Source organism: Hemicordylus capensis, chromosome 3 (assembly GCF_027244095.1).
Source record: "Hemicordylus capensis ecotype Gifberg chromosome 3, rHemCap1.1.pri, whole genome shotgun sequence".
NCBI classification, from domain to species: Eukaryota; Metazoa; Chordata; class Lepidosauria; order Squamata; family Cordylidae; genus Hemicordylus; species Hemicordylus capensis.
Genome location: NC_069659.1, coordinates 213,620,310 through 214,197,025, shown reverse-complemented (window position 1 = coordinate 214,197,025; position 576,716 = coordinate 213,620,310). Strand labels below are relative to the sequence as shown.

Sequence of the window (576,716 nt, the reverse complement as noted above, 5' to 3'; positions counted from 1 at the left end):
TCAACAATTTATTCAAAATCCTAACCAATTATTACCATGCACAATAGAGTTATGAACATATCAATGGCATTCACATACAAAGCACTCTGAAATAAGTTTTAAGTGATTTTTAACAGATTAAGAGAGAGATAAACTAAAATTTGTGTCTTTCAGCTAAGGAATGATCCTAAGAACTGTGCTCTCACCAAAATTCAAGTAGCATCAGCAGTGTTGTGCATGAGAGAATGAAAAGGGGTTTGAGCAACAATGTTTGAGGGAGGAGACAGAGCAAGAATTTTCATGAATCAGATGTTCAAGGCTGTCAGAGTGGCCTGTATCCCATATATAGGGATAACGCATCTGGAAATTGCTATAGTCAAGAAGAATTCCAGAGTTCTTCTCTGTCAAGTGAAGAAGCTGTCATAATTCCAGAGACAGTTCTGGGTGACCTCAAGTTGGAAACACTCTGGGACTTAACACTGGTAATGAAATACTAATGCTAATAATAGTGGCTGACACACTATTTACCCCCTATGTGGGCAAAGAGATAAACAAAAGTAAAATTAACATATATATAAGTCTACACATACCTTTCTAATTAAATTCAGGTGGTTTTCTAATGTACCATGAATCAGTCCTTCAAGATAATGTGCTTTCAAGCAGCAGGAAGCTATTTACAGGTGAAACAACTTCTGAACATTCAAGGTGAACAAAACTGTTAAAGCAAAGAGGATTTCAGAACATAAGAAGAGCACCGCTGGATCAGGTACAAGGTCCATCTAGTCCAGCATCCTGTTTCACACAGTGGCCCAGCAGATGCCTCTGGGGAGCCCACAGGCAAGAGGTATGTGCATGCCCTCTCTCTTGCTGATGCTCCCCTGCAACTGGTATTGAGAGGCATCGTGCCTCTGAGGCTAAAGATGGCCCACAGCCTCCAGACTAGTAGCCATTGATAGACCTGTCCACCATGAATCTGTCTAAGCCCCTTTTAAAGCCATCCAAGCTGGTGCCCATCACCACATCCCATGGCAAGGAATTCCATAGATTAATTATGTGCTGTGTGAAAAAGTACTTCCACTTGCCGGTTCTAAATTTCCCACCCTTCAGTTTCATGGGGTGACCCCTGGTTCTAGTGTTGTGAGAGAGGGAGAAAAATTTACCTCTGTCTACCCTCTCCACTCCATGCATAATTTCATACACTTTGATCATGTCTCCCCTTAGTCGCCTCTTTTCCAAGGTAAAGAGCCCCAGATGCTGCAGCCTAGCCTCATAAGGAAGGTGCTCCAGGCCCCTGATCATTTTGGTTGCTCTCTTCTGCACCTTTTCCAGTTCTACTATATCCTTCTTAAGATACGATGACCAAAGGGGATTGTTTAGCAAAAACACAAACACAAACAATGTGGGCACAAATGAATGAAATAAAATCCCAGTAGTAATTAGTGCAAATAGGAAAGGCATTTTAAAAAACCAGTTGTGTTTGTACAAACTGTCTCTGGAAGTGGGGGAATTCTCAACATAGCCATATCATACTGGGGTCAGTCATTGCTCCTTCCACATGGTTGTGTCAGGAACACTGCAGATGGAGGGTTTTAAAGAATCTCAGTCAGGGTAATAGAGTGGCAATGACCAGACTCAAGGTTTACAAATAAGACATCCGTTGAAACCAACGTTCAGGGAATTCACGAAACAAACACATTCAGACTTTTCAAAACCCTGTTCAGATCGACTCTCAATAGGTCACTTTGCTTTCATCTAGATGCTCTTGACATTTAAAGGAATGCAATAGGGGGAAAACCATGTCACCATTAACTAATAATCCTAGTATGTGCTAGCAGATCAAAGGTCAAAGCATCACTTCTTGTTGCATTCCTCCATTTAATACTGTGCAGTTCCAAAGCTTCAGTTGTCTCCAGGTTGAAGGGGGCAGCCATTGGGGGCAGTCAGGAACATAGGAAGCTGTGCCATATACGGAGTCAGACCATTGGTCCATCTAGCTCAGTATTGTCTACACAGACTGGCAGCAGCTTCTCCAAGGCTGCAGAAGGAATCTCTCTCAGCTTTATCTTGGAGATGCCAGGGAGGGAACTTGGAACCCTATGAACCTTATGCATGCAAGCATGCACGGTGGCCCCATCTCCTAAGGGGAATATCTTACAGTGCTCACCAGGGCAGACCCTGCTTAGCAAAGGGGACAATTCATGCTTGTAGCAACCACAAGAACAGCTCTCCTCCCCTGTCCTTTGGCAAGGAAAAGGGGGGGGGGGATCAAGGCAATTGCCCCAGGCGCCATGCCATTTCTCCTCCTGCATACTGGCTGCCAACATGCTTCCCCATCACTTCTCCATCTTGCAGTTCTGCCAGAGTTTTAAAATGCAGAGCAGTGGTGGCCAGCAAAGGGGGAGGCTCCCTTGCCAGCTGTGAGATTGGGACAAGTGGTGCAGGTGGGCAAGGAAGGCAGGGCTGGCCAAGCCCACAAGTGCTATCACCCACCCACATGCCACTTTTCCTACAAGATAGGGAAGAGCTGCACACCCGTCAGCAGCTGAGAGAGAGTGAGCTGGCCCAGCAAGCTTCCTCAGTCTCTTCTGACTTTGCTTGCAGTTATTTTTCTCCCTCTTTCAGAAGAGAGAAAAACAAGGCCTCCATCTCACAAACCAGCTGCAAGCTGGGAGAGAGTGACAAAGGGGTACACAAAGGAGAGGACTGGTGTCAAGGGGAAGGAGGCAGACTGAACTCTCCCCCTGATGCCAACACTTTCCTCTATGTGCTCCTTTGTCAGCCTCTCTCAACCCAGCTTGCTGCCAGTTCACTAGAGGCAGGCCTTGCTTTCTACCACCCCAAATCTCTCCATCTAGCAAACCAGCAGCAAGCCCGGCCAGGAGAGGCTGATAAAGGGGTGTGCAAAGGAGATAGACTGGCCCCACCTCTGACACTGGTATCAGCATGGCCAGACCTGCAGCACACCCTCATTTGCCCTGGCCTGCACCCCCTACAAAAAAGTCCGGGGGGCAGTCTTAGTATACAACCTGCTTCCCTTAGCACACAACCCCATCAATGGTTTTGTTTTTGTTTTTGTCTGTGCTGGAAAACTATTAAGCTCTTCTCACAATCAGCTGCAGTGGGGCAGGAGTGTGAAAACCTGGGTTGTGAGGCTCAAGTGGAGTCTCAGAACCCACTCCTACCCCACAGCTCCAGAGCATGGCTACCGCAGGAATTAACCCAGGTTAAAGGAGCAAAACCCCATCCTACTGTTGCAGCCCCAAACATCTGTGTGATCAGGACTGTGTGCTGCAGCATGGCCACGGGCAGCCTGTCGATTTCCTGTGCAATGCATTGTGGGATACTGGAGGACTTCCTCCTCCAGATTCCCAGTGCTGTAAGCTCAGCCACACCAGGCGTATGGACGCACGGCATGGCAGAGCTCTAGCAACCAGCTGCTCATGTGGGGGAGGCAGGAAGGCTCCTGCCTTCCCCACCAGTCTTCCCTAGCTACCAGGGATTTGGGTCATGTGCACGACCTCTAAGGCACACATTAGGCACACATCAGCACAACTAGGCATTTGATGCCACAGCGGGAAGTGGCCCCCACAATGGATCAGATGGCAATATTGCAAGGAAGCTAGTCTGGTGGGGAAGCCACCTCCCAGGGGATCATGTGTGTCCCTGATGTAACCAGAGTTTTTCACAGACAAAAGAAATGCTAATATGCTAAGAGGCATGAGAGGCTGGAGTAGTCTTAAACCTATTCAAACACCCCAGAATCCAGTCAAGACCAGATCTTCGTCTCTGAATGGACACAACCACACCCTTTTAAAATGTCCAGTTCTCTGAACTTGATTTTGAGCCAAGTATTTTCCTATCTTTGGCACCTTAAGCAAGACAAAACCCTTGGTGCTGCCTCCCCCAGTTACATGATTTAATTCCTCTGGTCCTGGGAGGAAGATTCCTGAGAGGTGGCTAAGTCTGCCACCACTGTGGGAGTTTGGTGATGCCAGCTACCGGCTATTCCTCCAGAATATTCCACCCTACCTAAGTTGTCAAAGGCTATGCAGTTGTGTTGGTCCAATAGGAATATCAGACCGATATGCCCACTATTGGGCATTGTTTGGATTTCCAATGTGATAGCAGGGAGCCCCAATAGTTGGAATTCCAACTAAAATCCCTGTTGCTGCTGTGTCAGAAATCCTTCTACATCTGACATTCCTATTGGACCAAAATCAGCTCAGCAGTGGGCTTGGAGAGACTCTTTCTGCAAGATGGCTCTGGGATGATCTTTAAGGACTCTACCCCTGAAATTGCAGGGTGGGGGCAAAGGAAACCCCCCACATAGCACTCACTGGGCTAATGGGTGCTTTGTGGGGTGACTTTGCTGCCCATCCTGATATCAGGGGGTGCAATCCTTAAAATCCGCCCTAGGAGCCAGCTTGGACAGAAAGTATCCTCAAGCTGGCTCCCAACTTGGTGCAGGTCTTTAAAAAACAAAACAAACAAATAACTCCAGGAGCCAGGCGAGGAGAGACTGTTTCTCCAAGCTGGCTCTCAACTTGGATTTTAAGGACTGTACCCCTGAAATAGGGGGAGAGGGGCAAAGATAACCCCCCCATAAAGAACCCACTGGATCCTTCCTGGGGGATTAACATTGCACACACACCCCATTTCAGGGATTCAGTCCTTAAAATCCACCTGGAGAATGACCCAGCCATGCAAGGGCCCATTGTGCATGCATAGCGGCCTCCAAAATGATTGCTGTGATGGGGGAAAGGACTGAAAAATGTCCAAACTTGGTTATTTTTGGCACAAGGAAGACTGGTGGCAGCAGGGGAAACCTCTGTGGACCCTACCCGCAGCCTCAGAGAAGTCCCCGGAGGGGATAAGTACTATTAAAAAAAAAAATTTACTCACGAACCCCCCTGAACCGCCCCACCACATGGTGGTGGTCCATGGTCGTACCAAACTGGGGTGGTTTGGTTCGAACCTGAACTATCAAACTGAACCAGTTCGATATGGAACACATTCAACACCGAACCTGTTTGCACATCCCTACTAAAGGACACTCAGGTTAGTTGCAGGTTTGTTTTTTTAAAAAACATGTTTAGAAAAAGGTAAAAGTGTGTTGTCAAGTAGGAGTCAATTTCTGGCGACCACAGAACCCTGTGGTTGTCTTTGGTAGAATACAGGAGGGATTTACCATTGCCTCCCCCCATGCGGTATGAGATGACGCCTTTCAGCATCTTCCTATATTGCTGCTGCCTGATATAGGCTTTTCCCATAGTCTGGGAAACATACCAGCGGGGATTCGAACTGGCAACCTCTGGCTTGCTACTTAAATCATTTCCTCACTGTGCCATTAGGTGGTGAATGTTTAGAAAGGTTACTTTTTTAAATAGTTGCCCAGTATATTTTCAGTTCCTCAGTTTAAAAAACCATGATCAAATTAATCAGCAACATTTTTTGTTTAACAGCTCATAAGCATCAGGCTGGACAGTTGTTCTTTTCAACTGTTGCCTGCGGGAGAAGGGGAAGTCTCCAAATCAAAGTGGCTCAGAAATGGTCTGCACAAGCTGTTCCTTCAATTGCTCAACACTCATTCTCTAGCGAGGATAGTCTCCTACTGTTTCTGGCTGTGACCTTAACCTCAATGGTAGTAAAAGAGGACGCAGAAACCGGATGCTTCAAAAGCAAAAGCACAAAACAAAAGAAAATGTGAGGTGAGAGAACAATCATCCACATATACTGCCTTTGTGCCAAACACTTTTACCATTTTTCTTCACCTCCTTCTTAGTCCACCTTTGCCCACTGTGCATGTTTCCCCCACCCAGCACTCCCACTATTGCAGTCCTATTTCCATTAAGGTTTTAGTACTCCTACCATTGCAGTTTTATTCCAAATAGGGTTCAATTGCCAGGTGTTATCAGACGTTCCAGAGAAAGCCTTTTACTGGGTGATTTCTCTTGGAGCACACTGGAGGCTTATGTTGCATTCTGTAAGAGACGGCTTATTTATAGATATATAGGTAGATTGCGTGGAAAGGACACACACACTGAGGGAACTAGTTCCAAAGTAACATCAGTCCAGGACCACTATATCAAAACAACTATTTCTGCCAGCCAGAAACCTTTTTGCTACAATCCTGTTTATCCATCACATATATGTCACTACATATCACACCATTCCTCCACTAAGCTCAGCTGTCCAGGGCGGGAGGGGGGAGGAGAGAGCACAATTTTCCTCATTTTATCTGTATGCTAAAGAAGGAATAGAATCTATCAAGCTAGAAAACCTCGGAAGACTGGGAGTCCACGACAGAAACTCTGCGGGTGACAATACAAGGCCTGAAAGGAAATGTGCTACCGGGGATGTGCTATCGCCCTCAAGATCAAAACACTGACAGTGACTGGGAGTTGCAGGAGGAAATCAGGGAGGCGTCAAGGAGAGACAGAGTTGTAATAATGGGTGACTTTAATTACCCACACATACTGGGTAAATTCACATTCAGGTAATGACAAAGAGGCCCAATTTATAGATATACTGAATGACTGTGCCCTAGAACAGTTAGACATGGAACTAACCAGAGAGGAGATGGTCTTGGACTTAATTCTGAGTGGTGCCCAGGACGTGGTGTGAGATTTCAGTGTCATGGATCCTTTAGGGAACAGTGACCACTGGGCAATCAAATTCAGCGTACATGTGGGGAGAGAATCACTAAGGAAGTCTAACACAAACACTCTGAACTTCAGAAGAAGAAACTTCTTTCAAACGAAGAGTTTGGTCAAAAGAAAACTGAAAGGGAAACAGAATGCATGGAGTTTGTTTATAATTACAATAATAGAAGCCCAGTTAGAATGTATACCAAAAAGGAGGGAAGGTATCACCAAGTAAGGAGGATGCCAGCATGGCTAACAAGTAAAGTCAAGGAAGCTATAAAGGGGAAGAAAACTTCCTTCAGAAATTGGAAGGCTGGCCTCCCCAAATAAAGAGAACAGAAAGAAACAAAACTCTGGCCAAAAAAAAAATAAATAAAAATGCAAGGAGACAATAAGGGAGGTGAAAAGAGAGTTTGAGGAACATTTAGATAAAAGCATCAAGGGGAATAACAAAAACGTTTTTAAATACATCAGGAGCAGGAAAACTGCCGAGGAGGAGGTTGGTCTGTGAAAGGTATTATTAAGGAGGATACTGAAACTGCAGAGAAGTGAAACAAATTCTCATTTACCAGGCCACACAAAGGTCCATTGGGCATGTGTGGCAGCCTCCAAAATGGGCATCATGGAGGACAGGCCCGGAACGGGCAGGAGACCACCCAAACTGGGCTATTTGGAATTAAATGGAGGCTGGGGGGGGAGGTGGAACCTCTGGAGACCCCCCACAACCATGCAGAAGTCCCCAGATGGTGGTGAGTTTTAAAAATGTTTTTTTTAATTATTATGAACCCCTTCAAACCCACACCAAACCGTGTCTGTGTGTGCAGGGGTGGCAAAACTGAACATGCCCGGTCTGGATCAAGTTCAGTCCAGACTCGAACTGAACCGGTCAATCCAATTTTGTGCACAACCCTAGATAAAGGTGATCCAGTAAACTTTCAAAAAGTTCCTCATCAAAGACTCTTGAGAAAAATCAGCAGTCATAGGATAAGGGGATAGGTTCATGTGTGCATTAGTAACTGGTTGAAGGACGGGAAACAGTGTGTAGGTATAACTGGACAGTTCTCTAAATGGGGGGGGAGTAAGAAGTGGGGTTCCCCAGGGATCTGTACTGGGACCAGTGTGTTTTAATTTTTTCATAAATGATCTAGAGGTTGGGGTAAGCAGCAAGGTGGCCACATTTGCAGATGACACCAAACTATTTATGGTAGTGAAATCCAAAACAGATTGTGAAGAGCTTCAAAAAGATCTGTCAAAACAGTGGGAGTGGGCAACAAAATGGCAGATGTGATTCAGTGTAAGCAAGTTTGATGTGATGCATATTGGGCCAAAAAAACCCAACTTCACATAATACAGAGCTGTCAGTAACTGATCAGGAGGAAAATCTTGGGGCTGTGGTGGACAGCTCGTTGAAAGTGTCAACACAATTTGTGTCAGCTGTGAAAAAGATCAGTTCCATGCTTGGAATCCTTAGGAAGGGGATTGAAAATAAAATTATTAATATCATAATGCCCTTATATAAATCTATGGTGTGTCCACATTTGGAATATTGTGTAAAGTTCTGGTCATATCTTAAGGAGGACATTATAGAACAGGAGATCAGAAGAAGGCAAGCAAAATGATCAGGGGTCTAGTACACCTTCCTTATGAGGTAAAGCTATAATAGCTGGAGCTTTTCAGTTTAGAAAAAAGACAGCTCAGGGGAGAGATGATAGAGGTCTATAAAATTATACATGGTGTGGAGAGGGTAGATAAATAGGATTTTTTCTCCATCTCACATAACACTAGAACCAGGAGCCATCCCATTAAACATATTGCCAAGAAATTTAGGACCAACAAAAGGAAGTACTTTTTCACAAAATGCATACATTAACCTATAGAATTTTCTGCCACAAGATGTGGTGACAGCCACCAGCCTGGATGTCTTTAAGAAGGGCTTAGATAAATTCATGGAGGACAAGTCTATCAATGGCTATTAGTCTGAGGGCTATGTTGGGGTGTGCACAAAACCGGCTGGCCTGGTTCAGTTCGAATCTGGACCTGGCCAGTTTGGTTCTGCACCCCCTAGAAACCCCCCCCCAATTCAGTTTGAGGGGTGGGTGACAGTCCTTTCTATAATTATTTTTTATAATGTTTTTGTACTAATCTCCTCCGGGGGGCTTCTCCAAGACCTCAGGGGATTGCCAGAGGTTCCCCCTCCCCCCAGCCTCCATTACGCAGCAAATCACCCTCTTCAGGCAGTCTTTGGCCCGATCTGGGTCACACCGCATTGTGGTGGCCATTTTGGAAGACCCCACACATGCTCAATGGGCCTCTGCATGGTCAGGCCACACAGAGGTCCATTGGGCATGCGAGGCGTCCTCCAAAATGGCCACCACAAAAGGGGTGAGGCTGGGAACGGGCCGAAAACTGCCTCAAAAGGGTGATTTGCCGCATAAGGGAGGCTGGTGGGAGGACCACCCTAGGAAACTCCCCAGCGCTGCCTTGGAGAAGACTCCCAGAGGGTAGGAGTACAATTTTTAAAAATTTGTTTTTAAAAAGATTGCGAACCCCCTGAACAGCCCAGGGTCCGTGTGTTAGTCTGATACCAAACCGAAACTGGGGGTTCAGTTTGATATTGGACCATCGAACCTGTTCGCACATCCCTAGGCTATGTTCCACATCCAGGCTAAGAGGCACGATACATATAAATACCAGTTGCAGTTGCAACAACATGAGAGAGGGCATGCCCTCAACTCTTGCCTGTGGGATTCACAGAGAAATCTGGTGGGAAACAGGGTTTTGGACTAGATAGGCCTTAGGCCTGATCCAGCAGAGCTGTTCTTATGTTCTTATCTTCACAACAAGTACAGGTGAAACTCGGAAAATTAGAATATCGTGCAAAAGTCAATTAATTTAAGTAATGCAAATTAAAAGGTGAAACTGATATATGAGACAGACGCATTACATGCAAAGCGAGATAAGTCAAGCCTTAATTTGTTATAATTGTGATGATCATGGCGTACAGCTCATGAAAACCCCAAATCCACAATCTCAGAAAATTAGAATATTACATGGAACCAAGAAGACAAGGATTGAAGAATAGAACAATATCGGACCTCTGAAAAGTATAAGCATGCATATGTATTCAGTACTTGGTTTGGGCCCCTTTTGCAGCAATTACTGCCTCAATGCGGCGTGGCATGGATGCTATCAGCCTGTGGCACTGATGAGGTATTATGGAAGACCAGGATGCTTCATTAGTGGCCTTCAGCAATTCTGCATTGTTTGGTCTCATGTCTCTCATCCTTCTCTTGGCAATGCCCCATAGATTCTCTATGGGGTCAGGTCAGGCGAGTTTGCTGGCAAATCAAGCACAGTATACTGTATACTTTTCAGAGGTCCAATATTGTTCTTTTCTTCAATCCTTGTCTTCTTGGTTCCATGTAATATTTTAATTTTCTGAGATTGTGGATTTGGGGTTTTCATGAGCTGTACGCCATGATCATCACAATTATAACAAATTAAGGCTTGACTTATCTCGCTTTGCATGTAATGCGTCTGTCTCATATATCAGTTTCACCTTTTAATTTGCATTACTGAAATTAATGGACTTTTGCACGATATTCTAATTTTCCGAGTTTCACCTGTATCTGAAATAAATTGGGCTGAAAGATGGTTACTGGCCAAGAGTCACTCAGAGAGGTTAGGTGCTAAATGGAGATTTGAATTCAGGTCTCCCTGGTCCACATTTGACATTCTACCCTCTCCCCAAAGTGATTCTTTTCCAGCAAGCCTCCAACTCATAACATTCTTTTCTCTTCTTTCTATGGTTAACCCAGTGGAATACCATAGTTAGCAAATGTAAAGCAATGCACATTGGGATGAAAAACCCCAACTTCAAGTATACGCTGATGGGATCTGAGCTGTCAGTGACAGACCAGGAGAGGGATCTTGGGGTTGTGGTGGACAGCTCATTGAAAGTGTTGACTCAATGGGCGGCAGCTGTGAAAAAGGCCAATTCCATTCTAGGGATCATTAGGAAGGGGGTTGAAAATAAAACTGCTAATATTATAATGCCCTTATACAAAACTATGGTGCGGCCACACCTGGAGTACTGTGTCACCACATCTGGTCACCACATCTAAAGAAGGACATTGTAGAACTGGAAAAGGTACAGAAGAGGGCGACCAAGATGATCAGTGACCTAGAACACCTTCCTTATGAGGCAAGGCTACAACACCTGGGGCTTTTTAGTTTAGGAAAAAAGATGACTGCGGGGAGAGATGACAGAGGTCTATAAAATCATGCATGGTATGGACAAAGTGGATAGAGAGAAATTTCTCTCTCACACACATAACACTAGAACCAAGGGTCATCCCATGAAACTGATTGCCAGGAAATTTAGGACCAATAAACGGAAGTTCTTTTTCACACAGTGCATATTCAACTTGTGGAATTCTCTGCCACAAGATGTGGTGACAGCCAACAATCTGGATGGCTTTAAGAGGGGATTGGATAACTTCATGGAGGAGAGGTCTATCAACAGCTACCAGTCGGAGGGCGATAGGCCACCTCCAGCCTCAGAGGCAGGATGCCTCTGAATACAAGCTGCAGGGAGCAACCACAGGAGAGAGGGCATGCCCTGACTTTTTGCCTGTGGGCTCCTCAGAGGCATTTGGTGGGCCAATGTGTGAAACAGGATGCTGGACTAGATGGGCCTTGGGCTTGATCCAGCAGGACTGTTCTTACGTTATTTTAGCTCTCACTTGGTGTCTTGTCACACAGATTCCAGTGGCTGGCAATAGCTATACAGCTAATCACAATCCTATTGTCCATCAGATGTCAGGCTGTACAGATATCATACATGTGCGAGGGGGGGCATTTTATACAATCAAAGCATGCTTTCAATAGGCTGCTAGCCAGTGTCTTACCTCACAGCATTTTGAACAGAGGTGGTACCTTAAAAATAGTTACATCAAATGCATTTTGCCGGTCCCGAGGTTTGGCATCCCCCACATAAGCCTGCTTCTTTCATGTACTGAATAGAAATCCCATACTCACATTTTGCTGTGTAGCCTGCAGCCCACTTGAGAACTCATCAGGTTATTTTGCCCTTTCCTTTGTTGTGTTATCAAGGTCTACCTACACATTTTTAGAAAGGTTTGTGGCATGGCAGGAAGGGCTGAGCTCCTGTCACTCAGATGAAGCCATCTGCTTACCTTAGCACGGTAACCACCCACTCTCCAGGGCCAGGGCCTGTATTTTGGGAAACCTTCCATTACAGTTATTCAGCTTTGTTCTCAAGATAACCCACCTCCCGACCCATGTGCACAATTATAACAACTCCATGTCCTTCTGTGTGTCAATGCTCCCCTTTCTAAGCACTGCCAAAACACACCACTTACGGCATTTCTAAAGGCAATTAAGCTTTCCTTGTTTGCTGTTCCAGGGAAACTTCCTTTAAAAGCCTGTTCCATTTTATGGCTTGGCCCAGTTTGTGTCTTGGGCAACTTGCTGACATTTGGAAACCATTGCTCACAACTGCTTTTGCTCCACCACTTGAATAATCTCCATCATCCATTTTCCCCACCTGAAGCCATCACAAGCACTGCTATTGTCCGAAATTCATTGCTCCAGTAACATACCATGGGCTATTAGAGGTGACCATTTTGTAGCCCTATAGATTTCCAGTGCTATAATTATGGGGTATAAAGGTATGAGCCAGGCAAACAAATTTTGGTCATTGGTACCATCATAGGGGATCAATGCTCCTAGTGATTTCTGGCAAACCCTAACCCCACTAGCAATGGAAAATCAGTAATAGCATTGTTGTACCTACAGCTTTATTTATTTATTTATTTATTTATTATTTATTCAATTTCTATACCTGGGCAGCCCCTGGGCTTTGGAATGCGCTTCCTGTTGATATAAGAGCCTCCCCATCTCTGGCAACTTTTAAAAAGGCACTGAAGACACATTGATTCACCCAGGCTTTTAATCAGATTCATAGTTTTCATATTTTTTACTAGCTGACTGGGCGCATAGCATCTGCGCCCCTAGTTCTCCTGACTATTCCCCCACCCACTTCAGTCCTTTCTCCCTAACTCTTCCCCCCGGGCATTTCTGATGCCCACCCGGCCCACTCCCGCCCCCCCGCTCCCCATTTGTGGTTTCTGGCTGGCTTGCCGGCCCATTTGCTCCTGCCACGCCGCCTCCTGACACCGGTGGCCAAGCAGGACCCACCTCCTCCTCCTCCTCCTCACCACGGCCGGTCCCGCCGCCCACCGCCATTTCTCCTGGCAGCAGCTCAACGGCTTCCTGAGTCCTGCTGCGCGCGAGCCTCCACCGCCCAGCCAATCCGCTGAGTGCCAGGATGTATCCCCACACATCCAGGACAGGCACGTCTATGAGAATTAATAATAATGGTTATTGGGTTTTAAATGTTTTCAGTGCTTTAAATGATTTTAATTGTTAATTGATTTAATGTTTTAAATGATTTTTATTGTAAACCGCCCAGAGACACAAGTTTTGGGTGGTATAAAAATATTTTTTAATAAATAAATAATAAAAAAATAAACTGCCCTTCCAAAAATGGCTCAGGGTGGTTTACAAGGCAGCTTTCTCTGTGTTATCACCTGTCCTTTATCCCTATACCCCCAAGTTATTAGGGTAAAACTGCAGTCATTTTTGTACAGAGGAAAGCTTTAGGGTTAGGGTCAAAATGGACAAATGGTTGTACTCTCTCCATGGAATAATCTTCAGAGGACATTCCGACCAATTGTTTGCATTCTTCTGACACTGGTAAAATGTTATGCTAGTTTTTGTGATTTTTTAAAACAAGCTTTTAAAACACCATTGCAAATTTGGGTACTGCTATCGTGTGTTTTCCATCTCTGGGGGTGCTTGCCTCATCAGATATCATTCATCCCTCCAGATTGAACTGACCACTGCAGCTAAGTCATGTACTCGTAGAAGCAACATGAAATCCCCACTAATTTTACTGAATCATGCCCCCCCCCGTAATCTTCTGAAAATAACAGTTAATGGGGGCTGAACCCTTTCTGACCTCTCATAATTCAAGCACAGGCTCTTCTCCCGACTCTTCCTCTTTCCATTCGGAATCAGGGTCATGCTGCACATGAGGGAGGAGGAGAAGCAAGCCTGGAGATGTGATAATTATAGGTTATCAAATGGAAGTCCCTTGTCCTGGGGTGTATATAGCAGACCTGCAATAACATTCCCATGGGAATGATTCAACATGCCACTTGATCCAAAAGAAGAGACAGGGCTAGCACGTACTCTTTATTTCAAAGTAGGAAGCCTTTTGTCCTGTTTCAGTTCACACACTGTGTACAGGAGAGCTGGAAGGGCAAGCTGTACATACATTCTGCCCTAAGATCCGTGTGCTTCTATTTATTATTAAAACTTGCAAGGAGACAGCCCTTTCCCATGACTTAGACTACTCCCTCCTGAGGAAAGGAAGGTCTGCTAGAAGGACCAGGTCCAGTCATGATTGGGAAGCAGACACACATCAGTGCGTGGATGCGATTCCACATGTCAGCTGCCAAGCTGCTACTTTCGCTAAGCTTTCTTTTAAACTCAGAAAGAAATGTATACATTCTAAAATGTGGCATTGGGTTTAGCTCAACTTAACTGATGCAACTTCTTGGTATGTTGAATTTCTTTTTTTATGTTATGACCTGTGGTCACAACAACAAACGTATTACCGTACTACTTACACGGCAGTGCTGCTGGGAAGAATTGTTCCCTTTCGCCTATGCCTCTTGAGGCCCACTTCAGAAACATGTTAGGTTGTTCCCCAGCTACTCAAGTGGCGGGAAATCATAGTGCATGGAGATAAGACAGTCATGCAGGCAGTGGAGCCAAAGGGCCTATACATGACTGGGATACTCTCCGGGCATGGCATAAAAAACAGTTTTGCCAAACTGGCAAGCACCCCCAGTATTTTACTGAGGGAGGAGAAAAAGCTGTTCTACCTAGCTGCTGCCTCACACACGATCATTCTAGGGGTGTGCAAGCCAGCTCAAACTCGAGCCAAACCGGCCATTGAAAAAAATAGGGCGAGATCAAGCCGAGCCCGGTTCGAACCAAGCTGGCTCGAAGGTGGCTTGAAGGCTCAAGCTGCCATTTCATGCAAGTGGCGGTGGCCATTTTGTAACACTGTGTGTCACTTTCAGAGGTTGACTAAGCTGACACTGCCCTGATTGGCCAGATGTGTCTTGCCCTTTGGTTGGCTAGTCAATTGTGCCACACAGTGGCAACTGTCACCCCATTGGCTGGGGGGAAGGGACAAGAGGGTGCAGCAAAGGAAGGGTATGCAAATTGTATTTTATTGTTAACTGCACAGAGAACATGTTTTGGGCAGTATACAAATGTTAAATAAAAATAAATAAACAAACATTTAAAGGCCACCCTCTGGCCTTGTAAAGCCACTCTTTCTCGAGCTTCGGATTGGAGAGAGCTGGCTGCAGCTGCCCTGACTTGCTGCTGTTGCTGTGTCGGAGTCTCTGCTTTTCACCGAGGTTTGCCTGAATGCCTTTGGCTTTACTGCCTTTTTGCCTGATTGGATTTATTTATTAATTTTTTCCTGTTGGGATTTTTTTCTTCCCTCCCAAGGGTGGGCTGCTTCTTCTTCTTGTTTTGTAAACAGTGTGACAGCCTGCCTGGCTCCTGCTGGGTGACTGTGCCCAGCCAGCCAGCCTCTGGCCAATTTTCTTTTACTGTATTTCCCACCCCCCTCCAATTTAATTTGAAAGTTAAAGCTGTGCCTGGCTCAACTGCAGCCAGACAGTGCCCAGCCACCACACCAGAGGCTTTCTCTCTCTCTCTCTCTTTTTTAATTGCACTGCTCAGTTTCTGGTTTTTGTTTGGTCCTGCTGCCCACCCCCCCCCCCCCCGAGACATCTGCCCTCCTGTGAACGAGTGGGTGCTGCTCAGCCCAGCTGTCAAGGTCTGGCCAAATGCCAGGGAAGTTCACAGCTTGGCTGAACGCTGTCGACTGAATGACGTACGTTGTTTTTCAGCAAGGAGTAGACGGCTGGTGACAGGATTTATAGTGGAAGCCGATAGCTCCAAGCTGGCAATAATTCACGGCTTATCAGCCTTCAGCAAGAGGCGTTTGCTTCTTCTAATAGATTCTAATTGCGTTTTGCGTTTATTGCGCCTGCGTTGTTGTGATGTCAGTGTTTCATTGCATAGTTCCAATTGGTCCCCCACGCCTTCTGCTGACTCAGGTTGCCGTGCCTGCTCTGAATCATTAGCTGGATCTACCACAGCCGTTTCTTGAACACTGACAGCCGGGCTCTGCCCCTCAGACACTCCTGAATCAGCAGGGAAGTTGACAGCTTCCCCTACCTACTTGCTGTCGGAGCTCGAGGGCATGACACCAGTAGCCCCTGCCTGCCCTCCTGTCCTATCCAGCTGGACTTCTGGACAATGGAGAATAAGTGGAAAAATTTTCTTAACCCTTTTCACCTCATAGATTTGGGATTTAAATAGGGCCTTGGTGGTTTGGGGGGATGGTGATGTTGTTGCTGTTCCTGCTTTTGCCTTGCTTTTTCTTTTTTACAGGTGCGTAGTGTGCTGTTGTGTAGTTGTTGTAGGGTGTTAAGTGGGCAGTCAGTGTAGGTTGGTGCTAGGTGTGTGTATGTGTTTGTATACACTCCAGTTCGAGTGTTGCTCGGGACACGGTGAGTGTCAGACATCACCCTGGCCTCCCCCAGAGCTTTTAAAAGATCTATCCCTAAATTTTAAAAAGAGGTCAGGGTGATGTCTGACTCTTGCTGTGTCCTGAGCAACTCTCGAACCAGAGTGGTTGGCAGGGGTGCCCCTGCTACTGGAGGGGGTAGGGGACAGGGGGGAAAGGAGGAGCTGCTGCAGTTGCCAGTTCCCCAACAGTGATTCCCTATGAAGAACTTATGTGGAAACCAAGAATCTACATTATGTTTAGATTCTTTGATGTTACATACGTTCTCCAGAGGGATTCATTATGAAAAAAAGTTATCACACACCAGATAAACTGAAATGCATTTTTTTAAAAACACAATAAATCACCTGAGTGCCCGATTGCTTTGGGGGTCAGATGGTAGCTGACACCTGAGGCTCCCTACCCCCAACCTACTTTGGGGTGCCTATGCACTACCCATGGGGAATAATGGGGCTGCTGCAGATCCCTATTATTTCCTATGGCACAAAATCCCAAAACACTTCAAACTAAAAAAACTATCCTTAAAAATCACCTTAGTGCTTGATTGCTTTGGTGGTTGGGTGGTAGTACTTTACTTTATTTATAATTACAGCCAACGGCTTCTCAATACAACAAAACCACACACAAAACTATACATCAGGGGTTGGGTGGTAGTTGGCATCCATGGTGTCCTACTACTCATCCTATTTTGGTCCCCCTAGGTGCTATCCATGGGGAAATAATGGGGCAGTTTGACTCCTCATTATTCCCTAAGGTGAGTCATTTAGAACCAGCTTGAATATGGTTCAAGTTCGAGCTGAACCACAGGGCGGCTTGGGCAAACTGGTGCTCAAGACCAGAACCTTCCTCAGAACTGGAACCCACCTCAATCCCAGTTCAAACCCAAACGGAACCACTTCAGCCAGTTTTGTGCACATCCCTTGATCATTCTCCCTGCCACCTACCTTAATGTTTGGAGTTCACATGACCGCCGATTGGGTGTACACCCACTCTCCTACCCAGGCTGGGTTCTTCTCCTACCCTGCTGGTGGTCGTATGAGCAAGCCTAATGCAGATCAATCAATTCCTGGTCAGCCTATAGCCAGAGTATCAATCTGTTCGCAAAGGGCTCACAGTCCAGCTTGCTTAGGTGTCTTCCCAAACTGACTGACTTCACAGATTGGGAATTCTGGAATGAGCCCCCAATGAACTTTGCTATCAAAGGCAATCCCCTCTGGTATTTGGGCTATAGTACCCAAGGCTGTGTATATGTTAACCCATGCCCAAAGGTTTATACTAGTGGAGGACATTTGTTTTGGATGGACAATTATCCCCCCTCCCCCACTTAAGGCCTTCACACAACATTGCTATGCGAAAGAAAATACCAGTCAGACTTTATCTGATTTTACCTGTTTTACCTACTTTTCTGTGAGATCAGCAGACTAGAGCAAAAAGCATGGAGAAGGAGGGGTGTGTGTGACAGGAACAGGCATTTTAAATGCTCTAGCACATCTGAGATAAAAATTTTAAACCATTAAGTCAAGCATGAAATTAGTGACAAACAGCAATCTGTGCTTGTCCAAAAGACAAAACAAAAACACAGAGCCTCTTTAAAATCTCTGCTGAAAATCTGCCTCTTACAAAAATCAATATCCCTGCATGAAGATTACTCCAAATCCTCCAAGGATATGCTCTTTTTATTTTTACAGTACAGATAATATTCTCATTAAAAATAATATAAATATAATGCAGTCGACAGCAAAGGCTTAAAAGGCTCATTCAATTCCTTCTTCCTGCAGAGATCTGCCTGTTTGTGCACAAGTAAACAGATCTCCCCCCCAACCTGGTTTAACTGTTTTAGTTCTGCACTGTGGTCATTCAGCCTGCATTGTGATCCTCTCTCAGTACAATCTGGTTTGCTTGCACTAAATCAATCTCCAACTTGGGTTCCAGATGTTCTTTGACTACAATTCCCGTTCTCCACAGCCACAAGAGCTTTTGGGAGTTGTAGTCCAACAAGATCTGGGGACTCAGATTTGCGAAGCGTTGCCATACATCTTCCCAACTGCAAACTACTTTCCGATCAAAAGAATCAAGGGATAAAGATCTGTTGGGACCATATCACTTCAGAGGGACAGGTGTGTGTGTATGTCTCCCCCATGAAAACGCTCCCTGCAGGGATGTAGCTACAATTGAACAATGCGGGGATATCCCTGGGCCCCTGAGGGAGGGGTCCCCACCAGATGGGTGACAGCTTCCTTTTTGTTCTTCTACTTGTGCCTCTCTGAAAGAGAAGGCAGGTGCCCATCTTCACTTTTTGTGCCAGGGACCTCTGAAATCTTCCTATGCTCCTGGTTTATTGGACATAAACACATGCAGAGAGAAAGCTAGCTCAGCTTTTCACATATAGGGATTCCCCTCCCCTGCATGTATCCCCTGTTGGGAGTTGTAATTTTTATCCCCCAGTTAATTAGCAGAGCACTAAAGAAGCTACACCCACTCCAGTCATAGAGTAGAATCAGAATTTAGTTGTTGCAGCTATTTAGAGAAGATACATGGAGTTTCCAGTAGAACTAAATACTAAGTATTTATTGGTGAAGTACACTTTGGATAAGAAAGACCCAATCCTAATCTATAGAACTACATAATGAATAGGTAGGGAGAGACATAAAGATGTTTCCATATACTCTCTAAGAGGAAAGGAAGGGATTCTGACTCTGCACAGGAAATACCTGAAGAGCCATATCAGGGGTCATAGAGTAGATAGAGACAAGTAGAACAACTAAGGAGACCATTACTCACTATCTCTGCTCCCAGTGCCCCTAGTGGTCATTAGGATAGCCGGTGCAAAAGGTCAGTGCACTGGAACTCCAACAGCCCGCACCCATGTTAGAAGTATTCAGTCCATCACCATCACTAGCCTATCATTGTACAGTACAGTAAAAGCTTTACCATTTGATTTTAGTTTTTCTAACTGACCTTCAATTCCCATAAGAGAGCACAGATTCTATGGAATGTCCTTCAGCATCACCTCATTTTAGGTGACTCTTGAGTGGATCCATGCAGACATAATCTAAATTATTCAACCCAGAGCCCCTGAGGTGATCACATAGAGGGCTATGAGGAGAAACATTAAAGTCTTCACACAGCAGAGTATGCTCTGGTGGTAAAGATGTTTAGCTCAAAAGATTATCTAAAGACAGTAGGTTGAGTTCAAAAAACAAATACAGATTTAGTAAGAAACTAAAACATCAACATACCCAAACAGGCACTAGCCTTCAACAATAACTGAATAGTCCTATCTGACTCTTAACTGACCAAGACCGACCTATTAACATCTCATCATGCCTATAGTGTCCAGAAGAGGTTACTGTAGTGCTAAAGTTACTGGGTTAGCAGGGTGCTAAAGTAAAGTTGTGCCGTCGAGTTGGTGTCGACACCTGGCGACTACAGAGCCCTGTAGTTGTCTTTGGTAGAATACAGGAGGGGTTTACATTGCCATCTGCTGTGCAGTATGAGATGATGCCTTTCATCTTCTTCCTATATCGCTGCTCCCCAATATAGGTGTTTCCCATAGTCTGGGAAACATACCAGCAGGGATTTGAACCAGTAACCACTTGCTCCCTAGGTAAGTTACTTTCCTGCTGTGCCATTAGCTGGCTTCTGTAAGACCCAGATATTCTAACAAGTCTTTTCTCTTTTTTTTCAGATTAAGAAGATAAGCTCCACTTTGTTCTCTTTCTATTTGTTTTCTGAGATAATAGGAAATATTCTGTAGTTTATTTACTTCTATTTCTTTGTTTAAATGCACTACAATTTCATCAATATCTTCTCTATTTGGACAACAAACAATCAAATCATCAACATCTATCTATGTTTCTAAACTTCAAATAAATACAAGAGTCAGCTTTCCCCTGGATAAACCCTTGTTTAACTAGGAACTGGTTTAGCTTTGTATTCCAGGCTCTTGCTGCTTGCTTTAGACCATAAATGTTCTTTTGGCACTTACACACTAGTCCCTCCCTACCAGATTCCTCAAACCCTGGCAGTTGCTCTATGAAAATGTCCTCCTTAATATCACCGTGTAAAAATGCAGTTTTGACATCTAAATGGTCTACGTACATTTTTCTCGCTGCTGCAATACAAAGGAGCATTTTAATAGAAGAGTGTTTTACTACGGGGGCAAAAGTTTCATCTGGGCGCTGGCCCAGTGTAGTTCTGACCTTGTTGCTCTGTCCCTCCAGCTGCCCTGCTCCTGGCACTCAGATGGCGCCTCATGTGCGGCCACTGGCCACTGCAGCTGCTGCTTCTACTGTCACCCATTTGGGTGCGGACCTCACCCCAAATGGACCCAGCGAGCCAGTGTTCCCTGCTGGCTGCCCCGGCCTCCAGCTCCAGGGCTTAAATGACCTTCACACATGTACGGACTCCACACATGCACAGAGGCCTTCTGAGCCCCGGGAGGAGGGCAGCTAACAAGGTATACCGGCTTGCCAGGGCTGGGACGAGAAGCTTGCCAGAATGGGTGAGGTGTGTGTGTGTACGCCTATGTGTGTGAATGGCTGGAGAGAGAGAGAGGCTGCTGTGTGTCTGTGTCTCTGTGTGTGGTTGGCTACATCACTGGTGTACAACTTACACACTATTTGGTTTGTAAGAACCCAAGCCTTCTCAGGTTTTTAAAATACTGTTTGTTAATTTTATGGTTTTTAAATTTTTGTATTGTTTTAACTTTTATATGTGTTATATGTTGAACTATTTTAACTTTTATATGTGTTGTAATTGTTGTTAGCCGCCCAGAGATGTAAGTTTGGGCAGGGTATAAATTTAATAAATAAATAATATTTTGCTGATAACACCATCCTAAAGGAAATTAAATCAAGCAGGAGAACTGTGGAGTGTATGGGAAATTTTTGTGAAGATAATCTCTAGTCTTTTGGACATGGTTGTTAAAGCATATGTTATTTTTAATTATCATTGTTTTGGGTTTGTTTTTTTTACAAAAAGCGGGGGGAATGAAGTACAGATTTAAAGTGAACACAAACTACCTACTTGCTTTGTCCTTATTCACTGCTGAATAATCAGGAGGCGGGATCACACTGTCACTATTATTGAATCCACTGATTTCATTTACTTGGGTTTTTTAAGGTGGTGGGGGAGTGTAACTTTATCTTAGTTGAAATTTTCACAAAGTTTTTGGTGCTCAGCATCAGGAAGTTCTACCTTGTGGTTTGGGTAAGCTCCTCCCCCATAGTGTCTAATCAGATTTCCCTTTTTAAAATGCCAGGAAATTCAATAATCGAAAAATCTTCAGTTTAAAATGATAGTTAAGCAGCATTACATTTTCACTTGTGCTCTAAAAACCAATGGAAATTGCAACTTAAAGTGCCCATCTTAACTCCTGTGCCATATAAGCTGTAAATTGTACAGTTTGGTATAAGATGACAGCTTTAGAAATGAGGCTGCATGCACCCTCACTTTGCCTTGATCAGAGATGCATCAGGCAGAAATTCATCAAGGGCATCTCTAGCAAGTGATTAGGGAAACTGCTCCTGCCTGGATGCATCATCCCTCCCCAGCCCAATGTCCAACTGAAAGACCAAGGCAAAGTGTGGGTGCTAGGGGTATGCACAAAACTGGGTTGCCCAGTTCGGTTCAAGGACTTGTGTGGTTTTGTGCACCCTGAACACTCCCCCCCCCCCACCATTCATTCCGGGTCCGGGGGTTTGTGTATCTTTTTTTAAAAATGCAAAATTTTAATAGAACTCACCACCTCCTGTTCCAGGGGTCTCCCATCTCCAAAGATTCCCCTTCCCCTTGCTGGCCTACATTTAGTAACAAATAGCCCGGTTTGGGTGATTTTTGGCCCGCTCTGGGCCTCACTTCCATGGTGATGGCCATTTTGGAGGCCACCGCACATGCCCAATGGTCCTCTGCATGGCCTGGGTCAGGCCATGCAAAGGCCCATTGGGAGTGAGCAGCGGCTTCCAAAATGGCCGCTGCCACAAAGCCCAGAATGAGCCGAAAACCACTCAAATTGGGCTATTTGTTACTAAATGGAGGCTTGGCCGGGGGTCGCCTCTGGAGATTGCCCTGCAGCTGAGGAGAAGCCACCGGAGTGGGAGGTGGTGAGTTTTGTTAAAGAAGAAGAAGTGGCCAGCAAGCAGCCTCCTCTCCTCAATCTGTGTCCCTTTTAAATACTTCAGAAGTGAGGGACACTCCTGTTAGAGTCTGTTTCTCGTATGCCATTTTTCCAAATTAGATCTCTGAAACTCCTATACTCTGGGTTTTATCTTTTTATTCAAGTTTCATGAGAGAGCCAGTTTTAGGGGGTATAAAATCCTTCATTTACAGCTCTCAAAAAGCCCCCAAAGTTCTAATAAGTTACAGTAAGATGTTGAGTAGAGGCCTCTTTTTAAAAGGGAGGAGGAGAGAAATCTGCTGCCTTCCAGTTATAACACTTTGTGTTGCCACGAGAGCATGACAGGTATAGTATGCACGCAAGCAGGAAAGTCATGTTATAATCAGGTCAATCTTCCTGTTAGTTCACCTTAAATAGAACTCAATTAACAGAGCTTATTCTCTAATTAGCTATCAGGGATTGTTTAGACAGGTCTAGCTCAGTCTGTAGATGTTACTGGCAGGTGTGTCTGTGTTTCCTGCTTCCACTCTCGAATGACGGAGGAAGACACTAATGGTCTCCCAGAAAGAAATTTTGCAATTAGTCCCTAAACTCAATCCCTGAACCTGGCTGAAAACAATGGTCTTTTTATCTAATGGGTTTAATGCCAATCATCATCAATCTGAATGAACTCACCAATGAACTCTGAGGAAACAGCATATATGACAAGTGAGTTAATTTGCATAATAGATAATAATAAAATCATTTAACCTTATTGGATGTTCTCTCATTTGAGTAATACTGCATGAAATCATCTAATGTTCAGAACAGACACTTCCAGCTGTTTCTTACTGCAACTTTGGACTCCTTGAAATATTCTCCTAAGACTGCAAATATAAGCATACTCACCTGGGAGTGGGACTTACTTCTGAGGAACATGCATAGGAGCAGGTTATTTTTTAAAAAAAAACTTGTGGGTGGCATCCACAGTTTACTTTGCTCCAGAACAGAAGTACTTGCTCTGGAGTAAAGCAAACTGTGGATGCCACCCACTGAGCATTTGCTTAAGAATGCTCTTCCACCAGCAGAAATACAGCTTTTGCATTTCTAACAAGCAATGTGGTTTTATAATAAAACTGCAGCCATTCATGTCAAAATGGTTGCTTTACTCCAACAAAACTTTTTTCTGAATTATTTTATTTTATGTATTTAAAATATTTCTATAGCACCCAAAACTTGCATCTCTGGGTGGTTTTAATTAGGGGACTAGTCAAAGAAATTGAGACAAAAATGAAGCTCTGCCTTTCATGACCACCACCACCCCGCTTTCCGCTGGCCTACCTGCCTCAGTCTGCAAGCTTTTCCAGTCACTGAGTGAAAGCTCAACAAGTTGGCCTTCTCCATCCCTCCCTTTTATTTTTAGCTTGGAATTCCTGCTAGCCTTGATTAACAAAGATGAGATAATCCCTCCCCCCACCACCACCAATGCTCCTTCTAAGTGGCATGCCCACCTTCCTGGGCATTTTTAGATTGTGAATCCTCTGGGGACAGGCAGCTACTGTATTTATGTATATCTATGTAAACTGCTTTGGAAATGTCTGTTGAAAAGCAGTATATAAATATGTGTCGTATTCGTATTCCTGCATCTTTAGAGATTGTGCTAATAAAACAAACCAATAGGAAACTTTGAAGCCTCATTGTTTCAGAGTCTAGAGGAGAACTCCCCATGGGGTCCATTGGAACTGCCTTTGTAGAATCCTGACTGAAGCATGTACAACTGGTCAGGTGTGGGAGAACCAGTGGAGTCATACCAGAGCCTGGAATTGGTCCTTTTCATTCCATTCTGTAGTCTTGAGCATCTTGTCCATTCTGCAGTCTTGACAAGGGATACTCATGCAAACAACAGAATGCTTCTGCTGGCTAACAACACATACCCTGAGAAACTATTGTAGTGTTCAACAATTCTATGACATTACATGGAGATGTAATTGACAATTAGCTGTCACACTCGGGTTCAGGACATATTATTAATTTACAAATACAGTCCTTATTGTGGTAGAACCATGTGTAAGGTAAGCACCAGGTTGCCAGGGGTCCTAGAACAAAGATCTGCATTGGATCCCAACAATGCCCCCTCCCCAGTCCTGGTGCACCCCCTTCCAAGCTCTCCAGGGAATGGCAAGGAAGACTTAGCTGCAGTAGGCAGTTCCTCCCACTCTCCCCTTCAGCAAATGGGGCAAATGTGATGGAGGATGGGATTGTTGAGGAGCTGCCAACAAGTATCTTGGCGGCAGCTCTTCTGGATTCCTTCCCCCTAGGCAAATTGACTTTTCCTTCCAGAGACCCCTACATCATTGCTGGGCCACTGCTACCTTCTCCAGCCTGTTCTGTAAATGGAAACTCTCCAAGAGGCAGGAACATTGCCCTATGCTGATGGGAAGGAAAGAGTGGACTAGGATTGGGAAGCATCAGTATCATATGCTGATGGCAAGGAAAGAGTTGGACTAGGACTGGGGAGACCTGAGTTCAAATCCCCATTCAGTTATGAAACTCCCTGGGTGACTGTGGGCCAGTCGTGTATCTCTCGGCCTAACTTATCTCACAGGGTTGTTGTGAGGATAAACATAACCATATACACCGCTCGGGGCTCCTTGGAGAAAAAACAGGATATAAATGTGTAAAAAAAAATAAAAATGGCGAGACACAGCAGCAGCAGTATGAGAGACTGTTGCATCTAGTCAATGTCCAATCTAACTAATTCCTGATGCCACATCTAGATAAGATTATTGACCCTAGAGAGAATCAGCATTTGGTGGAGCAATATGACTCCAGTACTCTGCATGTATGCTCATACTCCCTGCTATGAATGATTTTGCTAATTAATTTCACTTATAAGCCTTTTAAAATTCTAAAATAGAATCAAAGACAGAGATAACTCACAACAGTAGTTAATACACAATTTTTCCTGCCAATGGGATAAACTACAGTGGTCCCTCGACTTACGAAGATAATCCGTTCCGAACGCACGTTCGTAGGTCGGAATTTTCGTAAGTCGAAAAGCGCATCCACGGAGGTCCGGAAACATTCGTAGGTCGAGGAAACCGCATCTAAAAATCCGTAGGTCGAGGAAGCCGCATCTAAACCGGTAATGACTTCCGGTATTTTTTGTCATTCGTATGTCAAAATCTTCGGATGTCGAGTACTTCGTAAGTTGAGGGACCACTGTATAAAGAACCATTAACCAAATGCTAACTTACGAGCTACCCATCTATTTTTGTCCTGCCCAGTGATGAAAAGCAGCTTACTACAAACCCCAAACCCTGGATCAGGTACATAATTCTATTGCCCCACTTGAGAGAACAATTGGTTTACCAAAGGGCTACATGGACATCCTGGGAAATTACTTCTTAGTAAGTGGTCACCCATGATTTCCCTAGTGGAGGAGGGAAGAGGTGCCATGCTGTCTTTGTATAATGCCATTGAATTCCATGGAGAAGATTCTCAAAAGGACAGGACCTTTTCATCTTGCCTAGCTTTGCCACCTATAGTGTTCCTCCATTTGTAACTATTTCACACTGCCAGCCCATTGGTCCATTTCATCTGCAATTATCTACTTCAATTAGCACCAGCTTTCCCAGACTCCGGCAAGGTCTTGTCCAGCTTTGGGACCTTTAACAAAAGTTCAATCAGGGACCTTTGGCATTTAAGTTGTGTGCTCAAACCAATGAGCTATGTCCTCTCTTGTAGTACTCCTGAAAAGGCATTGCAGAGCTAAGATAATCAGCACCATGTTTGTTTTTAAAAAGTGTTTGCAGATAGCCTCCACTACCAAATTTGAACAGGTCTGCATACATGAATTTCTTCACTGCACTGAATAGAGAGGAACAGAAACAGTTGCTATATGCAAAGAATTTACTATGCATTCTGTTTGCTTTTAAGTGTAATCATGTTATTATACCCTAGTGGCAACAAATTTAATAACACAGGTTGAGGTAGTTGCCAGGATACTGTAATGAGATCTGGTTTTTATTTAATATCTTCCTAATAATTTGCCACATTAATGAAAAGTGTAGAAGATAATAAATTAGGAGGAGTTGTGCCCATCCATTCAGTAGGCAGAAACACAAGACAACCAGAGAGATTAATCGGCAGAAGATGTAACACGAGATTCAATTTAGTAAAAAAGAAAAAGAAAAACAGAAAGAAAGGTAAAGACATCTAGGGAAACATAATCCAAAACACAATAATTCAATGTGAAGGATCAAACAGAAGGCAGAAACAGAGGAATGAGACCAAAGGGGGTAATAATAAACAGTTAACACAACATGCAAGCAGATTTTTAAAAGTAAACACAATGTAGTTGTGAGATGCATCCAAAATAAGTAATTAAATAATACAACAATAGGATTTGTCCCTAAGCCTTTTTCTTCTTTTGTTGGCATGGTAATTTAAAATGTAATCCACCCATCTCATGTGGTTCTTGCCTGCTGATGCAGCTTGGAGACTGGACCATATTGTAACAGAACACAGGAGTTGTTTGTCAGGAAAATCTTCCATACAAGTTATGCTAGCTATTTGATACTTGTTTGACGGTCTAAGGTATTTCACACTATGTAACAGATAATATGTAAGGGTACTTTATGTGCAACAACATTGGTTAGATAACATGCAATGGCTTTCTGTTTTTGAGAGCTGACAGTTTATGCTTGCAAAACAAAGCAATCAAGAGAGGGCAACAAGTCTAAAGCACTCACTCTTGGACTGAAGAAAGATGTTTACCCTCAAAGTCTGAAAAGCAAAATGAGACAGTTTTGTGAGTTATCAGTATCTGACAGTGTTTGTATAGCTTTAGTTAGTACTTAGATGCACTGCAGAAGTAAGAGCTGAGAAACATGATTTACAGGTTTGGAGCATTTCAGGATTAGGGGGACGGGAGGGAATCCAGCCAGACATTTTCCTGTGTAGACCCCACTGAAATTGGATGGAAGCAGTACAACTCTTGCAGTAGTCAGGGAGTAAAAACTTATTGCATGATCCAATCTTCTCACTTGGAACCTGATTGCGCTCTGCAGCTGACACTGCAGCAGCACTGAGAGAATGCTAGGATACAAAAATGTACATAGAGTGACTTGGATGCTTTCCTGCCACATACATCAGGCAGTCATGTACCATGGCTAATGCTAACTAGGCATCTTTAAAAGGATTTAAACTCAAAGTTTAGAAAACAACGGCTAACAGGGAACCCAGTTCACAGCAATAACCATGCCAGTATCCATGCAGATGCAACAATAACTGTGATAAAAGCCAGCAAGGGGAAGCAGTGGGAATTCATGCCAGAGAGAGAGAGGAAAAGAGAACATACATTACTAAGGCTGGGTCCTGATTTTCGAACTGTGGTTTTCAGGGAGTCATCATTAAGTCTGCACGGGCCTCTGTGACAAAGTGGCATGCATGTACTCTATAGCCACCTTGACTGCAACTCTGTTCTAAGGCTCCGTTTGGATCAATTTTCATCCAAGTTTCAGGTTTTCTAGCCAAACAATCACTCTGAACAAGTGTATGACACAAAGAGAGTCCAGGTCCTCCAAACACTCCAAAGCAAAACATAATAGATGTCTGCCAATGCAAGACTGTCAAGCTATTATCGGCTCTAATTAGCACTACTGCAAACCGTATCATTCTTAAAAATGTGGCCGACAGGGCTCTGAAAAGGCATGAAATTATTTCCTGGCACTAAAAACATGAAAGAAAGAAATCAAAGCAGTCGCTTTCAATCTGTTCCACACAACTAAATGAAATCCTTGATCAGTGCAAAGGGGCAAAAATGCAACAGAAACACTGAGAAGCAAGCTGCAATTCAGCAGGCCAGTCATTACAGACTGGATGAATGAGAAGTGTCTGCATTTGAACCATTCCAAGCAAAAAAGGTGGCATTAAAAAAAAAAAAAGGAGGGAACATAGGAAGCTGCCTCATACTGAGTCAGACCATTAGTCCATCTAGCTCAGTATTGTCTACACTGACTGGCAGCAGCTTTCCAGGGTGTCAGACAGGAGTCTTTCCCAGCCCTAACTGGAGATGCCAGAGATCGAACCTGGGATCTTCTGCATGCAAAGCAGATGCTCTTCCACTGAGCTACAGCCCCATCCCAATCATGACACATCAGACTCTCAAGAATTAGAACAATTGCTGTGAAAGGATTAATGATCTCTTTACACTGTCCATTTCATAACTCAGGGCCAGTTGGGGCATCTCTGTGAATTCAGTGACCATCAGAAGTTTTTTCGGTACAAGCTCACTTTCTTCAGTATTGAGGGCTGGCTCATATGGAGAACACACTAAGGGCTGGTTCATATGGAAGACATACATGTGGTGAATTGTGGGATCATGCTTCAGGCTCACAGGTCCTCCCAGACAATGCATAGAACTTGAATGCTCAATACAGCCCATATGCATAAACACCCATGTGAATAAGTCCTACTCATGCACTCCATCCTTCACAGCAGACAAACAGCACAAATGGAGCCCGTTTATCCAGAAATTAATGCACTTAGGCCTCAATTCCCATTCCCATTTCTATGCCCAAGGAGGAAGCGTATGAGATTATACTGTATTCTCATTTCCTAAAATAAGTACAATCTACAGTATGTGAACAGTCCAGACTCCAGAGAATACCAAAGATACTGTTTCAACAGGTTAGCCCTCTTTGGACACATTTATGTCTACACAGGGTTTAGTTTGCTATACAACATTCTTCTTGAACAACGGTACCTATTTTTCCAGGTACAAAACTGAAATAAAACCTGTTTTCATTTCCCCCCAGTTCTATTCCAGACTCAAAACTACCTGCTTCCATTGAACCCCAGTACTTTGAAAACTTGAAGTTCCTGCTCCAACCATTCTTTCAGTTGTGGTTTCATCTGTTTCTTTAACTTTGGCTTTCAGACAAGCTCTTTCATGTTTTGTCTTACCTCAGTGAAATTTCTGCCACATTTTTTCTCCTTGCTGATAAAAAAAAAATTGTTGCTATTGGCACTTGGGCTTCCACTGACTTCAGTGCTCTGTGTCCTATGACCAAAGCTATCCTTTTCTGAGACCACTGACATAATACTTCTGACGCTGTAAGATCTTGTGTTCTCTACAGTCAACACCTTCTACTGTTCACTCCTTTTCTTGTGCTGCTCCTCCACTGGCATACAAAATAAAAAGGAAAAAAACTGGAGCTGAGCCAGCTCAAGCTATTTTGGATGCAGACAGAAAATTCTCCCCCCAATAATAAAGATTTTAACCACTGTGAGGATTCAACAGTACGATCCCATGTCTGTGGCAAAGCACAAGCGTGTCTTTACAATGCACTGCTAAATTGTGAGACATTTCTTGACATGGAATACGTGATGCAAGTTTAAGCTTGCCATACACAAGATCAAGCTATATCCCATGCTTCAACACAGTGGGGCTGTTCATACATGCAGGCAAAACTGGGCTAAGGAAGTCCAGCACGATAGCAAGCCAGCTTAGGGAGCCCGCCACATAGCCCAGGTTTTGGGCACAAGGGTACCCTTAAACCAGGCTTAATGCTCGTGTGTTGGTGCCACGTGGCACCTATATATGAGTAGCCCCCTGGCCAGTGCTGAGAGGATCCCTATAATGCATGGCGCTCCCACACGGTGCACTATAAGAGTTCCGTGGGATGGGAAGATGCATCCCATCCCCCGACCCTCCATTCCGCTTGCAGTAGCAAGCAATAGTCTGGGTGGACAATCTGCCCACCCAGGAAGCAGCCCTCAATCATCTGCCAGGGAGGTAAGCATTTTAAGGTTTCCTCCCCTGCAGACTGAAGCCCTTTCTCACTGATCATGAGAAAGGGCTCAGTGTATAATAAGTTCATCATTTGTTCTCCCAAAACTTTGCCTGGAATCATCCAAACAGTCTAGGAACATAGGAAGCTGCTTCATACCAAGTCAGACCATTGGTTTATCTAGCTCAGTATTGCCCACAATGACTGGCAGGGGTTCTCCAAGGTTGCAGGCAGGAGTCTCTCCCAGCCCTACCTAGAGATGCCACAAAGTGGACCTGGGGCCTGCTGAATGTAGCTCTTCTACTGAGCTATGACCCCATCCCTTAAGGGAAACATTTTAAAGCACACAGATGTAGTCACTGGTCCAAATGCAAACCAGGGCAGACCCTGCTTAGCAAAGGCAACAATTCATGCTCATTACAAGACCAGCAATCCTCCCCCAGTCTGTTGTTTACTCTCACACTCCCGATACATTTCTTAATGCATCCGTGTTGGATTGGATTCAATGCCAATCTGCATTTGTCTGTAGTTATGAAACATGTAGGTTGGATAAATCATACAGTTTCATCTCCTTAGTCTCCAGGGAAGGGTGACAATAAAACAGTGTGGAGTCATGTCACTTACCAGACCCATGCAGTTGCCTCCTATAGATGTGACCAGAGTCACGTGAGATCCAGCCCCACTGAGATGGCTCCTATACCACTCCAGTAACTTATGAATCAGAACATAGGATCATAGAACTGATATAATATGTTATAGCCCACAGATTAAAACCCAGTTCACATGCATTACATCCCTTCCTTGTTTTAGATTACAGTAGTGTAACATGCAACCACCACCCTATACCCTTTTCATTTAAATTATGGGATGCCAGAAGCATTAAGGTTACAGATAAGATTTCATGTACTTCAGTTCTTTTGTGCTTGAACTATAACGCAAGGTAGCACTATCAGTGCAAAAGGAGGCGATCAGAGTTCCTAGCAGATCTTACAGAGAATATATTCCATTTAAATGTAGTGGTTTTAAAGGATAATCTGAAAGAAAATGTCATATTAAGAGCTGCAAGTGAGCTGATAATATTTACAAAAGACTTCCCCAAACCCCAAGGATACTTAAAGCCAATATCAAAGTGTGTGCCAAAAATTCCCTAGTCAAATCTATTTTTAAAGCCTTCATTATTCAAGGTTATGACAATATATTTTTCACCTGAGAACTTTAACACATGCTAATAGCATTATGTAGAAAGAGACACAGGCTGTTCTCATGCGCAGCCAAGCCCAGTCTTGGCTGCGCATGAGAACTGCCGGGAGCCACCTGGGTCCTGGCAGCAGTGCAGCAGCAAACCCACATAGGGAGCCTGCCACTTAGCCATGGTTAAGGGCATGAGGGCACCTTTAACTCAGGCTAAGTGTCCGTGTGCTGGTGCCGCATGGCGCCGACACAGGAGTAGGCTCCCAGCCAGCGCCTAGAGGATTCCCACAATGTACTACACACATGCATAGTGCATTATGGGATTTCTGAGTGCTGGGACAACACAACCCGGCCCCTGACCCTCTGTGCTGCATGGGATAGCAGAGGATTGTCTGGTTGTGTGAAAGAAATCAAATACGAGTTAACAAACTGCTCCCTTGCTAAACCCTTCAGAAGCCCCAAAGCCCTGGCTTCCTTCCCCCTTCAAACTCACCCCATACTCCAGGAGAGATTTCAAGCTTCCTGCAATCCTGTCTCTCAAGGATCTGCAGATGTCCTTCCCTGAGAGAATACTTCAGACTTGCTTTTGATTATGAGGCAGCAAAAGCTCCACTGCTGTGGCTCACTCAGCCTTCCGCCCGTCCTCTCTCATCCCTCTCCTAGCTCCTTCTGCACAAAGAAACGCTTCTCTTCCTCCCTCATGGCCCTCTACATCCTGCCCACCATGTGCTGAATGGCTGTTCCCTAGCCTGACAGTCAGGGCAGGTTCACGTCCGGTCCACTCTTTAGGGTAAGGCCGATTGCTACAACATACTTTTTTTAAAAAACACCTGAGGAATCACAATAAACCAGACTGACATTGTAATTTTTGGCTGATTTTTAGTACCTCATAACTGCAGGCCATACACCACAGAAAGCAAACGTCACAGACATGCAGCTCTTTACAACACAAAATTGTTGCTGACGAGAAATATTTAGGGAAAACCTTGGGTGGTGAGCAGACCAATTCAGGTCTCTCAGCAAAATAGTCTATGCTTCTTCTTTTTCCAGGTTTCCAAATTTGGTAACTTGTCATCCTTCTCAGGTGTAATGTAGAATAGTGGTAATTTAAATAGACTGAGCAGTCTCCTTGGAGGAAAGTCAGAATAAACATTATCCTCACTTATTACCTCCCTTCATTTAACATTTTCATCAGGCTACTGAAAACCAGACACAATTAGCCTAATTGCTAAGCAACCCAAGCAACTGGTTGGGCAGCATTATATTTAGGGGTGCCAATTAAATAATACAAGAGTTGTACTGCAACAACATTTCTGCCATTGAACAAGATCTTGAGATGGAGCTCTCCTGTAATGTGAGCCAGCCACTTAAGAAAGAGAAAAAGTATTGGACTTGCAATTGAACCAGAGCAGGTAGTGCTTAAACCTACCTTGAATATTCTAAAATATTACTGTTTAATTGAACCCAGTTTGTACCACATAGGGCTGAGCAAGACTACTTGTTTCATCTTCTCTTTTGACAGTGTCAAGGGGACAATTCAGATTATACATCTGAGCCAGCACTGCCAACTATGCAATTCGGAATATAAATTATGTCCCACTGCACCTCCCTGTGTACATTTTCCTTCCTCCTAGTCACGTGGCGAAGAGAGGTTCATCCAGCTGCCCTCTCCCATGCGCTAAATACTACATTAATGTAGTATTTAGAGTGCATGTGAGTGGGTTATTTGAATTAATCACCCTCCATGCAATTAGGAGAGGGGGAAAAGGATGCCAAGAGGGGGATACACATGTTTGTCCCTAAGCAGGCAATGGATGGGCCCAGCAAAAACATACCATCTGAACTGGACCAAAGTGCCTATTTCTAATGCTTCTTCAGAACTTGTCATGAACATTTTTGAACTGTTTCAATGCTGTCCTTCTCACCATCACTTTCCTCCTCCTTTGCCTTCATGGTCCTCAGCCTCATTAGCCAACAACACTTCTGTTCAGTCTTAGCTGACTGTTGAGACCCATGTGATGTTGCTGATGACATCACAAACACTCAAAAACAAGTTTATTGACACAACCACTCTCATTCAATAGCAGTGTGGGCAAGTGAAGCCAAGGATTCTGAGGACCAAGAAAAATGGTAGGAAGAAGTACAAAATTGAGAACACACACATAAGTTCTCACAACAAGCATGAAAATTCACCAGAATAGAGACCATTCTCTTTACCCTAGTACTTGCGGTTTCAAAGTGGATGCTGTTTGAGCTGTTGTCTATAAGGTCATTCTTTTTTTCTCTGCTTTGTAGGAGCAGCTATGGGTTAGGAAATCATGAACAAAAGCCTTAACACAAAAGACTAAGATAATTTTATGGAAACACTGGGCAGATGCAAATGCTTATTATGTGAAGGTTCTTTCTTTCTTTTTTTAAAAGGAGAGTTGAAAGCACTTAGCTCATTCCTTTCAATTAAGGCCAAATGAAAAGCCAAAAAAAGATTTCTTACATTTCCTCATATTGTACACATGCCTATTCCTATTGCCAGAGATAAATGTGTGAGTCTCTGGAAGAGACAGATTTGAAACAGAGGTAATTAACAGAGTTTTGAAATGGCAGGCCAGTCTACTCTCCATTTTATTTGTAACCTCCATCCCAATCACTGTTCCCAGATAAAAGGGAAGATTCAGTGTATGAATTTTCTCCTCGACACTGGACCCAATTCTATTAACAGATAAATATACCTTCAATAGAGCTACAAAACCATTTATCAGAACCCTTGCTCTTGCAGATTAGAATCTCTTGCTTCTTTCAAAACAACTCATTAGCCATAAACTGGTTAAGAGGAGATAAAAACCTTCTTTTCCCTTAATGCAGAAACTGAAGATTTCATTATTGCGACCCAAGTCTCTGTAACTGCAGCCAAAAATGATCAAACATAACTATAGTTCATTCACACTGAGTTCATCAAAGCAGGCAGCAACTTGTTTGAGGCTGAATTAGTAGGGAGCAAAGGGACTAGCAGGAAATAGAGTGGTGGGATTGGGAAGAGAAAGACAAAAGAGGATAGGATCGCCAAACTGGTTAGTGCACATCCCTACTGTAAATGTATTGCTTGATTACAGATACGGAAGTACTTTTTCACACAACACATAATCAGCTTGTGGAATTCTCTGCCACAAGATGTGGTGACAGCCAACAACCTGGATGGCTTTAAGAAGGGTTTGGATAACTTCATGGAGGAGAGGTCTATCAATGGATACTAGTTGGAGGGCTGTGGGCCACCTCCAGCCTCAAAGGCAGGATGCCTCTGAATACCAGTTGCAGGGGAGAGTAACAGCAGGAGAGAGGGCATGTCCTCAACTCTTGCCTGTGGCTTCCAGGAGCATCTGGTGGGCCACTATGCAAAACTGGATGCTGGGCTAGATGGACCTTGGGCCTGATCCAGCAGGGCTGTTCTTATGTTCTTATGATTTATATATTTTGTCATTATTCAGCCTGAATAATTCTGTGTATATATTTGATGTTGAAATATTTTAGCTATCCGTAGACTCCTATATTGGTTCCAGATACTGTGGGGGGGAAGGCATGATCCCGACAAATGTCAAGCATTTGATGCCATATATAGGAGGTGTGGAAAGAGACTAATTTTGCCAGAGTTTGCAAATATGCTTTACAGCAGTTACTAGGGTTTTTTTTTAACTACCTGACCAATTTTCCTCTCATCTCTCAGATGCATAAGTAAGTTATTGGATACTGCTACATCACATACAAGACAGCCTTCAAACAGATCAAAGACTGTTGCCAAGCACCCTGTTTTAAAATATATAACATGAGTAATGTCAGCATCCAAGATGACAGTGAAACTAGTCTTGATGCGGTACTTGTGTAAAATGCACAGTCAGTTTTGCACCAAACTATTTATAATGGCCTTCAAAACAATATGCCCAAATGAAGTGGGGGAGGGTCGGCAAACGTTTTATGCAATGTTAGAACTGCGTAACAGAAGCTGCAGCAGCAGAAAGACGCAGCATCACAGCTCTGCACAACATGTTGCCAATCAGGGAAATCTGGGCAGAGGGGGAGCTCTTTCCGGCTTTTTTACTTCAGGAACATGTCCTTGAGGGATGGCACAGCCCCCAAGGACATATTCCTGAAGTTTAAAAAAGCCCCTTGGAGGGAGGGAAAACTAGCAAAGGTCACTCCCCCCATCCCCCTCCACACACTTGAAAAATTTGATCAGTATATAAGAAGCCACAATCAGTTTGGGATGAGAGTGGTATGTATATAGAAGTTTCTTATTTAGTGCAGCCTTGCCATAAGAAATACACACAGCAATAGACAAGATTATTAAATATTCAGTTCGCTTGAAGGCAACAAGCTACAAGGAAGAATTAGAAGACATTAACTATGCTAACCATGCAAACTTTTCTCAGAAGGGACTTCAAAAATTCTGACACGCCCATTATAGGATAACAACCTATAGGTTCTGAGCAGTGTTCCCTCTTACAGGGATTCTCAGATGTTATTGACTACAACTCCCATAATCCCCAAGCAAAAGTCATTGCAGCTTGGGATTCTGGGAGTTGTAGTCAACATCTGGGAATCCCTGTTAAAGGGAAAACTGGTTCTGATATATCTCACTTTAGCAGCGTGGCCAGCCATCTGGAATGAATTCCAGTGTCCTCTCAAGAGTACTGGAACTATGCAATTAAGTCATGATCAATATTGCATGTTGAAAGGATGCCAAATCCTTATAACAAGCACCAGGAGAAAAGAGACTGTCAAAAAATACATCACACTCATTCAAGTAGAAGGATATTTGAGGAAAATTAGATATGTGGTATATTGGTCTCATCTGTTGTGAGACCTTTCCCCTTTCCAGGTGCTCGGTTAGGCAATTTCAGAATTTTGAGCGTTTGTCCTTGAGGGTGGGCCTCTGAGATGTGCTGGGGCTTATGCTGGTGTACCGACCACCCCGCTGCACTTCAGTCTCCCTACCTGAGCTGGAGGGAATGGTCTCAGAAGTGGCTTTGGATTCTCCCAAACTTATAGTCTTGGGAGACTTCAATGTCCATGCTGAGCCCGCCTCCCCCCCCGTAGCAGCGGCTCAAGATTTCATGGCCTCCATGGCAACCATGGGCCTGTCTCAGCTGGTATTGGGCCCTACCCACATGGCAGGACATACTCTGGATCTGGTTTTAGCTGACTAGGGAATAAATGATCTGGAGGTGGGGAGATCTGAGATAACTCCCTTGTCAGATCATCATCTGGTGGGATTTAGTTTGACTGCTTTATCTATCCTCTGCAGAGGTGGTGGACCAATTAAAATGGTCCACCCCCGGAGGCTTATGGATCCACTCAGTTTCCAGATTGCCCTTGGGAAGGTCCAGAGCTGGCAACTCTGTTGACACCCTGGTAAATCTCTGGAACATGGAGACAGCCTGGGTTATTGGCATGGTCGCTCCTAAACACCCTCTCCAGCTTGGTGGAGCCTGTTCTGCTCCTTGGTTTTCATTAGAGCTTAGGGCAATGAAACAACTCAGGTGGTGGCTAGAATGACACTGGAGGATGAGTCTCATGATTAATCTGACCAAACATGGGCTAGAGCCCATTTTAGGGAATATTCCATGGTGGTGGTGGTGGCAAAACAATGTTTTTTCTCCACCTCCATTGCATCTGCTCAGTGCAGATCAATGAAGGTGTTCCATGTAGCAAAGGAATTGCTCCGCACATCCCTCCAGGTAATGGGGGAGGAACCATCTACAGCCTGTTCTGATCACTTTGCACGTCACTTTGCAGTTAAAGTTGCTCAGATCTGTGCTGATTTGGACTCCACAGTTTTGGCAGTCCTGGCAGAGATGCCTCAGGTACCATCTGGTCCTATTGTGTTGGATTCTTTTCAGTTAATACAGCCTGAGGATATGGACAAGATCCTGGGCAGTGTGTGGATGACATCATGAGCTCTGGATCCTTGCCCTTCAAGGCTAATAAAAGCTGCCAGGGGGGTACAAGCAGATGGTTGGAGGTGATTATCAATGCTTCATTAAGGGAGGGCAAGATACCATCATGCCTCAAGGAGGCGATGGTAAGACCGTTATTTTTAAAAGCCTTCCCTTGATCCCTCCAACCTAGATAACTATAGATCTGTCTCTAACCTTCCTTTTCAGGGCAAGGTGATAGTACGTGTGGTAGTATCCCAGCTGCAGAGGGTTTGGGATGATATGGATTATCTAGACCCTTTTCAATCTGGCTTTTGTCCTGGATATGGGACTGAAACTGCCTTGGTCACTCTAGTGGATGACCTACACCAGGAGCTACACAGGGGGAGTGCATCCCTGTTGGTTCTGCTGGACCTCTCAGCGGTGTTTGATACCATAGACCATGGTATCCTACTACTACTACTATGAATATAGTATACTGTTCTTCAACCAAAGTCCTCTAAGCGGTCTGGACCGCCTCTCGAGTATAAAGACTGGAGATACTGTTTTGGATTGGCTTTGGTCCTTTCTTGGGGGAAGGGTCCAGAAGGTGGTACTGGGAGACTATGCTTGGCTCTGTGGCCATTGGCCTGTGGGGTCCCACAGGATTCATTTTTGTCCCCCATGCTATTTAACATCTACATGAAACCACTGGGAGAGGTCATCTGGGGACTTTTGACTGAATTGTCAGCAATATGCAGATGACTATCTCTCCTTACCACCTGATGCTAGGGAGGCAGTGGACATCCTGAATAGGTGGTTGGAGGCAGTGATGGGTTGAATGTGGGCTAACAAACTGAGGTTGAATCCGGGCAAGGTGGAGGTAGTGCTGATCAGTGGGAGAGCCAATTAGGATGAGGAGATTTTATCGGTTCTGGATGAGGTTGCACTTCCCTTGAAAGAGCAAGTGCGCAGCTTGGGGGTACTGCTGGACTTGGCTCTGCTTTTGGAAGCTCAGGTGGAGATGGTGGCCAGGGGTGCCTTTGCACGGCTTCGGCTAGTTCACCAGCTGTGTCCCTTTCTCGAGAAGGCAGATTTGTCCACTGTTACCCATGCCTTACTCATATCACAGCTGGATTACTGTATTGTGCTCTATGTGGGGCTGCCCCTGAAGAATATTCAGAAACTGCAGCTAGTGCAAAATGCAGCAGCTAGGATGTTATCTGGAGTTGCCTGCTGGGACCATGTTACCCCATTTTGAAAGAGCTACATTGGCTGCCAATCTGTTTCCAGGTCCAATTCAAGGTGCTGGTTTTGACCTTTAAAGCCCTAAATGGTTTGGGCCCAAGATATCTGAAGGACTGCCTGCTTCCAAAGGTTTCTGCCTGCTCAACGGTCATTAGAGGGGGCCCTGCTCCATGTGCTGTCAATGAGGGAGGATTAACTGTTGTGTATGCAGGACAGGGCCTTCTCAGTCATTGCCCCCAAGCTTTGGAATGCTCTCCCGGTGAGCCTCTGCTCCCCAGTCTCCATCACCATTTTCGCCACCAAAACCTCCGGTCAGAAAGCAGCACTGTGTTATCCGAAGGCTGCCAGTGTGTAAAACTGGAATTATTATTATTATTATTATTATTATTATTATTAATTTGATTTCTATACCGCCCTTCCAAAAATGGCTCAGAGCAGTTTACACAGAGAAATAATAAATAAATAAGATGGCTCCCTGTCCCCAAAGGGCTCACATTCTAAAAACAAAAAACAAGATAGACACCAGCAACAGTGACTGGAAGTACTGTGCTGGGGGTGGATAGGGCCAGTTACTCTCCCCCTGCTAAAAAAAGAGAATCACCACGGTAAAAGGTGCCTCTTTGCCCAGTTAGCAGGGGCAGAATTGAGGATAGGAAGCTCCTCCCTCTCTCCTTCTCCAATTGGCTGCTGTGGCTTTCCTTCACATGAAGAAGGAAGTCTGTGAAGCCAGTTCCTCTGTGCTTGCAGTCTGCAAGACTGCAGATTTGCATAGTCTGGGAGTGCGGGGTGGGGGGATGGGAGCAAACTGTGGGTTCACTGGAACATTTGCCATTATGTGCAAAGGCAGCCACTATGATGTGTGCTTGTGCAGAATCCCAATCAAGTCAACAGAAGGAATTACTGAAGATAGGTAGCATTCCTAACAAATGATGGAGCATGGTCTTTAAAGAACATCTACTTACTCTTGTTAGATTATTCTTCAGATTTCTAGAAAACTACCCAATCCTAAGCATGTGTTTGAAACCAATGAAAACACAAACTGAATGAAGCCAATACATTTTTCTTTCATCCTTAAATGAATGCTTACAGTTGTGAATAAAGTTTCAAGTGAAATAAATAGCACACATATTTGCTTATTTGTTTGTAATTCATTATATTACCCATATTTGTTTTCATTGTGGAGTCTTACTTGTACTATGGCGGTAGCAGCAGCAGTGTTTGTTTAAAAAAACTGTTTTCCTACTTTAAATAGACAGGGCCACCAGCAGAGCTTCTTCTTTCCCAGCACCCATCCTTCGCCACTATGCTCCAGAATATGAGTGCACTTTGGGGAAAACAAAAAAGCAGAAAAAAATGATTTTTAAAATCCTACCAAGCAGGTTACAACCCCCCTAGCAATCATGAACATGAGTAAAAAGATCAATGATATATTGGTGAATGCATAATTTAAGAAATAACATTTTTCATAACAAAACTGAATGGAGTAATGAAACAAAATTCTTCCATATGCCTGCCTAATAACTACATTAACAACCATAATAGTCAAAGCCAAGAACTACTGTAGCAGACTCAGCATATCAGATTCTTATTTCAGGAACAATTCACCAATAAAGAGTATGCCTTATTTGCTGAAGATTAGGAGTTTCAGGATAAACTACAAGAGTCAGACCAATGGCAAAACTGAATCTGCTGTCAACATTGCAAATACACTTTAAAATATATAAGCTATGTAGGATCAAAAAATGCACTCAATAAAGGAAGTACTAGAGCTGGTGCAATGACTGAAATCTAAGAACACACACATTTCATGGTACCAACTACCTTTACGTTAGTGAAACCTCACGTTATAGAAAAAATTGCAGATTAATGGGCGCACAAACACAGTAAAGCGAAAGCCTACTGTGAAAGGAAGCTAAAGACTCACCAGAGCTGAACAATGGAGAAGCTATAGTACACAAATATTTCCTCAAGTTCGGCAATGAACATAGGAAGCTGCCTAATACCAAGTCAGATCATTGGTCCATCTAGTTCAGTATTATCTACACCACACATGTCAAACACAAGGCCAGCGGGCCAAATCCGGCCCGCCTGGCCGTTTTATGTGGCCTGCAGTGACTGTGCTGCATCCAAGCGCCTGACCATGCTGCCTCAGTACCCATTTGCAGGCAGAAGGACCCAGTCCCAGAAAGCTTGGTAGAAGCAGGGTGCTCCACGCAAGTGCCTGACTGTGCTGCAGGCAGAAGGACCCAGTCCCAGTGTAAAAGCTAGGTTGGAGCAAGGCGCTCCACACAAGTGCCTGACCAGGCAGAAGGACCCAGTCCCAAACAGTGAGCTAAGTTGCTTCTTCATATCCTTGCTTCTGCACACCCCTTCCCTGCCGAGACCCAGCACTAGACACAACCGTGCCAGCAGGCGCGTAACAATGATAGGGCAAGGGGAGACAGTTGTCTGGGGGGCCCACTGCCTGGAGGAGCACCCCAGAGGCACCTCACGTGACTCCCCATTGCCCCCTGCCCAGCCCCATAGCCTCTCAGCCACTTGCCCTGTTCGCCATCTCTCCTGCTTGTACTCCTGGCCGGCAATGGAGGCAGCAGACAAGCTGCAAAGAGCTCCTTTTCTCCCGCCTCTCAGCTGATCGGCGGGTGGGCGGGGCTTCCACGGAGGCCTCCTTGTAGGCCTCTGTGAAGCCTGAACTCCAGTAGGGCCCAAGCAAGCCAGGAAGGAGGAGGCAGCCAGAGTGGCCACCAGTGTTCTCTGCAGCAGAAGACCCCTTGCTGCCCAGCATTTGCCAGGTAGAGTGTGAACTCCTTTTTGTGGTTACCTTTCCCGCCCCCCCCCCCATATATAGGGATCTGCTTGCCATAGGGCTTGGATATGGTGGGGGGGGAGGGACCGAGAAGTCTCTGAATATTTATTTTGAAACAGCTTGGAAAACTTGCTGACTTAAAAAAAACTATCTAAAAAGTCCTATAAGTGGCTTGTTTCATGGCAGAAAATTGCAAAAACTTCTGGAACAGTATTTTATTAATTTTATTTATTCATTCATTCATTTATAAATGCATTTATGTTCAAGTCGTTTTGCAACCCAGAAGGTCTGAGTGAGAACTGTGAAGCATGTGTGGTGCTTTTATTTTATTTTTCTTGTGTGTGAACTGCTCCCCAATAACTTGCAGGGACTTCAGGGTAAATCTGGCCAACATGTGAATGCAGCACCTCCATTCCAGAGGAGATGTGTCTTAAAGGGCTTTAAAAGCCTCCTGTGAAAAACCTCCTGCAATCAAACTTGACTGAATTTGTTCAGAATTCTGAGAAAACAGACATAGGCTCACCCTGCATGGTTGAAAGTCTCCTTTGCTAATCTGCAGCGAGGGGCCCATTTTAATAATTCATCTTTCTAGTGTGTTCTAGGCATTAAAAGTAATACAAATGTATAGTACTCAATGTATATCACTATATATTGTGACGTGTGTGTGTGTGTATTCAGTGAAATGTATCTGCAGGCAGCATACTTATTTTGGAATATCAGACTTAAATCCTTGGGGGCCTGGGGTGTGCGGAGGCCCTGGACTTGGGGGGGGGCATTTTAAAATCTTGTCTCTGGGCCCACTCCAACCTTGCTACGCCCCTGCGTGCCAGAGTCCCGATCCTGCACCTGCTGCCAGTAGCAACCACACAGGTATGGAGTCTCAGTGGGATCCTACAGTAGCAATGTCTCCAGACTCAGAGACACAGGCCTCCACCTCAGCACGGTCAGTGGCTCCATTCCCCCCACATAGATAGGCCAAGACAGGCCAGGATAGGACAGGTACACCTACCTCAGAAAAAGCTGCTGTTTTGCGGGTTGCTACAGCACAAGACATAAAACCAGACATTGACTCATTGACCAGGGGAAAACGGCCTCAGACATCTGGCCAGAAAACAAATAGGTGAACAATTTTAAAACCTAAATTTCAAATATATCTAATTATAGATAAATGTATTTAAAAATTGTTGCGTTTGTAATTTAACTGTTTTGCTTACAGTTTATTTTGTGCTTGTTGTTATTTTCAGAACATGATTAATGCACGAGGATGGCATGTGATATGGTGTCTCAGGATGAGGAAGGATCTATACTTCTACTAAGACTAAGTATCTTAATAAAAAATTCGGCCCGCAACTTAGCCTGTGTTTTAGATTTTGGCCCCTTATGTGATTGAGTTTGACACCCCTGATCTACACTGACTGGCAGCGGCTTCTCCAGGGTTGCTGGCAGGAGTCTCTCTCAGCCTTACCTTGGAGATGCCAAGGAGAGAACTTGGAACCTTCTACATCCAAGCATACAGGTGCTCTTCCCAAAGCGGCTCCATCACCTAAGGGGAATATCTTGCAGTGCTCACATGTAGTCTCCCACGCAAATGCAAACCAGAGTGGACCCTGCTTAGCAAAGACAACAATTCATGCTTGCTGCCACAAAACCAGCTCTCTTCCCTTACCTGTATATAAAAAGTAAACCCTTGCATATGTTTAGATAATGTTAATGGGCATACATATTGATAGAATCAGAATCACAAATTCATCCATCCATTAAAGCTGCAGGCAATCAGAGCTGCCATAATTGAGCAAAAGATGACTGTTGTATTCTATCTAGTAATCTTTTATGTTGTGTTGTTGAGAAGTGTGTCCCAGTGGGGATCCTGTAGAGATTGTGGTGGGTGGAGTCAGATAGGAAAAGGGAGGGAAAGTAGAAGGAGAAAATGGGGTTGTTGCTGAATACATCTTTAGTTAAATCTACCTAAATTTCCTTTGTCTCAGGGGAGCAGCTATAAAACAATGACATTCAGGGTCCTTTTACCACCAGTCACTGATAGAAATTCCCAATCTACCTCACATACAGAACAAAAAGATCCAGCAGATTCATACACAACCCCACAGCTAGCAAAAGAACAGAAGAGGTCTATGATACATTAAGTACTGTATTAACTGATAGATTATGAAACATCCTTTTGGAACGCTCTCCCTCAGGTTTCCCTTTTGCTACCTCCCCCACCCCCCATTTTAGATGCCTAGTAAAAACATATTCAGTTTACTTTCCAAGGGGAAGAAAACTTAGGAGATGACCACTATAATATATGGGTTGAATTAGTTATTGTGTTTGTTCCTTTAAGAGACACAGGTGAAGCAAGGAGTGATCTATCTGGTTTGAGCCTACATTAGAGGGAATTAACTATAGTTGTGTGGAGTCACAAAATTAAATGTGACATTGATAGAAGCATTGTTCCCTTCTTTATAAAACAATACAGTTGTGTGTGTCCCTTTACATTGTGTGTTTATGATCAGATACAAACAGAATTCACAGGACAAGGGAGGGGGGTCCTAGTTAAGAGTAAAAGAAGCAGAAAGGAGGCTCCATTAATTAGGTGTAGAAATATTTGATATTTATTCAAGCCTTTCCACTAATAGGCTAGCATGTACTGTGTTTTCCTATTATTTCCTCTCTCATATCTGTGTGGCTTTTTCCTCTTGAATGGTTATGACTAGTGTTTTTAGCTCTTATGATAGCTTTTTGCATTGGCTTTGATGGTTATGAGCCACCCTGAGACTATGGTGAAGGTGTAGGGTAAAAATCTCTTAACTTAAATGCACCCACACTGGTGCACCCATACTAGATGTGACTTTGAATACTCTGTTTTGTTCTCTGTGTTTGGGGTTTTTCTTGTTGTTAAATAGGAAATATGAGGGACTGATCTCCTGTGGCATCCCACAGCCATGTCTACTTAACAAATGAAAAGAACAGGTAGGGCCAAACAGCTTGTTTAAAGATATGTTTAGTATGGTTCTTAATGTCACTAAGAGCACTCATATCAAACTTCCTGCACAGTACAAAGACTTTTTGTTGAATGACCAGTAAGCTGTTATTTAATCACCATACCTTAACCACTACCTAAAGCACTGATTGTTCAAATGGCATGTTTTGAGAAGCTAAACCACTACTGAATTACACTTTCTTCAACAAAGATGATATTGGGGATGTTAAGACATATAGCTCCCATCCAACAGCATGTATTGCAGCAAAGTTCTCACCTGACATGCACAACAAAGGACTGGACACGCAACTCCAGGACATACGTCAGAGAACTGAGGGAGGAGTCGGCAGACCCGTTCTTAGGGTGGGGTGACCGGTGTGATCGCCTTGGGCCCCGCATTTGGAGGGGCCCCATGGCGGGTCACGGGCACACACTGGCTGAGGTGTGGGTGGCGGCAGGGTGTGGGAGAGTGCACTGAAGTGCGGCTAGCAGTGGGGCAGGAGAAAATGCAGCCGGCTCACACTCCAGCCCTGCCTCCCTCCACAGAGCATGGCCAAAGAATGGCTTCCTGGCTTCTCCGCAGCAGGGTGGGAGGGAACGAGTGAGCAAGGGAGCATGTGGTCTGCTCGCTCACACATCACGTGCTCTGCTTGATTCTTAGGGCGGCAGCAGTGTGAGAGGGAGCGGAGACTTCTGTGAAGCCAGGTTGCTAACAGCAGCAAGGCTCCACAGCAGCAGCCAGCAAGCAAGGCCAAGACTGTCTCTTTCCTTTATCCTGTTGGTCTTTCTGGCTTGAAGGGTCCATGGCGGGCTGGGCTGGCTGGTGAAGCTGAGAGTAAATGAGTGAGGAGGGGAGGGGAAACAGCCAGGGAGCAGTACAGAAGCCAGCAGACAGTGTTAAATTCTTACTTTCCTGTGAGTTCAATTGCTGTTTGTGCCCCCGTGTGTGTGTGTGTGTGTGTGTGTGTAGGGGGTGATTGATGTGCTTGCCTGGGTCAATGCTGCAAGGAATTGAGGAGTCTAGTTGGGGAGGTTACTTTCCAAAGCATGGCAATGGACGCTGCTTGCAAGCAGCCTCCCTTTCCATAGGCAAAGGGAGAAGGGGGAAAGTTTCATCATGTGGGGGGTGATGGTGGTGTAGAGAATGGAGCACCCTCCTGGTGACCAGGACTGTCTGTGTTTGTTTTGTTCTACGTGTGAGTGTCTGTCTGCTCCATGCTTGCAACAAAACTCCTGAACTCTTCAAAAAAGTAAAAGCACTAGGGAAGCTGGGAGGGGGCAGCGGGTGATGTGGGGGGATGCCATCCATCCAAGCACTCAACTATGCCAAGGGGCAGAGAGAGGGGGAGAATGGTGAGGGAGTAATCTTTTGTTCAGTCATGCTTATTGCAGCACTGCAAGGGGGAAGCAAAACAGCTCAAACTTCTTACCTACTTTCTGAATGGTGGGTCCTCTTTCCCACCCGGCCCCCAAGTTGCATTAAAAAGCAACAAAAATGCCAATGTCTCCACCATCCCCCAGTTGCCTTGGATTTTGGGCTTTTTTTTTTTTTAACAACTTTACTTTCTTGCAAATTCTGTTTCTTAAATATTGGATCCTTTAGAGACAGAATGGTGAGTAGGTAAAGAAATATGTGGCGTGAGAATATGTTAAGTTGTGTGTTGATATGTTTCTACTAATGCCTATTTGCATAAATATTTGTTTTATACTATTACATTCTTGTGAGTTCAGTTGCTCTTTGTGCCCTCAAGAACCCATGGGTTAAAAATACTGCACCACCTTGGGTTGAAGCAAGGTAGGAGGTGCTGGTGGTGCTGTTAAGTTGCAGTAGACTTTAAGAGGTCAGGCAAAACTGGGATGGATTGAAGAAGGGCTAGAGGGAAGGGAAGGGACAGGATCAGGACCCAGTGTGGTGGTGTGGTTAGAGTGTTGGCTTAGGACTGGGAGATCTGCATTCAATCCCCATTCAGTCATGAAACTCAGTGGGTTATTCTGGGCCAGTCATGTATTTCTCAGCCTAACCTACCTCATAGGGTGGCTGTGAAGATAAACATAGTTTATCCCTCAGGGTTCAATGTTGTCTCCAGCGCTTTTTAACATCTACATGAAACCGCTGGGAGAGATCCTCAGGGGATTTGGAGCTGGGTGCTATCAGTATGCTGATGACACCCAAATCTATTTCTCCATGTCAACTTGAGGGATATCCCATGAGGGATAACAAACTGAGACTGAATCCAGACAAGACAGAAGTACTTGTTATGCAGGGTAGTTACTCGGGAAAGGATATTGACCCGCCTGTTCTAGATGGGGTCACACTTCCTCAGCAGGAACAGGTACGCAGTTTGGGAGTGCTTCTGGATTCACGCCTCTCCCTGGTTTCTCAGGTTGAGGCAGTGGCCAGAAGTGCTTTTTATCAGCTTTGGTTGATACACCAGCTGCGTCCGTTTCTTGAGATTCATAACCTCAGAACAGTAGTACATTTGCTGGTAATCTCCAGACTTGATTACTGCAATGCACTCTATGTGGGGCTGCCTTTGTACGTAGTCTGGAAACTACAATTAGTATAGAACACGGCAGTCAGGTTGGTCTCCAGGTCATCTCGAAGAGACCATATTACTCCTATATTACAGGAGTTACACTGGCTGCCAATAGGTTTCTGGGCAAAATACAAAGTGCTGGTTATCCTATATCATAAAAGGCTAGAGTGTGCGGCCGTGCTGCCCGTGTCTTTTTCGGCAGTTCTGAGCATGCGCGGAGCGCATGCTCAGAACTGCTGAAAAAGATACGGCCGCCCAGACACGGGCAGCCATGTTGCCCAAAACCACCTGAAACCACCATTCCCGCTCCCCCCCCCATTATTAAGGGCCAAATTGGCCCATGAAATTGCCTCCGCGGCTGCCGCCGCCGACCACCTGCCCGCCCTCCTAGATGCCTGAGTCCTCCTCCATTCCCGCTCCACCCACCACTGCCGCCGCCAACCACCCGCCCACCCTCCCAGATGCTCCCCCCCCCACATTATTAAGGGCCAAATAGGCCCATGAAAATGCCTCCGCGGCTGCCGCCGCCAACCACTCACCCACCCTCCCAGATCCCCGAGTCCTCCTAACCCGGAAAAATGCAGAATCAGAGAAGAAGAGAGGAGCTCTCAAACAGAGCTCCTCTCTGTGCAAAGCCTCTGCCCATACTGCCGCTATGGACGCAAAGGACGCAATAGGCGTCCTTTGTGCCCAAAGCGCCAGTTTGGGAAGAGGCTTTGCAGAGAGAGGAGCTCTGCTACCGAGCTTCTCTCTCCTGCTCTGAATCAGCATTATCCCAGCGAAAAGAGGACTCGGGGATCTGGGAGGGTGGTCGGCGGCGGCAGCCGCGGAGGCACTTTCATGGGCCTATTTGGCCCTTAATAATGGGGGGGGGACAGGAATCGAGGAGGACTCGGGCATCTGGGAGGGCGGTCGGTCGGCGGGGTCTGTCACCCATGTCTGGGCCAAAAAACCCAAAAACAAAAAACAAAAACCCCAGTTACACAAGCACTTTATTAATCCCCTGTCAGCACAACCCATGCAGCAGAAAGCAGCCACCATTCCTTCTCCCTCTCCCCAGACAACCAATCACTGTGTCGGAAAGAACGCATAAAGGGGGAAAAAAAGGCTAGCGCCCGTTATTATAACAGGCTTAAACATACTAGTAACTTATAAAGCCCTAAACAGCTTAGGGCCACAGTATTTAAGAGAGCGTCTTCTGCACAATCCCTATTGTCCTCTGCATTCATCAGGGGAGGCCTGTCTGTGGCTACCTTCAAGTCATTTGGTGGCCACTCAGGGACGGGCCTTCTCAGTTGTCGCTCCAAGACTTTGGAATGCGCTTCCCACTGCTATAAGACTCTCCCCATCTCTAGCGTTTTTAAAAAGATCCTTGAAGACTCATTTTTTTTAACCAGGCCTTTTAACTTGTAATTTTAAATTTTGTAAATTGTTATTTTAGGCAGCTTTTTGGAATTTTAATTGATTTTAATGTTTTATTTATTTGTATTGTTTTATTATTGTGAACTGCCCCGAGACTTTGGTTTGGGGCGGTATAAAAATCCATTAGATAGATAGATAGATAAATAAATAATCATGTAGACACAGCTCTGGGTTCCTTGGAGGGAGAGCAGGACAGAAATGTAGGATAAAAATATTGTGTCAAAAGCTGATTGATTATTTTCTTCCTTTTGAACTTGAGGAGCAGTGGACATTCTGTGAATAATTTGGATGGATGATGGTATGGTGCTTTGCTTTCCAACTTGAACTTTGGAATTCAAGTTTGGAATGCAAATGTGTTAAACTGTGTATATTTGTGTCTTGGTTTTACATAATATACATTTTATTTATTTATTTGAAATATTATGGGGGGGGCACACATGCTGATTTGCCCCCAGCCCCGTAATCCCCTAGGGACAGCCCTGGTTGTCAATGCAGCTGCACAAGCACACTCTGTAGTATACTAAGCACAGACTCATTTTAGCAAAGCTTGTTATGTTATCATGTATAATCAGGGAACTCTTGCAACATATATAATTTACACACACACACACCCCAGACAGAGCCCTTGCAATGTATCCACAGACACACCTATCTGTCAGGATGGCATTTTGCTAGTATGAAATAAAGACCACAGATACAGACATTTGTAGAAATTGCAATGACAAATCAGAAACAGCAGAACATGTAATCACCAGCTTCCTTGTTCTGTGCAATACACAATACCTTGCCAAATGCAATCAAGCTGCAAAAATTGTTCACTAAGAGCTGGGTACACAGCATCAACTAATCATTTCAGAATCACCGCCTTTCTACGAATATAGTCCCTACTCCATTCTTGAGAACAATGATTACACCTTATGCTTGGGGAAATCGTACTATAAATTGATTTGAAAAAAACCAGTACACCACAACAGACCAGATGTGATACTGGCAAAGCAGCAGAACAAAACTGTTGTCATAAAAACATTGAACACACTTTCACACATAACACTGAAACTAAGAACATAGGTGGAAAACAAAGACAACACAGTCAGTCTTAGCAAGGGGTATTTTCTTGAAGGAGATATAGATATATATGAAAGAGCCAGTGTAGTGTAGTGGTTAGAGTGTTGGATAAGGACTGGGATGACCTGAGTTCAAATCCCCATTCAGCCATGAAACTCACTGGATGACACTGGGCCAGTCACATATCTCTCACCCACCTCACAGGGTTGTTGTGAGAGTAAACATAACCATGTACACTTCTCTGGGCTCCTTGGAGGAAGAGTGGGATAGAAATGTAAAATAATAATTATATAATAATGTGTGTGCTGTCTTTTTCTGTTAAAAACAATGCAAAAAAGCTATCAACCTGCAGACTGGTCATCATACCAGGAAATTCCTAATCTACTGAGATAGAGACCACATATGCATGTTACGTGGAACCATGGGTCCAATGGCCCCGTGGTTTCATGCCTCTCCCCCACCACTCTACATTCAGAGAGGCAGGGATGCTGGCTATGCAGGTTTCCGTCTTGATAAAAAGACAGCCCACACAGCCAAGCAGGCCGGAGTTTAGGGAGGAGTTTCTTCCCTCAGTTCCAGGGCCAGCAACCTGTGGTTCCAAATTTGGATGTATTGCAAGTTGCCTGGAACCTCAGGTTGTGGCAATGAAACTCACTACAACCTGGAGTCCTAATCCTGAACCCTTGGTTTTGCCGCCGCATCCAATTGCAGTTCCCTGCATTTTGACATAACATCTGTGAAATCGCAGGCCTATTCAACTGCAGTTCTGCATTACATGAGAATGTGGCCACTGAGACATTTGGGATATTAGAACCCCACCTGGATGAGCACTGGAACAACTATGGTTGCCACTAATAATAATTACGCAGCTTGATCTTTGAACATGGCAGACTGTAAGCCTTCAAGGCAGGACTATGCTGTGCCTATACCATATGCAAGTGCATTGCTGTTATTAGATAATAATAGTAGTACTTTAACATTCATACTCTGGAGTTAGCCAATACGGTTATGGCAAGCCCAGTCAGTCTGCTTTTCATGCTCTAGTCACCACCCATCCCACTATCAAACCTGAAGTGAGCAGGGTGGTGACTGGGCAAAGGGCCTCCTCCGTTGTAGCACCCTACCTGTGGAGTGCTTTCCCCAGAGAGACTCACCTGGTCTTCACTAGGGATGTGCACAGACACTTTTTATCCTTTTATGGGCTTCTGAAGAGGTCCGAACACTAGCTGATTCGAACATTCAGCGGGGGGGGGGAGGGAGGACTTTAAGGGCGGGGGAGGGTGCATTTACTCCTCCCGCCACTTTCCCCCCACCGGTGCTGGAATCCTGTAAAATCTTTTGGAGTGGCAGTGTACCTCCCTGCTGCCCCTTCCCTTCTTTGGCCGGAAGTACCAGGTGCGCATGCACACGCCAGGTGCGTGCATGCGCACGTCACTCACGCAGTCAGATGGGCTCGCGCGCACTTCTTGCTGAAGAGGGGAAGGGGTGGCAGGGAGGTACATTGCTGCCCCGAAAGATTTTACAGGATTCCAGCACCAGCGGGGGGAAAGCAGGGGGAAGGGTAAGTGCACCCTTCCCCACCGTTAAAGTCATACCCCCAACCTTCCGAACCACCCCCACCCAGTTCCATGCACATCCCTAGTCTTCAACTTTATGTCTTTTCAACATCTTTTTATTTGCCCAGGGTTTTTTTAAATCTTCTGTAAATGTTTGCATGCTTGCGTTGTCTCCACTTTTTGTTAGTTCATCCATTTCATTTGCTGTATGTTAGCCACCCTGAACATACTCATATTGGGAAGTACACACATTTATGAAATAAACAAACCCTGCCACCACAGAGGCCAAAGAGAGCAGCCTCTGGCTTCTAGAACACTGCCAGCCCCATTGCGAGTGGTGATGCTGTCAACGGAAAGCTAGGTGGCACCACAGCAACAGGACATACTGCGGAGGCTGCTGAAAATGAGTGGGAAAGAGAACAACCAGGTGAGAAAGATGCTGATATTTGGTGAAGCTGGATGGAAGCAGTTGGAGCAGATAAAGGTGAGGAAATGGAAGTAGCTATGCCATTGGTAACCACAGCAGGAAGGTGATGTAGACTAGATAGAAAGACAAAAAATGGCTCCTGTTCTGCACATTATGATGCTATCAGTCATGCCTACAAAAATGGAAGAAATAAGCATGTAGTGAGCAGAGGACCCACTGACATCTATTGAAAAGCTTTCCCACTAATGCATGTAAAAATGAACCAAATAACCAGTAGTGGTTGTAGAGTTTTTAAAGAGACCATGTCTGCAGGGAGGTTTAGCTTTTGCATCTTGTCTGAGGGCAAAGGGAGTCCTGAATGACTAATCAGCCTTGCCTTTCAGGTTCTACAACAACTATTCTGATATGTTGTATTTTATTGACAGGGTGCTGTTGCATTGCTGAAGGGGAATTATGACAGTGCTGTCTATTGGCAAGGGCATCTGCAGAGATGGGGGCGGGGGGAGCATGGTCTGTTAATTGCAACTACAGGTCACTGGCCTGACTCGCTGCACTCTTTAGACCACCGACACCCCCACCCCACTGCATGGTGCTAAAGAAGAACAGCAAAAGGCCAAGGAGTAAAGAATGGCAAAGCCAGACAGAACAGCTAGTGTGAGAGCACCCAGTGTGAAGGTCCTTTTCCTAACCCAGACACAACATGACAACCCCCCTGGTCACAAATGTCCCAGCCCCAGCACTTCAAGAGTGTATTAACTGTGCCTCCTGCCCTCTGGTCTCTCGTGCCTCACTTCAGAGAGCTCCTCCCTTTCCCATCCACATCTCCGCATGCTTAACAGGCATAATGATTGGATGTAATTATTTTATCTGCTTATGTATATATGGCAAGGTACCTTAGCAGACAACAGTTTAATGATTGTAGAAAATGCAAAACTAAAAAAGAAGAAAGAAATGACACCAAAAGTATCATTGCAACCACAGTTATTCTGAAAAAAGGAACATTTTGAGCTGTAAAGTTTTTCTTCATTTCCACCCTCCCTCCGCAATTTTTTCCTTACTTCAGTTATTTCAAATGAGAGTAGACGTTGGTTTTCAACATTTATTTACTGTCTTGGCCTCTGAAAGAATTGAAGAGAAAAAATGCCCCCAAGGAAGAACTTTACAGTGCAAAATATGTCTGTCTTCAGAAGAAAAGTGATTTCTGTAGCACACCTTGAGATGTTGTTGTTTTTCATTGGAATGTTGTATTAGTTAGCAGCTTTCCTGTCTCTGGTTCAGTGAAAAATAGCAATGTGAATCGGAATAATCTTCCCTTCTTAATAATGAAGAACAATGGACCTGGCAAAGAAAAAACGGGGAGATGCATAAACAGTATTTTATCCTCCATATCCTTTGCTCCAGTCTTTTGCCAGATTCTAGATCCATACATACTGTTTCAAAGAATGAGGGGGTGTGGTGGCAAGTTGTCAGTCCTATTGCACCAAATGAAACATGCCCAGTCGAATCAGAGAGGAAGGGTGAGATGAAATCTATTTTATATTTGTTATGTTTTTAACTTTGTTCACCAGCTTGAGGTGTCTATATCAGGCGGTATAGAAATATGATTGATAAATAAACAAATAAATATTCCAAACCCAGGAAAGCCCTTTGCCTGGGGAGTAGCAGTCCCTGGGAGGCTGTGTGGGTAATAAGTAAAGAAGTTTCAAGCATAAAAACAGGATTGTCCTGTATGGGGAAAGGTTGGTATAATTTGGGATGTGTTATAAGTATGGATTGTGGAATGCTGCTTAAATTCCAAGCATTAGCTGCTCAAATAAACTGCTCCTGCTGTTCTTGCATGAGTCAGCTCAGAAGCAGTTCTGCAAAACACAAGCACTATTATGGGCTGCTACAGAGTTTGTGTTTCTGATTTTTCTCATTCCCTGCCAGCAGTATTCCATAACACAATGTGCTAAATTTACAAGGTTAGGCTGCGATGAGAATCTGGAATGGTGCTGCTCTGCCCAACCTTCTGTTCTCACTATGCAAATTTATTTTGGGTTTTTCCATCAACTACCTTGGAAACACATTTAATTAATTCAAACTGAATGGAAAATACTGCATCATTTAACATTATTTTAGTAACAGCCTATATACGACATGTTTGATGCCCAATTTGCTCTTTAGATGGTGCTCAGAGCAGTCGTCTCTATTCTCACACCCTATTTATACGACTGTCCCAAAATATTACTTATCAGAATATAAGAATTATTCATCCATTAGCTCAACTGAGAGTCACCTAAACTCAACTGAATAGAGCCACAGACTATCAAGACAGACCCTCAGAACCGAAAGACCTTGAGATCATTCACACAGGCCTCATTCGCACAAAACATGAAACCAAAGTTTGTTGAACCCACTGTTAATTTTTGTAACTGAATCACATCACAGATATTCATCCAACCGCAGCCCAGCAAACTTTAGTTTCAGGATATGGGAGCCAATCCCTCTTCCTTGTCCACGGAGGCTGCATCCCAGCAAGCTCCATAATTGCTAGCATCTCCAGACTGTTGGCAAAGCATCAGCATATCAGTAAGGTGGCAGTCAGTGGCCACAATCTTCAAGGGGGTTAGGGTGTCGAGCATGATCGTGCCTTTTCAGAATGAATGGACTGCCTGCCCTCAGCAGGGAAAGGACATGTACATCCCTTTAAATGGCATGCAAGCTCTGCTTCTGACAGCAATTGCACCGCCCACATCAAAACAATCCTGCACAAGCACAATTGCTGGCAACAGGGGGACGATGAGCGGCATGATTTCTCTGTAACTGCAAATGGATGATGCTGACTTCCTAGGAAGGAATATGTATATGAGGGAGGGCAAAGGATCATGGGGTCTGGTCCACTGTGACCAAGGATGCTCTTGTGATATCCGACCTGCATTGTGGCATATGCTGATCACCTGCCGACTATCAGCAACCCTAGGAGAGTAAGGTCACTGTTCCAGGCAAAAGTAAAGATTGATATGTTCCAATGGGCGACTGGACTAGCAAAGGGCCTGCTTCTTCACAGCAAGAGCCAAGTCAGGGAGAGCTGTACAGTGAGGTACCCGTCACTGTAGCTTGCTTGTGCCGAGCAACCAGGCTGGGTGGCACTTGTCATCCAGGCTGCTTGCATACAGTATCTCCATGGCCTAACATTCTCATGAGAAAGTGGTTTTGAGAGAAGGATTATTATCATTGCACATTATTAGTGATTCTGCCCTATCCTCCTGGACAATTCTTTTCATGAGTTGTGAAAGATTACCCCCATGGCCTTCCACTATGGGAGAGTGGTCTACTCTGGAGCAGCATCCATTATCATCACAGAGGAGGAATCTCTTATCACTCAAGGCAATGGCTGCTTCTGCTGGACAGTTTTTCTCATCAGTAAGCCTGGAGACTGCCTTCTCCCAAGGGGATGCCTTCTCCCAAGGGGATGTTAACCCAAGGGGAAGGGACTGGGTCTCTCTTCCCCAACTTTATTGTACAAAAAAATAGAGCAGAGCCATTCAAGAATTCTTGGGTGGGGCTGCCTTCTAAACCCAACCCCAGGTATCACTGCTCTACCATATGTTATCTTCCCAGCGATGTAATCTGGTTGCACAGTTTATGATACTACCATGATTGCATGTGCTTGTGGACATTCTTCTTTATTGATTTAAAGCACATAGTGACCATCTTGCCATCCCGTCCCCTTTTTCTCCTGATTGCCAGGAGGGGCTAACAAAGGACACAGTGGGAAGAGGGCACTGCACCCCCAGCTGCACCCCCAGCCCCAATGAAGACAGAACACTCTTAGTTGGAGTAAAATAGGGGCACTTCATTAATGTATAGCCGATAAGACTTGCAACGAGGTACCTAACTAACCAGAGTTCAGGTACTCCTCCCATGTGGGATGACCTCCTAGGAAGGGCTGTCCCACACCAGGGCAAAGGGCCGGGTACTGATTCAGTCAGGTGCCAGGTCCCGACTTCCTCTCACGATAAGCTTTTCCCCTGCTGAGGGGGGGGGGCAACCCAACAAGCCACCAAACTCTGATTTGGTGAGTCGAGCCACCCCCCGAGCGGGGGCCATTCCCAACCCTCTGGGCCTCAAAATCCCTGAAGGGAACCCCCCTCACCCAAAATGGCCCTCTAGCGGAACACCATTAAGCCATCTACCTACCCAACACCCACACTCTTCTGCCACAAAAGTGGGACAAACTTCTGCTTGGCCCCACTCATCCTACCCCACTAGTGCTTCCTGAACACCTCGTTGCAAGTCCCAGAGGAACAGTTCATTCCCCCATCCCCCAGTACAGTGAAGTGTCCTGAACCCAAATGTCAGGATGAGGTCTACCAATCTCCCTGTTCACTTTCTTGTGTGCCCTGTAGAAGCACTGTGGGGCCCCCTGTCCCCTCCAGCTGAGCCGTTGAAGCAGGTTGGACCAAACCAACAACAGGTCCGGCCACCGTGTAGCCAAGGCACTCAAATACTCGACTGCCTGTAGTATCAAGGCCTTGCCCTGCAGCAAACCCATGTCATTGCTCCCCAGTTGAATGGGGAGTGCCCCACATGTGCCCCCCCGTAGTATACTCATCCAGGAGAAGTAAGGTTCCACAACATTCCTCAATAACCCAGACAGTCAACCTCCGGGTCCTCAGCGAGGCCCAACTAGGTGCCCACATTGGTCTGCTGTGCCCTCCGACTGGCCCAAAATACATAGCTGTGACCACAGATGAGTACATGAAGAGAGGAAGACAGCTGCCCATGGTCTATAAAACAAAAGACAGATTAGCACTTCCCATCTTGAACTCCCCCCCCCTTACTGCCACAATGGGTGTATGTAGCTGTGGCAGGCAGACAAATACCACCTTCTCAGTTGCCGAATATGACCTTCGGGAAGCCCCACAGCCATTGCTGGAAAAGCAGCCCCAATCCTGAAGGAGTAGGTGCTATACACCGCTGGGTTAAGGCCTACACTCCATAAAGCCTCCTTCACTATGGACCCAAACTGGAAACAGGTAAGGGGGGAAATGTCCATGTGGTGGAATAGTGGGCTGTCACCCACCCGCATAGCTCCAGGTAAGTGAGCAAGGCCCGCTGGGCACAAGCTCACGGTGGACCCCTTTGCAAGAGTGATAGTGCTGCCTCTGCCCTGTCGATCAATTTTTGTTTTACACAAGCGTAGCTCCACCCTGTCCCCATCCAGACGGATGTCCTTGTGTTGCAGGGCCCAAGCAGACATGTCAAACCTAGAAGCAACAACCAGCTTGCTGATCCACAATGCCCCAAAGAAGGCCACTAGGGCCTTCAGCAACCGGACCTTGAAATTGGAAAACAGATGTCATTAAAGTGTGTTAGTAGCTGTTCTAGCATAGAAGGGGAAATAGGAACCCTGGAATCTGGGCATGAAGAGGACATCCATGCCCACCTGTCCAGCATCCTACACACCCAAATGTCAGCTATGGAATCCACATGTCCTCTATCTAAGGCTGGAAGGCAAGAGCCACTAGCCTGCCTCCGATGGACCTAGCTGCCAAGCTCCGTCCATGCAAGCAGACGCAAAAGCATAGCACATGTTCCCACTGGAAGGGATGATGAATCGCTCAGTCCGGATGCCATCCTGAATGCGTGAAACTCACATACAGCTGCTAAGTACCGCTCCCTTGTGCTAGGGGCCAAGGATAGGTGAATGGCCTCCTCGACCTCTAGCCCCCAAGGTTCCATAGGTATGCAGGGAAGACCTTAAGGAGTTCCCTGGCTGTTGGTGCAAGGGTCTGAAAGTGCTCCTCCTGCATCCAAGACAGTGCGTCTGCGATGTTATTATTCAACCTAAGTATGTGCTGTGTGCCAAACTGAATGTTGTGGTGCAAGCATTGTAGTAGGCTTGTGCATTTCGATTCGGGTACAAAACATTTTGTGCCCAAAAATGGCAATTTCAGAGGTTTTGTAACCAAAACAAAATCAAGAATTAAAAAACAGAGATTTTTGTTTCCAAATCGAAATGACTGTGTTTTGGACAGAATGCTTTGTCCTTCGGAAAACATTGCAATTCAAATTGACTTCTCTGACTCTCTCCACTCCAGCTGAGGCACTGAGTGATTAGCAGAAGATAAGATATGCAAAAAGTTGTTGAGCATGAATGGTTTACTTAAGTATGTGTTGTATTCAGTGTGATTGAAATGCAAACTGACCTTGCAAAGGGATTTGGAAGACAGCATTTTGAGACAGAAATACCCAAATATCTTTGGGAGCTCAATGCAATTCCAAAGCTCTTGCTAAAAGCCATGGTATAAATTGTGTGGAGAAGCTTTTCGAGAAGCTGGTTAGGAAAGTTCTGAATTTACACAGGTTTTTCTTTCCAAAGGTTTAGAAAAAACCTCTTGACTTGTTCAGGGGTTTTTTGAAGAGCTATTTTGTTTTTCTTCTGATTTTTATGAGTTATAGTGGTGTCTAAGTTTTGTTGCCCAAGTTGAGCAATCTAATGTAATTTAAATGTGGTGGGACATGATGTCTAAGCCAGTGGTTCACAACTTTTGCCATTGCAGGGACAGGTCATCCACATGGGACTACAGGAGACAAAAGGAGGGGGGTGGAGAATACCCCTGTCAATCTAATGACATCCCCAGGAATCTTAGTTGCTTCTCTCTTTCTTGTATGATCCATGGTTTTGCACTTTCTTAAATGCAGTGATGATAAATCTCAACAATTCTGAACAGTAGGCTGATTTGTTTGGGCTACGGCTCACTCCACTTTAGTTAAATGAACATTTGAAGCTGTTCCATAGTACCAAGGCAGTTCATTGGTCTATCTTGCTATCTCAAATGATCTGTGGTCAATGATTCTGTGGGGAGAGAGTGTTTTTATTGAAAGATTGCTTGAATCCACAAATGGGTTGTGCTGCTGTACTAGTGCCACAGGGACAGGCTCACACCAGCTGCAAAAATCTCAAATAACTATGCCAAAAAATTAAGTGCCATTGTTGTTCATCAGTCTCTTCACTCTTTCAACTTGTTTATGTAGGGCTTCAGAAGCAAAACAGTGGGTTGGGTGGCAGTGCCCCAAGGGTGGTGCACCCAGATTCCAAATAGGGCAAAGGGCTGATTTTTTAGAAATTTTTGAGGTTTACACGTCTTTAAGATTTTTTCCCCCATAGGGAATAATGGAGGTTTCAGCAGCCCAATAACTCCACCTGGGGGGCACCGGGATGGCCTGAAGAGAGTGGTGGTGTAGTGCACAGAGGGTGCCAACCACCCCGCTGTATTGCTAAACCATTGGGGTACTGGGCTTTGTTGTTTCTGAGGTGTGGAGTTTAGATTCTCTGGTAACAAATGAGATTTTTAATGAAAAACCATGAATCCACTCTCATATGCTACTAGAGAATCTACTCTCAGAACACCTCTAGAACAAAACCCTGTATTTCATGGGTTGGCAACTCATGTGGGTGGTTGGTACCCTATGTGCACTACACCGTCACTTGCTCTGGGCCACCCCAGTGCCCCTCAAGTGGAGTTATGGGACTTCAGGAACCTCCATTATACCCTACAAGGAAAATCTGAAAGACACGTAACTTCATTAATTCTTTAAAAATCAGCTCTTTGCCAAATTCCTCTGAAAAAATTGTGGTAGCTTCCTTGTACCAACTGGGCACTACCACCAACCACACTCCACTCTGGGCCACCCACCACACCCGCGTGAAGCTATACTTTTCCTGAAACCTCCATCATACCCTATGGGGAAAATCTGAAAGACGCACAAACTTCAAAAATTCACCAAAAATCAGCAGTTTGCCCAATTTCTTTGAAATTTTTGTGGTAGCTTCCACTCATTGGGCACTATAACCACCACCCACTCTTTTGACCATGTGGCCCATTTTTTATTCTGAATTAATTCAGATTTGGATTAATTCAGATACAAAACAAAACTGAGGTGATTCGGAAGGCTTAATTTTGGACAAAATACAAAATGGGGTTGATTCAGATTTGGTACAAATTGAAACAGAAAAAATACAAAACGCGCAACCCTACATTGTAACACAAAACACTGCACCAGGCGCATCACCCAGAGTCTCCTGGAAGTCCCCGAGTTAATAACCTGCACTGCTGCCATCACACCAAAACTGTACAACCTGATCTGTGAACTCCCCAGACCAAATGTGCACTGCCACTACGATTGGGAATAACTCCAGGAATGTCAGATCTTGTGTGATGCCCTTCATTTCCCACTCCATGGGTCACCCCACAGTGCACCACTGCCCCGCAAAAAACAGGCCCAAACCCTACACACCCACTGCATCCGATTCATAGCTTGGCTTCTAGTAAGAACTTTGAGCACAAGAGGGAAATGCCACTGAAGTCCTTCGGGAATCCCACCCACATCATGGCATCCTCCCTAACATAGTGCGTCACCCGAATCCGGTGATGCAGGGCTTTAAGCCCCAGCATTTCCCCATGTGACCTTTCTGTTTGACAGGCTTAGAAGCTTGGGGTGGGACGTGGCAGCGTCCCTATTTCTGGGCAATGGCTTGAGTAGCTCAGAGACAGGGGGTGGGGGAGTGCTCAGAGAAAAACATGGCAGTCATGGTGTGGGCACATTCATATGCAGATGGTGGCATCTGCATTCAGACATAATGCTGCGACTCCCAAACCTCAGGTTGCAGTGGCAAAACTCACTACAAACTGAAGGTTCAAATTAGAGTTTGGAGAGGGAAACTGCAGGTCATAGTGCGTGAAACCACAGTTTCACACATTCGGACATACAGGAATTCCAACCTCTGTCCCATTCAATGGTGGTTTTTCATTATGTGCCAATGGGGCCACAATAAAAAAAAAAAGCAAAACTGTGTTCTACCCAGGTTTGGGAACTGTGTGTGCTCCCAATTTTTGGATGTGTGGAAGCAAGGTAGGAGAAAAACCTGAGTTGCTTTTCCTCCTACCTTGCTTCTACACAATCACTTCTACCCAGGTTTTCCTCTTGCCTTGCTTCTACACAGCTGAAAATTGAGAGCACACACAGCACCCCAAAAGTAGAAAACAGTTTCTGACTGTGAATGACCTCCTTGTGTATCTTCTAACAGGCTGACAGGAGGCACCTGCCATATTTCAGGATCAAATCCTAAATTAAAAGTAAATATGAAATTGTTGGTTATGGCAACTGCAAAATTTTCAGCAATGCACTTGTGGCTGGTATTTTTAATCTTCCTTTCCCCACAGTCACACTTTGACAGAAAACATTTCATTAAGAACTGAGGTAGTCCCCCCCCCCCTTTTGTGTGTGTGCTTACATTCTACTATTTCAGGCAAGATTTTATTTTACATTCCTTATATGTGCTGAATGTTTACATCTTCCACCACAGTGCACAACACAGACATCTTAGGAAATTAGGTACAAGCATATTTGCATCCCAAAACAGGTCAAGCTAAATCAATTCTACATGAATTATGTTTGTTAGACACGGGGATGCTATGGGCCTGGGGGCACAATCTGTGAAATTAGGCACGCTCCAACACCTTTCTTAAAATTGCAAGGTGACTGTGCAGGACTGCAGAGAAAAAAAGAAGAGTGTTGATATGCAGGCTTTAATTCTCTCTCCCTGGTATCAGGGCTAAACATATACTAACTACTGTGTGGAATACACAATTTTCATGAATGTGTAAAGAGTTGAGAATGGTGCCTTTAACACCGGGACAGTGCTTTATTCCATCATTCCAGTGCTTTATTCCATCATGAACGCTGATCTTTATGGGGGGATGTTATGAAGCATCTATATGATGTCATCTTCACCTCCTGTGTAATTTTCACTACCCCTATTAAAAATATTGTTTCTTTTCATTGCTCAGATATTACAACTTGAAGATCCTAGCAGAACTTGTGCAATGAGCAGAAGTGTAGCCTGACCGTAGCACCACTTGTCTGGGTCTCAAAAGGAGGGGGTTGGGTCCCAAAGATATGCCCCTCTTTTCCAAACCTCTGCTACCTTACTTCCTGTCATTGTCTTTTACTTAAAGCACAATCCTAGAGTATCCTGTTGTCATTTACAGTGGTAACAACAGCTCTGTTTATTGACTGCACCATAACAATTGTTCTCTGAGTGGCTCATAAAGTAAAACAATAAAACACTGGAATCAAACATGCAATTAAAAACACATTAAGGCAAAATCAGAAAACTATGACAAATACAAAACAGAACAGGAACATTTTTTTAAACAAAGCTGGGTGAACAAAAGGGTCTTTACCTAGCATCTAAAAGAACATGGTAATGGTGCCAAGTGAGCCTCACTGGGGAGACTATTCTATAAACAGGGTGCCACTACTAAAAAGGCCCTAGTAGTCACCCACTTCACCTCATTCGGCAGGGGCACTCAGAGCAGGGCCTCTGAAGATCTTAAGGTCCAGGAAAGGATATACAGGGCAATGTGCTCTTTGGTCCCACTCCCAACCCATTTATGGCTTTAAAGGTTAAAACCAGCATTTTAAATTGGGCCCAGAAATGGATTAGGGATGTACAAATGCGTTTGAAGCCGAACTGGTTTGAAGTCAAACTGGTTCAGTTCCAAGGCTCAGGGTTGAGCTGAACCATCCCCGGTTCAGCTCAACCATGAACCGATCCCCCCCCCCCCTTGGCCCGTTCAGGGGGTTCGTGAACAACAACAACAAAAATTTTAATGATTTTTTTTAAAAAGACCTATCCCCTCTGGGGAGTTCTCCAAGGTGGCGGGGAGTGGGGCAGTCCACAGAGGTTCCCCCTCCCCCGGCCAGCTTCCCTTGCTTCTAAAACTGGCCCATTTGGCTGTTTGTTCATTCATAATCTTCTTTAGTGCAAAATGATGAATTAATGGTGTGGAGAAAGTGGATAGAGAGAAATTCTTCTCCCTCTCACATAATACTAGAACCAGGGGTCATCCCATGAAACTGATTGCCAGGAAATCTAGGACCAACAAATGGAAGTACTTTTTCATACAACGCATAATAAACTTGTGGAATTCTCTGCCACAAGATGTGGTGACAGCCAACAACCTAGAGAGCTTGAAGAAGGGTTTGGATAACTTCATGGAGGAGAGGTCTATCAACGGCTACTAGTCGGAGGGCTATATAGGGCACCTCCAGCCTCAAAGGCCGGATGCCTCTGTGTACCAGTTGCATGGGAGTAACAGCAGGAGAGAGGGCATGCCCTCAACTCCTGCCTGTGGCTTCCAGCGGCATCTTGTGGGCCACTGTGTGAAACAGGATGCTGGACTAGATGGGCCTTGGGCCTGATCCAGCAGGGCTGTTCTTATGTTCTTAACTTAGAATCCACTTTCATTTCCCATGAAATAATCCACACTCAGAACACCTCAAACACTGAAAGCAACAAAACCCAGTAAGCCATGATGTTGTGGTTTTGCGGGTGGTTGGCACCGTATGTGCACTACACCACAGCCTCCTCTGGGCCACCCTGGTGCCTCCCAAGTGAAGTTATGAAATCCACATTATTCCTTTTGGGGGGAAATCTTAAAGACGCTCCAAGTTCAAAAATTCTTTAAAAATCACCCTTTTTGCCAGTTTATTTGAAATCTGGGTGGTAGCAGGCACCCATTGGGGCACTACCACCCAACCCACTCTTCTGCCTCTGGAACCCCTTTTCTGCCCCAAATCTGCCACTAAGACATGCCAACTTCAAAAAAATTGTTAAAGAACACCCCTTTGCCAAATTTCTTTGAAATCTGGTTGTTAGCTTCCTCCCACCCATTGGGCACTACCACCCACCCTAGTGCCCCTCACTTAGAGTTATAAGGCTGCTGAAATCCCCATTATTCCCTATGGGGAAAAACCTAAAGATGTATAAACTTCAATAAATTGTTAAAAATCACCCCTTTGCCCAATTTCTTTGAAACTTCAGTAGTAGCTTCCACCCATTGAGCACTACCACCCACCCCACCCCAGGACTCCTTTTTTTTGCCCCATATCAATTTGGATTTGGAAAATTTAGGTACAAATAGAATCTAGGGTGATTGGGGGGGGCAGATTTGGACCCTCTCAGCCTCAAGAAGTCCCCATGGGACTCTATATCCAAGATGAGGAAGAGCAGATACAATAAGTACAAGGAAAAATTAAGAAATCAGACATTGTAAGACCAGTTTAAAAAAAATCAGTACATAGTACATGAATAGCTAAGTTTAGAGTTTAAAATGAGCTTTCCCAGACAGCAGGCTTTACTGATGATTTCCTGCAGGGCTTCACTGCAAGTTCGAAGTTGCCCCAAAAACCCAACTTAAAAAGTGGAATTTTTTTTACACCTGATGTAAATTAGGCTACACTCGTAATGTGAGATGAAAAACCCAATAGCTCGCAGGGACTTCAGAGTAAATGTTGCCACTATGTGAATACAAACCTCCATTATACACAGCTTCAAAGACCCTTCAGTCAAGGAGAACAGTTAAAGTGCTTATAAATTCACTCATGTACCAGAAGACATATGCCACCTTAAGTGGGGCAGCGGGGAAATGCTTGACTAACAAGCAGAAGGTTGCCAGTTTGAATCCCCTCTGGTACTATATTGGGAAGTAGTGATACAGGAAGATGCTGAAAGGCATCATCTCATACTGAGTGGGAGGAGGCAATGGTAAACCCCTCCTGTAGTCTACAAAAGAAAAACCACAGGGCTCTGTGGGTGGCAGGAGTCAAAATTGACTTGACAGCACACTTTACTTTTTACCAGAAGACATAGGATTGGTAGGTTAAGGTGCTTGCCTTAAATTGCATGCTATGCAAGCACCAGACACATTTTGCAGACAATCTTAAATATACTCATCCACTGCACATGCACACCCATACTTTCCCTTGGTCTTTTAGCCCCAATCCTCTTCTGTAGGTTGCGGGTAGGGACACTGATACTGAATCAGTGTTATGTTTAATAAGATGTATGTTTTTTAAAATTCTAACCAACTCCTTGCATAGCTTAATTTAAGCTGCAGAGCACAATCCTGTGCATGCACGGCAAAAATAAAACCAGCAGAGAAACTATTCAGCCTTATCAGATCAGACTTGCAGACTTGCTCTAAATTCTGAAGATTTCATTCATTCATTTTAAACAGACAATTTCTGAGAAGGTCAGTATTTTGCAGATTTAGTCATCAATACAAGACAGACCTCTTTTCTCCTACCAGTGCATGTCACCGCATGATGAAATAGGCATGAGCCCCAATGATCACTTGCCCCCAGTTTTGTGTCCCCCTCTACATCGTCTTTCAAGTTTGCTGTTCACCAAAACTAAAGAATGCTATTCACCATAACCAAAATGAAAACATATAGGGAAAGTGGAGAGCCAGTGTGCCATTGCTGCCATAACATGTTGAACTTTAATGTTTCTGTAGAGGAAAAAGACTGGGGCTGAAAGACTAAGAGGAAGTCTGGGTGCATGGAGACTAAGTGAGCAAAATAGATAACACTGAAAAACTTGTTTACTGCTTACATGGTATGGAAATTAAAGGTGCTTAACTTTGGTGCTGGAGAAGAGATTTGAGGATACCATGGACAGCCAGGAAAACAAAGAAATGGATCATAGAACAAATCAATCCAGAACTTTCACTTGAGGCACAAATGACCAGGTTCAAACTGTCATACTTTGGACACATTATGCAAAAACCCAGCTCCCTTGAGAAGTCCATAATTCTGGGCAAACTGAAGGAAAGAGAAAAAGGAGGATGACCAGCAGCGAGGTGGATGGACTAGATTACGACAGCAATGAATGCACCACTGAGAGACCTAAAGTAGGTCATTTAATAGGTCAAGAAAACAGTAGGTCGTTTAGTAGGTCAAGAAGACAGATCATTCTGGAGAGAATCAATCTATGTGGTCACTTAGAGTCGACACTGGCTTGATGGCACTTAATAAATCAATTCAATAAATAGGGATGTGCATGAACTGAGATGTTACTGACCATACATGGTGTCACTGCGATAGCAGCAGCATGATGTTGCTGACCATGCAAATGGCACCCATGCATATGCAGATGCCATGTGTGTTCTGGCACCATGTGCAGTTTCTTGAGAGGAGTGCTGCCACAGCAGGAAGCTGCATGGGGTGGCAGAAAGCAGGTAAGGACCTGCTCTCCTCCTTTTTAAAAGATCCCACTCACTGCTCCCTGAAGGCGGCACTGAAGTGGTTGCACAGGTTCAGACCTCGCCAAACCTGTGCATGATCCAAGGTTTGTGTAAATCCCTACTTACAAATTCACTCATGCACCAAAGAGTATGGCCATGTTAAGTTAAGGGGCTCACTAACTTGTTGCTTAAACGGAAGGGTTTCTGTCATAGGGAACCATTCACATCATGTATTGCAGTGCACATTTAATCACATGCCCCTCTACACACACATGCTGTGTGTGTGTGAATGAACAAACAAACAAACAAACAAACACGAACAAGCATACACAATTCCTCTGGGCATGTCTAAAGTAGCTCTTTGTACCATGGCCACAGTGTGTGTCATATAACTTGGCTGCTGCAATTAGGACCGCAGCATGACACACCCAAGCATGTGTGTAGCATACCACAAGCAATCACACAGCATGGCACACCACACCACAAGTAACATACACCACAGCATGCAACACACCAAATTCTTGTCAAATCAACTTTAAACTTTGAAGTGTGGCACTTTAAAAAGACAACAGTTCCACTAGTTATGTCTGAAGCAGCTCTTTGAATCCCAGCCCCAGTGTGTGTCATATTTCTCTGACTACTGTAATTAATTGGGGAATGGTAGGTCGGCATTGCTGAAGCCCCTGAGAAGTGCATTGCCAGCTGTGCCAATGCATCCACAACGCTCTTGGAGAGTGTAGAGAGGCTTATCTGGCAGAGGCTTATCTTTCCCCAAATAGATCAGAAGTTACTGCTCTGCCCTGTTCTTTCTGGCAATGAGATAAAACACCTGTAGGAAACCACACTAATGGAGCATGCTAATTTAGCAAGTCAATCTGCATATTCATAATATGGATATTAATAACATGCAAAACATTCAGATTAGGCCTCTCAGATTTGTGGGATTGATTTATGACAACTTTAATTTTTACAGACTGACAGAAGACACATTTAAATTAAACCAGACTCTAAACATCAGGTCAAAACATCACACAGAGCAACTAAATCATCCTCCACTACCCAAGGAGCAATCTCTTTACATATACTGTATATGAATACCTCATTGAAGAAAAAAACAGAGAGTTATCAGCAAACTGTTTAGTAACAATTGGTGAATGATCGACAAATCATACTAGAGAAATTGTCTTTGACAAAAATCCAATACAGATGGCAAAGAGTCTCAAATGCATTGATGAAATTGAAGTGTTCTTCATGAGAGGAATGATAGCTATACAAATTGGTAAATGGCGAGTGTAAGAGTGCCCACCACCCTGTGAGCCCTGGAATATGTAGTTTCCCAGGGCGCCTGAATACTCAGTAGGGAACTACATGTCTCAGTGCTTCTGCTGCCTGGGACACTGCAGAGCATACCAACATCAGTTATATCATCAGAAGCAGATAGTGGTTCCAAATTTCAGAATTTGACTTAGGGGGGAAATGAGTTATTATCCTTTTTTGAAAATATCTGGTTTCTCAAGTCCAGGTTCAAACAAAGTTGAGGTAAGTTCATCCATAAGTGCCTAAGATGCTGAGGAATGAACCTTGGACCTTCTGCATGTGCTCTACCATGAAAATATGTCCCGTAGATGTGATGTTCACATGCACATCACTTGATTACATGTGATAACTCACAGGTAAACATGAATTAAACAACTCACGTTTGGCCACATGTGGAATGCTTGTGCAGGCAAGTTCTGCCAGTGGCTACCATTGTGTCCGTTTGAATTATATACATACCAAATGGCTTATTCTATTTTACCACAAGAATGACATTTACAGGGCCACTGCAAGTGCTGATTTGTAGGGTGCAAGAAAAAAGTTTCATTTTTGCTGCTGAAAATCTCATTTTTTGTGGTATAAAAATTGTGCTTGTTTCATCAAAAAAATAACCTGCTTAATTTGGTGATTCGTTCCAATCGATTTCAGTGGGAGAACCAACTACACTTCATCTGCCTTTTAACTTCGCCTTTCCCCAGCCAGTCGACATTAAATCTGCAGGCATTTTAAAACCCTCTCTAAGGGATCAGAAGTTCCAAATTTCAGACAGATAGGACAAAAGAGCCATGTTTTAGAGGTAATTAGAGGGCACACAGGCACAGCCTGCTACTTACATTTAAATGGAAATAAAAACTATACACATCATGTATTGCAGCACACCACATTTAATCACATGCACCTCTACACACACATATGGTGTGTGTGTGTGTGTGTGTGTGTGTGTGTGTGAGAGAGAGAGAGAGAGAGAGAGAGAGAGAGAGAGAGAGAGAGAGAGAGATGGCAGAAGGGATCTTGTAATGGTCATTTTTAGGCCCCCATGAAAGACCAGTTGGGCAAAGAAAGTGTGCCAATTGGAGTCTGCCATTTTCAGAATTGGATGCAGAGCAAGGGGCTAGACTACCTTGTCTCCATAAAATCTCAGCTTCTTCTCATCAGCTGAGGAGGGGCTCACTGGCTCCTCAAGTCTCTTTACACAGAGGCCCAGCATCCATCTCTGTGGGCATAAGTGCATTGAGATATTCCCTGAAGACAACAAACTATCTCTTTCTTCAAGGCAGCCCCATCATCTAATTCCTCCTCTTCCTCCTCCTCTCCCCAAGCCCTGTACACAACTCCTCAGGAACTCCTTCTCCCACTTCCACCCACCTGTGCCATTCCCTTCCATTTGCTAAGCAGGGTCTTCCCTGGTTTGCATTTGAATGGGAAAATGCATGTGAGCACTGTAAATTATTTCCCATAGAGGATGGGGCCACTCTGGGAAGAGCACCTGCATGCTTACATGCAGGAGGTTCCAAGTTCCCTCCCTGGCATCTCCAGATACGGCTGAGAGAGACTCCTACCTGCAATCTTGGAGAAGCTGCTGCTAGTCTGTGTAGACAATGCTGATCTAGATGGACCAATGGTCTGGGTAAGTAGAAGGCAACTTTCTATGTTCCACCATAGTCTCCAACAGCGGGTACAAGCCCTGCCCATCTGGAGCCAGACAGTCCAGTTGAAGTGTGGTCCAAAATTCCCTTGCAGGTAGTATCTACGGTTGGTTGACCCCCATAGGATATATCAGGTTCACAGACTTATAAATAGTCAAAGACCACACAATGGGATTTCCTTTCCCTTCTGTTCTTTTAGCACACACATCAAAACAATGTGAGGGTTTTAGTTTTATCTGAAGAAGGCACTTAAAGCAAAATAAGTGAGAAAAACAATGAAAGGGAATATTTTTAATCACCTTAAAATACATGGTTTCTATAAAGGACATTTTTAAAGCTTATTTTTAAAAAATTAAAAGAAAAAAGGATCTGGCTCATAAAGCACTTCTTTTTTCTAAAGCCCAATTAATTTCTAATAGACAAGGGATATGTCTTTGACATAAAAGATGGGCAGGAATTTTTTTAAAAACGGCACAATTATGCAATTATTATTTCACTCAAGCCATTATTAAGGGAGAAAAAAGTGTTTCGTTGTTATTATCTACCATTTCAGCTGTGCTGAAAGTCCTGCTGCCAGACCAGAAAGAGATTTTCTAAATAAATTTATTTAGAAGCTGAAAGGTATTATCCGAAATAACAATAAGTGCAACCACTTATTTGATGTCAGTCATCTTGAGCAATGGCTGCAGAGAGAGGGGGGGAACTAAGATAGCTGAAGTATAACTGTTTTCTCAGAAAATTTTTGGACTTTAAGGTCCACCCTGAGGCTTTTTGCTTCCCTCCCCCCCAAGTATGAGGTGTGATAAATTGGATGAAGGACGATAACTTTGATGTAAACACATTCACGCTTTGATTTACAGTCCCCAGAGCAAAGAAACTGTTTAGTAGCAATCTGGGGGAAATACCAGTCAGTGCAGAGCTTAATTTATAAAATGAGGCGCAATAATACCTCAGAGTCACGCCCTTAATTCAGAAGAACAGTGGTGGTTGAAGGTGCTGCCGTGCCTAAGATGAGGTGTCGAACGCTGCCTTGCCCCATGACCCTGGTGAAGGCCACTCAGAGGTGTAGCTAGGGGAGAGGGGGCCCGTGTTCACCCCTCTCCCCAGCAGCCCTTCAGAGTGAGGGAGATAATGAAAAAAATAGGAAGGGGTGGATCTGGGGGGGGCTCAGAAGCTCGGGTCCTTTGAACCCATCTGCTCAACCCATCCGCCCCTGAGGCAAGCCCCCTTTCAAAACCAATCCTTGCTGGCTTTGAATGGTGGGCAGAGAGTAAGGAAGGTTGCCAGCAGCCACTGCTTCTCTCCTTGTGTTTCTTGCAACCTTTGCAGGGCATGGGAGAAGAAACACTCCTTGAAAGGCTTGCAAGGGTCCGATTGATCCTGAAGAGCTGCTCTGATGGCAAGCAGCAGGACACATCCTGCTGCTCTGCTGATGCCTCAATAACATGTCGCCTGAGGTGACTGTCTCACCTCACTTATGGAAAAGACCACCCCTGCGAAATAACTCTGCTCTGAAGAGGGGCTATAGCTCAGTGGTGGTGCATCTGATTTGCATAGAGAAGGTCCAAAGTTCAGTCCCTGACAACTACTGGGAAAGACCACATCTGAAACCCTGGAGAGCTGCTGCCAGTCAGTGCTGACAATTCTAACTCAGACTGACCGATGGTCTGACTCAGTATAAGGCAGCTGGAATACGACTATTCTGCATCCTGAGTCAACACATGCAGAATTTAATGTTCAGATTCCTTTAGGCACACAGCAAGCTTTGCGACACTCCAGGGACAGGACACCACTGCCTGCTTTTGCAGCTGCTCCATTGCCGTGCACTTGTGGCAGCCACACACCCTGCACTGGCTTTTCTTCATGGCTTTTCTTTATCTCCCTCACTCTGGGTAAAAGTAAATTTCAGTTCAGAGTACAAAATTTAAAATACAAACTTTATATGTTTATATCACTGTTGGAAAGACGACACATTTTACAAATGTCAAAAGCCTTTTTGATCATGTTGGCATGTATCAGAGAAGATCTATCTCATAAACTGTATGTAGTCAAATGCTGTCATGTATGAAACTCCAAAGTGTGTCATAATTCAAAGTCTGTCAGATAACAGAACTGTACTGCAACTCTTACCAGATCGTAAATACCACTGCATGCCAACAAAAACAAAATGTTCCACGTATGAATTAGTCATCTATTGGGGCCATTCACATCACCTGGCTGGAGGGCAGGTGGTAGGAAGGCTTCACAAACCTTTCCTCCCCACCAGATGATCACCCTTTGCTTGGTGGGAGTGTGGAGTGCGCTCCCACACGACTCTCACTGCTCTGTGAAGCGTGAAGCAGAACAGATCGCTCTGAGGCCAGTACTTGTTATCTCAGCCTTCGGGTATCCCACAGTGCACTGTGTGCAGAGTGCAGTACCCTGAGGGATTCTCCCAGGGGAAGGGCACTCTAGGCCCCCGTCTCTGTGTCAGTGCAAGTTGCAAGTAGCCCGCACTGACACGCAACCCCAGCAGCTGGGTTAAGGTTGCATTTGCTCCCTTAACCTTGGCTAAGACCCAGCTTTGGGGCTGGGTTTGGTGCCACAACACTGCCAGGATCTGTGTGGAGCCCAGTGGTTCTCACGGGCAGCCAAGTCCAGGCTTGGCAGTGCGTGAGAACATACTCATTATTTACTTGTATATTCAGGACCAAAAAACTGGCCCTCTGTGTGGCTTACAGGGATAAAGTATAAAGCCAGGGTTCCCAGCTTGTGGTACTCCAGATATTGCTGAACTACAAGTCCCACCATCCCCAGCTAAAATGTGTTGTGACTGGGGATGATGGGAATTGCTATTCAGCAATGTCTAGAGTATCACAGGTTGGGAACCCATGGCATACAGAGATTTTAAAAAACAAACAATTTAAAATTTAAAATTTTAATGTGTTTTATCTATAATTTTTATCTTTTTATGAATTTTAAATGTGTTATATTTTATGTTTTAATTCTGTACACCGCCTAGAGATTTTTATATTAGGCGGTATATAAATTAGATAGATAGATAGATAGATAGATAGATAGATAGATAGATAGATAGATAGATAGACAGACCCATCCATTATAAGCAAATTCAGATTGACACAAAAAAAACAGCAACACAGCTTTCAGTTTGACATTCTTTGTCAGTCAAGGGGCAAGAGGAAGTCATGTTAAATAAGAATGTTTGGCCCACTTTCCTAAACACAAGTAGGGATCTGGCAAGTTAAGTTTGTATTGGAGGAGTTCGGGTCTTGTGGTAGCAAGCATAAATTGTCCCCTTTGCTAAGCAGGGTCTACCCTAGTTTGCATTTGAATGGGAGACTATATGTGAGCACTGTAACATATTCCCCTCAGGGGATGGGTCCGCTCTGGGAAGACCATCTGAATGCTTGCATGCAGAAAGTAGAAAATTTCCTCCCTGACAAATCGAGATAGGGCTTAGGGTTGCGTGTTTTGTATTTTTTCTGTTTCGATTTGTACCAAATCTGAAACAATCCCATTTTGTATTTTGTCTGAAATTAAGCCTTCTAAATCACCCCAGTTTTGATTTGTATCTGAATTAATCCGAATCAGAATTAATTCAGATTAAAAAATTGGCCACGTGGTCAAAAGAGTGGGTGGGGGTTATAGTGCCCAATGAGTGGAAGCTACCACAAACGTTTCAAAGGAATTGGCAAACTGCTGATTTTTGGTGAATTTTTGAAGTTTCCACATCTTTCAGTTTTTCCCCATAGGGTATGATGGAGGTTTGGGGGAAAGTATAGCTTCACGCGGGAGGGAGGGGTGGCCCAGAGTGGAGTGTGGTTGGTGGTAGTGCCGAGTTGGTACAAGGAAGCTACCACAATTTTTTCAGAGGAATTTGGCAAAGGTCTGATTTTTAAAGAATTAATGAAGTTACGTGTCTTTCAGATTTTCCTTGTAGGGTATAATGGAGGTTTCTGCGGTCCCATAACTCCACTTGAGGGGCACTGGGGTGGCCCAGAGCAAGTGGCAGTGTAGTGCACATAGGGTGCCAACCACCCACATGGGTTGCCAACCCATGAAGTACAGGGTTTTGTTGTTCTAGAGGTGTTCTGAGAGTAGATTCTCTAGTAGCATATGAGAGTGGATTCATGGTTTTTCATTAAAATCTCATTTGTTACCAGAGAATCTAAACTCCACACCTCAGAAACAACAAAGCCCAGTACCACTATGGGTTAGCAATCCAGCGGGGTGGTTGGCACCCTCTGTGCACTACACCACCACTCACTTCAGGCCATCCCAGTCCCCCCAGGTGGTGTTTTGGGGCTGCTGAAAGCTTCATTATTCCCTGGGGGGGAATCTTAAAGACACGTAAAACTCAAAAATTCCTAAGAAATCAGCCCTTTGCCCTATTTGGAAACTGGGTGCACCACCCTTGGAGCACTGACACTCAACCCACTGTTTTGCCCCTGAAGCCCCACATAAACAAGATGAAAGAGTGAAGAGAATGATGAACAACAATGGCACTTAATTTTTTGGCACAGTTATTCGAGAATTTTGCAGCTGGTGTGAGCCTGTCCCTGTGGCACTAGCACAGCAGCATAACCCATTTGTGGATTCAAGCAATCTTTCAATAAAAACACTCCCTCCCCACGGAACAGTGACCACAGATCATTGGTACTATGGAACAGCTTCAAATGTTCATTTAACTAAAGTGGAGTGACCCGTAGCCCAAACAAATCAGCCTACTGTTCAGAATTGTTGAGATTTATCATCACTGCATTTAAGAAAGTGCAAAACCATGGATCATGGTTACAAGAAAGAGAGAAGCAACTAAGATTCCTGGGGATGTCAATAGATTGACAGGGGTATCCCCACCCCCCTCCTTTTGTCTTCTGTAGTCCCATGTGGATGACCTGTCCCTGCAATGGCAAAAGTTGTGAACCACTGGCTTAGACATCATGTCCCACCAAATTTAAATTACATTAGGCTGCTCAACTTGGGCAACAAAACTTAGACACCACTATAACTCATAAAAATCAGAAGAAAAACAAAATAGCTCTTCAAAAGACCCCTGAACAAGTCAAGAGATTCTTTCTAAACCTTTGGAAAGAAAAACCTGTGTAAATTCAGAACTCTCCTAACCAGCTTCTCGAAAAGCTTCTCCACGGCTCCATGGCTTTTAGCAAGAGCTTTGGAATTGCATTGAGCTCCCAAAGATATTTGGGTATTTCTGTCTCAAAATGCTGTCTTCTAAATCCCTTTGCAAGGTCAGTTTGCATTTCAGCCACATTGAATGCAACACATACTTAAGTAAACCATTCATGAGCAATTTTTTGCATATCTTATTGAATGTCTTATCTTCTGCTAATCACTCAGTGCCTCAGCTAGAGTGGAGACAGTCAGAGAAGTCAATTTGAATTGCAATGCTTTTCCGAAGGACAAAGCATTTTGTCCGAAACACAGCCATTTCAATTTGGAAACAAAAATCTCTGTTTTTTTAATTCTTGATTTTGTTTTGGTTACAAAACCTCTGAAATTGCCATTTTGGACATAAAACATTTTGTACCCAAATCGAAATGCATAAGCCTAATAGGGCTTAGAGAGACTCCTGCCTGCAACCTTGGAGAAGCCGCTGCCAGTCTGGGTAGACAAAACTGAACTAGATGGACCAATGGTCTGACTCTGTATAAGGCAGCTTCCTATGTTCCTAGGCATCCCAAGGTAGGGCATGCCATCGTGACTTATCACCATATAGATGGCCCTCAACTGGGTAACCACATGCCTAAGTCACATGATAAAGGAGTTATCCACAGCAGGACCTCCCCAACCAAGATCAATGTGCAAGAAAAAATATATGGAAGGATACATTCCTTTGGCTAGCCAAGGCCAAGACCATTTGAAAGTCAAAACCAGCACTCTGAACTGAGTCCAGAATTTTTTTAACTGCAATTGTATGAGAACAGGTGTTCTATATTCTTGACTCGTGCCAATAAGCAATTTCACAAAAGCTTTCTAGGTCAGCTGTAGTTTCCAAACACCTTTTATATGGTGGATGAAATACCATTGGATGTCAACTATCTTATGCAAAAATCATTATATGTTAACTATCCCAAACTGCCTAATATCACAAACATAGTATAAAGAATCAACTATTGGGTAACTAGTAAGAAATATTGGGTATTCATCTTTGTCGTCAAATTTTCACAGAGGAAATACAAAAGAAAATTTGGGGGATCAGATTAGTTTCAACTCCATTTAGAGCCCAATTGGCTGGGCCTCATTCATATCAAGCAAAATATCAAGCTCCTCTTTTCTTTTAAGTAGGGATGTGCGAAACGTTTCGGATACAAAACGTTTTGTACACAAAACAGCCTGTTTCGGGTGTTTTGTAGACAAAACAAAACACCCATTTTCCAGATCCAAAAGTTTTGTATACAAAACAAAATGTCCCTGTTTTGGCTACAAAACGTTTTGTTGTTTCGGACCTCCATTTTGTGGTGATCTCTGAGTCAGTCTCCATTTTGTGTTTGACATCTCTTTGAATTTCCCACCTTTCCAGCCTTCTAATCGGTGACCTAAATCATGGGCTGACCTGCTGACAATTCCCTCCTTGTTCCTCATTGGCTCTTTTGCTTCTTGCCACTCTTTACTGACCCCACATTGGCCAGGGGAAGGATTGCTAACCCATGGGGTGCTGGGTTCTGTTGATTCTGTGGTGTTCTGAGTGTAGATTTTCTGGTAGCATATGAGAGTGGATTCTTGTTTTTCACTGAAAATCTCATATGCTACCAGAGAATCTACAATGAACACCTCAGAAACAACAAAACCCAGTACCCCACGGGCTTGTGGGTATGGAGGTGGTTGGCACCCTATGTGCACTACACAACCCCTCACTCTGGGCAACCCCAGTGCCCCCCAAGTGGAATTATGGGGCTGCTGAAACCTAAACCTCCATTCCATATGGGAGAAATCTTAGACACGTAAACTTCATCAAATCACAAAAGATCAGCCCTTTGCCCAATTTCTTTGAAATAATTCTGGAAGTTTCCTTGCCCCCATTGGGCACTACCATCCACCACACTCCACTTTGGGTCATCCCTTTTCCCTTGATTTGAAGCAATACATTTGCTGGAATCTCCATTATTCCCTATGGGAAAATTCTTAAAGATGTGTAAACTTAAAAAATCACACACAAAAAATCATCCCTTTGCCTTATTCCTTTGAGATTTGGGTAGTAGCTTCCACCCATTGGACACTACCACCACCACCCACTCTTTTTGCCCTGGGACCCTTTTTAAAAATCCAAATCGATTCAGATTCGGAAAATTCGGCTACAAAACAAAACAGGGCTGATTCGGATTCAGAAAATTTGGGTACAAAACAAAACGGGGGCATTTCGATTCAGATACAAATCGAAACAAGAAAATTCCAAAGTGCACACCCCTACTTTTAAGTAGCTGCGATGGTCACCTGCACATACAAACCTTGCAATGTTATGTCCCCCTGGGGGGAAGCAAACTGGCAGGCTAGAAAACAGCAGTGTCAGAAAAAGGTTTTAGTAAGGATTTGGAGGTTTTTTCATTCTTTCCAGACTGCATTCATATCCCTATAATTGAAAATGGGTTCTCCAGGGCCAGCCCATTCACTATGCAGTATGGAGATCTAGGTGGCTGCCTCTGGCACCAGCTCTTGGTGACTAGACTTGGAGACTACATGTCTCCCTTTCCCTCTCCAAGCAACCACTGACATGTTTGACTTATTGGGAGTGCCCATTTGTTCTCCTTCATGGAGGGGAAGTTGGAGGGGCGAGTGGGGAGAAGGAGCAAGTGAGCAAAGCCAATCTTATTTATGTATTTATGTATGTATTTATTACACTTTAATACCGCCCCAAACTCGTGTCTCTGGGTGGTTCACAATGATAAAACAGTTAAAAACACACATAAAAACACACATAAAAACAATTAAAACTAACAATTTAAAAATCAATCACAGAATTAAAAACCTATACATTATCAAGAAGCTGAAAAAGCCTGAGTAAAAAGATGAGCTTTTAAATATTTTTTTTTAAATTGTCAGAGATGGGGAGGATTATATCTTAATAGGGAGCGCATTCCATAGTCCTGGGGCAGCAACCGAGAAGGCCCATCTTCGTGTGGCCACCAGACAAACTGGCAGCAACTGGAGACAGACCTCCACGGATGACCTCAATGGACGGTGGGGCTCATAATGAAGAAGACGTTCTCTCAAATACCCAGGGCCTAAGCCATTTAGGGCTTTATAAGTTATAACTAGCCCTTTGTATTTTGCCCAGAAACCTATAGGCAGCCAGTGTAACTCCATCAGCAGAGGTATAATGTAGTCTCTCTGAGATTACCCAGAGACCAAACTGGCTGCCGCATTCTGAACCAACTGAAGTTTCTCGACTACATACAAAGGCAGCTCCACATAGAGCGCATTACAGAAGTCAAGTCTGGAGGTCATTGATCTCAAGAAACAGGCGCAGCTGGCATATCAGCCGAAGCTGATAGAAAGCACCCCTGGCCACTACCTCAATGCGAGAGACCAGGGAGGGGTGTGAATCCAGAAGTACTGTACTCCCAGACTGTGAACCTGTTTCTTTTGCGGAAGTGTGACCCCATCTAGAACAGGTAGATCAAAATCGTCTCTGGAATTCTGACCCCACACAATAAGTACCTCCGTCTTAACTGGATTCAGTTTAAGTTTATTCTCCCTCATCCAGCCCATTACTGCTTCCAGGCAGGCATTTAGGGAGGATATGCCAGCTCTGGAAGAAGTTGACATGGAGAAGTAGATCTGGGTGTCATCAGCATACTGGTAATACCCAGCTGCAAATCCCTTGATGATCTCTCCCGGGGGTTTCACGTAGATGTTAAAAAGAATTGCAGAAAGTACGGAGCCTTAAGGGACACCATACTTAAGCTCAGATTTTGAAGAGCAACACTCTCCAATCAACACCATCTGGAATCTATCCAAGAGGTAGGAGCGGAACCACTGTAAAACAGTGCCTAATATGCCCAACACCCCCAGACGTCCCAGAAGGATACTATGGTCGATAGTATCGAAAACCGCTGAGAGATCCAAAAGGACCAACAGAGTCACACTTCCTCTGTCAATTCCCAATTGGAAATCATCCATCAGGCCGACCAAGGCAGTTTCCACCCCATAGCGCACCCCAAAACCAGTTTGAAATGGGTCTAGATAATCAGTTTCCTCCAAGACCGCCAGGAGCTGAGAGGCCACCACCCTCTCAATTACCTTGCCCAGCCATGGGAGGTTGGAAACAGGCCTATAATTGCTCAACTCTGAGGGATCTAATGCAGGCTTCTTTAGAAGAGGTCTAATAATTGCCTCCTTGGAACAAGGAGGCATCCTGCCCTCCCTCAGAGAGGCATTTATGATTTCCACCAGGCCACCTACAACAGCCTACCTGCTAGATAGAACAAGCAATGCTGGGCAAGGGTCAAGAGAACAATTGGTAGGCCTCACCACACCAAGCAGCTTGTCCACATCCTCAGGAGTCACAGACTGAAACTGATCCAGTTGAATCACATAAGAGGAGTTGTCAGACACCTGCAGTTCAGACATCAAATTAATTGTGGAGTCTCCATCTAAGTCGGCCAGAATCTGAGAGATTTTATCTGCAAAAAACTCTTTAAACACATTGCAGCGGGTAACTGATGACTCCAAATTCTGGTTAAAGGGTGGGGGGCAGATACTAGTCCCCTCACAACCCTGAACAATTCCACTGGACGTGAACTTGCAGAGGCAATACGGGCAGAAAAGAACCGCTTCTTTGCCACACGTATCGCCTGAGCATAGATCTTTAAACGTGCTCCATGTCATAATCTGTAGGATTCGAGTCGAGTCTTTCTCCACTTGCGCTCCAGTCGCCTACCTTGCCGCTTCAGCCCCTGTAGCTCTTCCATATACCAAGGGGCCAGTTATGAAGCAGGTCGGAGGGGACGCTTAGGAGCAATCGTGTCTACTGCCCTGGTGAGCAAGTTGTTCAAGTTCTCAACCAGGGTCCTGCCTTGCGTTGCTCTCTCCTCAGCCCAAACTCTCTCCTATGCTGGTGAATGAGCCATCATAGGGTTGCCAGGTTCAGACGGCGAAAACAGTCAAAATCTGTCACCAAAAAAGTACAAATAGTTGGTGCTGTTTAGGGATGCGTGAACCGGGCCAACTCGAGAGCTTGCTCTCGAGCTGGACTGGGCCCAGTTTGGCTCAACCTCAAGCCAAACTCTCTCAGGCAGGCTTGCTGGGGGCCGGTTTGGGTTTAAAATGTTAAAAAAAAAAGCTTACTAGGATCTGGTGGCCTCTGGGGGTTACAGCTGTGTGTGAGGGGTGTCTCTGAAGGTTCCCCCTCCACCCGTCAGCCCCCCGGTCTTCTATGGGCTGGTTCAGCCCCTTTTGGGGCCGTTTTGGCCCTCTCAGTGGTTGCGGTGGTCATTTTGGAGGCCACTACGCATGCACCCTGGCCATTTGCATGGCCAGATCATGACCGAAGCTACAGAAATGGCTGGGGCACATGCACAGCAGCCTCCAAAATAGCCACCACAACCACTGAGAGGGCCGAAACAGCCCCAAAATGGGCTGAACTGGCTCATAGAAGACCAGGGGCAGCAAGGGAAAGGGGGAACCTCCAGTGAAGCCTCCCCCCCATGGCCATGGTAGTACCTCCCCAGAGGCCGCTGGACCATATATTTGAAGTTTAGAACTCTAAACTGGCTCAAGCATGAGCTGAGCTGAGGTTCTAGTTTGGAGGCAAAGAACTGAACATGCCCATTCTGGTTCAACTCTGGTCCGGACTCGAACCAAACTAGGCAAACCAGTTTTGTGCATGTTTTGCTAAAAACAGGATAATTTGAGAATAAATAGAACTCACACACTCCTCTTCCCACACAGTTCAAACACCATTCTTCCTCTGACTGGATCACAGAATCCAATGGGACAAATGGTGCATTTTCTTTTCTTTTTCAAGGGAGAGGGAAATCACCACAGAACCCTTTCCAAACAGTTCAGACACCAGTAACTTCTGGGTGGTGGTGGGGCGGGGGGGGGCACACCCCTTCTCCACTGTTCAACACTAGCCTCCCCTCCAGAGTGTACATAAAGGGGAAACATAAGTTTCCTGACCTGGAGAGAGCTTGCTGGCTGCTCATGCAGCTGTAGAGTAGCAGAGACACAGGACACAGTCAGAAGAAGTCATCCTTCCATGGGGTCCAGTGAGGCATTGAGAAAATGAGGAGGCAGGCTGCTGCTGCAAAAAGCAACAACACTTGGCTGGGGAAATGGGATGAGAATTGCCAGCACAGCAGCATAAATATGAGGTCCTCTTGCCACCACTCAGTAAACGAGTAAGCCCATTGTTTCAAATTGTTCTACACCGAGATAACAGCCACTGGATGATCTTGCACTTGCAGCAGGATCACTGGAACCCTGGACAGCCCCTCCAACACAGAAATAGTTTGAAGGGGGTTAGACGTTGCAAATCCGGGGTAAAAGTCCACATCTGGGATCCCTATGTGTGGCTGACGTTATGCTGGGCCTCTGAACCTCTTGGCTGGGGGGATTTCCAAAGTCAAACTTTGTCTAGGGCATAAAAAACCCTAGGGCCGGTCTTGGGGTTCTGGGTGAGCTCTCACGTATGGAAAGAAAATGGCAGTTTTTAAAATGCAGCCTCCCTTCACACAAACATTGAATTATGTATGTGATTAACCCAGTGATTGGTGTGTGTGTGTGTGTACACATCACATCACAACCAAGCAGGTAAGACCAATGATGTGGGTCTTTCCTACCAATTAGCACTCTGCACACTAAAATGACAAGTTGAGTGGAAAAATCCATGTGATCAGCCTGGTCGGCATGGCTACAATATTCACATCCAATCAAAATGCAACCAGGTGAGATAGCACTAAAAAGAAGCCGCTTCCTTGCAGCTCAGGTTATGTGTGAAGGGGACCTCAGGACCATTCCTTCAAGATATGGAACAAGTTTTAACAACTATTAGTTTATAACACAAGCAGCAATACATTTAAAGCTTATTATAATTCAGCATCTCTATTGTCAAGTCCAGCACTACCACCCCCGCTCCTCAAGAGCCGACATAACAAATCACTGAAGCTTTCCAGAATCCTGTAGAGTCTCATCAGCACGTTTCTGATTAAATACTTCTTTCTTGATACTGCCAGGCTGTTGCAAACTGTCTGACAATTCTCTAGTGAGCCACAAGAAACAAGATGTTTTGAACAAAACCTGTGGATGTTTCTTCCTGTGGTGCTTTTGAAAGCTTGTCTTTGACAGATTTCGCTCCCAAAAGATGGCTGTTATAATGGAAGTTACCCAAAAAAGTGATAACAAAAGGAAACTCATGTGAGAACTACTACCTTGATACAGCAAAATATTATTGTTTTACCTTAGAACCCCCTAGAATTTTTAATGATTAAAATTCAACTCTTTAGTTGTTTCCAGAGCAGAAAACTGATGTGTATATACACTAACTGAGACAATAATGAAATCTGACTTTAACATGTAATACAGTTGTTACAGCTACACATTTACAGACGTATACAACCTTATAAAACATAGGGAGACATACTGCTTCCTAGCTTTCCAAAGTTTCCATTCCTTATTTCAAAGCAGTTCATTAAAAATGTTGTGAACACATATTCACCCCCAGATCTCTACAGAAAACCAAGTGAAATTCCACCTTGATGTAAGTATACACTGGGAATGTTCAGGTAACTAACATGCACCTTCATTTTCCTAAATATTGTTCACATTTCAATGAACTCACACCCAGTTCTACTTCGGCAGCAACCACTTTACTTCCATCTCATTCTACACTGTAATTTACTTAGACTATAATTGCTACCTTTTTGAGCCCATTTCTTCTTTTCTGCACTCTACATGGGTTACACTAACCAATATGCCCCAGCACCTCCTGTGACTGATTCACTACATACACACCTTCAGTCCAAAGGAAGTTTGTGGACAGACACTGTGCATTCCCATGTTTACTATTGGGAGTTGTATGGTCTATGTATACAACTTCATCAGACTTCCTCGGTGAGCCAGCTGCCAGCCTTCTTCCTTCAGGGCAGAACTAGATGTAATGCTCATAGGAAGCTGCCATATACTGAGTCAGACCATTGATCCGCCTAGATCAGTATTGTCTACACAGACTGGCAGCAGCTTCTCCACGGTTGCAGGCAGGAGTCTCTCTCAGCTCTGTCTTGGAGATGTCAGGGTGGGAGCTTGGAACCTTCTGCATGCAAGTATGTGCTTGTATACTGCTTTATTGTGTGTTATTATCAGTTACTATTTGTGTATATTAGTTATTTTTGTTATTCTGATTTTTATCTCTTGGCTGGCCAAAGGCTGTAATAAAAACTGATTGACTGATGCATGCAAGTATGCAGATGCTCTTCCCAGAGAAGTTCCATCCCCTAAGGGCAATATCTCACAGTGTTCACATGCAGTCTACCCTTCATATGCAACCAGGGTAGACCCTGCTTAGCAAAGAGGACAATTCATTCTTGCTACCACAAGACCAGATCTTAAAACAGGGCTGCCCTGTGTCCCCACCCCCTACTTTCTGTTGTAGCTTTTTCAAACGTGCAGGTCATCACTTGATGACAAAATCAAGTGATGAACAGGCATTCATGAAACCAGACCACTTTCTTCTGAAAAGACATACTTTGGTCATAAATCACCATAGGTCCACACTTATTGTAGGATTTGGGCATTAGAAAATGGTGCTTGGCACGGGCAAGGGTTACCTGTTTCCAAAGTCTCATTGATGTTTGCTTAACACTGAACAACTAGATGCTCATTTTTAATTATAAGAACAGGAAAAGTTCAAATTTATCCTGCACAGGAATAGTGCCAGGCCAGCAGTTACAGGACTATTCCTATTTTGGATTTTATCCATTACAAATACTCCTATGTAAATCGCAAATGATAAATGCCCAATCTATAGCAAGTGAGAAGTACATATAATTGTGGCCTTAGACACATGCACAGCGCTCTTTGGATCCTGGCCTATAATTGCTTACTAGAGGTGAATGCCTCTTCCAATCTGAAATAAAGAAATACAGAGGAAAGAGCATAGGAAGGGACTATCTGACAAGACCTTTTAAAATGTTGCCCAGCCTTCTCTAATTACTGAGTTAAATCCAACCTACAAAAGATTTTAAATTGATTTTCTTTTAACACATGAGAAATTAGAAAAAAAATGTAACCGAGTTATGATAAATGAGCTAGAAATACAATACAAAAAATGGAACCTTCCTTATGAAGAAAGGCTACAATGCTGTGGGCTTTTTTTAATACAGAAAGAAGATAACTTTGGGCAGGGGCATGATTAAGACATAAAATGAGGCATGGTGTGGAGAAGGTGGGCGGGAAAAATTTCTCACCACAGATTATCAATAGATGGAATTCACTGCCACAAAATATGGTGATGGCCACTAGCTTAGATAGCTTTAATGGAGGACAGGTCTATCACTGACTATTAGTCATGATTGCTATATGGTACCTGCAGGTTTAAAACCCCTGAATCCCAGTTGCAGGGGAGCAATGACAGGAGAAAGGGCCTCTCCTGCTTGTGAGCTTCCCAGAGACATTTGACTGGCCATTGTGGGAAATAGGACCATGGAATAGATAAATCTTTGATCTGATCCACAAGAGCTCTTCTGTTATGTTCATGCCTTTTTTATCCATCTGCAGTTTTTTGGTGAATTCTTTTTAAAAAAACTTCTTCCTGGGGGGGGGGGGGAACCAAAACCAAAACTACCATGTATTTTGTATGAAATATTATTATGGGGGGTATTTCCCATAGAATCTCTGTGTGCCAGAGCTGGCATCATTATAAGTCACACTTCCACAGTTGCTAAGAGCCCAACGTCGAACTGACTTACTGACAACACCTGTCACACCCATTGCTGATGCCCTGAGAAGGATTGGGTCCAGCCAGCAACTGGTGGTCAATTCTCACCATTCTATTTCTAAAGCAGTGTATGAGACTGTAAAAAAATCTTTACCGCTTATGTGGTGCATAAGTTAAGATAGGCACCTTAACTTACAATTTCCATGCTTTTCTGCAGAAGTGGAAATTGAAAGTATGTTAATTTTCATCTTAATCCAAGTTTTTAGATGACTGAATGTCCAGAGTTTTTGAAAAGAAAAATCTAAATTGGCATTGTGGGAAAGGGAAATTTAACAGTAGCTCTTACCCATGATTCCCCGCAAACAACAACAAAGGATTATGCTTCAGGATGTACCTGAACTTTTAAAAACATTTAGAGACATTTAAAAAATTAAAAGATATGCTGTCTGATGGGGGGAAAGGTAGCCAACACAAACCCTCTCTCTTTAGGAATTGATAAACTGTTGTATCTCTGCCATTTTTAAAAACAGATATGCACCAGATTTGGAGGGGTGGTGCCTCTTATCACCTAGTTGATGTCTGCAAATGGCCAGGCAGATTTGAAAGTTGGTTTCATTTTATGATCAATAGAATGTTCTGTGCTTATAATGACTACTCTGGGGGAGGCCAGCGGAGTGGCGGAAGCCGCTGCCATCCTACCATCGCCCTGTGGCCACCAGAGGTTGTACTTGTAAGTACTAAATTACTCCCCTCCCACGCCCTTTAGGTTTAGGGAACCCCACTGCACATTTACTAGGGGTGTGCACTGAACCGCGGGGCTGCGGTCCTGCACTGGGGTGGGGGGTTACTTTAAGACGTGGGAGGGTTTACTTACCCCTCCCACCGCTTTCCCTCCTCCGGTGCCCGTATTTCATGGAATAATTGTTCTTACTATTTCCTCGAGCGCCCCTTCTCCAGCGCTCTGCTGCAGCGATTGTTTTAGTAATGGGGTGGCAGGATACCTCCCTGCCGCCCCTTCCTCCGCTTGGCATCATGGCATAAAGTGCAAAAAGGCTTTAAGAAGCCTTTTGTGCGCATGCGCGCACGTACTTTCTTAAGTAAACGGAGCGGCAGGATATCTTCCTGCCGCCCCTTCTTCCATTTCGCTTTGCTGCAAAGTGCAGCAAAGCGAGAGAATGATGCCATGATGCCAAGCGGAGGAAGGGGCAGCAGGGAGGTATCCTGCCGCCCCATTACTAAAGCAATCGCTGCAGCAGAGCGCTGGAGAAGGGGCGCTCGAGGAAATAGTAAGAACAATTATTCCATGAAATACGGGCACCGGAGGGGGGAAAACAGTGGGAGGGGTAAGTAAACCCTCCCGCGCCCTTAAGGGGACCCCCCACCCTGAACCACCCGAATCCAAACCGCCCTGGTCCGGACCGGTCTGGAGGCCTGTAGAATGGCCTCCGGATCGGTCTAGGCACATCACTAACATTTATTGTAAAGGGAATCCTCACTAGATTCCTCTTTACCGGTAGACCCCCCCCCCACGCCTCGAACCATTCTGAACAAGTTCAGCAGTCAACCGGGACCAAAGCTGAGCCAGGCTTGGTCAGTTCAAATCCAGTTCAGATTCAAACTGAACTGGCCTGGCCAGTTTTCTGCACATCTCTAGCTGGAACTAGCTGAACTCACAGGTGCAATGCATTTTGCAACCCTGCCTTGAAAAACACTGCAAAAGCGGGCTGTTAAAAGGAATCTGTCCCTCCCAACACAGCACATATTTCAAAAACAGTATAAATGGCCAAAAAAAGAATCACTGACTCAGAATCCACTATCAGCCACAGTCCCTGGACTGCAGTAACATCATTGGCCTAAGTTGCTCTTTCACACACAATTATGACTCCTTACATCAATCAATCACCTTTATTTCAATCTTAGACCAGCGTAAGAGCAGTAGAATACATGACGTACAAGCAGGGGTACAATATAAAATATAAAACTACAGTTATTAAGCTATAAAGATGTAGGGTAATAAGATGGGGAGAAATTAAAATTTAAAATTTAAAATAGAACTGGGACTGTCTACAAGAGAGAAGTCTGCATCCTAATAAAGAGTTGGCCAGAAGGGCTCTACATGTAAGAGTACTTAAACATAATTAAGAGTGTTTAAAAATACATAAGAAATTTTAAAATATGCAAATATAAGAGAGGTTACAATAGCTTGTGTGAGAGCTGAGGCTAAGACTGGATATAGAATTTACTTGAGCAACCAGGGTGACTCCTTATATTACTTCCTAGCATTGCAACAGCTGCCACAGCAGCACCCTTCCTTAGCAGCAAGCATAACCATAAACTCAACTAGAGCAGCCACATTTTTTTTGACTGAGTACATCTTGCAACGCAGATTGCAGAGCAGAGCAGAGCAGAGCAGTGAGTGATGCACAAGTTAGTCTCAAGGCCAGACATGGAGCTCATCACAGCAATCACCAAGAAATATTACATAGAGAGAGTGAGAGCTGTCACTGTCAATTTCTCACCACAATACCATCTCACAAACAAAACAAACCACAACTCAAGGAAGGCAAGCACCCAAGTTCTGCCTTCGTCAATATGAGATCCAGGAAAACCAGATAGTTATAGCAGCATTAGCACAGCATATTATATTCAGTGCTGAGAAAAGAAAACCACAAAATCAAACATTCCTTCCTCCTCTCCTGATGTATCTTCCTCAAGAGTGGCATAAGTGTTCTCTGCCTCCCAGTCCTTTTGAATACATTTTGAAATTATCTCCTTTTGTTTTCCCCCCTTCCCCCAGCCAATGGGGGCACTGTTGCCCATGACAACACTTGATTTTATTATAACAAGCCAAACAAGGAGATTTCAAGCCAATTAGAAGCCAGTGTCAGAACATGCACATCCCTAACTCGCACTACTGTGCCAGTATAATTCGCTGCTCTGGACCCGGAGTTAGATATGACTGGACTATGTACTTGTTTCTGACTCTTCCAAATGAACTCTGCAGGACCCAACAGTAAATATAATTAAGATAATAAAGTAACTTTCTCCATATTTGTAGTCTTCAGAAAGCATGATATGACCAAAAAAAAAAAGGTATGGAATTTGTTCACTATTGCCAATATAGCAGATGCTTTTGTATGGATAACTAAAGATCTTTGAGTGTCAATAAATGGTTGGACTATAACTGGAACAATTTGGGGCTGATTAAACTGATGCATATGATTAGAATAAGACAAACACAAGCATGACAATGACTTGAAATTAAATAGTGCTTCTGTGAGTAGTAAATATAAACATGCAGTATAGTTGAGTGGCTTTTTGCCCCTCTATGGATAATCTTAAATGGCTTAGGATCTGAGTATCTTAATGACCATCCTCATTCTCATGCGTCTGCCTGTATAAGAGATGTCTCAGAAGCCCTTCTCCAGGACCAACTACCATCAGAGTTGAGGTGTATGGTAACCAGAGATGATTTTTCAGTGATGTTGGCCAGCTCTGGAATTCTCTCCTCAGGAAAATTCACCTGGCATCTTTTTTAAAAAAAACAAAAACAAGTGAACACCTTTTCAATTCTCCGGCCTTTTAGATTTTTGGTTTTAATTCTGCTCTTGTCATTGCTGTGGTGTTGTTTTAAAATTATTGTTTTATAGATGTGATTATTCTTAATCTTTAAATTTCATGTTAAGCTACTTTAAGAATCTGTTGGATTGAAAGAAGAGGCACAGATTCTAATAAATAAAAACAATGTGTAGTCTTTGTAACCCAGTTTTCTACACAAAAAAGATACTAAAGCACCACAGAACTTGTGATCCAGCCAGCCATTGAATTCAGATCAGACTCATGTCATCTCAAGCGCATGGTGATTAAAACCTTCGATGCTGACACACAATAAATGACGCCATGAGAAAAGTTAGTGCCACAGGCTAATTGGGACCATCTCCTAAGCACAGGCCATTTCACAGAGTTAATAACACAGAAAGCATCCATTAATTGGTAATTAAATATCCAGGATGCACAGGCTGTCAAAACTGGGAAGCTGAAATCATCCTTCATATGCTTTAGCCCTCACTTTCAGGGTGCTAAACTTCAATTTTGTGCCAAGCAAGACAGCAGCATCTCTTTCCATGCAGAAGAGAGCTGGCAAAGGACCAGCAACTGATTTAGCCAGCAACTAGTGTCAGCTGAATGATACACCAATATTTTTTAAAGAAACTCCTCCTTTCACAACTGAACCTAGTCCCCGCCCCCATGTATGCACTAATAGCTATATTTTTCTTACAATGGCCATCTTTTACTTTACCTGGCAGGTCAGTTCTGCAGGTCATTGGCAGGGGGACTTCAAAAGAGGTGAGAACATCTGCCCATCTGCAAGGGCAATGATGATCTCAGAAACTTTGCTTTTTTGCTTTCAGTGATGTCCCATAGGCAAATCTACTTTGTTACACAGCATTGTGAGGTCATCATATTTATTATACAATACCTGATTGGCTGAACTGGAGCCCAGAAGGAAAGCAGCCCAGGAAAACAATGGCCTCCCAAGCAACAGCATTTGCTGCTGCTGCTGCTATCCCTGCTCTCACCACCACTAATCACTTGCCACCTATCCTGGCTCTCTAAACACAGTCTGACATACTGCACAATGTTACATCTGCTTCAGAAAGCACATGCAGTTGAGCAAGAGCACAAATGTGGGAACTCGCACAAAGTTCAAAATTAATTAATTAAATATGTACTAAATAAATAAAATGTACTAGATAAAATGCAGCTGCACAACTGAGAGCCATTATTTCCAGTGGCTGATCACACCACTGCATTTGCCCAAGTTCTCACATTCCAAGGCAGATGGAACATTGTGCAGTATGTCAGCAACTGAGAAACAACAAGTTGAGGTGAACTCAGTATTTAAAAGCACCTTCAGAGAACACTTTATAACCCCCAAAAGCACACCTTTTGCCTTGAAAATCAAACTAAGTGAAGATTCAGTCCAGCTCTAGTAAAGATATATTTCCTTATGTTGGTCTTAAACTTATGGCCCATCTGGTTTAATTCCAAGTATTTTGAGTGAATTTTCTACTCTCTCCACATGATTCTGCAAAGCCTCTAGGATATCCTCCCTCAAACTTCATTTCTAAACTGAAAGGTCTCAACTGTTTAACCTATAATGAAGATTAATCAGCCTTCTGCCAAAATTAGTTATCCTTTCTATATCTTATCTAGAGCTAAGCCAAAGGGAAAGTAATTACAGATGTGCGAACACATTCAATGTTGAACCTGTTCGGTATAACGGTTCAGTGTCAAACCAAACCATCCCCTGTTCAGTCTGACCCCAGACCGAACACCCCCTGATTGTTTGGGGGGTTCACAGACTTTTTTTAAATAAACAAAAATTTTTTTGTTACTTACCCCCTTTGGGGGAGTTGTTGTAAGCGGTGTGTGGGTGGGGAGTGTCCATGGAGGGAGTGCCTCCCTTGCAGCCCAAAGCAGCCTCGGGCCTTCCCCCTCTGGCGTGGTGGCCATTTTGGAGGCTGAAGCACCTGCAATTGGCCTCTGCGTGACCCAGGCCACACAGAGGCCAATTGAGCAGGTGCAGCACTCTCCATAATGGCCACTTTCTGCTTCCAACAACTCCCCCAAAGGGGGTAAGTAAGAATTTTTTTTAAAAAAAAATTTAAAAAAAATGTTCTCAACCCCCCCGAGACCAAACCAAACCGAGGGGGGCGGCGTGATCGAGGAGGTGCCAGACCGAACTGGCCTGGTCTGGTTGAGTCCAGTCTCGAACCGAACCAGGCCAACCAGTTCCATGCACACCCCTAAAAGTAATTTTTGCAAACATTTGTGCATGTGCACGCTTTTTTTCCCTAGTGGGCCAAGTTCAAAATAACACAAAAAATGTTCACCAGGGGAAAGGAATGTGTACAGTTTGCCAGTGCAACCAAGCAGATGCTCCCTTGCTCTGATCCAGCGATAGCTATGTGTACCAACAATTTCTTGTTTACACAGTCAGACAGGTGTTATTGGCTGGTTTGTTTTATCCAGACATAGAGTCCTTCCCAAGGACCTGGGATGGCTGAATTTTATCATCAATACTGCTAGTTATTATAGATATTGTCGCAAAATATAGGCTGTTCCCAGTAAAGCTACTTTTTGTAATTGGCTGATGGTGATTTCTGTGGCCCCTATGGTGTTGAGGTGCTCTTCAAGTTGTTTTGGAATTGCACCTTGGGTGCCAATTACCACAGGGATTATTTTGGTCTTTTTCTGCCACAGCCTTTCAATTTCAATTTGTAGATTTTTGTATTTGGTGATTTTTTCCTATTTCTTTTTCTTCTATTTTGCTATCCCCTGGTATTGCTATGTCGATTATTTTCACTTGTTTTTCTTTCTTCTTGACTACAGTTATATCTGGTGTATTGTGTGGCAGATGTTTGTCTGTTTGTAGTCGGAAGTCCCATATTTTTGCATCTTCATTTTCTACCACTTTTTCAATGTTATGGTCCCACCAATTTTTGGCTACAGGTAGCTTGTATTTTTTCCAGATGTTCCCGTGTATCGTCCCTGCTACCTTGTCATGCCTTTGTTTGTAGTCAATCTGTGCGATCTTTTTACAACAGTTGATTAGGTGGTCCACGGTTTCATCTGCTTCTTTACAAAGGCGACACTTGCTGTTTGTTTTTGACATTTTGACATTTGCTCTTATTGCATTTGTTCTTAGTGCCTGTTCTTGTGCAGCCAGTATTAAACCCTCTGTTTCTTTCTTCATGTTGCCATTCTTAAGCCATTGCCAGGTCTTGGTGATGTCTGATTTTCCACTTATATTGTGCAAATATTGACCATGCAGGGGCTTATTTTTCCATTTTTCTGCTCGGTTCTTGACTTGTTCTTTCTTGTAGGCCTGCTTTCTTTCATTGGTGTTGAATAGTTTCTAATTATTGACCATTTTAAGTGCATCTTCTTCACTGTCCTTGATATATTCTTCAAGGCCTCTTTTCTCCTCCTCTACTTTTTGATGGACTTGCAGCATTCCTCTTCCACCTGAGCTGCGAGGGAGGTATAGCCTATCTACATCACTGAGGGGGTGAGGAGCATGATTGATGGTCATTATTTTCCTGGTCTTACGATCTAGCGTCTCTAGCTCTGCCTGGGTCCAGTCTATTATTCCTGCAGTGTATCTGATAACAGGTATAGCCCAGGTATTTATGGCATGTATGATGTTCCCGCCATAGCGTTTGGACTTGAGGATTTTTCTAACTCTCCTGATGTATTCACTTCCCATTTTTCTTTTCACTTCAATGTGTGCAATGTTATCAGCCTGGAGAATGCCCAAGTATCTGTAATGTTCTTTCTCTTCCAGGTTCTTGATGTTGCTTCCATTGGGTAGTTCTTTTCATTCCATTTTTGTTATTTTCCCTCTGTTCATTATTAATGCAGCACACTTGTCTCTAGTCCAAACTCCATTGCTATATCGCTACTGAATATACGGACAGTGTTTAGCAGTGATTCGATTTCTGACTGGGACTTTCCATACAACTTCAGATCGTCCATGTACAGCAGATGGTTGATTTTACTGGATGTTTTAGATATTTGGTATCCGAGGCCTGTTTTGTTTAGTATTTGTGAAAATGGAGTCATGGTGATTACAAACAACAGAGGGGATAGTGGGTCCCCTTGGAAAATACCTCTTCTAATGCTAACCTGTCCAAGTGTCTCACCGTTGATTGTTAACTGTGTACTCCACATGCTCATTGCTTTTTAAATAAATATCTGAATGTTTTTGCTGACATCCGTTGTTTCTAAACATTTTAGTATTTAGTATTTAGTATTTAGAGACCTTGCAGTCTCCAGCCCTGGTTGCTCAACTGAAGATCCTGAGTCCTGTTGCCCACTTGCCACCAGATGTCCAGGGACTCCAGCACCTGGCGCAGTTATTTTTTTTAACATTTATATCCCGCTGTTCCTCCAAGGAGCCCAGAGCAGTGTACTACATACTTGAGTTTCTCTTTCACAACAACCCTGTGAAATAGGTTAGGCTGAGAGAGAAGTGACAGGGCCAGAGTCTCCCAGCTAGTTTCATGGCTGAATGGGGATTTGAACTCGGGTCTTCCTGGTCCTAGTCAAGCACTCTGACCACTACACCATGCTGGCTCTCTTCACAGCTCATTGAAAATAATGTCATGCTGTTAAACAACAACTACATTGGGCATATCCCAGATGCTTTCCAGGCCTGCCACACCGGTGACTCATTGAGCAATATACCTGATGCCCCAATGGTAGTTAATGGTGCTAAGAATTTTAGCCTCTGCCTCCCTACCTGTTTACAACCGTGAGCATGTATGCACAGAGTCCACATGTTGTGAATCTAGTACAGGGCGGGTGGAATTACTAGCAAGCAAATCTACAGGAATTGGAGCAGTGCTGCAAGATCCATGATGAAAGTTATAGGAGAAAATTTAAAATGAGACTACAACTGAACAGGAAATTGACACACTCTGCAGGTGTGTGTGGCCTTCAGAGAAAAAAATAGGGTGTGGGTGGGGAGATTATGAAACCACCCCGACTGGGGGACAGCCTAAGACCTTTTGGTGCCCTAGGGGACAGCCCAAGAGGTTTTATTGAGATGAAGTTTGACTTTAGTGCCCCCACCCCAGCTGAAAAGTATGGAACCCCAGCTTTAAACTTGAGCCATGCAGGCTACTCATTTGCAGATGACCAGCAAATGGCTAGCCTCTACTGGTTTGGGGATACAGTAGGAGAGAGCCCCCAGTCTATGATGGGGTCAAAACTAATACTTCAGAGCTGAAAAGCTGCTGCTGCTAATATGGAAATACTGTCTGAGACCATTTCTTTCTGGAAATGAATGCTAAAGAAGGCAATTCATCTTCAAGAGAGGGAGTGCAGCTTATGGGACTATCTGTTTCTTGGGGGCTGGGGTGCAATGAGCAAAGACAACCATGTATTCCGGGGTACAGAATGTGTGCAGGTCCTTTGGGGAGCAGGGTGCAGTTTTACATATCACATTCTTACATCACTGTGCAGTACTTCAGGGGTGCAATGAAAGAGGGACAGAAAGAATAGTTGGCAGGGCTATATCCTGGCACTGTTTATGCACCCCCCCCCCCAACTGGTGCCCTAGGCAACTACCTAGGTCATCCTAATGGATGGGCCAATGCCAGCTTCACTGATTCCACCCACTAGTAATGTACCATCCATTTTAACCCTTGCCATGTGCACAGGAATAGTGGGTTGTCAATAGGAAACATCACAATGTTGACTGATGTGTGGAACTACAGTGGTAGATATACTCTCAACAAAAAGCATAGCAGGAGCGCCACACTGAGACAGCACAGTGGTAAAGGCCCCTTGTATCGTACTGGGCTTGGCAATGCAATTGCATCCTTTTCCAGCTAGTGATCATCAGTTATTGAGAAGCCACACCACCTGACATAAGAAGAGCCCTGCTGGATCAGGCCCAAGGCCCATCTAGTCCAGCATCCTGTTTCACACAGTGGCCCACCAGATGCTGCTGGAAGCCACAGGAAAGAGCTGAGGGCATGCCTTCTCTCCTGCTGTTACTTCCCTGCAACTGGTACTCAGAGGCATCCTGCCTTTGAGGCTGGAGGTAGCCCACAGCCCTCTGACTAGTAGCCATTGATAGACCTCTCCTCCATGAAGTTATCCAAACCCCTCATAAAGCCATCCAGGTTGTTGGCTGTCACCACATCTTGTGGCAGAGAATTCCACAAGTGGATTATGCATTGTGTGAAAATGTACTTCTGTTTGTTGGTCCTAGATTTCCTGGCAATCTATTTCATGGGATGACCCCTTGTTCTAGTGTTATGGGAGAGGGAGAAGAATTTCTCATTCTCCACTTTCTCCACACCATGCATGATTGTATAGACCTCTATCATGTATCCCCGTAGTCGTCTTTTTTCTAAACTTAAAAGCCCCAGGTGTTGTAGTCTTGCCTCATGAGAAAAGTGCTCTAGGCCCCTGAACATCTTGGTTGCCTCTTCTGCACTTTTTCCAGTTCTACAATGTCCTTTTTTAGATGTGGTGACCAGTATTGTATGAAGTACTCCAAGTGTGGTCTCCCCATCATTTTGTATAAGGGCATTATAATATTAGCCGTTTTATTTTCAGTCCCCATCCTAATGATCCCTAGCATGGAATTGGCCTTTTTCACAGCTGCCGCACATTGAGTCGAAACTTTTAACAAGCTGTCCACCACGACCCCAAGATCCCTCTCCTGGTCAGTCACCGACAGCTCAGATCCCATCAGCTTATACTTGAAGTTGAGGTTTTTTCATCCCAGTGTGCATTACTTAACATTTACCAACATTGAACCGCATTTGCCATTTTGTCACCCACTCCCCCAGTTTGGAGAGATCCTTTTGGAGCTCCTCACAATCTGTTTTGGATTTCACTACCCGAAGGAGTTTGGTATCATCCACAAATCTGGCCACCTCGCTGCTTACTCTTGCTTCTAGATCATTTATGAATAAATTTAGAAGCACAGATCCCAGTACAGATCCCTGGGGGACCGTACTTCCCTCCATTGTGAAAACTCTCCATTTATACCTACCCTCTGTTTCCTGTCTTTCAACCAGTTAGCAATCCATACATGTACTTGTCCCCTTATCCCATGACTGCTAAGTTTCCTCAGGAGTCTTTGATGAGGAACTTTGTCAAAAGCTTTTTGGAAGTCCAGGTATACTATGCCAACTGGATCACCTTAATGCACACACTTGTTGACACTCTCAAAGTACTCCAAAGGTTGGTGTGGCAAGATTTACCTTTGCAGAAGCCATGCTAGTTCTCTCCCAGCAAGGCCTGTTCTTCTATGTAAATTATATTAATTATAATTTATATTATAAATTATAATATAATTATAAATCATATTATATAAATTATATATATATATATATATATATATATATATATATATATATATATATATACGCTCCAAGGGGACTGGACTGATGCTTCAGAGGCAAAATCACAGGAACATAGAATCTTAGTAAGATAGCTTTGAGCTTTTGTGTCATATGGTCTAGAGTAGACAATAAACTGATTGTAAGGAAGATAGCTTTCGAGGAGGGGGGAGAATCTCTGCATCTGACTAGAGCTGAAGTAAATATTCACAGATATATTTTTTTTAAACCATCATTTCGTCATTCCAAATTTTGTGAAATCTCCCCCTATAATTCAGAATTAAATTTGTTGCCGTCTTTTATTTGCTTTCTATTTGGAAGGCATCACATATGATCTTGTAGGCTGTCACCTATTAAATGCGCAATAGGATTGCTTGCCAACTGTCTAATACTGTCAAATACTACCTGCCATACTTGTAAACTATAACATGTCAGATATCCACATCAGATACCAAATATTCTGTGTATATCTAGCAACTAATAAGTTAATACCAAATAATGTGAAACATTATTGTTCACATAAAAGTTCAGGGTGCAAATTAGTTTCATCTCTAAGGCTTGAACACAGATTTCTACCTTGGAAAACATTCTGCATGGGTGGACATTACTAGTTTTCACCAATTCTTCCTCTCCATACAGGCTTCCCATCACACCATATTGAAAGAGAATTTTAATCAAACATAGGTTTCTTAATTGTGGCACAGTGGGGAAATGACTTGACTAGCAAGCATGAGGTTGCCGGTTCGAATCCCCGCTGGTATGTTCCCCAGTCTATGGGAAACACCTATATCGGGCAGCAGTGATACAGGAAGATGCTGAAAGGCATCATCTCATACTGCATGGGAGATGGCAATGGCAAACCCCTCCTGTATTCTACCAAAGACAACCACTGGGCTCTGTGGTCACCAGGAGTTGACACCGACTCGACAGCACACCTTTACCTCTGAGCTTGACCTTAGCTCAGGAGAAGCATTCCACCTCAGAGATCAGCTTAGAGTCAGACAAGTCTCCCTGTAGTCTCATGCAGTGATGATAATCTTACTGGCAAGCAAGCTTTTTTTCTAAACCCACCAACAAATAATAAGAATCATATTTATCTAACAAGGTTTTATTTCAGAACTCATCACAATCTAGAACAGCAAGCAACAAGGCAGTGTTACTCAACCAGCCGAGAGTCTTCCAGACTTCCAGTGAAGTCTTACAATCTTCCAGTGAAGTCTTACAATCCCCCTTACAATCTAAAACAATAGTTTTATACCCTATTATGATAATACTTGTTTATACTTTTCTCATTAGATCTACCACTTGGTCATGAGCATTGTGCATGACCAGCTCCCAAGGAATTGATTTTGCTATGTTCCATTACATCAGCGTGCTGGATGTCTGCGTTTTTTTGTTTTCTGCATCCATGTCGAAATCCCACCAGCAGGTACTAGTTACTTATTCTTAACTACCTGTTTACCATACCATGAAATTTCCCATCACAGACAGCAACAACTTACTGTAACATCACTCTTTAAAAAAACCCATCTGCCTACCCTTTTTATATCTCTAATCAATCCTGTACAAAGTTTGGTCAAGCTAAAGCTCTCTTTATCAATAGCTATTACCATTACATATTGTCAATATACTCCTAATAATATAAAATTACGCAACTGAATTCTCTAACACCATGGCCAGCTTCACATGGCTGCTGCAAACTGATTGCTGGCATGCCCATTAGGGGTGTGCATTTTGGAATTTTCTTGTTTCGATTTGTATCTTAATCGAAACGCCCCCGTTTTGTTTTGTACCCAAATTTTCTGAATCCGAATCAGCCCTGTTTTGTTTTGTAGCCGAATTTTCCAAATCTGAATCCGAATCGATTTGGATTTTTTAAAAGGGTCCCAGGGCAAAAAGAGTGGGTGGTGGTGGTAGTGTCCAATGGGTGGAAGCTACCACCCAAATCTCAAAGGAATAAGGCAAAGGGATGATTTTTTGTGTGTGTGATTTTTTAAGTTTACACATCTTTAAGAATTTTCCCATAGGGAATAATGGAGATTCCAGCAAATGTATTGCTTCAAATCAAGGGAAAAGGGATGACCCAGACTGGAGTGTGGTGGATGGTAGTGCCCAATGGGGGCAAGGAAACTTCCAGAATTATTTCAAAGAAATTGGGCAAAGGGCTGATCTTTTGTGATTTGATGAAGTTTACGTGTCTAAGATTTCTCCCATATGGAATGGAGGTTTAGGTTTCAGCAGCCCCATAATTCCACTTGGGGGGCACTGGGGTTGCCCAGAGTGAGGGGTTGTGTAGTGCACATAGGGTGCCAACCACCTCCATACCCACAAGCCCGTGGGGTACTGGGTTTTGTTGTTTCTGAGGTGTTCATTGTAGATTCTCTGGTAGTATATGAGATTTTCAGTGAAAAACAAGAATCCACTCTCATATGCTACCAGAAAATCTACACTCAGAACACCACAGAATCAACAGAACCCAGCACCCCATGGGTTAGCAATCCTTCCCCTGGCCAATGTGGGGTCAGTAAAGAGTGGCAAGAAGCAAAAGAGCCAATGAGGAACAAGGAGGGAATTGTCAGCAGGTCAGCCCATGATTTAGGTCACCGATCAGAAGGCTGGAAAGGTGGGAAATTCAAAGAGATGTCAAACACAAAATGGAGACTGACTCAGAGATCACCACAAAATGGAGGTCCGAAACAACAAAACGTTTTGTAGCCAAAACAGGGACGTTTTGTTTTGTATACAAAACTTTTGGATCTGGAAAATGGGTGTTTTGTTTTGTCTACAAAACACCCGAAACAGGCTGTTTTGTGTACAAAACGTTTTGTATCCGAAACGTTTCACACATCCCTAATGCCCATGAATGAGCCTGACCTCCAGTGTTGAGAATGTTATGCCAACATTGGGCATGGCATCTGAACCCAGCAATGCTGATATATTCTACTCTACTTGTGGTTCTGAACCAGACTTCCATAACTGACTTCAAATCTAGGTTACAGATCTCATGTCCAGAATAATAGTAAAACAGAATATGATTCGGACAACATGCCCGATGTCAGCATAGCCTTCCCAACCCTGGAAGCCAGGCTTGCACATGTGCTCTGGGAACCAGCTGTTAATGGCGGCCATACTTGCCACATTACATGTGAAACTGCCCTATGCATCCCATGTCATTACAGAGATTCCCCTAAGCTTCAGCTCAGCTCTTCAGCTGACACAATGGGTTGCAGTAAAGTCCCGTTCATGGGAAGGAAAGTCCCATTCTGCATCTAACACACCACACAGCTTTTTTGTTCAAAGCATACATCTGGCTGCTGTAAGTATTAACATTATGCTGGATATTGTTAGGTGACTCCCAGGTCAAGCTGAGTACAATATACTGAATCCAACTTTACTTATTTTCAATATAGATGCTCATATTTGTCTTCTGGTAGTTGAGCCCAAAGCCTTACTGTACACACAGTGCCTTTGCAAGCTTCCAGAAGTGATGAAAGATTAAGAGCTCCACATAATATGTTTAGTGTTTCAATTACTAAAGTACATTTTATAATCTCATAAGAAAAAGGATTTGATGACACCTCTGACCTGCCAAGGCAAACAGCAGAGGTGTTTGTCCAAAGAACTTCTGCACACAGCCCTGTCACAGCACTTCAAATACCACTGACCTACATTCAGCGATAAGAGTAAAGACTGCCAATCATTCCACATCACGCAGGATTATTTGCGATGCAGAAGACTTCACGCAATGTGCCAGATTGACACTAACTCCTCATCATTTGTCTCCAAACACAAGAGAAACGTCAACACAGTTTTCTAGAAGTACAAGTATAAAAACATCCTGGTACTACACACACACGTTTTCCTCTTCCCTACTAATACTGGCCTTGGAACATCCACTATGCTGCATGGGTGTATGTGTGTTTCATAGCAAGAGATTTTACTATAAAGAACAGCAATTTTTGAGCAGAAGAGCAAGAGTATTCTGCAAAGAAAAAGCAGGTTAGTTTCTCTTTCTGTCTCTTTCACACACACACAACACACACACACACCACCCTATCCAGAGGCTTTGGGCAGTGTACAACAAAACAAAAACAATCATTTAAAAGTTAATACAGGGTTGCTCAACTTGGGCCCTCCTGCAGATGTTGGCCTACAATTCCCATAATCCCTGCCTATTGGCCACTGTGGCTGGGGATTATGGGAGTTATAGTCCAAAAACAGCTGGGGGGGCCTAAGCTGAGCAGGACTGATTTAAAACAATCTGCTTAAAACAATATAAAAACCAATGTTTAAAAAGTTTAAAGCCATTTAAAAACAATTAAAAACATTTAAGAATAATTTTAAAACTTTGGTGGGCCAGACCAAACAAATTAGTTTTAAGGGCTCTCCTGAAGGCCAACAATAACCCCAAACTGCAAATTTCTGCCGGGAGTGCAGTCCACAGCCCAGGAGCAGCTACAGAGAAGTCCCAGTTCCAAGTTACCACCAGACATACCAGTGGTAACTGGAAACGGAGCTCCCCAGATCACCTTAACATGCAGTGGGGATCATACAGAAGAAGGCACTCTCTAAGGTAACCCAGATCTAAGTCATTCAGGGCTTTAAAGGCAATAACCAGCACTTTGTATTTTGCCCCAAAACATATCAGCAGCCAATGCAACTGTTTAAGGACAGGCATAATATGGTTTCTCTGAATTACCTCAGAGACCATCTGGCTGCCACATTTTGGACTAACTGAAGTTTCCAAAAAATGTACAAAGGCAGTTCCACATAGAGTGTCCCCCCCCCCCAAATCACCACTGTGCATGTGCAAATGACCTCTGCAAGGTCATGGACCATGCCAGGCCACCACTGCTTACTACAGAGGCCCCAATGGGCCAAAAATGATCAGTCTCCCAGGCTGCAGCGATGATTTCAGAGGCCGGCAGGAAGTAGGGGAACCCTCGTGGACACACACACACACCCTGTGGCATACAGGAAGCCCCCCAAAGGGGCTAAAGGTACTTTTACATTCATTTAAAAAAAACCCATGAACTGTCCAGAGGTTCGGTTCCGGTTCGGACGGAACCGGAGAGGGGTTTTTTGTTCGATCTCGAACCTCTGGACCGCTGGACCGCTCCACACATCCTTAGATAGAAGCTGCCAAGTCAGATCCAGAGAAAAAGGATCCAGAGAACAAGTGGTAGCCCGCACCGCCCCAAGCAACTTATCCACATCCTCAGGAATCACAGATTGAAACTGATCCAATTTAATACTACAGGAGGGATTGTTGGACAATCCTTTATAGACTCTGCAGAAATAGTGGAGTAAGTAGGCCCAAATACAAGAGATTTTATACACCAATAACCCATTTATTTATTTATTTATTTATTTATTTATTTATTTATTTAATATGCCGCCTGACTCCAAAGGCTCTCGGTGGTTCACAAAAATAAACACAATAGAAACAGAATAAAACCAACTATTAAACAACAATTTAAAAATTAAAACATTCAAAGATTACTAAAAGCCTGGCTAAAAAAGTGCATCTTGAGGGCTCTTTTAAAGGCTGGTAAATATGTTAAGCATGAATGTCTATAGAGAGAGCATTCCACAGCCCAGGAGCAACTATAGAGAAGGCCCACTCCAGAGTCATGGACAAACTGGTGGTGTACGGAGACGGACCTCTCATGATGATCATAATGTGCGGTGGGGTTCATGCAGAAGGTGGCACTCTCCCAGGTAACCCGCTCCTAAGCCTTTTAGCATGTAACATTAAAAGTGTTACAGCAGAATATAGTCTCCGGGGACTGATTTGAAATGGAAGGAATGTGAATTAAACGCCTCACAACCTGGGATAACTCTGTCTTTTTTATGTTGGTGGTTTTTTGTTTGTTTGTTTGTTTGTTTGTTTGTTTGTTTTTGGTGTTTTATGGTTTTTACTGTTTAACTGATTTTAAGGTTTTAAATGCAATTTTTATGGTCTTAACTTTTGCAAACCACCTTGGGATGCCTTATGAAAGGTGGTATAAAAATGGAAAAACAAAGAATAGAATAACTGGATGGATAGTTGGCTCAGTGGTAGACATCAGTGTATAAGTTGTGCATCTTAAAACCAATATAGGAGTAAACATCTATACCAATATATTTCAATGCCCTTGTCAGTTAAAGAATTCTGTGCACATCTTTTTTCCATTATTTATGTATGTATTTATTTATTTTGCATCAGGGTCATTCTCCACTAGAGGTTAGAATATTGCAAAGTACCAATAAATTATCCTGATAGATTTCAAGAATGAGGCCACATTGAGGTTTTTAAGCTGCCCCCTACTTCTTGATTATAGAGACATTTTTCATTTGCAAGTTGATATATTAATGCATCATTGGTGCCAACAGGAGTCGGCAATGCAGTGACAGCTCTTTCAACATGAACAGCATTATACTACAAAATAATCTACCGAATCTGTGGTTTTCTATGCAGCATGAATCTCAATTACAGTCCCCCTAATTGCTGTAAAATGAAGGCAATTGATTATTTCCTACAAGCTTCGTTTTCCTTGCCATCAGAAAGGACCTACTAGTTTTTCAACCTTTTGCCTGCAAAACAGCCAGTGGTTTATATAAATGAGAAACAATATTTTTAAGGGTTAGGTAGAAAACACCCTAGGGCAGTTCCATAACAATTGTTTAAGGTTTTGTAGGGGAACCCCTGAGGTGGAGCCAATCTCTGCGAGTAAACATGGAGAGCTTCATGTCGGGGCTTCCCCCACCCAGGTCTTGCAGGGAGGACCCTGTTGGGTGAGGGAAGAAGTAGACATCAATATGCCCACCTGGTAGCATTCATGCTGGCTCCAGCAGGGAGATTTTGCCTCACTATCAACAGACTGCATAGCTTCGCAGGATCAGGAGGGGCTCTCATGAGATCTCAAGGCGGGATCTCATGAGACCTGCCCCAGGTGTCAGGAGCTATATAAGGGAGGGGGGGCTCAGGAGGAAGGCTGGGTGTGGAAGAAGCCCTGAGATTCTGATGGATACCTCCAAGGCTGAGGTAGCAGCAATAGGGGTGGGCTGATGACCAAACCCTCCCTGTAAGTCTTAAAGCTCTCCCGGCTGAAAACCATGAGGCCACTTCAACCTCCTTTGGCAGCAGCAGGTGGATGGCTGTACCGAGAGCCAGACAGATTTGTGTAGCACATTAGCAGCCTCAATGGGTGCTTTTGTATGCCTGAAAACATCACTGAGTGCCCAAGATGCAGAGCAAGAGTCATGCACCCAGCACCCCTCTGAGCCAAGTCAGGTCGTCACCACCACCATGCAACACACACTTCAGAGGCCTGGGATTAGCACAAGTCGTAAGCATAGTTCTCATGATGTCCAGCCGGCCATGCAGGACACACCATGTGCAGGAATGACCAAGGTCTTGTGACATTTGTAAACTTCTATGTTAAATCAGACCCTGCTTGTCAAAATGGATAATTCTGTTTCTACAATTAACACTTGCCGAAAATCATATCTGGGCTTACCCATTTTATCCTAACAAGCCTATTAGGCAGGTTATGCTGAATGATAGCTACTTATAACAAGGCTACATAGTGAGTTTCATTTGAGCTATGCCCAGGGTTGTAGGGCAGAAACATTTTCAAAACAGAAAAATTTCCCCATACTTGATTTTTCTGGTAGAAAAGTGTCCATTTCTAAAATTTCATTGGCTGGACTAGCATTGCACACCTGGAGCAGTGTGAGTTCAGACTACCACAATGCTGTTGCTTGAGCAGGGGCAGGGGGGACTTCTGTGATCTTCCCTTCACTCTGAAGTCCTCAGTGTGTCACCAAACTATGTCCCTCAGGGTTGTACGAGTCGACCCTGAGGGACATATTTTGGTGACACAACAAGGACTTCAGAGGGAAGGGAAGATCACAAAGGTCGCCCCTTCCCCTGCTCAAATGGCAACACAGTGGTAGTCTGAACCTCACACTGCTGCACATGCACAGTGCAAGTTTGATTATCCTGCATTGTTTCATAAAGTTCATTAGTAACAGTGCATGGATGCCAATGCAATATTAGGCAAGTTCAGCTAGCTCCAAGTTGTAATTAATGTTTTTCAGGCAATTATACCTAAGAAAGGGTACGCATGTTTTACAAATTCATTGAGTATTCCAGTAAAAAACATTTTCCCATATAAAGCTTGGAATTTGTTTCAGTATAACAATTAAAGCACATGAAGTGAGAATTCATATGGTGGGGTTATCATTATTAATTATTATTATTCTGCACAAATAGGTCAAACAACATGCCAAATCAGACCACAATCTAATTCAGGTGTTGGGGATCCCCCGATGAGCCATGGGCAAGTGTGAGGGATCAGGATGACACGCGGGAGCTTACCCTCCTGGTGTGATTGGCGGCAATCCCTCCCGACTGCATGGCCCATGATGTGGCCATTTTCTCCAGCCAAGAAGCCTCTGCCTGGCCCCAACAGGGTGTTGGGATGCCACCAATCAGGCATGGCGAGATCTCATGAAGCCAGGGGCAGCTCTCGTGAGATCTCGGACCAAAGTCTCGCAAGATGGCGAAATCTTTTAAGAGTTGCCCCACGTGCCAGGGGCTATATAAACCAGGACTGGCCTATGATGAGGGGCAAGTCCAGGAGGAGGGCTCAGAGGAAAAGGATCCCTGTGACTCCAAAGGAGGTCTGGTGGCAGCAACTCCCAAAGAAGGCTTGTGAAGGCAACAAGCCTTAAAAAGAAGGAGTATCAGGGGCCATAACTCTGAGGCAGTCTGAAGCCCCAGTCAACAAGGGGAGGCAGAAACTAACATGAGGGCAACAAGAAAGTTTGTATAATTTTTTTTTAGACAAAAATGTAATGCCAATTTTATGCAAATGAGGGGAATTTTTTCATGAGGGAATTTTCCAATTTAAATGGTTCCAGAAAACCCACATCTCTGGCTATGGCTAAGCCAAAATTACTCACCTAGTTTCACATTTGTTCTTGTGAGTGCCAAAGTGTGCCTCTTGTTTGAGGCAATTTTTGTTCCTTGTTGCAAACACATCAATGATGTTCGAATGTTATACAGCTCCTATTTGTTTCCTAGCTGCTACAGCATAAAATAATAGTTCTTCTTCTTCCCTGTGCCCTCACTGCCATATAAACTGGTTGGCTATGGCAAGCCACATGATGGGGTGTTCATGGAACTGCTTTTGGTGGTTCAGTTTGAATTCGAACCAAATTTGAACTGAACCACTGGTCCACGAACCACTTTGGTCAAACCAGCCTGTGGTCCAGTCCATCCAGTCAAACCGGGTCAAGGTTCTTTGCAAGCAGTGGGGAATCCTGCCTTTCAACAGTTTCTAAGGGTGCCCGGGTGGCGAGAGGGCGCCTTACCACCACCAGTACCAGTGGCTCCTCAAAACCTTGGTGCTCCCCACCAGTAGTGTGGCCCGCATAGTGGTGAAAGTGTTCCAGCCTCCACAGATGCGCAGAGGCCACTTGCATTACCACACAAATTTATGTGGTGCCTTCGCACATGCATGGAGGTCATGCAAATGGCATTTGCACATCTGCGGAAGCCAGAACTGTGCTGCCACATGGCCCACAGTGCTGGGGGCGGGGGGAAGCGCCGGGGTTTAGAGGAGCCAGTGGCGCCACTGCTCGAACCGGGCTGGTTTGAATCAAACCCGGGTCAATTCAAACCAGTTCTGCCCATCTCTACCACCTAATTTTGTCAGCAGCATCACAATGATGCATAGGATGTGATGTCATGGACATGCGTGAACAAAGTCAGTAAAGTGAGTATTTTCCAGGAATTTGTTCAGCTGCATCAATTATGCTAATTTCAAAGCAGATGTCAAAAGAGCAGCAAATATTTGACACAGCCCTAATTTGAATCCTGGTTTATTTGATCCAGAACTCAGCCCACTATGCCACAGTGCCTCCAAGGACACCAGCACCCTAAAATAGCCAAAAGAGCACTCAGGCCCTACACAGATGGAAAAACACAATTCTCTGTCCATAAGCAGCATCTAAGACATTTCTGCCCAGCCAACTACTCAGAGAGGCTGCAAAGTAGTCACCTGGCAAAGCAATCCAAGGCAAAGAGAATTCTGTGCTGCTGCCACAGAGTTTGAGCAGCATCTATCCCTTGTGATCGAAAAGTAACATCTAAAACAACCCAGCACTCCTACTGAGCAGCGAGGAGACAGCAGGAGATAGTGCCTCAGATGGTATATTCCCGTTCCTTTGCTCTTGCTTTCTCTCACACCCTCCTGCTTTCCCACTTTCTCTCGCTGCCTGTGTCTTTTCACCTCACACTCCCCCTGCAGTAAGCTGCAGAATGGGACGCTCTTGTTCCAAAGCCAGCCGGCAGCTGTCACATAGCAGAGGCAGCAAGCAGCCTGAGCAAAGAGTGAACCTACTCTGTCATTTAGGATGACTCACAGGGAATTGGCATCAATCCCTCTTTTGCTTGTAGTGGACGGAGCACAACCAAAAAGCTACACTGGATCAGATCAAGGTAAGACTGGAAAAATGCTTTATCTATTTTATGTGTAAGGCAACACACCTATGAGGCTTTGAAGGGTGGCATAGAGACGGGTACTCTTATCCCCACCTGGCATGCCATGCCACCGGTAATTCTTTGCTGGCATTAGCTTCTAGGGTGCTGCTCAAAAGCTGCAACCCTTCATCATGACAGAGAGGTTAAAGCTGGTCACAGAAAATGTTTTCCTTTCTCAGGTGCAACTTTTAATGAGAGTGTTTTCTACCTGGCTCTGACACCATATGAGAAGATGCTCAACATTCCTAAACTCATCTCCTGGAGTGCCCTGGGGTCCAATTTTAGGGAATAGAGCTGGATCCAGGGTCAGTTATAAGCAAAGCCTTGCAGCTTCCCTCACTTGTTACTTAAATGAGCAGAGATGCCATAGTTCAAAGAAGCACTTTGCCCTATCCCACACCCCCATATATCCTCCTCAAAATTCCCCTCCCAGCCTCCCAGTCACAAATAGGTACCCATCATTTATGTTGAGTGTTTTCAAAGCTATGGCACTCGTTCAAGCCATTTGAAAAAAAAAACCTCTGAGGGACTATCAGCTGTACTGGGGTGAAAAGATCCTGATAAAAATCCTGCCACTACATGTTTAAAAAGGAAATCCAAGCATGCATTCAAGAGCATTCTGAATTTTGTGGGAGAAATTGCCATTATTTTTAGCAATAGGGAATTGTCTCACATTCTTGGATATGTATTTTGCTCTTAGTTTTCTGAAGCTGAATTCTAGTGATAAAATGGCTAATTCAGACTTCTGTCTAGCTGGTGTAATCTCTGTTGAGCAAATTATCTCTCTGATATACTGACTGGTCATGAGAGCGAGAGACTTAAATAACGACTCCTGAAGTATTTTCAATACGTGGAAGAGAAACTGAACAGGGACCATGGACAGTCTTTATGACCCATGCTCTTTAATACCTGCTTTGTACCTATGGCACTTAATAACTTTAACTGTAATAATAAAGCACACCATGTTATTTTCCAATCACAGGTGTTTGGTTTTTTTACATACATCATAAATGGAATGTGCTGTATAGTTTGTTCTTTACTTCATCTGGTTTTGCTGGAACTGTTATGGATTGAAATACTTTCTGATACAGCATTTAAGCAGTTAAATAAATTGGAACAGGAGCCTGTTCATGCAATAACTAATGTTGTGGGATTCTAGAGACAGACTAACCACAGTTTACTATGCTGATAGTTTCCACTATTCTGCATGAATTGGTGCAAGAGGGGCTGTGTGAAATGTAAATGTGGTTACTGAAATAGCTAGTAAACCTGCTGATTGTTCTTCCGCTGAGTGGATTTCTGGAATGAACAGTTGTATCCTCCACTAGGGGGTAAAGATGGCAATAACAGATTCTCCTGTGTCCACAGGCATTGCAACACACACATTTCCAAATCCTAAAGGAGAATTTTAACACTGCTATTGAAATGCACTTGTATATGCATTTGGTTGTATTGTTTACACTGTTTTTAATTATTTTATGATCCAGTGCTGGATGCTGCTTTGCATGTTTCTAGAAGGTGGTATAGAGATGTTATACATGTAATTTGACAATGCTTAAGGGAGAAGTCCATACTATCTCGGACAGGGTGGATAATAGTATTGCCGCATACATATTTATTCATGGAAGATGTAAAGGCAGATTTGGAATACAGCAAATGTTTAAACTCAAACCCAGCTAGTTTAGCCTCAGTCACTCAATGCTAACCCTAAGCAAACAAAAAAGTTTTGAAGAACTTCCAAAAAATACTTAAGACTGGGCTTTCATGCAACTTTGAAAAGGAAGAGACTTCCACAGTTGTGGACCATGAAGAAAGCCTGCCTTCTCATTTGATGTACTGATTGTATCACCAACCGGGCATTCACTGTTGACCAATCAGGTTGCAATGAGGTATAAGAGATCAGGTGCTCTCTTAAACATGGTGGGCCTGAACATTTTAGAGATCAAAACTAGCCATTGAGTTGTGCCTGGAAGAGAACAGAAAGCCAAAGCTGATGCTTCCGGTATAGTATGCTCCAACAACTCTCCCTGTTAAGAAGCAGATCGTGGCACTATGTATCATGACAGGTTCCTACAGAAGTAATCAAATGTTGCTCTACACAGAAAGCATTAGAGTACATATAGTGTTGAGGTTACAAAAAGATCGCCAAGCCTACCTCTTTTTTTTAAACAAAAAGTGTAGCTAGCTGCCTCAGATTCATGAAAGGCTTGCCTGGCCACAATAGCTGGAGAATTTAAGCATAGCAATGTATCCAGGAGCACCCTAAGCCTCAGTGACTAAGGAAAGCTGAAACCAGAATGGCAGCATATGCCCTCCTCCACTTCTCCCAGAATGCATTGCTTTGGTCATGTCAGTTCAGTCATTCAGCTTCAAGTTGGAAGTTCTAATGATGTGAAACATGGGGAAAGAGAAAGCAGCATGCCCATGCCAGCCTTTCCCCCTCTCTCTGTTAACATGTACAATCACTTCTCCCATACCATGATAGTGTTCTTCCCTGCCCCACCAGCAGTGGCCCATGATGTTGTGATAGGGAAGGCACACAATGGGTTGACATCATGGTGGCATGAAGCAGGTAAGCCTATTTTAGAAGACCCCAAATGCATTGGACAAATGATCCATCTAGTCCAGTATCCTGCCCACAGTAGGCAAGCAGATGACTCCAGGAAGTTCACAAGTAGGGACTGAAATAAATACCTGTTATAGGGAAGCAGAGGAAGACTGAATACAGGGTAACAGTTTCAGCATAGTCCTATGTAACATCTGTTCTGTCCTTAGTTGGTTCAAGTTTTAAATTATAAGTCTCCAAAAAGAAATGTAGCTATTTCTTATATATTTTGCTCTCCATTTTGGAAGCTCAAGGCAGCATATATGGGGGAAGTGATTCACCCATCCAGGTGCTGACCAAGAAGAGACCAGCAGAGCCTTAACAACTGAATGGCTACACACACAAACCAGTCTCTAGGTCTGAGTTTCCTGCACTGTATCTCTCCCCCCGTTTTCCATAATGGCATAGTAAAATGATTGGTTCATAGCTGTCTCTTGTCATTTGGGGCATTCCTTTGATAAATGTCATTTCTGCCACTGATTGTCATCCCCATTTCACCACTTCCCATATTCAGCAGAATCAATAGGAAATGTGTGTTCAGAATTTATGCCAAGGAGAAGATTACACTTTGCTGATGGATCGCAGGCTTGCTTTGATGCACCTACTAATATCAGAGAGAGAGAGAGAGAGAGAGAGAGAGAGAGCGCACGTGTGCACACAGACAGTTTCAAAAGAACAAGAAGTTGGGAGCCAATTATAGCCTCTAAGAGCTTAGTCACTTGCCTCATTCCATGATGATTATTTGAACTAGTCTTCAATGTAAATGGTAGTGTCTGATCCTGTTTGCCAGGTGAGTACAATATAAAACCCATTCATAAAGGGAGTTTGATGCTTATCAGTGTGCTTTCAGCTATTTCCCCCATGGTTCTTTTCAGCTGGGGAGGAAAAAAAACCCAGAGTCTATTGAAATGTAGACGACTCAATGAGATAACAGTTCATTTGTAACTTGGCAACCAGGGGGAGAAATCATGTTGCAGTAAGACATCACTCATGCAGTCCTATAGTTGTGCTGCCCTGTTCCCAGAGAGATGAACCCTAGAATAAGCTCCCATTCTAAATCTGCAATCTGATGATAGGTCTATAATATAAATGGACAATCCGAGCTACTTCATCTAATTAGAGAAGTCAGATACAACATATCAGATGTAGCCCTTAATGCTACTGAACTGAAGGGTTGGTTTCTCTTTCATGAAGATGCATAACCTACTCCTCAAACCTTATTTGATATGTATTGAAGAAAATATGAAACATTTTGAGAAGCATGTGCTAATGAGGAGCTTTTTAATAAGAATGACTGGCTCCACTCCATTTCTCCTGTGCTATGTCTGGGCCACTTTTAATCCATTTTATTCCCATACACCATGGTAAATAATTCAGAAATGGCAGCTGGAAAGAGAGTAACAGTAGAACTGGAGAAACAGTATGAGGAAGTCTGAGAGCCAGAAAAAGAAGCAACCTGTTTCTACCTATGGCATTAGTAACTAGCACCCCTGACTACAGCTAAAGGAGGTTCTGTGGAATACTGTTTCCAGACTCCACTCCATCCATCTTTGCTGTCCTCCTCCAAACCCATTCCTATTTAGCAATGTCCTCCTGAAACTATGGTGCCCAGAACTTGACACAAAATTCTATGTGAAATGGTTAAAGCAGCTGGGTATACTTAGCATGGAGAAGAGAAAGGCTAAGGGGAGATAAGATCCCCATATCAAATATCTGAAGGGCTGTCACATATAGGAAGAGGAACTGACTTGTTCTCTCTTGAACAAGGTTTAATGACATCCACTGAATGACGTGGAAGCAGGATCAGGCTAGGTATTGGGAGCAATTTCGCAACTGTAAGAGCTGTTGGGCAGTGGAACGGTTTGCCTCACACACTGGCGGGCTGTTTTTTACTATAGGTTTTCAGACAAACAGAGGCTGGACAGCTATCTGTTAGGGATACTGTAGCAGTTTCCTGCACTGAAGAGGAAGTTGGACTAGAAGACTTCCAAGGTCCCTCCCAACCCTATGACTTCTATTCAAGCCAGGTGACCATCTGAAGTGGTGCTGGGCAAGGTCTGAGACATGCAGTGGATTACCAATAGCTGATCCAGCAAACTTTGCCATTCAGCTGAGTTGTTACATCCCCAAGCAGGGACTGTCAGATCCCTGACCCTCAAGTGAAAAGTGTAGGAAACAAAGGAGTGATGCACTGAAGCATCACTGAGTGGCCTCAAAATGCACCTTCTGCAATTGGAATCTTTAGGATAGCTAATATACTTAATGGGTTGATCCAGACTCTTCCCAAAAGGTCCAAGCTACCATTCTGAGGACGATAATTTGGCAACTCTTGCTCTTCCTCCAAGAGGTTTACTGGAAGTTCCCCTGGTATATCTGGTGGGTTGAGATACTCCAAGGTACTCCAAGCAGATGATCCTATGTCAAAGCCATTAGGGGGCACTCAGAGGCGTAACTAGGGAAAACGGTGCCCGGGGCAACCACTGAAATGGCGCCCCCCCCCACTGCGTCCCCCCACCGCCCCCCCACCATACTACATTATACTTAGGTTTTTCCTCACAAGCGCCCGCCGCCGCCGCCAAGCCAGGCCACTGACTGGCCGCCAGGCACCAGCAAAGCAAGGGGGGGGTGCAGGCGGTGCGGAAGGGACCGCTCGTGGGGAAGGGGGCACCGACGCGCTCCCTTGACTGCTGCAGCGCTATTGCACTAAGCAGGAAACATTTGTATTAACAAAAATTAATTTTTTTTAAAAAAAAAATTTGGTCATGGCGGCGCCCCTCACGTGACCAGAAAAGATGGCGCCCGGGGCGCGTGCCCCCCTGCCCCCCTATAGTTACGCCTCTGGGGGCACTGGCTGGATGGGTCACTGCAAGGAAATAGTAGTTTAAAAATGATGGTACCACATATTTAAGTTAAAGTTCAGTCCATAGACGCATTTTGATGACTTTGTCCTTCTATTGGGAGGGAGAAAACAAGTTTGTCAAAGGGCATAAGTTCAGGCTCTTCCAGAGAAAGGATGCTTCATTAGCTGGGATTTCTTTAATAATCAAGAGTGCTTACTGAAGCTCAATTCTCCAAGGGTGCAACTTGACAACGCTGGTAAAAATGCATCACAAATAATGTGCTTAGCTCTGAGCAACATATTGCAAAAAAGAATGTTGGCAAATAGGAAGGAATTCAGAGGAGAATTACATGGGTGACCAAAGGCATGGAAACCAACCATATAAAGACAGATGATATACTGCTTTAGATGGATGATATACTGCCTAATGGCTCTGCATGTGTGGGGCAAGGATGGCTGAAGACTTGTCTCACCGTGTTAATCACTATCCACTTGTTGATGTACAGTCTCCACTTTTGCTCAGAGGATATTCTTATTTGCTATGCCCATACTTACTTATCCTTTTAAGGGGGAAACACCTAAAAATGGTGCAGAGGATGGCAATAGTGGAAAACTCATTAGTAATGTGTTATGTTTGTGTGCTGCAGCAGCAAGAGAAAGAAATTCATTTATAGGAATTATTAGAAGGCTGTGTGCATGCACATAGAAATAGTAAAATATAAAGCAACATCTCACTTATAACATGCATATGGGCAATAGCTCTCAGATTTTCAGTCACAAAAACAAAGGGTGACTCCTAACTGAAAAAGAAGAACTTCTAAAGTGACAGGTGATGGGGCCATAGCTCAGTAGAAGGGCATTTGCTTACATGCTGAAGGTCCCATGTTCACTCCCTGGCATCTCCTTGTAGGACTGGGCAAGACTGCTGCCTGAAACCTTGGAGAAGCTGGTGCCTGTCAGTGTAGAAAGTACTGTAATGAGCTAGATAGACCAATGGTCTGACTCAGTCTATGGCAGTTTCCTATGTTCCTATATCATGTTGTTCTCTGATTTTTGTGTTCCAGTGTCAGCAGGCACTTCTTCCCCATGTTTTAATATACAGAATCATCATTTCTTGACTCTAATCAAGATCCCTCATTTCCTTCTCAAATACATGGAAGGCACAATAACTTTCAAACTTTCTGAATAGGTCAATTCTATTTAATGCGCGTAATGTAACCATGGTGAATGGATTATATCATATTAAAAACTTGTCCAGTTTTGAGAAGCTAAATATGCTCAGAATTCTGAACAGTAGCTCTCTACACTCAGCAATTAACCAATCATAATAAACATGGCATAACACAGAAAGAGTTAGATGTTTGAAGAGCTGATAAACACACCCATTCATTTGTCCTCTGCTCTGAAAGATACATCAATTATACAATTGTAATTGAATTATATTTGATCTTGGACAAATATGGAGATTATATACAAATAGTACCAAGCATCTATCACACATCTCTTTTAATTATTAGCAATGACCTTCCTCAAGAGGGCTTTAATAATCAAACATCTGTTGGGTAGAAAATATAGCTGAAGCATCAGTCAACAAATAAGTATCTAGGTGAAACAAAGGACGATTTTATGATCTAGAAAGAAAATCCAACCAGATTAAGAAATCATGCAGAAAACACAGCGAACAGGGAAGTTGCCACAATGCTACATAGCCAATCAGATTTGGCTATATAACCATCAAAACTAGTAGCCATTGATAGATTTGTCCTCTATGACTTTGTCTGTTCCCCTGTTAAAGCCGTCTAAGCTTTTAGCCATCACCACGTCTTATGGCAATGAATTCCATAGCCTAATTATGCACTATGTGGAAAAGTGCTTCTTTTGTGTTTTTGGAATCTCCTGCCAATCAATTTCATTAGCTAATTCTAGGTGCTAGTGCTATGGGAGAGGGAGAAAAACTGTTCTTTATCCACTTTGTCTACACCATGCATAATTGTATAAACCTCGATCATGCCCTCCCTCTAGTCACTTATACTATTTATATACCGTTTTCCAACAAATTTTCCAAACTGGTTACAAGGAAACATTAAAAATAACATGCCTGGGAGGGAAGTGCTCCAAATTCCTGATCATTCCAGATGTCCTTTTTTTGCACTTTGCCCCAGGTACAATATCCTTTTTGAGATGTGGTGGTCAGGACTACACATAGCGTAGGTTCACATATAATGGCAACAAGTATGAAAGAACTGCCAGTTCCTAGCGGGTGCATGTACCTGCTCCTGCCGCCACTTCTATGTTGTGCAAACCCAGAAATGTTGGGTGGAGAATTTCGGGTATCCGCCTCTGCCTGATATTCTCCACCCAACCTCAAGGCACCTGACATTCTCCACCCAAAATGTCCAGGTTCATACGACATGGAAGTGTTGGCAGTAGCAAGAGTGCATGCCTGCCAGGAACTAGCAGTTCTTCTGTACTTACATACAGCCATTGTGTGTGTGAACCTGCCCATTGTATTCCAGGTACAGCTACACCATAGATTTATATTAGGGCATTACAATATTAGCAGTTTTCATTTCAGTCCCTTTCCTAATTATTCTTCACATGGAACTCACTTTTTTCACTGCTGCTGCACACAGGATCAGTTTTTTCATTGAACTATCCACCATGGCCACAAGCTCTCGCTGTCATAAGAACATAAGAACAGCTGTGCTGGATCAGGCCCAAGGCCCATCTAGATCAGCATCCTGTTTCCCACAGTGGCCCACCAGATGCCGCTGGAAGCCACAGGCAAGAGTTGAGGGCATGCCCTCTCTCCTGCTGTTACTCCCCTGCAATTGGTACTCAGAGGCATCCTGCCTTTGAGGATGGAGGTGGGCTATAGCCCTCCGACTAGTAGCCATTGATAGACGTCTCCCCCATGAAGTTATCCATACCCCTCATAAAGCCATCCAGGTTGTTGGCTGTCACCACATCTTGTGGCAGAGAATTCCACAAGTGGATTATGCATTGTGTGAAAAAGTACTTCCGTTTGCTGATCCTAAATTTCCTGGCAATCAATTTCATGGGATGACCCCTGGTTCTAGTGTTATGGGAGAGGGAGGAGAATTTCTCTCTATCCACTTTCTCCACACCATGCATGATTTTATAGACCTCTATCATGTCTCCCCGCAGTCGTCTTTTTTCTAAACTAAATAGGCCCAGGTGTTGTAGGCTTGCCTCATAAGAAAGATGTTCTAGACCCCTGATCATCTTGGTTGCCCTCTTCTGCACCTTTTACAGTTCTACAATGTCCTTTTTTAGATGTGGTGACCAGAATTGTATGCAGTACTCCAGGTGTGGCTGCACCATAGCTTTGTATAAGGGCATTATAATATTGGTAGTTTTATTTTCAGTCCCCTTCCTAGTGATCCCTAGTATGGAATTGGCCTTTTTCACAGCTGCCCCACATATTGAGTTGACACTTTCAACAAGCTGTCCACCATGACCCCAAGTTCCTTCTCTTGATCAGTCACCAACAGCTCAGATCCCATCAACGTATACTTGGAAGCTGGAGTTTTTCATCCCAATGTGCATCACTTTACACTTGCCAACATTGAACCACATTTGACATTTTGTTGCCCACTCCCCCAGTTTGGAGAGATCCTTTTGGAGCTCCTCACAATCTGTTTTGGATTTCACTACCCAAAAGAGTTTGGTATCATCTGCAAATTTGGCCACTTTGCTGCTTACCCCTACTTCTAGATCATTTATGAATAAATTAAAAAGCACCGGTCCCAGTACAGATCCCTGGGGGACCCCACTTCTTACTTCTCTCCATTTATACTTACCCTCTGTTTCCTGTCCTTCAGCCAGTTAGCAATCCACACATGTACTTGTCCCCTTCTCCCTTTCAGTTAATTATGGCCAGTTTAGACCCTATCAGTGTACATATGAAATCTAGATTCTTTGTCCCAGTGTGTATCACCCACTTAGAACCATTTGTGCCATTCATTCAGGTTGGAGAGATCCTTTTGAAGTTCTTCACAATGCACTCTGAAACCCCATTTCCACCACCCTGAATAATTTGATGCAATCTGCACACTTGTCCACCTCACTGCTCACCCATATCTCCATATAATTTATGAATGGAGTCCAGGGCAGAGCTAAAGGTATAATTCTGAAAAGTGTGCAGTATGTTTGGCAACTCACAGTCTCTCTTAACTGGTGTGTCCTTAAAATCAAGCATAATATTAATCCAGTTCTCATGGGTGAAAAGTTAGGTGTCAAACCAAAAAGTATCAGAAAAGTGAATATTATTTGAAAAAATATTGTTGGGTTTGCTCTATTTGACCTCTTGTTTCAGACCAACATATATCATTACATGTATAGACTTTGCTGAAACCCCAATAATTTGAACACCACCACCTCTTTATAAAGTGAAAGCTTAGGTTATTAGGTATTTATCACTAGTCTACATGATGCACAAAAATGGATCACTGACCTCTAGCCTTAAATTACCTACTCCTGGGGCTAAAATATCATGGCCTAGAATGCACTTCTCACACTTATCAAGAATTCTGTGGTATACTTCTAGGAGGAATATAATACCTCATTAGTATCTCAACTTTAAATTAAATTAAATTAACACAGAACAAAGCCCCAGGGTGTATTCTTTTTATACAGCCTTGCAAAACAAGCACAGAATTTTAAACAGAACGATGAATAAATCTAGTCTAAAACATTTTAGGGTTGCAGCTAGGAACGTGGAGAAATGGAGAAAGTTCTCTGACGTTTCTCCTTGAGAGGAACTCTGGAATTTCTCTTTTAATTTCACTGCAAACATTTTTTCTTCTTCTTCCATCCAACCCTAGCTTGCACCAAGCAGCCACTTTTGGATAACCCTATCCTTACGACCTTCAAAGCACAGAACCTTTTTAATATATTCATTGGAATATATTCTTCTGTGCTTACATACAGCCATTGTGTGTGACATATAGAGCCAGCGTGGTGTAGTGGTTAGAGTGCTGGACTAGGACCGGGGAGACCCGAGTTCAAAACCCCATTCAGCCATAATACTAGCTGGGTGACTCTGGGCCAGTCACTTCTCTCTCAGCCTAGCCTACTTCACAGGGTTGTTGTGAAAGAGAAAGTCAAGTATGTAGTACACCGCTCTGGGCTCCTTGGAGGAAGAGCGGGATATAAATGTAAAAATTAAAAAATAAAATAAAATAGGCTTCCAATAAAATTGGCTTCCAGTAGGAAATATCTCCTTGGTGCTTTCCAGATGGCAGCTTCAAATTTCTTCCCAGCATATAGGCTAGATGTGCATTCATACAATCTGGGTTTTGACACTGTCTTGCATATGGGAACATTTGCACAGCAACAGCCTGACTCAGATCTTATCTTGACGTTTCAGGCTTACAACGTTGTATGTGCATGAGAAAATACTAACTGTTTATTTGCGGGCTTGCTACATTTTTCCTGATCTCTGCCTCTCAGCTTCCCCACATGTCCTCCCCCTCCTTGTGGTGTGTGTGTCCCAACATTCCCCAACACTCTCTGATTACTACCCAGCCACTGTTGCTGCTGAGCTGCCTCCTCCTTCTGCCTGAGCCCAGCTGTGAACCCTGCTGAAGGGGCAGTAAAAGAAGCAGCAGTCCCCGATTCCAAGATTGATGCCTTTTTCAGGAGAGGGACAGCAGGAAAGCCACTTTCCCTCCCCTCCCCTCTTCTCTCTCTCATTCTCTTCTCCTGCTGCCACCCCATCGCAACTCCCCAGCTTTGCCAGCAATCTCCCTCCCCAGTTTGCCAGCTTCCTTTGGGGATTGTTTCCTCTCCTCCTCCTTTCCCCTCAAAGCCAATTGGTTTATTGTTTTGAAGCTGGCTACGGTTAGCATAGGATTTTATACCACTTCCTCCTTCACTCAAGCTCACAGTCTGGAAAGCGCCCTTGTAATGCTAGAAACCCAGAATTGTTGTGCACTCTTCCAGTCTGCCCTTACTTAGTGGGAATGCGTCTTCCCAGCTGGCAGGCATTCATGCACATGCTGCTACTGCTACCAATCACCATCCCCTCTAGTAACATCTAAACACAACTGAAGGTCTTACAATATTAGGACAATGAAGATGGCTTACTGCAAATATGTGGAAATATTATAACAGCACAAATTCAGAGAGATAAATGTAACAATAAAACAAATCTATTGCATCATCACCTTGAACCAGAATGCCCACCAGAAATTTTTGAGCAAAATTTCAATATACCATCACTGCAATGCTTGACCCACTCTTGAAATTCTGCTAGAAAGCCCAGCAGTCAACAATTATTAATATTTCTATGACATTTTTCAAAATTTGTTAGTGACAGAGCTGCAATCTGAACCAAGCTTTTTCCAGTTTGCAGCTCAGACTCATAGCCTCTACATTTGATATTGATTTCTCAACAACATCAACTGGGATGTGGGATTCACCCACCAAGATTCAGTTGAAGGTAATAGCACTACTTTATAGCTCATACACTATTATTTTTAAAAAACAGAAATAAAAAAGCTCTCCCATTAGAATAACTGGTAGCTGTAAAACCAACAAATTATCTAGAAAGAAGGAAAATCAATCCACTTAAAAGAACTTAATTAAGGAATTCATTCCACTTTGAAATATTACCCTAACCATGGCCCTTACCTTTTGCTGAACTGTCTCCCATTAGCTAAGGTTATCCATGCCTTTGTTTTTTTCTTTGTCTTGTATTCAGTCTTCTCCCACTATAATCACACTTTGACAATAATAAAAAGCAATTGCCTTCACTACTATTTAATTATTTTGAAATCCCATGATGTGCAGAATAAATGGATTTTAAAACAGATTAGTTTATATTTGAATGAATGAAAAAAGAGAAAGGAAGGAATTGGCTTGCAAAATAAATAAATAAAAAGCAGCACATAGCAATGCCATTCCAGTAATCAAAACAATATATTCAGAAGTTATACATTACAATTTCTGATTATATAGGATGTTTGTGCGCACACACATGCAGTTCTCAATGCTCTGGACCTCAACACAGTTAAATTGATTTTGCTTAGGCTTCCCAATTCATTCACTCTGACCAAGCATAGAAAATTGCAGCCTAAAATGTATTTGTTTGAGAAAGTTAGGAGTTACTTTAAAATCACAGAATTACAGAGATGCTATTCAGCTCTTAACACTTGCCACCATTGCTTAACTGTAATAAAATAAACCAGAACCCCCTGCCTGCATCATTAACACACAGTTATTATTTAACTTGCTTTATGTATATATCACCACATAATCTTTAAGCTTTCACATTAAGAAAAAACTTGGAGAATGCTGCTCTTCAAAATGCAAATTTAAAAATCTGCTTTCAGCACCATTTTCACAGAAAGTGCATGAGGTTCCCCAGAGCCTCATTCTATGCCTACATACTGTACAGGACTCTGGAAATGAAAAACTGTCTTATGAAAGAGAGAGACCTAGAGAGGATAATACCAAAGTGAAACGCAATAGAAGGATTTACAGTTCACGGGGTGTGGGGGAGAGAATCAGTTCCTTTATCTTTCTTGCCATATTCTGCAAAGTCAATCTACATTTCTTCTGCTGTGGATTTGCTCCAAAACTAGCACTAGAGAAGGACAGATATAGAAAGCAGAGAAACGGCAACACGCACAGCAAGAAGTACAAAGAGTGAAATAAGAAGAGAAGGCAAGCCTGAAACAAAGAAACAAGGAGGAGATCATCTCAGCCAGTACATACAGCACTTTTTCAGAACTGAAAGTGGTGCAACAAACCAACCATGACTGACAAAATTTAGGGAAAGCAGGGGCAATTGTGCTTGAGCCCACGCCTACCATTGATAGACATCCAGAGCAATGTATTGCATACAGGAGAAGCTACACTAGCCTGTTGTACTGACTGGAGCTTGCATTGCAGACTAGTACTAGCCTAATGTCTAATACTAAGTGTCCGCGGGTGTGTGTTCCACCCACAAGTGTCTGTTCCATCCACAAAACTAATGGTTTGCGGGTGGAACGTTCCAACAACAAGCCAGCCATTTCAAGTGCTCTGAGCTCGGAAGAGAACACCTTTCAGATGAAGGGCTTGGTCTGAGGAACACAACAGATTGACCCTGTTCCTACTCAGAACATTTGGAACGTTCTGAGTGCCATTTTGGACTCCAACATGGCACACTTCTGGCCTCTGAACATGCATGGCAGCCATTTGCATGGCCAGCACCACCATGCAAATGGCTGCCATGTGCGTGAAGAGGCCAGAAGAGCGCCATTCTGGAGTCCAAAATGGTGCTCAAAATGCTCCAAGTCAGAATGGGGAATTCCGGGGATTTTGTGTTCTGCTCTGAGCTCAGAACAGAACACAAATCCATTCCGTGCACATCCCTAGTGTCTAATACTAAGACATTTGTCTTACTGGGAACTTTTGCACAAGAGTGCTATAATGCAAAAGTGCTCTTGTGCAAATTCTCATTTTAGCACAACTAAGACATCCTCTTACACTAGTGGAACAGTACCTGTTACAAACGTGGTACTGTTCTGGATTTCAGCCAGTATTTCAAACCACATAGTGTTGCTCAGAACATGTAATCCCTCACCCAACCATAGGATGTTCCCCCTGCCCCAGTACCCTCACTTCCTTCTTACCTTGTTATGGTCAAACAGGTTTTCAACTACTCTTCCCCATGTGCCGCATAAAGTAATTTGCTACTGTTGCGTGGTTTTCAGAATAATACCTTGTTGTCTAGAGCTGGGTTGTGTGGCCTCCAGCTGTAGAGTGCCTGTATGTCCCAGACAGTTCTAGGTTGTTGAAGCAGTGTCTAAGCCAGGTCAGTGGCAGCCTATCTTGAAGGAGTGGTGTACTCTGAGATTTGGGATCAGATCAGAGCAATCTCTCTACTGAGAGTGGATCCCAGGAAAGCATAGAATAACCCCCATTTCATCACAGTTGGTGTCAACACCAGGGGTGTAGCTATAACTGAACAGGGAGGGAGAGACAAATGCCCCTGGGCCCCTGAGGAGGGGGGGGGACTGGCTTGGAGACATATTGCTCTTCACTGTTGATGATGCATGAATATATAGAGGTTATTTTAGTAGGTATATGTGTTAAGTGTATCTGAACCAAAGGAATGAGATCACACACATGTGCATGTGAAAGTATCTGCATGCATAGAGAGTGTGTGATATTATTTGCATAGGAGTAAGAGAAATGTCATGCCAAGAATGCTGTTTTCTACCAGAGGCTTTTATGCACAGCAGGTAAAGCTCCAGGGTAAATGTTGAGTGAAGCCACTTCGAATTACACTAGCGGCATGAGGGAAGCAGCCCCTCCCCTCTGCTCCCAGGTTTTCTTTTGGTGCAGGTTCACATTGCATGCCTCCGTGTGTTCCTTCTAGCCAATAGGGAGGGAGAGGGAGAGAGAGTGCTCCTTGGGTAGGAACATAATGTTGCCTTCAAAACCTCATGTCCTAGTCTGGGAGCATTTGTATACACTATCAGATTTTTTCCCTTTTTTCCAACACCAGCGAAAACCTGAAGCAAGTAGACTAATGATGTTCAGGATATTAGGTCAATCCAGGGTGATTAGGATCTGGGTCCCATCTCCTGTTAGCTGTTGTTGGGCAGAGTATTATTCTATTGACATTCCCAAAGCAAATCTGCATCTCTGAGCTTGCAATTGGGCATCTTCTCTTGTCCCGAGATTTTATGGCGCCTGGTCCCCCAAGAGTGTTGAAAGGTGTTAGGAAGGAAAAATCAAGGCTATAGGGGTGAGAGAGCAGTTAAATCATTTTCTTTTGTGTGCATTTACTTAGGGTGGAATTCTAAAGACAGCAATAGGGTTAGTGGTTATTACCTATAAAGCCCTTAATGGCTTGGATCAAGGCTATTTGAGAGCGTGCCTCCTTTGTCTTAATCCCTACCACCTGTTATGATCTTCTGGAGAGGGCTGGTTACGGTTGCCACTGGCTCGTTTGGTGGTGACCCAGGACCGGGCTTTCTCTGTGGCTGCCCGAGGGCTGTTTGGACCATGCAGATCCATCTGCATGGGGAGTAAACAGTCCAGGTGGTGATCAAGTTATTTTAAGTCTTACAAGTACAGTAGATGCTTTTGCTTTTCTTGATTGCTATGTGAAAACTAGTTGAAATTTATCACAGATGACCAACCTGTGTAATAGCAGTGGGATGATATTAGGCTATTATTTATGTGAACTAACTGCTACATACTTAGAAATCATTGCAAGATAGGAAAGTTCTGAAACATAACCAGAGTAGAAATGAAATGAAACACTGGCCTGTTTGGTCAATCTACATAAGTTGGGTAGAGCATCTGAAACACTCCCCCACCCCTAGAAAATTCAGTTTATTTGCCACTGGGACTCTTAAATCATCAAGATATTCCTTAAGATCCCCCGCCACAATATTATCAATTTTTAGTAAGACACACTTTAAATAACAACAAATATTACTATTGGTAACTTTGAAATAGCATATTCCTTTCCCAGCTCTGAGCCATGAGTTTCATAGACAGACAAGATTTCAGTTGGTATATTTTCAAGACATGCACAAAGCAACTTAAAACAACTAGTCTGGGGGCAGTGAATAGTCAAGACCCTCAGGGCATTATGCTTGCCAGAATTAGGTCAACACAGATGCAAACACTGATACAAAGTTGTGCTGATCAAGCCAAAAAAGCTAGAGAGGAAAAGAGCAGGTTCTTCTAATCCAGATTACTGCACTTTAGTGATGTCCCTTTGTGAAAATTTAGGTCAAATGTAGGTGAAAATTTAGGTCAAGCATCTTGTCATAAGAAACAAATGTTGTCAGTTGTCTACCTCAGTTGCAGCTGGACAAATAAGCTAAAATTCATAAAAGCAAAAAGTTAGTGACATGAAAATCCTATCCTTTTATTTCTGCCTTCTCAATATCCAGAATAGTTATCTGCATAAGCACTGTTGCCATTTTGACAATTCAGGATCTGTGAATTGTCAGTATTGTATCAGTGCACTCTAAGCACTATAATGCAGTTCTGAACTAATGATATGCATAATTTGCACATCCAGTGTTTTTTGTATGTCAATCCAATGATATTTTCAAATGCCTGCCTTTTCAGGATACTTACTCGCAGTAGCCAATATGCAGATTCAAACAACTGCATGAACAATTGCCTTCATTATGCACCATCATTTTGTACATCCCATTACAAAAAATAAAATAAAAATACAGCTTTAAATGTTCTCAAAGTTGCTCTTTAAAACACTTGTACATAACAGCAGATATTAGGGGTGTGCACAGAACCGTTCTTTGCAATTTGGTTCAAATTCAAACCGAACCACAAATCCGCAAACTATTTCAGTCAAGCCGACTGGCAGTAGGGTCCATTCGATCAAAATGGGCCAAACTGGTTCAATCCAGTGAGGGTTCACCTTTACAAGCAAAGGGGGATCCTGCCTTTAAAAGGCTTCTAAGGACGGGCGGGGGGGGGGGAAGAGGGCACCTTACTGGCGGCACCATCAGCAACTCTAAATCCCAGTGCTCCCCCCAGCAGCACGGCCCATGCATGTTACTTGTTGGAGGAAGGAGAGAAGACTAAAACTGTCTCTCCATTGAGAGAATGAAACTGCGTTGATGCCGCCTGGAATTGCATCTCCAACAAGCTAAATAATTTAATCTATTGTATTTTGAATGTGTAGCTGAGCTTCTTGAGCTATAAGGAAATGTATTATTTGAATTGAGTAGCAGAAGTATGGTACTAGCATTTATGCACCACTTTCTCCCTGAATGTTTTATGTACATACCTCTATAATGGCAAGGCTGGCTTGCCACATCATTCACAGGTTGAAAATGGGATTGTGAGTGGGAGATCATGCTTTGTTTGAGGCTACCTAGAGAGTTTGGGGCAGAGGTGAGATCTGAACCAGGTCAGCTGATTCACAACTTAGTCTCCTTGTTACTAGGCTACATTGGCTCTCAGGTATTTCCCAATGTCTTTGTTAGGGCATGCTGCCAAATTCCACAGGAGCAGTATTTGTCTAGTTCACTACAGTACTTACTATAAATCCCTAATACATTTTCTGTAAAATCAGGACACTTGAATTTCCCTCAGATGTCTGTGTTTTAGTCTATGTAGGGTTGACTTGTCCCTGTTTTAGTAAGATTGTTTTCTCTCCTTTCTTTGGGGTATTTTAAGATAATCTCACCACATGTTAATTTCTAATAATCCAAACTAGGAATCTGATGGACATTTTAGCTACCAAAGCATGTAAATTAGGAGGCTCTGTGGAGACATGGCAGGGGCCTGTCGCCACCAACTGCCGCAGCCCTCCTTCATGCAGGCTGTTGTGCAAGCGTGTGTGACTTCCCAGCTCTGTCTGTACTCCAGAAGCACTCTGTAAAAGAGGAAACATATCACTGAGTCAGCTATATGTTTCAGCTGAGTCAGTGAAAGGTTTCTTCTCTTACAAAGCACTTCTGAAGCGCGGACAGAGCTGGGAAGTTGCAACCGCTTGCACAAGAGTGTGCACAAAGAAGGATTGTGTGGAGTTGTCCATGGGCCTCCTTCACATCCCCACAGTCTCTCCTAATGCCCACACTTTGTTAGGCTGTCAGTTTGTGATATTTAGGGTTTTTCACTTGGTAGCTGCCTTGGATGGTCATTAAAAGTTAGTTACACAATGCTTAATGTAACAAATGGTTTCCAGTAATCTTGAATGCCTAAAGATGGTCTAAAATATCTTGCTAAAGGCCTCATCATTAGCACTGTAAATAATGGAAAATACAAGTTACTACTTAATAATTTTATGTGTGTTTTAATTGTTTTTATGTTAACCACCCAGAGACAAAAGTTTGAGCAGATAGATAGATAGATAGATAGATAAGGGAGGCAGGATAGAGAGGGCAGCACCAAAACCAAAGAAAAAATTATCCACAGGTGCAAAAATAAGTGGAGATCTGAACATGTTTTGAGCAACAGCTGTTCATAAGTGGGAGAAAACTGAAGTAACATGCCCTGTTCTTGAAAAGATATAATTATATCCTTGTTGGCAATTTTTCAGGAACAGTGTGTACTCTTTCAGGTTTCTCTTCCCCTTGATGAAGAGCTGTAGCAAAAGTACATATCCGCTAGGGGTGTGCAGAACCAGTTCAAATCGGACCAGGTTCAATTTGAATTGTCCAAATGCTGGACAGTTGCTAGGAATCCCCCATAAAGGACTTGGTTCATAGTCTGAAGATGCTCATTTATCCAGCATTGGATAAAGGAGTAACTACTTCTGGTAGCCACCTGTGTAGATTACTGCAATGCATTGTATGTGGGGCTGCCTTTGGAAATGGTCTGGAAATTGCATAGTCCAAAATAGTGCTGCAAGATTACTAATTGCGGCTGGGCATTTTGGTTATATTACATCACCAGCAACCCTATTGTCCACTGGGGTATTAAGAGTAGAGTAGAGATAGTCAGTATCAGTAAAGGCATTTCCCCTTGACTATGCCTTCTCTATTCTGACTCCCCTTTGTTGGACAGTTTCAGGTTTCATTCTCTCACCTGAGAGAGAGAGAGAGACACTTCAGCCTTTTCCCCTTCCCCCACTTCCTGTATGTAGCTAGCAATAAGGCATAACAGGTCTCTCATTCTAGTTCCCTGATGGATTTCCTAAATAAACTACTTTACTTGGAACTTTAACTTTATGTCTCCAGACAATATTAATTAGCAGGGCTCTCCTTACCTGTGTACTTGTGCTTTGCTGGGGTAGAAAAAGAACATGTGCTGAGGCTGGAATGTTGCCTCTGCCATGTGGGCCGCACTGGACAATTTAGGTATCATGCCAGTGGGTCGTTAATTACCTCTGTATCTCTCCTTTCACCTTAATTACCTCCGTGTCTCCATGTTAATTACCTCTGTGTCTCATCCTTTTTGAATAGTATGATTCCATGAATTGTTTTACAGTCGTATGTTTACAAAACTACTCACTGATGTACTCTAGTGACATAAGACTGGCACAAACCACAGGGATATCCTAGTGCAAGACACCTGTATCCACATCAGTAATAAAGGACATGTGGATATTGTACCATGTCAGTGATGAAGATTGTGTGGATACATATTAGTACTTTGGTATCCACAATGAAGGATAAATATTCACACAAAATGTCACATTAACGGCACTTGAGCAGCGCTGACATATTGTACATAAACTTGCTAACAAAGTTGGCCTCAAACCATCTGAAGCGAATGTGGATGGTACTGCTCCAAACTTTTCTGATAACATTTCTTATGGGTGAGTGGCCTTAAGAACATAAGAAAAGTCCTGCTTGATCAGGTCAAAGGCCCATCCCGTCCAGTGTCTAGCTTCATGCTGTGGCCAACCTGCAAGTGGGGAAAAGAGGGCAACTGCATTTGCTACATTTCCCTTAATGTTCAAGCTAAAGAAAAAACTGAAGATCTGGCTTAAGCAAAAACATTCACAGGAACTTTGAGGGTAGGCAGGCTATTTTTTTAACAAGATCCTCCCAACTTTTTCCCCACTCCATTTTAGTCACATAGGCCTGAGGCTCAAACTAGAAGTTTCAGGAGTTTGAGCTGCTGCTGAAACAGCTCTTCAGTATTAAGTAGTGTGTGTGTGTGTGTGTGTGTGTGTGTGTGTGTGTGTGTGTGTGTTAGTAATGCTGAGTAATTAGTGGCAGCACCAGGACAAATATATTAAAGGAAGACACACAGAGAAGTGGATGAATGCAAGGGAAATACTGTGACTAAGCAGAGGAGTGGGATGTGGGGAGGTGGGCAGGAGGAAGTTGGCATTCACTGTTCAGTTCATTCCCCTCCATGCATCCACTGAATGCATGGAGTGGGGTGATGCCCATCCTCCACATGTTCAACTGTAAAGGGCCTCTACACACATACATATGTACACAGAAATACCTATGCAACTGGGAACCATGATCATGCAGGGTTTCCAACTGCATGGAAGCCTGTGTGTGCACTGAGGTGCTTTTCATGCATTCAGCTGAGTGTGCACAATAACCAGAGTGTGACCAATGGATGCACTGAACAGGGGCAGTACAGTACCTGTGGATGCAGTCCCATTGTCCCCGGTACACAAGCAGCCTATGCATGGAGGGTTAGGGTGAACTGAACAGGGCTCTTGAAGTGATGCAGAAGTTAAGTTGCCATAGCAACCATATTAACAAAATTGCAGCTTAGTCACTAGATATCCAACTGTATTGGAGCTGCTGGAATATTTGAAGAAGCTTCTATTAAAAAGGTTCACAGCTTCCAGGACAACAGTTTAATGTGCTTCTATTAATGACCATAGTATTTTTAAAAAATGTATAGTGGGGTTACTGGATTTTGAAGAGGAATAGATCAAGATGTTTTCCTGTCCTTCCTCAACTCAAGTTTACACTGAATTTTCAGCAATGAAGAAACAAAATGCAGGAAGAGGAAAAGACAAATAAGATGCAGCTGTGCATGGGTAAAGGAGTTTTTCATGACTGCCAGCTTTACTGCAGGAGGAAATGACTTAAGCTAGGATGAGAGTATACATGTATGCCCACATATAAGTGTAAATAAGCATAAATCAGAGTAAACCCGACTGTTCACATTGCTGAGCGTTTGCCTTCCCCACCTCCTCATTCTGCCTGCCTCACACAGGCTCCTGCTGGCAAGCAGGCAGATCAGTTATTTGCCCTCTCACATGAATGAGAGGAGAAGCAACCCGTCCACCCTCTTGCTGGCAAGAGCTGAATGGGAATGGTGATGGGCGCAGGAGGAGCGTGCCACTGGTCACCAGTCCCAGTCAGTTCTTGCCAGGAAGCGGGTGGACGGACTGCTTCTTCTCTGCTCAGCAAAGAGAGAGAACCACCAATCTGCCCATGCTCAATGGCAGGAGCCCACACAAAGTGAAGGTGGACAGTGGAGGGAGGAGGAAGAGAAGGTGGGAAAGGCAAAGGAAGCACAGAGGTGAAAAGGCAGGGGCAGCGCAGAGGGCTGGGGTCTCTCCAAAATGCGAGAGTACTGTACACAACCATTTCCAACACACTCCCAAAGTGCAACTTTTTACGATGCATATACTGCACATTAAGTGCAAATCATCAAGGGGTGGGGGGGAATGAAGGCCACTTTGCTGCTACTGTGTTGAAACCACTGTAAATCCCTCCCTCATATGAACTCCCCCCCCGCCGCCCCCCACCATTCCTAAGGGTAGTGAACAGGAGTAAGTTGCTGCTTGGAAAATCTCCAGCAGTCTTTAGGGGCTGAGGCCCTTTTGAGAGCCCTCCCCAACACTGCAGCTGGGTCAGATTGTGTGGGAAATGGATGAGAGTGAGGGTGGAGAGGCTTGAGCTGTCTGGGCCCAAGTTCTTAATGTGCCCAGTGGATTCCATCACTAATTGCAGACAGCAATTGTTACTCTCAGCATGGCTATATTAGGCATTATAATATGCAAACTGCAGAGAAGGCTCCTGGATTAAACTGAATGATCCAGATTCTCTCTAGGTAGAGTGAATACTCACAGAGGCTGTTCAGTATTACAGAGGGGTCCCCAGCCCACCCTAGATTACTGTGCTATTTGAATACTAGCACAGAGAGGAAAGGCAGCTGCCCAATTGTTACTTGTTCTGTTTACCTCCTGGCATGTAAGGATGGGGCAGGTGGGCATCCCCCTCCATGCTTCCCAACTGTCGCTGCAGTGTTATGGCATCTGCACTAATCCTGTACGAGCAGCAGTCAGTAAAAGCAATTTAGTTTTCAGTTATAAATGACAAGTTCTAATCTGCTGTTCAACTGTAGTGTTCTTATTTATTTTTATTTTTAGAACTGGTTGAATTACATAATGTTACAAATTATAGCAAAACATACAAAAGCAGCTTATGATATAAGATGAAAGAATACCAAGTACTCTCCCCCATGGGACACCTATGCCCAATTATATCAAGGCACCTCCAGTAAGTACTGCAATACAACAGATACAGACAGGCTTCGCTAGAAGGCTCCTTATTGCCCAGATTATAAATGAAGCAGACCATACCTAGTAAAGATAACATGGAACTATTTGAGCTACTTTAGAATGATGCATTTGGAAATTAGGTAACCACTCCAGAAAAGATAGAAGTACAGCTTTTTTGTTTTCTTCTTCTCAGCTGCATATATATGGATACTTAGCAAGCTTAAATCATGAGGATGTTGGGTGGAAACAGCTACACACATATGTCTGTTAAGAGAAACTGATCATATGTGTGTTTCTTACAACTTATATTGCCTGGTGCCTTCCCTTTGCAGAATCACACAAAGAGGAGAATCTGTACTGAAGAACTGGTATCAAGCACCCAAAGAAAGATTTATCATTGCTTTTTTGGAAGTCCTTCCCTCCCTCTCTTCTTAGATATTTAGCACAGTGACAGTGCTCGGGCAGTGAGAAGGTAGAAGATAATTCCCTGGGGAGTGGTTAATAGCTGCTGGCAACTCTCGCCACACTGATTATATTGAGTCAGTCACAGTGTCACTATCATGCCAACCATCTAAAACATTTGACAAGGCAATCATGACAAGCTATTGTACCAATCTTGTACAAGAAGGGACAGTACAATGAGACACCCCTATAGGAGGAGATGAGAGAGTTGAGGCTATGTCAACAGTGCCATATGGATGCAAGCAGCTGCAACACACTGTATTATGGGGATACAGCCCCTCCATAAAAACCTTACTAGATCGCATCAAGGTACAGATAGTCCAGCATTCTACTTCCAACACTAGCCAGCTACAGGCTTCTAGGAAGCTCACAAGCAGGACTTGAAAGTAATGGCCTTGCCCTCCTTTGCTCCGACTCCCAGCTTTCCAAGCTATATTACCTCCAAACATAGCAATTCCAACTAGCCATCATGGTTAATAGCCTGTGCACTTGTATTCTGTTTATATCAGGCTGAACCAAATGGGACAGTTGCATTTTGTTAATATTAATGCCTCATCCCCATCCACGCCTTAAAAGCATAGGGAGGTGATATTGGGGAGGTCCTTTATATTTTGGGAAGCTGGTTCTATCAGGCAGTCTCAATCCATCAAACAGAAATGAGTTTCAAGATGGTGCCCTTAGTTAAATTAATGATGTAAAATGAGAATTTTGAAATCTCATGTTAAAAATGCCCAATGAATTTTCAGTAAACTAGCTAAGGCACACTTTTGCAATATTCTTGAAACAATCTAAGACTTGCATTATGGGTGGTATACAAATTTGTTAAATAATTTTTTAAAAATGCCAAAAGGAGAAACTGAACTTGGGGGTTTTTTTGGGGGGGGAGCAATTGTAAACATTACAAATATCAGATACAAAACAAAGTTGTAAAACTGATGTAACTCATCCATTCTTAAAATGTTCTGAATGCAATGAGGTTCTCTGTTCTATGTCTTCTATGGATAGGACAAATGGTCTTGATTTTATAAATAGAATTATCAGACTTTGATAGAATGCTGAAAAACCAACTCATCTTAACTATACAGGCATTCTAATGCCTGTATTATAAATGGTAGCTGTGTGTAAAATTAGTAAGCTGGCTACAAATGTAAGCTGTGTTCCCTCTAAGAGGGATTCCCAAATGTTGACAACTGGTCTACAGCTCCCAGAATCCCTAGCTCCAATGGCTTTTGCTTGGGGATTCTGGGAGTTATAGTCAACAACATCTGGGAATCCCTCTTAGAGGGAACACAATGTAAGTGCGCCTGGTAAATAACTGTGTTCTGAAAAACCACTCCTTGCAAACAGCAACACTCATATGAACATATTTATTTATTGTTAAATTTAAATTAAAACAATCCGAATGTGGTTTACAGCAGAATTTAAAAACAAAATTGTAAAAATGACACAATTAAAATATTAAGCTAAAAATATAAAACAAATCTGATTAAACATTTTAATACACACACATGAAAACAATACAAAATATGAAGTACAAAGAGCATATAACATACATATAAATAAAACTCTAGTACCTTATGTGAGACCATTGGGTCATCTAGCCTAGTATCATCTTTTCCAATGTTCTCCAATGATTCAAGTTCTCCAATGATTCAAGCAAAGTTCTTGCCCTGCCCTACTCCCCTCAGCAATGATCCTCCTGGCTCTTCTGGATTCAGCCATTAGTCACCTGAACACAGGAGTCCTCTGTGACCTGTAGTTGCCATGTATTGAACCAGGATCATTAAATGCAAAGCATATTATGTTCTACCACTGAGCTCCAGCCCCTTCCTCACATGGGACAGTATATCAGCACCACAGACCCTATTAAAAATTAGTCTGTTTAGGTGCTTAAGCACATCACCATCACACTGCATCTTATTGCAAATCCCTTGTCTTCTTATGGTGGCTTGCCAAGTTCTGTGGAAATCAGAATCAATTTCAGATTTCTTTTCTGTTGCTTAGCCTTGTTCCAACAGACAAACTGCAGTGGTATCTGAACCATTTTTTTAACACACACATACAAAATTGTAACACCTAGTACAAGCTGCACAGTAAGAAATGAAGTATAAGCACTGGAATGTTAAAAATAAAATATAGTGTTTTTCCCTCCCTGCAAGTGGCCACTTCCTATTAAATACAGTACTCTTTGAACATTGTTAGCAGGTTGTGTTTCATTCCTGGTTCATAGTTCTTATAAACTCTGCCTGAAGAGTCAAACATCGAGCTCCTGGTGGTTCTTTTTTCCTTGGCAGGACAAATACCAACTGCTGATGGTTATTTTTGCTAGGTCATGCTGTGCAGCTGAACACAATGGTGCTGTCTCAGCAAGTACCACACTTGCTATGATGGTTTAGCTTTTCAGAGTTGCCGTTTGCTTACATGGACACAGATATTAACTGAAGATAAACTGTATCTCTGTTGGGTTCTATGTTAAGAAAATTTTAGAGATAACATTTACTGGCAAGACCAAAGGGGCAAAAAAAGGAGGGAGAAAGGGAGGGAGGGAGAAACTATTACAACCCATACATTTAGATTGCCAATTTTGTGGGCTGCCCCAAGCAGTAGTGCACTGGAGGCATAGCATATAAATATTTTAAATAAATAAAGATTGTCAATAACCCTCTGTTATTGGGATGGTGTGGGTATGCACCCCCTTCCCTACTGTAACTAAGCTTAACATGAGAAGTGGTTGCACTATATGGAGTCTGATTTGAACCCATTTTTGAGGGGAAGCCAATTGGGATCACAAAATAGATACCTGTTCTCTACTTTACCTTAGGTAAGGATGGGGACTTTCACCTGCTCTTCCACCATATTAAGAGACTCTCTGGACCAACATATAGATAGATAGGAAGCTGCCATATTCTGAGTCAGACCATTGGTCCATCTAGCCCAGTATTGTCTATACAGACTGGCAGCGGCTTCTCCAAGGTTGCAGGCAGGAATCTCAGCCCTATCTTGGAGATGCCAGGGAGGGAACTTGTAACCTAGATGCTCTTCCCAGAGCGGCTCCATCCCCTGAACAGAATATCTTACAGTGCTCACACATGTAGTCTCCCATTCATATGCAACCAGGTCAGATCTTGCTTAGCTAAAAAGTCATGCTTTTTAGTCATGCTTGCTAAAACTGGCTCAATACCAGAAGAGTGTCTCAATGACTTAGTGTGAGGTATAGTCAAGACCTAACAAGTAAGCCTTTTATGGTGCTTCCAAGTGTCAAAGCACTTTACATAACGAACAATACTCCTATTCACACATTGTGTTCAACATTTGTACAAAAAATGTACAATGTACACAGGTACAGATATATACACAGGTACATTTATTCACAGAGCTACCTAATGGTTCAGCAGGGAAGTAACTTGCCTAGGGAGCAAGAGGCAGCTGGTTTGAATCCCCGCTGGTATGTTTCCCAGACTGTGGGAAACACTTATATGGGGCAGAAGCAATATAGGATGATGGCTTTCAGCATCATCTCATACTGCGCGGGAGATGGCAATGTATTCTACCAAAGAAAACCCCTCCTGTATTCTACTAAAACCAGATAGCTCTGTGGTCATCAAGAGTCAACACCGACTCAACAGCACAACTTTACCATTACTTTACAGTTATTCACACATAACATTGAACGCAGGAACAGCAGTGGGCTTCCTATCTGTACCATGCATTTCAGGGATCTGTACCCAGGTTCACTTTATAAAAGAATGCAAGTGCCATCATTCAACCAAACACATGTATTAGTGTACAGATGTCTGCACACTTGTACAATATAATGTCTGAACAGGGCTTTTATCTACCTTTAATCCTTAAAAAGAACCCTGGAGGGTAGGTCACTATGATTTCCACCTTGCAGAAGGATGGCTAGAGCTGAGAGATTGTGACCAGCCCATGGCCAGCTGGTGAGCTCATGGCGAGATTTTTATTGCATCTCATCAAATTGCCAGCCACCTTAAAAACCTAAAAGGTAAAATATAGAACAGATTTATTTATTTACATGTATTTATTTACATTTTGAATAAAGTTGTTTTACCGTCTCAACAGGAGAGGGCTTCCAAATGCAGCTTTTAAACCACAAGTAAAAACATAAGTTGTAAGGCAAGGGTGACTGGTTTTTCTTCTTCTAAAGGAACAGCCTAAGGATGTGCACAGAACTGTTTATTGCAGTTCGGTTTGAATTTGAACCGAACTGCTGGTCTATGAACCAGTCCAGTCAGAACAACCACCGGTTCAGATCAATTGGTCGAACCGGATTGGCAGTTTGAGGGGGCTATCTTGTAAAGACAAATCCACTGAGGATTCCCCATTACAAGCAAAGGGGTGGGGGATTCTCAAAAAGGCTTCTAAAGAGCCTCACTGGTCTGGTGCATGTGGAGGAGGCCTGTCAGTGTCTGAGCCATGCCATGCAGGTGGGCTGCTGGGGAGCACTGGGGGCCTTCTAGGAGAGGCAGTACAGCCACTGCCAGACTGGTAAGGCTCTCTAGAAGCCTTTTTAAGGATTTCCCCACCCCTTTGCTTGTGAATGGGAATCCTTACCAGTTTCTCCTTTAAAAGCACAGCCCCACTGAACCGCCAAACTGGTTCAACCTGATCTGCATCAGACCAGGCTCGGTTGGGTTCGATCATGGACTGAACCACCTCCAGTTTGGTCCGTGATCAGACCATCGAACTGGACCAGTTCAAGGTGAACCAGTTCATGCACACCCCTGCCTCTAAGTGTTGTCTGTTTGGGTTCTGGCAGTCTTAGCACTCAGTAGTGCAAGAACTATCACTCTGCAAGAACTACCTGGGAACTATCACTCACTCTACAGTGTTTCTCTGAGCTTCCCTCTTGGTAACCTCAATTCTTTTTCCCTTTTCAAGTTTTCCTTCCTTCACCTAATCACCAGCTCTCCCTGTCCATCCTTGGGCAACAGTAAACCTCCAATTGATAATTCCCTCCATCATTTCCCCTGCTTGCTCTAACAATAATCTCACCAGCCCAGTTGAAGCCATACCCCTTAGCAACAGTTACTAGGCTAGATTTCCCCTTAACAATGTAGCAGTTAACCCCCAACTAGAACAGAAGTGTGAGGGGGAAAACTGCAATGATACAGCCCTAGAGACTGAATTTTCATCACAACCAGAATCATGTACAACATGGACAGAAGGAGCATGATCCACCTCCTCTGTTCCTACTGCCAAATCTTATCAACACAACAACTTTGGGATAAAAAGGAAGAGCTGTTCAGTCTCTACACCCAGATCACTCCTTTCACAATATGAATTAGATTGTCAACATGGGTACCAACTGTGTGGTATGAACAGCTGCCCAGTAGGAGCTTGCCAAAAAATGAAGCCATTGAACTTAACACATGCCAAACAGCTGTCAAGTTTTAAAAAAAACAAAACTCATCCGAGTAGAGGTTAGAAAAAACTTTGGTGATTACTAACCACATACGCTATTCCATTCCTTCCCAGTATTGAAACAGAATCCCATGATCTAGGAAAAAAGCTACTGGAATCGTTTTTCATAAAATAAAATGTACAGTTTTATGACATGAATAGCAAGATTTGAAAATGTGATCAGAATACAGGTGTATAAAACATTTCAAATTATTTGTATGGAAATCTCTGACATTCTGTATACTGGTATGCAGGGGCGTAGCAAGGTTGGAGTGGGCCCAGAGACGAGATTTTAAAATGGGGCCCCCCCACTCAAAGTCCAGGGCCTCCGCACACCCCAGGCCCCCAAGGATTTAAGTCTGATATTCCAAAATAAGTATGCTGCCTGGAAATACATTTCACTGAATACACATACGCACACGTCACAATATATAGTTATATACATTGAGTACTATACATTTGTTTTACTTTTAATGCCTAGAACACACTAGAAAGATGAATTATTAAAATGGGCCCCTCGCTGCAGATTAGCAAAGGAGACTTTCAACCATGCAGGGTGAACCTATGTTTGTTTTCTCAGAATTCTGAACAAATTCAGTCAAGTTTGATTGCAGGAGGTTTTTCACAGGAGGCTTTTAAAGCCCTTTAAGACACATCTCCTCTGGAATGGAGGTGCTGCATTCACATGTTGGCCAGATTTACCCTGAAGTCCCTGCATGTTATTGGAGAGCAGTTCACACACAAGAAAAAATAAATAAAATAAAAGCACAAGACATGCTTCACAGTTCTCACTCAGACCTTCTGGGTTGCAAAACAACTTGAACATAAGTGCATTTATAAATGAATGAATGAATGAATGAATAAAATAAATATAATACTGTTTCTTCCAGAAGTTTTTGTAATTTTCTGCCATGAAACAAGCCACTTATAGGACTTTTTAGATAGTTTTTTTTAAGTCAGCAAATTTTCCAAGCTGTTTAAAAATAAATATTCAGAGACTTCTCAGTCCCTCCCCCCCATATCAAAGCCCTATGGCAAGCAGATGCCTATATATCTGGGGCAGAGAGGGGGGCGGGGAAGGTAACCACAAAAAGGAGTTCACACTCTACCTGGCAAATGCTGGGCTGGGCAGGGCAGCAGGGGGTCTGCTGTAGAGACCAGTGGTGGCCACTCTGGCTGCCTCCTCCTTCCTGGCTGGCTTGGGCCCTACTCGAGTTCAGGCTTCACAGAGGCCTACACGAGGCCTCTGTGGAAGCCCCGCCCACCCGCCGATCAGCTGAGAGGCGGGAGAAAAGGAGCTCTTTGCAGCTTGTCTGCTGCTTCGACTGCGGGCCAGCAGAACAAGCAGGAGAGACGGCGAATAGGGCAAGTGGCTGAGAGGCTATGGGGCTGGGCAGGGGGCAATGGGTAGTCATGTGAGGTGCCTCTGGGGGGCTCCTCCAGGCAGTGGGGCCCCCAGACAACTGTCTCCCCTTGCCCGATCGTTGTTACGCGCCTGCTGGTATGTGTAGAACATAGGAAGCTGCCATATACTGAGTCAGACCATTGGTCTATCTAGCTTAGTATTGTCTTCACAGACTGGCAGTGGCTTCTCCAAGGTTGCAGGCAGGAATCTCTCTCAGCCCTATCTTGGAGAAGCCAGGGAGGGAACTTGAAACCTTCTGCTCTTCCCAGAGTGGCTTCATCCCCTGAAGGGAATATGTTGCAGTGCTCACACATCATCAAGTCTCCCATTCATATGCAACCAGGGTGGACCATGCTTAACTAAGGGGACAGGTCATGCTTGCTACCACAAGACCAGCTCCCTTCTCATTCACCTGAAGTGAGTATAAAATTTAAAGACCATGTGATCACACAATCCACACACCACTGAAGTGCACATCCCAATTCAAAAGCACAGTCCATCTGCTGGCTCCTCCACACATGATAAGAACCATGTATACCACGAGCATGCATGTCCTTTCCCCCTCCTGACATGCTGGGGACTTACCCCTTATAATGGGGGGGGGGAGGTTGTTTCACCAAAACTGCCCCCTGTACTTGCACTAGAAATACTAGTATTTGTCTGAACCAAGCTCTCACATGATTAGGGAAATATACCCTGGCACACTGGGGGGAGTGGGGGAGGACATGCACACTAATGACACATGCACATCCTTTTCATATGTAGTGTACCCAACAGATGAAGTAGCATACAAACACATTGGTGGACTAAATTTTTGATTTTAGTTTAAAGCACCCTGAGCCAATTTAGGAAGGGCAGTATATAAGTCAAATGAATGAATGAATGAATGAATTTATTGTGGGCCACTTACACAACCAGTTTTTTGCATGCAGTCAGTTGCAGATTTTTTCACAGATCCTACAACAGTAATCACACCCTTGTGATCTGTTTGGGACACTTTTCTCTATATGCAAATATGAGTTTTCATCAACCCACATGCTGTTCAGCTGTAAGTGGGCAGAAGAAGGGTGATGCAGCAAGCCGTCAGGGTACATATGGAGAGGGTGTCTCCCACAGCTGAGCATACATAGAGAAGGAGAGAGAGCTTCATTGCTAAAAAAAAAAAAATGTTTCCACCTTCCAGATGATGTCCCTTCTTCCTCCTACCTATTGCTGTGCAGGAAGTAGGCCAATATCTCCAGGACTGTGTTCATCCAATATACATTTTTCTAAGGATCATGAGAGTTCCTATGGAAGGGACAGCAGAGGCATTACGTCATGGCTCTAGTGCTTAAGAACTAGGCATGCCTTCTTATCACTTCCTATTTTTCTCAGGAGTGTTCCCTGAATTGATCTGTAAGCAACCTCCATTGCATATGTCATGGAAAATGCCATCTATTCCCAAGGATATGAAATGGGTCCATAATCTGATGTGTATATTCCATTTGAGAATTTTTTTCTCATGAAGACAACCCAAATTCTGTGTCAATATCCTTTGATTCTTTAGAATTAACACTTTTGATTTAAAACAGAACAAAGCTATGGGACAAACGGGACAGAATGGAATGGATACATGCTTTTCTTAAAGTGCCAGGAAGTAGAAAATAGTAAGAGATGTGCAGGGCAGAGAAACCCCCCGATTCCAGGAAGACCTGTTAAGCCCTTACCAACACACTGCCTACACTTTTCTAAGCTTTTATCTGAGCCCTAAGGAATAGGAGTATCATTAAAATGAACTGGAAAGACCACCAAGCTGAATGCAGTCTTCCAGCCATCTAGAGTCTCTTGGTGCTTATCAGTACCCTCAACCATGGTTTGTCAGGGTTTTTTGTTTTAATGTAACAAACACTTCAAAAATCAAGGTGGTACAAATGTTAAACTTGAGACAATCCCTGCCTGCAGATTTACAATTTAATGCAGGCCAGCAGCTAAAAGAGGAGGTTTATTGGGAACATTGGAAGCTACCTTCTACTGAGTCAGACCACTGGTCCGTCTAGCTCAGTATTGTCTACACTGACTAGCAGGGGTTCTTCAAGGTTACAGGCAGGCGTCTCTCCCAGTCCTACCTGGACATGGCAGGAAGTCAACCTGGAACTTCCGGCATGCAAGCTTGCAGATGCTCTTCCACTAAGCTATGGTCCCACCCCCTATGGGGAATTATCTTACAGTGCTCACATGCAGTAACTCATCAATATGCAAAGCAAGGCAGACCCTGCTTAGCAAAGCGCAGGGGCAGAACCACCATTGCACAAATGGGTTCAAAGAACCCGGGCATGGTTTAACTTGCAAATGGGGTCAAGATCAGACGCAGGGGGCATGGCTGGTGTCTGTGTGTGTGGGGGGAGGCTGTATATGAGCCAAGCCTGATTTGTACACTAGATATGCTCTGGAGCTAGCATAGGAAATTAGGCTTGTTTCACCAGTGTCACAAAGTGACCAGTTCTTTATACAGTGATCATGTATAGCCTGGGCTCAAAGGTAGAAAGAAGACCAAATACACTCACATAATTCAGTGGGCTTTATTGGAGTATAACAAGATTATCAGAACAGCAGCATCAATCTTACTGAGCAGAAAGTAAAACAATCAATCATAGCTACTAGTATCAAAGCAGTGTTCCTAACAATCCTATGTATTGTGTGTGTGTGTTCTCAGTACTAAAGCTTTCTAAAACCTAACACAAATCAGAGATAGCCGGAAAGAGGAGGAGTAAGGTAGAGAAGGCATTCAGGAGCGGGATGGCTAGGAGTCAATAGGGGAAGGAGGAAAGGGAAGAGGAGCAGGGACCAGGGGAGCAGAGACTGCAGCTGTAGAAGCAGCATATTTACCAGGTCTTGGTGTGGAACAGCAGGTGTGCATAGCTTGGGTCTGATGCTTGGGAGCAGAGTTCAGACAGGCCTCATGCATCCATGCTGGATATTGCTGGAAGTAGGTGGAAATCACTCTGATCGCTAGCCCCAAGGTAGGATCACCATGATTTCTTGCCTATGTCAAGAAGAACCTTTGCTTCTGCCTCGCGGTTTAGCAACAGGTTCAAGAAACGAGCAGCTTTGCTTGTTAGGCAGAAGGTTATTGACTCTCTGAGACTATTCTTACAACTGCAAGAAAGTGGGCCAAGGGAACCCAGCCCGCTTTCCTGCAATCATGGGAACTGTGGGGAGCCATGCGGCTCCCAGCGGTTAGCCTGCCTATGTCCCCCACGAATGAGGTTAGCAGAGTGAGCACTCCGCCAACCCCATTTTGGCAACCGCGAGTTGCTCTGCCCCGCAGCGACTCACAAGGAGACCCCTGCTGAGAGGTTACAACAAGCCTCCTGGTCTTGGGGTTTCCTCAAGAGGCCCCATGCACTCGTGAAGGGCATCCTGGGACTTCTGGGGGTGACCCTCAATCCCCGCAGGCCCTACTGTCTCCAAGATGGAGCTGGTAATCATGTGGGCAGCTGATCTGGCCGCCCAGGGCTCCGTGGGTTCTTGTATGTGGGCTTGGCCCACTCTCCCCACCTAACCCCATCAAGCTCTCGACACTGCTTATGTGGAGAGCCTCTCTGTCCGGAGAGCTGACTTTTTAAAATAGTTGTTCGATCATTTGATCTCAACATAGAGTCTATGCAAAATATCCGCATCCTTCCTGAATCTCAGAAGGTGTCAATTGCTGTTTTCTGGATCCTGTTTCCTGACAATTATTGATCAGATCAGTTTGAATTCGATCTCCTGTTGTCATTACTGTTACTGGGAAGAATCTTGTTCTATTAACATTCCCAGAACAAATCTGCATCTCTGAGGGCCATTTCCTGTCCACAGACTTTCTGGCATCTTGCCTCAAAGAATGTTAAAAGTCAAAAGGTGTTAAGGAGGAAGCAGGAAGAGCCTAAACTGTGTGTGAGAGACAGCAATTAGATCACTTCTTGTGTAAATCTATCCAGTGTGCAAGTCTAAAAGCATTCCAAAGTTATAGCAAGAGGATATATGTGTGAGAGAAGTAATCAATGCATCTGATTAAGATAGTGTGGGTTACATCAACATTGCAAATATCTTTTCAGCGGAAATGCAGAATTATCTCCTGGTGCCTCTTCGGGCTGTAAAGCATTCAACAGAGGATCAACCATTCTTTCATGTCTCAAATGACAATTTAGTTCACTGAGAGTTCACGCATCAATCGGTTAAACTAGAATCAGACACAGGCATTGATTTCACATAATTTTGGATTGGTAACTCTGGGTCCAGGGTGGCCACAAGAGAGGCCACTGGCAGTGGGCTGAACTGGGCCCGCCACTGGCCTCCCTATGCCAGTGGCAAAGGGGCAACTCATGCTTGCTACCAAAAGACCAGCTTTCCTTCCAAGTACCTATTGGGCTGCCAGGTCTCCTGAGACTCAAGGAGCAGGTCTTGGGAGCTAGAGGAAAGTGCCTGGCAGATCAGAGCCAGGCAACCAAAAGCTTAGTTGCAGAGCATTGCAACACCTATCAAATCACAAGTCAAGGGCACCCAGTGCCTTAGGGTGGGGCCAGAGCAGAAATCAGCCTGCTGGCCTTGATTCTGGCCACTCACCTTGAAATATTATTCCTTTCCCTGGTGCCAGCTAAAACCCAGAATCTTTAGGTTGAACCACAGGAACTGAGAATTCTACTGGTGGGCTGCTTCTGACTTAATGGATCACATGTTGTACAGGCCCAAGATCAGGGGCATATCTATGGTGGGGCAGGCAGGGTACGTGCCCTGGGCACCACTTGAAAGGGGGCATCATTTTAAAAAATAAAAATAAAATTAAAAATGGCCACTGAAAACAAAATGGCCACTGTACATGCTCATATGGCCTCTGCGAAGCCCGAGGCCATTTGAGCATGCGCGGTGGCCATTTTGTTTTCAGTGGCCATTAAAAAAAATATATATTTTAAAAAATGGCCACTGCACATGCTCAAATGGTCCCTGCGAGGCCTCAGTCCTTGCCAGGCCTCACAGAGGCCATTTGAGCATGCGTGGCGGCCTCCAAAATGGCCACCACGCCGATCATTATAGGCCCAAATAGGCCCGAAAATCAGCCCAGGACGGGCTGCGGTGGTGAATTAAGAGGCCGGCGGGGGGAGGGGAGACTTTTGCAGACCTCCCCCCCCCCACAGCCTTTAGGAAGCCCCCTGAAGGGGCTACAGGTTAAAATAAATTAATATGTCACTGTACACATATTCAGTTTGGCACTATGTTCAGAGAATCAGGGCTTGTGAATACTGAGCTGAAGCTTATGAGCTAGGATTGTATTCATTTGTTCTTACTTTGCTTCTTGTGATAAGTGAGTTAAATGTGATGTCTTAATAATATGGCTATTAAATGGTGAGTTTGTCTTTCAATCAGTCTGAAATCCTTAGTATTAAGGCCCACTGGGAGTTTCTTGCTCTCTTTCCCTCATTATAACTGTCTTTCTGAAATACTAGAATATATTCCAAGCAGTGACACAGTTTACTCTGCATATACTTTAATTATTTTCAGAGTATCTGGGAAAAGTCAAATTCTCCATTTATTTTTAAAACTTATGTAATGGTGATGCTACAATGCATAGTAGAGAATTAGACAGGCACTTGTGTTTAGTTTTCCAGGTACACCTTCACATAGTATTTGGGTATTTCATGAGTCCCAGAATACTAAAATTTGTAGTTTCCCAGCATTTTTGATCTGGTTACGTCTACTGCTAAACAGTTTTTGAAATATTAAAAGATTAATGAGCTTGATTTGTATTTTGAGCTGATACTATGGTAAAGTTATCTGAAAGATGGGTGTCAGATGTTTGGACAGGGGGCGCAATTTCAGTGCTTGCCCTAGGTGCTATTTCCCCTAGACACGTCTCTGCCTGAGATACCAGCTTCCTTGCTTGCTCAGGAAATAACATGGCATAGATCAAGCCCTGCCATGATAAGCTTGTTCTGCTGTAAGTCCTAGAGAGAACTTGCATCTAGTTCTAGAACTTTGTTTCTGTTTATGAAAAGAAACTGGGCATATGTCTGCCTTCTTGAATCCTCATAATATTATAGCAGAAGCAACATTTCAGGTGGGGTGGGGGGCTCTCTTAAATGTATTTTAATATTAAATTGCAAAAAAGCCAAAGAGCAGCTTAATCAGAGGGACACATTATAGGAACACAGGAAGCTGCCATATGCTGAGTCAGACCATTGGTCTATCTAGCTCAGTATTGTCTTCACAGACTGGCAGCAGCTCCTCCAAGGTTGCAGGCAGGACTCTCTCTCAACTCTATCTTGGAGAGGCCAGAGAGGACTTGAAACCTGCTCTTCCCAGAGTGGCTCTATCCGCTAAGGGGAATATCTTACAGTACTCACACTTCTAGTCTCCCTTTAACATGCAACTAGGGCAGACCCTGCTTAGCTAAGGAGACAAGTCATGCTTGCTATCACAAGACCAGCTCTCCTCTCGTTGAGGAGACATTGAGAATAGTTGCATTATTACTACAAAAACTTTAATGACATAATTTCACGAATGTTGCCCCCTGCACAGAGCACTCTTTTCATTGGTTAGTCAAGAGAAAGCGGATGAAAGTCTGCACATACATGCCCATATAAAGATTTATGCTTTCACAAGCATTGGTTTCCCCAAGAAGAAAAACTAGCCTCTTCCTAATACTATTTGGGCAGCAGCAACCCCACCCCCTAAGGTGGTAACACAGCCAGACAAAAGTTTATTTACAGTCTCAGTAGCTGCTTCCTTTGATTCCCACCCCCACCCCCAAAAAACTTGGTTTTCACTTTCAGCTTCTAGGATGAGAGGTTGCCATGTAGCTAATCGATTTCACTACATGGCAATGCCATTGAGGGTAGACAAAAGTTAATGCAGAGTAAGAGCAAATCCCTTTCTCTGCATTAGCTTTGCCTTCAGTGCTGCAAAGCAAAAGCTCATTGGCTTCATGACAATGCCATTGCTTCTGGAGAAGAGCAATTTGAGAAAAGTATTCTTTGAAGTAGGAAATACTAGCAGAGAATAAAAGCAAACACACACTGGGGGCACATGGGACATTTTTTGTCCCCCTCCCTGGTTCCTTTTGTATGGAAATTGTTCACCACATAGCATTTAGCTAAGAGTTCCAAAAAGAAATAGCAATGCCTTTTTATATGTTATAATCCTCCAGCTGCTCTGGAGGAATACTATGGGATTGCATGTGGGTTACAACTGCCCCCACCACCTTCCCTGACATGTACTCCTGTTTCATGCAGATAAGAAGACTGATAAGAAAAAAAGTTGAGGACTAGTCAATGAGGAGGTGTGAGAGGGGAAGTCAAAGAGGGACACTGTCTTACATAACTAAATATCACTAGTATTTTCTGTTCTTTAAAGCTAAACTTTAACTTTTCCTTGGTCTTGAGCAGTCATTTATAGGGGGGGGGGGGGAGAAACAAACACCCTCAAAAACCCAGAACACAGATTGTGGCCTTGTGACTCACTCCCTGGTGTAAAAATATCTCTATTCGACAAGTGGTATTAATCACTTTTTCTCTCTTGTTTTGTGTTAGGAAATAGCATTTCCCCCCTCTGTGCTTCAGTTAGGGTTCCCAGGTTTGACCTGAAGTATTTAGCGTTGTAGTCTTCTCAGGATTTCCAGGGGAAGGAGCAAAATGTTACAGCGAGGAGTTAGACTCAAGGGAGGTGGCAGGGGCAGATCCAGCAGGAAATTACAGGGGGTGCCACAGGAATTTCTTCATATCTAAAAACTAGATGTTTTTTCATACACACACACACAAATTGTTTTCATAAAAAGACTGCAGAAAAAAGATTCTCATAAAAAAGAAGCTTCTTTTTGGAACACAAAAACTGTAAAAGCATTATTACAGTGACTATAAATCCAACTTTATCTTGTGCTTGATAAATAAGACTTTATAGTGTCCAAAGCACTTAATATAAGTTATCTCAGTAATCCATTCAACAATCCTGTAAGGCAGGTCAGAATTGAAATTGAGAGTGCACTGTTACCTAAGGCCACCCAGTGAGCATGCGGCAAAGGCAATATTGGATTCAGAAATCACATTCTCAGCCACTACCAATGTCAGTTCAAATTACAAATAATGTATGTTTGGTGGGGTTTACCCCACTCCACTGTGAGAGATTGAAGGCAAACAAGCCATCCAGGCTATATCAAGCTACCATGGGATCATCTTTACCATGAACAGGACATGATTACATGTTCACAATACTTTATGCAACACAGTACTTCATCCTCATCACTTTATGGAGTTCACCTCAGGACATGAAGATGGTCACTAGCTTAGATGGCTTTTAAAGCAATGGCTATTAGCCATGATGGCTAAATGGAACAGAGGCAAGCATTTGGAGAGAGCAGTTGTCTTTATGCCCTACTCCCATAATTCCTGGCTACTGGCCACTGTGGCTGCGGATTATGGGAGTTTTAGTTCAAACACAGCTGGGGGGCTTATGTTGAGCAGGCCTGGTCTACATGGACTACTTTGCATGATGTCACCCCTTGTGACATCTCCCTCAACATCCTTTGCACTCCCCTATTTGCATATCCCATACAATCAAATGTGAACTTTCTTCTCCCCTCCCATAATGGAAGCGGAAATCCACTCCCTGGCCCCCAAACCACAGGAGAATTCACGCTTGTGTGGTGCTTTCAGGGTGTGGGATTACTTGGGGGGACGGTACCATTACTGGCAGAAGAAGCGCTGGCATGGCAGATCATTTAAAGGGGTTTAAAATGCCCTTGCCCTGATTAGGGCGGGAAGAGCACTCCAAAAATGCACAATCATGTTCGGCACGCCCCCTTAAAGATAGTGGCCAATTGCGGCTGTCCTACTGATGTGGTAAAGCTTTGACCACAATCTGGCCATGGAGCTGGGTGAGATTGGCCTCGGAGGTCTAGCAGCAAGGAGTGGCTCCTCTCTCCTGCAACTGGAGTTTGGTGGGCCGCAGATTGGCGAATGTCTGCAGCACAATTTGAACTTCCAAACTAAATTTCAGCCATGTTGACATCCGGATAGCCGTTATGGTTAAATGCAGCCTCTCTTTCTCACCATTTTTTGTCTTTTGTCTTGCCCTTTACTAAAGCAAGGCAGATCTCTCAAAAAGTAACCCTGTGACAGAATTCAAACTTAGCTGGGCAGAAGCAGGGGCCGAGCCCAAATAGGAAGAGCATGCAAAAGATCCAATGGCATGGCTGCTGGAGTGCAAGTTAGCCCAGGGAACAGAAGAAAGCAATGCAGTGATTGCATGAAATGCTCTCTCCCTTCTCTTTTCATTTCCTTAATTAGTGGCGAGTGAGAATTTTCACGGCGGATGCCAGAGCATCCTACCATGCTTTACTGGATTTGCCCCTGGGAGGTGGCTATTTTCTGCTTGGCTTGTTAGGTTTTGCTATTTTGTTCCACCACCACCACCGGTCCTGCCTGAGGCATCACACACCCCAAGGCTGACCTGTCAAGTGCTACCCCTCTGTCTCCATCCCCAGCTGCATTACCCTTTAGCTTCCAGGCTTCATCCGGTCTGACAGTCTGATCCTCAGGAATAACTTGCAACCCGGCCTTTAGTAGGTGATGATATAAGAACTAATCACCCCATTCTCCATGGTTTTCTTTTACCAGCTATCCAAAATTTAAGTATAAATAAGATGCCAGATGACGGTTAGATTAGCATTAAGAGTCCAGGGATTTCTGACTAGCGGAGGCACTCAAGAATACATTCCATTATCCATGTCAGTCCCTTGCTTTTTTTTAACTAAAGGCAAATTAGTATGGCAAGGCATCAAACATAGTTTTCATTTTTAGGTAGTAATTATATTTCTCTCCATGAATGTCATAGAAGATTCCTGGATTGGGCAGAGTGTTAGATTAGAAGAGCTCCAAACTCTAAAATTGTGAATATTCCTGCAGAAGGTGGCACTTCTCTCCTGCCCAGTGCAGTATTCTCCATAACTGAATGATCCCTATCACAAACACAATTCTCTCTCCAAAATGACAGACACCCCCCCCACACACACACACACCTACCTGGAGTTTGAAAGGAATTGCATTCTTGGGTCATCACTTTTTCTAATTTCACTATAATCATGAGGACTAGAAATGTTATTTTGAAAAAAATTAAGCTAAAGTACTAAAGATTATATCAAGCAATCGGAGGGTAGAGCAGCTCAGCCAACTATTCCTAACACCTCAAACTCAGTTTTTCCAGTCTACTTTTGAATAATCTCTTAACTGTTTCTTTATTCTTCATCCAGGTTCTGAATACTAGAAATAGCTGCACAAAGTCCATCACCCCAGAGATGGATTTAAAAAAAAAAGTTTTCAGGAAACTCTGCAGTTCCAAAGCACATCGCTCAACAATTCCACACCTTGGTAGCAAGAAAGCTGTGTAGTCACTTAGCTTGTGTGGCCAACTGAGCTAGTACTTAGGCAGAGTCCCTTTATAAACTGTGTAAGTTCTCCCCCAGGTCATATGACTGGTAACAGACTGTCCTAGCTGCAAAAGCACTTACTACAGTCACAGGATGGAGTGGTCTTATACAGAATATTTAAAGGGATCCCTACACTTTTGCTCACAGAAACCTTCTCTGAGCCCAGTCGGACAAGCTCAGGGATTTCACAAATGCCTTTTCTCCCAAGGCTCATGACCTTTCCTGAACTGAGCCCTATCAGCTCAGGGACTACATAATTCTCAGGAACCTTAAATCAGCCTTTTGCAAATTTCCCTCTAGATGACACACAGAGGGGAAGCTTTAAAATTTGTATTAAATTTGTTTAGCTGTTCAAGGAACAGACATCAACCATGCACATTTCAACACAAAAATCAAGACTCATAAATATTCGGCCCGGCCATATTGGAGAGTCATACATACACATGACACCCCATAGCATCATGAGACTTGATGATTCTGCCCATCCTTTATTACTACCCAAGATCAAGCCATGACCACACTTCCCTGGAGAGGAGAGAGGCAGCACTATTGTGGGTGATGCTGTTGCCCACTGCCGCTCTACTCTGTGTGCCAAGGCCACAACCAATGTCGAAGCCTGCCATTCAATCATCACTTATAAAGCTAATAAGCTGGCACATGCTAGAACACCTCAACTATGATATAAACTCTGTGTGCTTCAATTAACAATGAATAAATTAAAATCAGAATTGTGCAAATCAACACTGTCAGGTTTTAGAAAAATCCAATCTTTACCTCTTAGCATTTGGAAGTGGAGTTCACCCTTCCCTTACATCTCCTTCCAGCTGGGAATCTCAAATTTCTTGGGGGTGTTAGAACACATTTTCAAAGAAGCCAAGCCTTATGGCTCATTTGCCATAAGCCTTGGGTGTTCAGCTTTTGTACAGGAAATGTACAAATTCTGCAGACAAGATTACTCTTCCAAATCAGGTCCTCACATGAGGAGGCGGACATGAGGCAGCGCACACACCATTGACATGGTTGTGGCTGCCTTTTTCAAGCAATCAATCACAGCTGAATAGATAGCAGAGGTGCCATGAAGTGCTTTGCTGTGGAGCCACTGGTTCATACCATCAGTGTCTCTACATGAATTACTTCAGGCCACGAGCCAGGAGTGTAGCTATAATTTAATGGGTGGGAGGGCTTCTTGGGATCTTGTGGGGGATGTTGGCTGAGAAACAGGCAGCTCTTTGCTCTCCTCTCCCACCTCCCTGACTCATTGACGAGCTACTGGCTCCTGATTAGAGTGTGAGGAGAGTGTGGTGGTATTTTCAAGGAGTAAGAGAAATGGCATGTCAAGAAAGTTTTGTTTTTCACCATGTCCATATAGATCTTCTTCAGCAAAGACACAGAGAGGAGGGAGAAGGTGGCAGCAGGCAGGCCATGAGCCCATCTTCAGTTCTTGTCCCAGGGGCCACTTCAATCTTGCTACGCCCCTGCCAAAGCCCATATTGCACTGGAATCACCCATGTACAAGAGAGGACAATGATTCTGTAGTTAATGACATGTAGCCCAAATGTGTGAGACAATTCAATTGAAAAGCACTTGTTGTGAATCAATACAAAGGCTCCATCTGCGGTATTAGATCTACAATGACTCATTCACACATGCACATAAGAACATAAAAACATAAAAACAGACCTGCTGGATCAGGCCCAAGGCCCATCTAGTCCAGCATCCTGTTTCGCACAGTGGCCCACCAGATGTTGCTGGAAGCCACAGGCAGGAGGTGAGGGCATGCCCTTTCTCCTGCTGTTACTCCCCTGCAACTGGTACTCAGAGGTATCCTGCCTTTGAAGCTGGAGGTGGCCCACAGCCCTCCGACTAGTAGCCGTTGATAGACCTCTCCTCCACGAAGTTATCCAAACCCTTCTTAAAGCCATCTAGGTTGTTGGCTGTCCACTCGATGCTGCAATCAAGTGTGCATACTCCCCAAGACAGATCACAGATGAACCTGCAGAACAAGAGACGTATTTTTGTTTCAGAACAAATGGAGCATTGGACGGAATAAAGTCAATTTGGGCCAATTTTTATTAATCAGAAAACAAATGTCTTTGGGGGCTAAATGAGATGCATGGCACATGGACCACTTGGTTCATTTGGGCTCCTTCTCTTTTGTATTGAAGTGGAGAGAGGGCTCACCTTATAGTGTGGCACTGTTGCACAGCAGCAAGTTTTTCTTTTTTCAAAAGTGGAGGAGAAGCATCAGAGGAGAAGCATCATTCCCCTCCCCCATAGTGCCTTAGTCTGACAATGTCAGAGGCATTGTAGGGTGGAAAGCATGGCAGCTGTCAGGATGATACTCATTTTTATACTTTGACAACAGTTCAGGGGGAAAGCCCACTGTTCCTTTATACCACAAGTTAGGCACTCCTCACCCCCAAAATAAACAGGGCAACAAAACGGTGGAAGGGGGGAGAGGGGATTTGTCCAAAATGAACAGGATTTTGATGAATGATGAAATGTGGGGGCTTAAAACAAGAGAAATGGGGAAAGAGTATAGCTCAGTGCTAGAGCATCTGCTTTATATGCAAAATGTTCCAGGTTCAATCCCTGGCATCTTCAGGTAGGGCTAGGAGCGGGCCAGCCCAAAGATTGCTGCCACCCTGCCTGTGCAGGTGTGTAGGGATGTGCATGAACCAGCTCTCAGACAGTTCAGTTGCAGGGGGATTACCTTTAAAGAGCAGGGAAGGTGCTCATCCCCCCCCCCCCATGTTTTCCCCGACAGCAGGGTCTCCAACACTGCTGGCGCAGAGCAGCGGTGAATCTTCTTGCCGCCCCAGTCAACATCAGATTGGAAGTGACCAGTGTGCATGCATGACGTGCACACTGGCAATTTTTGGTCCGACGCTAACCCCACCGCACCCCCCAAACTGGCCCAAACTCCAGACTTCAGGACCAGTTCGGCGGTCCGGAAAAGACCACTGAACCGGTTTGTGCACAACCCTACAGGTGGGAGGCTCTCATCATCAGAGCAGGTGGGTGGGTAGGTGAGTGAGCAATCTCCATGATCTCAGTGGGAAAGTGGCCCCTGTTGCCCTCCTACCCACTCACTTGCTGTTCTTACTGCTCTGCTGCCTTTGCCTTCCACTCCTGGCTCTTCTGGGCATTAGAATCATTTTTTCCTGCGGCAGGAGCATTGGGCAGAGGAAGTGAGGAGACCAAGTGGGCAGCTGAGCAGGCAACAGGGATGGATAGGACCCACTTGGTCACCCACCTGCTTGGTTACGTGGACAATGGGAGGTTATGTGCTCGCCTACAGGAGGAACCCATGCAGGTGAAGGGAGCAAGTGAGTGCAACAGCACAGCCCAAAGCTTGTAACTCAGGTAACTGCCTAGGTCTGCCTAGCAGGTGGGCCAGCCCTGCTTTTGACTTACCAGGTGGCACATGACCCAGGCCATTGGTGCCCATCCCCACAACTCCATTTCAATTCCATGAGGATCCTATAGGGGTTTCGAGGAAGGTTAAAATTTTGTTAAAAATCATCCACTTTCTCATTTCTGTTGTGGGTTGAGTGGTAGGTAGCACCCATCATGCCCTAACACACAACCCACTTTGGTGTCCCTAGGAGCTACCCATAGGGAACAACAGGGTGTTTCAAGTTTTCCTACTGTTCCCTACGGCCGAAACACTCAAAACATTGAGTTTTGTTTCATCAAAATATCCGTTTGACTGCTGTTTTGATGAAATGTTTTGGCCATTTGCATTTTGTTTCAAGCTCGAAATGAAATGCAAAATCTGTTTTGTGCTGTCAGGTTTACTTCGGGTGACCAAGCCAATCGGTATATAGGAAAAGTGGTCCTGAAATGTTACGTATTTCTACACACACACAATAATAAGTGTTGTGTGTTGCTTGTTCTTCAAGCCTTAAACACACAGGACCACTCTGTGCAGCCCACCAATAATGCATTCAGCAGACGTCTCAGATATATCAGAGAATACTCCAGAATTAGGGATGTACAAACAGGTTTGAATCTGAACCTGTTTGAAGTTCAACCAGTTTGGTTCAACCGCTCGATGTTGAGCCGGAAACACACACACGGGCAGTTTGGCTTGACATTGGACCAAACTCCCCCGGCCATTGGGGGGCAGGGGGTTTGCAATTTTTTAAAATATATATATTAATTTTTTTTGTCCTTACCCCCTCTGGGGGGCATATGAGGCTGCATGGGGGGAGGGGTCCATGGATGTTCACCCTTTGCCCGTCAGCCTCTGTTTTGCTAAAATGCACACTGTTTGGGTGATCTTCAGCCATTTCCAGGCCTTTCCCCCATTGCAGTGGCCATTTTGGAGGCCTCCGCTCATGCACAATGGGCTCCTGTGTGGTCTGAGTCATGACCATCATGACAGGGGAAAGGCCAGGAAAGAGCTGAAGATCACCCAAACCAGGTACTTTTTATAATGGAGGCCAGCGGGGGAAGGGGCAACATTTGTGGACCTCCCTTCCCCATGGCCTCGGAGAACCCCCCCTGCAGAGGGAGTAAGTACATTTTTAATTTAAATAAATCTGCAAAAAAAACCCGTGCTGAACCAAACTGGGGGGGGGTCCGAAGGGGGCAAAACCATCAAACTGGCCCAGTCCTGTTCAAGGATGGTTCAGCCTCAAACAGAACTGGGCCAGCCGGTTTTCTACACACCTCTATCCAGAGTGAGTGGTTTACAGGATTGCTGAGGCTGCAATCATCAATTTTAAAAAGGTTAGCACATTTATTGCAATTAGATATTTTAGATGGCTAAAAATAAAATCTATACTTTAGGTTCATTAAAGAAGTAACCTTGTGCTATCAAAATCAAATGATCATTAAACACATTTATTGGCATTTTGCAAGTCTGGCTAATTAAGAAGACGGTGGCATATTACAAGCTTAGTAAATTTAATAAATTGGGGGCTAATTATCTTTGGAAACTGGGTATATTTCTCAAGAGTCAATAAAATTGGTATTTGATTTGAATACTAAGGCACAATTACACACAGAGAGAATGTGCAGAATCATTACAGGAATTGTTAAAGCTCAGAAAAATTAATTTTAATCATTAGCAGATATTCAGTAAGTACATAACAACAACATAGCTTCTTTCAGCCTTGGAAATAAGCAGCCATTAACTGCAAGAGTATTGGAGCTGCTGTCACAAACTGAGTGCAGCAACTGGTTCATGTGGACCAGTGGATCCTAAATCAGTCTTTAGGTGGCTGCAAGTTTACCTCATCAATGGTGGTGGGGAGTAGGGGCAGAATTTTAAGAAGTGGAATGTCTCAGTTCCTTTTATCTTGACCGTGCCTCCAAATCATAGAACTGGTTCAACATGAAGGAGTGTAAATGAACCAGACAGCAGATCAGGGAGCATGCGAATGACATCATGCACATGGGGCATTACTAGAGGGGCCGCAGGGCGGGGCTTGACACAGGCCGCCCTTTGGCTGGCTCCGTGCCTGCCCTCATCTCTAGCATCAGTGCAACACAGTCACCTGTGTTCTTTCTCTTTATACCTTTATTTCCTCCAAGTAGTCCATAAGGTAAGCCAAAGTATTTTTGCTTCCTGGGATCCAACTTCCCCAGTGCTTAGCATTCACTGTGCACTCTTTGAAATTCCAGCAGACTTTACCTTGATTTAGAAAAGCGTTGACTGTGTTAGAGTCCCTAGAGCCTAATGAACATATACAGAGGCAGAACACATGTTACTGGAAAATGCAAGTTTCACTCTGCAAACAGAAAATTTTACTTGATCTCCTCTTTCATGAATCTCTGGCAGACACACAAAATGCATCTTTAACTATTCCCATCTGTGATCTAATCCATAATAACAAAGTGACTGATATCATTATCCCATGTAATTTTCTATCAAGATCTTTTCTTAGAGACTTTGAAATCTAACCCATCAAAGCACATGGTTTCCTCACAGCATTGGTCCACAAATAGATGAATCTGTCATATCTCGGTGTGGGGTAAAATATTTCTCACAAAGCAAAGCTGGCTACAAAGAAATAGTTTAACCATCCTCAGAATGAAATGCTACAGGGAGAATGACAAACTAGTTTATTCCAAAAAGTTTGGAAATTATTTCATAAACACAATGAAGACCATTATTCCCAACCAGACAGTAGTGAGCAACCTCTGTTTACCCATTCAACAGATTTTTCTCTTTTTAAGTTATAGTCATATCTACTTGTTCGCATTTGTGATAAACTCTTATTGGCAAAGAAATGGCTGGGTTAGTTTTACTCTTGTTTTAATAAAGCAAAGCATCAACCATTCTGTTAAGTGGGAAAAGGGGAAGCTAACATTCAGAGTCTGCGTGGCCTTGATCAGAACTAAAACTGTATTCTCCATGTCATATGGTGATGCATGCATCCAATAAGAGATGCCAAAGAAAATCCACCTTCACAAAATATTCCAACACTTACATAGGCCCAAGATCAAGAGGTCCAGATGATACGACAAATGGATCTGAACCAGAGACTCCCGTCTAAAAAAGCCACCAACTATAAAAGAGAAAAATGGTGGGGGTGGGGCAGTGGGATACTGCAGTTAAAAGTAAAACACACCACAATCATAACAGTGACAAGGAAAGGAGCAACTCAGAGTGATCCTCCACTGTTTGTTATATGCAAGCTCTACATTACTGTAGAAGGAGGAATGCTATTCAGGCTCTCTTATTATCCAATCAGCAAATTTTAACAGTTTTCAAAAGAAAAACAGCATTGTTCCATTTCAGCAGAGGCAGATAATTTCATGGGTATCTCTAGTACAAGCTGTGAATCTTAAAAAGAAAATTAATCGACTTGAGATCCTGGGATATCCTTACTTCATAATAGATCAACGTAAGAATGCAGCCCTACTATTAGTGATACAAGCGATATTGGCTCTCGTCTGTATCTTTAACTGCCTCTCTCTCTAACCACCATTTCAAACACATTCAAACTATGAACGATCTTGTACTGAACAAAAAGACTATGCAGGTCCACATAACTTGGGCCTTGGGGAGTTTGCAGCCTGTCACAACCAATTTTTCAAATGACCAGTTAACACATTTAAACAGGGGATGATCCCATTCCAGGCCCCAATGAAGGATTAACCTTTCTACATAGAGAAGACAACATATATCAAAGCAAACTATTGCCAACGAGGAAAATTAGTTGCTTAAAATGCTCTTTGTAGAACTGAGGAAACTGGCCACAAAACATGTTATGAAGTATTTGTTATCACAAAGCTAAGGCCAACCTTGAGGGGTTTTTCCTATTGGTAGGAGCACCTGGAATTCTGGTTTGGATTTAAATACACAAAGACTGTAAGTATGCTGAATTTTTGTGGGCTTTAACTGAATCAGTAGGCAAGTTATGTCCAAAAAAAAAAAAAAGTAGGACCCATTTAATGGATGAGTTATGTAGTCCCCGAGCAAGTCCTAAGATGCCATACCAAGAGAACTGCCCCAAGGTTGGATACACAGCTCCCTTGTAATAGAAATGAAGTAGAAGCTGGAGAAACACCTAAAGTGATCCAGATATGGAGGATCTTCCCTCCATGTGCAACATCTGAGGAAAGATAAGCACCTTTGATGTGGCTAGCAAAGTTATGTGGTGGTTCTGTGGTGGGGTGCGTGTGTTGTATATTCACTTTGGAGGAGTTCCCAGGTCTGGCCATTTTAGACTTGTCAAGTATCTCCCTTGGCTTGGCCCTTTTGGCCAACTCAGGTACTACAAAAGATCCCTGTGTGAGAACAATGCCATTCATTCAAAGCATGGGTGAAAGTCAATGAACACTGATGTTCAGCAACCTTAACAAAATGATTGTACATATGAAAACAAAAATATGTGAATTGTTGCAGTTTAGCTCTAGCAAAGGTTCTCCCACTGTAAAGAGTATCCACCTTTACTCAAGACATTTTCTACATAAGCTATTGTGCGATGTAGTGCTCAGCCAGGACTACAGAAAAATCCCTAATTAACATATTTCTGTACCTTTCATATCAAAAACTCAGTTTTAAAAACAGAGAAATTCAAAGTCCTTTCTTTAAAGTGACATTTTGTTTCTGACCAGCTATGTTACTTAAAAAAAACAAAACCCAACTACTTTTGGCACAGCTCTCTCTCTCTTTTTAGTGTGCTGGCTTTCAACTCTTAGCACTTCATTAAATCTATTTACATATTTGGCAACAGCACAGCAAACCAAACTATGCAGGAAAACACAAGATGTTAAGTGTTGGGCAGTAGAGTTTAAAGCTGTCAAATGAGAGATTCAAAGGCTCAGAACAGATCTCAGCTGCCTAGGGCTTCGCACCTGCAAATCATGTGCAAAAGTATTTCAGTGGATGTTATTTGCCTTGCCAGACCCAGACATGCTAATAGGGATCAGGGCTTTTAGGCCATTCTGTAGACATGCATCCAAGCGAACAAAAAGCAATCTGGAAACAACTTCTCAAAGTGTAATGCAGATCAAAACTATCTATGTATTCTCAGATTTTCTTATTTGGAAATAAGTATGAGATAGATAGAATGTAGATAGATAGAATGGAGACAGATAGAATGTATTGTACATTTACACAAAGCACAGAAAAGCCACCCAATTTTTCAGCAGATGCAGACTTCAGCATCCTGGGAATCTCAACATTTATTTTAGGAAAAACAAGGTTCTAGCTCTTATGACTGTGAAAACAGGCATTAGCAAAAGGGATGGATCAATGCAGATCAATTCAGAATTGATTCAGGCATTACAACAAATGTTAGGAAAAAATGTTTTACATACCAGTCAACTGGAGTAGCAGCAGCAAGAGACTGAATATTAAAAAATGTTGCTCCCAAACATACCAGTTTGGAGGTCCGGCGGTTTGAACGATTCGGCGACAGAGGGGTTACCTTTAAGGATCAGGGAGGATGTTCTTACCACCCCCGCAACGGCAGCATTGGACCGGAAGTGGCCAGTGTGCATGCTGTGATTTTAGGCATGGGGTGGTGCTGGTAAGAGCATCCTCCTTGCTCCTTAAAGCTAACCCCTCCCCTGCCGAACTGACCACCCACCCTTGCACATCCCTAATAGTTACAAGACAGCTGGCTTTGGGTGTACCTGGGAGGCATGTGCATGCAGTTTCAAAATGACTGTGCCATGAAATGAATAAGGATTTCTTTTTGGAACTTCATCATTCTTTTTTAAAAAATGAAATGAAATATTGGCCGCATTCTCACGTAATGTGAAACCGGAGGTTGCTGAACCTGTGGTTAAGCATAGTGCTCGCATCACCAGACCATGGGCAAGGCGTCAGAACATCTCCAGGGTGGCAGCCTTGGCCACGGTCTTCAAGGGAGCATGTCAAGCACGATCGTGCCTTTCCAGGATGGACTGCCCACCCACAGCAGGGAAAGGGTTAGGGTTTATTGCCCATCTTGCCACCCCATCCTCTTTCTCTCCTGACTGCCAGGAGGAGGGGGAACAAGGTACAGAGTGGGAAGAGGGCATGTCCATGTGATTTTCCTGTTTGACAGGCTTGGAAGCTTGGGATAGGATGTGGCAGTGTCCCAATTGCCAGGCAACTGCTTTATTAGATCAGAGATGGGGTGGCAGGGGAAGTGCTCGGAGAGACAGCCAGTGAGAAGCACTTCGGGCATGGAGCGGCTGCAATCCTGGGTGGGCAGGTCTGTGCTGCTGTCTCTATTATTATAGTTTCAGAAACTGCATGAAACCACAGATATGGCCGAGTCCACATTCGGACATAATGCTGCCGCCGCAAAACCTCACTTTGGGCTGGTGAAATTCACTACAACAAACCGAAGGTTGAAACTGGAGTTTGGCAAGAGAATCTGCTGGCCACTTTTGCAGCAAAACCGCAGTTGCATACATTTGGACATTCATAAATTCCAACCTGTGCCCCATTTAACTGTTGTTTTGCCTTACATGCAAATGCAGCTAATGTTTCTTACTCTTAATAAGTAACTCCTGGCCAGAGCTTCAATGAGCAGCTGTCTCCTTGCAGTGACTATTTATTAACCATATCCCTCATTGCCCAGCATGGCTGGCTTAAAAGAAGTTTTGAAAAATGCAAATAAATTGCTGCCATCATTAGAAAATGATTGCCATTTTTTGCCCATACAATGGGCAATGAGCAATGCTGCAACAGAGAGAACACAGTGAATTGCAATCGTCATGCTAAGGAGGCAGCTACAAAGAGGAGCTCCAGTCAGGAGCTGCTTGAAGGAAGTACGGAACTTTTTTTTTTTTTTTAGTTTTGCTTTAACAGAAAAGAAGTAAACATTAAAATTAAGGGGGGGACGGACCAATGACAAGCAGCCACAGTAAGTGATGCAAACTGAGGAAATGCTTGCAAGTGTGCTAAGGTTGCATAGTTTATACAGGTTGCAGAATGCCATTGCTCTTGACATGGAATATCTATTTAAAAATAAATACATACACGTTTCAAAGTAACACACTAATAAAGAAATTAGTGATACAATATATACACAACAATAATTTAAACATAAAATAAATTCTAAGTACACACAGTCCAAGCAATTACTCACCACACGTGACAGGCAAGGAAGGGTTGGTCGGGCCCTCTCAATGGCTGTGTGTTATGCATTCTGACCTGCCGGGAAAGAGTCAATCGTAACACAAAAAGTGCTTTCTAGTTGATTTGGAAGCATTAAATAGAACACACTCCAAGCTGACTGTACATAGGGATTGTAACTTAAATCACTTTGGGTTTGTTCCAATATTGCCCAAGCAGTGCAGGAGCTGGGCTAGAATGGTGGTGCCAGAAGGAGGCTAAGGCAATGTCGAGGAGGAATCTATGACAGACTTCCTTTCCTCATCAGAGTCACTCTGATTTCCAGGAAAAGCAGGGGTCTGGGAAGGAACAACTTTGTGACATGTAGTCTGGAGTGCTAACATTACCCTAGCAGTGCAGGAAGGAGCCATAGTGCAGTAGTTCTCATTGCTACTTAAGGAATTGAGTTCCTTTGGGTCCTTTGTATATGTCCATGTAATCATTAAAGTGAAAGTCAATGTGGTGGCCAGAGTGTTGGACTAGAACTGGGGAGATGCAGGTTCAAATCCTTGCTCAGCCATGAAGTTCACTACATGACCTTGGGTGAAATGTTCTCTTTAAGCCTCACCTACCTCAAGCAGTTGTTGTAGGAATCAAGTTATTGGTGGGGTGGGGCAAGTACACTATTCTGAGCACCTTGGAGTTAGGACAGGATAAGAATGTCAGTAATAAGGGTATGCTGGAGGAGCATATGACATGTTATGCAGGTATCAATATTTGAGAGGCACCAGAGTAAAGAGGAAGTTTAAAAGGTTGTGTATTTGTTTGTTTTTCTGCTTCTTGTAATATGCACATACTTTATAGAGAGTGCCATGGGAAAGAGCTTTCCATAGGGAACTGCAAGAATCATGTGCTCAGCAACACAAGAAGTGTTTAACGGCTTGAATTCAAAGATGTCTCTTTTTGCCAGAACACTGAGAGAGTACACCTTAAAGTTCAAACACAAAAATATTTTCTTCACACACACTATTCTGGGATTGCCTGTCTTCAAGGCACACAGATGTTTTACTGGTGATGAAATGTGTTGATAATTCATTTTAGAAAACCAAAAATTAATATTCATAGGAAATAGTTTTCCAGAAAAATCACTGTCAAGTGCACACAAAAATCCCTGCACAGGAATGTTGTCAAAACACCTTCCCGAAGCAGCAAATTAAACTGTTGGGGAAAAGACAATATTCAGCCACACACTGACCTGTCACAGTGGAAAGGCGTCACCAAAGGAATCCTACCCCCAAGTTCTTTGTTCTTATGATACAACAGCAAGTAATTCCCTCCTCCCAAGAAAATGTCATTCCTAGTGACTGTCAGTTCTTCCTCTGTTCCTAGCATAAAATGAAAGCGTCTACTAAAGATTACTCAATTGATTTTATCACTCTGGTCTTTATAATGGCTTAGCAGAAGCAATCTTGAGTGATTGATTAACCATCAAGACAGTGTCGACTCTTAGTAACCACATAGATAAATTCTCTCCAGGATAATCTGTCTTCAACTTGGCCTTTAACTTGTCTCTCAGTGGTACATTCATTGCTGTCATAATAGAGTCCATCCACCTTTGCTGCTGGTCAACCTCTTCTCTTTCCTTCAACTTTCCCCAGCATTATGGACTTCTCAAGGGAGCTGGGTCTTCACATAATGTGTCCGAAGTATGAGCCCGGTCATTTGTGCCTCCAGTGAAAATTCTGAATTGATTTGTACTATGATCCATTTGGGTTTTTTCCTGACTGTCCATGGTATCCTCAAAAGTCTTCTCCAGCACCAAAGTTCAAAAGCGTCAATGTTTTTTCTATCTTGCTTCTTTAAAGTCCAGCTTTTGTATCCATAGTGTCATGGAGAAAACCACTGTCCAAATGATTCTAATTTTTGTAGGTGTAGACACGTCACAGCATCTAAATATTCTTTCTAAGGCCTTCATTGCAACCCTACCAAGTGCTAGTCTGCAGCGTATTTCTCAACTGCTGGATCCTTTACTGTTGATGGTTGATCCTAAAAGGCAGAAGCTATCCACTACTTCAATGTCTTCATTGTCAATTCTGAGGCTGGTTGCTTTACCCGTTGTCATTAGTTTAGTCTTGTTTACATTTAATTGTAGTCCCATTTTTTCACTGTGCTCCTTGACTTTCATTACTAGAGCTTGCAGATCATCCACATTCTCAGCTATCAGAGTGGCATCATCAGCATAGCACAGGTTATTGATGTTTCTTCCTCCAACTTTAAAACCACACATCTTCTTCCTATCCAGCGTCTCTCCGTATATGTTCAGCATATGAATTGAATAAAGAAGGAGAAAGTATACAGCCTTATCTTACTCCTTTGCCGATCTGGAACCAGTCTCTTTCTGGACTGTGGCTTCCTGTCCTGTGTATAGTTTTCTCATGAGAACAATGAGATGTTCTGGGACACCCATTTTCCTAATGATATTCCACAACTTGATATGGTCTACACAATCGAAGGCTTTTCTGTAGTCAATAAAGAACTTATTGACTTCTTTCAGATATTCTTTGGCTTTCTCAGTTATCCAGCATGCAGCAGCAATGATGTTTCTTGTTCCTCAGCCTTTTCTGAAACCAGCTTGAACATCCGGCACATCCCTTTCCATGTAGGTCTCTAACCTGTGTGGGATGATCCTGAGCATTATTTTGCTAGCATGGGAAATTAAGGCTATTGTGAGATGGTTTGCACAATCTGTTAAGTCTCCTTTCTTTCGTATGAGTATGTAGACTGACCTCTTCCAGTCTGTTGGCCACTGTGTCATTCTCCAAATTTGCTGGCATAGTTTGGTTAGAACCTTGACTGATTCTTCTTCTGCTGCCTGTCATATTTCTGTAGCTATTCCATCAATTCCTGTAGCCTTTCAACTTGGTAATGACCGGAGTGCTGATCTAACTTCATCTTCCCATACTAGAGCTTCTTGCAGGTAGGGAATATCTTCTAGAGTATCTTGAATGCTGACGTCCTTGCTGTACAGATTTTCAGTATACTCCTTCCATCTCTGTTTGATCTTCTCTGAGTCAGTTACTATCTGTCCTTTGGCATCCCTTAACATACCAATTCAAGTTTGGAACTTCCCTTTGAGTTCAGAGATCTTTTGGAAAGCTTGCCTTGTTTTTCCATATCTATTTTCATCCTCAAGGTCTTTACAGATGTCATTGTAGTGTGTGTGTGTGTGTGTGTGTGTGTGTGTGTGTGTGTGTGTATATATATTTGTAACATTTGTTAAAACATTTCTTATTTTTATAGCAGCTGCACAAAATCTGGCTGTGATCAAGGTAATTCCCTTGTGCTGACCTGACAGGAAGAGCTCAACATAGAACTCGATGTCATTGTAGTATTGCTCCTTGTCTCTTCTAACAGCTTTCTGAGATTCCCTGTTAGGTTCCTTCCCGAGGTCTTTATCTTTCTTGACTTTGGCTTCTCTCCTCTTCTTGGCAATTTCCACCGTCTGTCCGACATCCATTTTGCTTTCTTCTGTTTCTTGGTCTTTGGCAGTCTCTTTTCACATTCATCCTTAACAAATTCTTTGATTTCATTCCACAGTTCCTCTGGTTCCCTATCAATGAGGTTCAGAACTTCAAATCGGTTCCTGATGTTCTCCCTGAAAATGGTGGGAACATTTTCAAGATCATATCGTGGAAACTGGATAGCTTTGTTTTTCCATTTTAGCTTTTAAAGCGTAAAGCTTTTTAAAGCTTTTTTAGTTTAGCATGAAGCAATCTACAACACCTTTTAAAAGGTTTTACATTATTAAAAAATAACAGAGCATGATTTTAAAAGTAATGGTATGATCCTTTTTGAGGTATAAATCATGTGATGGGCCCCGAGAAAAATAAATTCAGCACATCATGTTTTTTTCCTTGACAGCTTTGATCACTCCTCAGAATGTATTGTCGCCAATGTATGGAGTTTTGTCTCAACACACAATATTACCCCATGGCTTGCAAATGTCCTACATTGTGTGTAGGACATTTCTAGACCTGTGCACAATGTTTATAAGTATCGAGTATTCAGAAAACTGCTTGTACTTAAAGGGGAAAGGAGAACTTGATCTTATATCAAGATGGAGCCTTACTACACCTTTGGAATTAGCTCTTATCAATTAATCTGAGACTGCTTCTGCTTCCTCAATTGTATTCCTGCTTGATTACTCAGTTTACCTGCTCTTCTACTACTGTTCCCCCTTCAGATTCCTCTGTGGCTTCTCTTTTCCTGTTACCATCCAATGAGGCCTGATGAGATGATCTCCTCGAGGTAGCAGATTAGCCACCTCCACTGATCCACCTTCTCCAGCTGCCTCACTCTACCCAGGTTTCCACTGTTCCCCCAAAACATTTCCTGGCAGCAATATATCCATCACTGCCATTGTTCTTCTCCCATGTCCCACCCTCTGTCTGTTCAAAATCAAGAGGGCTGGGACACTTGAAGTGATCAAATTTACTTTCTTGAGCCCTTCCAGCTTCCCAACCCTGTGGTTTTGGGGCAAAAGGTGGGACAGGGGAGGAAGGAGGAGCAGCAGCAGCAATAGCAGTGGTAGGGAGGCTACAATGAGTCAGACTGTTCTTGGATATATTCAGCTATCGTTGTACGTAGCCAACCCCTTTTGTGGTTATCACTGTTCCACTAATGCAAAGGTCATTGCAGTTGGGGATGAAGCAGGAAGTACTGCAAGGGCCAGATCAGGATTTCTCAATCCAACTTTTCCAGTGTTTGCAATAGTGCTGGGTGATGACAAGGAGATGCCAGCAACCTTCCTTTCATTTCCCAGTGCTCTTCCAAAGGCTTGAGAGGGTCAGACCAGGAATCCCAAATCCAACTATTGCTAGCCTTTGAAATGTGTGGCAAGGATGGGGGCACTACTGCCAACCTCCCATCCTCATTCTGTGCTCCTTGCAGAGGTCAGACTGGGCACTCCCAATCTGACCTTTGCAAGCCTTGAAAGGGGCCCCAGGAGGAGTCAAGAAGAGGCTGTTAGCAAGCACTCCCATCTCCTCAACCAGCACTCCCTTTAAACTCTACAGAGAGGAAGAGGAGAGGCAATGTTTTATGCCTTGCCTTAGGCACCCAAATACCTTGGGCCACCCCTGCTACCATCTCTAACCCGTTGCTGCCCAATACATTTGGTTACTCTTTTGGATTCCACTCCAACCCCACAGTAGCTCTCTCTCCCTCTACTGTGCAATCCACAGATCATTTGAAGTCCCTACTTCCATTTCTTTTCTGGGTTTTTTCATTCCGGTTCTCACTGCCAGAAGAGCATAAGCAGAGCCCCGCAGGCCCATCTAGCCCATCAACCTGTTTCCCAAAGTGATCCAAAAAGATGCCTCTGGGAAACCGACAAGCAGGACATGAAGTTAGGGATGTGCTGAAACGCGATTCAGCATCTGAATTGCATCAGAATTCCTTTAGCCCTGAGGACTTCCACAGCCCCATTGAGGAGAGCAGCTCCATCCCTGCTCCTCCTCCACTCACTGCCATTGCCGTACTCATGACGCCCTCCCCCAGCTATCAGCCAACCATGCTGACCACACAAATGGCTGCTGTGCATGCATGTGTGCCAGCACCACCCAGGGGCAACTGGGGGGTGAAGCACCACAAGTACAGCAATGGTGGTGAGCAGGAGGAGGAGCAGGGATGGACCTGCTCTCCTCCATTTTAAGGGGCTGTGGAAGTGATAAGTTTTAAAGAGATTCTGCTGTGACTCAGGTGCCAAATCGCATTTCAGGCACATCCCTAGATGAAGGCATACTTTCTCTCCTGCTGTTGCCTCCCTGCAACTAGTATACCACCTCTGAACCTGGAGGTAGCATAAAGTTATCATGACTGTTAGCTATCTATAGGCTTCTCTTCCATGAATGTGTCTGTCCTTTTAAAGTCATCTAAAGCTAGTGGCCCTCAACATTTTTGGCAGCATATTCCTATGATTTGTGTTGTGTGACGTATTTCCTTTTGCTCATCTTAAACCTCCTGCCATTCAGTTTCATTGGGTGACCCCTAGTTGTGAGAAATGGAGAAAAACATATCTCTATATGCCTTCTCTACAATTTTATAGGCCTCAGTCATATCCCAATTTAGTTGCCTTTTTTTCCTAAACTAAAAAGCCCTAAACACTGTAGCCTTTCTTCATAAGGAAGGTGCTTCAGCCCCCCGATAATTTTGGCTGCTCTGTACTGAATCTGTTCCAACTCTATAACCTCCTTTCAGGACACAGTGACTAGAACTGTATACAATATTCTAAATGTGGCCACACCACAGATTTGTATAAGATCATTATAACAGCCATTTTATTTTCAGTCCCTTTCCTAATGTTCCTTTACATGGAACTTACCTTTTCCACAGCTCTTGCACACTGGATCAACATTTTCATCAAGCTATGTACTACAACCCCAAGATCTTTCTGTTGAAGCTAGGACCCTGGCAGTATCAGCTCTCAGCTGCAGTGTCTCATAGTGACCACTGGGGGTGTTTAGAGTCATGGATAAAAGTGCTGAACTCTTCCCTTCTTTGTTCTTTCAGTGTGAGTCTCCATTTTGTCTCTCCAGAGATGGCTGTTTGTTTTGGTCTCTCTCGTCAGCCATGTGCTACAGCTGAAATTAAGCTACAGGCTTTTTCACATTTGTTTGTAACCATTTCTTTAAATAAATCCTTGTTGTTCTTCAATACTAAAGAACTGCCTCAAGACCTCTTGCTTTGTTGCTTTCTCACCAAACTGGTTTTGCTTTGCTATTTGGGGACTGAACTGCCATCCCACCCACCCCCACACACACTTTCCTGATTGGTCACAGAATGCTCAGACCCCATCAGTATGTATGTAAAGCTAGGATTTGTTACATCTATTTACATTGAATCACATTTGCCATTTTCTTGTCAATTTACCTGGTTTGGAGCAAATCCACTTTGAGAGGGGTTAGACACAAAATGTGAAATCATATATATATTCAAAACCATCCAAAAGCCATTTGCAATTAATTCTAAAGTGAAGTAGGTAAATGGAGATCAATGTTTTACAGGTGGACAAAGCTATTAAAGTAGTGTTATAAAGGTACAAATAACTAATCATCACAGCCAAGCTGATTGAAGTATTCATCATTGATTAAAATATCTCCCTCTCTGCAGTGACCATTAACAAGCAGCATAGCACAATTTCCAATTTGCATTCTCCTACATGAATGGTGAAGTTGCAAGTCAGAATTCATAGCATTTCACTTGTTTATACCCCTCCCCTCTAACACAATCTAATTTCCTCTCCACTCCAGTTATCTCCCAGACAGCAAAGACACATCAAGTGCTCTGAACACTATAATAACCACAGTTCAGACAGATGGGCACCCAACAGCACCAAATGCACAGGTGTCTAAGTGGTTATGATATACACCAGCAGATGGTAGCGATAACAAAAACGTTTAACAAGTTACTTGTTGTGTAATCTTATTTTGCTACCGACCTGGGTGGGTATAGTGACCAATTCAGAGAACTGCTTGCTGTACTCAATCCTGTTAAAAGCTCACAGGTCTCCAGCATGTGGCATAAGCTTTGTTCCTCCTCCTGTTTATCAGAATTATGTGTCAAAAGCTAAACCTAAATGTAGGGATGTGCCCAAACCAGCTCAGGCAGCCACTGGTGGGGCGGGGATCCGTTCCTTTAAAAACCAGGTAAGCAGGTCCTTACCTCTAACAGAGATTCCCAGATGTTGTTGACTACAACTCCCAGCATCCCTAACTGCAATGGCGTTTGGCTGGGGATTATGGGAGTTTTAGTCAACATCATTTGGGAATCCCTTACCAACACTGGTAAGGACCTGCTTACTTGGTTTTTAAAGGAACCAATCCCCACCCCACCGAACCATGTTGAATGCAGATGCCCGGGCTAGTTCGGCACTTCCCTAAGAAGGCGCCAAACCAATTCGGGCATAGCCCTACCTAAATGTGATGGGTCTTGATGACTACATTAAAGGTTGACCCCAATCACAGTTTATTGTGCCCCTGGAAACAGGGGCGTAGCAAGGTTGGAGTGGGCCCAGAGACAAGATTTTAAAATGGGCCCCTCGCTGATATACACAAACACACTTCACAATATATAGTGCACTCACATTCACATCCCCATTATGAATATGGTGAATATCTAGTTCACATTGAATCTAGTTTTTTTACTCTCTGCTACTGCCAATCTCCAAGAGACTCAACATAATTCATAGGGGGTACAACACGGACAGGTTGAGAGTCATGTGATGTGCCTCTGTGGGGCCCTCGAGGCAGTGGGGCCCCAAGACCACTGTCTCCCCTTGCCTAATGGTGGTTACATCCCTGCCTGGAAGCCATTTAACTTAAGGGAAATGTGTTCATATTCTGCACCATTCAAGGCTGGGGGCGGGCAAGACAGACAGAAACCAGCAAATAAAGATTTGTCTAGTGAATTACATATATCCCCTTCCTACCTTCCAGAATCAACACTCAGCCCCAAAGGCCAGCCTGAACAGTTAGCTCTTACAGTGCTTCATAAAATTGCTCAGGCTTCTGAGTTCCCATTCAGAATGTGAATGTGTACATCAGCACATTCACGTTTTACAATAGGAAACAGCCTCTAAGAATGCCTCTTTTCCTGACAAAGACTGATACCCTAAACAATGCATTTTTAAAAGGTATACAAAAGTAGGAGATTTTGAGCAAAGAAGCAGTGAGGGTTGGTGGCTGAGGAACAAGGAATTGAACCTTTCCCCCATCTCTGCTGCTTCTGCACTCAAACCCCGCTTGCATCAGCCACCTCCCTCACAGGGCTCCAAATGCACATTTCCCTTGCAAGCATGTTTAAAATCCCATGGAGAGGGATGAGACACAAGCTGGGAAGAGGACAATGTGGAGCAGGAAAAGAAAAAGGGGAAAATCTAGACATCTGGATTGTGTTACACTCCTAGGGTCAACACAGACTTCTAGAAAGGTTATGTATAGGTTAGGGAGAGGGGGCGATGGCTGCCTCCTACCCATGCACATCCACTGAATGCCAGAAAGGGGCTTCGGTAATGAGGGAGGGGTGGGGAGTGGAGAATGGAGGGGAACATGCAAAGCACGAGGTGGTCAGTAGGACTGTAGCTGTCATGACCCTGGGCCCCTGAGGGAGGGGGGCCTTCGGGCTGGGTGACAGCCACAACCTGCTCTCATCAGGCAGAAATTAATCAGGAGCACCTCCTGCAAGCAACTGGGAAAGCAAAACCTATTGGATTCCTGAACTGCAGGGCGCCACCTTCTCCAGGCCAGTGTCAAGCTCAAATATCAAGGCAAAGCATAGGTACACAGAGCTGAATGTGTAAAGCCAGCAAAATATAAAAGACTGAATGAAAGTTTTCACTGCTTACACGGTGCAAGACTTGAACCAATGGGCTGAAGTTACCAGGGAGCAGATTTAGATGAGACATTAGGAAGACTTTCCAGACTGAAAGAGCAGTTTGTGGAACTGCTTGCCTCATACAGCAGTGGGTTTTCATGTGGTAGAGTCTCTCAGTACAGAGGCTGGGTAGCCATCTGTCAGGAGGACTGGTGTAGATCCCTTCACCAAGCAGGGGATTGGACTAGTGTTCCCTGTAACAGGGATTCCCAGATGTTTTTGACTACATCTCCCAGCATTCCCAGCTGCAGTGGCCTTTGGCTGGAGATTATAGGAGTTGTAGTCAACAACATCTGGGAATTAATGTTACAAGGAACACTGGATTGGACTAGGACAGAGTTTTTTAACCTTGGGCCCCCAGGTGTTGTTGGACTACAACTCCCAGAGTCCCCAGACATGGCCATTGTGGCTGGGGATTCTGGGAGTTGTACTCCAACAACATCTGGGGGCCCAAGTTTAAGAAACCCTGGACTAGAAGACCTCCAAGATGCCTTCCAGCTATTAGAGGATATGAACAGCAGCTCTTGTGAGGGGAAGTAGTCATGTCAAGAGGGCCCACCTACATCTCATATTATTGTGTGTGGGGTGTCTGCCCTTTTGTCCCACAGACTGGATACTTAGCCAGGTGCCTGTGAAAAGTCCTCAGTTTCAGGTTTTCTATGTCCATGCTTTCTCATGCCCTGCCACCCCCAATTGTCATAAACAGAGCAAAGGGAATGTGGAGATTCTACTTCAATCTATCAATGGAACTTGAGCCCATTAGCATTTCTTCCCTTCCCGCTGTTGTCAGTCTTCAAGGCACGCTTATCACCTCACATCCTTTGATCTGTGAATTACTAATCATTCCAAGGAAGGGCAATATAACTTAAAAGACCTCAGAAATAATCTAGACTTTGGCATAGTGCACATGTTTAAAAGTTAGGTAGAGAAAGAAGAAGAACTGGCCATAGACCAATAGTGGTGTCACCCTCAATGTGGTTAGTGTGAAGTACTCCTTCTCTAGCTTGCCCACAGCCCAAGATTGGCACAACCATCATGCTGCTCCCAGAAAGGTCATTGTAATAAAACAAGCTGAGCACATCAAATACGTGGTAAGTAGCCATCAGACAATTTCATGTCTCTCATATGAATTCAGCTCCTTTGCTCTTCATAGTGGCTACTTTTAAATGCTTCCATCCAAAGAAGGAAATGGGTCATATAAAGCGGTCCTATGCCAAATCACGATTTGCCATTCTAACTGGAGGCAACTCTTCAGCACCTCAGCCAGAGAACCAGCCCTGTATCCAGGGTGGGCCCAATGGATGCCCCATCCACCTAGAGTACTGTTCCCCTGCCCATATATCAGTTGGTGCCACTGCTCCCACAAAAGTGCAATAGGAGGTTTCCAAAGGTTTGCTCACTCAAGATTTCCCTTGACTCAGGAAAGATTTTTTTTATTATCACAATCGCCCTATGATTACTTCAGTGATCCTGAAAAATGGAGGGCAGCTATGAATCAGGAGCATGATGCACAGGTACAGGGTTTTAACCCTTTATCTTCTATGCCATTTCCCCAAAAGAATCCCCCCCCCCCAACAACGGTGCCATTCTTTATCAAGGCAGCTTTGTGTGGGGGAAATGGCATAGAGAGTAAAGGATTTCACACTACGGAGGTGTACAAAACTGGATTTGAGCCGGTTTGGCTCAAATCTAGACTGGAATCAAGCCAACCAGGCCCTGCTTTTGTTTTGGCCCAGTTGAACCAGACCCAGTTCAAGTTCAAACCAAGCCAGTTCAAGCGGCTTGAAGCTATACTGGTAAAGGGGAATCCAGTGAGGATTCCCCTTTACCAATATGGGGCCGGGGGAGGGGGAGCTTTCCTAAGTATAGAGGAAGTGGGAGGGAAGTAAAAATTTACTTACAAGTACAAGCTGTGGCAGCCAGGGTGGGGGAGGAGCTCCCCCACCCCCACTGGCCTGCCCCAGAGTAGCCCGGTCTGGTTCAGGCCTCTGCACAGGCATGGAGGTCACTAAAATGGCCTCTGTGCATGCATGGAGGCCATTTGCATGACCTCCATGGCTATGTCTAATGAACCTGCTCAGGCTACTCAGGGGGAGGCCAGCAGGGGGAAGCTGCCCCCTTGTGGCCACCCCCCTCCATGGAGGGAGCAACTACAGCTCATACCTGTAAGTACATTTTTATTCTCCTCCCACCCCCTCTATATGTAGGAAAGCCCCCCCCCCCCCGCCCCTGCCTGTACTGGTAAAGGGGAATCCTCATGTAATTCCCCCTTACCAGTATAGCTTTGAGCCAGATTGGTTAGAACTGGGCCCGGTTTGGCTCAAACTCAGACCAGCCAAGGCTGGTCCAGTTTGACCCTGAACCCATCAAGCCGAGCCGGCTCACACAGCCCTATTCCATACCCTTTACTTGTGCACCATGCATCTGATCTATATGCTACTGCCTGTGGGCTTCTCTGAGGCATCTGGTGGGCTGAGCCACTGTATGAAACAAAACACTGGACTAGATAGGCCTTGGGCTTGATCCTGCAGGCCCCCATGTGGCTGCTATTTTATAATGCAATAAGCCCCTAACGAGACAGTGACACATTTAATGTTGCATCTAGTTTGGCCCAAATATTCTGGGAACAGAAGAACTGTTGGAGCTAGGACCCTGGCAGCAGCATCTCTCAGTTGCAATGTCTCATAGTGACCACTGTGGTGTTTGTGTTAGGGTCATGGATAAAAGTGCTGGACTCCTCCCCTCTGTTCTTCCAGTGTGAGTCTCCATTTTCTCTTTCCAGAGATGGCTGTTTGTTTAGTCTCTCTCCTCTTTCAGCCTTAAGCCTCAGCTTTCTAAAGCTGAGCTTGTAACTTCTTTTGTAACTTCCTTTTGTAACTTCTAAATAAATCCTTGTTATTCTTCAAACTTAAAGAACTGTCTCCAGAGCTCTTGCTTGACTGAATTCTCCTCAAACTGGCTTTGCTCTGCTAATGTGAGTTGAACTGCCATTCTTCTCCTACAAGTATTTGTCCCATCTCTTCCTAGAAGACAACCTTGGTGAGATCAACACATCCTAAGCACCAGAAGACTAAGTTTACCTTTTTTTTTTTTTAAGGAAATTCTAACAAATACATCATCAGTTCAAGTTCAAGCATATTTATATCATGACCCTTACTAGGTAAGAGGGACAACAGAAAGGCAGACAATTGAACAAATCCATCCAGAAATGAACGGTAGAATCTGGTTACTAAGAAGATAGCCCAGTGCTGAACAGCAGTTTCTATATCTTCACATAAGCACCAATTTAGATTCCCAGGATAATGAAAGAATGATTGTAAATTAAAGCACCAGTCATTATCTTTAGCAAAGGCGTGCTATTGATCCGTACATAACTTCCACCACATCCCATAGCTGTCTTCACATGTCAGTATGTATGTAGGTGATATAATTGCTTGACCATTTAATTACTTTCACTAACGATTAATCTCTAGAACCAAAACATACAAAGGAGACGAGAGATTAATTAGATACCAAGCAGTTGTGTATCAGATTTTAAGACTGTATTTAGTCCCTACTGACTTGTAAACAAGACGGTGTTACAAGAAGAATGTATTGTTTAGTTTTATTGTTACCCATATACCCAAGGGAATGTTATAATAGTAGAACTAGGGGATGGGTTATCTGACCTGGGTAGAACATAGGAAGCTGCCATATACTGAGTCAGACCATTGGTCCATCTAGCTCAGTATTGTCTACCCAGACTCACTGCAGCTTCTCCAAGGTTTCAGGCAGGAATCTCTTGCAGCCCTATCTTGGAAATGCCAGGGAGGGAAGTTGGAACCTCGATACTCTTCCCAGAGTGGCTCCACCCCTTAAGGAGAATATCTTACAGTGCTCGGTCATACTTCTGGGCTCCCATTCATATGCAACCAGGGCTGACTCTGCTTAGCTAAGGGGACAAGTCATGCTTGCTACCACAAGACCAGCTCTCCTCGCAAGCACTCCTCCCAGTCCAGGTGCAAACTGGACTGGGTCACAAGATGAGCAAAAGCTCATGCAATGTTTTGCACACAAAATAGTTAAACCTGTTTTCAAAATACTAGATGATTTCAGCTTACTCAGCGAGGGCAGCAGGCCGGAGAGAGTTGCACCATTGCATTTTCTCTTTGGCCCCCTCTCTCCAGCGTAACATAGTAAAGCACATTCAGCCATTGAATACTGTTGGTGGGCCAGAAGAAACAGAGATGAGATATGGAGCAGCTAGAATCTGCAAGTCTTCTGTACAACAGCTTCCAAGCAGATGCAATAAGACTTGATTTTTCAACATCAGTATCTTAAAGCTCCATGACTATTGTGGAGCTCTTGATCTGAAAAGAAATGCAGAGTTTACTCACTTTTTGTAGGCCCTCAAAAGGTATACTGTTTATTGGCGACAAGCAATATAGACTAAACAGAAAAAAAGAAAGTACCCACCAGAATAATCTAAAGCTCAAGAACATAAGAACAGCCCTGCTTTATCTACATTTCTTTTAAAGCCATCCAAGCTTTTGGCAAGTCACCACTTTTTGTGGCAGAGAATTCCATAGGTCGACTGTGTGTTGATATGCTCCATTCCCATTTGCTGAATGCTTAATATTTAAACCTATAAGTCCTGGCCATGCATTACTATTATGATACTTCTCATCCCACTGCTAGTTCCCAAGAGAGAGGGAAAGAATAGGAAGTCTACTTCAGCAAAAAAGAGACTAGTTACAGCAGAAGTCTGTCCACTCCACATGAGGATGTATTTGGATCGGGTGAATTCTTGCAGAGATCAGGGACACGAACTGTCACACAGTAGGATCTGTGAGCGACTTGGGGGACAGTAGATATGAGCAATCATCAACTCTGCATTCTGCCACATGAGAGTGATTTTGTCACTCCTGTGGCCTCATTATTTGCTTATTAAGAAGTCAAGTCAGTTGTGAACTAGACTTCATTCTCCAAGCTACATGAACCCTCTCTGCCTCTCAGTGCATGCAAATGCTGGACAACATGCTTTAAAAAAAAAATCAGGTCACATTCTAGGATGCACTGCCTTCTCAAAAGTAGGCAGTTTGTTTCCCATTAGATACAGGGTGCTTCCTAACACCAGGACAGACTACTGGCTAATCTAGCCTAGTACTATCTGCTCCAATTAGCATCAACTAGGGATGTGTGAATCAATTCAGGTACAACTTGATTGGTACCTGAATCTACTGATTCAGGCAATTTGGAGACAGAACAAATCGCCCCTGTTGTCCATTGGCTAGATTTGGGTCCAAATTGAATCATGCACGATTTGATTCAAATAGATTCAAGATTTGGATTCCTCCTATTATTTTCCCCAAATTCCCAGCTTTCATTAAAAAAAAAAAAAAAAAAAAAGATTACACACCTTCATTTCTTCTATTCCATTTTGACTGTCTTTGTACAGTGACAACTGTCAACTGCCATGTGCCAACTATACCCCCCTCCCACCAACAAGGCAGTGAGGTACTACTCAGTTAATATTCTTGGAATTTTTCAGATGCGTTTAGACTCTTTGGTGTCTAATAACCTTTCCTCATAATGAACTCCTATGAGGATTCATTACACACCAAAGAGTCTAAACACCTCAAAAAATCCTAAAATATAAACTGAGTACCCAGTGGCTTGTCGGTTGTCAGGGTAGTTGGTACATGGGACGCCACTAATTCCCCATCCCCACTTGCAAGCAGTGGGGACAAAATGAACAGAAGAAATTAAGGTGTGTAATGAAGACACTTTAAAAATTCCTAAAAAATAAATGGAGTACCCCAGTGTAGGGGTGTGTCCGAACCGGTCCGGCGGCCATTCTAAAGAATGGCCGAACTGTCGGACCGGTTCGGCCCTGGCTGGTCCGGGTCTGGGTGGGGGGTATGTCTTTAAGGGCGGGAGGGCTTGCTTACCCCTCCCGCCTCTTTGCCCCCGCCAGCGCCCGTATTTAACAGAATAACGGGGCGCTGGAAACCAGCCGCCCCCACCGCTGCCCCCCCCGCCGCGAGCAGATTTAGCCCAAAAACTACCGATACCACTGCCGCTGCCGTCGCCCGCCAGCCCTCCCTCCCTCCCAGCCGCCCACCCGCCCGCCCGAGTCCTCACCCGATGCTTTGTAAATAACGAGAGGAGCTACCGAACAGAGCTCCTCTCGCTAGGAAGTCCTGCAGCATACTGAAGCTTTGCGCGCGTGCGCATGCACGCGCCGCAAAGGATGCCGATCGCCGGAGGCCCGGTCTACCCGCCGGGAAAGGGCCGGGTAGACCGGGCCTCCAATCGCCGGAGGCCCGGTCTACCCGGCCCTTTCCCGGCGGGTAGACCGGGCCTCCGGAGATTGGCGTCCTTTGCGGTGCATGCATGTGTGTGCGCGCAAAGCTTCAGTATGCTGCAGGACTTCCTAGCGAGAGGAGCTCTGTTCGGTAGCTCCTCTCGTTATTTACAAAGCATGGGGTGAGGACTCGGGCAGGCGGGCGGGTGGCTGGGAGGGAGGGAGGGCTGGCGGGCGACGGCGGCGGCAGTGGTATCGGTAGTTTTGGGGCTAAATCTGCTCGCGGCGGGGGGCGGCAGTGGGGGCGGCTGGTTTCCAGCGCCCCGTTATTCTGTTAAATATGGGCGCTGGTGGGGGCAAAGAGGCGGGAGGGGTAAGCAAGCCCTCCCCGCCCTAAAAGGAAGGCCCCCCTTCGGTGCCGGTCCGGACTGCTCCGGACAGTGCACATGTCTACCCCAGTGTGTGTGTGTGGGGGGGGGGGTGGTTAGTTAACACATGGCAGTTGACACTGTCCAATGACAGTCAAAATAAACAGAAGAAATGAAGGCGTATAATGAATCCTCATAGGGATTCACTATGAGGAAAAGTTGTTAGACACCCAAGAATCCAAACACTTGAAAAATAGTGACTGCACATTTTGGTCCATAACTCCATTTCTACATGGGCTAGAGCTTAGGTTTTTTTAAAAAAATTAAAGCTGGGGATCCATGTTAAGGTTAGGATAGGGCAATTTTGAATCCCCATTATTTCCTATGGCAGAAATATACAAAATCAGTAAACACTAAAAATATATATATTAAAAATCAACCAAGTGCCCCACTGCCTTGAAATATGGATGGCAGGTGGCAGCCATGGGGACCTAAATTTGGTGCCCACCCAAATTTGGTGCCACAGGACCTTTACATGTGGTCCAAATCAATCCAAATAAAATCTGGGGTGATTCAAGGGGACAAATTTGGACACAAAACAAATCAGGGGTGATTCAATTCGGGCACAAATCCAATCAAAAAAATGATTCATGCACAGCCCTAGCAGCAACCCTCCAGAGCCACAAGCAAACATTCTCTTAGCCCTGCTACCCAAGATGCTTTAACTGGTGATTCCACAGATTCAGTCTGCAACCTTATGACCACAGAGCGTCTTCTCTCTCTTTGGGAAGTGCCTTTACCCATGACCGCATCTAAACACCTTCCTACCTGACTGCCTTAGGCACCCTTGCAAAAAACCACTGAAGACCATACACCCCCACTGTCTCCTTGCTGCGCTTGTCTCAAGGCTCTGGCACATGCCAAGGAGTTGCAAGGGATATCCATGCTTGCCAATCCATTAAGAGATCTTGCCCAAATAAATGAAAGAACAGGCTACCAGGCAGAGCCACAACCGGCAACATTCCCAGAGCTGTTCATAAGTCTGGCTGGGAGCCAGAAGCATGCATTATTCATTTAGGCAAGAAATCATTCACACAGACAAGAGAGACTCGTGGGATTCATACAAATTCTTACAAAAGCTAATGAACAGCCCAAAAGGAATAAAAGGAAATGAGACAGAGAAGAGAGGGAGAACCCAAGGTAAGAGCGAGAGGAGGAATGAGGAGATGCTAGCCACACTGACACTGCACATGATTTGTCCTTTCCCTGAATTAGGGGCAGCACTTGATGCAAATCCAATATCCACAGAAATCTAGGACTTGTTTTCTGTGGTTTAAGAATCCTCAGCATAACCTTTATATATGCCAAACATAACTCTTGGTAAGGGGGTACTTTGATGGAAGCCCTCTCATAGCCATTTTACTGCAGTCATATATTTGTGTTTTTATGTAAGCTTTTGATATTCATCCTGTCTTGGTGTTTTACCAAGTACCTGTATATTCATACTGAATTTTAGTTAATCTATTGTACGTGCTTTAGAAGATCACTTTGGAGAAAGTGAGTACATAAATACCAGCCAACAGCCTGTATTACTTGGCTTTTGGGGTGTTTTTTTTTTTTTTTTTTTTAGTGTGGTCCCATTTGCTTAAAGTCAGGAGAACAGCCATAATTCCTTATACACAAGTTCCTTTGCCTTTTTGCCAGGCAAGTCTACATTAGCTCATGCTGGTATGCAGACCTACTTCATTTTATAAATTGAAATGCCACTACTACTACCCCCAACTCAAACATTTCCAGGGGAGTTCAAAGGCAATGAAACAGATTTAAACTGTAAAGATGCAATAATAGAGCAACAATCAATCAATCAATCAATCAATCAGACAAAAGGATAAAATAGCAGTTTTAAAATATTATCATTATGGAAAAATAAAGTAGTCTTCATATGGCACTGAAAAGACATTGATGCAAATGCTAGGTAAGCCTTCCTGGGGAGAGAATTCCATAGGTGGAGTGCTACAACAGAGAAGGCCCTCTATCTAGTCACCATCACTTGACCTCAGACAAGGCAAGTGCAGTACTCCCTTCTGTTCCACTCTGTCCCTTCCCATGTAGTGAGTAGATGAGCAGGGTGGGAGGAGGAGGAACAGCAGCATGGTGGCTGTAGGGGCAGTTCTGCTGTCACTGCTAGCAGATGGGGGTGGGGCCACCAAGCAACCAACAGGATGAGGTAAGGCCAGCAATGGCACATTAGCCACCTCTGCTGGTCCACCACTGCTCTCACATGCCAGACTTCCACCTGAGGTGACCAACAATTCTCATCCATGGCCTGGCCCTGACTGTACTCCACAAAAGCTTGGCTGGAATAAATGTTAGTATTTAAAGTACAACAAGACTGTTCTTGTCAAGACTAAGTCTTAGTTTATTAAACTTCACCCAATCCACTACTGACAGCATGTACAACATCAATTTACATTCCCACTGTCTCACCTGAATCAGATATGAAAAGAGATAGGTACTGATGACACCCCACTCCCAAAACTCCAGATAACCACGTTCAATAATTTCAAGTAGATGATAACAAGCATGGAAAACAGGATGGAACCCTGTGGAACCTTGTGATATACAGTAAATGCCACAAAGCCAACTGGTACTCTCCTAGCAACATCTTTGGAAATCAGCTGTGCCTTCAATTCCCAACACAGAAAGTCTAACCAGAAGAATGCCAGTGCTGATGGTACTGAAAGCTACCAAGAGGTCAAGGAGAACTGGTAGGGTTGTACTCTCCCTGTCCTCCTCCCAGAATAGGTCATCCATCAGAGTGACTGAGGCAGTTTCTCTGCCAAAATCATGTATCTACCCAGTATGAAATGGATCTGGATAACCAGCTTTATCCAAGAATGCTTGGAGTTGTATATCAGTACCTTGCCAGAAGTGGGTGTGGGTGTGGGGGAGGAGATCTTCATAAGAAGTCTCCCAACTGCATTTTTCAGGAAAGTTAGGGCTGCTCCCTCTTATATTGATGACCACGTAGACCCAGCTGGTCAATCCGCTTGTGCTAAATGCTATAAAGGGGGGTGGTGAGGTTCAAGCAGGCAAATGGAAAATCCATAACACCCAAGAGGAGGCAAATACAAGCAATTTCATCATAGAAGTGCTTGGTAAATGTATCACAGTGTGCTTCCAAGTATTTCTTTACCTCTCTATGGGTCAACTAACTGACCTCTTGGAAAACTCTGCTAGATGGCTTCCAATGAATGCAATGGTGGTAATGTATTATATCTTCTCTGTCATCACTGGCACAGTGCAGGCTCAATAATGAACTCTTATGTATATTCAATTGGATTCACATCAAGTTTTCTGCTACTTGGCAAGCCAAAGAGCCCAATGAGCTCTATACTTTAGGAATGGGAGCAATCACATTCACCAATCTCTGTATTCCATGAACCAACTAGGCCTTTGACAGGACCACTAGCCATGCCAAGTGGAAGCTGCTCAAGGATACTCAGGAATCCCTTATCCATAATCAACTTCTCAGGAGAGATAACCCCAATCAGCCCACCACTCCTATGGAAAAGGAATGACTAGCATCAGTCTAAACCTCAATAGGAAGTAGTCTGACCATCACAAAGAGTCAAAGAAAAGTTCTCCATGTCCAGGCTATGATCTCCATGGTCTGCTGAGAACACCACATCAAGACTGTGTCCTGCCACTGGCCATGAGCCAATTACATCTTGTGTAACAACCCCATGGTTGTTACAAAGGCATGAAGTTCCATTCTACACATTTTAACAGTGACATAGATAAACTGGAATGGGTCTGGGGTAGGTGGACAACAAAGATGGAGAGAATTCTGGAAATAAAGTCCAGTGAAGAACAGTTAACAGAGTTGGGTATGCTTAACTTGAAGGAAAGAAGGGAAAATATGATAACCACCTCCTTCAAATATCTAAAGGGCTGTCACATAGAAAGAAAAGCTCTGTTCTCTGTTGCTTCTAAGGATAGGATTAGAACGAAAGGGTTGAAATCACAAGGAAGCTAATTTAGGCCAGATTAGGAAGAACTTCCTGTCAAACAGTGGAACAGTCTGCCTTGTGTAATGGAGGGCTCTCATTTGCTAGATATTTTTAAACAGAGGCTAGATGGCTGTCAGAGGCCCTATAGCAGTTTCCTGCACTGAACAGGATTGACCTTCAAGGTTCCTTCCAAGTTCCAACTATAAGATTCTGATATTCCAAGGCCTCAACTGCCCAAGGTAGACTCAGCACTGGTGCTGAAATCCCTCTAGACCAGGGGTGTCAAACTCAATTGGAACACGGCCGGATTTGATTGCAATGCACTTCCTGGGGGTCGCACCACCTCATGCTGTCTTCTTGCATACCCACCTCATGCCTTCTGTCTTCTTCCTGCCCCTTATCCCTCTCCCCCCCTTTCTCCCCCTCTCCCCTCACTCATGCAAGGGAAGGCATGTCTCTCTGCCTTCTGTCTTTGTCTTCTTCCTCCCTCTCTCTCTCTCACTCCCTTTCTGTCTCACTCCCCACTCTCCTCCGTCTCTTCCCTCCATTCTCCTTCTATCTTCCTTCTGCCCTTCTTTCTCCTCCATTCTCTTCCTTCTGTGTTTGTTTTCCTCCTCCTCTCTCTTTCCATCACTCCCTTCCTTCTTCTCTCCTCTACCTTCCTCTCCTCCCAGTCACTCTATCTCTAACCTCTGCTCACTGAAGAGCCCCAAAGATGCATGAGGGAAGAATGTGGCAGTGAAAGAAGAAATATTTTCTTACATTATTCACACACTGTTAAAGTGCAAAATAGGGTTAGGAAATAGAATTTCAAAAACATTTATCAAAAGCAAGATATATCAGGTGCCAAATGCAAGGTGTATTTAGTATGCAGTCAAATAGATAATAGCAGCAACATTTCAGGCTGCCCAGGGGTATTATACCAATAATTCACTTCCTTCCAGTTTCTGAACTTCCAGAAGCAATGTGATTGGCTAAATATATCCAGATTTCCTTGCCAGGATATCTAAAACAGTACAAAGCAACCCGACAGATATCATTGTGCTCCTTTAGGTTGACTAGTTGAAACTTGATGTTAAGTATACATACTTTGGATATAGATAAGCTGGATGCTGAGATTTAGTTTCTGTGGATATTCTTCATTAGTTTAAAATAATTCCTCCCCAGAGCAATCACTGACACTGTCATATTCACAAATGTATCAAGCAGCCTGAATAAAATTGAGGCTATGGTAAGACCAGCAGACTCTGGCTCCATCAGAGAGTTTATTTGCTTTAAAAAAACAAACACACACACACTCTGAATGATCAGCTTTGGTTGTAGCTGAGAGTCAGCTTCTCTCTTAATGGATACACTGACACCACAAAGAAAGAGATAACAGATTTATCAACCATTACCCAATTTGATTGATACTTCACTTTGATGTTTCTTTATGATATCTTTCAACTGCTTTCTGGTAATGTAGTATGGTAGGAGTGGAGGGTTTTTATTATTCCACTTACTCAGATCACATACTTTTTTAAAAAGCAAAGCTTTATTGATGTAGATATATGGTTACTTTCCTCAGAGGAAGTTATTCCTCACACAATAAGCTTGTGTTTGGTAACAGTAATTACAATGAAAATCAGTTTAGTTATTACCACCATTGTTGTAAACTGTGCCGTTGAGTCAGTGTCAACTCCTGGCGACCATAGAGCCGTGTGGTTGTCTTTAGTAGAATACAGGAAAGGTTTACCATTGCCATCTCCTGTGCAGTATGAGATGATGCCTTTCAGCATCTTCCTATATAACTGCTGCTGTCCAATATAGGCGTTTCCTGTAGTCTGGGAAGCATACCAGCAGCGATTTGAACTGGCAACCTCTGGCTTGCTAGTCAAGTCATTTCCCCACTGCCCCATTAGGTGGCTGCTCCCGTTGTTGTGGTTATTAAGGTTATAAATGATCACCTTTCAATAATCTTTCTCAGAGTTTCTACTTCAAACTGAATCTTACTTTATTCACAATGGATTCCAATTCAGCCTTCCTCTTTCAGATCCTTATATTTACTTGAAGCCAACTTAATTCCTTTTTAAACTTGAGTAGACTAGTGCTTTCCCTCTAAAGGGGTATACACCACCCAGCCTTTTCTCACCAGGACTGGTCACACACATCCACACAACCATAAACTGTTTTACTTCTGACAGTTAACTCATCCTCACAACCCTCACTATGTTATCCTACAACTTACTGCTGCCACTTTATATGGATGTTAACTATACAGTTTCTCTGTGTATCCCATAAACAGGGAAATCAGTTACAAATTTTACTTTATTTTCTGTTTCATCATGTAACAGAGAGAAAATCACTGAGTGGTGACATTTCAATTCTTTATTTTATTTCTTTATTGTTTGATGTATATACCGCCTTTCATAAAACCTATCTCAAGACAGTTTACAAAAGTTAATATAATAAAATTCTATAAAATCACACTGAAATATTGAAATCAATTAAAACCATAAGCACAAAAAAACAACAGCGATAAGAACAAAACAGAGGAGCTGGAAAGGAGAGACTGGAAACCCCTAAGGGGTAAAAGCCAGAATAAAAGTGTTTTAAGTTGTTTTTTTAAACCACAGATTCCAGAGAATGGACATCCACCAGGAGAGCATTCCAGCACCTGGGGACAACAGAGAAGGCCCTGTCCAGCGTGCACAACAATCAAGCCCCCTTCAATGTCCACTCACAAAGCAAAGGCCCTTCCAATCACCTTGTTGAGCAGGCAGAAACCCTTAGGAACAGGAAGCTAACCAGGGCCCATACCATTAAGGTATTTAAAAGGCAATAACCAGCTCCTTGAATTGGATCCAGAAACAAAACTGGCAACCACTGTAGCCAGAGGTGTATCTAGGGAAAATAGCGCCTAGGGCAAACACTGAAATTGTGCCCCCTGTCCAAGCATCTGACACCCATCTTTCAGATAACTTTACCATATCAGCTGAAAAATATCAGCTGAAAAATACAAGTCAGGCTCATTAATCTTTTAATATTTCTAAAACTATTTTAGCAGTGGACTTAGCCAGACCAAAAAATGCTGGAAAACTACAATTTTCAGTATGCTAGGGCTCATGGAATACCCAAATACTATGTGGAGGTATACTTGGAAAACTAAACACAAGTGCCTGTCTAATTCTCTACTATGTATTGTAGCATCACCATTACATAAGTTTTAAAAATCAATGAAGAATTTGACTTTTCCCAGATACTCTGTAAATAATTAAAGGATATGCAGAGTAAACTGTGTCACTGCTTGGAATATATTCTAGTATTTCAGAAAGACAGTTAAAATGAGAGAAAGAGAGCAAGAAACTCCCAGTGGGCCTTAATATTAAGGATTTCACACTGATTCAAAGACAAATTCACCATTAATAGCCATATTAGCAAGACATCACATTTAACTCACTTATCACAAGAAGCAAAGTAAGAGCAAATGAATACAATCCTAGCTCATAAGCATCAGCTCAGTATTCACAAGCCCTGCTTCTCTGTACATAGTGCCAATCTGAATATGTGTACAGTGACTTAGATATTATTATTTTTTTACCTGTAGCCCCTTCGGGGGGCTTCCTAAAGGCTGGGGTTTTTCCAAGGGTTCCTCCTCCCCCCACTGGCCTCTAGGGCCTCACAGGGACCATTTGAGCATGTGCAGTGGCCATTTTAAAAAATCTTTTTTTAAAATGGCCACTGAAAACAAAATGGCCACCGCACATGCTCAAATGGCCTCTGCAAGGCCTGGCATGACCTAGGGCCTCACAGAGGCCATTTGAGCATGCACGGTGGCCATTTTGTTTTTGGCACCCATTTTTTAAAAAAAAAATAATTTTACAAAATGGTGCCCCCCTTCAAGTGGCTCCCAGGGCACGTGCCCTGCCTGCCCTACCCCTAGATATGCCCCTGACTGTAGCTCTTTCAAAATAGGAGTAATATTGAACAAAGCTTCCCATTTCATGAAGAGTCAACTTGCCTCTTTGTCTGTTAAACTTCACCATGAAAGGACAAACCATTCAGAGACTTTGCAAATGAGCTAACCACCTTGAGAGCCATTTTGAAGCATGTGGGGGCTCAGTAGTTCATCAGTGAATATATGAATTGAGGACCCATGGGTAGATTTACAGCACAAATAATAAAGCCTAGGCACCTGAGAGCCACTGTGTTTGTGGCAATTCAATTCCTTGGAAAGCAGAAGCAATAGTGGCCTGGGTTCTTTCCAGAGCACTAATGCAAAAACTAATAAAAGATGTTTAATGCTCTTCTCCCCAGCCATGGGTTGTTATTTGTAGAATAAGGCCAGAAATGAAAAACATAATCAGAGTGGGGAAGGTCAACCAAGTCCAACCCATAGCAGTGCAGCAATCCCAGCACCCACCATTTTCTCTTGTTACACCTCTACTCTTCATTGCTTTGCCTTTACCTTTTATAATTCTTGCTTCATGACCAGCTTTGACTACAGCTTCATTCTCAGTATTATGATTCTCAAAATATGAGGTGAAACTTACTGAAGGTAGGAGCCCTCCTAACCCCTTTCAGACAATTCCTTCAATCAGCTATCAACTTCCTGAGCAAAATCAGCCTATCCAAAGGTCATCAGCTGTGTTAAATTGGGATGTTATCCACAGGGTTTTCTACTTCTTACCAGCCCCCACTGATATTCCTCTAATTGCAGCTTGATTAGCAATTGATAATACTTCCATGCTGTGAAAAGCTTTACTTTCTGGCTTTTGCAAATGATATTGCTGTTTAAGGGACAGGGGCAGGTCAGGCTCTCCCCCCACCCCGGTCAATTGGAAACCCTTCTTATCTATCAGTGCCTGCCTATCACAAAGGGTCTAAATAAGAAGGAAGGCAAAAGAGACAGAAACCTGCTATAATCCAAAGATGCTAAGGCTCTATACCAACCACAAATTCTACCAGCAGGGAGAGTCTGCCACATCAAATGGTTCCCACAACTGGACAAAGCAATAACAGAACAACTCACCTCAGGACACTTCCAATGCATCCGCCTTTGCCTGCTCTCAGCAGAATTCAACCCTAGAGAACTACAGCAACCTAGTGCAGGAATTACAAAACACCTAACTAATGAAAACACTCCTGGCATCAAACAGAACCTGTGCCGCTCCAAACCATGATTTAATTCTGAATGTGTTGAAACAAAAAAACAAAAAACAAAAAACCCCTCATTTGCCAACTACAACGCCTACAAAGCTAATGCAGGACCTTTGTCTAAGCATTACCTCCTTAAGCAGAAGAAGCAATACAAACATTTTTTCAAACACAAGAAAAGAGACACCTTGAAAGGCACCTGGTCATGTCTCATCCAAGCAGTCAGAACTAATGGCACGGCCCTATTCTGGCACATCACTGTGGATCACCCCAGCAACAGCCTGACACACTTGGACAGCTGCATCCCCCCAGAGGTCTTGGAAAGACACTTTCGCAAACTATAAGAGGACCACAGATGCCCTCAGCATGACATAGAGGGCCTGCCTGCCTTATCGCCGGTGACACCCACAGAGGTCAAAGATCTGATCTCCCATCTAAGACCTGGGAAGGCTCCAGGCGATTATCTAATCCCCCAAGCTAATCAAAAGCAGCTCAGCATGATGGGCTCCCATTCTGGCCTCACTGTTTATGTATTTTGACAAGCATAGTCACATCCCTAGGGACTGGGGGCTAGCAGTCATTGTTCCCATTTTAAAATAAGATAAGAGGGGTGACCCAGCAAAGTATAGACCTATCAGCCTGTTCAGCACAACAGGAACACAGTAATATAAGCTGCTGCCTTATACCAAGTCAGACCATTAGTCCACGTAGCTCAGCATTGTCAATACAGACTGGCAGCAGCTTCTCCAAGGCTGCAGGCAGGAGTCTCTCTCAGCCCTATCTTGGAGATGCTGCCAGGGAGGGAACTTGGAAGCTTCTGCATGCAATCATGCAGGTGCTCTTCCCAGAGTGGCCCCATCCCCTAAGGCAGGCTTCCCCAACCTGCGGCCCTCCAGATGTTGCTGAACTACAATTCCCATCATCCCAGCCACAATAAGTTGTAGCTGGGGGTGATGGGAATTGTAGTTTGGCAACATCTGGAGGGCTGCAGGTTGGGGAAGCCTGCCCTAAGGGGAATCTCTTACAGTGCTCACATATGTAGTCTTCCATTCAAATACAAACCAGGATGGACCCTGCTTAGCAAAGGGCACAATTCATGCTTGCTACCACAAGAATAGCTCTCCTCCTCCTAGTAAGCAAGTTCTATACCAGACACCTGTATTGGAAACTGGCAGTAACAAGAAAACCTCCTAGCAAAGGAGCAGGCTGGATTCAGGAAGGAATGATCCACCTCTGACCAGTGCCTAGTACTCCTATACTCCAATCACTTCCTGACAGATTTTTGTCTGATGCACAGTTGTTTCCCCAAATACTATGTGCAGGGGCGCACCTAGGTCCAAAAGCAGCCTGGACCTGAAGGGGCTCACCCCCAATGGTCAAGATGGCAAATATCAGTGTGGGGCAGCAGCGTGGTAGGCAGGGCAGCGGGGCTCTGGGAGGCCCTCCGGTCATTCGGAGGCCCCCCAGGAGGCCACGGACCTGGTCCCCGAGGTTTGTGGCTAAATCTGCCTCTGACTATGTGCTATAGTAAATGTCCTGAAAGAAATTCAAGACATGTAGCAGTTTCACATATCATTCCTTCAGGAGTCCTTTCATCTCACTCCCTTCAGGCTGCTGGCAACTGAAGGGCTTTCTTGGCTCTTGTCTCAATATGAATGGAAGTTTGGAAGATGAAAGTTTGCTAGGCTGGAATTCTTCCTGACTGTATGCACTGTTTTTAAATGCATTTCACTACATGCCAATGCAGAACAAGAAGATGTGGAATACTGCCTGGTTGCCTCAGAGCAAAACAACAACACCACCAAAAAAACAATCCACTTTGGGAGTGAAGAATTTGTTTTATAGCTGCTTCCCTTGTAAATACAAAGCAATCTTATGTTTGTTTAACTAGGGCTTTATTCCAGAAACAGCTCCATTTTCTCCTGCTCTCCCTCCCTTTTCTTTCTAATTCCACCCCTACACTCTCTACAGCAGGTCTGCTCAACTTAGCCCCCCCAAGCTGTTTTTTGACTACAACTCCCATAATCCCCAGGCACAGTGGCCAATAGCCAGGGATTATGGGGATCGTAGGCCAACATCTGCAGGAGAGCTGAAGTTGAGCAGCCTTGCTCTACCGGATCCCCACAGGAACAAACTTTTAATCAACAAAACATAAAGGACTTCTAGATAGAATACATCAGAGTTTAAAAGTCATTTTTTAAACAGCTGCATCTCAGCCATTTTACATCAGATTTGTATTAGGTTTGAAGGGGGGGGTGTCTCTTGTCAGCTGACATCTGCAAACTTCCAGGTAGATTGGCCAGATGAGGCAAGGATTTAGACTTTATAGAGTATAGAATGTCCAGGGCTTATAATGTTAGAATGTTGCCGCAGCTCTTCAGCTTAACTATACTGGCATTATTGTGCCAAGAGAATCCCACAAAATTAAACCAGAGGTTGAGGGCTTCCACCCAGCCTCCCTGAAACTTCCACATAACCCTTGTTATTTGTTAGGGGTGTGCATTTTGGAATTTTCTTGTTTTGATTTGTATCTGAATCGAAACGCCCCCGTTTTGTTTTGTACCCAAATTTTCTGAATCCGAATCAGCCCTGTTTTGTTTTGTAGCCGAATTTTCCAAATCTGAATCCAAATCGATTTGGATTTTTTAAAAGGGTCCCAGGGCAAAAAGAGTGGGTGGTGGTGGTAGTGTACAATGGGTGGAAGCTACCACCCAAATCTCAAAGGAATAAGGCAAAGGGATGATTTTTTGTGTGTGATTTTTTAAGTTTACACATCTTTAAGAATTTTCCCATAGGGAATAATGGAGATTCCAGCAAATGTATTGCTTCAAATCAAGGGAAAAGGGATGACCCAGACTGGAGTGTGGTGGATGGTAGTGCCCAATGGGGGCAAGGAAACTTCCAGAATTATTTCAAAGAAATTGGGCAAAGGGCTGATCTTTTGTGATTTGATGAAGTTTACATGTCTAAGATTTCTCCCATATGGAATGGAGGTTTAGGTTTCAGCAGCCCCATAATTCCACTTGGGGGGCACTGGGGTTGCCCAGAGTGAGGGGTTGTGTAGTGCACATAGGGTGCCAACCACCTCCATACCCACAAGCCCGTGGGGTACTGGGTTTTGTTGTTTCTGAGGTGTTCATTGTAGATTCTCTGGTAGCATATGAGATTTTCAGTGAAAAACAAGAATCCACTCTCATATGCTACCAGAAAATCTACACTCAGAACACCACAGAATCAACAGAACCCAGCACCCCATGGGTTAGCAATCCTTCCCCTGGCCAATGTGGGGTCAGTAAAGAGTGGCAAAAAGCAAAAGAGCCAATGAGGAACAAGGAGGGAATTGTCAGCAGGTCAGCCCATGATTTAGGTCACCGATCAGAAGGCTGGAAGGGTGGGAAGTTCAAAGAGATGTCAAACACAAAATGGAGACTGACTCAGAGATCACCACAAAATGGAGGTCCGAAACAACAAAACGTTTTGTAGCCAAAACAGGGACGTTTTGTTTTGTATACAAAACTTTTGGATCTGGAAAATGGGTGTTTTGTTTTGTCTACAAAACACCTGAAACAGGCTGTTTTGTGTACAAAACGTTTTGTATCCGAAACGTTTCGCACATCCCTATTATTTGTCAGCAGAGGGTTAGGGTAACCAAATGTAAAGGAGAACAAGATTCCTCTACCTTGAACAGTTGTAGAGGAGAAGGAATGCTGGCATGCTTATCATACGGGGGGGGGGAGATTTTACTTGCTAGAATTTCCTCTGCTGCACAATTACTAAAGATTCAGTTGCCCACACCAAACTCAAATTGGGAGGTAGAGGAGGAAGATTCTAATCAAATACACACATCCCGTCTCCCCCTAGTTTTAGCCAAATCGTGCCCCTGCTGGAAGTTTTCCAAAACAGGCTTCTAGCCCACATCTCCTCCGGAGTGGAGCGGGTGCGTTCACATATTGGGCAGATTTGTGCTGAAGTCCCTGCGAGCTATCGGAAGGACTTTACACACAATTCAGGTTTTTCACTGCTCATTAGAGTGCAACCCAGTTTATATCCAAAGTTTTAAAAAATCCACTTTTTGCATTGGGTTTTTTGGATAGCGTTGAGTTCACAGTAAAGCCTCACAGTAAACTCACAGTAAACTCTGCTGTGTGGAGAACTCCATGTAGTTTTCTAAAAACAATAGCAAGGTGAGCCCACAGCAGGGCTAAGGAGGCTGTTCCCTCCACCCCCTGACCACACTTTGTATATATGTATACAATGTATACATTTTATACCATGAGCATCATTGTGTAGATATACATTGTATGTATGATAAACTAGAAAAGATGTACACCAGCAGCAGCAGAAAGCATTTTTATGTAGCTTCTGAAGAAAAAAGGAGCAATGTTTGTCTGTTTATTTAAAAGATTTATAGCCTGCTTTTCAAGCTAAAAGCCTCTCAAGACAGCTAATTACATATTTAAAACAATAAAAACACCACATAGTAAACAGCAGTAAAATAATTAAAATGGCAAAGGAGTAAAAGCAACAGTAAGACACAAGCAGCACTTCAAATAAAATCACAGTTAAAAGTACTGTATTAACTAAAAGTCTTGCAAAACAGGTAAATCATGAACATCTGTTTAAAAGCAGGAATGATGGGGATCTTAAAAACTGCCCCTAGGAGAGACTTCCAAAGTTTCTCCTTCACTATAGAAAAAGCCTAGTCCCTGGTTCCCACCAGCTGAATGTGCATCAATGGTGAACCAAAGAGCAGGACTTGTGAGGCTGATTGTAAAGCTTGCATAGCTTCATATGAACAAAGGCAGTCCTTAAGGTAATTCAGTGACAGACTATCTAGGGCTTTAAAGGTCAGCAATGGTACTTTCAATTGAATATAGAAATGCTGGTAGCCAATGCAGTTGGTGCAAGACTGTTGTCACAGTATCATACTTTATCAAACTACACCCTTGAGCCATCCTTATGTGTCCCTACAGCTGTAACAAATTTAATTCAAATTGGTTAGGCGGTTCACAAGTTAGCCCTCTTGTGCCTCAAGCATTCACATGTCTGCCATCTTGAAATGGTGTGGATGACATCATTACAAACTACACCATTGAGGAGTCCCTATGTTTCCCTACAACTGTACCCAATTTGATTCATATTGGTCCAGGCATTGCAAAGCTGATGGGGGGCAGGGACAGACAGACAGACAGACAGACAGACAGACACACACACACACACACAGCCTGGTGATTTCATAAGCTTACTTTCCTTAAGGAAAGTAAGCTTAAAAAGCACCCCTAATAACTGATGCCACCTTGACATTCAGAGATCACTGTGTCCAGGGACATTCCCAGGCTGCACACTTGGTCCTACAGGGGGAGTGCAATCCCATCTAGAATTGTTTGTATACCACCACTCAGATCAGCAGTTTTCCCAACTACTTTACCATCTAATAAAGTTACAGTTAGTTTGCCCTCATTCAGACCAGAACAGTCTCCCAACACTGGTTCCATTACCTCCCTGGGATCAGTTGGTGGAAGAAAGACACAGAGCTGAGTGTCAGCATCATATTAATGATACCTCAGCCCAAACATCCAGAAGACTTCTCCCAGTAGTTTAAGTAGATGTAGAATGGCATGGGACAAAACAGAGCCTTGAGGAAACTCATGAACAATAGTCAGAGGCCAAATCAGCAGTCCCCCAGCAAAACTTTCTGGCTACAACTATTAAGATAGGAACAGAGCCACCATATCACCTTGCCCACAGGCCTGAACCCAGCAAGGTGACCCAGGAGGCTACTGTGATCAATGGCACCAAAAACTGCTGAGAGGTCCAGGAGAATCAACAGTCACACTTCTTCTGTCTATCTCCCAGCAAAGGTCATCCACCAGGGTGACCAAGCACGGGCAGAGAGAGACCAGCACCGGGTTCAGTCCACCACCACGGGCCCCTAGCTCTGCCCCCTGCATCAGAAATATGCGTCCTATGTCAGATGCAGGGCATGTAGTTAAGCCATGGACCCTGCATCTCAGACGCAGGGGCAGAGCTTAGCTTGCAAACGAGGCCACAGGGCCCCATTTGTGAGCTAGGTCCGACCAGCGCCGTGTTCACAGCATGGCTGGAGCAGCTTTCCCTACCTTTGCAGTGCTCCGACTGCACTGCAAACACAGCGCTGACCAGATTTTGCTCATAAACAGGGCTGTGCAGCCCCATTTGTGAGCGAAATAATGCCCCTGCATCTGATGACAGATGCTGGGGCACGAGGCCCCTGAAGCTTGGGGCCCCGGGTTCTTCAAACCCGTTCACACAATAGTGGTTCTGCCTGTGTGGCCAAGGCAGTTTCATTTCCAAAATGTGCCCAGAAACTGGACTCAAATAAATCCAGATTATAATTCCAAACTACTCGGAGTTGAGATGCCACTAGATGCTCCAACAGTTCGGCCAAAAAAGTCAAGTTAGAAGCTGGCTCATAAATGTTGAAGTTAATTATATTCAAAGTAGATTTTCTCAGAGATGATTTCACCACTCCCTCCTTTAAGGAGCAGGGGGACCACATTCTGCCTTAGAAATACATTAATCATCTCCAATACTTAGATATGCAGCTCTCTTCTGGCTACCTTAATAATCCTTAAGGAAGGGAAAGGTTGAGTGTGCAAATGGTTAGTCTCAAATTGCCAAGTAGCCTCTCTATAGATAGAACTATCTGGAAGATATCCATAATCACTAGACCAGATGGAACATTGACTCCATTCATCTTCAGCACTGTCAAAGCCAAGAAACCCAAGTGGTAATGGATGCAAAGTATTCTATCTGAAAAGTGTAATGCAAATTGGTCACAGTGGGCTACCAAGGGTTTCAAAAGCTGTTTCTCAGGTCTTACTCACAAAAGCCCCTGAACCACTCAGAAAATCTCCATTGGTTAATATTGAGCAGATGCAACAGGGATGGTGATATATGGGATTTTCTTGCCCATCACAGCAATAAAATAGAACCTAATCAGGGCTTTAATTATTTATCCAAAACACAGCATACATCACAACAACTGGGGGGAAAGGACAATAAAATATGAAGTGCAGCATTTAACACATCTACAGAGGCCTGCTCCAGCCATGTATTAAATGCCTAGAAAAGCAGGTGAGTTTTTAACCTGTGTTCTTAACCTGTGAATCTGTGTTGGATTCACTATTCTTCTGCTGCTATTTACACTGCAGTCATCCGTCAAAATTTGCGTCACTGCCTATAGCCCATCAGTATACACTGGGATGGGATAGGCATGATAAATTGAGAGAGGACATCTGAATGCTTTATAAAAAGATTCCTTTCTTGGTGACCTGAGGCCAATCATACTTGCTTAGTACAGTTTACCTAACAGGGTTGTGAGGATAAAATGGGATAAACTAATCAGCCCTGGGCTGCTTGAAGGAAAGGTGAAAAGATTTAGATAGATTTTCCACCTAGGCTGGCACCTTGCATCCTGGTAGAAATCTTCCTGTGTCTGTAACAAGTGGCTGACACAACCTACTTCCCAGCATGTGGGAAAATGTAGCAAGGTGGGGCTTTTCCTAACACTTTCAACACTACTTGCATTTCTGCATGCTTAGGAAAGCTTCATCTGCTACATTTCTGCATGTCAAACGACTGAAAATCATAGAAGTCCTGCCAGGGAGTGGGGGGCAGGGGAAGGAACCCGAATCACCAATTGAGCTATTTTTTAATTTCATTTTCCCATATGATAAAGTTCGAGGATTTCTGTCCTCCAAAGGTAAAGTTGTGCATTATTACATATACTTAGCCTATCATAGCAATACCTACTTTAGAGGAAAATTTGAAATTTCCATTCATGTACATCATTACTTTTGTGCTAACTGAAGTCCAGAAAGCATCAACATATACTTACTGAAAAACCATTACTGTTCTCCTTTGGAAAATGTGTGAGACTGATCAGGCCTTAGATTCCAATCTGTACTTCTCTGGCCTCTCTCTTCTCTGCAAGTGCCCCTACTCCTGAGTGCTCAGTTCTTTGTTGGTAGTATCACCCCAGCAACTGGACCTTCAGTGTTCCAGAAGCCAACTGCCTCCTCAGAATGTTCTGCCTTTAGTCTAGTCCTGCATCTGGGCTGAACTACATCTTACTGGTGATGGGGGCTCACAGGATGGAATGTTCTTCCATAAACATATCCTCCTGGCACATGGAAAATTAGCATGTGCTCCCAGATTGAATGTCAGGGAGAACAAGTTAATTATCTCTATGCAGAATTATTTTTTTAAATGGAGGAACATTCCATCATCTTGAGACCCCTACTTATAATCTCAAGGAGTGCAGCCGAGACACAGGTTTACTACTTTGTGAGAAGCAGGTCTTTGGCAGATGTAGGGGCAGACACACCACAGTACCACTCACACATGTACTCCAGATAATAGTTTAATATCTGCTTGTGCAATTGGGTGGCACTAACACTACTGATGATCTTCCAATTTATTTTATGACCTCACTGATAAATGTTAGGATTATCCAAGGAAATCAGGATCCAACAAGGACAGCTGCCCTATACATACATTATGTTCAACACATATGAGTGTACAGTACACTGGTACAGATCTGTACACAGGTACGGTCATCCACATGTTACACTGAACACAAGTACAGCAGTACACTTCCTGTAGGAAATGGCCCATTTGAGGGACACGTACCCAGATTCACTTTTAAAATGAACACAGGTACTGTCATTCACACAAAAGCCCTCTCCAGACTTTTTTAAATTTTTTAAAAAGACGCTTTACACAATTACAGCATCCAAAGCAGGAAGAGAAGTCCCACCACTGGCACTTCACTCACCCTCCCACTGGTACTCTTGAGTTAGAGCATTCATCTGAAGAATCAAATGTTGTAAGCATAATTGTGCCCGTTTCTGTGATCAGCACGTTGTGGCACCTGTTTTGACTTTTCTATTTTGACAGGCTTTCTGGGTTAGATTTCTCTTTGTTTTCATGCTGCTGTGTATGTTTTAGAAATTCTGTGGATTTCTATATACTTGGCATTAACGTCTAAGTATTTTTAGAGATCATTCATATGACCAGGCAGGTGTGTGGAGGGGGGGCAGGTGGGAGGGGGAAAGGCTTTGCTTCACTCACTTTCCCCCCAGGCAACAGAGATAATATTTCTGGGAGTGCTGTCCATGCTCCCACACGATCCATCCCCAGAGAGTCGGGATGATGTGTCCTGGCCTCCGGGTATTCGACAATGCATTAAACGCTGAACATGATGCATTGGAGAATTCCCCCAGGGGACAGGTGTTCTAGGCACCCGTGCTCTAGGAAAACAGCTCATGCTGATATATGATCCTGGCAGCTGGGTTACAGTAACATTTGCACCCTTAACCATGACTAAGAGCTGGGCTTCAGTGCTGGGTTTGGTGCCATAGGACCACCAGGATCTGCCTGGATCCCACTGGTTCTCATGGGCAGCCAAGCCCAGGCTTAGTATCTAAGTATCTTTATACATAATAAAGATATCACATCTATCACAGCCTCTTAGTATCTTGTTATGTGACAATTTTGATGGAGGCTTTTATTAGTGTCAGCTGCCCTGAACACATGCTGCTAAGAAAGCAGAATAAAAATTAATTGAATAGAATAAATACATCTTAGAGCAGATGATTTCTCCAGATTTGTGTGGGTTCTTCATCGCTCATAGGATCATGGCACAATGTGAACATGGGCACACATTTCTTCCAATATTTTTGCTGTAGGAAAATCAAAAAGACTCTTCCCCACATGCCCAAGTTTACCTAAGAGTCACAAATTTAGCACCTGTGCATAAATAATGGCTGACATGATGAGCAGCTCTCCGTCAATGGCAGAGATCCGCCAGGGCTGCTCTACACCTTAAAATGCAGCCCTGATGGTATAGGGACAAGGCTGCCATAGAATGACTTCAAACCACTTCTGGGAGGCGCCACAGTCTCCCTTTCCATTAGAAACAATGGAAGGAGCACTGTGAAGGATCCCTACCATCACTAGAGGGATGTCCGTCATGTTGGTCACTAGTTCCTATGCACAATTGTAAACTTAATATCTGGCATAAATTAGTGATAGCAATACATATTCACCTGATAGGCTGAACGTTGGTGGTATGTATGTTAAGAACATAAGAACAGCCCTACTGGATCAGGCACAAAGCCCATCTAGTCCAGCATCCTGTTTCACACAGTGGCCCACCAGGTGCCTCTGGGGAGCCCACAGGCAAGAGGTATGTGCATGCCCTCTCTCTTGCTGTTGCTCCCCTGCAACTGGTATTGAGGGGCATCGTGCCTCTGAGGCTAAAGATGGCCCACAGCCTCCAGACTAGTAGCAATTGATAGCCCTCTCCTCCATGAATCTGTCTAAGCCCCTTTTAAAGCCATCCAAGCTGGTGGCCATCACCATATCCCATGGCAAGGAATTCCATAGATTAATTATGCACTGAATGAAAAAGTACTTCCTCTTGTTGGTCCTAAATTTCCCACCCTTCAGTTTCTTGGGGTGACCCCTGGTTCTAGTGTTGTGAGAGCGGGAGAAAAATTTCCTCCCTGCCACAGTCATTGGCATGTTCTCCTTGCCACAGACACTGGCATAGTAAGAAGACACGAGAGCTGACCAATTAAGTATTCTCTAAATATCTTTGCTATTCCCCTACTGTAGAAGGACCGCTTATAGTGTACACCTACAAACGTAATCTGTGATGATGAGACAAACATGTGGTTTGGAATCATAAATACTCGTGACAGTCCCTGGATTGGGTGAAGTTCCCTGTCAAGTGTATATTACTCTGTCATAAGCCTGAGTTTGTAGTCATATGGGGCTGCCTGCTTTAAAAGTGTAGCTTTTTCTTCAGAATGGCTACTCCAGCAAATTCAGCTTGTGAGCCCATTGCTCTAGGGCACGGTCACCTTGGCCACTATGAAAAAGCTGTGCTTTAGAGATGTGCACAGATCTCAATTGGGAACAGATTGGCAGCATAGCTTTGGCACCTTTAACAGTAAGGAGGGTAGGTTTGTACGTGCTCCTCCACTGCTCCACGCAGCTTCCTGCTGCTGCAGCGCGTCCCCAGCATCCCTCACACAGTGGCAGCATGGCAGCAACACCCACATGGCCTCCATGCATGCACAGCAGCCATTTGCATGGTCAGCAACCATGCATAGAGGCCATGCACGTGCCACCACCACAACCACCCTGAAAGGGGTGCTGGGGGGTGCGCCACTGCAGCAGGAAGCTGCTGAGAGACGAAGGAGCAGATACCAGCTTGCTCTCCTCACTTTTAAAAGTGCCGAAGCTGTGCTGTGCTGTGAATCTGTGCACAAATCAAGATTCGTGCACATCCCTACTATGCTCCTATCTCTGTCCTGGTTGTGCTGGAGTGTGACAGAACTGATTTTTATATAAATGGAAGATAGAAAAGAGTCCCCACATGATTTGGATACTGAAGTGGAATGGAGAGGAGAGCTGGTCCTGTGGTAGAAAGTAGGGACTTGCGAACTGATTTGGGTACAAAATGATTTGTACCCAAATCTACCTGTTTGGGGTGACTTGTGGACAAAACAAATCACCCCTGTGCTAGCTGGCCAGATTCAGGTCCAAAACAAATCACCCCTGGGCTAGCTGGCCAGATTCAGGTCCAAACCAAATCACCCAGATTTCGGACCTGGAAAATTTGTAGATTCAGACCTCTATTTTGTGGCAATCACTCTTTCTGTCTCCATTTTGTGTCAGGAAATATTTTTTTAAAACCCAACCCTCCCATGCTTCAGATTGGTGACTTACAGTGTGCAACGACTAGCTGGCAATTCCCCCCTGGTTCCAGATTGGTTTGTTTCCATTCAGATCTTTGCATTGGAGTCTCTGCATTGGCTAGGGGGAGAGTCAAAGAATGGACAAGGCTGGGGGGAGTTTGAAGGAGGGATTTTCAAATGTACTTTAGGAGACAGCTAGCCACTATTCTCCCTCATAGGAGAAGAGAGAGAGGGAGGGAGGGAGCCAGAGGAGCTATGCTTTGCATTGGCTACCTGTTCCTTGGAGTGGATTCTCTGCTTTTTGTTCCTGCTTTCCTGATTGAGGAAAAAAGAAGATAATTTTTTAAAATCCCTTTCCTGCTGCTGAGAGAATCACTGGCTGCGCCTGCTGTCTGTGTGAATTGATTTGGGTACAAAATGATTTGTACCTGAATGTATCTGTTTTGGAAGATGTGTGAACAAAACAAATCACCCCTGTGCTAGCTGGCCAGATTCGGACCCAAAACAAATTGGGGGTGATTCAATTTGGGTACAAATCGAATTGAAAAAATCGATTTGTGCACATCCCTAGTAGCAAGCATGACTTGTCCCCTTAACTAAGCAGGGTCCACCCTGGTTGCATATGAATGGGAGACGATGTGTGAGCACTGTAAGATATTGCCCTTAGGGGATGGAGCTGCTCTGGGAAGAGCAGAAAGTTCCAATTCCTCTCCCTGGCATCTCTAAGACAGGGCTGAGAGACATTCCTGCCTGAAACCTTGGAGAAGCCGCTGCCAGTCTGTGTTGACAATACTGAGCTAGATGGACCAACGGACTGACTCGGTAGAAGGCAGCTTCCTATGTTCCTATGTTAAGTGAGCAAGAAAAGTTGCTATGTATAATATCAACATTCAACAATTATATGTACCTTTTACAGTCCAAAGAACTTTGAAATCCTTCCTTTGTACTCCTTGGTAGAAAGCCATCAGTTATACTGAATTGTATGCACTCCAGACTTTTTATTCCATAACATTATAAAAGAAAATAAGAGAGGGCTTTTTAATATGAAGAACATGTTTTATTTACGTGGGAACATTTAGTAGTGCATTTAACTATCTATTTTTAATAACAGTACTATTACCAGCCAGCATTTTTTTAAAAAAAATTATAGGCTTGTGCATATGCTAAATTTGGGCAATGACTCACTAAACATGAGATCCAAATGAATTCTATATTTTGTATCTGGAGAAGTAGGGAACTATTTGCCAAATTCAAAATCTGGTGAAAGAGACCTCTTAAAGCTCACTTGGAAAAGCATGAAAAGTTGCTGGCATTTTCCCAGCAGGCAGGCAATGAAAAGCAAACTCAGGGGTTGCCAATATTTATCTCTCAACATTAAGAAGCTGGTTCCCCCCACCTCATCTGAGAAAAACAGCTGGGGAAGGAGGGAAAGAAAGAAAGTGGCTTCAGGGTAGAACATACATTTAAGAACTTGGGGCACATTTTTCTAATCCCACCACATTCTGCACAGTCAATAATTAAGATATCTCCAAAGTTATGCAGCTGGAGCCATCACGTTTCCATTCTTTAGAAGTTTGTTTTCTAGATGCAGATGACACTCCATATACTCTGAATGTGCTGAAATGTGTCAGAAGGAACAGCTAATGACAAAATTGTCCATAAAGAGCTGGACACAAATGAAGCAGGTTTATGATTTGATACCAAGAGAGGAACAAGAAAGATTCAGGGCTACTTTTTCTATTATGTTTTGAAGGCCTCTCAGAACATTCTCCTGTCATTAAATTCAGGTTTACACATGGATCTTGTTAGAATCTTGGGAATCTCAATTTTGGTTACTTTTTTTAAAAAAAAGTTTCTAGTCTTCACAGTTGAAAAGCAACTTGGAAGTGTATGCAAACGTTTGAATGGCTAGGAAAAAATAAAAACCCCATATTTATGCAATATTCATATTCTGTGACCTATCTTATGCTTCAAAGGGGCTGGATCTTGATCTTAAACATCTGGAATGGATAATTCCAGGAACTTTGGTAAATGCAGTTGACTGAACCATTCCGCTGATGGTGAGACAGGATTCATTTGCCTCTGCTGGTTTCTACATGATTGCATTAAAAAAGTTTGCGCAAACTAACTGCACCACCACCCAATATTTTAGAAATACTGTGATACTGTGATAACCACCTGAATCAGTAGAGCATTTCAGTGCCTTAGAGTTCTGTAAGTAGGGAAAAGGGGGGTGACATTTTACATTCAGCATAGACATCCATACAACAGGTGCCCTCGACACTACTATATTCCGTTCTCAAAATCAGGTAATTCTTAATACATCTTCCACACACAAAGCACGCCAGAGTTTTTATGACAAACTAAGGATGTGCACAAGCTGGTTTGGCACCCCCTTAGGTAGGTGTCAAACCAGCTTGAGTGCCAGCATTTGAACCAGGTTGGCAGATGCCACATGCAGGCTGCAGGGAACAGCACCAGAGCCGGCCACAACCTTTTGTAGAGCAAGCACCACACCCGGGAAAATGGTGAAGTGGCAGCAGAGCCAGTAAGGAGCTGCTTTTAAAGGAAACCACTCCCTGCCCCACCCGCGGCTGTACGAGCCATTCATGCATTTCCCTATAATGAATTTAGGCCCTAGGGTATGGGTGTGAGTTGTCAACTTCATCTTTACATACCAGGTCTGAAGCCCTAGATAGACAACACATGTAAAATGCATCCAGGCGGACAGCTGGGAACTATCAGGAGACTGGTTCCAAGGGTTCCTAATTTTCTGGGATACACTGTAACAGTGCTATCCTGGGACTGATACAGATTCTGTTTTTACAGGCTCTAGTCTGAGGGACTGGATGAGGGACTCAAAAAAGCTGGGTTTTCCTTTTTTTTTTTTTTTACTGGCTGACATCCTGGCTAATGGTACACAGTGCTTCTGAAAAGTTCAACTAATTCAGCTCTACTGCTGGCTCAGAAGTTGGGAGCATATTTTGACTAACTCTTCTTCCTCAGTAAGCACTTTGCACTACCTGAAAATACATCCCTGAAGATCACACAGCCCTCAGGGACATATTTTCAAGTGGGCTTCCAGGAGAAGGAGGGTAGCTGAAATTCTCTCTCTCTCTCTCTCTCTCTCTCTCTCTCTCTCTCTCTCTCTCTCTCTCTCACACACACACACACACACACACACACACACACCAGTGCAGTGTTAGTCTGCAACTCTTCAGAAGCACTGGTGCTACTTTGGTGCTTCTCCCATTGCTACTTTGCTAGCCAGGATGTCAGCCACTGTTTTTCTCTCCACTCTAATATTACAATCATTATAGTTGCTGGGCAGAAGACAGGAAATAGTCAGGCTGTTCTCATGAGCAGTCTAACCCCAGGCTAGGACAGCCCAGCCCGGGGTTAGCAACTATTGTGGAGCTCAGGGGTCGTTCCTGATCCTGGTGCTCCTGCCCAGCCTAACCCCACTTTGTAGCCAGGCCTTTAGCCAAGGTTAAGGGCACAATGGCACCCTTAACCCAACTACAGGGATCACGTGTGTGCTTTGGCTGCTTGCACTCATCGTGCGGTGCACTGTGGGATAGCTGGAAGCTGCAGTGCATTGTCCTGGCTTCTGGAGATCCATGCTGCTTTGAGCAGCGCAGATCATCTGAAAGCACAAGATGGACTCCGGGCAACATTTGTTTTATCATCTGGGGGAAAGGTAGGTGAAACCTTCCCATTGACTCACCAAGTAAGTGAATACCCTCAGTAAATTCCATCTTCTCAGCAACACTATGCTGTTAGAATTCAGATTTAGGAGAAGAGTAAGGATAGAGATAGAGACTAGGTTCTCAGTATCACATGGATTAATGTCAGAAAAGCTTTTAAAACCCCATTCTAAAAGTTAGTGTTCCGCCACACTGCCAAAAGCCTGCATGGGTTCAGGTCTTTAGATTATAGGATGGAATAGTAAGACAAGATATAAACACACACACAGTGCCATGAGAGGATCTCAAAAAGGTTGTGAGTTCATGTTCGTCTGGAGTACATATTTTGAAAAAAATGTTCTGCTGTTTTTCATTGATGTCTGCAATTTTGGCAGGAAATCTCACGAGGAAAGAATCTTTTTTCCTTATGTTGAGTGCTTTCCTTTTCTCCATCATACTAAAATCACTGAGCATAGCCTCCAGTAGCGATGCACATCTAGGGTTATTTGGAACCCACAAAATAAAGACAGATACTCTGTGAGAAATGTCAGCAGCGCATATCAGAACCATCCAAATGTGATCAAGGGGTTATTTCTTTTCTGAACCCGTTTGCCCCTGCCTGTCTCAGAATTGAAAGATTGCTATTATACAGAAGATGAGTGGAATCCTTGGTCTCAGAAACACAAAACTAGACTTGTGTTTTATGCTCCAAGGCAGAACAGTGTGTCTGTATCTCTGTGAAGAGCCTTGGCTTCTAAGGAAGAGCAATACAAAGTCAGAATATGCTCCTATCAGCAGCAGCAGAAAAAATAGCTTGTCCAGAATCTCCTTATGCCTTCTATGCTAAGCTTCAAGATAACCCAGGCCAGCAGTTTTAGAATAAGATGAAAACAACAGACTGCCTAGGTGGGTGAGCCATTTCATTAAAAATGCACCTAACTTTCTTTTCTCTTTCTCCTCACTAAAATATGTTATTGACTAAATAAAACTGACTACATAAATATTGACTAAATAAATATTCAAAAAGTGTGACAGCATCTGGCACCATGTGACTGCTGACCATGTCATATTTTGAAAATGAAAACTGAAACAATGTGGACATCCAGATTAAATTACTCAATAGTACCACGCAGGAGTTATTCTAAAGGATGACTACATTACATTTCATCAGGACATCCTCTAGTACACCTAGTCAAGATGTCAGTCAGTAATTGTAACAAGTGCTAGACCTTTAGTTTATCCGTACTAGCCCTTATGTTGTGCAGCATAATGGGAGTGATGACCACTGGTCATAATATAACATAATATATAAAAGAAAAAGCACAACATACCAAGAAATTAAGCCACCTAATGGAGCAGTGGGAAATGACTTGACTAGCAAGCCAGAGGCTGCCAGTTTGAATCCCCACTGGCATATTTCCCAGACTATGGGAAACACCTACATTTGGGAAGCAGTGATGTAGGAAGATGCTGAAAGGTATCATCTCATACTGCGTGGGAGATGGCAATGCTAAACCCCTCCAAAGACAACCACAGGGCTCTGTGGTCACCAGGAGTCAACACCAACTCAACGGCACACTTTATCTTTACCAAGAAATTACTTTAATTAGGTTAAGCTAAAACCAATACTTTAAAACAAATACATTTCATATTGAGTTTAAAACAGAGCAAGGTGAAGGTGGCAACTTGGCAACTGACAGATGGAATTGCTTCCACAAGAAGATAAGTCAGACATTCTACATTTGAAATCTCAGGTTTTTCTATAATATAGAGCTCTTCTCATGATCAGTGAGAAGAGCTTGCAAGCTGTCTGCAGGGAAGGAGGACTCAATTTACCTTCCTCACAGACAATCGGCGCTTAGTACCCGGGCAGGTGGATCGCCCACCCAGATGAGCAGTGGCTCGCCGGCGGCTCACCCAGCAGCTCTGGGGGTTAGGGTGCTGGGATGCCCTGCCTTGCACCGCCCCACCACCACCACCACATGTTGCCCCATCCCCCGGTGCCCCAATAATGCACCACACAAGTGCACGGTGCATTACTAGAATTTCCCCTCCCCGCCCTGAGTGTGCCAGCCACGGCTGACACACGAAAAAAAAATTAAGTTAAGGGATCGCTTGCTCTCTTAACCTCATTTTAGCAGGAGGCTTCATAGGCAGGTTTGCTGCCATGTAGCCACTGAAATCGGGTGTGATCCCAGTGGTTCACACGAGAGTGCAAAACCAGGCTGGGCTCCCTTAGCCCGGTTTTGCATGCTCGTGTGAATAGCCTCTATGTCTCAGTGTTCTTTCCCTGATCACATCATAAATAGACCAGTATAAGACACAGTCGATGGTGTCCTCCACTTGACTAGTAGCGATGTGTGAATCAATTCAGGTACAAATTGACTTGTACCCGAATCTAGCTGATTCAGGCAATTTGGAGACAGAACAAATCGCCCCTGTGGTCCATTGGTTGGATTCGGGTCCAAATTGAATCATGCAAGATTCAATTTGAATCGCTTCAAGATTTGGATTCCTCCTATTATTTTGCCCAAATTCCCAGCTTTCTTTCTTTTCTTTTCTTTTTTTAAAAAGTAACCTTGTAGAAGTGGAGTTATGGAGCAAAATGTGTGGTCACTATTTTTTTCCAAGTGTTTGCATTCTTTGGTGTATTCCTCAATGAATTCCTATGAGGATTCATTACACACCTTCATTTCTTCTATCCATTTTGACTGTCTTTGGACAGTGCTAACTGTCCACATCCATGTGCCAACTACACCCACCTCCCACCTGCAAGGCAGTGGGGTACTACTCAGTTTATGTTCTAGGAATTTTTTCAAGTGTTTAGACAGTGGAGCACAAGACCACTGGCACTGCACTACAAGCCCACAGTGCCATCTGTGTTATGCTGTGCTGGATGTTAACAATGTTCTATTCACATTAATCAGCCTGCAGGCAAATCGCATGGTGATGCAAATGGCCTCCATGCATGCGCAGAGGCCCAAACTGGGCTACAGCTAGCTGAGGCTGCTCTTTTGGTGGCCAGGGTGGTGGTGGCTGAGTCCCTGCTGCTGTCGCTGATGCCACCTTGGCCATAGCCGCGGCCACTCCCGCCATCCCTGCCATCCCCCTCCAGCTAAAAATTAAAAGGTTAGAAATAACATTTCTCTCCCCCTCCACCACATTACTATAGAGAATGCCCTGTACTTGTAAAGGGGACTCCTCACCAGATTCCCCTTTACAAGTATATCCCCCAACCCAGCCCACAAACTGGTTCTTAGAACTGGAGAAGGTCTAAGAACCAAACTCGGACTGGCACCCCCCTTTGAGGGGTCGGTCCAGTTTGAACTTAGACAGCCTAAACCAGGCCAGTTCAATTCAAACCACGGTTCGAATCAAGCCATCTCTCACATCCTTACTCCCTGGCAGGTTTTCTGTTTCTGATATATTTAAGTAAGTTTATTGTTATTTCCCCTTGACATTTCTAGCTATATGTTCCTCAGACTCTCTTTTTGCATCCCTTACTGTCTTAATTGCTTGGGGGGGGGGCAGAGTTTATGTTCCTTTCTGTTATTTTAATTTGGGCAGTACTTCCATTTTCTGAAGTAACTCTTCTTCCCTTTTATAGCTTCCCTGTCTCTACTTGTTAGCCACACTGGCATACTCATGAACTTGGTGATACCTTTCCTCCTTCTTAGTATACATTCCAACTGAGCTTTGATTGATTGATTAAGAGCCGTCAAGTCGGTGTCGACTCTTAGCGACCACATAGATAGATTCTCTCCAGGGTGATGTCGCCCGGCTGTCTTCAACTTGGCCTTTAAGGTCTCTCAGTGGTGAATTCATTGCTGTCGTGGTCTAGTCCATCCACCTTGCTGCTGGTTATCCTCTTCTTCTCTTTCCTTCAACTTTTCCCAGCTTCATGGGCTTCTCAGGGGAGCTGGGTTTTCGCATAATGTGCCCGGAGCATGATAGTCTGAGCCTGGTCATTTGTGCCTCTAGTGAAAATTCTGGTTTGATTTGTTCTATGATGTATGTATGAAGGATATGGACTCAGTTCAATGATGTTATAATAGCATTCCCACCAGTGCCTCATGATGAATGGTGACTCCTATTCAAGGCTAAAATGCGGATGATGATGTTGATGATCACCTTTCCCCCTATGGCATGTGCTGCTCAGTACATAGAATCCCAAGCAGTTATACCTGAGTAAGCTATAGAGTTTGCCATCTTAGCTGGATCATCGGACTGACCTGCCTTGCATTCAGTGTTTGAAAGGGCATGTCTACCTTACCTACTTAAACCAGTTTGAAACCTGTTTAACCATCATAGCTAAGAGAACTGCAATTTGATAGGAGACAAGAAAATTCTTCAGAAAATTCTCTTCAGAACATTCTCAGTTCCCATGGGGTGGGTTTTGTCCCCCCACCCCCGGAATCAAACCAATAAACTGGCTTCAAACAGCTTTAAATTTGTATTGTTACAGTAAAGCACTCAGATGAAACACAGGCTTTTAAGAACTATAAACAAACAGTATTTCTTCAAAGATAAAATATATGAACAGCATCAGAAAATCATTTCTGTTGGGAAATAGCTAGATTTCTTTTCTTTTTAGTAGAAATTGAGGCTTTATCTTTTTCCTCCTTGCTTTGGAAAAATTGTGAGAATTGAGCTTTAGATATTTTGTTCAGAGCATACAGACTCCCCAAAGAGTTTTGCCTCCTCTATAAGAGTCATGTGATCACTCAGTAATGCCTAAAAACTGCTCCACTCCCAGCTTCTTACTGTCTTATCAGATTGTGGCTCCTCAGCTAAGATTTGAAACTGTCAGCTCCCCAGCATACCAACCCAGTTACCTGTTTATAATTCATTTTCTCACTACTACCATTTTGACAAATACCTCAAAGTTGAAGGACGCATTGTATATATTATCTCCTCAGCAGGCATGAAAAGTTCCATTAGCTGCAGCAGAAAATAAACACTGTCATAAAATAAAAATTTATTCTGAATATACATATAGACAGATAGACACAATTGTCACCAAAACCCACCTAAAATAGAATTTCCAGGTGAATGTGGGATTCATCCTCAGGCAAAGAGTTCATCCTCGCAGTTTGGGAGTACTTCTGGACCCAACCCTCTCTCTGATACCTCAGGTGGAGGCGGTGGCCAGGAGTGCTTTTTATCAGCTTCGGCTGGTTCTCCAATTGCGCCCTTTCCTGGAAGTGAGTGAGCTTAAGACAGTGATGCACATGCTGGTAACCTCCAGGCTTGACTACTGCAATGTACTCTATGTGGGGCTGCTTTTGTATGTAGTCTGGAAGCTGCATTGGGTGCAGAATGCTGCTGCCAGATTGGTCTCTGGGACATCCCATAGAGAGCATATTACTCTGATTCTAAAAGATCTACACTGACTACCAATAAGTTTCCAGGCAAAATATAAAGTGCTGGTTATTACCTATAAAGCCCTTATGACTTGGGCCCACAGTTTTTAAGAGAACGCCTTCTTTGTTATGAACCCTGCTGTAATAGCCTGCATTGGCCAACTGCTCAGCAGCTACGAAACCACTCTTTTTAGAGGGGAAGGGAGAGCTGACAGACAGGGAGAGAGACAAAGCGTAGTCACAAAACGTTGCAAGAAGTCAGTACCGGAGATTCCACAGTCATCAGGATCATGGGTGAACATGAATCGGGGTCAGTCACAATAAACAGGTCCAGATTTCCAGGTCAAGGTTGCTCACAGTAAGGGCTGGTCACTACAGGCATTGTTTCCAGCGCAGACTCAGCTTTCAGGCTGCTCTAAAAGGGCAGTGTGCTGAGAGTCCTGCCCATCACTGCAGCTGAGCCTTGTCAGAGAGATGCAGCCGGGTCAGAGCTGCAACACCTGTTCCTTCTGGCCAGCCTTTCCGACCTACGGCATTCCTCCCTCTGAGCCTGTACGCTGGCCAAACGTCGCTGTCAGGGATCTGGGGCAGGCACCTTGACTTCAGTGGCCTCGGAGGCTTCATCAGGAGGAGGGAGGGAAGGTGGCAGAGTGGCCTGTAGGCCTGTCAGCTCTGCTGAGTCAACCAGAGTTTTAGCCTGCTCCCCCTGCTCTGGGTCTTCATCTAAGGAATCCTCTCCACAACCCCCATGGGAGTAATCACACCCGCCCCCTATTAAGATCTTCAGGGGAGGTTCATCTGAGGGTGCTGCCAGCTCATCTGGTGGCGACTCAAAGGCGTGCCTTCTCTGTAGTTGCCCCAGGACTGTGGAATGCACTTCCTGCTGAGATTAGAGCAGCTCCATCCCTGTTGGCTTTTAGAAAACAACTAAAGACATATCTCTTCAGCCAAGCTCTTTAGTTAGCTAGTGTTTTTATGGATATTTTAATCTGGTTTTTATATGTGTTGACTGTTAAATTCTTGGTTTGTTTTATGCTGTAAACTGCCTAGAGACTTCAGTAGTGAGCAGTATACAAATTAAATAAATAAATAAATAAATAAATAAATTGGAATGAAATGAAATGAAATAAATAAAACCACCAAGAAATATTGAGGGAAGTCAAGTGAGTTTTGATAAAACTAGCAAACTATTTCAGAGTGGTTCAGCACATCAGCAAATTTGCAGGTTCTTGCTTGGAAAAAACACCAAATGTATTTCAAGGGCAGGGAAAGGGGCAAGAATGAGACTAGCAACATACGTCAGGAGGGTTCCACAGTTCTGAATGTGAAGAGGATTCTTCACATTCCTATTTACTAGGAGGGAGGGAGAGGGAGAAACCTAAATGATGGGGTTTAAATTACTTCATCAGCCTCCTCCTGACCTGGGGATGGGAACGATAACATATTATATTATATTTTGTCATTCATTAAGCAAAATGCTCTCTTAATGACTGCACAAGGAGAAATCCCATTTTTTCTAGCTGCTGGATATCTACTAACTTCTGACAAATGTTCTTAGCATGGGTCATAAATTCTGAGGGTAGGGAGGGGATTGCTGGCCACCTTCCCTGTACTCAATTCTAAATGGATAATTTTTATTACACGTAAAGCCTCTTCACTGCATAGCCACTTGGAAAATTAAATATTGTATGTAGTTTTGTGTTTGTTGGTGGGGTTATTTCTTTTGGAACACTGGATGAATTCTTGCCATTTCAGATGTAATGCTCTACTGCCCAGTGCATAGCATTTTATCTATGGAAAACAACAGCAACACTCCCTTTTCACTTACTGTCATTACCTTGGATCCAGCATAGGTAGCTAGATGACTGTACTGAAGGAAGTAGGGGGAAACTTTATTGCAAACAGAAAAGTCCATTCACTTTGTTGTCTTAATCCTAGTTGCAGTGTGTACATGAGCACAAAATAACTAATGGGAAGTGGCTTGAGAGTATACTGCAAGAGCAACTAAATCAAACTAGCCAAAGAGGTTGGAATAGAACACATTTGCCTGGTCAGGGCCAATGTCAAGACAGAATAATGAGAGAAAGAATGTGACAGGAAGGCAGGGAGGGAAAGAAGTTAGAAGGAGCGAAGTGGGAGAGAGAGGGGGAGGTGGAGCAATGGACAAGCAACAGAGTGGAGGACACCCTGAGAACTGGAGCAGCAAGGTCCCTGGCCACCAATCCCTGGAGGAGAAAGAGCCCCTGAGGGAGCAACTCTATCCTCCCAGCCACACTAGTTCTGGCCTGCCCATCACTTCTGTGGGCCCGAAGTTCCAGTCTGTGCTGGGTGGACAGAAACCCTATGGCTGAATTTGGACATAATAGGAAACTAGAGTTCCCTTCATCTCCGGTTTCTGTAGCCACACGTCCAAATGCTGGAAACCAGAATTAAGGGCAAAAAGGGACTGACTGTTTCCCTTCCCAAACTCCACTCTGAACCTTCAGTCCAAGTGATGTTTTGCCACCTTTAACCTAATGCTGGCACTAACCTATCCTGACACTGGCACTGTAGTTTTGGTCCCATGGAACCAGAGTTGAGGGAGGAAGCTCTTCCCTCACTCCAACCTGATTGGCTATGTGGGCTGTCCTTCTGTCAAGAAGAAAGCCTGCACAGCAGCTCCTCTGCTTCTCTACAGTCTCACTGACTGCAGAGAGACAGCTCTCTTGAACTTCCAAATTAATACAAGAGAGCGGGAGGAGAAGGGTGCAGAACTGTGGGTCCACTGAACCTGTGGTTCCATGTTACATGTGAATTTGGCCTATGTAGTCTCACCATCCCTGGACAACCCGACCAACCAGCTTTTTTTTTTTTTTTTTGAAAATCCAGAAGCCATTGGAGTGGAGAAAATATGAGGCAGAGGGAATTAAGAAGGCCACCCAGAGCTGCTCTTTAGGAGCAGACCACTTCCCATGCCCTTTTCTCCCCTGGGCAATTGACTCAGTAGAGAATCTATACCATAGGCCTGGACGCTGAGAGGAAGGACATCAGGTCACTTATTGTATCCAGAGGCTGGGGTAAATCAGACTATTGTTGCTTCATGTTCATCCCTTGTGTGTTTGTGCCAGCTGTCATGGAAGCGTGGAGTGCAAGGTCTCTCTGCCACCCAAAATGATGACAACAAAGCATAAGAAACCTAAGTAGTTCGATGTCTATGGAGGCTGACAGCAAAAAAACCAGTATTAAAACCAATGCCACAGTTTGAGATTGCAACACAAATCAAAGTAGTTTGTAAAAGTACATTTTGACATGGTTACTTTGCTTCCTGGAAAATTCTTAACCAGGTTTCCAGCAAGCAGTTTTGTAGGATTTAGTCACTATGGCTTCTGAGAACAGAAATAAGGTGAAACAATGCAAATCTTTGCTGTCTTCAGCCCCATAGTTTACAGCAAATTGCTTGTTGATAACTCATCGCCGTTCTGGTGGTTGCAAATTGCAGAGCTTTAGAGGAGGAAAGAGTCAAGGTTGCTGAAGAAAATTGTCTTAATAATAATCGCAAATGGAAGCACAGTCTGTGAGAGTGCAAGATAGTTTAGGTTGTGCAGGCTGATGCAGACAACTTGCACATATTTAATAGAGAGATATGCTTCAATAGACTGGAAACAAGGAAGGAAGGAAAACAAACAGATATAATCACACCAACGTCAGAATGAAAACCTTAGCATGACATAAACCCAAACTGCATATGATGGAAGCTAAGAACCCTAAAGAGCTGATCTCGCCTAATGTCCAGTGGCACTGGTTTATTTGGAGGCTTACTGTAAATAATCGTCCAGCTCACAGAATTTAGCTTCCAGTGTTTAATATGGTCAATTGGACAGCAGTAATTGGATAACAGTAATTGTCAGATTTTTAGTAGTTTTCCTCTATGAAAATAATGCACAAAATTCTTCTCATTATTATGTAGTCATTATTTTGTTTTATGCATTATTTCTGTGTGTGTGTGTAATTGCTCATTTTCTCTTTCTAGCCTTTTATCTCGCTTTCTGAAAGGGAAAATGTATTTAATAATGTTCATGTTAATAAATATCTATTATATTAATTCTCTTGGGTGTGCCATGGAATGTGTGTCCCAGAGCCCAGCTGATTGGCTGGGCGGCAGATGGGCCTGATTGGCTGAGGCGCACCCAGGAGGATTGGTCACCACAGCAGCAGCAGGCCTGGCCGCAGAGGCCAGAGGCAGCGGTGGGCCTAGCCCAGCCACAGAGGCAAGGCCCAGGGGGGTGGGAGAAAGGGGGGGCAGAAATGGCAGTGGGGAGGAGAAGCGGCTGGGCCTGGAAGTGGAGACTGGGGCAGAAGGTGGGGGGGAAGAGATAACCACTGGCCCCAAAGAGCGCACAGATGCTTTGTGCGGGGTAGGCTAGTATTTAATAAAGTTCATGCTTTTTAAAATTGTGAAAGCTACAAAAGGCTCTGGAACTCCTGATAACTGAATAGCTTCAAGTGGCAGGAAAAAGGAAAGGTCCTCACTCTGCAAAGCTCTTGATTCCTACATACAAACCTCATGTCCTAGTTCTGTGAAACTGTCCTCAAGCATGGAAGTCTGCAGGAATTTTGGTGTGTGGGGTGGAGTATATACTTACAAATATATACATAAATATATAAATAGAACTTTAATCTGGCCATGATGGGGGGGGTGTCAACACACAGCCCCCACAATAGTCATGCTCTCAAACTAATACTTGCACCTGACTCTGCTTGGTGGGCCTCAGGGTTCTAGAAAAAGACGCAGAAAATCCTAAAAGCCTGAAGTCTGCTTACCCTGCCCTACACTATTGAAGCAGTGCAGGACATGCCCAGTTGGGGACAGTGCACACTGCTTCTGACCCTGCTGTCCCTACACAAATCTGATGGCACGCCTTTTGAAGATGTGTGGAAGAAACTGTTCTTGTTCACTCTCATCTTCTGGAAGCACTTTTTCTGTCCTACCTATATCTGTAATCACTACCAACTCAGTTGGTTGCATGTACACCATCAAAAGATGTGTATCCTGGCAATCCAACCCCTGAACCAAGAACAGATATATTCTGCAGTGCTAAATTCTGCACCTTCAAACTGGACTGTACACCTTGTGCTGTGAGAGTATACCTCGTCCCCCACGGCAGTGATATAGGGCTCTCTGAAGCGTACTCTCAGTTCAGATGCTTCCCAGTCAGGCAGCACACACTGCCTCTGATAGGCCAGATCCAACATGCAAACAGAAGAGATTTGCAGAACCTCTCTTCTTTTGCATTCTATAATTTATTTTTGGTTTTGCTAACATTGGGGAGGGCCAAAGAGCTATGCAGATCCCTGAAGTTTTACCCACAAACACTGGAGGTCTTATTGAACTCCACCCCCACCAACTTTGATGATGTAGAGACTTCAGCAAGCATTGACTATCCACTTCCAAGCCTATCTTTGCTGGCATAAGGCTAGACATTTGCTTTTTTTAAAGCAGGGATTCTCAGGAAATTTGATTATATGCCCAGTCTGCACTCCCACATTATTGGCGCATGCACAGAGCCCTGAAAATATATAATTCACAGGCTAACCCTTTTGTCCCATTGTGCTAGCATAACATAATAGCAATCCTAACCACTCCCTACAGCAATGTAGAAAGTACACTCATTGCAGTAAAAACAGACATTACCTTCATTAAAAGCATGCCTCGGGTGACCTGTACCATTACATCAAACTCTGAGGTTAGTTTTGGTGGCCAGTAACTGAAGTGCAGAATTGATTTATTTTCAACACCAGCAGCTACTCTCACAATCCCTGACAACTCCATTGCCACCCAGTAACAAAGTCTCACAGTAACACTTGCTGACCAGTCCATGTTAGCCACACATGACAAATACTAATAAAACATGTGGCAGTGGTGGGTGGTTTTGGAATGTCATGATGATAACTTGGATGGGGAAGCCAACAATCTTCTCAGAATTCAAGATATGAGATTCCCAAATACCCAGTCTTTTCCAGAGCAGTACCAATGAATTAGCAGGGAAATCCCTCAGACACACCTCAAGTTGGCCTGAAGCAATTTGGGTGAGGTCTTAGCTGAGCCACTATTTGTAACAGAGGATAATACTTCTAACTTTCAGAGAGCTGGTCTTGTGGTAGCAAGCATGACTTGTCACCTTAGCTAAGCAGAGTCTGCCCTGGTTGCATATGAATGGGAGACATGATGTGTGAGCACTGCAAGATATTCCCCTTAGGGGATGGAGCCGCTCTGGGAAGAGCAAAAGGTTCCAAGTTCCCTCCCTGGCATCTCCAAGATAGGGCTGCGAGAAATTCCTGCCTGCAACCTTGGAGAAGCTGCTGCCAGTCTGGGTAGACAATACTGAGCTGGATGGACCTATGGTCTGACTCAGTATATGGCAGCTTCCCATGTTCCTAGATGTTGCAAAGATTACTGAGATAATGAGGTCATACACACGATCTCCTTTCCTGGGGCCAGGAAGGGCTGGCGGGGCAGGATTGCTCCTGCCTTCCCCCACATGATTGCCACTCCTGCCCTGCTCACCATGCTATGCTCTCCCATGAGTGCCATTGTGGTGAGCAGTGTGGCAAGACAAAGGCTGGGGAGAAGATATCTGGCCTCCAGAAAGCCCACAATGCACCCCACTGCTGTCATGCCCTCGATCTCAGATAGCGAGGAGGAAGGGGAAGCTGACAGCCTTTCAGCCGATGCAAGGGTGCCTGAGGGGCAGAACCCAGCTGTCAGTTCCCAAGAGATGGCTGAGAAAGGTCCGGCTGATGTTTCAGAGCAGGCACAGTAGTCAGAGGCAGCAGAGACAGTGACGGACAGACTAGAAGATGAGCTATGCAGGCAGCCCCAACTGACTCCACAGCAATGGCGGAGTGTCACAAGGCGAAGAGCACAGCTGGAAACTATCAGGAGGAGTAAATGCCTCTTGCAGAGGGCTAATAAGCCTTGAATCCCTGCCAGCTGAGAGTTATCAACTTGGACTATAAAGCACATCAACAGCTTTCTGTTAGCTGCTGGAAGACAACATTTGTCAACCCTCGTGTCGACAGCTTTCAGCCCGAGCCTGATACAGAGAACTATTCCGAGCCGTGTTTCGTTTCTGCAGCCCAGTTTGTATTGTGGACTATCTTCCCGGACTTCCCTTCTGGGTGGCCAGATTGCTGACAACTGCTCACACAGTGCATTGAAGGCATTCTAGGTGCTGGGGGATGCCTTCCCCTTCCCTATGGTAGCTCAGGCTGCTGGCAGCCTGAACAGGGCTGCTGGCAGTCTGTGCTGTCACTCAACCAGGTGGTGGGGTAATAGGGTACACACATGCCCTCCTACCTCACTTTTAGCCTGGGTAAAAAAACCTGGCTACCCAGAGGGGCAGTGCCAGGATTGGGGCCAATCCCAGGATGGTTCACGTGAACAACCTTAATGTATTTGGAACACTTAAGACAAAGACTAGGTATTCTGTGCTATTGTAAAACTTCAAACCCAAGTCACAACAAGTTATGACATCTCAAGTTAAATAAACCTCAAGTGACTTTAAAGGCTGGGGTATAATCCAGAATGAAATGTGGAAGTACAAGCAACATCTTTGTAAACAGCATTCGCTGAACAAATGATTCAACAATCACTACTGTGGAAAAGGATGAAAGAGGCACTTAGAGCAAGAAGATTATCTAGTTTGTATTTACATGTCATTTACTTCCCATCTTGTGAGATAGATTTGTCTAGTACACCTTGCAGCCAAAATCCAGATCCAAATACCAGATGATTAGATGCAACTGGATCCAAGACACCATTTACAATATCTTCTACTGATGTGATAGATCAATGTCTTCTTACTGCCACACCAGTTCCTTCCATCCTGGGACTCGAGTGTAAATGTACATTGTAAATCTGCCTGCAGCAGAGAGATTATATTTCCCTCCAGCACAACTATCTTGTACTTTTTCTTCTTTATTTTCATTGCACAGTTTGGCTAAATATCTTAGGCGAGAGACTGAGACTGTGATCATTTGGCAAAGCTACAAAGGCCATGTCATAGGAGAGCAATGGAACAATTGCTATCTCCCCACCGTCTGCATAGTGCTGCTTCTTATACTATAGAATGGATCTCAAACTGCAGCATTCCAGCTGTTGTTGAACTACAATTCCCACCATGCCCAGTCACAATGGCCAGTAGCCAGGAATGATGGGATTTGTAGGCCAACACAAGAGGGCTGCAGTTTGACTATCACCTGAATCACAGGCTATAGTCAAACTGAGTCTATTAGTTCAGGTTGCTTGCACTGTAGCCTGAAATATAGGAACAGCCCTTCCACAAGTCACTCCCTTATATAAAAATAGATGACACAGTGTAATGCAATGGGCATCTAAAACACATGCCCACACTGTGATGTGACTTGCATTGGGAATAATGTATGTCACATTGCAACATGTGATCATGCAAGGGTAAGTACATAGGAACATAGGAAGCTGCCATGTATGAGTCAGACCTTTGTTCCATCTAGCTCAATATTGTCTACAGACTGGCAGCAGCTTCTCCAAGACTGCAGGCAGGTGTCTCTCTCAGCCCTATCTTGGAGATGCCAGGGAGGAAACCTGGAACCTTCTGCACGCAGTAGTAGTAGAACAGCCCTGTTGCACAGGAACATGGGTATGTTCAGAACTGCCCATGTTATACTGTGGGACATGTCAGCCCCTGTTCTCCATCTAGTTTATTACTATATTCAAGCATTCATTCAGGGTCAGCACTGCCTCACTTAAAGGAAATGAAAAGGATAAATAGAATTTGGTATCATCAGCATATTAAAGAAACCATATCCCATAACTCCAGATGATCTCACCTGTGCTCTGGTTCTTCATATCTCTCTAAAGAATAGCACTTGCTAACTTCCCCATCTGCTCTCACACAGGTCAGCTTACAAGGCTATACAGCTTGGCACACTTTTCCTGTCTTCATACTCCCACATTTTAAAATTCACCTTAGCACATAGAACACCATCCATTTTCTCATCATGTGAGCAGGGCACTCAAATGTGAGGAAACTGCTATATCACTGTTCTTGTCACAGTCTTCAATATTTTTCCTTCAATCACATTGTCCTTCAATATATCAATACTACTTTTCTTGCATGTTTCCTATACTTACATGCATCCTTCTCCTGAGATTGAAGACTGATCTTCATGCTGAGTTTATTTTCAAAAGCAAGCCAACATAGTGACATGCTCTACCATTCAGGTGACATGTGCATCACTTAGAAAGTTTCGGTAAAAACAGTGAAATGATGTAAGGTCAAAAACCATTAACACCATTCTGGAAAAAGAAACCAGGTGCCTAAGGACTGCAGAATAGATATATGCAGTGCTGAAGGGAGTGAGCAGCCAAAGTGCATTAGGGACATGCACTAATGTTTTGGCGGGGTGGGGAGGAGCACCTTTTAAACATGAGTAAATAAGGTCCTTACCTGCTCCTCTGCCTCCCCACCGCTTTTCTGGGCACACTCAAAAGTCTGCATGCAGCTGTAGGGCTTCACCCAGCAGCCTGGGCTTGGTGGCCATGTTGATCATGCTGACCACACACACATGGCTGCTGTGCATGTGTAGTGGCCATGTACATCCCACCGCCATGTCCAGGCTGCTGGGTGAAGCCTTGCAGCTCTACGTGGATTTCTGAGTGGCACATCACCATGCCTGGAAAAGTGACAGGGTAGTGGAGGAGGAGCTAACAACCTGCTTTATTCATGCTTAAAGGTACCACTTCCCACCCCACTGAAATGATTCAGCGTGTCCCTACTGGATGCACCACATTGATCCGTGCACATCTCTAAAGTGCATGAAACCACTGGATGCAATCCCACCTCAAGTTTTGACCAGATGAACTTAGAAGTATCAGGTAAGAATTCAGGACATGCACTACCACCTAGCTCTGGACAAAGGAAGGAACTGTGGGGTCACCAGTCACACCAGCTTAGAAGCCGTCATGCCTGGTATGCCAGAACAGGTCCAGTTATACTTCTTGACCCCAATAAGAGCTTGAGGGTGAGTCTTGCTTGCTTGTCTGAGCAACTAGAAAGTCTGTCTTCACTGATTCCACATTGATTTCAGTAGTACAAGAAATTGGCCTGAAAATGGGGGATAACCCAAGCCTCTGGAAATGTTCACACTTGGAAGTGAAGAGGGCCAATGTATCCTTTGCCTACATCTCCATTTGAGAGAAAGTGGCTGATGGGCATAAGGTGGGAGTATGGACATCCTGGGGATCAGGAGATATCATGTTGGGTGACATATGGGGGGCCATGGGGGCAGGATGGGGCCTCCAGTCTACCAGAGCACTGTCCCTGTTGTAGTACTTAACAGATTACCATAGCACAAAGAGAATACCATCTGACCGGGCTTCTTAATCTACCCTAAACAAAAGAATTAGCGTAAGTAAAACTTGAAGAGAGGTAACTAGCCCAATTTATACCAACAGCACACTTGATTCAATTGCCAATCAGATTAAAATGAAAAGCGCCTTGGAAACAGAAAGGCCAGACTGCCACTAATAAGATAGAAACCGCTAAACCAATAATCCTCCCATTTGAAAAGCTAATCTCCAAAAAGTAAAAAAGCAACAGAACACTGCACAGTTGTCTGCATTAAAAACATCACTCATTCCTGAAAATGATTCTCCATTCATCCAAATGCAAACCTCAAAGGTAGGCTGTTAAATACTATAAATAAGAAACAGAGAGCATGGCCAGGTGCAAAGGAGGACAGGTGCTGTGCAGGGACACAGACATACCATCCCTAAATACTGGAAATCTTGTTTAACCATTCTTCCAGCTTCTGACATTTCTCCAGATCTTACTCACAAGCTTTAAAACATATTGCAAAGTTAGTTATAAGTTTATTCAGTCATTGACCAGCAAACATTTACAATAAACCAGTATGCATTTTACAAATAATATAACAATTTAAAACATATATTTATCACTATAAAGGCTGGAAACATTTTTTTTTTTAAACCTAGAAAAGATGCCACACTTGCTTGTACTCATATGCCTTATACACATGTGCAACTAGGGTGCATGCCCTAGAGGCTGCCCCAAAGGAACATGGACCATTCTGAGAGAATTGCTCGGGGACTGGGTGAATCTTGTTCCCTTCTCCAGCAACATGACACTGAGGAATAATAAAATCTGCTGAGATTGCCAGCTCCCTCAACCAGTTTGCAGGAGCAGTGTGCATAACTTTAGGACCTTTGGTCTGGATAGTGGAGCATCACTGAAAAGCATCCTAAGGCAATACAGTCAGGATGCCGAGACTAATTTATTTATTTTTAAATTTAAATTTATATTCCACCTGACTCCAAAGGCTCTAGGTGGTTCACAAAAATAAACACAACAGAAACAGAATAAAGCCAACTATTAAACAACAATTAAAAAATTTAAACAAAAATTTAAAAAATCAAGATCCAAACAAGAAAGGGGAAATATAAAGAGCAAAGAGAAATACTTCATTATCAGGGTGAATTAGGAGAGTGGAGAAGGAAAGCATTCCAAAGGGAACGAGATTAAGCCGAAAGTGAGAGTTCAGCATTCTTGAAGCAGGGACTGGGGAATAAAAGCGAAGAAGGAATGAAGGGTGGGGGGGGGGGGGTAGATTTGAGAGTATAAAACAGACCTGGTGTGGCTTAGTGGCTGAATCAGGACTTTCCCACTTCACATCTTGTCTCTGCCATGGACTCACTAGTGACCTTAGGCAAATCATCCAGCCTCAGCTGCAATTTGGGAATAATAATGCTCACTTGCATGATTCTTGTAAAGATGACAAAGTAATTCATGTGAAGTGCTTTGAACACTCAGCATTATACAAATGTTCAGTATTATTAAAGGAAAGCTAAAAAAATTGAGAAGCTGAATCCTGATTTTGTAATGCTGTGGGATTATGGAAAAAACAAGCCATGCAATAGGCATTCAAAATAGTGGAGATATGTACATGGGACACAAACATGCACTAGAGGTCACTGTTCCTCTCTCACTTTTTCTCCCTGTCTCACAACACTAGAACCACGGGTCACCCCCTGAAACTGAAGGGTGGGAAATTTAGGACCAACAAGAGGAAGTACTTTTTCACACAGAGCGTAATTAATCTATGGAATTCTTTGCCATAGGATGTGGTGATGGCCACCAGCTTGGATGGCTTTAAAAGGGGCATAGACAGATTCACCGTAGACAGGTCTATCAATGGCTACTAGTCTGATGGCTGTGAGCCATCTCCAGCCTCAGAGGCACGATGCCTCTCGATACCAGTTGCAGGGAAGCAACAGCAGGAGAGAGGGCATGCACTCATCTCTTGCCTGTGGGCTCTCCAGAGGCATCTGGTGGGCCACTGTGTGAAACAGGATGCGGAACTAGATGGGCCTTGTACCTGATCCAGCAGTGCTGTTCTTATGTTCTCTCTAAGGAGTGCACACAAAAGTTTTTGGATGTCTGCTCAATTCATTTTATATCCCGCTCAGGTTGAATCAGAAAGGCCCCATTCTGAATCCAGCTGCGTGCACACTGCTTTGATATTGCTGCCCAGAACAAAACTCATTCTTCACAGAGATGGGGAAAAAATAGAGGGACCACTGCTAGAGGTGTGCAGAACCAGTTCAAATCAAACTGGGTTTGATTCAAACTGGCCTGGTTTGACTGGTTCAAATTCAAACTGAAATTGTCTTTTAAAATGATGTCTGGTCTGAGTTTGAACCAAACCAGGCCTGGTCCATTACAGACAGTTCAACGGGTGATGCTTGCAAAGAAGAATCTGGTGAGGATTCTCCTTTACAAACAAATGGGAATCCTCACTGAATTCCCCTTTACAAGCATGGCCCTTCAAACCAGATTGAACCGGTTCAAACCTGTTTGACACAGTTCAATTGAATGGACCGGACCACTGGCCAGTTCGACCGAATCGATTTGCAGACTGGCAATTTGGTTCTAATTTGAACCAAACCACCAAAAATGGTTCCATGCACACACACAAACTGGGGTTGGTAAAAGTCAGGGAACAATTCATACCTTCCTGTGTACACATCTCTATGCAGAGCCCCAATGTCACACCTTGAGCTCAGTGTCTCTCTTACAAGAGTTATAGCTTGTCTACAGATCTCGCTATTCTTTGCTGCATAAGGATCTTTTCCCTGGTAGAAAAAAAGAGCTTTTTTTTTCCTTTAGGAAAGGATGACTACAGAGGTGTCAGTTACAAAAGTTGTATAGGTAACTTCCCTATTGACTAAAATAGGCAACTAGCTTAAAAGTTCTGTTCTTTGCTCTACATAAAGTTTTAGTGTTGTGTTATATAGGCTCTTTTTTGACACTAAGAGCAGGATTCGCACAACTTCCATTTGTTGGAGGCTGGAATTATGACTAGTGCCCAAAGATCTGCTTATTCTCCTTTGTGGAGCCTCTAAAAAATCTATGTGATCATTACATGCTAAAAGACTAATGTCAGGTAATGTGAATTAATTATCGATATTTCATACCTCAGAGTCATTCATTTCACCAGCCTCTTGAGCAGCAACCAGACTCGCAGCGCTTGCTCGCTATTAGCTGTCAGCTGTGATTTGGAAACCCTTTTATTTACAGGTTATTGCAAAATGAATTTGTTTGCTCTTTATGTTCCCTGGGCAGATTTGAAAGTTAATTATAAGGAGGGGGGAAGAACTAAAGCAAGTGAAACAATAATTCAACGTATGTTGTACAAGGGAAGACCATTTGACAAATGCCAGTTTTCCTGCAAACCACGGTGTGTTAGCATAACAAGCACGGCAAAACCCATGCAGCATCTTCTGGGGCTTATAAATCATGTTTATATTGGGAGATAATGTGGGGAATAAGGAGAATTTCTTCAGTTCAGTACAGGGAAATTATAGCAATGATGGTATTACCTTGTTTCTAACTTAGGCCTTGTTGGCACTAAGTAATTTAACCCTCATCTATGTTGGTGCGAAGCCCATTATTTCAAACATTATGAAATGCAGAGGCAAATCTGGCTTTGCGTTAATTGTACACTAAATAGGATGATGTATCCAACTCATTCCCTGACAACTGTGCCTGTCAATATAGTACATGTGTTTGCAAACTTCATTTTTAACTTAGTTTTTTAAAAAAAAATAGTTTTAAGTTGCATGGTTTTTAGCAGGATTATTGTTTTTGTTCTTATGAGCTACCTTGAGAAAATATCAGGTCGTTCACACAACCATCAGTGGTGGGGATGGAGAGGCAAGAGCCTACCTGTCTTCCCCAACATAATCGTGAATTCCTCCTGACTCCACCACTGACACATCCTGATGACTGATGCAGCAGTGAACAGCACGGCAATTGGGAGCGAGGGAAGTGAACTGTGCTTCCTGGGATACTAACATGTACTGAGCAAGCAGCATGGTGCATGGGGAAAGTTCCCACTGCCGGGCCACTCCTTCCCCCAGCTCTATGGAAGTGATGGCTGCCAGCAACCCAGGAGGAGTTGTCGACAGCTCAAGAATCCATATGACCCAGGCATGAGGTAGGAGGTGTGTGCATATCCTCCTACCTCACTTTTAGCCCAGGTACAAAAACTGGGTTATCGGAGGAACGCTGGGATCAGGAGCTGGTCTAGCACTGTCCCACCTGGGTAGGTCAGGGTAGGAGAACAACCTCTATGTTAGGGATGTGCTAAATGTTTCGACATTGAAACATTTCAACTCAAAATCGAAACAAAATACCCTTCAAATAAAGGGCCTGTTTCGAGCTCAGAACAAAAGAACCTGGTTTCTATTTGATATGTTTCAACATTTCAAGCACTATTTTGGAGACCTGTTTTTCCCTTGCTGATTGGTTTTCTGGCACTGGCTTGAGATCCTATGGGGGTTTTGGAGAAAGGTTTAAAAATTGTTTAAAATTGTCGCTTGCCCATTTCTTTTGTGGGTTGGGTGGTAAGTAGCATCCATCATGCCCTACCACCCAACCCCCTTTGGTGTCCCTAGGAGCTACCCATGGGAAACAATGGGGTGTTTCAAGTTTCCCCATTGTTCCCTATATCCAAAACACTCGAAATATTTCAAGTTTTGTTCTGTCAAAACAACCGGATTGAGCACGAAACAAAACACAACATCCATTTTGTGCACATCCCTACACTGTGTTTTCAAAGTAGGTTAGAACAGAAATGAAATACATACATACATACATGTTTTCAAGATGTGAAGGTTTATAACGGAATTGTACTTTATGAATGTTGTTTGAAAGATTCTGGTTTACATTATGGAAGACAGTAACAAACAAACAAACAAGAGAGTCACATTCACACCTTTACAATTTTAAGTAAACACTTAAAACATAAGTTACACTCCCCCTAAGAGATCAGGTTCGTAGTCTGGGAGTGCTCCTGGATCCCAAACTCTCCCTGGTTTCTCAGGTTGAGGCTGTGGCCAGGAGTGCTTTTTATCAGCTTTGGCTGATACACCAGAGACATCCATTCTTGGAGAGTAGTGACCTTAAAATGGTGGTACATATGCTGGTAACCTCTAGGCTTGACTACTGTAATGCACTCTATGTGGGGCTGCCTTTGTAGGTAGTTCGGAAACTACAATTGGTACCAAATGTGGCAGCCAAACTGGTTTCTGGGTTTACCTGAAGGGACCGTATAACACTGATTCTAAAAGAACTGTACTGGCTCCCGACAGGTTTATGAACAAAATACAAAGTGCTAGTTATAACCTAAAAGGCCCTTAACGGCTTAAGTCCAAGGTATTTAAGAGAGTACTTCTCTGTCATGAACCCTGTCGCCTATTAAGATCATCTGGAGAGGTCCAACTACGGGTGTCACAAACTCGTTTGGTGGCAACTCGGGACCGAGCCTATTCTGTAGCTGCCCCAGGGCTTTGGAATGAGCTCCCTGCTGAAATAAGAGCATTTCTTTCTCTGTTTGCTTTTAGAAGGACCCTGAAGACATACTTGTTTTCCCAGGCCTTCAAATGAGATTTGATTTTTAAATTTTAATGTGTTTTTAACATGTTTTTATCTAATTTCTATTGTATGGATTATAATGTGTTATATTTTATGTTTTAATTCTGTACACCGCCTCGAGATTTTTATACTAGGCAGTATATAAATTCAGTAAATGAATAATAAACAAATAAATATTCCCACGATAACTAGAAAGTGGGCTAAGTGAACCCAGCCCACTTTCTAGTGATCATCGGAAACACCGGGCTTGCAGGCAAGCCCAGTGGTTCCAATGCGGCTAGCCCGCCTAATCCCCCCTCCTCTTAAATGAGGTTAACGGAGAGAGTGCTCTCTTAACCTTGTTGTTTTTTGCCATGTGCTGCTGTGGTGCACAATGACATATGAGTAGACCCCAGACTGGGAGGATACAAGCAGCCTCCCGGCATCAGGAGTCCCCCCACCCCAGAATTCCCCACACACTTGTGCAGGGCATCCTGGGATGATTGGGGGCCTCCTGATCCCTGCAGCTCCCACCAGCTCTGTGATGGAGCCAGTAGTCATATGGGTGGCAGATTTGGCTGCCCAGGGCTAGGGGTATGATTGTCTGTGGGGAGAGCAGGCTAAGCCCATTCTCCCTACCAAACCCCATCTGGCGCTTCACATGGGTTGTGTGAAGCACCTCAATAGATTTTAAAACATGTTGGCTTTGCTCCAGCTGTAGCTGTGGGCAAATAATGACCGATAACAACCGGTGGCCCCGATTCATATAAATAAACACATCCATTCAGGTCAACAGGGCATGGATGAGCATGTTGATGTGAATGGAGATGGAGATGTAGTCTCAGAAACTGAGTCTGGGGGAGCAAAACCTGTAAAACAATGGGTAGTGCCACATAGGCCAGAGAGTGGAGCCTGGTGTAGGTAGCAGATGCCACAGAATGGGTCAAGGGCAGAACTTGGACTATAGTCATGGGTTAGTAGAGTGAATAACAAAGGCTCTCAAGACAAGCAAAAAACAGTCTATCACCTTAACTCTGCACACACACAAAACCCAAAACAAACTTCCCTCGGAGAACCTGAGAATGCTAAATTCCTAATTACTACATAGTAACTTCAGTGATCAAAATGGTTTTTGTCAAAGCTACTGATCAGCACAGGAATCACCATGGCTGCTGCATGCTGGCCTTAGGGGCTGGCTGAGCCAGGCAGTCATCCAGGATGCCTACCTTAAAGGGGTGCCAAGCAGAGGCATATCTAGGGAAAATAGCACCTAGGGCAGACACTGAAATTGTGCCCCCTGTCCAAGCATCTGACACCCATCTTTTGGATAACTTTACCATAATATCAGCTGAAAAATACAAGTCAAGCTTGTTAATCTTTTAATATTTCAAAAACTATTTAGCAGTGGACTTAGCCAGACCAAAAAATGCTGGAAAACTACAAATTTCAGTATGCTAGGGCTCATGAAATACCCAAATACTATGTGGAGATGTACTTGGAAAACTAAACAGAAGTGCCTGTCTAATTCTCTACTATGCATTGTAGCATCACCATTACATAAGTTTTAAAAATCAATGAAGAATTTGACTTTTCCCAGATACTCTGTAAATAATCAAAGGATATGCAGAGTAAACTGTGTCACTGCTTGGAATATATTCTAGTATTTCAGAAAGACAGTTAAAATGAGAGAAAGAGAGCAAGAAACTCCCAGTGGGCCTTAATATTAAGGATTTCACACTGATTCAAAGACAAACTCACCATTAATAGCCATATTAGCAAGACATCACATTTAACTCACTTATCACAAGAAGCAAAGTAAGAGCAAATGAATACAATCCTAGCTCTTAAGCGTCAGCTCAGTATTCACAAGCCCTGCTTCTCTGTACATAGTGCCAATCTGAATATGTGTACAGTGTCTTATATTATATTTTCATTATTATTATTATTTTTACCCGTAGCCCCTTTGGGGGGCTTCCTAATGGCTGGGGTTTTTTTGCAAAGATTCCCCCTCACCCCGCTGGCCTCTAGGGCCTCGCAGGGACCATTTGAGCATGTGCAGTGGCCATTTTTAAAAATAATCTTAAAAAAAAAAGGCTATTGAAACCAAAACGGCCAGCACACATTCTCAAATGGCCTCTGCAAAGCCTGGCATGACCTAGAGCCTCACAGAGGCCATTTGAGCATGCACGGTGGCCATTTTGTTTTTGGCAGCAATTTTTTTTTTTAATTAATTTTACAAAATGGCGCCCCCTTCAAGTGGCAGCCGGGGCACGTGCCCTGCCTGCCCACCCCTAGATATGTCCCTGGTGCCAAGTTGAGTTGGTAACTCACTGTTTGTTGAATGTACTATCTATAGTGAGCAAGCAAGGATTCCCAATTGTGAGTCCTAACAACTCTAGAAAGATGTTGTTAGGCTACATTCCTGGGGATATATCCTGGTTCCTCCCATGATTAGATTGCCTGAAGACACTTTGGGACTGTGTGAACCAGCCCTGAGGAATTATTTGTTCCATGTTAAGCTGCCTGCCTGTTCACTGGAATGGGAGAAGGGGGAGATAGGAAAACAGGGAGGAAATAAATTAAGAGAAAGTACTAATACAATATTTATTGGCTGCCTAGAAGCTTACATTCACGCTGATATATAAAATCCCGTTTAACAAATGCATTATATCAATAAGTAACTTAACTATTATATTTATATGAATCATTTATATCATCTTACATTTTAATGACTCATATGTGATATTCCTCTGACATATGGGAGTATTATTTCCTCTCACCAGTGAAAATCCTTATATCTGCATAGGATTTGCTGAGGAGCAAAAAGCCAATGGATATGCGTCATACTGAATATGCCTTTTGGTCTATTTAGACAAGCAGCAGTTTCCCAACCTTTCCAGCACATTGGTGTTGCTCCTGTTTGTTCTTGGAGGGATGGGGGCAACCTCCCCCTGCACCAGTAATTTGCCAGCCACCATAATTCCCATAATCCACCCCTCTTATACCTATGTTGGTTATTGGAAGGCCAGCACAAGTTCTACAGGATATGTGACCATAAAGCTTCCACTTTTTGATTACTGGTGACTTCCAAAGGCAGTGACTTTCAATGGTCTTGGATTACTTTCAGATCTCTGCTCCCTAAGTTGGCAATACCAGGAATTGAACCTTGGATATTCTGCATGCAAAATATGTGCTTTCTCATTGAGCCTCGCCTGTGTGTAGCTGATCCTCCAAGTTCATCCCTAGAACTGATTGGATGCAATGTTGAAAACCTTTAAAGTCAGATTTTTTCCCCTGTGGTATACCACATCTTTCAGGCCTGGAGTGAAATTTTTGAAAGCATATTAGTTGAAAAACAGTTACAGATGGAATGAATTATTGGAGACCAAAGCTAGGAATTTTGGAGACATATGTAACATTTACCAATATTATGCACATGCAATACTGCTTTATTTTATTGCTAATGCTCTGATTCATTTCAAGTCATTTTAGTTACATTAAGCTTTATGTACAGAGACAAGGCTGAATATATATGCCCACGCCAAGCACATGTAACCATTTAGTAAGTTGGTCATCTGTATCATCCTGCCAAGTAATGACACAAAAACCAAAACCCTATTTTGCCATTCCCCTCCTTGCTCCACACACATTTCTGATCATGTGTAAACATGTCTGTTCTTCCATAGCAAGAAACCAACAAAGGTGAACTCAATTAAAGGTGAGGGAAGGAAATGCAAAATCCATATCGTCCTACAACTAGTCAGGTTACAGTTGTCTGTTCTGGAAGGGGTTCCACTCCCCCAGAAGGAACAGGTACATAGTTTGGGAGCACTTCTTGACCCGGGCCTCTCTCTGGTTTCTCAGGTTGAGCCAAAGACCAGGAGTGCTTTTTATCAGTTTAGGCTTGATATGCCAGCTTTGGCCATTTTTGGAGGGAAATGACCTAAAAACAGTGGTACAATTACTGGTAACCTCCAGACTTGAGTACTGCAATGCACTGTATGTGAGGCTGCCTTTATACGTAGTTCAGAAACTGAGATTGGTACAAAAGGTGAAAGACAGGTTGGTCTCCAGGGCAACCCAATGAGACCATATTACTCCTATTTCAAAAGCACTACACTGGCTGCCCATGCATTTCTAGGCAAATTATAAATTGCTGATGATTATGTATAAAGCCGTCAATGGCTTGGCCCAGGGTATTTGAGAGAATGCCTTCTACTTCAGGACCCCTGCCACTTATTAAGATCTTCTGGAAAGGTTCACCTGCAGTTGCCTTCAGCTTGTCTGGTGGCAACTCAGGGATGAGCCTTTTCTATAGCCATTTCGAGATTTTGGAATGAACTCTCTGTGGTTGTAATAGTTGCCTCATCTCTGTTAGTTTTTAAAAGAGCTCTTAAGAATCATTTATTTAAGAAAGCCTTTGAGCAGTTGTAAGCTGGCTTTATTGTTGTCATTGCCATTTTAAAATTATTTTAACTGTTTTAATTGCGTGGTTTTAACTGGCTTTATTGTTTAACTCTTGTAAACACCATGAGACATTTGTGTTTGGAGGTACAGAAATGTAATTAACTAATTAAGGCTGAGATGAAACAATTTACCTTTTTGTGAATATTTTCAGTGATTTTTACAGAAAACTTTGAAAAAATGTTCATTTATTAATCTGCATTGCCCTCACATACCCTCAGTGACATCTCCACTTAGCCGATCTGATTGGCTGTGTAGTGTAACTTTGCCCACTTGCTTACTGCTTGATCCCTGATTGGCAAGAATCATGTGATTAATCCAGGAAATAGAAAGAATAAGTCATTATGGGAAAGAAATTGCATCAAAACAGCAGCAACAGCCAGCAGGAATCATGGTCCTGAAAATGCCTGGCAGGGGCAGGGGGAGATGAATATTCAAAGAGAATATTCTGAACCCATTCACATGACCATCAAAAAGAGGGTAGAAGGCAGTGAGGCGCTTCACATAACACATGTGAAGCGCCTGATGGGGTTCTGCAGGGAGACCGGGCTTAGCCAGCTCTCCCCGCAGATAAGCAGCCACTCATAGCTGGGTGGCTGCATTGGCCGCCCACACGACTGCTGGCTCCATCATGGAGCCAGCAGGGGCTGCAGGGATCGGGGTCCACATGGCCCCTGGGAGTCCCAGGATGCCCCGCATGAGCACGCGGGGCATCCTGGAGAGACCTCTGAGCTCAGGAGGCTGCTTGCAGCCTCCCGGCAGGGGTCTCCCCATGTGTTGCCATGGTGGAGAGCCGCAGCGCAGCAGCACATGAGCAACCAAACAGGGTTAGTGGAGCGCTAGTGCCACTAACCTCATTTAAGGGAGGGGTACTTTAAGTGGTTTGCTGCCAGAAGCTGAGCAGCTCCCGTGGCAGCAGCCAACCAGGAGAAATCAGGCTAGGCTAGCTCCCTTAGCCCAGTTTCTCCTGGTTGTGTGAATAGCTTCAATATGTTCATGGATTCATGGTCATGTGAACACACAGAAACCCCTCCTACTCACATTACTCAAAACAGAACAACCTAAGTTTTGTACCCTGCTCTTTACTCAGGTAGGAGGAAAAGAGAGCTCTCCTACTTTTTTGTTTTGGTTGTGTTGATGCATTTCCTATTTCTGGAAGCTCTCAAGTATCAGCAGCCATGTTAACAATAGAGAGCTGTGGTTACAGGGGCTGCCAACCATGAATGTGCTGCTATGCAAAGCACACTCTATGGTCCTGTAGCTTCAGCAGTGCTAGACCCATCTCCTGCCCCTTCATGGCCAACCAGAGAACAGCTGATGATGTAATGATGGTTGCCAGTCTACTGGCAGTGCAGTGCATAATGGGACGGCTGACTTGATCCTTGTGGGACCTTTTATTGTTCCAGCTTACAATTTCAGCAATGGAGGCCTCTCTTGACTTTGCGTGCTGGAATTGCTGAACCAAGCAGAGCTTCTGCTCATCTGTGGCTGTTAGGGTAGGAGCTCTTTAATCCTCCCAACCAATCCCCTTATGATCATGTGAAAGGGTTCTCTGTTTTTCATGGAAAACCTCTACCTCATCAAGTAGCTAGTTTCTACCCACAAAAAAAAAAAAATCTAAACTTGAGAATATGCCATGCAGCTCTTTCTAAAATCGTTACAATTCAACACATTTTCATTACCCTCGGTCCTAAGGCCACTCAGTCAGACAGTTCAGGGGATGAGTCAGAAAGGAGGACCCCAGTAGTAGCAGATCCTCCCCCTCCTCTGCAACCAGAGGAGGCAACAGAAGGGGAAAACTCAGTTACAGCAGACCCCAAAAACACACCAGGATGGGAAACCCTAGCTGCTTCACCTCCTCCTCCTCTGCTAAGACCAGAGGATGCACCTCTGTCCAACTCCTCAGACTTTGAGTAATCCTCAGAAGACTAATCAGAGGCAGAACCACCCCCACATTGACACTGCCTACATCTGCAAAACAGGGTCCATGAACTTTAAACTCACCAGTCTTCCAAAACTAAGGAAGGGGCTAGAGTCCACTTCCCCTTTAAAGGAACTCAGATTCAGGACCTTACTGAAGCAACATCACTGCAGATGCACAGCTTTGACCTTACCTTGCTTCTGAGTAACTCGTATTTCCTGGCCTCGACCCTTGCATATTTTGACTTCGACTCATGCCTGCTCTTCCATACATTTGACTCTCTGGGTTCTGACCCTGGCTTGGCTGACCTTGATTCTGGATACTCTTGCACTGACCTGAGCTCCCAGCTCTGGACCGTGGCTTGACTGACCCTGACTTCTGATGCTCCAACATCGACTTGATCTCCTGGTTTTTGACCATGGCTTGCCTAACACTGCTATCCTTTTTTATACCCGCTCCTGGCTCAAGATTGCAGTTGTACCTGCACAGTTGAAGACTTGCCCTGGCTAGTTGACGTGCAGGCATAATATTGCTGGGATATATAGGGTAGCAACTTCATTTTTAGAAGCCCATGCAAAATACTCTGGGACAGTATATATAATAAATAAGTAGCTGACACTGTGACTAACAAAGTATTTGCATAACAAAGTTGTGCTAGTGCAAAAAGCTCACAGAGTTGTGCTTTAAAAAAAAAACAGGATTTGCAGAATTGCACAAAAGTTTCCTTTAAAACAAATGAGGTGTGCCAAAGGTGCACATCAGTTTCACAAGTGCAAAACATGCTAATGGTAGTGCAAGACTAGTCTGGAATGCAAGCACCAGACTCAGAGCAAGTAGTTAGCACAACAGCTTTGCACTAGCACAATGTCCTTCTGCAAGTGCTTCATTCATCAGGATGCCAGCCATATATATACTTACATTGTGAAGGAGTAAGTAACTGTCATGCCTTGCCAGATGTGATCTTGCTCACTGCATCAAAATTCCCAAATCAGCACTTGTTGTTAATCAAATGTTATAACAAGCTGCCTGCAACAGCACTGTGCAACCATGATTAATTAGCCAGAAGCTTCTAAAGTCACTTATTCATAAAGTGAAGCAAATTCTCAAGACTAGAAAATTACAGACCCCCAATGTAGAGGTGCAGCCTGGCTGTTGTTCACTTGCTTGCGCCTAGCCCCAGTTGAGGAGACGTGTCAAGCAAATTAAACATTGCTCTTGTATTGCACAGCAAGAGGGACTGTAGGGAGTCAACCCAGCAACAGATAGGCAATGAACCATGATATCACTGAGGTTTCTGTGACAATTCTTCATGCTGGCTGTGTTCAGAAGCAAGACTTAATGGTGTCAGATCCCACGGTATTTGTCTAAATATCCTGCTGAATGTAATGGCAGGTTTCCTAAATAATTTGGGGTGGGCATCTACAAAAATGGACAAACAGGCTTTGGCCAAACTTCTTTCTTTCTTTCTTTCTTTCTTTCTTTCTTTCTTTCTTTCTTTCTTTCTTTCTTTCTTAATTTTATACCCTGCCCAAATGTACGTCTTTGGGTGGCTTGCCGCTTAAGAGTCACAGAACAGGGGTCAAACATTTGCTAGATATTATGTCAGACTTGAACATAAGAACATAAGAACAGCCCTGCTGGATCAAGCCCAAGGCCCATCTAGTCCAGCATCCTATTTCGCACAGTGGCCCACCAGATGCCACTGGAAGCCACAGACAGGAGTTGAGGGCGTGCCCTCTCACCTGCCATTACTCCCCTGCAACTGGTACTCAGAGGCATCCTGCCTTTGGGGCTGGAGGTGGCCCACAGCTCTCCGACTAGTAGCCATTGATAGACCTCTCCTCCATGAAGTCATCCAAACCCCTCTTAAAGCCATCCAGGTTGTTGGCTGTCACCACATCCTGTGGCAGAGAGTTCCACAAGTGGATCACGTGTTGTGTGAAAAAGTATTTCCGTTTGTTGGTTCTAGACCTCCTGGCAATCAATTTCATGGAGTGACCCCTGGTTCTAGTGTTGTGTGAGAGGGAAAAGAATTTCTCTCTCTCCACACCATGCATGATTTTATAGACCTCTATCATGTCTCCCCATAGTCATCTTTTTTCTAAACTTAAAAGCCCCAGGTGTTGTAGTCTTGCCTCATAAGAAAGTTGCTCTAGGCCCCTGATCATCTTGGTTGCCCTCTTCTGTACCTTCTCCAGTTCAACAATGTCCTTTTTAAGATGTGGTGACCAGAATTGTACGCAATACTGTACCTTCTCCAGTTCAATAATCCCTTTCACTCCCTCATTGTCTAATGGTCCAACTGCCTTCCTGGCAGGTTTCCTGCTTCTGATGTACTTAAAGAAGTTTTTGTTATTCCCCTTGATACTTTTGGCTAAATGTTCCTCAAACTCTCTTTTTGCCTCCCTTATTGTCACCTTGCATTTCTTTTGCCAGAGTTTGTGTTCCTTTCTGTTCTCTACGTTTGGATAGACCTTCCAATTTCAGACGGAAGTCTTCTTCCCTTTTATGGCTTCCTTGATGGTACCTGTTAGCCATGCCGGCAGCCTCCTGGACTTAGTGGTACTTTTCCTCCTTTTGGGTATACAGTCTAACTGGGCTTCTAGTATTGTGGTTTTGAGTAAACTCCATGCACTCTAGAGCGAAGTGACTCTCCTGATTTCCCCCCTCAGCTTTCTTTTCACCATACTCCTCATTTTGGAGAAGTTTCCTCTTCTGAAATTCAAAATGTCTGTGTTAGACATCCTTGGTGATTCTCTCCCCGCATGTATGCTGAATTTGATGGTACTGTGGTCACTGTTCCCTAAAGGGTCGATGACACTGACATCATGCACCAGGTCCTGGGTGTCACTCAGAATTAGATCCAAGGTCGCCTTCTCTCTGGTCGGTTCCATGACCAACTGTTCTAGGGCACAGTCATTTAGCGCATCTAGAAATTTGAACTCTTTGTCCTGACTTGAATGTGAATTTACCCAGTCTATGTGTGGGTAGTTGAAATCACCCATAATTACAGCCCTGCCTCTCCTTGATGCCTCCCTGATTTCCTCCTGCAACTCCCAGTCACTGTCGGCATTTTGATCCAGAGGGCATTAGCACGTCCCCAGTAGCACGTTCCCTTTCCGGCCTTGTATAGTCACCCACAGGGTTTCTGTGGAGGACTCCAGTCCACCTAGGTTTTCTAGCTTGTTACGATTCTCTCCCTTCTTTAACATACAGTGCTATTCCACCACCAAGGCGCCCCTCCCTGTCCTTTCTATAGAGTTTATACCCAGGGATAACAGTGTCCCACCGGTTCTCACTGTTCCACCATGTTTCTGTTATGCCCACTATATCTATTTCTGCATTAGCAACCAAGCACTCCAGCTCACCCATCTTGGCTCGGAGGCTTCTGGCATTGGCATATAAGCACCTATACACTGAATCTCTCCCCTGATGTATGCTATTCTTTTGACTCTTTGACCTGCTGGCACAGGCTCCCGTCTGCTCTTTATGCGGTTCTGCTCTGTCCCCTTCTGTTTTATCTGAATTCTTTGCAGCCTCACACTTTAAAGGATGGCTTTTGCCAAACGGGATATTGCCCAGCTCCCATCGGCTGTTCCCCAGGTGTCATTTTAAAAGCTGCTCTGCAACCTTTTTGATTTTAAGCACCAGCAGTCTGGTTCCATCTTGGTTCAAGTGAAGCCTGTCCCTTTTGTACAGGACTTGCTTGCCCCAAAATGTGTCCCAGTGCCTAACAAATCTAAACCCCTCCTCCCGGCACCAACGTCTCATCCATGCATTGAAACCCCTCAGCTCTGCCTGTCTCACTGTACTTGCACGTGCAACAGGTAGCATTTCTGAGAATGCTAACTTGGGGGTCCTGGACTTCAAAATGCTACCTATCAGCCTAAATTTGGCTTCCAGGACCTCCCGACTGCATTTCCCCACATCGTTGGTGCCGACGTGCACCACGACAACTGTCTCCTCCCCAGCACTGCCTAGGAGCCTGTCTAGACACTGCATAATGTCCGCAACCTTCGCACCAGGCAGGCAAGTCACCGTGCGGTCAACACGCGGGTCACAAACCCATCTCTCTATCCCTCTAATGATTGAATCACCAACTACAAGGAGGCCCCCACCCCCCAGAGGAGTATCCCCTGTGCGAGAGGATATGGGCTCATCATCCACAGAAGGGGTCCCTTCTAAAGGAGCATTTCCCTCTTCCTCAGACCGATGTCCTCCTTGCCCAAGACCTTCATTCTCCCTGACAGTAGAGGAGCTACTAGCCCTGGAGTGGGATGCCTCTATCACATCCCTGAAGGTCTCGTCCACATGCCTCTCTGTCTCTCTGAGCTTCTCCAGATCCACCACCTTGGCCTCGAGGGAACAGATTTGTTCCCTGAGAGCCAGGAGCTCCTTGCACCGAGCACACACCCATGACTCCTGCCCATGGGGCAAATAGTCATACATGTGGCACTCTGTGCAATACACTGGTAAGTGCCCCTTCCCCTGCTGACCTTCTATCTTCATAAGGTTTTAGTTGGCTGATTATTTAGGGAGCTTATTGTCCGTTTATTAGATAGTTTATTAGGATAGGTCTCAGCTGTAATGGTCAACTATTTAACTGTTCAAACAGTCTTTCCCAATAATATGAGGGGTACGAGGGAGGGATATGTACTTACGTTCTCTTCTCCACCAGGCTCCTTGTGATCCTTGTTCTCGCAGGGGCTTGTTCCAGGCTCCCCTGCACTTCCCGCAAAACTCCTGCAAAACTCCTATGTCCTGTTTGCTATCCCTGTTTGCTATGCTCTGACTTGCCATTGATGCTTGGCTAAATTGAAACTTGGAGGCAAAAGTGGAGGCTCCTGCTTGGGTGAGATATCTAAGGAATTTTGAGGGAAACCAAAGTAAGTTTCAGTAAGCTTTTTAGTTAATTCCCTGAGAGAATCCCAAATAAAGAGTTACACTAAGGATTCTTTGAGGATGTCATTAGATGAGTTGAACTGATATAAAGCAGACCTAAAGTTTATGTAGAGGAGGCCTATGAGTGCATTGCACAGACAGGATTATTTCCACTGTTGCGAGGGGTGGATTCCTTTCACATACATAGCTTGACTGTGGGTCTATTACAAAGGAAAAGGGAAAACTAAGGCTGAATGACAGTTATTTGCCCAAATCTGAGTCCATGGCCAAGCCTGGTCTTGAATCTTGGGCATTTATGTCCCAAAGGATAACCAAATGGACTACACTGTGTATTAAGATTCCCTACCAAGTTTCTTGAGGTTCATACCCTGAGACATGGAGGCAGCGAGACCTTAAATGGGATCTCTGGCAGAGGAGGGACAGAACCTAGAGACACTTGCTGGCTTTTCAATCCAGGATTACACAATTTTTCCCCCTCCACAGAAGCCAAACACAGCCCACCACCAGTATTGTGGTCTGCCAGATGTTTGACAGCTCCCCATATTTGTAGTCCTGGGCCCCAGTTAAAAGATGCTTACTGAACCCCTGATAGGCTACAATTTATGGCTGATGGCTGCATTTGCTTTGGGTTATAAATTGTGGTACAAAGGGGATTGTTCTATCTTGGTGCTTTCATAAACATGACTGACATTTTTATCCTGCTTCCAAATTCCTCACAAAACTAAAGATGATCAGCAATATCTGGGAAGTTCTCAGAAGCAGAACACCAGGAGAGTTGAAAACAAGAACATCACCAGCCAACTTTCACAAAAGCTGTCTGTTATTTCTTCACCTGAATGGGCTACCCAGAAGTAGCATCTCCACTCCTCAAAATAACCAAATTGGCAGTACAATACCACATTTTACATACACAATACTAACTTAACCTGGAATTCAAAATTCAATACTGTGCTGCCCACCTAAAAGAGAAACCAAAAATATTGTCATGAGTTTTAATTCCACTTTCTATCCCACATACCTCCGGTTAGTTGCCAAGCAACTAAAAAAGAAGTTACCATGCTTTTAAATTAGGAATGAAATCACTCACATTAAAAAAAAAAAAAAAGCACGATTCTCTGCAAATGGTGAAAATGGCCCTCTTCCAAAATAAGTGTTTTTTCCCACAGCTTTCCAGAGATTTATGAAAGCTGCATAACAAGCTTGTTGCTAGGTGAGTCATGGCTTTAGGTGACAAGCACAAAAATACTTTTGATGAGGTATACAGTATGCCAGAGTAGTCAGGTTCTTGTTGAGTGGCTTCCCTGTTGCCTTGGTAAATGCTAATTTTAAAATAATATGGAGAAAGGTGACAATGGAGAGCGTTAAACCATGAGAATCCACAAAGGCTATGTTCATAGCTATAATCTTTAAAGAAATAAAGCATGTCCTTGGACTCTTCTCTCAGAGCTTTGTTCAGTAGTGCATAGAACATGTGTTAGTCCTACTATCTGGATACATGTTGAACCATTCACAGAACCTTGGCTTGCCTGAAAATGTCAGCATGGCTTGAACAAAGAACTGAACAATCCTTTCCTCAATCAAAACCATTTTTAACAATTTGGCTGGGGCGGGGGGAGAGCAGAGCATATTGATGATAGGCTTGTATATATTTCATTACAAAAATATTGCTTCCTGGAACAGGCCTTAGGTCAGAGGGAAATCAGGCAGAACTAGGAAACCTGGCAGGCCAGAGACAGAGCAAGGGCACAAGATGGCATTACTGGCTTCTCAGACCTCCAGTACAGGTAAATTGACAGAACATTGCTTTCCAGTTTTACTGGTAAAATACTGGCTGGCTGGCAAACCTATTTGAAGAACAGCATGTCTGTTGAGACTTCCATTTTGCTCTCACTAAATTGATTTTGTACCCAATCTCACTTTTTGTTCAGATAAAGCAGGTCTCCCACTGCAGTCAGAGGAAAAGGAGCCTTCACTGCCAGTCTGGAGCAATAGAAGAATGCTTTTGCTTCCCAAGTGGCCTGCTAATGACTAGCATTGCATTACAGTCTACCCTTGTTTGTTATATGACTAGTACACTGTACATTACTGGTACAGTGTGCTAGTCATTCTGCTTCCCATTTTGAGTATGCTTCCAATTCCAAGCACTCTGGATCCAGAGTGAGGCCAGGGAGTGGAGCCAAAACAAGCAGAACCAGGACAGAAGCAAGCTTGGTTATAGGCAGAGCCTGAAGGAATCTGGCAGGTCAGTGATGGATCCAGGGCAGAACCTAGCAGGTTATAGATGGAGCCTGACAGAAGCTGGTGGGTCATGGATGAAGCCAGGAAGAACCTGGAATTAATTTGGTCTCTGCACTGTTGAGTACTACATAGAACAAGGTTTTACTGGTTAGTCTAGTAAATGCCAACTGGCAAACCTAGTGGATGAAAAGCTAGTAAATAGTCATTAATTAAGGATGATTTGGGGTGAGGTTAGGCAGGGAACAGATTTTTATACCTTTATAAAAGGTAGAGGCCCTCCTCCAAGTGTCCCTGCCAAATGAGGTGAGGTGGGTGGCTACCAAGGAGAGGGCCTTTTCGGTTGTTGCACCCCGCTTATGGAATAGCCTCCCTGTGAGGTTCACCTTCCTGCATCACTTTGTTCTTTTAGATACCAGGTGAAGACCTTTTTGTTCACTCAGGCCTTTGAAATTCTAATCTGATTTTAACTTTTTTTTAATGTCTTTTAAATCATTTTGTATTGTATTTTGTACTTTAAAAAAACAACACCCCCCTTTTTGTCTCTAATTATTTAATGTGTTTTTTTAAATCTTATGTTTTATCTGATGTTGTGTTGTAAGCTGCCCAGATAATTTGTTATGGGGGCGGCAAAAAAATAACATTTATTATTTATTATTTATTATTATGGTTTAGCTGCTTGCACTGACCACACCTGCTGAAGTAGCTTGATTTCCCCCAGTCCATCTCTCATGCCAGGCAACCTGAAGATAAAAAGTCCTCAAGGAGACATCTTACATAAAGAGGAAGGAAATGTATTTGCACCTGGCAACAAACTGTGCCAAATCAATTCTTCATAGATGATGTTCATTAGGCACAGAAAAGTGGGAAGCCTGTGCAGCTCAATGTGGGAGGTCGGCGGGGGGTGGTTCACAAGTTGGAACATGTACATCAGATAGGAAATACAGCTTCAGAGGAGCACATCACTGCAGCAGCAATTTGCAAGCTTTTACTCATAGCTCTCAGATCTTTCATCCTCAGACCATAAGTGATAACAACCTGCTTAGTTTGATTCTAGAATGACAGACTGTAAATTTCACTGGTATAAAAGGCCAGACTCAGCATACAACTTAATGACTGGGAAAACAGAAGAATACAAACAGACTTTCCATTCTACTTTCTTCCATCTATTAGGTTAAACTGTAGTATGAATGAGGACTGTCCTGGGGCCTGAAGAACAAGGGAGAGTGTGTGAACTAATGAAGCTGCCCTAATGCAGAGTTCAAACTATAGTTCCACCACCACCGAGTCAAGAACCATCTTGACCACTGGCAGCAGCTGTCAATTATCTCAGAGCAATACTAGACTCAAAAGTTCCAAAACTTACATTTCCCTAGAAGTATTTCACACCCCACTTTTAGTTCGCATCTCCTCCAGAATACAGGGGGTGAATTCACATATTGGCCAAATTTACCCCAAAGTCATTGCGAGCTATCGGGGGGCACTTCACATCCAATTCATGTTTGTTTGTTTTTATTGTACATTAGAGTGTAGCCCGATTTATATCCAGGGTAAAAAAAAATCCACTATTTTGCATTGGTTTTTTGGGGCAACTTCAAACTCGCATTAAAGTCTCTCAGTAAACCCGCAGTAAGGCCTGCTGTCTGGGAAAGCTCCTAGTAACAATAATATAGGGACTGGCAACCAGCATTTTAATGGATGAGTCAGTGGGCGGGGGGAAGGTACTTAATGCAACCCTACTCAGGGCCGACCCTAGGAGGGTGTGTGGGGCACAGGGCAAATCAGAGTGTGCAAAGTATCTTAATATTTTATCTATCTATCTATCTATCTATCTATCTATCTATCTATGAAGAGAGAGACAAAATAGAAGACACAATAACAAATACACACATTTAAAACAGTGAAGTACAAGCAGCAATAAAATACATTAACATTTCATCAGATGTGATAAGTCTAGGAAAATAAAAAGGACTTCACCTAGCACTGAAAATAAACAATAGTAAGTGCCAGGAGATCTTTTCTGTAGAGACAAACAGAACCCATGACTGAGAAGGCCCTTTCTCCTGGCGCCAACCACCTCACCTCAGCTGGCAAGAGCACATGGAGGAGGACCTTTGATCGTGGAGATGGACTGGAGTAAACAAGCAGGTTGAAACCAGCTTTACCTGGTTGTGTCTATTTGTTGCCAATATTTGTCCCAACTGCCAATGCCATTAGTCAGCCCAGATACTGTAGTCTTGGAAAGCAAGAGCACATTGCAGGCTTGGTCAGATGGCTGCCAAATGATCTGAGAAGGCAAGATGTCTTTTGACAGATCCTTGGCTGTAGGGCAAACGTGGAATCAATGTGCTTGCCTCCAGAGAAGAATCTGCCATCCTATTTCCCCACTGCTGCTTCTGCCACTGCCTGCTCTATGGAGCCCATGTCACTCCATGTGATGGTTGCACCTCACTTCCAACTCTTTCCTTTTAATTTTTTTTCTGTAATACTTTCTACCCTTGTATCTGTCACTGTCACCACTTTCTCAAAACTTTTCTTTACTCCCTTTTTTACTTTGTAGCAGGGATAGGGATAGTAAAGAAGCAACCTGAAACTGAATAAAAAGGTTTATTTTTCTAACAGATGCTTTCAATTCAGGTTCAAATAAGCATATAACTTTCAGATCTTAATCCCTTTCCCATTTATTAATGAAGGCCAGTAGCTATGATCTCTGGAATCAATGCTCTTCTTTACCCAGACCCAGACTTGCATTTTTCCTTTCTCCTTTTAAACAGTATGTTTATCCATATCTCAGCTGTAAGCTTTCTCATCAACGGTCACTTTCTTCAATGTTTCAGGGTGTATCCTAGCTGTTACTAAGTATCAGCTGACAGGCTTAGGAGTTCTGAGGTAAACTGCATCTTTCCTGGAAGTCTCTTTTGTAGGATATTTCTTCCCTCAATCCCCTCACTTTTCCTTGACAACAATTTCCTCTTTAGAATTCCTCTCCTAGCCTCTGCTTTGCCTCACAGAATGATTTTACCTTTCCCCCTCCAGATTCTTCTCTCAGCAGCCCCAACTGTCATCCCTCCAACTGACCTCTACTGTCACTCATCCGCAGAACTCTCCGCTCACTCAGAACAAAGCCACACCCCTTGACAACAAGGTTGACCTAGCAACCACCCCTCAACCAATTATGAACTTTTTATGTAATGGAATGTCCACACTCTGTGAACAAAGCTGCCTAGAAATCTCACCCCCTGCCCTGGAAATCCAACCTTTAGAAACACAAGCCCCTATTCACATGTTATATTCAACACTCATACAATCTAGGGATGTGCCCAAAACAGCTCGGGCAGCCATGGGCAGGGGGAGGAGCGGATCAGGTCCCTTAAAAATGAGGTAAGCAAGTCCTTACCTGCTCCGCTACCCACCGCTTTTCTTCATGAGTCGCTAGCATTTGGAAAAGCCACATGTGGCTGCAGCGCTGCTCCCAGCAGCCTGTGTGCGGCATCAGAACACACATGGCCACTGCATGTGCTGACGCCTCACACAGGCTCTTGGGAGCTACACTGCAGCTGCCCATGGCCTTTTGAAACACAAGTGCTGCACCCAGAAAAGGGGTCGGGTGGTGGAAGAGCAGGTAAGGACCTGCTTACCAAATTTTTAAAAGGGCCCAATCCCTGCCCCGCAAAACCAGTTTGGCTATGGGCATCCGAGTCAACTTGGTGCTTCCCTAAGGAGGTGCTGAACCGGTTTGGGCACATCCCTAATACGATCTGTGTATTGTGTATACATTAGGGATGTGCGAAATGTTTCGGTTACAGAACGATCTGTACCCGAAACAGCGAATTTCGGGTGATTCGGAGCCGATCCAAATCACCCTCAAAGAAATCCGAATAATTTCGGATCCGAAACGAATCACCCCTGTTTCGGATCCGAAATATTCAGATGTTTCGGAGCTCCATTTTGTGGCCTTCTTTCCCCCCCTACATTTTGAGCAATGACGTCTATTTGAATTTCCCGCCTTTTTGCATCCCAGTGTGGATTCTATGATAGCAAATGAGATTTTTAATGAGAATCCATGAATCCACTCTAATTTGCTATCATAGAATCCACACTCAGAATACCTCAGAAACAACAGAACCCTGTACCCCATGGTTTAGAAACCCATGGGGGTGGTTGGCACCCTATGTGAACTACACCACCACTTGCTCTGGGCCACCCCAGCACCCCCCAAGTGCACTTATGGGGCTGCTGAAAGCTCCATTATACCACCTTATGAGGAAAAACCTTAAAGACGCGTAAACTTCAACAATTCACCAAAAATCAGCCCTCTGCCCAAATCCTTTGAAAAAATTCAGGTAGCTTCCTTGCCCCTACCCGGCACTACCACCAACCCCACACTGCTCTAGGCCACCCCTTTCCCCCCAACGTGAAGCAATACACCCTTCATTATACCTAATGGGGGGAAACCTTAAAAACGCGTAAACTTCAGGAATTCACCAAAAATCAGCCCTCTGCCCAATCACTCTGCAATTGGGGTGGTAGCCTCCAGCCATTAGGCACTACCACCCCACCCCACTCTTTTGGCCCAGATCCCACGTTATGCCCCCAATCTGCCCCAAAGAAACTAAAACTTCAAAAATTCACCAAAACTCAGCCCTTTGGCCAATCTCTCTGCAATTGGGGTGGTAGCCTCCACCCATTGGGCACTACCACCCCACCCCACTATTTTGGCCCCAGGACCCATTTTTTTAATCCAAATCTATTCGGATCCGGATCTGAATCGAATCAGGGGTGATTCGGATGGGCAATATTCGGATACAAAACAGAACAGGGGTGTTTTGGTTCAGATCCGAATCGAAACACCGAAAATCCGAATTGCACACCCCTAGTATACATATACTGATTTGTACACAGCGACTGACATGTTGCACAAGGCAATGTGGTCAGTTCTGAACAATCCATGTTGCTGTAGGAATCTAAAGCAATGCCTGTGGTGTTGCGGATGTGGAACAGAACTTGTCCATTACTACTTAAAATTCTGCAATTACACTTCCATGATGCTACATCCATTATTTTCAATGTACGTAGCACCACAGAAGTGCAGTTGCTGAATTTTAAGTCGTAGCGGATGAATGGAGAGGAGAGCTGGTCTTGTGGTAGCAAGCATGACTTGTCCCCATAGCTAAGCAGGGTCTGCCCTGGTTGCATATGAATGGGAGACTTGATGTGTGAGCACTGCAAGATATTCCCCTCAGGGGATGAAGCCGCTCTGGGAAGAGCAGAAGGTTTCAAGTTCCCTCCCTGGCTTCTCCAAGACAGGGCTGAGAGAGATTCCTGCCTGCAACCTTGGAGAAGCCACTGCCAGTCTGTGAAGACAATACTGAGCTAGATAGACCAATGGTCTGACTCAGTATATGGCAGTTTCCTATGTTCCTAATCCTGTCCCTCATCAGAGCAGGCAATGCTTTGGATGCTTGCTGCAGCACAAAACAGTTCAGAACCAACCACATTGCCTTGTGCAACATGTCAGCCACGTACAGTTATTTGCATAGTACATTGAATGCAGGTAGAGCAGTACACTTTCTTTCTGTACCATGCATCTGGGACAGAAAGAAAGTACAGGGGCCTGTACTCAGGTTCACTTTTAAAATGAACCCCAGGTGCAGTCATTCACACAAGAACATGTACCTGTGTACAGACATCTGGGCACAGGTACAACATAATAGGGCTAGGGAATATGGCTGTGGTTGCTCATAGATATTCAGTGCCATTTTCTAGGTCATTGCTCCACAAGTTCATGGTCTATGCCCTAGCAGCAAACAATACTTCCCCACTGAAGTTGCAAACTGAAGTTTATAAGTTCCTCTGGTGCTCTGAAAGGCACACACCCTGTGCCTTTCAGCTTCCATTATTTGCCTTTCTGTCTACCTTCTATTTAGATGGAAAAGGGAGAGACTGGGGGCTTTTGGTTCTCAGAGCCCTTAATATTAATCTCTCCTTGACAACCAAAGAAACAGCTTGATATCTGAATCCTCTTAATTATTCTATGCTGCACCTGCTTTTTACAGTATATACTTATGTTTCCTACCCAGCATAACTATATTCCAGCTGATACTCCAGTGATTCCAACTGATTCCCCTCTGCTGAATCTTGTGCTACAAGTAAGAATACAGCCAGTATCTGCTGAACCCTAATGCCATATTTTCTCCCCACCCTCCCCCCACCCCGACAACTGCAATCTGCCATTACCACACCATGGGACACACTAAGTCCTCACAAGAGCCAAGGGTGTCCCGTCCATGAGGCAGAGTGAGGCAGTTGCCTCAGCAGTAGGCAAAAGGAGGGGCACAGGGGATAGCAAGCACAGCCCCCCCACCACCACCACAAACACCACTCCACAGGCCTCCCTGCCACTGCCACCTTCTTTCCTCAGACCACTGGGACATAGTGTTCATTTTCTCCTTCTTGCCTCATTGGAGCACACCTCTTCTTTCACCTCTTCCCCAGTCCCAACGTGAGCTATGAATGCCTCTGCTGCCAGTACCTGGTTTAATGGCATAGTCTAAGACAGGGCTGCACACTTTGGCCCTCCTGCAGATGTTGGCCTACAACTCCCATAATCCCTGGCTATTGACTGCTCTGGCTGGGGATTATGGGAGTTATAGTCCAAAAAGAGTTGGAGGGAAGCCTAAGCTCAGCAGGCCTGGTCTAAGCGCATGTGTGTGCCACTGCCTGGGTAGAATGGCCTGCCAAGGGGGTGGGGCATCATATTACCCTTCACTGCAGGCAGCAAAATTTCTTGGAACACCCCTGACAAGAGAACCAACATTTAGTAATTGCCAAAGTGTGATAAATTGCAATAAATACTGTAAACATGTGTGTAGTACCTGGGAAAAGAAAAGTCAGAGAAGGAAGAGGGTAGACCCTTATTTGGTCTAATCAAACAGAACATCAATGGAGCCATGCCAGTTGAGTCAGTAGCTTTAAAAATTACTAGTCAGGCTGAGCCTTTCTGGAAGGGCGGTATAAAAATTGAATGAATGAATGAATGAATAATACAGTCAAGCTCAAATATGAAGAATGCTTCTTCATGTTCTTGCTCACCTTGATACACATTTCCCTGCCCTGCTGCTGCATTTCTCAAGTTGATACTCAATAATCCTTTTCATCATTCAATACAGAAAAAATAAGGAACTCAAACAGGCCAAAAAATCATTCCTCCATTCCTCCCTCCACACTGTCGCATTCGGCTCCCCCCGCCGTCGCCACCACCACCACCAGAGTGTTATATTTTTGATGTACTTCTGCTTTGTACAATTCATCAGCTTGGAAACCTTGTGCTTTTACAGATCCCTAGGGATGCTGTTCTATCAAAGCTGTAATAGAAGAGGATGTAGTAGTGCAAAAAAACCCCTCTTGATGAGTTCAAGATATTTACTTTTCAAACTTACTCTGGCAAGGCACTGAAGGCAGCAAGTGCAATAGCTGATAGATAGAAGAGCTCTGCCACAATAAACTGCAGCCTATCTGGGGCCACTAGAAATCCATACAGTAAACGCAATTAACTTCAAGGAGAATGGTAGGTTTATATTTTATGATATTGTGTGGTGCAGCACTGTAGACATTTTCATATGCCATACCTTGCTATTTTAGAAGAACTCTGTGATGTTTACTGATCGTAGGGTCAGAAAAGGAGTAACCCTTTATTATTGTACACCGCCCAGAGCCTCTGGATGGGGTGTTCATTCATAAATAAAATAAAATAAAATAAAATAAAATAAAATAAAATAAAAGGGTCCCAATCAAGCACCATGGAGCAGAAAATCAACAGTTGATAATGGCAAAATAATAATTGACTCTTGATTTTCTACTCTTGTGCTGCTTGAGTGTAACCTTCTTCTTAAGCAACATAAGGCATGACAGATAACGAGTCTCAGAACTGTCTATTATTATGTAATCTCACGAAGTGATCATGAAAGGGCCATAGCTCAGTGACACAGTATGTTCCCAGTAGTTGACCTTTGGCTTCTGCTGTTAAAAGGGACTAGGAAAGCCACTCCCAGTCAGATAGGTAGCTTTATTTGTTTATAGTTCAATTTCTATACTGTCTTTCACAAAGTTTATCCCAATGCAGTACACAAAAATCAAAATACATTAACACTCCATAAAAATCACATTAAAATCAGTTAAAACAATAAAAAACATAAACACACACACACATACATTCAAAAGACAGACAAAATAAAAGAAGAGCTGAGAAAGCCCCATAAGGGGTAAAAGCCTGAACAAATAAAAAGGTCTCCAGTTTTTTTAAAAGCAGTCACAGATGTCAAAGAGCAGACATTCACTGGATGAGCATTCCAAAGGCTGGGGGCAACAGAGAAGGCCTTGTCCCACACGCATGACAATTTATTATTATTATTATTATTAATTCAATTTCTATTCCACCCTTCCAAAAATGGCTCAGGATGGTTTACACAGAGAAATAATTCAGTCTCTCTTAATGTTGGCACATGGAGTAAAGCCCCCCGCCCCGCCCCTGTTGGGTGGGCACCGCAGAAATGCGGGCAGAAACCCTTGGGAGCAGGCAGTCCTTCAGGTATACAGGGTCAAAAAGGTTCAGGGTTTTTAAGGTAATAACCAGCACACTGAATTGGTTCCAGAAACAAACTGGCAGCCAGTACAGCTCTTTCAAAATAGGTGTAATATGTTCTGAGCACGCAGTTCCAGAAAGAACCCTGACAGCTACATTGTACGCCTCATGTAAAGCCCAATTCAGTAATCCAGCCACGATGTAACTAAGGCATGGGTAACCATGGCCAGATCTGCCTTCTTGAGAAAGGGAGGCAGCTGGCTCACTAGCTGAAGCTGTGCAAAGGTAACCCTGGCTACTGCCTCCACCTAAGCATCCAATAGCAGATCCAGGTCCAGCAACACCCTGAAACTACACACTTGGTCTTTCAAGGGGTGTACAATTTCATCCAGAGCTGGTTGAATCACCCTATCCCAACTGGCCTTCCTACTGAGCAACAGCATCTCCGTCTTGTCTGGATTTCACCTCAGGTTGCTAGCCCACATCCAGCCCATCACCACTTCTAGTCCCCGTTCCAATATATCCACTGCTTCCCTAGGACCTGATGTCAGAGAGAGGTAGAGCTGAATGTCATCTGCATATTGATGACACTTCAGTCCAAATCTCCCAATGACCTCTCCCAGCAGTTCCATGAAGATGTTAAACAGAATGGGGGACAATACTGAGCCTTGTGGGACCCAATAGGCCAGAGGCCAAGGAGTCAATCAGGCCAAGGAGTCAAGGTTCCCACAAGGGGGTCCAGAAGGATACCATGGCTGATGGTATCGTATGCCGCTGAGAGTCCAGCAGAACCAATAGGGATGTACTTCCCCTGTCTAGCTCCCACTGTAGTTCATCTACCAGGGCGACCAAGGCAGTTTCAGTCCCAAACCCCAGGCAGAAGCCAAATTGAAAAGGGCTTAATCTGTATCATCCAAGACCCTTTGCAGCTGCACAGCCACCACACACTCTATCAGCTTGCTTAAGAAGGGAAGATTCTGTACTGAACTAGATAGACTGAAGGTCTGACTCTGTATAAGGTAATTTCATATGTGCAATAGGGATGTGCACGAACTGATTCAGAGGTTTGAACCCTGGCCAGCTCAAAGGGCAGTGGGGGATGCTTTTAAGGGTGGGGAAGGATGCACTCCCCCACCCCACACTGCCGCATTTCCCCTGCTGGTATGCAACATACAAAAAGCCCATCAGAGCAGCAGCATACCTCTCTGCCACTCCATTGCAATGTATTATGGGATATACCCGAAAGTACAAGGTGCACTTTCGTGGGTTGTGTGCGCATGCAACGCGCACAGGCACACCTCATACTTCCGGGTATATCTGGTAAAGGTTGCAATAGGGTGGCAGGGAGGTATGCTGCCGCCCCGACGGGCTTTTCAGATGTTGCACACCAGCAGGGGAAATGTAGCAGCAGTGGGGGAGTGAGTGCATCCTCCCTTGCCTTTAAAGGGACCCCCGCCCACCATCGAGCCCACCCCCACCAGTTCCATGCATATCCCTAACATGCAATGCCACTAGTCCTCTCTGTGTCTACCCAGATGTATCCATGGATGCTTATGCAGTCTAGATCAGATTTCTTTTGGCAAACAAGAAACAATTTAAGGTCTGTAAAAACAATCTGCAGAAGAACAGAGAGATTCTAGTCATCTCGAGGTGAGCAGAGAAGAGGCATTCTGCGAGAAGCAAGAAGGGGCAACATTGATTGCAGTCCTATCAATAGACAGACAGGAGCAGATTTCCCCAATGCATTGATGCAATACCACAACCATAAAACATGAGTACTAATCCAAAACCATAAATGCCAAGGACCATAGCACAAACAATTCTTGCAAAGCAGTGGTATCCTTCACAGTACTTAGGATCTGGCAGTGTCAGTTATGCCTCTGTCTCTGATAATAGACCACTGCAACGCAGTCTACGAGGGGCTGTCCTTAACATCAGTTTGGAAGCTTCCACAGGTGTAAGAAGGCAGCAGACTGGCTCCTGACAATGCAGGACACTGGCACCACAACAGTACCCTGAAGAAAGGCTAACAAAACAAACAGGGTCAATTCATGCTACAGGATGCCATGTAATATTGGGATGCCACTAGCTTGCACTCACATAACTAGGTGGCCAGGTACCAATCCACACAACACGTTGTGTGCAACGTTGAGTGCAAAGCCTCTAGTTTAAGAGATTTGTGGTACACATTCTTAATTGACTTGTTCAGTGGTCATGGTTTCCCCCCCGGGTTTTTTTGTTTGTCTTTTTAAACACCTATAACTAGAAGAGGAGCAATTCAACTCTGATTAGTTTCTTCACCGTTTTTGTGGGAAATTGTGATGCTGGAATATATTAGCAATCAAACATTTGAGCTAATCATAGATCTTCACATTTAGAGAATATTTGCATTCAATCAAATTTGCACCTGGAAGCCTTTACTTAGAGGGCCTTTATGTGCAGAGTTTTGTATGTATCAATGCAGCAAATAGGAATATGGATATTAACAAGCACTCTATCTGCAGGTGCATTCAGACATTGTTGTTAGCAAGTAAAGAGACAGGAGCTAAAATATGTATGGAATGGATGGACTTTGGGACTGTTAGAGGCTGAGATTCCCCCCCCCCTTAGTTTTGTTGTAACAAGAGGGGGAAACATAGTCATATATTAACCTGGAACTTTTTATCCCAACATGTTACAAATAAAGAGCTTATGGAGCGAGCAACTTTCCCAGAGCTGTAAATAATCTGTTGGTTTTGTCATCCTATGGCCAAGTGCAGGAGTCTATAGGAGATAATTCTGTTACTGACAGGGTTCTTTGTTTCTTCCTATAAAAGTAAGAGCTTATGGAATATAAGAGCTTATGGAGAGGTTGACATCTGTGGCATAGATGGCTGTGGATCACTTCATGCACGACAGCAGTTGCAAATCAAACTGCAAAAGGTGCTTTAATGTGGTGGCAGCTCCATGCAAAGGCTAGGACATTTGAGAGCTGCTCACACATGTATTGGTCTGAGACTGAGAACGAAAGTGACTGCCACATCCCCTAAAGGGGTGCCTTTCAATGATGCAGGAGCTCCATGCAATGGACTCTTTTCAGGGCAGGGGGTGAGGGGTTGGGACTCCCATTGGTCTGCCAACCCTAATGCTGAGCCAATGTTATGCTGGCTAGCAGCTATAGCAAAGAGATTACTTCTTGCTTTTAGAGAAGCAAGAGGTCACCTCTGTTTGTCTGTCTTGATATGTGCCACCCATAGATGTTGTGGCATAAGCCTCTGCATGCCCTTGATGCAACAGCTAAGGGGGAAGGGAGATAACTTCAGATTGCCCAGAAAATAATCATATTCTAGGATCAGTATTGCTGATCCTGTGTGCCAGGGACTACCAGTAAACCCCACCCCATGCACTAAGATGGTTTCTAAATATCACTATGAAAATAATGGAGGAAAATGCTATGGGCAGGAGCTTTTGTTCAAATTTACATTGCTGTGCTTGACAGCAAATGTTTGAGAAAGTGTTGTGTAAAATACTGTAGTTACCAAGTTTCCTCTTGGATTTTCCCACATAGTTTTTGTAACTAAACAAATTGTTACTGATCAATCACAGACTGTTTACCACTCTCCCAACACACTGAAGAGGGAACCTACCTAATTGAAAACATAGAACTGAGGCTGAGAAATAGCGCAAGCAGCCACAGAAGAAATGTTCATTGATGATCTCTGATGGTGGACATTTGGTCTGATCCAGCAGAGGTCCTCTTATGTTCAGCCTCAGGTGGTGCCCATAAGATATGAAAATGGTGATCTGTAAGCAAAGCCAGAACATTCAAGTAAAATTAAGCAAACTCTTTTTGGTTATATATTATTGGATTTGCTTGCTGACAGACACATACAGAATAGATATGGCAAAGCCTAAGAGAATGTCTGTGCATCACAGTTAATTATGATGTTGAAATGTTTATAGCAAAGACTCACATTTATTTAAAAGGCCATATGTTTCAGCTGTTAAAAAAACAAAAACAAATTAGAATATCCACAGGAGCTGGTTTTTAAATTATTAAAAAGAAGCCACCAAGCAATTAAGTTAAATAACTCAATTAGCACTGAAGAACACCCAAACAATAATCAGGCTTAACACTCTCACTTTGTCTTAAGTTTAGAATAATAAATAATGCCTGACTAAGAAACATTAAAAATAACTGTGCTTATAAGGAATACTCCAAGGGGCATATGAGAATTTTCAGTATTGTATGCCAAGTGGTTTTAAATCCATATGCATATAAATGCCTTTTTAATTAATACATAGAAATGAACTTCTTAATGGAGATAAGAGTTATCTAACGATAAAACCAAGACTGTTTGTCTTGCAAAACTCTAATTTACATTTAAAGAGATGGTTTTTCACATAAGAACTGAGAACTCTTGTCTACAAGAAACATCTAATTGAAATGGATGATAACATTTCCTCTTTGTACTAACAGACAGAGCCAATGACCAGAGGTGTCAATGTGTCAGGGTTGCCTTAGAAGCATCAACTGGAAACAGTGGAAAGACAGCCTCAGGTGTCACTGATGTAAGGGTTAAAGCCAAAGGGAACAACATTATCAGAACAAATAGGGCAAACCTGATGCAAATCAACCCAAGCAGAGGTGGCAGAACCAAGAGGTCAAAGGTCATTTCTTCTTTGGGAGTGGGTGGGTGGGTTCCTGAGTAACTAAGCCTAAAATTTGTTCTTTCAGTGTCAAGTGTGATCCATAGAGAGGCAGGATGTTTGCTGGTACCAGGTAATGCCTGATGGCCTATCACAAGTGACTAGTTCTGTCTAGGTGAAAATTAGTACCACAGGCAGTTTAACCCCTGTGAATGGAGGATGTATCGAGCTATAAAGAACAGTCATATGGAAAGCCAGTGCAATGGTGACAGCCCAGTACTGTCAATCCAGACTGGGTGACTGAACACTTCTTTACAACTGCATCAGCTAGAAACCTCGAGAGAGAGAGCTGGTCTTGGGGTAGCAAGCATGACTTGCCCCCTTTGCTAAGCATGTCTGCCCTGGTTGCATATGAATGGGAGACTAGAAGTGTGACCACTGTAAGATATTTCCCTTAAGGGATGGAGCCGCTCTGGGAAGAGAAAAAGGTTCCAAGTTCACTCCCTGGCATCTCCAAGATAGGGCTGAGAGAGATTCCTACCTGCAACCTTGGAGAAGCCACTGCCAGTCTGTGTAGACAATACTGAGCTAGATGGACCAATGATCTGACTTGGTAGAAGGCAGCTTCCTATGTTCCTATGTACTCTTCTGAGATCCATTAGCTCCAGATGTCAGAAACAAACCAGGAGTCTCATAAGTGTTCACTCTAACAGCGAGCTTCATCTCTGGAGTTTTGTCCATCCTTTGTGGAATTGAAAACATGGATCTACTAAACTTCTGAGATTTGGGCACCAGCTTAGCAATGCATCAGACTATTAAAGGCATATTGTTGGCATCCATGCTACTGGAGAATGTATTCTCTAGTAATTATGGTATTTAGTGTTCTCTAGTAAGGACAACATCATCTGCAGCTAGTAGAGGAGGACAGGAGAGAAACCTAAAATTGCAGCACCTCCTATAATGCTGCTGTCATTACAAGTGACATGTGCAGTGCTGGGATAAGACATAAATTAACTAAGCTATAGCTTACAACCTTGCAATATAAGGGACTTTTAAAAAAATGTTTTGGTGGCCAGCTGCTGGTGGTAACATTTTGACTGCGTTCATCACCAATTTAAATATAATAAAATAAAATAATTGATCTCACTGTCAAGTGTCTTTAAAATTGGGTGAAATGTGGGGTCGGAGATAGCAATGTTGTGAAGCAATCCCGACAAGCTTATACTCATGGGTCTCATCCCACTTCCTAGGAGTGATGTCCTGTATAGTGCCCCCACCCTTGATTAGTAATAGGCAGAAGGCTGTAATTTTTTTAATGATATAGCACACAAGTATATTAGCACTCTCTTTGTTCTTCATTTTCTTAGTTATTAATGTATTCTTTTCTACTTCTGATCTGTGCATACATACAATTGTGTATTTTAGTGTGCACACCACTTTTTATTTCATGCACGATCTATGCTTCACATCACTGCATTTTCAGGTGATTTATTTATTTATTTATTTATTTAGATTTATTTTTTCAGTGTGTTTGTTCAGTTTTTATGCCGCCTTTCTTAAGGCATCCCAAGGTGGCTTATAAAATACAACAAAACTCCATTAAAAAACACACATTTAAAACTGTTTTTATGCTAGTGTTTTAATTTAATTTTTTTAAATCAGATTTGTTTTTATATTTTTTAGCTCAACATTTTAATGTCTCTTTTTTGTAATCTTGTTTTTAAATTTTGTTTTGAGCCACCTTGGGATTTTCTTAGTGAAAGGCAGAGTATACATTTAACAATAAAACAAAATAAGTAAATAAAAACTGTGCAATCAGTTAAACAGTAAAAACCAAAAAGCACCACCAACAAAAAAAACCAAAAACCCAACCACCATAAAAAAGATTAACAGAAGCAGGAAAGCTGAGAGACCCAGCAGCCCCTAAGGGGTAAAAGCCTGAACAAATAAAAAGGTTTTTAGTTTTGTTTTGTTTTTAAAGCAGCCACTGATGTCAAAGAGCAGTCATTTACTGGAGAGCATTCCAGAGCCTGGGGGCAACAACAAAGAAGACCCTGTCCAACATACACAACAGTTTAGCTAGGGGTCTGTTGAACCTGTCCACAATCAAACTGGTCTGCAGAAAATCAGACTGCTTCGACACATTCAATTGTGGACTGGACCAGCCCGGGCAAAAGGGTTCCAGTACATGATCAAACCAGATTGGACCCGGTTCATCGGTGTATCAGTTCACTGGTTCAAGTGCCTGTAAAGGGGATTCTGGTGAAGATTCCTGTTTACTTCCGAAGGCAATAAATGGCAGTGAAGGGCAAGAGAGAGGCACTTTTAAAATGGAAAGAGAGGCACTTACTGGAAGGCCTGAATGGCGCCCCCTCCCACTCTATCAGCAGTGGCAGCAGCACACAAATGGCCTCTCACAACTCCCCAGCCACTTTTATTACCTTTGGAAGCACAGGAAAATCATCACCAGATTCCCCTTGACAGGTGCTCGAACTGGCGAACTGTAATCCAGTCTGAATTCAGACTGAACTGCGCAAACTGGTTCTGCACACACCCTAAATATTGCCTCTCTCAATGTCAGCACATGAAGAAAAGCATTTCTGCCTAGGCAGAAACCCTTGGGAGCAAGCGGTCTTTCAGGTATCCAAGGCCCAAACCATGAAGGGCTTTAAAAGTAATAACCAGCACCTTAAATTGGGTCTGGATACAAATTGGCAGCCAATGCAGCTCTTTCAAAATAGGTGTAATGTGCTCTAAGAGAGCTGTTCCTTGGCAGCTGGATTCTCTCCAAGACTGACATCCATATTCTGCAACCACTTAAACTTGTCTATTTGTGAAGAGCTTAAAAGGAACATCTTCAAACCCAAGAAACAAATATTGGCTCCTTCAAGCAATGAAGCAATAAAGCTATCTTCCTTCAACATATTTACAAATCAAGCCATGCAAAATGGCAGCTGCATTAGAAGGAAGCCATATATCTTTATCAAACAACTAAATCAAGCAGTATCACATTAGAAGGAGCCATGGCAAGGCAACTACACTAATACTACAGAGCTGAACAAACAATGTGAGCAATTTCTTCTGAATACTGGGTAGGGTTTTTTCAAAAAATTTCTCCTCTGTTTTCACAAGCTTTGGAATTTGCTTTCCATGAATACTTCATTTGCAGTCTGCTTTTAATAGAGATCCTGGAGACCAGGCTCAAGCAAACAGTGAACTCAGTCTACTAGGAACTTGTCAAACACTGCAGCACATGAGTAGTTGCTAATTGGACTGCACCCAATTTTGGCTGCTGAAACCTAGGCAGCAGAAGCTGGTCTTTTGCTACCTGGAGTTATCAACACCTCTGTTCAAGAGGAAAGAGTGCCAGGACAGCTTAATTCTGACCAGCCACCGTTCAAATTCAAGCACATACACACACAAAAGATAATTGCATCTGTGGTGTTTTCTCAACATTATAAGAAGCTAGAGTAATTCATTACAATTGTTTAAATTAATTTTGTTTTTCACAACTGCCAATTAATGTATTTTTTAAAATTTGCACAGTTAACAAATCTGACTTTAAAAGAAATCCAAATAAATTTACCATTATTTGACAATGTTCAACCAATCAGTTGACTAAATCTCTTTTGACCGGTCAAATGCCCAACACCAACAGTGTTGCCCAAATTTCTGGTCATTGAGCACATCTCACTCTTTCACACAGGGAGTGAATGAGTGTGTGTGTGTGTGTGTGTGTATGTGTGTGTGTGTGAATGGCACACTGAGGCAGGACTTACAGACTATTTTCAGTGCTGTTACCATATTTATAGCATATTTATTCTACTCAGAGCAGGGTTGACTATGTCCAGCAATATTCAGAAATGGGGGATAAGATGAGACCATAAGAAACTGGACAGTTTACAGTAGAGGGAATTCCACAGCAGAATAACTTATTTGGCAGCATTAACTCACTTTTTAAAATCCCCAAACAGAGGCTTCTGAGAATAAGCCACCTGGCCAATATTTGTAAATAAGAAAAACAACATGTTGAACCACTGAAGCCAACACATGCAGTATGCTGAGCTTAGAATCCCACCGAAGGGCTATTCTGATGATCAGCAAAAAAAGGGCTAACCTCCGCTAGCCCGATTTTTGCTGATCGTCCGAACCACCAGGCTTGCAGCCGAGCCCAGTGGTTCTGGAGCGGTTTACCTGCTCCTGTAGCCTGCCCCTTAGCCCAGGTTTGAGGAGTGAGCGCTCCGCAAACCTGGGCTATCTGCTCTTGAGTAGCTGTGGCGTGGCTCCACAGCTTGGCTATTCGTGAGTAGACCCCCAACCAGGAGGTGAAAAGCTGCCTCCCGGCTCCGGGGGTCTCCCCAGTATGCCCTGCGAGCTCGCAGCCCCCGAGTTCCCCGGCCCCTGCCAGCTCCGTCTTGGAGCCGGCAATCATGTGGGCGGCCGATTCGGCTGCCCAGGGCTCCCTTTCCGCTCACAGCCCCAAACCGGGTCTCACGGATCGTGAGACCCAGTCCACAGGCTATTCTCATGACCACAGGAAAGCGGGCTAAAGGAGCCCAGCCTGCTTTCCTGTGGCTGTGTGCCATAATGGGAGCTTCACAGCTCCCAGCAGCAAACCTCACTAAGCCCCACCCATTAAACGAGGTTAGCGGAGTGAGGGCTCCGCTAACCCCGTTTTCCTGATCATGCTGCGGCGACTCACGAGGAGACCTCCAGTAAGCCTCCCAGTGTCGGGGGTCCCCCCAGAATGCCGTGGTGGCTCCTGATCCCCGCTATCCCTACTGGCTCCCATATGGAGCCAGTAGTTTTGTGGGTGGCTGATTTGGCCGCCCAGGACAAGCTCCCTGCTCATCTGCAGAAAGAGTGAGCTAAGCCCGCTCTCCCAGATTGTGTGTAGAGCTTCACTGTCTAATATTCAAAATAGATTTATAAAGTTGTAGCAAAATATCTCAGGAAACGAATGTCAATGAAGCATATTTCATAATAGTACTATTTTGAGGAAATTAGGATTTCCACATATGAGAAATTTCAAGATGTGGAAATGCCAGTGAAAAATTACACTGATCTTGAAGCTGAGCTGTCCTAAAAATAACAGGTGCTTTTTGTGAGCAAAGCCTTTTGAATTCCCAATGAATTTCTATTTAGTCAACTTGAGAGAAGTTATCATTTCTCCTTTGAAAGTACATGGGGTGGGGGAGGGGAGTGTGCCAACCAAGGCAAATCACAGCCCTAATTTGACTAGCTCTATTAGTCAGCTGATTTTGATAAGCATTCCATTGACAACATACTTGTGCATAAATGAATGTTGATGTTAACAATAATAACAGAAAGCCAATCATTGTGTATTGTTCTCATGCAGTGAACCAGCTGACTTCTATGCAGAGATCTTTTTGTGATGCATTTCATAAAGTTTAGGGGGAGGAACCCACATTCTCTTGATAGCACCTTCAACCCACACTCTGTGTAATCATTTTGCTGCCCCTGCTTTGAACATGAAGGTGCCCCCTCCCATGCAATTCTCAGGCTTTTGTGAATATTCTACTGTTCGGAGTGCAGGCAGATTGCAATGGTCAATCCAACATCTGGCTAGACCAAGCATGTCTTTCAGCTGTTTTTAAAGGCCAAAGGCATCCAAATAAAGAGAGCAGCTGGCTACCTGTCGTAATTCTGTGAATGCCTTTAATTTTCTTAAGTGAATTTTAATTTCTGTTATGTTTGGGGCTGTGTTTAATCCATAAAAGAAGGGAGGCTATGGATTTCAAATTACAGAGAAATATGTGTGTATAAAAGTCACCATTCTTCTTAGTCATGTTAGTTTTTGGATCAGGAACCATGAGGTTTTGTTACAATTTATGCAGTTAAGGCCAGGCGAGGCTGCTCCATCAAGTGGCGTTGCTCAGACAGAGGAATCAACCTTGGAGCAACTGTTTTATGGGAGCAGCCAAGGCCCTATGGGTTCCTTGGGTCATCTGGGCTAAAGAAGGGCAGCACTGATTCAAGTCATTATATAGGTGGTGCTACAGTTCAACAGAGGGAAGGCTGATAACTTCCCTTTGCCTGGAAGCGACTGCTCTTTCCAGTTTGTTTGTTTTTGTTTAACATATTTTAATACCGCCCCAAATTTACGTCTCTGGGCAGTTTACAACAAAAACAGAAAATTAAAACATTAGTTAAAACAGATAAATGACAATTAAAAAAATTAAAACATAGGTTAAAATAAATGACAACAAAAAATTAAAACATTACAATTTAAAACCGTAAAACAATATTGTAAAACAATGTTAAAACTATTAAAATGGTATTTAATTAAAAGCCTGGGTCAACAAATGGGTCTTCAAAGATTTTTTTAAATCGTCAGAGATGGGGAGGCTCCTATTTCTGCAGGGAGCATGTTCCAAAGCATTGGGGCAGCAACTGAGAAGGCCCGTCCCTGAGTAGCCACCAGATGAGCTCGTGGCAACTGCAGACGGACCTTTCCTGATTATCTCAATAGGCTGTGGGGTTCATGATGAAAAAGATGCTCTCTTAAATACCCAGGGCCCAAGCAGTGGCAGCCCGTGAATGTACCGCTCGGGGCTGGTGGCAGCAGGAGGCACCTTTAAGAGTAAATGAATTCGGTGCTTACCTCCACTTCCGCCGCACCTGAACGCTGTTCAGAGAAGCAGCGTGCCGCCCAGCAGCCCCTGTGGCAGGGAATCACCTCCGCCACTCACCTGGCTGCTGGTGGGGGCTTGGCTCAGTGGAAGCCAGGTGAGTGGCAGAGGCGATTCCCCATTGCAGGGGCTGATGGGCAGCACACTGCTGTGCCGAACAGCATTCAGGTACAGTTGGAGCAGAAGTAAGCACCGAATTCATTTACTCTTAAAGGTGCCTCCTGCTGCCCACCCCCCAGCGGCGCGTTCACAGGGTTCCACTGGGCCCAAGCTGTTTAGGGATTTATAGGTTATAACCAGCACTTTGTATTTTGCCCGGAAACTTATTGGCAGCCAGTGTAGCTCTTTCAATACAGGAGTAATATGGTTTCTCCTAGATGACCCGGAGACCAAACTGGCTGCCGCATTCTGAACCAGCTGTAGTTTCCAGACTACATACAAAGACACTCCCACATAGAGTGTATTACAGTAATCCAGTCTGGAGGTTACCAGCATATTTACCACTGTTCTGAGGTCATTTATCTCAAGAAACGGACACAGCTGGCATATCAGGCGAAGCTGATAAAAGGCACCTCCGGCCACCACCTCAACTTGGGACACCAGGGAGAGTCTTGGATCCAGAAGCACCCCCAGAGAGCACACCTGTTCCTTCTGGGGAAGCATGACCTTATCCAGTTAGGAGGAATATCCTGGAAGAATGACTCAAACTCTCTTGTATGAACCTCCTGTTTTTCACAAGGGAGGGGCTTTTCTTGACACCCTCTAAAAGCAAAATTCCCTGGGTATAAGAGTGAGATGTGCCTCAGTGATCAGAAATTTGGGCTACACTGGTGGTGTTGGGCATTTGACCAGTCAGAAAAGATTTAGTTACCTGACTGGTTGAATATTGTCAAATAATGGTGAACTAGCTTAACGCGTGCAGAGCATCTGCATGCTAGTACTTGATTGCTCCCCTCACCCGCTGCCACAGCCCCTTGATCACCTCAGAGATCACCTCAGAGATCTCTCCACCCTCACCTGAGCCACACTCCTGCTCCTCTTCCTCCATCTGGTTGCTTCCATCCCCCTTGCCCTTCTTGGTCATGGCTGCAGCATTGTTGGTGCCTATTGGCCAAGCTACAATCCTCTAGCCCCAGAAACCTCCCCACCCTCACCTAAGCCCCGCTCCTGCTCCTCCCCACAGGACCAGAAGCAGCAGCAGTTGACTGGTCCCTTCCTCACTGCCGCCACCACCATGGCTGCTCTTCCCCTCAGGCCACTGACAGGCCCAGGCCTGTATCTTGCCGACCTGCCTCCCTCTGCCAATGGCCTTAGTAGCTCCAAACAGCAACTTTAGTAGACTGGGCCCTTACTTGCTACCAATAGGTGCTACCATGACTGCTTGTTCCCCTCAGGCCGCTGACAGGCTTGTGCCCATCACTCGTCCTTCCTTCTTTTGCTCTTCCCCTGCCTTCAAGCACCATTCAGGGCTCACAGGCTATACATGTAAAAGTAAATACATCTATATAAGCCACAGGTAAAGCAGAGAACAACTACAATAGTGGAGAACAAATGCATTCTGAAGTTACAAGGGCAGCTCTGTCTACCTATTTTAAAATGCATACATGAATAGTTGAAAAGTCCACAGGTTTTTTCTGATGCTTGCTGCAGCTGTGAACCATCTCCTGTACATTAGAGGAAACCATGGGAAGCAAAGATGCCTGAGTAGGGAGCACCCTCTCCCTACTCCATGCCTGCTGAACAGCTGGGTGCCACTCTCTGTCTGCCTTGGGTGCCCACCACCTAGCTCGAGAGTCCATCCTAGCAAGCAACAAGTGTTTTTTTTTATAGAGATCTATAATCTTCCTTAATCCTTGCCCAATAAACCATAACCCACAGTGGACATATTAATGTTGCAGATACTAGCCACAATCCAGATAAAAACTTGGTTAGCTCTCTGCATAGAAAATGGATTTTTAAAATTATTTTCCTTCCAACAGAATGCCATGTCCCCACTTGAGGACATTGGAGAGGAGTGGGAGGCAGGAGACTTACTAGAAAGTAGGGAGGTGCCTGAGGAGGAGCAGGCCAGTGATGTGTATGGGGAGGTAATTGAGACAGGCCAGGACGAGTGTTTGGCACAGAAGGTGCCAACAGGGCCGGGTAATCTTTGGAGAGAAGTGTCAGGATCTGAGCCAGAGTTTGAATGGCCACTATCTCCTCGAGGACGCAGACGGGAAAAACGTTCAGCTGGTGAGAAGACAGCAGGAGCCGGATTGAATCTATGGCAGCTGGCAAGGGTGGAGTGTTGATTAAGTGCATGTGGTTGCTGACTATAAGTCGGGTAGCCTGTTTACCTGTTTAAGCATCATCAGCATGGGCTCCAACTGTTATTTTTAACCTAGCTGTCCTAGGCCTTTGCTACTGAGTGCTTGTGTTCCTGGTCTGAGATGCCTGCAGCAATAGCAGGTGGCTAACGGGAGAAGCTTCACTATGCTACTAAGTTTGCTCCGACTGTTGCAAGGCTACCGTAGGAGGCAAGCAACCTCACCCTGTCTTTGCTAACAAATGACACCATAATGAGATAGATGAGGCAAACTGCTGCTTACAAAGTAGCATTCTTGGCTTCATAGAATATTTAATTGTTGGCCAAATGTGGTCAATTGACTATAGGATGTAAACTGCCTAGAGATGCAAGTTGAGGTGGTATATCAACGCATAAAATAAAATAAATAATATTTCACCAGGGCCATAATATTTCATGGCCCTTCCCTGAGGCAGAGTTAGGAATGTGCCTCAGGTGCACATGTGAGGAATACCACAGGGGGTGGCAAGTGCCAGCCTCCCACCGTCATGGGTACCATCTTATATGACTTCTTTCTATAGAAGAAGTCCTTTCCCCCCCACGTAGTCTGCCTGCCATGGTGGCATAGTGCCTACCAATGCTGCCACTGCCTGCCGGCATAGTCTCAAAGGGCTGGTGTGTCACTACCACGGTCTTGGCAAACATGGCCTGAAAATTCTGAGGACCTACCTCCAAATGCATGGGAGTGTTTTGCTCAGACAGCAATATGTTGTGGACTGCTCGATTTAGGTCAAGTGGTGTTGCTATGTGTTCTTCTGTAACTGAAACCTATCAGGGCATGGGGAGTGCTTTATCTCCCCAGTTGTGGTAACTATGTTACGAACCTCTCTGTTCAGGAAGCTTCCCAGCTACATCTTTATATTCCTTCCATCACCACATGGTGATTTTTGACTTTTGGTTTTTTTTTAAAAAGAGCTTTCACCAGTGACTGCTGTCAGGTTTCTCTGTGAATGGTGCTAGAGGCATGGTTTTAACTGATTTGTGTTTTTTAAAATGCATCTTGTTTTATTTAAGATTTTTAACAATAATATTTATAATATGTAATGTCATGATTGTTTTGAATACAATATTTTTTTTTAAATTGGATATCAGTTTACATATTTGGAAATAGAAAAGTAACTGCTTAATTATGAATACAATCTGCCTCTCTAAATATTTCTCAATTTTGTAGGTGGGGTGCTAATACTAAAAATAATGTATACATTTAAGACAAAATATGTGGCAGGAATTTGAACTGTGTGTGCATGGCTGGGAAATAATGTGAGAATGTTCAAGACCTACCCATGATACAAGCATTTGACAGCCACATGAAAAGGCAGCCATCATAGTCTCTATTGGGTGTGTGTAGAAAATATAAGCACGCAAACAAAAGCTGCCCCAAGGTAGCTCTAGCAAGACCACCAACCAGCATTAGCACAGCAAGACAGGCAGAAATCTTGGCAAGGAAAATGTAAAGTCCCCGAGTATTGTTTTAACTCAAAGATGACTGCTTGCCGAATCACAGCTGTGTGCCTGTCTGTGTGGTCCATAGGAGCTGCAGATTGCCTTCAAATGTCTGTAACATGTAGCCAAGAAAGCCAGTGAGAAATTCATAACAGAAACAAGTAGAATGAGATGAAGCCATAGAGGAAGTCCTCCAAAATAATAGAGCAGGAATACATTTTATCCAGCTTATTTTTCAAATTGATGTGACCAGTTCAAAATGGTGGTCACCATTCCATGCGGTGGAATGCTGGAATTAGGAATGGCAGTTCTATTTTTTTGATTTTCAGAACTGGGGCCATGATTAAGAGGTACGTCCGGGTGGGGGGGGGGGGCTTTGTATTGTGCCGCTAGAGGTGAAATTCTTGGACTGGTGCAAGATAAACCAGAGTGAAGCATTTGCCAAGAACGTTTTCATTCATCAAGAACACAGCAGGGATGTGCAAACCAGCTCAGTTGTGACCTGGGCACACAAACAGCCCATGCACGTACTTGGTGGCCTTCAAAATGGCCACCGCAAGCTGAGAGAGGGTCAGAAAGGCCCCTAAATGGGTCAAAATGGCCCCTAAAAGCCAGTGTCTTCAGAGAGACACAGACATCCGCAGCCATGGCAGCACCCCCCAGAGGTGGCAAAATTACCCCGGGACCGGCGGTGAGTTATAAAAGAGAAAATTAAAGAACTTTTTGAACCCCAGACCAGCTCGAACTCAAGCCAAACCGGAGGGCGGGGGAAGGGGGCGGGCTTCAGGGATGCACAAAACCGAACATGCCTGGTCCACTTGGAGTCCAGTCTGGACTTGAACCGAACTGGGCAAACCGGATTTGTGCAAACGCTTACATGCAGCTCCAGTAGTGCTACAGAGGCAGGGAGTTGTGCAATGACCTAAAACAGCATGGGGGCACTTCTGCAGTGCTACCTCCATTGGAAACAATGACCAGCCTCCACACCAAGGGTTAATGCTGCAGTGGGGTGAGCCGAGGGGGAGTGAAGTGGGTGGGATAGGATGAGAAGAATGGGAACAAGATATACATAGAGATAAACACATCAGGCAGTATATGCATATGATAAATAAATAAATAACGAGCTGTACCTGTAGCTCATTATGTGCCCCCCCCCCAGACACACCTGAACAGGCCACCATTATAGAAATAATTCCAAATCGCACCTTCCTGCTTTGGCTATCTAGGAAAGAAGCCCCCTCCTTTTTCTCAATGCCAGTGTTTGCAGAGATGAGGGTCTACAGAAGTAACTCCTCCATTAATATGATATGAATCACCCTAAGAATCATCGTTTTACCTGATCTTTTCCAACTGGCCTGTAGGAAAGTCAAATTAGGCTACTCCTTTGGAGATAGAATGAGTACATCTTTCATCCTAAATGCATGTTTAACCTAAGCAATACTAAACCATTTGTCTTGATGAGCTGGTTATCAAAGATACAGAGAAGATGGAAAGTAGCAATATATAAGATTGTCATAATTTGAGCATTTTGGAGAAGGTGGCTCTAGAGAGGTTCTTGGAAGTTACTATTTTGTTCAAGCTAGCACTGAGTAGGAAAAATATATCTGAATTCCTTGTAATTTCACATAAATATGTGCTGGTAACAGGCAGATGAGTGGAAACGACTGCTGCCATTGAATGAGATAAGAGAAGTAAAAGCACTTTTACATCCTGTTATCAAAGTTACTGGTAATCCAGTAACATCCTTACAGAAAGCCCCATCTAAGAGTTATACAATTTATGAATGGATGCATTGCTGAGTCACACAAGTACTAATTATAACAGACTTGCTTCTTAATACAAAGAAGACAACTAGGGATGTGTGTTTCGTTTCAGATACAAAAGGTTTTGTGCACAAAACAGGCCATTTTGGATGTTTTGTAGCCAAAACAAACACCCAATGCTCAAAACAGAAAATTTTGTAGCCAAAATAAAATGTCCCTGTTTCGGATACAAAACATTTTGTTGTTTCGGCTGTTTTGGAACTCCATTTTGCAATCGCAAAAAGTCTTTCTTCTTCAGTCTGCATTTTGAGTTTTGACATCTGAATTTCCAGCCCTTCCAGCCTGCAGATTGGCCAGCGAAAGCATGGACTGATCTGATGACAATTGCCTCCTTATTCCTTTTAAGCAAATTTAAGGGTAAATTTTACCCTCATTGGCTAGTGGGGCAGTGTGCATTTACCCTCATTGGCCAGTGGGGCAGTGTGCATTTCACTGTTGTTGTTTCACACTGTTGTGTGTAGATCAGTTGCATTTCGGGTGGGGGGGATGTGCATGTGCATGACCTTTGGAAATCTGCCTGATTTTTTCCAAAGCTCTGCTGTTGTTAATGTGTGATGTTGATGTTATTTGGGGTGGATTCAGGGCAGAAAGGGGGCTTTGGGGGCAGAAGAGTAGTTCCGGTGGTAGTGCCCCAATGGGTGCCTGCTGCCACCCAGATTCCAAAGGAATTGGGAAAAGGGCTGATTTTTAAAATAATTTCTGAAGTTGACATGTCTTTGGGGCAGATTTGGGGCAGAAAGGGGGCCTGAGGGGCAAAACAGTGGGTTGGTTGGCAGTGCCCCAAGGGGTGCGTGCCACACTCCAGATTCCAAAGGAATAGGGCAAAGGGCTGATTTCTTAGGAATTGTTGAAGTTTACATTTCTTTAAGGTCCCCCCCCCAAGAATAATGGAGGTTTCAGCAGACCCATAACTCCACCTGGGGGGCACTGGGCTGGCCGGGAGCGAGTGGTGGTGTAGTGCACATAGGATGCCAACCACCCCCATGGGTTGCTAACCCATGGGGTGCTGGGTTCAGTTGTTTCTGAGGTGTTTTGTAGATTCTCTGGTAGCATATGAGATTTTCAACGACAAACCATGAATCCACTCTCATATGCTATCAGAGAATCTGAATCTACACTCAAAACATCTCAGAAACAACAGAACCCAGTACCCCATGGGTTAGCAATCCATGGAGGTGGTTGGTACCCTATGTGCTCTACACCACCACTCGCTCTGGGCCACCCTGGTGCCCCCCAAGTGCAGTTATGGGGCAGGAATTATTGAGGTCCATCATTACCTATGGGGAAGAACTTTACAGACATGCAAACTCCATTACATCTTTAAAAATCAGCCCTTTGCCCAATTCCTTTGAAATAATTTTGGCAGCTTCCTTGCCCCCACTGGGCACTAAAACCCATCCTACTCTGCTCTGGGCCACCCCTTTCCCCCCGACATAAAGCTATACTTTTGCTGAAACCTCAATTCTTCCCTAAGTGAAAAATCCTATACTTCAAACATTCACCAACAATCAGCCCTTTACCCAATTCCTCTGAAATTTGGGTGGTAGTTTCCACCCATTGGGCACTACCACCCCCACCCACTAGTTTCCCCCCAGGGCCATTTTTTAAAATCCAAAACGTTTCAGATTCAGATTTTGCAATTTTGAACAAAGAACAAAATGATGGTGTTTTGAATTCGGGCCAAAAACAAAACAGAAAAAAACAAAACACACAACCCTAAAGACAACCAATGGTTAACCCAGTTGTTTTTCAAGCTTTCCACCCTTGAGGAACACCTTCCATGTTGATCTGGTTTGCTGTGGAACCCTGAGCATCTCCCACAGAACCCCTGCACATCGGAAAGGTCTCTGGAGAGTGTAACTGAACGTACACTCAGTTCATGCAGTATCCAGTCCAAACCTGTAGGGCCTTGCCATTCCCCCACACATATGAAGTGTCCATGAGTACAGTGTCCCCACTTTATATAATGCCTGAGCAGTGCTTTTTGTTACATACAAATGTGCTAAATTTTATGGAGGAATGCATGTATCTTAGGACTGGTTTATATTATTAAGTTAAAGGGGTTATTTACATGACCGCACAGGCGGGGGGGAGGTAGGGTTCAACTTATCTCCCCCCAGATGAGCGATCTAGATTCTTTTGGCATCCAAGCCACACACCCACACAACCTGCACTGCCAGGAGCAGCACAGACGACTATCCATGCTGCTCACAGCAGCACGGAGCAACAGAGGCTGGGATTCATTTTCCTGGCCTCTGCATATTCCATGGCACCATATGACAAACACAGTGCCTTGGGGGATTACCCCATCAGATGGGTGCTCTAGGCACCTGTCTCTGTGTCTCCTTGGCTTAGTGGAGCCTAGGAGACAAACAAACCTGGTAGCCAGGTTGAGGGAGTGCTTGCTCCTAGGGATGTGCAAACAGGTTCAAATTCAAACCGGTGCAAATTCAAACTGGTTCAGTTTGAAGGTTCAAACTCAAACCAAACAGGGCATTGAACTGGCAAAACAGGTCCAAGTTCAAACAAAGCAGAGCCTGGTTCTATTTGAACTGGTTGGAACTGGTTTGAGCCTCCAAAACTGGGTTGGGTGGTAGGCACACATGGGTGCCTCCTACCACCCAAACCCCAAAGCAATAGGACCCTCCTATGATTTTTTAAAATTATTGTTCTCATGGGGTATAATGCGGATACAAACCTGCCCATTATTCCCTATGTGTAGTACCTAGAGGCACAAAACTGGGGTGGGTGGTAGGCACCCAGTGGTGCCTACCACCCACCGAATACCAAAGCAATCAGACACTCCTGTGATTATTGATGCTTTTCTGAAGATTTTTTTCCCATTTCTCCTATAGGAACTAATGGGGATTTGAGGATGCCGCATTCCCCACCTTTGGGGGGAGCCAGGGCACCCCAAAGTGGATCTGGGGGCACAGCAGCTATGGTCTCAACTCCCCCCAGCAGCCCCAACTTTGTAGGATTTATTGGGTGGGTATTTTTTAAGAATTGTTTTAAAGATTTTTTTCCTTTCATTGCAGTGCACAGGAGTCTCTCCCCATTCATATAAGTAGAACAGTGAGAGTGACCCTAATTGCTGTGAACTCTGAACTCAGAGTTCACAGCAGTTAAGGTCACACATAATTAAGGTCACACTCCAAAGGAAGGCGTTTCAAATCCTCTTTAAAGCCAAGCCTCTGGCCTAGCAAAATCACTGTGGTTGCAGTCTTCCTTGGTTTCCTTCTGGTCTGGTGGTGGTGGTGATGATGGTGATGGTGAGAGTCTGCTTGGCAGACCTGGCTGTATTTTTGCAAAATGCATGCCTGAAGAGCAGAAAAAAAGGTTTGTGTGTGTTACTTTAAGTTCTCCTTAAAGTGTGTGTTTTTGCCTTGCCCCTCTTTAAAAGGGTGTGTTTTTGCCTTGCCCCTCTTTGTTTGCAGTTTGCGTGATGCCGGGTTGGTTTTACTGCCTTGCGCCACTGTCTTGATAGGTCTCTTGTTGGTTTGTGTGGCTGTTGTGTAGTCTGTGCTGTTTGATTTGGTCTCCTTGGCTTTGCAGTTATGCACAGCAGCAGCAGGTCAGTTTCTGTGGTGGTTTTTTGGTTCTTAGATAGGTGTGTTTTTAGTTGTCCCACCACCCACTGAACTCCCAAGCAATGGGCACTCCTGTGATTTTATGTGATTTTTTAAAAATTTGCTTCCCCCCCCCCCATTTCATTGTTCATAGGGAACAATGGGGGTTTGAGGTGGCCCATTTCCCCACTTTGGGGGGTGCCTAGGCACTGCAAAGTGGGTCTGGTGGCACAGCAGGTTGTGCCAGAACTCACCCCAGGCAACCCTTCTGAAGAGCTTTTCATAATATTATATACAAACCAGAGAATCCACTCTGAGATAGACTGTTAAGAGAGGTCAGAACTAAAAAATTCCTGGAAAAAACCCTGTAAACCCCACTGACATGCGGCTGCCTGCAGGAGTTCTGGCACAACCTGCTATGCCCCCAGACCCAATTTGGGGTGCCCAGGCACCCCCCAAAGGGGGGAATGAGGGATCCTCAAATCCCCATTATTCCCTCTGGGAGAAATGCAAAAACTGAAAAGATCTTCAAAAATTCGTTAATAATCACAAGAGTGTCCGATTGCTTTGGGTTTTGGTGGGTGGTAGACACCCCTGGGTGCCTACCACCCACCCTGGTTTTGTGCCCCTAGGTACTCCACATAGGGAATAATGAGCCAGTTCAAGTTCCCATTATACCCTATGTAGAACCTTTTAGAACCGGTTTGAATTCGAACCAAACCGGGGGAAATGTTCAAACAAACCCCAAACCAAACCTACCCATCCTGGTTCGAAGCTGGTTCAAATTCGAACCAAACAGGCCAAGCCAGTTTTGTGCACATGCCTACTTGCTCCTTAACCTTTGCTAAGACCCGGGTTTAAGAACGAGGTTTGGCTGGGCAGGAGCGCTGGGATCCACATGGATCCTGACGCTCCAAATGAGCAGCCTAGACCAGCGTAGGCTGCCATAGTCTGGGCTAGGCTGCTCGTGAGAACAGCCTCAGAGTCAAAGCCTCAAGCAGCCATTTTTTAAAAATAACTCTATATTGTGAAATGAGATATGGGCCTGTGTATGTTTGGATGGAGCAGATTGCCTGTCAAATGCTTTTGAATGCATCTCTGTGTGTGCCTGTTTTCCCATTATTTATGCTGCTGTCATTTAATGTTTCTTTCACTTTGCTTACATTGAAGAAATAACTGCTCTAGAAAACACTCAATTATCTCACCTGCAGCTGTACATTGACAGCAAAGGACAATAGGAATGGGCCCGGCAAGGTGTCTTTCAGAGAAGTTTATCTACCATTACTGGCCTGACTCTTTTCACTGAGGAATTCCTGATAGGGAATTCTGCATACTGAATCACTGAATCCCTGATAGGGAATTCTAGGGTTCTGCATACAGGTACTGGTTTAACCTGCAAATTGAGCAACAGAGATGACAGTTTGCAATAAATGTCAACTTCAGACTATAGCAGGTGAGTGAGAACATAGGAAGCTGCCATATGTAATGTAACATAATGTGATGTAAACTGCCCTGAGCCATTTTTGGCAGGGTGGTATATAAATCAATCAAATAAATGTACTGAGTCAGACCACTGGTCTATCTAGCCCAGTATTGTTTACACAGACTGGCAGCGGCTTCTCCAAGGTTGCAGGCAGGAATCTTTCTCAGAATTTGATAAGGTTTTGTTATTTCTGGGGGGGCCCACCCCCAGAAAACAACCACAAGTCTAATATCTTTTTTCTTGGCATCTTAATTTGACAGGCCTAGACTGACAGCTGGAGTCTTCTAAAGGCTGTTTCCAGAAATGTGCCAAGGGATTAGAAGGTTATCTGAGTGCTATTGTTGGTCGTTTTGGCATAATGCTTGCTTTCTCAAGTCTGAGCTGTCAGTTAACAAGAGACCAAGCAGTTAATTAAATGAACGGAGGGTGTTTGGATTTTTTTTGAAATGCCAGTAAACTTAGTTTTATTTAGCACATATTGCTAAGCTTATAATATTGAGTTCAAAGTTGCCACTCTGCAAGTGGAGCACACAAACTCCTAATTAAGAAATTGATGATCAAGTTTCCTGTTTCCTTGTAATTTCTTCAGTGTAAGCAAAGTGCAAGAAATGTTAAATGAAGGCAGCAAAAATAATGGGAAGGTAGGCACATGAACACACAGAACCAGCCAAAAACATGCGGCTGGCAACCTGCTCCATTCAAACAACATACTCAATTCCATCTCACAATATAGAGTGTATAGAAAAATGCACCTCTTGGGAACAGACTTTGTCTTAATTATAGAAGCCAGTCCCAAGATACATGCATTTCTCTAAAAATTCTGGCACATTTGTATGTCACCAAAGCCCGGTTCAGGCATTCTATAAAGTGGGAACGCGATATTCATGTAAGATTCCCCAAGAGTGTGCTTGGAAGCCCCATTTCCACTGTAATACACTCTGAAACTACACCCACCCTAATCTCAACGCTTACAGCATATGTCCACAATTATAACTACCCAGCATTTGCATCTTCAGAGAAACATTATAATGTGGAGAGCAGGGACCAGGGTTTTAAGCTCATGACACAACAGGGGGAGTGGTTTCATGTGCTTTGGGGATGCTATATGCAAGAACATCAAAAAAGAATCCAAATATTATATACAAATATTTTAATATAATAACAATAAAACTGTATGGTTTGGAAAACTATCCAACTATGTAAGGTAAGGTAAAGTGTGCCCTCAAGTCAACTTTGACTCCTGACACCCACAGAGCCCTTTGGTTTTCTTTGGTAGAATACAGGAGGGATTTACCATTGCCTCTTCCCACACAGTATGAGATGATGCCTTTCAGCATTTTCCTATATCGCTATAGTACCAGTGGGGATTTGAACTGGCAACCTTCTGCTTGTTAGTCAAGCATAAGATATAATAAATCTGAATCCATAAAAATATATCTGTATGTCTAAATAAAATGAATACAAAATGATCATTGAGATAGTATCTGTGTCCAAATAGAAAGTCCAATGGTTCATTTCAAAATTGCCAGTGAAATAGGAGAAGTATGGATGAATGTTCCCAGCATCATAATTAGAAGATGAAGTCTCATGTCGTGATTTTGCCAGCATCTGATCAGTCTTGTGGTGTTATCATCAGATTCATTTCAACTATACGAAGTCTTCTTCAGTGGCACTATTAGACTCCACCCAACATAAGGCTTGAACTGCTGAAGGAAGAAGCCAACAAGCAGTTCAATCCTTATGTTGGTTAGACTATTAGTAGACAATTGCCACTGAATAAGACTTGGTATAGTCGAAACATGTCTCATTTTGTATTTGCTTTATTTAGACATATAGGTATATTTTTATTGATACAAATGTATTATTATTTCTTGTTTACACAGTCAGACAGGTGTTATTGACTGGTTTGTTTTATCCAGACATCGAGTCCTTCCCAAGGACCTGGGATGCCATAATTTTATTGTCAGTTGTTATAGATATCGTCGCAGAATATAGGCTGTTCCCAGTAAAGCTGTTTTTTGTAATTGGCTGATGGTGATTTCTGTGGCCCCTATGGTGTTGAGATGCTCTTCAAGGTCTTATGGAACTGCACCCAGGGTGCCAATTACCACTAGAATTATTTTGGTCTTTTTCTGTCACAGCCTTTCAATTTCAATTTGTAGATCTTTGTATTTTGTGATTTTTTTTCTATTTCTTTTTCTTCTATTCTGCTATCCCCTGGTATTGCTATGTTGATTATTTTCACTTGTTTTTCTTTCTTCTTGACTACAGTTATATCTGGTGTATTGTGTGGCAGATGTTTGTCTGTTTGTAGTCGGAAGTCCCATAATATTTTTACATCTTCATTTTCTTCAACTTTTTCAATTTTATGGTCCCACCAATGTTTGGGTACAGGTAGCTTGTATTTTTGGGAGATGTTCCAGTGTATCATTCCTGCTACCTTGTCATGCCTTTCTTTGTAGTCAGTCTGTGCGATCTTTTTACAATAGCTGATTAGGTGGTCCACGGTTTCATCTGCTTCTTTACAAAGGCGGCACTTGCTGTTTGTTGTGGATTTTTTGACTTTTGCTCTTATTGCATTTGTTCTTAGTGCCTGTTCTTGCGCAGCCAGTATTAAACCCTCTGTTTCTTTCTTCAAGCAACCATTCTTAAGCCATTGCCAGGTCTTGGTGATGTCTGATTTTCCACTTATATTGTGCAAATATTGACCATGCAGGGGCTTCTTGTTCCATTTTTCTGCTCGGTTCTTGACTTGTTCTTTCTTGTAGGCCTGCTTTGTTTCATTGGTGTTGAATAGTTTCTCGTTATTGACCATTTGAAGTGCATCTTCTTCACTGTCCTTGATATATTCTTCAAGGCCTCTTTTCTCCTCCTCTACTGTTTGATGGACTTGCAGCATTCCTCTTCCACCTGAGCTGTGAGGGAGGTATAGCCTATCTACATCACTGCGGGGGTGCAGAGCATGATTGATGGTCATGATTTTCCTGGCTGGATCGTAAGACGCTGGATCATCTCTAGCTCAGCCTGGGTCCAGTCTATTATTCCTGCACTGTATCTGATAACAGGTATAGCCCAGGTGTTTATGGCTTGTATGGTGTTCCCGCCATTGAGTTTGGACTTGAGGATTTTTCTAACTCTCCTGATGTATTCACTTCCAATTTTTCTTTTAAAAAAGTGCCCCCTCAAAAATAATAGTTCTGCTTAGTCTCCCTGGCATCAAGTTTCTTATGTGCAGGGAGGTATTCTTTTGGGGGCAGGGCATCTGGACAGTCCATCATATACACACTGGTATGATATGGCCCACCAAAAAATACATCAGCATCTCATGACTGGTAATCATGTGTTTCAGCTTCTCTTAACCAGACAGTTCTCACCTAACAGGAATGTGAGGGAACCTCAAATTCCAGCCATTCTTGAAAGATATATTTTAGGCTACAATCTGTGACAAATTTCTAACTGATGAACATTTCCAGACCAATAAATTTAACCTTCTATGTTCAACAAGCTCACAGAGTGCAACAAGACAAATGGGAAAGAAAAGCCAACAAGAACATGAGCATTAAAAAGAAAAAAGAAAATAGACAAATAATGAAAACCGTCTTGGAGATTTCATGTTCTTTATGATTTACTAAGAGCAGCTGTCTGAAAACATTTGCATAGATAACTGTAATGGGTACTTGTAATTTGAAGCTAGAAACCATTTGTAGCACGTCAGTTCTGATTTTGCTGAGTAGAGGCAATAACCATGCACTTGCAATGGCAATGCATTTGCAATTCCTTCCACACCGTGACTTAGATAGGGATTCCATTCCTTTTTATAAATCTGGCTTCAGATTGTAGCAATTTACTGCAATATGAGAATTTCTATGAGTTGAACATGCACCGGGAGATATCTGCATACCAGGGCCAGCTTACCATAATGAAACTTCTGCAGGTCTCCCTTGGCCATCCTACCCTGGTACATGCCTTTCTGATGCTAGCCACGTTTTGAACTTCATCTGCTCATTTTAACCTTAAAAAACCGGCAATACTTATTCTTCCCTGCCAGTTTTCAGTAAAGAGGAATTTGCTTTAAAAGGATAACGTAGTCCTTTAGCACTGAGAAAAAATGAATATCCAGGCATGTTTCCCCACCCCACCCTCGCCCACAAGCTATGTTTTCAGCATCCTCTCCTCTATATTTGTGAGCTGCTTATAAAAGCTATATGCCACCAGCATATTACCATGTCTAGCTGTCAGTGCTGCAGTTTTAAAAACATATGGTGCTTGCTGCACATCCATTTGAGGAGCTTTAATGCCAAAATGCTTCTGCAATGGAAGTTCTAAACTATGATACTGAACTCTAGGGCCATATTATCTATATTGTGCACTATTAAAAGCTTTCCTTCAGTATACAGTCTTTCAGCTTGCATACTGTTAATGCAGATTGATGCCAAATGCCAGGGGGAACCTCTCTCCTCCAAAACAAAAAACAGCTGTGGATACTGAGGTTCAGCAGGGGGGTTAACTGAATGCCATAGTGCACTCCATTTGGAGCCTATTATTCCTCTGCATGCCAGAGGCCTTCCAAGAGGCTTCTGGGTCAAAGGTGCTGAGACCTGCATAGTATGCAAGAGACCTTTTCTTAGGTGGCAGCCAGGTACTACCTTGAGAGTGCACAACTGACAACCAAGGCCTCCAGGTGCAAATGGAGGGGGGTGGGCAGAAGCAGGAAGAGGCAAAGCTGCTATAAGCCACTGCCTTCATTTGCCTCTCCATCTGTAAATGAGAATGTCCTCACTGCTGGCAGACATAAATAATTGTAGAGACAGGTGAGAGATGGCAGAGGACCGGTGCTGCTCAGGGGTGTAGCTATAATAGGGCAAGGGGAGACAATTGTCTGAGGGCCCACTGCCTTGGGGGACCCCCCCAGAGGCAAGTCACATGACTGACTCTCCCAGCTGCGCACCCACCCGGGCAGGGGCGTAGCTATAATTGAACGAAAGGGTTCAAAGAACACGGGCCCCCAGCTTGTGAGGGTCCTCCAGTTCCATCCCTCCCTATTTTCTTCATTGTCTCCCTCACTCTGGGGGGCCGCTCAAGAGAGGGATGAACACGGGTCCCCTCTCCCCTAGCTACACCCCTGCACCCAGGCTTCCTTCAGTTGTATTCATCCTCCGAAACTGATGTGAGTGTTAAGACCTGGAGCTACCAGAACAGCATGTCTTTCTCTAGTACCATTACTAGCATCGTCCACAATTTACAAAACCCTTTAAATAATTTAGGATGATGTTCTATTGTGGTTGGTGTGTGTGGGTGTGTGTGTGTGTGTGTATGAATATTTATAAATTTTACTATGCTTTTTGTTACCACTATTCGGCCTCATTTATGATTTCTTTACTTCATGAGCTGAGCTTTAGTGAGGTGGGGAGCCCCATTTTAAAATCTTGTCTCTGGGCCCACTCCAACCTTGTTACGCCCCTGGTACTGCTGAATCCTACTAAACTCCTGGTCTACAAATGGACTCCTTACAAGAGTATCCTGCTAGGGGTGTGAATGAACCAGTTCAGCTCAAACTTGGGCCAGTTTGTAGGTACGATCACAGACCAAATGGAACTAGGCCCAGTTCAGGTGAAACAGTTTGGCATAAACAGGGGCAGCCAGGCAGGGGCAGCAAGAGATGTAAAGCGCTGCTTATGCTGCCAGTGCAGCTGCCAGCACCGCCACTCACTGCTGCTCGGCCTCCCAGCGCAGGCCCAAACATGCTCCTCCTTCTTTTGCCAAGCCCCCGGCTCGACAGTGGCTTGGTTCTGGCCTCCGTGCATGCACAGAGGCCATTTGAGTGGTGTCTGCACATGCGCAAAGGACACTTGCATGGTGTCCACACATGTGTAGAAGCCATTTGCATGGCCAGATTGCAAATTGTGTGGCCACATGGAGGATATGCATGGAGGATGCATATCTTCCATGCATGCATGGATGCCACACAAATGGCCTCCATGCATTAGGTGTGACCAAGTTGCAAATTGCATGGCCATGCAAATGGCCTCTGCTTATGTACGGAGACCAGGACCGAGCTGCTGCCAAGCGAGTGGTTTGGTAAAAGGAAGGGGAAGGAATCACACCGGGAGAGTGAGTGGTGGCACCAGCAGTCACTCCAGCAGGATAAGCAGTGCTTTATATCTCTCACTGCCCCCACCTGGCTGCCCCTAACCTCCTGATGGGCCCACCAGCCCCTGTAAATGTAAAGGCAAATCCTCACTGGATTCTTCTTTGTAATTATATCCCCCAAGCCGATTTGGCCCTGTTCGATGGGCAAACTGAACCTGGTTTGGCCAGACCCGGAACTGGGCCAGGTCGGTTTGAATCTGGTTCATATTTGAACCAAACCAGTTCCATGCACACCCCTATATCCTGCCATGGCACAGGGACCTTGAGCAGGAAACCAGATTTACTTATATTCCAGCCACCCTGGATGAATCTGATTACTTCCAGTCTGGCTTCCAACCTAGATATGGGATGGAAACTGGCTTGGTCACCCTGGTGGATGACCCACGCTAGGAGATAGACAGAGGGAGTGACTCTCTTGGTTCTCCTGGACCTCTCAGTAGCTTTTGACACCATTAACAATGGTATCCTTCTGAGTCATCTCTCCGGGCTGGGACTTGGGGGCACTGTTTTATGGTGGTTCTGCCCCTTCCTGGAGAATCATACTCAGAAGGTGGTGCTGGGGGATGCCTCCTCCACCCCTTGGCCTTTGACCTAAGATCTATTCTGTCCCCTATGCTGTTTAACATCTACATGAAACCTCTGGGGGAGCTCATCCATGGGTGTGGGCTGCAGTGCCATCAGTATGCTGATGGCATTAGATTCTAACTATCTTTTAAGTAAGTAGACACCAAGGAGGCAGTGGATGTGCTGAACTGGGATTTGGAGGCTGTTTTGGACTGGATGGGTGCAAACAAGCTGAAACTTAATCCGATAAGACAGAAGTGCTCTGTGTTGGCAAAACTGATCGTCCAAGTAGTAAGGTAAATCTGGTCTTGGACAGGGTCACACTTCTTCTGAAAGACAAACTTCACAGGTTGTGGGTGTTTCTGGAGCCAACACTGTCCTTGGAAGCATAGGTGGTGGTGGTGTGCAGAAGTGCTTTTTACCAGCCATGGCTGGTATGCCAGCTGCAACCCTACTTGGAGAAGTTGGACCTGACCTCAGTCACTCATGCTTTGGTAACTTCCAGATTGGACTACTGCTATGTGCTTTACGTGGAGCTGCTCTTGAAGACAGATTGAAAGCTTCAGCTGGTCCAGATTGCTGCTGAAAGGATGTTCATGGGGACAAGTCACTTCATGAATGTCACACCCATCCTGTGGCAGCTTCATTAGTTACCGGTCTGCTTCCAGGATTGATTCAAGGTGCTGGTCTTGACCTTTAAAGCTCTACATGGCTTGGGGCCGGGATACTTGTCGGACCACATTTGCCCATGTGAATCTGCCAGGGCCCTCCACTTAGCATCTCAGCCCCTGCTCGTGCCCCCGCACTAGCAGAGATCCGGTTGGTGGAGACTAGAGACAGGGCCTTTTTGTTTGTAGCCCCTTGTGTTTGAAATACCCCCCCTGAAGATCTTCGCCATGCTCTCTTAGTGTTTTTTTTTTAACCAATTAAAACACATCTTTTAAAAGAGGCTTTTAAATGTTTTATCTGATGCTTATATCTGGTAGGTTCTTTAGTTTTTAATAGTTCTCAGGTTTTATCTTTTTATTAATAACTTTTCATTTGAAAATTTTTAAACATTGTAATGTTAAATGTGGTTTTAGCCTAGCCTTTTAACTTATTTAACTTGATTAATCTTATTTTACACTGTATCTATTTTATTAATGTTGTGAGCTGCCCCGATCAGTAGTGTACTGGAGGGGCGTGGTATAAATATTTTAAATGAATGGTGGGGAGGGAAGCCATGGAGGAGTCACTGCTGAGAGACAAAGAACTGGCTCTCCTCCCTCCCACCCTCAGCAAACAGGGAGACATGGCAGTGGAAGCGCCTCCTCCTTCTCCCAATCTCCAAAGATGAGGAGAAGATCTTCTTTCACTTGCTCATCCCCCATTCGCCAAGGGTGTGTGTGTGTGTGTGTGTGTGTGTGAGAGAGAGAGAGAGAGAAAGAGTGAGTGAGAGAGAGAGAGAGAGAGAGAGAGAAGCTGCTGCCTGCTCATGCTGCCAAGTCACCGTCCTCATTTTCAAGTAAGCTTTGTGGGCTGGAGGGCACACCAGGCAGACCATAGGGGCCTAATATGCCATCAGAGGCCCCGTGTAGGGCTTTACTCCATAGCTCCCTGCAACCTGGTGCCAGCATTGCTCTCCTGTCATCCCTGCAGAGTCATTTCAGGAGGGAAGAAGTTGTGCCAGGTAGATCATAACCTGCCTTGGAGTCCCCTAGATGTGGGATGTTCCCTCTTGTGCATCTGAGGGAACATCCAAAATTATGCAGCTCATGAGAACTATATTTGCCATGATGCAATAAGGATCATGTGATAGCAATCTATGTTAAGGGCATCCACTCGGCTAGTGTGATCAACCAGACAATATTATGCCTGTGCTTAAACAGTTCCACAGACTGCCAGTATGTTTCTGGGTGAAATATACAGTGCTGGTCATTACCTTGCTGGTCACACGCTTGATTTGGTCTTTCACTCTGATCAGGGTGGTGTTCCGTGGGTGGGGAATCCTGTGATTTCCCCATTGTCATGGATGGACCACCATCTGGTTAAGGTCAGACTCACAATCGCTTCCCACCTTCACAGGGGCGAGGGACCTATTAGGATGATCTGCCCAAGAAGGTTATTGGATCCAAAAGGATTTCAAGAAGCCTTGGAGGGATTTAGTGCTGGCTCTGCTGGTGATCCTGTTGATGCCCTGGTGGAGAATTGGAACAGCAAACTCACTGGAGCAGTAGACATGATTGCTCCTAAGCGTCCTCTCCGACCCGCTTCAAAACTGGCCCCTTGGTATATGGAAGAACTACAGGGGCTGAAGTGGCGAGGTAGATGACTGGAGCGCAAGTGGAGAAAGACTCAGCTTGAATCCAACAGATTGCAACATAGAGCTCATTTGAAGACCTATGCTCAGGCCATACGTGCGGCAAAGAAGCGATTCTTTTCTGCCCGTATTGCGTACGCACGTTCACATCCGGCGGAGTTGTTCAGGGTTGTGAGAGGGCTTATGAGTGCCCCTCCTCCCTTGAATCAGAATCTGGAACCATCGATTACCTGTTGTGATGTGTTTAATGAATTCTTCATTAAACACATGGGTTTGGATGACTTCATGGAGGAGAGGTCTATCAATGGCTACTAGTCAGAGGGCTGTGGGCCACTTCCAGCCTCAAGGGTGTGCCTCTGAGTACCAGTTGCAGGGGAGTAAGGGCAGGAGAGAGGGCATGCCCTCAACTCCTGCCTGTGGCTTCCAGCGGCATCTGGTGGGCCACTGTGCAAAACAGGATGCTGGACTAGATGGGCTTTGAGCCTGATCCAGCAGGGCTGTTCTTATGTTCTTATGTTTGTGGGGAAAATCTCTCGTATTCGGGCCGACTTAGACTCCGTCTCCACAGTTACCTCAGTGTCTGATGTGGAGGTGTCCAGTGACTCCTCTTGTGTGATTAGGTTGGATCAGTTCCAGTTTGTGACCCCTGAGGATGTGGACAAGCTGATTGGAATGGTGCAGCCTACCACCTGTTCTCTTTACCCTTGTCCAACATGGCTTATATTATCTGGCAGGGGGGTTGTTGTAGAAGGCCTGGTAGTGATTATAAATGCATATCTGAGGGAAGGTAGGATGCCTCCTTGTCTTAAGGAGGCAATTATTAGACTGCTTCTGAAGAAGCCTACCCTGGATCCCTCGGTCTTGAACAACTACAGGCCTGTGTCCAACCTTCCGTGGTAATTGAGAGGTTGGTGGCCTCACAGCTCCAGACAGTCTTGGAGGAAACTGATTATCTTGACCCATTTCAAACTGGCTTCCGGGCTGGCTATGGGGTGGAGACTGCCTTGGTTGGCCTGATGGATGATCTCCAATTGGCAATTGACAGAGGAAGTGTGACTCTCTTGGTCCTTCTGAACCTCTCAGCGGCTTTTGATACTATCGACCATAGTATCCTTCTGGAGCGTCTGAGGGGGTTCGGAGTTGGAGGCACTGCTTCGCAGTGGTTCTGCTCCTACCTCTCGGGCAGGTTCCAGATGGTGTCCATTGGAGACTGTTGTTCTTCAAAATCTGAACTTTTGTATGGTGTTCCCCAGGGCTCCATATTGTCTCCAGTGTTGTTTAATATCTACATGAAACCGCTGGGAGAGATCATCAGGAGATTTGGTGCAGGGTGCTACCAATATGCTGATGACACCCAAATCTATTTCTCCATGTCAGCATCATCGGGAGAGGGCATAACCTCCCTAAATGCCTGCCTGGAGTCGGTGGTGGGCTGGATGAGGGATAACAAACTGAGACTGAATCCGGCTAAGACGGAAGTACTCATTGTGCAGGGTCGGAACTCGAGAGACGATTTTGATCTGCCTCTTCTGGATGGGGTCACACTTCCTCAGAAGGAACAGGTACGCAGTCTGGGGGTGCTTCTGGATCCGAGCCTCTCCCTGGTGTCCCAGGTTGAGGCGGTGGCCAGAAGTGCCTTCTATCAGCTTCGGCTGATACGCCAGCTGCGTCCGTTTCTTGAGGTGAATGACCTCAAAACAGTGGTACATCTGCTGGTAACCTCCAGACTGGATTACTGTAATGCGCTCTATGTGGGGCTGCCCTTGTACGTAGTGCGGAAACTACAGCTTGTCCAGAATGTGGCAGCCAGGCTGGTCTCTGGGTCATCTTGGAGAGACCATATAACTCCTGTATTGAAGGAGCTACACTGGCTGCCGATATGTTTCCAGGCAAAATACAAGGTGCTGGTTATAACCTATAAAGCCCTAAACAGTTTGGGCCCTAGGTATTTAAGGGAATGACTTCTTCGGCATGAACCCCACTGCCCACTGAGATCTGCTGGAGAGGTCCGTCTGCAGCTGCCACTGGCTCGTCTGGTGGCCACTCAGGGACGGGCCTTCTCTGCTGCTGCCCCGAGGCTTTGGAATGCAATCCATAGTGAAATAAGAGCCTCCCCATCTCTGACAGCTTTTAAAAAGTCTTTAAAAACACATTTCTTCATCCAGGCTTTTAATTAATGTTGTTTTAGTGGTTTTAATGGTGTTTTAAAATATTATTTAAAAAATTTTAAATTGTTGTAATGAGTCTGTTCCCCCCACACACCATTTTTGTCTTAACGAATGTTTTACTTTGTTTTTATTCTGTTGTAAACTGCCCAGAGATGTAAGTTTTGGGCAGTATAAAAATGTTTTATTATTATTATTATTATTATTATTAATAATAATACCACCTTTAAAGCCCTGAACAACTTAGGCCTGGGTTGCCCAAGAACAAGCTTTTCTCTGAAAGATCCCCACCACTCATTAAGATCATCAGGAGAGGTCAATTTTTGGATGAAAAACCGTCATCAAGCCAGCTGTTTTGATTGTTTCATCAAACTTGAAATGTTTCAAGCATTCTGAGCACCATTTTGGAGGACTGTTTTTCTGGGAAGAGCTGGTATACCAATTGGAAATGGGAGGTAGACAATGCCTCTGCCCCAGACTTGGTGCATTGGCCCACCTCAGAAGACTGGTCCACCTGCTGGATGAGACGGGTAGACCAGGCCTCCACCCCAGACAGCATCAGCCCACCTCAGGGGACTATTCTATCAGGTAGACCAGCCCTCCGAGGTGGGCCGACTTGCTAAATCCAGAATGGAGGCCTGGTCTACCCGCCGACCCCAATTGGTAGACCAGCTGTCCCCAGAAAAACAATCCTCCAAAATGGCACTCAGAACACAAAACAAGCTCAAAACAAGCCCTTCATTTGAAGGTTGTCTTATTTTGAGCTCAGGACATTCAAAATTACCCGTTTTGAGCTCGAAATGTTTTGCACATCCCTACTGTGCAGGCAGCCATAGGTGGATTGATAAGAACATAAGAACAGCCCTGCTGGATCAGGCCCATCGCCCATCTAGTCCAGCATCCTGTTTCACAAAGTGGCCCACCAGATACCACTGGGAGCCTACAAGCAGGAATTGAGGGCATACCCTCTCCCCTCCTGTTACTCCCCTGCAACTGGTACCTAGATGCCATTGAGTAGGCCTAGTGCAGCTCAGTGAACATGAGCAAATAGGACATGGCAGGGCTGGCCCTACCATGGAGCAAGGTGAAACTGGCCATTTCAGGTACTAGACTGAGGGTCAGTTCTCAGGGGCAGCACAGCAGCTCACGGAGGACCTGCAGAGGAAGGAAGGCCAAATGGCACCATGTTGCTTTTTCTCTTCCCCTTCCAACAGAAAAGGAAAGAAGGGGGGAGGGTTTAAAAGAAGAAAGGAACTGGGGGTATGATTTAAATAACGGGGAAAGAGGAGGGAGGGGACACAATTTGGTGCTCTGCTTCATGCAGCAAAATCCATGGACCAGCACTGAGAGTCTTCTTATCTCATCCTCCTATGTGAGAAATGAGAGCACCCAATATATAAGAATATAAAGGCAGTAACTTTTATTCTGTTATAAATCAAAGTTTTATTCTAAAATTGATATCAAGGTTGCATGAGTTTGCCTGATGGTCCATTGTTTTCAATTTAAATGTAAAATATTTATAAATAAAGGGAATATCTAGCCAAAGTTGAGCCTTCATAAATTCCCTTGATTTTACTGGGGAATATGTAAACTTGTGTTTAACTCTTCTTTTGAAACCAAGATGACTTTTGCCTAACTTTATCTGGATTATATCCACGAATCCAGCTTGTGCTTGAGAAAGGAAATATGGGATTATATAATGGATTTAAACTAATAAAATATTACATAGAAAAAAGAGAAACATTTAGCAGGCCTAGATTGGGTGTTTCAGAAATGATAAAAAATCCACCCTGTATAAGGTCTGTATTTAAATGTCCAACCGTTTTTAATTACTCAGCAAGAAAGCTCTCTTAATTTCCCTAAGCTACTGTTTAATGATAGCCAGCAATTATGAATGCATGTTAATAAGCCACGATCAGAGAAATAAATTAACCCTGATAAATATTTCTGTAGTTTAAAGTATTCCATGTGGTTTAGAAGGCATAACTATACTACATACCAGTTTTATACCAAATTTCCCCAGGCTCCCTCATTCCCATGTTTATGTTTGCAAACATGCATTTGAAACTCAGAGGAAAAACCACTGGAAACAACTTGTCCTTTTAAAAAATAATAAACAAAAACATGGGTCTGCTGTTGACACACATTCAGCAAGTGTAGCTTCCATTATTCACTCCATATCAAGGGGTGGTGCTTTTACCTCTCACTTCACAGACATTCTAGTCCCAGGATGAAAAGCATCTTCTGCATCCTAGGAAGGAAGATACAGTACATGAGATAGTCAATGGCTGGAGACCTCTGGAAACGAACAGTAGAAGCCACGGTTTTAGCTAGGGCTGCTCCCAAAGCTCTCTTCATCTGAATTTCTTCCTGGATTTTGGAGTTCTAAAATCTTGTTTCCAAAAAGGAACCAGTTGTGAATTATTCTGTCTTTTACATAGAATTATTCTATGTCTTTGTCTAGGTCCAATGTCCCCATTATTCTATGTCTTTTACATTACCACATTTACTGCAGAGCAATGTGCAAGTGCAGTTTGCCAGTTTTCAGTTCCTTAAGCTTACTTGTGTATTTTCTCTCTTCTGTATCACCGTATGTGCGTAAATTGGCAAACACTGCAAAAACCGAAACTTGATGTGACAGAACACATGGTGGTATCAAGATTCTTTTGTGTGGCAGTTTACCAATGTGCAGGAGTGCATGTATACACATCGTTAAAATACCCCACAGGAATAATCATACATAATCATGCATATGATTGCATCAAGACTGCTTTATCAATGCACATGCACACATAAGTAACATGCCAAGGGGGGAAGCTGCAAATGAAGAAACTGAAAGCTGTAGCAAACCATGCATGTTCCTGTTTCAGAATTAATTTTAACACTTCTCTGTGTCAAACCAGAATTGAAGAGATGTGAAACACAGGGAACAGGGAGATCCTCTCATCCCTCGTTTCCAGCCCAGTGGTACTCTGCCCCATTCCTAGTGCCATCCTGTCAGAAAGCAGCTGTGCAGAAGCTGCGCTGCCTGAATTACTAGGGAGAGCGAGTTCTGCCAAGATTTGCTTGCTAAGAAAAATTCCTTTCTATATTTATCAAATAGCAGCAGATGGTGCTAGGAAGATGGTGCTGCATCAAAGTGTCATGGTTGTAGGTGCTCTGGTGCCTATCAATTGACATCTAGAAGTTGTCACCCTTTTAGCTCTAAAGGCATGGAAGGGAAAGCAAGAGGCTTCAATTAAACCATCTGGATTTATGCAATCCCTTTAACAACCCAGCTAGATGCCTCTTGGACCATAATACTGTGTTCACAAAATCTAGCATGCTCTGAATTAGTGATATGAAGCCATTCTAAAGGAGACAAACATATCCTAAGTCTGCATACTAACCAGCTATTCCTATTTACTAATTTTCTGGTAACTGTACATAGTAGTTGTCCCTGTTTGGCCTTCTGAGAGAACACTGAGGATGCCTTCTTTAAATGTTGCTATTGCCCCCACACACCCCAGCCGCAAAGATGACACATTTGCTATAAAAGGGCCAGAACTTTATGGAAATTAAATAGCCGATTGGTGAACTGGATGAGAACAGAAAACTCCACCCCCTGCAGTGCTGGCCTAACAAGGCTTGGTTCAGACTTTTTCAGTCTTCTCCCAAGGCCCCCTCAGACACACTCTGGATCAAAGATGGAAGCAGTGCAAACCTGCTGCCTCCTCATCAATGCCAACCCATAGGATCAGGGCAGCTTCTAGGGCTTCACCTCCCGCAAGCCACGCAGCCTTTAAGGCCTGTGAAGCCCCGAAGCAGGTGTGATGGTCAGTCACAGCCCCTGAGCTGCAGAGCTTCTAAGGGTGGATGAACTATTCACCTTTTAACACCCTAGGGTGTTCACCAATACAAAACCCCAACTAAATATCCACCCAGCCTACACTGCACCTGCCACAAAGGAAGGTCAGCCTAGCTTGGCCTATCCTTCCCACCTATCCATTTCAGCAAGCCCCCGCTGCAGGTTGGACAGGTAAATGTTACAATTCTTCACGGATAAATGGACCCCATCTGGGAGAACAAGGTGAGGGTTTGATTCTTAAATTCCAGGCTGCAAAATGAAGCAGCCCCTCTGAGCTGTTACATAATGACCCATGTCTGTGTTAATCTTTTTCCTGGCCCTCTCAACTCCCCTCACTCTTTGGACCCCACTCCAAACTCTCTATTGTAACAAGTCCACCCACAATACAGCCACCCCTGGCAACCAATTATGGATGGAAGCAAAGTCCTCCATAGCCTGCTGAATCAAGGAAAGGCCAGCTCTCCTGCCCAAATAATTATCCCCTAAATGTACTATAAGAACCTGGGAGGAACCTTAACTAACATAAAATCCCACAAAGCTGGAAGCAACTGGCTCCACAGCACCCCATGCATACCCAGCCAGAACACACTGGCACACTTTCCCAAACAGAGTTGGGATCCAATCTGTGAGGTGCTGGCTCATCTGTAGGCCCAAAACACGATGGAGTGGTCGCGTATCAAGACACTCACAGGAGCCGCCCCTCTGCCAACACCTGCCAAGAGACCAACAAGAGTTGATAACTTGCAAAAAGCAGGAAACAAGAAAATGCTCTCAGCGCACGTAATGCAAGGAAACTTTGGACCGCCATTGCCCAATTCGCTTGATCTCAGAATCAGAGAAGCCCAAACTCCAAGCTGCAGATGCTGCCCCTATCCTAAAGGAGTGCAAACCTAAAAAGTGAATCCCCCCCCCCCCCGGCTCAACAGGGCCCTGCGTAGCACAGACCAAAGCTGATACTGGGCAAGAGGTAGGTGATCCATGTGCACCATGAGACAGCCCCCACTGGGGTGTGTGTGTGTTCGGGTTCAAAGGCTATGTACTTGTGCAGGGCCTGGACAGGGCAGATAAGACTATTTTCTGATTGAGCCAGGTAAATCTTCTGTCCCCTACCTCTCTGGTTGGTCTTAGAATTACACAGCAGTGGCGTCACCCCTGCACTAGAAAAGGAAAGGTCCCAATGCTGCAGGCTGTCATTGGTCTGGGGGCGGGGGAAGCTCTCTGGCCCACCCCTCCAACATGCACTGCACCCTGCTGTCCCTAGTGCAGTCACTAACCCCCTTAGCCCGAGACAAATGACAAGGCAGCCACGTAATCTGAAAATGTAGAAGCTGCCCGCCCCAAGGAGTGTAGATTAGCCTCCTGCTAACTAAGCAAAGAGACACCTTTAAAAGTGGTGATTCTCTTATATTTAGCAGGGGAAGAGCAACTGGTCCTATCCAACACCAGCACAGCATCCCTCCAGTGGCTGTTGCTGGTGTTTCCCTTGTGTTTCTTTTAGATTGTGAGCCCTTTGGGGACAGGGGACCATCTTATTTATGTATTATTTATTTTTCTGTGTAAACTGCTTGGAGAATTTGGTTGAAGAGCAGTATATAAATATGCATAGTAGTAGAAGTAGATGTACCAAATACCATATAAGGTGATCGGGTGGGACAGGCCAGTGCTCCTGCATGCCCATCTGCTGCCTAAATGAACTGAAAGTGGCTGCCTTTCATGCATAGCTAGCCCCAATACTGGGAGCAAGAGACACATTGGGCTTCCCTGTGGGCTTCTACTTTCCAAGTCTCCAAAGGGACTCTGGCATCATTTCCGGCTTCCGCCTGGCCCCCGTAGCCAATTCCCTGAACCGCCCTACCTGGAAACGAGATAGGATGTTGGTGATGTCATTCTGAAGTACAGGAATGTGTAGGCCAAAAAAAGAATGCTATACTGCAAGCAGTGAAGAACGAAAGCCCTCAACATCACCCGAGCGGAACGCGAGGTCTGAGAATTCACCTCCTGGACCACCACCTGGTTGTCACACCAGAAGCGGACCATGGAGTTGCTGAACTCCCCAGCCCACAGGAAGACCATCACAATGATGAGAAACAGTTCCAGAAAAGTAAGATCTCTCATCACCCCACTCTCCAACTACTGGCAAGGCCATCGGGCAGAGCACCATCACCCCCGGAAATATACCCCAAAACTGAAGGCACCCACTGTGTCTGACTGCACCTGGAGCTTGGCCTCTAGGAGCTGCTCTGACCTCCAGAAAGAAACTCCATTAAACTCCCTCAGAAAAGTGTCCCAAACTGCAAAATCTGCCCGCATACCCTCAGTAATATGTAGCCTATGATGTGGTGCCTGAATCCCACGTGTGACTTCATACAACCACCACAAAAAAGCATGTCCTAGGGCCACAATTTGGCAAGTGAAATTAAGATGCCTCAATATCACTTCTAACTCTCTCAGAGTGGTCTTCCTGGCCCTCCCCAAAGCACCGCGGAGATAACGAAGGGCCATAAGCTTCTCCTCAGGCAGACAGCTGTACTGAGTGACTGTATTGAGTTTCATACCCCAAAAGGTAAGCAGGTGGATGGCCCCTCATTCTTTCCCTGGGCAAGGAGAACCCCTAATTCCTGAGTCAAGCAGAAAAAAACAACCCAGCAGCATGAGGTAACAACCACTATCTCGGGAACCAACAAAAAGGAAGTCATCAAGAAAGCGCACCGTGTCATTACACCCCTTCTAACTTGGCAAAGTGGCACCTTTTAATGTGGTGATTCTCTTTATTTAGCAGGGGGAGAGTAACTGGCCCTATCCACTGTTGCTGGTGTTGATCTTATGTTTCTTTTAGATTGTGAGCCCTTTGGGGACAGGGATCCATCTTATTTATTATTTCTGTAATGTGTAAACCGCCCTGAGCCATTTTTGGAAGGGTGGTATAGAAATGGAATAATAATAATTATTATTATTATTATTATTATTGTTGTTGTTGTTGTCAGCCCTACGCCACACAGTCCATTCCAAAAATGTGTTGAATGCCTAAAAAGCGGCACATGAAATAGAGCACCCCATAGGGAGCGCTCTATCCACGTAAAACCGGCCCTCGAAGGCGAAGCCCAATTGGTCAAAATATCTTGGGTGAATGGGCCGCAGGTGAAAGGCTGACTCAATGGCACATTTAGCAAGGACAGCCCCAGGGCCACATCTCTGCACAACCTGCACCGCCTCATCAAATGAGGTCTATCACACTGAACACAGCTCCTCCAGAATGCCATCATTCACGGAGGAGCCCTTGGGGTAAGACAGGTAGTGAATCACCCAGTGCCTTTTTAGGCACCACCCAAGTGGAGAAATGTGCAGGTGTGGAATGTGGGGAAGGTGAAAATGTGTAGCACTCTATCCACAGCTACCTCTTTGTTGATCTTCTTCATCACCACCTCCTCCATTCCCACAACAGACCATGAACTGGGTGCATAGAAGGCCTCATGGCGGGAAATTGACAGGATCCCAAAATCCTCCCTAAAACCTTTTAACAGAAAAGCAGTGGTCCGTTTGTCTAGATAACCCACCAACAGTTCAGCCAGGACCCTTAGGTTGATTGGGCTGGGAGCCTTTTCCAGGAGGTGTCAGGGGTGGGCCCTTTGTGTTGATTGGCTGGCCATCACCTACCACCTGCACCCCAGCCCCATGCCCTGTCACAGGTAGAACTGGGGTGCTTTGAACCACAGAGACTGCACGCGTGCCGGAATTGGCATGGTGTCTTGGAAGGGCACCCCCTACTGTTGTATTCCTGGCATACCGAGTGGGGTTGAACTCACTGATAGCTGAAGCCCAATGTGCTAGAAGAGCTGGAAGGCTTCAAAAGCAGGCAGCCACTGTCCGCTTGCTTGCCAGTGACTGGTCACGAAGGTGGCATTATGAGGAGTCAAAGCTCATTAAGGGGGGCATCCCAGATCTAAAGTGGGCCTCATGAAAATTTTCATCATAGCAGGCCCACAAGGAGCCTGCAAAGTCCATAAAACCCTGATGTATGATGTCCATGTATTATACAAGGGCCGGGCCCCTAGCTGGTTGTGCCTGTAGGATCACCCCCATATAGATGGTGAATCCCGACAACCAATTTTTCCAAGTTTTCTCAACTGGTTTGTGCTTGGTTGCCTCCTGCTCTTTGTTCTGATCTCCCTCCTTGGGCTTACCTTCTGATTCCCTGAACAATAACTCAAATATTTCAACATATTCACCCTTAAGGATCTCTTCCTTGGTAGCCAGCAACAGGTGATTCCCCCAGCAGGAGGCCCATGGCCCCAAAAGGTGAATGTCGTGGTGAAGGAACAACTCCCATGGGATAAGCCTCATCCACCTCCAGTGTAGTTGGCCCCTGCCCAGAACCAGCAGTGCCCTGCCAAACCAGCTCACAGGAACCATAGGGAGATAGGATCCCCCTGAGTTGTCCAGGGTAAGCACCACCAGGCCACCCTTGCATTGCAGTTGGGCCTCAGAATGGGCTGTCACCCCAGCCAGCCAATGGTGACCAAGACCAGAGATACATGGGCCACGGCCCAGCAACAAACTTTGGTGGGTCCCCTTCTACCTCACCTGAAGGGGCTGGGGTCAGTGTTTCCAATGGTGTCACATCAGGGGTTGGTGGCATCACTATAGGTGAAGCTGCCGGGGTCTCAGGTGCAGATGCCACCAGAGGCAGTGAGTCACAATCACCCAGGTCTGTTGGCACAGATCCTTGGTCTTGTCCTTCCTCCTTAAGTGCAGCCAACCTGTTAGATAAAGCTTTCAGCATCTTGGCACAGATTCCCTGGTGTGCATTCTAGCCTTGTTAGGCACCCCAGAAGGACCCGCCCTCAGACCAAGGAATACCAAAATTTGAACCCACTGCCCCCACAGTCATAAGCCAACAGTCAAAAGGCACAACCAGGATCCCCAGGCAACAAACCACCCCCAAGGAACCCCAGACAGGACAGAGTGGTGAGGCAACCAGCCCCTGAACTCCCCCCAGAGAGCTCCCAATAAAGCCCCCAAAGGCCCTCAGGCCAATGATGTTCAGTGGCCAGATACACAATTGCAGGGGTGGGGGAGAGAGCACCCAAACTACAACACCCATAATGCCCAGCAGAGCAATGGATCCAAAGGAGTCCAAAAGCTCCAAGTAAGGCAGGGAGGAAAAAAATGCCTCCGAACTCCCAAACCCTGCCACTATGCTCACCAAGAAGCAACCCGAAAATAAGTGATCAAAAACCAAGAAAAAGAATAGTGGAATAAATAATCTAATCAGAATAACGTTCTAGTGACACAGATCGCCATGCAAACTATTCATAATGAGTGTAATGGCTATTCATCCAAGATTGTTCTCAAGTAATACATATATATGAAGAATATAATGATACTGACATATCAAGAATATGCAATAATAATCCAAAATCTTTACTGGTGACAAATAGTCATCATCTTGCTTCTTTAACTGTATCTGGTCAGAGACTGTAATAAAGGATTTACTTACTTTACTTAATTACTACTTTATCAGCCATGCCGTCACACACTTACGAACATCCTTACAATGAGTCAGACCGCTGGTCCATCTAGCTGAGTACTGCCTGCCTTCTCTAACTGGTAGCAGCTCTCTGCCAGGCAAAGATTTTCCCCTAGCCTGGCTAACTGAAATTCTTTAAATGGAAATGCTGGGGATGAACCGGGACCTTCTGCATGCAAAGCTTGTGGTCAGTCACTGATCTACTGTCCCTCCCCATAAGAGGATTCTGCCTTACTAAGGTCCAGTGCCCTCACCCACATTCACACAGAAGGGGAGGAAATGGCATTACTACAGCTTCTGCTTTTCAGTGATGTGTATAGTCAGTTCAATGGAATAAGACGAACCTTTGTGAAAACATCACCCCAGCCTTTGAAAATGCCTACAAATGTTTTCATGAGTTATTAAGCACAGGGGTCCACTGAATGATGATTTTCGCTTGATAAAAAGGTGTTCTCCACAGGAATTTGTTTGAGCCATTTCTCTTTCTCACCATGGCAACTAGGAGGATACCCAAGCATTTCAGACTAAGACAATGCCCCACAGTTTATAAAATAATGTTTAGAGCACACTTCATTTGTTTCCCTGTTTTTCTTCCCCTGCTGTAAACTGAATGAAGCATTTATAAAGCTCTTTAGAAGAAAAGAAGAAGAAGAAAATCAAGATCTATGAAGCAATAGCTCACACAATCTGCTTTAAAAGAAGGCTAGGGGTGATAGAGGGGAAGCCAACACTTTCATAGATATGCAGGCCCAAATCACTAAAAAAAATAATTGGCAGGGGGTGGGGGGCAGAAAGTAATCCAGAGGAAACTGACAAAAATAAATTATTCCACTGCTGCATAAACTCCTGACGCCCGTATTTGCAGTTACCTGATAAATCTCCCCTATTTTGCTTTTCAGACACATATTGATGGGGTTTTTAAATGTTAGTTTTTCAGAGTAAAACATCTGAATGGGAAGGGGGAAGATGGATGAACTTGGACTCATCATCCTCTTCCCTCTTGTCTATTCCCCTCCCTACCGTGTGAAAAGGCAAGGCCTCATACTTCCTTCTGCTCCAAGTCCACCCCCTGCCTTTTCAAATGGCAGGGAGTGGGACAGATGAGAGGGAGGAGGAGGAAGATGAATAGCAGCGACAGTGGTCATTGCAACACTACCACCACTGCCAGTGTGTGGGGTGGCCACTCAACAATGAAGTGGTAGGTGAGGCAGGCAACCAGAGGTGGCAGTGGCTAATTTAAAACCTGTGGCAATCTGTCACCTGAGGTGGCTACCTCCTCGCCACGCCTCATTAGTAGGCTGGCTGCACATCTAAGCACATAAAGATGGCAGTTTTTTGCAATGTATTATCAATTTGCAGATACATCACAGTTCAAACTGCATGAAGTCATACAGTGATCTGTGGGCTCCATTTACACAGTAAACTACCTATGCCCTTGCCCCCAACTTCCCACTTCAGAGCAGCTATAGAAGGGCAATAATCATGGCTGCCCAACTGAGTTTCCCCCAGAATCTCTTCTTCTTCTTTTTCTTTTTTTAAAAAAGCAATTTCTAGCTCATATGTCTGAGAGGATTGACTAAGTAGTATTTTCAGTAGCCAGAGTGCAGGTTTCAGGTCGTTATACCTCTTCAGGATTAGCAGAGACAAATAATGCAAGAATATGCAAGCTAAAGAAGTAAGGCAAATGTGCCTCATCTGCATGATTTATAGGCTGCAGAATTAAGTATTTCTGTCTTAGTACTGTAGTGCACAATACACACCATACACACTCAGCTCCCTGTGCACCCAACAGCTAGACAAACAATTCTCCACTTGGTTCAAGTCACTGAGCCCTTTCTCACAATCTGTGAGAAGGGCTTGAAGGGGCAACAGGAAGAAGCCTCAAAAAGCTTACCTCCCCCACAGACAATCCTTTCCTTGTTGCTGGGTGGGCGAATTGCCCACCCAGACAATTGCTGGCTTTTGCCAGCAGCAAGGTGGTTGGGGGGCCAGGAGGCCCCTGGAACTCCCATAATGCACAGCATGAGTTCCCAGTGCATTATGGGGAGTGATTCAATGGCGGCTGGGAGGCTGCTGTGTGTGGGTGTTGCATGGAGCCATGCAGCACTGACACACGATGTTAACCCAAGCTAACAGCCGGGGCTCCCTTGAGGCTTTGTTGCCATGCTGTCTCCAACAGCTGTGGGCTCCCAGCAGTTCTCACACCCAGGCAAAACTGGGCTGGGCTTCCCTAGCCCGGTTTTGCCTGGACATGAGAACAGCCTCATTATGTGGGGCTTTTTGTATGGCCACCATATGAAAAGTGGTTACTGGTTTGCACCTTAGTTTAAACATTCTTGGAGGAGACGAAACATAATTCTGTGACCACAGTGCCATCTGCACTCTTTGAGATGTGCCAGTGAAGCTCACAGGCACTAGAAGATAAAGCAGTTAAAAGACAGTTTTGTCTACCAGGTCAAAGCCCTTGATCCCTCTGATCTATCAACCATACTGTGAGACCAAAAGGAGAAAGCAGCAGTAAGTACTGACAATATATTCTGGGGAGGCTCAAGATAACAAGAAGACAGAGAAAGCAACAGGTTGGCCAATAACAAGAGTAGAGGGTAGGCAGAAGTAGAGGGGAGGAAGAAAGGAATAAGAGTCAGTTCTGGGAAGAGTGACTGACAACCTAACACTGCATTTGTGCAAGGTATCTGGTTAAAATCCTGTCAGTGAGCTTGTTCAGTCCTTCCACATTGTCACATGTACCGTTTGAATACTCAGCCATGGCCACCCTGTATTCAGTCACATGCTCTAAGTGTGTCTGCAGAGGCGCACTTAGCCATGGATCTTGGGAATTTGGTCCGTGCCCTCCTGTCTCTGGCGGGGCTCCAAATGTTCTGGGGGGCCTCCCCACTATGCTGCACAGCTCCCATCCCCACCATGGAGTGGCGGTTGAAAAAAGGTTTTAAAAAAAGATTTAACTTGCCCCCGACCCCTCTCAAGCCCTCAAGCAGTGTGTGGGCAGGGGGTGGGGACGACTCCAAAGCACTTCAGGTTTGGGCTCCAAAATTACCTAGCAGCACCCCTGTGTGTCTGTAGCAACACACTTTTGTTCCATTCACCTGGAAGATCTCAGTCTCTGTCTCTGTTATTAAGAATGTTACTCTTAAGGAAGAAAACAAATCCAATGAGGTTTTGATAATATTAAATCGTGAGGCATGAGTCTGCAACTTTCCGCAAGTATGGTCTGGACAATGTATGGTCTGATCAATGTGGTCTATCAGTGGAAGGTAGGTTTTACCCTCATTGCAAATGTGTATTCATTTTGCTCTTCCTGATGCAAATGGCAATAGTTCATTTATATGGGAAGAAGTAAGAAAAGTGCACTCAGAGACACCTTTGGGTTGGTTCCTGCCTTTGGTGACTTCAGCCGTTAAGAATCAAAGTTGCTTCTATTGGCATATCCCATCCTGAGTTTCTATTTCTTATTCATGCTGGAGGGTGACAAATGTTAGAAAGTGAATTTATTCTAGAGAAGTGGAAAGTACATCCATGTTAGCTTTGTGGTTATTTTTAAGGCAGGGTGTTCAGAATATGCCAGCACAATTTCCAGAAGATTGCAAGGCAAGCATGATGTTGTACAACCTAGCTATATTCAGGACACATAGGAGCTTGGAAACAAGATGGATTATGCTGTGTGAACTTTGGTAGCATTCAAAACCTATTCATCTTTGTGAAGATTATTCTCTTTCAGTTTCAAAACGCTAGGATTGCACTTTCAGTGTTGCTGAAACCAACCTTTCTAAAGTGATATTAGTTTTTGGAATTATGTAGCAATATATAGTGATCCAGAAGGAAAATGCCTAGGAATTTACCACTGCAGAATCACCTTGTCTTATACTTCATATCTTCTGATCTTAGAAAAGTCCTAGCTTTCTAACCATCCTACCAGAACTGAAAGCCAGCGTGGTGTAGTGGTTAGAGTGCTGGACTAGGACCAGGGAGACCCGAGTTCAAATCCCCATCCAGCCATGAGACTTGGTGGGTGACTCTGGGCCAGTCACTTCTCTCTCAGCCTAACCTAGTTTACAGGATTGTAGTGAGGAGCAACCTAAGTATGTAATGCACTGCTCTGGGCTCCGTGGAGGGGGATATAAAATGTTAAAAAATCCAATGTTCTCTAAAGCTCTGGTTGGCAATTATTTTTTAACTGGAGCAAAAGTCCAGATTTTGAATTGAGTAAGGCAAGAAGGGCCAGCAGCATTTAATACATGAGCTATCTGGGGCAGAGGCAGATTAAGCTTTTTGCCGCCCTTTTACCTTAAACAAAAATGGTTTGCCTTTTTTTATAATAAGGTAAAAGGGGGGAATTTCTCCCCACCCACTCCACCCTTGCTGCAGCCGCCGCTGCCCATAGAGAGGGGCAGCAAAATTTGAGGGGGAAAATTTGCTGCTCCTCAAACTTTGCCAACGGAGGCAAATGCCTACTCTGCCTCTCCGTTAATCCACCACTGAGCTCGGGTGGTCAGTACTAGGTCTGTGCAAAATTGGATTGGTAAAATCAGACCATGTCTGATTTTACAAAATTTGGAGGGGTGTGGAAAGAGTCTGAATCTGAGATTCTGAAACATAAGCACTCCAGGTGAGATCGGAAGCCCCAAATGGTGATGAGATGGTTGTTGATTTTTTAAAAATGATCTTGGGGACCCATCTTCAGTTCTCTATCTGCCCACCTGCCTGCCCACCCATCCTTATCTTATTTTTTAATCAGTGTTTTTAACCCAATTTTCACACACATTTGCAGCCACCAGCCGATTCTTTTGCAATCCTCTGGTGTGAGGTAACTTCCCTTTAGACTCTCTGGTGTTACTTCACTTCCCCTGAGACCCTCTGGTGTTGTGCTAGTTTTCTTTCGGATTCACAGTATCATAATTACTTTTAAAAGTTAATTGTTTTTGTCCAACTCCGAACCCATTCCTGACCCGATCCTGCCACAAATCCAAACTCTTCCTGAAAATCGGAGGGGTTCAACGGACCCTGAACCAACATTTCTGGGACCAGATGAGATAAAGACTGACCCAATTCCAAATTTTGCACCCGCACACAGGCCTCGTCAGTACCATCTAGGGGGGTGAATACTCATAGAGGCTATTCACTCACACATGCAAAATTTGGCTAAGGAAGCCCAGCCCAGTTTTGCATGTGCGTGTGAACCACTGGGATCGGCACCATGGCAGCAAATCTGCTTATCAAGCCTCCCTTTAAAATGAGGTTAAGAGAGCAACAGCAGATTGATCATCTGCAGGGAAGGTAGGTTTAACCCACCTTCCCCACAGCCCAGCCTCAAGCCCGTGAGAAAGGGTTCATTAAGATTTTTGACAAGGTCTATGTCCTCAGAGATGGACAGGTGATAGTAGTGTAATACTATTGTTACCCTAACTTTCCTCTGTGCAAAAATTACTGTAATTTTACCCTAATCATTTACAGGGAGGGATAAAGAAGGGATGATAACACAGAGAAAATTGTGGGTGCAACAATCCTCGCCAGATTCCTCTTTACAAGTATATCCCCCAAACCAGCCTGCAAACCAGTTCAGCCTGGTTTCACAAACCGGTTTGGTGGCGGAACTGGACTGGACCTTGTCTGGCCAGACCCGGAACCGAACCAACCAGACAAGTTCCGCGCACACCCCTATCTCTGGGTGTGGTGGGCAGATGCTGCCAAAAAATCACTATGAGCATTCATCCCCTGAGATGGTAGAGATGACCAAAATTTGAGGGCCTGGCTCATGCACTAATTGGCTGTGCCCACTAAATTGCTCCAGCATGAGCCTAGACCTGGTTCTAACAGCATCAGAGACTCGGGAAGCAGTTTACATACTTGAACTGACCAGCTCCTATTGCTGTTCACAGGGTGGGGGGAGAAGAAGAAGAAAGCGAGAGAAAAGGTCAAGGGCAGAGCGGGGAATGGGTGGGCAAGCGCACACACCCCCTGACCAGTGGCTTGCCTTCCCCTGCCCCCATATTTGTTTCAGAAATATAATATGTGGGACATAGCTTGGCCACCCATAAATGTACTTTGCCCCTTCTATGCAATTTGTCCCCTCAATTTTGTTTTTCTGGTGCTACTACTGGAGAGGGTAAAGCTCTCCATTAGAGCTTTAACCCTCTCCTGGGGGCTCTCCAGGAGAGCTTGTACTAGCAAGCATGAATTGCCCCCTTTGCTAAGCAGGGTCCATCTGGTTTGCATTTGAATGGGAGACTATATGTGAGTACCGTAAGATATTCCCCTTAGGGGACAGGGCCACTCTAGAGCATCTAGGTTCCAAGTTCCCTCCCTGGCAGCTCCAAGATAGGGCTGAGAGAGTCTCCTTCCTGCAACCTTGGAGAAGCCACTGCCAGTCTGTATAGACAATACTGAGCAGGATGGACCAAGAGACTGAATCGGTAGAAGGCAGCTTCCTATGTCCCTTTGCTTGTATCATGGAATGAGTATCCAAAATGTAAGGGCAGGGCTCTCTGCCAATTATTCTTTACTGTTAACACTGGGAAGAATAAAATTAAAGAACCCGTTGACCATCCTGTGTCTTGGCTTCCGCAAGAGAAAGTTGTTAAGGTGTATAATAAAGAGCTCCATGGCATCAAAGACTTGTTTAAAGGATTATCTTTTGATGGATGTTTTCATCTGTTGCTCTTAGTATATAATTTTGTACATTAGCTGGTATGTAGTAGTGGCATTTTATACTTTATCCTGGATTTTTCATACATATTTTATTTCCTACTTTGGGCTGTGATTGGAGGAAAGTAGGGTCTGTTTCTGTGAAATAAATATGTTGAAGCCAGATGGAAAGCCCCTGGGGTCAGAATGATCCCATGGGTTGCCAATTGCTTATCTCTATTCTAGACTCCAGGACCAGAGTGGTCCATCCAAGACACTTTGCTGCCAGAGGCAGCCCCACAATCTATAGCTGCTCAGCATTCTCAGGCCATGCTGCCATGGCAGCAGCCACATCATATGAGCACTCTCAGACTATGTCACCAGGTCAGGCAGTACTGACATGGGCATTCCTAGCTTGTGTTGCCGGCGGAGGCGGGGGGGGAGGTACATCCCAGTGGGCCAAGGAAGGGGAAATGAACAGCATGTCCCAGTGAGGTGAGGAAGGGCAGCAGGGAGGTCCATGAGGTGGCACCCATGACAATGATGGTTCAAAGCTTGCTACACTGTGTCTCACGCTTGCGCCAGAGGTGAATGCCTCACCCTGCCTCATAGAAGGGCCATCCCTGCTAGACTCACTAATACAGAATTGCTCAAGACAGTTGTTTTAATCTACCTACATTTTGAATGCTTTGATCTTAGAGCTGCAACACCTACCCCCTGAATTCTCCTTCTTCAACCTTTATTAGAGCCCATAGAGTATATAATGTTCTGCATATCATTACCACTAGTTTACTGGATAGCAGCTTTTAAAAATAATTCTTTTTGACAGAACCAATCAGTTTCCAAGAACATCTGCTTTTGCTCAGATTTTACATGTTTCAGAGCACAACTATATTATGTTTAACGTATATAAAATGCAGTTCCATTTGTTTTCCCTATTTTGAAGAGCATAGATTATGTGGTGTTTTGGGTTTGTTTGTTTGTTTGGTAAAAGCAACATATTGAAAGAAAAACACATCAGTAATTTACCATGGCAGCATTGTTGATGTTTTCTGCTATTGCAATTTATGACTTCAGCAGTATCTCCTTATTTGAATTACTGCTTTTTGTATGTGTGCATTTCTAGGCTGTTGGTTATGCTTTATCACTGCCATATGGCTATGGAATTTAATGAGTCAGTGGGCAAGATTTCCAATCAAAGCATAAAAGTAGAAATCAGTTATGAATGGTCTGGGTCTTTCCTTTGTCCCCTCCATCTATATTGTAACATACTAAGGTACTGTGATAGAGATGGTGAGGCCTCTAGACAAAATAGACTGAGTTTTCCTAATATCATAGAAAGCCAAAGAGTTGCATGGATGGAGCTGCTTATATTGACATAACAGACAAAAGGATATTGAAGGAAGAGATAGAGGCCTGAAGACACAACAGGTCCCAGTAACATCCATAGGAATGAGGGGAAGAGGGATGGGGAAAGCCAGAGGGAAGACCCCAAGAAAGGAATTAAAACAGGAATGGAAAAGGCAGTCAGAGAGGAGAGCTGCACATGGCCATAAATTGCAGCCTGAGGAAGGACAAAATCCATATAATCTGAAATAACCAGCCCAAGACTGAGTTGCTGCTCTCTAGCACTAGTTTACATGTGCGTTGCTTACTCTGCAATGGGGGGGGGGGCAACTGGGGCAAGACATGAGCCCTTTTCACAATATATAAGTGCATGGAGAGGAAAGCGGGATCATGTCCTCATTACCTGCCCCAAACCTCCCAGCATGGATTGTGCCTGTGTGCAGAACCTACATACACACTTGTACTCACACAGACACTCCCTGCACAATGGAGGCTCCTGCTTTCTGGAGGATTCCCAGTCTTATGGACAGAGCCTGCATATATATAGCTTGTTTGTGCAGAGGCTGTGTACAGCTGATCAACAAGTGTTAGATGGCACAGTCCTACTCACCCACCACCCACCCCCACCACCCACACATTCACTATAAATTCTTTTCAGAGATGCATAAAAGCACTGCCTGTGGTTGGGGAGGAAGAGGCAATCTGAGGACAACTAACTGAAATTCAACATATGTTTATAATGCAAATGGAAAAGGGGCCTTATAGAAGTGACATTAATGCTTTATAGTGGGAGGGCTGTTGGAAGCTTTAGTTAACAGAATGATTCATCCGTCTGAAATGAACCTGATTGAATCAACATTGTATTCAGCCTCTGAGTGTGTACTAAGATCTTTTAGGGAAACTAACCAACTGTGACTATAAAAGCTTCAGGAGCACCAAGCATGGAGAAAGAGATAAACTGCAACGGCTTTGACCACTGCAATGAAGGCCTTAGGCTTCCATTTCTGTGGCTTAGCATAGAAAATGAGATACATTTAAATAATCAGAAAAGATAATAATGGCAGGATGCAGCAAATATATGTGATTTTCATCCCCCAAAGTGGGGGGAGAACCCCACAAATTTGCAGTTTCTGAAAAGCAGCAAGTTTCCAATCATATATTGTAGAGATAACGCGGCAACTTGTTGCATAAACTGTTGTGCTATTAAGCCAACTGTACAGAATGAGAAAGGAGCACTAATTAGAAATCACTTACTTAGACAAAGAAAGGAGAAATCGCCCATCGAAGCATCATCCATATAACTGGGATACGCTAAATCGTACCAATTGTTCTTGCAAATATTTCTGCCTTGCCAAGAAGTAAGATCAGGTGTTCAGGACACTTTTTTCAAAAGTAGATGAGCACTTGTTAAGAGCTATGTCTCATGTTGAGTCTGACAGAACTGTCAGACTTCATTTGGCTTATGCTGTCATAGTAGAACTCCACCAGAAATCCAACAGCTATGTAAGATTCTCCCCCATTTGCTGCCCTCTCATCCTCCTTTTCCCCTCCTTTGTTCCTGTGGTGCTGCACCAGCCCCCTTCCACCACCTTCCCTCTTTCCAGCCCCCCACTTACCAGATTCCTATCCAGAATGGAGAATACAGCCTGTGACCAAGTGGGGCAGGGGACAGACTGCAACGTGTGAGCAATGCTCTGAAGCAGGGATGGGCAAACTTGGCTTTCCACCTGTTGAACTACAACTCCCACCATCTCCAGCCACAATAAATTGTTCCTGGAGGTGATGGGAGTTGTAGTTCTACAACAGCTGGAGAAACAGGTTTGCTTACCCCTGCTATGGAGGGAGCACACAAGGCGCTGCCTTGCTTTCTGTGGCTTGTGTTTTAAAGTAAAGAAGGGAAATAACCCTTTTGCTTTCCCTCTAGGACCTGGGAGGAGGAGGGGGAGGAGTTTTTTCCCCTGAGGCTGCAGCCATGACAGTCATGAGCATCCAGTCCCACATGGCAGAGCTATTCCTGGTTGCCATTTTTGCTGCCAAGCAGTCCACTACCACCACCACGTGCCCCATATTGCTTAAAATGAGTAAGCAATATGGGGATCAACCAACCATATTGCTTAACATGAGTAAGCAATATGGGGATCAACCAACCAACCGGGATCTCACTGTGGCCTGCCACTTGTAATGGGAAAGGAGATGGGAGACCCAGACCAAGCATAGGGTGTGGTGCAATTTTGAGTTCTTCCTGTGCCACATATATGCACGCACCACTGCATCTTCCGGGCCACATGTGTGTATAAATTCTGGGGGGTGGGGGTGTCAGAAGACCAAAAACTGACTGCCCTGGTAGTTTTTCAGGCACTTGAGAACCCTGTGCACATTCCAGTAAGGATGATGCTTGTAGATCGGCAGTCTGTCATTTCTGTGTGTAAGTGAAATCAAGGAATTTGCAGAGGATCATTATGCAGTTTCAGGTTCAAGAACATTACAAAATTATGCATTCTGTAAATCCCCGACAGAAACTATTTTGCATTAAGCTAGTATTATTCCAAAGTTCTCATTAGAATGTAAGTTCAGAGAAAGTCGCATTTAATGATCCTGTTACATGCTTAAATACAGGCAGGATATGTAAGGTTAATCTTGTATTTTTGTGCAATGTCTGGATTTTCCAGCAATAATGAGAATATTTTTTGTTAAACGTTAAAGTAGATATTTAATAACTGTCTGAAATGCTACAAATTACAGCACTCCAATGAAGTCATCTGTTTATCTAAAAGACAGACAGTTAGAAGGGTAATTCTTCAACATTTAGACTGGCATCTTCCATTTTTGTTAGAGAACTCGCCTCTTGAGGATAGGAGTACATTTGTATCTTTTCTCAATTCAGCTTTAGTCTCCCAACACTACTCACAATTGTCTCAATGTCTGCCTTTAACCAGCATTTAACAAAAGCAAAGAAAAGAAGATCTGCTCTCTAAACATTTCTTCATATTGAAGCAAAATGGACTGCAATGAGAGACACAAATCAAAGCCGTTGTTTCTATACTCACACTTAAAAGATGGTGCAGCTATGGCTACATGCTTGGCTTGACTGATTTCTTCCTATCTCTTTAAAAAGGTTTGCACTTAGACACAAAATGATCTCTTGGGGTGGGCTCATATATATCAGTTCTTCAATGCAGCATTTTGCTGGCTTACAGGTGTGAATGAGCCATCACATATCAAACTTCCATATCTTGTCAAATGCAAGTTTTTAATGGTTCCCACATGCAATAATGAATGTATACAAGTTACCAAGCAATGAGAAAGCAAAGAAATACATGCACATGTAAACCTCCAAGGGCTGTACAACACGCTACATATTAAACAGGCTATAGGAACCAAAAATGGAAATTCCCTAGTCTACCTCACTCCTTCCCTCCAGTGGTTCATCCTGGAAGTGTTTGCATGAAACCATGCAAATGTGACTCCTGGAGACCAATTTTAAATTGTGCCATGCCAGGCTAATAGCATATTCACAACTAATTCTTCACCTATTCTGTTGTGGTTCCTTTCATTTAATTGGGGTTGCAGTTCCTTAGAAGCACATAATGGGATATTGGCCACAGAAAGTATCTTCTTAAGAATTTTAGCACTTTTAAAATATGCAACTTTCTAGGCCTTGTGGCTACAAAAATGTGCTTGAAATAGAGTAAGCAAAGCCTCCTGAACTTTCAAACGCCAGAGGAGTGACTGAATAAGATTCCCAGTGGTCAGGGGCAGAGTTTCAGTGCCCTAGATACTAGCTCACTGGCTTCCCATGATCATCAGAAGCAAAGGAAAATATTCAAAATGGTAAACTGAGCAGAATAAATTACACAAATAGGAGAAATCATGTAAATTTGCTTAGTTTGCATAATATATACAGGTTACAGGAGTCACCTTATCTATGAAATATTTTGTTCTATTCACAACAGTGTGTATAAAGTTAAATGCATCAGTTAATGTCAAAGGTGTTCCTGCTGAAGCGAGAGATTTGCTAACTGAATGGTTTCTTTACCATTGTGATGGATGTACTTCTCACACTTCAGAATCTAACCCTAGTCTTTGGAAGACAAGGCAGAGGTAGACTTATGGAAATCAGCTCTGTCCAAGCACATCAATTGTGCATTATTTCTGGCTGCATAGCCAAGTTGGGAGACACGAGCATGATGAAACTGTTCACAAAGCCAGCACTTCATCATATGCCCAATTAGCTCTATGTATAGGATAACCTACTGTTTTCCCTACTGTCTGTCATGACTGGACCATTCCAAATTTTTGAATATAAACATTTTAAGCAGAAACTGAAAAAAGCATGTTTTATTATTGACATTGATAATGATTTATCTTTTTTAAAAAACCAAACTATGAAAAATGTGAGTTCAAGAAAGTTCAGATCAGGGCCAGCACAAAGTTTAAGGGGGGCTCTGACAACTGCTCTCTATGGGTGCCCTCTCACTTGGGTGGGCCCCAAGAGACTCACTCCACTACCATCACATGACAGCTATCAGCAAAGAGTTGGTCTCAGACTTGAATGGCCTACTAATGAGACTGTGTGTGGTGGTTACCTCAGGTGGATGCTTAGCAGAGGTAGCAGATTGTCTACTGGCCTGTCACCTCACCTGGCCTACCCTCCCAAACCTCACTCAATAGTGACACATGAGCACCAGGTGGCAGCAGCCATCATCCTTGCTGTCTTCCCTCCCTCCCCCGACTTGTTTGCCCCTTGTCTATAAAAGGCAAAACGTAGCGTGAAGCAACAGGAAGTGCCTTTCAATCATTTCCTGGTGCTCCATTCCCCATGCTTGAGAAGGCATGGAGCAGCAGCCACTGCCACAGTCCCCAGAAGCAGGTAAAGGGAAGGTAGAGTCAGAAAGGGAGAGGAAGCTAGAATTGGATGTTGGAACAAGGGAGACTCACCGGAGTGGGGAAGATTGGGTGGTGGGAATCAGCACACAGCAGCACTCCTGTCAGATCACAAGGGTGGGGCGAGACAGGAAGATTGGGAGAATCTACAGGGAAGACTGGTATATGGCATGCTCCACACAGGTGGGGCTGGGGGAGCAACAGGTTACCACAGTGCAACAAGCACCAGAGGGGCTGGGGTCAGGCCTAGTCTCAATAATCAGCATTGGGCCCTTCTCAGGGTCCTGGATCCTTGCAAGTGATCTAATCGCTGATGCCAGCCCTGATTCAGATTAAGAGAAGAGTGGTGTTTTCTCCCTTCTGGAGCTATTTTACCAACAGCATTGCCACTTCATCATTACTACTACTACTACTACTACTGGTACTGCTCCTAACAACAGCCCACTGCAGAAAATTGAGTAATTGAAGCTTTTCCTCATATGAAGATAAGTGTTGGGGAAAGTTTCACTTCCTAAAATGTCTGCATGTGAAGCTGCTTTTTACCTCACAGAAGCAGGGCTAGAAACAGTAACTACTAAACTGGCCTTAAGAAATCAGTCAGCCTCCTCTGTGTAAAACATTATTAGTGGAAGTGATCAAGAGCAATAATACTCAAAGATGGTTCAGTAAAGCAATTGGATTATCCCACGTTTCTATGAAATAAGTGGGTGCAAATGGGTGCAGCCGGGGGGGGGGGAATGCTCAGAATTAACAGCTGAACGGAACATTAGGAGAGAATTGGAGAGATCAGTATTCATTATCTAGGTTTCCATATAAATTTCTGATTGCACCAGATGTTGAAACAAGGTAACTTGAGACAAATGAGCCTGAAGACATTGTTAAATACTCATGAGGGTTTTTAAAAATTTTGGCTGTGTTTGCTAATCCAAAAATTTACAGTTGCTCATTTGAAACAGTCGGACATTTAACTGGAAAATCTGTTGAATAAAAAGGTAGCTCTAACACTAAACTCTGAAGGACAGGCAAAATAATTCTGGAAGATACTAGAGTTTGCTTAATTTAATGAGAACACCATGAATGATATGGGCAGTTCATGGCAAAGACAGGCATTTGAAGCACTGGAAGTGGGGCATAACCATGGCATTCTGCAAAGGCATCTGCAGAAATAATTATTGGGGGGAGGGGGTGTCCAGAGGTGGCTGGTGAATTCTGGAGGTGATGGAGCTGTAGTTGGTGTACTTTGTATTGTGTGTGTGCTGTATTATTTATGCACATAGCACACACTGCTTCAACATAACTACATTTTTCTTGTGCCTGCACATACCAACGCTACTACTACTAGTAGTACATATTTTTATACACACCAGCTTCCACCCAGTGAATAACCATAGTCATCCCTATCCCAGTTCAGGGAATATATCTATCAAACCACTAGCTACACTAGCATTACCTGAGACTTTACAGGCAGGAAGGTGCCTCTGCACATAAGCAGAGTGAGTTTTCCTAACTTAACCAAGCCAGGTGTCTGTCTCTCTCTCTGTCTCTGTCTCTCTCTCTCTCTTCAAAGTACAGTACATGAATAGTAAACCAATAACCAAATTTCACAATGTGGTATATGAGCTTTTAAGTAACAGAGAACTCTTTCCTTATTTTGGATACAATTTAAAAAAGGAACAAGATGTTCTCGTAAGAACTAATCTGCCTACTTTCTTTTCACTATCCCTAGAACTGGACTATATTTGGTCCAAATCAATTAGGCAGTTCACAAGTTAGCCCACTTGCACCTCAAACATTCATACTTCTGCCATCTTGAATTGAAGTGGATGGCATCATCAAAAACTATGCATTTGAGGTGTCCCTATGTGTCCCTACAACTGTACCAAAGTTGGTCCAAATAGGTTCCCACTTCCACCTCAAACATTCACATGTCTGCTATCTTGAATCAGAGTGGGTGACATCATTACAAACTATGCTCTTGAGCTGCCTCCATGTGTCCCTACACCTGTAGCAAATTTTGTTCAAATAGGTTAGGCAGTTCACAAGTTAGCCCAATTGCGCTTCAAATGTTCATGCATCCGCCATCTTGAATTTGAATGGATAACATCATTGCAAATCATGCCATTGAGGTGTCCCTGTGTGTCACTCACTACAACTGTTTGTGATGATGTCATCCACCAAATTTCGTTCAAATTGGTTAGGCAGTCCACAAAGCCCTCTTGCGCCTCAAATGTTCACACGTCCGTCATCTTGGATTAGGGTAGATGACATAATCACAAGCTACAATGTTGAGGTGTCCCTATGTGTCTCTAGAGCTGTACCCAATTTGGTTCATACTGGTCCAGGCCTTGTAATGTTGATGTGGACACACACACACACACACATGGATGGACACACATATGGAATGCCTCATAAACCTACAGGAAAGCAGGCTAAAAATAGATGTTTCTGGGAAAGGACATAGCATTTAGTACAATCTGCTGTCTCTTTCAGTCTTAAGATGACAGTAAAAAAGTTATTGCAGACTAATTAAGAACTGTGCCTTATTTATTTAAAACATTTCTATATCGGTTTTTTGTCAAGACACCTCTTTAAAATTGTTTATATAAGATAGTAATACATAGCTTCATAACTGAATGATAAAGCAGTACAATACTTGTACTAAATATCTCAAGTTATTATTACATTGCATTACAACGGGCTGGAAAAGTTAATTAGAGCATGCTTGTATACCCAAATGTAACAGTAGTATCTTTATTTCAACACATTAGTCATAAAGTAAGACCATTCAAAGTCAAAAGACAAAAGTAAGTCCAATTAATTTCAATATGGCAAAGCCCTGTTGAAAGTTTGCTCTGAGAATCCCACTTGGGAAACACAAACACCAGAAGTTATCAGATTCTGAGGCTCCACATGAGCAGGATGAAAACTGGATGGAATTAGGCGGGGAGAGCGGGCCTGCACACGAGCACCCGTGGAGCCCTGGGCAGCCAGATCAGCCGCCCACACGATTACCAGCAAGTGCACGGGGCATCCTTGGGAGACCCCCCGAGACTAGGGGGCTTATTTTAGCCTCCTGGTGGGGGTTTCCTCACAAGGTGCCATTAACTTCATTTGGGAGTGAGGCTTAAGTGGGCTAACCACACAGCTCCCGGCGGTTCCCACAACCACAGGAAAGCAAGCTGGGCTCCCTTAGCCCACTTTCCTGCAGTTGTGAGAATAGCCTCTCTGTCTCTAGTATTTTTTTAGCCAACCCAAGGAAAGGGTTTGTGATGGTTGCCCTTCTCCTAGGTAACCCTTCTGCCACCACTCAGATTCTTTGACCTGTCTGAGAGTAATATCACAGTCTTATAACTTGCGACAGAGCTTATTCTTTCTCCAATCTGATAAGTTGCTCTGTAACATGGTGTAACACTTCAGGTGAACATCGGACAGGGAGGTAGAGGCTTTTAGCTCCTTGGTAATGTTGAATTAGCAGGTTTTTCTTTTATTGAGCTTATTCAGTTGAGGTTGAACAAGTTCTTATAAACATAATGGTTTCAGTTATTAAAAAGCAAACGTATATAAACATAAGGGCTTCAGGTATCAACATAAAATTATAACAGTGCTGATTTTTTTTTCTGTTTTACACAGGATTATTTCTATGGGACTCTTCTCTTTTAGGATTAGGGTGCCTTGCTCGGTTAACTTTGTGTAGTTTCAGAGGTGCCTCCCACCTGAGGACTCCCAGGTCTTTCCCTGAACAGAAAATGGGCTTACCTTTAGAGTTCAGATCTGCCTCTGCCTGAAACCCACTCTTCTGCCTTCCTTAGAAAAGTCCCTTTCTCCAGTCATTTCTTTTTTCCAAGACTTGAGACTCAATGAAGCAATTCTCTCAATTGCCAGAGATAGGCTGGGAGGGCACGGAGGGGGGAGCTGCTCTTAACCTACCTTCCATCCAGATGACCAAACCATCCATCTTCGGCATCCCTCTTGTGCGCCCACATGGGCAGCCCTGCTCCATGCAACTCTGTGAGGCATGGAGCAGGGCGGAGGAGTGCGGGGCCAGAGCTTGATGTTCTGGCTTCCAGATATCCCATAATTCACATACAGCACGTGCACTGCATTGGGGATTCCCCCATCAGATGGGTGCTCTTGTGTGCCCGTTGCTGTGTCTCCCTAGGCTGAACTCAGCCCAAGGAGACACATGATACCCGTTAGCTGGGGTAAGGGTGCAAGCACACCCTTAGCCTCAGCTAACAGGTGGGTTTCCTAAGAGAGTTAGGCGGGTGGAGAGCAGAGGGATCCGCGAGGATCCCACTGCTGCTTCTCACAACCAGCCTAACCAAGGCTGGGCTGGGTTAGGCTGGCTTTGAGAACAGCCTCACTCTTTCACAACCATTCCAACAACCAACAGACACCTAATTCCTTTTCCTCTCTCAGTCTAACCAGGGTTTTCCAAGCTGCCTGCAGGGGTCTCACTGCTGCAGCCTCTTCCTGTCACTCAAACTACTTCAACACTTTATCTCCTGCACATACTTACATTGTATTACGTTAACATCTTATACAGCTCCATAACATTAACATTTAAAATGCATATACATAATACCTGTAAACAAACAATACTGGAAGAAACACAAAGGGGCTATTCTGATGATCGGCAAAAATTGGGCTAGGAGAGCCTAGCCTGATTTTTGCCAATTGTAAGAACCACTGGGCTCGGCTGCGAGCCTGGTGGTTCTTGAGCGGTTAACCCGCTCAAGTACCCCTGCTCTTAGCCCGGGTTTGTGGAGCAAACACTCCGCAAAACCGGGCTCTCTGGTCGTGAGTAGCCCCCCAGAGGGGAGGCGAAAAGCTGTGAGGCATACTGGGGCTTCCGGGGGCTGTGTGGCCCCCGAGCTCCCCAGCCCCCACCGGCTCTGTCACAGAGCCGGAAATCGTGTGGGCGGCCAATCTGGCTGCTCAGGGCTCCCTCCGCACTTGTGTGCAGGGAGAGTGGGCTTAGCCCGCTCTCCCCACACACTGGAAGAAACCGGGTCTCACTGATCGTGAGACCCAGTCCAAAATGTCACAGAGTTAAATATTAAACCTCTATAAGTTCCGATTAGGATTTCGGCTCAATTTGGAGTTGACAATATCAGATTTTGATTATATTGGCTCTGGCAATATTAGATCGGATTCAGAATACAAATCCGATTTCAAACTTAAATTCGAACTACCCCCCCCACACACACACATAGTGGTAAGTAGGCAAGCGGGGGGGGATTAACGGTTGGCCCCAAAGCAGTGAAATTTATCACACATGTGGGAAAGGGAGTCAGGGGTTGCTGTAGTGAATTTGAAGAGAATTGATCAATCCCCTGATTTTTGGTAAATTTTTAAATTTTTTTGTTTAAAACAGTTAAAAATGGTGAAATAGTATCAGAATTCATAAATGTATGCCCATCCATACTGGAAATATAAAATGGGGGCAAAGGGGGCATGTTATTCCTTTTCATGAAGGCAAATGGCAGATTCCTCCACATGCTGGTGAAATGATAGTCCAAGGGGGATCTTCAGTTTTGGAGATTCTTTTGGCTTGAAACAAGCCAGATTTCACCATTTTTAGCCATTTTAAACTAAAATTTTAAAAATTCACCAAAACTCAGGGCATTGACCAATTCTCTTCAAATTCACAACAGGGGACCCTGACCACATTCCCCATGTTTGTGGCAAGTTTCAAGGCTTTAGGATCAACGGGTGATACCCCTTCACAACTAATGAGAAGAATTGTCTGTGAGGACAGGGGTGTCGGGCAGAATTGCTAATAATGTGTTACTACAATCCCACTTCTCCCACAGTCTGTTCTCTCATGACAGTGTCAGTCCATGGAGGATAGATGGCAGATGCCAATGAGCTAGATTGCTCTATATACGAAAGCTGTGGGGACAGGTACCCAACCAACAGCTCTCCCTGTCTTGGTGACTGCCACTAAGAAACTGTCAAAACATGCCCACTGCCAGCCCATCTACTCATCTGAACATGTCCACCTTTTTTGTACCCTGAATGGAAACCCTGCTCTCCAGGGATCACTGGAAATCAGGGTTCCTCTCTCCCGCAATTCCCCATGGTGGCAAATCTGCATATGGTGCAACACCATACGAACCTGGGAGTTTTGAATGAGAGTAAAGATCTGTCCCCACACCCCATGTTTCCCTCCCCAGTCTACACACGCAGCTAGGCTCTGACACATGGAGCATCAAATTCTCCTTTGGGTGCATGAAAGGCTTCGCAGGAGAGGAAGGGGTTGCAGTGCAAAAATTCTACCATTAACCAGAGATGGGGGGGGGGGACGAGAGTGGGTGGCCCTTTGTTGGGTTAGCTCAACTCATGAGCTCCCTGACCGCTTGTCCGTGGGGAGAGCGGACTTAGCCCACTCTCCCTGCAGTTTCTAAAAAAGCGGGTCTCACGGATCATGAGACCCACCTCCAAAGGTTTTCAAGCCCAACAGACTGGCCCTCTCATAAGAATGCTAGTCTGTTGGTGGCAAGCTGCTACGGGGACAGGAGTGTAGTTTGGTCTGCATTGACTGCTTTGCCAGGGTGAGCCCCCGCAAGAGCATCCTTGGTCACAGTGGGCTAGACCCCCTATCCTTTGCCCTCCCTCATATATATACTGCTCCTAGGAAGTCATCATGTTTCCTTCCCTTTCCTGAGTAACAGGAAAATAGAGCCCCCCAGGACCACCACCCCCAGCACTTTGTGTGAGACAGTTTTGTTTTGGGGCTCTTAGGAAGGCTGTGGTACAATCACTGTCAGAAGAAGCTCTGACATGGCATAGCATTTAAAGGGAGTTAAATGCCCTTTCCCTGCTGAGGGTGGGTGGACACATGATTATGCTCAGCATGCCCCCTTTAAGATTGTGGCCAATAGAAGCCACTCTAGTGACGTGCTGACACCTTGCCGGCAGTCTAGCAACATGATCTGTATGGAACTAGCTGGGATGTGGCCTTGGTGGACCAGGGAGGGGCTGCCTTGTCCTGAAATTGGAGGTTGCACTGTGACTGGATGAACATCTGCAATTCACAGTTTCAAAAATTAACCGCGGGTCCAGCAATCTTCAATTTCACATTACATGCTAACGGTAGCCATCATTAACTAAAATGACTGAGGCTGAAGGGAGGACTAACAGAGAGCTACAAAGGGCTCAGAAGAGGTTTCGGAGCTTGGTAAAACAAACTCAAGAGATTGCATGGTTCCGTGTTGCCAAGGCTCCAGAGCTTCCCTGGCTTTTGCCACAGCTCCCCAGTGCCTTAGGGTCAAACTAGAAATGATGTTATGGACATTAACTTTCATACCATGCACAGCAGCGCCAGTGGTTGTCAACTGCCCTCACTGCTCCCAGCATCTAAAACAGGCCTGCCCAAATTTAACACACACACCCAGCTGTTTTTGGACTACAACTCTCAGAATCCTTAGCCACAGTGGCCAATAGCCAGGGATTATGGGAGTTGTAGGCCATCTGCAAGTGGACTGAAGTTGAGTAGCTGTGATCTAAAACAACACCAGCGATCTTGTGAAAGAGCACTCTTGTGCTAATACATAAAATTGTGCAATCACACTTCCGCAATACTACAGTCATTGCTTCCAGTGGCCATAGGCTTGCAGAAGTATGATTGTGTGATTTTACATATTAAAACAAGAGCACTCTTGTGCAAGACCACAGGTATTGTTTGAGATGCCCACAGCAGTAGGGGCGGTTGAGAACCACCCTTGTTACTCTGCACAGAATATCAGCCATTGACTGACATCCAGACTAAGTGACTCATGAGTTGTCACAATGAAATCAAATAAATGAAATGCTTGTTGGTGGGAGTGGAGGGTGCAGTCTGAACTGGAAGAGTGGTTTCACAGTTTCTCCAGAGAAAACTTGCCCCCTCAGAAACTGTTATTTGCACTGGGAGGGAATTGGTGCTACGGGCATCAATATACTGCATACTCAACTCAGTTTTACAGCAGCTCTGCTATCAATTTTTTTTTTAAAGAGAGGTCTCTTGTTTCAAGTGATCAAGTTGTTGCATATTCCTTATGGATCATCTGTGACTTGTTTTTCATAATTGTGCAAGTGCAAGCTCAGGTTTTAGCTTCTCTCTGCTCAGTTGTCCAGTTTTAAGTGTGTTCTTAAAACATCACTGCTGGATTAATCAATATCAAATCAGCAAACCGTTTTTCCTCAAGTAGACATTATTGTAGCAATTTTGTTTTGCTTCAGATTTCTTGCTTATCACACCAAGTTATTGTCACCATAAAAGCAACAACATTTACTCTGTATTATTGAGAATGGCTATTCAAACACGACAGAACTAGCATGTTCATGATGAGCTAAATAAAAGAATATAAAGCTAATCAAAAGAAGCATTAAAATTCATGTATGTGGTAATCACTTTTACCTTCAGAGAGAAATGTTACTACTCTACACAGACATTTTGATTTACATTTGATTTAGCAAAAACAAAATATAAATCCATAATCAGCAGGCAAAGGTAGGCAGACTAAATGTTACCTTTCTTTATTGGATCTTTCCCATGTAACAATCAAACACAAATCAAAGCAATCAACATTGCTGTTGTATTTGTTGCTCCAGATTTTATTTTTAATGGGCTACTCAATCTGTTGTCTTCCTTCATACATCCAATTTATTAATGTAATAATTGATGTGATGTTCCAAATCAGTGATTCTCAAACTTGGGTCCTCAGGTGTTAATGGACTTCAACTCCCATAATCCCCAACCAAAGGCCACTGAGGCTGGGGATTATGGGAGTTGAAGTCCAATAACACCTGAGGACCCAAGTTTGAGAATCCCTGTTCTAAATAAATAAATAAATAAATAAAATTCTCTTTTTATCATTTGACTAAAATTGAAATAATACTGGTATGGTTTACTACTAACCAGAACTATGCCTTTTTCTTATGGTCAGGCTTGAAGTCATCCTGGAAACAAATGGAAGTACCAGTTATCATAAGAACATAAGAAAAGCCCTGCTGGATCAGGCCCAAGGCCTATCTAGTCCAGCATCCTGTTTCATATAGTGGCCCACCAGATGCCTCTGGAAAGCCCACAGGTAAGAGCTGAGGGCATGCCCTCTCTCCTACTGTTACTCCCCTGCAACTGGTATTTATAGGCATCCTGCCTCTGAGGCTGGAGGTGGCCTATAGCCCTCAGACTAGTAGCCATTGATAGACCTGTCCTCCATGAATTTATCTAAACCCCTCTTAAATCATGGTTCCTGAGTTCCCAATATGAGGTGTGCTGTGGTGGAATGCTGAAAACCTGGTAGGCTTGTGCATTTCAATTTGGGTACAAAATGTTTTGTGCCCGAAAATGGCAATTTCGGAGGTTTTGTAAGCAAAACAAAATCAAGAATTAAAAAACAGATTTTTGTTTCCAAATCAAAATGACTGTATTTAGGACAGAATGCTTTGTTCTTCGGAAAAGCATTGCAATTCAAATTGACTTCTCTGACTCTTTCCACTCCAGCTGAGGCACTGAGTGATTAGCCTAAGATAAGATATGCAAAAACTGTTGAGAATGAATAGTTCAGTTAAGTGTTGTATTCAGTGTGATTGAAATGCAAACTGACCTTGCAAAGGGATTTGGAAGACAGCATTTTGAGACAGAAATACCCAAATATCTTTGGGAGCTAAATGCAATTCCAAAGCTCTTGCTAAAAGCCATGGTATAAATTGTGTGGAGAAGCTTTTCGAGAAGCTGGTTAAGAAAGTTCTGAAATTACACAGGTTTTTCTTTCCAAGGGTTTAGAAAGAATCTCTTGACTTGTTCAGGGGTCTTTTGAAGAGCTATTTTGTTTTTCTTCTGATTTTTATGAGTTATAGTGGTATCTAAGTTTTGATGCCCAAGTTGAGCAGTCTAATGTAATTTGGTGGGACATGATGTCTAAGCCAGGGGTTCACAACTTTTGCCATTGCAGGGACAGGTCATCCACATGGGACTACAGGAGACAAAAGGAGGGGGGTGGGGAACACACCTGTCAATCTAATGACATCCCCAGGAATCTTAGTTGCTTCTCTCTTTCTTGTAACCATGATCCATGGTTTTGCTATTTCTTAAAGGCAATGATGATAAATCTCAACAATTCTGAACAGTAGGCTGATTTGTTTGGGCTACGGCTCACTCCAGTTCAGTTAAATGAACATTTGAAGCTGTTCCATAGTACCAAGGCAATTTTATTTTATTTATTTTTACATTTTATATACCGCTCTTCCTCCAAGGAGCCCAGAGCAGTGTACTACATACTTAGGTTTCTCCTCACAACAACCCTGTGAAGTAGGTTAGGCTGAGAGAAGTGAATGGCCCAGAGTCACCCAGCTAGTATCATGGCTGAATGGGGATTTGAACTTGGGTCTCCCCGGTCCTAGTCCAGCACTCTAACCACTACACCACGCTGGCTCATTGGTCATTCTCTTCACTCTTTCAACTTGTTTATGTGAGGCTTCAGGGGCAAAACAGTGGGATACTGAGCATATACCTGTTCCTGAACCAGGCTTTTTAGGGATGGAGGCTAGAGAGCTGAGTCAGATAGAAGTGACAAGGGATGATGTTCTAAACTGTCTGGAAAAACTGAAAGCTAACAAATCACCAGGGCCAGATGGCATCCATCCAAGAGTCCTCAAAGAACTCAAATGTGAAATTGCCGACCTGCTTGCTAAAATATTTATCTTATCCCTGAAATTGGGCTCTGTACCAGAGGACTGGAGAGTAGCAAATGTAACACCGATTTTCAAGAAGGGATCCAGGGGCAATCCGGGAAATTACAGGCTGGATAGCCTAACGTCCGTTCAAGGCAAATTGATGGAAAGCATCCTCAAGGATAAAATTGTAAAGCACCTAGAAGAACAGGCCCTGCTGGGAGTGAGCAAGCATGGCTTCTGCAAAGGTAAATCTTGCCTCACCAACCTTTTGGACTTCTTTGAGAGTGTCAACGAGTGTGTGGATCAAGGTGATCCAGTTGACATAGTCTACCTGGACTTTTGACAAAGTTCCTCATCAAAGACTCCTGAGGAAACTTAGCGGTCATGGGATAAGGGGACAAGTACATGTGTGGATTGCTAACTGGTTGAAAGACAGGAAACAGAGGGTAGGTATAAATGGAGAGTTTTCACAATGGAGGGAAGTAAGAAGTGGGGTCCCCCAGGGATCTGTACTGGGACCGGTGCTTTTTAATTTATTCATAAATGATCTAGAAGCAGGGGTAAGCAGCGATGTGGCCAGATTTGCAGATGATACCAAACTCTTCTGGGTAGTGAAATCCAAAACGGATTGTGAGCAGCTCCAAAAGGATCTCTCCAAACTGTGGGAGTGGGCGACAAAATGGCAAATGCGGTTCAATGTTAGCAAGTGTAAAGTGATGCACATTGGCACGAAAAACCCCAACTTCAAGTATATGCTAATGGGATCCGAGCTGTTGGTGACAGACCTGGAGAGGGATGTTGGGGTTGTGGTGGATAGCTTGTTGAAAGTGTCGACTCAATGTGCGGCAGCTGTGAAAAAGACAAATTCCATGCTAGGGATCATTAGAAAGGGGATTGAAAATAAATGGCTAACATTATAATGCCCTTATACAAAACTATGGTGCGACCACACTTGGAATACTGCGTACAATTCTGGTCACCACATCTTTAAAAGGACATTGTTGAACTGGAGAAGGAACAGAAGAGGGCAACCAAGATGATCAGGGGCCTAGAGCACCTTTCTTATGAGGCAAGACTACAACACCTGGGGCTTTTTAGTTTAGAAAAAAGACGACTGCGGGGAGACATGATAGAGGTCTATAAAATCATGCATGGTGTGGAGAAAGTGGAGAGAGAGAGATTCTGTTCCCTCTCACACAACACTAGAACCAGGAGTCACTCCATGAAATTGATTGCCAGGAGGTCTAGGGCCAACAAACGGAAGTACTTTTTCACACAACGCGTGATCCACTTTTGGAACTCTCTGCCACAGGATGTGGTGACAGCCAACAACCTGGATGGCTTTAAGAGGGGTTTGGATGACTTCATGGAGGAGAGGTCTATCAATGGCTACTAGTCGGAGGGCTGTGAGCCACCTCCAGCCTCAAAGGCAGGATGCCTCTGAGTACCAGTTGCAGGGGAGTAATGGCAGGTGAGAGGGCACGCCCTCAACTCCTGTCTGTGGCTTCCAGCGGCATCTGGTGGGCCACTGTGTCAAACAGGATGCTGGACTAGATGGGCCTTGGGCCTTGTTCTTATGTTCTTATGGGTGGCAGTGCCCCAAGGGTGGTGCACCCAGATTACAAATAGGGCAAAGGGCTGATTTCTTAGAAATTTTTGAGGTTTATGCATCTTTAAGATTTTTCCCTATAGGGAATAATGGAGGTTTCAGCAGCCCCATAACTCCACCTGGGGGGCACTGGGATGGCCCGAAGCGAGTGGTGGTGTAGTGCACAGAGGGTACCAACCAACCCCCTGGATTGCTAACCCATTGGGGTACTGGGCTTTGTTGTTTCTGAGGTGTTGAGTTTAGATTCTCTGGTAGCAAATGAGATTTTTAATGAAAACCATGAATCCACTCTCATATGCTACTAGAGAATCTACTCTCAGAACACCTCTAGTACAAAACCCTGTACTTCATGGGTTGGCAACTCATGTGGGTGGTTGGTACCCTATGTGCACTACACCACCACTTGCTCTGGGCCACCCCATTGCCCCTCAAGTGGAGTTATGGGACTGCAGAAACCTCCAATATACCCTACAAGGAAAATCTGAAAGACACGTAACTTCATTAATTCTTTAAAAATCAGCCCTTTGCCAAATTCCTTTGAAAAAATTGTGGTAGCTTCCTTGCACCAACTGGGCACTACCACCAACCACACTCCACTCTGGGCCACCCTTTTCCCCCACCTTGAGTGAAGCTATACTTTTCCTGAAACCAACATCATACCCTATGGAGAAAATCTGAAAGACGCGCAAACTTCAAAAATTCACCAAAAATCAGCAGTTTGCCCAATTCCTTTGAAATGTTTGTGGCAGCTTCCACTCATTGGGCACTATAACCCCCACCCACTCTTTTGACCACATGATCCATTTTTTAATCTGAATTAATTCAGATTAATTCAGATACAAAACTGTGGTGATTCAGAAGGCTTAATTTCGGACAAAATACAAAATGGGGTTGATTCAGATTTGGTACAAATCAAAACAGAAAAAAATAGAAAACACACAACCCTAAAACCTGGTCACTTCCCGTGATGGTGCCATTTTGTTGCAAACATTGGCATTGCAAGAAATCACTTTATTGAGGCAACACACATGATATGAGCTTCCACTGTTTCAAAACAGTGTTAAGTATGGCTAGGGCAAAGTGATTTTTCAGTAACCACCACAGCAATGTATAAATTGGATCCAAGTCTAAAGTCTAGAGCTCCAGAGAAGTGCAATGACTATTTTGACAGCAAATAGTTAAAGCAGAAGGAATTCTACATTGTATTTGTCCACTACTCCCATTCTAGACTGACCAGCAATACTATTACAGCAGCATGTGTTTCATATTTAGAGGTAGTGTGTCTCTGGAGTACCAGGTGCTGGTGACAAACCACACGAGTAAGGCCATAATCTTCATTTATGATTTATTTATTTATTTTTACATTTATATCCCGCTCTTCCTCCAAGAAGCCCAGAGCGGTGTACTACATACTCGAGTTTCTCCTCACAACAACCCTGTGAAGTAGGTTAGGCTGAGAGAGAAGTGACTGGTCCAAAGTCACCCAGCAAGTATTAAGGCTGAATGGGGATTTGAACTCGGGTCTCCCTGGTCCTAGTCCAGCACTCCAACCACAACACCACGCTGGCTCTAATTCAGGCATTACTTGTGAGCCTCCATTACTTTCTGACTGGCCCCTTCTGGAATCAGAATACTGGGACATGGTCTGATACAATATAGGAATGTTTATATTATCAGACCTTTTCCTTTACATTTTTTCCTAATACCAAGGTTTAATATCTTTGCAAAATAGAGACTGGCCACCGTATGTGTTAAATAAAATCTTTTAAGTGAATTGTTACATCAGCATTGCCCTTAACTCTTTGTAATTTATATACCAAATACCATTGGTACATTAAAAATATATATATTGTTACCTTTTGAATCAATTAATCAATAAGCTTCAGGATAGTGGCCGACATCCACTAAATTACTCCTGAGTAGTCCTAACTGAATTTAAAATAACTCCTAAATAGTATAATGGAGTAAATTAATCTGGATTTCATCCATTACTCCTGATGTTCATTAATGATTGCACCAATATCTCATGCTGTAAATCTGTGTTCCATTTCTTCCTAAAATCATTAACCTGTTCTGATAATGAAAAGGCTTATTTAAAAAAAAATTCCTACAGTTTTGTAGAGAAATTCCAAAAGATTCTAAATCCGCATTACATTTATTGCTGGAATTAAAGTATTTTGGAAGCTACTTCTCATGTATGATTGAATGAAAATTACATACTATGAAAAGCTTAGAAATGGCTCATTGCTGATTAGCAGGCCCCAGAGAGCTACAGAAGCACAGACCACAACATCCAGGTATCAGCCTTTTTACTGTTATCAAAGACTCTACTATTAAATCAACGCTTTTCTAAATAATGAGGCAATTCTCATGGCCAGCCAAAACTGGGCTAAGGGAGCCCAGCTCGGTTTTGGCTGGTCATGTGCTGCATGGGAGCTGTGCAGCTCCTGGTGGCAAGCCACTTAAATGCCCCCCAAAAAACAAAGTTAGCGGAGCGCACGTTCTGCTAACCCCAGTTTTCTGATCATGTGTCTGCCGTGGCTGTTTGCAGTCATGGCAGACACACTTGGGGAGGGGGAGGGAGTACTCCAGGAATGTACCGCACACTCCCGTGGTGCTTCCCTTCAACTGACCCACAGAGCTGCCGGGCGAGGCGCAGGTGGATGACAGGAGAGCTGCCACTTGTCTGTGCCACCGTTCTGCCAGTGCAGGGAACCCCCTTGGAACCCCCTTGGTAAACCCTCCTTCCCCGCAGTTAACCCTTCCAGCTCTCCTCACTGATCGTGAGGAGAGCTTCAACATCTGTTTGTGTCTTAGAACTAAATTACGTGATCAGCAAAAGGGAAGTAGAGAAACCATCTGAAAAATTATCCAAAATTCATCCTTATGATGAATACCTGAAATTCAGTGAGAATTTGAATTTCTCCTTGAGGGAACCCTGAAAACCCTGATATTCAGAGATAATTCACAATTTGGAGAAATTTCTCCACAGAGAATCACATTTCTAAATGCTGCTCATATAAGTGCTGAACACAGAAAACAAGTCAAGAAAAATTATTATATGCCATATCTGGTTGCTGAAACAGAGTGCAAATATCAAGAGGAAAATCACTTGGACAATGGCCCGTACTGCTTCTTGCTCTATTTCCAGTGCACTAATGTGAATTATTAACAATTTGTTGGCCTTTCACCTGTCTCCATCAAATAAATGTCCATTACATGGATGCTCTCCTTCAACAATAGCTCTCTGCTTCCTCAAAAATGAAATTTTTGTGCCTACAGTATTGATAAATAATACACAGCCCTAGAGATAGAGCCCTAGTGAATATGACCCGGCAATTCTCTGAAGCTCTTACCATGATCAAGTGAGAAGAGGTGCCCTTTTTTGTGGGGCGGAAGTCTGAAAGCACTTACCTGCCCACAGATTATCCTCCCTTGGTCCCTGGGCAGGCGGATTGCCTCCCAGATGAGCGGTGGCTCTCCTGCTGTCCACCCATGCCCAGCAACTCGGGGGGCCAGGTGAAAGGAAGTGCCGCCGTGCAGTGCCCCACCCCTGGAGGGATTCCCCCTCCTGAGTGTGTCTGCCACAGCTGCAAGCAGCCGTGGCAGACACACGATCTAAAAAAATGAGGTTAACAGAGCACTCACTCCATTAAACCTCATTTAGAGGGTGGATATTTAGGTGAGCTTGCCCTCGAGCCCAGTAGTTCTCACGAGTGAGCAAAACCGGGCTGGGCTCCCTTGTTCCGCTTTTGCTCGCTCATGGGAATAGCCTCTCTGTCAACTATGGGACCAAAGCTCAGATAACAAATGGGTTAGAATTTGAGGGTTGAAGCTAGAAAAATTATTTTTATATGGATGTCAGTCCTGGTGTAGGAAAAGGACATATTTATAATTTTTGTATTTAAAGTATGGCTTTAAAAAAAAACAACCCTCAGAAGGTGGCTTCTGTCAATCAGACCAACTCAATCATTATACAAAAAATACATAGAAACTCCAGAATATTGTCAGTAGATCAGTATATAGCCTCTTTCTGTCACATTAGCACACCTGCATTGCCAGCAGTTGGTTGAGAGGGCTTTCCAGTTCCAGCATCTATCAGCTCGTCTCTCAGCAGCTTAAATCAGGCATATTTATGGCCAGCAATGTAGAATTGACAGCAAGGCCCTGCAGCCAACAGATGGCCCACTGAGATGGGCTGAGGAAGTTGGATGAAACCATCAAACACAAACAACACATAGAGCACTTTCTCACAATCAGTGAGAAAGGGCTTGGGACACATGGGAAGGAAGGCTGTAAACACTTACCTCCCCCGCAGATTATTGCCCCATCTGTGCTGGGCATGTGGATTCTGCGTCACACGGCATGGCGGCCTCCAAAATGGCCAACGTTCTGGGGGGGGAAGGCCCGAATGGGCTGGTTTTGGAAGGAAAAGAGGCTGGTGGGGGAGAGGGAACCTCTGTGGGCACACAACCCACCTCGGAAAAATTATTTTTAAAAACAATTTTATTTTATTTTTTTAAAAAGTTTGCCAGCCCCACTCCCTAGATCGAACTGAACCGGGGGGGGTACAAGGGGGTGCCAGACCAAACAAGCCTGGTCTGGTCCAGGTCTGGTTCGGACTCGGACCAGCCCATTCCGTACACACCCCTATTAACTGATGATAACTTAACGATGCTTTGCGTAACTACAGCCCTAACCAACACGCAATAAATCAGCCAGAAATTGAAAGTCTGTTTAGAAAGAAATCTGTGGCCACTGTGAAGGCTACATTTACACCAACACCTTATTATGAACATAAGACTCAGAACTTGGTTCCCTTTAACTGCTTCAGTTCACAATTAGTGGAGAGGTAAAACTGGATTCAGGAATCCATAAATAGGGTAAAGGGTCTCTTCCACTTTAAAGAGCAGCATGTATTCCTACTCCTCTTTGGTCACCCAGGTGCTTCTGAAAGTGTCAAAGGAGATAATGCTTCCCAGTTAATGCCTCCCAGGACTTCTTGGTGAAGTTTGCCTTTGTTTACGTGTTAATGCTACATGCTGCATAAGAGGGAGTGCTAACATGGGGTTCACACTGTTGCTGGACTGTTTGTTTACACATGAGTGGCTGGATTTTCTAGTTAAAGACGTGAGAGTTGCTAATAGCCAGGGAACGAAACCTTGCAAAGCACTCTTCAAATTAAGCAAGATCCCTAATTGCAGGTATGATGATCCCTCCTGAAGCAGCAGCAGCAGCTGAATATGTTCTTCCTAGACACAGGGGACAGGAGCATGTGACAAGAGCAGGACCAGAAGGTGGGAGGAGGGAGGGAAGGAGAGAGAGAGAGAGATGGGGAAGTTTTGGAGAAGGTGAAGAAGAGCAAGGCTGGAGCGGAGAAGGCATTCTCCGCAAAACACAGCGTGGGGGAAATAGTAGGAGTTCCTGCCAGGGCCAGGCTCAAAGAGCAAAAAGGAGCAGCCCAAGTTCCAGTTCTTACCCTTGGTCCACTCCACTACTTGCTTACGGCTCCACTTGTTAACAGGCTCCATATACTCCTCCTCAGTCCTCGTCTTTGGTCCCCTGGAAGAAGAATCCTGCCTCCACACCCACCCCGCCACCTGAGATCCCAAATCCAGATGGGGAAACAGCACCACTCCCGCCTGCTCTTCCCTCTCTGCCCGAGCACAGATTCCCCCCCACTCAACCTCCCATCGGAGCAGACAGCCACTCAGGCGCCCACCCTCCCAGGCAAACCTGCTGTGCCTCTTTGGCCTAGAGCAGCCTCTCCTGCTTGCTCTCACAATGGCTCCGCCTCCACGTGCTTGGAGCTCCTGCTGGGAAATCTGCCCAGGCAGAGCTTGGATTTCTCTTTGCAAGCCTGCCTCCCATCTTTCCATTGCATGGGGTTTTGCAGCCGCTGTGCCCCCTACACACATGACAGCCGAGGCCGAACGAGCAGTGTGCCACATGCAGCGTTTCTCCTTCTGTGTGCTGGGCACTGTGGCGCTGCACAGCACGGCCCACACAGACAGCAGAGTTGGCACTTAGAGAAGCACGGTGCATGGGTGTTTTTGGAGCCTCTCTCCTCCCCCCGCCCGGGCAGGCCAGGCCAGGCCGAGACAAATGGTGGGCGGCCCACCACCATTTCAGGTGCAAGACTAGGGCAGGCGGGTGGAAGAGCCAGCGGAGGCCCCTGGGGGAATGCTTGGAGGCCACACACCCACCCACAGCAGAGGATAGGACCTGGGCCCTGAGGTCCGGTCCTAAGTGCATGCCTGTTTGAATACATATGTGAGCTCAGCAATCCAACATTGATTAAGGGTAGGCTGCTACTTAAATATATTGGAATCTCCACTGCATATAAATCAGTATATCATTACTGAAGATCACCTCAAATTAAGGACCTCAGAAGCAACCTAGATATACTGGATTCCATAAACAATGCTCTCACAGAGATCAAGCCTCATACACAAAAACCCTAGGCCATGAAAAATCAAATGTGCTCCAAAGTATAAACTAGGTCCTTTTGAACACACATATGAATTACAACCAGTCAATTTGTTGGGTGGGGTAATTGTATGTCAAACAATTGTCATACCAAGTTCATTCATACCTTATTGGGGCAAATCAACATTTCCCCCCCATTTCTTTCTTTTTAATTTTTTTAAATTGTTTTAGCAGAAGTACAAACAAAAAGACATAAGAAGGAGGGGGGGGGGGGAGAAAAGTAAAAAATAGTCAAACAAAGCAATTACAGTGATTCTCATTACTGTCTATATACATCCACCTGAATTCTTTCCACCAACTGCTATCCTCCCTCCTTCTCCCACACTAAAAGATAAATGGTGCAGAACTAAAAAAATAAATAAATCCCCATTTCTATTCTTTGCCTTTCTACTATCATGTTTACAAAGTGACTAACAGTAAAACAATAATTAAAACCTAAAACATTTTAGTCAAGAAAAAAAAATCAGAATATAAAAAAACCCAGTTCCATTAACTGTAGACATCACAAAGGGCAATGCGAAAAAGATCTGGCACTACCCCACAAATCTGGCACTACCCCCTGATGTAATAAACAAAGCTTGGCTTATTTATTTAAAGCCAACAAGGAACTGAGCCAGTTCTAACTTGGTGCTGAGGTTCTGGTCAGTTACCATATATCTTATTCATTCATTCATTCATTCATTCATTCAGTTTATATACCCCCTTCCTGAAGTGGCTCAGAGTGGTTTACATGAAAATAAAAAACAAAGAACAATTAAAACCAAATAACATTTAGACCAGATGAAATCTCATTAAAATTACGGTTAAAACTAGATGATATTAAAAGCCAAAATGAAGAGATAGCTCCTTTAAGGCTCTTGTAACAGTCTTTTAAGGTGCTTTCTCCTGAACATCCAATTACTGCCAGCTTACCACAAGCCTAGCAAAATAGCTGTCATTTTGGAAGGAGAGAGTCCAACAGTGATAATAAACTGCAGAAGGTGTTTGTGAGATGCACTGGGATTCCCCTTGGGGTTCGCTTTTGTGGAGGCTGGGCCACTTTGTCAGGCACAAGAGGCAGGTTTTTCCCCTCACTGCAGTTTCTTTCCACTTTTTGGAGCGACCTAAAAACAGTGGTATTGCTGGTAAACTCCAGACTCGACTCCTGCAATGCACTCTATCTAGGTCTAGGGGTGTGCACAAAACCAGTGTGCCCAGTTCAGTTCAAGTGCCGACCTGGACACACAAGTAGCCCACATACATGTGTAGTGGCTTTCAAAATGGCCACCGTGAGCCAGAAGAGGGCCAGAAAGCCTCCAAAATGAGCTGAAACGGCCCAGAAAAGACCAGGGGGGCATGGGGGGGGGAGGGGAAGGCTTCTGACACCCCTCCTCTGTGGCCACGGCAGCACCCCCATGGCAAAATTACCCCAGGCTCTGCGTTTTAAAAAAACCCTCAGAAACTTTTTGAACACTGAACCAGCTCCCAGCTGGCCTGGGGGGTTCAGCTTGAGGTCACTTGCCTATGTGGGGCTGCCTTTGTACATAGTTCAGAAACTGCAATTGGTACAAAATGCAGCAGTCAGGTTGGTCTCTAAGGCAACCTGAAGAGACCATATTTCTCCTATTTTAAAAGCATTACACTGGCTGCCCATATGTTTCCAGGCAAAATATAAAGTGCTGGTGATTGCCTGTAAAGTCCTAAACAGCTTGGGCCCAGGGTATTTAAGAGAGTGCCTTCTACTTCAGGACACCCACTGATATTTAAGATATTTGGGAGAGGTCTGCCTGCGGCTGCCCCCAGCTCATCTGGAGATGACTCAGGGCCGGGCCTCTTCTATAGTTGCCCCAAGGCTCTGGAACGAACTCCCTGTTGTTATAAGAGCTTTCCCATCACTAGCAGTTTTTAAAAGAGCACTCAGGATGCATTTATTTAATCAAGCCTTCGATAACTGTGATTTGGCTTTTATGGTGGTTATTTTTGATTGATTGATTGCGTGAGTGCCATCATGTCAGTGTTAGCTCTTAGCGACCACATAGATAGATTCTCTCCAGAATGATCCGTCTTCAACTTGACCTTTAAGGTCTCTCAGTGGTGCATTCATTGCTGCCGTAATCGAGTCCATCCACCTTGCTGCTGGTCATCCTCTTCTTTTTCCTTCAACTTTTCCCAGTATTATGGACTTCTCAAGGGAGCTGGGTTTTCGCATAATGTGTCCAAAGTATGATAGTTTGAGCCTAGTCATATGTGCCTTGAGTGAAAATTCTGGATTGATTTGTTCTATTATTTGTTTGTTTGTTTTCCTGGCTGTCCATGGTATCCTCAAAAGTCTTCTCCAGCACCAAAGTTCAAAAGCATCAATACTTTTTCTGGCTTCTTCGAAGTCCAGCGTTCGCATCCATAGAGTGTCACAGGAAAAACCATTGTCCAAATGATTCTAATCTTTGTAGGTATAGACACGTCACAGCATCAAAATACCCTTTCCAAGGCCTTTATTGCAGCCCTACCAAGTGTTAGTCTGCAGCGTATTTCTTGACTCCTGGATCCTTTACTGTTGATGGTTGATCCTAAAAGGTAGAAGCTATCCACCACTTCAGTGTCTTCATTATCTATTCTGAGACTGGTTGCTGTACCTGTTGTCATTAGTTTAGTCTTCTTTACATTTAATTGTAGTCCCATGTGCTCCTTGACTTTCATTACTAGTTCTTGCAGATCATCTGCATCCTCAGATATCAGATTGGTGTCATCAGCGTAGCACAGGTTATTGATGTTTCTTCCTCCAACTTTAAAAACACACTCTTCTTCTTCCAGTCTAGTTTTTCTCAGTATATATTCAGCATATAATTGAATAAAGGAGAAAGTATACAGCCTTGTCTTACTCCTTGTCTTATGCCCATCTGGAACCAGGCTTTTTTTTACCATGTTCCATCTGGACTGCGGCTTCCTGTCCTATGTATAGGTTTCTCATGAGAATAATGAGATGTTCTGGGATGCCCATTTTCCTAAGGACATTCCACAACTTGACATGGTCGACACAATCAAAGGCTTTTCTGACATCAATAAAGCACATATTGACTTCTTTTTGGTATTCTTTGGCTTTCTCAATTATCCAGCATGCATCAGCAATGATGTCTCTTGTTCCTTGGCCTCTTCTGAAACCAGCTTGAACATTTCCCTTTCCACGTAGGTCTCTAATCCGCATTGGATGATCCTGAACATTATTTTGCTAGCATGTGAAATTAAAGATATTGTGTGATGGTTTCCACAATCTTTAAGTCTCCTTTCTTTGGTATGGGCATGTAGACTGACCTCTAATTATTGTTATTACTTACAGGTTACTAATATTACAGGTTCTTACTGTTTGATTGTTTTTAATTTGTTAACCGTTTTAAGGTTTGGTTTTAATTCTGGTTTTATCATTTATTTTGTAAACTCCCATAAGACATTTGTATGAGACGGTATATAAATGCAATAAATATTGGCATGCTTTAATGAATTTCTATCTTGGGTTTTGGAGGCTAGGGGGTGATTCTCACGACCAACAAAAATCGGGCTAGGAGAGCCTAGCCTGATTTTTGTTGGTCGTAAGAACCGCCGGGCTCGCAGCCAAGTTCTTGAGCAGGTAACCTGCTCGAGAACCCCTGCCAAAAAGCAGGTTTGTGGAGCGAGCACTCCTGCTTTGTAGGCTCGTGAGCAGCCGTGGTGCGGCTTCGCGCCACGCCTACTCATGAGTAGACCCCCCGGCCAGGAGGCAAAAAGCCACTTCCCAGCTCAGGGGTCTCCCCAGTATGCCCTGTGTGCTCATGCAGGGCATACTGGGGCTTGCGGGGGCCGTGCGGCCCCTGCTCCCCCCACCCCCGCTGGCTCTGTCACGGAGCTGGCCATCGTGTGGGTGGCCAGTCCAGCCGCCCAGGGCTCCCTGCTCATTCGTCTGCGGGGAGAGCGGACTTAGCCCACTCTCCCCGCAGTTTTCACAAAAGCGGGTCTCACGGATAGTGAGACCCGCCTCTAGGTTTAAAAAGGCCTCTTACGCATCATGTTTATGCCCATGTGGTGATGGAATGGTTGAGTCAATATCTCATGTTTTATTATATTGTAAATTTTATAAAGATTTTTGAATTTCACTTATTGCTCCACATTTATGTAACTTCCCAGGCCATTCAGATTATTTTTATAGTTGTTACTTGCTCTCAGTTACTCGTTAAGGTAATTCACACAATCAAAAACTGTCATCTACCTGGGTTTGGGAGCTATGCTCCCAGTTTTTGATTGTGTGGAAGCAAGGTAGGAGAAAAACCTGGGTGGAAGTGATTGTGTGGAAGCAAGGCAGGTGGAAAAGCTACCCTGGTTTTCCTCCTACCTTGCTTCCACCCAGTCACTTCCACCCAGGTTTTCCTCCTACTTTGTTTCCACACAATCAAAAACTGGGAACACACAGAGCTCCCAAACCCGGGTAGAATAGTTTTTGATTGTGGGAATTACCTCATTGTAATTCTGTGGCAAAGTTCTGTATAGAATTAGAATTAGAAAGAGGATCTGTAGTTAAGACATAAGGTTTCCTTTCAGTTCTGGGGAGCCTACCGACATGATCCTTTAACCCGGTTTTTGGGTGCTCTCATGCCCGAAACCCAGGTTAAGCAGTGGGCTCCATAAGCAGGCTTGCCGCCGAGCTGCTACCGGGAGCCACACAGCTCCCGTTGCTTCCCACAGCCTTCCCTAGCCAAATTTTTGTCAATCATGGGAATAGCTTCATTGTCTCTTCCAGAAACAGTCTTGCCGTAGCTGCAGTCCCTTTATTTTATGCAACACAGAGAACAAGGCGAGTCTCACAATCAGGGAGACTCGCCAGAAGGGGGTTCGCAGCTTAGCCTGCTCTCCCCACAGATGATCGGAAAGCAGCTCTGGGCTGCTGGATCGGCAGCCCACACGACTGCTGGCTCCGTCATGGAGCCGGCGTGGGCTGTGGGAATCGGGGGCTGTGTGGCCCCCAGAAGTTCCAGGATGCCCTGCATCCTGGAGAGACCCCCAAGCCCGGGAGGCTGCTTCCAGCCTTCCAGTCAGTGGTCTACTCCTGTGTCACCATGCACCGTGGCAACACACAAGCAAAAAGACGTGATTAATGGAGTGCTCGCTCTGTTAACTTTAGGGGAGGGGTAGTTTTGAGGGCTAGCTGCTGGGAGCCGCATGGCTCCCGTTGCAGCACACAACCACCCAAAAGCAGGCTAGGCTCCCTTAGCCCACTTATGGGTGATCACAAGAATTGCTTCAACATCTTTTTAAAATGTATGTAATTGCCTTTCTACTGATACTACCCATATCCATGCCCTGGGTTCTTGATCAAGCGAGAGCACACACTGAATTTGTGACTGTGAGGCAGAACTGGCATATATATATATATATATATATATATATATATATATATATATATATGAATGACCATTCAGATATACACCATGGGCTTTATATAATCATGGGCTTTAGATATAATCATGGGCTTTAGAAAACGCATCTACGGTAAAGCAAACTTTAGTTAAGGTAATCACTAACAGTTGTCCTGTGAAACCCATAGGTGGCACCAATCTCCATTGTAAAGAACAGCAAACAACTCAAGGAACAGATAATTTCAGGCCAACCAGTTGCCTATTTGCTTTCCCCACCGTTTTCTTTTGCATCACAGCCACAGGTCATCAGTTCAACAGTAATGTTAAACTGCATCTGCCTTGTCAAAACAGAGGATCAGCAAGGTTCCCACAATAGCTCATGTCTCTGTGTTAACTGCTGGCAAATAGGCTTCAATTCCAAACAGCTTTGATTAATTAAGAGCAGGCTCTAAAAAGACTCTTATTAGGAAGTTTCCTTTCAGTGCTGAGAAGAACTAAGAGGCACTTGAAGTAACTTGATAAACTAAACATTGAGCTCTACAGCAGAATCTGCATTACAATGAAGGCAATATTAAGTACTAACAAAGAATCGGTGAAAGGTCAGACAGAAGATGCAAAGCACAAGAGGGAAAATAACTGTTCTACAGCTCCTCATAAATTTTTCCTGGTAAATTAACTATGCATCCAAAGTTAAAGATCGAAAGCCAATTCATACATACAAACCAGCCACTAACTTTCTTCATGTGATCAGTCCAGTATGAAGAAAGATCAGTATAAGGTGGGCTGGGCAGATTTTAGCAGCTAGTCAAACCAGCTACCCTGCTAGTGGTCAGGGTAGACTCAAAAACACTCCAGAGCTGGCCACTGCAGACTATAATCCTATATAGCCCAATTCATTCAGAGTTTTTCCCATGCTATCCTTAATACACACATACAAACACAGTCCTCTCACAGAACTGAACTGGTCTCTAGACTAGATTCTTATTCCTCCCCACATGTTTTCCTAAGACTATGGCCATTTTTCCATATTACACAGCACTGTACCCTTCACTGTGATGTTCAGACATTCTGATGGAATCAAAGAGCCCAGGGATTCTCAAAGCTGGGTCCCCAGATGTTATACTACAACCCCCATCATCCTTAGCCACAACGGTCATAACCATTGATGATGATGTATGGTAATGGCTGTTGTAGTTCCCAACATTATATCGGGAGCCAAGTTTTAGAACCTCTGGAACAGCAAATGTTGTATTTATCCTGTGCAATAACTATCCAAATTCTGTAGCTAAGAAACTACAATTATGTTAAATATGATTTTAGTCCTTTATGAAATCATGGGTGCATAAATCAGTTAAACTATAGCAAGGAGGTACGCTACTGCCCTGCCAGACCATTTTAGAAAGCAGCACCGACGGGGGCAGGATATAGCAGGAGGGATAAGAGCACCATCACCCACCCTTAAAGAGATCCCCCCCCTTCGAACCAGCTGAACTGCCAGGCTTTTGGGCCATGCACATCCCTACCTCCTGCTCCATTCCCCTCTTGTCCTGGGACCTGCCTGTGCACTCTTGCCACACAGATCCTTGCTTCCTACTCATACCCCTTCCTGCCTTCCTTTCCCCTTTGGAGAAGCATGTCAGCTCCTGTTCCCTCCCAGCAGCTTCCTGAGTGGCACCCCTTACAGAAACAGCATCCAGGACAAATGCTTCATTCATCCAGTGGAAGGATGTTAAAGCCTGTTAAAGCACAGAATGTCCATCACCCACTGAGAAGCAAGTCATTTGAGGAAATTACAATTAATAAGAAATAGATGTCGAATATGGGAAGTAATGTGAAAAGAGTCTATAATTCTCACAAACAAGCTCACTGCAGCAAATGTCACATGAGACAGCCAGCATGCACACAGAAGGAAGTTCTGAGAGCACTTCACATTGTTACTGTTGCTAGGGAAACCACTCCCTTGGTATCCAAGTGTTCACTATGTCTGACTCACTTGTCTCTGAGTGCCAGTCTCAGGGGGTGGGGGTGGGGAGGACTGCTGTGAGCATACAGCAGAATTTTTTTTGCCTAATATTGTGAAGAAAATATTCCATACCTATTTGACTATCATAACAAGCAAAATATATTCTGGGCCTTCTCTTGTCAATTAGGTGTTTATAGCTCATTCAAAATGAACAAAAGGTTCTGTTTCTTGACTCCTATCATGTGTGAGGAAGCTTTGCCTTTCATCCAGAACTATATCTATTATCTATTTTGTTCATCTACACCCTACAAGTAGGAAGCCAACAAAGGTGTAACCACCGGAGGTACAATAACCAAGTAGAACATGCTGAGGCTATTCTCATGACCACAGGAAAGCAGGCTAAGGGAGGCCAGCCTGCTTTCCTGCAGTTGTGGGAACCGCCGGGAGCCGTGCAGCTCCCAGCGGTTAGCCCACTTAAGTTCACCCCCTTAAATGTGGTTAGTGGAGCGAACATTCCATGCCAAAAAGGCACCATCATGCCAGGCACTCCCCCTTTAAGATCATGACCAATGGCTGCCGCCCTGCCGATGTGCACGCAGTCTGGTGACAAGAGCTCTGTGGGGCTTGCAGGGATGCAGCCTCAGTGGACCAGGGAGAGGGAGGGGCTCCTCTGCCCTGTAACCAGAGGTTGCACGACCCAGGGTGAAAGATCATCTGCAGGACGATTCCTGGGTTCAAGAGTTAACCTCAGATTCACCAACCCATGGTTGTGCATTATGTGCAAAGGTGGCTTATGAAAGAAATATGTCTGGTGGGAGCAGCAGTGTGTGCAAGGAACATTACCATAAAACAACATTGGATATCCTACATGTGCAGGATTCTAGATCATGGATCTGGGATTGAAAACATGGGAACCATACTCCTCTAGAAGCTGAGACAGATGGTCATTAAGTAGGGCATATGTTAAAATTTACACCAATTTTGTGTCAAATTGCCTTGGCTTCCTACAAAAAATCCTGTGACCTGGAGTATAATGAGAGTGCTGCACATTCTTTGTTAGATCCTAGATACTCTTTTACAAAAATATAGTTCCCAGGATGCACTGGGGTGGGGTGGGGGAATGTCAAGCAAGATTACGTCTATAGTACACAAATTAGATCTATGTGAAGTTTTGGAGGCCTAGCCAACATCAAAGTAAATTGGCCCAATAGGGCACAAAGCAAAGCACCATCTGTTCTGCCTCCAAATAGGGCACAGTGCTATTATTAAGACAGTGAGGTCATTCATACAAACAAAAACTGTGTTATATCCAGGTATGGGAGCTGTGCGTGCTCTCAATTTTCAGTTGTGTGGAAGCAAGTTAGGAGGAAAACCTGGGGAGAAGTGATTTTGTGGAAACCAGGTAGAAGGAGAAGCAAAACATAGCTTCCAAACCTGGGTAGAACACAATTTTTGATTGTATGAATGACCTCAGTAAATACTGGTATAACAAAATTGCTCAGTTATCATTTATTTATTTTTATTCACTTAACATGTTTGTATACCACCCAAAACATAAGTACTGGGCAGTTTACAACAAAACAATAAAAACAACAAGTAAAAAGGTTAAAACAACGTTAAAACTATTAAAAATCATCAAACAGTTAAAACAGTATCTAATTAAAAGCCTAAGTGAACAAATGTGTCTTGACTGCCTTTTAAAAAGTTGTAAGATATGGGGAGGCTCTTATTTCAGCAGGGAGCGCATTCCAAAGCCTTGGGACAGCAATGGAAAAGGCCCATCCCCAAGTAGCCACCAGACGAGCTAGTGGCAACTGCAGATGAACCTCTCCTGATGATTTCAATGGGTGGTGTAGTTCATAGCAAAGAAGACCTTCTCTTAAATACCTAGGGCCCAAGCTGTTTAAGGCTTTATAGGTTATAACCAGCACCTTGTATTTTGGCCAGAAACTTATCAGCAACCAGTATAGATCTTTTGAGATAGGAGTGATATGGTCTCTCTGAGATGACCCAGAGACCAACCTTGCTGCCACATTCTGAACCAACTGCAGTTTCTGGACTATGTACAAAGGCAGCCCCACATAGAGGGCATTGCGGTAGTCAAGTCTGGAGTTGACCAGCAGATATACTTAGGGTATATCTACTTAGGGTTGTGCAGTTTGTTTGTTTTTCCTGTTTTGTTTTTGGCCCGAATCCGAAATACCCCCGTTTTGTTCTTTGTTCGAAATCAGCCAATCCGAAACACCCCAATTTTGTTCTTTGTTCAATATTTCAAAATCTGAATCTGAAATTTTTTTTTTTGATTTTAAAAAATGGCCCCAGGGAAAAACTAGTGGGTGGGGGTGGTAGTGCCCAATGGGTGGAAACTACCACCCAAATTTCAGAGGAATTGGGCAAAGGGCTGGGTTTTGGTGAATTTTTGAAGTATAGGATTTTTCACTTAGGGAAGAATTGAGGTTTTAGCAAAAGTATAGCTTCATGTTGGGGGGAAGGGGTGGCCCAGAGCAGAGTATGGTGGGTGGTAGTGCCCAGTGGGGGCAAGGAAGCTGCCAGAATTATTTCAAAGGAATTGGGCAGAAGGCTGATTTTTAAAGATATAATGGAGTTTGTGTGTCTGTAAAGTTATTCCCCATAGGGAATGATGGACCTCCATAATTCCTGCCCCATAACTGCACTTGGGGGGCACCAGGGTGGCCCAGAGCGAGTGGTGGTGTAGACCACATAGGTTGCCAACTACCCCCACGGGTTGCTAACCCATGGGGTACTGGGTTCTGTTGTTTCTGAGATGTTTTGAGTGTAGATTCAGATTCTCTGGTAGCATATGAGAGTGGATTCATGGTTTGTCATTGAAAATCTCATATGCTACCAGAGAATCTACACTCAGAACGTCTCAGAAACCAGAGCCCAGCACCTCATGGGTTAGCAACCCATGGGGGCGGTTGGCACCCTATGTGCACTACACCACCACTCACTCCCGGCCACCTCAGTACCCCCCAGGTGGAGTTATGGGTCTGCTGAAACCTCCATTATTCCCTGGAGGGGGGAACCTTAAAGAAGCGTAAACTTCCAACAATTCCTAAGATATCAGCCCTTTGCCCTATTCCTTTGGAATCTGGGTTGTGGCAGGCACCCCTTGGGGCACTGCCACCCAAACCACTGTTTTGCCCCTCAGGCCCCCTTTCTGCCCCAAATCTGCCCCAAAGACATTTGAACTTCAGAAATTCTTTAAAAACCAGCCCTTTTCCCAATTCCTTTAGAATCTGGGTGGCAGCAGGCACCCTTTGGGGTACTACCACCTGAACCACTCTTCTGCCCCTAAAGCCCCCTTTCTGCCCCCAATCCACCCCAAATAACATCAACATCACACATCAACAGCAGAGCTTTGGAAAAAATCAGGCAGATTTCCAAAGGTCATGCACATGCACATCCCCCCCACCCGAAATGCAACTGATCTACACACAACAGTGTGAAACAACAACAATGAAATGCACACTGCCCCACTGGCCAATGAGGGTAAATGCACACTGCCCCACTAGCCAATGAGGGTAAAATTTACCCTTAAATTTGCTTAAAAGGAATAAGGAGGCAATTGCAAGCAGATCAGCCCATGCTTTCGCTGGCCAATCTGCGGGCTGGAAGGCCTGGAAATTCAAACAGATGTCAAAACTAAAAACGGAGACTGAAGGACAAAGACTTTCTGTGAATGCAAAATGGAGTTCCAAAACAGCCGAAACAACAAAACATTTCTTATCTGAAACAGGGACATTTTGTTTTGGCTACAAAATTTTCTGTTTTGAGCATTGGGTGTTTTGTTTTGGCTACAAAACAGCCGAAATGGCCTGTTTTGTTCACAAAACGTTTTGTATCCGAAACAAAACACACATCCCTAATACTACTGTTCTGAGGTCATTTGTCTCAAGAAACTGGTGCAGCTGATATATCAGTGAAGCTCATAACAGGCACCTCTGGCCGATGCCTCAACCTGGGACACCAGGGAGAGTTTTGTGTCCAGAAGCACCCCCAGACTATGTACCTGTTCCTTCTGGGGAAGTGTGACCCTGTCCAGAACAGGCAGATCAAAATCATCTCCTGAGTTTTAAGCCCACAAAATGAGTACCTCCATCTTATCTGGATTCAGTCTCACCTTTGTTATCTCTAATCAAGCCCATCACCGACTCCAGGCAGGCATTTAGGGAGGTTATGCCTTCTCCTGATGATGTTGACATGGAGAAAAAGATTTGGGTGTCATCAGCATACTGATAACACCCTGCACCAAATCTCCTGATGATTTCTTCCAGCAGTTTCATGTAGACGTTAAACAACATCGGAGAAAATACAGAGCCCCGAGGGACACCATACCAAAGTTCAGATTTTAAGAACAATAGTCCCTGAGGGACACCATCTGGAATCTGCCAGAGAGGGGGCGGTGCCTCCAACCCCCAACCCCCTCAAAAGCTCCAGAGGGATCCTATGGTCAATAGTATTGAAAGCCACTGAGTGGTCCAAAAGGACCAACAGAGTCATACTTCCTCTGTCAATTCCCAACTGGAGATAATCCATCAGGCAGACCAAGGCAGTCTCCACCCCATAACCCACCTGAAAGCCAGTCTGAAACAGGTCTAGATAATCAGTTTCATCCAAGACTGCCTAGAGTTGGGAGGCCACCACCCTCTCAATTAACCTGCCCAACCACAGAAGTTTGGAGACATGCCTATAGTTGCTTAACTCTGACGGATCCAATGTTGGCTTCTTCCAAAGAGGTCTAATAATTGCCTCCTTAAGGCAAGGAGGCATCTTGCCCTCCCTCAGAGAAGCATTTATGATCTCTACTAGGCCTTCTACAAGAACTTCCCTGCCAGATAGTATAAGACATATTGGGCAAGGGTCAAGAAAACAGGTGGTAGGCTGCACCACTTCAAGCAGCTTGTCCACATCCTCATGAGTCACAAACTGGAACTGATCTAGCCTGACAACATAAGAGGAGTTGCTAGACACCTCCGATTCAGATACTGCAGTAATTGTGGGATCTAAATCCAAGTCAGCCCAAATATGAGATATTTTATCCACAAAAACTCATTACATATGTCACAGTGCATAATAGATGGTTCCAAGTTCTGATTCAAGGGAGGAGGGGCACTTACTAGCCCACTCACAACCCTGAACAACTCTGCTGGATGTGAACGTGCGGACACAATACAGGCCGAAAATAATCTCGTCTTTGCTGCCTGTATTGACAGAGCATAGAGCTTCAAATGTACTCTATGTTGTAATCTGTTGGATTTGAGTCGAGTCTTCCTCCACTTGCACTCCAGTTGTCTACCTCGCAACTTCAGCCCCTGTAATTATTCTGTATACCAAGGGGCCAATTTTGAAGTGGGTCAAAGAGGACCCTTAGGAGCGATATTGTCTACTGCCCTAGTGAGTTTGCTGTTCCAATTCTCCACCAGGGCATCAACAGGATCACCTGCAGAGCCAACACGAAATCCCTCCACAGCTTCTTGGAACCCTCTGGATCCAATAACCTTCTCCAGTGGACCATTCTAAAAGGCCCCAGTTAGGGTGTGACTGTGAGTCCAACCTTAACCAGATGGTGGTCCATCTATGACAATGGGGAAATCACAGGAGTCCCCACCCACGGAACACCACCCAACACCACCCATTTAGGCAGTTCTTCCTGCTGCACTCCTATTCCATAATTGTATTTCCAATTATTTAGATACGCATCAGCTTTGCAGTGTTAATTTACCCATATATAGATATTTTAATAAAATATTTTCTTCATTAGACTATAAGAGAGTTGTGTGAGTTCACAAGTCTTGGAGCTTGCTGGAGCCAGATGACTGTACACTTGGGTCTAACCAGGCCTGAAATGAAGCTGGACCACATTGAATGGTTTCAGGACCAACTAGGCCTCCAAAGTCTAGTACAGCCCTGTCCCCAACCCCTGTACTTACTAGGCAGGTCTCTGCAATCTTCTCCTTCACTCTGGCAGTGAGGGAGCAGCACCTGGTGAGTGCAGTGTCTCTTTCAAAAAGAATTCCAGAATATTCTTATTCTTTTTCTTCTACAGTCCTGTGAATGGCACAGATGTTCCTGAGTATCAGAGTCTGTGGCAATAACCACAGTCCTTGAAAAGACTGATTCTGAGGAGCACCCACACCATTCCCAGGATTACAGAGAGGGAAAACCACCAGAAGTCCTTTTGAAAGAGAAACTGGGCATTGCAGCTGATGTGCCTTCAGTGCTAGGAGTGAAGAGGATTACAGAGGCTCCTCTCCATACAGGGTCAAGGGGGGTGACATTTAGGTGGTTGATGCTTTGGCCTCAAATCAAAACCAACTCTTCAACTGAGGCTGAATCAATTAGGCCCAAACTCTCAAAGGGCCAAATTGAATTGGGGCGACCTCCAAAGTACTAAAGCAACTTTTGAAATCAAATACAGGCTGCCTCGTAAAGCTCTAATACAGATAGGCCCTCAGGGAAATTCCCCAAGGTCATTGGAGAGGTACAAGTAGAACTGGGTACCAGCACTGTATCTTATCCATGCCACTCCCCCACAAACTTGCTCATTGGATGTATTTTTAATTAGGACCTACTATTGACTCCCAGAATTTCCATTTGACTCACTAGATATCGATGTACTGTTAACAAATTCTATGAGATATGAACAGGGACAATATTACTACTTGCAGTGTATATTTTCCTGCAGCGTATATATTCCTTTGCATAATAACCACAGTGCCAATTCTGTCTAAGCAGAATCATGTGGTTTTGAAGACAACAGTATTTTTCACTGGATTTTTTTAAAACTTCTGATATAAATAACGATGCTTCTGTACGGGAAATCCCCTTTTTATACATTCAGGGTGAAGTTATAGCAGTCAGTGCAGAAGCAGTTGAGAGAAACAGATGTTCTACTCTGGGAAGTTCTGTATCAGAGGTCTCAAAATGGAACACTGAACTTTTTAGTTATTTCCCATTTTTAGAATTATATCTTTAGAAACCTTTTTATTACTTTTGCTGTAGTTTATAAGGACACAATTCAGAACTTCATAAGAACATAAGAACAGCCCTGCTGGATCAAGCCCAAGGCCCATCGAGTCCAGCATCCTGTTTCACACAGTGGCCCACCAGATGCCACTGGAAGCCTACAGGCAGGAGTTAAGGGCATGCCCTCTCTCCTGCTGCTACTCCCCCACAACTGGTACTCAGAGGCATCCCCACCTTTCAAAATACATACGCACAATCCAACACATCACAACCAATCTCCTCTCAGAACCTAGAGCTGTGTTGTAATTAATAGGAAAAACTGGCAGGTTCCCAATTCATTCCAGCAGCTGGCCTTAGTCAAGCCACTCTCTCCCACCTTCAGCTCCTCATATACACAACATGGGGGAAGATAATACCAGCCTATCTTAGCAATACTATTGCAATTACTGAGAGTATTCATGAACACAAAAAAATATAGTACAAATGCTTTCATCATCATTGCAGCAACACTAATTACAACAGAGAACTCAAAATAGTTTAATGCCTCTACATATATGTATTTCTCCATAGAACTGAACTATTCCCTCGGTGTCTCAATCAACCAAGTTCTGAGTTGACCTACAGTATGTTGCAGAATGATTCCGTGATTTATAAGGAATTAAACAAGAGGCTTCACTTTAGTTGCAGAAACAAGGAGGCTATTCACACAATTGTGTGGGTGGGCGGGCAGGCGGGGGGAGGCAGGGTCCAACTTACCTTCCCCCCACCAGATAAGAAAACAAATGCTGCTGGGAGCACGGCTCGTTTTCCCAAATGATCTGCGCTGCTCAAAACAATGTGGATCTCCAAAGGCTGGGCCTACACATCTCTGCTTCTTGATATCCCACAATGCACCACGTGATAAGCACAGTGCGTTGGGTGATACCCCCATGAGACAGGAACTCTAGGCGCCCATAGGTGCTCTACTGTGCCTCTGTCTGTACCTTGTGCTCTACTGTGCCTATGGGCACGTTCATGCCCTTAATCCTGATGAAACGCCAGGCTTCAAAGTGAGCGTAGGCAGGTGGGCAGCGCAGGGATCGATGCGGATCCCAGCACTGCACACGAGCAGCTTAACCCAGGCTGGGCTACCCTAGCTTAGGTTAGGCTGCTTGTGAGAATAGTCTTAACATCTTAATCATGTATTATTCCTGAACACTAGCTAACAAGGTAACAGCCACTCTATTAGAAGGGGAGAGCAAAACCAACTGAACTGATATGACAACAGAATAACTGAAGACTGACTCCATCCCAAGCATTCAACATAGGCACATACATAAAGAGGTAAATATGCCTTAGGCAAGAAGAGAGACAATGCTTAGTTACACAGTAAAATTCCAACACCATATCCTCTTGGACTCAACTGAGCAGTTTTCAGAGAACTGGGGCTGTTATAAGCCACTTCATTTAACTGGGAATGTGGATAGTTCCCAAAATTCAATTCAGAAGAACCACAGACAATGTTACTGAGTCCTATCTGGTTACTAGATGATGAACCACGAAGATGACAGTACTGTGACTTAGCTTAAAGAAACTGCATTTGCTAATAGCTTTTCTTTTCTACAGTGTCATTGGTTGCATGTAAGAAATTCAAATGCCATCAAATAAGTAGTTAGTATTTTGCACTGCAGTCTGGGAACAGTCCTAACATCAGCTTCTTCCATAGGAATTAAAGCACTGGACAAAGGGAGAATGCTCTGTAAACAGTTGACAAGCTAACAGCCACAAGTCATCTTGGTTTGAGCCACAACATTCAAGTGGAAAGGCACTGTCAGTATCTGCTAGTTCAGTAATTCCAGGGGACAGGGATACCTACACAAACGCAAATTAATAAAATTGGATGCCATCTGTTGCCCCTCTATTTTGCAGCCATGGGGACTCATCACAATACTTGGACCTTCAGTCTGTAGCAGTGACAAGTAGAGTTTTTAACAAACTCCCTCTGATGAAAAAGTGGTGAACCCTACCTTTGAAAGCTAGCAGGTCAGAATATCACTTGTAGCCCCACGAGTCTATTATAAATATACTGTTCACCTGAGGCTGTCTTTTGAGACAATTTGGAAGCCTGATGGGAGCAAAATACATTGTATCTAGAATCTACATTTATTATAGTCTTTGGGTACTGCATCCATATCAAAGGTATAATTAACCAAGGCATATAAAAGAGCATTCTCTATTGCACTCTGTGAACCATTCCCAGGAGAACTGTCTTTCACCACCTCCCACCCTCCATTGATATTTTGCCGTTTTTGAGATATATTTATTCAGGCAAACACTTAACCTACCTGAAAACCGACCCTCCTTAGCTGTCCCAGATTATTTTTAATTATCTTCTGCTCCTACATGTTTTTATTCAAGTGAATTGTTTTGACTGTTTTCAACTCAAATGGTTAGCCATCTTGGGCATTTCCCCCCCAAAAAACTCAAAGATAGGATACAAATTGAAGCTATTCCCACGATCACTGGAAAATGGGCTAAGGAAGCTTAGCCCACTTTCCAGTGGTCGTGAGAACCACCAGGCTCTCAGGCAAGCCTGGTGCTCCCAAGGCGGCTAGCCCGCCCAAAGCACCCTCCCCTTAAATGAGGTTAATGGAGTGAGCGCTCTGTTAACCTCATTTTTTGCTTGTGTGACACCGCAGCGTGTGGTGACACATGAGTAGACCCCTGGCTGGGAGACTGCAAACAGCCTCCCAGGTTCGGAGGGTCTATCCAAGAGGCCCTGCGCACTCACATGGGGCATGCTGGAACTTCTGGGGGCGTGCAGCCCCCAATCCCCATAGCCCTTGCTGGCTCCATAATGGAGCCGTCAGTTGTGTGGACGGCCGATCTGGCCGCCCAGCTACAAGTGGCTGCTCATCTATGGGGAGAGCGGGCTAAGCCCACTCTCCCCACAGAACCCCCTCAGGTGCTTCACACTTGTTGTGTGAAACACCTCATTGTCTTACAAATAAATAAACAAAAATCCTCCTGTGCCCAATATGAAAGCCTCCTGTGAACTTGAGAGCAAAGAGTTCTCATTTGAAGAGTAGAACTGGTGCATCAATTCTGAACTAGGTGGCAGGACACATCCTATAGCAGTGGTTCACGAACTGTGATGGATAGCAAATCCCTCTCAGAACCTTAGCTGGAATGGTAATGGATCCAGATCTTGCCTCTGACACTGGGCTGGAAATGAGGCCCTTTAGTCAGCAGCCCCAGGAACATAAATGCTCAGAGTCCACAACCCCTAGCCCCAACCATACCAGGGACCTTGTGCTCTACTGTGCCTGCTCACTACCACCACCACCACCACCACCACCAGCAAGCCAGATGTGATTAGTTGAGAAGGAGGGAAGCATTGCTCTGGACTGTGAGTGCACAGCCTGGAAAGCAGAATCTCAGTTTCAAGGCATGTAAGGCCTCAGTTAAGCTCTGGATGCCATTGCAACAAGATGCTCACTTGAAGCTCTCCAAGGTCCTGCACCTCTGGCCTCCCCTTGATCCTTTTGCTCCTTGTGGGGTCCCACTCAGGGGCAGAACAAGGCAACTGAGATGCATGTATTAAAATATCCATTATCTATCTACTCTCAATAATATATGAGCCATATATAAGGCTGTATTCTGTGTCATTAATTTTATGTTTGGAGAATAGTGCCAGTGCTACTGCTGTTGTAATTACCTATCTGAAGCTAATTATGCTTGTCAATGCATAGTAGCAGACCTATCCCTATCAAAACTCATTTTGATATTTATTTTGAGCCCAGTTGATTTTTTTCCTTTTTAATAAAATGCATTTGGATAGCCTTTTTAAAACTGCAATTTTCTTCTCTAGTGGTCATTCACAAATTATCACATCCAGTACCATGATACACTCCACTACAAGCAAAAATGTCCACACACTCACCTGCTACCAAGCAGATGGCTGATGGACATTCCAGAGACAGAATACATTTAGAAGGCAGGGAGGAATTCAAAAGCACTAGATCACTATGGGAATAGAAATGCTGGGGGAAGGTGTTAAAGCCACCACACATATCTACTCCTACTGTAACAACACTTATTCAAAAATAAGCACCATTTGGCTTTATTAGTTGCCATTTGTTCCACTACATAAAACTCTCAAGGTTTTCCCCTCTCTTCTGAAAACCACAGCAGCCTCTTTTTGTCACATGTGCTCTTGGGAAACAATTCGGTTAAAAAGAGAAACTGGCTGCTTTGGAATTTCCACATTGACCTGCCACCCACTTATTGATGTTGTCATGTTTAAATGAATGAGTATAATATATTTTTGTAATATTGTCTTCCAAAAACACCTTTGTGAAAATCCGCTCCATTCAGCCTACGTGACCCTATTATACCAGTCATCACCAGTATTTGCACAAAATCCTGTGTTAGCAGATGTGATCTAGAGCAAAATACACACATGCATGAGAGAAGTTGAATATCCATGCAGCTTTATTTACTAAACCCATGGTGTAGTGTGAACTAGAGGAAAATACAAACACATCCAGAATCTAACTGAAGGAAGAGTTCACTATAAGGAAGGACTTGCAGTGCCATCAGAACTGACTGAAATGTGGATAGTCAGATAGTCTTTTCTGTGGAACAACAATAACTTTATTTATATGGCCACCCCAACAAACTGTTCTCTGGTGGATCACAAAACAGAACATTAAAGCAACAGTAAAATACAACATAAAATTACATAGAATCAAATAAAAATGAAAGACAAGCATATTGAAAACATATAAAAACATTAAAAACCTGCTGTTTGGAGCCAAAACAATGGGATATCCTTCTACAAATTTCAAACCAATAATCACCACCCCTAATTTTGTCACGGGCTTCCATAACTGATGAATATTTGACGTAACACGTCAAAGGATGGGACTAAGCTGACAGGGCCTGATTTTGTAACATCCCAATCATCTTCATCTAGAGTTATGCAAAACACATCCACCATGATCTGAAGTATTTGAACAATGCTATGTCCTTCTTCAGCAATGAAATAGCACGCTGGTTTCCTAAAGCTGTAGCATTATCCAAACTTCTCTTTTTGCTGGAAAACCAGACATTAAACTCTATGTGCCTACATTTTGAGATGCACAACAAAATAAACCAAACAATAACTTGCTACTCATCTTATTTTAAAGGGGAAAGCGGCAAGATTGATGACAAAAAACAGAAACTGAAATAGCTACACATCCCCCTCCTGGGAAGGTCTGGATGGCAGAACCACTGTGTAATGCTGCTGTAAGGAAATGTAAAGTAAGTTTTATTTTCTGTTATCCCTCTTATATGTGTGGGTTTTGTTTTCATGCATGTGACTACATTCCAAAGTAAGTGTACAGCTAACAACTGTGGCTAAAACTAAAAACAAAAATCATGCCAATTTAAAACTTTAGGGGCTGACATTCCGATTAATACGTATTGAATCCAACCACGTTCAGGGTGAAACTCAGGGCTAAATCATACTTTCGTTTTGAACTCTAATGCAAAACTTACCTGTGATTACATTGCAAATGTGGCACTATGAGTAATGTTTCATATTAGGTATTTACAATGGATCCCAGTATTTTTGTCATGCCCTAGTCCAAGACATTTTGGAAGAGGTTTTAGAGGCAGAGAATCAGAGATATGAGTCAACAGCAGTCTGCATAAGGAAGTCCACCAACTCCAAGGTGTCCCATAGTCCAGCATGAGGAAGAACTCTCTGCAGACCACCCAAAATAAGACTTGATAAATTATTCTTCCCCTAAAGTTCAGATTCAAGGACAGAAAGCAGACTCCAAAGCTCCATCATCTAACTCCATCAACTTCCAAAGTCCACTCATTGCCTTGTAAGCTTCCAGCAGAGAAGGCAGAGATCACACCCCAAGGCCATCATACCTAGCAACACCAGAGTGTAGGTTTTCAAGTACTAGTGGCTGACAACTTGACTAACCAAGTGCTTGTATAATGAGCAAAACTGCACTTGTGCAAAGATCACATAGTTGTGCTAAAAACTCAGTAATTTGTGTGACTGCACAAAAGTTTCATTTAACACAAATGAGACATGCTGGAGTTGTGCACTGTTGTGCAAGCACAAACACTAGTCTGGAATGCAAGTTTCAGACTTATTTATTTATTTATTTAATTTTATTTTATTTTATTTTATTGCATTGCATTTGTACACCACCCCAAACTTTCATCTCTGGGCGGTTAACAATAGTATAAAAAAAGTTAAAATATATACAAAAACTTAACAGTTTAACAATTTAATAATCCGCCACAAATAGCACAAGTAGCTTGCACAACAGATTTGTGCTAGAACAATATTCTTCCACAAGCATTTGTTAGTCAAGCTGTCAGTCCTTGTTCCTCGGAACATGATGTTTATTACTTTATATACCTGCTGACTAATGCTGGATCCAGCCGGGATCAACTGATGTTTTGCTTAGTGCTCTGCAGGTTCTCAGTAGGGATGTGCAAACAGGCTTGACACTGAATGAGTTCGACGTAGAACTGGTTCAGTTTGACAGTTCGGGGTCGAACTGAACCACCCCCTGTTCGGTCCGATCCCAGACTGAACTCCCCTGGCCATTCAGGGGGTTCATGAGTAATATATATATATATATATTTTAAAAAAATAGTACTTACCCTGTCCGGGGGGGATTCTCCAAAGTCGCAGAGGGGGGTGTTCACAGAGGTTCCCCCTCCCCATGTCAGCCTTCCTTGTGCTAGAAATCATCCAGTTTTGGTGTTCTTCAGCCCTTTCTGGGTCTTCCCCCCTTTCGGTGGCCATTTTGGAGGCCGTCACGCATGTGCAATGGGTCCCAGCATGGCCGGATCATGACCCAGGCCACACAGAAGCACATTGCACATGAGTGGCAGCCTCCATAATAGCCACCGTGAGGGGAAGGCATGGAAAGGGCCGAAGAATGACCCGGTGATTTTTTGCACAAGGAAGTCCGGCAGGTGGGGGGGAACCTCTGCGGACACACACCCCTTTGAGAAGCCCCCCTAGAGAGGTACCTTACCCCCTCCGAACTGAACTAATTTTAATTTATTATTATTATTATTCACAACGCCCCCCCCAAAAACAAACCGAACCCGGGGAGGTCAATGGGGGGCAAAACTAAACTGACCCACTCCTGTTTGGGTCTAGTTTAGACTCAAACTGAAACAGGCCAGCTGGTTTTGTGCACACCCCAGGTTCTGAGCCCAGCCAGTATGAGACAACTATATCACTGAAACTCTTGCACTTTACAGTAAAGTGCCAATCGGCCTACCCATATTACCAAAACTGAAGTTTTAAGATGCAGCATCTGCAATTAGGGGTGTGCAGAACCAGTCCAGACTGGTTCGGCCAGTTTGCACTAAAAGAAAGGCAGGCAGTTCGAGTTTGACCTGAACCAGGCTCGGTCTGATGCAGACCAGTTCGACCCAGTTCAAGGGCTATGCTTGTAAAGGAGGGTCCAATGAGGATACTCCTTTACAAGCAAAGGGGTGGGGGAATCCTTTAAAAAAGTGTTCTAAGGTGAGCCAGGGTGGGGGGTGGCAGCAGCGAGAGGGCACCTTACCAGCTTCATCATCACCAGCAATGGTCACAGCTCCTCTAAGCCTGGCTGGCAATCTCCCCCAGCACTGTGGGCCGACAGCAGACCAGTTCTGGCCTCTGCGCATCCAGGGAGGCTGCAACCAGGCCACTGCCAGCCCATGCTGCTGGGGAGGAGTGTTGGTGGGGCTTAAATGAGCTGCCCCTGTGGAAGAAGCTGCTAAGGTGCCCTCTCACTGCTGCCCAAGTCGCCCTTAGAACACTTTTTTAAAGATCCCACTACCCCTGTGCTTGTAAAGAGTATGCCCTTTACAAGCATAGCCCCCAAACTGATCTATGGCTCCTGACCTACTATTTGTTTGACTTTGCCTTGCCTGCTCCCACAGTGGGTTTCCAGCCACACCTGACCTGCCCAGGTACAAGAGCTGCAGTCAGCCAGAGAGACACAGAGATGGGTACCTAGAGTGCCCATCTCCTCAGGGAATCCCCCAATGTACTACATTTGGTGCAGGGATACCCGAAAGACAGGACCCAGCCTCCGGAGCTCTGCGCTGCCTGACACAGCAGCAGATAATCTTGCAGCATGGTTTGCGCTCCCAGCAACATTTAATTGATCTACTGGGGTGGGGGGGAGATAAGATTCACCCAGGTTTGGCAGCTGTGTGTGCTCCCAATTTTCGGTTGGTAGAGGCAAGGTAGGAGGAAAACCTGGGTAGCTTTTCCTCCTACCTTGCTTCCACACAATCACTTCTTCCCAGGTTTTCCTCCTACCTTGCTTCCACCCAATTGAAAACTGGGAGCACACACAGCTCCCAAACCCAGGTAGAACACAGTTTTTGATTTTGTGAATGACCTCTCAAGGTGACTTAACTTGCTATCGAACTCATTAAAATATGCTTTCACTGATTTAAACTGCCCCTGCAGATAAATCAACTAAAATCTGAATTGAGTAATCTACCAATTAAAATGATTAATGTTTGTGGCCCTAATTATAAGCATTACAAAAAATGTTTGCTAGAATTGTCAATAAGAGACACACTTGGAAGCAGAGGGGGGAAATCTGCAAAAATAATGGTAGCATGAGAAATAATGATATTGTGGGGAGAAATGTAAGAGGATTAAAAAATGTGACATAGGTCTAAAAACTGTTTGGCTAGAACATGCTGCCAGGGTCCTGGGAAGCATTTGTTCAACCTCCTTCTTGTGGCAGCCTTTTAAACATTTGAAAACTGCTATCATGACTCCCCTTAAATGTCATTTCTCTACATTAAACACGCCCAGGCACATCAGGCTTGTTTTATCATGTATTCCAAACTTTTAATGATCACTGTTTTCTCCTATTTATTGCTCTTAAAATGTAGCAAACAAAAACTGATCTACAATTCTAGCCATAATCTACCAGATATTACTTGCTCAAGCCTTGAAGGAATTTTGTCTATGTGTTTTTAGGCTATTTTTTTCTTCCTAATTTCCTTTCCCTGGTTCTTTTGTTAACTCTCTGAATCCTCCTTTTTCTTGTTGTTATCCATCTGCCCAATTATCCCTAGTAGATTGTTCTAATAGTCGTGAATAAATAATTTCTTTTCTTGTCTTTGGAAACATGGGAGTTGACACTATGGGCAGGTTCACACAAATCAGCCTCAAATTAGTTTTGAACCTGAGATTCCCAAGGTGCGCTGCTATGTTGTGTGAACCCAGTCATTACTGGGAATCTCAGACTGGCACTACGCCAAACTGACATGAAGCCAAGATAGTCAAGCTAACTTCAGATCCAAATTACCAATTTTGGCTTCATAATAGTTTGGTACAGTGCCAGTCTGAGATTCCCAATAATGACTGGGTTCATAGAACACATTCTGCAGGAGTGCACACAGCTCGGGTATCTCAGATTCTCATTAAACTAACATAAGATTGAATGTGTGAATCTGCCTATCCAATATTCCTGACTTTCCCATAGAAGCATACTTGCAAGCAACCAGTGTTCCCTCTAATAGGGATTCCCTGATGTTGTTGACTACAGCCCTCAGAATCCCCAAGCAAAAGCTATTGCAGAAGGGGATTGTGGGAGCTGTAGTCAACAACATCTGGGAATTCCTGTTAGAGAGAACACTGCTTGCAACATGTCACAGATAAAGATTTTGGCCTTCATGTGTATTGTCTGTAACTTCCCAATTTTCACACAAAGGATTCCCCACAAAAATCCAACAAGACATGAGACTTGCAGCAGGTGTCATATAGCCCCATTTTCAAAATTCCATGTCTCATTAAGTATGACAGAAGTGTCGCAAGGTCAAGCAAAAAAATGGATCATCATGATAGTCAAATTGACTGTAATTAAACAGCAGGTGTACCTGTATATACTTTGCTTCCACCTTTTATCTATGGCTGTAGAATACAGATATATTTAAAAGAAACGAGAGTTTAGTAAACATTTTTGCCCATCATTAGGAAATACTTCTACTCATCATTGGAAATAATTAATCGAATATTAAGTGAAGTGTTAAGGTGCTTACACCAAAAACATAGTAATTAGAAATTAAGGTGCCCACCTTAAATTCCGCTCCATAGAAACAGTGGCTGGCTTAGCACAAGTGCTGCCAAATTAATAAGCCAGGACTCTCCAGTTCCTGGCAAGTGTGCACTCCTGGCAGGCGTGACTATCTGAACCTACCCAAGTTCAGTTCCTGCACCAGATATTCCCAAGATTCACTCAACACTCTCCCCAGTCTGTACCCACTTGTAACCTACATTTGAATTTGAGCAGGTAATCTTGGGAGGATGTTGGGTGAATCTCAAGAATCTGGCATGGGAATCAGACTGGGGGCGAGGGGCAGTCAGACATCATGCCCACAGGGCATGTGCACTCACCAGAGGCTCCCAGCTTTCTGTCTTGGTGCTGAGCATTCAAAGCTGCCCATTCTAAGTCTCATATATTGAGCTTGTTTAGCCCCCATGCATACACACTTGGTTTTTAGTCCCAGTCTTCCTCTTCTGTAGAATTCACCCATTGGTGAACTAAGTGAGCCAAGCCAGAGACCTCTCATCAAGTAAAGTTCCTCTCTCTACTGTGTGCTCTGCGGTGTTCCTGCTCAAAATTCAATATTAATTTCTTCACATTAAATCCAAGGAAATCTGAATTCCATGCTGTTATAAAGTTGGGTGGAGAAAATGGCAAGCCAGTTATTCTATGCTGATATCAATAGGACAGGATGCTTACTAAGGGGCCGGAATATGAACTGTCAAAAGTCGGCAGATGGGTACATTCCCATGGAGACAATAAGCAACTCATAAAAACCTTTTGGAAGCAATAGTAAGCAAGGTGGGGGCGGGGGGGGAGAAGATGGGTGTGAGAATTGCTCTGAATTTTTTGTTTGTTTGTTTGTTTTGTTCTTCCTACTGTAAAGGTCAGGCCATGGTTGTGAGCAGTCATACTTGAATCTGGGCTGCAGAACAATAAGGTCCCCAAGATCAGCAAATTGAATTGAGAGCTGCAGGAGCTAGACCCTGAAGTGCAGCAGGCAGAAGGTATTATTGACTAGGCCAGGGATTCCCAACCTGTGGTACTTCAGATGTTGCTGAACTACAATTCCCATCATCCCCAACCTGAAAAAATTATAGCAACACCTATACAATGTTGCTGAACTACGACTCCCATCATCCCCAGGCACAATAAATTATCAGCAATATTTGGAGCACCACAGGTTGGGAATCCCTGGATTAGGCAAAAGCAGGAGGCCAGACTCCTGGTATTTATACTCAGGCTGGCCAATCTAGAGACTTAATACAGACTGCCAATTGTAATGGTTCATATTGCACACCCCAGTTCCCATCTGTGTCTGAAGAAGGGTCTGAGACCTGACCATACACTGCTTACAGGAGTCCACTAGCCTAGGTTCCAGTCTTAGACCAGGAAGTTCCTGGTTCAAGTGCTAGAGTCCCTGAGACACCTACTTAGCAAGAAATGAAAAGAGTTAGCAGGCAAGTGTTGCCTCATTTTGCAACTTCACAGGAGTGAAGTTCAGAGTTCCTCTTAGCTACACATTGCAGCACATGGCCCCTACGTAGTGGAAATCTGTGGGTGTCACATTTTCCTCCCACGCGTAATCTGATGCTGTGGTTTCTTTTCTTCAGTATAAATGCATGAACACATAACAATGACTCCTAAACAGTATCTTGGTCATATCTAAAAAGAACAGACTTGAAATTAACACAAATGTTTCATTTGGATTATTGAAGATAAGACACATTCCTTGAGATCAGGTATGTACACATAATTATAAATCCCACCCTACTTTATAATTGCCTTTAAGATACATTGCTGAGATACATAGCAGAAAATTGGAAAATATCAACTGTGTTTAGTATTAGAGCAGTAATGTAGAATATGGAACATTGCTATAGCATCAACATTAACATATTATAAGAGTTAGTTCAAGATTGTATTTGGCTATATATTTTCTTTTGAAAATTGGAACAGATATGCTTTTCCGTTTGCTCTCTTTCCTTTCCTCCTCCTATTTAAATAATTATATTTTGTATAGGTAAATAAATTGTACCTTGTGTAATAAAGCTTTTTTTTTTTTTTAAAGAGATACATTGCTGAGGTTTAAAGATGACAACAGCTCTGTACTACAAATTTAAGCCAGATTCAAACTCATTTACTTGTTATGGTGCTTATCAAGAAAGCCTGGGAAATGCAGTTCTGTAAAGGGGCTAGTGTTCTCCAATAAAAAACAAATGCCGCCAGCACAAAACTAGAGTTTCCAATGATTCTTGGAGGGATGTCATGCCAGTTACAAACCACTTCCATACTGGTTTAAATTTGTAATGTAGAGGAGCCCTTTATGTTACATTCATACATGTTTGTATTGACCATTAGGGTTTTGTAAAGTTTTGATGCAGAGATGAGCAGCCATGGATATACTGTAACTGGAGGCAAAATATGTATAAAGACCCCAAACTTAAACAACTTTTTAAAAAATGGTTGTGGCTGTTCTCAAATGCAGCCTGATCCAGGCTAGGGGTGTTTAGCCTGGGTTAGGCTGCATATGAGAACCACTGAGATTGGGCCCGGACTGCCTAACCCCACTTCTTAGCCCGGCTGCTAGCCGTGGTTAAAGGAGCGAGAGCGAGAGCTCCTTTAACCTGGGCTACTTGATTGTATGTGAGCCAGGCTGCTTCCAGTCCAGCCACACATGCCCATCTCTTAGGGAAATTCCTCAATACATCATGTGCACCACACAATGCATTATGGGATACCCGGATGCTGTGACAATGAGTCCCGGCCTCTGTTTGCCTGTGCTACCAGGAGCTGCGTGGGCATTCATTCTCATTGCTCCCAGCAGCGCTGGTCATGTGGGTGCATGGCTTGCATGCCTTCAGCACTGTGAGCAGTCATCTGGGGGAAGGTAGGTTGGATCCTGTCTTTCCCCCCGCCTGCCCGTGCACAGTCGTGTGCATAGCCCTGTTGTATTTCAGATCCCTTTTCATTAAGCCATGGGCACTGGCCTCTTTTGACTGAGTTCTGTCTGTGAAGTGATCCATCTGTCATTTGCTAAGGGACAAACAACATAAGTGGGAGATCCATGACGACAGATTTAAAACCGGCACAGGGGACTTCAGGTTTGGTTGGCATTACAGGAGGGTGTGTTCACTGTGCTATGAAGTAGACTCTACAAAACAATTAGTTTCAAAAGTCTATGAGCTTGCAAGTTACATACAACTCCTTTTGTCAAGCAAAATGGAAACAAGCCTAATCTCACATCTGTATAGAGCAAAGTTGGTTACCAATGCATATGTTTTAGTCACGTCAGACAGCTGCCTATTCGCAATGCTATTGATATTAAACATAATACACTCTGGCAAGAGCTTAGAGACTTTAAATCAAAACTCACCACAGAAAATAAGCTTTCCATTTAATTTTCTTCCTTTGCCTGTGACAAATATATTTATTGTAAATAGCTGGCATGCCTTTTAAATGTATTGTACGCATGAAGCTAGCCATAGGCTTCAAGAACTGCTCTTCGCCAATATGTCAACAATCATTCCTCACACTAACAGAATGAAGGAGATAATTTTACTACCACATTAGGGCAAGCAATAAGTCCCGAGAGCAATATGGCGGACAAGAATTAACACGAAGCATAAGAAGATTTGCTCTGTTTACATTTGGAAGGCAACTAGTTGAAGTCCTCATGACAGACTCCCAATGCTTAGAATAAGAGATTCAAAAGCCAGCTGTTTATTTGCAAGTTTTAAAACTTGCCCAATACCTTTAAAAAAAACACCCAAGTTCCTTTAATGGTCAATTTTACTCACAAGAACTTCATCACCCTGGAATGGAGAAGACAGATTGCCCCAAGTCAGTAATCTTCACTGTTTTTCCAGCAGGGGCCATTTCAGCAAAAGACCATCAATATGAGAGCCATTTCCCACCACACAGACCTCCATGCAGTGCTACACTTTGCCCAGCACTGGGCGCAGGGGCTTTAAAAGAGATTCAGCCCTGCTGAGCCCCAGCGCCTTGTGGAAGGCACACATGGAGCACAGGGAAACATAGTTTTTCTCAGCACTTTCTCAACAGAGCTCTATGGAGAAGAAGGCTCAGGGAACGCTTCCCAGGGTTCCATGCATGCCTTCCGAGATGGCACTGGGAGTCAAGAGGGCTCTGTTTTCCTTAAAGCAGCCCAACTACCCTACAAAGTGCTGGTCAAAGTGCAGCACTGCATGGTGAGAACGGTTGCCTCTGTGTGATGCCAAGAGGGCTCTGCAGAATATCCAGCTTTGGCCAAAGCTTCACACAAACCTTATAAACAATTAGTCAGGGAGTTGCCCAGGGCCAATGGGAGCTGTCATGGGCTCATGGGCCTTGCAATAAGAAATATTGCCCTCAGTTGAACTGATTTCTACTTTGTGTCAATGCTTCTTATCCAGTCCACGTACATCATCTAAATCTCTCCAACTACCAACTCCCCACAAAAGATACAGGTACATTGCCTAATACTTTACTATATACTTTAAGGGTCCTTCAGAATCTCTGTTATAATTTTTTATGAAATACTTTTCTGTTCAAAAGTCACTGTATAATAAAATCAAATATAAACATTAAATATAGTTTTTGCATAGAAACAGTTGCTCTATATATCTGGGAAATATTGTATCAGAATGGAAAATCCATGTGGATTTTGCTGAGAAGATCCCTAATAACTGAATGCAGTAAGGCTTTGTGGTGATCCTGAATTTTCAGCAATACCGACACCACAGAGGCTGAGCACTGATGATGATGATGTCACAGACAGAGTGGGCAGCAGAGGGCGCTTGGAGTCAGGACTCCACAGGGAGCAGGGCAGGCAACAGAGTGACAGAGTGAGCTGAAGGACACCTGACGTGCAGGGCAAAGAAGGCACTTAGAAAGGAGACAGCTAAGGAAAGATAGACCCTGGGAAAGGAAGCAGTGGACCCAGAATAAGAAAGGCTGGATAAGAGAAAACAACACAGGAAAAGTCCCACAGAAGTCTGGTGATTGTTATCAGCTATGATGGCAGCCCCATGCCTCTAAAACTGTTTATGGAGCATTTGTTCTGTGTGTGCAGAGTATTCCATATATATGAGTAATATTTATGGCAAACCTGAAGGGAAGCGAGTATTATTTCATTTCAGAGGGAAAGCAGGCCTGAAAGATGGTGGGTTATCCAAGTACCCCTAGTGGGTTCTTGGCTGAGGAGGAATTTGAAGTGGGAATTTCACAGATCAAGCTCAGAGCCACTACTTTACATCATTTTCCCCTCAAGGGACTGGCAAGATCTTTGCTTGAAGGTGTTTCCTGTGAATTGCAATGAGTTGTCCAGTCCGACATGATGCTCACCATGTCTATTTCTCCACAAAACCATTCAAGAGCACTTTTCAGGAAAGAAAATGTGGCTTGGAAACTGGCCTACGGTGCCATTGCTAACCAATATGGCAATTCTCCCTGATAATTTGTTATGGAATGTTAGTCTGTCAGACTGCTAGCTGGAAATCCACACCCCTGTTTTGTTAGTCCCCCTGCAATGCTGACCCCTTATCAGTGTTACATCCAGGTTTCAAAGCAACAAGGGCAAATCACTAGCTTTGGGACTGCCTGGGGTTCCTTCACAAAAAGATCAGTAATGGCAGCCCAGCTTCCGTACAAGATTGCTAGCCAATTACCAGTCTCCCCCTCCTGAGTGCAACAGCAGGGAATGTTGCGTATTCTAAGTTGCATCCTCAGTTCATAAAGGCCAGTGGTGAGTCTCAACTGGGTGGCCACTGCCCTGCTTAGACCGTTTGTGGTTTTGGGGAGAAGACATGCCCCATTGTAACACAGTGGGGGTTCTGCGGCAGATGAGTTGGAAAATCAGCAGGTGTGATCTGGAAAAGATTCCCCTACACCAGAAACTTTTAGAATAAGGGCGTATTTGACTGATCCTTTAACACAGTGGCTTTCATAGTTTAGAGAACAGAGAATCCTTTTACTTCTTCCCCCCATAAATTCAAGGCTCATTGCCCTCCCACAGCCACAACAGGTCATACTTGCTAATTAGATGCAGTGAGTGGGCAGAAACTGTAACACACAACATTAGCAATGCCTTCAACAATGCCAATCCCCCTCTTCCCCACTCGTGCCTCGTCCACCTACACAGAATGCCCACTCATCTGACATCACAAGCAGCCGGTGCTGGTTTTGTTCCTCTGTGTAATTTCCCCCTTTTCTTTGCTGCAAAGAAAAAGCAAACTGCTAAGCAGTTAGTATCTGCATGAAGCAAACTGTGATCCATTTGCTATGCTCTACAGCGCTGCCTATGATGAGATAGTGTTCTAAATGACAACAGGGGAACCACAAGGCTCCAGTCTGATACATGCTGGTCCCAGGGTTTTTCTGCTTCACGCATCAAAGGCTAAAGGAACATGAAACAAAACAGCAATTCCATGTGTTCCCTTTTAGTTTCACAAAGCTGAACACTGTGCAATACGAGTCCTGACTGCTTCTAAATCTTGAAAGAATGAGATGAATGCAGCAAAAAGGACAAGAAAGAAGCAGCAAAGCACAATTTTTGCCACTAACACTTAAGTTTTAACAAGGGAGATAAGATGCTGAAGCTGATGTCTGCCCCTGAGAAACTGTCCCTGAGTCTGAAGTGAAACTGTCCCTGAGTCTGAAGTGTATTGAGACACAAGCAGTGAGGAAATGCATTCTGCACATGTTCAGAGGTAATTAAGCCCATGTTTTCACCAATACTTCACCCTGGTTCAAAAAAGAGACTTTATAGTACTAAAAACAGACTTTGTGGCAGAAATTAAGCCCTGGCCCCTGACTGCCCCTCCTGTAAAAAGAAAATAATTCTTGTCTCTCTGCCTCCCACCCAAACCTTGTCAGAGAACAATCCTAAAACATGATAGGGAGGCTGTTCACACATGCAGCCAAGAGCAGGCTCAGGCAGCCAAGCCCACTCTTGGCTACACGTGTGAACCGCCAGGAGGTGAGTGCCTCCCACCAGTGGCACAGTGGCAAACCCGCTTAGGGCGCCTGCCACTTAGCCAGGGTTAAGGGTGTGAGGCGCCCATAACTCGGGCTAAGTGCTTGTGTGTTGGCACTGCACAGTTTTGACACAGGAGCAGACTCCTGGCTGGCACTAGGGGGGTTCTCCAAAATGCACTGGGCAACCGTACATTATGGGGTTTCTGGGGGCCGGGATGATGCATCCTGGCCCCCAACCCTCTGCACTGCCAGGGGCAGCCGGCAATCATCTGCACACGCAATCAGCACACCCAGCACAGATGGAGGAATTGTCTGGGGGGAAGGTAAGTTTTAAGAGCCTTCCCCACCGCCTGCCCTCAGTGCCTCTCACGGGAGCCAGTGTGGCGTAGTGGCTAGAGTGCTGGACTAGGACCGGGGAGACCCGAGTTCAAATCCCCATTCAGCCATGATACTAGCTGGGTGACTCTGGGCCAGTCACTCCTCTCTCAGCCTAACCTACTTCACAGGGGTGTTGTGAGGAGAAATTTAAGTATGTAGTACACCGCTCTGTGCTCCTTGGAGGAAGAGCGGAATATAAATGTAAAATCATCATCATCATCATCATTGTGAGAAAGTGCTCAGGATGTATTTAGCTCTGCATAACTTTCCACAAGTTGTGATTTTCTCCTGTCATAACTGTAGGGCCACATGCTGGTGTTTCTGGCAGATACACAAATGTATTCATAATCTGGATACCCTCTGAGTTTTTCCTACGTAAATGGAACTGTTCTTCAGCAGCAGCACTGGTTCCCAGTCCATTTCTGGGCCCAATTCAAAATGCTGGTTTTAACCTGGCTTTAAAGTGCTGGCTTTAACCCTAAATGGCTTGGGACTGGTTACCTGAGAGAGCGCCTTGTCCCATATGTTCCTACCCAAACCTTAAGATCTTCTTCAGAGGCCCTGCTCTGGGTGCCCTTTCCAAATGAGGTGAGGTAGGTTGCTACTAGGGAGAGGACCTTTTGCACCCCTTTTATGGAATAGCCTCCCCAGTGAGGTTCACCTGGCTTCATCACTTTGTTCTTTTAGACACCAGATAAAGACCTTTTTGTTCACCCAGGCCTTTTAAATTTTGGTTTTCAGATTTGATCTGATTTTTAACTAATTTTAAAATGGGTTTTTAAGCTGCTTTGTATTGTATTTTGTATTTTCTTTTCCGCTTTTTTGGCTGTTATGATTTAATGTATTATGTGTTTTTATTGTATGTGTTCATGCTCTGTTGTGAGCCACCCAGAGAACTATTTGTTATCGGGTGGCTAACAAATAAAGTTGTTTATTATTATTATTTTGTCATTTGGTGAAGAACATGAGCCCTTTCTCACAATTACGTGAGTGGGCTTGCCAATGGGCAGCCGGGAATGCTGCAGAAGCTTGCCTTCCCTGCAGACAATCCTGCTGCCAGGTCCAGGCACATGGATCGTGTATCCAGATGTTCTGCTGCTGCCCCTGGCAGCACGGAGGTGCAGGGATCAGGATGCATCATGCCAGCCCCCGGAAATCCCACAATGTACCACATGAGTGTGCAGTACATTGTGGGGATCCCCCCAGCAAAGGGCAGATGCCTGTTGGTGTTTCTTGACACATGGTCAAGTAACTGGGGTTAAGGACACACTCCCTACCTTAACCTCGTTTAAGAGCCCGGCTTCTTAGCCGGGTTTGCTGCCGAGGCACTGCCAGGAGCTACTTGGCTCCTGGCAGTTTGCAAAGGCAGCCAAGTCCAGGCTGTTCATGAGAACAGTCTCATGTATTATTTAGTGTTGATTTCCACATGTGAATGGGCCACCACAGAAATAATATCAGAGAGAACTTCCATATCGCTGCACACACTATGCTTTTCAGTTGAGCCAATTTTCATATTCAGATGCAAGTCATAAAGTGCAGATAAATGAAGTGATGCATGTGAAACAGTGCATAGTCTTTATACTTTCTAGAGAGTTATATGTTTTATATAGAATAATCTTATCTTGATTTTTTTCTTCTTTACTGATGTGTGTGTGAAACCTCCATCAGGTTTCTGATTGAGATGGTCTTAAGGAAGTTAATTCAGTTCTGAAAACAGATTTATTTTCCCAACTTGCCCCAAGTCGGAGAATATCGACTCTCTCCTCAGCATAACAGTAATACAGCCACAAGTCGAGATCACCTCAGTCTCTAAAACCATGATTTTTCCATTAACACACTACTCCTATATTAGTGATTCAGCTTAGAAAGAAAATACCACAGTTCTCTAATACTTCAGCTCATCTTACTAATTGTGTTACCATTCCTAACTCTTCTAAAACTTTTTGCTCACAAATGGATATCCCTTCTCTTCCCCTCCCCTCTTTCTCTTTCTCAAAGTAATTCTAGATATTGTTGCCAGATATATATATATCCACCAGGCTTGCTTTAATTTTATTGCTGCTTGCCAGAGATTCATAGGACCAGGTCTCACGATCCGTGAGACCCAGTTTGGGGCAGTGAGTGGGAAGAGTGGGCTAAGCCCGCTCTCCCCGCTCATGAGCGGGGAGGGAGCCCTGGGTGGCCAGATCGGCTGCCCGCATGATTGCCAGCTCCAAGAAGGCTGGGGAGCTTGGGGGCCGGGTGGCCCCTGGAAGCCCCAGTATGCCCTGCACAAGCGTGTAGGGCATACTGGGGAGACCCCCGGAGCTGAGAGGCAGCTTTTCACCTTCCCTCCGGGGGGTCTACTCATGAGTAGGTGCGGCATGAAGCCGTGCCACGGCTACTCACTATTTAAAAAACTATTTGAGGGCAGGGGTTCTTGAGTGGGTTACCCGCTCCAGAACCACCGGGCTCACAGCCAAGCCCGGTGGTTCTGACGATCTGCAAAAATCTGGCTAGGCTCTCCTAGCCCGATTTTTGCAGATTGTGGGAATAGCCCCATAGTGTTGCAGTAGGCCATCATACATTCAAAAACCTCTTCTTTATTTGTTATTCTGTGATTTTTACACAAAGTTATCCATACCATTATTTGACAAATAGTATAAATAAGCAAGTACCAGCTGACTGGGTGCATAGCATCTGCGCCCCTAGTTCAACTCTTCCCCCGACACCAGCCCCTTCTCCCTGTCTTCCAGCGGGCATCTCTGACACCCTCCCGGCCCACTTCTATCCCAACCCCACTCGCAGTTTCTCCTGCCGCCACCTCCTCTTCCTGGTGGCCCAGATGCCTCCCGACCCCGGCGGGCACTGCTGCCACCTCTCCATGGCTGGGTCCGCCACCTCCTTGCCACGGCAGCTCAACGGCCTCCTGCCACACATGAGCTCCTGCTGCCTCAGCCTATCAGGTGCCTCCGCCGCCCAGCCAATCAGCTGGGCACCAGGACACACATTCTAAAGGCGCACCCAGGAGGATTATATATAGGGATCATAACAGAAACAGAACTGACCATATGGGCTGGTTCACACAATGATTATACTGTTAATCTGAGATCCCTGAGCCACATGGGCTCCCGTGATGTATGTGGTATGGACTCAGAATTTCTTCTCCAAACCCAAATCCACACCACAACTGACTGACTGACATTTAACTGGGATAGCTGATCTTAGATCTGAATTCAGCTGGTTGATTCTGGTTAAATGTCAGTTAGGCACCATGTGAATCTGGCTGAGTTCATACAAAATGCTCCACAGGTGCACATGCTGCCCGAGGATCACACATTTGCTAAGTGGACATTATAATGATCACGTGGAAATAAATGAAACAAGGTCAGCAATTAAGGTCTGGTTTCCACATGTATGTATATTGCCTGATAACTGCAGAGCCACACACAACATACAAAACTCTCAGATTGCTCCCACACTCTGCTTTTTCAATGGCACCAGTTCAAAGATTCAGTTGAGGGTTTTCAAGAACTTACAGTACTAGTTGAGTGATGTACAAGCATGGAAATCACAATGACTGCCCACACCTCCCAAGCCAGCTTTGGGGATTCCATCAGGCATCATCACACACTGTGCAAATAAGCATCAAGTTCTGCAGCTTAACACAGGACATGTTCTACACTTAAATATAATCACAGAATACACACAAGCCTGCATATTTGTTGATCACTGGAACAAGAATCCACTCAATTCTCCTTCTGCTTTGCACACCCACATCCACTGAGAAACTTCTTTCTCAGCAAAAGTAGGCAGATGAAACTCACACATTACCTCTCAAACAAAATACTGGAGGCCACACACTCAGCTGTCAAATCTAAAGACCTGGGTCCCATATGCATACATCTCTTTTGTTTCCTCTCCACTTAATGACTTGCATTGCAGCTGAATGGGTTAGCTGTAGGGATGTGCACGAATCGTGATTTGAAGAGTGATTCGCAACACATCTTCTGCACTTTTAAAATGGCTGTCATGCCTGCGCGGAGGCCATATGCACACAGACGTAGTGCAGGATCACCCGAGGGGGAGCACCACCAGCACACAAAAATAGCTGGGAGTAGTACCGCCAATTCAGGAAATTGCGACAAGCAGTGGAGGAGCAGGTATGCACCTGCTCTACCCCGTTTTAAAGGTGCAGGTGATAGGTTATGAATCACGCTTTGAATTGTGATTCGTGCACATTCCTAGCTGGTTGTCTTAATTGAAAAGTTTTATGTCTTGAGATTATATGAAAGTTCTGTCTGTGGTGTTTGAGCTGTGGTGACCCATTCAATGTATGTAGGACTCAGCCCTAGGTGACTAATTCAAATTCACCATTCAGATTCACTGTGAACAGATGAATTTTGTCTGTCACTCAGTAAGGCAATTAAGAGATAACTCATTTCCAAACTTTTTAAAAATGCCATCCTCTTCATTCCTCTATAATCTCTTTAAGGGAAAAGAGAAGTGAGGAACACACACAGTGTTGTGATAATTTGGATTTTCAAGATTGTCCCTTAAGAGCTGGACATGTTGCCCCTTCCAGCCTTGTCTGTGTGACTGATAGACTGGAAAGTTGCATTAGACAGCTATAATAGCTTCCCCTGTGGACAAAATCTCTCTTCTCTCTCTCTTTATGGTACTAGCTTAAAATGAGCACTCTGCTTCTTGAACAAGACAAATTGAACTAGTAACAGACAAACTGAGAGTGTAAAGGAGCTTCATGTCTGTTTGGAAAGGCTACAAGCAAATAAACTAACGAATTGTCTTTATCCGCTGCTAGTAGCACAAACTAATGAAGCTCTCATTCTGGTGGTACCCCCCCGGCTTTTTTTTCCCCCCTGGTAAAAATTGTCTGATAAGTCCATTAAATAATTGTTTAAAACATTTTATTCAAAACACAAAAATCAAATCTTTATATATATTTCTCCAAGGTGTAGCTGTCTGGCCACATGCAAAATGTTGATCCCTCTGGCCTGAACTAGAAAATCACTTAACTAAACTATGTGTACTTAGCATTTATATAGTGCAAGTACATTTTATATATGATCTCAAAGCCAACTAAAGATGTGGGATATCTGTGATCAGCTCTTCCAGCATCTTTTGCTTTGACAGCAGAGCAGGAGAGGGATATTTGGATCCTCCCTTCCCATTCCATTCTTCTGATTTAAGTCACCCCCTCAAAATTGGTATTAGCCACAGACAGGAATAAAGGTGTCTGTTGGGGTGGGGTGAGCTTCCTCTCTTTCAGTGATCCAAACCACTGAGAAGCAGGTTGGCCCCTATCTGCTTAACCCCAGCCAGAGTTCTGTTTCTTGGTAATAGAGTATGACAGAATGCAAACTAGCATGTTCTTGGGAGTATTGCTAGAATATTGGAACTGAGGATATCAGGAACTAACATACATGTGCACATTCTTTAAGTTCAACACTTATATGCTACAAATCAACAGATAATAGTATGGATGAGGATATGGCTAAGTAAGATGCACAAACCAAATTGTCTATGGGAAGGATCATGCTTCAGAATAATACAGCTTGATTGCTAATTGTTGTTGTTTTTGTTACATTTCTGCATATGATGGCTATGCTGTACTGTTTTAGAGGTCAAAAGTAGTAGAAAAGATAGATATTTTAAAAAAATAATAATAATCAGCATTAACTATTGCTTAAATATATTGTTAAATAATATTTGTGCCAAACAAACTCATTTGTGAATACTATTCCTTTAAAAGGCTTCTTTTCATCTGCCGTTCCCATGACAGCAGGCTCATATTTCAGACACACATAGCATCTCTCTTCTATATTGTGCTCACTGATTAATGCCCCAACCCTTGACCTGTTAACCTGCACAATAACAAACCATAAGACAAATGCTCACAGCAATCACACTTCAAATTGGCCTTTCCTGTGCAGGCACATTAAGAGAATTGAAGGGGGAGAATGTTTCCCCTCCAATCCCCACCCCCACCCAAGCCTATTTACATATGATGAAAAAGAAGGTACTGAGGATTCTTTCAAATGCTTCATCTGAGCAATTTGCTGATAAGGAGAAGAAATCCTTTGTTTGCCATGAGTGGAAAGAGGGTGTTCATCCCAAAGCACCAGGAAAGAAATCTGGAGTCATGGACTGTAGGGATGGAGACAGACCTTTTTTTAAAAAAAGAGAGAGTGAGAATTGAATGTCACATTTATTTCTTTTGTTGCACTGTTGTATTGGTCAAACAGGTTTTGCAAAGCCTATTTTCTAGAGGAGAAAGGGCAATGAATGTACCACACCACAAAATTATTCCTCTTTCAAACCATCTTCAACTATCTGGAACACACACACACACACACACACACACACACACACACACACACACACACACACTTACTTTCTGTCTAACTTGGCTTGTAGACTGGATGAGCTGCATTATCCTTATCTAAGTGCCCCACATGAGGTCAGCCTGAGCCCTTGTTACCAGTTCACATTTCTGTGGAGCTGCAGACTGGTTCCTCCCCATCATCTCTTCAGGTCACCACCGTATTCAGACTAAGGTGGCTGAAAAGCACTTTAAAGCTTTGATCTTAAGCACATGTACTGCATTTAATTGGAAGTAAGTCCAATTAAATGCAGTGGAGCTTACTTCCAAGAAAACATGTTAGCTGGAATAATCTTTCCCTGGGGATAGGGTAAGGGTTAACTCATTTGCATGTGATAACTCAATTAAGATGCACTTAAACTAAGAATTGTCCACTGTCTAGTGGTGAAGCCAATATGATGATTAGCCACAGGACAAAATAAAAGCAAAAAAACCCCAAACAAACCAACATTCCCCTTTAGCTAGATGGCAAGTTCAAGTTATCATCCTCACCATTTACTCCAGAGCAACCCCCTTGGAATTAGTGGAAGTAATCTGTTTGATTTTTTATAGGCCAATACTATAATTAGTTCTTGAAATCAGTGATGAATGGACCACCTCTTGTCTGCTTTGGAACGAGACTGTTTATATCCAATTGTCTTCAAGAGTGCAACAGGGTCTATCCCACCCACCTGCTCCTAAGGGAGGCTGATCTATTTAGGGATCATCTGGACCTAGGTGATCCAATTCTAAATGGATTTGGAGGGTGCACCCCTGAAATGTAGTGTCCAGCCCCCTCCATTTCAAATTCCTCTCCCATCACTACTTGAAACCAATGGGACTCATTGCTGAGTAAACATGATTAGAAGGATCAGGATCAGGCTATAATTATCTGGTACAGCAAAAATTGAAACCACTCATCTGCTTATCTCCAAGGCAGCAAAGCACTCCTTCCAATATAAACTCTTAAAGGATGGGGATACAAGACAGAGAGATGTAAATTAAGACGGCTCCACTCCTATAATACATAATCTTGGTTGGGGGGGACGATCTTCCCCTCTTAGAAATAGGGGTGTGCATGGACTGTTTTTGCAGCTTGGTCTGAATTTGGACTGTATTTGGACCGAACCACTGGTCTGCAAACTGGTACAGCAGTTTGAGGGGCTATGCTTGGAAAGGAAAATCTGGAATGCACATGCGTAGATGCCAGGTCAGTTCCAGACCCGTGCTGCCACTGCACAGGTGGTCTGCTGGGAGGAGCAGTGCACGTGAACTGGGTCTGGACCAGGGGGGGCCTTTGAGAAGATGTGGTACCACTACCGTGGCTGCCAGTGGACTGGTAAGCCCCTTACATCTACTTTTAAAGATGCCTTCCCACCACCACCCCTGGCCCCCCTTTAGAAGCCTTTTCAAGGATTCCTCTTTTCTTGTAAAGGAGAATAATCCTCATCGGATCCCCCTTTATAAGCATAGCCTCTTGAACCGTGACGAACCAATCTACCACAGGCTGGTTCAGTTCAGTTTGATCACAGACCAGCCGGCCTTTCTGAAGGTTGTTCTGGTTCACGATCAAACTGCTAGAACCAGCCCAGAGCCCAGTCATGATGGACCAGTTCACAGTGGACTGTTCATGCACATCCCCACTTAGAAACTGGTAACATAATTGCATGTCTTACATAAACTTCCCCACCTGCTACACAGAACTGTTCAAGCATACATATTACTTGGCCCTACAACAGTTCAGGTTTTGACTCAATCCTTCCTCAAGGGCTGTGCCTTGAGTGCCCTTCTGACAGAATCCCCCAAGACAACACACTTGTCAGGTGGTGTCCTGTAGGATATCCAGAGGCCGTGAAAATGGGTCCTGGCCTCTGCTGATCTGCGCTACTAGGAGCAGCACTGATCATGTTGGTGCATGGCTCGCACGCTGAAAACATGATGATCAATCATCTAAAGCAGGCCTGCTCAACTTAAGCCCTCCTATTTTGGGACTACAACTCCCATAATCCCCAGCCACAGTGGCCAATAGTCAGGGATTATGGGAGTTGTAGGCCAACATTTGCAGGAGGGCCAAAGTTGAGCAGCCCTGATCTGGGGAAAGGTAGGCTGAACCCTGCCTCCCTGCCCCCACCGCCCTCCATCCTTGCCCCGGTATTTGTCATGAGAATGACCTTTAAAAGTCCTTAGAATAGAGTATAAAGCCCATAGGTTTCAAATGAAATTATTTCCAAGTAAGAATGTTGAAGATTACAGCCTTTGTTGAGGTTTTATTTCTAGTTTGGGGTTGAAACAACCTTACTATATAATACAAAAAGGGAAAAATTGGTCATGGGCTTTTAACAGTGTATTTTTAAAATTTAAATCTAATCTAGAAATATCTAATTCTTAGAAGCAGGTTGGTTGTAAGGGGGGTTGGTGGCAAAAGTAACTCCTATTTCAAATCCAAACTTACCTGGATTAGATGAAAATGTATCACTAATGGTATCCATAGGTTGCATTTACATATCCCCTAAGCCACCTAATAGTGCAGTGAGGAAGTAACTTGCCTAGGGAGCAAGAGGTTGCTGGTTTGAATCCCCATTGGTGAAACACTTATATCGGGAAGCAGAGATATAGGACTATGCTGAAAGGCATCATCTCATACTGTGTGGAAGATGGCAACGGTGAACCCCTCCTGAATTCTACCAAAGAAAATCACATGGCTTTGTGGTTGCCAGGAGTTGACACCGACTCGACGGCACACTTTTACCTTTACCTTTAAGCAAAACAAACATAGTTCCCACACACAATTCAAGACCAAGAATGGATACAAAGTCAGAATCCAGTGCCCAGAATCTCTGGAAATCTGCCTTCTCAAATCAGCAGCACTGCTTTATGCTGTTAGTCACCAGGCTGCCTAATAAATCACCATAGAAACCAAAGACAACATGTGCCATCCAGCATCCAAGATACAGTACAATCTCTTCTTCTCCTAGATAATCATGTATTGGCTTTTTCATTACACCTGCCTATACTGCATATATATATATAAAAATTTGTTTTGACCCTTTCCTCCAAGAAGCTCAGGGCACATACATCAGGTTGTCTTATTTAACTTAATGACAGATTTGTGAGGTAGCTTGCCCAGGACTACCCAGTGAGCTTTATGGCCAAGTGGAGACATAAATCCAGCCCTCTTCAGTCTAGTTAGTACAGAGCAGTGGTTAAGACCATGAGCCAGGAAGTCTCCAGTTTATCTCTCACCTCATGAAGGTGGCTTCAGGTATACCACTCTCAGCCACAATGTTCCTATCCCCCATCATCGGCAATGTGGGGATAACAACACAGACTTGCTTTACAGGATTGCTACAAGGTTATTATAAGGTTCAGCACTGGCTCTGCCCTGTAGACTTCCCACCAGGGGAAGGAAGTTTGGGGCTGAGAACTGAAGACCAACAACTGCAGACATTGGGAAGACATTGGGATAAGAGACTTCCTTAGTCAACGATTTCAGGATGGGGTGGGGATTCCCAGCATCACAACTTCTATGAAGCTAGAATCCAGGAACTGGCATGATCCAGTAGAAGCAGAACTCTAAATATACACATTGACTTATATATTGCTGATGGAAGCAGCTGGCATGTGTGCTGCCTCCTGAGACTGCATTGGTGCATCTTGCAATGTTGCAGAAGATTCTGTCCAAATGGCACTCTGCAGCAGAGCAACTCCATGTAACTCACAGCATTCCCAGTGGGAGTTGGGTGGAGCTGCTCTGTCACAGCATGCTGTTCAGATGGAGCCTCCCGCATTTCAGGCTGCAGTGTACATGCCAGCCACTTCCATCGGTGGGTGACTCTGCAGTGTGTAAACCATTCTAAACCCATACAAGGTACTCTTGCCCCAAACATGTCAGTAAGAACACACTTTGGCTGACATAAACAGGTGATTGGACAAGGAGGCTCAATGCCATCCATGCCAAAAGGTCATCAATTGTTGCCCAGTTAGATGTCTGCAATAGAATGATAAAAGAGTGTTCTACACCAACTCTGTCTTTAGGGTTATGCAGATGGCCTCTGTGCATCCATAGAATTCACTCTAAAGGTGTCCGCACATGTACAGAGGTCTGAACCAGGCTGCAGCCTGCCTGGTCTGTCATTTGGGAGGCTGGGGGGGTGGGGGGGCGGGTTAGAGGGGGCCCCTGCCACCTCCTCCAGCGTCCCTGCCATCTCTGCCATCCCTGCTGTCTTATTTTTAAGATAAAGACTCTTTTCTCACACCCCCGCACCACATTTTATTTAAGGAAAGCCCTTCACTTGTAAAGGCAAATCCTCATTGGATTCCCCTTTACAAGTATAAATCGAGAGCTGGCTCAACCCGGCTTGATCAAGCTCAAATCTGGTCCAGATTCAAGCCAAACCAGAAAGCCTGGTTCTGTGCACATACCTAATAGGAATAATGGTTAGTTGGCACCAAAATTTTGAACAAAATGAAGTTAATTTCAGAGCCCTATCCAGTAAGAAATGTGCGAATTTTCAAGGAAAGCCAAATGAATTCCTATAAGATAAGATAAATTTATTAGAGGGGGTTCTTACTACAGGTAATTATCAGGGTTGTAATAAAGGGTAGAATTATATCACATAAGACCTGCCTTTTGGGATCAGACCATCTAGCTCATTGTTTGGTTTCCAGTAACAGCCAGAAAGATGACTCTAGAAAATCCCAAGCAGAGCAAGAAGGTGGATTTCCTGGGCACTGTCTGGAAAATGGCTCAGCTGTGTCAACCAGATCCCAAGAGAGTCACACACTATGCCCCTCTTCCAAGTGGTCCATGTGTTGTAGCCCAGTTTTGCTGTAGTCAGGTCAAGGGGATGAAAATGAACTGACCACTAGGCCTGCACACAGGAAAAAACGTTTGCTTCCAAAGCTGCTTCTGAAATTGAGGGGTTGATTTGCTTGGCCACTTCAGCTGCACTTTACACTCTGCTTTGACATACTTTAGGAAGCTGTTTTGTTCTGGCTTCAGCCACTGACAATAATGGAACTCCTTTTGAATGGCTGAACCCTGAAACGTGAGGAAGGACAACCCTCCATGGAAGATCCTCTGACAATGAGGTTCCCCTATGAGGAATTGCTGTTGCCCACCACCACCACCAATTTGCAGACTTACAGTAATTCCTTCAAAAGGAACCAGGGAGAGAGATTTTCCTGTTTGTTCAACTTCCAGGCTTCTTTTGAAATGTAGTCAATGTGGATTCAAACCAGGGTTGAAGCTTTGGACAGCTTTGTTTGCCTGGAACCTCTTTGGGGGTCTGCCACTTGGATCCAAAGCTACACGAAGCTTCACTTCAGACCCAAATAAACATCTGAAACACCACATAGCTCTACTGACCACATAAACCTAACTGGAGAATGTTATGAGCTGTGAAATTGTATTGCTTTAGCAAGACCTAGCCAGCACAGTGTCTTTCATTTTAAAAAAGCACAATAAAGCAAGCTCCTAACTGTCACGATTGCAAAGATATGCTTTAAAAAGTGTGTGTGTGGCAGTGGGCAATTCCTATGGAAAACGCAGAAGCCAGAGCGAGTTGGTGGGTGGGGGTTCAGTGCTCTGCATAGCTCTTTGTCCCTTTCAATGAGTAGCAAAATTAGAAAATAGGGATATATGTCCCCCTACCCAAAGGGGATAGCTTGCCTTCCCTTTTGATGTAGAGCTGCATTTATATATATTTTTAAAACACAAACATACAAACAATAGATTGGCAACTAAAAATGAGAAATTTGAGATCAATCTTTTTGAAGAAGGGAACCCTTCTTCATTTTTTTAAACTCCATTCCATATATAACTTAGGTAGCAAGTTAATGGCCAACCTCCCAATTTCCTGTCATTTGTTACCATGATATTTCAGGAGTGGTGGGGGACAATGTCATTTTACTTTTGTAAAGTAGCACAGGAACTGCTGCAGCAGAGCTTCTTCTTGTCACCAATGAGGTAGCATCAGGACAGGAGCTGGATCACATGACCTTACGGTCATGCATACGACTATTTTCGGCGGGCAGGGAGGGTGCAGGGGTAAGACAAGACCAAGCTTACCTTCCCCTCAGATGATAACAATCAACACGTGAGATGCGCTGCTCATGCACTCACACAATATGTACTGCTCCCAGCAGCGCCGATCTCTGGAGGCTGTAAAAATGAAACCCAGCCTCCAGGAATCCCAAAATGCACCACATGAGCACTGTGGTACATTAAGGCGCTCCCCCTCTAGGCACCTGGCTCTGTGTCTTCATGGGCTGCATACAGCCTGAACAAACACACAACCTCCAACCTGGGGTAAAGGGCACGCTTGCACCAGGTTAAAGCCCGGGTCAAAAACTCAGGCTTATGGGGGAGACAGCACTGGGATCAGCCTCAATCCTAGCACTTCAGACAGGCAGGCAAACCCTAGGCAGGGCCGCCCAAGCCTAGGTTTGGCTTCTCGTGTGAACAGCCTTCTAGTTTCATTGCAGCACCTCCCATGCCACAAAGGCAATATTAGAAGGGCCTCTTAGCCCTTGGGAATACATGAAGCACTTACTCTTTCTTATTGTTTTAAACATTATTTGCAATCTGTTTGGTTCCTACCAAGAGCCCCACCCCCCACCCCCACCCCCAGCAGCACAAAGTATTTTTCCTTATTTGAAAGAAGCAAACACATATTTTTAATGAACAAATAAACACAAAGGGCAACACTCCTGAATCAACAAGTGTAGGCGCAGGAAAAATGACCATTTCACCACATCTGATTTGGCAGAGGCGGAGGAAAAGAGCATGCAACTTTTGAGTCACAGGGGGGAAACCTGAAAGATTTACAGATAGTGTGGCTGCAGCTAGCCTTGGGAAGAGCCGAGAGATTTCAGAAAGTGGGCAGATTCCTCTCTCATTAATGACTCCAGATCCACTGAACACACGCCAGCAGGAAAAGCTGTTCAGCCCCCTGGCTTGGCTCAAAGCCTGCTGCTTGCCTGCTCCTTTTAAAAAACAAAAACTTGGAGTTAGCAGCAGGTTGGCAAAAATGACAGATTGCCAAAAACTCCATCCGCTGGGCATGAGGCAGTTCTGGGCAGACCTATAGGCAGATATTTGGCATGAAGAGAGACAGCTTGAAAGGTAAGCAATTATTATTATTATTTTGAAAGGTTATTTACATAGTCTTCCTCCATTCCCCAAATCATTTTGCTTGTGGCTTTAAGAATTAGGTGCAAACAGAATAAATGGTAACCTCTGTTGCAAAATGCTGCTGCTGCCAGTCTGTGTGTGTGTGTGTGCGCACTTTTTGAGGGAGTAGTGGTGAGGAAATATGCAGTACCTAAACAACCCCTCCACTCTCTTTGAAGTATTGCTGCTGGTGGTAGTATGACATAGAGAGATTCCTTGCCTTAGAATGTACACCGAGAGAAACTAAGAGCCTTTTTCTTTGAGGCTCTGTGGGACGAAAAACCCCAACTTCAAGTATATGCTGATGGGATCCGAGCTGTCGGTGACAGACCAGGAGAGGGATCTTGGGGTTGTGGTGGACAGCTCGTTGAAAGTGTCGACTCAATGTGCAGCAGCTGTGAAAAAGACAAATTCCATGCTAGGGATCATTAGAAAGGGGATTGAAAATAAAACAGCTAACATTATAATGTCATTATACAAAACTATGGTGTGACCACACTTGGAGTACTGCGTACAATTCTGGTCACCACATCTTAAAAAGGACATTGTTGAACTGGAGAAGGTACAGAAGAGGGCAACCAAGATGATCAGGGGCCTAGAGCACCTTTCTTATGAGGCAAGACTACAACACCTGGGGCTTTTTAGTTTAGAAAAAAGACGACTGCGGGGAGACATGATAGAGGTCTATAAAATCATGCATGGTGTGGAGAAAGTGGAGAGAGAGAGATTCTTTTCCCTCTCACACAACACTAGAACCAGGGGTCACTCCATGAAATTGATTGCCAGGAGGTCTAGGACCAACAAACGGAAGAACCTTTTCACACAATGCGTGATCCACTTGTGGAACTCTCTGCCACAGGACGTGGTGACAGCCAACAACCTGGATGGCTTTAAGAGGGGTTTGGATGACTTCAGTCCACCGCTTTCCCCACTCCGGCACCCATATTTCTTTGAGTAATTGGGGCAGCAGGTTACCTCCCTGCCGCCCCTTCTCTGGTGCTTTGGCAATTATTTTAGTAATGGGGCGGCAGGATACCTCCCTGCTGCCCCTTCCCCCGCTTTTTGTGCGCGTGTGCGCACGCACATATTTCCCGCTTTGCTGAAAAATGCAGCAAAGCGGGAGAAGGGGCGGCAGGGAGATATCCTGCCGCTCCGTTTACTCAAGGAAATACGTGTGCGCACACACACACAAAAGGCTTCTTTAAAGCCTTTTGCACAGCACTGACTGCACGCCAAGCGGGGGAAGGGGCGGCAGGGAGGTATCCGGAATGGCCTCCGGAAGGGTCCGGGCACATCACTAACATTAACCCCCAAACAGACTGTTTTGCTTTCTGCTCAGTTAGCAACCCTTACTCACTTCTCAGATGCATAAACGTACCTGAGAAATGGGTAGAATTGGCAGCTGAAAAAAAACCTGCCAGAAAAGCTGTAAACCAGACTTCTTTTCTGAAGTTCCTTCAGTCAGGTTTGGAGAATAAACAGCTTTTGTCCTGGACTCTTCCCCTGAACCCTGCTCAGAACCACTGGGCTCTGCCCAGGCACATAACAACGATCGGGCAAGGGGAGACAGTTGTCTGGGGGCCCCACTGCCTGGAGGGGCACCCCAGAGGCACCTCACTTGACTCCCCATTGCCCCCTGCCCAGCCCCAAGGCCCCTTAGCCACTTGCCCTGTTCGCCGTCTCTCCTGCTTGTTCTCCTGGCCAGCAATGGAGGCAGCAGACAAGCTGCCAAGAGCTCCTTTTCTCCCGCCTCTCAGCTGATTGGCTGGTGGGCGGGGCTTCCACGGAGGCCTCCTGTAGGCCTCTGTGAAGCCTGAACTCCAGTAGGGCCCAAGCCAGCCAGGAAGGAGGAGGCAGCCAGAGTGGCCACCACTGTTTTCTGCAGCAGAAGACCCCTTGCTGCCAGGTAGAGTGTGAACTCCTTTTTGTGGTTACCTCCCCCCCCCCGGATATATAGGCATCTGCTTGCCATAGGGCTTTGATGGGGGGGGAGGGACTGAGAAGTCTATGAATATTTATTTTGAAACAGCTTGGAAAATTTGCTGACTTAAAAAAAACTATCTAAAAAGTCCTATAAGTGGCTTGTTTCATGGCAGAAAATTGCAAAAACTTCTGGAACAGTATTTTATTAATTTTATTTATTCATTCATTCATTTATAAATGCACTTATGTTCAAGTTGTTTTGCAACCCAGGAGGTCTGAGTGAGAACTGTGAAGCATGTGTGGTGCTTTTATTTTATTTTTCTTGTGTGTGAACTGCTCCCCAGTAACTTGCAGGGACTTCAGGGTAAATCTGGCCAACATGTGAATGCAGCACCTCCATTCTAGAGGAGATGTGTCTTAAAGGGCTTTAAAAGCCTCCTGTGAAAAACCTCCTCCTACAATCAAACTTGACTGAATTTGTTCAGAATTCTGAGAAAACAAACATAGGCTCACCCTGCATGGTTGAAAGTCTCCTTTGCTAATCTGCAGCAAGGGGCCATTTTAATCATTCATCTTTCTAGTGTGTTCTAGGCATTAAAAGTAAAACAAATGTGTAGTACTCAATGTATATCACTATGTATTGTGACGTGTGCGTGTGTGTATTCAGTGAAATGTATTTCCAGGCAGCATACTTATTTTGGAATATCAGACTTAAATCCTTGGGGGCTTCGGGTGTGCGGAGGCCCTGGACTTTGAGGGGGGGGGGCATTTTAAAATCTCGTCTCTGGGCCCATTCCAACCTTGCTACGCCCCTGGCTCTGCCCCAGACACCATCCCCATACTGAAGCTGGGTTCTACCTCAGAAAGCTTCATACCAGGCCCCACTAGGTACTAATATTTTTAGATTTCAGAAGTTTGCACTTCTAGCTGTGAGACCTTAAGAAGCAGTGCCCTTAAAGGGACAACTGTTCTTAGCTCACTCCTAATGCTGGTTCCCAAGCAAAGGAGACAGAATTGAGAGTCTTCAGACTCATTGCTGCACCTAGAGAATAGAGTGGCAAGTACAACACCTATATCTCTCACATTTGACTGCTAGAGCTTATATTCGAAGCAGGAAGTTGTATATACATCTGTATTCCGCAACTCACTGTACATAAACAGATATATACAACTGTACTACACAGACAAGAAACCACATTTAAATCTCACAGGAGGAGGAGTAGTGGAATAAATACAGACAGGCTGTATTTATCTATATATAGCATGTTTATAAACCCACAGTCTTTGCATGCAATCATTTCAGATGGGCTGAAACATGAACAGTCCCCTTGGTAAGCATTTACAGCCACTGTTTTGCATTTGCAAACCTACTGTCATTGCATACCATATATCCATGCCTCAAAGGGGTGTAGGCAGAGCAATTTACATTATATTTTCAGTCATCCTGCCAATAAGCATTTCGCTTCAAGGGGGTGTGGGGGACAGCAGCCAAAATCTTATCTTTTAAAAAATTCAGCATTTAGCAACATGATCCAGCTTGTTTTTAAAACAGACATCAGGTGGCAGAAACCTTCACAGACTTAAGAGAAGAGAGACTGGGGCTGTTCACAAGACCTTGCGTGTGTGGTCAGGTGGGCGGGGAGTGGGTAAGGCAAGGTTCAGCCTACCTTCCCCCAGACGGGCGTTTGCAGCCCGGGTAGCGCACAAGCCACGCACCCACACGAGTAGCACAGATGACTCTCCATGCTGCTTCCAGCTGTGCGGGTTAACAGAGACCAGGAGTAATTGTCCCAGCCTTTGTGAAACTCACAGTGCACCGCATGCCAAGGACAGTGCACTAGAGGATTCCCTGAGGTGCCCATCTCTGTGTCAGCACAAGCTGCAATCAGTTCAAGAGAAAAAGTACAAGATAGATTCCAGGAAGCTCAAGTTCCGGAAGTTCTGGAAGTACCCGAGAAAAAGTAACAGGAAATTTATGTGTGAGTTTTCATTTATTCTTTATCGCTGGAATGCACCTCTCATAGCAGTTTATATTGAAGTAAACCTTGTTTGCCAGTGGAAGTTCTAACCATAGTTCTGAGCATCACAGGGCATGGGGGCTGGTTCTTACATGACCAGAGTGGTGTGGCTGGTAATTCCCCATGGCTGATTTCCTTCTCTCATAATGCAAGAACTGGAGTCACTTAGTAAAGTTGAGGGCAGTTGGTTCAAAAAAGATAAAGGAATATAATTCATCATACAATCTGTTAACATGAATAGTGTTGGAAGGAAAGGACTTTGCGCTGTCTCTTTGCCTCAGACAGTGGAGGACAGACTAGTAAGTCAGAGGGCTAGAAGGTCAAAGACATTTGGTCATCACTTCCTGCTGCTCTGATGCTATCCCTTTGAAATGTAGATTGCTAATCTTAGGGGATTCAACTTCCTTCCTCCTTCTCTCTCTTCCTACCTGGCTGTTGACCTTGCAACATGGCAAGTCTCTTGCCCTGCACCATATGTGCAGAGAAGATGGTGAATCCATCTGCATCCATTTAGATAGATAGATTAGAGATCCTAAATCCTCACTTTCTTATCTAGAATGGAGTTCCTTAATAAATACCTTTTTATATTGATTTGAAACTAGCAATTGGCTCCAAGTTACTTTACTCTTAGCACACATGCATGCATAACTAAATCCGCTGTGTTTGTGCCTCTGTGCACTCTGCTATATTGAAAAAGGGATTCTCTCACCACAGAGAATTTCCAACAGGTTATGGGCTCCAGCCAGTTATGGGAGCAGTATTTTGAGCTGCGTGTGCTGCAACTAGATAGTTAGGTTTGTTCCAGGAGATCCATTGAGATCTAGCGTGGACACTTTGAAGTGCTAATCTACAGCAACTGCCTTTTGGAGCCGGTGAGCATGGCTGCATACCTGGAGGGAAAACTCAGGCTTACCATCCTGGAAGCGGATAATTACTTGGAATGGAAGACTCGACTGAGGATTGCACTGAAAGCAGAGGGACTCCACCAAGTTACTGAGCAAGACCCCCCGCCAGATGGAACCTCGGATGCTGAGAAAAAGGAGAAGGAACTCTGGCTAATTAAGGACCGAAAATCACAAGCGATGATTGCAGCTTCCGTGAGTAAAACTTTCCTTTATGCTATTTGTGATCTTGGAACCTCAAAGGAGATGCTAAACAAGCTAGATTCTATGCATATGAGGAAAGGATGGGCATACACGTTTAATTTACGCCGAAAATTGCAAGATCTCCAATATAAAGATGGGGACTGTTTCTCTACTTTTATTGGGACTTTGGAAGATTTCTTTTTTCAATTTAGACAAGCAGGAGAGGAATTTACAGAGAGTCAAAAGCTGGAGACTCTGTTCTTGAGCTTGCCTGCTTCCTATAGCACTATAATTGGGCAATTGGAAACCCACACCAATCTAAACTTTGAAAAGGCTGTAGAAACATTGTCTTCGGAGGCTAACCGAAGAAACCTTTTAAACTCACGCTATGAAAGTGAACTGGCTAGCAACTTTGCTCTTAAAGCAACAATTGATCATTCCAGACGTAACCCGAGATGGGGAGGGAATGCTGGAGGAAATGCTGCAAGAGGGAACCGCATGGGCACCTCACATTTGCATACAAAGAGAGCAGATTACACCAGAGAAACTCAGCCCAGAGAGAGAGGTCACATGACCGCCAGTGCTGAAATGAGGTCAGCTGGAAACAAAGCCTTCAGGTGTTTCCTGTGTAACGAATTTGGCCACCGGGTGGCGCATTGTCCCAAGAATCAGACCAGGAGGTCTGGGAATATCAGTCAAACAAAGGAGAATGAAAACAGAGATTCCAAGTATACAGACAGACATTTCAACAAGAACTATAGTGTTAATTTAATGAAAAATAATGAAAAGCTGATTTTAGATTCTGGGTCATCTGTCCATATTTCTAAAAATCTAAGTTTCTATACTGAACTGTTTGATATTCCTGAAGAGACCGTTTATTTGGGCAATAATACTACAATTAAAGCAAAGAAAAAGGGCGAAGGAATTTTATATTGCAAATTGCTGGATGGATCTGTTAAACCATTTTTTCTGAGAGATGTTTTGTATATCCCTGAATTCTCAAGCTCCTTGATTTCAATATCCAAGCTAGAGCAACAAGGCTGTGAATTGTATATTAAAAATGGACAATGTGTTGTTACCCAGAATGGAGAAGTTTGCCTTGTGGGCTCAGAATTTCAAGGTCTTTATCATGTGGAAGAGCAATTTACAGACAGAGAAAGACCAGCCCAGTCCAGACCTGAGGCATACCAGCCTAATGTAGTGAACCTAGCCAAGTTGTGTCAGCATGGAAACTGCTTACAATTATGGCACAGAAGACTAGGACACAGAAGTTTTGAATCAATTCAAAACATGAAGGAACAGGGATTAGCTAATGGCATTGATTTTGTACCATGTGACACTGTAACTAACTGTGTTTCTTGTCTCGAGTTCAAAGCAGTAAACAAGCCATTCCCAAAGCATAATGAAAGGAAGACGAAAGGACCCTTGGATCTGATCCACAGTGACATATCTGGACCACTACCAGCAACCATAGGTAATCATAAATATTTTCTAACTATAACAGATGATTTCTCACGATACACGTGTGTTTATTTACTGAAGGAAAAATCAGAGATGCTGGAGAAATTAAAACAATATGTGGCGATGGCAAGCAACAAATTTGGCTGGAAGCCAAAGATCCTGCGCACAGACAATGGAGGAGAATACATGTCCAATGCTACACAGCAGTTCTTGAGAGAACATGGAATTGTGCATCAAACTACGGTGCCTTACTGCCCGCCCCAAAATGGAATCGCAGAAAGAATGAACAGAACTCTACTGGACATGGTAAGATGCATGCTTGCTGACGCACACCTCCCACAGAAATTCTGGGGAGAAGGCATCATGACTGCTACATACATACACAACAGAATGAACACAAAACCTATTGAAACAACACCTTATGAACTTTGGCATGGTCATAAGCTGTCCATGACGCATCTGCGTGTCTTTGGAAGCACGGCTTACTCATACATCCCAAAGGAAAAAAGGACTAAGTTAGGGCCTAGGGCCACAAAAGGGATTTTTGTAGGCTACGCAGCACAATCCAAAGCCTACAGAATTCTGGATCCTGACACCAACAGGATAACCATAAGCAGAGCAGTGTGTTTTGAAGAGGATGAAAGAGCTACACCTTCAGAGGGGGCCTACACTGAAGCAAGCAACCAGACCAAGCACCCTGATGACTGGATTATGCTTCCTGATCTCAGAGGAACTGAGGAGGAGGAGGAGACAGCAGATCCAACCACACTTGACACAGAGACCCCCAGCGATCCACCAGACGCACCTGAGGTGATAGAAGAGACCACAGAGGGTGAGGTGAGGCGATCAACGCGCTCAAACAGAGGTGTTCCAGCTCCGAGGCTGTCCTACCTCGCAAGAACAGCGGAACAACCAGAACCTTCATCATGGGAGGAAATATCCCAGCTACCACAACCAGAAGCCCAGAAGTGGAAACAGGCTGCAATTGAAGAGCTTGAGGCTCTACAGAAAAACAAAACCTGGACTCTTACTAAGTTACCACAAGGAAGAAAAGTTATTGGCTGCAAATGGGTTTTCAAACTCAAACATGATGCTGATGGTGAGATTCAGCGCTACAAAGCCAGATTAGTAGCAAAAGGATATTCACAAAAATATGGAGAAGATTATGATGAAACCTTTGCACCAGTGGTTAAACATACCACAGTAAGGACTCTGTTAAGTATTGCTGCTAGCAAAGGAATGCATGTTGAGCACCTAGACGTGAAAACTGCATTCTTGCATGGTGAACTGGAAGAGGACATTTACATGCAACAACCACCAGGTTTCTTACAGGAAGGCAAAGAGGACTATGTATGCAAACTGCAAAAGAGCATTTATGGTTTAAAACAAGCTGCCAGAGCATGGAATATAAAACTGAATGATATGCTGCTTCAAGCAAACTTCAAAAGAAGTGAAGCTGATCCCTGCCTGTACACGAAATGCAGAGATGGGAAATGGACTTACATTTTGGTGTATGTTGATGATTTGATTTTTGCCTATGAAAATCCAGATGACAGCAAGGAAATAATGGATCATCTGAACAAAGAAGTGGAAGTCAAGCAACTTGGCAACATTGCACACTACTTGGGCATTCAAGTACAAAGAGAGAAAGATGGAAGTTTCCTGATCAACCAAGAACAGAAAATTAAAGACTTGATAAACTTGCTCAGACTGGAAAATGCAAATCCTACACCAACTCCAATGGAAGTGAACTACATAAAGCAAGAAGATCAAACTGAGCCACTATCTGACAACCATAGATATCGTGAAGCATTGGGTAAGCTTTTATACATTAGTACACTCACTAGGCCAGATATTAGTACAGCAGTTGGTTTACTTTGTAGAAAGACTGCATCACCAACAGTCAAGGACTGGAATGCAATGAAAAGACTTGTTAGGTACCTAAAGGGTACTGCACACTTTAAGCTCAAGCTGCCAGCTAATAGTGAACCAAAACTAGAAGCATACGTAGATGCAGACTGGGGTGGAGATATAACAGACAGGAAATCCACCAGTGGTCACATAATTTTCTATGGAGATGGAGCGATAAGCTGGTCAAGCAGAAAACAAGACATAGTAGCATCATCAACCACTGAAGCGGAATATGTATCAGCTGCACAGGGCTGTCACGAGATACAATGGCTGTGTCAACTACTGAAGGACCTAGGTACAGATGTACCACAGCCCATACCAGTGTATGAAGACAACCAAAGCTGCATTCAACTCTCCAAACAAGAAGATGTAAAGAGGAGTACCAGACATATTGATGTGAAGTACCATGTAGTGAGAAGTCTGCAGAAAGATGGACTAATCAAGTTGCTCTACTGCCCGACAAATGAAATGCTCGCAGACTTACTCACTAAGCCACTACCAAGACCCTGCTTTGAAAAGCTGAGAGAGAAAATGAATATTGTGAACTGAGTCACGAGACAACGAGAGGGGGTGTTGGAAGGAAAGGACTTTGCGCTGTCTCTTTGCCTCAGACAGTGGAGGACAGACTAGTAAGTCAGAGGGCTAGAAGGTCAAAGACATTTGGTCATCACTTCCTGCTGCTCTGATGCTATCCCTTTGAAATGTAGATTGCTAATCTTAGGGGATTCAACTTCCTTCCTCCTTCTCTCTCTTCCTACCTGGCTGTTGACCTTGCAACATGGCAAGTCTCTTGCCCTGCACCATATGTGCAGAGAAGATGGTGAATCCATCTGCATCCATTTAGATAGATAGATTAGAGATCCTAAATCCTCACTTTCTTATCTAGAATGGAGTTCCTTAATAAATACCTTTTTATATTGATTTGAAACTAGCAATTGGCTCCAAGTTACTTTACTCTTAGCACACATGCATGCATAACTAAATCCGCTGTGTTTGTGCCTCTGTGCACTCTGCTATATTGAAAAAGGGATTCTCTCACCACAGAGAATTTCCAACAAATAGGTTGCCAGGTCCAAGTGGTGGAAAAAGTTGATATCCATCACCACAATAGTGGAAATAGGGAACACTTTTCACCAAAAAAAGTCTCCAAAAAGTCTCCACTTTGCATAACATTTGCTATTAGATATGTATATTTTGTAAAATAAAAATTGGATTATTTGAGAATAAATACAGCTCACCACTGTGAGACTGATGACCAGGTGAGCTATATGTCTGCTAAGTCTGAGTTCTCAAGGCCCCTGTTTCTTAACGTCAATTCATCTCCTGGTTAGGTTTACCAAACACACAGTGCTCTGTTCTCCTCCCCACAGGTCACCCAGCCTGCTCTTGCCAGTCACACCAGTTACTTCACCTCTTGGCTCAAGGCAGAGCAGCCAGCTAGCTACCGAGCCAGTAGCCTTTGCATGCTGGCCCAGAGGAGCATGCATGGTCTCACATTCACTTGCTGTTGTTTACGGAGACATACATTTATATGGCTTTTCCACACTGGTTTTCAAAGATAAATAAATCAGATAAAAGGGCTCAGAATCTTAAAGAACAACAACATACAAACTAACACCAGCATTAGCCATTGAAGGAATGCTGTGCTTTGCTCTCAGAGCAAATAAGAGGTTATAGAAGAGATTCACCATTTTAAAAGGTGCCTTTTTACCCAGTGGCCTTTCCTTTCCTTTCCCAGATGGCAAATTTATTCGTGAGATTACACAACTAATAATTAGTCGCATAGAAGCCACAGCCTGAAGCTGAAATAATAACAATTCTGGGGGTATTTGCATAGGGCTGCTTTGATGCAGTGTCCCTCCATTCCTTTTGAATGTTTCCCATGGACCATTCATACCACTTGAACCTGGTTCTTTCTCAGGTTGCTTCTCCCAAAGCCTGACTAGAGTAGGTGGGAATGGATGCTGTGTCTCCTTTTTTTTCTTATCGAGCATGCATGGTGTGCGCTTCTAAAAACTTCCATTTTAATGAATAAAAAATATTTATTATTATTTTTTATTAAACTTGTTTTTAGCGGGGTCTTCTGCAAGACCTCTGACTTGCAACGCTACTGCTGAATGGGAATGGCAACACAGAATCCCCCCCACCAACCTCCCATAAAAATTTTGTTTAAAAATGGCCCCCTAGGTCTTTTGAGTCTGAAATTTCCATTTGTATCCATTGATCCCTCCCCCGCCCCCAACTTGGTGTTCTGCAAGATCACACAGCTGGTGGCCCCTCTCCATCCCTCCCCTCTTTGCCCACCATCCTGGAAAGCAGCTGCAGAGGAAGTGGGGAGAGCAAGCAAAGCCAGCCAGGTGGCCAGAGAAGCATGGAGGTGGGCAGGCATGTCTTTCTTTCTTTCTTTCTTTCTTTCTTTCTTTCTTTCTTTCTTTCTTTCTTTCTTTCTTTCTTTCTTAACGTGTCAAGCACCAACTTGGCAAAGATGGTGGTCTTGCTGGGTGTTCTGCAAGATCTCCCAGCAAATTAAAAAATATATATTGCACCAAAAAAATTATATCAATGCTCTATCACTATGGCCCCTCCATACATCTCAGAAGAAATGTTGAGGTATTTCCAAGTATCCCCAAAAGCCACTGTAGAAAGTGGAACTTTTTAGCATGGGGATAATTCAAGCTAAGCGCCAATGTGCAGGGTTAAACCTGAATCCTGTACAGAGTGCTCCCACCCCAATGCCTCACAAGGACTTCGAGGTACATCCCCCTTCCCCCGATGTGCGAATGCACAGCCACCACTCCCGGGGTACTTCAAAGTAAACTTGCCATCTGGGAATGGCCAGTTAGCAGGGGTAGCTGCTAACTGTATAAAGTTAGTTAGCTAACTGCTAACCTCACCACCACCACATGAAGGAAGCAAGCTGCACCTGCCAGGCCCACTTATCCATGCTCTGTCATCACGTGGCTCTTCAACCTGCCACTGAAGCAGAACTTGCACTCTGGGTTCCCCATTGGATGGATGGTCAGTAGGAAGGAAGACAGAGGAAGAGAAGCTGTTCATGAGAGCAAAGTGTTCTGCGCAAACAAAATGTTCCAGCTGCTGCTCAGAACTTCAGATACCACAACATATGCAAAAAGAGTTGTTTGATCCCTAAAATAGTCTCTATTTCTCCTAATGCAAAAAAGTCATTTGGTCACCAAAATAGTCACATGTCCTCTATAAAAATCCCTAGTTAGCAACCCTCCAGATGAAATCCACTGCCACAGGATGTGGTAATGACCTCTAGCTTAGACTGCTTTTAAAAGAAAGTAGACAATTCATAGAGGAAGTCTTTCCCATTACTTAGAGTACTTTGCTGTAATAAAGTATGAGGCTGTTCTCATGCACAGCCGAGATTGGGCTTGGCTGCACATGAGAACTGCCAGGATCACACCCAATCCCAGCAATGCTTCGGCAGCAAATCCACCTACAGAGCCAACCTCTTAAATGAAGTGAAGGGAGCAAGCTCTCCCTTAGCCCCATTTTTCAAAATCATGTGCAATGCCTGCTGCTTTTAGCCAATGCTACAGCAGTGATGGGTGCCTGTCCTTCACTGCAGGGATCCCCACAATGCACCATCCACTAGCCTGGTGTATTATGGGATTTCGGGGGCTGGGAAAATACATCCCCGCCCCCAGCCCTCTGTGCTGCTGCTGGGGGCATCTCATGTCTGTCTGGGTGAGTGATCAATCAATCAATCTTTATTATGGTCCCAGACCAGCATAAGAATAAAAGCATACAAGGGCTTAGAAAAAACATCAAATGCTAAAAATACATCACAATCTAAAATATTATTATTATTAATTTATTTATTTATTTACATTTATATCCCGCTCTTCCTCCAAGGAGCCCAGAGCAGTGTACTACATACTTGAGTTTCTCTTTCACAACAACCCTGTGAAGTAGGTTAGGCTGAGAGAGAAGTGACTGGCCCAGAGTCACCCAGCTAGTTTTATGGCTGAATGGGGATTTGAACTCGGGTCTCCCCGGTCCTAGTCCAGCACTCTAACCACTACACCACGCCAATTACTGCCCTACAATAAAATTGTGTTATATATTTATAAAATACTGGTACAATAAAACTACAAACTTCATAGCATATAAAGCCGCTATGTCTCATGCAATGAGAAAAGTGCAATAAGGAGCTTATCAATAAAAGGTTAAAAGGCTAAAAATCATAACATGGTCAGTTAAGGACAAGGCAAAAAAAAATGTGAAGGATATATGAAAACAGGTCATAAAGAATTAAGAATATACAGTTTATAAAATAAGTGTAAAAACCAGTATGTGTGTTAAAAACAGAATATGTATACAATAACTGAGCAGAGATGCTAAAATTTGAGTCTAAATGAGCAAACAAGTTAAAGACTATAGTTAAGGAAATCAGTAGCATGGTTATAAACTGGCAGTCAAGGTCCAATGAATCTTACATGCTACCGCACATAACTTGACAGTGTTGTACGTGAGAGCGCGGTCCTCGTCCACTAGGAGCATCTGGGTGTAGGCTCGGGTTGATCTTCCAGGGTACTTGCACAGTAATGGGAATAAGAGCTTGTCCCAGATGTCTTGCTGAAAGGGGCAGGAGAAGAATATATGCTCTGTGGTTTTGATCTCCCCATTGTCACAGGGACAAAGCCTCTGTATGAGTGGAACCTTACTAGATTTGCCCTCTAGAACAGTGGAACATAGGTCAGGACAGTGGGCAAGGGTAAAGGCCTTTCTGTGGCTTGGGATCTCCAGTTATGTCAAGTATTCAGCAGGAGAGGTGATGTATTTGAGTCTTTCTGAGATAAGAAAGTTGGGGCCTTGCTTCGGTCAGCTTGTCTCTCCGTGTCCATTATCCTCTGCTTGATGGCTGCTTTTGCCCGATCACAGCCCATAGCAAATAGGAGAGGAGGGGGAAATCCCAATAATGCCACTTTAGTCCAGACGGCCAGTTTCCATGAGGACTGGAATTTGTCCTGTAGGGTCAGTGGGGCCAGGCCCTGTGGGCTAGGGGATAATTTAAGCCAGTGATTAAGAACAGCCATCCACATTCTGGCCTCAACTTTTAGCGTACCTGTTTCCAGGCATAGGGTGGCATTAGAGACACAGTGTGGCACGAAATGCTGCTCTTAAAAAATGGGACTGGACTTGCTCTAAGATGGCAATATTGGAGGGGCCCACCGGGTGAGCACTATAGAGGAGTTGTGCCAGCAGCTTGGCCTCAAATAACTTAAGCACTGCAGGAAGGTACTGGCCACCTCTAGTCTGTAAAAACTTTAAAATGGTGGTGGAGCTCCTCTTTGCAGATATGGCAACATGATCACAGTGGGTCTTTCTGGAGCCAGAGGCATGGAGGACCACCCCCAGATTTTTGAAAAGCAACCTGTTCGACCCTGTGGCCATTGATACTCCATGATTTGGGCCTTCTGGCTAAGGCCAGGACTTTGGGTTTTTGGTAATCTATATCAAGAAGGCCACCCTTGCAGTACTGGGCAAGTGCCATCGATGCCCTTCTGAGGCTTATAGGTGTCCTCGAGATGATTTCGGCATCGTCTGCATAGAGCAATGTGGAGATGCTTCTTTCAGCCAGCTTGGGAGGTGGAAATTTGGGTGGCTGAGATGGCTCACCATGTCATTGATCTAAAAGTTAGAGGAGAGGGGCCAGGATGCATCCTTCTTTGACTCCCTTCTGGGTCAGGATGGAATTAGTGAGGTGGTCTTGAGGGCTGCACCTTGAGAGTCATGTCAGTGTGGAGTCAACGAATGAAGCAGAGCAGGTGACGATCTATGGAGGATGATTCCAGCTTATCCCAAAGCTTCACTCTAGAGATGGACTCGAATGTGGCCTTGAGATCTATGAAGGCAACGTAAAGGGAGGCAGATTTGTTAGTAGAATGCTTTTCTATAAGGTTCTGAAGCACCAAACATTGATCAATTGTGGATCTACCTTCCCTAAAGCTGGCTTGCTCATCTGCCATGAGATTTTCTTATTCAAGCCAGTCCTTGAGTTTCCATGCAGGTGTCTGGGGTACAGCTTGCTGATGGTGTTGGGGTGGGCAATCTGCATGCCCAGCATGGACCCAACTTTCACCTGCGGGGGAGTTAAGTTTTAGCAGTCTTCCTCCCCATGTGTCCTGAAGCCCTTCTCAATGATTGTGAGAAAGGGCTCTATGAGTTAACTACTCCCAACATACATTGCAGGAAGATGGGGAACGTGTACATACAATGCGCATGTTAACAGAAGCAGAATCATCCAGTGGGAGTAAACAATTTCTTTTTGATGTGGAGGCTGAATTTGGAAAAGGTTAGAAGAAAGACTCCTTTGCCTTTGTGACTTGTTCTGAAAAGTTTCATTTTTTGTTTAAAAGTTACCTGAAAAGGACCATGCATGGAGAGGCCATGTATAACTATAGAGAAATAGTGAATCAATAAAATTCTAATGGCCATCCCTTTGTCAGTTGTCTAAGCACAGATTCAGGAGAGAACAAGAGGTGAGAGAGGTGACTGTCTTTTGTATTACCAGGAAAGAGAGGATTTGTGTGGGTGGCAGAGGCATTTGCCTTGTCTCTCCAAATAATATGTTCTTAGATAAAGTAATAGCTTTTTATAGTTAAGCCTTAAGATTTCTCAAATGGCACACATGTGCAAAGAGCTGTGGAGAGAAAATCCGATTGAGTTTTATAGGCAAGGTAGCAGCTTTGCTGGTATAGTTTATAGACATTTAATCTTGGTACCATTCGCTGAACTGAGTTTGAGTGAAATGCTGTTTTGCAAGCTATCTGTTTACTTAGCTGAAGACACAAATAAGTTCCCACAAAGAAGACAATGTGGTATTTTGTCACAATGGTTCACAGAATTGTGCAATAGGGTCCCTCACCTTCATCATTCCTTTGTGCAAGTGAAGGAACACTCAAACATATCAATAATCAGAATTCATCCTGTTGTCTTTAGTTCTCACCTCACTTTGGTTTTTACACCCTTTTATATACAGTGAGGGTATTCTCACGATCAGTGGAAAGCGGGCTAAGGAAGCTTAGCCTGCTTTCCACAGATCATGGGAACCACCGGGCTTGCAGGCGAGCCCAGTTTCCCCAAAGCGGGTAACCCGTTTAAATACTCCTCCCCTTAAATGGGGTTAGCAGAGCAAGCGGCAAAACATGCAAGCAGCCTCCTGGGCTTGGGGGTCTCTCCTGCATCCTGGGTGGGGCATCCTGGAGCTTCCAGGTGCCACATGACGCCCGATCCCTGCAACCCCTGCCAGCTCCATGATGGAGCTGGCAGTCATGTGGGCGGCCGATCCAGCCACCCAGGGCTGCAATAGGGATCGTCTGCGGGGAGAATGGGCTAAGCCCACTCTCCCCGCAAATCTATTTCGGCACTTCACACTAATCGTGTGACTTGCCTTAGTGTGTTCTACAATAGAGAGAGCCTGTGTAGAATGCTGCAGTTATTAAACTGTGTTCTAAGCAATCCTGAATGGTAGCTTGTCCACCACTGTCCATCTTCTCCTACAGTGTGTTATGGGCATTCATCAGTTCAATTCACATATGTTGATAGTGAAGCCCAACAGATCTGGCCAACAACATAGGAAGCTGCCTTATTCCAAGGCAGACTATTGGCCCATTTAGGAGTTTTGTCTATTCCAATTGGCAGCAGCTCTCAGGCAGAGAGGTCCTCCCCATTCGCTGCTGCCTAATCCTTTCTAAGTGGAGATGCCAAGGACTGAACCTGGGACTTCCTGCATGCAAAGCATGTGTTTTACCAGTGATGCTTCCCAGAATCCTCTGCAACTCACAGAAGTTTTGTGGCAGGTGTACATAGATTCCGTGGCTCATAATTTTGTGCCAATCTCTGTGTAGAACAGATATATTCAACTGTGGCCCTCCAGATGTTTTTGGACTACAGCTCCCAGCATCCCTAGCCACAGTGTCCAATAGTCAGGGATGACAGCAATTGTAGGCCAACATCTGCAGGAGGGCCAAAGTTGAGTAGCCCTGGTGTAGAAAGTATTTAATGAAGGTAAAGGTAAAGTGTGCTGTTGAGTCAGTGTCGACTCCTGGCAACCACAGAGCCCTGTGGTTGTCTTTGGTAGAATACAGGAGGGGTTTACCATTGCCATCTCCCGCGCAGTATGAGATGATGCCTTTCAGCATCTTCCTATACTGCTAGACTATGGGAAACATACCAGTGGGGATTCAAACCTCTGCAACCTCTGGTTTGCTAATCAAGTCATTTCCCCCACTGAGCCATTAGTAGAAAAATCTAAAAATCAGTGATGTGGTGGAGCTGGGAGACCTCACTTTAAATCTCTCCTCAGTCATGAACAAAACTGAATGGCCATGAGGCTCTACATATGATCAGTGTGTAGAGGTGGGGGGGGGTTGCCCGGGAGAGCAGGTCAAGCCCGCTCTCCCCACACATGAGCAGTCGTCAAGCCCTGGGCGGCCAGATCAGCCGCCCACACGATTACCAACTCTGGGACATTTTTTTAAAAAATTAGCTTAGCTTCAAAATACATGAAGCACAACAACACTGACTGGATGATCCTTCATGTGTGAACATAAACAATGGAAAAGATTCCAATTATCTCTAATTCAGATTTTAGGCCAAAATCAGAGGTGTTGATGAATAATGAATCAGCTTTTTGCAGAAAATCAGTGCTGAGTAGAATAAAGATAAAGGAAAGTTTAGGGGGATTTATGATGTAAATGGGAAGATGGGTAGTTTGTTTTTAACAGACATTTGCAGCATTTTCCTTTCTTGATATCCCCATAACACCCCATGAACTAACACTAGTTCAGTTAACAAAATGCATAGCAACATGCAGCTCTGAGATAGGTGTGTGTGGATTTTAATTGTTGCTGGTGCATTTTAAGCCAGATTTGAAGTGGACATTGTCTGGGGGAATGCCTTTAACTTGAGTCTGTGTTGTAAAAGTGTTAATGTGTTAGTGGTCTCTGTCTTTCCAAATCTAGGACCCACAATCAAAATCTTCAGTCTGTAACAAGCAACACAAATTTAGGATGGAACATATAATTCCATAATTCTTTTTTAGACATGTTAAAAAATACATTGCAGACAATGAGTCTGAAATCTGAAGTGGAAACCCGAGCCCAGTGCAGTCATATAACACAGGAGGACCCTCGCTCCCACAGTCCCTTTTCTGCTTTTCCCTTGTTTGCCCAATCCCTTGTCTGAAAAATTAGGATAAATTTACTGCTTCCCTTCATTTAATCTCATGTCCTGGCTGCATGATTTGTGTTTATAGCCAGGCATGGTAGGGCAGGCATGCATATCAATTACACACAAATCACAAATGTCTTTTACACTCTGCTCTCTGTCCCTGGGATTTTGTATCAGTTATTCTATGTACTCCAGAGACTCATTTACTAGCACATATTTGTGGCCTGTAAAACCTGCCAGTGGTAGTGGTCCCCATGGTCTCTAGAATCACTGTGTCCCTAATTATGATGATGTTTGCCCCTTCCTCTTGCTGCCACACCTTGTTGGCTTCTCCTGCCTGTGTACAAGAAATGCCAGCAGGAAGTCAGGAACTCTATTTAATTCATCCCTCAGGGATGGGTAACTCTAACTAATACAGCGCACTTCTTCATTACATGAGGCATCTCCATGCCAGAAGTCATGTTCTCTGCAGTGTTGGTGGTGGCATGCATAGGAAAACAGGATGCATTTACCAGTGTTTCTGATTATACAAAAGATGGGGCTATAATTGTAACATGTAGACCTGTCCTTAGAAGATCTGCATACATTTGGTAAACCTTATTTGATGATAAACAGAGGTGAGACCTGAGTTTCAGTGTGGGGGGCAAAGAGATTCCTCAAAAAGTTCAAGGACTTGCTCTTGGATATTTCAGTATTAAATTGCAAAACAACAATGTATTGAAGAGCATTTCTTGTGGTTATGTAGTATGAAAAGTTACAGCCAATGATATAAAGTGCTCCTAATAAATAATTGCATGTGGTGTAAAATGGGATGGGCAAGAGAGAAAGCCTGCCTGACTGCCTGCCCTCTCTAAATAAGATGCCTGATGTTGAATAATAATTTCATCTGTAGGTGATTATAATTCAAGATACATTAATCGTCCAGAACAAAATATCCATAGTGATAGCTACTCAAGTAAAATAACGTTAGTATCCTCTGTTATTTCAGTTGGTGGAACTTGCGTATTTTGTGAAAAGTGCTAGGACAGAGAACAGGAAGGTGGTTTGGATTGATTGTAACTGTAAAAAGGATGCATCTGGATAAGATTTCCTTAAACCTTTTATCTGAGCCCTGGTCCAAGGGTTGTGTTCAATTATTCTCCATCTCTTATTTCCACTGTTCATTATCACTGTGGGCCATACAAAAGAAGGCTTCCTGAAGAGGCCAATAGGGGATATTGGGAAATGTATGATTAGCATTGCCACATTGATAATGTCTATTAATATTTAGTAGCATCCATCCTTCTCAAGGATGTGAAAGAGGGTAACATTCACATAGCTCTCTGCCATCTTTCATGCTGAGATAGAAGCTGCCAGTCAGTCTCAATTCTGGTCAGCCATTTTTATATTATTTATTTATTTATTTATTTATTTACACACTCAAACAGGTGTTATTGATTGGTTTGTTTTATCCAGACATCGAGTCCTTCCCAAGGACCTGGGATGGCTGAATTTTATTGTCAATGTTGTTGCTGCTGTTATAGATATTGTCACAGAATATAGGCTGTCCCCAGTAAAGCTGCTTTTTGTAATTGGCTGATGGTGATTTCTGTGGCCCCTATGGTGTTGAGGTGCTCTTCAAGGTCTTTTGGAACTGCACCCAGGGCGCCAATTACCACTGGGATTATTTTGGTCTTTTTCTGTCACAGCCTTTCAATTTCAATTTGTAGATCTTTGTATTTGGTGATTTTTTCTATTTCTTTTTCTTCTATTCTGCTATCCCCTGGTATTGCTATGTCGATTATTTTCACTTGTTTTTCTTTCTTCTTGACTACAGTTATATCTGGTGTATTGTGCGGCAGATGTTTGTTTGTAGTCGGAAGTTCCATAATATTTTTACATCTTCATTTTCTACCACTTTTTCAATTTTATGGTCCCACCAATTTTTGGCTACAGGTAGCTTGTATTTTTGGGAGATGTTCCAGTGTATCATTCCTGCTACCTTGTCATGCCTTTCTTTGTAGTCAGTCTGTGTGACCTTTTTACAACAGCTGATTAGGTGGTCCACGGTTTCATCTGCTTCTTTACAAAGGCGGCACTTGCTGTTTGTTGTGGCTCTTTCAACTTTTGCTCTTATTACATTTGTTCTTAGTGCCTGTTCTTGTGCAGCCAGTATTAAACCCTCTGTTTCTTTCTTCAAGTTGCCATTCTTAAGCCATTGCCAGGTCTTGGTGATGTCTGATTTTCCACTTATATTGTGCAAATATGGACCATGCAGTGGCTTAGTTTTCCATTTTTCTGCTCGGTTCTTGACTTGTTCTTTCTTGTAGGCCTGCTTTGTTTCATTGGTGTTGAATAGTTTCTCGTTATTGACCATTTGAAGTGCATCTTCTTCACTGTCCTTTATATATTCTTCAAGGTCTCTTTTCTCCACCTCTACTGTTTGATGGACTTGCAGCATTCCTCTTCCACCTGAGCTGTGAGGGAGTTATAGCCTATCGACATCAATCATGCTCTGCACCCCCGCAGTGATGGTCATGATTTCCCTGGTCTTACGATCTAGCGTCTCTAGCTCTGCCTGGGTCCAGTCTATTATTCCTGCAGTGTATCTGATAACAGGTATAGCCCAGGTGTTTATGGCTTGTATGGTGTTCCCGCCATTGAGTTTGGACTTGAGGATTTTTCTAACTCTCCTGATGTATTCACTTCCTATTTTTCTTTTAACTTCAGTGTGTGCGATGTTATCAGCCTGGAGAATGCCCAAGTATTTGTAATGTTCTTTCTCTTCCAGGTTCTTGATCTTGCTTCTACTGGGCAGTTCTATTCCTTCTGTTTTTCTTATTTCCCCTCTGTTCATTATTAATGCAGCACACTTGTCTAGTCCAAACTCCATTGCTGTAACGCTACTGAATATACGGACAGTGTTTAGCAGTCATTCAATTTCTGACTGGGACTTTCCATACAACTTCAGATCATCCATGTACAGCAGGTGGTTTATTTTGTTTGATGTTTTAGATGTTTGGTATCCGAGGCCTGTTTTGTTTAGTATTTGTGAAAGTGGGGTAATGGCAATTACAAACAACAGAGGGGATAGTGAGTCCCAGGGGCGTAACTACTATTAGGCAAGGGGAGGTGGCTGCTTGGGGGCTCCCACACCTCGAGGGGCCCCCCAGAGGCAAGTCACATGTCTATATATTGTGAATTGTGTGTATGTGTGTGTATCAGCGAGGGCCCCATTTTAAAATTTTGTCTCTGGGCCCACTCCAGCCTTGTTACGCCCCTGGTGAGTCCCCTTGGAAAATGCCTCTTCTAATGCTAACCTGTCCAAGTGTCTTGCCATTGATTGTTAACTGTGTACTCCTCATGCTCATTGCTTTTTAAAATAAATATCTGAATGTTTTTGCTGACACCAGTTGTTTCTAAACATTTTAGTATCCATGTGTGAGGCAATGAGTCGAAGGCTTTCTTGTAGTCAATCCATGCAACACTTAGATTTATTTTTCTTCTCTTGCAATTTTCTAAAATCATTTTGTCAATCAGCAGCTGGTCTTTTGTGCCTCTGGTGTTTGGGCAATTTCCTTTCTGTTCAACTTCAACAACAACAACAACAACAATAATATTGCAAAGTGGGAAAACTAAAGGGATTCTCTGATATCTATTTCTCAAAGAAAAATATAAGGTAATAGCATCTCAATCCTTGGAAACTTGGTAAGACATGTCAACTTGCTAATGGAAACTGTTGGTTTTATATCATTGCAAAGGGATACTTTTATTATAACTACTGAAATTGTACAAGGCCTGAGAAATTATGGGGAAAGACACAAGAAAAGATATACTTGAGGTTACGAGACAACTATAACCTAGATTAACTGAAAGACAGTGTGCACCTTAGGTACCGAGTGGCAGTTCTGTATTTATTAGCAATGAGTACTAGGACTGTGTACACCACACATTGAAAGGCTTCTAAACAATGACTTTGCAAAGTTCAAAGATATTACAAATGCCTAAACTGATAGCATACAGATGAAGAGGGAGGGAAAGATGGCGTTTTTAATGATGTTTGGAAACTGGTTTTGAGATACATTACCATATACATCAAACTGTTTCACTTCTGTGTGGCAAAAAAGGACTCTAAAACTTTCGTGACTTGAAGACCCTCAATCAATAGTAAAAATATAATTATTACAGTTATAATAATGTAACTTTGTGAAACTAAGAACCACAACTAGATGGTTCTTTCACATGGGCAAAGCAAGATATAGGCCGCCTTCAGATATAATGGGGAACCTGAGGTAAACTCACCTCAGGTATCCCCTCCCCTCCACCCCGCCATGTCATCCCAATGATCAGTACTGCAGTTCCAGGACCCAACCACGGTTCAGGTTTTGCCACGAAATGTAGGAATGAACCCTTGGGCTGTAGTGAGTTTCACTCACCCAACCAAAAGTTTATTTCCTGCACCATGTCATCCAGATTGCAGTTTAACTCCTAACTGGAATGAAGGGAGGAAACTCCTCCCATAAGCTTCCATTCCATTGGCTGGCATGGGCTGTCCTTCCAGGGTCAGACGAAGCCCACAGAGCCAGTCCGTCCCTGCTGCCAGCTCCCAGAGTGGGATTATGATCATCTGGGAACATGCATGGGGGCGTGGGGTGGGTGGGAGGCAAACTGCATCTGTTGGACCCACAGTTTGCCATTGTGTCTGAAGGGGGCCATTAGCTGTAATAGCTGCAGATCACTAACTGATGCTCAGAAAAATCTGTATCTTAGCAAAGCCTCAGACTAGAGCATTTCCTAATAATTCCATCTGATCACCTGTGATGAGCAAGAGCCTTCTCCAGACAGGATAGTCCAACAAAAACTGGTTCTGTGGTTATTTGGGATCAACTTACATAGATATGTGTGGGCAGGTTAGCTAGCTAATAAAAGGTTTTGTGGGCTAACAACTTTTGTAGACTTGTTTGCATGGCGGTGGGATTCCCACAGTATAGACCTTTATAGAAAGTATCTTACCAAAGTATCTGATTCTCTCAATGCACAGCGCAAGAGGTGCTTTCTCACCCCAGTGGGAGAGATTTCTTGCTGACTAGGGTTGAGGAATGACTTGGAGCAGTGTTTGAACTAAAATTGTTGTGCTAAATAAATGAAAAGCTAATGTACCCAAGCATTGTTAGTTGTGGCTGCCTTATATCACTTTCAAAAATTGAATTCTGCAGAATTATATCAAAGGATGAGCTTGAATCCAATGCCTCAACTTGACAAAATACAGACAGCTGCCATGTTATTGTCTGCAAAAAGTACAAAACTTGACTGGCTCCTTCTGATGTCTTGTGGTTTGGAAAGCTTTCAAAAGACATGTTGGAAGAGGAAGCTTATATAGATCCCAAAATACTGATTTAAAGACTGATATCAGTAGATGTGTGTGTTCTCTCAGTTGATGTGCTGAAGCATTTAGGTGCTTACGCCCTAACATAACGGATTTGCACGGTCAGCTTTGTGGCATCTTTCTTTGCATAAAATTGTGCAGGAATACTTAGGAATGTGTGTGGTAGACAAGATCAGCCTAGACTCAACAGACTTGTAGTCCAATCCTACTGAGTGTGGAAAAGACTGCTGCCTAAGACTAGCCATACTTACCCCAGTGGAACTAACTTCTGAATATACACAGATGGAATCAAACTGGAAGACAGTATCTACACTTCAAACATATAGTAGTTTTATAGCAGTTTAACAGTCGTGGCTTCCCCAAAGAGTTATGGGGGATGTAGTTTGATGAAGGTGATGAGAATTTTGTTACTCCACCTCTCTTGGAACTTCAGGTCCCAGTATTCCCAAAGGAAGATGGTATTACTGTTAAACTAAAGTGTCTAGATACAGCCAGAGACTGAAAAACAGACTAGTGTTGCCCTAGCACAATCAGAAAAGGTGTGCACTCTTAAGATACTTGTGGAACTGTGTGAGGCTGCAGTGCTCTGCAATGCAGCACAGCTGCAGGATACATAAGGTCACACAATAGGGCTGTACAATGCACTGTGCAACTTGTCAATGTCTTCTGCTAGTGCAAGAGCAAGTCTGGAAAACACTTTTTTATTTGTGTAACATCATTGTGTGATGCTTTTGCACTAGCACAACAGCATGCACTAGCACAACACTAGCCTGAATGAAGGCTAGATGAACATCTGCAACCCTGCTTTTTTTTAATTATTGTTTTATACAGTTCTATGTTTTTATATTCAAAGCAGAATCAGAGGGGCATATACCAGTACTTCTAGTTACTGCATTACTGAGACACTCTCCAGATTGTATTACTTCAACTCTTAGGATAACCAACTACACCGATTTGTTTTGAAAAAACTATTTTAAATTGTATAGTTACATTGATATTAAAAAACAAAACAAAACATAATGCACACTTAATTTCACAGTCCAACTAAAATGAAAGGTCAGTTTTTAAAATTACTTTAAGGAAACACTAAAGTTAAAAGGAAAGGGGAGATGGTATTTCCCCCCTAAAAATATAAACCAATTAAAAACTGCTTATGCTTTACGGGTTCTCCAAAAGCGCTTTGATAATTTTTGCTCTTGGGAGGAGAGTCCGGGGGCATATCTAGGGCAGGCAGGGCACGGGCCCCGGGCGCCACTTGAAGGGGGGTGCCATTTTTAAAAAATTAAATTTTTTAAAGCCCGCCGAAAACAAAATGGCCACCACACATGCTCAAATGGCCTCTGTGAGGCCCTGAGCCATGCCAGGCCTCACAGAGGCCATTTGAGCATGCACAGTGGACATTTTGTTTTCAGCTGCCATAAAAAAAATTTTTTTTAATGGCCACTGCACATGCTCAAATGGTCCTTGCGAGACCCTAGAGGCCAGCGGGGGGGGGGGGAAACCTTTGCAGATTCCCCCACAGCCTTTAGGAAGCCCCCCAAAGGGGCTTCAGGTTAAAAAAAAATAGAAAATTAATATATGTCACTGTACCCATATTCAGATTGGCACTATGTACAGAGAATCAGGGCTTGTGAATACTGAGCTGAAGCTTATGAGCTAGGATTGTATTCATTTGCTCTTACTTTGCTTCTTGTGACAAGTGAGTTAAATGTGATGTCTTAATAATATGGCTATTAATGTCAAGTTTGTCTTTGAATCAGTGTGAAATCCTTAGTATTAAGGCCCACTGGGAGTTTCTTGCTCTCTTTCTCTCATTTTAACTGTCTTTCTGAAAGACTAGAATATATTCCAAGCAGTGACACAGTTTACTCTGCATATCCTTTAATTATTTTCAGAGTATCTGGGAAAAGTCAAATTCTCCATTTATTTTTAAAACTTATGTAATAGTGATGCGATAATGCATAGTAGAGAATTAGACAGGCACTTCTGTTTAGTTTTCCAAGTACACCTCCACATAGTATTTGGATATTTCATGAGCTCCAGCATACTGAAATTTGTAGTTTTCCAGCATTTTTTGGTCTGGCTATGTCCACTGTTAAATAGTTTTTGAAATATTAAAAGATTAACGAGCTTGACTTGTATTTTTCAGCTGATATTGTGGTAAAGTAATCTGAAAGATGGGTGTCAGATATTTGGACAGGGGGCGCAATTTCAGTGCTTGCCCTAGGCGCTATTTTCCCTAGAGGAGAGTTCTTTGTGGGTACTTGTGAACTTCTTCAAGTAACAACAATCCCTAGGATTCCTTAGTTGAGATCTACCATAGGAGGCTTGGAAACCTGACTTGAAATATGTAGAGCACATGTGTCCTTAATCTGCTTTGTTCTATTTTGTACAGCCCAGTCCTATGCATATCTACTTAGAAGCAAGTCTGTCTGGGTTCAGTGGGTGTTACTCACAGGGAAATGTGCATAGAATTGCAGAATTAAAGAAGCATGAGCCATAAGCACCCTCCTGAGGAGCCATACCTAACTACCTGCTACTAATAGTTTCTCATTTCTGAGAGGGCATCTTGATTAGCATTCTCCACATTCCATATTGCTGTGTCACTCTGCATACTTCTTTTTGTTTGTGTAAGGCCCTGTTTGCCAATTATAAGGAGTCCTTGCTTACCAAAGCAACCCTGTTACAGTAAACAAGAACACTAAAAACCAAAAAAACCCAATTAATCCAATCCAGATATGAATAAACTTGTTTACTACTACAACTGCATACACAAAGATCACAGGCCAGCACAGAGTTGGGACTGCACTGATTTCAGTGGAGAAAATTAAACTAACAGCAAAAATTCAAACACATAAGTCTTTTTCATGAATTGTCATGTGTTCCATTTTAGCACATGAAGAAGGCTTTTTTTAAAAGCTGTTTTTGCCACATTAAATAGGTTTGTCACTTCACTTTATAAAAACAAATTGTAAAGAGATTACACACACACCCCATTTTGCGAATTCCAAGACTTCTAAATCACACTGTACCTATGTACAGCCACGTATGTATCATGGCTGCTTTGTCTAATGTAGTGTCAAATACAAACGATAGCTAAATAAACCAATGCACAAGGCAGCGAAGCCTGCTATGGTATGTTCTGATACTGCACTATTGCCCCGTGAATGGTCTGGAAGCACATAGTGGGTGTGGAAGCAGCTGAGCAGTGTCTGCGTGGGAAATTACTTTGCATCCCATGTAAGACACTCTGGAGTCTCTAAAAAACAGGAAGATTTGTGTATAAAATATAATCAGCAAACATAGCATACTGTGAGTTCATGTCACAGTGTTTCATTTTGCAGTAACCAAGATTTAAAATCAAATTTTGAGTAGTTATATGAATGCCAAAGTTAAAGAGGATTTTCTGTTAGGCTTATACAGCAACCACATATATGCGCTCTCTCTTGAACAATGAAATAACCCTGCTCCTGGCTTCCTGTAGTGTAGTTGGTGCAAAGGCACTAGTATAACTGACATGCATCATGATTAAAAGCTCTATTTTATTAGCTTAAAACATACTGGATAACTTGTATTTATGTTTTGCTGTTTCACATTAACTTGCATTTCCTGCCCCTATTATAAGTCTTTCCCTGAGCCCATCACAGTATTTCTGGCTGTTGCCCTGATTTCAGACAGCACCAGAAACAACAAAAGGCAGTGGGGAGTAATATTTTATGGTTAGCTTACAGTAGAAGCTCCTGAGTTCCTGAGACAAAAGTACAATTTCCTCATCAAAGAGATGTGATTGCTATGGCCTTATTATATACTAGACCAATGGTTTTCACACAACAATCTAGGAACTCTGGGATTCCTCAGAAGCTTCTCAGGGACTTCTCAACAATCACGGCAGAGCAAGGGCTCTGCATGAACCAAGAATGATACCAGAAAGCATTTCAGAGTTCTTTGTGCCACATTATTATTATTATTATTATTATTATTATTATTATTATTATTATTATTTTCAAATTCTATACCGCCCTTCCAAAAATGGCTCAGGGCGGTTTACACAGAGATATAACAAATAAATAAGATGGATCCCTGTCCCCAAAGGGCTCACAATCTAAAAAAGAAACATAAGATAGACACCAGCAACAGTCACTGGAGGAATACTGTGCTGGGGTGGATAGGGCCAGTTACTCTCCCTCTGCTAAATAAAGAGAATCACCAGAGTGAAAGGTGCCTCTTTGTCAAGTTAGCAGGGTTTCCACATGGAGTTCCTTAGCAGACAAAACTGATGTGAGAAGGTCCCAATGAGCAGGATGTCTAAGCACACTACACTAGACCAAATGACTGAGGGCAAGATATTGGCTGTAGCTTGACTGGGGTCCTACAGGGCTGACCCTTGCATGAGGTGAGGTGAGGTGAGGTGAGGTGAGGCAATCACCTCAAGCAGCAGATTCCTGGGGTGCCAGCAGGGTGGCCAGATGCCTCCTGTCCTGTCACTTCAGATCCCTTCCTTTTCTGTCCACAATCTGAGCCGCAGAGCTGGGGAACTCAGAGGGCCCAGCCACACACCTTCTGCCATCAAAAAGAAAAATAAAGAGAAGGAGGTGGAAGAGGGTGCATTCATGAGAGAGCGGGGTGGCATCTCGTAGCCTGTCCCAGTGTGGTAGCACACTGAAGTCTTGAGCCACCACTGAGGTCCTGATAAACAACAAGCCCTGACACAGCACAGCCAGGATCACACAGGCTGTAAGGACTTGCTGCATGATGGTTATGACCAATGTGGTACTTGATATGTGGAAATTAGCTGAAGGTTTCTGCTCTGCACCTCTGTTCCACACCCTGTAATGAGAATCTCTAGGATATACTTGCATACCAGGCTCATAAAGCATAGTGAGTATCCTCATACCAAGAATGGTTCTCTCTGTGGACATGCTGTACAGTTGCATAAGCAAGACAGACAATTCATTACATCATGTACTGGGTTTTCTAAGCACCACATTCCTAAGAGGCATGTTCAAAAGGGTTTCTGACAGTGTTCAAGGTGTACAAACCTGAGAGAGAAATGATCTGCTATGCTTGAAGATTATGGTGCCCTCAGATGTTCCCCAGCTACAGTGAATGAGAGAGTAAAATGGCTTTTAAGTTGGAAATCTCATCAAATGCCATATAAAAAGGAAGTCATTTGTTTTCCATGGCCCATCCTCATTAACCCTTCTCCATCTCCTTAGTACCCTCATACCTAATCTTCCTTTCTGTACATCACAAGCACGTGTAAAAACTGTTCTAGAAAATCAACTTTACCAAACAAGTCTGAATATAATCTGCCTAAAAATGACTAAACAAAATTTAATAAAAGGATATAAATGCCAAATGTCAGAGCTACTTCCCTTGTAATAAAGATGTTAGTCTAGGGTTCAAGAATGTAAATTGATGTCCATATAATTACTTGCTACTCTCTTGTAGGAATCAGGTATGCAATTTATCCAATTGCCTTGAAGTAAACTGCATGTGGTATAAACATTTGTTGTATTCATATTCATATGTAGGACATTATTATTCATATTTTTAATTTATATTCAGCTCTAAAACTACCAAGGTTCTGTGTGCTCACTGTTTCTGATTTTACAAACAACAACACACCACTGACTAACATATGGAGGTCATTCACAGAATCAAAAACTGTGTTCTGCCCAGGTTTGGGAGCTCTGTGTGTTCCCAATATTCGGTTGTGGGGAAGCAAGATGAAAAGCTGGGTAGAAGTGATTGTGTGGAAGCAAGGTAGGTGGAAAAGCGACCCAGGTTTTTCTCCTACCTTGCTTCCAGACAATCAGTTCTTCCCTGGTTTTCCTTCTACCTTGCTTCCACCCAACTGAAAATTGGAAGCACGCACAGCTCTTAAACCTGAGTAGAATACAGTTTTTGATTGTGTGAATGGCCTCATTGACTACCACCGCATGTGTGCTTCTAACACCAGCATGCATGCAGTGGTAGCCCCATACTAGTCTCTGCGCTTCCAAAGCACAGGTGCTCTTGTGCAAATATTTTCAGAACTTCCTCATATTCCGGAAGCACTCTGCTAAAGTGGAAGCATGTTGCCAAGGGCCAGTGACATGTTCCTGCTCTAAAAAGGCACTTCCAGAGCGTGGGAGATCTTGCACAACAGCACCTGTGCTTTGGAAGCACTGGGTGGCCCCATTGTTAGAAGCATGCATGGAGTGATATTCAGGATGTCAGCAACATGGTCCAAAGAAATAAGGGAAGTCCACCATTTTGTAGAATAGGTTAAAACACTTTTCAGTTATTCTCCTTCCAAGATTTGTGGGGGGCGGCGGTAGGGGGGCTAACCAAAAGACCAGTTATATGTACACTGTGTACATATACATGCATGGCAGTGTAGTACAATAGAAGATACAGTACATGAGACAAGAACAGTAAGGTACTTTTAGCAATTCAAAAACTACTATCTGAACAATAGCTTATAGTATAAATATTATTATCTGACTAATGCTGGCCAAAATATTACTTGAGATTTTTAGCACAATAAACAGAAAATGGCTTGACTTGGAAAACAACTACAAAGCCAGGAAAATAAAGGTGAATAACTAAAACCCAACTGGCCTGAAAGCAAAAACAAAAGAAACTGGCCAAGCCCGTTTCTCCTGGTTGTTTGGCAACCCTGCCAGTCACAGACTATGCCTGCCAGGTGCTTATGCTTAATAACTTCCCTGCTCTGGCAGTCCCAAGCAGGTAGTAAAAACTGGAGGTCAGTCAAGCCCTTCTCAAACCAAATGGAAGTCATGCTCTTTCTTGAAGCTTCTGAAATGGAAATGCATCCCAGATCTCAAAAACACCTGACTTTGGTGAACAGCCCACTATGCTTTTATTGAGGCTATTCCGATGATCAGGCGAAATTGGGCTAGGAGAGCTTAGCCCGATTTAGCCCGACCGTCTGAACCACCAGCAGTTAACCCGCCAAAGTAACCCTCCCCTTAAACCGGGTTTGCGGATTGAGCACTCCACAAACCCGGGTTTTTTGCTCGTGAGTTGCCATGGTGTGGCTCCGCGCTGTGGCTACTCATGTGTAGACCCCCAACTGGGAGACTGAAAAGCAGCCTCCCAGCTCGGGGGTCTCTCCAGAATTCCCTGCGCGCTCGCACAGGGCATGCTGGAGCTTCCGGGGGCTGCACGGCCCCCAAACTCCCCAGCCCCCACTGGCTCTGTAACGGAGCTGGCTGTTGTGCGGGCGGCTGATGCGGCCGCCCAGAGCAGACTGCTGCTTGTCAGCGGGGAGAGCGGGCTAAGCCCACTCTCCCTGCTAACCCCCTAGAGGCTCTTCTCACTAATTGTGAGAAGAGCCTCATTGTGTGTTTCCATTATATTTCCCATTTCCCAATTCACCTAAGTAAAGCGATATCGCTCAGATCTATACATCTAAGAGAAGCTTATCAAGCTGGCATTCAAATCATGTTGGCTTATCTGTTTCTGCTACAAGTTTCTTTAAAATATCATGATGGAAGTTTTATTTGAAACATGTTATCAGTCCATAATCTATCCTCTAGTGAATTGTATGTTCCTTCTTGTAGAAAATATACTGACTGACATCCATTACAGCATAACACAGGCTGTGCCAATTAGGAATGTATGAATCAATTTGTGGCTGAATAGATTCGACTCAAATCTAGGTGATTTGAGTTATATGTCCTCAAATTGAATCATCCTTGAGGATGATTACCAGATTTGAGGTCGAATCGGATCACCCTTGATTTGAGCTCAAATCAATTTGGCGATTCAAGTTTCCATTTTGTCCCCAGCAACAAAATGTTGCTAAATGTTCATAGGGATTCCCTATGAAGAAGTCATTTAACAACCAAGAATCCACAACACATAAACATTCCTAAAAATTAACCCCTCTGCCCAATTCCTTTTGGGGGTTGGGTGGCAGTTGGAACCCATGGGATAGGGATGTGCACGAACCGGTCCAAAGGCCATTCTAAAGGCCTCTGAACCAGTTCAAAGGCAGCGCCGGCTTGAAGTTTCAGTGCTGGGGGGTGCACTTACCCCTCCCGCCACTTTTCCCCCACCGGCATTCCATTTTTAGCGAAATCCATGAGGCGGTAGCTTACCTCCCTGCCGCCCCTTCCCTCGTTCTTGGCCGGAAGTATTGCCTGCACGTGCGCCCGTCGAACCACACCTCCACAGTTCCGTGCACATCACTACCATGGGGCCCTGCCGCCCAATGCACTTTGGTGCCCCCTAGCTCTTAAAGATGAGGGTGGATCTATTCAAAACTGAATCAATTTGAATTGAATCAGCTCAGATTTGAGGGCAGCAGATTTGAGCTCAGATCGAATCAGGCTGATTCGATTTGAACTCAAATCAAATAACAAAAATCGATTTGTGCACATCCCTAGTGCCAACCCACCCATGCTGTTGCAGGCATTTTGCACTTTTTGCTGATGGTAAAGCAGTATGTTTCTGCTCTAACTAGCACTTCCAGGGTACAGGTGTGCTACTCAAAGTATTTGTGTTCTTTACAGAAGTACAAGACTACCATGCCACCTGTTCACTGCATGCCCACAGCAGTACAGTTGGAACACCTGTTTTACATTGTGCTGGACGTCAGCCACTCATTCTAAATCAGGCCTGCTCAACTTAGGCCCCCAGCTGCTTTTGATCTACAACTCCCATAATCCCCAGCCACAGTGGCCAATAGCCGGGCATTATGGGAATTGTAGGCCAACATCTGCAGAAGGACCAAAGTTGAGCAGCCCTGTTCTAAATGTTCTTTCTGAGAGACTCTTAATCTCATCAAGGGTCAGTTCAGTCATGATGTTTCCAGTCCTCCAAACCATATGTGGATTTGTGCTCTCCCTCTCATATATCCATATTCAATTAGTTAGCAACTGAAACCATAGTTCATCATTTCATGTATGAATTAGCAAACTATAGTTCGTGCTTACCCTCGAAGCTAGAATTCAAAATCATGCCATTCTGGTTTGGAGGGCAAGCAGAAACCATAGTTTGATGGTTCAGACATAATCACAAGCTATGGTTTGCCCGAAACAGGAAATAACTAATTGAATACAAGTATAGGGGAGGACAAGAGGAGGAAGGAGTGTGTAAATCTAGGCTCACTCATGGTTCGACATTACATGTGAATCAAAGGTATGTGTGAGCAGCCTTTCTGAAGAAAATGTCATAGGCATTTTCTCTTATCGCACTGGAAATTCATTCTATCCCCAATCAGATTCAAGCAATCTTGAATCAAAGAAGCTCAATCAGACCCAAGACCCATGGTACATTGGACCCTTCAAGTGCCCAATCTGTTCAATCAGAACAACACCAGAGTAAAAAAATAAATTTAAAATAGCCAGAGTTATGCTATCACTGATTTTGGTATAAATGAGACCTTCAAACTCTGATAAGAGCACATTGCACATGTTCAGAGGCAGCACTGTTTTCACAATATTTTGGCCCTGAATTTGTACTTTTAGCTTCAGTATCAGTATTTGATGTGATTGAGAAGTGCAGCAATCCATCCCATTGTCCGTTTGTACAGCGTGGGAAAGTAGATGGACAGAAAATTGAAACAGACATTTGTTTTTTCTTGTGGATTAACCTTTAAAAATATTTATTGCTGGATGTCACTCATAAGACTGAATTGACTTCTCAGAATAATCTGCATGTTTAATGCTGTAAAATAAAATTACCCAACTGCTAGACACTGCTGGTCCATGTGTGTCTAGATGTTTTTCCTGGCAGAACCTTTTCAGACTATCCAACTCCTCACCATTTACTGTTAGTGAGGCTTTAGCATTGACCCTGATGCAGCACCAACATATGTTTTGCATGTGTAAGGTCCCAGATCCAATCCCCAGCACATCCAGTTTAAAGATCTTAAGTAGTATGCCTGGGGAGGACTTCCGAGAGCCTCTGCCAATCACATTAGGCAGTGAGTCTGTTCACACACCCAGCCAGGAAGGGGCTAAGGCTGCCAAGCCTGCTCTTGGCTGCACGTGTGAACCACTGGGAGGCAAGCAGCTCCCAGTGGTGGTGCAGCGGCAAACCCACTTAGGGATCCCGCCACTTAGCCAGGGTTCAGGGTGCAAGGGCACTCTTAACTGGGGGCAACGTGCTCATGTGTCAGTACCACGCAGCACTGAAACAGGAGCAGGTTCCCGGCCAGCACCAAGGGGCACCCCAAAATGCACCATGCAAGTGTGCGGTGTGTTATGGGATTTCCGGGGGCTGGGATGATGCATCTCGGCCCCTAACCCTCAATACCGCTAGGGGCATCCAGCAACCGTCTGGGTACACGATAAGCACGCCCAGCAAGGACAGAGGAAGTGTCTGTGGGGAGGGTAAGTTTTAAGAGCCTTCCCCACTGCCTCCCACCCTCAAGCCTTCTCACATAATCATGGAGAAGGGCTCTGTGTTGGAATAGCGAACCATTGATCTGATAGATTAAATCCTTCAGCCTATACAAGATAGAGCTGCAGGGGTAGAATACTCTTCATTGCTGCATTTGTTCCAGTCTGTAGAAATATGCACTGAAATGCCAGAGGAGGGGGGGTCATCACAACATGGAAAAGAATCATTATGTGTGGGGGGTATGGGTTGTTGTTGGGGGATAGAATTGCTGATATCAGCACTGTAGATGAGTGCCCCCCCACACACACTGCCACAGTATACAGGGAGTATTCAGCTACTAGACATTGATATAACAAATTACTGAAAGCAAAATTTCACTGTGTGGCTAGTCAGTAAAGATGACACCAGCTTTAGCAAATAGGTTCCATGACACTCATGCTTTGCACTAGGGATGTGTGCCAACTGAGGTTCGTGCACAGGTTTGGTGCTGCCAAGTGGAGGGGGGGGAGGCGGTGAGTGAGATCTTTTAAAAGGAGGAGAGCAGATCCTTACCTGCTCTCTGCCACTGCATGTGGCTCTTTTCCTTTTTAAAGATCCCACTTACCGCTTCCCCTGTCCCCGGCAGCGTTGAACAGGTATGGACCTTGTCTGAACCCGTTCTGCTCCAAACCTCTGCACAAACCTCGGTTTGTGCATATCCCTACTTTGCACTCACTCACAGTAAGGGCAGTGGGGAAACCTTGGATTGTCAGTCCATGTAGACAATACTGAACTAGATGGACCAATGGTCAGACATGGTGCAAGGCAGCTTCCTAATGACATTAGTGTAACATGATGGGGCAATAAGGTAGGGTTAGAACTCCTCTGGGCATAATCTGGACAAAGGTGCAAAATGGGCACAGAGCAGGACAGCTTTTAAAATTATATAATCAATAGGAAACGTTTGTGGGTGTGGGGGTTTTAAATATGGCATTCTTAGACAGCAGATATTTGGCTTCCATCTACCATTTTGAAGTTATACTTGCATTCAGGATGGTAGGTGGAAGCCAGAAAGCTACTTGTTGAAACTCTTAGTGATGGCAGCAAGCCAGGCAGAATGGCATTGCCTGTTGCAGCTTCTCATTGGCCCTGTGCCTGCTGCCTAACAAAGTAAAGGATAACTCATACCGTGAATAGAAAATGATTTGATTGGCTGTTTGTCTTTTAGCATCTTATTGTTTTTAGCTGCTATGTTTTACTTGTTTATTGCTTTTTATTGTTTTTATTGACTGATCTGTTTTTATTGTAAGATTGTTAGTCACCTTGAGATGTGTTTCGACAAGGCAGGATATAAATCCTGAAAATCAGAGACCTGATACTGGATAGGAATAGCGAGCAAATCTTTTGCACAACAGCTTTCGAGCAACAGCAGTCTGTTTCTGCAGCAGTACCCTTGAATGCTCACCGTGATTTTTAACCCTTTCTCCAGTAGTGCAGAGGTTCTTATGGAGGAATTGAATGAACTGGGAGCCTGGACAGAGCATGGAGAAGACTTATTTGCTATAATACTGTGTGGATAATAATGAAGCTAGGAACAAGATATTGGAAAAGCACTTGCTAGGAAAGCGTCCCCTTTTCCCTATCTAACTTGACAGAAATGTTCTGTTTCTTATCAATTCACAAGGAAAGTCCAAAGTGTTATTAGAGCGTCTCAGGAGGGAGCTGAACTGCTATGACCTTTGTACAGACTAGGAAAGAGAGACACACAACTGCATTCTTTACTACCCACACAAAACGCAAGTACAGTAGTAACGAATTATTTTCAAGGTCTGTTTAGCAAAGGCATAAGCAACCAGATAGTTATTTTTATTCTGTAGGTCTAAATATTAATAACAGAATATTATTCTGTTATTATACAGAACTGCTTTTAACAGGCACAAGGCAGGCACCAAGACTTCAGCAATCAATGGCAATAACTTATTAAATGTATTCAGAATACACTTAAAATGTACATATCCTTAAAAATAAACAAGGACAGGATATGATGGACTGGCACAGCCTAATAAGTGGAAATGATGTATAAGGGTAGCCCAGTTTTAGCAATTGGAGTTGGCCCTTTTATTAAAGCAGAGATTCCCAACCTTGGGTCTCCAGTTGTTGGACTCCCACCATCCTCATTGCTGGGGGATGATGGGAATTGTAGTCCAGCAACATCTGGGGAACCAAGGCTGGAAACCCTTGTATTAAAGAAGTTTTGCTAGTACTCAGAAAATAATTGGGAATTTGGCCGTGCTGTTGTCATCAAACCAAAAGATAGTCCAGCGATAGGTACTATATACTACCCTATTTCTCTCTGGTATTGCATATTCAGCATACTTCACACACTGGATTAGTTCAGGGTAAAACATTCAATGACAGTTAGTTGCAACTAAGACTGTAATCTTATGCACACTTACTTAAGAGTAAGTTCCACTGAATTCAGCAGATTTATTTCTGAATAAACACTCACGGGATTTGGTTTCACGTCCCATTTAAAACTAATATAATGGGTCATAGTAGTGACTGACTTGTCCCATTTATTTCAATGGAACTTAATCATGACTATCTTCTGAAGAATTATTGTGCCCTCTCTGAAGTAGCAGTGTCTGATAGTGGGCGGGTTCTCACAATAAAGAATGTGCAGTTTACCAGGAAATCGCAGTCACTGAGCTGCGCATGCTCCCATAGAGCATGCCATGAGAACTCAGGATTTCTTTACCAATCCTAGACCTGCACCATGACTGACTGACATTTAACCAGGATCATAGATCTGAACTCAGCTGGTCGATCCTAGTAAAATGTCAGGTGTTTGCAGCAACAATCTGGAATCTGCAAAAAAAAAATGTCTGGGTTCTCACAACATGCTCCAAGGAAGCACGTATGGCTCAGTGACTATTTCAGGTAAGCTGCACTTTTTTATTGTGAGAACCCATCCAGTGCTAACTCATCCACAATAAATCATAAGACTGTCTCGGTTACAAATGGGAGTAAGCGGAGAAATTGGGCTGTGTTCATGGGGGCTTACATTGCTTTTGCATTCCCTGTGCTTGGAAATTGACCATGATTTCTTAGGCTACAATAAATTGGTTAGTTTCTAACATGCCAGAAGATTCTTTTGCTCAATTTAAAAATAGTTTTCATTTCTTTGCGATACCCTTATCAGCATTCTCAAGTAAAAACTTCAGGACCAAAAGAAGGATTAGCATAAATTGTCTAAAGACCCTAAGGCTGATGTGCACACAAAATAGGATTATTTTAACCTGACTATTTGGGGATTAGTCAACCAATCATCTCATCAGTTGGGCAAAATGATTAGGACAACAAAAGGCTTACTGCAACCATATCTAGTCATTATTCACACTATTATCTTTATTTATTTATTTATTTATATGGCTCCATCAGTATACGTAGCACTTTACATATACACAAGGAAAAAAGAGCAATCCTCACCCCAAGGAGGTTACAATCTAAATATATGTAGTGCAGGAGACAACAAAGGGGAGGAAGGGAGTTAAAGGAAATTGCATGAATGTGAGCAAAGACTTATGCACATACTAAATTCTGATTTCATCTGAGGATAAGGATACTGTTTTAATTATTCGGAAAATAATTTCCCCTAACCAGCTGCATTGCACTGAAGTGAAGTGGACAGCAGTGTAGATTATGCTGTGTTGATAGAACATATACCATGAGGCTATGCTCATGATTGTGAAGGCATGTGAGGGGTGGGGGAGGCTGCACAGACCTGACCTTCCCCCAAGACTATCCAAATACTTCTGCTGGGAGTGCACCTTGCTCCAAGCAGCACAGATCGTCAGAGGTCGGGATGATGCATTCTAGCCTCTGGGTATCCCACAATGCACTGTGCAACAAGCATGGTGCATCGGGAGATACCCCATGGGACGGCACTCTAGGCACCCATCTCTGTCTCCTCGGGCTGCGTGTGGCTAAAAGCTGGGCTTACAAGTAGGGTCAGGTTGAGCTGGAGGGCTGGGATTCACACAGATCCTGGCGCTTCACATGTGCAGCCTAAGCCAGGTCAGGCTGCCCTAACCTGAGTTAGGCTGTGCATGAGAACAGCCTTCTTCTATATTAGATTGTAAGCTCCTTGGGGGTAAGTCTGGTTTGTTTTTAGCTTATGTAACTCTATAAAACAGGTGTTTCCAGCCGTGGGTCCTCAGATACCGTTGGACTACAACTCCCATTATCTCTGTGGATGATGGGAGTTGAAGTCCACCAACATCTGGGAACCCAAGGTTGGGAACTCCAGCTATCAAAGGCCATGGACTCTGATGGTGCTATATAAATCAACCATCATCATGATCATCCCAGCTGCAAGTGTGACACCTGTGATTCAGCACACTTTTGAAGTTATCTATTGGGATTCTATTTCCTAAGAAAAATAGCTCAAAATAACTGATAAAAACAAGCAATAATTTTGAACAATGGAGTCAGTTCCCTGGAACTGCATAGGAGATGGATATTTGTTCCTGAAATATCTTGAACATGCCACACACAATCTGTTTCTTTTAAATATGTGGGTAATTTATTCTGTTAGTCATCTTTAGTGCCCAGCACTTTGATTTCTAAGGAAGCAAAGATGAAGGAAGGGAGGGGAATTGTACTTCCAGTGGCCAACCTGTTGCAAAGCTTTTCATAAAGGAAAACAGAGGGTGGGCTTTTCCTTTCAAAGCTGGCACACTGCGCACACAAAAGGCAGCTATAGTAAACTCCACCAGTGCTCCTTTTGAATCAGACAAGCTTCCTCTCAGCCAACAGCCAGCCGAGCCAACAGCTGACGTCAGAGCCAGTCTGGGAAGCTTGCAGGCTTTCTGGTTTTGCTCAGATGTTTTTTAGATCTGAGCTGGCGGGAAGAGGAGCTGAAGCCAGAGAGAGTGTTCTCTTTTTCTCCTCTCAGGCTGAAACTGCAATGCCCAGCTAAAAGGGTTGTTATTACATGTTCTAGAAAGCCACCAGGATCTCCACAACACCACAAGCTTATGTACATACTACAGAAAACAATGAGGGTAAGAAAGATTTTTTTTCCTCAGTTCTTCCATTATTTCTGTTGTATATAATTTGCTGGGCATGTTTTATTTCTTCACACTGAAAAAAGTAGTTAAATCAGCTTCTGGACTCAGTTACCCCATCTGAGACAGTGACATTTCTGTTAAGTTAGAAATGTATCACATGTAATGCACAACAACCAAGATTTAGAAGTAGTTGGTGGATATAATTAAATGTTTTTGGTCTATTGTGGGAAAACAATGGCTCACAGATTAAAAGCTGGCTGTACATATTGTATTTCTTTTCTTCACAGGATTCTGACAAAGTAAATTTTTGATTACAAATTCAAAATGCACATTGTGGTTTGGTTTAGCATTTCGCTGGTGTTGTGGAAATATAATTGGACCAGCTTCAGAGTACATGTTCCTTGGAGACTGCTGGTGAAAATATCCACTTGAATTATTTTATCCAGAGAAAAGATATCAGCAATTGTATTCTTTGTGCTCAGTTGGAGTATCTACCAAAAGACAGGCATAACAAGCCCAGCCAGGTGACTTTTAGCCTTGGCATGGACAAGCATATGAAGATTTTAAACATCCAAGCTCCACATTCTTCTCTCTCTCTCACACACACACACACGCACACACACCCCTAGATATATAAGTATCACCACTCTATGTTGTTCTCTCCCTTCTTTCCAGTATAACACACAATGTATTATGACATCATTGCACATGCATTTCTCCAACCCTGACAGCCAATGATATGAGAGGGCAGTGGGGAAATGCACTGCACAGTGATATCATGTAACCCATAGAGGCTATTCACACAAGTGTGCAAAACCAGGCTAAGGAATCGAGCCCAGTTTTGCACACTCGTGTGAACCACTGGGATTGCACCCAGTCCTGATGGCTACATGGCGGCAAATCCACCTAAATAGCCACCCAGTTAAACAAGGTTAAGGGAGTGAGTGCTCCCTTAACCTTGTTTTTTTTAAATTGTGTGTCAGGCACAGCTGGCACACTTGGTGGGAGGGATCCCAGTAATGCACCGCAAACTCACGTGGTGCATTATTGGGGCTCCGGGGGCGGGGTGACGTGCAGCGACATATCCTATCACCTCAACCCCGGAAGTTGCAGCAGAAGCCACTGTTCATCTGGATGAGCGATCCACCTGGCCAGGGACTTCTAGCCAATCGTCTGCAGGGAAGGAACATTAAACCCTCCTTCCCGGCAGACTACCCGTGAGCTCTTATCACTGATTATGAGAAAAGCTCTATAATGTTATATCAGATGTTACCAGTAAAAGAAGGAAAGAAGACAGAGGTCATTCACACAATCAAAAGCTGTGTTCTACCCAGGTTTGGAAGCTGTGTGTGATCCCAATTTTGGGTTGTGTGGAAGCAAAGTAGGAGGAAAACCTAGGTAGCCTTCCCTCCTATCTTGCTTCCACACAACCCTTTCTACCCAGGTTTTCCTCTTACCTTGCTTCCACACAACCAAAAATTGGGAGCACACACAACTCCCAAATTTTCTCCCAAAGAGCAGAGCTGGTCTGCAGAGCCTGGCAGTTGTCCAGAGAATTAGGCTAAGCTTGGTGGCTCACTATTTGTTGCATATACTGCAAAAGCCACACAGATAAACTAACCATGGGGGGTGGACACCAAAGGCACATCTCACTCAGGACTCTGTTTATCTGAGGGCCAGCTCTGCTCAAAAGGGAGAGATCTGACAAACGATGATGAGAAAAAGATGGGTTTAACTGCCACAGAACCTAATGGTGTAAATAAATGCATCTCAAAGAGGTTTGCCTACATTGCCATGTATAGCTATAGCAAACATGAGTACTGATTATTCCTACTGACTCATATGCTTTAATGAACATGTTTGTATTGATGACATTTGGAATCAGCATTGTGCGCAACAAGTATTTAGATCATGTACCTGTCATATCCTTAGAACTAATTACGACTGGGAAGACTGAATGTGAATGGGAAGAGCAGTATTGTGCTCACTGCCCCCACATAGGCATCCAGCATAACTTCTGAAAGATCCTAAGTGTGTCTGGTTTATGCAGCTCATATATATATATATATATATATATATATATATATATATATATATATATGACCAGGGATCCTGCTTTTTGTATGTATGTACACACAGGTTCCATTCATAAGTTGTGCTGAACATGCATAGGGGGCCGAGCCAGCAGGCAGCACCCACCCACATCCATTCAGTCTGCCCACGTATCATCTGCACAGTCCTCTTGTCCTAACCTATTAGGAATGCAAACCTTAGACACCAAAAAATGTTGTCTTTTCAAAAACTCTCCCTTCTACAAAAATCAATAAAAAGAAGCACAGGAAATGAGCTTCAAGGAGCATACAAAGATAAAGAGCTATCATGCTGGATCAGGGCAAAGATCTGTCAAGCTAGGTGCCTCTAGAAAGTTCACAAGGTATGAAGACAAGAGCCCTCCCCTCTTGTCGGTCTCCACACCTAGGATTTCTGCCCTTCATATGTAGCTGCTTTTAGTTATAGCTTAGACCTGTTAACAGACCTGTCTTCCTTTCATTTGTCCAAGACATTTATTTTTTGATAAACAAATACACCTCAGCAAATGATCATTGTCACATCCTGTGGCAGTGACTCCCATCTGTTTGTTATGTGCTAAGGACTTCTGTTTTGTCTGTCCTAATCCTAGTACCAGAGTTTCATTGGGTGGCCCTGAGCTCTAGTATTACTGAGAGGGGAAAAAGTTTCCCCCTCTCTCATAATCTGCAGTTTGGGCATGCATCTGAATTAACAGCCTGACAGTATGTACTGTGCATTAGTGGCTCATTAAAAACCATTGCCATCTACCTTAAAAGGAAGGAGCCAACTCACAGACAACTTGCATAATAAACAGAGGCAGACTGCCTTCTCTGTCACTCCCTCCCAAGGGAACAGCCCATTTGTCAAGCTGTCATGTGCTCCTACAACAATGCCTTGTGACTAAATTTGTGAAATACCATGATAGAACATTACCAAGGAGGCACTTTTGCATAGAATCGCCGTGTCTCATTCCTCAGTTAGATGCCAATTAGATGCTGTACATTTTGTCTCCAATGCCGATTCATATGAGTCACTTCAAAACGTCTAAATGACAAACAGTGGCTTAAACTGTGGGAGGCATGTTTCTGTTTACTATTAGGGACATTCTGTATTCTAACTCATAAACAGCCGTGAAGGATTCTAGCCAGCCCTATGATCTGGCAGAATATTTTATTTTTATTTATTAAATGGTTGTCTCTTAGAGCTGGGATGGTGGTGGAGCTACTTTAGAAAAGCTCCCAAATAACATGGTAAATATGCTGGGTGGTTTTGCAAGAGGTTTCCTTAAAAGGTAACTTAACATTTGGTTGCTGTTTTATAGAGCAAACTGGTGTTGGCTCAGGTTCTATTGCTGACCTGCGTGAAATGTAGTTTTGCTACCAACACCCAACATTTTTAATGCAAGAAGGGATTCCACCCTCAACAGCTGTGCTCCCAATTGCAGCCCCTTCCCCTGACCTACAAGTGAATGGAGTGAGGGAAAGAAGCAGCAGATACCACTGCCCCAGACAGTAGAGGCCCATCCTAACAAGCTAAGGGGGCAAAGAATAAGTTGTAGCTACTGTGGTACTGGCAGCCCACTCTCTCACTATCTTCTGGCCCCATGGGCTGCTCATTTGCCCAGTCGGGGAGGCAAATCTTCAACTGGGTGAATGACCAGGGTTGGGGATTTCCCTCACCAACTGGATGAATGAGCAGTCTACATAGCTCAATTACAATGGGGGCGGGGCCAGAAAAGAGCAGGCTGCAAGTACCAAACCACTACAGCTCATCCTCTGCCCCTCCAACTTATTAGGATGGGCTCCTACTGGCCCCAGACCCTATTGTCCCAAGGAGTTGGGGGAAATTGTTTTACACTTTCCGGGATTTCTACAGCAATTTTGAAAACCACAGTTGCCTGGACTGCCTGTTGGGTTGAGCTAGTTTGGGTTGGCGGAAGCAGAAGGTTAACAATAGAACGCAACAATTATCATAGCCTAAAGATGAATTGAGATTGAATTACCCATCACCTTGATCTTGCAACAAATACCCTAGTTGTGTGTGTATGTGGGTGTGGAGAGAGAGAGAGATGTATGTTGTTTCAGACTTGCATGAAAGGGTTGTACAAGGTAAGAACCAATTACAAATTTTGCTATAGTTGCATGGCAGATGGGATTTTCCATGTGCTGTGCAGCCATTGCATATGCATGATAAAATTCTAAATTATTGCATGCAGAAGCTCCAGTGCCTACTAAGAGATGTGGTCCTAGCTAAGAAATCCTCAGGCACTGAAGGAAATTCCAAAGATATTAACATAGGAACAGCTCTGCTGGATCAGGCTCAAGGCTTATCTAGTCCAGTGGCCCACCAGATGCTTCTGGGAAGCCCACAGGCAAGAGCTAATGGCATGCCCTCTCTCAAGCTGTTGCTCCCCTGCAACTGGTATTGGGAGGCTGGAAGTGGCTTATAGACACCAGACTAGTAACCACTGATAGACCTGTCCTCCTTGAATTTGTCTAGGCCCTTTTAAGGCCACCCAAACTAGTGGTCATCACCACATCCCATGGCAAAGAATTCCATAGAGGGATATCAGTATGGGGCATGCTCTCTGACAATCTATAGTTTAATTATATATATAAGCAGTTTGTCAGACTCTCAGTATAACCTTCCACTGCCAAAGGAGGTTGAGCTGGCCTCTGAGTTTTAAGCTGGGGGAGCTTTAAGGCTTACAGGCAGGGCTTGTTCCATTCACCAGTGTTGCTTCTCACAAGATGCATTCAGAATCCCAGGGTTCCTTCCACACCAAGCCCTCCTCCTCACTGGCCAGTCTTCTCTTATATTGCTCCTGTCAGCTGGAGCAAGTCTCGTGAGATCTTGCCTTGAGATCTCACGAGAGCTGCTCCTGATCCTGCAAAGCTATGCTGTCTGTTGATAGCGAGGCAACATCTCCCTGCTGCCAGCATGAATGCTTCCAGGTGGGCCTGTTGATGTCTACTTCTTCCCCTGCCTGATAGGCTCCTCCCTGCAAGACCCGGGCAGGGGAAGCCCCAACATGAAGCTCGCTGTGTTTACCTGTGGCGATCGGCTCCACCCTGTGGATATCCCTACACATTTTTATTTATTTAACATATTTGTATACCACCCAAAATGCAAATCTCTGGGTGGTTTACAATAGTGGCTGAGCTATTACTGGCTGAGCTGTCATATCACAGATGGATGAAGCAAGTAGGAACATCTGTGGCTGTCCTTGGCTGAGCAGCTTAGAGGCTAGACAGGAGTACATCCAACAGTAGGGAAAGAGATGCAGAAGAAACTGGGGTCTTGGAAAGGATGGAGCCTGAGAAAGCAGGACCAAGGAGCCAAAGGAAACAGGGAGCCTAGGACAGGAGACTTGGAAGAAAAGTGGACTCAAGGCTGAGAGAAGGCCAAGGAACCTGACAGGAAGCTGAGAGGGAGAATGGGCAGAGATGTCTGTGACCAAGAAATGAAAACAGAGGAGGTCAGAATCACATTTGGAGCCATATCTTTATTTATAGGCCTCTAGTATTCATGTATTTCAGCAAATAAAACTTGCAATAAATCCCTCTTTTATGGTAATGGAACAATCTCATAGGATACATACTGTACATTTTGGCCATAGAAGTGTTAATGGAGAATGAATGAATGACTATTCCAATGTTATATAGCAAATTCACAGGAGAATGAAGAAAGAGAAACAATGCCACCTGAATGACTTTTGATGATTTTTCTTACAGCTACTCCTTGCATAGCTTAGCAACCTTTAAAACTCACAATAGTAAACACAAGCTATTGAAAACCCATATGGGTGGCTGACACATAATTACTCTGACATTCACATTTAGTAGTAGCTGTGATCTAAGCAAACCATAGCAACTTGATTGTTTTTGCCTCCCATGTAAATTTGTTTTGCAGAGACACATATTTGCAGTTGCTGAGGGCCACACTCTTCCAGTTTGATAGCTGGAAGAGGAATGGGGGAGAAATCATTGAATTATCTTTTCCAATAGCTCAGTATTGCAGATATAGCATTCTCCCATCAGGCAAGGTAGAAAGATGGGAATGCAGAGGTTGTGGTTGTACTCACCAGAATGGAACTCAGTCAAGGGGTTAAACAGGCAGTCTAGTCTATGTGGCTCTACAATCCCTGGTTGATCTCTTAGTTCCATGCTGTCTTCTCCTGACAAGACTCAGAGAAAGCTGTCAGACCCAGTCCCCTTTCACTGGCTTATTTGAACAATTCCTACTCCCCAGTGCTGTGATACTCCAATTGATAATGTTACCCTAGCAACAGGGCTTGTCATGTTCCAGAAGCCAATTGTCTCATCAGAATATTTTCTATTTGGCAGTTGGTGTGGCAGACCACCATCTTCAGCCACATCAGAGCAACTAAGATGTGCTGTTATCAAGATCTAAACCACATCAAGCAAAGCAGACATGATCCATTAAGTATCCATTAAGTATCTATTTTTAAAAAGCCCAGGCTGGACCCATTGTTCTGTTAGGGTTGCCTTCTCCTACATGAAACCTCCCTGCTCTTTAAGAGCAGAAGAAGAGTCTCCACTTCACATGCCCTGCCCATGGGAGGTTTAAACAATGATGGCCTAGAATAGTGTCTTTGGCTGACATCCTGACTAATATTCCATGCCCTGAGAAAAGTTTTACACATGGAGAAGGGGTGGGGTTTGGGGATTATCTCCCCTTCCTGGTTCAGCCCACTGTGCCTCCTGAAAATATATCCCTGAGGGTTGCAGTGGAAATCCTCTCTTAAAAATCCCTACTCTAGTTATTCAGATTGTTTTCGAGTTGTTTATTTGAGGCAAAAGTCATCCTGACAGCCATCATGTAATGCATGATTATGTATGTGTATTTATTTTTTCCAAAGCCATCAGGCACATCAGGGGCTCTAAACCTTCTTCACTTAAATATGCGATATAAATATACAACCAATCCTATCTCAAGTTAGTTGGATCTAAGTCCACTTATTCCAATGTACTTAAGTATGGCTAACTCTACATAGAATTATGCTTTGGAGGGAAGTCATTCTAAACAGACCACATCATCTCCATTTTTTCCTTCACTCCTGCAGGAAACTATGCCCCAGACGCCAATATTTTCCAGCATGCTTGGTTCCGGATGTAGTGGGCAGGTGCAGCCAGACATGGGAGAAAGGAGCGGCGATCCTGTTTTTCAGGATGGGAATCTTGTATCTGGATCACTGGAGGCCCTGATTGAGCGTCTGGTACCCACCACAGACTATTATCCAGATGTAAGTAGATGGTTGCAGTCTTGCTTGTGAAGGACCTTGGTGGCATGCCCAGTCGCTGGGGAAGTTATGAGTTAATCCTTCATTGGCTGGCACGCGCGCACACACAGACGCACATGCTTTCATTTGTAGTGTTTGTAGATAGCAGAACAATTTCCTACTTTAGGAAAGGACTTTTCTTTTTTGCTTTAATGAATCCTCCCCTGTTGTAATATTGTGGGCATATCTATACTACAGATTGAAGCTGACTGAAAACGAGCCAAAGAACTATGAAAACTGTTGTTTTGGGGGAGTGATTTCTAGCACTCTCAAATGACAGTTTATGGAATTCTTTCCAAGCTATGCCAATAAAACTGGCATAAAACTTGTAGCACCGATGTATAAAACCAGTATAGGTTTGTGGTGTGGATAGTTTACATATGTTTCTTTGGTGGGTCACTAGGTGCCCTGCTTTGGTGCTCAACTTTAACTTTATATGTGCATTTGCAACTTTAACATTTACAATATTTAGACTTGGACTGGAAAGGCTTGGCTTCAAATCCCTCCTCTCAGCCATGAATCTCTATGGGTAGCCTAACCTATCTCACAAGTTGGGAGAATAATCTGTACCACCTTCAGCTTTGTGGAGAAATATCAGGATACAGATGTGATAGATAACACAATAAATGCACAATTTGTGGCATCTAATGTTTTTTAAAAATGCAATTTCCTGGTGGTAAGGAATTGCACATATTGGCTGACATCCTGACCAATGCTGCACCTGTACAACAAGTACCAATGCTGCACTTGTGCAACAAGCAAGTAGTAGTAGTAAATTTATTACGGTCCTTAGACCAGCTTAACATTTAAGATAATACAGTTATAATTTACAAAATATTCAAATTGCTAATACAAGCTCTACGAAGTTTGGATGCAACAAAACAAAACTCGGCCACATTAATAGAGGTAACAGATTTAAAATATAGGCTCCCAAAATTTCAGTCACAAACCGGCTGAATATTTAGATCATATGTTTTTAGCTAAGTTTGGGAGAGCATTGACCCTTGCACGATTGAATGCCCTTCCCTCTGCACTCTCCGTATGCATTGCATCGTTGCCTTTGTGGCTCAGGGGATATAGAGTCAGTTGTTCATGTTATTCTGTATTGTCAATTCCATAGGGATGCTCGTATTAAGTTCATTGCTCCTCTCTTAAAGAATCATCCTGGCCATATGGATCAATTTTACTTGGATTTTTTTGCTGTCAAATTTTAAATGTTAAGCTGGTCTAAGGACCGTAATAAATTTACTACTACTACTGCAACAAGCAAAGCTGCAGTAGCAGATGAAAATCACATAGCTGCACAATGGTATGGCACTTCAAAATGGGGCTATTGCACAGAAGTTCCCTTTAAGACATATGAGGTGTCTCACAGGTTGTGCAAGTACAAAAATGCTTGCATCAGTACAAAACTAGTCTAGTAGCTAGTGTAAGTAGTGCAAGTAGGAGCTAGTGCAGTTGCCTTGTGCTAGCAAAGTGTCACTGAAGAAGTGCAATATTAGGATGTCAGTCATTGACATTTCCAAAATTCTTTAATGGAGCATTTCAGCCACCAGATCTCACCAAACTGATTTGCTGATGCTAGCATTTGCTCAGTGAGGAGCAAATCTCATACAACCTAAAATAAGTTACCATATTTTCAACTTTAATGTGCTAGAAATGAATATGCACTTATGGACTGGGATGAGGCTTGGCAGTGGCTTAAGGGCCTTGCTTTGCATGCTTCTGTGAGAGATATTTAATATGGCACCTGTCCCTTGCAGATAAGAACAAAAAAAAATAAATCTGGTAATATGGGTATATGATGATGTTCTCACGAGCAGCCAAGCCTGCTCTCGAGAACTCCTGGGATCTGTGTGGATCCCGGAGGCATGGAGGCACTAAACTCAGCTGCTCCTGGGATTGTGTGTCAGTGCAAGCTGCTTGCAGCTCATGCTGACACAGAGATGGGCCCCTAGAGTGCCCGCCCCTTGGAGGAATCCCCCAGTGTGGGATTCTCTGTTTACCCATGTTGCTGGGAGTAGCATGGATAGTCAGCGCAGGTCATGTGGGTGTGCAGCTTGGGCACCACAGGGGCTTGGAGAGGTTGACTGGGGGAAGGTAGATTGAACCCTGACCCCCCCACATATACACCTGCCTGACTGATGGCAAACACAGGGGATCGTATGAATAGCCCCTTTGTGTATCTCAGATCAGCATGGGCCTTTATTTTAGGATAAAAATGGACCATTCCTTAAAATCCCATCCTTTTAACCCATTCTCCTTCTCCTCCCACAATCAAATCTGACAATCCATGCAATGTAGCCCACAACTCTCAAAGCAGGAGAATATTTGAAATGCTCAGCTTGTTTGAAGTAAAAGAGAAAAGGTTCTTAGAATTCTGCCAGCAGAATATTAGAAATGTTCAGCTTTTATGAGTTAAAACCGAAATGGTTGTTAGAATTCTGCCAGCCGGAAATTAGAAATGCTTTTATGAGGTCAAAAGGAAAGGGTTCTTAGAATTCTGCCAGCTTACAAAATAAATTATGCTTTGCTTTAATTGCATTGTAATTGGTAGTCAGGTAGCTCCCAAGGATTTGTAAAAATCCCAGAAGGTACCCTATCAATGCTTCTAAATCCATTTGTGCTATTATTTCCAAAGCTTTTAACTACATTTAACACAACATGCACATTTTGTTCTTTATTTCAAGATATGCAGTGAAAAATATTATATTATACAGGCATGGGAGTGCTGCATAGGAATCATCTGCCAGTTTTCTAGAAGGTACCACCTTTCAGTAGGTGACATTTTGGGGAAGCACTATGCCCTGTAGAGATGCATCAGGCAGAAACTGAACATCCTTTTGGTCATAAAATTGAAACCATTGGTCCAATCTGCATGAAATTTGACATGGAACTGAGCAGTGAGGAGGAGCCCTGGGGGAAAGAGCCCAGGCTTGTGCAGTTGGTCCCCTCTGAGCCAGATTGATCCGAGGGGTCTGAACCCGACATACCAGAAACGTCCTGCCCTTCAGTGCCCACTTGTTGATACAGGGACGACAGCAGGTGAAAGATGGTTGACAGAGTGCTCAACTTCAGTCCCATATGCATTTAGCACTCCCCCTGCCAAAGTTCAATATATTACCCTTTTTGTGCTCCTGTCTACATTGCATCACATACCCAAGGTGGTGCCTTACTCAGCTTCTAGTTACACTATTGGCAACATAAATAATGAAAACATTGCACTTTTTTTTCCTGGCTTTACATCTTTCTGTTTTGGCAACCAACAAGTAACACGAAATTCTGGCCAGAGCAGCAATGTTCTGGCCAGTTGGCAAGAGATTTTCTGTAGCACATCATACAGGAAAACCTCTGGTTGGGACACACCCTTAGTATTACTGAGGCCATGTTATCACAACATTATGGAGACATACTTCCTCACCTCCTATCATTCCCTGTGGCACAGCCTGGATAGTTGCCTCAGCAGGGGCTACTAAATCGCAGTAACCTTTCAGGCCAGCACTGAAAGAAACCAAACAGAAGGTTTTTTTATGAGCATAACAAGTTTTTTTCAGCCGTGCTCAAGAGTAGCAGGAAAGTGGCAAGAGAGGCTAGTGAAAAAGGGGAAAGGAATGAGGAGATCTACGTGCAGCTCCTTGGAGGCTTGTTTGATACAGAGGTTTGTTTGGTGCACAAGGAGATGTGTGTGCTTTCAAGACAGCAGCTTTCTAGAGGTTAGGAATGGAATGTACTCAACGGCAACCCATGCCCAGTGCAAGCAAACATTTCAGCAAATATTCAAACAAACAAAACGTTCCAGATTGAACAGTATGAGCTGAAAGGAAAAATATTTTCTCTTCTTCCCCAGAAAATATCACTGCATTCTTGATCTTTAAGTAACAGTTCCTATTTTAGTCTTTTTCTTGCTCTCTCCCCCCCCACCCTCCTTTAATTGAACATGTCTCTTAGCAACAAGTTTAGGCCCTATAGGAATCCACTTTGCTTTTTCTTCTTTTAATGCACCAAACCTCCTTTTGTGTCATCTTAATTTGTTCTAAAGGTTTATGGGTTTTTCTCCCCCCCCCCCAATTCTTAACAGTTTTTAAAAACTAAATGGGGCGTAATTTTCAACCCCAAAGCTTAAGATTTCTCCCCTTTTCGTTCCATGTATTTTTCCTGTTGTGCCAGATAAATTTTCTCATTCTAGCCATCTTTATTAAGATGAGTGTGTGTGTGTGTGTGTGTGTGTGTGTGTGTGTGTGTGTGTGTACATTTTTTAAATGAAGCCATTCTCATTCTACCTTTTATTTGAAGATTGAATCCCATTTGACATTGAACACAAGTTATCTTAGGATCTCACCCTAAATCACATTACAGTGATTATACAGCACTTTTTAGCAGCCTGAAACTAAAGGGAAAACAGTAAGTTTCAATAGTGTTGAAGTCATGCACTTAGAACTGAGAACCACATTCACACAAAATGCAAAAACAACCGACTTCAAAATACAGTAGGCTACAGAGGTGCAGCGGGGAAGTAACTTGCCTGGGGAGCAAGAAGTTGCTGGAACTTCCAGACTATTGGAAACACCTATATCGGGCAGCAGTGATATATGAAGATGCTGAAAGGCATCATCTCATATTGCACAGGAGATGGCAATGGTAAACCCCTCCTGTATTCTACCAAAGAAATCCACATGGCTCTGTGGTCGCCATGGGTCGACACCGACTCGACAGCACAACTTTACTTTTACTTAATAGAGGGCATATCCACACCACAGACCGAAACTGGTTTAACACTCAGTTCCTCTCCCTGGGGAATTCTGGGAACTGCAGTGCTATGAGGCAAGTTAGGGGTGTCTAACAGAGAAGCTGTTCTCATGACCAGCCTAATCCAGGCTGGGGCAACCCAGCCTGGGTTAGGCTGGTCGTGAGAAGCGGCAGGATCATCATGCATCCCTCCGCTCCTCTCCTGCCTAACCCTCCAAACCAACTCGGTTGCTAGCCAATGTTAAGGGTGCACTCACACCCTTAACCTGGCAGCTGGGACCCATGTGTCTCCTTGGGCTGAGTTCAGCCCGAGGAGAGACAGAGATGGGCACATAGAGTGTCTATCTGCCGGGAGAATCCCCCAATGCCATATGTGGGCCATGTATTCCATTGCGGAATGCCCGGAGGCTGGAACAAAAAGTTCCGGCCCCATATCCCTCTGGCCTGCTCCGTGCTTCATGGAGCAGGGCTGCTTACCTCCCCCTTGATTGTCTGTGGGGAAGTTACGGTTTACCTTGCCTTCCCCACCCCCACCCGCCAACATACCCTGATGATTGTGAGAAGCATCTCAGAGAATCCTTAGCACCCCTTACCAAACTACAATTCCAAGAAATCCTTGGAGAAACTCATGATAGTCAAACTGACATACGTCAAAAATATATGGTTCAGGGGTGCTGAGCAGAGTTACCCTAGACTAATCCATGTAGACTTTAGCCATGCTCACACCTTATTCAAACTGTGGATCCTGTACACAGGTTAAGCATTAATGAATCTGCATTGGTAAGCCCTGCTCCTACACTGACACACTCTTAAACCATGCCTCTCCTTTCCATCCTCACAGCTTTTGTCTGCAGAGACAAACACTACACTCAGGAAGTGATCATCCCTGTGATTGAGAATTCCAGGTGCCTAGCATTGTTAATCAGAGAGAGAATCTCTCCCCAAGTACAGCATTTGTCTATTCAGACAAAAGCTACATGAATGGAAAGGAGCGTGGTTTAAGAGTCAGCTAGGAATGCACACAAAACAGATTTTGTGTTCTGTTTTGAGCTTGAAACAAAAGGCAGACGGCTGAAACACTTTGTTGAAACAGTGATCAACCCCGGCTGTTTCAATGGAACAAACCTGAAACATTTCAAGTGTTCCAGCCAAAGGGAACAATGAGGAAACTCAAAACACCCAATGTTCCCATTGGTAGTTCCTAGGGACACCAAAGTTGTCCTACCACACCCATAGTGCCCTACCACACAACCCACAAAATAAATGGGCAAGTGGGCAATTTTTAAAACACAAAGTTTTAACCTTTCCACCAACCCCCTATAGGATCCTCGCACTTTCGTGGAAATGCCATTTCTGAAAACCAGCACCTTGCAAGGGATGTAGCCATTGGTACTGCAATTTTTGCCAGCATGGCAGCTATAAAAACGGCATGTACAATCCCATGTAGTGGTCCTGCTTGACACAAATAGTGCTCCTTGGGGTGGGGGTGGGGAGTCACCACCCATTGTTAAATGGCCTTGAGTCTAGATAGGAGGAGGAACGTTCATTCTGTCAGCAGGTTTACATGATGCAGTTCTGTACCACTACAGATTGAAGTTGAGCGGTTGAACATTTGGGTGTTCTCCCCCACTTAAACTCCCTGCACACACAAAGTTCTAGCTTTCTCTCTGACATGCTTATGTTCTAATGAATGTATGGAGGGTTCTATGTGAATCATTTCTCACCTATAATCTTGGGTGCAATCCAGCAACATTCATCTGTGACTCTGCAAATTGTGTTTCAGTGCGCCGCCGCCCCCCGCCTCCCCGCTCCACAGTAGACATAAGAACCTATTAAAAGGACAAACAACATACAGCCCACATGCAGCTGCTTAAATAGTTCTGTGCAGATTGCAGTCTTTTCTTGCTATAATCTCACTTTAATGTTTTGTCATTTTTACTCTTTTTTAAAAAAAAAAAAAAAAGACAAAAAGCCTCATGGGTGCAGATACATTTGAAAATGTGGTCACTACCCATCCAAAGAATCAAAACAAGGTGGCTTGTTTTTAAAGAGAGTTCAAATGGTTTTTCCAAGAGTCGCAATTCTAACTTCGTACATCAAGATTCTTTAAAGGCTGGCTCAAGTTTGTCCCTTTTAAGGGCAACAAACTCAGAGGAATGCACTAGGTTGAGTGTCCTCATGCTGCAGTATGTATTTTGTCATGTTTTTCAAAATGGCATTCAAAGTTAATTACAAACCACTATAATAAGCTCATCCGCTGCTTCCTTCCAACTAATGGTGTGCAGCCATAGATACTTGACAAGTTATTCACTCCTGGTCCACTCTCACAACTGCGGTTTACGTTTTACAGAGAGCACTCCCTGTCTGGCATTACAAATAAGACAAATACTGCATAAGCACCTGTACTCTGTACATGTCATGGAAGAGGGTGTATGTGTGGGCTCACTGGTCGCACTGCTGGCTGGCTAACTACCTGCTGATTGGCCTTTTTAAAAATTGCAGGACTTTTGTTCTCCCACCTAGGCATAGGGAGCTAGAAGAACAGAGGAGGGATTAATGGAGGATCAGGTTATAGACTGGAGGAGAGAAAGGACTCACTTAGGCTGCCTCATTGATACCCAGTGATGGAAACCGCGGGTTTTCTTTCTTTCTTTTTCTTTTGCAGAGGTGGAAGTGGAGAAGAACAAATATTGGGGAAATGAATTGGGTGGGGTTGATCTGTGACTTAGAAATCAATGTGGGTGGAACTAATTGAAATAAAAATGATCTGGGGCGGGTTGATGGTTGGGGCTCAGACCCCACTTCTGTCTTGGATTCAGTTAGCTGCCATGCCGAAGTCACTTATCTCTCAAATGACTTAGAGAGTCTGCTTTCTCTGAAGTGGATGGTGTGGGAGTAAAGGAATGCTCTTGAATCTGGGGCTCAGGCCTTGTACTCAAGTCACATGTCTCCATTTAGTCCCACTTTCTGATTGTAGCAGTGACCAGGCAAATGCCTCTAAGAAACTTACAAGCAGGGCATGAAGGCAGAAGCATTCCCCTGTTGTCTGTTTCCTATCATCTGATTTTCAGAGGGCCAAACTACACATTGTGGTGAAGTTACAGGAATACATCTTTCTGTGCCCCTAATGAGGCAAATACCCATTTCAGAGGACAATTTTCATCAGGAAAACAATGTGAGGGGGGAGGGTTAACTCCCTATGTGCTGCTATCCCAAAATGGGTCAAGTCTCCTCAGCTATTCGCAGAAAACTCTAAAGGAAAATGCATTTGCACATCTGTGTTATAATTAGTATTCAAATTAGATCCCTGTGCCTCTTTTAACTTAGGTGTGCAAATTTAATTATAAAGAGAAATATATGGTCTCCCCTCATTAGGATGAATGCATAATCACTCATAGAATAGTACCCCCACATCTTTGCACACGAAAAGCTAATGCATTAAAGAATAAACTTTGCATCTTCTTGATAAGGAGACATTTCCCATTTGTTGCATCCTGTGACGTTTTGCCATTTTTTAGTATTGGTTATTAAATTTATATATTGTGTTATGTCTTTTGGAATCTATGTCTATAGCAGTGTCTAAATCTGTGCCGGAGATGGAGTGGCGGCAGCAGTAGTGAGACCCCTGAAGGATGGACAAGGAAAAGGAGGCAGCAGTGAGAGTGGGAGATAGGGGACAGTTAGAAATCCCTTGGTTGGTTAGTTGGAGGACAGTTTCTCCTCCAGATCGTGAAGAGGGGAGAAGGGGAGCCGGAGGCTTGGAGGGAGAATGGTTCTGAACAAGGGACATTTCTCTGGGGAAGAGAGAAGTGGGGCTTGTGTGGAGGGAGGGGTGCGTCTGTTCTCCACTGGAAAGCCAAGGCCTGTTCAGGGGGAAACCCAAAAGACCTCAGGAGGGAGGCTGAGCAGAAACTCTGTAACCAAGCAAGGCACCCTAAGCCCAGAGTGGGAAAAGACTGTTAACATCTCTGTAACCTATGGCAACACTTTGAAACCACCACACTTATCTACCTCTAGAACTTGTAAACTTCACGCTTAGAGAGCATTTGTTAAACAATAAGTCCTGTAATTTAGTTTTAACAAGTACATTTTATTTCTTCTCTCACATCACCTAAAGGGAGACCCGCCCCTCCCCCCCCACACACACTACTACAAACAAGAACAGGGAGAAGTGAGAGAGTGTCTCAGATCCTGGTTAATCAAATGTGTGTTAGCAGGAAAGGTACCTTGAAGTAGGCTGGACCCTCACACACCCTATCATGCAGACTGAGAGGGCACAGTCCCAGAAGAGAACTGCACCAGATTTCCCTACCACCTATATTTGCCTTTTCTCCAAAGAGCTCAGAGCAGCATATAGCCTCACAAGAACATTGCCAGAAATACTTTAAGGACAGTGAATTGCCTAAAGCCATCTTGTGAGCATCATTGCTGAATCCAAACTCAGCATTAAATAAACTGCCCCAGACTGGTTTATGTGCTCTAACTAAGTCTGGATCAAGTCCTGTTCTACTTCCTTTCTTAATTCATTGAACTTTTGTGATGTTTGCATGCTACACAATATTTCTGTTTATTTTTTTTACAGAAGTGTTTTGTCCTGCTTTTCTCCAGAATGCCAGGGAAATACCACATATGCCTTTGTGCCTTGTTGCCTTGCCAACATTCTGTCTGTAAGAAAATGGGAATGCAACACTAGCCATTAATTTGTAAAGAGGCAAACAAAACATATTGGTCTCCATGCAGAAGCATGTCAGGAGACCATAACTGCTGGTAGACAAACAGCAAAAGAGACAGAAAAACTGTTCCCAGATTGCACAGTTTCAGACTGCAGGTGATAAAACAGGAGCTCATGTCTGAAGTTGAACACCTTTCTACATGAACAAAAATGCTACACATAAAAACTAGCATTTCAAGAAGGAGGTTAGGCTAGTATTGTTCTCCCAGGGATACCTAATTGGTGCTGTTTGTGTAGACCAGACCTCTGATGCTGTAGAAAGCCGGAACAGCTTTCTCAGCAAGCATGATGGCTGAGAAAGCATAGCTTCAGAGAAAGCATTAAAGTATCTAAAGAAAAAGTGTTCATGATTCCCCAGTTCATCCGAATACTCTTAGAAAACTTCCCTGATCATGATAAATGAATCTGTAAACGGCATAGAGACTGTGGATTAGGCGGTATAGAAGTGTAATGACTGTATCGATAAATAAAATGGAAATTGATGGTCCTGCCTGAACTAACCAACTGGGTTATCTATGGTTCTCACATCACAGTCTTTGAAGAGCCAATATTTTGACGTTATACTGGAACTGCTTTACATAACTTCCTGAACTATATAGGTGGCTTGGAATAGAGTACTTAAGGCTCGGAACTTAACTAGAATTAACTAGAATTAGTGTGGAAGACTGAATTATATTTTGCCCGGCTCAAAAGAATGTGGAATAGCTTGTTGGTATAAGGGTCATTGACAGGGCAGAGGTGCTTACATGACTGTTTATTTGTACTTAGGTGTAGCAAAGGCAGCTCTTGCACAACATATGCCGACAGCGTGATGCCCCTGTTTTCTCCAGCAGAATATAGGGGAAATCTTTTACATTTTGTGCAAGAAACCATTAAAGCTCTTCCTAATTTAAAAAATGAGAGGTAGCACAAAGTAGCAGGCACTTGATGCATTACCAGAACACGAATTTATGCACTGTTGATACACCAGTGCAATGGAGAAAGCACCCTCTTCTAAACCCAGCATTTCACCGATGAACAATAGGGATACCCTTATAGCAGCCCTCTTCTCAAACTCATTGCCTGCCTCTCCATTTGCACATCAATGAAGGCTTTTTCACCACCTGTGGTATCCTGAATTCATTTACACTCTATCTTGTCCTAACTTCTGAAGCACGGTATGTTAGTGAACAGATCGAAACAATGATAATTTTTTTTAAAGAATGTTTTACCTCACAACAAATCCAGCTATACTTATTACCGAATAACAGCAACTTCAACTCATATCTTTTCCAGTTCAGAAAGAAAACCAACTTGGGGAGGGTGATCATGTTGAGTAGACAAATGGCAGGAAGTGGAAAGAAATAGGCAGCCCACCCACCCGCACCCTCATTCATTTGCACAAACTGGCAGCCTCATGCAGCTTCTTAAAGTTGTTGTTTTTTAATGTCAGGAGACTGTCTCCTGCCTAATGACTAGTTTGGCCCTAAGTTACAGAAATACGGAGGGTGGCGGCAGGGGGAGGCTGGAATCTAATGAACCCTGTTGCACTTGTATACACATTAAAATAGGAATATAAGAACATAAGAAGCTGCCTTATACCGGTAGACCCATTGGTCCATCTAGATCAGTATTATCTACACGGACCAGCAGCATCTCTCCAAGGTTTCAGGTGGGAGTCTTTTCCAGTCCTAATGGTTTATATAGTGTGGAGCATATGCCCTCAGGGATAAAGTGAATGCTTTCCAGCTACATCACTGCAGCCTTGCCAGGTAAATACTGGCTCAACTAACAGCAGATCCCCATATTACAGAGAATAGGGGCAGCCACCGACAATAGCAGCCCTGGGTCAATCCCTCTTTCCGAAATGCTTAGTTCAATTTGTCTTGTGTCCTGACACCATGTGCATTTCCTTACCCCACCAGCCAATGATATAAAGCAGAAGGTGGGGAAATGCATATTGTAATCTCACAATACAACACATAATGAATTAGGCATTATGGTGTCAAAGTGGGAAGCACAACACAGAGCTGCCGAATTCAGAAGCACTCTCATCTTCTTTGTACATGGCATGTAGTTCTACTCATAGGACAGCTTGCCTGCAAGGGAAGGAGAACAAAAGAACAGGAAAAGGAGTGAACCAGTTATGACTTAAGACCATGCAACCATATTCTGTTTTTCTGTCACTGTCAGCTGTGTCAGTTGTTTTAACTTGTCACATTGAGCTTGGCTGTCTCGTGCGAGCAGACAGATTGGAGGATGAGTCTCTTTCCTGTCTGTGGGCAAAAGCTGTGACTCATCTTAACTAGAAACTGTGCATTATATGATAATATACTGATAATCTTCCACCACGCAGCAAACCTGCTAACTCTGAACCCCATCCCAGAAAACAAACTTGCATAAGAGGCTCACCTCATACCACTGATTGTTCTCAACTATAAGGAAAGGATATTGGGGGAAATTCATGAATTCATTTCAAAGATAAAACAATGTAAAACAATGCAGTCCTGTGCTAGTTTATTCAGAAGTAACTTCTTGCTGTGTTCAGTGGGATTTAAAGTAAAGTGTGTCATCGACTCCTGGAGACCACAGAGCTCTGTGGTTGTCTTTGGTAGAATGCAGGAGGGATTTACCATTGCCTTCTCCTGTGCAGTATGAGATGATGCCTTTCAGCATCTTCCTATATCGCTGCTGCCTGATATAGGTGTTTCTCATAGTCTGGGAAACATACCAGTGGGGATTTGAACCGGCAACCTCTGGCTTGCTAATCAAGTCATTTCTCAGTGGGATTCCTCCTTTTTGTTAAAAGCCACCAGGTAAAAGCCACCTAGTTGGTGCAGTGGGGAAATGACTTGAATAGCAAGCCAGAGGTTGCCAGTTCAAATCCCCACTGGTATGTTTCCCAGACTATGAGAAACACCTATATCAGGTAGCAGCGATATAGGAAGATGCTGAAAGGCATCATCTCATACTGCACGGGAGATGGCAATAGTAAACCCCTCCTTTTTTCTTTCTACCAAAGAAAAAACACAGGGCTCTGTGATTGCCAGGAGTTGACATCAACTCAACAGCACACTTTACCTTTAAATGTGCACAGAACTGCAGGATAAGATTTCCAAGGAGGCATGAGAGAAAAGCTCCCCCCACCCATCAACTCCAGTTTAAAACTAAGCATCTGCACCTAGCAATTACTCAATACGAACAGAAGTAAATGGGTTTTACAAAAACTATATAGATATTGGTAGCTCATTTAATCCAAACAATTGCATAACCATATTTGTCCTTTATGGAGAACATTTCAGCTGATAGCTTCGCCTTACATTATGTCTGTAAACTTTACAACAGGCACTATCATTGTCCTCATAGCTTACCTAAGTCTGTTTAGTCGGTTGGTGACTAAGGTGAGAGTTGAAGCAGGGACTTCCTGACTTAACAGTTCACACCTTTAACCACTATTTTGCACCACTTCTCACCAATTAGAACAGGGGTTCCAAACTTTGGGTCCCCAGAGGTTTTTGGAATACAACTCCCATCATTGTGCTCCACTCCTGTCTGCTGTTATGAGTTCCAGCTCTACAATACATGCTGCCCCATCAATAGGTAATTCACCTGTTCTCAGGTCAGCTTTAGATTTTGGCAATTCTCCCATAGATTCTACATTAACATGATGGATTCACTCTGCTAGGCATTAAAATATCATGCATGATAGGCTAGTCTATAAAAATCAATTGTCTGTGTTTCATTGTTAGCAGCTCACCTACTGGTAATAAGAGAGAGAGAAAATATTACACTCGCTTTTAGAGATTTAAGATCATATATTTTCATTCCATTCTGGATTGCTATTAACAGGAAAAAATAACAGTCAATATAAAACTGGTATATTCAGTGGACAATAAAATACAACAGATGCAAGATTTTTCAAAAGGAACATTTCAGAATTATCTGAAATAAAGTAATGTAATTAATACATTAAACAAACATTTAAAAGAAGGATGATTATAGTTCTGGTTATGGTAGGAAATGGTTGTTAAAAGCCTTCAGAAGTCCAGATAATGTAAGTTTGCTTGGTCATAATTTCTTATGTGATACATGCATTTGTAGACAAGCTAAACACAAGAGATTCTGTTTGCAAATTAGGGACACTTTAGAGTTCCTTTCACCACTTGGAAGTTACTGCCGTCCAGCTTTTTCCTAGGCCATCATTGTCCTTTCCAGAAAATGATACAACCCTAGTGTGGGAAAGAGCCATGGCATCTGCTCTCATGCACTGAAATAATTTCAGAAGGGGCACTATGTTGAGAGGAATGCAAGAGACTTGCATTTTGGGTGGTATAAATGTGTTAAATTGAATGAATGAATGAATGAATGAATGGATGTTCTATGGGACTTCCTTGGGTCCTCTCACTGCAAGTAATTGTTGTGTTCCCACCAATCCTGAGCCCTTCATATTGATAAGGCTGGACTCTCTTTAGCACAGAAGAAACAACAAGAGGAGGTCCTAGATAAGGCATGCTGAATCAGTAGGGGAGCTTTCCATCCAAAGAGTGGATGGAGTGTTCCACTGGAGTGTTCCTCAGATAATGAAATCAATGTTATCTGAGGAACACTCCAGTGTTGTTATCCTAGAGTACATCCTACCCAGAGAAGCTACAAATTCGGGGGACAGACGCAGCTGGATACTCACTCCGGGTCTGGACTATCATTCTCAAGATCTCAGAAACAGAGATGATAACATGTTAGACTGGAACCCCAAAATCCCACATTCCCATGTTCCACTTGGGAAGAGACAGCAAGAACTGATGTGTGCATGCATCTGCTGGACTGATTAAGGTTCATACTGAACAGTATGTGCTAGAGCCAGCAGTGGGGTCCTTCTCCTCCTCCAAAGAGGAGATACCATATGGCTCTGGGTCCAAGTATAGTCTGGTCTTGACAACAATTCTTTGTCATCAATAGAAGATTCCTCAGCCTCTTTCTTCACATGCTTCCTGTAGAACTTTGGGACAATATGCAAGGCGTGCTCTATGGAAATTATGTCTGCTCAGAAGTGAAGCCAATAAGATTAAGGACATGTTTGTGAAAGTGAATACCTTCAACCTGCAGCAACTGATATACCCACCTGCCTAGCCTCTGTGTGTTGAAAACAATATCTAAAAGATATGGTATGCATATAGGCAGGCCCATATGTACAATCTTTACCTTTGATTTTGCAGGGTAAGAATCTTATCCTATCAAACCCATGCATGTTGGTCTCTGCTGGCATGCTTGGCAGTTAGATGTCACATCTGAAGGCAAGGTAGAATGTGGCTAAAGTGATCAAATATGATCCACTGCTTTTCTAAGCACTATATTTTTTTATGAAGATGGAAGTAAGCCTTAAGATTTTCCAGCTATCTGCTTTTTCTTTTTTGAATGGGCAAGATTTTCCCACTGTAACTTGAAGAAGAAAATATGAAAAACAAAAAGCCTTTCCAGGCAATAATTATAGAAGTATCTTTGTGCAACAAGTCAATTCCCTCCTGTTGCTTTCTGGCACTCCCAACAACTTTGAGAGAACTAATCATAACCATTGTAAACTTTCTTAAGCTTCCAAGAAGGGCAGAAGGAAAGATTCCTTGAGGGTACTGTGGCTTTGCCCACAGGACCAAACAATGAAGTGGGGGAGCGGGGGACTTCATTCATAGAGAGATGAAAGGTCAGGGAAGGCATATAGTAGAGTGTGAGCTAAGAAAGGGAGAGCATGTGGATATGTTCACATGAGCAATGGCACTGGCAAACAGTATTAAGCAATTCTCTAGAGGTTATTCAGGAAGAGTTATACTGTATGCCTGTTGTTCATACATTGTTTTGTTGTATAGGTTTTCTAAAAAAATTAGTAGATTTGGGTTGTGTTAACTTTAATCATGTGAGAGTACTCCTTGCTCAGCTGAACCTTCCCTTAACCCTTTTCAAGTCCTTACTAGCCACACTAGAAGTTATTTTCTAGAAAAAGGAAGAAGTCATCCTTTTCTAGAAGTAAGCTGGGAAGATCAAAGTACAGTCATCTTCTTGTACTGTATTCCAAAGAAGAGAACCATATTCTTCTGGATATATACTTCATCTTTAATTCCACAGGGAATAAAATAAACTAGCTGACCTGGTGCAGAGCATCTGCACCCCTAGTTCTCCCTGTCTCTTCCCCCATCCCTTCAGCCATTCTCCCCCAATCCCTTCAGCCCCAGTTCATTCTCCCCTGGTGGCCAACCTGGCCGCTGCTTCCCCTCTCTGCTTGGTGGCCAGCTGGCCGGCCTGGCCACCACTTCCCCTCACCACCTGGCAGCCAGTCAACCTGGCCGCCATTTCCCCTCGCTGCCTGGTGACCGGCCGGGCCGCTGCTTCCTCTCACCACCCAGCCAGCCTGGCCACTGCATCCTTTTGCAGGTTGCTTGCCTCCCTCTCCCCCTCCCCTCACTGACAAAATCTCATGAGAGCTGGCACACATAGAATTAGCAACGGGTACGCCTTAGAGAAATAGATAGATAGATAGATAGATAGATAGATAGATAGATAGATAGATAGATTAGATGGGTTGGATGACCGTTCTCTCTGAATCTGGCCCATGGCTTGGAAGGAAGCATGAGCACACTTGTGTTCCCTGCCTGTACATGGGGACAGAATGTGTGAATGCCACCTACACGAAAAAATCCAACACTTAAAGTAATGTGCTTGATTTCAAGATTCAACGACAAAAACCAACTGAGCAGTTTTATTCTATGTATTTGATTGTATCCCATACACATTACTGGAGTCAGTTTACACATTCAGCTGCTAGTGATTAGGTGCAGAGAACTGATTCCATGCATCAATGAACCAGGCCTTACTTCCAAGTAAATTGTGGCTGGGATCATGCTTATAAGACTTCCGAGAACATAGTTTGTACCTGCAGGCAGCTTATAAGAGATATTTATGAAAATCTATATTTGTCCACTCCAGGAGTGGCGCCACCATTACGCGAACTGGTTCAAAGAACCTGGGCTGCCACCTCTTGGAGGCCACGTGTTGCACCCTAGCCTGGTCCCTGCATCTGACGTCAGGTGCAGGGGTGTTATTTCACTCGCAAATGGGGCCATGCAACCCCGTATATGAGCAAAATCCAGCCAGTGCCACATTTGCAGCTCGGTTGGAGCAACTTTCCCTGCCTTTTACAGGCAGGGAGTGTCAATCCCAGCCATGCTGGAAACATGGCACTGGCCAGATTTTGTTTGTAAATGGGTGTTTGTGAGCGAAACCAGTGCCGTGTGGCCAGGAGTGTGTGGCCAGGAGCACCTCTTTAAAAGGCAGGGAGAGCTGCTCCGGCCACGCTGTGAATGCAGCACTGGTCAGACTTTGCTCGCAAATGGGGCCTCCCGGCCCCATTTGCAAGCTAAGCTATGCCCCTTGAGTCTGACGTCAGATGTGTCTGATGTACGGGACAGGGCTAGGGCCGCAGCTGTGGGCTGAACCCGGGCCGCTTCTGGTCTCTCTTGACTGCTGGTCCATTCAAAAGCCAATTGTCAAAATGTTAGCATTCAATGTAAATCGTTGAGGAAGCTTATTCTAACTGCATATCTTTGTTTAGATTTTATGTGTTTTTAAGTTTGATTTTTAAATGATTATATTTTGTTTTGGTTTTGTAAACCGCTCAGAGCTGTTGAATAGGGTGGTATAGAAATGTATTAATAAAATATATATATTTTAAAAAATGTCAACTTTTTTGTTCTCCTTCTTGTCTAACATAGAGGACATATATCTTCACCTTCCTACTGAGTTCCCGAGTCTTCATTCACCCCCATGAGCTCCTAGCTAAAGTGGGGCAAATTTGCCTTAAACAGAAACAGCAACTGGAGTCTGGAGTCGAGGCAGACAAGGTACATGACAACGTTTTCACTGGTTTAAGTAGCAATGTGCTTTCTTTCCTTCCTTTCTGAAATCTGTATAAGTTATTGCCAGATGGGTTCTTCTTACTAATGGACATAAGCCTTAATGTTCACAACCCTCTGGTCCAAGTGTACTTACTTGCTATTTGTGTGTGTAGTGTCCAGTATATATGTGTGTGTATGTATATGTGTGTTTGTGGGTGTGTATACACACACACACACACACACACACATGCACGCTGGCACTTTCCTGCTAGTTGTACTTATTTGAGAGGCACAGTACTACCATTTTTGATATGAGAACTGGATCTCATATTGGCAAACAGAAAAGAACCTTCTTCCCAAGCAATGAGCTTTAGCCATGCTGGCTGTTTTACTCAGCTGTACTGTTGTGAAAACTGCAGCTATGATACAACAAACATGGGCATGTGAATCATCTTCAAAACAGACATCTGTGAATTTCAGCCTAGGAGTTTGCATTGGCCATGCTTAGACATAGACCCCATTTGCTTGTAACACCAAACCAGAGTTGAATGTGGCAGAGTTCGGAATTTGTGTATGTCCAGATGTGTGGATCGGCAGTTTTGAAGCAAAAGCAACCTGCGGATTCCCTCACCGTGACCAAACTCCAGTGTGAACCTCAGATTTGTAGTGAGTTTTGCTGCTCCAACATGAGGTTTGGAACAGGCAGAGTGACGTCCAAACGCAAAAATCACCATAACCGTGCTGAACCGAAATCATAGAGAGAGCAGCCCAGACCTGCCCAGGAACACACCTGCTCCATGCCTGCCATGCTTCTCACTGGCTGCCTCTCTGAGCATTTGCCCCGCCCCCTGTCTCTGTGCTCCTCAATCCATTTAGCCTAATTTTTTCCTCACAGTAATACGTTTTCAGCTCAGACTGGGTCTTCCTAGACTTCCAGGCCCCCAATAAAGTGTGCCCATTTCCCTCTATGCTTGGACCCTGTAAATAAATGTCTTGTCTCCCATCAATAATATTGATCCTCTGGCATATTTGCTTAGCAGGCAGCCATATATGTTCTCAAGTTCCTACTTGTTTGGCTAAACACACATAACTACTTTGTTCAGGAGGGATGTGTTTTCAAATAGCTTCACTAAAAATCTTGATTACAGATGTGCATTTCATATTTTTGGAGCTTTTTCAGTAGAGCAGTTTTCATTTTAAAATCAGCAAAGATCTATTATGGAGGACTCATGAGCATTGAAAAGTCATCATGCTGCTGATCAAAACTTCATACAGTGCAAAATGGCTGATATGTGAGGAAAGGGGGGGGAATGTGATACATTATAAGATATCTGTATAAACAAATTATAAAATCAAAAGCTGGCTGAGTAGCATGTGAACAGAAATATTGGCAAGCAGCCAGATTTTGTGGCTCTGTGGTCTAATACTTATCATTCTTGCGTGACGTCACCAGCTACTAGCAGAATCTCATGGAAAGTGTTCCAAAAAAATATATTTGGTGACTTGAAAACAAACTTTAGCACTATTCAGATCCACTTGGGATGCTTTGCTGGGAGGCTTTCTCACTTAAAAAGGAGAAGCTCTCAAGAGTTCAAAAATACTAAGCTGTAATAAATATATCAGCGGACTGTAAACCTTGCCAAAAAGAGGTGAGTTAACTTTACAAGCATATAAAGTAGAAACAAACATGCAATTAATATTGTCCTACTTGGGAAACCAAGAGAATAATATGTTGAGCTAGACTCAAGGCATGTAATTTAAATAGTAGAACATTGTAACCTGCACAACTGGAGACTGTGCTACACACATCCCAGCAAATAAAACAAAAGAGGATTGTTTCTATTATCTGAATATCCTCCTTGTGTGTGTCAAAGATATCAAAAGTAAACAGAATTATTTTTAAAACCACTCCCTTCCCTGTTAGCAACTCCATTTGGAACTGAAGGTTTCTACCAAGCAGCCAGGTTTTTAAAAGATATTAACTTTAAAGTTTAAATGAGACAGATTACACAATAACACACACACACACACACACACATCCCCATTAATCCACCTCAGACCCTTTGTACAGATGAAGGAAAGGAAAGGAGGGGGAAAACTGAACAAAACAAAATACCACTTTCATCAAAACCTGGATCAACCACAAGTCACAGGTATCACTGTTCCATATTTAAGTCAGAGAAGAGTTCATGGATGCTTTCCCAAAGGGATTTCCATATATATAATATAATATCCTTGATCCAGCCTTTGCATTTCCTGTACAGATCAGTTATGCCTTGCAATTCTTTAGTAACTCTTTTCTGGAATAAATTCATATCCCAAGGAAATTGCTGTGTCTCCCACAGATTGCACTTTAGTGAGTTGTTAAAAATCAATAAAGAGCTGTTGGGTTATTTTAAAAAAATAATATGCTGGAGACTAGAGATTGCTTTCCTTGTACAAACCTTTCACCAGTAGAGGAAATTCTCACAACGCACCTTCCCCTTTCTCTTAAAGGGGAACCTGTTTTCCTGGAATCCCCTAGAGCTCTGTAAATTTCCAGGCCAGCAGGGAAGTCACCAAAGGGATAATGGGGGAAAACACTCAGAAACTTTTTCAGCTGACGTATCGAGAATGGCAAACAGAGGAAATTACTTCTCCTCAGAGTTTCATTAAGAGCAATATTTCTGTTCCTGCTCAGAGCAAAAAATAAACTCTTTTCCCCCACTGAGAACTAGATTCTAATTAAATGTCATTTGGATGTACTAATATGCTCAAAAAGGGTCAAGAAAAGCTATAACAACAAAAGAGACATTAAAAGTAATGGATAAGATAGCCTGTAACCAAGGAGGATTTAGGAAGTCCCCACCCTTCAGAGCATGGGTGTGAAACTATAATGACTCAGTAATGAGGGGAGTATAATTTCCATCTCTCTCCAACAATGCCCCACTGGAATTTGCTGAGACTTCCTTCTTTGGCCACTGAAATTGGATTTAAACCAGTATGCATGTACACTGGAGGAAGTGCTACTTGAAACATGATTCCTGCATAGAAAGGGGAAGGGTGAGGTCATAACTTGGAACATTGCTTTGCATGCAGAAGATCCAAGATTCAATTCCTGCCATTTCCAGTATTTATTTATGTATTTTTTTTAAGCAGATAGCAGGTGATGGGAAAGACTTCTGTCATGCTAAATTGCTGTTGCCAGTCACAGTAGACAACAGTGCGCTAGATGGAACAATGGTTTGACTCAGAATACAGCAGTTTTATATATTCAACAAGTTATTCTAGTAAAAACTAATCTGGCTACTTTCCTGTCACTATCCCTACAACTGTACCAAATTTGGTTCAAAACAGTTAGGCGGTCCACAAGTTAGCCCACTTGCACCTCAAAAGTTTACATGTCCATCATCTTGAATTGGGGTGGATGACTTCATCACAGACTACACCATTGAGGTGTCCCTGTGTGTCATTCACTACAACTGTTCCTAATTTGGTTCAAATCAGTTAGGTGGTTCACAAGTTAGCCCACTGAGCCTCAAATGTTCACATGTCCGTCATCTTTGATTGGGGTGGATGACATTATCACAAACTACGCTGTTGAGGTGTCCCTATGTGTATCTGCAACTGTATGTGATTTGTTCATATTGATCTAGGCATTCCAAAGTGGATAGTGGGGGATGGACACATACACAGAATGCTGGGTGATCTCATAAGCCTACTGGAAAGTAAGCTAAAAATATATGAATGTCTTGAACCATATTTGCCATTTTGTCACACCACTCACCCAGTTTGGAGAGATCTTTTTGAAGCTTCTCACAATCTGTTTGGGATTTCACTATCCTGAATAGTTTAGTGTCATCTGCAAATTTGGCCACTTTGCTGCTTACCCCAACTTCTAGATAATTTATGAACAAGTTAAAGAGCACTGGTCCCAGTACCGATCCCTGGGGGACCCCACTTCCTACCTACCTCCTTTGTGAAAACTGTCCATTTATTCCTATTCTCTGCTTCCTGTCCTTCAACCAGTTACCAATCAACACATGAACCTGTCCCCTTATCCCATGACTGCTATGTTTACTCAAGAGCTAATTTATTCAAGAGGTAACTTACTGCTAACTTTACTCAAGTAGGAAGTGTACTTTTGTACCTGCGTTCAACATAACATGTGAATGACTGTATCTGTGTACAGATTTGTACCTGTGTACTTGTATGAGTGTTGAACATAATGAGGGCATTCACAGAATCAAAAACTGTGTTCTACCCAGGTTTGGGAGCTGTGTGTGCTCCCAATTTTTGGTTGTGTGGAAACAAGGTAAGAGGAAAACCTAGGTAGAAATGGTTGTGTGGAAGCAAGGTAGGAGGGAAAGCTACACACGTTTTCCTCCTACCTTACTTCCACACATCCGAAATTTGGGAGCATACACAGCTCCCAAACCTGGGTAGAACACAGTTTTTGAATCTGTGAATGACCTCCATTTGTTTGGAATTCTTCTCCTGGAGAAGTACACCTAAGCAAACTCTCTTACATGGTTTGGAAAATTAGCCAAAACATAACCTTTCTTTGTACGAGGGCTGGAATAGACTGTGCATACTGCTTTTCAACTTGCCAGCAGTTTCATTTTGGGCATATTTTAAATGGTTTAAAAATTGTTAAAATTGTATTTTTGTTTATGTTTACAAAATATTGACATCAAGATAAATGCAGTCTAAAACAATTTTTTGTTTGTTTTGTAACAAAATCCATGAGGATTTTCAGGTTGAACATAGCAAGACATAAAAATAAACGGCATGATCCTTCCAAAGCAAAATACATCCCATTGGTTTCAGTTGGAAAGTGTTTAAATCATGCTTAAATCAAGATGCTTAACTTGGATGGATCTTATCGAGAATTAATCCATTGTATAGATGGCAGGAGGCAGTAGCGCTTTCTGACAAAAAGTACTGTAAAGCAGAACAACATAAGCTACTAAAACTTTATACGAACAGTATTTCATTGATTCTTTGGGGTATACACAAGGCTGTTATACACAAGTACTTCGCACATAATCAACTGCAATGCTTGAGGATGCTAAGCCTATGATTTGTACATACCTGCTGTCTTTCTAGTTAACACATTTGGTGGGAAAGCTTTTTTGTTAGACCAGCCCTAGCCCAATGTGGCTTAACTTTTCCATTGTTTTTATGTGCCCCCTTATTAATTCAAAGGGGGCTTGGGATACCATCTGCTTACTCAGAAGTCATATTCAATGAAGGGTCTGGCTCCTTGATTAAGTGCTCTGTGTTCTTTCTTAGGCAAAGCTCAAGTCCTTTGCTGCCAAGATCATCCAGCTCTTGAAGGAATGGACTGAAACGTTCCCTTATGACTTCCAGGATGAGAAATCTATGAAAGAGCTAAAGGAAATTGCTCACAGAATCACACAGTGTGATGAGGTAAGGAAGAAAAAAGCACAAACAGGTGAAAGAACCACCACCACTGGTGCCTGCCTGTGCCATCCTATAATTTGTCTTGTTAGATTGGAAGTACTTATTGGATGCAAGTTTCCTTGGCAACTCTGCTGAGCTGTGAGCACCTTTACTTGTCTTAAAGGTATAATAGGACCAGAGCAGTTTACCCTTCAGCTTTTTAGGATGCCCTGTTTTTTCCTTCCAGCTTCTGCACAGCAAATGCCCTCATCATCTGCAACACGACTGCTATATAACCTACAAGGCCTGTTGCCTCTAGCAAGCAATTGCCACTGGGAGGGTCACTCAGTTATAAGATCTAGGCTAGAGCGAACTCCTAGGGAAAGAAGCATGCTGGCCACTCCCTAACATACCTACCTTATCCCTGGCCATCAGAGTTGCCAGGTTTGAAGCTATTCCTGGACATTTTGCCCCCTGTATGTTTTCCAATATTGTATTTCGAAGTTGGCAACCTATTTCCCAGTATGGGATTGGTCTCAGCCTAAACTTATACCTGATTGTCAGGACTGAAGTACTTATGCAAATGAAACAAAGGCTGGAAGCCAAAGGGTTGTATGATATACTACAAGTGCTTTAGGCCTCTATGATAAGCTAGGAATAAGGGCCCTGGGCAGTTGCACTCCTTTCCTCCCAGGAAGACTCCATGGGAAAGGGACTTGTTGGCCTCATCCATCATCCAGAGGAGCACCTGCAGAGACCTTGCTTTGCTTGCCTCCTTATCCGTAGATGAAGAAAAATGAGAAGCACCAAATACAGCTGCAAATGAAGAGACAAAAGTCCATGGTGCTGTATACACGTTTATTTGAGCCCAACATTTGTCAGCCAAAGCTTTCTCCAGGGGCAAAATATTATCCAATGTAATCCTGTTACAAAAAGACTTCTCCAGAAACAGGTAACAATACCTTAGAGTAGCCAAGCTAATGAAGCACTCATTAGCTCCTCCCAGGAAGACTTCACAGGAAAGGGACCTGTTGGCCCCATCCATCAGCCAGAGGAGCATCTGCAGAGACCTTGCTTTGCTTGCCTCCTTTGTATCAGAACAGCCTCTGCCCATTGTCCTGGGACTGCAGAATTTAAGGGAAGTCACTCTAGCATCTGTCATTGTCTGAAGGGTTAAGGACTACTGGGTTATGTTTACATTATTTGTTGTTGTAAACTGCCTTGGCAAAGCAGGGGTATACAGTACTGTGCATCTTTAAATAAAATGTGGGCTTTTCAGCTCCCTCCTTTGACAGACGCTCCCCCAACTGAAAAGCGCCTGGATGAGGCTGCCTTCAGTTTTGGGATGGAAGGAAGGCAAGATTCAAAAATAATAAATAAATTAAACAAACAATAATTTAATGGCCACAATGTGATCAGTTTCTTAGTCTCAGGTTGAAGATAATACATTCCACCACTGTTTCCAAATCTCACAGTACAGTTAGAAAAGTGCTTCTTATCAGGTTGATCTGTCTGTGCAGGAAGGTATGACTCATCAAATGTGGTGCCAAAGTTAAAACTCAGGTGGCAGCTTTCATTTTTAAACTGCTACTCACACCTTATTTTTATGTTGGTGGATGTGAAAAGTATTACCTTCCAGTTAGGGAAATAAAATAATAGTCAGCAAACATTAAGGAAAGAAAGAAAGAAAGAAAGAAAGAAAGAAAGAAAGAAAGAAAGAAAGACTCATACCAGTTCCTTGAAGGGTTGCAGCAAGATCTATATTTATTTACTCAGACATAAGTCCAGCTTAGTTCAGTGATATTTGCTTCCTATGCCTAAGTATGATTAGGGATACAGCCTAAGTAGTGAGAAGGGGAGACAAAGAAAAGTCACTTTTATTTGAAGAATCAATTCTGAATATAATTTGAGATTGGTCACAAAATTGTGGGAATGTGCTTGTTAAAATGTCAGTAATCAAAAGCTGAAGAGCAACAAGTCTGACAGCATTGCAGGAGGATAAACATCACCTTATTAAATGCTTAGATCGTCAAGGTGCTGTTTAGCGTAGCTGCTCAAGTTTCAGTATGTCAACAATGTTGTTTACCTGCATGGCATTAAGACACAACTGCCTGAGGCCAAGAGGACTGTATTAAGATTACACTATTTAGAATGCTTTGTGTGCAGTTGTACACACCCTATAGTAAAAGAAAGCCATTTTATGTTATTTCATGTTCAGTTTTAATTATCTAGGTGATGGTTTCCTAAATTGGAGGGAACGTTGTTTGTTTCACATTTGTTGCTGAGGCAAAATCTGAATTTTCTTTTTTTAAAAACACACCTTAGCATAATTTGTTTTCACACGAGGCTACACTGTGGAATAAGCTTAAATGGTCAACAAGATCAAATGTAGCATGAGAAACTATCAAGTATGCAACAAAGAGAAGGGTATATGTGTGTGTTTGTGTGTATTCATGCGTACATGCTTGTGCTCCTACATTTAAAAAAAAACAATGGTCTAAGGCTAGCAGCTCACTTTCCAAATAATGTATAATGAAACCAAACCAGATCTCTGTGTTTTCCCACTGTGAACCATGTACAATTAGATCAAGTCACTTTAAAATTGGGGATACAGTGCAATTATGTGTGGAGAATCCAATTGATGAAAAAAAAAAGTGGAAAAATCACACCTTTGCGAAAACTGCCCATGCACAAAAGCATAGGCTTCCAAACATGCAAAGTCACTTTTGAGGAAGAATAAGTATTTATAGAAATAATACAGGAAGCTTTTGCACATCCCTGACAAAGAGCATATCTGTGCGTGCTTTTGTGTGTATTTGGCCACCAGGCTGGATCTACCCATGTAGCAGAGGTAGCATGAAATTCAGAGTATCACTTCAGAATGCAAGAAGGGGATCTCTGTTTTTGAATGCTTCCCTATGTGAAAAACTACCTAATAGTGGCTAGACTAGAACCTCCCTTTTTGGTTTGTTTTAAAAATATAATTATAATGACTGACATTCAGAGAAGTGTTCTGAGGATACAGAAGGAGCTGTGTCCTCGCAAGGAAATCACTGGCACTTAACTCATCCAGAGTCTTCGCAAGCAGCAGAGCTCATGCATGAGGGGAGAGGGCAATGAAATCTGCTGATCCCCTCTGCCTCTGTAAGCGCTCTTTGACATTCATCTCTATCTCTCCATCTATCTCTAGGTTTTAGAGGCCCTGGGCATTTCACTTTTGAAACATTTGTGGTTATATTTGCTCTGCATATTTCTATTAAGCAGTGGCACAATAGGTTAAAAAAGATTTTTTTTACTATTTCAAGCTTTTCTTGACATTAAAAAAATAGATCGCATACAAGAAACAGAAGTAAACATTCTGACATTTGTTGTGTTGTTTGGCCTGGAGACTCTAGAATGATATAAACAGGATTTCCCCCCCCCTGAGTAATCAAAAGCATACCAGAGATTTCAGAAACCAGGAAGGAGGAAAGCCCAGGTGTATTGCACAGGCAGCTCTTTTAAGTCTCAAGGTATATCAAGGCAAGATCAAAGAACATACCTGCCTGTACAAGTAGGGCAACTAGTTCATGACCATTTGTTTGAGGTCAAAATTGAGCAAGAGCAAGCAAGGAGCGACATCAACAATTTATGCATACTCATCTAGTTGTGGCAATGTCATTCCTGCTTATGCCCAACCATGAAATAAGACCTTGTTTCCAAGGTGCGAGAAAAATGTTCCCCTTCAGCAGTTCAGCCAGTCTACATGTTACACTGATGACATGGGAAGCAGTCCAGTTCTACCAGTTTAAACTCCTGAAAGCTCCATCCAAAAATGAAAGCTGGGGTATTTGGCCCTCCGCTTTCCCTGTCATCCTGGTAAGATGGATCCCAGTGGAATCATAATTTGTGTTGGAGTAATTTCCTGAGTTGTTAAGTCTCTTACTTTATCTACCCCCAAAGCATACACCCGTACCTCTCTCCCCACCCTTCAGAGGTGTATTGAGTTCTTCCCCCCCCCCCCCCGCAGTGGTGGCATGCGCGCACATGCACACCCCACTGAGAATCCCAGCTGATGGAAAGAGGAGGGGCAGAGTTGGGCCAGCCACCAAAGCAAACGGCTGGGGGCGATGATGGGCCATGTGTATGTCTTCCTTCCATCAGGCAGGAGGCTGGCTGATGGAAGGAGAAGGGGCAGAGCTGGGCCAGCTGCTGAAGGAAGTGAAGGCAGAAGCCCCAGCCAAAACCATCTGCTCTATTACAGCTCCACCCCTGCCAGTCATGACACACTTACAGCATGACCCTATCCATGTTTTCTTGAGAGTAAGTCCCATTGACTTCAATAGAGTTTACTTCCAGGCAGTGGCATAGGGAGGGCCTAGGTGGCCTCCACCTGCCGCCCCCCGCCCGCTTGGCAGCAGCCCCCCCCCCCCCCCCCGCCACCACCGCAGGGTCCCCATGTGAATTATGATGGCCTTCCCAACAAATGAGCCCAGAGAAAAGGGGCACCATGCTCACTGTGATGGGCACTCCCCTCCCTAGACTCCTCTGTCAGGGAGGCTGCCACTACCGTGTGCACAGCGGAAGAGAAGGGGCACACAATTACAGCTCTGCCCCTGCTTCCAGGAAAGCAGGCTGAGGGGATTGCAGACAAAAGCTCTTTTTTAACTCAATGCCTGAGTGTGGGAAGTGGGGTGACATGCCCCATCCCTGTTCTTGATCGCCACATATTGATTTGAAAGTTGCAAGAGGGGTTATGCTTGAAGGTTCCCCATGATGTAGAGAGAGCCCTGCACATGTCTGGTTGTACATTTGTAGCTACATTCTCCAACCTTTAAATGGACATGTGTAAGTCAGGAACAGAGAAAGCACACACACTTTCAATCCCACCCCCATGTCTTGAAAGAATATGTGAAATTGGCTTTAGTGTCTATGATAAATCACCATCTACTGCCTTCTTTAGTACATACAAAAATTTCCCAACCTGTTTTGGAAACATGTTACAAAGCCTTTGACATAGGTGGCAGTACTACATCAAACACACATTTCCAACTGAATTGAATTAGTAGGGAAGACAATATTGGTGGGAGAAAAGGAAGAACTCCTTGAGATAAGAATAAAGACATAGCCTTTTATACCTGGAGGGGGCCCAGCTCTTCAATCCTCTCCCAGCCAACTCTGTGCCTTCTCAGTCACTCATGACTGAATGGCTACCCACATTTTATGGCTTAGGGAAGGGTGTTTGGGAAGCATGTTTTCATTTCTAGCCAACTGTAGAAGGCACTAAACTGCAGAAGGTACTCCCCAATCAACCTGGAGACAATTGACTGATGGGTGCTTCCTTAAGGCATAAGACAGCCCTAGGAATACCTGCTCTAAAATCAGAGAATACTGTTAATGTAATGTTGTGCTAATGGCTGGCCTATCAGGAGTATAAAATGTAAACAATGCTAGCATTTCCAGATGTCATGACAGCGAAGACTCAGACCATAGGCTTGGGTCACTTTTCAGCCTTGAAAGTCAATAAGGCAGGAGGATATTCTAAGTAAACTTGAAAGATAAAGTAATTCATCTGCAAGAGGTTCACTGCTGTTCAGGACAAACCATTGAGGGCTGAGGGTTTGTGCATAAAGTGAGTTGATACTGCATTGTTTTATCCTAGTCAGAAATTCCTTAAGCATACTTCTATTTAACAGACGATCTAGAATTTTCTCAGGCAACAACCAAAACCACTCTGCTTTCTGGATTAGGAAAATGGAACTGTCAAGAAGATCATTAGCCAGATGACACAGAATCTGCTGATGGCCCTTGCTGCACGCAATCAGTACCAGGAGATCCGAGAAAAGTTTCGACAACCCGTGACCGACAAAGGCACAATCCTGAAAACTAAGCCTCAGTCATCACAGAAGGATATACTGAGTGTTTGTTGTGACCCATTGGTCCTTGCACAGCAGCTAACACACATTGAACTGGTGAGTGAGTGACTGTCCATTCCTTAATTTTCCATCTACCTGAAGGTCAAGGGAAAACGGTACTCCCACCAAATCCTGTCTGACATGTAGTCAAATGTTTCAGAAAGGCAACTCCAAAACATCAAAATGTAGCCAGGGGGTGAAAGAGGAAAGAAATGTAGCTGTTGCAGAAATGAGGAACCCAATAGATCTAGAGGGAGTCTTAGCTGGATTGCTGGTCTCTCAGCGGACCAGGGCCATGTGCAACTGTTCAACTTGGAGGATCAAATTCTTGCTCCTGATCTCAAATTTCTCAAGGGGTGGAATAGTTAAGGACAACATCAAAAGCTTGTTGTCCACTAAATAATTCTAAATAGTACTGCAGCCATCCAAATCTACCCATAAGCTATTTGTATGCCCTGTGACCACCACTATAAAAACAGAACTTGGGGAACCCTAGAAGATGCTAGCAAAAGCAGAAATGTTTTCCAGGTTTCATCTCTTTTAAAGGCCCAACCATATACCTTTATCACCCTCTCTTTTCCCTGCTGTGCATTGCAACTGCAGTCTATTTTCTACAGCAGAGCGGGAATGAGGGGTGAACAGTGACCATTGGAACAGCAAGCAGGTACAACCACTGCTGCACACACTGTCACTGCTTCCAACTTTTAAAGTCTTCTGCTTAGTGCTTGGCAGTACAGGCTGATCCACTTTGGCTCATTCCTCCATTTTTGGCAGTCACAAGAGTCAGAACAGTCAGGGCAGAGAAGGATAGAGTGGAAAAGTCATAGGAGAGAAAGATGTGGGCCCTCAGGCATGCATGTGATTGTGTGAAAGATTACAAGGTGTGAAACCTTCAAATAAAGGTTTTAGGGGTTCATAAACTGTGTTGTTGTTTTTTAATTATACCCTAACTTTGTGTCAGAGAACTGAAGCCCAAACAATTCTGTTATATGAATGTCAATTAAGATCCAGCTTTGCAAGGATGCATGTCACAATCCACAACTCTATTCCTGTCCTATGTACGTGTTATCTTAACAGTCTTTGCTGTCTTGCTGTTATTAGGAAAGAGTGAGCAACATTTACCCTGAGGACCTCATGCAAATTGTCAGCCATATGGATTCCCTGGATAATCACAAGGTGTGTGCAAACTGTGAATGTTATGATGATAGCGAACAGGAGAGGTCACAGGCAACACACACCTGTGTGCAAGGCTTATAATGAGGAAAGGGTCTGTATAATTCAGAGCAATAAGTTTGACAAACTTTTATTGTTTCTATACTAGTTTAACTACCATGGCTTCTCTAAGCAATCTTGGGAATTGTAGGGTGAAGGTGCTGAGGATTATATATGTAGATCAAATTGAAGTCCTAGCCACAAGTTCTTATGAACTACAGTTCCCAGGATTCCCTGGGGAGAAAGAATGCCTGCTAAACTGTTTTAAATCTATAGTGAAGATACACCCTCAGTAACCACACAGAGAGTGAGGAAATCCCAGCAAATGTAGCTCAACCATGTTGAAATAACAAGAAACTAGCTGGGCTGGGCACAGACAATTTGTGCCTCTAGTTCCTGCTACCCACCACCAATTTCTTCCCCTCGCCTGCCGCTTTCTCCCCTCTGCCCACCTGGCGCTCTCCCCCTCGCCGCCTGCTTGCTACTTTCTCCCACCACCCTTTCTCCCCACTTGCCATTTTCTCCCCACTGCCTGAGCTTTTATTCCCCCCACCACCACCGCTGTTTTGTTTCCTACCTCGCTTGCCTGTCCACCAGGGCCGCCACTTTCCTATCCCCTGCTGGCTGCTCACCCATGAACTCTTGCGAGAGCTGCCACACATGGGATTAGCAATGGGTATGCCTTAGAGAAATATATAGCTAGATAAGGCTTCTAATAATGATAGTTCTGCACATATTCCAGAGTCTCCACTTGTTATTACCACTCATCAGTTTTCATAACCTCTTTAATGCGTGCTTTACAATCACTGTTTTAATATATGAGATGCCTTTCAGGGCTAAACTAGCTGTTATGTTAAACGTGTGTGGAAATCCTGTTCTTGGAATTCCCTATTTTTTTTTTCATTACAAATTGCAGCCATTGGGCCCCCACTCTGCATTGGAATCATGTTATAGGGATGGGGGGTTAACCTTTTGTGCATATCATTTTCCTACTGAAAATTATCTGCCAAAACTTATATTTGCAGCAAATATCAGTGAGGAGGGTTGCTATTTGCATCAGATAACAGTTTCCGGAGCCAACATCACCTGTGAGAGTTTTTCAGCAGGAAACCAACATGGGGAAAGGGTTAAATAGGGACCAGCCAACATGTCCCTATTTTCCCATTCAGGTGAATGGGTAAATAGGGACATGCTGGCAGTTACAGTTAAAGCCCCTCCCTTGCAAATCATTTCTGATATAGATCAGGACTCTTTGCAGCTGCTTTTTATAAGAGAAAAAATATAGGGAGTCCCAATATTTATACGGTCGGAGCAGTAAATATTTTTATGTATACACTGTCAGAGCAATATAACACGAGGCTCAACAACAACCGAGGTCAGCACTGATTCCCTGCTATAATGACAGTTGGCCTCCCACCTATACTACTTACTCTTGGATACTGATATTGCCACTTTAGGATCGGTCTTCTATCCAACTATCTAGTGCTTTAAAGTGTTTGAAACATCTTGTACATATCAACTCGGGAATCCTAGCAACAGCCCTAAGTCAGTATTACTATCCCCATATAAGATAGGAGGCTGAAACTGAGAGAGAGGCTTGCCTTAGGCCACCTAGTGAGTTTGTACCATTTGCGTAAGATTTTAATCAGAGACATCCTGGTTCACAATGCACTCTCTAGCCACTGTACTACACTTTCTCTCCACTGTTAAATTCATTAACGGTTTGCGAGGCCTCCAGTGTCAGTTTGCCTTCCAGTTCCTGTTAGCAGTAGTTTGAATGGTAACAAAAGAGTGGATGACTAAATATTGAATGGTGCATGTCATGTTATTTACTCTCCTGAGAATGGAATGCAAGAAAGTAGAAAGATTATAGCCTTCAGGGTTAAACCACACTTCAGGAATGCTTTTAAGTTTCCTGAACTGGCAAACAACAGTGCTGAACGTTGATAAAGTGAGGGAGTGAGAAAAGAAACATATTCTAGCCCTGCTAAAACAGTAACTTTTTCATTACACTTTTTCTCACAGGCCAGACCTATAGCATTTTTCTTCCTGTTCATGTTTTATCTGACCTGCACATGGAGGATAAACACAAAATTCATTTTGTTGAATATGACAAAAAAATCCTCTCATCCTCCCCACTTGTCTCCTAGGTGCCCTGCAGATGTTCTGGCAGCTATGGGAGAATCATTTATCTGTGAGCAGTTCCCACGTGGCTGGAAGAACATCTAAAGGCCACCATAAGTAGCAGTTATCTGCAACATAGCAATTATGGAATTCAGAGGTCAAGGAAATCTGCTGGGGTATTGCACAAAACTGGGATCTGTCTAGACACAACTAGAGCAGATTAAACATAATAATTTACACAAGAACTTTTTATTTAGACTTTCATTTCTTAGGCTCCCATGCAACAAATATTATATAATGTTAGATGTTAAACCTTCCTTCAAAGTTTAAGGCAGTTCTAGGTTTCTCAGCTATATAAAGAAAAAAGTCAAAGAATGAACACACAGTGTACTTGTAGACAGTAGTTTCTAATGTTATTGAATAAAGTCCATCTCTTAAATAACACAAAATGAAGCTGAGCCTTTCTGCCCACTAGACTGTCCACACTATACTTTTCACCATGTTGCTCCTAACAAAAGCAAAAGGCTCTTGAAGGCAATAAGCAAACCCATTCTACTTTTCATAACTCCAGGAAATAGGACTATGAAAATATTTGCCCCTTTCTCTCTAGGTTAAATTACCCAATTAGTTGCATAGAGCAAGGTTTGAGAACTGCATAAGATAAAGATGTTTGTACATCGTTCACTCATTTTTAGGCTACTTCTATACTATGCAGGAAGCAGAAACTTTATATACTTGAAGCTAAGATGCGTTAATTACTAGAGAGGTCTGAAATGGAATTTTTTTCATCAAACAGTCAAAATTCAAGAAACAGCATTCACCTTATACTTAACAGTGCAAGCAAAACCACACATGAGATGGAATTTGGGGCTGTGGGAGTTCCATTGCCCTTCACACTCTTGGATCAGCCAGGGATGGGGGTGATTTTCAGTAACAGCCAGGAGCACATCTGTATGTTTAGAACAGACTTCCCCAAACTGCGGCCCTCCAGATGTTGCTGAACTACAACTCCCAGCATCCCGAGCCACAATTTATTGTGGCTGGGTATGCTGGGGGTTGTAGTTCAGCAACATCTGGAGGGCCACAGTTTGGGGATGCCTGGTTTAGAATATGCAAGCTGAATCTACTTGTATGGGGTGCATGTATATCACTGGAAACATTTGCAGTTTATTTTCATCAGTACTTTTTACAGGGGTAAATATATGATCTTTTCCTTTTCAGTGCCGAGGTGATGTTACCAAGACCTACAATCTGGAGGCCTATGACAACTGGTTTAATTGCCTCAGCATGTTGGTGGCTACAGAGATTTGTAAGGCAAGTACCGACAAGGGTATGGAGTCCATAAAATGAGTAGCTTTTCCATCTGCAGAGTCTAAGATTCTGGGACAATCTATTCTAAGCTGCCTTGGCCAAGGATCTATGCACCTCAGCCAAATTCTTCAAAGTAATTTCTTTAACCTGTGGCCTGGCTTGGAAGCTACATTGCATGGTAAACACACAATCTGCGCATTACCTGAACAGCATGATTGCTGCTTCACTTGGCTCTATTCCATGCCACTTTAATATTGTACATCTTAATGAAATCTTGTGGGATCATCATGCCACCTTCATCTCCCTGGGGGGCGGGGGGGGGGGCGGGGCAACAGACATCATGGCAAAGTCCCACATGACTTTCTCTCCTAAATATCTTTGTCATGTGCTTCTGGCACATGTTGGATGAAGCCATGGGGGACAGCAGTCATATTGCTCTGATAATATATGAATTGGGTCTCAGTGACAAAGCAGGAAAACTCCTGGTCATATGAGCTCACTCTGTGCTTTTTAATAAGCAGTGCAGCTCTGATCTAGAATGCACAGTGTGTAGGTGTGAAGGTGCTAAAGTTTCCATGGCTACCACGAAGCAGTCCTTGCTAAAGCAGTTTACAACATGTGCCAACTTAAATTCATTTTACAATATATTTGTACAGTTTGTGCCCAACTATGTAAAATTTTAAAAAGGGAAGACTGTGAGCACGAGGGTGGGGGCTCTGTGTGTGTCTTTGATTATTTGGTTAAAACTTCACATTTATAACCTGAGCAACTTCCCTAGTGTCTGCCAAAACCTAATACAAACAAATATTTAGACTTACCACAACAGAAGTGTCTCCTCTGCACACAAAAGAGTAGACACCAACCACACCTATGATTCCTAATACATCTCAACATCTAATAGGGAAATGAAAGTTTGTCCCAATACATACTTTTCCGGAAATGTGGAATCAATGTGGTAGAGGAACTCTGCTGCAATAAAAACTTGGGGTGTTGAAGGAAAATAATTCCAAAGAATCTTAGGCTGTATTCAGATGTAACATCAAACCATAGTTTGTAAAACCAAACCTTGGCCGCATTATGTCTGAGTCAGTTCCCATGAGGAGCTACCAGGCCATCCTAACCAGAATATTAAACCACTGTGCTGTGATTTGCTGCTATGTTTTGAATTCACAAACCACCATAGTTATGGCCACTGCTTCACTTCAGGAGGCTGCTGCCCCATGGAAATGGGAGGAAGCTGAATGCTGAGCAGATTATTATTATTATTATTTTATTATTTTACATTTATACCCCGCTCTTCCTCCAAGGAGCCCAGAGCAGTGTACTACATACTTGAGTTTCTCTTTCACAACATCCCTGTGAAGTAGGTTAGGCTGAGAGAGAAGTGACTGGCCCAGAGTCACCCAGCTAGTTTCATGGCTGAATGGGGATTTGAACTCAGGTCTCCCCGGTCCTAGTCCAGCACTCTAACCACTACACCACACTGGCCTCTCTCTCTCTCTCTCTCTCTCTCTCTGGCAGATGTGGATCAAAAGCAGACAAGCAGCTCTAAACCACAGTTTGCCTATTGAATTTCTGGAAGCTCAATCCATAGTATGGCTTAATTATGATTAACGCAAATCACACTGCAGTGTCTGAACTGAGCCTTAGAGTCAAGTTACATTTTGGCAGACTCGTGTACTAGTAGAGTCCTTCTATTCTAAAATGCTAGAGTACTAGCATTTTAGACTTCAGGTGAACAGCAGCATTTTTTATTTCAGTGCCAGGACAAGGACACAGTGAATGGGGCTCCTGCCCCAGACATAAAGCTAAGAGAGGGTATTAGGGAGCCCTGTGCTACATGTCGCCAGTCACCTCCTCCTCCATGTGGCAGTGCAGGGCTTGGCTGTTTGGCAATGCTTGGCTGAGGCACCCAGGCTGCCTCTGCTGGCCATGCTCTGTCTATGCATCCAGGGAACATATCCTCAGGTGCAGAAACAGCTGGTCCCATCAGTGTTTGCAAACTCTTCCACGTAAATGAAACCCCTAAATTGAAAATCTACTGGTGCATATTAGGCTTGTGCCTGAAACTTTTCGGAGGCCATTATGAAGCCCTCTGAAACGTTTCGGCGCTGGGGGCAGTTTCAGTGCCAAAACGCCGACGGGGGTAGCACTTTAAGGGCGGGGGAGGGTGTACTCACCCCTCCTGCTGCATTTCCCCCGCCGGCGTGCTGTTGTTTTGGAGCCCCTTGGGGCAGCAGCGTTCCTCCCTGCCGCCCCGTTTCCCCCATCGGCCAGAAGTGGCCGGAAGTCACGCGCGCGCGCGACTTCCGGCCACTTCCGGCTGACGGGGGAAACGGGGCGGCAGGGAGGAATGCTGCCACCCCGAGGGGCTTCAAAATGACAGCGCACCGGCGGGGGAAATGCGGCGGGAGGGGTGAGTACACCCTCCCCCGCCCTTAAAATGCTACCCCCCCATCGGCACTGAAGATCTTCGTGCACATCCCTAGTGCATATGCTGATAACCTCCAGGCTCAACTACTGTAACGCACTCTACGTGGGGCTGCCTTTGTACATAGTTCAGAAACTACACCTGGTACAAAATGTGGCAGCCAGACTGGTCTCTGGGACAACTCAAAGGCACCATATAACACCGATTTATAAAGAATTGCACTGACTGCTTATATGTTTCCTCGTGAAATACAGAGTGCTGGTTATTATCTATAAAGCCCTCAGTGGCTTGGGTTCAGGGTACTTAAGAGAGCACCTTCTTTGTCATGAACCTGGTCACCTATTAAGATCATCTGGAGAGATTCGGTTACAGTTGCCACCGGCTCATTTGGTGGCTACTCAGGACAGGGCCTTCTCTGTGGCTGCCCTGGGACTTTGGAATATGCTCCATGTTGAAATAAGAGCATCTCCTTCTTTGTTTGCTTTTAGGAGGACCCTCAAGATGCCCCTGTTTTCTCAGGCCTTTAACAAAGATTAATTTTAAACTATTTAATTTGTTTTTATCTTATGTTTTTACTTTTTATTCTGTGACATTTTAACTGCTTTTACTTTGTTTTATATTAGTTGTTTTAAATTCTGTACACTACCTTGAGATGCACATATCAGGCACTATAAAAACATGATAAATACATAAATAGATAAATTTTAAAAAATAAGTTAGCACACAGTTTCACTGATAAGGGAACTACATAAGTTAAGTTGATTAAACTAATTTGCTTGCATATTTGAAATAAAGTTTAATGTTTTATGTTCTGGGCAGAATCTCTCTCTCATCAAGCATATTTAAAATTTTGGATCACAAGCCATCAGTGTTTCACAACCAAATATTGGCCAATATCCAAACTAAGAAAGCACTGGTGCTGCTAAGGCACGTAGTACAGGGGAGGGGAGATTTTCATCAATCTCCCCTTCGCTCTGAAGCCCACTATGGCCCAAAAAACATGCCACTGGGGGCTGTGTGACGCTCAGGGACATATTTTCAAGAGTCATGGTCAGCTTCAAAGATTGATGAAAATTGCCTATTCCCCATAGCACACATATAGCATCACTTAGTGCTTCATTAGTCTAGATGTTGGCCAGTACCTCTATCCTACCATCTCTTCTCTTCACAGGCACATTTCCTCGGAACAACATATTGGTATTTTCTAGCTTTAAGGGCAGAATGTTTTATATCTTTTTGGTATCTGTTGCCAGGGCCATTCTTGCATTCATTTTCCTTTACCAGGAGGAAATTATTCAAAATCTTGTTTTGTTGACCATCTCTACCTAAGGCTCCAATTCTTATCATGCAGAATTTTAGAATCCCACAACACACTAGGATTTCATAATCTTCCAAAGATACTGCAGCTCTTTTTAATAAAAAGGGGATCTCAATCCAGTACCCTCAAGGCTTCCTCTAAAAACAAAAGACTGCTGTCCGGATGAATTCATCTGGAAATTTTCTAAATAAATGCTCTTAAATTGTATGTGGCTAGAGTGCCCCCACTTTGCAAATGTTACTCCCTCCCATTTAAGACATCCTTTTAAAATTTCAGGTTGTGAAGAAAAAGCAACGAACAAGAATAGTGGAATTTTTTATTGATGTGGCAAGAGAGTGCTTCAACATTGGAAACTTTAATTCAATGATGGCCATTATCTGTGAGTACTCTTTGGCAAGGCACCCGAGGGCAATGTGTCTGATGGCTTCAGTAAAGTGATAGTGTTTGAGTAGATACAACTTCCCACTGAGAATGAATGCTGCACTCTCAATGATAAATGGGCATCATATGTATTACCAAGTGAAAGACTCCAAGTAATCAAAATGGAGAAGATAAAGAAAAGAGAGAGGGGGTGGTGTTTGTGGGGAAGGTATTCTGCATTTGTATATAGGGATAGATCACATAGGACTTTTTCACACATTCTGCAGTGGCAAACCCAAACACAGAGAGCCTATTCTCATGAGCAGCCTAACTGAGGCTAGGGCAGCCCAGCCTGGGTTAGGCTGCTCGTGTGCAGTGCCAGGGTCAGGTGTAATCCCTGCTCTGCCACAGAGCCTAACCCTACTTTTAAACCTGGCCGTTAGCAGGGTAAAGGGTGCAAGTGTGGCCTTAACTCTGCAGGTGGGATCATGTCTTTGCTCGGGCTGCTAATTAAAAAAATTAGCCCTCAGATAGGTTAACTGGCATTTTGTGGGAACACCAGGATGTTTAACGTTAAATGACTTGGAAAACAGGCACAGGCATAGCAGAAGGAATCTGATCAGGGGGTGGGGCACAGGATCAGTCTCTTGAGACCAAATTTTTCCCTCCTACTTGGTTAAGGAATATTGACTGTGGTTAAGCAAACAAGGTTCCTCATTTAACCCAAATCCTTATCCAAGATTTGAAGCTAGTTAAGAGGATAACCAAGTTAGCCTTAATGTCAGTGTTGATGGTTTGGTTCTGACAATAGAAAGTAAGTTGGAGGAGCTGCCAGCTAAGATTCTGGAGCCATGCGTGCTCCTGATAATCGATCATGTGAGCAGCAGAAAGGTTGGGCAGAGGTCTTGAAGTGATCATGTGCAAGGAGTCAATCATAGTTGGTCAGTGTAGGCAGCCAACACTAATGATCTTAGATTTGGAATAGGTCAGCTACCTGTGCTAACCATCTACGAGTGACTCCTTGCATGCTATCACTTCCTAATCCTCGGCTGACATTTTCACACAAAACAATGCACACATTGGGCCCAATATAGTTCTAGTAGCACTCAGTCCCTTTCTCTCCATCACTCCGTGATGATGTCGATTCCCATACACATTAAAATATTAATCCAGCCAGTTGCAACGAATGAACATTGCAATGCAGATGTATCTCAAGATGTGCATTGATATTCACATTGTTTATACATATGCAAGTTTGCTTCCTCCCAGGATCTCCCTTTCTAGACTAAGCAATTTGGTAATATCAACACAAGGAAAAAATAGTTTTCCACTTATGGTAATGCCATGGTGGGGGGAAGTATTGCACACAGTGGGAAGAAGGCAAGACCACTTCCGAGTCTCTGAAAGTGTTTCCTGAGTGACACAACATCCTAATAAATATGCAGGAATATTTTAAATAATTTGCTTTAAAATTTCAATTTGTTTTATGCTTTCATTTCAGCGGGTATGAACTTGAGCCCTGTGTCACGACTAAAGAAGACCTGGTCCAAAGTCAAAACAGCCAAATTTGATGTTTTAGAGGTAAATGTTTTGAACCTTTTGCTGTATATTGCCTTAAAAAAAATGACTGCGTCAGGTGTATTTGTTGTTGTTGTTTTAAACAAACCCAACAAATCTCTGTATAGTTGTGTGAAACCTTATTTCATAATTGTTCTCTGCATAAAGTGAGATATTGTGCAAGTGGGAAATTAAAGGTCTACTAAGAGCCATCATGAGTGAGATGAGTGAGACAGTAAGAATCTAAACACAAAAACTTAAATCTGTTTAAAACTATTTAATATATTAAATAGCTTTAAACAACCTTTAATGATAGCATTAAAAAAAAGGTTCCCCAATACTTGCCAATAACCTCAGCAGCTTCACTTGTCAGAATACTAGAAGGTGGTAGGAGGTTTGCTCCTTTTGCTGAGCAGTTAAGCAGAAAAGGACTTGAATCCCCCCTCCCCCTTAGATCTTCAAAGATAAAAAGAGGGCCGGTTTAAAAGAAAAGAAAAGATGAAATTTGAGGGAAACAACCTGATATATCCTTGAAGGGGCCAGGGTCCCTGTAAGTCCCTGCCCTACCTGTGGCTAAACCCCACTTTAAAAATAAACCATTATCTTTCCCTCTCACACCTGAAGGATATACATGGCATCCGTTATTCTTCATCCTTAATTAAAGACTGCCATCTTGTGGACAGTGATGATCCACATTTAACAATACAACTTAATATTTTGTATTTATAAAAAATTGTTATTTTAAATTGTAATTATAATGACATTTGACATATACCGCCCAGAGACGTAAGTTTTGGGCGGTATAAAATATGTTAATTAATTAATTAATTAATTAATTAATGATTTCCATGTGTTCAAAGTGTTCACGTGACTCATGTTATAATCATTACAACTCTATAAAGTGAGTATTATCCCAATATTGTAGCCAAGGAGCTGAGGCATAGAGGACTCATGCATGAAGCAGGTGAGCAGGAATACACTGGCTAGCCATGCTCTCATGCTAACACATTCTGTGTTTTAAGCACTTGCTTAAATGTGGAGGGGCAGGCAATGTGATCACTAAGCATCTTGGTATGGGTTATGGCTAGCCCTCTTCATGCACTGGTCATCACATATAAAAAGGGCCATTCATGACATGTGTGAATGATCCATTACAAAGATATCTTTCATTTCCTCACAAACACAATGTGTTAGGAACATAGGAAGCTGCCACATACTGAGTCAGGCCATTGGTCTATCTAGCTCAGTACTGTCTACACAGACTGGCTGTGGCATCTCCAAGGTTGTAGGCAGGAATTTCTCCCAGCCCTATCTTCGAGATGCCAGGGAGGGAACTTGGAACCTAGATGCTCTTCCCAAAGCGGCTCCATCTCCTAAGGGGAATATCTTACAGTGCTCACATTTCTAGTCTCCCTTTCATATGCAACCAGGGCAGACCCTGCTTCGCTAAGGGGACTAGTCATGTTTGCTACCACAAGACCAGCAATCTTCCTGTTTCGATTCAGCTGTAAGTCAGATCAGATGTCAAGTAACTGGAAGTTATCAAAGTAATATTAAATCAAGTGATGTACATGGGTGTGTGAATCAGCCCTGAAAAACTATAGATTGCCACTTGTGGGTCAGATCCAAATATATACCTGTGCAGCAAGCATACAAGCACCCAATTTTCATGGAGGCCTGTCCGTAGTCTTTTGGTACCTCTGAATGCATTCTATCAAAAGGAAGATATTAGCACTTCCTCTTATCTCATGAAGGTTCTGGAAAGTCAGCAGTTGACATTCTCAAGGAGAAGCTGTATGTATAAATCTCAAAAAGGCTTATCTGTGAAAAAAGGAAATGCAAAAGCTCACTCCACCACCACCACCTACCATTCTCATAAGCTGATACAAACAAATAAGTTTTGGTACTTATGGGAGTCCTAGCAATAAATTGCTTTTTAAAAAAAATTCCAACAGCATCACATGGACCCATCCAGCAACTTTTGTAATTATCGAACAGCCCTTCAAGGAGCAGCACAGAGATCCCAGATGGCACACAGCAGCCGGGAGAAAATAGTCATCCCAGTTTTCAACCTTTTCATTAAAGATATCTACTTTCTGCACAAAATACACACCAATCACTTGCCAAATGGACAGATAAACTTCAAGGTAAGCAGAGAATTAAATGACATGCTAATTAAGTGTTGTTGAGATAGGCAGACAATGTGATCACGAAGCATATTGGCATAGGCCTTGGCTCGCCAATGAGGTCTGTGTCAAGCATTAGAAATGTCCAAGCAAAAGAGAAGACTGCAGTACAGCCAGTGAGAGTTGCCGCATGGCCTGCTTGCTTTTTATGGCTTTAGGATAAGTTTGTCTCAACAAAATCTGAGACTAAGAGTCTATTCACACACAAAAACCAGGCTAAGGGAGCCCAGCCCAGTTTGGCACGCACGTGTGAACCGCCGAGATTGGGCCCAATTCTGGGCAGCACCACTGCGGCAAACCCACCTACGGAGCCTCCCTTCTAATCAGGGTTAGGAGAGTGAACACTCTCCTAACCCCTTTTATTTGATCTTCAGCCGCAGCTGCTTTGCGGGGGGTCATGTGGTGCATCCTAGCCCCCCCGCCCCTGGGAGCTACTGGCAGGAGCAGGTGCTCTTCTGGGCTTGGTGATTTGCCTGACCAAGGACGGCAGGACAATCATCTGCAGGGAGATAAGCACTTTTGGGCTTCCTCCCTGCAAAATGGGTAGCTTTTTCTCACTGCGCATGAGAAAGGGCTCTAAATTTAAATTACACCAATCAACCAATTAACACTGATTACATTTAAATGAGTTTGCATACCGCCAACACTGAAGAATTGCGCTTTCATTGCACGTCCATCATGCATTGAATAGAAATAGTATTTATGCCACATTCCCATGATGAGAAAATAAAAATAGTTATTGCATGTGTGTGTCATATGCAAGTCAAAATGAGAGGATTCTTTTTAATTTGTGAATTCATGGATTAAAATAATCACAACACACAAATGTGCAATGGAAGTATAAGATGACAAACAACACTTTTAATCAAATAATTATCAGAATTTGTACCAAAAGGGTATTAGGACATAGAAACCTGCATTAAATGAACTTAATAGAAAGCAGGAAACCTAAGTAGATTATGTTTTGGTGGGGATAATGCACATTTGAAGAAGATGGGGTTTGGCTCAACAAACTGCTCTGTGTACATTAACATTTTGCTGCAAGACAAGCTGAATTTAATGTAGTAAGTTGGGCCAATTAAACTCATTGACATTTTACTAGAGACCAGTTCATACAGCAAATAGCCCACATATGATAGCCTCAGGTTGTACACTGGAATGTCAGCAGTCTCATGACCTAGAGCCTTGTGTAGAGGCTCCGATTGTATAAAAACCAGGGGTATCCAACCTTGAGCCTCCAGCTGTTGATGGACTGAAACCCAAAATCCTTGAGTACTGGCCACTGTGGCTGAGGATGGTGGGAGTTATAGTCCAACAGCTGAAGCACCAAGGTTGGACACACCAGTGCCACCACATGCCAGGGGATTCATATGTGACTATCAAGATTTGTATGATCACCACCGCTTACTGAATGGCTACCACAGTTGTGTAAACTGAGACAGCTACATATCCATCCTCCACTTGGATGCACCATTTCATGCAGTCAGAATCTCTATGAGATCCTGGCTGAGTCACAGTTCCAGCTGTAGTCCCATGAACAGGCAGAGGCCATTGCATGTGAGCTTCCTTCCAGCTGTAAGTTCAGGTCCTAGGGCTAGAGGTGTGACCAAAGTCTAGAACAGAGTGAACTAAAAGAACAAAAATATTCACCTTAATACTTCATTTTTGTTTATCTCATGCAGAAATTCTGGGAAATTTCAAGACAAATCCATGACTTCGTGACATGGAAGCAGGTTGAGTGTCCTTTTGAGAAGGACAAAAAAATTCAGAGTTATCTGCTCACAGCACCTATTTATAGTGAGGAAGGTAAGACCACTTGGCTACTCAAACAAAAAAAAGTCAGCTTTCATAAAACTGCTTTTAAGCTTCTCACACTGCTGTTTGTGACATGTGTGATTGTCAAAAGTACTGGACAGAATGCAGAAGATAAATGGAACATACACTGCAGCCTCCATAAAACCCGTTTTCCTTCCAGACCAATTTAAAAACAAAAATACATGAAAAGTATTTTAAGATTCTACTGGACTATTCCGTCTGCTGTTGGGGCTCCAATCCAAAACATATCTATTTGTGAATCTGCTAACAATAGTGGTGCTGCAGTGTTTTTTAGGATTGGGATCAATTTGGTCAGGGACAGTGTGAACTAACCATTTTTGATGGAAAGACAGAGATGAGAGTTCACAACTTATTCTGGCTTTTCCACTGCCTAAAATGACACATTTTGTCATCATCATCATCATCATCATTATAAAAAAGAAAATGATTTGAAGACTTGTACTCTGTTCTGACTGCTGTCCCCACCTCTTTTCTCAGCTTTGTTTATTGCATCATTTGAAAGTGAAGGTCCAGAAAATCATATGGAAAAGGATAGCTGGAAGACACTCAGGTAATAACGTCACTTTCTCCAGCTTCTTGATTCTTATATTGATCTATCATATTTAATCTGAGCAGATGTGAACCTTCAGAACATAGCATGAGAGCTGTTCTACACATTATGCAAAGATGACCATGGTAGTAGAATTCTGGATTATAACATTTCAAACTACAGGGTGTGAATTACATTTTTTGAATGTTTCTCCATGTAAAATACTCCTTAAATGTAAACTAACTCATCATAAAGAAAGATTTAGCATATCCTTGACTCTAATGATCTAGTTTACTAAAGGCAGGAAGCTTTTTATATGAGGGATCATTCAAAATTATGCAGACTGAAATGGTGCAGACCAGAATTCTTTCATCTTAATCTACAGTCTTATTCTGCATAACTTGGGCTGGTCTACACATGCAGTAGAATGAAGTAGTAGAATGGAGGTGTTTAGACTGAAAGTTGGCAGAGCACAGAATTACATTTTTGATGCTTTCCTATATTAAAAACTCCTTGCAAATAGAAAACTAGCATAGCAGACAATGGATTTAACTAGAATCTCTCTCCCTAATGTACTAAGTTTTCTTTAATTTGCAGGGATTTATTTGTACTTGGGGTCATTCAGAAGTGGTACAACCCCCCCCCCACACACACACACCTGTAGTGGTACAATCCACTCTACCACCTCACTAAATTTATTCCACCTTGTTTGTCACGTGTAAGCCCAGCCGAACATCTCTGGATTTACACACCAGTCAGGGCCATGACAGGTGACCTTCAGAGTCATGTTAGAGTAGAGAGGCATACTGTAAATGCGGCCAGGATTTGTCTAGCTTTTCAACCAGGAGCTTTTCCAGATGGGGCTTCTAGCTCAAAATGGAGGGTGTGTATTTTCACATCGGCCGTATTAGTGCCAAAGTCCATGTGAGATATTGGGGAGCACTTCACACGGGATTTAGGTTTTTCATTGCGTGTTAGTGCCTAGCCCAATTTGTGTCTGGGTAAAAAAAAAAAAAAATCCACTTTTCACATCAGGTTTTTTGGGCAAATTTGAACTCGGAGTAGACCCATGGTAAAGCCTGCTGTCTGGGAAAGCTCCAGGGAGCAACTACCTGCACCAAGGTGAAAAGTCCATTTTCACCACATGAGCTGAAGCTGGCAAGTCAGTCTCAAGAGAACAAAAAGTAACAGACAAGGCAGGAGATATCATCACCCAGGCTAGTAGCAGTGGATCCCCAGACCAGCTTAAGCAGGCAGACAAGCAATACACACCAAATGACATGGCAAACAGAGCCCAAGTATTCTCATAATCCAATCTACTTGTTTTGATGTTAGTACCCCTCTGAATTAAGATGATATATGTATTGATGGTAAAAATATGACCTACTGATGTCAACTTTATCTTTTCAATTTTAGGACAACTTTACTCAACAGAGCCTGAGGTTTTGGACTTTTGCTTCAGATTCTAAAGCACACACTGAGAACATTGTTTTTAAATCCTGAATGACTTGGTTTGAGAAAAAGGCCTCACTGGCTGGGGTCTGTTTTGTATGTACAATACCTTTTATGAATTACAACAGGAAAAAATGTGCTAAATATAAATATTTCACATCAAGGCACTTATAAAAGAAGGATTTTGTTTTTTATCTATTAAAAAGAATCAAGGGCAGGGCCCTATTCTCAGAGATGAAATGGATTGTGGGGGGTGGTAACCATGGTGATGTCTTATTCTAATGACATCCAGATCTTTATTTTCATGTTTGATTACTTCCGCCTAATACACGCACACTCTCAGATGGACGGAATACATGTACAGATTCAGTGCTCCACTATGCCTTGATCTGGCCAACACTTCTTGAAAATGAATTTTTCATTACGCGGACTGATACCTTGGAAATCAGTAAGACTTCCACAGCCCTAAAGAGTTACAAGATCGTTTTCCAGGATTAGCTTAGTTGGTCTTCACTATTTCACTAACAATGGTGTAGCGCAGAGCCCTATTTGGAACCACGTTTGGGTCATCTGATATTTTGAAGAGCTTTCTTCTCCTGTTCCCTCATTGCCCACAGAAGAGGGGATGAAAACCAGCTTCCCAGCCACACTTTCAAGTACCACTCATTGTCTCCTTGTTGCATCTGATGAAATAGGCTTTTGTCTGTGAAATCACTTCACAATCAATTTGTTTGTCTTCAAGATAACACAGGATTCTTTCTGGATTTTGTGGCAATGTATTTCACACTTCTAATTTTCTAGAATTTATCAGCATTGTTCTGGGTATCCCACATGTTTTTTTAATGCTGCCATTCTTGCCTCATAGGCTCATTTGTGCTCTTAGGCCCAGTTTATACAGTCAGTCAAAATAATCTAGTGGTAAAGCTTGCCTGGAGTATGCCACTGTTGGTAATGTGGGTTGACAGTGGTTGCACATTTGAATGATGTTCACATAGAAATGTCATAGAGAAGGCTTGGTCGATTCTTTAATTCCAATATGCCAACGTTCTACATGCAACAAGTTTATATTTATGGAAAGCATTTGAACACACAACCCTATCGCCTGTGATACTACAGAGATACTGTCCTAATCAAGCTTTACCATTTCATTTTGTCAGTGGTCTGAACTGATCCTAAGCTGCAAGAAAACAGTGTGGGAGCCCACAGTTCAGCACAGGGACTCCCTGTCTCCTTAAGTCTGGCCTTAAACCACTGCAGCAGCAAGACTGCTCCCCTCTTACATCAAAGAATAGTGCCTTACAAGGTACTGAAATTGTTTAGTGTACCTTCTTCTACAATTCTGGGTTGGAAGTAAGTGAAATAAAAATATGGATGTCTTCTAAAAACCAGCTTCAGCTTTGTAAATAAACTGGACGATATGGCACATGAACTAGAGTATACCTGTCTGTATAACAATGGTGCAGCACAACTTATTTTTGTTACAAGGTTTGACAAGGTAAAATGGGATAATTTCTAGGTCTTTCGTCTCTCCTCCTCCCGTACCCCACTTTTACTAGTTCTGAGAACTCTTTAGTTTACATTTGCATTTTATTTATCAGGGATTTTTAGGCAGTGTGGACACCAAGATGTCCAATCATCAGCAGAAAATTAACCAGCTATGTTGTGGCAACATTTACAAACTAGCCTCTGGCTGTACTGAAATTAGTTGGAGGATATCAGTTATAGTATCAGGACAGAAACTGAAAGGTGGAATTTTAAAAGAAACCTCACTGACAAGAAGAGTTCAAAGTTCAGGCTAGCTGTTAAAACATCATACAGATAGGCTCAAGGGAATTTGCTGCCTTGCTGTTTGACTCCCATTAATTGACCACCAGCCATATGATAATAGCAATTTCTCCAAAGCAGGTTACTAAGTAATAACTACAGTTATAAAGTCAATAATATTATTATTGATGAGCAACTCCTGCTAAAGTTTTGGACCACCTTGTGATATAATTATTGGGATGAAAGGAGTTTTCAGATATTAACTAGGCAATTCACCACATTCTGTTACAATTACAGTTGTACAATCCACAATTTCAAATGTATGAATATTTCAAAATCTTCCTTGTTAACTTATTCCATTGCTTTGAAATGTGTTTTCTAATTATTACGAACCTTGTTTTTTGCAGTCATGTTTCTTGCAATTTAAATTCTTCATTTCTCATAACTGTACTATTTTCCCCATTGGCTCATTATAGGTGGCCCTCATTATCCGCAGAATCCATATCTGGTGGTTTCACATATCTGTGATTAGGTCTTAGAGACCTAGTTTCATTATCCATGGTTAGATAAATACGCAAAATTCACCTATCCATAGTTTTGAGAGAGTGGAAATGACTTCTGATGTCATTTCTGGCTTCCATTTTCTAACAGAGAGACATTTTGTGGCATATATCAGAAAGCCCATGAATAATGAGGGCCACCTCTACTTAGAAAAACTTTGATCTGTTCACACATGCATGGCACATCATTTGACTGCTCAAGTGATAACTGAATGTGTGAAATGCCTAGATCAAAAAGTATTGCATTTAAGGTTCTAATTCACACATGCAATAATCACTTGATGATTCAGTTTTCAGGTGATGAACATGCAAATAGTAACCAGTCCATAATAGCAGAACCACCCATTTAGAGCAAAAGAACTGGAGGGCCCAGCATTAGTTGAAGCTATTTTTAAAGGATTAAACTACATCATAGAAGATGATGAAACAATCTTTGCAGATCACAGTTAGGAGCATACTCTAAAACCAATGAAGCTAGTCCATTTTAACTTCTTTTTTATTTGAATGTATGACTAATTCACTGATAATATTAGGTTTCAGGTTTCTCACTTTACTGCTGAACTTCCTAATCGATTTAATAAATAATTTATTTATTTCCTAAATAAATTAGGAAATTAAAAGACTTAAACACTGAGCACTAGATTTAAAATGATGATTGGTTTAATTAAGTGACAATTATATATTATCATACACAATTACATTCCTAAAGACAATGAAACCAAGGCCCAATAGCGCCCCATTCATGAAATGTCATATTTGCAAGTTTGTCAATTAGATAATACATAAAAATATGTATACCTAAAAAAAAGGTAGTGTGAAGAGGCCTTATCGATTCGTTTGCATCCCTGTTTTCTAATTAAAACATAATTATGTGGTAAGATGCCTATCCATCTTATTGAAATCAAATCAATCTTTATTACGATCACAGACCAGCATAAAGTATAAGGGTAATTAAAAGTTAAAAGTGAGAATAGATAAAAAGTGATTACATATAAAATGGTACATATTAGTACTAAAAGAGCTAAAAAGACTAAAAATAGTAGATAACACCAGAAGCATGCAGGCCTAAAAGCCTAAGAAATAGTAAAAGTCATAAAAATGCATAAAAGGCATAAAGGCAGGGTGTGTGTGTGTGGGGGGGGGGTCTTATTGAAAAATGAGCATGCTTTGCCAAAGCATTTTGCTATCACCGCTAAAAACTGTCAGGGAACAAGGCAAAACAAATAAACTAGGCAGAAGCAATGGAATCAATTTATACAAGTTGAAAGAGGAAGCAAAAATACTATGTATTAGAAGAAAGACAGCCCCACAAAGACAGACCGAGAATTAGTGGCTTTGTTTATTTGTGATCTGCTGCTATTTTTTCTGTGCTGAAGTATTGATTTTTCAGCCCTGGAGTTAGAGAATATTTATACTGTATTACTACAGTGGTTTTTTTGCACTTTCAGAGGTGTCCTAGCTAGCAACATTGTCAAACACTATGAAAGGGGTCGTATAATTGGTTTTGTTAATGTATTTGAAATTTACAGAGGGATGTTTTAAATTTGAGATATAGATATAGATATAGATATATATTTGAGATGCAATTCTGGAACACTTTTTGTGTATGCATATTTAAGAAGAAGAAAAAAGCTTTCACATGAATGTGCACTCCAGTGGTCAATTGGTTCTAGTATATACTTGAAATAAGTGCCATTTCTACATGGCGTTCCATTATTATTTTCTTTTCCTTTGGTTTGATACATTCTTTCAACATCTGTGTTTTGTTATTCGGAGCTAAATTGCTACATATAAAGCTGTACCATAAAGCAGGATATTCTGTGTTTGACTCGATGTGCTTGCGTTAATAAAAACAAAGTTGCTTCAACCAGAATACAATGGTCATACTTTTATCTGTTCCTGAAAAATGATATGTTTGAGGATTTGAGGGCCATTACACACACACACACACACACACACACACACACACACACACACACTTAGCAAGCTGATTGTTGTGATGAGATGTATCAATCCTGCTGATGTTCATCCGAATTTCTTCATCTGAAAGGCTGGCATAGCATTCAAAATATTAATAAGAAATCGCCCATTCAACTATCAGTGCAGCAATGAGAGTGCCCCTGTTTTTCAGAATGTACCCACTCACAATCCTATGAGAAAATAATACCAACCTACCTTGCAGGATTGTTGTACAAGATTATTGAGACAATGTACATAAAATCCTTTAAGCACTTTGGCTGAATTCCTAAGTGAACTAATATGAGAGTCCCAATGAACACTGTATGAGTCATTTCCAAGTAAACAGTGCCTAGAATTGCATTGAGTATATAACCAAGAGAGCTGGCAAAATAAGATGCATTCCTCAGCTAGCTGATTGTATTGACAAGCTTTCTAGATTACTCTAGGAATTTCAGTTTCCATCCTGTCTGATGGGTTCATGGTGTACCAGTAATGTTCTACTGATGGACAGCCAGCAGGGCTCTTGGCAAACTGCCCTCCATGGTTCCTCTCCTACCAAGGTAGGCTCTGAGAGCGTTGCTGTCAAAGCAATGCCCAGAGACAGTCTCAAGGATTTGCAGTGGGCTCTGGTCCCTTGGCAGCTGCCCAATAATGCTGACCCTGACACCCTGTGGCCAGTAGCAACCCTTATTATTAAATAATCTTCAATAATTATTATTAAAATTATATTAAATTCCTTTAATAATATGCAGATGGCACAATCTTTGGCTCTTACATTCAGTCCTTTAAATAGTCTTCACTCTGTGCAGTAGACCATAAATGTTCTCCAAGCTCTGTTCTGCTGAAAACCAAGAAACAATTCAATGTGGGAAAGACACTCTTGGCTGATGCAAACAGTACTCGAGTATATAAGCAGAACAAACCTCAAGGAGAAAAACAGGTTCATCCAGCCAACAAAGATGCAGCCATAACATTCACCTCCCTAGACCATTGCTGCATCCAGTATTAGGACATAAGAACAGCCCTGCTGGATCAGACCCAAGGCCCATCTAGTCCAGCAGCCTGTTTCACACAGTGGCTCACCAGATGCTGCTGGAAGCCTACAGGCAGAAGTTGAGGGCATGCCCTCTCTCCTGCTGTTATTCCCCTGCAACTGGTATTCAGAAGCATCCTGCCTCTGAGACTGGAGGTGGCCTATAGCCCTCCAACTAGTTGCCGTTGCTAGACCTCTCCTCCATGAAGTTATCCAAACTCCTCTTAAAGCCATCCAAACTAGTAGCCAACATCACATCTTGTGGCAGAGAATGCCACAACTTGATTATGCATTGTTTGAAAAAGTACTTCTGTTTGTTGAAACTACATTTCTTGGCAATTAATTTCATGGGATGACCCCTGGTTCTAGTGTTATGTGAAAAAGAGAGAAATTTATCTCTATCAACTTTCTCCATACCATGCATGATTGTATAGACCTCTATCATGTCTCCACGCAGTTGTCTTTTTTCTAAACTAAAAAGCCCCCGGTGTTGTAGCCTTGCCTCATAAAGGAAGGTGCTCTAGGTCCCTGATCATCTTGTTTGCCCTCTTCTGCACCTTTTCCAGTTCTACGGTGTCCTTTTTTAGATGTGGTGACCAGAATTGTACGCAGTACTCCAGGTATGGCCGCACCATAGTTTTTTTAAACGGCATCATAATGTTAGCAGTTTTATTTTCAGTCCCCTTCCTAATGATCCCTAACATGGAATTTTCACAGCTGTCGCACATTGGGTCGACACTTTCAACGAGCTGTCCACTACGACCCCAAGATCCCTCTCCTGGTCAATCACCAACAGATCCTATCAGCGTATATGTGAATTAGGGTTTTTTCACCACAATGTGCATCACTTTACATTTGCCAACAATGAACCGCATTTGCCATTTTGTCGCCCATTCACCCAGTTTGGAGATATCCTTTTGGAGCTCCTCACAGTCTGTTTTGGATTTCACTACCCTAAATAACCTTCCACAAGAGTATCAAGTATTGGTCAAATGAAATATTAGGAAAGCAGTCTTACCCTCCAGCGGAGTAAAAAATACAGTTCCTTTCCAAACTGTCCACCATATTTCCCCCACATACTCAGAAATCCATGGCTACAAACCACAGTAATGGAGGCAAATCAGGAAAGCAAGATAAAGAGTTTGACTTCCAAATCCTTCCTTACAAGTCAGGAATGCATTACGATGCATTATAACTTGCTGCTGCAGCACAGATGTAGAACTCTTACTCTGTTGCCTCAACCATGCACACCTGCAACATATTCCTATTTTCCCAGTGAATGGGGAAATAGGTAGTATGTTTATTGCGGTCACAGACTTGATTAACAAACAATAACAATTAATAGCATTGATAAGAAAATTCAAAAATTTCAAAAGTTTACAAAATCGCAAACTATTCAAATTACTAATACAGTCTTTACAGAGCTTCGATGCCACAAAACAGAACTTTGCCACATTATCTGAAATTACAGGTTTAAAATTGGCCAGCATAATTTCCAAATAAAATTGGCCTGTGTGACCAGGATAAATGGCTAAAATAGGAGCAATAAATTTGGTGCGAGCGTCCTTATAAAACTGGCAATAAAGAATAACATGGGTGATAGACTCTATTTCCCCTGAGCCACAGGGACAACAGCACTGATCATAAGGAAGTCATTTGAATTTACCATCAAGTACTGCCGAAGGGAGAACGTTCAATCTCAAGCGAGGGTCAGAAATCTCATAAATTTTGGTACCAAGATCTGGTCTAAATATTTAGCCGGTTTATAGTTAAAAGTTTGAGAACCTAAGTAAATTCCCTTAGGTAACCATGCGGACTCCTCCTACAAATCTATATCTCAGAGCCGTTGCTTCACAAAGCAAAGCACCTGCTCTAATCCTCGTCCAATAAGATCTTCTTGAGACATGCCCAAGTGATGCAATTTTAATTTCAGAGCTGATTTCCATTTGGAAACGAAACTGTCTGATAACACTAAAGGAGCAAGATCAGCCGGAAAGAAGACCAGGCTTAACCAAAATTTAATTATGCAAAACCATACTTTTGCTTTCAGAGCGGTGACCCCTGCTTCCCTATGAAGGACGGCATTTGCTATACCCCTGGGTACCTGAAAAATAGGACTGATCTGCACCCCATAAAAAATTTGGGGATATATCTTGTTCTTCAACAATTTTATAGCTGCTGGTACGAAAAAGGCATGCCTAGAGTAACAGAGGGACTTAATCATATTTGCCATCTGTTGAGCACCTTGGGAAATATAATCAAGATGGGCTTTACGTGTTCCAGTTTGGTGGAATACTACCCCCAAATACTTAAAAACCTTAACCTGTTCAATACTATGCCCATTTATTGTCCATTTAAAGATTTTAGGGTGCTTTGAAAACACCATTATCTTGGTCTTAGAATAACTGATCTCTAAAGCCTCCTTCTCAGTATACTTACTTAAGGAGGTCAAAGCACGACTGAGACCTATCCTGGTTTGAGATAAAAGGGCAATATCATCCACATAGAGTAATAATGAAACATGTCTGCCAACAAGTTGGGGGGGGGGTTGCAAATCCAAATCATTAAAATGCGAAACTATTGAGTTTATGCAACAATTAAACAAAACTGAGGCAAGGATGCATCCTTGCCGAACTCCTTTATAGGTAGGAATCTCCGACGAGAGGTGCCCTTTTCTAGAGCATTGTACTCTGAGACGGGTATTACGATGGAAATCGTAAATTAGTAAAAGTAAACAACAGTCTATAGAAGATTCCTTTAACTTCAGCCAGAGTTTGTCCCGAGATATGGAATCGAACGCTGCCTTGAAGTCTATAAAAGCAGTAAACAGTGACGATTTAGGTCTAAAGGAATATTTTTCAGCCAAAAATTGCAATGTAAATACTTGATGAGTTGAAGAGAAGCCTTCTCGTAACCCCACTTGTTCAGCCATTAGGATACACTGATCATCCAACCAATCCTGGAGTTTCCTCAAAAGTTGCCTAGCATATAACTTGCTGACAATGCTAAGAAGACTAACTGGTCAGTAATTATTTGGATCCTCCCTTAATCCTTTCTTGTAAAGTGGTACTATTATTGAAACACCCCAGTTTTCTGGGGTTATAGCCGAAGCATCTATGTAAGAAAAAAGGGAAGCAAGGAGGGGAGCCCACCAATCAAGGTTATTACTAACAAATTCAGTTATAATACAATTAAGTCCTGGGGCCTTTCCCTTCTTGCAGTTTTTAACTAGTGCTTCGATTTCTGAAACAGTAACCGGGTCCCAGTTTGGCAATTGACTAGGAAAGGGAAAACAGGGATATGTTGGCAGGTATTAAATATATATATATATATATATGGGAATGGGAGAGGAAAGAAACAACAGGCAGCCCGACAGGCAAGTGGGTGGGAAGAGAAAGCTGTGGCCGGTGGGGGGAGAGAGAAAGCGGCAGGTGGCCACAAAAAAAAAAAAAAGGTGAACGGGTAGGCAGGTGGGTGTGGGGGAGAAAGGGGTGGGCAGTGGCAGAGAAAACAGCAGGCAGGGGGGAGAGTAAGCAGTGATCAGCGTGGAGGGTGCCGAGTGCCCAGACAACTCAGCTGCTGCTCCTATGAGACTGGCCTAGCAGGCAGCGGAGAGGGTGATGCAGCTTCCCTCTCCAGGCCCACCTGCCAGCCAAATGAGAAGTCAGGTCATACTGGGACCCAATGAGGCCTGTCTGCATATGCACAGAGAGGCAAGGAGAGGGCACAGCCTCCTTCTCTGGGGCAAGCGGAGGGAGGGACGAATGGGAAAGAGGAGGGAGGGACAAATGGACGAGTGGAATGTGTGTGTGTGGGAGGGAACAGGCAAGTGGGGGATGGGTGTCCAGCGAGTGGGTGGTAGGAAGGAACGGGTATTTGGCAAACAGGGGGAGGGGAGGAACAGGCATCGAGTGAACGAGGAGGGAGGAACAGGTAACCAAACGGGGAGGGAAGAACGGGCGACGGAGGAAGGAAGGGGAGGCAAATGCTGAGTGCACTAGTGCACAGAATCTCTGAGCAGGTTCAGCTAATGCATAATAAAGGTGATGGGAGTCCCACACCTCACAGCTTTTCTTTCGTTATCCTATTCACACCATGATGTGAAGCAGTACAAAAAATGTAAAAGGCATCCAAGAGGATAAAAAGTCCCTTCAACAGGTTATTCATGAAGTATTTACTTACTTAGGAGGGAGGATCCTGTTCCTGAAAGATACCAATCATCATAAGTTTCTGACAGTTGGTTGCCCTAGCAACAGCATTTCTGTTTGAATGCCAGGATTCTACTAGAGAAAGAAGCAGAAGTTAAGAACATGTTACTCAATGCCAAACTAGTTCTGCTACAGGAGACATGTGGATGAATGTTGGGATTTGATACTTGGGAAATCAATCTCAAATGGATGCATGGTACAAAGGAAATCCAAAAGATATGGGAAATTTGGTGAGTAACATGGAAGAAAGCTTCCCCCCCTCTCTTTCTTTCTTTCTTTCTTTCTTTCTTTCTTTCTTTCTTTCTTTCTTTCTTTTTTTTTTGAGATTTGATGTTTCTCCTTTACTTAGCCCTGTCAATCAAAGCAGGGCCATTATCCTTGTCTCTTCAACTGATAAATTCATTGAGGGAGCTTTCTGCTTTTGAGATGGGTACTGTGACACAGAGTTAGTTAAACTAGAGAGTTAATTCTTAGAGAGTAGCTGATGACTCACTCCCAGTAGGTAAGGGCCAAGGGCAGCAGAGCAGAGAGCTGGTAGAGAGGAGCAAGCATGAGGTAAAAAAGGAGCAGCTGGTTTCAGACTAGGCACACCTACTACTCAGGATGGTGAGCTCAAATTTAAAGTTGTTCTCAAAGTTAATAGAGTGTGCATCCATTACTGCATCTCCTCCTCTAAGAAGACAACCAGATACTGGTTGTCATACCCTCCTATAGTCCAGGCAACCTTTGGCACTCACAGCTCAACTCCTATCATTCCCTGGGGATGATGCGAGTTGCAGTTCAACACCCATTGTAAGTGTTAACATACATTAGAAGTTATTATCAATAAGTGCAATCAGTCAGGTGACAGCAGGGATCTTGGCTCATGTATAACAGGGATCTTGGCCCTTTCACATTCGACTGGAATGCTAGAACCAAGTTGTATCATGTTTATTTTTTATTTACTTAGATGTATATGTCTCCCTACTCCCATAGGACTCAGGGTGGCTTACAAGCAATAACATACAATCTTTATGCAAGATTGTATCTTGATGCAAGACCACTCTTATCTTTATGCAAGACCACTCTGACCCTCCAGTGCAACCCCAGATTTTAATTATCCACTTGGCAAGCTGGGTGTGGAGAGTTACTAACCTCTCGGCCTCCCAAATGCAAAAGGTAAAATATAGAGTGGCCCTTAGGTGTCACTGACACAGGCATTGGAGAAATTAAAGTGGGACAATAGTGGCTTAGATGGAGCATAGATAGATAGATAGATAGATAGTATGGAGGTCTTTATATGCAAGGGTGGATTTAGAGCAGCAAGCCAAGGCAGGGTTTGTGTGCCCCATTAAGATTATGGGATACTAATTACCACTAGGAATTGTAATTAGTGATAATAGTAGTGGTAATTGTATACGAATGGTGATTGCTGAGTCCAGTTAGGAATGTACTGGCTCCTGTAGGTTGATAAAGTCAAGACAAATTAAGTGCTCCAGTCACTGTGGCTTACACACTTTGGACTTCTTCACACATTATGTGTCGCATGCAGAGTAGAAGTTGTGTGAGTGGAAAGTATTCTGCTTATACAACGTTTACTCTTGATGCTACCCTATGTTTGTTTGTTTAGGTGTATACTTAACATTTTTCAAGTGTACACCTGAAAATATAAAATGTACATGTGACCAGCAGGTTTAAAAATATCTGTCTTGTAAGCATTGGTAGCTGCTGCCTGGTGGAGGAGGGGAGAGGTAGGGGTAACAATAGGGTTAACAAATACAAGACAACAAATATTTATAGACTGTTTTTCAACAGAAGTTCCCAAAGCAGTTTACACAAATATAAATACATAAATAAGATTGCTCTCTGTCCCCAAAGGGCTCACAATCTAAAATCTAACCATTGATTTTCACAATCTAACCATAGGTGGAGCTAAGAGTAGGCAGGCCCCAGGGGCGTAGCAAGGTTGGAGTGGGTCCAGAGACAAGATTTTAAAATGGGTCCCCCTCACTATAGTGGTAACAAAAAACAGTGTGTGTGTGTGTGTGTGTGTGTGTGACATGCTGTTCTGGTAGCTCCAGGTCTTAACACTCACATCAATTTCGGAGGATGAATACAACTGAAGGAAGCCTGGGCGGGGGCACAGCTGGGGGAGTCAGTCATGTGACTTGCCTCTCCCCCCCCACAAGGCATCTCAAACTGGTTCGACATGCTATGCTTGTAAAGGGGAATCCGGTGAGGATTCCCCATCCTACCTTTAAAAGGCTTCTAAATGCAGCGGAGTGTGGGGTGGGGGCAAGAGAGCACCTTACTGCTGCCACTAGCAGCCCCACTAAACCCTCCCCCCTCCCCGCAGTACAGACTGCATCACCACTGCACAGGTCACAGTGCTGGAGAGGAGTGCCAGGGTTTAGAGGAGCCAGCAGCGGTGGTAAGGTGCCCTATTGCCACCCCCACCCCCCAGTCACCCTTTGAAACCTTTTAGAGGCAGGATTTGCCTTTGCTTGTAAAGGGGAATCCACACTGGATTCTGCTTTATAAGCATAGCTCCTCGGATAGTCAGACCACATCAAACTAGTTCAACCCGGTTCAATTGAACAGACCAGACCAAGCAGCCTGGCTGCTTAGTTCAAAATCAGTCTGAATTCAAACCCAACCACTAAGATTGGTTCTGTGTATTCCCCTATCACCAGCCTATGGTTTCATCCAGTCTGTAAAGTTGGTTTCTTGTCTCAGCCAAAATCTCCATCATTCATATCAGCACTAGTGGTGTGCATGGAACCGGCACCTGCCAGTTCGAAGGTGGGGAGGGATCTCTTTAAGGCCAGGGGAAGGTGCTCATACACCTCCCTACAGCATTTCCTGCCTTTTAAAATGGTCCGGTGGGGCGGCAGCACACATCACACTCACTCACACGGACTTCGCAACTGGGAAAAGAGGCACCTTTTAAAAGTGGTGATTCTCTTTATTGAGCAGGGGGAGATCAACTGGCCCTATCAGTATGCCTCCAGTGGCTGTTGCTGGAGTCTATCTTATTTTCTTCTTAGATTGTGAGCCCTTTGGGGACAAGGAGCCATCTTATTTATTTTATTATTATTTCCCTATGTAAACCGCTTTGGAAACTTTTGTTAAAAGGTGGGCTGTTGCTGTTGCAGTAGTATTGGAAAGTAAGCCCCCATAGATTTTAAGGCTTTACTTGGAATAACCTGTACAGAATTGGCTGCAATTCTATGCAACATTTGCTTGAGAGGTTTTTTTGTTTTTTTTAAAATCAGATAAGAAAATTAACCCAAATAGATCACGGACTTGACCAAAGAACTTGTGCTGAAGATCTCTCCTTTCAACTCTACTACTACACCCTCCCCGGGCAAAAAGGTTTAAAAACAAAAAAATAATAACTAGCCAACAGCAAACAAAATATGGCATAAAGACTATAAAGAGAGGTTCAGCTACTTTACTATCTTGATCCTGCATGGTTTCCAAGCTGTGCCTGTTAGGTTGCCCATAAATAAAAGGTAATAATATCAGAATTCTTAAAAATTATAAACAAGTATTTCTGTATTAAGGACACACATATTTCAGATAGGATAGTTTGAAATTGTCCAATTAGTAATTTCAGTTAAGATACTATGTTTTATTTGGAAGCTAAAAAAACACACCAAAAGCCCTACTTCACAAGAGATGAGAGAGTAAGAGAAAGATGAGAGAGCTAGCAACAACCATATATATATATATATATATATATATATATATATATATATATACATATATATACACATATATATACATACATACAATTAAAATTAGACCAATTTGCAACCAATTCCTTTTTTAGCCTACTTTCCAGTAGGCTTATAAGATCACCCAGCAATCTGTGGGTGTATGTGTCCGTGTGTCCCCCCCCCCCCATCAACTTTGCAACGCCTGGACCAGTATGAACCAAATCGAGTACAGTTGTAGGGACACATAGGGGCACCTCAATGGTGTAGTTTGTGATGATGTCATCCAGCTCAATCCAAGATGGCAGACGTGTAAACCTTTGAGGCGCAAGTGGGCTAACTTGTGAATAGCTTAACCCATTTGAACCAAATTTGCTACAGCTGTAGGACACATAGGGATGCCCCAATTTATTTTATTTATTTTATATTTATCATATTTTTATACTGCCCAAAACTTGGTGTGCGATGATGTCATCCACTCCAGTTCAAGATGGCAGCTGCGTTAACATCTGAGGCGCAAGCAGGCTAATTTATGGGCTATCTAACCAATTTAAACCAAATTAGGTACAGTTGCAGTGAGTGACTCACAGCGACACCTCAACGATGTAGTTTGTGATTCATCCACCCCAATCCAAGATGGCAGACATGTAAACTTTGGAGGTGCAAGTGGACTAACGTGTGAACCGCTTAACCGATTTGAACCAAATTTGCTACAGCTGTAGGGACACATAGGGATGCCCAAATGGCATGGTGTGTGGTGATGTCATCCACTCCAATTCAAGATGTCAGCCCCGTGAACATCTGAGGCACAAGCGGGCTAATTTGTGGAATTGTCTAACCGATTTAAACCAAATTGCATACAGTTGCAGTGAGTGACACACAGGGACACATCAATGGCATTGTTTGTGATGGTGTCATCTACCGAATCCAAGATGGCAGACAAGTAAACTTTTGAAGCGCAAGTGGGCTAACTTGTGAACCATTTAACCGATTTCAACAAATTTGCTACAGCTGTAGGGAAACATAGGGGCACCTCAACAGCGTAGATTGTGACAATGTCATCCAACCAAATTCAAGATGGCAGACACGTACACTTTTGAGGCTCAAGTGCAATAACTTGTGGACAGTCTAACTGATTTGAACCAAATTTTCTATAGCTGTATGGACACACAGAGATGTCCCAATGGTGTAGTTTGTGATGATATCATCCACGTTGATCCAAGATGGTGGACGTGTGGACGTTTGAGGCACAAATGCACTAATCTGAGGAGTCTCTAACCCATTTGAACCAAATTTGATACAGTTGTAGTGAGTGACACACAGGGACACCACAATGGTATAGTTTGTAATAATGCCATCCACCCTGATCCAAGATTGTGGATTCATGAACATTTAAGGTGCAAGAGATCTAACTTATGAACCTTGATCTGAAACAAATTTAGTCCGGTTGTAGAGACAGTGAAAGGAAAGTAGGCTGATTAGTTCTTACTAGAACAACTTGTACTTCTCATTTCTCCGGAAAAATAACTTGTTCAAACTGTGCTAGGGAACACATATCCATAATCCACAAGTGTTTATCAGGAGTAAACTTGTCATCCTAATGTTGTATCACAATCCTTTTTTCAATTCCCCATGCTCAAAGAATCCATTGTTCTTGATATATAGATAAATTCCAAACCCCAAAAGGACATGAACATCTTATTCTTTAACAACCAAAGATTGCTGCATTTAACAATTTTATGAATTTCCACAGTGCAACAACAGGACAAACCAGACCATGTGTATGAGTGTTCCATCCTCTAAATTGCATCACCAGCATTTGGGAGTCTGCAACCAACCTTTTCTAAACATTATTTGTTGTCTCCAATAGGGGCGGTGCCACCATTGGGCAATTGGGTTCAAAAAACCGAGGTCGCTGCCCCTCAGGGACCGCACCTTGTACAGACACCCCCCCACATCTGACATCAGACATAGGGTGTGTGATTTCTCTCTCAAACAGGGCTGCAGAGCCCCGTTTGGGAGTTAGATCGGCCAGCACTTTAAAAGGCAGGGAGAGTTGCTCCGGACGTGCTGAGAACTGACTGACTGACTGAGCTCCTAAATGGGGCTGCACGGCCCCATTTGGGAGCGAAACCATGCCCCAACGCCTGACGTCAGATGCGGGGCTTGGCTAAATGCTCTCTGCATCTGATGTCTGATGCAGGGGGAGGGGCTGGGGGGCCACAGTGGAGGCAGCACCTGGGCCACCACTGGCCTCCCTCCACAGCTAGTGTCCAATAAGTATGAATTTCTGCTGTATTAACCTCATTCTGAGATCTAAAGACACATATTTTATGGCCTACAATGACTTACTACTTGCCATTGGTTTAAAAGAATAAGATGCCTGAGCTCCCTATTCCAGAGTTCTCATGTGTAATTAATATCAATTCTATCTATTGCTCTAAATTTTTGATAATGAGAAATTAGTTGTTTAGGTACATCCCTTAAAATCTTCCAAATCTAATAATACGGATGGAGTTTCTGAGGCAGCAATTGCATCTGGTCCATAAAGCTCTGTTAAACAAATGTTTAATGTTTAAACTGCCAGTTAGCCATTTGCAGTAATTCAACAGACTGCATCAACCTTTTCTAAACATTTTTTGTGGTGTCCAATAAGTTCGAATCAGAAGCTACAATAAGTACAAAACAGGAGTAGTAGAGTCTTGAGAGACAGAGAGAATGCATATGTTACTTTATTCGAAATGATGCCTTCCAACTTATACTTATGTTACCTGAGGTAAGTAACATGGAAGCTGCAGATGGAGATCTTTAGAGGGGCTATGCCCATTTTGCCCTTACATAGGAGCCACACCTGCCTGAAGGTATTCTCATCAGAGTATGGACTGTTTCGTATTATATAATGTATTAAAAATCCAATTGTTTCATACCTTTTTCACACTACATACTTAACAAAGTTATATTCCCACTGAAGTCAATTATTTTGACACTGATTGAAGCAGGAACAAATTAAATTTGATCTACTTCATCTGAATAGATACTTTAATTCATAAGATAGGAAAGGGATTTTTTATCATTATTATTTATCATTATTAAGCATCCAGCAGGGAAATATTTATCACACACAAGTGCACATAACATGCTGAATAGCACATAAAATGCTGAAGATCACATATACCATCAAGTGGACATGAAAAATAATCTGAGCAGTGTAAATTAAAAAGATGGTACATGAAAGAACTATAGTAAGAATAGTTTAAAAGATACATCATTTTTATTAACCTACTTTTCTTAAAGAAAGGTGTGTGTGTGTGTGTGTGTGTGTGTGTGTGTGTGTCCCTAACAACTTCACAATGCCTGGACCAATTTGAACCAAATTTGGTATAGTTGTAGGGACACCTCAATGAACAGTGTAGTTCATTGTAGAACAGTGTAGTTCATCCACCGCAATTCAAGAGGGTGGATGTGTGAACATGTGAAGCACAAGTAGGCTAATTTGTGAACTGTCTCACCGATTTGAACCAAATCTGGAACAGTTGTAGGGACACAAAGGGACACCTCAATGGTGTAGTTTGTGATGATGTAATCCACCCCAATTCATAAAGGCTGGTGTGTGAATGTTTAAGGCACAAGTGTCACACCCTCAATCTCCGACAGCAAGGAGGAAGGGGAAGCTGTCAACTTTCCAGGCGATGCAGGAGTGTCTGAGGGGCAGAGCCCGGCTGTCAGTATTCATGAAACAGCTGTGGATAATGACTCTGAGCAGGCACAACAACCTGAGGCAGCAGAAATCATGAAAGACCAATCGGAAGAAGAGCTATGTAACCAACCCCCACTGACCCCCCCAATAGCGGTGTGTCACGAGATGCAGGGATCAATTAGAGACTCTTAGGAAAAGCAAACGCCTATTGCAGAGGGCTGATAAGCCTTAAATCCCTGCCAGCTGGGAGCTCTTGTGGCTTGCACTATATATCACGTCGTCAGTCGGCTACTCCCTGCTGAAAAACAACATTCGTCACTATATGTCGACAGCGTGTAGCCAAGTCCGGTCGAGACCCTGACAGCAAGTGGAAACTAATTTTCACCAAATTTGGTACTGTTGTAGTGACATATAGGGACTCCTTGACAGTACAGGTTGAGATGATGTCTTCCACCCCATTTCAAGATGGTGGATGCATGAACATTAGATCTGGAAGTCGACAAACTTAGGAACTGCCTACCCAATTTGGACCAAACTTGTAGGAACATAGGAAGCTGCCATATACTGAGTCAGACCATTGGTCCATCTAGCTCAGTATTGTCTATACAGACTGGCAGCAGCTTCTCCAAGGTTGCAGGCAGGAATCTCTCTCAGCCCTATCTTGGAGAAGCCAGGGAGTGAAATTAGAACCTAGATGCTCTTCCCAGACTGACTTTATCCCTTAAGGGGAATATCATACAGTGCTCACACATTTAGTATCCTATTCATATGTAACCAAGGCAGACCCTGCTTAGCTAAGGTGACAAGTCAATAAAACTTTCCAAACATTCCGAATGGAACATTCCAGAATGAACTTTCCATATGGAACAATCCAAATGGAACACTCCGAATGGAACAACCCAAACAGAACACTACGAATGGAACATTCTGAATGAAACATTCCAAACGGAACATTCTGAATGGAACAACCCAAACAGAACACTACGAATGGAACATTCTGAATGGAACATTCCAAACTGAACATTCCGAGTGGAATATTGTGGATGGAACATTCCGATTGGAACGTTGTGGACGGAACATTCCGAAAGGAACATTCCGAATGTAACATTCAAAACAGAACATTCCGAATGTAAGACTCCGGATGGAACATTCTAAGTGGTTCATTCTGAAAAGAACATTCCGAATGGAAAATTTCCAAATGGAAAATTCCAACAGAAAATACAAAATGGAACATTCCGAATGTAACACTCCGGATGGAGCATTCTGAGTGGTACATTCCCAATGAAATATACCCAATGGAAAATTCCAAACCAAACATTCCGAGTGGTACATTCGAAATGGAACATACCCAATGGAAAATTCCAAACCAGATAGAACATTACGAATGGAACATTCCAAACGGAACTCTCTAAATGGAACATTCCAAACGAAACTCTCCAAACGGAACTCTCCAAATGGAACATTCCAAATGGAACATTCCAAATGGAACATTCTAAATGGAACATTCCGAATGGAACATTCCAAACTGAACTCTCCAAATGGAACATTGTGGTTGGGACATGCCGAATGGAACATTCCAAATGGAACAGTATGAATGGACCATTGTGGATGTAACATTCCAAAAGGAACATTCCGAATGGAACATTGTGGATGGAACATTCCGAATGGAACATTCCAAACTGAACATTCCAAATGGAACACTCTGAATGGAACATTCCGGGTGGTAGATTCCGAATGGAACATTCCGGAACGAACATTCCAGAACAAACATTCCGAATGGAACATTCCAAAAGAAAGATTCTGAATGGAGCATTCCAAACGGAACATTCCAGACCGAACATTCCAAATGGAACATTCTGAATGCAAAATTGCAAAAGGAACATTCTGGACCGAAAATTCCAAATGGAACATTCCAAACATTCCGAATGGAACATTCAGGACAGATCATTCCGAATGGAACATTGTGGATGGGACATTCCGTACACTCTGGACCGAACATTCCGAATGGAACATTCGAAACCGAACATTCCGAAAGGAATATTATGGACCAAATTTTCCGAAAGGTATATTCCAAAATTAAATTTACTAATGGAACATTCCGAACAGAACTTTCCGGACAAATCCTTCCAAATGGAACTTTCCAAATGGAACACTACAAAGAGAACATTTCAAAAAGAACATTCCAAAAGGAACATTCTGGACTGAACACTCTGAATGGAACATTGCAGACAGAATATTCCGAATGGAACTTTCTGAATGTAACATTCCAAACGGAACATTCCGAATGGAACATCCCAAATGGAACATTCCAAATTGAATACTCCAAACCAAGGATTCCGAACGGAATATTGCGGATGCAACATTCCGAATGAAACATTCCAAATGGAACTTTCCGAATGTAGCACTCCAGATGGAAAATTCCGAGTGGTAGATTCTGAATGGAACGTTCCGAATGGAACATTTCAAACCAAACATTCAGAATGGAACATTCCGGAACGAAACTTACGAAAGGAAAATTCCAAACGGAACACTCCGAATGGAACATTCCAAACAGAACATTCCGAATGGAACATTACAAGTGGATCATTCCGGACCGAACATTCCGAATGGAACATTGCAAATAAAACAATCCAAATGGAACATTCCGGAAAGAAGATTCCTAATGGAACTTTTCAAACATTCCAAATGGATCATTCCGGACTGAACATTCCGAATGGAACATTGCAAATAAAACATTCCAAATGGAACATTCCGGAAAGAAGATTCTTAATGGAACTTTTCAAACATTCCAAATGGAACATTCCGAATGGAACATTCCAAATGGAACATTCCAAAAGGAACGTTCAGAATAGTACATTCCATACGGAATATTCCGAATGGAACATTCCAAATGGAACATTCCAAATAGAACATTCCAAATAGAACATTCCAGACCGAACATTACAGAATGAACATTCCAAGTGGAACATTCCAAACTGAACTTTCTGAATGGAATATTTAGGAAAAACATTCCTAATGGAACATTCTGAATGGAACATTCCAAACTGAACTTTTCAAACAGAACACTCCGAATGGAACATTCCAAACGAAACATTCCAAACGGAAGACTCCGAATGGAACATTCCAAACAGAACATTCGGAAAGGAACATTCCAAAAGGAACATTCCAGACCAAAAATTTCTGAATGGAACATTCCAAATGTAACACTGTGAATGGAACATTCCAAACAGAACATTCCAAATGTAAGACTCCGGATGGAACATAACGAGTAGTAGATTCCGAATGGAACATTCCAAAAAAACATTCCAAATGGAACATTCCGGACAGAACATTCAAAACGGAACATTCTGAGTGGAACTTTCCAAGCTGAACATTCCGGAACGAACATTCCGAATGCAAAATTCCAAATGGAAAATTCCGGACCGAACATTCCGAATGGAACTTTCGAAACATTCCGAATGGAAAATTCCAGAACAAATATTCCGAATGAAACATTCCAAACTGAACACTCCAAATGGAACATTCCAATCGGACCATTCTGAAAGCAACATTCCGGACCGAACATTCCAAATGGAACATTCCAAAAGAAAGATGCCGAATGGAACATTCCAAATGGAACATTTTGAATGGAACATTTCAAATTGAACATTCCAAATGGAACATTCCGGACTGAACATTCCAAATGGAACATTCCGAATTCAACATTCCAAACGGAACATTCTAGACCGAACATTCCGAATGGAACATTCCAAAAGAAAGAACCCGAATGGAACATTCCGGACTGAACATTCCGAATGGAACATTCCAAATGGAACATTCCAAATGGATCATTCCAAATGGAACATTGCGAACCGTACACTCCGGACCGAACATTCCGAATGGAACATTTGAAACCGAACGTTGCGAATAGAATATTACGGACCGAACTTTCCGAAAAGAATATTCCAAAATTAACATTACAAATGGAACATTCCAAACGGAACTTTCCAGACCAATCCTTCCGAATGGAACTTTCCAAATGGAACACTCCAAACAGAACATTTCAAACAGAACATTCCGAAAGGAACATTCTGGACCCAAAACTCCGAATGGAACATTGCAGATGGAATATTCCGAATGGAACATTCCGAATGGAACATTCCAAATGGAACACTCCAAACTAAAGATTCTGAACGGAATATTGTGGATCCAACATTCCGAATGAAACATTCCAAACGGAACTTTCTGAATGTAGCACTCCAGATGGAACATTCTGAGTGGTAGATTCAGAATGGAACATTCCGAATGGAACATTTCAAACCAAACATTCGAAATGGAACATTCCGGAACGAACGTTATGAATGCAAAATTCCAAATGGAACACTCCGAATGGAACATTCCAAGTGGAACATTCTCAATCGAACATTCCACATGGAACACTCCAAATGGAACATTCTAAACGGAACAATCCAAATTGATCGTTCTGGAATGAACTTTCCGAATGGAACACTGCAAATGAAACATTCCAAACGGAACATTCCGGACAGAACATTCCGAATGGAACTTTTCAAACATTACAGATGGAACATTCTGGAAAGAACATTCCGAATGGAACGTTCCAAACGGAACATTCCAAATGTAACATTCCGAACGGAACATTCCAAATGGAACATTCCAAATACAACATTCCAGACCGAACATTTCGGAACGAATATTCTGAATGGAAAATTCAAAAACGAACTTTCTGAATGGAATATTCAGGAAAAACATTTCTAATGCAACATTCTGAATGGAGCATTCCAAACTGAACATTCCAAACGGAAGACTCCAAATGGAACATTCCAAAAAGAAAATTTGGAAAGGAACATTCCAAAAGGAACATTCCGGACCAAAAATTCCAAAATGGAACATTCCAAATGTAACATTCTGAATGGAACATTCCAAACGGAACATTCTAAATGTAACACTCCAGATGGAACATTCCAAGTGGTAGACTCAGCATGGAACCTTCCGAATGGAACATTCCAAACGGAACATTCCAAACGGAACATTCCAAATGAAACATTCGGAGTGGAACTTTCCAATCGAAACGTTCTGGAATGAACATTCTGAATGGAACAATCCGAATTGAAAATTCCAAATGGAAAATTCCAGACCGAACATTCTGAATGGAACTTTCTAAACATTCCGAAAGGAAGATCCCAGAACTAACATTCCGAATGGAACAATCCGAATGCAAAAATCCAAATGGAAAATTCCAGACCGAACATTCCGAAATGAACATTCGGGTCTGAACATTCCGAATGGAATATACCAAAAGAAAAATGCCGAATGGAACATTCCAAACGGAACGTTCCAAACTGAACATTGTGAATGGAACATTCCAAACGGACATTCCAGACCGAACATTCCGGACCGAACATTCCAGACCAAACATTCCGAATGGAAAATTCCAAACAGAACTCTCCAAATGGAACATTCCGAATGGAACCTTCCATACGGAACATTCTGAATGGAACATTCCAAAAAGAACTATCTGAATGGAACATTGTGGACTGAACATTCCGAATGCAACATACCAAACTGAAGACTCCGAATGGAACATTCCAAACCGAACACTCTGAACGGAACTTTCCAAACGGAACACTCCGAACGGAACATTCCGAACGGAACACTCCGAACAGAACATTACAAACGGAACACTCCGAACGGAGCTTTCCAAACGGAACACTCCGAACGGAACATTACAAACGGAAAACTCCGACAAAAGGAACACTCCGAATGGAACATTTCAAACGGAACACTGCGAATGGAATGTTCCATCCTGAGTATTACGTTCAGAATGTTCAATTTGGAAGGTTCCATTCGGAGTGTTCCATTTGGAATGTTCCATTCGGAGTGTTCCGATTGGATTGTTCCATTCGGAATGTTCGTTCTGGAATGTTCCATTCGGAATGTTCGGTCCAGAATATTCCATTTGGAATGTTCGGTTTAGAATGCTCAATTCGGAATGTTCGGTCCAGAATATTCTGACGACAATGATCCATTCACAATGTTTAGTTTGGAATATTCCATTCAAAATGTTCCATCCAGAATATTCCATTCTGAATGTTTTGTTTGGATTGTTCCATTCAGAATGTTGGTTCTGGAAAGTTCCATTCGGAATGTATAGAAAGTTGCATTGGGAATGTTCCATTGGGAATGTTAGTTCCGGAATATTCCATTCGGAATGTTTGTTCCGGAATGTTCCATTCAGCATATTTGGTTTCGAATGATCCATTTAGAATGTTCCATTTGGAGTCTACCACTCGGAATGTTCCATCTGGAGTGTTACATTCGGAATGTTCTATTTGGAATGTTCCATTCAGTATGTTTCATATGGAATGGTCGGTCCGGAATGTTACTTTCGAAATATTCTGTTTGGAATGTTCCATTTGGATGTTCCGTTTGGAATTTTCGGCTTGGAATGTTCCGTTTGGAATGTTCTGTTCAGAGTGTTCTGTTCGGAAAGTTCCGTTCGGAGTGTTCCATTTGGAAAGTTCCATTCGGAGTGTTCCATTTGGAAAGTTCCGTTGGGAGTGTTCCGTTTGGAAAGTTCCATTCGGAGTGTTCCATTCAGAGTGTTCCGTTTTGAATGTTCTATTTGGAATGTTCAGTTTGGATTGTCCAATCGCAGTGTTTCATTTGAAAAATTCCTTTTGGAATGTTCAGTCCGGAATTTTGGGTCCGGAATGTACGCTCCGGAATGTTTGGTGCGGAGTGTTTCGTTCATAATGCTCCGTTCGGAGTGTTCCGTATGGAAAGTTTCGTTCGGAGTGTTCCGTATGGAATGTTCATTTCTGAGTGTTCTGTTTGGAATGTTCCATTTGGAGTGTTCCATTTGGAATGTTCCATTCAGAATGTTCGGTCCACAATGTTCCATTCAGAATGTTCTGAAAGTTCCGTTTGGAATGTTCGGTTCGGAATGTTCCATTCGGAGTGTTCCATTTGAAAAGTTCCATTTGGAATATTCCGTTTGGAGTGTAAGGTCCAGAATGTTCCGTTTGGAGTGTTCCGTATGGAAAGTTCGGTTCGGAGTGTTCCGTTTGGAAAGTTCCGTTCAGAGTGTTCAGTTTGGAAAGTTCGGTTCGGAGTGTTCCGTTTTGAATGTTACATTCGGAGTGTTCCATTTGGAAAGTTCCATTCGGAGTATTCCGTTTGGAAAGTTCCATTCAGAGTGTTCTGTTTGGAAAGTTGTTTTCTTAGAGTTCCGTTTGGAAAATTTACTTTCGGAGTGTTCCGTTTGGAAACTACCTTTTGGAGTGTTCCGTTTGGAAAGTTCCGTTCAGAGTGTTCCGTTTGGAATGTTCCATATGGAGTGTTCCATTTGGAATATTCCATTCGCACTGTTCCGTTCAGAATGTTCCATTCAGAGTGTTCCATTTGGAATGTTCCGTTCGGAGTGTTCCGTTCAGAATGTGCTATTTGCAGTGTTCCGGTTGGAATATTCCATTCGGAGTGTTCCGTTTGGAATATTCCGTTAGCAGTGATAGGTTTGTTAGGTCCGGAATGTTCTGTTCGGAGTGTTAGGTATGGAAATTTGCGTTCGGAGTGTTCAGTATGGAAAGTTCCGTTCGATGTGTTGCATTTGGAAAGTTCCGTTCAGAGTGTTCCATTTGGAAAGTTCCATTCGGAGTGTTCCATTTGGAAAGTTTCGTTCGAAGTGTTCCATTTGGAAAGTACCGTGTGGAGTGTTCCTTTTGGAAAGTTCCGTTTGGAGTGTTCTGTTTGGAAAGCTGTTTTCTGAGTGTTCCGCTTGGAAAATTTATTTTCGGAGTGTTCCATTTGGAAATTACCTTTCAGAGTGTTCCGTTTGGAAAGTTGCATTCAGAGTGTTCCGTTTGGAATGTTCCATACGCAGTGTTCCATTCGGAATGTTCCATTCGGTGTGTTCCGTTTGGTCTACAATGTTCCATTCAGAATGTTCGGAATGTTCCGTTCGGAATGCTCGGTTCGGAATGTTCCATTCGAAGTGTTCCATTTGAAAAGTTCCATTTGGAACATTCCATTTGGAATTTTCCTTTTGGAGTGTTCCATTTTAAAAGTTCTGTTTGGAATCTTCGGTCCGGAATGTTAGCTCCAGAATGTTCCATTCGGAGTGTTCCGTATGGAGAGTTCAATTTGGAGTATTCCGTTTTTAAAGTTCCATTCAGAGTGTTCCTTTTGGAATGTTCCATTCAGAGTGTTCCGTTTGGAATGTACCATTCTGAGTGTTCCTTTTTTAATGTTCCTTTCAGAATGTTCGGTCTACAATGTTCCATTCAGAATGTTCGGAAAGTTCCGTTCGGAATGTTCGGTTCGGAACGTTCTATTCGGAGTGTTCCATTTGAAAAGTTCCGTTTGGAATGTTCGGTTCGGAATGATGCATTTGGAATGTTCCATTTGAAAAGTTCCATTTGCAATGTTCCATTTGGAAAGTTCCATTCGGAGTGTTCTGTTTGGAAAGTTCCGTTTGTAATGTTCGGTCTGGAGTGTAACCTCCGGAATGTTCCGTTTGGAGTTTTCAGTATGGAAAGTTCCATTCGGAGTGTTCCATTTGGAAAGTTCCATTCAGAGTGTTCCGTTTGGAAAGTTACGTTCGGAATGTTCAGTTCGGAATGATCCATTCGAGTGTTCCATTTGAAAATTTCCATTTGGAATGTTCCATTTGGAATGTTCGGTCCGGAGTGTTAGGTCCGGAATGTTCTTTTCTGAGTGTTGTATTTGGAAAATTCCGTTAGGAGTGTTCCGTTTGGAATGTTCCATTCGGAATGTTCGGTCCACAATGTTCCATTCAGAATGTTCAGAATGTTCTGTTCGGAATGTTCGGTTGGGAATGTTCCATTCGGAATGTTCCATTTGAAAAGTTCCGTTTGAACTGTTACATTTGGAATGTTCCTTTTGGAGTTTTCCATTTGCAAAGTTCCATTCGGAGTATTCCGTTTGGAAAGTGCCATGAAGATTGTTCCGTGTGGAAAGTTCCGTTCGGAATGTTCCGTTTGGAATGTTACGTTTGGAGTTTTCCGTTTGGAAAGTTCCGTTCGGAGTATTGCATTTCAAGATTTCCATTTGGAGTGTTCCATTTGGAATGTTTCATTTGGAATATTCGGTTCGGAATGATCCATTCAGAGTGTTCCATTTGAAAAGTTCCATTTGGAATGGTCCATTTGGAGTGTTCCGTTTTGAAAGTTCCATTCGGAGTGTTTCGTTTGGAAAGTTCCGTGCGGAGTGTTCTGTTTGGAAAGTTCTGTTCGGAGTGTTCCGTTTGGAAAGTTCCATTCAGATTGTTCCATTTGGAAAGTTCCGTTCGGTGTGTTCCGTTTGGAATGTTACGTTCGGAGTTTTCCGTTTGGAAAGTTCCGTTCGGAGTATTGCATTTCGAGATTTCCATTTGGAGTGTTCCATTTGGAATGTTCCATTTGGAATATTCGGTTCGGAATGATCCATTCAGAGTGTTCCATTTGGGATGTTCCATTTGGAATGGTCCATTTGGAGTGTTCCGTTTTGAAAGTTCCATTCGGAGTGTTTCGTTTGGAAAGTTCCGTGCGGAGTGTTCTGTTTGGAAAGTTCTGTTCGGAGTGTTCCGTTTGGAAAGTTCCGTTCGGAGTGTTCCGTTTGGAAAGTTCCGTTCGGAGTGTTCCGTTTGGAAAGTTCCGTTCGGAGTGTTCCGTTTGGAAAGTTCCGTTCGGAATGTTCGGTTCGGAATGATCCATTCGGAGTGTTCCATTTGAAAAGTTCCGTTTGGAATGTTCCATTTGGAATGTTCCATTTGGAATGGTCCGTTTGGAGTATTCCATTTGGAAAGTTCCATTCGGAGTGTTCCGTTTGGAAAGTTCCGTTCAGAATGTTCGGTTTGGAATGATCCATTCGGAGTCTTCCATTTGAAAAGTTCCGTTTGGAATGTTCCATTTGGAATGTTCCATTTGGAATGGTCCATTTGGAGTGTTCCGTTTTGAAAGTTCCATTCGGAGTGTTTCGTTTGGAAATTTCCATTCAGAGTGTTCCATTTGGAAAGTTCCGTTCGGAATGTTCCGTTTGGAAAGTTCCGTTCGGAGTGTTCCGTTTGGAAAGTTCCGTTCGGAGTGTTCCGTTTGGAACGATCCGTTCGGAGTGTTCCATTTGGAAAGTTCCGTTCGGAGTGTTCCGTTTGGAAAGTTCCGTTTGGAATGTTCCATTTGGAATGTTCCATTTGGAAAGTTCCATTTGGAATGTTCCATTTGGAAAGTTCCGTTCGGAGTGTTCCATTTGGAAAGTTCCGTTTGGAATGTTCCATTTGGAAAGTTCCGTTCTTAGTGTTCCATTTGGAAAGTTTTTTCGGAGTGTTCCATTTGGAAAGTTCCGTTTGGAATGTTCCATTTGGAATGGTCCATTTGGAATGGTCCATTTGGAATGGTCCATTTGGAGTGTTCCGTATGGAAAGTTTCATTCGGTGTGTTCCATTTGGAAAGTTCCGTTCGGAGTGTTCCATTTGGAAAGTTCCGTTCGGAATGTTCGGTTCGGAATGATCCATTTGGAGTGTTCCATTTGAAAAGATCCGTTTGGAATGTTCCATTTGGAATGGTCCATTTGGAATGGTCCATTTGGAGTGTTCCGTTTGAAAAGTTCCGTTCGGAGTCTTCCGTTTGGAAAGTTCCATTTGAATGTTCGGTCCGGAGTGTTAGCTCTTGAATGTTCCGTTCGGAGTGTTCCGTATGGAAAGTTAAATTGGGAATGTTCCGTTTGGAAAGTTCCATTCGGAGTGTTCCGTTTGGAAAGTTCCGTTCGGAGTGTTCCATTTGGAAAGTTCCGTTCGGAGTGTTCCGTTTGGAAAGTTCCGTTCGGAGTGTTCCGTTTGGAAAGTTCCGTTCGGAGTGTTCCGTTTGTAAAGTTCCGTTCGGAGTGTTCCGTTTGAAAAGTTCCATTTGGAATGTTCCATTTGGAATGTTCCATTTGGAATGGTCCATTTGGAATGTTCCATTTGGAATGGTCCATTTGGAGTGTTCCGTATGGAAAGTTTCATTTGGTGTGTTCCATTTGGAAAGTTCCGTTCGGAGTGTTCCATTTGGAAAGTTCCATTTGGAATGTTCCATTTGGAAAGTTCCGTTCGGAGTGTTTCATTTGGAAAGTTCCGTTCGGAGTGTTCCGTTTGGAAAGTTACGTTCGGAATGTTCAGTTCGGAATGATCCATTCGAGTGTTCCATTTGAAAATTTCCATTTGGAATGTTCCATTTGGAATGTTCGGTCCGGAGTGTTAGGTCCGGAATGTTCTTTTCTGAGTGTTGTATTTGGAAAATTCCGTTAGGAGTGTTCCGTTTGGAATGTTCCATTCGGAATGTTCGGTCCACAATGTTCCATTCAGAATGTTCAGAATGTTCTGTTCGGAATGTTCGGTTGGGAATGTTCCATTCGGAATGTTCCATTTGAAAAGTTCCGTTTGAACTGTTACATTTGGAATGTTCCTTTTGGAGTTTTCCATTTGCAAAGTTCCATTCGGAGTATTCCGTTTGGAAAGTGCCATGAAGATTGTTCCGTGTGGAAAGTTCCGTTCGGAATGTTCCGTTTGGAATGTTACGTTTGGAGTTTTCCGTTTGGAAAGTTCCGTTCGGAGTATTGCATTTCAAGATTTCCATTTGGAGTGTTCCATTTGGAATGTTTCATTTGGAATATTCGGTTCGGAATGATCCATTCAGAGTGTTCCATTTGAAAAGTTCCATTTGGAATGGTCCATTTGGAGTGTTCCGTTTTGAAAGTTCCATTCGGAGTGTTTCGTTTGGAAAGTTCCGTGCGGAGTGTTCTGTTTGGAAAGTTCTGTTCGGAGTGTTCCATTTGGAAAGTTCCGTTCGGTGTGTTCCGTTTGGAATGTTACGTTCGGAGTTTTCCGTTTGGAAAGTTCCGTTCGGAGTATTGCATTTCGAGATTTCCATTTGGAGTGTTCCATTTGGAATGTTCCATTTGGAATATTCGGTTCGGAATGATCCATTCAGAGTGTTCCATTTGGGATGTTCCATTTGGAATGGTCCATTTGGAGTGTTCCGTTTTGAAAGTTCCATTCGGAGTGTTTCGTTTGGAAAGTTCCGTGCGGAGTGTTCTGTTTGGAAAGTTCTGTTCGGAGTGTTCCGTTTGGAAAGTTCCGTTCGGAGTGTTCCGTTTGTAAAGTTCCGTTCGGAGTGTTCCGTTTGGAAAGTTCCGTTCGGAGTGTTCCGTTTGGAAAGTTCCGTTCGGAATGTTCGGTTCGGAATGATCCATTCGGAGTGTTCCATTTGAAAAGTTCCGTTTGGAATGTTCCATTTGGAATGTTCCATTTGGAATGGTCCGTTTGGAGTATTCCATTTGGAAAGTTCCATTCGGAGTGTTCCGTTTGGAAAGTTCCGTTCAGAATGTTCGGTTTGGAATGATCCATTCGGAGTCTTCCATTTGAAAAGTTCCGTTTGGAATGTTCCATTTGGAATGTTCCATTTGGAATGGTCCATTTGGAGTGTTCCGTTTTGAAAGTTCCATTCGGAGTGTTTCGTTTGGAAATTTCCATTCAGAGTGTTCCATTTGGAAAGTTCCGTTCGGAATGTTCCGTTTGGAAAGTTCCGTTCGGAGTGTTCCGTTTGGAAAGTTCCGTTCGGAGTGTTCCGTTTGGAACGATCCGTTCGGAGTGTTCCATTTGGAAAGTTCCGTTCGGAGTGTTCCGTTTGGAAAGTTCCGTTTGGAATGTTCCATTTGGAATGTTCCATTTGGAAAGTTCCATTTGGAATGTTCCATTTGGAAAGTTCCGTTCGGAGTGTTCCATTTGGAAAGTTCCGTTTGGAATGTTCCATTTGGAAAGTTCCGTTCTTAGTGTTCCATTTGGAAAGTTTTTTCGGAGTGTTCCATTTGGAAAGTTCCGTTTGGAATGTTCCATTTGGAATGGTCCATTTGGAATGTTCCATTTGGAATGGTCCATTTGGAGTGTTCCGTATGGAAAGTTTCATTCGGTGTGTTCCATTTGGAAAGTTCCGTTCGGAGTGTTCCATTTGGAAAGTTCCGTTCGGAATGTTCGGTTCGGAATGATCCATTTGGAGTGTTCCATTTGAAAAGATCCGTTTGGAATGTTCCATTTGGAATGGTCCATTTGGAATGGTCCATTTGGAGTGTTCCGTTTGAAAAGTTCCGTTCGGAGTCTTCCGTTTGGAAAGTTCCATTTGAATGTTCGGTCCGGAGTGTTAGCTCTTGAATGTTCCGTTCGGAGTGTTCCGTATGGAAAGTTAAATTGGGAATGTTCCGTTTGGAAAGTTCCATTCGGAGTGTTCCGTTTGGAAAGTTCCGTTCGGAGTGTTCCATTTGGAAAGTTCCGTTCGGAGTGTTCCGTTTGGAAAGTTCCGTTCGGAGTGTTCCGTTTGGAAAGTTCCGTTCGGAGTGTTCCGTTTGTAAAGTTCCGTTCGGAGTGTTCCGTTTGAAAAGTTCCATTTGGAATGTTCCATTTGGAATGTTCCATTTGGAATGGTCCATTTGGAATGTTCCATTTGGAATGGTCCATTTGGAGTGTTCCGTATGGAAAGTTTCATTTGGTGTGTTCCATTTGGAAAGTTCCGTTCGGAGTGTTCCATTTGGAAAGTTCCATTTGGAATGTTCCATTTGGAAAGTTCCGTTCGGAGTGTTTCATTTGGAAAGTTCCGTTCGGAGTGTTCCGTTTGGAAAGTTACGTTCGGAATGTTCAGTTCGGAATGATCCATTCGAGTGTTCCATTTGAAAATTTCCATTTGGAATGTTCCATTTGGAATGTTCGGTCCGGAGTGTTAGGTCCGGAATGTTCTTTTCTGAGTGTTGTATTTGGAAAATTCCGTTAGGAGTGTTCCGTTTGGAATGTTCCATTCGGAATGTTCGGTCCACAATGTTCCATTCAGAATGTTCAGAATGTTCTGTTCGGAATGTTCGGTTGGGAATGTTCCATTCGGAATGTTCCATTTGAAAAGTTCCGTTTGAACTGTTACATTTGGAATGTTCCTTTTGGAGTTTTCCATTTGCAAAGTTCCATTCGGAGTATTCCGTTTGGAAAGTGCCATGAAGATTGTTCCGTGTGGAAAGTTCCGTTCGGAATGTTCCGTTTGGAATGTTACGTTTGGAGTTTTCCGTTTGGAAAGTTCCGTTCGGAGTATTGCATTTCAAGATTTCCATTTGGAGTGTTCCATTTGGAATGTTTCATTTGGAATATTCGGTTCGGAATGATCCATTCAGAGTGTTCCATTTGAAAAGTTCCATTTGGAATGGTCCATTTGGAGTGTTCCGTTTTGAAAGTTCCATTCGGAGTGTTTCGTTTGGAAAGTTCCGTGCGGAGTGTTCTGTTTGGAAAGTTCTGTTCGGAGTGTTCCATTTGGAAAGTTCCGTTCGGTGTGTTCCGTTTGGAATGTTACGTTCGGAGTTTTCCGTTTGGAAAGTTCCGTTCGGAGTATTGCATTTCGAGATTTCCATTTGGAGTGTTCCATTTGGAATGTTCCATTTGGAATATTCGGTTCGGAATGATCCATTCAGAGTGTTCCATTTGGGATGTTCCATTTGGAATGGTCCATTTGGAGTGTTCCGTTTTGAAAGTTCCATTCGGAGTGTTTCGTTTGGAAAGTTCCGTGCGGAGTGTTCTGTTTGGAAAGTTCTGTTCGGAGTGTTCCGTTTGGAAAGTTCCGTTCGGAGTGTTCCGTTTGTAAAGTTCCGTTCGGAGTGTTCCGTTTGGAAAGTTCCGTTCGGAGTGTTCCGTTTGGAAAGTTCCGTTCGGAATGTTCGGTTCGGAATGATCCATTCGGAGTGTTCCATTTGAAAAGTTCCGTTTGGAATGTTCCATTTGGAATGTTCCATTTGGAATGGTCCGTTTGGAGTATTCCATTTGGAAAGTTCCATTCGGAGTGTTCCGTTTGGAAAGTTCCGTTCAGAATGTTCGGTTTGGAATGATCCATTCGGAGTCTTCCATTTGAAAAGTTCCGTTTGGAATGTTCCATTTGGAATGTTCCATTTGGAATGGTCCATTTGGAGTGTTCCGTTTTGAAAGTTCCATTCGGAGTGTTTCGTTTGGAAATTTCCATTCAGAGTGTTCCATTTGGAAAGTTCCGTTCGGAATGTTCCGTTTGGAAAGTTCCGTTCGGAGTGTTCCGTTTGGAAAGTTCCGTTCGGAGTGTTCCGTTTGGAACGATCCGTTCGGAGTGTTCCATTTGGAAAGTTCCGTTCGGAGTGTTCCGTTTGGAAAGTTCCGTTTGGAATGTTCCATTTGGAATGTTCCATTTGGAAAGTTCCATTTGGAATGTTCCATTTGGAAAGTTCCGTTCGGAGTGTTCCATTTGGAAAGTTCCGTTTGGAATGTTCCATTTGGAAAGTTCCGTTCTTAGTGTTCCATTTGGAAAGTTTTTTCGGAGTGTTCCATTTGGAAAGTTCCGTTTGGAATGTTCCATTTGGAATGGTCCATTTGGAATGTTCCATTTGGAATGGTCCATTTGGAGTGTTCCGTATGGAAAGTTTCATTCGGTGTGTTCCATTTGGAAAGTTCCGTTCGGAGTGTTCCATTTGGAAAGTTCCGTTCGGAATGTTCGGTTCGGAATGATCCATTTGGAGTGTTCCATTTGAAAAGATCCGTTTGGAATGTTCCATTTGGAATGGTCCATTTGGAATGGTCCATTTGGAGTGTTCCGTTTGAAAAGTTCCGTTCGGAGTCTTCCGTTTGGAAAGTTCCATTTGAATGTTCGGTCCGGAGTGTTAGCTCTTGAATGTTCCGTTCGGAGTGTTCCGTATGGAAAGTTAAATTGGGAATGTTCCGTTTGGAAAGTTCCATTCGGAGTGTTCCGTTTGGAAAGTTCCGTTCGGAGTGTTCCATTTGGAAAGTTCCGTTCGGAGTGTTCCGTTTGGAAAGTTCCGTTCGGAGTGTTCCGTTTGGAAAGTTCCGTTCGGAGTGTTCCGTTTGAAAAGTTCCATTTGGAATGTTCCATTTTGAATGTTCCATTTGGAATGGTCCATTTGGAATGTTCCATTTGGAATGGTCCATTTGGAGTGTTCCGTATGGAAAGTTTCATTTGGTGTGTTCCATTTGGAAAGTTCCGTTCGGAGTGTTCCATTTGGAAAGTTCCATTTGGAATGTTCCATTTGGAAAGTTCCGTTCGGAGTGTTTCATTTGGAAAGTTCCATTCGGAGTGTTCCGTTTGGAAAGTTCCGTTTGGAATGTTCATTTGGGAAGTTCCGTTCGGAGTGTTCCGTTTGGAAAATTCCGATCGCAGTGTTCCGTTCGGAAAGTTCCGTTCGGAGTGTTCCATTTGGAAAGTTCCGTTCGGAATGTTCCGTTTGGAAAGTTCCGTTCGGAGTGTTCCGTTTTGAAAGCTCCGTTCGGAGTGTTCCTTTTGGAAAGTTCCGTTCGGAGTGTTCCGTTTGGAAAGTTCCGTTCGGAGTGTTCCATTTGGAAAGTTCCGATCGGAATGTTCCGTTTGGAAAGTTCCGTTCGGAGTGTTCCGTTTTGAAAGCTCCGTTCGGAGTGTTCCTTTTGGAAAGTTCCGTTCGGAGTGTTCCGTTTGGAAAGTTCCGTTCGGAGTGTTCCGTTTGTAAAGTTCCGTTCGGAGTGTTCCATTTGAAAAGTTCCATTTGGAATGTTCCATTTGGAATGTTCCATTTGGAATGGTCCATTTGGAATGTTCCATTTGGAATGGTCCATTTGGAGTGTTCCGTATGGAAAGTTTCATTTGGTGTGTTCCATTTGGAAAGTTCCGTTCGGAGTGTTCCATTTGGAAAGTTCCGTTCGGAGTGTTCCGTTTGGAAAGTTCCGTTCGGAGTGTTCCGTTTGGAAAGTTCCGTTCGGAGTCTTACGTTTGGAAAGTTCCGTTCGGAATGTTCGGTTTGGAATGATCCATTTGGAATGTACCATTTTAATGGTCCATTTGGAATGTTCCATTTGGAATAGTCCATTTGGAGTGTTCCGTATGGAAAGTTCCATTCGGTGTGTTCCATTTGGAAAGTTCCGTTCGGAGTGTTCCGTTTGGAAAGTTCCGTTCGGAGTGTTCCGTTTGTAAAGTTCCGTTCGGAGTGTTCCATTTGAAAAGTTCCATTTGGAATGTTCCATTTGGAATGTTCCATTTGGAATGGTCCATTTGGAATGTTCCATTTGGAATGGTCCATTTGGAGTGTTCCGTATGGAAAGTTTCATTTGGTGTGTTCCATTTGGAAAGTTCCGTTCGGAGTGTTCCATTTGGAAAGTTCCGTTCGGAGTGTTCCGTTTGGAAAGTTCCGTTCGGAGTGTTCCGTTTGGAAAGTTCCTTTCGGAGTGTTACGTTTGGAAAGTTCCGTTCGGAATGTTCGGTTTGGAATGATCCATTTGGAATGTTCCATTTTAATGGTCCATTTGGAATGTTCCATTTGGAATAGTCCATTTGGAGTGTTCCGTATGGAAAGTTCCATTCGGTGTGATCCATTTGGAAAGTTCCGTTCGGAGTGTTCCGTTTGGAAAGTTCAGTTCAGAGTGTTCCGTTCGGAATGTTCCGTTCGGAGTGTTCCATTTGGAAAGTTCCGTTCGGAGTGTTCCGTTTGGAAAGTTCCGTTCGGAGTGTTCCTTTTGGAAAGTTCCATTCGGAGTGTTCCGTTTGGAAAGTTCCGTTTGGAATGTTCCATTTGGAATGTTCCATTTGGAATGGTCCATTTGGAGTGTTCCGTTTGAAAAGTTCCGTTCGGAGTCTTCCGTTTGGAAAGTTCCATTTGAATGTTCGGTCCGGAGTGTTAGCTCTTGAATGTTCCGTTCGGAGTGTTCCGTATGGAAAGTTAAATTGGGAATGTTCCGTTTGGAAAGTTCCATTCGGAGTGTTCCGTTTGGAAAGTTCCGTTCGGAGTGTTCCATTTGGAAAGTTCCGTTCGGAGTGTTCCGTTTGGAAAGTTCCGTTCGGAGTGTTCCGTTTGGAAAGTTCCGTTCGGAGTGTTCCGTTTGTAAAGTTCCGTTCGGAGTGTTCCATTTGAAAAGTTCCATTTGGAATGTTCCATTTGGAATGTTCCATTTGGAATGGTCCATTTGGAATGTTCCATTTGGAATGGTCCATTTGGAGTGTTCCGTATGGAAAGTTTCATTTGGTGTGTTCCATTTGGAAAGTTCCGTTCGGAGTGTTCCATTTGGAAAGTTCCATTTGTAATGTTCCATTTGGAAAGTTCCGTTCGGAGTGTTTCATTTGGAAAGTTCCGTTCGGAGTGTTCCGTTTGGAAAGTTCCGTTTGGAATGTTCATTTGGGAAGTTCCGTTCGGAGTGTTCCGTTTGGAAAGTTCCGATCGCAGTGTTCCGTTCGGAAAGTTCCGTTCGGAGTGTTCCATTTGGAAAGTTCCGTTCGGAATGTTCCGTTTGGAAAGTTCCGTTCGGAGTGTTCCGTTTTGAAAGCTCCGTTCGGAGTGTTCCTTTTGGAAAGTTCCGTTCGGAGTGTTCCGTTTGGAAAGTTCCGTTTGGAATGTTCCATTTGGAATGTTCCATTTGGAATGGTCCATTTGGAGTGTTCCATTTGGAAAGTTCCGTTCGGAATGTTCGGTTCGGAATGATCCATTCGGAGTGTTCCATTTGAAAAGATCCGTTTGGAATGTTCCATTTGGAATGTTCCATTTGGAATGGTCAATTTGGAGTGTTCCGTTTGGAAAGTTCTGTTCGGAGTGTTCCGTTTGGAAAGTTCCGTTTGAATGTTTGGTCCGGAGTGTTAGCTCTTGAATGTTCCGTTCGGAGTGTTCCGTATGGAAAGTTAAATTGGGAATGTTCCGTTTGGAAAGTTCCATTCGGAGTTTTCCGTTTGGAAAGTTCCGTTCGGAGTGTTCCATTTGGAAAGTTCCGTTCGGAGTGTTCCGTTTGTAAAGTTCCGTTCGGAGTGTTCCATTTGAAAAGTTCCATTTGGAATGTTCCATTTGGAATGGTCCATTTGGAATGTTCCATTTGGAATGGTCCATTTGGAGTGTTCCGTATGGAAAGTTTCATTCGGTGTGTTCCATTTGGAAAGTTCCGTTCGGTGTGTTCCATTTGGAAAGTTCCGTTCGGAATGTTCCGTTTGGAAAGTTCCGTTCGGAGTGTTCCGTTTGGAAAGTTCCGTTCGGAGTGTTCCGTTTGGAACGTTCCGTTCGGAGTGTTCCGTTTGGAAAATTCCGTTCGGAGTGTTCCGTTTGGAAAGTTCCGTTCGGAGTGTTCCATTTGGAAAGTTCCGTTTGGAATGTTCCATTTGGAAAGTTCCGTTCGGAGTGTTCCATTTGGAAAGTTCCGTTCGGAGTGTTCCATTTGGAAAGTTCCGTTTCGAATGTTCCATTTGGAATGGTCCATTTGGAATGTTCCATTTGGAATGGTCCATTTGGATTGTTCCGTATGGAAAGTTTCATTCGGTGTGTTCCATTTGGAAAGTTCCGTTCGGAGTGTTCCATTTGGAAAATTCCGTTCGGCGTGTTCCGTTTCGAAAATTCGGTTCGGAGTGTTCCGTTTGGAAAGTTCCATTCGGAGTGTTCCATTTGGAAAGTTCCGTTCGGAGTGTTCCATTTGGAAAGGTCTATTCGGAGTGTTACGTTTGGAAAGTTCCGTTCGGAGTGTTCCGTTTGGAAAGTTCCGTTCGGAGTGTTCCGTTTGGAAAGTTCCGTTGGGAGTGTTACGTTTGGAAAGTTCCGTTCGGAATGTTCGGTTTGGAATGATCCATTCGGAGTGTTCCATTTCAAAAGTTCCATTTGGAATGTTCCATTTGGAATGTACCATTTTAATGGTCCATTTGGAATGTTCCATTTGGAATAGTCCATTTGGAGTGTTCCGTATGGAAAGTTCCATTCGGTGTGTTCCATTTGGAAAGTTCCATTCGGAGTGTTCCGTTTGGAAAGTTCAGTTCGGAGTGTTCCGATTGGAAAGTTCCGATCGCAGTGTTCCGTTCGGAAAGTTCCGTTCGGAGTGTTCCATTTGGAAAGTTCCGTTCGGAATGTTCCGTTTGGAAAGTTCCGTTCGGAGTGTTCCGTTTGGAAAGTTCCGTTCGGAGTGTTCCTTTTGGAAAGTTCAGTTCGGAGTGTTCCGTTTGGAAAGTTCCGTTTGGAATGTTCCATTTGGAATGTTCCATTTGGAATGGTCCATTTTGAGTGTTCCATTTGGAAAGTTCCGTTCGGAATTTTCGGTTCGGAATGATCCATTCGGAGTGTTCCATTTGAAAAGATCCGTTTGGAATGTTCCATTTGGAATGTTCCATTTGGAATGGTCCATTTGGAGTGTTCCGTTTGGAAAGTTCCGTTCGGAGTGTTCTGTTCGGAGTGTTCCATTTGGAAAGTTCCGTTCGGAGTGTTCCATTTGGAAAGTTCCGTTTGGAATGTTCCATTTGGAATGGTCCATTTGGAATGTTCCATTTGGAATGGTCCATTTGGAGTGTTCCGTATGGAAAGTTTCATTCGGTGTGTTCCATTTGGAAAGTTCCGTTCGGAGTGTTCCATTTGGAAAATTCCGTTCGGCGTGTTCCGTTTCGAAAATTCCGTTCGGAGTGTTCCGTTTGGAAAGTTCCATTCGGAGTGTTCCATTTGGAAAGTTCCGTTCGGAGTGTTCCATTTGGAAAGGTCCATTCGGAGTGTTACGTTTGGAAAGTTCCGTTCGGAGTGTTCCATTTGGAAAGTTCCGTTCGGAGTGTTCCGTTTGGAAAGTTCCGTTCGGAGTGTTCCGTTTGGAAAGTTCCGTTCGGAGTGTTACGTTTGGAAAGTTCCGTTTGGAATGTTCGGTTTGGAATGATCCATTCGGAGTGTTCCATTTCAAAAGTTCCATTTGGAATGTTCCATTTGGAATGTACCATTTTAATGGTCCATTTGGAATGTTCCATTTGGAATAGTCCATTTGGAGTGTTCCGTATGGAAAGTTCCATTTGGTGTGTTCCATTTGGAAAGTTTCATTCGGTGTGTTCCATTTGGAAAGTTCCATTTGGAATGTTCCATTTGGAAAGTTCCGTTCGGAGTGTTTCATTTGGAAAGTTCCGTTCGGAGTGTTCCGTTTGGAAAGTTCCGTTTGGAATGTTCATTTGGGAAGTTCCGTTCGGAGTGTTCCGTTTGGAAAGTTCCGATCGCAGTGTTCCGTTTGGAAAGTTCCGTTCGGAGTGTTCCATTTGGAAAGTTCCGTTCGGAATGTTCCGTTTGGAAAGTTCCGTTCGGAGTGTTCCGTTTGGAAAGCTTCGTTCGGAGTGTTCCTTTTGGAAAGTTCCGTTCGGAGTGTTCCGTTTGGAAAGTTCCGTTTGGAATGTTCCATTTGGAATGTTCCATTTGGAATGGTCCATTTGGAGTGTTCCATTTGGAAAGTTCCGTTCGGAATGTTCGGTTCGGAATGATCCATTCGGAGTGTTCCATTTGAAAAGATCCGTTTGGAATGTTCCATTTGGAATGTTCCATTTGGAATGGTCAATTTGGAGTGTTCCGTTTGGAAAGTTCTGTTCGGAGTGTTCCGTTTGGAAAGTTCCGTTTGAATGTTTGGTCCGGCGTGTTAGCTCTTGAATGTTCCGTTCGGAGTGTTCCGTATGGAAAGTTAAATTGGGAATGTTCCGTTTGGAAAGTTCCATTCGGAGTTTTCCGTTTGGAAAGTTCCGTTCGGAGTGTTCCATTTGGAAAGTTCCGTTCGGAGTGTTACGTTTGTAAAGTTCTGTTCGGAGTGTTCCATTTGAAAAGTTCCATTTGGAATGTTCCATTTGGAACGGGCCATTTGGAATGTTCCATTTGGAATGGTCCATTTGGAGTGTTCCGTATGGAAAGTTTCATTCGGTGTGTTCCATTTGGAAAGTTCCGTTCGGAGTGTTCCATTTGGAAAGTTCCGTTTGGAATGTTCCATTTGGAAAGTTCCGTTCGGAGTGTTCCATTTGGAAAGTTCCGTTCGGAGTGTTCCGTTTGGAAAGTTCCGTTCGGAATGTTCCATTTGGAAAGTTCCGTTCGGAGTGTTCCGTTTGGAAAGTTCCGTTCGGAATGTTCCATTTGGATAGTTCCGTTCAGAGTGTTCCATTTGGAAAGTTCCGTTCGGAATGTTCCGTTTGGAAAGTTCCGTTCGGAGTGTTCCGTTTGGAAAGTTCCGTTCGGAGTGTTCCGTTTGGAACGTTCCGTTCGGAGTGTTCCGTTTGGAAAATTCCGTTCGGAGTGTTCCGTTTGGAAAGTTCCGTTCGGAGTGTTCCATTTGGAAAGTTCCGTTTGGAATGTTCCATTTGGAAAGTTCCGTTCGGAGTGTTCCATTTGGAAAGTTCCGTTCGGAGTGTTCCATTTGGAAAGTTCCGTTTCGAATGTTCCATTTGGAATGGTCCATTTGGAATGTTCCATTTGGAATGGTCCATTTGGAGTGTTCCGTATGGAAAGTTTCATTCGGTGTGTTCCATTTGGAAAGTTCCGTTCGGAGTGTTCCATTTGGAAAATTCCGTTCGGCGTGTTCCGTTTCGAAAATTCCGTTCGGAGTGTTCCGTTTGGAAAGTTCCATTCGGAGTGTTCTATTTGGAAAGTTCCGTTCGGAGTGTTCCATTTGGAAAGGTCTATTCGGAGTGTTACGTTTGGAAAGTTCCGTTCGGAGTGTTCCATTTGGAAAGTTCCGTTCGGAGTGTTCCGTTTGGAAAGTTCCGTTCGGAGTGTTCCGTTTGGAAAGTTCCGTTCGGAGTGTTACGTTTGGAAAGTTCCGTTCGGAATGTTGGGTTTGGAATGATCCATTCGGAGTGTTCCATTTCAAAAGTTCCATTTGGAATGTTGCATTTGGAATGTACCATTTTAATGGTCCATTTGGAATGTTCCATTTGGAATAGTCCATTTGGAGTGTTCCGTATGGAAAGTTCCATTCGGTGTGTTCCATTTCGAAAGTTCCATTCGGAGTGTTCCGTTTCGAAAGTTCAGTTCGGAGTGTTCCGATTGGAAAGTTCCGATCGCAGTGTTCCGTTCGGAAAGTTCCGTTCGGAGTGTTCCATTTGGAAAGTTCCGTTCGGAATGTTCCGTTTGGAAAGTTCCATTCGGAGTGTTCCGTTTGAAAAGTTCCGTTCGGAGTGTTCCTTTTGGAAATTTCAGTTCGGAGTGTTCCGTTTGGAAAGTTCCGTTTGGAATGTTCCATTTGGAATGTTCCATTTGGAATGGTCCATTTTGAGTGTTCCATTTGGAAAGTTCCGTTCGGAATTTTCGGTTCGGAATGATCCATTCGGAGTGTTCCATTTGAAAAGATCCGTTTGGAATGTTCCATTTGGAATGTTCCATTTGGAATGGTCCATTTGGAGTGTTCCGTTTGGAAAGTTCCGTTCGGAGTGTTCTGTTCGGAGTGTTCCATTTGGAAAGTTCCGTTCAGAGTGTTCCATTTGGAAAGTTCCGTTTGGAATGTTCCATTTGGAATGGTCCATTTGGAATGTTCCATTTGGAATGGTCCATTTGGAGTGTTCCGTATGGAAAGTTTCATTTGGTGTGTTCCATTTGGAAAGTTCCATTCGGAGTGTTCCGTTTGGAAAGTTCCGTTCGGAGTGTTCCTTTTGGAAAGTTCCATTCGGAGTGTTCCGTTTGGAAAGTTCCGTTCGGAATGTTCCATTTGGAAAGTTCCGTTCGGAGTGTTCCGTTTGGAAAGTTCCGTTCGGAATGTTCCCTTTGGAAAGTTCCGTTCGGAGTGTTCCGTTTGGAAAGTTCCGTTCGGAGTGTTCCGTTTGGAACGTTCTGTTCGGAGTGTTCCGTTTGGAAAGTTCCGTTCGGAGTGTTCCGTTTGGAAAGTTCCGTTCGGAGTGTTACGTTTGGAAAGTTCCGTTCGGAATGTTCGGTTTGGAATGATCCATTCAGAGTGTTCCATTTCAAATGTTCCATTTGGAATGTTCCATTTGCAATGTACCATTTTAATGGTCCATTTGGAATGTTCCATTTGGAATAGTCCATTTGGAGTGTTCCGTATGGAAAGTTCCATTCGGTGTGTTCCATTTGGAAAGTTCCGTTCGGAGTGTTCTGTTTGGAAAGTTCAGTTCAGAGTGTTCCATTTGGAAAGTTCCGATCGCAGTGTTCCGTTCGGAAAGTTCCGTTCGGAGTGTTCCATTTGGAAAGTTCTGTTCGGAATGTTCCGTTTGGAAAGTTCCGTTCGGAGTGTTCCGTTTTGAAAGTTCCGTTCGGAGTGTTCCTTTTGTAAAGTTCCGTTCTGAGTGTTCCGTTTGGAAAGTTCCGTTCGGAATGTTCCATTTGGAATGTTCCATTTGGAATGGTCCATTTGGAGTGTTCCATTTGGAAAGTTCCGTTCGGAATGTTCGGTTCGGAATGATCCATTCGGAGTGTTCCATTTGAAAAGATCCGTTTGGAATGTTCCATTTGGAATGTTCCATTTGGAATGGTCCATTTGGAGTGTTCCGTTTGGAAAGTTCTGTTCGGAGTGTTCCGTTTGAAAAGTTCCGTTTGAATGTTCGGTCCGGAGTGTTAGCTCTTGAATGTTCCGTTCAGAGTGTTCCGTATGGAAAGTTAAATTGGGAATGTTCCGTTTGGAAAGTTCCATTCGGAGTGTTCCGTTTGGAAAGTTCCGTTCGGAGTGTTCCATTTGGAAAGTTCCGTTCGGAGTTTTCCGTTTGTAAAGTTCCGTTCGGAGTGTTCCATTTGAAAAGTTCCATTTGGAATGTTCCATTTGGAATGTTCCATTTGGAATGGTCCATTTGGAATGTTCCATTTGGAATGGTCCATTTGGAGTGTTCCGTATGGAAAGTTTCATTCGGTGTGTTCCATTTGGAAAGTTCCGTTCGGAGTGTTCCATTTGGAAAGTTCCGTTTGGAATGTTCCATTTGGAAAGTTCCGTTCGGAGTGTTCCATTTGGAAAGTTCCGTTCGGAGTGTTCCGTTCGGAAAGTTCCGTTCGGAATGTTCCATTTGGATAGTTCTGTTCGGAGTGTTCCATTTGGAAAGTTCCGTTCGGAATGTTCCGTTTGGAAAGTTCCGTTCGGAGTGTTCCGTTTGGAAAGTTCCGTTCGGAGTGTTCCGTTTGGAACGTTCCGTTCGGAGTGTTCCGTTTGGAAAATTCCGTTCGGAGTGTTCCGTTTGGAAAGTTCCGTTTGGAATGTTCCATTTGGAATGTTCCATTTGGAAAGTTCCGTTCGGAATGTTCCATTTGGAATGTTCCGTTCGGAGTGTTCCATTTGGAAAGTTCCGTTTGGAATGTTCCATTTGGAAAGTTCCGTTCGGAGTGTTCCATTTGGAAAATTCCGTTCGGCGTGTTCCGTTTCGAAAATTCCGTTCGGAGTGTTCCGTTTGGAAAGTTCCATTCGGAGTGTTCCATTTCAAAAGTTCCATTTGGAATGTTCCATTTGGAATGTACCATTTTAATGGTCCATTTGGAATGTTCCATTTGGAATAGTCCATTTGGAGTGTTCCGTATGGAAAGTACCATTCGATGTGTTCCTTTTGGAAAGTTCCGTTCGGAGTGTTCCGTTTGGAAAGTTCAGTTCAGAGTGTTCCGTTTGGAAAGTTCCGATCGCAGTGTTCCGTTCGGAATGTTCCGTTCGGAGTGTTCCGTTTGGAAAGTTCCGTTTGGAATGTTCCATTTGGAATGTTCCATTTGGAATGGTCCATTTGGAGTGTTCCATTTGGAAAGTTCCGTTCGGAATGTTCGGTTCGGAATGATCCATTCGGAGTGTTCCATTTGAAAAGATCCGTTTGGAATGTTCCATTTGGAATGTTCCATTTGGAATGGTCAATTTGGAGTGTTCCGTTTGGAAAGTTCTGTTCGGAGTGTTCCGTTTGGAAAGTTCCGTTTGAATGTTTGGTCCGGCGTGTTAGCTCTTGAATGTTCCGTTCGGAGTGTTCCGTATGGAAAGTTAAATTGGGAATGTTCCGTTTGGAAAGTTCCATTCGGAGTTTTCCGTTTGGAAAGTTCCGTTCGGAGTGTTCCGTTTGGAAAGTTCCGTTCGGAGTGTTCCGTTTGTAAAGTTCTGTTCGGAGTGTTCCATTTGAAAAGTTCCATTTGGAATGTTCCATTTGGAACGGTCCATTTGGAATGTTCCATTTGGAATGGTCCATTTGGAGTGTTCCGTATGGAAAGTTTCATTCGGTGTGTTCCATTTGGAAAGTTCCGTTCGGAGTGTTCCATTTGGAAAGTTCCGTTTGGAATGTTCCATTTGGAAAGTTCCGTTCGGAGTGTTCCATTTGGAAAGTTCCGTTCGGAGTGTTCCGTTTGGAAAGTTCCGTTCGGAATGTTCCATTTGGATAGTTCCGTTCAGAGTGTTCCATTTGGAAAGTTCCGTTCGGAATGTTCCGTTTGGAAAGTTCCGTTCGGAGTGTTCCGTTTGGAAAGTTCCGTTCGGAGTGTTCCGTTTGGAACGTTCCGTTCGGAGTGTTCCGTTTGGAAAATTCCGTTCGGAGTGTTCCGTTTGGAAAGTTCCGTTCGGAGTGTTCCATTTGGAAAGTTCCGTTTGGAATGTTCCATTTGGAAAGTTCCGTTCGGAGTGTTCCATTTGGAAAGTTCCGTTCGGAGTGTTCCATTTGGAAAGTTCCGTTTCGAATGTTCCATTTGGAATGGTCCATTTGGAATGTTCCATTTGGAATGGTCCATTTGGAGTGTTCCGTATGGAAAGTTTCATTCGGTGTGTTCCATTTGGAAAGTTCCGTTCGGAGTGTTCCATTTGGAAAATTCCGTTCGGCGTGTTCCGTTTCGAAAATTCCGTTCGGAGTGTTCCGTTTGGAAAGTTCCATTCGGAGTGTTCCATTTGGAAAGTTCCGTTCGGAGTGTTCCATTTGGAAAGGTCTATTCGGAGTGTTACGTTTGGAAAGTTCCGTTCGGAGTGTTCCATTTGGAAAGTTCCGTTCGGAGTGTTCCGTTTGGAAAGTTCCGTTCGGAGTGTTCCGTTTGGAAAGTTCCGTTCGGAGTGTTACGTTTGGAAAGTTCCGTTCGGAATGTTGGGTTTGGAATGATCCATTCGGAGTGTTCCATTTCAAAAGTTCCATTTGGAATGTTGCATTTGGAATGTACCATTTTAATGGTCCATTTGGAATGTTCCATTTGGAATAGTCCATTTGGAGTGTTCCGATTGGAAAGTTCCGATCGCAGTGTTCCGTTCGGAAAGTTCCGTTCGGAGTGTTCCATTTGGAAAGTTCCGTTCGGAATGTTCCGTTTGGAAAGTTCCGTTCGGAGTGTTCCGTTTGGAAAGTTCCGTTCGGAGTGTTCCTTTTGGAAAGTTCAGTTCGGAGTGTTCCGTTTGGAAAGTTCCGTTTGGAATTTTCCATTTGGAATGTTCCATTTGGAATGGTCCATTTTGAGTGTTCCATTTGGAAAGTTCCGTTCGGAATTTTCGGTTCGGAATGATCCATTCGGAGTGTTCCATTTGAAAAGATCCGTTTGGAATGTTCCATTTGGAATGTTCCATTTGGAATGGTCCATTTGGAGTGTTCCGTTTGGAAAGTTCCGTTCGGAGTGTTCTGTTCGGAGTGTTCCATTTGGAAAGTTCCGTTCGGAGTGTTCCATTTGGAAAGTTCCGTTTCGAATGTTCCATTTGGAATGGTCCATTTGGAATGTTCCATTTGGAATGGTCCATTTGGAGTGTTCCGTATGGAAAGTTTCATTTGGTGTGTTCCATTTGGAAAGTTCCGTTCGGAGTGTTCCGTTTGGAAAGTTCAGTTCGGAATGTTCCGTTTGGAAAGTTCCGATCGCAGTGTTCCGTTTGGAAAGTTCCGTTCGGAGTGTTCCATTTGGAAAGTTCCGTTCGGAATGTTCCGTTTGAAAAGTTCCGTTCGGAGTGTTCCGTTTGGAAAGTTCCGTTCGGAGTGTTCCTTTTGGAAAGTTCCATTCGGAGTGTTCCGTTTGGAAAGTTCCGTTCGGAATGTTCCATTTGGAAAGTTCCGTTCGGAGTGTTCCATTTGGAAAGTTCCGTTCGGAATGTTCCCTTTGGAAAGTTCCGTTCGGAGTGTTCCGTTTGGAAAGTTCCGTTCGGAGTGTTCCGTTTGGAACGTTCTGTTCGGAGTGTTCCGTTTGGAAAGTTCCGTTCGGAGTGTTCCGTTTGGAAAGTTCCGTTCGGAGTGTTACGTTTGGAAAGTTCCGTTCGGAATGTTCGGTTTGGAATGATCCATTCAGAGTGTTCCATTTCAAATGTTCCATTTGGAATGTTCCATTTGCAATGTACCATTTTAATGGTCCATTTGGAATGTTCCATTTGGAATAGTCCATTTGGAGTGTTCCGTATGGAAAGTTCCATTCGGTGTGTTCCATTTGGAAAGTTCCGTTCGGAGTGTTCTGTTTGGAAAGTTCAGTTCAGAGTGTTCCATTTGGAAAGTTCCGATCGCAGTGTTCCGTTCGGAAAGTTCCGTTCGGAGTGTTCCATTTGGAAAGTTCTGTTCGGAATGTTCCGTTTGGAAAGTTCCGTTCGGAGTGTTCCGTTTTGAAAGTTCCGTTCGGAGTGTTCCTTTTGTAAAGTTCCGTTCTGAGTGTTCCGTTTGGAAAGTTCCGTTCGGAATGTTCCATTTGGAATGTTCCATTTGGAATGGTCCATTTGGAGTGTTCCATTTGGAAAGTTCCGTTCGGAATGTTCGGTTCGGAATGATCCATTCGGAGTGTTCCATTTGAAAAGATCCGTTTGGAATGTTCCATTTGGAATGGTCCATTTGGAGTGTTCCGTTTGGAAAGTTCTGTTCGGAGTGTTCCGTTTGAAAAGTTCCGTTTGAATGTTCGGTCCGGAGTGTTAGCTCTTGAATGTTCCGTTCAGAGTGTTCCGTATGGAAAGTTAAATTGGGAATGTTCCGTTTGGAAAGTTCCATTCGGAGTGTTCCGTTTGGAAAGTTCCGTTCGGAGTGTTCCATTTGGAAAGTTCCGTTCGGAGTTTTCCGTTTGTAAAGTTCCGTTCGGAGTGTTCCATTTGAAAAGTTCCATTTGGAATGTTCCATTTGGAATGTTCCATTTGGAATGGTCCATTTGGAATGTTCCATTTGGAATGGTCCATTTGGAGTGTTCCGTATGGAAAGTTTCATTCGGTGTGTTCCATTTGGAAAGTTCCGTTCGGAGTGTTCCATTTGGAAAGTTCCGTTTGGAATGTTCCATTTGGAAAGTTCCGTTCGGAGTGTTCCATTTGGAAAGTTCCGTTCGGAGTGTTCCGTTCGGAAAGTTCCGTTCGGAATGTTCCATTTGGATAGTTCCGTTCGGAGTGTTCCATTTGGAAAGTTCCGTTCGGAATGTTCCGTTTGGAAAGTTCCGTTCGGAGTGTTCCGTTTGGAAAGTTCCGTTCGGAGTGTTCCGTTTGGAACGTTCCGTTCGGAGTGTTCCGTTTGGAAAATTCCGTTCGGAGTGTTCCGTTTGGAAAGTTCCGTTTGGAATGTTCCATTTGGAATGTTCCATTTGGAAAGTTCCGTTCGGAATGTTCCATTTGGAATGTTCCGTTCGGAGTGTTCCATTTGGAAAGTTCCGTTTGGAATGTTCCATTTGGAAAGTTCCGTTCGGAGTGTTCCATTTGGAAAATTCCATTCGGCGTGTTCCGTTTCGAAAATTCCGTTCGGAGTGTTCCATTTGGAAAGTTCCATTCGGAGTGTTCCATTTGGAAAGTTCCGTTCGGAGTGTTCCGTTTGGAAAGTTCCGTTCGGAGTGTTCCGTTTGGAAAGTTCCGTTCGGAGTGTTACGTTTGGAAAGTTCCGTTCGGATTTTTCGGTTTGGAATGATCCATTCGGAGTGTTCCATTTCAAAAGTTCCATTTGGAATGTTCCATTTGGAATGTACCATTTTAATGGTCCATTTGGAATGTTCCATTTGGAATAGTCCATTTGGAGTGTTCCGTATGGAAAGTTCCATTCGATGTGTTCCTTTTGGAAAGTTCTGTTCGGAGTGTTCCGTTTGGAAAGTTCAGTTCAGAGTGTTCCGTTTGGAAAGTTCCGATCGCAGTGTTCCGTTCGGAATGTTCCGTTCGGAGTGTTCCATTTGGAAAGTTCCGTTCGGAATGTTCCGTTTGGAAAGTTACGTTCGGAGTGTTCCGTTTGGAAAGTTCCGTTCGGAGTGTTCCTTTTGGAAAGTTCCGTTTGGAGTGTTCAGTTTGGAAATTTCCGTTTGGAATGTTCCATTTGGAATGTTCCATTTGGAATGGTCCATTTTGAGTGTTCCATTTGGAAAGTTCCGTTCGGAGTGTTACGTTTGGAAAGTTCCGTTCGGAGTGTTCCATTTGAAAAGTTCCATTTGGAATGTTCCATTTGGAATGTTCCATTTGGAATGGTCCATTTGGAATGTTCCATTTGGAATGGTCCATTTGGAGTGTTCCGTATGGAAAGTTTCATTTGGTGTGTTCCATTTGGAAAGTTCCGTTCGGAGTGTTCCATTTGGAAAGTTCCATTTGGAATGTTCCATTTGGAAAGTTCCGTTCGGAGTGTTTCATTTGGAAAGTTCCGTTCGGAGTGTTCCGTTTGGAAAGTTCCGTTTGGAATGTTCATTTGGGAAGTTCCATTCGGAGTGTTCCGTTTGGAAAGTTCCGATCGCAGTGTTCCGTTCGGAAAGTTCCGTTCGGAGTGTTCCATTTGGAAAGTTCCGTTCGGAATGTTCCGTTTGGAAAGTTCCGTTCGGAGTGTTCCGTTTTGAAAGCTCCGTTCGGAGTGTTCCTTTTGGAAAGTTCCGTTCGGAGTGTTCCGTTTGGAAAGTTCCGTTTGGAATGTTCCATTTGGAATGTTCCATTTGGAATGGTCCATTTGGAGTGTTCCATTTGGAAAGTTCCGTTCGGAATGTTCGGTTCGGAATGATCCATTCGGAGTGTTCCATTTGAAAAGATCCGTTTGGAATGTTCCATTTGGAATGTTCCATTTGGAATGGTCCATTTGGAGTGTTCCGTTTGGAAAGTTCCGTTCGGAGTGTTCTGTTCGGAGTGTTCCATTTGGAAAGTTCCGTTCGGAGTGTTCCATTTGGAAAGTTCCGTTTGGAATGTTCCATTTGGAATGGTCCATTTGGAATGTTCCATTTGGAATGGTCCATTTGGAGTGTTCCGTATGGAAAGTTTCATTTGGTGTGTTCCATTTGGAAAGTTCCGTTCGGAGTGTTCCGTTTGGAAAGTTCAGTTCGGAATGTTCCGTTTGGAAAGTTCCGATCGCAGTGTTCCATTTGGAAAGTTCCGTTCGGAGTGTTCCATTTGGAAAGTTCCATTCGGAATGTTCCGTTTGGAAAGTTCCGTTCGGAGTGTTCCGTTTGGAAAGTTCCGTTCGGAGTGTTCCTTTTGGAAAGTTCCATTCGGAGTGTTCCGTTTGGAAAGTTCCGTTCGGAATGTTCCATTTGGAAAGTTCCGTTCGGAGTGTTCCATTTGGAAAGTTCCGTTCGGAATGTTCCCTTTGGAAAGTTCCGTTCGGAGTGTTCCGTTTGGAAAGTTCCGTTCGGAGTGTTCCGTTTGGAACGTTCTGTTCGGAGTGTTCCGTTTGGAAAGTTCCGTTCGGAGTGTTCCATTTGGAAAGTTCCGTACGGAGTGTTACGTTTGGAAAGTTCCGTTCGGAATGTTCGGTTTGGAATGATCCATTCAGAGTGTTCCATTTCAAATGTTCCATTTGGAATGTTCCATTTGCAATGTACCATTTTAATGGTCCATTTGGAATGTTCCATTTGGAATAGTCCATTTGGAGTGTTCCGTATGGAAAGTTCCATTCGGTGTGTTCCATTTGGAAAGTTCCGTTCGGAGTGTTCTGTTTGGAAAGTTCAGTTCAGAGTGTTCCATTTGGAAAGTTCCGATCGCAGTGTTCCGTTCGGAAAGTTCCGTTCGGAGTGTTCCATTTGGAAAGTTCTGTTCGGAATGTTCCGTTTGGAAAGTTCCGTTCGGAGTGTTCCGTTTTGAAAGTTCCGTTCGGAGTGTTCCTTTTGTAAAGTTCCGTTCTGAGTGTTCCGTTTGGAAAGTTCCGTTCGGAATGTTCCATTTGGAATGTTCCATTTGGAATGGTCCATTTGGAGTGTTCCATTTGGAAAGTTCCGTTCGGAATGTTCAGTTCGGAATGATCCATTCGGAGTGTTCCATTTGAAAAGATCCGTTTGGAATGTTCCATTTGGAATGGTCCATTTGGAGTGTTCCGTTTGGAAAGTTCTGTTCGGAGTGTTCCATTTGAAAAGTTCCGTTTGAATGTTCGGTCCGGAGTGTTAGCTCTTGAATGTTCCGTTCAGAGTGTTCCGTATGGAAAGTTAAATTGGGAATGTTCCGTTTGGAAAGTTCCATTCGGAGTGTTCCGTTTGGAAAGTTCCGTTCGGAGTGTTCCGTTTGGAAAATTCCGTTCGGAGTGTTCCGTTTGGAAAGTTCCGTTTGGAATGTTCCATTTGGAATGTTCCATTTGGAAAGTTCCGTTCGGAATGTTCCATTTGGAATGTTCCGTTCGGAGTGTTCCATTTGGAAAGTTCCGTTTGGAATGTTCCATTTGGAAAGTTCCGTTCGGAGTGTTCCATTTGGAAAATTCCGTTCGGCGTGTTCCGTTTCGAAAATTCCGTTCGGAGTGTTCCGTTTGGAAAGTTCCATTCGGAGTGTTCCATTTGGAAAGTTCCGTTCGGAGTGTTCCATTTGGAAAGGTCCATTCGGAGTGTTCCGTTTGGAAAGTTCCGTTCGGAGTGTTCCGTTTGGAAAGTTCCGTTCGGAGTGTTACGTTTGGAAAGTTCCGTTCGGATTTTTCGGTTTGGAATGATCCATTCGGAGTGTTCCATTTCAAAAGTTCCATTTGGAATGTTCCATTTGGAATGTACCATTTTAATGGTCCATTTGGAATGTTCCATTTGGAATAGTCCATTTGGAGTGTTCCGTATGGAAAGTTCCATTCGATGTGTTCCTTTTGGAAAGTTCCGTTCGGAGTGTTCCGTTTGGAAAGTTCAGTTCAGAGTGTTCCGTTTGGAAAGTTCCGATCGCAGTGTTCCGTTCGGAATGTTCCGTTCGGAGTGTTCCATTTGGAAAGTTCCGTTCGGAATGTTCCGTTTGGAAAGTTACGTTCGGAGTGTTCCGTTTGGAAAGTTCCGTTCGGAGTGTTCCTTTTGGAAAGTTCCGTTTGGAGTGTTCAGTTTGGAAATTTCCGTTTGGAATGTTCCATTTGGAATGTTCCATTTGGAATGGTCCATTTTGAGTGTTCCATTTGGAAAGTTCCGTTCGGAGTGTTACGTTTGGAAAGTTCCGTTCGGAGTGTTCCATTTGAAAAGTTCCATTTGGAATGTTCCATTTGGAATGTTCCATTTGGAATGGTCCATTTGGAATGTTCCATTTGGAATGGTCCATTTGGAGTGTTCCGTATGGAAAGTTTCATTTGGTGTGTTCCATTTGGAAAGTTCCGTTCGGAGTGTTCCATTTGGAAAGTTCCATTTGGAATGTTCCATTTGGAAAGTTCCGTTCGGAGTGTTTCATTTGGAAAGTTCCGTTCGGAGTGTTCCGTTTGGAAAGTTCCGTTTGGAATGTTCATTTGGGAAGTTCCATTCGGAGTGTTCCGTTTGGAAAGTTCCGATCGCAGTGTTCCGTTCGGAAAGTTCCGTTCGGAGTGTTCCATTTGGAAAGTTCCGTTCGGAATGTTCCGTTTGGAAAGTTCCGTTCGGAGTGTTCCGTTTTGAAAGCTCCGTTCGGAGTGTTCCTTTTGGAAAGTTCCGTTCGGAGTGTTCCGTTTGGAAAGTTCCGTTTGGAATGTTCCATTTGGAATGTTCCATTTGGAATGGTCCATTTGGAGTGTTCCATTTGGAAAGTTCCGTTCGGAATGTTTGGTTCGGAATGATCCATTCGGAGTGTTCCATTTGAAAAGATCCGTTTGGAATGTTCCATTTGGAATGTTCTATTTGGAATGGTCCATTTGGAGTGTTCCGTTTGGAAAGTTCCGTTCGGAGTGTTCTGTTCGGAGTGTTCCATTTGGAAAGTTCCGTTCGGAGTGTTCCATTTGGAAAGTTCCGTTTGGAATGTTCCATTTGGAATGGTCCATTTGGAATGTTCCATTTGGAATGGTCCATTTGGAGTGTTCCGTATGGAAAGTTTCATTTGGTGTGTTCCATTTGGAAAGTTCCGTTCGGAGTGTTCCGTTTGTAAAGTTCAGTTCGGAATGTTCCGTTCGGAAAGTTCCGATCGCAGTGTTCCGTTTGGAAAGTTCCGTTCGGAGTGTTCCATTTGGAAAGTTCCGTTCGGAATGTTCCGTTTGGAAAGTTCCGTTCGGAGTGTTCCGTTTGGAAAGTTCCGTTCGGAGTGTTCCTTTTGGAAAGTTCCATTCGGAGTGTTCCGTTTGGAAAGTTCCGTTCGGAATGTTCCATTTGGAAAGTTCCGTTCGGAGTGTTCCATTTGGAAAGTTCCGTTCGGAATGTTCCCTTTGGAAAGTTCCGTTCGGAGTGTTCCGTTTGGAAAGTTCCGTTCGGAGTGTTCCGTTTGGAACGTTCTGTTCGGAGTGTTCCGTTTGGAAAGTTCCGTTCGGAGTGTTCCGTTTGGAAAGTTCCGTTCGGAGTGTTACGTTTGGAAAGTTCCGTTCGGAATGTTCGGTTTGGAATGATCCATTCAGAGTGTTCCATTTCAAATGTTCCATTTGGAATGTTCCATTTGCAATGTACCATTTTAATGGTCCATTTGGAATGTTCCATTTGGAATAGTCCATTTGGAGTGTTCCGTATGGAAAGTTCCATTCGGTGTGTTCCATTTGGAAAGTTCCGTTCGGAGTGTTCTGTTTGGAAAGTTCAGTTCAGAGTGTTCCATTTGGAAAGTTCCGATCGCAGTGTTCCGTTCGGAAAGTTCCGTTCGGAGTGTTCCATTTGGAAAGTTCTGTTCGGAATGTTCCGTTTGGAAAGTTCCGTTCGGAGTGTTCCGTTTTGAAAGTTCCGTTCGGAGTGTTCCTTTTGTAAAGTTCCGTTCTGAGTGTTCCGTTTGGAAAGTTCCGTTCGGAATGTTCCATTTGGAATGTTCCATTTGGAATGGTCCATTTGGAGTGTTCCATTTGGAAAGTTCCGTTCGGAATGTTCGGTTCGGAATGATCCATTCGGAGTGTTCCATTTGAAAAGATCCGTTTGGAATGTTCCATTTGGAATGGTCCATTTGGAGTGTTCCGTTTGGAAAGTTCTGTTCGGAGTGTTCCGTTTGAAAAGTTCCGTTTGAATGTTCGGTCCGGAGTGTTAGCTCTTGAATGTTCTGTTCAGAGTGTTCCGTATGGAAAGTTAAATTGGGAATGTTCCGTTTGGAAAGTTCCGTTCGGAATGTTCCGTTTGGAAAGTTCCGTTCGGAGTGTTCCGTTTGGAAAGTTCCGTTCGGAGTGTTCCTTTTGGAAAGTTCCATTCGGAGTGTTCCGTTTGGAAAGTTCCGTTCGGAATGTTCCATTTGGAAAGTTCCGTTCGGAGTGTTCCATTTGGAAAGTTCCGTTCGGAATGTTCCCTTTGGAAAGTTCCGTTCGGAGTGTTCCGTTTGGAAAGTTCCGTTCGGAGTGTTCCGTTTGGAACGTTCTGTTTGGAGTGTTCCGTTTGGAAAGTTCCGTTCGGAGTGTTCCGTTTGGAAAGTTCCGTTCGGAGTGTTACGTTTGGAAAGTTCCGTTCGGAATGTTCGGTTTGGAATGATCCATTCAGAGTGTTCCATTTCAAATGTTCCATTTGGAATGTTCCATTTGCAATGTACCATTTTAATGGTCCATTTGGAATGTTCCATTTGGAATAGTCCATTTGGAGTGTTCCGTATGGAAAGTTCCATTCGGTGTGTTCCATTTGGAAAGTTCCGTTCGGAGTGTTCTGTTTGGAAAGTTCAGTTCAGAGTGTTCCATTTGGAAAGTTCCGATCGCAGTGTTCCGTTCGGAAAGTTCCGTTCGGAGTGTTCCATTTGGAAAGTTCTGTTCGGAATGTTCCGTTTGGAAAGTTCCGTTCGGAGTGTTCCGTTTTGAAAGTTCCGTTCGGAGTGTTCCTTTTGTAAAGTTCCGTTCTGAGTGTTCCGTTTGGAAAGTTCCGTTCGGAATGTTCCATTTGGAATGTTCCATTTGGAATGGTCCATTTGGAGTGTTCCATTTGGAAAGTTCCGTTCGGAATGTTCGGTTCGGAATGATCCATTCGGAGTGTTCCATTTGAAAAGATCCGTTTGGAATGTTCCATTTGGAATGGTCCATTTGGAGTGTTCCGTTTGGAAAGTTCTGTTCGGAGTGTTCCGTTTGAAAAGTTCCGTTTGAATGTTCGGTCCGGAGTGTTAGCTCTTGAATGTTCTGTTCAGAGTGTTCCGTATGGAAAGTTAAATTGGGAATGTTCCGTTTGGAAAGTTCCATTCGGAGTGTTCCGTTTGGAAAGTTCCGTTCGGAGTGTTCCATTTGGAAAGTTCCGTTCGGAGTTTTCCGTTTGTAAAGTTCCGTTCGGAGTGTTCCATTTGAAAAGTTCCATTTGGAATGTTCCATTTGGAATGTTCCATTTGGAATGGTCCATTTGGAATGTTCCATTTGGAATGGTCCATTTGGAGTGTTCCGTATGGAAAGTTTCATTCGGTGTGTTCCATTTGGAAAGTTCCGTTCGGAGTGTTCCATTTGGAAAGTTCCGTTTGGAATGTTCCATTTGGAAAGTTCCGTTCGGAGTGTTCCATTTGGAAAGTTCCGTTCGGAATGTTCCGTTTGGAAAGTTCCGTTCGGAGTGTTCCGTTTGGAAAGTTCCGTTCGGAGTGTTCCTTTTGGAAAGTTCAGTTCGGAGTGTTCCGTTTGGAAAGTTCCGTTTGGAATGTTCCATTTGGAATGTTCCATTTGGAATGGTCCATTTTGAGTGTTCCATTTGGAAAGTTCCGTTCGGAATTTTCGGTTCGGAATGATCCATTCGGAGTGTTCCATTTGAAAAGATCCGTTTGGAATGTTCCATTTGGAATGTTCCATTTGGAATGGTCCATTTGGAGTGTTCCGTTTGGAAAGTTCCGTTCGGAGTGTTCCATTTGGAAAGTTCCGTTTGGAATGTTCCATTTGGAATGTTCCATTTGGAATGTTCCATTTGGAATGGTCCATTTGGAGTGTTCCGTATGGAAAGTTTCATTCGGTGTGTTCCATTTGGAAAGTTCCGTTCGGAGTGTTCCATTTGGAAAATTCCGTTCGGCGTGTTCCGTTTCGAAAATTCCGTTCGGAGTGTTCCGTTTGGAAAGTTCCATTCGGAGTGTTCCATTTGGAAAGTTCCGTTCGGAGTGTTCCATTTGGAAAGGTCCATTCGGAGTGTTACGTTTGGAAAGTTCCGTTCGGAGTGTTCCATTTGGAAAGTTCCGTTCGGAGTGTTCCGTTTGGAAAGTTCCGTTCGGAGTGTTCCGTTTGGAAAGTTCCGTTCGGAGTGTTACGTTTGGAAAGTTCCGTTTGGAATGTTCGGTTTGGAATGATCCATTCGGAGTGTTCCATTTCAAAAGTTCCATTTGGAATGTTCCATTTGGAATGTACCATTTTAATGGTCCATTTGGAATGTTCCATTTGGAATAGTCCATTTGGAGTGTTCTGTATGGAAAGTTCCATTTGGTGTGTTCCATTTGGAAAGTTTCATTCGGTGTGTTCCATTTGGAAAATTCCATTTGGAATGTTCCATTTGGAAAGTTCCGTTCGGAGTGTTTCATTTGGAAAGTTCCGTTCGGAGTGTTCCGTTTGGAATGTTCATTTGGGAAGTTCCGTTCGGAGTGTTCCGTTTGGAAAGTTCCGATCGCAGTGTTCCGTTTGGAAAGTTCCGTTCGGAGTGTTCCATTTGGAAAGTTCCGTTCGGAATGTTCCGTTTGGAAAGTTCCGTTCGGAGTGTTCCGTTTGGAAAGCTTCGTTCGGAGTGTTCCTTTTGGAAAGTTCCGTTCGGAGTGTTCCATTTGGAACGGTCCATTTGGAATGTTCCATTTGGAATGGTCCATTTGGAGTGTTCCGTATGGAAAGTTTCATTCGGTGTGTTCCATTTGGAAAGTTCCGTTCGGAGTGTTCCATTTGGAAAGTTCCGTTTGGAATGTTCCATTTGGAAAGTTCCGTTCGGAGTGTTCCATTTGGAAAGTTCCGTTCGGAGTGTTCCGTTTGGAAAGTTCCGTTCGGAATGTTCCATTTGGATAGTTCCGTTCGGAATGTTCCGTTTGGAAAGTTCCGTTCGGAGTGTTCCGTTTGGAAAGTTCCGTTCGGAGTGTTCCGTTTGGAACGTTCCGTTCGGAGTGTTCCGTTTGGAAAATTCCGTTCGGAGTGTTCCGTTTGGAAAGTTCCGTTCGGAGTGTTCCATTTGGAAAGTTCCGTTTGGAATGTTCCATTTGGAAAGTTCCGTTCGGAGTGTTCCATTTGGAAAGTTCCGTTCGGAGTGTTCCGTTTGGAAAGTTCCGTTCGGAGTGTTCCGTTTGGAAAGTTCCGTTCGGAGTGTTACGTTTGGAAAGTTCCGTTCGGAATGTTGGGTTTGGAATGATCCATTCGGAGTGTTCCATTTCAAAAGTTCCATTTGGAATGTTGCATTTGGAATGTACCATTTTAATGGTCCATTTGGAATGTTCCATTTGGAATAGTCCATTTGGAGTGTTCCGTATGGAAAGTTCCATTCGGTGTGTTCCATTTCGAAAGTTCCATTCGGAGTGTTCCGTTTCGAAAGTTCAGTTCGGAGTGTTCCGATTGGAAAGTTCCGATCGCAGTGTTCCGTTCGGAAAGTTCCGTTCGGAGTGTTCCATTTGGAAAGTTCCGTTCGGAATGTTCCGTTTGGAAAGTTCCGTTCGGAGTGTTCCGTTTGGAAAGTTCCGTTCGGAGTGTTCCTTTTGGAAAGTTCAGTTCGGAGTGTTCCGTTTGGAAAGTTCCGTTTGGAATGTTCCATTTGGAATGTTCTATTTGGAATGGTCCATTTTGAGTGTTCCATTTGGAAAGTTCCGTTCGGAATTTTCGGTTCGGAATGATCCATTCGGAGTGTTCCATTTGAAAAGATCCGTTTGGAATGTTCCATTTGGAATGTTCCATTTGGAATGGTCCATTTGGAGTGTTCCGTTTGGAAAGTTCCGTTCGGAGTGTTCTGTTCGGAGTGTTCCATTTGGAAAGTTCCGTTCGGAGTGTTCCATTTGGAAAGTTCCGTTTGGAATGTTCCATTTGGAATGGTCCATTTGGAATGTTCCATTTGGAATGGTCCATTTGGAGTGTTCCGTATGGAAAGTTTAATTTGGTGTGTTCCATTTGGAAAGTTCCGTTCGGAGTGTTCCGTTTGGAAAGTTCAGTTCGGAATGTTCCGTTTGGAAAGTTCCGATCGCAGTGTTCCGTTTGGAAAGTTCCGTTCGGAGTGTTCCATTTGGAAAGTTCCGTTCGGAATGTTCCGTTTGGAAAGTTCCGTTCGGAGTGTTCCGTTTGGAAAGTTCCGTTCGGAGTGTTCCTTTTGGAAAGTTCCATTCGGAGTGTTCCGTTTGGAAAGTTCCGTTCGGAATGTTCCGTTTGGAAAGTTCCGTTCGGAGTGTTCCGTTTGGAAAGTTCCGTTCGGAATGTTCCGTTTGGAAAGTTCCGTTCGGAGTGTTCCGTTTGGAAAGTTCCGTTCGGAGTGTTCCGTTTGGAACGTTCCGTTCGGAGTGTTCCGTTTGGAAAGTTCCGTTCGGAGTGTTCCGTTTGGAAAGTTCCGTTCGGAGTGTTACGTTTGGAAAGTTCCGTTCGGAATGTTCGGTTTGGAATGATCCATTCAGAGTGTTCCATTTCAAATGTTCCATTTGGAATGTTCCATTTGCAATGTACCATTTTAATGGTCCATTTGGAATGTTCCATTTGGAATAGTCCATTTGGAGTGTTCCGTATGGAAAGTTCCATTCGGTGTGTTCCATTTGGAAAGTTCCGTTCGGAATGTTCCGTTTGGAAAGTTACGTTCGGAGTGTTCCGTTTGGAAAGTTCCGTTCGGAGTGTTCCTTTTGGAAAGTTCCGTTTGGAGTGTTCAGTTTGGAAATTTCCGTTTGGAATGTTCCATTTGGAATGTTCCATTTGGAATGGTCCATTTTGAGTGTTCCATTTGGAAAGTTCCGTTCGGAGTGTTACGTTTGGAAAGTTCCGTTCGGAGTGTTCCATTTGAAAAGTTCCATTTGGAATGTTCCATTTGGAATGTTCCATTTGGAATGGTCCATTTGGAATGTTCCATTTGGAATGGTCCATTTGGAGTGTTCCGTATGGAAAGTTTCATTTGGTGTGTTCCATTTGGAAAGTTTCGTTCGGAGTGTTCCATTTGGAAAGTTCCATTTGGAATGTTCCATTTGGAAAGTTCCGTTCGGAGTGTTTCATTTGGAAAGTTCCGTTCGGAGTGTTCCGTTTGGAAAGTTCCGTTTGGAATGTTCATTTGGGAAGTTCCGTTCGGAGTGTTCCGTTTGGAAAGTTCCGATCGCAGTGTTCCGTTCGGAAAGTTCCGTTCGGAGTGTTCCATTTGGAAAGTTCCGTTCGGAATGTTCCGTTTGGAAAGTTCCGTTCGGAGTGTTCCGTTTTGAAAGCTCCGTTCGGAGTGTTCCTTTTGGAAAGTTCCGTTCGGAGTGTTCCGTTTGGAAAGTTCCGTTTGGAATGTTCCATTTGGAATGTTCCATTTGGAATGGTCCATTTGGAGTGTTCCATTTGGAAAGTTCCGTTCGGAATGTTCGGTTCGGAATGATCCATTCGGAGTGTTCCATTTGAAAAGATCCGTTTGGAATGTTCCATTTGGAATGTTCCATTTGGAATGGTCAATTTGGAGTGTTCCGTTTGGAAAGTTCTGTTCGGAGTGTTCCGTTTGGAAAGTTCCGTTTGAATGTTTGGTCCGGAGTGTTAGCTCTTGAATGTTCCGTTCGGAGTGTTCCGTATGGAAAGTTAAATTGGGAATGTTCCGTTTGGAAAGTTCCATTCGGAGTTTTCCGTTTGGAAAGTTCCGTTCGGAGTGTTCCATTTGGAAAGTTCCGTTCGGAGTGTTCCGTTTGTAAAGTTCCGTTCGGAGTGTTCCATTTGAAAAGTTCCATTTGGAATGTTCCATTTGGAATGGTCCATTTGGAATGTTCCATTTGGAATGGTCCATTTGGAGTGTTCCGTATGGAAAGTTTCATTCGGTGTGTTCCATTTGGAAAGTTCCGTTCGGTGTGTTCCATTTGGAAAGTTCCGTTTGGAATGTTCCGTTTGGAAAGTTCCGTTCGGAGTGTTCCATTTGGAAAGTTCCGTTCGGAGTGTTCCGTTTGGAACGTTCCGTTCGGAGTGTTCCGTTTGGAAAATTCCGTTCGGAGTGTTCCGTTTGGAAAGTTCCGTTCGGAGTGTTCCATTTGGAAAGTTCCGTTTGGAATATTCCATTTGGAAAGTTCCGTTCGGAGTGTTCCATTTGGAAAGTTCCGTTCGGAGTGTTCCATTTGGAAAGTTCCGTTTTGAATGTTCCATTTGGAATGGTCCATTTGGAATGTTCCATTTGGAATGGTCCATTTGGAGTGTTCCGTATGGAAAGTTTCATTCGGTGTGTTCCATTTGGAAAGTTCCGTTCGGAGTGTTCCATTTGGAAAATTCCGTTCGGCGTGTTCCGTTTCGAAAATTCGGTTCGGAGTGTTCCGTTTGGAAAGTTCCATTCGGAGTGTTCCATTTGGAAAGTTCCGTTCGGAGTGTTCCATTTGGAAAGGTCTATTCGGAGTGTTACGTTTGGAAAGTTCCGTTCGGAGTGTTCCATTTGGAAAGTTCCGTTCGGAGTGTTCCGTTTGGAAAGTTCCGTTCGGAGTGTTCCGTTTGGAAAGTTCCGTTCGGAGTGTTACGTTTGGAAAGTTCCGTTCGGAATGTTCGGTTTGGAATGATCCATTCGGAGTGTTCCATTTCAAAAGTTCCATTTGGAATGTTCCATTTGGAATGTACCATTTTAATGGTCCATTTGGAATGTTCCATTTGGAATAGTCCATTTGGAGTGTTCCGTATGGAAAGTTCCATTCGGTGTGTTCCATTTGGAAAGTTCCATTCGGAGTGTTCCGTTTCGAAAGTTCAGTTCGGAGTGTTCCGATTGGAAAGTTCCGATCGCAGTGTTCCGTTCGGAAAGTTCCGTTCGGAGTGTTCCATTTGGAAAGTTCCGTTCGGAATGTTCCGTTTGGAAAGTTCCGTTCGGAGTGTTCCGTTTGGAAAGTTCCGTTCGGAGTGTTCCTTTTGGAAAGTTCAGTTCGGAGTGTTCCGTTTGGAAAGTTCCGTTTGGAATGTTCCATTTGGAATGTTCCATTTGGAATGGTCCATTTTGAGTGTTCCATTTGGAAAGTTCCGTTCGGAATTTTCGGTTCGGAATGATCCATTCGGAGTGTTCCATTTGAAAAGATCCGTTTGGAATGTTCCATTTGGAATGTTCCATTTGGAATGGTCCATTTGGAGTGTTCCGTTTGGAAAGTTCCGTTCGGAGTGTTCTGTTCGGAGTGTTCCATTTGGAAAGTTCCGTTCGGAGTGTTCCATTTGGAAAGTTCCGTTTGGAATGTTCCATTTGGAATGGTCCATTTGGAGTGTTCCGTATGGAAAGTTTCATTCGGTGTGTTCCATTTGGAAAGTTCAGTTCGGAGTGTTCCATTTGGAAAATTCCGTTCGGCGTGTTCCGTTTCGAAAATTCCGTTCGGAGTGTTCCGTTTGGAAAGTTCCATTCGGAGTGTTCCATTTGGAAAGTTCCGTTCGGAGTGTTCCATTTGGAAAGGTCCATTCGGAGTGTTACGTTTGGAAAGTTCCGTTCGGAGTGTTCCATTTGGAAAGTTCCGTTCGGAGTGTTCCGTTTGGAAAGTTCCGTTCGGAGTGTTCCGTTTGGAAAGTTCCGTTCGGAATGTTACGTTTGGAAAGTTCCGTTTGGAATGTTCGGTTTGGAATGATCCATTCGGAGTGTTCCATTTCAAAAGTTCCATTTGGAATGTTCCATTTGGAATGTACCATTTTAATGGTCCATTTGGAATGTTCCATTTGGAATAGTCCATTTGGAGTGTTCCGTATGGAAAGTTCCATTTGGTGTGTTCCATTTGGAAAGTTTCATTCGGTGTGTTCCATTTGGAAAGTTCCATTTGGAATGTTCCATTTGGAAAGTTCCGTTCGGAGTGTTTCATTTGGAAAGTTCCGTTCGGAGTGTTCCGTTTGGAAAGTTCCGTTTGGAATGTTCATTTGGGAAGTTCCGTTCGGAGTGTTCCGTTTGGAAAGTTCCATTCGGAGTGTTCCATTTGGAAAGTTCCGTTCGGAGTGTTCCATTTGGAAAGTTCTATTCGGAGTGTTACGTTTGGAAAGTTCCGTTCGGAGTGTTCCATTTGGAAAGTTCCGTTCGGAGTCTTCCGTTTGGAAAGTTCCGTTCGGAGTGTTCCGTTTGGAAAGTTCCGTGCGGAGTGTTACGTTTGGAAAGTTCCGTTCGGAATGTTCGGTTTGGAATGATCCATTCGGAGTGTTCCATTTCAAAAGTTCCATTTGGAATGTTCCATTTGGAATGTACCATTTTAATGGTCCATTTGGAATGTTCCATTTGGAATCGTCCATTTGGAGTGTTCCGTATGGAAAGTTCCATTCGGTGTGTTCCATTTGGAAAGTTCCATTCGGAGTGTTCCGTTTGGAAAGTTCAGTTCGGAGTGTTCCGATTGGAAAGTTCCGATCGCAGTGTTCCGTTCGGAAAGTTCCGTTCGGAGTGTTCCATTTGGAAAGTTCCGTTCGGAATGTTCCGTTTGGAAAGTTCCGTTCGGAGTGTTCCGTTTGGAAAGTTCCGTTCGGAGTGTTCCTTTTGGAAAGTTCAGTTCGGAGTGTTCCGTTTGGAAAGTTCCGTTTGGAATGTTCCATTTGGAATGTTCCATTTGGAATGGTCCATTTTGAGTGTTCCATTTGGAAAGTTCCGTTCGGAATTTTCGGTTCGGAATGATCCATTCGGAGTGTTCCATTTGAAAAGATCCGTTTGGAATGTTCCATTTGGAATGTTCCATTTGGAATGGTCCATTTGGAGTGTTCCGTTTGGAAAGTTCCGTTCGGAGTGTTCCATTTGGAAAGTTCCGTTTGGAATGTTCCATTTGGAATGGTCCATTTGGAATGTTCCATTTGGAATGGTCCATTTGGAGTGTTCCGTATGGAAAGTTTCATTCGGTGTGTTCCATTTGGAAAGTTCCGTTCGGAGTGTTCCATTTGGAAAATTCCGTTCGGCGTGTTCCGTTTCGAAAATTCCGTTCGGAGTGTTCCGTTTGGAAAGTTCCATTCGGAGTGTTCCATTTGGAAAGTTCCGTTCGGAGTGTTCCATTTGGAAAGGTCCATTCGGAGTGTTACGTTTGGAAAGTTCCGTTCGGAGTGTTCCATTTGGAAAGTTCCGTTCGGAGTGTTCCGTTTGGAAAGTTCCGTTCGGAGTGTTCCGTTTGGAAAGTTCCGTTCGGAGTGTTACGTTTGGAAAGTTCCGTTTGGAATGTTCGGTTTGGAATGATCCATTCGGAGTGTTCCATTTCAAAAGTTCCATTTGGAATGTTCCATTTGGAATGTACCATTTTAATGGTCCATTTGGAATGTTCCATTTGGAATAGTCCATTTGGAGTGTTCTGTATGGAAAGTTCCATTTGGTGTGTTCCATTTGGAAAGTTTCATTCGGTGTGTTCCATTTGGAAAATTCCATTTGGAATGTTCCATTTGGAAAGTTCCGTTCGGAGTGTTTCATTTGGAAAGTTCCGTTCGGAGTGTTCCGTTTGGAATGTTCATTTGGGAAGTTCCGTTCGGAGTGTTCCGTTTGGAAAGTTCCGATCGCAGTGTTCCGTTTGGAAAGTTCCGTTCGGAGTGTTCCATTTGGAAAGTTCCGTTCGGAATGTTCCGTTTGGAAAGTTCCGTTCGGAGTGTTCCGTTTGGAAAGCTTCGTTCGGAGTGTTCCTTTTGGAAAGTTCCGTTCGGAGTGTTCCATTTGGAACGGTCCATTTGGAATGTTCCATTTGGAATGGTCCATTTGGAGTGTTCCATATGGAAAGTTTCATTCGGTGTGTTCCATTTGGAAAGTTCCGTTCGGAGTGTTCCATTTGGAAAGTTCCGTTTGGAATGTTCCATTTGGAAAGTTCCGTTCGGAGTGTTCCATTTGGAAAGTTCCGTTCGGAGTGTTCCGTTTGGAAAGTTCCGTTCGGAATGTTCCATTTGGATAGTTCCGTTCGGAATGTTCCGTTTGGAAAGTTCCGTTCGGAGTGTTCCGTTTGGAAAGTTCCGTTCGGAGTGTTCCGTTTGGAACGTTCCGTTCGGAGTGTTCCGTTTGGAAAATTCCGTTCGGAGTGTTCCGTTTGGAAAGTTCCGTTCGGAGTGTTCCATTTGGAAAGTTCCGTTTGGAATGTTCCATTTGGAAAGTTCCGTTCGGAGTGTTCCATTTGGAAAGTTCCGTTCGGAGTGTTCCGTTTGGAAAGTTCCGTTCGGAGTGTTCCGTTTGGAAAGTTCCGTTCGGAGTGTTACGTTTGGAAAGTTCCGTTCGGAATGTTGGGTTTGGAATGATCCATTCGGAGTGTTCCATTTCAAAAGTTCCATTTGGAATGTTGCATTTGGAATGTACCATTTTAATGGTCCATTTGGAATGTTCCATTTGGAATAGTCCATTTGGAGTGTTCCGTATGGAAAGTTCTATTCGGTGTGTTCCATTTCGAAAGTTCCATTCGGAGTGTTCCGTTTCGAAAGTTCAGTTCGGAGTGTTCCGATTGGAAAGTTCCGATCGCAGTGTTCCGTTCGGAAAGTTCCGTTCGGAGTGTTCCATTTGGAAAGTTCCGTTCGGAATGTTCCGTTTGGAAAGTTCCGTTCGGAGTGTTCCGTTTGGAAAGTTCCGTTCGGAGTGTTCCTTTTGGAAAGTTCAGTTCGGAGTGTTCCGTTTGGAAAGTTCCGTTTGGAATGTTCCATTTGGAATGTTCTATTTGGAATGGTCCATTTTGAGTGTTCCATTTGGAAAGTTCCGTTCGGAATTTTCGGTTCGGAATGATCCATTCGGAGTGTTCCATTTGAAAAGATCCGTTTGGAATGTTCCATTTGGAATGTTCCATTTGGAATGGTCCATTTGGAGTGTTCCGTTTGGAAAGTTCCGTTCGGAGTGTTCTGTTCGGAGTGTTCCATTTGGAAAGTTCCGTTCGGAGTGTTCCATTTGGAAAGTTCCGTTTGGAATGTTCCATTTGGAATGGTCCATTTGGAATGTTCCATTTGGAATGGTCCATTTGGAGTGTTCCGTATGGAAAGTTTAATTTGGTGTGTTCCATTTGGAAAGTTCCGTTCGGAGTGTTCCGTTTGGAAAGTTCAGTTCGGAATGTTCCGTTTGGAAAGTTCCGATCGCAGTGTTCCGTTTGGAAAGTTCCGTTCGGAGTGTTCCATTTGGAAAGTTCCGTTCGGAATGTTCCGTTTGGAAAGTTCCGTTCGGAGTGTTCCGTTTGGAAAGTTCCGTTCGGAGTGTTCCTTTTGGAAAGTTCCATTCGGAGTGTTCCGTTTGGAAAGTTCCGTTCGGAATGTTCCATTTGGAAAGTTCCGTTCGGAGTGTTCCGTTTGGAAAGTTCCGTTCGGAATGTTCCGTTTGGAAAGTTCCGTTCGGAGTGTTCCGTTTGGAAAGTTCCGTTCGGAGTGTTCCGTTTGGAACGTTCCGTTCGGAGTGTTCCGTTTGGAAAGTTCCGTTCGGAGTGTTCCGTTTGGAAAGTTCCGTTCGGAGTGTTACGTTTGGAAAGTTCCGTTCGGAATGTTCGGTTTGGAATGATCCATTCAGAGTGTTCCATTTCAAATGTTCCATTTGGAATGTTCCATTTGCAATGTACCATTTTAATGGTCCATTTGGAATGTTCCATTTGGAATAGTCCATTTGGAGTGTTCCGTATGGAAAGTTCCATTCGGTGTGTTCCATTTGGAAAGTTCCGTTCGGAATGTTCCGTTTGGAAAGTTACGTTCGGAGTGTTCCGTTTGGAAAGTTCCGTTCGGAGTGTTCCTTTTGGAAAGTTCCGTTTGGAGTGTTCAGTTTGGAAATTTCCGTTTGGAATGTTCCATTTGGAATGTTCCATTTGGAATGGTCCATTTTGAGTGTTCCATTTGGAAAGTTCCGTTCGGAGTGTTACGTTTGGAAAGTTCCGTTCGGAGTGTTCCATTTGAAAAGTTCCATTTGGAATGTTCCATTTGGAATGTTCCATTTGGAATGGTCCATTTGGAATGTTCCATTTGGAATGGTCCATTTGGAGTGTTCCGTATGGAAAGTTTCATTTGGTGTGTTCCATTTGGAAAGTTTCGTTCGGAGTGTTCCATTTGGAAAGTTCCATTTGGAATGTTCCATTTGGAAAGTTCCGTTCGGAGTGTTTCATTTGGAAAGTTCCGTTCGGAGTGTTCCGTTTGGAAAGTTCCGTTTGGAATGTTCATTTGGGAAGTTCCGTTCGGAGTGTTCCGTTTGGAAAGTTCCGATCGCAGTGTTCCGTTCGGAAAGTTCCGTTCGGAGTGTTCCATTTGGAAAGTTCCGTTCGGAATGTTCCGTTTGGAAAGTTCCGTTCGGAGTGTTCCGTTTTGAAAGCTCCGTTCGGAGTGTTCCTTTTGGAAAGTTCCGTTCGGAGTGTTCCGTTTGGAAAGTTCCGTTTGGAATGTTCCATTTGGAATGTTCCATTTGGAATGGTCCATTTGGAGTGTTCCATTTGGAAAGTTCCGTTCGGAATGTTCGGTTCGGAATGATCCATTCGGAGTGTTCCATTTGAAAAGATCCGTTTGGAATGTTCCATTTGGAATGTTCCATTTGGAATGGTCAATTTGGAGTGTTCCGTTTGGAAAGTTCTGTTCGGAGTGTTCCGTTTGGAAAGTTCCGTTTGAATGTTTGGTCCGGAGTGTTAGCTCTTGAATGTTCCGTTCGGAGTGTTCCGTATGGAAAGTTAAATTGGGAATGTTCCGTTTGGAAAGTTCCATTCGGAGTTTTCCGTTTGGAAAGTTCCGTTCGGAGTGTTCCATTTGGAAAGTTCCGTTCGGAGTGTTCCGTTTGTAAAGTTCCGTTTGGAGTGTTCCATTTGAAAAGTTCCATTTGGAATGTTCCATTTGGAATGGTCCATTTGGAATGTTCCATTTGGAATGGTCCATTTGGAGTGTTCCGTATGGAAAGTTTCATTCGGTGTGTTCCATTTGGAAAGTTCCGTTCGGTGTGTTCCATTTGGAAAGTTCCGTTTGGAATGTTCCGTTTGGAAAGTTCCGTTCGGAGTGTTCCATTTGGAAAGTTCCGTTCGGAGTGTTCCGTTTGGAACGTTCCGTTCGGAGTGTTCCGTTTGGAAAATTCCGTTCGGAGTGTTCCGTTTGGAAAGTTCCGTTCGGAGTGTTCCATTTGGAAAGTTCCGTTTGGAATGTTCCATTTGGAAAGTTCCGTTCGGAGTGTTCCATTTGGAAAGTTCCGTTCGGAGTGTTCCATTTGGAAAGTTCCGTTTTGAATGTTCCATTTGGAATGGTCCATTTGGAATGTTCCATTTGGAATGGTCCATTTGGAGTGTTCCGTATGGAAAGTTTCATTCGGTGTGTTCCATTTGGAAAGTTCCGTTCGGAGTGTTCCATTTGGAAAATTCCGTTCGGCGTGTTCCGTTTCGAAAATTCGGTTCGGAGTGTTCCGTTTGGAAAGTTCCATTCGGAGTGTTCCATTTGGAAAGTTCCGTTCGGAGTGTTCCATTTGGAAAGGTCTATTCGGAGTGTTACGTTTGGAAAGTTCCGTTCGGAGTGTTCCATTTGGAAAGTTCCGTTCGGAGTGTTCCGTTTGGAAAGTTCCGTTCGGAGTGTTCCGTTTGGAAAGTTCCGTTCGGAGTGTTACGTTTGGAAAGTTCCGTTCGGAATGTTCGGTTTGGAATGATCCATTCGGAGTGTTCCATTTCAAAAGTTCCATTTGGAATGTTCCATTTGGAATGTACCATTTTAATGGTCCATTTGGAATGTTCCATTTGGAATAGTCCATTTGGAGTGTTCCGTATGGAAAGTTCCATTCGGTGTGTTCCATTTGGAAAGTTCCATTCGGAGTGTTCCGTTTCGAAAGTTCAGTTCGGAGTGTTCCGATTGGAAAGTTCCGATCGCAGTGTTCCGTTCGGAAAGTTCCGTTCGGAGTGTTCCATTTGGAAAGTTCCGTTCGGAATGTTCCGTTTGGAAAGTTCCGTTCGGAGTGTTCCGTTTGGAAAGTTCCGTTCGGAGTGTTCCTTTTGGAAAGTTCAGTTCGGAGTGTTCCGTTTGGAAAGTTCCGTTTGGAATGTTCCATTTGGAATGTTCCATTTGGAATGGTCCATTTTGAGTGTTCCATTTGGAAAGTTCCGTTCGGAATTTTCGGTTCGGAATGATCCATTCGGAGTGTTCCATTTGAAAAGATCCGTTTGGAATGTTCCATTTGGAATGTTCCATTTGGAATGGTCCATTTGGAGTGTTCCGTTTGGAAAGTTCCGTTCGGAGTGTTCTGTTCGGAGTGTTCCATTTGGAAAGTTCCGTTCGGAGTGTTCCATTTGGAAAGTTCCGTTTGGAATGTTCCATTTGGAATGGTCCATTTGGAGTGTTCCGTATGGAAAGTTTCATTCGGTGTGTTCCATTTGGAAAGTTCAGTTCGGAGTGTTCCATTTGGAAAATTCCGTTCGGCGTGTTCCGTTTCGAAAATTCCGTTCGGAGTGTTCCGTTTGGAAAGTTCCATTCGGAGTGTTCCATTTGGAAAGTTCCGTTCGGAGTGTTCCATTTGGAAAGGTCCATTCGGAGTGTTACGTTTGGAAAGTTCCGTTCGGAGTGTTCCATTTGGAAAGTTCCGTTCGGAGTGTTCCGTTTGGAAAGTTCCGTTCGGAGTGTTCCGTTTGGAAAGTTCCGTTTGGAATGTTCGGTTTGGAATGATCCATTCGGAGTGTTCCATTTCAAAAGTTCCATTTGGAATGTTCCATTTGGAATGTACCATTTTAATGGTCCATTTGGAATGTTCCATTTGGAATAGTCCATTTGGAGTGTTCCGTATGGAAAGTTCCATTTGGTGTGTTCCATTTGGAAAGTTTCATTCGGTGTGTTCCATTTGGAAAGTTCCATTTGGAATGTTCCATTTGGAAAGTTCCGTTCGGAGTGTTTCATTTGGAAAGTTCCGTTCGGAGTGTTCCGTTTGGAAAGTTCCGTTTGGAATGTTCATTTGGGAAGTTCCGTTCGGAGTGTTCCGTTTGGAAAGTTCCGATCGCAGTGTTCCGTTTGGAAAGTTCCGTTCGGAGTGTTCCATTTGGAAAGTTCCGTTCGGAATGTTCCGTTTGGAAAGTTCCGTTCGGAGTGTTCCGTTTGGAAAGCTTCGTTCGGAGTGTTCCTTTTGGAAAGTTCCGTTCGGAGTGTTCCGTTTGGAAAGTTCCGTTTGGAATGTTCCATTTGGAATGTTCCATTTGGAATGGTCCATTTGGAGTGTTCCATTTGGAAAGTTCCGTTCGGAATGTTCGGTTCGGAATGATCCATTCGGAGTGTTCCATTTGAAAAGATCCGTTTGGAATGTTCCATTTGGAATGTTCCATTTGGAATGGTCAATTTGGAGTGTTCCGTTTGGAAAGTTCTGTTCGGAGTGTTCCGTTTGGAAAGTTCCGTTTGAATGTTTGGTCCGGCGTGTTAGCTCTTGAATGTTCCGTTCGGAGTGTTCCGTATGGAAAGTTAAATTGGGAATGTTCCGTTTGGAAAGTTCCATTCGGAGTTTTCCATTTGGAAAGTTCCGTTCGGAGTGTTCCATTTGGAAAGTTCCGTTCGGAGTGTTCCGTTTGTAAAGTTCTGTTCGGAGTGTTCCATTTGAAAAGTTCCATTTGGAATGTTCCATTTGGAACGGTCCATTTGGAATGTTCCATTTGGAATGGTCCATTTGGAGTGTTCCGTATGGAAAGTTTCATTCGGTGTGTTCCATTTGGAAAGTTCCGTTCGGAGTGTTCCATTTGGAAAGTTCCGTTTGGAATGTTCCATTTGGAAAGTTCCGTTCGGAGTGTTCCATTTGGAAAGTTCCGTTCGGAGTGTTCCGTTTGGAAAGTTCCGTTCGGAATGTTCCATTTGGATAGTTCCGTTCAGAGTGTTCCATTTGGAAAGTTCCGTTCGGAATGTTCCGTTTGGAAAGTTCCGTTCGGAGTGTTCCGTTTGGAAAGTTCCGTTCGGAGTGTTCCGTTTGGAACGTTCCGTTCGGAGTGTTCCGTTTGGAAAATTCCGTTCGGAGTGTTCCGTTTGGAAAGTTCCGTTCGGAGTGTTCCATTTGGAAAGTTCCATTTGGAGTGTTCCATTTGGAAAGTTCCGTTCGGAGTGTTCCATTTGGAAAGTTCCGTTCGGAGTGTTCCATTTGGAAAGTTCCGTTTCGAATGTTCCATTTGGAATGGTCCATTTGGAATGTTCCATTTGGAATGGTCCATTTGGAGTGTTCCGTATGGAAAGTTTCATTCGGTGTGTTCCATTTGGAAAGTTCCGTTCGGAGTGTTCCATTTGGAAAATTCCGTTCGGCGTGTTCCGTTTCGAAAATTCCGTTCGGAGTGTTCCGTTTGGAAAGTTCCATTCGGAGTGTTCCATTTGGAAAGTTCCGTTCGGAGTGTTCCATTTGGAAAGGTCTATTCGGAGTGTTACGTTTGGAAAGTTCCGTTCGGAGTGTTCCATTTGGAAAGTTCCGTTCGGAGTGTTCCGTTTGGAAAGTTCCGTTCGGAGTGTTCCGTTTGGAAAGTTCCGTTCGGAGTGTTACGTTTGGAAAGTTCCGTTCGGAATGTTGGGTTTGGAATGATCCATTCGGAGTGTTCCATTTCAAAAGTTCCATTTGGAATGTTGCATTTGGAATGTACCATTTTAATGGTCCATTTGGAATGTTCCATTTGGAATAGTCCATTTGGAGTGTTCCGTATGGAAAGTTCCATTCGGTGTGTTCCATTTCGAAAGTTCCATTCGGAGTGTTCCGTTTCGAAAGTTCAGTTCGGAGTGTTCCGATTGGAAAGTTCCGATCGCAGTGTTCCGTTCGGAAAGTTCCGTTCGGAGTGTTCCATTTGGAAAGTTCCGTTCGGAATGTTCTGTTTGGAAAGTTCCGTTCGGAGTGTTCCGTTTGGAAAGTTCCGTTCGGAGTGTTCCTTTTGGAAAGTTCAGTTCGGAGTGTTCCGTTTGGAAAGTTCCGTTTGGAATGTTCCATTTGGAATGTTCCATTTGGAATGGTCCATTTTGAGTGTTCCATTTGGAAAGTTCCGTTCGGAATTTTCGGTTCGGAATGATCCATTCGGAGTGTTCCATTTGAAAAGATCCGTTTGGAATGTTCCATTTGGAATGTTCCATTTGGAATGGTCCATTTGGAGTGTTCCGTTTGGAAAGTTCCGTTCGGAGTGTTCTGTTCGGAGTGTTCCATTTGGAAAGTTCCGTTCGGAGTGTTCCATTTGGAAAGTTCCGTTTGGAATGTTCCATTTGGAATGGTCCATTTGGAATGTTCCATTTGGAATGGTCCATTTGGAGTGTTCCGTATGGAAAGTTTCATTTGGTGTGTTCCATTTGGAAAGTTCCGTTCGGAGTGTTCCGTTTGGAAAGTTCAGTTCGGAATGTTCCGTTTGGAAAGTTCCGATCGCAGTGTTCCGTTTGGAAAGTTCCGTTCGGAGTGTTCCATTTGGAAAGTTCCGTTCGGAATGTTCCGTTTGGAAAGTTCCGTTCGGAGTGTTCCGTTTGGAAAGTTCCGTTCGGAGTGTTCCTTTTGGAAAGTTCCATTCGGAGTGTTCCGTTTGGAAAGTTCCGTTTGGAATGTTCCATTTGGAAAGTTCCGTTCGGAGTGTTCCATTTGGAAAATTCCGTTCGGCGTGTTCCGTTTCGAAAATTCCGTTCGGAGTGTTCCGTTTGGAAAGTTCCATTCGGAGTGTTCCATTTGGAAAGTTCCGTTCGGAGTGTTCCATTTGAAAAGTTCCATTTGGAATGTTCCATTTGGAACGGTCCATTTGGAATGTTCCATTTGGAATGGTCCATTTGGAGTGTTCCGTATGGAAAGTTTCATTCGGTGTGTTCCATTTGGAAAGTTCCGTTCGGAGTGTTCCATTTGGAAAGTTCCGTTTGGAATGTTCCATTTGGAAAGTTCCGTTCGGAGTGTTCCATTTGGAAAGTTCCGTTCGGAGTGTTCCGTTTGGAAAGTTCCGTTCGGAATGTTCCATTTGGATAGTTCCGTTCAGAGTGTTCCATTTGGAAAGTTCCGTTCGGAATGTTCCGTTTGGAAAGTTCCGTTCGGAGTGTTCCGTTTGGAAAGTTCCGTTCGGAGTGTTCCGTTTGGAACGTTCCGTTCGGAGTGTTCCGTTTGGAAAATTCCGTTCGGAGTGTTCCGTTTGGAAAGTTCCGTTCGGAGTGTTCCATTTGGAAAGTTCCGTTTGGAGTGTTCCATTTGGAAAGTTCCGTTCGGAGTGTTCCATTTGGAAAGTTCCGTTCGGAGTGTTCCATTTGGAAAGTTCCGTTTCGAATGTTCCATTTGGAATGGTCCATTTGGAATGTTCCATTTGGAATGGTCCATTTGGAGTGTTCCGTATGGAAAGTTTCATTCGGTGTGTTCCATTTGGAAAGTTCCGTTCGGAGTGTTCCATTTGGAAAATTCCGTTCGGCGTGTTCCGTTTCGAAAATTCCGTTCGGAGTGTTCCGTTTGGAAAGTTCCATTCGGAGTGTTCCATTTGGAAAGTTCCGTTCGGAGTGTTCCATTTGGAAAGGTCTATTCGGAGTGTTACGTTTGGAAAGTTCCGTTCGGAGTGTTCCATTTGGAAAGTTCCGTTCGGAGTGTTCCGTTTGGAAAGTTCCGTTCGGAGTGTTCCGTTTGGAAAGTTCCGTTCGGAGTGTTACGTTTGGAAAGTTCCGTTCGGAATGTTGGGTTTGGAATGATCCATTCGGAGTGTTCCATTTCAAAAGTTCCATTTGGAATGTTGCATTTGGAATGTACCATTTTAATGGTCCATTTGGAATGTTCCATTTGGAATAGTCCATTTGGAGTGTTCCGTATGGAAAGTTCCATTCGGTGTGTTCCATTTCGAAAGTTCCATTCGGAGTGTTCCGTTTCGAAAGTTCAGTTCGGAGTGTTCCGATTGGAAAGTTCCGATCGCAGTGTTCCGTTCGGAAAGTTCCGTTCGGAGTGTTCCATTTGGAAAGTTCCGTTCGGAATGTTCTGTTTGGAAAGTTCCGTTCGGAGTGTTCCGTTTGGAAAGTTCCGTTCGGAGTGTTCCTTTTGGAAAGTTCAGTTCGGAGTGTTCCGTTTGGAAAGTTCCGTTTGGAATGTTCCATTTGGAATGTTCCATTTCGAATGGTCCATTTTGAGTGTTCCATTTGGAAAGTTCCGTTCGGAATTTTCGGTTCGGAATGATCCATTCGGAGTGTTCCATTTGAAAAGATCCGTTTGGAATGTTCCATTTGGAATGTTCCATTTGGAATGGTCCATTTGGAGTGTTCCGTTTGGAAAGTTCCGTTCGGAGTGTTCTGTTCGGAGTGTTCCATTTGGAAAGTTCCGTTCGGAGTGTTCCATTTGGAAAGTTCCGTTTGGAATGTTCCATTTGGAATGGTCCATTTGGAATGTTCCATTTGGAATGGTCCATTTGGAGTGTTCCGTATGGAAAGTTTCATTTGGTGTGTTCCATTTGGAAAGTTCCGTTCGGAGTGTTCCGTTTGGAAAGTTCAGTTCGGAATGTTCCGTTTGGAAAGTTCCGATCGCAGTGTTCCGTTTGGAAAGTTCCGTTCGGAGTGTTCCATTTGGAAAGTTCCGTTCGGAATGTTCCGTTTGGAAAGTTCCGTTCGGAGTGTTCCGTTTGGAAAGTTCCGTTCGGAGTGTTCCTTTTGGAAAGTTCCATTCGGAGTGTTCCGTTTGGAAAGTTCCGTTTGGAATGTTCCATTTGGAAAGTTCCGTTCGGAGTGTTCCATTTGGAAAATTCCGTTCGGCGTGTTCCGTTTCGAAAATTCCGTTCGGAGTGTTCCGTTTGGAAAGTTCCATTCGGAGTGTTCCATTTGGAAAGTTCCGTTCAGAGTGTTCCATTTGGAAAGGTCCATTCGGAGTGTTACGTTTGGAAAGTTCCGTTCGGAGTGTTCCATTTGGAAAGTTCCGTTCGGAGTGTTCCATTTGGAAACTTCCGTTCGGAGTGTTCCGTTTGGAAAGTTCCGTTCGGAGTGTTCCGTTTGGAAAGTTCCGTTCGGAGTGTTACGTTTGGAAAGTTCCGTTCGGATTTTTCGGTTTGGAATGATCCATTCGGAGTGTTCCATTTCAAAAGTTCCATTTGGAATGTTCCATTTGGAATGTACCATTTTAATGGTCCATTTGGAATGTTCCATTTGGAATAGTCCATTTGGAGTGTTCCGTATGGAAAGTTCCATTCGATGTGTTCCTTTTGGAAAGTTCCGTTCGGAGTGTTCCGTTTGGAAAGTTCAGTTCAGAGTGTTCCGTTTGGAAAGTTCCGATCGCAGTGTTCCGTTCGGAATGTTCCGTTCGGAGTGTTCCGTTTGGAAAGTTCCGTTTGGAATGTTCCATTTGGAATGTTCCATTTGGAATGGTCCATTTGGAGTGTTCCATTTGGAAAGTTCCGTTCGGAATGTTCGGTTCGGAATGATCCATTCGGAGTGTTCCATTTAAAAAGATCCATTTGGAATGTTCCATTTGGAATGTTCCATTTGGAATGGTCAATTTGGAGTGTTCCGTTTGGAAAGTTCTGTTCGGAGTGTTCCGTTTGGAAAGTTCCGTTTGAATGTTTGGTCCGGCGTGTTAGCTCTTGAATGTTCCGTTCGGAGTGTTCCGTATGGAAAGTTAAATTGGGAATGTTCCGTTTGGAATGTTCCATTCGGAGTTTTCCGTTTGGAAAGTTCCGTTCGGAGTGTTCCGTTTGGAAAGTTCCGTTCGGAGTGTTCCGTTTGTAAAGTTCTGTTCGGAGTGTTCCATTTGAAAAGTTCCATTTGGAATGTTCCATTTGGAACGGTCCATTTGGAATGTTCCATTTGGAATGGTCCATTTGGAGTGTTCGGAATGGAAAGTTTCATTCGGTGTGTTCCATTTGGAAAGTTCCGTTCGGAGTGTTCCATTTGGAAAGTTCCGTTTGGAATGTTCCATTTGGAAAGTTCCGTTCGGAGTGTTCCATTTGGAAAGTTCCGTTCGGAGTGTTCCGTTTGGAAAGTTCCGTTCGGAATGTTCCATTTGGATAGTTCCGTTCAGAGTGTTCCATTTGGAAAGTTCCGTTCGGAATGTTCCGTTTGGAAAGTTCCGTTCGGAGTGTTCCGTTTGGAAAGTTCCGTTCGGAGTGTTCCGTTTGGAACGTTCCGTTCGGAGTGTTCCGTTTGGAAAATTCCGTTCGGAGTGTTCCGTTTGGAAAGTTCCGTTCGGAGTGTTCCATTTGGAAAGTTCCGTTCGGAATGTTCCATTTGGAAAGTTCCGTTCGGAGTGTTCCATTTGGAAAGTTCCGTTCGGAGTGTTCCATTTGGAAAGTTCCGTTTCGAATGTTCCATTTGGAATGGTCCATTTGGAATGTTCCATTTGGAATGGTCCATTTGGAGTGTTCCGTATGGAAAGTTTCATTCGGTGTGTTCCATTTGGAAAGTTCCGTTCGGAGTGTTCCATTTGGAAAATTCCGTTCGGCGTGTTCCGTTTCGAAAATTCCGTTCGGAGTGTTCCGTTTGGAAAGTTCCATTCGGAGTGTTCCATTTGGAAAGTTCCGTTCGGAGTGTTCCATTTGGAAATGTCTATTCGGAGTGTTACGTTTGGAAAGTTCCGTTCGGAGTGTTCCATTTGGAAAGTTCCGTTCGGAGTGTTCCGTTTGGAAAGTTCCGTTCGGAGTGTTCCGTTTGGAAAGTTCCGTTCGGAGTGTTACGTTTGGAAAGTTCCGTTCGGAATGTTGGGTTTGGAATGATCCATTCGGAGTGTTCCATTTCAAAAGTTCCATTTGGAATGTTGCATTTGGAATGTACCATTTTAATGGTCCATTTGGAATGTTCCATTTGGAATAGTCCATTTGGAGTGTTCCGTATGGAAAGTTCCATTCGGTGTGTTCCATTTCGAAAGTTCCATTCGGAGTGTTCCGTTTCGAAAGTTCAGTTCGGAGTGTTCCGATTGGAAAGTTCCGATCGCAGTGTTCCGTTCGGAAAGTTCCGTTCGGAGTGTTCCATTTGGAAAGTTCCGTTCGGAATGTTCCGTTTGGAAAGTTCCGTTCGGAGTGTTCCGTTTGGAAAGTTCCGTTCGGAGTGTTCCTTTTGGAAAGTTCAGTTCGGAGTGTTCCGTTTGGAAAGTTCCGTTTGGAATGTTCCATTTGGAATGTTCCATTTGGAATGGTCCATTTTGAGTGTTCCATTTGGAAAGTTCCGTTCGGAATTTTCGGTTCGGAATGATCCATTCGGAGTGTTCCATTTGAAAAGATCCGTTTGGAATGTTCCATTTGGAATGTTCCATTTGGAATGGTCCATTTGGAGTGTTCCGTTTGGAAAGTTCCATTCGGAGTGTTCTGTTCGGAGTGTTCCATTTGGAAAGTTCCGTTCGGAGTGTTCCATTTGGAAAGTTCCGTTTGGAATGTTCCATTTGGAATGGTCCATTTGGAATGTTCCATTTGGAATGGTCCATTTGGAGTGTTCTGTATGGAAAGTTTCATTTGGTGTGTTCCATTTGGAAAGTTCCGTTCGGAGTGTTCCGTTTGGAAAGTTCAGTTCGGAATGTTCCGTTTGGAAAGTTCCGATCGCAGTGTTCCGTTTGGAAAGTTCCGTTCGGAGTGTTCCATTTGGAAAGTTCCGTTCGGAATGTTCCGTTTGGAAAGTTCCGTTCGGAGTGTTCCGTTTGGAAAGTTCCGTTCGGAGTGTTCCTTTTGGAAAGTTCCATTCGGAGTGTTCCGTTTGGAAAGTTCCGTTCGGAATGTTCCATTTGGAAAGTTCCGTTCGGAGTGTTCCGTTTGGAAAGTTCCGTTCGGAATGTTCCCTTTGGAAAGTTCCGTTCGGAGTGTTCCGTTTGGAAAGTTCCGTTCGGAGTGTTCCGTTTGGAACGTTCTGTTCGGAGTGTTCCGTTTGGAAAGTTCCGTTCGGAGTGTTCCGTTTGGAAAGTTCCGTTCGGAGTGTTACGTTTGGAAAGTTCCGTTCGGAATGTTCGGTTTGGAATGATCCATTCAGAGTGTTCCATTTCAAATGTTCCATTTGGAATGTTCCATTTGCAATGTACCATTTTAATGGTCCATTTGGAATGTTCCATTTGGAATAGTCCATTTGGAGTGTTCCGTATGGAAAGTTCCATTCGGTGTGTTCCATTTGGAAAGTTCCGTTCGGAGTGTTCTGTTTGGAAAGTTCAGTTCAGAGTGTTCCATTTGGAAAGTTCCGATCGCAGTGTTCCGTTCGGAAAGTTCCGTTCGGAGTGTTCCATTTGGAAAGTTCTGTTCGGAATGTTCCGTTTGGAAAGTTCCGTTCGGAGTGTTCCGTTTTGAAAGTTCCGTTCGGAGTGTTCCTTTTGTAAAGTTCCGTTCTGAGTGTTCCGTTTGGAAAGTTCCGTTCGGAATGTTCCATTTGGAATGTTCCATTTGGAATGGTCCATTTGGAGTGTTCCATTTGGAAAGTTCCGTTCGGTATGTTCGGTTCGGAATGATCCATTCGGAGTGTTCCATTTGAAAAGATCCGTTTGGAATGTTCCATTTGGAATGGTCCATTTGGAGTGTTCCGTTTGGAAAGTTCTGTTCGGAGTGTTCCGTTTGAAAAGTTCCATTTGAATGTTCGGTCCGGAGTGTTAGCTCTTGAATGTTCCGTTCAGAGTGTTCCGTATGGAAAGTTAAATTGGGAATGTTCCGTTTGGAAAGTTCCATTCGGAGTGTTCCGTTTGGAAAGTTCCGTTCGGAGTGTTCCATTTGGAAAGTTCCGTTCGGAGTTTTCCGTTTGTAAAGTTCCGTTCGGAGTGTTCCATTTGAAAAGTTCCATTTGGAATGTTCCATTTGGAATGTTCCATTTGGAATGGTCCATTTGGAATGTTCCATTTGGAATGGTCCATTTGGAGTGTTCCGTATGGAAAGTTTCATTCGGTGTGTTCCATTTGGAAAGTTCCGTTCGGAGTGTTCCATTTGGAAAGTTCCGTTTGGAGTGTTCCATTTGGAAAGTTCCGTTCGGAGTGTTCCGTTCGGAAAGTTCCGTTCGGAGTGTTCCATTTGGATAGTTCTGTTCGGAGTGTTCCATTTGGAAAGTTCCGTTCGGAATGTTCCGTTTGGAAAGTTCCGTTCGGAGTGTTCCGTTTGGAAAGTTCCGTTCGGAGTGTTCCGTTTGGAACGTTCCGTTCGGAGTGTTCCGTTTGGAAAATTCCGTTCGGAGTGTTCCGTTTGGAAAGTTCCGTTTGGAATGTTCGATTTGGAATGTTCCATTTGGAAAGTTCCGTTCGGAATGTTCCATTTGGAATGTTCCGTTCGGAGTGTTCCATTTGGAAAGTTCCGTTTGGAATGTTCCATTTGGAAAGTTCCGTTCGGAGTGTTCCATTTGGAAAATTCCGTTCGGCGTGTTCCGTTTCGAAAATTCCGTTCGGAGTGTTCCGTTTGGAAAGTTCCATTCGGAGTGTTCCATTTGGAAAGTTCCGTTCGGAGTGTTCCATTTGGAAAGTTCCGTTCGGAGTGTTCCATTTGGAAACTTCCGTTCGGAGTGTTCCGTTTGGAAAGTTCCGTTCGGAGTGTTCCGTTTGGAAAGTTCCGTTCGGAGTGTTACGTTTGGAAAGTTCCGTTCGGATTTTTCGGTTTGGAATGATCCATTCGGAGTGTTCCATTTCAAAAGTTCCATTTGGAATGTTCCATTTGGAATGTACCATTTTAATGGTCCATTTGGAATGTTCCATTTGGAATAGTCCATTTGGAGTGTTCCGTATGGAAAGTTCCATTCGATGTGTTCCTTTTGGAAAGTTCCGTTCGGAGTGTTCCGTTTGGAAAGTTCAGTTCAGAGTGTTCCGTTTGGAAAGTTCCGATCGCAGTGTTCCGTTCGGAATGTTCCGTTCGGAGTGTTCCGTTTGGAAAGTTCCGTTTGGAATGTTCCATTTGGAATGTTCCATTTGGAATGGTCCATTTGGAGTGTTCCGTTTGGAAAGTTCCATTCGGTGTGTTCCATTTGGAAAGTTCCGTTCGGAGTGTTCCGTTTGGAAAGTTCCGATCGCAGTGTTCCGTTCGGAAAGTTCCTTTCGGAGTGTTCCATTTGGAAAGTTCCGTTCGGAATGTTCCGTTTGGAAAGTTCCGTTCGGAGTGTTCCGTTTGGAAAGTTCCGTTCGGAGTGTTCCTTTTGGATAGTTCCGTTCGGAGTGTTCCGTTTGGAAAGTTCCGTTTGGAATGTTCCGTTTGGAATGTTCCATTTGGAATGGTCCATTTTGAGTGTTCCATTTGGAAAGTTCCGTTCGGAATGGTCGGTTCGGAATGATCCATTCGGAGTGTTCCATTTGAAAAGATCCGTTTGGAATGTTCCATTTGGAATTTTCCATTTGGAATGGTCCATTTGGAGTGTTCCGTTTGGAAAGCTCCGTTCAGAGTCTTCCGTTTGGAACGTTCCGTTTGAATGTTCGGTCCGGAGTGATAGCTCTTGAATGTTCCGTTCGGAGTGTTCCGTATGGAAAGTTAAATTCAGAATGTTCCGTTTGGAAAGTTCCATTCGGAGTGTTCCGTTTGGAAAGTTCCGTTCGGAGTGTTCCATTTGGAAAGTTCCGTTCGGAGTGTTCCATTTGGTAAGTTCCGTTCGGAGTGTTCCGTTTGGAAAGTTCAGTTCGGAGTGTTCCGTTTGTAAAGTTCCGTTCGGAGTGTTCCATTTGAAAAGTTCCGTTTGGAATGTTCCATTTGGAATGGTCCATTTGGAATGTTCCATTTGGAATGGTCCATTTGGAGTGTTCCGTATGGAAAGTTTCATTCGGTGTGTTCTATTTGGAAAGTTCCGTTTGGAGTGTTCCATTTGGAAAATTCCATTCGGCGTGTTCCGTTTCGAAAATTCCGTTCGGAGTGTTCCGTTTGGAAAGTTCCATTCGGAGTGTTCCATTTGGAAAGTTCCGTTCGGAGTGTTCCATTTGGAAAGGTCCATTCGGAGTGTTAAGTTTGGAAAGTTCCGTTCGGAGTGTTCCGTTTGGAAAGTTCCGTTCGGAGTGTTACGTTTGGAAAGTTCCGTTCGGAATGTTCGGTTTGGAATGATCCATTCGGAGTGTTCCATTTCAAAAGTTCCATTTGGAATGTTCCATTTGGAATGTACCATTTTAATGGTCCATTTGGAATGTTCCATTTGGAATAGTCCGTTCGGAGTGTTCCATTTGGAAAGTTCCATTTGGTGTGTTCCATTTGGAAAGTTCCGATCGGAGTGTTCCGTTTGGAAAGTTCAGTTCAGAGTGTTCCGTTTGGAAAGTTCCGATTGCAGTGTTCCGTTTGGAAAGTTCCGTTTGGAATGTTCCATTTGGAATGTTCCATTTGGAATGGTCCATTTTGAGTGTTCCATTTGGAAAGTTCCGTTCGGAATGTTCGGTTCGGAATGATCCATTCGGAGTGTTCCATTTGAAAAGATCCGTTTGGAATGTTCAATTTGGAATGTTCCATTTGGAATGGTCCATTTGGAGTGTTCCGTTTGGAAAGTTCCGTTCGGAGTGTTCCATTTGGAAAGTTCCGTTCGGAGTGTTCCGTTTGGTAAGTTCCGTTCCGAGTGTTCCGTTTGGAAAGTTCCGTTCGGAGTGTTCCGTTTGTAAAGTTCCGTTCGGAGTGTTCCATTTGAAAAGTTCCATTTGGAATGTTCCATTTGGAATGTTCCATTTGGAATGGTCCATTTGGAATGTTCCATTTGGAATGGTCCATTTGGAGTGTTCCGTATGGAAAGTTTCATTTGGTGTGTTCCATTTGGAAAGTTCCGTTCGGAGTGTTCCATTTGGAAAATTCCGTTCGGCGTGTTCCGTTTGGAAAATTCCGTTCGGAGTGTTCCGTTTGGAAAGTTCCGTTCGGAGTGTTCCATTTGTAAAGTTCCGTTCGTAGTGTTCCATTTGGAAAGTTCCGTTCGGAATGTTCCCTTTGGAAAGTTCCGTTCGGAGTGTTCCGTTTGGAAAGTTCCGTTCGGAGTGTTCCGTTTGGAAAGTTCCGTTCGTAGTGTTCCGTTTGGAAAGTTCCGTTTGGAATGTTCCATTTGGAATGTTCCATTTGGAATGGTCCATTTGGAGTGTTCCATTTGGAAAGTTCCGTTCGGAATTTTCGATTCGGAATGATCCATTCGGAGTGTTCCATTTGAAAAGATCCGTTTGGAATGTTCCATTTGGAATGTTCCATTTGGAATGGTCCATTTGGAGTGTTCCGTTTGGAAAGTTCTGTTCGGAGTGTTCCGTTTGGAAAGTTCCGTTTGAATGTTCGTTCCGGAGTGTTAGCTCTTGAATGTTCCGTTCGGAGTGTTCCGTATGGAAAGTTAAATTGGGAATGTTCCGTTTGGAAAGTTCCATTCGGAGTGTTCCGTTTGGAAAGTTCCGTGCGGAGTGTTCCATTTGGAAAGTTCCGTTCGGAGTGTTCCATTTGTAAAGTTCCGTTCGGAGTGTTCCATTTGAAAAGTTCCATTTGGAATGTTCCATTTGGAATGTTCCATTTGGAATGGTCCATTTGGAATGTTCCATTTGGAATGGTCCATTTGGAGTGTTCCGTATGGAAAGTTTCATTCGGTGTGTTCCATTTGGAAAGTTCCGATCGGAGTGTTCCATTTGGAAAGTTCCGTTTGGAATGTTCCATTTGGAAAGTTCCGTTCGGAGTGTTCCATTTGGAAAGTTCCGTTTGGAATGTTCCATTTGGAAAGTTCCGTTCGGAGTGTTCCATTTGGAAAGTTCCGTTCGGAGTGTTCCGTTTGGAAAGTTCCGTTCGGAATGTTCCATTTGGATAGTTCCGTTCGGAGTGTTCCATTTGGAAAGTTCCGTTCGGAATGTTCCGTTTGGAAAGTTCCGTTCGGAGTGTTCCGTTTGGAAAGTTCCGTTCGGAGTATTCCGTTTGGAACGTTCCGTTCGGAGTGCTCCGTTTGGAAAATTCCGTTCGGAGTGTTCCGTTTCGAAAGTTCTGTTCGGAGTGTTCCGTTTGGAAAGTTCCGTTTGGAATGTTCCATTTGGAATGTTCCATTTGGAAAGTTCCGATTGGAATGTTCCATTTGGAAAGTTCTGTTCGGAGTGTTCCATTTGGAAAGTTCCGTTTGGAATGTTCCATTTGGAAAGTTCCGTTCGGAGTGTTCCATTTGGAAAGTTCCGTTCGGAGTGTTCCATTTGGAAAGTTCCGTTTGGAATTTTCCATTTGGAATGGTCCATTTGGAATGTTCCATTTGGAATGGTCCATTTGGAGTGTTCCGTATGGAAGGTTTCATTCGGTGTGTTCCATTTGGAAAGTTCCGTTCGGAGTGTTCCATTTGGAAAATTCCGTTCGGCGTGTTCCGTTTCGAAAATTCCGTTCGGAGTGTTCCGTTTGGAAAGTTCCATTCGGAGTGTTACATTTGGAAAGTTCCGTTCGGAGTGTTCCATTTGGAAAGTTCCGTTCGGAATGTTCCGTTTGGAAAGTTCTGTTCGGAGTGTTCCGTTTGGAAAGTTCCGTTCGGAGTGTTCCTTTTGGAAAGTTCCGTTCGGAGTGTTCCGTTTGGAAAGTTCCGTTTGGAATGTTCCATTAGGAATGTTCCATTTGGAATGGTCCATTTTGAGTTTTCCATTTGGAAAGTTCCATTCGGAATGTTCGGTTCGGAATGATCCATTCGGAGTGTTCCATTTGAAAAGATCCGTTTGGAATGTTCCATTTGGAATGTTCCATTTGGAATGGTCCATTTGGAGTGTTCCGTTTGGAAAGTTCCGTTCGGAGTGTTCCGTTTGGAAAGTTCCGTTTGAATGTTCGGTCCGGAGTGTTAGCTCTTGAATGTTCCGTTCGGAGTGTTCCGTATGGAAAGTTAAATTCGGAATGTTCCCTTTGGAAAGTTCCGTTCGGAGTGTTCCGTTTGGAAAGTTCCGTTCGGAGTGTTCCGTATGGAAAGTTAAATTGGGAATGTTCCGTTTGGAAAGTTCCATTCGCAGTGTTCCATTTGAAAAGTTCCATTTGGAATGTTCCATTTGGAATGTTCCATTTGGAATGGTCCATTTGGAATGTTCCATTTGGAATGGTCCATTTGGAGTGTTCCGTATGGAAAGTTTCATTCGGTGTGTTCCATTTGGAAAGTTCCGTTCGGAGTGTTCCATTTGGAAAGTTCCGTTTGGAATGTTCCATTTGGAAAGTTCCGTTCGGAGTGTTCCATTTGGAAAGTTCCGTTCGGAGTGTTCCGTTTGGAAAGTTCCGTTCGGAATGTTCCATTTGGATAGTTCCGTTCGGAGTGTTCCATTTGGAAAGTTCCGTTCGGAATGTTCCGTTTGGAAAGTTCCGTTCGGAGTGTTCCGTTTGGAAAGTTCCGTTCGGAGTGTTCCGTTTGGAACGTTCCGTTCGGAGTGTTCCGTTTGGAAAATTCCGTTCGGAGTGTTCCGTTTCGAAAGTTCCGTTTGGAATGTTCCATTTGGAATGTTCCATTTGGAAAGTTCCGTTTGGAATGTTCCATTTGGAAAGTTCCGTTCGGAGTGTTCCATTTGGAAAGTTCCGTTTGGAATGTTCCATTTGGAAAGTTCCGTTCGGAGTGTTCTATTTGGAAAGTTCCGTTTGGAATTTTCCATTTGGAATGGTCCATTTGGAATGTTCCATTTGGAATGGTCCATTTGGAGTGTTCCGTATGGAAAGTTTCATTCGGTGTGTTCCATTTGGAAAGTTCCGTTCGGAGTGTTCCATTTGGAAAATTCCGTTCGGCGTGTTCCGTTTCGAAAATTCCGTTCGGAGTGTTCCGTTTGGAAACTTCCATTCAGAGTGTTCCATTTGGAAAGTTCCGTTCGGAGTGTTCCATTTGGAATAGTCCATTTGGAGTGTTCCGTATGGAAAGTTCCATTCGGTGTGTTCCATTTGGAAAGTTCCGTTCGGAATGTTCGGTTCGGAATGATCCATTCGGAGTGTTCCATTTGAAAAGATCCGTTTGGAATGTTCCATTTGGAATGTTCCATTTGGAATGTTCCATTTGGAATGGTCCATTTGGAGTGTTCCGTTTGGAAAGCTCCGTTCGGAGTCTTCCATTTGGAACGTTCCGTTTGAATGTTCGGTCCGGAGTGATAGCTCTTGAATGTTCCGTTCGGAGTGTTCCGTATGGAAAGTTAAATTCAGAATGTTCCGTTTGGAAAGTTCCGTTCGGAGTGTTCCATTTGGAAAGTTCCGTTCGGAGTGTTCCGTTTGGATAGTTCCGTTCGGAGTGTTCCATTTGGAAAGTTCCGTTCGGAATGTTCCGTTTGGAAAGTTCCGTTCGGAGTGTTCCGTTTGGAACTTCCGTTCGGAGTGTTCCGTTTGGAACGTTCCGTTCGGAGTGTTCCGTTTGGAAAATTCCGTTCGGAGTGTTCCGTTTGGAAAGTTCCGTTCGGAGTGTTCCGTTTGGAAAGTTCCGTTTGGAATGTTCCGTTTGGAATGTTCCGTTTGGAAAGTTCCGTTTGGAATGTTCCGTTTGGAAAGTTCCGTTCGGAGTATTCCATTTGGAAAGTTCCGTTTGGAATGTTCCATTTATAAAGTTCCGTTCGGAGTGTTCCATTTGGAAAGTTTTGTTCGGAGTGTTCCATTTGGAAAGTTCCGTTTGGAGTGTTCCATTTGGAATGGTCCATTTGGAATGTTCCATTTGGAATGGTCCATTTGGAGTGTTCCGTATGGAAAGTTTCATTCGGTGTGTTCCATTTGGAAAGTACTGTTCGGAGTGTTCCATTTTGAAAATTCCGTTCGGCGTGTTCCGTTTCGAAAATTCCGTTCGGAGTGTTCCGTTTGGAAAGTTCCATTCGGAGTGTTCCATTTGGAACTTCCGTTCGGAGTGTTCCGTTTGGAACGTTCCGTTCGGAGTGTTCCGTTTGGAAAATTCCGTTCGGAGTGTTCCGTTTGGAAAGTTCCGTTCGGACTGTTCCGTTTGGAAAGTTCCGTTTGGAATGTTCCGTTTGGAATGTTCCGTTTGGAAAGTTCCGTTTGGAATGTTCCGTTTGGAAAGTTCCGTTCGGAGTATTCCATTTGGAAAGTTCCGTTTGGAATGTTCCATTTATAAAGTTCCGTTCGGAGTGTTCCATTTGGAAAGTTTTGTTCGGAGTGTTCCATTTGGAAAGTTCCGTTTGGAGTGTTCCATTTGGAATGGTCCATTTGGAATGTTCCATTTGGAATGGTCCATTTGGAGTGTTCCGTATGGAAAGTTTCATTCGGTGTGTTCCATTTGGAAAGTACTGTTCGGAGTGTTCCATTTGGAAAATTCCGTTCGGCGTGTTCCGTTTCGAAAATTCCGTTCGGAGTGTTCCGTTTGGAAAGTTCCATTCGGAGTGTTCCATTTGGAAAGTTCCGTTCGGAGTGTTCCATTTGGAAAGGTCCATTCGGAGTGTTACATTTGGAAAGTTCCGGTCGGAGTGTTCAATTTGAAAGTTCCGTTCGGAGTGTTCCGTTTGGAAAGTTCCGTTCGGAGTGTTCCGTTTGGAAAGTTCCGTTCGGAGTGTTACGTTTGGAAAGTTCCGTTCGGAATGTTCGGTTTGGAATGATCCATTTGGAGTGTTCCATTTCAAAAGTTCCATTTGGAATGTTCCATTTGGAATGTACCATTTTAATGGTCCATTTGGAATGTACCATTTGGAATAGTCCATTTGGAGTGTTCCGTATGGAAAGTTCCATTCGGTGTGTTCCATTTGGAAAGTTCCGTTCAGAGTGTTCCGTTTGGAAAGTTACGATCGCAGTGTTCCGTTCGGAAAGTTCCTTTCGGAGTGTTCCATTTGGAAAGTTCCGTTCGGAATGTTCCGTTTGGAAAGTTCCGTTCGGAGTGTTCCGTTTGGAAAGTTCCGTTCGGAGTGTTCCTTTTGGATAGTTCCGTTCGGAGTGTTCCGTTTGGAAAGTTCCGTTTGGAATGTTCCGTTTGGAATGTTCCATTTGGAATGGTCCATTTTGAGTGTTCCATTTGGAAAGTTCCGTTCGGAATGGTCGGTTCGGAATGATCCATTCGGAGTGTTCCATTTGAAAAGATCCGTTTGGAATGTTCCATTTGGAATGTTCCATTTGGAATGGTCCATTTGGAGTGTTCCGTTTGGAAAGCTCCGTTCGGAGTCTTCCGTTTGGAACGTTCCGTTTGAATGTTCGGTCCGGAGTGATAGCTCTTGAATGTTCCGTTCGGAGTGTTCCGTATGGAAAGTTAAATTCAGAATGTTCCGTTTGGAAAGTTCCATTCGGAGTGTTCCGTTTGGAAAGTTCCGTTCGGAGTGTTCCATTTGGAAAGTTCCGTTCGGAGTGTTCCATTTGGTAAGTTCCGTTCGGAGTGTTCCGTTCGGAAAGTTCCGTTCGGAGTGTTCCGTTTGTAAAGTTCCGTTCGGAGTGTTCCATTTGAAAAGTTCCGTTTGGAATGTTCCATTTGGAATGGTCCATTTGGAATGTTCCATTTGGAATGGTCCATTTGGAGTGTTCCGTATGGAAAGTTTCATTCGGTGTGTTCTATTTGGAAAGTTCCGTTTGGAGTGTTCCATTTGGAAAATTCCATTCGGCGTGTTCCGTTTCGAAAATTCCGTTCGTTGTGTTCCGTTTGGAAAGTTCCATTCGGAGTGTTCCATTTGGAAAGTTCCGTTCGGAGTGTTCCATTTGGAAAGGTCCATTCGGAGTGTTAAGTTTGGAAAGTTCCGTTCGGAGTGTTCCGTTTGGAAAGTTCCGTTCGGAGTGTTACGTTTGGAAAGTTCCGTTCGGAATGTTCGGTTTGGAATGATCCATTCGGAGTGTTCCATTTCAAAAGTTCCATTTGGAATGTTCCATTTGGAATGTACCATTTTAATGGTCCATTTGGAATGTTCCATTTGGAATAGTCCGTTCGGAGTGTTCCATTTGGAAAGTTCCATTCGGTGTGTTCCATTTGGAAAGTTCCGTTCGGAGTGTTCCGTTTGGAAAGTTCAGTTCAGAGTGTTCCGTTTGGAAAGTTCCGATTGCAGTGTTCCGTTTGGAAAGTTCCGTTTGGAATGTTCCATTTGGAATGTTCCATTTGGAATGGTCCATTTTGAGTGTTCCATTTGGAAAGTTCCATTCGGAATGTTCGGTTCGGAATGATCCATTCGGAGTGTTCCATTTGAAAAGATCCGTTTGGAATGTTCCATTTGGAATGTTCCATTTGGAATGGTCCATTTGGAGTGTTCCGTTTGGAAAGTTCCGTTCGGAGTGTTCCATTTGGAAAGTTCCGTTCGGAGTGTTCCGTTTGGTAAGTTCCGTTCCGAGTGTTCCGTTTGGAAAGTTCCGTTCGGAGTGTTCCGTTTGTAAAGTTCCGTTCGGAGTGTTCCATTTGAAAAGTTCCATTTGGAATGTTCCATTTGGAATGTTCCATTTGGAATGGTCCATTTGGAATGTTCCATTTGGAATGGTCCATTTGGAGTGTTCCGTATGGAAAGTTTCATTTGGTGTGTTCCATTTGGAAAGTTCCGTTCGGAGTGTTCCATTTGGAAAATTCCGTTCGGCGTGTTCCGTTTGGAAAATTCCGTTCGGAGTGTTCCGTTTGGAAAGTTCCGTTCGGAGTGTTCCATTTGGAAAGTTCCGTTCGTAGTGTTCCATTTGGAAAGTTCCGTTCGGAATGTTCCCTTTGGAAAGTTCCGTTCGGAGTGTTCCATTTGGAAAGTTCCGTTCGGAGTGTTCCGTTTGGAAAGTTCCGTTCATAGTGTTCCGTTTGGAAAGTTCCGTTTGGAATGTTCCATTTGGAATGTTCCATTTGGAATGGTCCATTTGGAGTGTTCCATTTGGAAAGTTCCGTTCGGAATTTTCGGTTCGGAATGATCCATTCGGAGTGTTCCATTTGAAAAGATCCGTTTGGAATGTTCCATTTGGAATGTTCCATTTGGAATGGTCCATTTGGAGTGTTCCGTTTGGAAAGCTCCGTTCGGAGTCTTCCGTTTGGAACGTTCCGTTTGAATGTTCGGTCCGGAGTGTTAGCTCTTGAATGTTCCGTTCGGAGTGTTCCGTATGGAAAGTTAAATTCAGAATGTTCCGTTTGGAAAGTTCCATTCGGAGTGTTCCGTTTGGAAAGTTCCGTTTGGAGTGTTCCATTTGGAAAGTTCCGATCGGAGTGTTCCATTTGGAAAGTTCCGTTCGGAGTGTTCCGTTTGGAAAGTTCCGTTCGGAGTGTTCCGTTTGTAAAGTTCCGTTCGGAGTGTTCCATTTGAAAAGTTCCGTTTGGAATGTTCCATTTGGAATGGTCCATTTGGAATGTTCCATTTGGAATGGTCCATTTGGAGTGTTCCGTATGGAAAGTTTCATTCGGTGTGTTCTATTTGGAAAGTTCCGTTTGGAGTGTTCCATTTGGAAAATTCCATTCGGCGTGTTCCGTTTCGAAAATTCCGTTCGGAGTGTTCCGTTTGGAAAGTTCCATTCGGAGTGTTCCATTTGGAAAGTTCCGTTCGGAGTGTTCCATTTGGAAAGGTCCATTCGGAGTGTTAAGTTTGGAAAGTTCCGTTCGGAGTGTTCCGTTTGGAAAGTTCCGTTCGGAGTGTTACGTTTGGAAAGTTCCGTTCGGAATGTTCGGTTTGGAATGATCCATTCGGAGTGTTCCATTTCAAAAGTTCCATTTGGAATGTTCCATTTGGAATGTACCATTTTAATGGTCCATTTGGAATGTTCCATTTGGAATAGTCCGTTCGGAGTGTTCCATTTGGAAAGTTCCATTCGGTGTGTTCCATTTGGAAAGTTCCGTTCGGAGTGTTCCGTTTGGAAAGTTCAGTTCAGAGTGTTCCGTTTGGAAAGTTCCGATTGCAGTGTTCCGTTTGGAAAGTTCCGTTTGGAATGTTCCATTTGGAATGTTCCATTTGGAATGGTCCATTTTGAGTGTTCCATTTGGAAAGTTCCGTTCGGAATGTTCGGTTCGGAATGATCCATTCGGAGTGTTCCATTTGAAAAGATCCGTTTGGAATGTTCCATTTGGAATGTTCCATTTGGAATGGTCCATTTGGAGTGTTCCGTTTGGAAAGTTCCGTTCGGAGTGTTCCATTTGGAAAGTTCCGTTCGGAGTGTTCCGTTTGGTAAGTTCCGTTCCGAGTGTTCCGTTTGGAAAGTTCCGTTCGGAGTGTTCCGTTTGTAAAGTTCCGTTCGGAGTGTTCCATTTGAAAAGTTCCATTTGGAATGTTCCATTTGGAATGTTCCATTTGGAATGGTCCATTTGGAATGTTCCATTTGGAATGGTCCATTTGGAGTGTTCCGTATGGAAAGTTTCATTTGGTGTGTTCCATTTGGAAAGTTCCGTTCGGAGTGTTCCATTTGGAAAATTCCGTTCGGCGTGTTCCATTTGGAAAATTCCGTTCGGAGTGTTCCGTTTGGAAAGTTCCGTTCGTAGTGTTCCATTTGGAAAGTTCCGTTCGTAGTGTTCCATTTGGAAAGTTCCGTTCGGAATGTTCCCTTTGGAAAGTTCCGTTCGGAGTGTTCCGTTTGGAAAGTTCCGTTCGGAGTGTTCCGTTTGGAAAGTTCCGTTCGTAGTGTTCCGTTTGGAAAGTTCCGTTTGGAATGTTCCATTTGGAATGTTCCATTTGGAATGGTCCATTTGGAGTGTTCCATTTGGAAAGTTCCGTTCGGAATTTTCGGTTCGGAATGATCCATTCGGAGTGTTCCATTTGAAAAGATCCGTTTGGAATGTTCCATTTGGAATGTTCCATTTGGAATGGTCCATTTGGAGTGTTCCGTTTGGAAAGTTCTGTTCGGAGTGTTCCGTTTGGAAAGTTCCGTTTGAATGTTCTTTCCGGAGTGTTAGCTCTTGAATGTTCCGTTCGGAGTGTTCCGTATGGAAAGTTAAATTGGGAATGTTCCGTTTGGAAAGTTCCATTCGGAGTGTTCCGTTTGGAAAGTTCCGTGCGGAGTGTTCCATTTGGAAAGTTCCGTTCGGAGTGTTCCATTTGTAAAGTTCCGTTCGGAGTGTTCCATTTGAAAAGTTCCATTTGGAATGTTCCATTTGGAATGTTCCATTTGGAATGGTCCATTTGGAATGTTCCATTTGGAATGGTCCATTTGGAGTGTTCCGTATGGAAAGTTTCATTCGGTGTGTTCCATTTGGAAAGTTCCGTTCGGAGTGTTCCATTTGGAAAGTTCCGTTTGGAATGTTCCATTTGGAAAGTTCCGTTCGGAGTGTTTCATTTGGAAAGTTCCGTTCGGAGTGTTCCGTTTGGAAAGTTCCGTTCGGAATGTTCCATTTGGATAGTTCCGTTCGGAGTGTTCCATTTGGAAAGTTCCGTTCGGAATGTTCCGTTTGGAAAGTTCCGTTCGGAGTGTTCCGTTTGGAAAGTTCCGTTCGGAGTGTTCCGTTTGGAACGTTCCGTTCGGAGTGCTCCGTTTGGAAAATTCCGTTCGGAGTGTTCCGTTTGGAAAGTTCCGTTCGGAGTGTTCCGTTTGGAAAGTTCCGTTTGGAATGTTCCATTTGGAATGTTCCATTTGGAAAGTTCCGTTTGGAATGTTCCATTTGGAAAGTTCCATTCGGAGTGTTCCATTTGGAAAGTTCCGTTTGGAATGTTCCATTTGGAAAGTTCCGTTCGGAGTGTTCCATTTGGAAAGTTCCGTTCGGAGTGTTCCATTTGGAAAGTTCCGTTTGGAATTTTCCATTTGGAATGGTCCATTTGGAATGTTCCATTTGGAATGGTCCATTTGGAGTGTTCCGTATGGAAGGTTTCATTCGGTGTGTTCCATTTGGAAAGTTCCGTTCGGAGTGTTCCATTTGGAAAATTCCGTTCGGCGTGTTCCGTTTCGAAAATTCCGTTCGGAGTGTTCCGTTTGGAAAGTTCCATTCGGAGTGTTCCATTTGGAAAGTTCCGTTCGGAGTGTTCCATTTGGAAAGTTCCGTTCGGAATGTTCCGTTTGGAAAGTTCCGTTCGGAGTGTTCCGTTTGGAAAGTTCCGTTCGGAGTGTTCCTTTTGGAAAGTTCCGTTCGGAGTGTTCCATTTGGAAAGTTCCGTTTGGAATGTTCCATTAGGAATGTTCCATTTGGAATGGTCCATTTTGAGTTTTCCATTTGGAAAGTTCCATTCGGAATGTTCGGTTCGGAATGATCGATTCGGAGTGTTACATTTGAAAAGATCCGTTTGGAATGTTCCATTTGGAATGTTCCATTAGGAATGGTCCATTTGGAGTGTTCCGTTTGGAAAGTTCCGTTCGGAGTGTTCCGTTTGGAAAGTTCCGTTTGAATGTTCGGTCCGGAGTGTTAGCTCTTGAATGTTCCGTTCGGAGTGTTCCGTATGGAAAGTTAAATTCGGAATGTTCCCTTTGGAAAGTTCCGTTCGGAGTGTTCCGTTTGGAAAGTTCCGTTCGGAGTGTTCCGTATGGAAAGTTAAATTGGGAATGTTCCGTTTGGAAAGTTCCATTCGCAGTGTTCCATTTGAAAAGTTCCATTTGGAATGTTCCATTTGGAATGTTCCATTTGGAATGGTCCATTTGGAATGTTCCATTTGGAATGGTCCATTTGGAGTGTTCCGTATGGAAAGTTTCATTCGGTGTGTTCCATTTGGAAAGTTCCGTTCGGAGTGTTCCATTTGGAAAGTTCCGTTTGGAATGTTCCATTTGGAAAGTTCCGTTCGGAGTGTTCCATTTGGAAAGTTCCGTTCGGAGTGTTCCGTTTGGAAAGTTCCGTTCGGAATGTTCCATTTGGATAGTTCCGTTCGGAGTGTTCCATTTGGAAAGTTCCGTTCGGAATGTTCCGTTTGGAAAGTTCCGTTCGGAGTGTTCCGTTTGGAAAGTTCCGTTCGGAGTGTTCCGTTTGGAACGTTCCGTTCGGAGTGTTCCGTTTGGAAAATTCCGTTCGGAGTGTTCCGTTTCGAAAGTTCCGTTCGGAGTGTTCCGTTTGGAAAGTTCCGTTTGGAATGTTCCATTTGGAATGTTCCATTTGGAAAGTTCCGTTTGGAATGTTCCATTTGGAAAGTTCCGTTCGGAGTGTTCCATTTGGAAAGTTCCATTTGGAATGTTCCATTTGGAAAGTTCCGTTCGGAGTGTTCTATTTGGAAAGTTCCGTTCGGAGTGTTCCATTTGGAAAGTTCCGTTTGGAATTTTCCATTTGGAATGGTCCATTTGGAATGTTCCATTTGGAATGGTCCATTTGGAGTGTTCCGTATGGAAAGTTTCATTCGGTGTGTTCCATTTGGAAAGTTCCGTTCGGAGTGTTCCATTTGGAAAATTCCGTTCGGCGTGTTCCGTTTCGAAAATTCCGTTCGGAGTGTTCCGTTTGGAAACTTCCATTCGGAGTGTTCCATTTGGAAAGTTCCGTTCGGAGTGTTCCATTTGGAATAGTCCATTTGGAGTGTTCCGTATGGAAAGTTCCATTCGGTGTGTTCCATTTGGAAAGTTCCGTTCGGAGTGTTCCGTTTGGAAAGTTCAGTTCAGAGTGTTCCGTTTGGAAAGTTCTGATCGCAGTGTTCCGTTTGTAAAGTTCCGTTCGGAGTGTTCCATTTGAAAAGTTCCATTTGGAATGTTCCATTTGGAATGGTCCATTTGGAGTGTTCCGTATGGAAAGTTTCATTTGGTGTGTTCCATTTGGAAAGTTCCGTTCGGAGTGTTCCATTTGGAAAATTCCGTTCGGCGTGTTCCGTTTGGAAAATTCCGTTCGGAGTGTTCCGTTTGGAAAGTTCCGTTCGTAGTGTTCCATTTGGAAAGTTCCGTTCGGAATGTTCCCTTTGGATAGTTCCGTTCGGAGTGTTCCGTTTGGAAAGTTCCGTTCGGAGTGTTCCGTTTGGAAAGTTCCGTTCGGAGTGTTCCGTTTGGAAAGTTCCGTTTGGAATGTTCCATTTGGAATGTTCCATTTGGAGTGGTCCATTTGGAGTGTTCCATTTGGAAAGTTCCGTTCGGAATGTTCGGTTCGGAATGATCCATTCGGAGTGTTCCATTTTAAAAGATCCGTTTGGAATGTTCCATTTGGAATGTTCCATTTGGAATGGTCCATTTGGAGTGTTCCGTTTGGAAAGTTCTGTTCGGAGTGTTCCGTTTGGAAAGTTCCGTTTGAATGTTCGGTCCGGAGTGTTAGCTCTTGAATGTTCCGTTCGGAGTGTTCCGTATGGAAAGTTAAATTGGGAATGTTCCGTTTGGAAAGTTCCATTCGGAGTGTTCCGTTTGGAAAGTTCCGTGCGGAGTGTTCCATTTGGAAAGTTCCGTTCGGAGTGTTCCATTTGTAAAGTTCCGTTCGGAGTGTTCCATTTGAAAAGTTCCATTCGGAATGTTCCATTTGGAATGTTCCATTTGGAATGGTCCATTTGGAATGTTCCATTTGGAATGGTCCATTTGGAGTGTTCCGTATGGAAAGTTTCATTCGGTGTGTTCCATTTGGAAAGTTCCGTTCGGAGTGTTCCATTTGGAAAGTTCCGTTCAGAATGTTCCGTTTGGAAAGTTCCGTTCGGAGTGTTCCGTTTGGAACGTTCCGTTCGGAGTGTTCCGTTTGGAAAATTCCGTTCGGAGTGTTCCGTTTCGAAAGTTCCATTCGGAGTGTTCCGTTTGGAAAGTTCCGTTTGGAATGTTCCATTTGGAAAGTTCCGTTCGGAGTGTTCCATTTGGAAAGTTCCGTTTGGAATGTTCCATTTGGAAAGTTCCGTTCGGAGTGTTCCATTTGGAAAGTTCCGTTCGGAGTGTTCCATTTGGAAAGTTCCGTTTGGAATTTTCCATTTGGAATGGTCCATTTGGAATGTTCCATTTGGAATGGTCCATTTGGAGTGTTCCGTATGGAAAGTTTCATTCGGTGTGTTCCATTTGGAAAGTTCCGTTCGGAGTGTTCCATTTGGAAAATTCCGTTCGGCGTGTTCCGTTTCGAAAATTCCGTTCGGAGTGTTCCGTTTGAAAAGTTCCATTCGGAGTGTTCCATTTGGAAAGTTCCGTTCGGAGTGTTCCATTTGGAAAGGTCCATTCGGAGTGTTACGTTTGGAAAGTTCCGTTCGGAGTGTTCCATTTGGAAAGTTCCGTTCGGAGTGTTCCGTTTGGAAAGTTCCGTTCGGAGTGTTCCGTTTGGAAAGTTCCGTTCGGAGTGTTAGGTTTGGAAAGTTCCATTCGGAATGTTCGGTTTGGAATGATCCATTCGGAGTGTTCCATTTCAAAAGTTCCATTTGGAATGGTCCATTTGGAATGTACCATTTTAATGGTCCATTTGAATGTTCCATTTGGAATAGTCCATTTGGAGTGTTCCGTATGGAAAGTTCCATTCGGTGTGTTCCATTTGGAAAGTTCCGTTCGGAGTGTTCCATTTGGAAAGTTCCGTTCGGAATGTTCCGTTTGGAAAGTTCCGTTCGGAGTGTTCCGTTTGAAAAGTTCCATTCGGAGTGTTCCATTTGGAAAGTTCCGTTCGGAGTGTTCCATTTGGAAAGGTCCATTCGGAGTGTTACGTTTGGAAAGTTCCGTTCGGAGTGTTCCATTTGGAAAGTTCCGTTCGGAGTGTTCCGTTTGGAAAGTTCCGTTCGGAGTGTTCCGTTTGGAAAGTTCCGTTCGGAGTGTTAGGTTTGGAAAGTTCCATTCGGAATGTTCGGTTTGGAATGATCCATTCGGAGTGTTCCATTTCAAAAGTTCCATTTGGAATGGTCCATTTGGAATGTACCATTTTAATGGTCCATTTGAATGTTCCATTTGGAATAGTCCATTTGGAGTGTTCCGTATGGAAAGTTCCATTCGGTGTGTTCCATTTGGAAAGTTCCGTTCGGAGTGTTCCATTTGGAAAGGTCCATTCGGAGTGTTACGTTTGGAAAGTTCCGTTCGGAGTGTTCCATTTGGAAAGTTCCGTTCGGAGTGTTCCGTTTGGAAAGTTCCGTTCGGAGTGTTCCGTTTGGAAAGTTCCGTTCGGAGTGTTAGGTTTGGAAAGTTCCATTCGGAATGTTCGGTTTGGAATGATCCATTCGGAGTGTTCCATTTCAAAAGTTCCATTTGGAATGGTCCATTTGGAATGTACCATTTTAATGGTCCATTTGAATGTTCCATTTGGAATAGTCCATTTGGAGTGTTCCGTATGGAAAGTTCCATTCGGTGTGTTCCATTTGGAAAGTTCCGTTCGGAGTGTTCCATTTGGAAAGTTCCGTTCGGAATGTTCCGTTTGGAAAGTTCCGTTCGGAGTGTTCCGTTTGGAAAGTTCCGTTCGGAGTGTTCCTTTTGGAAAGTTCCGTTCGGAGTGTTCCGTTTGGAAAGTTCCGTTTGGAATGTTCCATTAGGAATGTTCCATTTGGAATGGTCCATTTTGAGTTTTCCATTTGGAAAGTTCCATTCGGAATGTTCGGTTCGGAATGATCCATTCGGAGTGTTCCATTTGAAAAGATCCGTTTGGAATGTTCCATTTGGAATGTTCCATTTGGAATGGTCCATTTGGAGTGTTCCGTTTGGAAAGTTCCGTTCGGAGTGTTCCGTTTGGAAAGTTCCGTTTGAATGTTCGGTCCGGAGTGTTAGCTCTTGAATGTTCCGTTCGGAGTGTTCCGTATGGAAAGTTAAATTCGGAATGTTCCCTTTGGAAAGTTCCGTTCGGAGTGTTCCGTTTGGAAAGTTAAATTGTTAATGTTCCGTTTGGAAAGTTCCATTCGGAGTGTTCCATTTGAAAAGTTCCATTTGGAATGTTCCATTTGGAATGTTCCATTTGGAATGGTCCATTTGGAATGTTCCATTTGGAATGGTCCATTTGGAGTGTTCCGTATGGAAAGTTTCATTCGGTGTGTTCCATTTGGAAAGTTCCGTTCGGAGTGTTCCATTTGGAAAGTTCCGTTTGGAATGTTCCATTTGGAAAGTTCCGTTCGGAGTGTTCCATTTGGAAAGTTCCGTTCGGAGTGTTCCGTTTGGAAAGTTCCGTTCGGAATGTTCCATTTGGATAGTTCCGTTCGGAGTGTTCCATTTGGAAAGTTCCGTTCGGAATGTTCCGTTTGGAAAGTTCCGTTCGGAGTGTTCCGTTTGGAAAGTTCCGTTCGGAATGTTCCGTTTGGAACGTTCCGTTCGGAGTGTTCCGTTTGGAAAATTCCGTTCGGAGTGTTCCGTTTCGAAAGTTCCGTTCGGAGTGTTCCGTTTGGAAAGTTCCGTTTGGAATGTTCCATTTGGAATGTTCCATTTGGAAAGTTCCGTTTGGAATGTTCCATTTGGAAAGTTCCGTTCGGAGTGTTCCATTTGGAAAGTTCCGTTTGGAATGTTCCATTTGGAAAGTTCCGTTCGGAGTGTTCTATTTGGAAAGTTCCGTTCGGAGTGTTCCATTTGGAAAGTTCCGTTTGGAATTTTCCATTTGGAATGGTCCATTTGGAATGTTCCATTTGGAATGGTCCATTTGTAGTGTTCCGTATGGAAAGTTTCATTCGGTGTGTTCCATTTGGAAAGTTCCGTTCGGAGTGTTCTGTTTGGAAAGTTCCGTTTGGAATGTTCCATTTGGAATGTTCCATTTGGAATGGTCCATTTGGAGTGTTCCATTTGGAAAGTTCCGTTCGGAATGTTCGGTTCGGAATGATCCATTCGGAGTGTTCCATTTTAAAAGATCCGTTTGGAATGTTCCATTTGGAATGTTCCATTTGGAATGGTCCATTTGGAGTGTTCCGTTTGGAAAGTTCTGTTCGGAGTGTTCCGTTTGGAAAGTTCCGTTTGAATGTTCGGTCCGGAGTGTTAGCTCTTGAATGTTCCGTTCGGAGTGTTCCGTATGGAAAGTTAAATTGGGAATGTTCCGTTTGGAAAGTTCCATTCGGAGTGTTCCGTTTGGAAAGTTCCGTGCGGAGTGTTCCATTTGGAAAGTTCCGTTCGGAGTGTTCCATTTGTAAAGTTCCGTTCGGAGTGTTCCATTTGAAAAGTTCCATTCGGAATGTTCCATTTGGAATGTTCCATTTGGAATGGTCCGTTTGGAATGTTCCATTTGGAATGGTCCATTTGGAGTGTTCCGTATGGAAAGTTTCATTCGGTGTGTTCCATTTGGAAAGTTCCGTTCGGAGTGTTCCATTTGGAAAGTTCCGTTTGGAATGTTCCATTTGGAAAGTTCCGTTCGGAGTGTTCCATTTGGAAAGTTCTGTTCGGAGTGTTCCGTTTGGAAAGTTCCGTTCGGAATGTTCCATTTGGATAGTTCCGTTCGGAGTGTTCCATTTGGAAAGTTCCGTTCGGAATGTTCCGTTTGGAAAGTTCCGTTCGGAGTGTTCCGTTTGGAAAGTTCCGTTCGGAGTGTTCCGTTTGGAACGTTCCGTTCGGAGTGTTCCGTTTGGAAAATTCCGTTCGGAGTGTTCCGTTTCGAAAGTTCCGTTCGGAGTGTTCCGTTTGGAAAGTTCCGTTTGGAATGTTCCATTTGGAATGTTCCATTTGGAAAGTTCCGTTTGGAATGTTCCATTTGGAAAGTTCCGTTCGGAGTGTTCCATTTGGAAAGTTCCGTTTGGAATGTTCCATTTGGAAAGTTCCGTTCGGAGTGTTCCATTTGGAAAGTTCCGTTCGGAGTGTTCCATTTGGAAAGTTCCGTTTGGAATTTTCCATTTGGAATGGTCCATTTGGAATGTTCCATTTGGAATGGTCCATTTGGAGTGTTCCGTATGGAAAGTTTCATTCGGTGTGTTCCATTTGGAAAGTTCCGTTCGGAGTGTTCCATTTGGAAAATTCCGTTCGGCGTGTTCCGTTTCGAAAATTCCGTTCGGAGTGTTCCGTTTGAAAAGTTCCATTCGGAGTGTTCCATTTGGAAAGGTCCATTCGGAGTGTTACGTTTGGAAAGTTCCGTTCGGAATGTTCGGTTTGGAATGATCCATTCGGAGTGTTCCATTTCAAAAGTTCCATTTGGAATGTTCCATTTGGAATGTACCATTTTAATGGTCCATTTGGAATGTTCCATTTGGAATAGTCCATTTGGAGTGTTCCGTATGGAAAGTTCCATTCGGTGTGTTCCATTTGGAAAGTTCCGTTCGGAGTGTTCCATTTGGAAAGTTCCGTTCGGAATGTTCCGTTTGGAAAGTTCCGTTCGGAGTGTTCCGTTTGGAAAGTTCGGTTCGGAGTGTTCCTTTTGGAAAGTTCCGTTCGGAGTGTTCCGTTTGGAAAGTTCCGTTTGGAATGTTCCATTAGGAATGTTCCATTTGGAATGGTCCATTTTGAGTTTTCCATTTGGAAAGTTCCATTCGGAATGTTCGGTTCGGAATGATCCATTCGGAGTGTTCCATTTGAAAAGATCCGTTTGGAATGTTCCATTTGGAATGTTCCATTTGGAATGGTCCATTTGGAGTGTTCCGTTTGGAAAGTTCCGTTCGGAGTGTTCCGTTTGGAAAGTTCCGTTTGAATGTTCGGTCCGGAGTGTTAGCTCTTGAATGTTCCGTTCGGAGTGTTCCGTATGGAAAGTTAAATTCGGAATGTTCCCTTTGGAAAGTTCCGTTCGGAGTGTTCCGTTTGGAAAGTTCCGTTCGGAGTGTTCCGTATGGAAAGTTAAATTGTTAATGTTCCGTTTGGAAAGTTCCATTCGGAGTGTTCCATTTGAAAAGTTCCATTTGGAATGTTCCATTTGGAATGTTCCATTTGGAATGGTCCATTTGGAATGTTCCATTTGGAATGGTCCATTTGGAGTGTTCCGTATGGAAAGTTTCATTCGGTGTGTTCCATTTGGAAAGTTCCGTTCGGAGTGTTCCATTTGGAAAGTTCCGTTTGGAATGTTCCATTTGGAAAGTTCCGTTCGGAGTGTTCCATTTGGAAAGTTCCGTTCGGAGTGTTCCGTTTGGAAAGTTCCGTTCGGAATGTTCCATTTGGATAGTTCCGTTCGGAGTGTTCCATTTGGAAAGTTCCGTTCGGAATGTTCCCTTTGGAAAGTTCCGTTCGGAGTGTTCCGTTTGGAAAGTTCCGTTCGGAGTGTTCCGTTTGGAACGTTCCGTTCGGAGTGTTCCATTTGGAAAATTCCGTTCGGAGTGTTCCGTTTCGAAAGTTCCGTTCGGAGTGTTCCGTTTGGAAAGTTCCGTTTGGAATGTTCCATTTGGAATGTTCCGTTTGGAAAGTTCCGTTTGGAATGTTCCATTTGGAAAGTTCCGTTCGGAGTGTTCCATTTGGAAAGTTCCGTTTGGAGTGTTCCATTTGGAAAGTTCCGTTCGGAGTGTTCTATTTGGAAAGTTCCGTTCGGAGTGTTCCATTTGGAAAGTTCTGTTCGGAGTGTTCCGTTTGGAAAGTTCCGTTTGGAATGTTCCATTTGGATAGTTCCGTTCGGAGTGTTCCATTTGGAAAGTTCCGTTCGGAATGTTCCGTTTGGAAAGTTCCGTTCGGAGTGTTCCGTTTGGAAAGTTCCGTTCGGAGTGTTCCGTTTGGAACGTTCCGTTCGGAGTGTTCCGTTTGGAAAATTCCGTTCGGAGTGTTCCGTTTCGAAAGTTCCGTTCGGAGTGTTCCGTTTGGAAAGTTCCGTTTGGAATGTTCCATTTGGAATGTTCCATTTGGAAAGTTCCGTTTGGAATGTTCCATTTGGAAAGTTCCGTTCGGAGTGTTCCATTTGGAAAGTTCCGTTTGGAATGTTCCATTTGGAAAGTTCCGTTCGGAGTGTTCCATTTGGAAAGTTCCGTTCGGAGTGTTCCATTTGGAAAGTTCCGTTTGGAATTTTCCATTTGGAATGTTCCATTTGGAATGGTCCATTTGGAGTGTTCCGTATGGAAAGTTTCATTCGGTGTGTTCCATTTGGAAAGTTCCGTTCGGAGTGTTCCATTTGGAAAATTCCGTTCGGCGTGTTCCGTTTCGAAAATTCCGTTCGGAGTGTTCCGTTTGAAAAGTTCCATTCGGAGTGTTCCATTTGGAAAGTTCCGTTCGGAGTGTTCCATTTGGAAAGGTCCATTCGGAGTGTTACGTTTGGAAAGTTCCGTTCGGAATGTTCGGTTTGGAATGATCCATTCGGAGTGTTCCATTTCAAAAGTTCCATTTGGAATGTTCCATTTGGAATGTACCATTTTAATGGTCCATTTGGAATGTTCCATTTGGAATAGTCCATTTGGAGTGTTCCGTATGGAAAGTTCCATTCGGTGTGTTCCATTTGGAAAGTTCCGTTCGGAGTGTTCCATTTGGAAAGTTCCGTTCGGAATGTTCCGTTTGGAAAGTTCCGTTCGGAGTGTTCCGTTTGGAAAGTTCGGTTCGGAGTGTTCCTTTTGGAAAGTTCCGTTCGGAGTGTTCCGTTTGGAAAGTTCCGTTTGGAATGTTCCATTAGGAATGTTCCATTTGGAATGGTCCATTTTGAGTTTTCCATTTGGAAAGTTCCATTCGGAATGTTCGGTTCGGAATGATCCATTCGGAGTGTTCCATTTGAAAAGATCCGTTTGGAATGTTCCATTTGGAATGTTCCATTTGGAATGGTCCATTTGGAGTGTTCCATTTGGAAAGTTCCGTTCGGAGTGTTCCGTTTGGAAAGTTCCGTTTGAATGTTCGGTCCGGAGTGTTAGCTCTTGAATGTTCCGTTCGGAGTGTTCCGTATGGAAAGTTAAATTCGGAATGTTCCCTTTGGAAAGTTCCGTTCGGAGTGTTCCGTTTGGAAAGTTCCGTTCGGAGTGTTCCGTATGGAAAGTTAAATTGTTAATGTTCCGTTTGGAAAGTTCCATTCGGAGTGTTCCATTTGAAAAGTTCCATTTGGAATGTTCCATTTGGAATGTTCCATTTGGAATGGTCCATTTGGAATGTTCCATTTGGAATGGTCCATTTGGAGTGTTCCGTATGGAAAGTTTCATTCGGTGTGTTCCATTTGGAAAGTTCCGTTCGGAGTGTTCCATTTGGAAAGTTCCGTTTGGAATGTTCCATTTGGAAAGTTCCGTTCGGAGTGTTCCATTTGGAAAGTTCCGTTCGGAGTGTTCCGTTTGGAAAGTTCCGTTCGGAATGTTCCATTTGGATAGTTCCGTTCGGAGTGTTCCATTTGGAAAGTTCCGTTCGGAATGTTCCCTTTGGAAAGTTCCGTTCGGAGTGTTCCGTTTGGAAAGTTCCGTTCGGAGTGTTCCGTTTGGAACGTTCCGTTCGGAGTGTTCCGTTTGGAAAATTCCGTTCGGAGTGTTCCGTTTCGAAAGTTCCGTTCGGAGTGTTCCGTTTGGAAAGTTCCGTTTGGAATGTTCCATTTGGAATGTTCCGTTTGGAAAGTTCCGTTTGGAATGTTCCATTTGGAAAGTTCCGTTCGGAGTGTTCCATTTGGAAAGTTCCGTTTGGAGTGTTCCATTTGGAAAGTTCCGTTCGGAGTGTTCCGTTTGGAAAGTTCCGTTTGGAATGTTCCATTTGGAATGTTCCGTTTGGAAAGTTCCGTTTGGAATGTTCCATTTGGAAAGTTCCGTTCGGAGTGTTCCATTTGGAAAGTTCCGTTTGGAGTGTTCCATTTGGAAAGTTCCGTTTGGAGTGTTCCATTTGGAAAATTCCGTTCGGCGTGTTCCGTTTCGAAAATTCCGTTCGGAGTGTTCCGTTTGAAAAGTTCCATTCGGAGTGTTCCATTTGGAAAGTTCCGTTCGGAGTGTTCCATTTGGAAAGGTCCATTCGGAGTGTTACGTTTGGAAAGTTCCGTTCGGAATGTTCGGTTTGGAATGATCCATTCGGAGTGTTCCATTTCAAAAGTTCCATTTGGAATGTTCCATTTGGAATGTACCATTTTAATGGTCCATTTGGAATGTTCCATTTGGAATAGTCCATTTGGAGTGTTCCGTATGGAAAGTTCCATTCGGTGTGTTCCATTTGGAAAGTTCCGTTCGGAGTGTTCCATTTGGAAAGTTCCGTTCGGAATGTTCCGTTTGGAAAGTTCCGTTCGGAGTGTTCCGTTTGGAAAGTTCGGTTCGGAGTGTTCCTTTTGGAAAGTTCCGTTCGGAGTGTTCCGTTTGGAAAGTTCCGTTTGGAATGTTCCATTAGGAATGTTCCATTTGGAATGGTCCATTTTGAGTTTTCCATTTGGAAAGTTCCATTCGGAATGTTCGGTTCGGAATGATCCATTCGGAGTGTTCCATTTGAAAAGATCCGTTTGGAATGTTCCATTTGGAATGTTCCATTTGGAATGGTCCATTTGGAGTGTTCCGTTTGGAAAGTTCCGTTCGGAGTGTTCCGTTTGGAAAGTTCCGTTTGAATGTTCGGTCCGGAGTGTTAGCTCTTGAATGTTCCGTTCGGAGTGTTCCGTATGGAAAGTTAAATTCGGAATGTTCCCTTTGGAAAGTTCCGTTCGGAGTGTTCCGTTTGGAAAGTTCCGTTCGGAGTGTTCCGTATGGAAAGTTAAATTGTTAATGTTCCGTTTGGAAAGTTCCATTCGGAGTGTTCCATTTGAAAAGTTCCATTTGGAATGTTCCATTTGGAATGTTCCATTTGGAATGGTCCATTTGGAATGTTCCATTTGGAATGGTCCATTTGGAGTGTTCCGTATGGAAAGTTTCATTCGGTGTGTTCCATTTGGAAAGTTCCGTTCGGAGTGTTCCATTTGGAAAGTTCCGTTTGGAATGTTCCATTTGGAAAGTTCCGTTCGGAGTGTTCCATTTGGAAAGTTCCGTTCGGAGTGTTCCGTTTGGAAAGTTCCGTTCGGAATGTTCCATTTGGATAGTTCCGTTCGGAGTGTTCCATTTGGAAAGTTCCGTTCGGAATGTTCCCTTTGGAAAGTTCCGTTCGGAGTGTTCCGTTTGGAAAGTTCCGTTCGGAGTGTTCCGTTTGGAACGTTCCGTTCGGAGTGTTCCGTTTGGAAAGTTCCGTTCGGAGTGTTCCGTTTGGAAAGTTCCGTTCGGAGTGTTCCGTATGGAAAGTTAAATTGTTAATGTTCCGTTTGGAAAGTTCCATTCGGAGTGTTCCATTTGAAAAGTTCCATTTGGAATGTTCCATTTGGAATGTTCCATTTGGAATGGTCCATTTGGAATGTTCCATTTGGAATGGTCCATTTGGAGTGTTCCGTATGGAAAGTTTCATTCGGTGTGTTCCATTTGGAAAGTTCCGTTCGGAGTGTTCCATTTGGAAAGTTCCGTTTGGAATGTTCCATTTGGAAAGTTCCGTTCGGAGTGTTCCATTTGGAAAGTTCCGTTCGGAGTGTTCCGTTTGGAAAGTTCCGTTCGGAATGTTCCATTTGGATAGTTCCGTTCGGAGTGTTCCATTTGGAAAGTTCCGTTCGGAATGTTCCCTTTGGAAAGTTCCGTTCGGAGTGTTCCGTTTGGAAAGTTCCGTTCGGAGTGTTCCGTTTGGAACGTTCCGTTCGGAGTGTTCCATTTGGAAAATTCCGTTCGGAGTGTTCCGTTTCGAAAGTTCCGTTCGGAGTGTTCCGTTTGGAAAGTTCCGTTTGGAATGTTCCATTTGGAATGTTCCGTTTGGAAAGTTCCGTTTGGAATGTTCCATTTGGAAAGTTCCGTTCGGAGTGTTCCATTTGGAAAGTTCCGTTTGGAGTGTTCCATTTGGAAAGTTCCGTTCGGAGTGTTCTATTTGGAAAGTTCCGTTCGGAGTGTTCCATTTGGAAAGTTCTGTTCGGAGTGTTCCGTTTGGAAAGTTCCGTTTGGAATGTTCCATTTGGATAGTTCCGTTCGGAGTGTTCCATTTGGAAAGTTCCGTTCGGAATGTTCCGTTTGGAAAGTTCCGTTCGGAGTGTTCCGTTTGGAAAGTTCCGTTCGGAGTGTTCCGTTTGGAACGTTCCGTTCGGAGTGTTCCGTTTGGAAAATTCCGTTCGGAGTGTTCCGTTTCGAAAGTTCCGTTCGGAGTGTTCCGTTTGGAAAGTTCCGTTTGGAATGTTCCATTTGGAATGTTCCATTTGGAAAGTTCCGTTTGGAATGTTCCATTTGGAAAGTTCCGTTCGGAGTGTTCCATTTGGAAAGTTCCGTTTGGAATGTTCCATTTGGAAAGTTCCGTTCGGAGTGTTCCATTTGGAAAGTTCCGTTCGGAGTGTTCCATTTGGAAAGTTCCGTTTGGAATTTTCCATTTGGAATGTTCCATTTGGAATGGTCCATTTGGAGTGTTCCGTATGGAAAGTTTCATTCGGTGTGTTCCATTTGGAAAGTTCCGTTCGGAGTGTTCCATTTGGAAAATTCCGTTCGGCGTGTTCCGTTTCGAAAATTCCGTTCGGAGTGTTCCGTTTGAAAAGTTCCATTCGGAGTGTTCCATTTGGAAAGTTCCGTTCGGAGTGTTCCATTTGGAAAGGTCCATTCGGAGTGTTACGTTTGGAAAGTTCCGTTCGGAATGTTCGGTTTGGAATGATCCATTCGGAGTGTTCCATTTCAAAAGTTCCATTTGGAATGTTCCATTTGGAATGTACCATTTTAATGGTCCATTTGGAATGTTCCATTTGGAATAGTCCATTTGGAGTGTTCCGTATGGAAAGTTCCATTCGGTGTGTTCCATTTGGAAAGTTCCGTTCGGAGTGTTCCATTTGGAAAGTTCCGTTCGGAATGTTCCGTTTGGAAAGTTCCGTTCGGAGTGTTCCGTTTGGAAAGTTCGGTTCGGAGTGTTCCTTTTGGAAAGTTCCGTTCGGAGTGTTCCGTTTGGAAAGTTCCGTTTGGAATGTTCCATTAGGAATGTTCCATTTGGAATGGTCCATTTTGAGTTTTCCATTTGGAAAGTTCCATTCGGAATGTTCGGTTCGGAATGATCCATTCGGAGTGTTCCATTTGAAAAGATCCGTTTGGAATGTTCCATTTGGAATGTTCCATTTGGAATGGTCCATTTGGAGTGTTCCATTTGGAAAGTTCCGTTCGGAGTGTTCCGTTTGGAAAGTTCCGTTTGAATGTTCGGTCCGGAGTGTTAGCTCTTGAATGTTCCGTTCGGAGTGTTCCGTATGGAAAGTTAAATTCGGAATGTTCCCTTTGGAAAGTTCCGTTCGGAGTGTTCCGTTTGGAAAGTTCCGTTCGGAGTGTTCCGTATGGAAAGTTAAATTGTTAATGTTCCGTTTGGAAAGTTCCATTCGGAGTGTTCCATTTGAAAAGTTCCATTTGGAATGTTCCATTTGGAATGTTCCATTTGGAATGGTCCATTTGGAATGTTCCATTTGGAATGGTCCATTTGGAGTGTTCCGTATGGAAAGTTTCATTCGGTGTGTTCCATTTGGAAAGTTCCGTTCGGAGTGTTCCATTTGGAAAGTTCCGTTTGGAATGTTCCATTTGGAAAGTTCCGTTCGGAGTGTTCCATTTGGAAAGTTCCGTTCGGAGTGTTCCGTTTGGAAAGTTCCGTTCGGAATGTTCCATTTGGATAGTTCCGTTCGGAGTGTTCCATTTGGAAAGTTCCGTTCGGAATGTTCCCTTTGGAAAGTTCCGTTCGGAGTGTTCCGTTTGGAAAGTTCCGTTCGGAGTGTTCCGTTTGGAACGTTCCGTTCGGAGTGTTCCGTTTGGAAAATTCCGTTCGGAGTGTTCCGTTTCGAAAGTTCCGTTCGGAGTGTTCCGTTTGGAAAGTTCCGTTTGGAATGTTCCATTTGGAATGTTCCGTTTGGAAAGTTCCGTTTGGAATGTTCCATTTGGAAAGTTCCGTTCGGAGTGTTCCATTTGGAAAGTTCCGTTTGGAGTGTTCCATTTGGAAAGTTCCGTTCGGAGTGTTCCGTTTGGAAAGTTCCGTTTGGAATGTTCCATTTGGAATGTTCCGTTTGGAAAGTTCCGTTTGGAATGTTCCATTTGGAAAGTTCCGTTCGGAGTGTTCCATTTGGAAAGTTCCGTTTGGAGTGTTCCATTTGGAAAGTTCCGTTTGGAGTGTTCCATTTGGAAAATTCCGTTCGGCGTGTTCCGTTTCGAAAATTCCGTTCGGAGTGTTCCGTTTGAAAAGTTCCATTCGGAGTGTTCCATTTGGAAAGTTCCGTTCGGAGTGTTCCATTTGGAAAGGTCCATTCGGAGTGTTACGTTTGGAAAGTTCCGTTCGGAATGTTCGGTTTGGAATGATCCATTCGGAGTGTTCCATTTCAAAAGTTCCATTTGGAATGTTCCATTTGGAATGTACCATTTTAATGGTCCATTTGGAATGTTCCATTTGGAATAGTCCATTTGGAGTGTTCCGTATGGAAAGTTCCATTCGGTGTGTTCCATTTGGAAAGTTCCGTTCGGAGTGTTCCATTTGGAAAGTTCCGTTCGGAATGTTCCGTTTGGAAAGTTCCGTTCGGAGTGTTCCGTTTGGAAAGTTCGGTTCGGAGTGTTCCTTTTGGAAAGTTCCGTTCGGAGTGTTCCGTTTGGAAAGTTCCGTTTGGAATGTTCCATTAGGAATGTTCCATTTGGAATGGTCCATTTTGAGTTTTCCATTTGGAAAGTTCCATTCGGAATGTTCGGTTCGGAATGATCCATTCGGAGTGTTCCATTTGAAAAGATCCGTTTGGAATGTTCCATTTGGAATGTTCCATTTGGAATGGTCCATTTGGAGTGTTCCGTTTGGAAAGTTCCGTTCGGAGTGTTCCGTTTGGAAAGTTCCGTTTGAATGTTCGGTCCGGAGTGTTAGCTCTTGAATGTTCCGTTCGGAGTGTTCCGTATGGAAAGTTAAATTCGGAATGTTCCCTTTGGAAAGTTCCGTTCGGAGTGTTCCGTTTGGAAAGTTCCGTTCGGAGTGTTCCGTATGGAAAGTTAAATTGTTAATGTTCCGTTTGGAAAGTTCCATTCGGAGTGTTCCATTTGAAAAGTTCCATTTGGAATGTTCCATTTGGAATGTTCCATTTGGAATGGTCCATTTGGAATGTTCCATTTGGAATGGTCCATTTGGAGTGTTCCGTATGGAAAGTTTCATTCGGTGTGTTCCATTTGGAAAGTTCCGTTCGGAGTGTTCCATTTGGAAAGTTCCGTTTGGAATGTTCCATTTGGAAAGTTCCGTTCGGAGTGTTCCATTTGGAAAGTTCCGTTCGGAGTGTTCCGTTTGGAAAGTTCCGTTCGGAATGTTCCATTTGGATAGTTCCGTTCGGAGTGTTCCATTTGGAAAGTTCCGTTCGGAATGTTCCCTTTGGAAAGTTCCGTTCGGAGTGTTCCGTTTGGAAAGTTCCGTTCGGAGTGTTCCGTTTGGAACGTTCCGTTCGGAGTGTTCCGTTTGGAAAATTCCGTTCGGAGTGTTCCGTTTCGAAAATTCCGTTCGGAGTGTTCCGTTTGGAAAGTTCCGTTTGGAATGTTCCATTTGGAATGTTCCGTTTGGAAAGTTCCGTTTGGAATGTTCCATTTGGAAAGTTCCGTTCGGAGTGTTCCATTTGGAAAGTTCCGTTTGGAGTGTTCCATTTGGAAAGTTCCGTTCGGAGTGTTCTATTTGGAAAGTTCCGTTCGGAGTGTTCCATTTGGAAAGTTCTGTTCGGAGTGTTCCGTTTGGAAAGTTCCGTTCGGAATGTTCCATTTGGATAGTTCCGTTCGGAGTGTTCCATTTGGAAAGTTCCGTTCGGAATGTTCCGTTTGGAAAGTTCCGTTCGGAGTGTTCCGTTTGGAAAGTTCCGTTCGGAGTGTTCCGTTTGGAACGTTCCGTTCGGAGTGTTCCGTTTGGAAAATTCCGTTCGGAGTGTTCCGTTTCGAAAGTTCCGTTCGGAGTGTTCCGTTTGGAAAGTTCCGTTTGGAATGTTCCATTTGGAATGTTCCATTTGGAAAGTTCCGTTTGGAATGTTCCATTTGGAAAGTTCCGTTCGGAGTGTTCCATTTGGAAAGTTCCGTTTGGAATGTTCCATTTGGAAAGTTCCGTTCGGAGTGTTCCATTTGGAAAGTTCCGTTTGGAATTTTCCATTTGGAATGGTCCATTTGGAATGTTCCATTTGGAATGGTCCATTTGGAGTGTTCCGTATGGAAAGTTTCATTCGGTGTGTTCCATTTGGAAAGTTCCGTTCGGAGTGTTCCATTTGGAAAATTCCGTTCGGCGTGTTCCGTTTCGAAAATTCCGTTCGGAGTGTTCCGTTTGAAAAGTTCCATTCGGAGTGTTCCATTTGGAAAGTTCCGTTCGGAGTGTTCCATTTGGAAAGGTCCATTCGGAGTGTTACGTTTGGAAAGTTCCGTTCGGAATGTTCGGTTTGGAATGATCCATTCGGAGTGTTCCATTTCAAAAGTTCCATTTGGAATGTTCCATTTGGAATGTACCATTTTAATGGTCCATTTGGAATGTTCCATTTGGAATAGTCCATTTGGAGTGTTCCGTATGGAAAGTTCCATTCGGTGTGTTCCATTTGGAAAGTTCCGTTCGGAGTGTTCCATTTGGAAAGTTCCGTTCGGAATGTTCCGTTTTGAAAGTTCCGTTCGGAGTGTTCCGTTTGGAAAGTTCGGTTCGGAGTGTTCCTTTTGGAAAGTTCCGTTCGGAATGTTCCATTTGGATAGTTCCGTTCGGAGTGTTCCATTTGGAAAGTTCCGTTCGGAATGTTCCCTTTGGAAAGTTCCGTTCGGAGTGTTCCGTTTGGAAAGTTCCGTTCGGAGTGTTCCGTTTGGAACGTTCCGTTCGGAGTGTTCCGTTTGGAAAATTCCGTTCGGAGTGTTCCGTTTCGAAAGTTCCGTTCGGAGTGTTCCGTTTGGAAAGTTCCGTTTGGAATGTTCCATTTGGAATGTTCCGTTTGGAAAGTTCCGTTTGGAATGTTCCATTTGGAAAGTTCCGTTCGGAGTGTTCCATTTGGAAAGTTCCGTTTGGAGTGTTCCATTTGGAAAGTCCCGTTCGGAGTGTTCTATTTGGAAAGTTCCGTTCGGAGTGTTCCATTTGGAAAGTTCCGTTTGGAATTTTCCATTTGGAATGGTCCATTTGGAATGTTCCGTTTGGAATGGTCCATTTGGAGTGTTCCGTTTGGAAACTTCCATTCGGAGTGTTCCATTTGGAAAGTTCCGTTCGGAGTGTTCCATTTGGAAAGGTCCATTCGGAGTGTTACGTTTGGAAAGTTCCGTTCGGAGTGTTCCATTTGGAAAGTTCCGTTCGGAGTGTTCCGTTTGGAAAGTTCCGTTCGGAGTGTTCCGTTTGGAAAGTTCCGTTCGGAGTGTTACGTTTGGAAAGTTCCGTTCGGAATGTTCGGTTTTGAATGATCCATTCGGAGTGTTCCATTTGAAAAGTTCCATTTGGAATGTTCCATTCGGAATGTACCATTTTAATGGTCCATTTGGAATGTTCCATTTGGAATAGTCCATTTGGAGTGTTCCGTATGGAAAGTTCCATTCGGTGTGTTCCATTTGGAAAGTTCCGTTCGGAGTGTTACGTTTGGAAAGTTCCGTTCGGAATGTTCGGTTTTGAATGATCCATTCGGAGTGTTCCATTTGAAAAGTTCCATTTGGAATGTTCCATTCGGAATGTACCATTTTAATGGTCCATTTGGAATGTTCCATTTGGAATAGTCCATTTGGAGTGTTCCGTATGGAAAGTTCCATTCGGTGTGTTCCATTTGGAAAGTTCCGTTCGGAGTGTTACGTTTGGAAAGTTCCGTTTGGAGTGTTCCATTTGGAAAGTTCCGTTCGGAGTGTTCCGTTTGGAAAGTTCCGTTCGGAGTGTTCCATTTGGAAAGTTCCGTTCGGAGTGTAACGTTTGGAATGTTCCGTTCGGAATGTTCGGTTTGGAATGATCCATTCGGAGTGTTCCATTTCAAAACTTCCATTTGGAATGTTCCATTTGGAATGTTCCATTTGGAATGGTCCATTTGGAGTGTTCCATTTGGAAAGTTCCGTTCGGAATGTTCGGTTCGGAATGATCCATTCGGAGTGTTCCATTTGAAAAGATCCATTTGGAATGTTCCATTTGGAATGTTCCATTTGGAATGGTCCATTTGGAGTGTTCCGTTTGGAAAGTTCTGTTCGGAGTGTTCCGTTTGGATAGTTCCGTTTGAATGTTCGGTCCGGAGTGTTAGCTCTTGAATGTTCCGTTCGGAGTGTTCCGTATGGAAAGTTAAATTGGGAATGTTCCGTCTGGAAAGTTCCATTCGGAGTGTTCCGTTTGGAAAGTTCCGTTCGGAGTGTTCCATTTGGAAAGTTCCGTTCGGAGTGTTCCGTTTGGAAAGTTCCGTTCGGAGTGTTCCGTTTGTAAAGTTCCGTTCGGAGTGTTCCGTTTGTAAAGTTCCGTTCGGAGTGTTCCCTTTGAAAAGTTCCATTTGGAATGTTCCATTTGGAATGTTCCATTTGGAATGGTCCATTTGGAATGGTACATTTGGAATGGTCCATTTGGAGTGTTCCGTATGGAAAGTTTCATTCGCTGTGTTCCATTTGGAAAGTTCCGTTCGGATTGTTCCATTTGGAAAGTTCCGTTTGGAATGTTCCATTAGGAAAGTTCCGTTCGGAGTGTTCCATTTGGAAAGTTCCATTCGGAGTGTTCTGTTTGGAAAGTTCCGTTTGGAATGTTCCATTTGGATAGTTCCGTTCGGAGTGTTCCATTTGGAAAGTTCCGTTCGGAATGTTCCGTTTGGAAAGTTCCGTTCGGAGTGTTCCGTTTGGAAAGTTCCGTTCGGAATGTTCGGTTTGGAATGATCCATTCGGAGTGTTCCATTTCAAAAGTTCCATTTGGAATGTTCCATTTGGAATGTACCATTTTAATGGTCCATTTGGAATGTTCCATTTGGAATAGTCCATTTGGAGTGTTCCGTATGGAAAGTTCCATTCGGTGTGTTCCATTTGGAAAGTTCCGTTCGGAATGTTCCGTTTGGAAAGTTCCGTTCGGAGTGTTCCGTTTTGAAAGTTCCGTTTGGAATGTTCCATTTGAAATGTTCCATTTGGAATGTTCCATTTGGAATGGTCCATTTGGAATGGTCCATTTGGAATGGTCCATTTGGAGTGTTCCGTATGGAAAGTTTCATTCGCTGTGTTCCATTTGGAAAGTTCCGTTCGGATTGTTCCATTTGGAAAGTTCCGTTTGGAATGTTCCATTAGGAAAGTTCCGTTCGGAGTGTTCCATTTGGAAAGTTCCATTCGGAGTGTTCTGTTTGGAAAGTTCCGTTTGGAATGTTCCTTTTGGATAGTTCCGTTCGGAGTGTTCCATTTGGAAAGTTCCGTTCGGAATGTTCCGTTTGGAAAGTTCCGTTCGGAGTGTTCCGTTTGGAAAGTTCCGTTCGGAATGTTCGGTTTGGAATGATCCATTCGGAGTGTTCCATTTCAAAAGTTCCATTTGGAATGTTCCATTTGGAATGTACCATTTTAATCGTCCATTTGGAATGTTCCATTTGGAATAGTCCATTTGGAATGTTCCATTTGGAATGGTCCATTTGGAGTGTTCCATATGGAAAGTTTCATTCGGTGTGTTCCATTTGGAAAGTTCCGTTCGGAGTGTTCCATTTGGAAAATTCCGTTCGGCGTGTTCCGTTTCGAAAATTCCGTTCGGAGTGTTCCGTTTGGAAAGTTCCATTCGGAGTGTTCCATTTGGAAAGTTCCGTTCGGAGTGTTCCATTTGGAAAGGTCCATTCGGAGTGTTACGTTTGGAAAGTTCCGTTCGGAGTGTTCCATTTGGAAAGTTCCGTTCGGAGTGTTCCGTTTGGAAAGTTCCGTTTGGAATGTTCCATTTGGAAAGTTCCGTTCGGAGTGTTCCATTTGGAAAGTTCCGTTCGGAGTGTTCCATTTGGAAAGTTCCGTTTGGAATGTTCCATTTGGAATGGTCCATTTGGAATGTTCCATTTGGAATGGTCCATTTGGAGTGTTCCATATGGAAAGTTTCATTCGGTGTGTTCCATTTGGAAAGTTCCGTTCGGAGTGTTCCATTTGGAAAATTCCGTTCGGCGTGTTCCGTTTCGAAAATTCCGTTCGGAGTGTTCCGTTTGGAAAGTTCCATTCGGAGTGTTCCATTTGGAAAGTTCCGTTCGGAGTGTTCCATTTGGAAAGGTCCATTCGGAGTGTTACGTTTGGAAAGTTCCGTTCGGAGTGTTCCATTTGGAAAGTTCCGTTCGGAGTGTTCCGTTTGGAAAGTTCCGTTCGGAGTGTTCCGTTTGGAAAGTTCCGTTCGGAGTGTAACGTTTGGAATGTTCCGTTCGGAATGTTCGGTTTGAAAAGTTCCATTTGGAATGTTCCATTTGGAATGGTCCATTTGGAATGTTCCATTTGGAATGGTCCATTTGGAGTGTTCCGTATGGAAAGTTTCATTTGGTGTGTTACATTTGGAAAGTTCCGTTCGGAGTGTTCCATTTGGAAAGTTCCATTTGCAATGTTCCATTTGGAAAGTTCCGATCGGAGTGTTCCATTTGGAAAGCTCCGTTCGGAGTGTTCCGTTTGGAAAGTTCCGTTTGGAATGTTCCGTTTGGAAAGTTCCGTTCGTAGTGTTCCATTTGGAAAGTTCCGTTCGGAATGTTCCCTTTGGAAAGTTCCGTTCGGAGTGTTCCGTTTGGAAAGTTCCGTTCGGAGTGTTCAGTTTGGAACGTTCCGTTCGGAGTGTTCAGTTTTGAAAGTTCCGTTCGGAGTGTTCCGTTTGGAAAGTTCCATTTGGAATGTTCCATTTGGAATGTTCCATTTGGAAAGTTCCGTTCGGAATGTTCCATTTGGAAAGTTCCGTTCGGAGTGTTCCATTTGGAAAGTTCCGTTCGGAGTGTAACGTTTGGAATGTTCCGTTCGGAATGTTCGGTTTGGAATGATCCATTCGGAGTGTTCCATTTCAAAACTTCCATTTGGAATGTTCCATTTGGAATGTTCCATTTGGAATGGTCCATTTGGAGTGTTCCATTTGGAAAGTTCCGTTCGGAATGTTCGGTTCGGAATGATCCATTCGGAGTGTTCCATTTGAAAAGATCCATTTGGAATGTTCCATTTGGAATGTTCCATTTGGAATGGTCCATTTGGAGTGTTCCGTTTGGAAAGTTCTGTTCGGAGTGTTCCGTTTGGATAGTTCCGTTTGAATGTTCGGTCCGGAGTGTTAGCTCTTGAATGTTCCGTTCGGAGTGTTCCGTATGGAAAGTTAAATTGGGAATGTTCCGTCTGGAAAGTTCCATTCGGAGTGTTCCGTTTGGAAAGTTCCGTTCGGAGTGTTCCATTTGGAAAGTTCCGTTCGGAGTGTTCCGTTTGGAAAGTTCCGTTCGGAGTGTTCCGTTTGTAAAGTTCCGTTCGGAGTGTTCCGTTTGTAAAGTTCCGTTCGGAGTGTTCCCTTTGAAAAGTTCCATTTGGAATGTTCCATTTGGAATGTTCCATTTGGAATGGTCCATTTGGAATGGTACATTTGGAATGGTCCATTTGGAGTGTTCCGTATGGAAAGTTTCATTCGCTGTGTTCCATTTGGAAAGTTCCGTTCGGATTGTTCCATTTGGAAAGTTCCGTTTGGAATGTTCCATTAGGAAAGTTCCGTTCGGAGTGTTCCATTTGGAAAGTTCCATTCGGAGTGTTCTGTTTGGAAAGTTCCGTTTGGAATGTTCCATTTGGATAGTTCCGTTCGGAGTGTTCCATTTGGAAAGTTCCGTTCGGAATGTTCCGTTTGGAAAGTTCCGTTCGGAGTGTTCCGTTTGGAAAGTTCCGTTCGGAATGTTCGGTTTGGAATGATCCATTCGGAGTGTTCCATTTCAAAAGTTCCATTTGGAATGTTCCATTTGGAATGTACCATTTTAATGGTCCATTTGGAATGTTCCATTTGGAATAGTCCATTTGGAGTGTTCCGTATGGAAAGTTCCATTCGGTGTGTTCCATTTGGAAAGTTCCGTTCGGAATGTTCCGTTTGGAAAGTTCCGTTCCGAGTGTTCCGTTTTGAAAGTTCCGTTTGGAATGTTCCATTTGGAATGTTCCATTTGGAATGTTCCATTTGGAATGGTCCATTTGGAATGGTCCATTTGGAATGGTCCATTTGGAGTGTTCCGTATGGAAAGTTTCATTCGCTGTGTTCCATTTGGAAAGTTCCGTTCGGATTGTTCCATTTGGAAAGTTCCGTTTGGAATGTTCCATTAGGAAAGTTCCGTTCGGAGTGTTCCATTTGGAAAGTTCCATTCGGAGTGTTCTGTTTGGAAAGTTCCGTTTGGAATGTTCCATTTGGATAGTTCCGTTCGGAGTGTTCCATTTGGAAAGTTCCGTTCGGAATGTTCCGTTTGGAAAGTTCCGTTCGGAGTGTTCCGTTTGGAAAGTTCCGTTCGGAATGTTCGGTTTGGAATGATCCATTCGGAGTGTTCCATTTCAAAAGTTCCATTTGGAATGTTCCATTTGGAATGTACCATTTTAATGGTCCATTTGGAATGTTCCATTTGGAATAGTCCATTTGGAATGTTCCATTTGGAATGGTCCATTTGGAGTGTTCCATATGGAAAGTTTCATTCGGTGTGTTCCATTTGGAAAGTTCCGTTCGGAGTGTTCCATTTGGAAAATTCCGTTCGGCGTGTTCCGTTTCGAAAATTCCGTTCGGAGTGTTCCGTTTGGAAAGTTCCATTCGGAGTGTTCCATTTGGAAAGTTCCGTTCGGAGTGTTCCATTTGGAAAGGTCCATTCGGAGTGTTACGTTTGGAAAGTTCCGTTCGGAGTGTTCCATTTGGAAAGTTCCGTTCGGAGTGTTCCGTTTGGAAAGTTCCGTTTGGAATGTTCCATTTGGAAAGTTCCGTTCGGAGTGTTCCATTTGGAAAGTTCCGTTCGGAGTGTTCCATTTGGAAAGTTCCGTTTGGAATGTTCCATTTGGAATGGTCCATTTGGAATGTTCCATTTGGAATGGTCCATTTGGAGTGTTCCATATGGAAAGTTTCATTCGGTGTGTTCCATTTGGAAAGTTCCGTTCGGAGGGTTCCATTTGGAAAATTCCGTTCGGCGTGTTCCGTTTCGAAAATTCCGTTCGGAGTGTTCCGTTTGGAAAGTTCCATTCGGAGTGTTCCATTTGGAAAGTTCCGTTCGGAGTGTTCCATTTGGAAAGGTCCATTCGGAGTGTTACGTTTGGAACGTTCCGTTCGGAGTGTTCCATTTGGAAAGTTCCGTTCGGAGTGTTCCATTTGGAAAGTTCCGTTCGGAGTGTTCCGTTTGGAAAGTTCCGTTCGGAGTGTAACGTTTGGAATGTTCCGTTCGGAATGTTCGGTTTGAAAAGTTCCATTTGGAATGTTCCATTTGGAATGGTCCATTTGGAATGTTCCATTTGGAATGGTCCATTTGGAGTGTTCCGTATGGAAAGTTTCATTTGGTGTGTTCCATTTGGAAAGTTCCGTTCGGAGTGTTCCATTTGGAAAGTTCCATTTGCAATGTTCCATTTGGAAAGTTCCGATCGGAGTGTTCCATTTGGAAAGTTCCGTTCGGAGTGTTCCGTTTGGAAAGTTCCGTTTGGAATGTTCCGTTTGGAAAGTTCCGTTCGTAGTGTTCCATTTGGAAAGTTCCGTTCGGAATGTTCCCTTTGGAAAGTTCCGTTCGGAGTGTTCCGTTTGGAAAGTTCCGTTCGGAGTGTTCAGTTTGGAACGTTCCGTTCGGAGTGTTCAGTTTTGAAAGTTCCGTTCGGAGTGTTCCGTTTGGAAAGTTCCATTTGGAATGTTCCATTTGGAATGTTCCATTTGGAAAGTTCCGTTCGGAATGTTCCATTTGGAAAGTTCCGTTCGGAGTGTTCCATTTGGAAAGTTCCGTTCGGAGTGTTCCATTTGGAAAGTTCCGTTTGGAATGTTCCATTTGGAATTGTCCATTTGGAATGTTCCATTTGGAATGGTCCATTTGGAGTGTTCCATATGGAAAGTTTCATTCGGTGTGTTCCATTTGGAAAATTCCGTTCGGCGTGTTCCGTTTCGAAAATTCCGTTCGGAGTGTTCCGTTTGGAAAGTTCCATTCGGAGTGTTCCATTTGGAAAGTTCCGTTCGGAGTGTTCCATTTGGAAAGGTCCATTCGGAGTGTTACGTTTGGAAAGTTCCGTTCGGAGTGTTCCATTTGGAAAGTTCCGTTCGGAGTGTTCCGTTTGGAAAGTTCCGTTTGGAATGTTCCATTTGGAAAGTTCCGTTCGGAGTGTTCCATTTGGAAAGTTCCGTTCGGAGTGTTCCATTTGGAAAGTTCCGTTTGGAATGTTCCATTTGGAATGGTCCATTTGGAATGTTCCATTTGGAATGGTCCATTTGGAGTGTTCCATATGGAAAGTTTCATTCGGTGTGTTCCATTTGGAAAGTTCCGTTCGGAGTGTTCCATTTGGAAAGTTCCGTTCGGAGTGTAACGTTTGGAATGTTCCGTTCGGAATGTTCGGTTTGGAATGATCCATTCGGAGTGTTCCATTTCAAAACTTCCATTTGGAATGTTCCATTTGGAATGTTCCATTTGGAATGGTCCATTTGGAGTGTTCCATTTGGAAAGTTCCGTTCGGAGTGTTCCATTTGGAAAGTTCCGTTCGGAGTGTTACGTTTGGAAAGTTCCGTTCGGAGTGTTCCATTTGGAAAGTTCCGTTCGGAGTGTTCCGTTTGGAAAGTTCCGTTCGGAGTGTTCCATTTGGAAAGTTCCGTTCGGAGTGTAACGTTTGGAATGTTCCGTTCGGAATGTTCGGTTTGGAATGATCCATTCGGAGTGTTCCATTTCAAAACTTCCATTTGGAATGTTCCATTTGGAATGTTCCATTTGGAATGGTCCATTTGGAGTGTTCCATTTGGAAAGTTCCGTTCGGAATGTTCGGTTCGGAATGATCCATTCGGAGTGTTCCATTTGAAAAGATCCATTTGGAATGTTCCATTTGGAATGTTCCATTTGGAATGGTCCATTTGGAGTGTTCCGTTTGGAAAGTTCTGTTCGGAGTGTTCTGTTTGGATAGTTCCGTTTGAATGTTCGGTCCGGAGTGTTAGCTCTTGAATGTTCCGTTCGAAGTGTTCCGTATGGAAAGTTAAATTGGGAATGTTCCGTCTGGAAAGTTCCATTCGGAGTGTTCCGTTTGGAAAGTTCCGTTCGGAGTGTTCCATTTGGAAAGTTCCGTTCGGAGTGTTCCGTTTGGAAAGTTCCGTTCGGAGTGTTCCGTTTGTAAAGTTCCGTTCGGAGTGTTCCGTTTGTAAAGTTCCGTTCGGAGTGTTCCCTTTGAAAAGTTCCATTTGGAATGTTCCATTTGGAATGTTCCATTTGGAATGGTCCATTTGGAATGGTCCATTTGGAATGGTCCATTTGGAGTGTTCCGTATGGAAAGTTACATTCGCTGTGTTCCATTTGGAAAGTTCCGTACGGATTGTTCCATTTGGAAAGTTCCGTTTGGAATGTTCCATTAGGAAAGTTCCGTTCGGAGTGTTCCATTTGGAAAGTTCCATTCGGAGCGTTCTGTTTGGAAAGTTCCGTTTGGAATGTTCCATTTGGATAGTTCCGTTCGGAGTGTTCCATTTGGAAAGTTCCGTTCGGAATGTTCCGTTTGGAAAGTTCCGTTCGGAGTGTTCCATTTGGAAAATTCCGTTCGGCGTGTTCCGTTTCGAAAATTCCGTTCGGAGTGTTCCGTTTGGAAACTTCCATTCGGAGTGTTCCATTTGGAAAGTTCCGTTCGGAGTGTTCCATTTGGAAAGGTCCATTCGGAGTGTTACGTTTGGAAAGTTCCGTTCGGAGTGTTCCATTTGGAAAGTTCCGTTCGGAGTGTTCCGTTTGGAAAGTTCCGTTCGGAGTGTTCCGTTTGGAAAGTTCCGTTCGGAGTGTTACGTTTGGAAAGTTCCGTTCGGAATGTTCGGTTTGGAATGATCCATTCGGAGTGTTCCATTTGAAAAGTTCCATTTGGAATGTTCCATTTGGAATGTACCATTTTAATGGTCCATTTGGAATGTTCCATTTGGAATAGTCCATTTGGAGTGTTCCGTATGGAAAGTTCCATTCGGTGTGTTCCATTTGGAAAGTTCCGTTCGGAGTGTTCCGTTTGGAAAGTTCAGTTTAGAGTGTTCCGTTCGGAAAGTTCCGTTCGGAGTGTTCCATTTGGAAAGTTCTGTTCGGAATGTTCCGTTTGGAAAGTTCCGTTCGGAGTGTTCCGTTTGGAAAGTTCCGTTCGGAGTGTTCCTTTTGGAAAGTTCCGTTCGGAGTGTTCCGTTTGGAAAGTTCCGTTTGGAATGTTCCATTTGGAATGTTCCCTTTGGAATGGTCCATTTTGAGTTTTCCATTTGGAAAGTTCCATTCGGAATGTTCGGTTCGGAATGATCCATTCGGAGTGTTCCATTTGAAAAGATCCGTTTGGAATGTTCCATTTGGAATGTTCCATTTGGAATGGTCCATTTGGAGTGTTCCGTTTGGAAAGTTCCGTTCGGAGTGTTCCGTTTGGAAAGTTCCGTTTGAATGTTCGGTCCGGAGTGTTAGCTCTTCAATGTTCCGTTCGGAGTGTTCCGTATGGAAAGTTAAATTCGGAATGTTCCGTTTGGAAAGTTCCATTCGGAGTGTTCCGTTTGGAAAGTTCCGTTCGGAGTGTTCCATTTGGAAAGTTCCGTTCGGAGTGTTCCGTTTGGTAAGTTCCGTTCGGAGTGTTCCGTTTGGAAAGTTCCGTTCGGAGTGTTCCGTTTGGAAAGTTCCGTTCGGAGTGTTCCGTTTGGAAAGTTCCGTTCGGAGTGTTCCATTTGAAAAGTTCCATTTGGAATGTTCCATTTGGAATGGTCCATTTGGAATGTTCCATTTGGAATGGTCCATTTGGAGTGTTCCGTATGGAAAGTTTCATTTGGTGTGTTCCATTTGGAAAGTTCCGTTCGGAGTGTTCCATTTGGAAAGTTCCATTTGCAATGTTCCATTTGGAAAGTTCCGATCGGAGTGTTCCATTTGGAAAGTTCCGTTCGGAGTGTTCCGTTTGGAAAGTTCCGTTTGGAATGTTCCGTTCGTAGTGTTCCATTTGGAAAGTTCCGTTCGGAATGTTCCCTTTGGAAAGTTCCGTTCGGAGTGTTCCGTTTGGAAAGTTCCGTTCGGAGTGTTCCGTTTGGAACGTTCCGTTCGGAGTGTTCAGTTTGGAAAGTTCCGTTCGGAGTGTTCCGTTTGGAAAGTTCCATTTGGAATGTTCCATTTGGAATGTTCCATTTGGAAAGTTCCGTTTGGAATGTTCCATTTGGAAAGTTCCGTTCGGAGTGTTCCATTTGGAAAGTTCCGTTCGGAGTGTTCCATTTGGAAAGTTCCGTTTGGAATGTTCCATTTGGAATGGTCCATTTGGAATGTTCCATTTGGAATGGTCCATTTGGAGTGTTCCGTATGGAAAGTTTCATTCGGTGTGTTCCATTTGGAAAGTTCCGTTCGGAGTGTTCCATTTGGAAAATTCCGTTCGGCGTGTTCCGTTTCGAAAATTCCGTTCGGAGTGTTCCGTTTGGAAAGTTCCATTCGGAGTGTTCCATTTGGAAAGTTCCGTTCGGAGTGTTCCATTTGGAAAGGTCCATTCGGAGTGTTCCGTTTGGAAAGTTCCGTTTGGAATGTTCCATTTGGAATGTTCCCTTTGGAATGGTCCATTTTGAGTTTTCCATTTGGAAAGTTCCATTCGGAATGTTCGGTTCGGAATGATCCATTCGGAGTGTTCCATTTGAAAAGATCCGTTTGGAATGTTCCATTTGGAATGTTCCATTTGGAATGGTCCATTTGGAGTGTTCCGTTTGGAAAGTTCCGTTCGGAGTGTTCCGTTTGGAAAGTTCCGTTTGAATGCTCGGTCCGGAGTGTTAGCTCTTCAATGTTCCGTTCGGAGTGTTCCGTATGGAAAGTTAAATTCGGAATGTTCCGTTTGGAAAGTTCCATTCGGAGTGTTCCGTTTGGAAAGTTCCGTTCGGAGTGTTCCATTTGGAAAGTTCCGTTCGGAGTGTTCCGTTTGGTAAGTTCCGTTCGGAGTGTTCCGTTTGGAAAGTTCCGTTCGGAGTGTTCCGTTTGGAAAGTTCCGTTCGGAGTGTTCCGTTTGGAAAGTTCCGTTCGGAGTGTTCCATTTGAAAAGTTCCATTTGGAATGTTCCATTTGGAATGGTCCATTTGGAATGTTCCATTTGGAATGGTCCATTTGGAGTGTTCCGTATGGAAAGTTTCATTTGGTGTGTTCCATTTGGAAAGTTCCGTTCGGAGTGTTCCATTTGGAAAGTTCCATTTGCAATGTTCCATTTGGAAAGTTCCGATCGGAGTGTTCCATTTGGAAAGTTCCGTTCGGAGTGTTCCGTTTGGAAAGTTCCGTTTGGAATGTTCCGTTTGGAAAGTTCCGTTCGTAGTGTTCCATTTGGAAAGTTCCGTTCGGAATGTTCCCTTTGGAAAGTTCCGTTCGGAGTGTTCCGTTTGGAAAGTTCCGTTCGGAGTGTTCCGTTTGGAACGTTCCGTTCGGAGTGTTCAGTTTGGAAAGTTCCGTTCGGAGTGTTCCGTTTGGAAAGTTCCATTTGGAATGTTCCATTTGGAATGTTCCATTTGGAAAGTTCCGTTTGGAATGTTCCATTTGGAAAGTTCCGTTCGGAGTGTTCCATTTGGAAAGTTCCGTTCGGAGTGTTCCATTTGGAAAGTTCCGTTTGGAATGTTCCATTTGGAATGGTCCATTTGGAATGTTCCATTTGGAATGGTCCATTTGGAGTGTTCCGTATGGAAAGTTTCATTCGGTGTGTTCCATTTGGAAAGTTCCGTTCGGAGTGTTCCATTTGGAAAATTCCGTTCGGCGTGTTCCGTTTCGAAAATTCCGTTCGGAGTGTTCCGTTTGGAAAGTTCCATTCGGAGTGTTCCATTTGGAAAGTTCCGTTCGGAGTGTTCCATTTGGAAAGGTCCATTCGGAGTGTTACGTTTGGAAAGTTCCGTTCGGAGTGTTCCATTTGGAAAGTTCCGTTCGGAGTGTTCCGTTTGGAAAGTTCCGTTTGGAAAGTTCCGTTCGGAGTGTTCCATTTGGAAAGTTCCGTTCGGAGTGTTCCATTTGGAAAGTTCCGTTTGGAATGTTCCATTTGGAATGGTCCATTTGGAATGTTCCATTTGGAATGGTCCATTTGGAGTGTTCCATATGGAAAGTTTCATTCGGTGTGTTCCATTTGGAAAGTTCCGTTCGGAGTGTTCCATTTGGAAAATTCCGTTCGGCGTGTTCCGTTTCGAAAATTCCGTTCAGAGTGTTCCGTTTGGAAAGTTCCATTCGGAGTGTTCCATTTGGAAAGTTCCGTTCGGAGTGTTCCATTTGGAAAGTTCCGTTCGGAGTGTTACGTTTGGAAAGTTCCGTTCGGAGTGTTCCATTTGGAAAGTTCCGTTCGGAGTGTTCCGTTTGGAAAGTTCCGTTCGGAGTGTTCCATTTGGAAAGTTCCGTTCGGAGTGTAACGTTTGGAATGTTCCGTTCGGAATGTTCGGTTTGGAATGATCCATTCGGAGTGTTCCATTTCAAAACTTCCATTTGGAATGTTCCATTTGGAATGTTCCATTTGGAATGGTCCATTTGGAGTGTTCCATTTGGAAAGTTCCGTTCGGAATGTTCGGTTCGGAATGATCCATTCGGAGTGTTCCATTTGAAAAGATCCATTTGGAATGTTCCATTTGGAATGTTCCATTTGGAATGGTCCATTTGGAGTGTTCCGTTTGGAAAGTTCTGTTCGGAGTGTTCCGTTTGGATAGTTCCGTTTGAATGTTCGGTCCGGAGTGTTAGCTCTTGAATGTTCCGTTCGGAGTGTTCCGTATGGAAAGTTAAATTGGGAATGTTCCGTCTGGAAAGTTCCATTCGGAGTGTTCTGTTTGGAAAGTTCCGTTCGGAGTGTTCCATTTGGAAAGTTCCGTTCGGAGTGTTCCGTTTGGAAAGTTCCGTTCGGAGTGTTCCGTTTGTAAAGTTCCGTTCGGAGTGTTCCGTTTGTAAAGTTCCGTTCGGAGTGTTCCCTTTGAAAAGTTCCATTTGGAATGTTCCATTTGGAATGTTCCATTTGGAATGGTCCATTTGGAATGGTCCATTTGGAATGGTCCATTTGGAGTGTTCCGTATGGAAAGTTTCATTCGCTGTGTTCCATTTGGAAAGTTCCGTTCGGATTGTTCCATTTGGAAAGTTCCCTTTGGAATGTTCCATTAGGAAAGTTCCGTTCGGAGTGTTCCATTTGGAAAGTTCCATTCGGAGTGTTCTGTTTGGAAAGTTCCGTTTGGAATGTTCCATTTGGATAGTTCCGTTCGGAGTGTTCCATTTGGAAAGTGCCGTTCGGAATGTTCCGTTTGGAAAGTTCCGTTCGGAGTGTTCTGTTTGGAAAGTTCCGTTCGGAATGTTCGGTTTGGAATGATCCATTCGGAGTGTTCCATTTCAAAAGTTCCATTTGGAATGTTCCATTTGGAATGTACCATTTTAATGGTCCATTTGGAATGTTCCATTTGGAATAGTCCATTTGGAGTGTTCCGTATGGAAAGTTCCATTCGGTGTGTTCCATTTGGAAAGTTCCGTTCGGAATGTTCCGTTTGGAAAGTTCCGTTCGGAGTGTTCCGTTTTGAAAGTTCCGTTCGGAGTGTTACTTTTGGAAAGTTCCGTTCGGAGTGTTCCGTTTGGAAAGTTCCGTTTGGAATGTTCCGTTTGGAATGTTCCCTTTGGAATGGTACATTTGGAGTGTTCCATTTGGAAAGTTCCGTTCGGAATGTTCGGTTCGGAATGATCCATTCGGAGTGTTCCATTTGAAAAGATCCGTTTGGAATGTTCCATTTGGAATGTTCCATTTGGAATGGTCCATTTGGAGTGTTCCGTTTGGAAAGTTCTGTTCGGAGTGTTCCGTTTGGAAAGTTCCGTTTGAATGTTCGGTCCGGAGTGTTAGCTCTTGAATGTTCCGTTCGGAGTGTTCCGTATGGAAAGTTAAATTGGGAATGTTCCGTTTGGAAAGTTCCATTCGGAGTGTTTCGTTTGGAAAGTTCCGATCGGAGTGTTCCATTTGGAAAGTTCCGTTCGGAGTGTTCCGTTTGGAAAGTTCCGTTCGGAGTGTTCCGTTTGGAAAGTTCCGTTCGGAGTGTTCCGTTTGTAAAGTTCCGTTTGAATGTTCGGTCCGGAGTGTTAGCTCTTGAATGTTCCGTTCGGAGTGTTCCGTATGGAAAGTTAAATTCGGAATGTTCCGTTTGTAAAGTTCCGTTCGGAGTGTTCCGTTTGGAAAGTTCCGTTCGGAGTGTTCCGTATGGAAAGTTAAATTGGGAATGTTCCGTTTGGAAAGTTCCATTCGGAGTGTTCCATTTGAAAAGTTCCATTTGGAATGTTCCATTTGGAATGTTCCATTTGGAATGGTCCATTTGGAATGTTCCATTTGGAATGGTCCATTTGGAGTGTTCCGTATGGAAAGTTTCATTCGGTGTGTTCCATTTGGAAAGTTCCGTTCGGAGTGTTCCATTTGGAAAGTTCCGTTCGGAGTGTTCCGTTTGGAAAGTTCCGTTCGGAGTGTTCCGTTTGGAAAGTTCCGTTCGGAGTGTTACGTTTGGAAAGTTCCGTTCGGAATGTTCGGTTTGGAATGATCCATTCGGAGTGTTCCATTTCAAAAGTTCCATTTGGAATGTTCCATTTGGAATGTACCATTTTAATGGTCCATTTGGAATGTTCCATTTGGAATAGTCCATTTGGAGTGTTCCGTATGGAAAGTTCCATTCGGTGTGTTCCGTTTGGAAAGTTCAGTTCAGAGTGTTCCGTTTGGAAAGTTCTGATCGCAGTGTTCCGTTCGGAAAGTTCCGTTCGGAGTGTTCCATTTGGAAAGTTCTGTTCGGAATGTTCCGTTTGGAAAGTTCCGTTCGGAGTGTTCCGTTTGGAAAGTTCAGTTCGGAGTGTTCCTTTTGGAAAGTTCCGTTCAGAGTGTTCCGTTTGGAAAGTTCCGTTTGGAATGTTCCATTTGGAATGTTCCATTTGGAATGGTCCATTTTGAGTTTTCCATTTGGAAAGTTCCATTCGGAATGTTCGGTTCGGAATGATCCATTCGGAGTGTTCCATTTGAAAAGATCCGTTTGGAATGTTCCATTTGGAATGGTCCATTTGGAATGGTCCATTTGGAGTGTTCCGTTTGGAAAGTTCCGTTCGGAGTGTTCCGTTTGGAAAGTTCCGTTTGAATGTTCGGTCCGGAGTGTTAGCTCTTCAATGTTCCGTTCGGAGTGTTCCGTATGGAAAGTTAAATTCGGAATGTTCCGTTTGGAAAGTTCCATTCGGAGTGTTCCGTTTGGAAAGTTCCGTTCGGAGTGTTCCGTTTGGAAAGTTCCGTTCGGAGTGTTCCGTTTGGTAAGTTCCGTTCGGAGTGTTCCGTTTGGAAAGTTCCGTTCGGAGTGTTCCGTTTGGTAAGTTCCGTTCGGAGTGTTCCGTTTGGAAAGTTCCGTTCGGAGTGTTCCGTTTGGAAAGTTCCGTTCGGAGTGTTCCGTTTGGAAAGTTCCGTTCGGAGTGTTCCATTTGAAAAGTTCCATTTGGAATGTTCCATTTGGAATGGTCCATTTGGAATGTTCCATTTGGAATGGTCCATTTGGAGTGTTCCGTATGGAAAGTTTCATTTGGTGTGTTCCATTTGGAAAGTTCCGTTCGGAGTGTTCCATTTGGAAAGTTCCATTTGCAATGTTCCATTTGGAAAGTTCCGATCGGAGTGTTCCATTTGGAAAGTTCCGTTCGGAGTGTTCCGTTTGGAAAGTTCCGTTTGGAATGTTCCGTTTGGAAAGTTCCGTTCGTAGTGTTCCATTTGGAAAGTTCCGTTCGGTATGTTCCCTTTGGAAAGTTCCGTTTGGAGTGTTCCGTTTGGAAAGTTCCGTTCGGAGTGTTCCGTTTGGAACATTCCGTTCGGAGTGTTCAGTTTGGAAAGTTCCGTTCGGAGTGTTCCGTTTGGAAAGTTCCATTTGGAATGTTCCATTTGGAATGTTCCATTTGGAAAGTTCCGTTTGGAATGTTCCATTTGGAAAGTTCCGTTCGGAGTGTTCCGTTTGGAAAGTTCCATTCGGAGTGTTCCATTTGGAAAGTTCCGTTCGGAGTGTTCCATTTGGAAAGTTCCATTTGGAATGTTCCATTTGGAATGTTCCATTTGGAAAGTTCCGTTCGGAGTGTTCCATTTGGAAAGTTCCGTTCGGAGTGTTCCATTTGGAAAGTTCCGTTTGGAATGTTCCATTTGGAATGGTCCATTTGGAATGTTCCATTTGGAATGGTCCATTTGGAGTGTTCCGTATGGAAAGTTTCATTCGGTGTTTTCCATTTGGAAAGTTCCGTTCGGAGTGTTCCATTTGGAAAATTCCGTTCGGCGTGTTCCGTTTCGAAAATTCCGTTCGGAGTGTTCCGTTTGGAAAGTTCCATTCGGAGTGTTCCATTTGGAAAGTTCCGTTCGGAGTGTTCCATTTGGAAAGGTCCATTCGGAGTGTTACGTTTGGAAAGTTCCGGTCGGAGTGTTCCATTTGGAAAGTTCCGTTCGGAGTGTTCCGTTTGGAAAGTTCCGTTCGGAGTGTTCCGTTTGGAAAGTTCCGTTCGGAGTGTAACGTTTGGAATGTTCCGTTCGGAATGTTCGGTTTGGAATGATCCATTCGGAGTGTTCCATTTCAAAACTTCCATTTGGAATGTTCCATTTGGAATGTACCATTTTAATGGTCCATTTGGAATGTTCCATTTGGAATAGTCCATTTGGAGTGTTCCGTATGGAAAGTTCCATTCGGTGTGTTCCATTTGGAAAGTTCCGTTCGGAGTGTTCCGTTTGGAAAGTTCAGTTCAGAGTGTTCCGTTTGGAAAGATCCGATCGCAGTTTCCGTTCGGAAAGTTCCGTTCGGAGTGTTCCATTTGGAAAGTTCCGTTCGGAATGTTCCGTTTGGAAAGTTCCGTTCGGAATGTTCCGTTTTGAAAGTTCCGTTCGGAGTGTTCCTTTTGGAAAGTTCCGTTCGGAGTGTTCCATTTGGAAAGTTCCGTTTGGAATGTTCCATTTGGAATGTTCCATTTGGAATGGTCCATTTGGAGTGTTCCATTTGGAAAGTTCCGTTCGGAATGTTCGGTTTGGAATGATCCATTCGGAGTGTTCCATTTGAAAAGATCCATTTGGAATGTTCCATTTGGAATGTACCATTTTAATGGTCCATTTGGAATGTTCCATTTGGAATAGTCCATTTGGAGTGTTCCGTATGGAAAGTTCCATTCGGTGTGTTCCATTTGGAAAGTTCCGTTCGGAATGTTCCGTTTGGAAAGTTCCGTTCGGAGTGTTCCGTTTTGAAAGTTCCGTTCGGAGTGTTACTTTTGGAAAGTTCCGTTCGGAGTGTTCCGTTTGGAAAGTTCCGTTTGGAATGTTCCATTTGGAATGTTCCCTTTGGAATGGTCCATTTGGAGTGTTCCATTTGGAAAGTTCCGTTCGGAATGTTCGGTTCGGAATGATCCATTCGGAGTGTTCCATTTGAAAAGATCCGTTTGGAATGTTCCATTTGGAATGTTCCATTTGGAATGGTCCATTTGGAGTGTTCCGTTTGGAAAGTTCTGTTCGGAGTGTTCCGTTTCGAAAGTTCCGTTTGAATGTTCGGTCCGGAGTGTTAGCTCTTGAATGTTCCGTTCGGAGTGTTCCGTATGGAAAGTTAAATTGGGAATGTTCCGTTTGGAAAGTTCCATTCGGAGTGTTTCATTTGGAAAGTTCCGATCGGAGTGTTCCATTTGGAAAGTTCCGTTCGGAGTGTTCCGTTTGGAAAGTTCCGTTCGGAGTGTTCCGTTTGGAAAGTTCCGTTCGGAGTGTTCCGTTTGTAAAGTTCCGTTCGGAGTGTTCCATTCGAAAAGTTCCATTTGGAATGTTCCATTTGGAATGTTCCATTTGGAATGGTCCATTTGGAATGGTCCATTTGGAATGGTCCATTTGGAGTGTTCCGTATGGAAAGTTTCATTCGGTGTGTTCCATTTGGAAAGTTCCGTTCGGAGTGTTCCATTTGGAAAGTTCCGTTCGGAATGTTCCATTTGGAAAGTTCCGTTCGGAGTGTTCCATTTGGAAAGTTCCGTTCGGAGTGTTACGTTTGGAAAGTTCCGTTTGGAATGTTCCATTTGGATAGTTCCGTTCGGAGTGTTCCATTTGGAAAGTTCCGTTCGGAATGTTCCGTTTGGAAAGTTCCGTTCGGAGTGTTCCGTTTGGAAAGTTCCGTTCGGAGTGTTCCGTTTGGAACGTTCCGTTCGGAGTGTTCCGTTTGGAAAATTCCGTTCGGAGTGTTCCGTTTGGAAAGTTCTGTTCGGAGTGTTCCGTTTGGAAAGTTCCGTTCGGAGTGTTACGTTTGGAAAGTTCCGTTCGGAATGTTCGGTTTGGAATGATCCATTCGGAGTGTTCCATTTCAAAAGTTCCATTTGGAATGTTCCATTTGGAATGTACCATTTTAATGGTCCATTTGGAATGTTCCATTTGGAATAGTCCATTTGGAGTGTTCCGTATGGAAAGTTCCATTCGGTGTGTTCCATTTGGAAAGTTCCGTTCGGAGTGTTCCGTTTGGATTGTTCAGTTCAGAGTGTTCCGTTTGGAAAGTTCCGATCGCAGTGTTCCATTCGGAAAGTTCCTTTCGGAGTGTTCCATTTGGAAAGTTCCGTTCGGAATGTTCCGTTTGGAAAGTTCCGTTCGGAGTGTTCCGTTTTGAAAGTTCCGTTCGGAGTGTTCCTTTTGGAAAGTTCCGTTCGGAGTGTTCCGTTTGGAAAGTTCCGTTTGGAATGTTCCATTTGGAATGTTCCATTTGGAATGGTCCATTTGGAGTGTTCCGTTTGGAAATTTCCATTCAGAGTGTTCCATTTGGAAAGTTCCGTTCGCAGTGTTCCATTTGGAAAGTTCCGTTTTTAATGTTCACTCCGGAGTGTTAGCTCCGGAATGTTCCGTTCGGGGTGTTCTGTATGGAAAGTTCAATTCGGAGTGTTCCGTATGGAAAGTTCCATTCGGTGTGTTCCATTTGGAATGTTCCGTTCGGAGTGTTCCGTTTGGAAAGTTCCGTTCAGAGTGTTCCGTTTGGAAAGTTCCGTTCGGAGTGTTCCGTTTGGAAAGTTCCGTTCGGAATGTTCGGTTCGGAATGATCCATTCGAGTGTTCCATTTGAAAAGTTCCGTTTGGAATGTTCCATTTGGAATGTTCCATTTGGAATGGTCCATTTGGAGTGTTCCATTTGGAAAGTTCCATTCGGAGTGTTCCGTTTGGAAAGTTCCGTTCGGAGTGTTCCGTTTGGAAAGTTCCGTTCGGAGTGTTACGTTTGGAAAGTTCCGTTCGGAATGTTCGGTTTGGAATGATACATTCGGAGTGTTCCATTTCAAAAGTTCCATTTGGAATGTTCCATTTGGAATGTACCATTTTAATGGTCCATTTGGAATGTTCCATTTGGAATAGTCCATTTGGAGTGTTCCGTATGGAAAGTTCCATTCGGTGTGTTCCATTTGGAAAGTTCCGTTCGGAGTGTTCCGTTTGGAAAGTTCAGTTCAGAGTGTTCCGTTTGGAAAGATCCGATCGCAGTGTTCCGTTCGGAAAGTTCCGTTCGGAGTGTTCCATTTGGAAAGTTCCGTTCGGAATGTTCCGTTTGGAAAGTTCCGTTCGGAGTGTTCCGTTTGGAAAGTTCCGTTCGGAGTGTTCCTTTTGGAAAGTTCCGTTCGGAGTGTTCCGTTTGGAAAGTTCCGTTTGGAATGTTCCATTTGGAATGTTCCATTTGGAATGGTCCATTTTGAGTTTTCCATTTGGAAAGTTCCATTCGGAATGTTCGGTTCGGAATGATCCATTCGGAGTGTTCCATTTGAAAAGATCCGTTTGGAATGTTCCATTTGGAATGTTCCATTTGGAATGGTCCATTTGGAGTGTTCCGTTTGGAAAGTTCCGTTCGGAGTGTTCCATTTGGAAAGTTCCGTTCGGAGTGTTCCATTTGGAAAGTTCCGTTTGGAATGTTCCATTTGGAATGGTCCATTTGGAATGTTCCATTTGGAATGGTCCATTTGGAGTGTTCCGTATGGAAAGTTTCATTCGGTGTGTTCCATTTGGAAAGTTCCGTTCGGAGTGTTCCATTTGGAAAATTCCGTTCGGCGTGTTCCGTTTCGAAAATTCCGTTCGGAGTGTTCCGTTTGGAAAGTTCCATTCGGAGTGTTCCATTTGGAAAGTTCCGTTCGGAGTGTTCCATTTGGAAAGGTCCATTCGGAGTGTTACGTTTGGAAAGTTCCGTTCGGAGTGTTCCATTTGGAAAGTTCCGTTCGGAGTGTTCCGTTTGGAAAGTTCCGTTTGGAAAGTTCCGTTCGGAGTGTTCCATTTGGAAAGTTCCGTTCGGAGTGTTCCATTTGGAAAGTTCCGTTTGGAATGTTCCATTTGGAATGGTCCATTTGGAATGTTCCATTTGGAATGGTCCATTTGGAGTGTTCCATATGGAAAGTTTCATTCGGTGTGTTCCATTTGGAAAGTTCCGTTCGGAGTGTTCCATTTGGAAAATTCCGTTCGGCGTGTTCCGTTTCGAAAATTCCGTTCAGAGTGTTCCGTTTGGAAAGTTCCATTCGGAGTGTTCCATTTGGAAAGTTCCGTTCGGAGTGTTCCATTTGGAAAGTTCCGTTCGGAGTGTTCCGTTTGGAAAGTTCCGTTCGGAGTGTTCCATTTGGAAAGTTCCGTTCGGAGTGTAACGTTTGGAATGTTCCGTTCGGAATGTTCGGTTTGGAATGATCCATTCGGAGTGTTCCATTTCAAAACTTCCATTTGGAATGTTCCATTTGGAATGTTCCATTTGGAATGGTCCATTTGGAGTGTTCCATTTGGAAAGTTCCGTTCGGAATGTTCGGTTCGGAATGATCCATTCGGAGTGTTCCATTTGAAAAGATCCATTTGGAATGTTCCATTTGGAATGTTCCATTTGGAATGGTCCATTTGGAGTGTTCCGTTTGGAAAGTTCTGTTCGGAGTGTTCCGTTTGGATAGTTCCGTTTGAATGTTCGGTCCGGAGTGTTAGCTCTTGAATGTTCCGTTCGGAGTGTTCCGTATGGAAAGTTAAATTGGGAATGTTCCGTCTGGAAAGTTCCATTCGGAGTGTTCTGTTTGGAAAGTTCCGTTCGGAGTGTTCCATTTGGAAAGTTCCGTTCGGAGTGTTCCGTTTGGAAAGTTCCGTTCGGAGTGTTCCGTTTGTAAAGTTCCGTTCGGAGTGTTCCGTTTGTAAAGTTCCGTTCGGAGTGTTCCCTTTGAAAAGTTCCATTTGGAATGTTCCATTTGGAATGTTCCATTTGGAATGGTCCATTTGGAATGGTCCATTTGGAATGGTCCATTTGGAGTGTTCCGTATGGAAAGTTTCATTCGCTGTGTTCCATTTGGAAAGTTCCGTTCGGATTGTTCCATTTGGAAAGTTCCGTTTGGAATGTT

General features: G+C 43.7%; 2 protein-coding genes and 2 long non-coding RNA genes across 20 annotated transcripts; 1 reads left to right on the top strand and 3 right to left on the bottom strand.

Annotated features, from left to right (window-relative positions):
• Nucleotides 1–104,506: 104,506 nt before the first annotated feature.
• RASGEF1A (RasGEF domain family member 1A) lies at nucleotides 104,507–453,743 on the top strand. Of its 4 annotated transcripts, XM_053304656.1 has the most exons (15): nucleotides 104,507–104,711; nucleotides 333,079–333,193; nucleotides 403,665–403,760; nucleotides 404,405–404,584; nucleotides 421,835–421,963; nucleotides 427,232–427,369; nucleotides 433,072–433,293; nucleotides 434,338–434,412; nucleotides 437,794–437,886; nucleotides 441,909–442,011; nucleotides 443,494–443,573; nucleotides 445,505–445,696; nucleotides 447,418–447,541; nucleotides 448,049–448,121; nucleotides 449,517–453,743. In XM_053304656.1, the coding sequence occupies exons 2-15, from the start codon at nucleotides 333,152–333,154 to the stop codon at nucleotides 449,539–449,541; spliced, it is 1,572 nt and encodes a 523-aa protein (XP_053160631.1). In that variant the 5' UTR covers nucleotides 104,507–104,711; nucleotides 333,079–333,151; the 3' UTR covers nucleotides 449,542–453,743. The 4 variants fall into 4 exon arrangements, with proteins under 4 accessions (XP_053160631.1, XP_053160633.1, XP_053160635.1 ...); XM_053304658.1 differs by lacking the exon at nucleotides 403,665–403,760; XM_053304660.1 differs by lacking the exons at nucleotides 104,507–104,711; nucleotides 333,079–333,193; nucleotides 403,665–403,760 and adding an exon at nucleotides 360,691–360,777.
• LOC128348918 (uncharacterized) lies at nucleotides 128,952–134,235 on the bottom strand. 3 transcript variants are annotated; one of them, XR_008318433.1, is made up of 3 exons: nucleotides 134,132–134,235; nucleotides 131,438–131,597; nucleotides 128,952–130,065 (listed from the first exon to the last, which is right to left on the bottom strand). It is a non-coding gene; the product is annotated as an uncharacterized LOC128348918 (long non-coding RNA). The 3 variants fall into 3 exon arrangements; XR_008318434.1 differs by having other exon boundaries at nucleotides 128,952–129,557; XR_008318432.1 differs by having other exon boundaries at nucleotides 128,952–131,597.
• LOC128348919 (uncharacterized) lies at nucleotides 146,431–150,542 on the bottom strand. The gene is made up of 2 exons (XR_008318435.1): nucleotides 150,391–150,542; nucleotides 146,431–146,855 (listed from the first exon to the last, which is right to left on the bottom strand). It is a non-coding gene; the product is annotated as an uncharacterized LOC128348919 (long non-coding RNA).
• On the bottom strand, nucleotides 222,488–312,773 carry LOC128348917 (uncharacterized). Of its 12 annotated transcripts, none has more exons than XM_053304666.1 (6): nucleotides 312,585–312,773; nucleotides 281,016–281,191; nucleotides 277,009–277,146; nucleotides 274,788–274,838; nucleotides 243,092–243,248; nucleotides 222,488–229,968 (listed from the first exon to the last, which is right to left on the bottom strand). In XM_053304666.1, the coding sequence occupies exon 6, from the start codon at nucleotides 228,254–228,256 to the stop codon at nucleotides 227,354–227,356; it is 903 nt and encodes a 300-aa protein (XP_053160641.1). In that variant the 5' UTR covers nucleotides 228,257–229,968; nucleotides 243,092–243,248; nucleotides 274,788–274,838; nucleotides 277,009–277,146; nucleotides 281,016–281,191; nucleotides 312,585–312,773; the 3' UTR covers nucleotides 222,488–227,353. The 12 variants fall into 12 exon arrangements, 11 of the variants coding, with proteins under 11 accessions (XP_053160641.1, XP_053160642.1, XP_053160638.1 ...); XM_053304667.1 differs by lacking the exon at nucleotides 312,585–312,773 and adding an exon at nucleotides 303,737–303,897; XM_053304663.1 differs by lacking the exon at nucleotides 312,585–312,773 and adding an exon at nucleotides 291,202–291,366.
• Nucleotides 453,744–576,716: the final 122,973 nt, after the last annotated feature.

What these genes read in the sequence shown, in the direction of transcription:
- LOC128348917 (XM_053304666.1), bottom strand. Translation starts at nt 228,256, where the DNA reads ATGAAGATAGAAGGTCAGCAGGGGAAGGGGCACTTACCAGTGTATTGC.
- RASGEF1A (XM_053304656.1), top strand. Translation starts at nt 333,152, where the DNA reads ATGGCAGAACCACTGTGTAATGCTGCTGTAAGGAAATGTAAA. An exon ending in CTGCTGTAAGGAAATGTAAA is followed by an intron (nt 333,194 to 403,664) that starts GTAAGTTTTATT and finishes TCTATTTGGCAG; the next exon opens with TTGGTGTGGCAGACCACCAT. An exon ending in GATAGCTGGAAGACACTCAG is followed by an intron (nt 448,122 to 449,516) that starts GTAATAACGTCA and finishes TTTCAATTTTAG; the next exon opens with GACAACTTTACTCAACAGAG.